The following is a 470,344-nucleotide window of genomic DNA, read 5'->3' on the forward strand; positions in this document are numbered from 1 at the left end:
GCCCTGCGTATAAAAATATTAATAACGATAAGAGTTTTTTCCGATATTATCCCAATATTGGATAAAATTTAATTAGTCAATTTAAAAATATAAAAATTTGTGGAATAACTATTTCTCTACGTAATTAGAATATTCGCTAATATATATATGATCTTTAAGTAAAAATATATCTTTACGCGTTTGCTCCGAGGGACAGAATAAAAAATAAAATACGAATAGAAATTCTCATTATACACTGTCAATCGTGGGGAACCATGGGACCTGCAATAAGAACCAAGATATCATATAGTCTTATGACGTCCGTAGGATCGTATTTTGATACGGAGCCTTTTGGGAATCTAGAATTTCTGCTATAATTAACCGTATATATTTGCCACTGCGAATATTGTAAGATCGATATTCCGAATGCGAAGTAAACAGGAAGCAAATAGTAGGCTCAATCACTTTTCTCGATACAATTCTAAAAATAGAGGAAATTGCACAATTTGAAAAATTATAATGTTCGCAGAATATAAACATATATATAAAATACAAACTGATAAACTTTGTTATAATAAAAAAAATCATGTTCTTTATATAAAAAATCGATACAAAATCATAATTATGTTATATAAATCTGTATACATTAACAAATAATTATTAATAAAATATTGTTTGAATTTATATTGAAAATATAGACTTATATTTATTTTCACAAAGCAACTTTGTGTCTTTTCCTTGTGCACTTTGTTTATTTTTCTTTTCTAACATTTATATTTTTAAAAAATGTGATGAATATGAAACGTAAAATATGATATAATCCACAAAATCGCATCGTCAAAATATGCTATTGATTATATATATAAATAAAATGGCAGAAAAGAAAATTTGTCTTATATTTCCATTCCAACATTCTCTAATTTTATAATAAAATTAGATTAAATAACCACGTATATTAAAATATGCTGAAAAAAAATATGTTAAACAGGTGCCACAAAGAAAAATTAAGCCAAGTTAACTTTTTCTGGTTTATCATTCGTATAAAATATCATTTTATTACTATATAAGAGACATTTACATTCTCTACGTATGCATAAAATTTTCAATGATCTATCGCATAAGGAAAATTGAAGAAGTTACAGGATAATCATTGTCGTTCTTTATATTAACTTATATACGATTATATAATCATTATCATGATTAATTAGATTTGCATGTATTAATCACAGGCATGACTAAAACTACAGGATTCCATCATTTCATATTTTCGCACAAAGATTAATCAATATATTTCACTTTATAGATACATATCCTTGCGCATATATAAATTACTAATAAATATATATATATATATATATATATATATATATATATATATGTATATATATATATATATATATATATATATATATATGTATATATATTTGCCAGTTTTCGTACTTTGATTTTTTAATTCTTTATATTCATTCCTAAAAGTAACTCTGTTCACATAGATGCATTAGGTATAATAAAAACGATACATAGAAAGCATATTAATCAGTGAATATATATTGATCGTCCATCGATGTGTCAGTGATATACATGTATATTTACAATAATACATACTTAGATTTAAAAAAAAAACTAATTAGCTGATCGTCACCTAGTCATTGAAGTATTTAAGTGTATGCTGCGTGTAATGTAAAAATAAATGTGAAAGATTTTGTTACTAAATTACGACAAGAAAAAATTAGAAAGTAAGTTTAATTAGAACAGCAATTGAAACAGCATGCTGAAAAGATATATATTATATATATATATACGAATAAAGTCACTGTTTGCAAAGGTAAACATAATTGCGTTAATTAATTGATGTAGTAATGTTGAAATATCTTAGTCGTCAAAAAACCTATGATTCTGAAAAAAATTCTTATTAACCAAGATTTACTCCTTTGTCTCATAATATTTTCTCTGAAATATCTATATCACAAAGACAAAGAAAATGTTTAATTGTTAAATAATCACGATATTACAAAGGTCTGTATAAATTTATGTGCAATATATATTTCATAAATAGAAAGAACTTGTTGTTGTTCAAAAAAATAAATAATTATTGATAATTTTTTGTGTTTAATTAATAAGATACTTATTTCTAAAAATGGCAATTGCTATACTTGCTCAGGAACAACGCAACATGATATAATCGATGTAATTGCAATACAATATCATACGAAATTTGGTTCGAATTTTAATAATTTTTAATAAAAATATTAAAAATTAAATTTGTCAACTCCCACAAACTAATAACAAATGTAACACTGCTGTCATTATTAATTGTACGAAATGACTGAAATAAAAACTTTAAAAGTTGAGTAATGTGAAATCACGCAAAAGCCGTGTTAAAAAATTTTAAACTATGACTATACAAAAATTCAATCAAACTCAAAAATACAAAAAACTTAAATTTCTACAATCAAATTTTTTATCAATTTTAGTATACTTTAAATAGATCTCTTAAAATATTAAAGTAGCGAGTAATTTTCTTCAATATGCAAATATATACAAGTTGTAATATGGCATAATTAATAAAAGAATAATTAATTTTTAATCTTCGCAATACCAACAAAGATGTATTTTGCGCTCATCATTTATTAATATAATTTCTACTTTTATATAATTCAAATTTTTGAAAGAGAAAAAATGATTATTGTTTAGAAAATATACTTGAAAGATATAATAATTAACTTTGATTTTTAGAAAGAGATAAAGAAAACGGATATCAATTATGTGAACAAAAAATGTAAAATTTACCAATATTGAAATATATATATATAATACAATATTATAAATACAATAAAGCCAAAAAAATAATTTAAAGTTAAAAAGAAGGATATACCTATGTGAAAACATATTAAGCAATAATTTGAATAAAATAAATCAATTAAATAATTAAGTAAAAAAAGAATTAAATAAAAAAAGAATGGAGTAAAAGAAAAAGAGAAAGGAAAGAGGGATTGAACAGCAAGTATAAAAAATAAGAAAATATTGATTATCATCTTTTGTTAATGTGTTTAAAAAAATAAAATTTTCTTTACTTTAAAAAAACATTTGGATCATTTCTCTTTTACAGAATTAATTCTATACAAACAAATTATTTTGCTTGAAAAGCATAGCAATATAAATTTCCGTTGCTCTATAATATATGCGACAAAATATGACCTGATATTGCGAGGATTAATGTAACTTTTAACACAGAAATGTTTTACAATCATGAGAAATATATCATTTAATAGACTTGCTGAATACTTACAGATAAAACGATTAAAACATCAATGGTAACAACTATAAAACAAAAATAATGAAGAAGCAATCATTAATTATGTGACGCAAATGAAAATGTTCATGACTATTATAATTAGAGTCAAATTATGAACTGTATAGAAATAAAAAAGTAAAGTGCAAAAATAATAATTTCAATATGAGACGTAACCATATTTTTATAATCAGTCATATTATTTGATAGTGAACCTAAAACTCGTAAGTCCGATCTATTCATTTTCTTTCTTTGTGACGAGTTTGTTTGTCATAGCTTCGTGATACGCGTTTAGCAGTTCTTGCGCGGTTAGTTTAGAACACACGCTTTTAAAAATATTAAGCAAACTGTCTTTGGATACTTCATCGTCCTCGATATGCTGGATAGTAAACTGAGACGTCCACAATTTGTCTAGGACGCGTCGAGCCAAAGTAGGAGATTGCTTTAACGCTTGTGCAATATTTTCCGAACTATTGTTTTGCAAAGCTATGTCCAGAACTACAGGGGCCGGAATAAGCTCCTCGTTCGCTACAGTATGGCTAATAATCACGTCCATCGGCAATCTTTGTAACATAGCATCCAAACTAGATAGTTCTGTCATGGGTTGCTTGATACCATCTTTGTCTTCCTGTTTCAATTTCTCCGAAAGCATCTCAACAAGTTCGGACGACGTGCATTTTTGACAGATCGCGCTTTTCACTTTGTTAAAATCGAAAACATTCAAAGACTCAGCTATACTAAGTTTCTTACTGTATACCTTAAGCACCTTATCAAAAAACTGTTTATCGTAACTGAAGATATCGGGCAACCTAAGGAGGACCTTGTTGACGCCACATGCCCGGCAGGCTGCTTTTAACGATGCATCACTAACTTGCTGTTTATTTTCCAAACCAAGCATTCTAATAGTTTCCTTCACCAGTTCTGTCTCTTTCAAATGTGCCATCTTTACCTAAAAAATAATTTCCTGCTAATTTATCCGATAACAACGATGTGTAATCGATATAATTGGTATAAGTTAAACAAAATTTACCTTGTATTGCAAAAGAATTGCCTCGGCACTGCATCTTCTAACTGCGCTTTCCAATACAAGATTTACGTCAATCTCATCCAGTAATTCCTCAAGCGCCATTTGAGACTCAACAGATCTTGTGACTTTTTGAACATTTGACGTCGCACAACTAATTTCGTCGGTACTAGTACCAACAGAGGAATGTGTAATGAGAAGTTCATCGTATGTATTTGAAGATTTAGCACGGCTTTTCGTTGTGTGCATGCTAACACTCGAAGATAATGATACTGCTTCATTCCTAGAGCTAAAAAATATAATAAAAACCATTATATGTAAATTATATGAGTATAGATTTTTTTATATTTTATAAAATAAAAAATTACGTACATTATGGTTTCAGAGAACGATGAGCCAATTGGCTCGGATTCAACATGATCTCTAGATATTTTAGATGAACCTTCAATAACGGTTGTCTCTTTCTGCTTGTTTCTTGTAGAAATATCAAATACTGATAAATCGGAATTTTTAGAACATGCAGGTTCCGATGAAATATCCATGTCGCTGGTAATAGATTCTGTTTTATCCAAGTATTCCGTAGGTGACCTCTCTCTCTGAAGGTTATTGGATTCATTTCTGGTAGATCGATGAAGTAACGCGTTACTTAAAGGTTCATCCTCGTCGTCTGTTGTGGATTCCATCTCGACATTAGGATCGTTAATTGATGCGTTTGACGTTTCGTCCATCGCTGACGAATGTATCCTTTTATAATTCAACTTCGTATCAGAGGATTCTGCTTGAAGAATAAACGTGTTTTCAAAATCTTTCAACACTCTCCTTACGAACGTAGGCTTTGGTACACCTTTCACGGGTATTCTGTTAATTTCGCGTTCCGATAATTGGGCAAGATCACCAATTGTGCGCAAGCTTCTATTCGAGAGATATGTACACAAGTTTCTCTTCCAAAGAGGATAAGTTAATCGTTCAACGATAATGTCGATAGGCATCATGCACGATGACAATGCTGGATAAATAGGCAGCTTAGATTCCAGAAACTCGGGATCAAGTTCCACGTTATTTTGTACCTCCTGGTTTTGAGTAGATTCTTGAGACATCGGTAAACTCGCGAATAAGGAATCCGTTACCGGTAAAGTGTCCTGTTCCATTATGTTCTCCGTCGCTTCTGTACTAGTACGTATCAGTTTTCCACAGAATACTTCGTCTGTATTCACAGTGGAATTTAACTCGGTAATATTTTGAAGATCTACAGTGTCTTCCATACTTGTCGTATTGTCATCTTTGGTAGATAAAGCCGCTATCACAGAATCATTGACCACGTTCAGTTTAATAGAGTCTACCGAATTATTTTGTACGGACGTATTAATATCATCGTTACTAATCTTGACTGATGCGATGTTATTCGTTGCATCCATTCCGTCAAAGATATCCTGTTGCGTTTCAGAATCTTCTGTTCCAACACAGTTCGCTGATGCAATGTCGACAAGATTTTTCGGATCTTCAGAAGGTAAAGCCTGATTTTCTGCGGCAAATGAATCTGCTGTTATTTCAATTTCCTGCGCTATTCCTAATTCCTCGGCGATCTTAATTCTCGTATGAGTATTTGCTTCAACGTTATCATTTTCTGGCAAATCGCTAGATGATCTCTTTATATCCATACCTTCAGAATATGCTTCAGATATTCTTGTTAGAGACTCATTTTTCTTATCGGTTTCCGAAACGGCTTCAGTATCATTTTCATTTTGAGACTCTTCAGTTACTAGTTTTTCTGTATCAAATGGTATAAGTTTAATCTTGGTCTGTTTGAATTTAACTGGAGAATCCTTTTTTGATATAGGACTGCGTGTTATAAAATATTTGTTAGTTTTTTGTTGAAATTCTATATTGGCTACTTCATAACCCATTTCCTTTGATACTGGTGGATCTGCAAAGCTCACTCGTTTTCGCTATAAATAAAAAATTTTTAATTAAATATATTTTATAAATACATAGAGATATAAGAGAGAAAGAAATATAAGAAACAATCGATATACAAATATGTAATACAAGATATATTATATAAAAGATAATCCTTAATTTAGAGATGTATTTTCGAGAGTATACATTCTGATACTGCATACTTATAATAATATAAATTGTATAAAATACCTTGTTAGGAGTTGAATCTAGATCTGCTTCTGGTACATTCGATCGTTGACGTTTAAGAATACTAGCACTTGGTGATGCGGTTAACGAAGGTGGATTAGCGCTTGACCATTCCAATATTGGTAGATCATCTTTTTCACACAAAGATGATATATTTCCTTCATTTTCTTTGTCACCTGAAAATTCCATCGATAAATAGTCCGATGTATTCTTGTCCAGTTTATTAAATGAAAGTTTCTCGCCATCGTTTCTCAAAGTAGTAAATGAATGTGATGAAGATGCACAATAATCGGCCGACTTCATATTACTGAAAATTTTCTCTTGTCGACTGCCAGAAGGTCCGCCTATTTTATCAATCTCTTTAGTTATCAGAGTCTTTTTACTCGTATCATTATCCGCATCCTTGGCTTTCAATTTTTTTACAGACGATTCATCTTCTACAGCCGGATTGTCACCTTCGAGTTGCGCTTGCTTTGTAACTAAACCTAGCATATGAGCAGCACGTCCTGTGAATGGTTTAAGTTTAGACAACACTTTAATACTGCTTTTCGGCGAAGAAAAATTTGTAGACTTGAGCGCTGACGAATTATCAACTGTTTTCTGACCTTCTGGAACTATAGTCTTTGTATTAGAACTATTAGTTTCCTGAATCGAGTCTTTATTTATACTATCTTTATTTCTTTCATTGTTTATTTCCATATTATCGTTAGGATCAGCTTCATCCGATTGTTCACATGGATCAGGTACAGTATTATCGTCAGAATCCATGGGAATAGATTCAGGTACATAATTTTTTTCCATAATTGCGTCAAAAGTTTTAACAGTAGCATTCTCCATTTTATTAATTTTAATAAAACATTGTTTCTCGCTGCACATTTTATCTAGTTTTATATCGGCATTAGAAATTTGTGAACTTTCTACAAAATCTTCAACTTCCTCTGAAGTTTGTTCACTTGGTTGTTCTGAAGATTCTACATCCAAGCTTTTAGAATTATTTGCATCAGACTTTTCATCTTCGGCTCTATTAATTGTAACATCTTGTATTGTTTGACTGGACGTTGGACTCATGTCTGTTAAATCTGTGTTCGAGTTTTTCAATTCAGGTACCTTGTCAATAGTATTACTGGATTTTTTCACATCTTTATTAACGTTTACATCACTCGTATTAACCTCTTCTGTCTGGAGCTGTCTGGTACTTCTTCTACCTCGTCTTTTAAATACTACTTGATCTGTATCATCTGTATCTTTTGTACTCTTCTCGTGCGTTTTTGAATATCTTTTTGATCCTTCTACAAATTTCGGATCTGAAGACTTCAGTTTGAAACTCTTATTGTCAGGTGTCCCGTACTTCCTTAATCCATGTTTCTTTCCTGCATCAATTTCTTGTGTCGACGTTTCTTTTTCTCCTTCATCCAAATGTTTGGCTCGACGACGATTAGCCGAATGGCAATCAAATACCATGTCGATTTTTAAACGAGTCATTTCATTTTTTACACGTTTCTGACTAATATTGTTTTTATCTATATCCGAAGAGTTACCACTACGTGAGTTTTCACCACTGTCGTCATTAAAATCTTGTCGCTTTCGACGTTGCATTTCGTCCGTGTCTAATTCAGTATCCGATAATTTACGCTTAAAACTTTTTCTAGCTTCATTAGAATTTTCTTTAATATCAGTATCATCGTCTGACTTCTGTTTATCATTTGTACCAGGTTTTTCCTGAATAGTCTTCATTCTCAATGATCTTGATGTATTTGCCACATTTGAATCTTTCTGACCTTCAACAGCTTCATCACTTTTTAATGATGAATTTAACTTCGTTATGCTATTACGACGTCGTCGTTTCATATTATCTAACATCGACGGAGATGATTGTCGTTCTTGTATTTTATCTTCAGGAAATTCCTCTCGTGATTCGAAATTCAATTTTTTTGAAATGGATGCTATTGTAGTTGTAGCATCCGTTTCTTCCTTCATTTCCGATGCAATATTTTCTTCATTGAAAGATTCTGTATGTGAAGCTGAATTTGCTTGTTTCGATATATCCATATTTTCTTCTTGTTTTTCATTTAAACTCCCTTTCTCAACTTCTTTCATCGAACCTTCATTTTGCTTAGCCTCAGCGATATTTTCCTCAATATTTCCATCCAATTCGCTGCTATGGGTATCAACTTTATCCATCATGTTAGAAGACTTTGATTGCATAATCTTATTTTCCTTGTTGGCGTCATTATCGATAAGTTTTTGAGTTACAGAATCGCTCTTTTTATCATTGATTTTATCTGTTTCATTAATATGTTTGATTTTAATATCAAACCATTGTTGCAAGTTTTGAGAGTTTTGCGAGGACGATTGAGAAAGATCATTATACAATGCTGGTATATCTTCCCTTTTCCTCTTTAAACTTTCTTTTTGGTGTTCAGTCAAACAATTAACATCAAATTTCAAATCTGTTTTTATAAACACATAATCCTACAAATAAATTAGAATATAGACAAACATATAAAAATGTATATAAAATGAAATAAGAAATATATTATTTACTTGCGAATCAGGTTCAGGTAGTATAAGCGTATTTTTATCATTCTTTTCTGGTGGCTTACTGGATACTGATTTTGTATTAGTAGATTTTCTATTCAAGAAACTCCCAGCTATACGTATCTCTTTTGTTTGTCCTGCTTCTGCTTTTTTCTTTGTTTCAGATTTTGTATGGGGTTTCTTTATTGTTTCTTCTATTTCATCTAAAATGCACTTAGCAGTACTGTCCAAGCAATCTTTAACTTCAAAAATAGATTGTGTAAAAGATCTTAAGTCTGGGTTCGGATGATTCAATGCAATTATAATTATTTCTTTAAACGACGATAAAAGTTCATGATTCAATTGTTTGCTAAGTCCTTTAAAAATACTAATTATATACTCCCACATGCTTGCAACCTATAAACAAAAGTTTATTAATATAAAGAGAATAGTTAGATAACAATGCAAAATCAAACTAAGCGCTTTATAAAAAACAATGGTGATATCATACTTCTTTAAAAAGTGCCTTTATTTGTGATGCAAGTATAAGTTTGATCACTGATTTACAACTATGCAGATACGATATTACTTTTCGTGGACTATGTCCATATACAGTGATAAGCATAGCTGATAACGTTTTCAAAGCAATTTCACAATTAAGATTTTGTGCATCATTAAGCGAAGTTATTATAACATCTTGTATGAGTTGTATAATGGATGGAATTTCATTTCGAGCTAAAACATGAATTATATACAGTAAATACTACAATAATCTATAAGCATTATTTCATGTAAAATATAATAATTGATTACACATACTTATTAAGGTTTCATAATCGAGAGTGCTCAATAAAACATCTAAACAATTTACAACAAAAGAACAACAATTTTTATTTGCATTTAAACACTCCCGCATCATATTTGCAGTATTCAGTAAGATTTCATTTGGCTTTACTTCACTCGAATCTGATTGCAATTCAAATTGTTTGTATAAAGCTTTCCATACCTTTGCCTCATTTTGTATCTGTAGCAAAATTATTAATGTATAAAATAAAGCTATTGCAAATATGTAGTAATAAAAATGTTAATATAAAATTATATCTATTATAAACCTGCTCAGGATTTTCCAAACATGTATACTGAAATGGAAGTGATAAAACTAATTTGATAGTTTTATAGTTATGTTCATTTCCATTAGCTTCACATTTTTTTAAATATTTTGTTAATATCTGTGCTACTACAGACCATAATTCGATGTAAGCTGTCCTGTAATACATTATTTATTTACATACATGCAAATATAAATTACAAATAAATTATATATTTTAACTTACGTATTTTCATGTGCGTCAATCGCTGATTTTAGATTTTCTATTATTGTTTCCAGAAATCCAAACACACCTGAGGAATATGTAAATTCTGGGCTTAAACATCGCTCCAGAAGGCACTTGATTGCATCGCTATTATAATCCCTGTAATATAGAAATAATAGATTATATAATATATATAAATAAAATACTATAAAGTATGAATATTGATTTTAATAAGTTTAATTTATACATACAAGATATACTTTGGCACTTCATCAAGTATTGGTGGTGATAAAAATTTTAATACCAATTCTGGTAAAGTATTATCGTGAAATTCAGTTTTTTCAATGATGTGCTTAACATCTGACAAAATTACATTGAAAATCATATCTTTTACCATAATTTTATCTATATGGTTTCCCAATTCAGTTATGACTAGTATCACATCTTTATACAGATGGTCCTGTAAAGGCATATAACACATTTGCTAAAATACACAAATATTTCATGTCATAAAAAATAGAAAAATTAAATATTTGTTAATAACCTTTATTTCAAGTTTTATATTTTTTATGTAATTCATCAAATTTGTCCATAATGTTTTACCGAGCTGAAAACGATTTTTCATTTCTTGATCTGTAAGTTGACCAAGAATAAGTAGGGCTTCTCCTACACTGTGTATAATGCTCTTAGAACATTCTTGAAACATCTCATCAGATATAGCATGAGGAAGTCTTTCTTCTAACATTGGAGCACAAACTGGAGATAGATCTTCCTTTGTAACAACTAATTGACACAAGGCATCTACAGCAACCACTTTTGTTCTAAAAAATCTTTTGCCTGGAGAGGCAACAACGTCAAATTTTGAAGAAAGCAGTGGTGTATCTCCAAGTGGTCCAAAACAATAGTTTAGAAATTGCGTGATAACAGGAGTAGCAAATTTTGCAATATCTTTATATAGTTTAACAATTAAGTGCCACCAAACTTCTAATTTTGTTAGTGCAATTAATTCGGTTTTACTGTTCTTAGTGTTTAACGGAATACAAAGTAACTTTATTCTTCTAGCAGTGGCGAGTTCTTGATGATCTAAAGCAAAATTGTCAATCAACAACTTCCATGAAAGGAATGCTTGTCTGCAATATAATAACAAATCTATTAGTTTTTTTTTTATATATAGTAAGAATATAATTAGAAAATTGTAGTAATCTTACCTGCGTATAATAGGATCAGTAGACTTGAAGGCCTTTTCCTCAACACTCAGTAAATTATTTATGAGACTAGCACCACGATGAAGATCAGTACCAAGGAACTGAATAGTAGTATTCCATTGAATAGTCCAATCTGGATCACATGCTGTTACTAACAGCAACATACGTTTACAATACGTGGATTGTAAATTGGTCTTATACTGTGTCCATAAGTCAGGATAATCTTTACGAATACGTAATGACGAGTTAGTTGCAACAGCTTGTTGCAAGACTTTCAAAGCAGGACCACGCTGACGCTTGTGTCCCATGTAGGCCAGTATTATAATCTTCTCCATTAATAATGTATCAAACTAAAACAAAACAAAAAAATATATATATAAGTATATAACATTTTTTCTAATCATAATTTAAAAAATTGTATATTTATACCCTCTGAACATTTTGATCAAACGTTATGGCAGCCAATCTGTACAATCTTCTCAAAAGAATAAGCGCATAAATGTTTGTATCTTCATCTAATTTTTGTTCATCCGATAAGGATTGGTGCTCAACCTTCGTCAACATTTGCAAATTATCTATGCATGCTGTTGGTGTTAACCATTCCATTAAATCAAGTTCTACATTCTGCATACAATCTTTAAAAAAACTTAAAGCTTGTGCATCATTGGCAGCTGCAGAAATAGCATTGTCATCCTCTACCACATCCAGTAACTTGAGTATTTTTAATCTACAATCAAAGAATATGGCATCTTGTTAAAATCTCCATAAATACGAATATTTATTATAACATAAATTTAACAAGACAAACCTTGTCCTTGTATCTGCTTGTAACATTGATTCAAAAATATGCAAAGGATGTGCTTTAAATTCTTTTACAATTGCATTAAGTGCACTCAATGCCTCGTTTTGCAAACTTCCTTCATGTTTTGTAAATGTTTCTATGACCACCCTGCACAAATCCTTGTAGCGTTCTTCTTTAATAGCACTACTTGATTCTAATTTTCTAGCTTGACTGCAATATAATAATATGTTAACGATCATTTTTCTACAAAGTGTCAGAACAAATTTTTATCATAGATGCAAATGCAATTTCTTTATCGAATACTATAGCTGTATATACATTGAACAATATATATTATAAATATAGATCTCTTAAATACAATATCGTTGCTCCATTTACTTAATTTTGCTAAACTTGCTCAATCTTTTTTGAATAAATGTAAATATAATATTTGAAATCATACATATTTGTCGTGCAATTATAAATTATAAATTTTTAATCTAATATATAATGTATACTATTTAAAATTTAATATATAATAAAATTTAATATATAATTTCACTATATGTGCAACACATCTTTTTTATAAATGTTTTTTGTTTTTAAATGTGGAATATTATTATAAATACAGAATGTACATCATAAAATTTAAGAGGGGAGCTTAATATCTAGTGATTCTCTTAACGACACATTAATTTACCCCACAAAGAGAGAAAAGAGGTTTTCGAATTCTCGAACACCTTGATCCGCTTTGTGAAATAAATAAATTGACATCAATTAAATGGTCACAATATCTCGCCTCTCTTCGTCTTGTCATGCCGAGCAAAGGATTTCACGAAGACGAGGTACTCGTGACAGTTTACCTGGAGATGTAGGTTAAAACTTCGCGCTTTTCCTTAGCATTGTTGTTCTCCTTCAACGTCTTCATAATCCTCGCGAAGGTCGTGCTCGTGATTGTGGCCATCTCTGGTCGCGTCTTCTGCCTTCCTATCTTTACCTCGCGACGATTACCGATCACTGTTCATCTCGAGCCCGGAGAACCGGCGCAGCTCGTTCCTCCACTTCCTCTTCTTCTTCCTGAATCGTTTTAAACGTGTGGCGAAATTCTTCCTCGTCCCGGAATGCGGGAAAAACTTTTGCGCCCGGGATGAATATGTCCGACAACACGATCGACGAAGCTTTACCACCGTTCTGTTCCGCGAGAAGGAGAGAGGTAGAAAGAGAAGAGAGAGAGAGAGAGAGAGAGAGAGAGAGAAAGAAGAGAGAGAGAGAAACCTCTGCGAACCCTCTTCCGCGTCGCGAATTGCGCAAATGGCACGTTTGCGCGATCCGTCCGGATGACGTTCCGCTTCTCTCGCAGACCCTTCTCGAGCGCGTCGTTCTCTTCCTCCCTCGGATATTATCTTCTTTTCGCAATTCTCTGTCGCTCAGATCGGCGATAAACAAAAATAAACCCTCGCATTTGTTTTGCCGCACGCTCAGTTCAGCTTCGCGCGCCAGCCGAAGTTTACAAAGGCGCTCGTGTTTGTAGGATTTTATTACATACATATGTCTCCGCCTTCGGTTAGCGTTCTCATTTTAGCGGGAAAAACAGAAGATAAGCCCGCAATAATATGTCCCACTGCGTAATCCGCCGTTCTATACGTGAAACAAAAAATTAGACATGATTATATATTATTGTAATAAAAAGAAGCTGTCAACTGTCTGATTTTTTTGGAGTTTTTTTGCCGAATATATATATATATATATATATTATATTTTATGATATATATATTTTATAATATATATACATATTTTTTTATAATATATATACATATTTTTTTAAAATACATATAAAATTCGCAAAAAGAAAAACAATTGAGACGAAGTTTGACGTTTGCGGATCGACCAATCAGAGCGAAGCAGCCGGCCAGCTGATTAGTCAATTCGTTAGTCGTGTAAGACGGCCTTTAGATTTCTTTATTTCCGATTTTTCGCGATCCAGCGGTTGGCAAGACTGATCTCACCATTTCGAATCGACCAATGGGAAGCAAGGCACGTCGCTACCTCTACGTTGAACGGCGCAATCATCAGTTTGAAGCGATTTTCAGTTGTATTGCCGTTGTTTGAGAGCACGTTCATTTCTGAGGATCCGTAAAATCGTATCGCAGAATGTCGGATTTTAAGCAGCAATATAAGAATCCCCGTGCAGGTTTTGGACACGTGGAGCAAAGTAGAATTCTACGTGCTTATAAACATGTAGAAAATCGTAAGGAAGTCAGAACGCGAGCCTTCCAGAATAATCGGCAATTAGAAGATGTATCCGAACCCGCCAGTCCGCAATCCAGTAAGTTGAAAGAGCTTCTAAATGTTGTAAAGCAACTGGTTTTTTTTTTATCTTGAAGCAGCTTTAGATATCGTTCATTCTTTTACTCTTATATGATATTTTTATCAGTGCTACATTTTTATTTTTTATTTGGGTCTGCTGCTCAAAAATCATTGGTACACAATTGATGCTTAAATATTACATATTAAATATTAAATAAAATGAACACAATTACATGCCGTATATTTGATAATTCTAAGTAAATTTTGATAGCTTTTATATATTTTAAGTTTGCTAATAGAATTTGATTTAATAGTGAGAAAATATAATGTTAATTATATAAAAATATATAAATGATTAAATATTATGTATATATGTGTATGCAATAGAAGTCGATTTCTTTATAAAGGATATCTAGAAATCAAACAATTAACCTTTGCCAATACATTTCTTTTAAATAGAAAAAATGTAATCAGTAAGACAAAATATAATCAGAAATGAAAAAATGTAAACATTGATTCAAAAATAATTTTATTTATTACATTATCACATATCACATATTAAAAAGAAGAAAATATGTTTAATTTTTTTAATATTTCGAAAAGAAGTCGATTTCTTTATAAAGGATATCTAGAAATCAAACAATTAACCTTTACCAATACATTTCTTTTAAATAGAAAAAATGTAATCAGTAAGACAAAATATAAACAGAAATGAAAAAATGTAAACATTGATTCAAAAATAATTTTATTTATTACATTATCACATATCACATATTAAAAAGAAGAAAATATGTTTAATTTTCTTAATATTTCGAAATGCTGTTTTCCATTTTTGATATAAGCATGATAAGAGAGATTGAATTTAATATATATAACTGTGTGATATTCATCTTGCTTTAATTTAGTATCAAACTGATCTTCATGATGAATTCTTTTCATAAATTAATTTCTGTTATGTATTTTCACTTTTACCTTGTATAATTTTGCACTCGTAAATAAATTGAGTAAGCTGAAATAAGAAATATAGCTACAATAAACAGATTGGATAAATATTGTCACTTTATTCTTATATATTTATTTTATTTATCAACAGTGAATTTGTGCTTTTGTCTTTATATTTATATTTTTATTATATCTTTTTAATTAAATTTTTGACTTAATGTTTATATAATTTTTCTTGTTTATATTCATAAAACATACTGATAAATGTTGATTATTTTATGTATGAAAACATCCTGTATATATGTGAAAGTAATAAATATCTTTTCTTTTCTTAACTTATCTATATTTATGGTAATTTATATAATGTTAAATTGACCAATCAAGAGTAAAAATGTATCTATTATTTTTAGCTAAAAATATCACGGATGTACGTATGAAAAAATTGATAAAGTGGAGGGAAGAACGCAGTAAGAAAAAGAAGCTGGAAAATGCCACAAAAAAACCTGCATTTAAAGTTGGTATTGTTCATCATTCTCTGTGTTCTCCTGTGATTCGAAGTAATACATCAACTGCAACTGCAACAACATCTAAGCAAGCAACACAGTCAAATGTTGCACAAAAACGGATTACAAAAGCTACAGAAAAACGATTATTAGCTAAAGCAGCTAAGCGATCAGCTACTACAAAGAATATACCTTCAACTTCAATAAAAAGTCCAATGAACATCAAGAAGCCGACATCTAATAAAAAGAAATCATTTGCTCCTCCTAATTATGAATTTAGACCACCATCTGGATTGCATAAAATGCCTCTATTTGGTACGATACTAATAGAACAAACTCCACAGGAGAAGGGAGATTTTTTCATACAAGACAAATTGACAGAATATAAACCAATTGATATAAAAGAACAGAAAGATGTATCACAAAAGTCGTATGCAAAAATCCCTGATACCAATAACACTACAACAAAATTTAAAACTACAAGTCCAAAGTTATTGTCAAATAAACGAAAATCGTCGGAGAGATTAAATAAGTCAATTTGTGAGCCACATAATGTTAAATTTGAATTAAACAAAACAGCTAAATCATCATTGAAAGAACAGACAATACAAGACTCCTCAATAAATGAATTTTTAGATAATACTAATATGAAAACACCCTCACAAAAGAGTATCTCAAGTGATACATCTTCTGGTAAAGAAAATTGTAATATGGAAGATCTTATTCTCTTTTCTCCATATCTCACACTAAGCCGCGGCAAGAAGAATGCTAGAAAAGAACGACAGCAGCGACTTGGCATTGGTTGCTTATCCTCCGATGAAATTCCAACCAAAGACACTGTAATGAAAAATTTAAATATATCTGTGGAAGAAGAGGAACGCACCGCACAGTACTTCAAGTTTCTATTGAACAAAGAAACGGAGAGACTTAAGGAACTTTGTAGAAAATGGTTGGACATTAAATTAGAAAAGGATATTCCAGATGATGCTATGTATGAAATACATCAAGCAGTAGGACAGACAAATTTGCTAATAAATAAAAAGTTTGAACGATTTCGTGGTTTAGTAGAAGACTGTGAAGTTGGAAGAGGAGAAAAACTGGTTACATGTAGAGATTTGCAAGGATTTTGGGATATGACATACATGGAAGTCAGGGATTGTGACTCACGTTTTGAAAAACTAGAGCAACGACGAAATAGAGGATGGCAAGAGGAAGAATGCACCATTGCTAAACGTGCTGCTAAAAAACAAGTGCCTATTAAAAAACAAATTGTATCTTCAAAGCCAAGTTCGCTACGATCATTAATCTTAGCTGCCAGAAAAAAGAAAATCGAAGCAAAAATATTAAATGAGGAAGATACAGAGTTGCAAGATACAAATATAAATGTGAAAGGTTCTACACCTTCCAAAAATAATAGAAGATCTGTAATTATTGATAATAATACTAATACTCAGCGTAGTACAAGAAAATCTAATTCTCATGATCTTACTTACAAACGCAAGTCAACTTCTGCTCGACGTGAAAGCTCTAGAACAAGCTTGGAACAGAAAGTGCAATCCAACAGTATGAGTCCATTTGTCACTATGAAGATAAGTCGAATGTGTAAAACACCAGAAGTTCAATTAGATGACACAATATCATATATTAATTCTGATCAAACACCTGGTAAAAGTATATTAAAGAAATCGGAAGAGTTAGCAGATAAAGAGATTCGTGTAAAATCTACACATAAAGTTAATTTTGATGATCAAATAGCTCTGAATGAAGTTCCTCTTGATGAAGAAATGCAGACTAAATTATTTTTATCTGCTGCTTTAAAGAAGATCGACAATTGCAATTTGGATGAATTAAGCCCACTAGACATTAACGCTGAAAGAAAATTAGACTTTGAAACCGAAGATTTTGATAGTTTTGATGATGTGGACGAAATTTCAGTCCAAATGCAAAGTTTAGTTGAAAAATCAAATAACTCTAAATTATCTATTCAAAATACCTTTAATTCTAGTGCACATTCATTTAATGACACAACATTCTCTCTGTCTGATAAAGAATCATCTTCAGATGTAAAAATATCTAAAAAAAAATCAAAACTAAATATAAATATTATACCTGCAACACCATTACCAACTCACAGCGAGACATTTATTACTGGCAATGAAACAATTTTAAATATGACAGACATGGAATATCATGATTCAGGAACAAGAATACTTAGAAATAGAACTATTGCGACAAATAATACTCCTAAAAATAATAGCAAAATGGTAAGTTATAGTGTTAATAATCATGTTAAATCTTTTTTAATATTTAGAATACCTAAATGTTATAATTATAGAATAACATCTTAATCAAATATAAAATATTTAATAACAATTTTTTGATGCATCTTGCACATAATACATCTATTATACATAAATATATTTATATAGTATTATAATATAATAAGTAGAAACTAATAAAAAAAGAAATTTTTAGATGACTCCAAAAAGAAGCATTGGTAAAAAGGAAAAGACCCCTGTAAAATCACGTAAAACAAGTTTATTAAAATCATCACAAAAGGATGAAAATAAATATCTGACAAATAAAGACAGTATAATAGAGATGGAAAAACCGATATTAATGGAAAATATCGATAAGAAAAGAAGATCTTCTCGAAAAAGCGTTGCATTTAGTGGTAATATTTTTTTCAATATATGTATATATATATTAGAAATCATATACATACGACTACGTAATATCATATTTTATTATAGCAGAAGCATGTGTAGCATGTGCTGAAAATAAACCAGTGCTACCTATGACTCCTCATTCGAAACGAAATCGTAGTAAGACACCTTCGAGACAAAGTCAAAGCAAACATGCGTTTGATAAAGATCTTATGTCATGGGATACACCGAAACATCGTAAGTTTTATCAATATATAATACAAAGTGTGTAATGATTATATAGCAAAATATTCTATTAATTAAAATTGATTGATTTTAGCTCCTAATAGAGTCACGAGATCAAGTTTGAAAAATTAATGATATAATATTAATATAAAAAATTTTAATTATAGTACATTACTTACATATTACAATTAATGCCTTTTCATTACTTAATAGTCACGAGATCAAATTTGAAAAATTAATGATATAAAATTTTTAATTTTAATATATAACTTACATATTACAATTAATGTCTTTTTATTACTTATATTAACATTTGTATATAATGTTGTATTTAATAGAGTAAATAACACTTATGTGTAATTAAATATTTACATAAAACTTAGTTTATTAAACACAGCATATAATAAATATATATTAATAAATATATATCAATATAAGTAATGAAAAAGCATTAATTGTAAACGTAAGCAATACGCTATAACTAAAAATTTTTATAGCATATAATATTTCAGTATCAGCAAGTACTTACACATTTACAATGAATATTCTTAAATTATAAACAGGCTAAGAAACTCGACTATTTTATAGTACATTAATTTATGTGCATACACATTGCTAATACAAATATTATATATTATAACAATTTTTATTTATAGTGTATTGCTTACACTTACAATTAATTATAACTTTTATTTAGTAATTTTTACATTTTTTATTACTCATAGTATTAGCTTGAAACAGTTCTTGTATTTTTTTTACTTTTATTTAATAATTTTAATTATATAATCCTACTTTTTATTATATATTTAAATGTCTATATCTAAAATTCTACAAGGGCACACGTGTATAAAATTCTATTACTTAAATAAAATCATAGTTTTAGTTTATTTACACTATTTGTGTGTTTAAAAAACTAAATATTTTTTACACTTACAATTAATTGTAAGTGTAAAAAATAATTTAAGAATATTTATTGTAAAATACATTTTTATAATTTTATATATCTGATATAATTTTTTTCTGAAATGGCATTTGTAGATCTGTGACTTTGTAGAATTTTAGATATAAACATTTAAATATATAATAAAAAAGTAGGATAAGATCATTAAAATTACTAAATAAAAGTAAAAAAAATACAAAAAAGAATACAAGAACTGTTTCAAGCTAATACTATGAGTAATAAAAAATATAATGTATAATTTTATAAATCGTACAAAATATTTAGTTTTTTAAACACACGAATATTGTAAATAAACTAAAACTATGATTTTATTAAGTAATAGAATTTTAGATATAGACATTTAAATATCTAATAAAAAAATAGGATTATATGATTACTAAAAAAAAAGTAAAAAAAATACAAAAAAAGAATACAAGGTATAAAAACTGTTTCAAATTAATATTATGAGTAATAAAAAATATGTATAATTCTATAAAGCGTACAAAATATTTAGTTTCTTTAACACACAAATACTGTAAATAAAACTATATTGTTTTATTTAAGAAGCCCACCACAGTCTTACACTATTGTCTCTATGATTTTTAGTACTACATTGTCTTTGTCCGGAAGTAGTTGCTATTATTGGTAAACTTCTATGTAAACTTGTTCCATTTATACAATCTTTAGACAACTTTATTTTATATTTTGGATTTAAATCTTCGTAATCTGTAATTTCTGGTAATTCCCACACAGTGATATTTCCATCAATACCACCTATAAAATAAATGATATTAATAAAATACACTATTCTTATTCTGTTATTATTTTATGTATACTAACTCACCAGAGATTATTTGTTTACTGTTAGGTGTGACAGCAAACTGTATTCTTTGATTAGTATCTGACTGTCTTCCTTGAAAAGAATAAAGAACAGTTCCAGGATTACGAAGATCCCAACATAAAAATTCATTATTTTTTCGAACAGCAGAGAATAATTTCATTCCACAAGAACTAAATTCAACTTGGGTTACACCACTTCCAGTTTGGAAAGTACAAAGTGGTCCATCTTTGTACAATCCTAAGATATACAAAGTATAAGTAAATACAATCAAAATACTTCAAGATTACCCTATAATAAGTAGCATTACAAATAGAAATACATACCAATATATTTAGAATATGTGCCAAGGGCAATTAGACCTGGCATAATTGGATTTTCACGAATACATGAGACTAACCCATTCATATTTGGAAAATCGTGTTTAAATTGAATGGTATTTGTTTGACGTCCAGGACGATCTGTATCAAAAGTTCTCACAGCATTTTTGAAGCCACACCATATTTCTTTTCCTGAATTTACAAATTGAACACTAAGAGAGGCTTCTATTTCATCCATTCTGAAAAAAAGATATTTTTACTTTTGAATCTCAAATAAATGTAAATATTGATACTAGATAAATTTAAATATTGATACTAACTGATTGTAAGGTTGATACGTTGCACGCAGTTCTCCTGTAAATGCATCCCACAAGTGAACAGGACTCTCTTTACTAGTACTAAGAAAGCAACATGTTATAGGTTCCCACGAACTCATAAAGGGATACCAGCAAACGTCATATATGAGACCTCCTTCTTTAACAGTCAGAGCAGACTTAAAATCAGTCTGCATAAAGTCAGATGAGAATTGACCAGAATATAACTCTCTGGGGAGTTCATATATACGTATCCTAAAGTCTTCTGATGGAACAAGTAAACATGTACCATCTGGGGACCATTGACAACCTTTTGTAAAATTTTCATATAAATCTGTAGGCTGATATTCTTTGGTAGCTATGCATAATGGTCTTGGTGCTCTAGACCAGTTGTATTGAATGCAGGTAGATTCTGCCAATTCATCATTTGAATTTGTATTTCTTGGCTCGGTGAAATTTACAAGTTCACTATTTTCTATTTCTTCTGACGTTGTAGGATTCGTTATTTCTTTTGAGAATGATGTATCATGTGTTTCCTATAATTTAATAATAGTATAAGTCTAAGATTGATATTAATTGCTATACAATTTGCTCGACTAATATTGCATGATATATTAAATGATTTGTCATGCAAATATCTATATACTTAAAAAAATATTATTAATTAATATAATTTGAAATATAATCTATTAAACTTACAGGTAAAGTATGAAGGCACATTTCATTTGAGGTTATATTTGTTTGCTTGCTAAATTGATCACAAATTTCACTATTCATTCTAGTGCATACAGTACACAAGCACGGGTTTTATATTTGATTACAACATAATTTTCACACGCTGTCTATATATTCTGGGGATCGAGTGTGTAACAGATCAATGACAAATGATTCTACTCTAACTCCATCACATTCCATTTCCATTTCCTCACTGTACGAAGAGATATCTTTTTCTTCTAAATTATTATTTTTTTTTATATTATATAAATAAAAATTACGAATAATATTATTTATTTTCATTGCCAAATTTTTTCTTACAGAAATTTTATATTATTTTGTGTACTCTAATTAGTATATTTTTTATTATTTTAATTCTAATTATTTTATTTTATGTATAGTATACAATATTGCCATAATTTTATTATTTTATTCTTTTCCATAGCTTTATTGTGTATGCAGAACTTTCTATTGATAATAAAAATAATGATTCCTATCTGTTATTTTTGTCATGTATCATAGCGTTTTCAAATAAAGCGGGTTTTATCAACTCGAGCTCGATCAATGCGATTGACCAATCACAACCATTTATTCGGAGAAATGGCTGTGATTGGTCGATGGCGCTAATAGTTCTTCATATTTTGATCGTGACGAAAATATACCTACAGTTAGCCATCTATATAACAGTATCTTGTCGATGGTGAAAATGGATGGTGGAAATCATAGACATACTTATTATGTCTATGGTGGAAATCGCGCGCGCGTTATATGCGTTAAAGTACGATTAGACAATTTTTTCAGTAAATATATGGTAAAAGCTCGTCCTGCCGCACGAATTAAAGGTATTAATTGCATATCTATTAGTAAATATAAGATTGGAAACAGTGTGAGATTATAATTTAAAAATATATTATGTTTCTAAACTTCATTCGAAATTATTAGCCTAGAGCTCCCTTGTAGAAAACTTGTCACTAATAACGCCAATTAATCACTTATATACAGTATATACTGATATACAGTAATTTAAGTACTCGAAATAATGATTATATAAGTACTCGAAATAAGTGATAAATTGGCGTTAGTAGTGATACATTTCTATAAGGGCTTTTCGTTAGAAAGAGAGAGAGAGTCTCATGTTAGATAGAAAAAAAATTTTCAATTCAATTCTACGTGAGAAAATACTAAGTTTTATCGAATACATAAGGTCGTTTATGCAATATATATATGCGTATATTAATAATTGATTGCTTAAATATATGTATATATATATATATCAACCATAGCAGTTGGAGCAGTTCATTAGTTAGCCACTATTTTTCTCTCTCTTCAAGCGTCTTCTTTTAATTTTCTTTCGTTTGATAAGCATAAGTTGCTTTCCATTTCCATATTAAAACTCAGATAAATCTCACTTTTGTATTTCCACAACATCTATGTTAAAGAAAGACAAAAGTGAGATTTATCTGAGTTTTGATATAAATATGGAAAGCATATATACAACTATTATCGTAATACATGTAATAAAATTGTAACAGATCGCGGGAATCCTGATTGACAGCAGCGCAGCGAGACATCTAATCGCAGAGCCGGCTCGAGGAACGGAGCTAAAATGCTCCGGCCGGCATCGCGCCGTGGGTGGGAGTCTCTCTGCGGCCGTCCTGAGCTGCAATAAGTGAGTGAGGAGACTACCCGAAAGAGCCGCGCGCTTCACTCAGTCTGTCCGCGGCCGTCCGTCAAGCAGACTTCTCCGGCTGCCTTCGTTTCCCTCCCGTCGTTTCGAAGACCTCGTGGAAGACACATGTCGTCGGCTGATGCAGCTGCTACCGGCTGTCGCGCGCGCGTCAACGCGTTAATATAGATATTCGCGATCGTCAAGTCCGATACGGTAGTATAGTATATAGTGTCGCGGGTGCATTTTTCGGCTTACGTTTTTAATTGTATATGTATATATATATATGAAAGTGACTCGATACGCGGTGACAGAGTGTTCGTAGTGCATCCGGTGACAGTTCAGCGGACAAGATGTGGCTGAGATTTTTCTGCAGCCTCCTTATCGGGCTCGTGGGCCTTGGATCGTCACCCCGATGCATCGTCAACGGCTTCAACGTGGAGACGAAACATTACGCGGTGTATCGCATGGAGGAGAGATCTATGTTTGGGTTCTCTGTGTCGACGTATCGTGATCAATTCGCCCGTGGATGGTAAGTTTTTAATATTTTATTATAATAATTTCTGAAAATGAGATGGAATAATAAAATAATAACTGTCCGTATTTTGCTCCGAATACTGGCTTGAAATAACACAATAAATAGCAGGTTTTGAATTTCTGTTGTTATATCTGAAATGTGTGACGATATAGGACATTTTATAATAAGATATAATATATTTAAAAGTATATAAATAGTAAGAAAAATTAAAACGAAAATCTCCTGATTATTGATTACAATGTGTCACCAAATGAATCTTGCTCACCAATCTTAAAAAAGCGTAGGATAATTCGATGACACATATGCGATACCTTAGAAAGAAAAGTATATATATGTATTGCATTATATCCCACATCCTCTCTTGCGTACATATATTACATTAATTCATATAGCGTCATAATCATGTCTTTCAATTTTTTTGGAATTATTAAATTATATTAAAATTATGTGAAGGGATGCAGAAAAATTGACTCTTTATAAAAATTGTTACGTAGACAATCGAACACTAATTTAAGTTATTTTCTACCTTAACTTTTTATGCATTTTTGAATTACTTTCTATATTTTAATCTTTGCATATTAAAAAATTTTTATAAATAAATGACTGCCACGTAAAAACGATACAATTCTAATATAACAGAATTAACAGAAAAAATGATTTTTTTTTATATGTAATTTTTAATATTTTAATATTTTTTATATTTTATCGTATTTCATGTATAATTTTTTCTTCTTATTAGGCAAATGTTGATTTACCAATCAATTTTCAAATGATTAATTTATCCAGCTGAAATAAAAAAAACATCGTATTGGACATTTTAAATTAGCACGTTACTTGTTTTTAATTTCTATGTAAATAATCATGAAACCAAAAAATTATTTTGGAGTTGCGTTTATTTTTTTATAAAAAAAGACAAATAATAATTTGCGCTTTATATGGAACGTATTAATTTATAAAAATATTTATTATCAAAAATATAGAATTTTTTTCTTATTTTATATTACGAAATAAATCGTCATACATTACGAGATAGAAAGATAACCCTGTCGTTTGGGAGTATCATCGAGCAGAATAAGAGTCTCGTGTTTCATCTCAGGCTTTAATAACGAGCGATAATCTTCCATCCATCACGGGTAAGTATAAGCTTGAGGGACACTTTAGTACGGTTGCAACCCTTAAAAAGCGTCACGGTTCTTTTGCTGCGTCGCGATCTGCTGCCTTTCGTTCTCGAATTTCGTGACTCACGCCCACGAATAAACGTTTCTGCTCCAGCTCTCGCGCGTCTCGACGACGATTATAAATAATATTGACGAAACGGGGAAACGCGGCTAATAGCTCAGCCCGCATCGTCAGAATCGGCGGGAAAATCATCGTCGACCCTAACAGTAGCACAATGGAATATTGTGTTTACGATCGCTTGTACACGTTCGCAGGCGATTAGCGATTAGCTGCGACCTATGAGCAGCGAAGCAGAGCAAATGAGTCTATTTTCGTAGCACAATAGCTTTCAGAATTGGAAAAAAAAATTTTTTGTCAAAGAAATCTACACGGAAAAAATTAGCTATTATAGCTAAATTTTAGCTGTTCATACACACAGCTATAGAATTCTCCGTTAAATTATAGTTAAAAAATATTAGTTACCATAGCTAAAATTTAGACATAATAACTAAAGTTTAAATTGTAGTAGAGACAGCAAAAATTTAGTTATGTGTGTGTGTGTGTGTGTGTGTGGTAATTAATTTTTTTCCGCGTATCATTGAATATAATTTTGAAAAAGAAATATTCAATAAATATTTTTTAAATTTAACTTAATACGTTGTTTATCAATGTTTATATAATTTTCTATTTAGACATGTATTTAAAGATCGTTATTATTCTAGAAAGATGAGAAAAAGGTATATTATCTTAATAAATAATATTACTGAAATGATGAAACATTAATAACGAAGAGGGAACAAGTCGGTGTTAAAAAGGCCGCAGGAAGTCCGGATTACACCGGGAGGTTTCGTAGGCGCTTATATTTAGGCCAGCTCGACGCGAGTTTTACGAGCTCTCGCGTTCGCGCGCTCGTTAATTCACCGTTCACGGGGATTAAAGCGCCCGCGATTGCCATTAAATCCCCGGAATAGAATGGGACCTCGTTATTTATACCTATCTGTTGATCGTTCGGCGTCCGATTCGATTTTTATCGCTCGTGTACAAACCAGCCGATATTCGCGAAATCTTAACTTATAGGATCGCGAATAAAAACGGGCCATAATTGGATCGAGACAAATTTAAATCTCGTACAAATTTATCGCGTAGCGAGAAAAAATAAATTTCTTCGTCGCGGATATCATCACCGGAAATAGCGGTCGGCGTGACCATTTAACCAGGTACGATGCTTTCAAATAGTAGGTACGAGACAATCCGTGATGCAGGATGTTAGGTCATCGCTACGACTGCACGGTGCATTATTTATGTGGGCGGTTCATCACTCTCGCGTCGCTCTGATTAATACTTTTGTAATCTGCGCGTTCGATCTACTACGATCTACTCTACATGATGTTATCTCCTTTTCACGGGTCTTTTCATTGATCGAATCCCTGTATTTAAACCTCACTCGACTGCATAAGCAGAGTGAAAAGAATCAATATGCTTTGTTTTAATAATATATTTATAGACAAATTTTAATATAAAATCTTGAAAATATTTTATTTTTTTAAATATTTTTTAAGAGAAAGAAATATGTTTTTATCTTAAATATTTATTTGAAATATATTTTCTTTTATATATGAAATTGCATAACTCAATCGTGTCATGTATATTAAAGTATATCGATTAAAAAACTGTTGAAGTTTGCTTAGTGATCTAATGACGAGTCACTGCAATATCTCTACGTATCTCTCGGTATTTTATATGTACATAAGTAGGTATATGCGCACATAATTTTTTTCTGAGCCACTGTAGTAGCAAGAGAGCTGAATATTTATATTTTACGACTAGAAACAGAAAGCTATTTCATAATATTAGATAGACAATCTTTATTTAAAACACATGAAACACGTATGAAATATTTTATGATAATATATATGAGCAAATATCAAACGTGAAAGAATCTTGTTTCGGAGAAGAATGAATTAAGATTTGGTCTCCCGTTGCGGCCTCATACATATGATTGGGAGCAGCGTGCATCTTGCATCCGATGCCACCTAATATCTACGAGCTAATATTAAGGTCCGCACAATGTGCCATTACCACCAGCGGTGGTAATCTCTTTCATATATCTGCTCGGTCGTACATATATTCATGTAATCTTCGTTTACCATTCATAAAAAAATGTAATACGATTACAATCACGCTCGCATACAACGCGAATGAGAGTTGCCGCGTAAATCTTATAGGAAATTTAAATTCGAAAAGAAAGAGATAATCTTTCTTCTCTCCCATGCGATTTATATATAATACATAAAATGCACTTTTATTAAATTATTAATATATTAATTATTAATATACTAATAACTATATATATATTAATATATTAAATTATTAACGTTTTATTAATATTTATTTTTATATTACACAATCAGAATTGCAAGCAGTTTAAATCTTACACAATCTCCCATTAATTCTTCGTTATTTTCAACGAATTATCTCTCGTGGATCAAAATAATTCGTTTGTTAATTTATCGTCACTTAATTTAATATATCTAATAATTGTTCGAAGCACGATGCATCGCGAGAACTATACACCAGGAAGTCTGAAGTAAGATGTATAAATGTCACAGCACATATAGCAGAACACGTATTGCGTGTGATTCATTTGTACGATCGTGTCTTTAAGAGGCGAACGCAGTCACGATCTCGCGAACATATACACAGTAAGGTGAGTAAATAGCGGAGATCGAATCATGCACGTCGTTTCACGCGAGCTGTTTCGATGACTCGTCCGTTTTCGCGAATTCGCCGATTATATACGTAGAAACCTGCTTGCGAACGAGTCGCGTACTAAATATAGAAATTATTTCACGACACCAAGTCTCGAACAAACGCTCAGAGCGTCGATAAGCCGTCGTAGTCGTGAGCGTTCAAGGCAAAATACGAGGCAAAATATCAGGAATGGCGCGATATCGGTCGTTTCCCACACACATTACTTATTACCGATCAAATTAATGCTGCGGGTAGAAGATTACTCCAATTACTAGATGGAAACCGCATGATTATATGATAAGTTAATTATATGTGATGTGTATTTTAATTACGTCACTGCGTCCTTCCTCTAGACACTTATATAGAATTCATATTATAATATTGCTTACGTCTCGCAAGGTAAAACGCTATAATACAAATCCAAACAACATTTTAATTAATTAATTGAGGCTGCAACTGTGGAGGCCGAATCTTAATTCAGTCTTCTCCGAAACAAGATTCCTTTAGTTCACGTTTGATATTTACTCATGTTATCATAAGCGTAATTTTGAGAAAAAAGTATATATATCATTATTTCTGAATATAATAAAAATAAAAAAAAATATATATATATAATATTTTACATACGCACACAAGAAAAATGTTTCAAATAATTTATTTATAAAATTAAAAAATAGGTTTGAGAAAATATTTAATTCGATATGCATCATCTCTTAAAGCATCATCTCGATATACGACAAATGGTTGACCTTAGTGTTAAATGCATCGTAAATTTAATATCAGCAATGATGTTGAAATTGCCTGGCGAAATGCATACGAATGATTTCATGACGCGGTGTCTATAGAACAAAGTAAACATGCCGATAAACGTAATGCGCTATTCAATACAAAACAATGGAATCAATATTGCTCGTTTCTCATTGTTATTTGCCTCGATGATTGAAATTGCTAATTGACGCGTATCACAACAACGCGGGAATATCGCTCGACTATTTCTTTAGAAAGAGAAATTAGCTCTCCTTTGTAAGTGTCCTTATCGGACAAAATGCTTCTCTTTGATATTCCGGAAAACGTAGTCTTCTTATCATCGACCGCTTCCATATGATAAATACACGATACGGTTTAACGACGATTCGCAACGAGCTTCATTTCATAAATTGTTCTATGCAAGACGATGCTCTGTATGAGAACAACATAATAAGTATTATGCAATTTTTCAGGACAATTTAGAAGAATTTAATACGAAAAAATACGGATATTCTTCTCTCTCTCTCTCTCTCTTTCTAATCTCTATTGAATTATTATGCCCACGCTTGCATAGGAAAATTATAGCAATCAACGTTTTTTCTTTCAAAGATGATTCTCATATGCGTTACAGGCCGGTTCATTCAACGAACGTTGCTAGTGCATAGCGTTACGTTCGCATAAAAAGTGCGGTGCTTACAACGCGTGTCGAGACAGAGAAGGAAATGAGGATTCAATTTCCTCGCCACTTCCGGCTGGTGAAATGAAAGTCGAGACAGATCGAACGTATTATTCGTTCTGGTTTTTTTTTCTTCTGGTTATTCCTTTTTCGATTAATTTATTCGCCGTTGCATCATGTCGCATCTCAACGTATCTGATACCGTACAACTTAACCGCGTCGTCGCGAAAGTCTGCCGTTTGTGGTACTAAAACCATGATATACGATGATTATGTGAGTCTTGTCTTGTGACTCTCTCGTAAGCGGAGATTTAAAGCAGCAGCTCTCTCAAAGTGTCACAACCTTTCGGATGAATTATGGAATGTACAAAATTATTATTATCGTGAAAACGCGGAATGGAAACGTGTATAAAAAAGTATAAGTGATATTTTATAAGGCGTTATAAAAGCATATTATTGACCCCCTTTATATTATTGTATGATATCGATTTAATTTATATTGGGAACTATATAGTTGTCTGAAGATACTGAAATATCGAATATAATCACGCATGATTTTTAAAATGGAAAATTTTTTAAAAAGAGACATCATCTATTACTTTTATTTAAAAACTTCAAGATATATAATATAATATACAATACATATTATTATATGTATATATATGTATATAGTATATGTACATATATTATATATCTTGAAATTATATATATACATATGTATATATGTATAGAGCATACATTCATAATTTCAATTACTATTTACCGTTTTCTTTTATTTGCCTTTTATGGCTCTCTTAGTTTTATTCAACACCTATCTTAACACATACTTACCACACCTTAAAACTGATTATTAATTCGCGGTCAGCATCAGATATTGATATAAATATAATGCGACGATGAGTGTTGTTCTTCATTAATGCATCATGAAATAGTCAAAGCTTAAAAGAATTAAAAAATATAAATAGTAATTTCTATATAGCACATTTAACATTTGTTTTAACTATAGTCATGAACATATAATTTTTCAAAAGCTATAAAATTATTTATTCTTTCGATAATTATTTCCTGCAATTTTTCATTTTTGTTTGGGATAACATGACAATTAAAAAATAGGAATTCTCGATATGATCGCGAAGTTGTTTAATTTTATTCGCTATTGAAAATTGACAATAAATGGAACGAGCGTGTGGATTTAACGAGAAAAAAAAAACAAGAAGGATATAGAGAAAGGAGCAGAAGGTAATAAGGATCGCGTGAGGCACGTGCCCGAAGCTCAGACCATGTCATTATGCAGACGAGAGCCGGCAGAGCCTCGGGGCCTCTGTTACCTTTACCTGCCTGCACGCGTGTTGCACGCGTGCAAGAAGGCGCCATATACACGCGTGCGGAATACGGACGGTTATATCGCGATGGCACGCGAGAATCATCTCGTAACGCATAAAATTCGTAGCCCCCGACTTTAATAGTTCTAAGGATAACGCAGGGTGTCCCAGGGAGCAACATTTGATCGCTGGCAGTAACTCGAATTGGTGGTCAGTATCGTGTGTCGCTGTCACGTTGCACTACCGTGAGTGATTCATGATTTAGTCAGAGAATCGCAAATGTGATTACATCTATATGTATATCTTATCCATATTATAATCTCCCTCGAACCCATTAATTATAGAATAGAAAGGTATTGACATGTAATTACGAAAAAGTTGATCAATTTCTTCAATAATTTCTAGATACAATGATTGAGAAAAAAATGTCACTCTGATACAGTCATTTTGCATAATCCATTTCGGGAGGATGCAATAATCATTGTTAACAACTAATACCATTTTACCGTTTATTTTTCATTTCTCGATGTTCTTTGACTGACTTTTCAAACTTTAAAATGTACCAGTATGCAAAATCTTCCGATTCTTTCGTTAAGATATCTTCTTATTGTTGTAATTTACAAGCGATGAACAATCTGCTTTTACAATCTTCTGACTCTCTTTGATTTTAATATTTACCAACAAAATGGTCTAGTATGTATATAGTATGTCAAGTATATATAACAAACTGATCTAGTATGTGACTGCCAATAATATTAATGCAAAATGTAGTAGGTAGATTTTTCTTTTTTCAAATTATTAATGTCAAATTATTGCATTGCGATTTCTCTTTCATCTGCGTGTTCTAACAAGACTAGAAAAGGAGTTTCCCATATAAAATCTGCTTTGATCATAATATAGATATTTTCATTAATATTTTCCATTTCTAATGACTGATTGAAATACATTTATAAATATTTTTAAATACATTTTTAAAATTTTTTGATTATATACTTAATATTAAAGTAATTACAAAATGATAATCTACTATTATTTATAAAATGAAATTTTTAAAATCATAGTAATAGTAAATGATTTTATTGTAATTAATTTAATATTAAGTATAATATAGTCTGACGGTAGAATTATATGAAAATAATATCAAAAGTAAGTTAATTTTAACACTTTGAAAGATAAGTTTATTTATTTGAACTTTAAACTTTATAAAATAATAACTATTAAAATAAATTAATAAATAATTAAATTAAATAATTAATTACAAAATTTGAAATACTTGGTTATTCGGTATTTACATACTGTATTTAAATAAGATGCATATTTAAATACGTATCTCAAATACTTTAAGATACATATCTGCCCAACTCTCTGTATTATATGTTATTGTAAATCGTAAATAATGTTCTAGTAGATATTACTGTACATAAACAATAAACAAAATATAAAAATATTAGTGACTTTGGACCAATATTTTCATTTTTCTCAACCAATTACAACGGTTGGTTTAGTTTCGAACAATCAGTTTATTTTCGACATTCTATCATCCTATCATCAGCGAAAATTTTCAGAGAAAAGAGGGATTATCAATTCAAGCGTCTAATAAGATAAAACACAGATTCGAACCCATCCAGACGAATTAGGGTATAAGGTTTATAGGTAATCTTGGTGGACTCGAAAACCCTGCGTTACGCCTACTCTTTGCCTCGGGCAAATTTCGGCGACGCAGCGTGCACGACCACTCGACATCCCGACACCATTTATATAACTGTCCAGTTTCTCATATTTTATGGATAGTTTCCCAGGTATGGAGATTTTTTCTTCTACTATTAATTTAATAGTTTTCTTCCAAGTAGCATACTCCTTAGCAAGTTTCTTTACCGAAATACCATTTCTCAATTTCTCCTTAATTTCAGATTTCTTTTTTTTTTTTTTAGTTAATTTCCCCATTTTTAGATGGTTAGTTATTGTAATCTTGGTATGCTCGGTAGAGAGAATCGTTTGTACTTTTATACAAAACTTTGGTTTACTGTGATTGATTCAGAGAGATCCCGAAAAACTTTATGCTACACGATACGAGATTTTGAAACGTTGAAATTATATTTGAAACTAAAATTTGTTGCGGTTAGTTGCTACTGAGAAGAACTTTCCGAACACAAATGAAAATATTGGTCCAAAGTCATTTGACTCATTAACAATCATATTTTGATATTACGATGTTTATTGTTTATGTACAGTGATATCTACTGGAATATTATTTACGATTTACAATACATAAGGTGGCAAAGTTAAGAGAATAATAAATACGGTTAATGTAATGAACGTATGTGGTTATGCATAAAATGGTTTTACACCACTGAAAATGCAATGTAATTTTCAAAAGATCATAAATGTAAAATCTTTTCTTTTAACTGTGAGAGAAAGCAATAAAATTATCACAAAGAACCGTGGCACTTGAATCTTAAGTAAATCATTTTGATTGTCATGTCTGGAATTGAAGCGTCCATCTGATTAATATATGACAATATACAAAAAACTTAATTGCTAAAAAAAAATTAATAAAATACCGCATAATTAAAAAAAGAAACAGTGATGATGAATTACTTTACGCATAATTTTATCATCTGCTTCGATAGCACAAAAATAAAAATAGATTAATAGAATTTGTCAATCAAAAATGTTAATTAAGTGCTTTGATTATGTGCCATTCTATTTTTTGCAAAGATAAAAATAAATATAATTAACAATACGAAATTTATAAAATTTGCTTAATATGTGAAATAGAAATTTAAATTATTGGACTGAACGCGGATGCAATTTTTATTTGACACGATAGTTTATTTTATTGTTTATAAGAAAGAAGAAAATATAGTGTTTTGAAAAATTTTTGTCCAGTAAGCTTTCTTTTTCAACGGAATAGTAACTGTCGGATACGCAGCACATGCGGTCAGTTCAGTTCGCCATATGGTCATGGCCTGTCAACGTGTCACACCCTCGAAATTGCATTGTTCTTTAAAACTGACTGCTCTTGGCACATGTTTTCTCCTTCGTTGAAGAAGATGTGTCGCGGTCCGTTTGGTTCACAAAAAAACATTTCGCAGGTCCCCTTCGGAAAATTTATATTTCCTGCAGCAAGTCCATTTTCCGTTTCCTTCGGAACATAATTTTCACTCAACCATGTAATCTGAAGTAAACGTTTTTCTATAATATTTTAATGTTGATCTCTTCAAATGAGATTTTCTATTATTTTGGTAAGAGTTTATTGTTTCATTATTTTTGTAACTACGTACTAAAAAAAATTTAACTTGACTAAACCTTTTTAACTAAATTACTATTGTGTTAATTGAACTTATATTAGTATTTAAGTCAAATATATATACATTTTGTTAGATTTAATATTATATTTAATTTAAATATGTTTAATTAACAAAATAATATTTAGTTGAAAAATTTAGTTGAGTTAACAAATTTTTTTAGTGCGTAATTGTAAAAATAAATAATTGACATAATAATTTTTTAACTAATGTAAATATAAATTCAGGTATATAAAAAATATTAATGAAAGCCGAGCAACACACATACATATTAGGTGCAACAAAATTATTTTTAAATTTCTCTTTAATTATTTCGAATGTTTCAGTGTTCCCTTTGGATCATTTTCAGCAGATCAAAATAAAGAACGAAAAATAATTTAAAGAGGAACTTAAAAATAATTTTGTTGCGTCAAATATATATCTGACTCTCATTAGTCCTTTTCATATTTGAATTTATATATTTATTTATCAGAGCTTTTTCAATTTATTGTTATAATAATTTATTTATATCGATGACATATACTATATACTTATTTGATACTGAGTATGTATGTGTATTATGCTACATACAATATTTGACGAATCATTCTCGATGAAAGATTAATTTGCATGCGACTTGTATGTTCCATCGAGTAAGCACTCGATAAACCAGATAAATGACCGGGCAATCTCGACAATACTGTAGTTACGTAATCGCAATCACGTTAACAATAGTGTCACGTCGATAGAATTGGGTCAATGTATCGCGACCCAAGATGAAACGATGATTTACTGTGCATTAATTAATAAGATTAAAGTCATTTGATTTTAATCTTCTTTCGTTTGATATTATTTTTATACAAAATTATTCATTTTTTTAAATTATGAAATTTTTTCATTTAATCAATTTTTGAAGAAAATAAAAAAAATTCTTACATGTACAATTCATAAATATTTTACGATGGAATTTTCGAATTTATACTTGATAATATTGAAATAAGTAAACACAGCTGTTCTTAATTAAGAGAGTTGCGAAACATAAATTAATATTTTACGTATATTCGAATGTAACCATATGCAAGGAGAACCTTTTTTATATTTTAATGCAAGGAGAACCTTTCTTATTTCTCTTACTTATACGTTTATTTACAGACGTCATGCCTTTATTATTCCCGAAAAAATTCTGCGACCAAATATTGCTTTTACTAAGTACATCAATCAAGTAATAAATGGCCTTCAACTCATTGAGAACTTAATAAATCTAAAAGTTGCTCCAAGCGGCAATAAATGCAAATTTAATTCGCGCGATATAATTTTGTGACCAAGATTAATCCAACAAATTCACTATCGTGAGAGAGAACGTTTTGCACCTGCGGTGAAGGTGTGGCAAAATTATTTTTATTTAATATACAATTTTCTTAATTTAAAAAAACTACTAAATATTATTATCAGCATCACCAAGTTGGAATTAATATATAGATATTATAATTATATTCTCCAGAGATAAAAAAATTTTTTTAATATTTTAATATCATTATATTTTATCTTTATAATTTTATGTTATAAAATATAACACACATACACGATATGTCATAAAAATATATAAATGATACGCATTCTCCAAAATACGCGAATCTTTTCTTTTAGAATGTGACCCATAAAAACGAAAATTAATTACTATATAGTTAAATTTTAGCTGTCCTTATATTATATGAAATTTAGTTACCTAAATTTTAGCTATGATAACTAATATTTTTTAGACTAATATTATAGAGTTCACCGTTAAATTATAGTTAAAAATATTAGCTGTCATAAAAGCTAAAATTTAAGCATAACTAGATTTCCGATTGTAATAGAGAGACAGGTAAAATTTGGCTGTGGTAACTATTTTCTTGTGGCACACAAGATAAAATATGTGTTTGTCAGAAGTGACAAATTCGCGGCGCTGAAAGTGAAATTATCAATCAAGCGATCGTAGATCACATTACTGCGGAATTGCGGTACCATTACTCGCTTCACGCACACGCGTGATTTCGATGCGAGTGGTTGATTACAGGTTTACCCACAGTGAGAAAGCTGAATGGTATTAGTGTGAGGAGGTGCTCCTTATAAAGTAGCGGCGACTCAACGTCGATATACGCCTCCGTTCTTCGCGTTACGTCATCGACTGATCGTGCGTATCCTCGACGCATACATTGCGTACGACACTTTTAAAAATCTTCTTGCGCAATTGGACTTTGAAAAATTTTATTACATGTAGAAAAAAATTATAATTAAAATCTTGTTTTTTTTAACATTGATTTTTCTTATTAGATAAAATATTTTTAAATATTTAAAAAAAATTTTAAATCAAATATCTATGATCAATTAAATATTGTGTGAAATATCTTTATCCTATCTTAAAATTATGTTACATTATATTTTTTATTATAACACAACAAAATTGATCAATATATTATTTTAATAATTTAATGATTTACTAACAACGTTAATTTGATAAACGATATTAATAAAATGGAAAATTATGATAAGTAAAAGCTGAAAATGTGAAACGTATATTAAATAAAATACGAAATTTAATTGGCATATACAAGCGAATACTCGCGACGAAGGGATGCGTAACGAAGCGAAATTTCGCACGGATCAGATATACCGCGCGAACTCCACATTGATTTTTAGTATCCTCAGCAATAACATAGCACGTTGCATGTGAATATCGTACGGTAAGAAAATTCCACTTGGTTTAAATTTCTTAGCACGTGCTGGTTCATTAACATATATATATACGCGTTCCTGGAGAAGCTGAACCATGTACGACCTCGCTGAACGTTTAATCAACGGCATTTTAATCCAAAATATCTCAAATATTCAATATTTAAGTAGGCATAAAATAAGACTCGATTATAAAATGGTTAAAAAAATTATAAAAATTTTATTTTTATAAAACTGTAATAATCGCTGAAGAGACATTATGCATCTAATATTAGTGACATTTGATTTCTTTTATTTAAACAGCTTTTCTCATCGAATCTCTAATCGCAGTTTAAAAAAATATATAATAATTAATATGAGAAACCGGGCAAATTTTGCGAATATATATAAATGTTATAATAAAGTTTGACAAATATTTATATTTGAGAAATTAATATTTAAGAAGCACTTCGAGAAGCACATTAACTATTCTAATAATCATAATAACTTATAATCGTTATTTTGTGTGAAGAGAAAGACGAATCTTATGTATAATATTTTCTGGAGGCGTTTAAGAAACACTTCCCTTTACGGAAGAGGAAAGGGATTTTAAGTGTTACGTGATTTCCGGCTTGAGGACCGAGGTTGCATTACAATCGTCATTCTTTATGCTCGTACACGAATCTTCATTTGGCTGTAATAGTTGTAACGGAAGTTATCCATGCAGTCAAACACACGTTCGATGCGACATGATATATCGCGTATTAGCACGTGGTTACATGAAAATGATTTGTTTTATTAAAATAAATTGGAACCATCTTTTTTTGTATTGTATAATTGTCATTTAAATTGAAACCAACAAAAGTATCTTTACATTTTAAATAGATATTAAATATTTCTGATTATTCAAAGATAATATAATTATGAAGTTAATGAATTATAATTAATATTTATTATTTAATTATATCTTTGGCGTTTTATCTGAAAATAATAAATAATTCATATGTGATTTGCACATAAGAAATAGGTTCTTTCGTACAAAAAGAAGTTCACGGGGATAAAAAAAAAGGTTAAAAAGATTCGCATGTAAAATACACGTGTTCTCAATCTTTTTTGAAAAAATAGCGTTCTGTTTTTTACAGACAATAACGTCGCTTTGCTCGCGACATGACAATACCGATCGCGAGCCTTTTCATATACTTCCAGCGCGATTCCACTCACGATGCCCTCATAGAAGGCGTATATACCTACGTAGGTACATTTGTCACCTTGCACGCACGACGTATACTTATACCTGCACGATTCGCTTTCAAAAGAGAAGGACATTTTTCAGAGATCAAAGAGCATGAGATTCACGTAGAAGCGGGACGACGGCATTGAGCAATTCACCAAGTACGGCGCGACTCGGAGCTGTCCCGATTTTGCCAAATACGGGATTACGAATGCACGCGCGTATGATCAGTGTTGTAATAAGTCGATACAACGCGAGGAAAAAAATATGTACACCGAGAGATATTTCCCCGATCGCGAGATTCGAATTGTACATGACGACAAATCATTCTCTAGTTCATACGCGATGGATAAATACGCGCATGTGTTTTAAAAGAGCCGCTTTGCGCGGCCTTTTAATGCAGATTTCGTCAGGAAAGTTATGCAAAATAGCTGGTGTAACGTTGCACATGCTGCATCTCGCAAAGCATTTTGTATATATATGTATACATACGATACGGGAACTATCGAGTTACTCCAGTTTTTCGTTTGACTTGTTTGTATATCATGTGCTCGGTACAATAATCAGCAACAACCAGCTGCGAAAGAATGACAAATATTTTGATGCAGAAAGATAAAAGATTTAATGGTGCTTTTTAAATTAAAAAAGTCTAAATACATACGTATGTTTCGTAAAAAGACTATTTATTCATTAGTAATAGCTAATCAATATTCCTATACCGTAAAATAACGGTAATTATAATAGACCGTAAATAGAGCATATGAAGTGGGCAGAAATATATTTCTAGAACTGTTGTCGTCATATTCTTCAATATACGAGAAACTGAAATTTTCTTAAGACAATGTTTCGTGACCCGTTTTAACGAATAACTCGGTTACACATACATTGTTGAATAAATGTCCTCCGTTTTATGGCCGAGGCCTTGAAAATCGCTAACTCATCGAATTTCTGTGTCGTTAAAAAATATTTGCGTGACGATAAACACCGAGAGACCGCAGGTGCATAGCGAGATCGCAGCTGCAGACCTATTTTCGACGCTAGTGATCTCAACGTGGTCGATCATGCTCAGTTTTACCATATTAAGTAATTTGTTGTGACTAATGGTGAATTAAGCGGTAACATTCAAGTGTCGGATATATGTATATATCATATTACCAATATTTTAAACGAAGGATATCAAATTCATAAATTAAATCCAATTAAACTAAATGATCATAGATTTGTTTTTTTCTTCAAATTAATATTTTTTCCTAGTAAAAAATTTCTCATAAAAAAGTGAAACTGTTACTGAGAAATTTGAAATAAAATAACTCGTATAAATCCGCGGAGAAAACTATTAGCATATGTATACATGTGTAGAGTATTTGCATATAAAAAGAGACTGATACGATAAGAGACTATGATACCTTAGAGCGACACTAAAACCAATGAATCTTGACTTTCTCTTCGACAAGGCAGGTTGCTTATATTCATGTAATCTGCCTCAGACTATCACGATCGCCCACTGATCGCACCTATTCACATGGTTGGCTCACCTACATCGATATTTCTGAATCGCGAGAATTCCCGACGACACAAGCCGACGATTCTGTATATCCTGCGGGACCGGTTCGCCCCTGCATTCTCGTTAACGTGCATGTGTCACATATCGGTGACTGTAGTTCCCCACGAATGCAAAAAAGTAGAGTGGGCGAGAGCTTATAAGATCTCCTCAGGTTCGACCCACGTTCTTTAAAGTAGCACAAAACGTCTATCCATCGCAATTATACATGTGTACCGATATTTTCTAGATTTTACGATTATTGTAATAATAATATGACACATATTGTTATAATTTACAATACATTGTTGAAAACATAGATAAAGATAGATTATTTGCAAAATAATGATTACTAAAGTGAGTTTTAAAAATTTTTAATGATAAAATTAAACGGTTTTTTTTAAAATAACGTTTTCAGTTCCTATCGTGCTTGTGATCAATTCGCGGTATTTGAGAAAATTATCCGCGCTAGAGATATTATAATATCTCTCTTATTAATACATATTTCTTCTATTGCTATTATGGTACCTTTTTGCTCTTGCAGAATATATACTAGGGAAACGAGTTTCATAGTCGTTTCTTTTTTACGCGTACTATCATTATTTATCGCCTCTAGTTATTACTCTAGTTTACGTGAACGCAAATTCATCCAATTAATCCATTTGTACATTATCTTGGCTTCTCGAAGGAGAACCTGTTTGTGGTATTTCTATATTATTAGTTACAATAACGCGCATGTGCGATAATTATGGCAGACAGAAAAAGCGACAAACTTTTCTTTATCTTTATTTCTCGTAGTAAATTTCAATTTAAATGTATAGCGCTGTTAATAAATTATATCAGTTTATTGGCCTGTTCGTTTGCTGTTATTGATATGGTGGTATGCAACTTGGACGACATGTCAAGCGCACGGTTATATGAATCACTTACATAAGCGATATAATCGGTTCGTCTCTTTCCTTGTGTATATTTATATATATTTATATATATATATGTATGTGTGTGGCGCTTACCTACGCGCGTTGCACCAACCTAGAAGTTGATGTGTGCCAAGGTTACTCCATATAAGTAACAGAATTTCCATATGTTTCGAGGTGAAAACCTACGACGCGGAATTTTTCCTGCGTTATGATTTCCGAGTTGATTGAAAATAATTATTCCAATAATTGCAAAATCCAAGTAATTTAATAAATTTTATTATGAAAACGCTAAATTGTGGCATAGTTTTATGCTGCTTAAATGATAATTTATTATCAAAGCTTATTTAAAAATACAGTCATAGGTCAAGCCTTAATGATATTAATTGCGAATATAATATGATGTAATCGCCGATTAAATTCAGTGCAGATTAGAATAATCAGACGAGTAATAATAGCCGAAGTTGTTGATTATCATTCATTGAGCGTGTTTAGTTGTTAATAGACTTTAAATTAGCAGCGTTAGAATAAGCTAGGTCACTGGATCAGAGTTAAATTATATACACACGGATTATCATCTATTTGATTGCTTTAAAGATAATCATATATTATCGTTGTTCTACAGTTTAAAAAATATATCGCGTCTTAAGTTCAACAAAGTTTGATCATTTATTGATATTTAATAATTATTTCTTCCAATACGTTATACTGCGACCATTTCAAGATTAACAACGATATATCGATGTCATATCGTATAAATATATCGATGAGATAGTAATTTCCGTCGAGTGAGAAGAAAGCTTTTACCCTTTTCCATGTCATAATATTCCGGAATCGTCTGACACAATGTTAGATGATAAAAGCATGTCATTAGTCATACCATTTATCACAAAGTGGCAATATCCGTGGAAAATTTTTCCCATCAATATCTTTCGAAGTATTTGCTTGTCATTGGAAAATTTAAGATGTAATCGAACATTAATGCAACTTAATTAAGCTACACATTTTCTGTGTTTATTCGAAATAAGATATCTATTTCCAGCAATTTCGTGCATATTTTTTTGCTCAATTTTTAAAATCTTTTCTTTAAAATATACATATTATATTTGATGTAAAATTTTATCTAAATAACGGTTTATATCGAGAGATGAAGAAAAAAAATTCGAAATAAAAAATACGTAATACGAATACATGCTATACTGTAAACAAATTTATTTAATTCAAATAAGTATTTATTTCAATACTGCCAAATGAATTATTTATTTGAAACTATAATAATATTTATTTGATATGAAAAATATTTATTTGATATAAGAAAATCCTTTTCAAAATAAATAAATATTTATTTGTTTTAAATAAATGATTTATTTGGCAGTATTGAACTAAATATATTTATTAATTTAGACATTTCTTCAGTGTTAATATTTTTCAAGGCGAGCGAAATGATTTACCTCATAGGTCAGGATGCCGATGCTCTCTTTCGTGGTTGACACACCTTTCTGAGATAATTACACGATCGATTGTCTCATACCATCCTATTTTCATATTGACGGAGCGCGTTGTTTAATTTCCGCGATCACATCGCGCCTTTTATTTTCGTCTCTCTGAGCCGCATCAACGAATCGATTCTCGCACGGACAATAAAATTGCCATGGCGGATAATAAATTAGGCTTCGGATATCTACTCCCAATTATTCTAATATTGGTGATTCCACCGAATTCGTGGGAGAGTCGCTTGCGTAAAAAAAGCGGCCTTCCGTTTAATAACGATAATAGCCAATTTAGCACACGCAAAGCGGTCGTCATTAAGGTAATTGAAGACGTCGGACCGTCGTTACTTCGCATCTTTTTCGTATTTAATCGCGTTATTTAACGCCCAACGCACCGCCATTAGTATTAATTATACTTAGTAAAAGTTGTATTAATAAAGTCTTATTCACAATAAAGATCTCGAAAAATGTCTCTTCAAGTAATCACGACACGTTGCGATGCATTTTCTCCGGAAATGAGTTTCGAGTTAATGTCTGCGATTCTATATATAGCCGTCATTCACATCATTAATTCCTCGCTATTATTTCTTATTGAATATTTTATCGCTTGTGTTTGCTTGAAAATACATTACAAACATGTGCTTAAAATGAGGCCGTTTATTTCAATTGATTAGAGATGTTTTTTGTGAAAATAATATTATATAAACTTGTATAAAGAGCATAAATCAATTTCGATCTTTTTCTCTCTTACGACGAAATAACAGTTGATATAGGTAGAAGAGATAATGAAAAAGCAAGAAGAAGGTTTGAGGAGGATTGATATAGCAAATAAAAAGCATTGAAAGAAAGTTTATTAGTGATACGAAGTTGCGAGGCTAGGAATAATCTAGATTATAGTGCTTTCTTTACGTTAGAGAAAATGATACGAGAGGTAAATGTAGTACAATGACTCCTCTAATATAGTATTGCCTAGTTCAGAACATAATTGGCAGTTCTTGATGTCTCAATGGTTACTGACGGCTATACCTGAGATTTTGACAGCGAAAGCTGTTCGCGTCGAACATAATTCATCGTCCATTAGTTAGATCTTGCTATCAAATCTTATGTCATTGATCGAAATAGTCCATGATCATTGACCTCAATCTCGAGAACACGGACGCATTACATATGCATGCTTATCGAGTAACATTAAATTGACACAAACGATACAACCTCGATGCTTAGACGATCATCTATCAAAGACGATCGCCTTTATGAGACAATCGCGCAATTGGTCCCGAATATATCGAGGCTAACTGTAGCACGATCTTGTTTTAGTGTTCAATTTTGCTGAACAGTGTCCTACTTTTTTTTCAGGGCAGTCGTGGGCGCACCCGAAGCCGAAACTGCACAAGCCGGCGTCTATCGAGGAGGCGCAGTCTATAAATGTGATATCGCAGCGGACGATAGGTGCAACGTAATCCACTTCGACGATAAAGGTAAGAAAGATTATCATTTATTAGGATTATTTTCATTTTTACACACAGATGACACACTAATGCGACATTAATCAGCTGATTAAGATTTTTAAAGATCCCAGATGCTAATTATAATTTCGTATAATCTCTTTAAGGTTCAAAAATTTAATTACACAGTGCATAGCGATGCATATATTATATCAATCTTCGCATAATGTAAACATAACGTTTAGTGAAGTTTTAAAGTATGAGTATATATGAATTAATATATTTATTTTAAATAATTTTTAATAATTGTTTAATTTGTAATACTTTTAGTAATTAATTAGTAAAAATTTTAATAAAAATGACAAATTTTTCGAATGTTTAAAACAAAATAAAGAAACTTTTTATTCTAAAATTTTAAATATATTTTATCGTATTTTATGCATTAATTTACCATTAAACTTGCTCAAGCATTGAAGGCAATGATAATTCGTGGATGACACATATAATATACGCACATGCTTTTATCACTGACAGATCCATCTTTTTAATTTAAAACAATACAAAAGTTCGTAAAAACACTCGCACAAATAAATATTGGCCGTATTTTAGGAATGTGTGAACTTTCATTCTGTGAAAATTCGCATCTATTAATTTAGAGCTAATTTAAATCTTTACGGCTTCGTTAGTTTTGTTGAAACGTTAATGCGTTTGTAGAGTAACATAATTGACAGAATTTCATATGAATATAATATAATTAACAATATGTTGAATAATTAATTGAGCGTCGTGAATTCAAAATCATAATCAATCAAGTCTTTAGCATTGTTAATTAAAGCTTGTTGACATTCTTTGGAGAATAATCGATCAATAGAAAATTGCCAACATGAAACATTCCTTCGTGATTTACAATCTAAAATTAACGCAATGTTGTATCATTTAATTTAGAATTTCTAATTTAATATAATAAAAATATTTTTATAAAATGTAGTATTTTTTCTATTATATATTATATACTTAAAAATTTATAATACTAAAACTAAACATCGTGTATTGTCTTTGGATTTATTACAATTTCAAGACACTTCTTGATACAAAGAATGCAACATGCATTTACATAACTTAAAAGCCTTGAGAATGCAAATAATGGCGTTTCATTCTTTTAGACACACTACTTTCCTGTAATTAAAGTCCTATAATTAAAGTCGCGCGCTTCTTCACACGGATACAAGTGTTTCGACAATCCCATCACTATTACGTGTTTTAGAGCGCGCGAACTGACATTTCCGGTCGTTTCAGAAGATCCGAATATCCGTTTCTACTATGCAGTTAATCACACATTTAATTAGATAATTAACTCTTTATCGCTCTAGATTTCTTTAGATCGTTTTAGATTTTATCAGAGTTTTTTTTATAAATATATCTATATATGTCAGAATGAATCAATTATCTTCTTAGAATGAATAAATTATTTCTAATTGAATATAAGATGATATCGATGAGAAAAATTAAAATTGAATTTAAAATTGAAATATAAAACTGAAATAATTATTAACATGGAAATGAATTTAATTCTATGTATTGCAAATTTAAAAAATTAAATCATCAATCTTAATTTAAATAACTTTATTAATATCACTAATATTTTTTTACTCTTTATTAACGATATACAAAACAAATAAATCGATTGATTTTTGAGGTAGAGAGATTATTGGTATCTTGCATTTTTTAAGGATTAATGTAACATTTTTATCTAAATAATGATATTTTTAGCCGCCCTCTAGACTTATTAAAGGCGTTGAAAGATATAAATACAAGATGTTTTCACCTCACGTTCTCCACACTGTCCTGTGAAACAGTTGACCCACATTCTATCTCCCTTTAGCTGTCGGAGCGCCATACGCTGCAGCTTCATAATCTCAAGAAGTAACCGACAAACTGGTTACAGAGAACGCGCTATTCTTAGTTAGTGCCAATACACCCACCCTGTCGTTGACCCTACCATATTTCGATGCTTGGCAATTGCTGCACGTGACGTAGCACACTGACCAAGCATGATTTATTATCCCTAGTTTATGCCATTAATTTTACATTAGGAATAAGAAGAGCTCTAAATCGCGTTCGCGTAAATTGCATATGCTTCAGTTTATTAAGAAATTATCTGATGTTAGCGTTGATAATATTGAATCAAACTATAATTATAACGAACTAAACTTTTTCTATAAAATATAATCTTATTTGCTAGAATAAATTAAAATTTTATTGAAATTTTTATAACTCAGCGCATAGTCTAAAATTTGAAAATGACTATAAAGTAGGTTTATTCTTTTGTCGTATAATATTTCAATTTTTAAATATTAGATGATCTTTTTAATTTAACGAAATTATATACGCACGCGAATCGATTACTTGAGCCCTTCTATCTTAATGTAAAACTATTCAAACGTCATCCGGAAAATATCTCTAACGAATCTGATTACTGTAAACTCGCGCTTTCTATCTAAGAGACCTCCGGCTGCTTTCTGGTGTTCAGTGCTCAGTTTATAAATCCGGGAAGGAAACGTTGCATAAATTCTGGCGGGCAAGTATCGTGCTCGCGCACCAATTATAATGACCGCGTTTAAAGTATACATCGCCGGAACTCATAAAGTTCTCTAATAAAAGCGAGAGGGTTGAAAATATTATCCGCTCGATGTAATCTTTCGCGCCGCTCGTAAATATACGCGCGTGAATCGAACGCGCTAATGTAAATTAGCGGAATAAACTCGCGAGGTGAATTAGACGCGGTTACACACCTCGTAACACCGCCGTATCTCAATGGTGATTCGCGATTTGATTTCGACCGACCCTTTTTCGCGCAGGCAATATAATATACCGATTATGGATTCGTTCACGCGAGAAAGCAAAATTGACCGCACTGATCGAGCGCGATCAGAGCAGGAAATCACGCGACCGAATCGATATCGTTGAGATTTCACGTTATATATTATCCAACAATGAAGGGTGCGTGAGCGAGATCAATTCGCAGTACGAGATCGGATCCAAAACGAGCAAAGGATCAAAACGTATGGAGATATATATCTTCCTTTTCAATGCGTTCGCGCATAATCGAGAGGATAGAATGCGTGGATAGTTTAGTCGTGATGGCTTGTGGCTATATTTTGCGAGAAAGATATGATGTTCCCAACATCTATATAATCATTTCATTTATATCTTAGATCATTTTTTCAGATGATTATTTCTTCTGCAATTTTTTTAAATTTTTTCAAGATGGTTTTATCAAAATTACATCTTAAAGGTTTTGCAAAGTACATTATGTACGAATATATTTGACTCACTCAATAGTTAAATATTATATTATTCACTGTACTTATTTTACAAAATTTGCAAGATAAGTGACAAATTAACAAAATGAATTTTTGATTAATAGATCTCAAGACTTAAAGATATCGATCGACTGCTTATACACATATGATATAGCTTAACAAAAACCAATATAATTAAATTATTCATGTGTAAAATTGAGTGATTGCTTCCTAAATCTATTTCTGTTTTATTTCCAATTTCATCGATTTGCATTCACGCGGAGATCTTATTTCATCAGTCTTTCAATTAATGTTTCTCTCTTTCTTCGTTTCCCTTTAACACGCGTTGTTTTACTTGAGAAAACGTTTTCGTTCGACTTGTGCGCACAAGATTTCGAGTTGTACTTCCAATTAGTCCAATTCGCCTCTCTTGTTTCATGGCCGGCTACACCAGCGGATAAATATTTCGCTTTGATCGATAATTAGACCGAACGTATGCTCTATCGTCCTTCGATCGTTGTCCAATTAGGTTCGTACTCGGTAGACGGCTGTTTCTACTCTGTCGTCATCAATTCTTGGCGCGCGAACGAAAACATCTCGATTATTTCTCGCCTTTTGCACGTGATGCATAAGCATCGTCGCGCGAAACTGGACTTTCTCGCGATAGTCACTCACGATATCGTCAAAAGGTTGCTTTACCGCCTTCGCTAATCGCGACAATTGATCTCCAATCACTTCAACATATCTCCCGTTATTCACGTAATTGTTGAAACTGAAAGAGCTTCTTTAACTGTAAATCTTTTTTATATTTATATTTAATTATTTAACAGTAATCAACAATTATTTAATCGATGAATTAATATTTATGTATATGTTTGTTGAACATGAATTGCTTATTCAAACTTTTTTACTTAATTTAGATTAAATTATAAGAGCATAAATAAGAGCTGTCAAGAGTATTTCTAGATTGCCGTTATCAAAATATAATGATGTTTAATATTGAGAAAAGATTACGTAAAATCATATTCGTCCTTCGTCGCTTTTCTTTTGAAAGTTTGTGTTACTGTCACGGTTTAAAATAGTGATATAGCTTAAGCAGCGTCCAGATTTACAGTATGTCGTTGAAACCTTGCGAATGGAGTCGCTCTCGAAATAGCACCGCCTAGTTTCGCGATGGAGCCTCAACGAGAACAATATTATTATTACTTTGACGAATGATTTGTTACAATTTGTACAGGATGTCTAACTTTAGCCACGATTTCGAGAAAACTGTAGTTGTTTTTTTTTTACATTTCGCCGCAAGCAATTTTTAGGATATACATAAAAGATTGCGAAATGTATTTATTCTTGGAGGTTTTTTATTTTCAAATGAAATATGAACTATTTGTAAAACTATAAAATTTTATATTCTCAAACAATTCATATATGACATTTTATTAATAATTGAAGTATCTGATGTTAAATAAATTTTTAATCTCGTCGATATATATTTGTTCTTAACGTATCAGAAATTATGGAATTATTGATAGATGCAATTAAAAATTGTTGCTAAAACTTTGAGTTTTGAAATATAAGATGCCAACAAATGTTTTAAGACGCACGGAAAAAAAATTAGCTGCCATAGCTAAATTTTAGCTGTCCATATATTACACATGAAATTTAGTTATGCTTAAATTTTAGCATAATGACAACTAATATTTTTTAGCTATAACAATCTCCGTTAAGCTACGGCTAAAAAATATTAGTTACCATAGCTAAAATTTATGCACGATAACTAAATTTCAGGTTGTAATATATGGACAGCTAAAATTTAGCTATGGTAGCTAATTCTTTTTTTCCGTGCGGGACATCCAACTTTCGATTCTTATCCGAGATGTATCTCGCTACTCCACCCGCGGTATGTCGCATTGTCAAACGATCTTTTCGATCGCATATCACTGATTCTACCTGCGTACAAGGAAGAGATCTCGTGCAGATCTTCGAGGTCACTCACTCTTCGGCCACTCGAGCGAAAATGTCGTCTCGAGGAACTTGACTTTCGTCGTACACTCTACCGAGTGTCGGACTGTCTGGAAATACTGAGAACCATCTCTCTGCAAGAAACGATACCTAATACAGAAAACCGTAAGACTGTTCTGCCTTAGCTCTTGGAAGGTTCGGCCACGTGTCATTCAGAATCAATTTCTAAAGATCCGAAATGCTTTTCTTATTGACACTCGCGAACTCTGATTATATCTTGTCCTTAGCTTTTTAATGAAAAGTCAAAAGGCACATAATTCTTTCGTGTGTAAAATATTATTAAATTATAATGAGATATTTTAATTTATTTTAATTGTATAAAGTTATAACATATTAAGAGAGTCTTGGGAGGAGTTTATATTTATAAAGTATAAATATAGTTTTATTAAAATAGAAAATATATGTCACATTGTGAAGATAACTGTCGATTAATCTCGAGAATTAATTCTGGTATTTGAGATACTGTAATCACTGTGTACTGGAATTACTCTGTCTTTGCGCTTCCCAGTCATGACAAACCGGTAAGGGTTGAGAAGCGAAGGACAACTTCCCTTTAAGGAGTAAAGTCGACCGATACGGACTAACGGGTTAACTCAGTTCGTCAAATCGAACGAAGAAAAATGCAGGGCGCACTTAAAGTTTCTTCGTTGTAACACCTGTCCGCGCCTCTTTTCTCGAGATCATCGAACGATAATTACAAGGTCGATCTTACGTGATGTTATTGAACTGTTTATATTGAATTAGAGTTAAAAAATGACCTGCGAAACAATATTATTTTTCAATAAGATTCCTCATTTGTTATTTTCACAATATAGACACACTTTGTTCGTATTATTATTTATAAAATGCGAAAACTGTTTTTTGTCTTCGGAAATTATAGAACAATAATCTTCCATTTTCGATATGTGATTGAAGTTTGCACTCTTATTATGCGAATAAATCAAATCAAATCTTCTTTCTTTCTATACTTTCTATATTTAGTCAATGCATTTCCATTGAAAATCCTTTTCAACGATGATGAAGGATAATAAGGATTCAGTAAAAAACGCAATTCACGAATCGATCATTTTATACTCATCTGATATCGCGTGGTTGGGCATATTCTTCTATAAATTACGTTCCACAAATGGTACCTTTGATATGATGAATCTTACGAAGGTTGCGAGTTCGAACGGAATTATCTCTACAGTAGGATTATTCTACAGCTGCAAAGTCAGTCATACCTTGCAGTTTCATACTATTCCGTTTCACCATGTTCGCTTCATCTCATCCAACGACATATTAGGTTACTTCCAGATAAGTGACTGTCTGACAGGATAATTAGGTGCTAATTTCTATAACCTATTGCCGATGCATTTTCTGATTAATTGCTCTGAGTAATCCGGATGGATTTGAGAGTAATTGCACGTTCCTCTTTATTTTTAACACATTATAAATAATATGAATGTGTATATAAATAAACACATTACATTAAACATTTTAATATTTAGAATGAAGATACAATTTATTTATCTCTCGCATTTTAATTTTTATACATAGAAAAATTATTTTATGTACAACTTTATTTCCAAGCAAATTATTTGAAGATCAAATTGTCGATTTAAAAAATGTTTCTGGTTTTGTTGCAGGACACAATTATGCCAGAAATCCAAATATGGCTAGTGGTTTGAGTCAAGTTGACAATAAGACATTGCAGTGGTTTGGCGCCACAGTCTCAGCCTCTAACAAGGATGGAGGTCCTATTCTGGTGAGTATAATTTGGATATCGAAATGCACGACTTGTATTTTAATCGAAACGTCAGCGCTATACTCCACTAACATATAATAATACTTGGATAATGTGCGATTGCTTGAGACGTAGCAACGTTAATTAATGAAAGTCCATAATGTAACACGTTGATTTTTGATTAATGAACTTATATTCAATTGACTCCGTTGGCACAAACTTGAATTATAGTAAATATGAACGTGCTATACCTGACATGGAGACTTAAAATGCTTTATTCTCTCTCTGAGAGAGAGAATATATATGATAAAATAATAATAAAAGATTGCATTAAGTTTTAATACGAGAGATTATTATTTCAACAGAAATATTAACTTTTTTTAGCTGTATATGTATATGTGTCGTGTTTATGATTCGTAGAAATCTCGAGGCGCGTTATGGAAGTTGTTTAATGAAATAAACGATATGCTAAGAAAAATAAACGATGGGGATCTAGTTGAAATCTAGGGGATCTCAATCTCTCTTTCTCAAGAGGGATTTTCACAGCAAAAAGATAAGAATATATTTCAGAAAAATATAAAAAAAAAAACGAGCAACGAAGAGATCGGTCATTGAGATGTTTTTTTTTTTAATTTTTAATATATTGGCTTGATTTGAATATTCGTAGGATTTATAACTAGAGTTTCGGATAGATCTTCTAAGAGATTACAGACGTGTGTTCCCAGAAGGCCGCAGCTTCTATTTCAGGGTTCGAAAACAAACGAATTCCCGTCGCGTTCCTCGTTTCATTCGTGACGTAGAGACGTCTCGCGAGCGAGTCAAATTAGCACAGAAGTCAAGTTATTTATTTTTACTGAAATAATTACATTACACGACAATTAGAGAGAGAATCAAGAAATAAAATTTATCGCGCTATTAAGAAACGGCTCATATCATAATTGTTTAAAAATCTTTCAATTTACAACTACTGTGCACTAATGTAGCGTGCTAAAAATAAATTCATAAAGTATAATAATTTCTATTATAAAAATAATAAGCTTATTTAAACTTGATTATAACGATAAGTCAGAATCGTTATATTTTTTCCCGGATACAAAATTACTTTTATTCAGTCGCGTCCCAAAGTCCTTTTCGGCGGCGTTTCCCTGTTATCTCATCAACACTCACCATCTGCGATACGTGTTAAAGTCATTATCCGGCCGATCCGTAACTTCCACGCAGATTTCTAATTCAGAATGCGTGCGGCGCTCCGTTACGGCGATCCGGCACGTTTGCAATGTAACGCGCTATGCGGCGTCGCCCTCGCTTAGATGCGTTTCTCGCAATGGATTTCCCGCGCGGCATCGGCGCACAAGTAAGGGAGCCTCGGAGAGATATACTCCAATCTAGCGCGAAGATCTCTGGCTCTTCTCGGAGTCCTGGGTCCTTTTTTTCTCTTTCCTCCTCCGTCCCCCAAATCGTGCGGCGGTCCCTATGATGTACGAGCCGTCCTTATCTATCTTTATGTGCGCTGCGCTTACGCGCGCAGAAGACTATACACGCATGTGCGTATGCTCATCACGCGCGGCTGCGGTGGCCGCTATGATGGCAGATGCGAAGATTGAACGAATAAGCCGGGAAAAAGGGTGAGCCAGGAAGCGGCGTTCGGCAAAATATGCAGACGGATGGAAGAAGTTGTTTGCACGGCGATTTAGCATAACACTTTTTGTTTTTTTAAGGCGAATAATTAATTTCGTATTGCATTAATTTATATTGTGTATTTATATTATTTTCCGTAAATTTTTTCTAATTGCTAAATTTGATCTGATAAAAATTAATCTGTCATACAAATAATTATTATATAATTCATTCGCATTAGATTTTTTTATTTATATTCTATCTGCATCTTTGATTATTATGTTCGAACAAATTAAAGAACTGCTTATTTCATCTATTTATTTTAATATTAATATTTAGTTTATCTCTTCCTATCGTTCTCTCTATTTTATATTTATTAATTTATATATTTATAAATTAAAGAATTTTTGAAAGGATGTAGAAGCACAATTCATTAAACTTATGAAATTTTTGTATCAGATCGCAGAATGTTAGGTTGACTATAGCGTTCGGCAAAATATGCAGACGGATGAAAGAAGTTGTTTGCACGGCGATTTAGCATAACACTTTTTGTTTTTTTAAGGCGAATAATTAATTTCGTATTGCATTAATTTATATTGTGTATTTATATTATTTTCCGTAAATTTTTTCTAATTGCTAAATTTGATCTGATAAAAATTAATCTGTCATACAAATAATTATTATATAATTCATTCGCATTAGATTTTTTTTATTTATATTCTATCTGCATCTTTAATTATTATGTTCGAACAAATTAAAGAACTGCTTATTTCATCTATTTATTTTAATATTAATATTTAGTTTATCTCTTCCTATCGTTCTCTCTATTTTATATTTATTAATTTATATATTTATAAATTAAAGAATTTTTGAAAGGATGTAGAAGCACAATTCATTAAACTTATGGGATTTTTGTATCAGATCGCAGAATGTTAGGTTGACTATGGCGTTCGGCAAAATATGCAGACTGATGGAAGAAGTTGTTTGCACGGCGATTTAGCATAACACTCTTTGTTTTTTTTAAGGCGAATAATTAATTTCGTATTGCATCAATTTATATTGTGTTTTTATATTATTTTCCGTAAATTTTTTCTAATTGCTAAATTTGATCTGGTAAAAATTAATCTGTCATACAAATAATTATTATATAATTCATTCGCGTTAGATTTTTTTATTTATATTCTATCTGCATCTTTGATTATTATGTTCGAACAAATTAAAGAACTGCTTATTTCATCTATTTATTTTAATATTAATATTTAGTTTATCTCTTCCTATCGTTCTCTCTATTTTATATTTATCAATTTATATATTTATAAATTAAAGAATTTTTGAAAGGATGTAGAAGCACAATTCATTAAACTTATGGGATTTTTGTATCAGATCGCAGAATGTTAGGTTGACTATGGCGTTCGGCAAAATATGCAGACTGATGGAAGAAGTTGTTTGCACGGCGATTTAGCATAACACTTTTTGTTTTTTTTAAGGCGAATAATTAATTTCGTATTGCATCAATTTATATTGTGTTTTTATATTATTTTCCGTAAATTTTTTCTAATTTATATATTTATATATTAATTTATATATTAATTGCTAAATTTGATCTGGTAAAAATTAATCTGTCATACAAATAATTATTATATAATTCATTCGCGTTAGATTTTTTTATTTATATTCTATCTGCATCTTTGATTATTATGTTCGAACAAATTAAAGAACTGCTTATTTCATCTATTTATTTTAATATTAATATTTAGTTTATCTCTTCCTATCGTTCTCTCTATTTTATATTTATTAATTTATATATTTATAAATTAAAGAATTTTTGAAAGGATGTAGAAGCACAATTCATTAAACTTATGAAATTTTTGTATCAGATCGCAGAATGTTAGGTTGACTATAGCGTTCGGCAAAATATGCAGACGGATGAAAGAAGTTGTTTGCACGGCGATTTAGCATAACACTTTTTGTTTTTTTTAAGGCGAATAATTAATTTCGTATTGCATCAATTTATATTGTGTTTTTATATTATTTTCCGTAAATTTTTTCTAGTTGCTAAATTTGATCTGGTAAAAATTAATCTGTCATACAAATAATTATTATATAATTCATTCGCATTAGATTTTTTTTATTTATATTCTATCTGCATCTTTAATTATTATGTTCGAACAAATTAAAGAACTGCTTATTTCATCTATTTATTTTAATATTAATATTTAGTTTGTCTCTTCCTATCGTTCTCTCTATTTTATATTTATTAATTTATATATTTATAAATTAAAGAATTTTTGAAAGGATGTAGAAGCACAATTCATTAAACTTGTGGGATTTTTGTATCAGATCGCAGAATGTTAGGTTGACTATTTACGCCCAGGTCATTTATAACGTTAAGTAATCCTAAGTGATTGCCCGATTAAAAATGATACGTGAATGACTAGCTGGTTTTCGAGGAAATTCGACACAGTCAGTCGGAATGAATCGGGGCCTCACGAACAACGAAGGAGGAGGCAAGTCATAAATAAAGCTGCATTCGTATGTGAGAGGCGTATTAGCGACGATTATCGTTCTCATGCTCGCGTAATTTTCACATAGCGAGACGTCGCCGCACGCTATCCCGTCAACGACATTCCCATCCTTCCCTGACGCGCCGACATTACTCTGAAATTATCTACTTACTCCACAATGCACGTTTTCTATAGTAATAAATGTACGGCTTTTTTCACGATTGCTTTTCCTCATTTTCTCTACGTCTTCTTTAAAATCTACAAATTAAAACTAATTGTAAGTAATTACTACTGACGCGGAAAATTTAAATTCTTCTCTCTCTTATTTTTTTTCGTATACAATATTTGCTTTTTCACGATATAAATCTGTTCAATAAAATTAGTAATACAAGTTTTTCGAGACGTATGTATAAAAAATAGATAAGGTGTTTAATTAATTGAGAAAAAAGTAAATTATTATATGTATAGGTAGATTCTATTCTTAGAAAAAAAATTTTAATTCAATTCCAGCCAAAAAGAAAAAAAAAGAATGAGATTCATAAAGGTCTGATAAAATCCCTGATTTATGAGAGTGATTAGCTTGTTCGTCCATTAGAAAAAATTACAGTCGACGAGTGTCTTCTTTTACGACCGGAGATGCGTGCGTGAGTCGCATATGCGATATCGTATACAGAGACTTCAATGCGCCTATCTACGGTGTTAAAACAATGTGTCGATACGTTGCATTATATTCCTGTCACGCTTGGTTGACGGTTGCGGGCTTTGAGTTCAGTGCCTTTCGAAAATCAGACACGAGTTTGAGCATATAAATTTGTGTCTAACTTAACACGACCTTGTAATGAAAGATTTGCTATGATTCGCGTCATAATACACTTAAATTATTTATATATCATTATATTATAAATTTGATCACAATAAATCTATCGATTGTTGAAAAACATATTATTAAATCAAACCATTTAGTATAACAAATCAAAACGTAATCTTTTTTGTTTTTAATATAAATAATATTATCATTAAAAAATCGCGGTATTTTATTGAAATGTTTGAGAACTTGTTTATATGGAAAATTAAAATAAGATCAAAAATTTACGAATTTATGAACAATTATAAAAATCAAGATTATGCGTACTTTTGTGCAAGATGATTTTCAACAATGACTGATGTAATTTTCCTAAAGAATGATTTACATTTAAATTGACTATCGTGATTACAGTGCTACCATATAAACGTCGCATTTCGAGATATACACATCTACATATGATTACATGCACATAAGTGTCTCTTCTCGCGCTTTTCATCACCTCTTTTATTGCTAAATGGACAAAGATTGAACTCTGAGGGCGATTGTCACTTTCGAATAGGAACTCGTTAATGCTCTTTGTCGGACGACGTTGGCGAATAATAGCTCATTTCGATGTTTAGCAGCGAATTTCACGCGTTCGGTCATCGATCGACTCACCACCGGCGAGTGCCTTTGCTTGCCATTAATCGCCTCCCCAGGACAAAAAGATCGCGCACGAAAGGTGAACGAAGGCGCCGTCGGTGCTGGAGGGTGTCTTAAATTGTATGCAACAACATTTTATCACCTTATACGAAGTCACGGACGGTCTAGACCCTGTCTAAATCTTAAAGCTTCAAATGACTTATTATAATACCATATCGAGTGAAGAGGAATATATACGTCAAATCTAATAAATCCAACTTTCATTTCATATATAATTAGGATTCATATTTTTTACTCTGGTAAACTAGGGCCCGTAAAATAAACCAACGCCTCTGGCATTATATACTTGCGACTCCTCGTGCGTCAGTATGCGATTTAACGATCTTGCGGTTACGAGGGCGGCATCGAAAGGTCGCTTCCTGGTTGCCCTTTCAAGTTCCTCTACGTACAACGTAGAGATAATTTGTAGGTCGGAATGTTGGATCTTATTCTTGGTCATCGTAGAAGTTGGCGAGAGCGCAATATTCGCGCGGATGTAGAGATCGGTCTGCTCTCTTCTTTTTCTCGAGGCGGACCTTTCACCAACTATGAGGCATTCCTCCTTTTCGCGCATCCTCGATGCAGATGTACATCGTCCTTTTTTTACCGCAATCCAATTCAACGGCACTTCTTAATCTGTTTTTTTTCATCGCATCCCTCATCTCTCTCTTTCTCTCGCGATCTGCCGACATTTCAAAGATGCGGCCCTCGATTGCTAACAGATGTTTCGGACCTTTCTCCGGCGTACTCTCTTTCTCTCTATCTAAATAAAGCGAAGGTGCAGTTTGCTATTATTCGATGCAAGATGTATAGACGATGCACTTTCCACCGAATAAACTACTCCGTCATCCTCGATTTAACTGATTCATATAAGTATCGTAGCAGCTGAAGTTAATCGAACCATTGTGAAATGATTTATTTGTTATTCTTTCAAAATTTCCTCGTGATATTAAAAATGATTATTTTCTCTTGAAAATATTATAAGTTTCAAAGCTAATAAAAACATTTCTTATATAAATGTGGAGAATATTAATAATCAATTTATTTATAATCAATTCTTCACGGTTCACGAATTTTAGATTCGTCTTGTTGTCATACCGTAAATTTTGCTATATTAACATGACGTTTGATTCCGATTAAATCTGCAAGGAGAGGATTCGGTGAACAATACAGAGAGAAAGAGAGAGAAGAGACCCGAGACGAAGAGCGGAACTCCCTTGGAAGTAAAAAAAAAAAAAAAAAAAATATTCGACCGGGTGAAGAGAGGCAGAAACGAAGGAACAATCGGCAACAATAAAATATAGTCGAGGTAGAACGATAAAGTCACGATGTTGTTGTCCCCTTTGGGGCAAGTCGCTTTCGCTTTCGTCCTCCTTGTCGTCGTCGACGTCGGCAAAAGCGCATCGATTAAAAGTTAAGCCAAGTCGCTATCAAAGCAGAGGACAATCGCGACCCCGGCGACCCAGCCTGAAAGCAGAGCCTTGTACGAAATCCTCGTCTCCTTTCGCCGTTCTTCTGTGAACCCCCTGTGTAGCTGTCCCTCCCTTTCCACCCCCTTTCCTCCTCCTCTTCGGGACCTCTTCGTTGCCCTTTTCTTTTTGCTCTTCGTCTTTTGCCGGTCCGAGTTCGCCGCGCGTCTCCCGTAACCATTTTCTGCCACTTCATCCTCGAACTTCTCCCGTTCTTTATTCTCGATGCTTCACCCCTTTTTGGGAATTGGCGCGGGATCTTTCTTAAACGCGCGCACGAGGCGCTGGATGAGATGCTTGTTTGTCGGCGTTTGTGAGAATGGACATACCATCGTGTCGGATGGGACCGACAGGATAATGTTCGAGAAATTCTCGCGAGAGATACCGCGAGACGTTGTTGATCATCCTGTCTTCGTACGTGCCGATCTCTTTCGGGGATTTTGTCGTTCGGCGCCTTCTATGTCCGGCGCATCGCGATAAAGGAAGCATGAATGATTGGGAAAAAGATATAGGGAAATTTTATAGATAGATTGAATCGATTATAGAGCTCTTGTAAATCGTAGATGTTACTCGATGGTTTCTTAATCATAAATCACAGGATCTCGGTCTATCTATTTTGTCAATCTATTTGCAATTTTAATTTATCGCGCGATATATTTTAATGCGAAGAAGTATTAAAAACAGATTGTTTGATTTAAATCAGGATATGTCACTGAGTTTAGATTTTTATGTGAAACGTATAAAGTGAAGTTTATTAATAATTCAAAGGCCGGGAAATATTTCTGTTCGTAATAATAAAAATGTGACAGATGTGCGAAATTGATTTCTTCACAAGATCGAGAATCAGGACCCACGGAAATTACATTAGTTTCAATCCCCGGTCTCTTCGGGAGGTTCGCTCGAGTCAGAAATAAATTTCGATGATTTCTTGTTCGCGAATCAACGCCTCTCATCCGCCTCCCGATGAGAACGAACGAGAGGGAGGAGTTGAAGCGGCATGAGGATAATCCAGCGAACGGACAATACGCATTCCGGTCCTGTGTTTTGTCGGCGGGACAAATTGCGATGCCCGTTAAACGCTTACTTTTTGCCTGCAGCGGCCTTTCATGCCCTCCGGAGACTCATATGGGTGATGCACTTTGTCGTCCGAGCGACGTCGCTTTACGTGAAAACGCTTCTGACAGTCGGAAAAATTCGAGATACTTTGTTCGAAAAATATTTTAAATTGAAAAAAAGGATTGTGTAATTATGTAATATTAAATTTTTAATGTCATATAAGTGTATTGAAATAAAAAGGAACGATATAAAATGTCAAAAATGATTACAAATATTAAGAAAAATTATTGTACAATCTGGAATACAGCTGACTTATTTTGATAATGTGTAATCTGATCGAATTGAATTTAATAAATCAATATTTTATAGGCGGAAAGTCATAAAATTTTCTTCGACTTGTATATTTTCGAATTTTTTGAAATAGACGAATCTTGGGTGAACAATCCCAGTCGCCTGGCTACGATTTCGCGACTGGATTACACTGCAACCGTATGATGTATAAATAATGTTGTGACTCACACTGACCACGCGAGGTGACTCAACTTCGAAATTAAGGCGACGTGCTCGCGCAAACCACCTCCGTCTTTCTAGACTCCACCTTCATCACGTAAATATCTCTCCGTACGTCGCTACTCTGTTATCCTGTCGCTCGCGAGAATCGTTCTCTCGACAAAAAGGAGTTGAAAGCAGGTGAAAGATGTTCTTACGGGAGCCGAGCAAATTCAAGGCGAACTCATTCGTTTCCGGATAATTTATATCGCCGCACTCCCACATAAAAGTGATACCCGCTTTTCCACATTTTTATCTTTTGTTAGTAATCATTTTTTCATGGAGCGTAAAATATACAATACTTATTGTTAGATAATTTATTTTAGCAACACCATCGCAAAAATTAGATTATAACTGGAATAACTTTGCGATACAATAGAATACATTTTTAAAATCAAGTTAGAATCAAATTTTAAAATCAAGAAGATTACGATATTAATTAATACGATAGTAATTAATTTTCTAATAATAATATTGTTGTTTTAAATGATAGCAATGTAATAATACGAAAACAAATTAAGGGTTAAATTATTGATCCGATGATTTTAATATTTTAACTTGAAATATATTTATTCGCAATAGAAATTTGCAATAATTAAGCCGTATTTTGCACGAATAAATTTTGCTTAATTGCATATATAGAAGGTTTAATTTCGACATCAATTCGTCAAAATGTCCATGAGTCAACGTTTTTTCCTCGCGACGCATTACCATAAAACGACAATTCCGCCGATAATCTTTAGTTCGTGTTTCTCATTAATCTGAAATAAATCAAATATCTCGGAGTTTTATTGGGGATTACAGAGGGTGAGTAATATGTGATGTTTTATGACCAGTCGTTCGGACCATTTCACCCGAATAAAATCGGTTTTTACCCGTTGTTATGTTTTTATGTGCCGCACTTTCGACGTATTTTATTGTTCACTGAGTTCCGGAAGTTATATTCCTAGTATGGTCATCTCAGATCTTACGTGACGAATATTCTACAACTCAAGCGAAAGAAATACATGACGTAAAATGTCGTATTTTTGCGACAAATTTTATTACAAATGGAAAATTATGAAATGAAAAATATCTATATTATTTATCTAAATATAAAATAATGCATTGCAATATTTTAGGCTAATTTTATAATATATTTCGCAAAATATGTATTTATCTGTTCTTTTAAATGTACGATACGTACGAATATAAGATATCTGAAAATTCTTTTTTCAACACATCATCATAGAGATTTTATCAGCTCGTTCTTATCGAGTCTGATCCTGAAAAAATACATTATTCGTAAGTCACAGAATATGCCCTTTCTATAGAATTTTAAATGAACTGTCAACAGCGGTTGAAAACACCGTCCGATCTATTCGAGCGAACGAGTTACGTACATTCGACCCAAGATGACCTCATTCAAATCCTCAAAATAACTTTTGCCTCCATCGGGACGTACTGCTGAAACGATATCCGCGTCAAACCCTCTTTTCTTCTTCAAATTTATCGATCGACCGCAGATAAAATTAGTGGCGCATATCGGCGCATCAGCATAAAAAAGTGTTATAATTTGTAAATACATCATGATTCCTTTTTTTCACATGCTTGCATTCTAATATATAAAACTTATTCAGTCTTATAAAATGATATAAGCGTTAAAAAGAAATCACATAATTTTTTATCAATTTTGGCATTTATTTATACAGTTGCCTTTAACTTTAAAAGATACCGAAATTGATTAAAAATGCTGATTTACAGAGATTCGAAAATTCCTAGAGAGTTGTTATCTGATTAATCGATGATTATCTGATGTAATCTTCTTGAAGATAGGGAAAGCTATTGCTTACGTTACGCGAGTCTGAAAATAAATCCGTGTCTTCTCATCGCAAAGTTGAATCTGGTAGTGCTATCTTTACGGTTCTGTCAAACTTTACGACCGAGCGATTCAAGGCAGTCCTGCGCATTTTATCCTTAGCTATGTTCGACCTTTATTGTTCGAAACGTGTAACGCACGTGTGCGCGCAGGAAACTGCTATGAGAAGTTGCTACGGTCTAAGTGCACTCTGATAAGTATTAGAGCTTGCTTGGCCAAGCGAAACGGTGTTACAAATTACAACCATATTCTGCTATTTTGCACGCGTTATCCGTAATGCATTTATCTTGTAAGGAGAATAAAATCTCCGGCAAATAATTGAAGAAACTGAAAAAAAAAAAAATTCTAATCAAGACGACACAAGCGTTTGAGAAAGAGGTCTAAAAGATATTTAAAAATTTGTCAGACTTTCTCTTCTTGATAAATTCCCTTAAATATTTCTCGCACTTTTGCGCTGCTTGACCGAAGAAAAGATCAAGTGGCCAGGGAGCTCGTTCGCTTTAACGGCCTGTTTAAGGGCGCTTCGTGCATGGATCGACGAAGAAAAAGCCGTGGCGCCGTTTCGGTTCTTGCGCGTTGCACTCGGTGAAAGACGATGAAGCAAGAGAGCCGGGACCGAATGAAGACATTAAAAGTACCGTGTCATTAGCCATCTTTAAAACTCCTCTCGAGTGGTCCCTCTTAATGAGAAGAGTAGAGATCGTGCGCGTGCAATCTACGAAAAGAAAAGCGAGCGAGCCGAGGCGGAACGCGCGGCACAGACTGACATTATTATTCCCATCCTCTTACAATTAGACGCACGTTACTTTGACTGCGCGCCGGTCGGAGCGTCGGGCAATTTCATCGCTCTGAGCTTCCTGCCCGAAAGCGCCTCGCACGCTCTCACACACACACATATATATATATATATATATATATATATATATATACCGTATCATTACTTCCTTTTAAATCCTTCCGCGCTCTTTAATGAAGCGCGAATCGCGAGCCGGCCACACCTTCGAAATTTACCCTACGTATATTCCTCCGATCATCATCGCGCATTTTCATTGTCTGATACACGAATATTATATCGCCTTTAATTATTCGCAGGATTTCTTTGTAACCTTCGCGTCACGCACCATTGCATCGTCTCTTGGGAACAACTTGATTAAATGCGCCTTCAATTTTTCTTGCGATATATTTTCTATCGTAAAATATTTGCAAGTTATATAAAATTTGATATTTATATAGAAAGTATTTTTCACGTATGTAAAAAGTGATTTAATTGCATTATAAAATATATTAAGAAAAAAATAGGCATTACGGAGAGAAAGAGAGAAAATATTTTAATGATTTTTTTATCATTTTTATATATTTTTACAACTTGATTAAATGCGCCTTTAATTTTTCTTGCGATATATTTTTTATCGTAAAATATTTGCAAGTTATATAAAATTTGATATTTATATAGAAAGTATTTTTCACGTATGTAAAAAGTGATTTAATTGCATTATAAAATATATTAAGAAAAAAATAGGCATTACGCAGAGAAAGAGTGAAAATATTTTAATGATTTTTTGATCATTTTTATACATTTCGAATGAAATGTACTGTGTGATTTGATAACGAAGATAATTTCTCCTATTTTCAGTTATGTATTTAATCATTACCCTAAATACACCGTCGCGTTTCACGGAACTAATTGTCGGCTATTAGTATAGTGTTTGTTCACGGAGATTTGGTTGCGCAAAAGTGACGAGGTCGAGCCCAGTAGTCAAAGGCGCGTCTTCAGAGTGGCATCCAGATTCTGTCCTCTCTAATGAACCGGGAATTACTTATGTTTATCGCGAAGCACGCAATTTCGCGTCTTCTCGAAACGCATTCTTCAGATCGAAGCTGCGAGATCTAAGCTGCATTCTGTGTCATCTACACGAATGATAAAGAATTTATTGCGTTTTCTAGCGATCTATTATTACGAGCTATTTTTAATCACACCTGCATAAAGGAAGACTTCAGGATCGCTAATGGCGCGTGTTTTAGTCAGTATACCGATGTATCGATTGAATGTCAAAGGCGGGATTTCTGGTGTTTCTCACATCGTTAGAATCATTTTTAAATCATGTTTGAGTATATTTTAATATATATAAAAAATTTGTTTAGTGAATCTAGCGTATATAAAAAAAATGGTCAAGATAAAAGAAATTTTACAAAATTCTGAAAAAGATAAAAATTAAATAAATGAAAATGAAGTAACATATAGAGAATATAAGTGGAAGAGAAATCTCATTTTATTTGTACGAAATAAAAATTCCTTAAAATATATGCTTTGTAGAAAAAAAGATATCAATTTTGTCGGCAGATCAAACCTATCAAAGACCCGTATCGACGAGCTGCCACAAACGATTTCGGCGTTCACAAACGGACAAATCGCGCGTACTGGAGCGAACTCGATTGAGCTAAACTGGCGCAATAGATAAATTGCGGCACTTTGGCGTATCTTCTTTTTTTTCGCGTCCTTCATCTTCGCTGATCGGCGTTCGTCGATATAAGCAACGAACCGACAGCGTGACGATCGTTACATTCAATCAGCCTGCGGTTTGTCGGCGTTTTATCTCAAAAAGTCCGCGCGCTGCTCCGAGGCGGGAACAAAAACTCTCGTAGGACAATCAGTTCGAGTACCTTTTTGCGGAGAGTTTGTCGACGAATTTGAAATACATGTCAATAATGACGCGGTCTTTAAATATACAGTTACGTCCCCGATTTCTTGTAATTACTTCGTCTGAAACAAGACGAGGAGCTCGTCATTAAGAGCGACTCTTTCGGAGGATAATCTCGCCTACCGCGGATCCATCATCGGCCTGATTACGTTTTTCAACAGGGGGACAACTTCAATCAAACCAGAAGAGTCCTTTTGTATTAAGGCTGGGGCACGGCATCCCCAAGAGGGATACATATAATGACGCGCCATATAGTAACACGCCTTAATTGACTCGCAATTAATAATGCATGCTTGCGTGTGTTGCATCGTGTTCGCACGAAAGTCGCGTCCATATAATCTCCATCTCCTAAAGAGACTCGGCATTCGTTCACGCGATCCTCTTGCATGCCAAATCAGCGTGCGTTTAGTTAAGCCTCATTTACACAGAACAGCCTTGAGAAGCGTTTAAAATGTTGGCCACTGAAATCAATTATGTAATCATACGAGAAGCTATTTCTGAAGCTGCATAATATCTTTACATCATTTTGAAATTGATTTAAATTAGTCTCGCTCCTGTATCTTATTAGAATCACGTGTGAGGTAAAAAAATAGTGATATTCTTTTTGACACGCTATAATGTATCGTGATAAAATGCAGTGTTATGCAACTTACATTACACTTTGCTGCACTTATTGCTAGCCTTGAAAATCGTTTAGTGAATCGTACGTGAGTACAACGCGGTTCTTTATCTTCCCGATGAATCTACACAGTGGCGAGAATATGATTGCTGGCCACGCCATGATTTCATCAACAAATTAACGATGATGTGCAATGTGTACCGCGATAAATTGTCGGGACAGGTCGCTCGAGAGATTTACGATGGAGAACCTGAGACATCGGACATAAATACCGTCCGTTATATGCTCGCGCATACGTTACATCGCGTTATTAAGGTCATCAGCTGCTTCTGGTTGCTTGGTCAAGTACAGATGATTGACATAATACGTGAGAGAAACTCACGATTGTATAGGTCCGTCTAACCAAATTATATTTCTACGTACTTCCTCTGATAAATTTGTCGACACGTCACGAACAATAAGATTTTATTTGAAATTTTATTGAGTATTCTTTCGGAATTATCATACATTTAGTTTCAATGATACCATAATCAATGATAACAGAAAATCAAAAGATAAAAGATAGATATTTTAATCTAAGTTGCGTCAATCATTTTTTTAATAAAATTTAAAGGGTTTTTTTTAAACAGACTTTATTTTAAGATTGAGTTTAATTTTATATTTAATATATATTTCATAGATTTAAATTTTTTAAACTTTAATTTTAAAAATGTTTAACATTGAAAATAAAGAGCTAATAAACAATCTGAATTTATAGCAACTGTTGGAATCTTTCATTAATTCTTAGCGTCAAATCAAATAAGATGTTTGTAACTAAAAAAAAGCATTCGATATAAAAGAGCCTGTAAGTACAAAAAATCGTAGACACGTTTGCAAGATCATTCGTGCATTACTGGAATAGAGTCAAATTACAGCTTGTCTGCGTAACGCGTACTTATGAGAAAATGCCCAAGGCATTTGATTTTAATATTAATAGTACCTGCCTGCGATAATCAAATGCCTATAGCAATGCATGATGTTTAGCAGTAGCAAAAATTATGTAGCAGAAAGGAGTTTTTCCTTCCAAGAAATCATCAAAGCTGTGCAAGCCGCACGTACGTAAATACGTCTGAGTATCTCGCAGAAAGCACGTGTACTTCTAAACGCGGCAGTGATTCGTAAGGATTGCGTAATGCGCTTTCCGGGGTTACTAAACATGTCCGAGGCCTGTATTTTTACCGTGTATTTTCTCGTTAATGAGTCATAAGACGGGACAGCAATGCAAGCAATATTTTCTTAATTATAAGAAATAAAAATCCAATTGACACAATATCCATTTATGATTTATCGTAATCTCTTTTATGATTCTTTAAAAGGGAGAATTATAAATCTCTCTTGTCGTAATAAAATAATAAAATGTATAAAATATATGAATAAGATTTCATTTTTAGACATTTATATCATTATTTCCTTTTGATGGAGTTTAACGTTAAATAAAAGGAAATATGAGAGATTAGATAAATAGTTTATTTAATTTATTAAATATTTAGTTTATTAAATATTTAATTTTGATAAAAAAAGAAAAAACCAACAAACTTCTCAAGGACGTTTAGGATCCCTTTAAATATGCTTTTCAGTTTATCATATACGTTGTTTTTTTCTTCCTGCGGAACAACTGACGACAATTAATTGGTACACATTTTAATTGCAATCAAAACGAATGTTAGACACTACAAACAAAATCGCAAAAAGTAACCACGAGATAATAGCCATGCAATCTCGTTTTATGTTTACAGGCATGCGCGCCTAGATACGTCTGGTTCTCTTTGTTGCTGCCAAAGTCTGATTCCAATGACAAGAGTAAAGAATCCACGGTGGGCAACAGAAGAGAACCGGTGGGCACGTGCTGGGTCGTCGCTAATAACTTCAATGAATCTGAGGAATACGCTCCATGTCGCACGAGTGAGTTTTTATTCAATCTTTTTTATCAAAAAGTCACGCATTTCTTCATAAACATTGATATTTTTGACGAATTAACAAAAATTGACATCAAATTTTATTTACTCAATCAAATTTTTTTAAATTCACCAAAAGTATCAATTCACTTTATACAGTATTCAATATTAAGTATTTTGGAGAATGCCAAATTTTTAAATTACATTAAAAGAGACAGTCTATTAAACGGAATATGAGGAAAATAAATTAGGAAATAGAAACTTGATAATTTACTCGTGTCGCAACGAAAATATTATACATACATGTTATTTTAGTATCTGTGGTCCAGAGAAAGTGACTTCTATCGCGTCTGTCCCCTTGAATCGTTAACAAAACGTTCCCTGAAGACTTCCGTTCTTAACGAAAGCGACTTCGCGGTAGAGTAAACAAAGCACGAGCGAATGTTTAATTTCCACTCTCGCAGTCCTCTCCGTCGTCGGTATCGAACTCTCGAGGGTGGTATACGATTTATAGCGCGCGCGCCGCGTCCTCCTCCGAGAATATATATAGCTCCGGTTTATAAAAAAAAAAAAGGAAACATCTTCAGAGATTTTTGTATGCTCCTGGTTCTCAGCGACAAGTGTTATAAACAGTTGTAAACAGGCGCTTTCAAAGATACAAAGCAGAACCAAATGCATCCTTTAGAAAGTAGCTTTTCCCATGTCTATGGAGGTAAATTCTTCTCATCCTCTTTTTGCCGAGGACCACACGAGGACGAATTTTCTCTATGGGAAAACAAGGATGCAACCAACATATGGCTGTCTCGAAGTACAGCAGCCATAAATACGCCAAGTAACAGGATATTTCCTGCCGACCACATAGATGTCTTCGTGTTAATGACAAAGGACATGTCGACTTTCAGTGTCACTTCACTCGTTTCATACTGATTTGTGAATATATTAATATATCGGGTCTACTTAGCTATGACTTTCGATATTTACATTGGAAAATAGCAAAATTTTTCGAAATTGCAATCATATTTGATAACTTTAGATTACGTTAGAAACAATTATTTGACCATAAAAGAAAACAGATTTCGATCAAGCATAATTTCTATTTATGTTTTGATATACTCGCAATAATTTTTTTTAAATATCATTCGCAGATTATTAAAACAAATTGAACAGTTTAGAAAAAAAACTTTCTTTCTGCGTAACACATTTACTCTTCTATATGTGTATAATTATTCCCTATGTTTATTTTATCTACTCTTCGCGATAATGATATTATGGTATTTTCTGATAATATTTAGAAAGAACATATTTAACTTTTTATCTCTCGCGGTTATTAATGTGCGTCAACGCTATAAATATTTTATGAAAAGGTTTTACTGATAATCAGTGCCCTATGAATCCTTCATCTTCTTTTGCAAAGATCATCGAGTAATTTTTTCTCTATATAAACGAAATTGTTTGATATTTTTTCCTAAATTTTTATCATCTAACATGTATATGAGAGAGAATTAATTTTGATAAGAAAATTATTTTTTGAAAATATTTTAAATGTTAATAACGAGAATATAAAAATGGAAAGTTACTGCAACTAGCTGTTTTCAAATTATTGAGAAAAATAAAATATAATAAGAAGCAAACACAATATATGAAAAACTAGGAAGAGTTGTTAAAAAAATAATATTATATAGGTATATGTATATATAATGATTTGTTAAAAGTTATTTATTTAAATTTATTCGATCAATGTATGATTTATTCTTTTAATTCTTAATTAAAAAGATAAAATGTATAATGATAGAACCCTAACAAAAATTTCGTTGCATTGAGGTATCAAAATGTCACATTCTAGCTGCTCTCCAAATAAATTTTATGAAAATTTATCATGAAACGCAAACGCAAAATCTTCACAAAGTGCGGAAGCGAACGCGCAGCCTCGATGTGAGCTCATCGCCCAGAAATTCCGCGACGATCGCGCAATTAAACAATTAGAAGTCAAGTCGGATGAACGAACTGCTTTTCCCAAGAATCGTAGAATCTTTTTAGCGAGGCGTTAATAGATCTTACTCAGAATTTATAACGTAATGTTGACATTAGGATTTTGCCTTATCATACATCGGTCGAATTAAATCGTTCATTGTTGCTCATTGCTAAAATTAAATTTTTTTCGCGTGCGTTTGGTCGTCTATATCAAATTATACATATATACATATTTCTTAAAAATTCTTTATATTTAACAATATAAGAAAAAATTATTAGATTTACTTTTATATATTATATTATATGACAATTAATCAATTAAATATAACATTATTTTTTGAAATATATAAACATTATATTCTAAAAAGAAAACTTATACATTTTTTGTTAATATTATGCATAATTTAAACGTCGAGATATACTTATTTTTCAGTTTTTTATTATTTCCTATGTTTTGTCCGATCTGTATATGTGCATATATGTAATTTTGATAAGTTAAAGAGAATATGTGCGCTTGTTAGCAGAATACACACATAACATAGTATATCTCAAATAATCTTCAAAAAATGCAATTACCCGGAAGTCGATTTGAATGTCACACCATATAGAGTTTGATTAGACTTTATGAGACTAAAACAATGATTTGATTGTTTTTGAACTCGTAGCATTCTAACTAATATAAATGCATCATAATTTTTTAGGGAATACAATATTTCTCTATTTATTATATAATAACACATCAAAAAAAGTATTATGTAAAATGGTGAATATATTAATGTTTGTTATGCTTTTTATCATAATTGTTATATTTATATAATTTTCTATTGAAAATATATTGTGTGATATACGTATTATTATTTAACGCTTTCGAAGCAAATAAAGACATATTATGACGCAAGTAAAGATGTTTAAATACAAGAAAAAAAACATTTTTCACGTATGTGCAACTAAAAGGAAGAAAACAACGGAGATTTACAGTAAGTGCATTTCTCGATGAAAGACGCCTACTAGCTCAAGTGGCTGGGAAGTATTAAAAGAAAGATAATAATTGGAAGGCGCCTCTCGGACTAACTTGGCATCGTTGTAACAAGGCCAATTAGTACTTGATCCTCCTTGAATTACGATCGAGCTACCGATCTCCAGAAGCAACATTCTCCTTTTTTCATTATTGTTTTATTAGAATAGTTTTTCAGACACGTAATTGTGTATCGTGCATATTTTATTTTGTACAAAACCGTGTCAATCAAGTGTTTGAAAAGATTTTTCGCTTGAAAATTTACAGGAATAAGAATAAATCTTTAATGTCATGCAGCAATGATTAATCTTATGGCTATTGATTATATTGCAAAATATAAAGAATTATAATTATATACAATGTGAGATTGAACGATCTAATTGATGTAGGAATGAATATGAGAGGATATATTTTTACTGTAAATGCGGCCACTTTATTTCGAAATAAAACAAGTGACCCGATAATGCATATTGAGGATACGTAATCGGCCACCGACGCACGCATACACGCACGTGGAATAAGAATTACAGTAGTTCCATTCATTCCCCGTAACTCGATTAAGGGTCGGTCATACAACTCGGGCTCGTCTCCTGCAATGTTCTGATTTCTTTATTAGACTCTTCAAAATCATTCGTGACCGAGATCACATTCCCAATTAAAAAAATCTTTTAGTGTTTTCTTCATTTACGCTGCCAGATACGACAAATCAGCTTCAAATCATCGTTTAAGTAAAAAAGGGCAAAAGAGTATAAGTTTTTATTTTAAATTTCTTCATGATAAATATATATCCGAAGCTCATCAAAATTAGAAAGGGACAATCGCGTGCGAGAGCGATTTTCCTTGTTAGATAATAGAAAAAGTTTTTCTCTTCCACTTATCGTTGGTGTCGACTCGAGTTTAAGAGCGCAGAATGGTCTCTTACCGACGAGAATAGCATCCTTGCAAAGCGCGAAGAGGAGACGGATTATAAATAGATCGACCATCGACGATATCGTGGCCGAACTCATTCGTTGTTACTCCACGGATGATACCATTATTATATATCAACTATATTTATTCGTTGATAAATAATTATTCTTCACGCTTAACATCTATCGTCATATTTAAAAATTAGCCAATTATTTGTAGTATTCTCTCTTATTGATTTTTAATAAGATTTATTTTACCGATATTTAAAGGCAATTTCTAAATTTTAGAAAAAATAGGGATTAAATAAAAAATTTGCCGAATTATATCTCGTCTTATATCTGATACCATTATTAATTATAATAATTATATTTATTCGTCGCTAAATAATTTTTCGCGCTAAACATCCATCATCATACTTATAAAAATTAGCCAATTATTTGTGGTATTCTCTCTTATTGATTTTTAATAGAATTTATTTTACTGGTATTTAAAGGCAGTTTCTAAATCTTAGAAAAAAATAGGGATTAAATAAAAAATTTGCCGAATTATCTTTCGTCTTATATCTGGTTTTTCGTTGCGCGAAGCAACCGGATCAACGAAGACGACCGGATTGATGTAATTGCGTGACTGACAGCTCGTCTAAAGTGAACGATCGGCTGTCAAGGGGCCCCTGGGCCCCGTTGCTGTCGCGCTCATAACGTACATATGTATGTATGTACGTGCTCGTATATAGAAGAAGGCCGGGTCCTACGACGAGCCACCGGATATTCTCACATACTCGCGCGCATTTTCTTGCGAGCGCAGTGCTGCAGTTCGTTGCAGCAGCCGCGTCGGAATGGCACTGACCCTGTCGGTCGACTTCTGTCGGCTGTGGCCCGATAATTTGCTACTTGCAGATAACATTGACGGCTAATTACAGGATTGACGTGTCAACGGCTGCCTTCCGTAATATCTTATGCGTTTCTTCGTTTTGCAATTTTTTTTATCATAAAGTTGATTTAATTATAAAACTTGTAAAAAAATTAATTAGAAAATATAAGCGTAATTTGTGGTTTTTTGGGGCTTTAAGTAATTCTCTCTTGTACTTAATTATTCGTTATCTCTGTAATGATATTTTTTATTAGATCGAAAGTTTTTGAAACTAGCATTAATTTATATGCATTATGCACAGTTATGCGAGATTAATGGCATCGATTATATCGTTATGACTGCATCTAACAATTAGCCGCAATTTCTGCGAATATAATTTCATTACTTCAACATAAAATATCGTATAGTAGAAGAAGTTTCACGGGATTTCCCTAAAGTCAGTAAACAGTAAAACAGTTTTATGTAACACTAATTTTATATATAAACTTATTATGTCAACCGAGCGCGTAACTAACAATAAGGCTTCTAGGAAACATCTCACAATGGAAGAGAAACTTCAAATTTTGGAGAAATTTAAAATACGTGAATTAGTGAATAAAGGAATGAGCGTGAAAAGAAATTATGTAATAATCTGAAGAATTCGAAGAAGAGGAACTTTAAGTATTGCAGAAACATTCGTACTTTTGTATATAAAGTTTGCATTATTATTATTATTATGTCCACTTATACAAGTCGTGCATACATTTTTATGTAGTTAAGAAAATAATAATGCGAATACTTATTTAGTCAGCTCTTTTAATTTTTAAAGCCACAATCTCCACTTGATTCCTCTCGACCAATAGAGCCAAACGCGATGTTATTGCGACAATTATGAAGAAAAGAACATTTGAAAAGGAATTTGAATCCTATGGTTGGGATCTCAAAAATTCCCCCTGTTCCTTCTCTTAACATCCCCTGTAAATTTTTGAGATCCCAACCATAGGATTCAAATTCCTTTTCAAATGTTCTTTCCTTCATAATTGTCGCAATAACATCGCGTTTGGCTCTATTGGTCGAGAGGAATCAAGTGGAGATTGTGGCTTTAAGAAAATAAGTTACATTTCTCATAATTTATATATTCGTTGATAAACTTAGATAGTGTTCAAAAAAGACTATGGTTTTTCAAAACATTTAAATCATAATCGCGACTGACAATGAACTGTATTTACTCGGTGATGTTTTTCGTCATAGTTTTGCACGTTAGGAGGAACGCGATGTGCCTGAGAGTTTTACAGTTTCCTAAAATATATTTACACGAGAAGAGCAACTAATAAAACCAAGATTCAAGGGATAACACAAAATCACGGAAATTCAAGGTGCTTATTTTTTTTATTATGTATTAATCTTTTTTTCGTTGAATTATTTATATTTTAAATGGGTATGTTTGTTACTGGAATTTTTCTGTCATCATTATGTATATCTGTGTACGTACATTTTGAACTAATTTGGATACAAGTAATATAAATTATAATTTATATTATAAAATTAATTTATATTATAATTTATATTATATAATGAATAAAACCAGTAGATTTATATATAAATAACAAAAAAGATCATTCGGAATTAAATTTATCTCGTAGTAATCAACAAATTTTTATTTTTTTCTATTAAAAGTATTATTTCACTAAATTAACACTAATTTTTATGTTCATAAAAATTTATTTAGCTCGTGTGTGTGTGGAGTTCGATAACTTTATTTGTCATTTTATATATCATGTTATTGTAAATAATGGACAATAATGTCTTAGTAGATGTCACTGTATGAAAACAAACGTCGGGGATGCGAAATATATTTCTTCGAGTCAGCGCATGACTTTGAACCAGTGTTACCATTTGCGTTCGTTCGGAAGGTTCTTCTGAAAAGCAACTTAGTCGTAATTTTTGCGAATATAATTTTAGTGTTTCAAAATCGCATATTGTATAGTAAGAGAAGTTTCACGGGATTTCTCTAAAGTCAGTAAACAGTAAAACAGTTTTGTGTAAAAATAATTTTATATATAAACTCATTATGTCAACCAAGCGCGTAACTAACAATAAAGCTTCTAAGAAACTTCTCACAATGGAAGAGAAACTTCAAATTTTGGAGAAATTTGATGGTGGCATTTCAGTGAAAAACATTGCCACTTGTTTTAATCTACCTTATATTACTGTATATCAGATAGTGAAGAAAAGTGATAAAATACGCGAATCAATGAATAAAGGAATGAGCATGAAAAGCAAGTTTATAATATCTAAATCAAAATTTAAAGAATTGGACAAACAATTACATGAATGGTGTAAAGAGAATGTACCGGGAAATGTAATTGACTACCAGCAATATAAAAAGCTTACTAAGGAAGCATATAAAATCGCAAAAGGAGTTGAGAAATCACCAAACGATATGCATAGTTTTATTCGAGATTTTAGAAAACGTTACGACATTAAAGTAAAGTCTAAAAGTTCTCTTTCAATTTTGAATGAAAAATTGCATAAATGGTATGAAGAGCGGAAAGCATCAGGAAACACAATTGACTCGAAGCAACTTCGTAAGGCAGCATGTGACTTCGCAAAAGATGTTGGTGAACCGTCAAATATGAAGGACTTTTTGTATAGATTTAAAAAACGTCACGGATTTGAACTATGTAGCTACAAAAGTAAGAAGATTTTGCAAAATTCTTTTCAAAGAGATGATGAGGCCGATCAGTCTATAATGCTGAACAATTTGTTCAAAAATTCAGACAGCGATTAGAGCAGGAAAATATTAGTAAAGATAACATTTATGTTATGGTCCAAGCAGACGTTATATTTCATACTCTTCTTCAAACCTTGCTAGCATATACAGACAAGAAAAAAATTGCAATACAAAGTAACGTTAAAGATTTGAAGAAGGTAATTTTAACTGTTATATTGTGTGCAAATGTTACTGATAGTAACTGTTTCCAATTATTTCCTTTTCCGACTGTAATTAATGAGTATGAAAAGCAAAGTGTATTAGAATATTGCAAGAGTAGATTGCTCGTCGCTCATGAACTACAAGAAAATGCAGAAAATCTCGATGAAATATCGGAAGATTTTGCACTTTGGTATAATAGTATATTTAAGATTGATGTGAAAGAATATCAGAAAAAAAATAATATAGCTGGCAAATAATTTTTACTTGTAGATAATTGCAAACAATACATCTCGGATAAGATTACTCAAAATGACGATTTTGAAATAGTGTTCTTTCCGATAAACTTATTACAATTGTGTTCAGAAATTATTGAGAAGATGAACCAAAATTGTTGTAATTACTTGATAGAACATATACAGAATGATTCTTCTGGATCTGAAGGTATCGACCAGTTTTATAATATAAAGTTGTGTAATAAGATAGTTCGTAAATCATGGGCAGTCGCTTCGAAAGAAATGGAAAAATTATGGAGATTTTTAGACAATATCGGCAATCACGAGAAGATATTTCAACACTCACATTAGCTTCTGTTACTTCACCAGTTAATTAAGTCTACAGGAAAAGTCATCGTTCCTGACAAAAAACCATTACTTATTCTTTGCACAGACGGCGACAGAAAAGAACATCACCAACAAAGAGAAACTATTAAAGAGACTTAAAACAATAATAAAAACAGAAAGGGAAGACACTCAGAAATATCTCTTGACAATTTAGAATAGATAGTTTATAATAGTTGAAAAAGATTTTATATAAAAGACTTTAAATGAAATATTAAACAAAATACTTAGTTCTAATGGAAAAAATAAAAAAGAGGAACTTCAAGTATTGCAAAAACATTCGTACTTTTGTATATAAAGTTCGCATTATTAATATTATTATTATTATTGTTACGATGTTTACTTATGCAAGACGTGCATACAATTTTATGTAGCTAGAAGAAATTGTTATATTACCCGTAATTTATATATTCGCTAGTAAACTTTTTGGTATGGAATGTTTAAAACAAAAAAAAATTCTCAAAACTTTTAAATCATTTTATCGAATCGGTATTTACACAGAACAGTGATTGTGTGAATTGAGAATTATGTTTTTTATTATAATTATACGTAATGAGGAATGCAGTACCTAAGAGTTTCAAAATTTCTGGAATGCTTAAAAATTATATTTGAAGAAATTTAAATTCTCTGCTCGGAGGTACAACTGATGAAATCAAATATAAATATAAATTGAGAGTGTCAAACAGGCAATAAGAGCCAAATCGCGGATGACAGTGCGTTATCCCAACAAAACTAAATTTTTTCGTTAGGATTAAAACCTGTGCACAAGGCACTAAATTTTACTTGGACACGGCCAAGTTTGATGAAATCAAACTTCAGAGGATGGCATGCAAAAAAATTCGAGGTGCTTACTTCTTTTTTTATTCTATATTAGATATGTGTTTTTTGTAGGATATCATTGTGTGTATATATTTAAAGTGAATATTTGTACTATATTTTCTTTTATTATGTGTATCTGTATGTGTACATGTATATATTTATGCATATAAATAGATCAGTTCAGTGATACTCGTTTTTTAATTGTCAGTAGATCTAAATAGTTGCTGATTAATTTAAGTATACTAATTTCATTTGACGTTATTTTACTTTTTTATTCTATCATTGAATTCGAGTTTTTTTTAAATGTTGAAGCAAAAATAATGTATATAATTACTTTATAAATAATACATAACCTTTGATTTAAAATTAAAATATATAACGAGTAATGTATTTATTGTTATTAAAATATATTCGAGCAAGCTATAAAAATTTTAGCTGATTTTCGTAGAAAAGTATAATAATAAGTAAATGCATTTATTATATAATTATATTCTATTAGTTTTCATAATATTGATATCACGAAACAGCAAAGTTAAAAATTGGAACTTTAGATTTCTTTATTAGTATCTGTATCTGTTTCTTCATCCTCTTTCTAATCATTTTTATTGATGAAATATATTACCAACCGATTAAAGGTTTCCCAAATAAATATGATACATTAATACATTTTACAAGGCCGTCTATGTGCCCGTGAAGTATTGACAATGCGGCATCTATCAGTTTTCTTATCTAGATTTTGCGGCTTGACATCTAAGGCAATATCGATCGACATTATCTCGCTATGTATATCTTCTCTTTTAACTTGTCTCGTTACTCCACTTTTTCACTCGTTTCTGCGGTTGTTTTGTTTGTTATTCTCCTGAAGAAAATATTTTCTCAAATTTTCTTAAAGAGCTAGCTAATCGAAGAGAGAAGTTTATGTTCATTTATCCGCTCGTAAAAGATATGATTTTAGAATGAGATGTTTCGTTCATAAACCGAAAGATCTCGCGATCTTTCTACGCGAGTCAGCGATTCTCAGCTTTTGGCGATAGGTGTTAGGTACATAAATCTGCAGACGTATACATATGTTAGATAAATCATTAATTTTTTAAGCCGCTTTGTCAACATCGATTAGGTTTACTTATATTTTTTATTCTTTTCTAATCAAATTAAAAAATTAACATTGTAAATGGATGCTACTAAAAGGCGTTAAAATAATAGAAGAGCGATTATTTTGTTGTTATCATGAATGTTTTTCGTACTATACCGCTTAAAAATTTTACATATTAGTATATTTATTCTGCGTCTTGGATAAATCATTTAATCAGACTACGATATTAATTTGTGATCAGAGCCTGCATTAATTTGCAAACTTTCTGTTTGTATCATAATAATACTTATTTAGGTACATTTAAGTATTTATATGTGTACGACTAACTATAGTGAAGAATTTTTCTTTTTACTGTAATATTAATGATTGGTGCAATTTTTATTGACGTGAAATACGCTATATTTCCACGTTTGTTTCTGTGCCCTTTTGAAAACAAAGTTGGATTAATTATAATGTAACTATAACAAAAGAAATAGAATTAGATCTAAACATTTAAAAATTTTATTTGGAATCAAAGTTATATTTTCTAGCAATCAATAAAGTTTTATTTTTTTGCATAATAAAAATTATTTTATTAAATTAATTTCAATTTATATGTTAATAAAAATTCATTTAGCTCGTGTATGTGTGAGGTTCGATAACTTTATTTGTCATTTAATATATCATGTTTTTGTAAATAATGGACAATAATGTCTTAATAAATGTCACTGTATGAAAACAAACATCGGAGAAGCGAAATATATTTCTGTAAGTCGACGTATGACTTTGAACCAGTGTTTCCATTTCCGTTCGTTCGGAACGTTCTTCTGAAAAGCAACTTAGTCGTAATTTTTGCGAATATAATTTCAGTGTTTCAAAATCGCATATCGTATAGTAAAAGAAGTTTCACGGGATTTCTCTAAAGTCAGTAAACAGTAAAACAGTTTTGTGTAAAAGTAATTTTATATATAAACTCATCATGTCAACTAAGCGCGTAATTAACAATAAGGCTTCTGGGAAACTTCTCACAATTGAAGAGAAACTTCAAATTTTGGAGAAATTTGATCGTGGCATTTTAAGGAAAAACATTGCCACTCGTCATAATATTCCTTACAGAACTGTATGTAGAATAGTGAACCAAAGTGATAAAATACGCGAATCAGCGAATAAAGGAATGAGCATGAAAAGAAACCACGTAATATCTCAAGCAAATTTTAAATATTATGAATTGGACAAACAATTACATGAATGGTGTAAAGAGAATGTACCGGGAAACGTAATTGACAAGGAGCAATGCAAAAAGCTTTTTCAGAAAGCACATAAAATCGCAAGAAGGGTTGGGGAATTACCAAGCAATATGGCAAATTTCATTCGAAATTTTAAAAAACGTTACGATATTAAAGTAAAGTATCAAAATTCTGTTCCAATCTTGGACGAAAAATTGTATGAATGGTATGAAGAGCGGAAAGCATCAGGAAACACAACTGACTCGAAGCAACTTCGTAAGGCAGCATGTGACTTCGCAAAAGATGTTGGTGAACCGTCAAATATGAAGGACTTTTTGTATAGATTTAAAAAACGTCACGGAATTGAACTACCTAGCTACAAAAGTAAGAAGATTTCGCAAAATTCTTTTCAAAGAGATGATGAGGCCGATCAGTCTAATGCTGAACAATTTGTTGAAAAATTCAGACAGCGATTAGAGCAGGAAAATATTAGTAAAGATAACATTTATGTTATGGTCCAAGCAGACGTTATATTTCATACTCTTCTTCAAACCTTGCTAGCATATACAGACAAGAAAAAAATCGCAATACAAAGTAACGTTAAAGATTTGAAGAACGTAATTTTAACTGTTATATTGTGTGCAAATGTTACTGATAGTAACTGTTTCCAATTATTTCCTTTTCCGACTGTAATTAATGAGCATGAAAAGCAAAGTGTATTAGAATATTGCAAGAGCAGATTGCTGGTCGCTCATGAACTACAAGAAAATGCAGAAAATCTCGATGAAATATCGGAAGATTTTGCACTTTGGTATAATAGTATATTTAAGATTGATGTGAAAGAATATCAGAAAAAAAATAATATAGTTGGCAAAGTATTTTTACTTGTAGATGATTGCAAACAATACATCTCGGATAAGATTACTCAAAATGACGATTTTGAAATAGTGTTCTTTCCGATAAACTTATTACAATTGTGTTCAGAAATTATTGAGAAGATGAACCAAAATTGTTGTAATTACTTGATAGAACATGTACAAAATATTTCTGGATCTGAAGGTATCGACAAGTATTATAATACGCGTTTGTGTAATTACATACTTTGTAAAGCATGGGCAGACATCGCGCCGGAAGAAATGAAAAAATTATGGAGATTTTTAAGACAAGATCGGGAAGATATTTCAACACTCACATTAGCTTCATGACTTCACAAAAGTTAATTAAGTCTACAGGAAAAGTCATCGTTTCTGACGAAAAATCGCTTACTTATTTCTTGCGCAGAAGACGATAGAGAAAATCATCACCAACAAGAAGAAACTATTGAAGACACTAAAAACACAAATAAAAACGGAAAGGGAAGACACTCAGAAATATCTCTTGGCAATTTAGAATAGATAGTTCAAAATAGCTGAAAAAGATTTTATATAAAAGATTTCAAATGAAATATTAAACAAAATACTTAGTTCTGGTGGAAGAATTCGAAGAAGAGGAACTTTAAGTATTGCAGAAACATTCGTACTTTTGTATATAAAGTTTGCATTATTATTATTATTATGTTCACTTATACAAGTCGTGCATACATTTTTATGTAGTCAAGAAAATAAGTTACATTTCTCATAATTTATATATTCGTTGATAAACTTAGATAGTGTTAAAAAATGACTATGGTTTCTCAAAACATTTAAGTCATAATCGCGACTGACAATGAACTGTATTTACTCGGTGATGTTTTTCGTCATAGTTATGCGCGTTAGGAGGAACGCGATGTGCCTGAGAGTTTTACAGTTTCCTGAAATATATTTACCGAGAAGTGCAACTAATAAAACCAAGATTCAAGGGATAACACAAAATCACGGAAATTCAAGGTGTTTATTTTTTTATTATGTATTAATCTATTTTTTGTTGTATCATTATTTATATTTTAAATGGGTATGTTTGTTATTGGAATTTTTCTGTCATCATTATGTATATCTGTGTACGTACATTTTGAACTAATTTGGAGATACAAGTAATATAAATTATAATTTATATTATAAAATTAATTTATATTATAATTTATATTATATAATGAATAAAACCAGTAGATTTATGTATAAATAACAAAAAAGATCATTCGGAATTAAATTTATCTTGTAGTAATCAACAAATTGTTATTTTTTCCTATTAAAAATATTATTTCACTAAATTAACACTAATTTTTATGTTTATAAAAATTTATTTAGCTTGTGTGTGTGTGCGTGTGTGGCTCGATAACTTTATTTGTCATTTTATTTATCATGTCATTGTAAATAATAGACAATAATGTCTTAGTAGATATCACTGTATGAAAACAAACATCGGGTACGCGAAATATATTTCTTGGAGTCAGCGCATGACTTTGAACCAGTGTTTCCATTTGCGATCGTTCGGAAAGTTCTTCTGAAAAGCAACTTACAATAAGTGAATAAAATTGCTATATTATTTTTCGTGTGTGTTAGATTCTTGTCATTTGTTGTATACTGATAATACTGATAATAATTACTAATAGCGATAAGTTACGAATACATATGAATATACTAGAAAGGAAAAGAGATTTTATCTTTTGAAAAGAATCGAAAAGGATTGAATATAATCAATATGCGCGAAGATAATCGCATTTCCACGATGACTCAATTATTGTACATTGTCAAATATAATCTTCTCTCATTTATACTATTGTCAGTACAATTGCTCTGAACAATAACCTAATATATCTTCTTAAAGTGTTTCATTAATCGAGATAAAACATAATTCTCCATTTAATTTTATAAGTTTGCATTCCACACATACAACTCTATTTTATTGTTACTATATTAAATCTTGCTTAGCACGGAATTCCTTTTAGCAAAGTTTGTTGTGTTATCGCGATAATAATCAATTCGCATTTTAACGTATATATGTATATAGATAAATGCTAAAGTAAGATGCATAGTTTCACATTGGAATCGAAAAAATTTCGGTAAAATTACCGTCCGTGTCACGGACCTCCCCACTTTTATTACTATTCGTATCTACAAGTGCTGTCGCGTTATCTAGTTAACGAGCATAGATACCCGATGACCATTTCCCGGATGGCTCTGTTTACGATCCGTGATATGTAAAACATGCAGCTTGCACTTTCGCCTCGTCGCGTCACGACGATTCGGACAGAAAAAACGAATCGCGAAGGCGTCACGGCGAAAGATCAATCTGGATTTAATGACCCGTATACATACGCACTACTTTTGCTCGTGCAACTGAGTCTTTAAGGCGATGCCACTCTACTTCCTAGTCGATAACACATGAAACTCCAAGAACATATGCATTTATACACGCGACGAAGACGAATATGTGAAACTTTCTCACGTAATACAGTGTTACAAAGTATTCTGAATTTAAAAGTAATAATAAGGAAATTATTATAATATGGAATTATTATGCTCTTTTTAAAAACAATTTTGAGGCAATTTTGTTTTTAAAAAAATTTATCGAAAAAAAAATCAGAAGTGTATTAACATTTTGATAATTTTGTTTAATTTTTATTGTGTTATTTTGAAATAAATATTTGTATTTTTAAAAGTAAAAATATATTCTTTGTACGTCTTATTATGCGTTTTCAATTTCTGATTTTTAATCAATGATTAGAAAGTGTTATGAATTATCATACGCAAATTGATGTATGTATGTGAAGTTGTCGTCTCATTTTGCAGAAACTTATAAATAATTAAGAGGTCTGACTTATTTACAATAGTTCTAAAATTCCTCTAGTTCTGCAACTTTTAATTATTTATGAGTTTCCACAAAATGATACGCTGACCTCATACACACTGCAAATGGTTCAAAAAGAAAGCTTTATTTAAACTGCGTACTACTAGTTGTAAGCTATAAAATGCCTATGTACGAAAGAATCAAGAACGATATAATATAATTGTTTGTTTCCGTTTTAGGATTCTGGGGCTATCACAGGCAGGGTTCTTGTCAAGCTGGTTTCGGAGCCGCAATATCTAAGGTAAGTCAAACAATATATCGTTAACTTTTTTGCTAGGATGCACAAAGGATAATATTATTCCTTTAATTTTTTACTTAATATTACGAAAAATATTAATTAAAAAAACGAATTTAAAATTAGGTGCTTTTTATATTCGGTTCTCAGATATACCTAGCGTCTTATTTTAAGCACACAATCTGACATATTAGGAATAATATTATTCTAAAACCTATATATATTCAACGGTCCCGATGATACAAAGATCTGCATACAGCTTAGCGATTTAAGTGACAATCGGAAGCGCATCGCGCGAATGTAAATACGGTAACACCGTAGCGTGTCTCGGTGGTTGCGACGTCTTCAAAGCGTTATAGGAACGAGGGGATGCTGGCGAGGGCCGAATATGGCCAGGAATGCGAATTTCTACCTCACGCACCTCCGGACATTCGTATTCGTGCCATGGCGCATCCGCGTACAATGCAGCGGAGCCAATCGTCGCGGCTTTCTCTCTCGTATACGATTGTCTTGTCCGAAGCTCCGATTCTCCGACAGAGATCGCGGGGCCCGAATGGGCCAGAACCGTAGGCGTCTTCGCGCGCCTTTTGCTCGCTTTTCATCCAAGATTCGATCTTCGGCTACGACGACGTGGGATGCTTGTTGCACCTGTATAATCTCCACGCGCTGATATACTCACTTCATCTCGCGGCCGATGTTGCAATAAATATCGGCAGCAGCCGCCGACAAATCGGTAGCTATTGCTTTCATCTATCGAATGCGATGATCGTTCTTATGTCATTTGAAAATTTTGGTGTAAAATTTCACGATTGCGCGGTTAGAATTTTTTTTTTTTTTTACAAAAAATATTTAAATATAATTTATTAAAAGTGACATTTAGTTCGATACTTTAATAGAGTTCATACTGAAAGAGTATATAACATATTTTCTATCAATGATAGATTTTTTTAAATTAACTTGTTGTCACAATGTAAACAGTTTTATAATTTAATATACTATTCTTTTCGGCAATATTTTTGTATAAATTTTCCACATTTGATAAAGAAATTTAAATAAAAGGATTAGAAAGTTACGTGAGTTTAAATTTTATGTGTTTAACATTTTAAAATATCTAAAAATATGTAATCATCTTTCCGTTCAAGGAGTAAAATTATTTTACAAAATTAAAGAATGGTCGCGATTTTTAAAAAATTAAAACATTGACAAACTTGCTTTGTGACACACTTCTACATTGAAATATTTTACGAATTACATATATAATCCGCGATCTAATTTCTCTCTTTCACGTAGGATAAGAAATCCCACGCGAATAGTGTTATCGGGCTTCGATTGCGCCGCCAAAGAAATAGTAGAACGATCCCGTAGACACTCAGCCGGTTATCTCGCCACGAATGTATAATTCAGAATTGCGCGACTATATGGTAGATGTTTAATGCATGTCGCGAATCGTATTCGACTCCGAACTTGGTTTTAGCATACAATGTTAATACTTTGCCCGCGCTCATTTCTAAAATTTGATCTCAAATTTGAGCGATTAAAAGAAAGTGAAAATTAAATTAAATAAATTAAAATTTTACAGAATACTGTTTTTCTTTAGAAACGTATCGTCTTTGCCATTATATACAAGTAAGATTATCATTGCTATTATATACAAGTAAGATGAGAAAAGGATGTAATGACATAAAACGCGTCAAGGTAAAGTTAGATTAAATTAAACATTTAATTTTTTGTGATTAATTTAATATAATAAAGATTCCATATCTTATTTTAATGTTTTGATACACAAATAAAGAAATATAAAACCCGTCACAAAGATGCGTCACAGAGATTATTTTTTATTGTTATTTTATATTATTACAAAGTACTAACATACCTTATGATAGTGCGTTCTTCATGTCCGATTTGAATTAATATGCCTTTGTAGAAGAAGAAAAGTATTCCTTTAAAAAGTACATCAACTGAAAAAAAATTTTAACCTAAGTAAAAGTATAATGACAGAGGTCTGATTAAAAAATATGACAGATTATGTAGTTCTTTTAGCCTATTCACGTATAAAACAAATAGACTAATATATTTGTCGAAGTTATATAAATATATTAGTTACTGTTAACAGAAATCATATATACAATGTGTAATAACCAACCCTCGTAGTTTCAAACATAGATTCAAACAACGTTTGCCGACCGTTCTGGACCGGAGTCCTGGTTTTACTGGGAAGAAATTTTGGGAATTGCTCAAAACTTATCTCATAGTATCTTAAGTTTCCTGTTCTCATAGCACTGTAAACAATATAAAATTATATACATATATAAGTGTGTATAAGTACTCATGATATAAGTAAAAATGTCGATATGTTTAGTTAATTTCAAACTTAATATTATATTTACGTTTTCGATATCCAAAACATAGAAAGCTCGTAACGTCTCTGTTTATGATAGTTAGGTTTTATGATAGTTTTTAAACCAAGTCTTCTGGCCACGCTGTGATATATTATTAATAAAATCACATGTTGACCATATTTATTTTTTAAGACCTGTGGCAGATATTACAATACAGAAACAAATTATAACGAAATTAATATTTAGTTATAACAAACATATGGCCATTTCACAACAATATGGCTATAATTATAATATATAATAACTTACATCATCTATACATAAGTTCTCCACATTTTTGTCTTCCGATTTACATAGTTGAAAGTTTAATTTATCGAAAATATCCTCGAGTGCATCCCAAATTTGCAATTCTTCTTCTTCGTTGTAGAAACTATCACGCATTTCTGTATTGTTTTTCCAATAGGAAAAAGTTTCATCGGTAATTGAGAATATTAAATGGTTGGGATGTTTTTCTCTAAGGCGATTTCGAACTTTTTGTGTGATATCATCTAATGATGCTTGTACACATGAGTAAAATACAATCTTTTCAGGATGTGCGATTTGAATCTCAATAGTAACAGCTTCTTCCAGTAGCTTATTCTCGTAAGGTTTTGCATCGAATCTTTTCGATGTTTCCTTCAGAAAACGTCTCCTCATATATTCAAATAATTCCATTCCAATAATTTTTTCATTTTGATCGCTATCAATTTTGAATAATTTATATATTAACTGTGTGAATATATACATTAGTCTATGAAGTTAATAGAACGATAATATATATTAAAAATCGTACCTTGAAGATTGTGTAATCATTCTTTTCAATTCGTCAATGAAGAAATAATATTTTATGATATTTTCAGGTTTATTAATAATTTTTTCAATCTCATCGTGAAAATGTTTTCGAAAACTAATTTGGGATATAAGATTGTGTAATTCTTTTATACAATTTACGCCTATTTCTATAAAGTTTAATTTTTTTTTATCCTTCCCTTCATTCTCTTCAGATTCTTTCTGCTCATTTTCATTAGATTGTGTGTCATAAAATTTCTTCACAGAAGACCATCTGAAAATAAATCAAAATATATCTTAATAAACCTTTGTAAATTTCTGACATAAAGATTTTTATAATGTTGTCTCCGTAATGTAAAGGGGATTTTCGCGGGGAATTTTAGTGGAGAATACGGGATAAATACTGAAAAATTCCACAACCAAAAGATATCATGTATAAGTAATATTAAATCATACATAATTACATGCTAATTATTTTACAGAAAGAGGACAACCACATATACCTCGTGATGTTGTCAACGTTATCTTCTTGAGTGACTCTTACATAAGTTACATAAAGTTACCTTCTTTCTGTAAATTGGGAAAAATTTTGTTGTATTAAAAAAAATTCTGTCCGAAAATGGACAAAACATAATTACTGATTGAATCTACCAGAATTCTTTTTAATACAAGCAGTTTGTTTGCACAATAAATCAGTTGTTTGTGCAATCAAGATTCTTTTTGCATTAAAAGGAATTCTAATAAACTCAACCAGTAATTCTGTTTCTTCCATTTTTGAACAGAATTTTTGTTAATACAACAAGATTTTTTTTAGTGTACTTATTTATTACTTATTTTGTACATTTTATATTTTATAAATAATTCATATTTTTGTTATATTTTGGAAAACACTTATTCCAGAATTATTTTATTGTTTTTCCTGTATTTGCTTATCAAAAATACCTTTAAAGTCAAAATGTAAAAAAAATATCAAAGATGTGGAAATATCCGAAAAACAATTTTTCTGCAAAGTTTCAACTAATTTCACCGAAACCCAATTTCCGAATTAAGGAAATGATGGGGTCCTATATAAAACAAAAGTATTACCTCTGTAAAAGCTTTAATTCCTTGAATTTGTTATTTTTGGCTGCACATTGGAAACGCTTGCATATGCATCTGAAGTTAATTACGTCCTCAATAGTAATATCGCTATGGCTTAGAATGATGATTATTGTCTCGTTAGGTAGATCCTCTATCGTCGCCATTACAAAGAAATTCAATATAACACAAGATTATAATACAAATCTAAGTGATGGCAACAGATTATTTGTGTAATTAATTTTTTCTTGCAAAAACACATAAAATATATTGCGATATTGCGAATGTATCTAGCGATTTAATAGAGCACAAGCACGTGTTTTATATCTGATCAATACAGACAGTTTCCACACGCTGTCCACTTCTATACTGAAACCTTTTGCTCTCTAAAGATCTGATTCGCTTTTCCCACTAGGGATATTTTTTTCACATAACTCTCAAGAGGGAAGCGGAACCTAAGAAACAGGCAACAAAATATTTCCTTTCTACATTTGCGCGTTCAAGGGCCGATTTTTGGTAAGTTTTACCCGACAGCATATTTTCCTCTCTTTTCAGATAAATTCTAAAAAAAGAGACGAAGATATATTACCTGTTGGGTAAAACTTACCAAGAGTTGGAACAACCGGCCCTAAAACAGAAAAAGATAGAGAACTACAGAATAGGTATACGACCCTAACTAGTCGTATTCGACTCCTAACTTGGTTTTAGCATACAATGTTAATACTTTGCCCGCGCTCATTTCTAAAATTTGATCTCAAATTTGAGCGATTGAAAGAAAGTGAAAATTAAATTAAATAAATTAAAATTTTACAGAATATTGTTTTTCTTTAGAAACGTATCGTCTTTGCCATTATATACAAGTAAGATTATCATAACCATTATATACAAGTAAGATGAGAAAAGGATGTAATTACATGAAACGCGTCAAGGTAAAGTTAGATAAAATTAAACATTTAATTTTTTGTGATTAATTTAATATAATAAAGATTCCATATCTTATTTTAATGTTTTGATACACAAATAAAGAAATATAAAACCCGTCACAAAGATGCGTCACAGAGATTATTTTTTATTGTTATTTTATATTATTACAAAGTACTAATATACCTTATGATAGTGCGTCCTTCATGTCCGATTTGAATTAATATGTTTTTGTAGAAGAAGAAAAGCATTCTCTTAAACAGTACATCAACTGAAAAAAATTTTAACCTAAGTAAAAGTATAATGACAAAGGTCTGATTAAAAAATATGACAGATTATGTAGTTCTTTTAGCCTATTCATGTATAAAACAAATAAACTAATATATTTGTCGAAGTTATAAATATATTAGTTACTATTAACAGAAATCATATATACAATGTGTAATAACCAACCTTTATAGTTTCCAACATAGATCCTAACGTTTGCCGACCGTAGTGCTGGACCGGAGTCCTGGTTTTACTGGGAAGAAATTTTGGGAATTGCTCAAAACTTATCTCATAGTATGTTAAGTTTCCTGTTCTCAAAGCACTGTAAACAATATAAAATTATATACATATATAAGTGTGTATAAGTACGCATGATATAAGTAAAAATGTCGATATGTTTAGTTAATTTCAAACTTAATATTATATTTACGTTTTTGGTATCCAAAACATAGAAAACTGGTAACGTCCCTGTGGTTTTATGATAGTTTTTAAACCAAGTCTTCTGGCCACGCTGTGATATATTATTAATAAAATCACATGTTGACCATATTTATTTTTTAAGACCTGTGGCAGATATTACAATACAGAAATAAATTATAACGAAATTAATGTTTAGTTATAACAAACATATGGCCATTTCACAACAATGTGGCTATAATTATAATATATAATAACTTACATCATCTATACATAAGTTCTCCACATTTTTGTCTTCCGATTTACATAGTTGAAAGTTTAATTTATCGAAAATATCCGCGAGTGCATCCCAAATTTGCAATTCTTCTTCTTTGTTGTAGAAACTATCACGCATTTCTGTATTGTTTTTCCAATAGGAAAAAGTTTCATCGGTAATTGAGAATATTAAATGGTTGGGATGTTTTTCTCTAAGGCGATTTCGAACTTTTTGTGTGATATCATCTAATGATGCTTGTACACATGAGTAAAATACAATCTTTTCAGGATGTGCGATTTGAATCTCAATAGTAACAGCTTCTTCTAGTAGCTGATTCTCGCAAAGTTTTGCATCGAATCTTTTCGATGTTTCCTTCAGAAAACTTCTCCTCATATATCGAAATAATTCCATTTTAATCATTTTTTCATTTTGATCGTTATTAATTCTGGAAGATTTATATATTAACTGTGTGATAAATATATACATTAGTCTATGAAGTTAATAGAACGCTAATATATATTAAAAATCGTACCCTGAAGATTGTGTAATCATTCTTTTCAATTCGTCAATGAAGAAATAATATTTTATGATATTTTCAGGTTTATTAATAATTTTTTCAAACTCATCTTGAAAATGTTTTCGAAAAATATATTCAAATCTCTCTGCATAATCGATTAAATCATATTGATCTGAGTCACAATAATATTTTACTATTATTTGGAATATAAAATTGTGTAATTCTTTCATACAATTTACGCCTATTTCTATAAAGTTTAATTTTTTTTTATCCTTCCCTTCATTCTCTTCAGATTCTTTCTGCTCATTTTCATTAGATTGTGTGTCATAAAATTTCTTCACAGAAGACCATCTGAAAATAAATCAAAATATATCTTAATAAACCTTTGTAAATTTCTGACATAAAGATTTTTATAATGTTGTCTCCGTAATGTAAAGGGGATTTTCGCGGGGAATTTTAGTGGAGAATACGGGATAAATACTGAAAAATTCCACAACCAAAAGATATCATGTATAAGTAATATTAAATCATACATAATTACATGCTAATTATTTTACAGAAAGAGGACAACCACATATACCTCGTGATGTTGTCAACGTTATCTTCTTGAGTGACTCTTACATAAGTTACATAAAGTTACCTTCTTTCTGTAAATTGGGAAAAATTTTGTTGTATTAAAAAAAATTCTGTCCGAAAATGGACAAAACATAATTACTGATTGAATCTACCAGAATTCTTTTTAATACAAGCAGTTTGTTTGCACAATAAATCAGTTGTTTGTGCAATCAAGATTCTTTTTGCATTAAAAGGAATTCTAATAAACTCAACCAGTAATTCTGTTTCTTCCATTTTTGAACAGAATTTTTGTTAATACAACAAGATTTTTTTTAGTGTACTTATTTATTACTTATTTTGTACATTTTATATTTTATAAATAATTCATATTTTTGTTATATTTTGGAAAACACTTATTCCAGAATTATTTTATTGTTTTTCCTGTATTTGCTTATCAAAAATACCTTTAAAGTCAAAATGTAAAAAAAATATCAAAGATGTGGAAATATTATCCGAAAAACAATTTTTCTGCAAAGTTTCAACTAATTTCACCGAAACCCAATTTCCGAATTAAGGAAATGATGGGGTCCTATATAAAACAAAAGTATTACCTCTGTAAAAGCTTTAATTCCTTGAATTTGTTATTTTTGGCTGCACATTGGAAACGCTTGCATATGCATCTGAAGTTAATTACGTCCTCAATAGTAATATCGCTATAGCTTAGAATGATGATTATTATCTCGTTAGGTAGATCCTCTATCGTCGCCATTACAAAGAAATTCAATATAACACAAGTTTATAATACAAATCTAAGTGATGGCAACAGATTATTTGTGTAATTAATTTTTTCTTGCAAAAACACATAAAATTATAAATTAAAATTAAATTATAATTAAAATATTACGATATTGCGTATGTATCTAGCGATTTAATAGAGCACAAGCACGTGTTTTATATCTGATCAATACAGACAGTTTCCACACGCTGTCCACTTCTATACTGAAACCTTTTGCTCTCTAAAGATCTGATTCGCTTTTCCCACTAGGGATATTTTTTTCACATAATTCACAAGAGGGAAGCGGAACCTAAGAAACAGGCAACAAAATATTTCCTTTTTACATTTGCGCGTCCAAGGGCCGATTTTTCTTGGTAAGTTTTACCCGACAGCATATTTTCCTCTCTTTTCAGATAAATTCTAAAAAAAGAGACGAAGATATGCCATCTGTTGAGTAAAACTTACCAAGAGTTGGAACAACCGGCCCTAAAACAGAAAAAGATAGAGAACTACAGAATAGGGGTGCGTTCCGTTATGCACTGCAAGTACTGGCACTATGACGTCATGCAAGTGTACTGTTGACAGCGTTCCTTTTTAATTTTGTGCACTTTGAAGCTACTGCAAAATAGTAAAACGGAACGCACTACAGTACGCTTTCAGCAGACTTTTAACTAACCTTTTTCGCTAATAATCATCGAGTGAAAAATTGGTGAAATGGATAATACCATTATATTGCATTAATTACATATAATTTAATCGAGAATATATATGATTCGAGTGAGTCATCAAGTGAAAGCGATTTGGAAATGGAATTAATAAATGAAATGAGACGACAAATTAAAATACCTAGAATAAAATGTAAAAATTACGTTAAAAATATTGTATCATTATATTCAGATATGGAATTTAAAAGTTAGTTCCATCGTACACATGGAGGTAGCCATCTTGATTACTGCGAGTGCTTTACCTCGCCGGTTGCAGTAATCGCAACAGGAAATAACGTCAAAATTAATGACGTCATATACTCATGATAGTACTTTCGCAGTGCACTGCTATCTATATCGGAACGCTATTGGTAGTACTGTCAGTACTTGCAGTGCATAACGGAACGCACCCTATATCGGAACGCTATTGATAGTACTGTCAGTACTTGCAGTGCATAACGGAACGCACCCTAGGTATACGACCGGTTTAGATTTCAAAATGTATTCTATTGTGTGATCGAGACAAAATTGCTAGACAAGATTTGTCCAGGCTATACCTGTATAATTAACGTCAGCATATTAAATGCTCTTATAATTTTGCATAACCAAATATATAGCAATTAGGAATATCGTTAAATACAAATCTCATATGAGAAAGATAGCATTTATTAAATAAGTAATTAATAACAACTTTTACATAGGTATATGCTCTTAATAAAGGAACACAAAATAATTATTTTAATTATTTTTTTCTTTCGTCTGCGATAGACCCTTCTCAACAATTACTCTAATAAAATAATCAATTTAAATTTTTGTACAAAGTTGAAAAATTATACTGACTACAAAGTTAGTATGATAAAGTTATATTGAGATAACATTTGTTCAACAAAAACTTTAAAGTAAAACTTTAAATTTTTCCGATAGATATTATTTATAAAGTCAAATAAAAAAATGTTTAGCGAATATTGATATTTTGTCGGAATATAAGCTATTGCGGTTTGAATTGACTAGAGTATATGGTTAAAATTAATATTTTAAATGATTAAACAAAAGTTGAACAAGATTTGAAGGAGTTGACAATTTTAAATGTAAGACGTATTGAATAAGTTTAATTTTTTAGCGAATAAAGCCATGCCTTTCACCCTTTGATTTTTTCATCGAATAAAGTCATGCCTCTTTTCTCTCTCTTTTCGGGAAACAAACGCTATTGTACAATACAACTCGCTACAGAATTCTCGTGTACACTTAATCCCGGAGAGCGTGATTTAAAGATCCTCTCGATGTCATCAAGAACAGAATCGACCATCGATCTTCACGTTAAACCGCCCTTGTTACTTAAACCATTATCAATCGTTGTTGTACCTGGTACCACGGTTTATCGGACGGACGATCTAGACGAGATCGATCGATAGCCGATCGCTATCAATCGATGTGACTCAACTTCCCGTCCAACTTGGTACGCAACCTGCGATTCGACGATTGAAATATATGTTCTCAAGCTTCCTTCGTCCGAGAACTTATTCTTGCATTGAGACCCTCACATCGTTTCGATTTAAATTCGATGTATATCGATTGATAAGATGCTGTCCTCCAATTATTTTATTAATTCTTTTTAAATAGTCAACTATATCCAAATTTTTATTAAGACTAACGATTAATTCTAGTCATGCATATTTACGCTTGCATAAATTATATATATTCTCTCTGGTTCCTTTTTTATCTTATCATCCATACATATTTGGCTACGCGGTTATATTTCAATCGCGGATGCGGGACTGTTTTCCCTTTCTTTGTCGCCATTTACCTCCAACTCTTTTCGAACGGCGCCAGGATACAACTCGTGCCAGTCGTGTTTCGGAGGCAGTCTGACCGCTATTGTTTCGATTGCAAATTTTTCGCGTGTACAAGTACCGGACTCGAAACGCCACTTCATGGGGGGTACATCGTGTAAATTCCCTTGCCCTGATCCTCCCGCCTCTATGTCTTGGCGTGTCGCACGAATCTCAACGACAAATGCACGTATTTGCTTACTACTGTTTGGCTAATCTGTTGAATGTATAATAGCCAAATAAATGGCGCAAAATATTAAATATTAACAATACTAACACAAAATTTCATGTAGACACATAACGGGATTTTAATATCGAATTTAATCTCCTTTTTTCTACTTGAGACATTTACAAAAAAATTAAAATAATTATAATTAATATAAATATTATTATAATTAATAATTAATAAATATAATTATAATTAATATAAAAATAATGGTAATTAAAAATATCTATACATATCCCAATATATCAAAAATAAAACTAACATAAATGAGTTATATATGCCTCATGAAATCTTTAGCCATTAATTAAATGTTTACGAGACACACAAACGTGTATTCACATATCTAGGAGATAAAAATGATCAAACAAACGCGTACACATTTTTATTTTTTATTCACTATATCCATTCTAATTACTTCTCACACGAGGGATGCATCGATCATTGTCTTTCCACTTGCATGGATCGCGGGGTCCGAAAGACGGACGGAGCCGACCAGAGGTCGACCTCTGATTCACCTCTCGGCACATCGAAAAACGCATTCTTCGAGTTCGACGAGCAGAACGGCTCGATGCGTCCCTCGTTCGACGAGAGGGGCTTAGAAATGGATGGCGCCGGAACATAAAAGTTACGGCTGTTGCACCCGCGTCGCCGAGCGCCTACATCAGGAACGCGAATCGCCGCTGGGCGTGCACACGTGACTCGGTTGCACGTTTGACATTGTTTGGTCGACGAGGAGGGTCCATTGTTTCCGGACCGTGCGAATCGCTTTCGGCCTCTGTGTTGTACCGCGACTCACAAATATTAATATTTGCGGGACAATAAATAGAGGAGAGACATTGTGCACTGAAATGCAGCGAGTTTGGCGCCATCCTATGAATCCGAGACACGAGCACTGCTGACAAAATCGTTTCGAGTTCTGATAGCTGATGTAAGGGTTTTAAAACACGAAATGTCTATCTTGTTTAAGAGGTTTCGAAAGCTTTTACACTATCACGATCATGCAGTTCAGAAATGCAATCTTTTTTTAATTCCTCGGCAGAGTGACAAGATAATGTTTAATGGCACTTTATCTTTTTATCAGAGAATTTTTTTGATATCTATTTAAACAACATGTCAACGAAAATATTAGAGTCTTGGGAAGTATAAGGCTGTATTAAGTAATCACTTTTTTTTTGTTTGGCAAAGCACTATGAACAGGATATGTTAATTTTACTAATCGAGGTACATCCTGCCTCTTAATGCCTTAACACAGTTCATTACTTAATATCTTATCAGGAGACATAACGTCAGTGAGGCAGCTAGAATGTTAATTCGCTGGATAAAAAAAATAATGTTCTCTTACGTCTTAACTTCTTTTTTCAAGTCAAGTGTCAGGCGAAGAAATTGTGGATGCTGGTTTGGTTACAGTGATTAAGAGGAACGCAGCGGATACGTTTTCGCTGGATTCTGATAAGCAATCGCGAGTCCATTAGGACCAACGACGGGTTGTGATTATGCCGACAGTTATGTGTTACGAACAACGACACTGAGCAATAATTCTATCGGAACCGAGAATTTACGATCGAGTCGATGCATTTGCATCGGATTGTTCTGTGATCGTAACACTAAGTGAATTTTCGCGACCGGAGATACTCGCAGTACTTATTCAATGGAGATACTATATGTATATTTTCTCGGAAGTTGCACACTTTACTAAATAAAATATTATAAGAATTCTCTTCAAGTAGCACAAATAATATAAAATTTAAATAAAAATATAGCGATAACTCTTATCTCTGCCGTTGAAGAATATTTATGATATGCATATAGAATAAAATGCTGGTTGAATCTCATCTTTTTTAATTTTTAAAACATTTTCAATATAGACGGATATGTTAGAAACAAGCTATAATATATGTTATAATTTAAAGATCACACGAAATAAATTTTCTACCGTGACAAAGATAGATTTGTAGCTACCTTTTAATGTGTAAAAGGTTTGCACGAAGATAGCCGTGAAAATAGATATCCACGAAGAAGTAATTAAACTTGGTGGATATCTATTTCCACAAGGCTATCTTGGTTGAATAAAACTGAAGACGCGCAACCGTTCGTTATCGCGTCACTTGAGAACGACACGTCCTGACGAGGCGAAAAATTGGCTCTACCGGGGAGAGAGACTTCTCGTTGTCACGGCGACATTGTCTACGTACGGGATTTAAAACGCATACACATATACGCGCGATGTCTCGCCGTCGCGTCGGTTGCGGAAGAAAAAATCGGAGCGAAAGAACGAGCGGTCGCGAGGAAGGCGAACAACAGGAGAGTTTCAGATGGCCATTTAAGGCTCGGACATTTCGTTCTGTCACCGTGTTCGGTGTTCAACGTCGTGCGAGGAGGCCACCTACGCGTTGGTAGGATCCTCTCGACTGCATTGTTTTATAAACGCCCGTCGTTTCTCTGTGATAAGCAGAGTAAAACGAAACTGGGCACGCTCTCTCTTCTTCGCCGTAAAGCATACGCCTTCGCCACCGGTGACAGAACGAAATGTCGACTACGACAACGTCATTCCGTTTTTATGGCTTTTTCTGCTAGTACTTTTTTCCTATCTTCGAATTTTTTTAATTATTCTGCTAAAGATCGCAAAAATTCCTTTGGCTGTTCAACAATGAATCCATTTCATTGACCATATTTATTTCTACATACGTTTAAAAATAATTTTCTATGACAAATTATTTTCTCTGTTTGAGTTATTATTACTACTTTTTTTATTATTATATGCTTTAATTGTTTTGCAATTTATTATTTTTATTATTATTGAAGTTATTATTATCCTAAAGTATTTACTTCTGTTTTATTATTTTAAATATATTATAAATTAGCTATGAACAGTCAAATATTATAATTTTATATTTATATTCATTTAAAATCTTATATTAACTTTCCCGTGCATTTCTTATGTTACGGAAGATAATAATGCAATTTTATATTCGGACTGGTAACATAAAACAACTTGACCATAATAATCCCCGGTACCATTATTCACTGCGATTGAGATATCGCGTGTCACGCAGAGGGAGAGATGCAACGAATGCAACGAATGCATCGCTGCGTAAAAATGGAATCTCAAGTTACACGCTTTCATCCGCATAGTATTTTTTCATTCTCTTTCTCTCCCAATGTACTTAACGCATCTTTCTGGTTTTCTATTTAATCCGTAGAAATTGCATCTTATTTCCTCGTAACGGCGTATCCTTCGCGTGGGCGATTGCATCCGCGCGTGGGTGCATCCCGAGAGAGTATAACGACATTGACACACAGTTAACACTTTGATCCCGGCGATATTTGCACGAAACCTTAGCAAATACCAAATGAATTTTTAAAGGGACTTTAATAGGTACAATTTTTTTTTCTTTCTGCAGTTCTTGTAAAATTTATTGAAATTTACTTATGCAGATCTCTTTATTAAATTTCGTTTATAAATTTTTTTATCAATGTAGACACTTTTTAAAATTTTGATTTCTTATTTTTTTGTAAAATTTTGATTTTTAACATTGAATATCTCTTAATAAATAAATCTTGATGAAATCTCATTAAAGCGAATGTTACTCGAATTTCGCAACACGAATAAACTAATCGCACATTAATATAATACATTATAATACATTATATATTGCAAAATACATGTGAGTGTTGAGCCAACCAATTGAACGATATAAAAGACAATATGTAAAAAAATTAATGAATAAAAAAATAAAAAATTATTTAATCCGAAAATTGCTTCTTGCTCTACTACTATATAGTGAACAACACGTTAAGAACCGATTATTTCCTTTTTACAGTACATTCGTTTAATTATTAGTTCTTCAATTATTGTTCTGAAAGTTAACTTAATAATTTGCACAAATAACAGAATAATTGTATCGATATCATTTTATTATGCAATAAAATGATTATGTAACATATCACAATAAATGAAACATATAATATAATAATTAAACGAGTGTATTGTAGAAAGCATATATATATGACATTAAGGAATGTGAAAAACAATACATATTATTGATTGTTTGTACAAATTTTGGATTTAAAATTTTGAATAAATTTATACTTATTATAATAAAATATTCTTATTATTATTATAATAAATTTAAAATTTTGAGTAAATTTATACTTATTATAATATATTGTTTTATATACATATATATGCAGCCATTTCTGCAGACTTATATATAGGATTAGGAGATTTATAATTTTTGCTTCAAACTTCAGCAAAATTATTCAATGAATAATACGGCATACATTTTGACAACATAAACACCATGATTTGATCTGAAAATACAATTGTGTGAAAACACCTCCTTCCGTTTTCTATCTATTATGAATCATATTGCACGATCTTATCACGAAATGTACTTGCGCATTGAGATTTTCTTGCGATCATTCATGTAGATCGCATTCATGTCGATTAATATGTATGCAAGCTGTAATCTTCACTACTTCAGCATTGCCGTTAGGTGGGTGCGTGGGAGTGCACCGTTACAATGCGTAAAACATAAATGCATCGACCAAGTACGATGGTTTATAAGGTCGCGACCTCGATTAAAAAAATTTGTTTTACCACAAGAAATTATAGCACGAAAAAAACGTCATAATAATTATAACAACAAAAATCTAATTAACAGATTAATTAATTATTTCTTTTCCATATTTAATATTCTCAAATTGCCTTGTAAATTTAAATTTTTCTGATATTTAATTAGCCTGAATATTTTTGCGTTTTAAGGTTTTAATTAATATTCTAGAATTTGAATTGAAAGAAATTTCTCTATTATTGAATGAACAAACTTCCTCGAATTTCACTTCAGTTTGATGGAAGATCGAATACAGTATCCGTTTCGTAAGAGTGGTAACTGTAGAAGTACTTTCGATACATTGCATGGGAATGACGGGCGCAAAGGGTCAACAGTGTTGAGTATGTCGACAATTTCGAGAGCCACTCGAGTTCTCACGTACCGATTCAACGAGATTCTTACACCGCGAGAGACGTTGTGTGAACCTCTCAAGATGGTTTCTCCATCTCTCGCCGAGAGTGTTACTTTAATAAGTTCCTTCCGAGAAATATCCCGTGTTCTGGAAAACATAAAAAAATAAATACGATGTTTATTCGCAGACAATGCAAATGAAATTCTCGCTTTATTGTGTACGATACATTGTATTTCCATTCTACAAAGTGGCTCATTCATTACGTCTCGCCTTTCGCGGATACAATTGAAATAGTACATCGATTTTTCCACTTCTCCACTCGGAGTCGAAAGTCGCCGACGTTGTACAAGTTATAGATTTTAGAAGAATGTTCTAAGTTACAGCGTCTAAGGTATTGTCGGTGCTGTTGTGTATCGGTTGCACGCCGTTTGCGATGATTAATTATTTTTGTACGGATATAAAGAGTCCTACCGAGAGACTCTTTGTTTAGCGCGGAACACCGCGATTCGCGCACATTTAACGCGCAAGACAAATGTTGCATGACAAAAGCGGTTACTTCTATTACGTATTGCAGTCATAAATAATGCATATTGTACGCGATACCGTGTAAATATTCTTTGGTGCGTGTACTTGCTACATTTACTGTCGATTTATTTTTATAACTCCGCATTCCTTCAATTTCAATCTGTTCGTTTTATTTTTTTTTTTTTTATGATTCTGATCGATTTATGTAGCTCAATTATAATTATTTTTATGATTTTTCAACATATTTGAAAGTGAGATATTTCACAAAATGAGATATATTTTATCCATTCGATTGAATTGATTTTTTTATTCAAGACATTGCTGCACTTCTTATCGAGAAGTCTCTATCGCGAAGGTCGTTGCAGATTCTCACACGTTTAATATGCGTGACGTGGCTGTGCAACGCGTGCAGTAAATGTACGGTTTGCATACATATATACGAGCGGTTGATTTATCGCTTAGGGCTCGTGCACTAATCTTATCTGCGATGTTATCTTGTAAATTTAAAAAAAGAGGAAAATTAAATTTTCGGGATCCATCCGTTTCCGGATCCCTGAAGATTATATGCGTGATCATTTACTACTTTTTTATTTTGTAAAATATTTCATTAAAAAAAAATATACATATATGTATATATAATATAATAAAAAAATAAATAATAATAAAAATACATATACTTAATAATAACGACAATCGAGAGAGAGAAGGCTAGCAAAAATGTTATAAGAGATAAATGAAAATTCTGCTTTATAAATTATTATCATAAAATTATGAGAAAAATGTAAATTTTATAATTTCACAATTTCTTATAATTCAGAATAAAAAAAAGAATTCGCACTAACAATTACTTTTTTATTTATTTCAGAATAGCGAAAGAGTTTTTATAGGAGCACCGGGCAGTTGGTATTGGCAAGGTAAGGTTTTTTTAATCAAATTTTCATTTATGTAATAATGTCTGTACATATCTTAGGACGTATGTGAATACTGGCCAAGAATCTTTCTTTTAAGTTAACATCGATGTATATTTGTATATTATTTTTCTTTTTTCAATAAATTTTTCTAATCGACGACGTGGTGCGACTGAACAACAACGGCGAAGCGGATGTTGATTAGCGTTTAGAGAGCGATTAATAGATCTGATTAATAATTCAGAGGGGAATTTCGTTTAATAAATTACAGGTCAGATATATTCGATCGCCACCGCCATGAGATTGAAGTTTGTAGCAACGATGTATATCACCGAAGCCGAAGCATCAGGTATCGCGTACATTTGCAGGCCCCTTGTAACTAAAATACTTTTTACCTTTTTGCCCCCACCTCTCATTTCTAATAAGTAATAAGCCTATTATTCTCTCGTATTGACGATTTTTTATATGCCAAATTAACAATGTGTTTTGCTTGTCGGCTTTTTCCGCGAATGCGGAAAATCAAATTATTCAACCGAAAGCCGACAATAAATGAAATTTGCGTTAATCACAGGAAAACGTCTTCGGAGGCAAAAGAGTAACTCGAGAGAATATTTTCCACCCTCTTCACACTTGCTTGGCAGTAACTCTAATCATTTGTCACTTAACATGACGCTTGTTATTAATCATATAATTAAAATCGATGAATAATCACATTGAAATAATCAACCCGTTCGCAAACTTGAAAAAATGTATTAAAATAAATTAGCTACCCAGTCATTCCCTATATGTGATTGGGATAATTCAGGCTCTCTCTCTTACTTTAGACATAATAGATTAAATACAAATGAGAAATTTAACAAATATTAAAAAACTGTTTCTGTGCTTTGTTTTTCTGACGAATAAAACTCGACCGTAATTTTGACTATTAATGCGCTCTTTTTTTAATTACTGCCAGATAAGTGGTGGGTGATTTCTAACAGGTGCGGGCCCGCTTCTTACAGCTTCAGCAAGTTACAGATGCAGCAAGAGCCGCGGTAAAATACGGATATCCAACTAGAAAGCTATAATACCTTTAATCGGTTGGAGAGTTTGCGCCATAGTTGCTACATAGTAGCGACTGCTTGACATTAATAGCGAAAACAAATGCTAGATTAATGATAGAAAAGCTTGTCATTCCCGTGTTTAGCACATGTTATTTTCACAAAGCCTTGTATATAAAATTAAATATATACGTATATGTATATATGTATATGGTCTCTTTTGTAAATTAATATGTTGCAGAGAAAATAAAAATAATTTTGTTTAATCAACTTGTATATAACGCGATTTTAATATGATACAAGATTTTGTGAAAGGATTTGTGCGAGTTATTTCCTGACTGCAACAAAGACCGAGAGCCTTTAAAGGATTTTCGATTATGGCAGCGGTCATGAATACGCCTGCATTTTCTATCAAAAGATATCTCTTATTAATATCATGTAATCGTTTTATAGGACAAGCGTTTTCACAGCCTTTGAACAATCAATCGAAAGTAATGTTCACCAAAGAGGGTCCTGCGAAAGAGGATGATAGTTACATGGGTTATTCCGTGACGACAGGAGATTTCGTTGGGAATGGCGATAGTGGTACAGCAATCGGAGTTCCACGTGGTTCCGATCTTCTGGGCAAGGTGTGTAACAAAATACAAAAATATAATAACAAAAAACTAATAATCTTGTAAGAATCGTAATTTCAAAGGAAAATTTTAATATCAACTCAGATGTGCAAGAATGTAAATATTTTCACAGTGTATACAATTTAATAATCTCCTTTAAAGTTGAGAAATGTAAAGTATACACATCGATTCGCACAATTCTAAAATGCGAATGTACACAGAGAGAATTTTCTCTTCGAATTTATTTTGAACATCATGATAATCATAGGACATTATGGTATTGGAAGAATTTTGTAAGAGTTTCTCTTATAAAATTTGCCACAATAAAAAATATTAATATTTACCACATCAAGATATAAAATACGTTTGATTAATTTTACTATTAATATAGTAACATTTATTATGTACATATTAACATTTTTTATTGCGGTAAATATTATTCAGAGAGACTCTTATAAAATTCTTTCAATGTATTGTCTCACGATTATCATGATTTTTCAAGATAAATTCTACAAAAAAATTCTCTCCGCGTATGCAAAATAAATATTTTAAGATGTGCAAGAATACAAATATGTGCACAGTACAATTTAACAATTTCCTTTAAGAAATGCGAAGTATACATATAAGTATAAAATTTTTTATTGGATTTCAAACACATTAACGAACATTTAATTTTGCAGTAAAGGTAAAATTTAAATGCTCGTAGGTAATACTTTTCACATCAAACATGACGAATCCTCGAAATCTCACTGGCGAACAAATGGGCGCTTATTTCGGTTACGCCGTGGCTTCCGGCGATATAGACGGAGATGGGTTGGACGACCTGATAGTCGGTGCACCCATGTACACAATCCCGGATAATCCGGAAATGACCATCGAGACCGGAAGAATCTACGTTATCTATCAAGGCGATAGCGCGGAAAAATTCCGCAAATTCGATATAAGGTAGCGAAACTTCACAAGTACTTTAAGAAGGAGAAAAAAATCGTGTATTATACATTTAATATAGAATACATAACATAAAATGGGGAAGATTTCCACAATAAAGTGGCAGAAGCGCTCGTACATTTCTGCGTTATTCCTCAAGTTCATTAACGATTCTGACTCGAAAGATTAAATGAGCCCTGCATCGCCCTGCGTCAGTTCGTTGAACCGCGGCGATAAAGTTTATCGTTATCCAGAGACGGCGAGAGCAATCGCGGACGTTTCGGCTTGTCACTGGCTTCTCTGGGGGACATCGACCGTGACGGTTACGGTGACTTCGTCGTCGGCGCGCCCTACGCTGGTCCGAATGGCCGCGGTGCCGTCTACATTTATTACGGCTCACGAACCGGTGTATTGGAGAAGTATTCCCAGGTGATCCACGCGGAGGAACTGGACAATCCGGTGCAGACCTTTGGATTTTCGGTGGCCGGCGGCCTCGACCTCGATGGTAACGTCTATCCGGATCTGGTGGTCGGTGCGTACGAGTCGGCAACAGCGATGTTCTTCAGGTTCTTATCCATTTTTTCCTTCATTTAAAGCTTGTCAAGAATGTCTTTGATGATGAGTTTTCAATAAACTTTATGTTCTTCAGGTCACGACCAGTGATCAAGATGGATTCTTACGTGACCTTCGACTCTGAATCCAAGTTAATCTCCTTGGATAACAGAAACTGTACGCTTTCGGTTGATACCAGGGTCACATGTCTTCCACTTAGAGCTTGCTTTAGATATTCAGGCGAGGGTGTTCTTACGAGGCACAATTTTAATATACAGTATGTACTCGATGTGAAGAAAACGAAGAATCCGAGGCTGTTCTTCCTTGAGTTGGAGGGCAAGAACACGATGAATCATACGATCACGGTCGAACGCGATCGGCAGTTCTGTCGCACGGTTCAGGTAAAGTGTTTGTTTGATTTTAATATTGTATAACATCATTTCTCTTTGCAAGAGAATACAAGAGACTTGCAACTTGTGTATTATTTTGAAGGTCTACGTGACACCGAATATTCGTGACAAATTAACATCGTTGGATGCCGAGATGCGTATGAGTTTGGAAGAAGAACGAATTCCGGACAATCGCCGTCGTGATCCCAGAATGCCGTTGCGACCAGTCCTTGGAGTGACGACCTCCCGGAAAGATACTCTCTCTATCAGAAAGAATTGTGGTCCTGACAACGTCTGTATACCTGACTTACAACTCAGTGTGAGATCTAACGTTGGCAGATACTTACTGGGCTCTGGCAAGAGACTGGAGCTTGAAGTTCTGGTGCAGAACGCGGGCGAGGACGCCTTCGAGGCAACGTATAATTTGCAGCTACCGGCTGGCATCGATTATATCAAGATCGAGCGTATCGAAACCCTGGAGATTCCCGTTCACTGTTCCGCGCCCAAGCAATCGAATAACAATACTCTTCGCTGTGATATCGGAAATCCACTGCCGCAGAATAAACTGGTGAAATTCAAGGTGCTACTTCAACCTGTGACGTCACACGGGATGAAACCCATCTATGAATTCGACATGCAAGTCAACACTACGAATCCCGAAGACTACATCAAAACCTATGACAACAGCCAGCATCTATCTCTGCCGATCTGGATAGAGACGGATTTGCGTGTCGACGGCGAAAGTAAACCCAAGGATCTGTATTATAATCCAGACAATTACACTGCCGTGAATATTACGACGGAACTCGAATTTGGCCCAGCGGTGACGCATAATTATACGATTCGCAATCAAGGCCCATCAGATATCATTGAAGCCGAAGCATTCCTCGTGTGGCCCGCGCAGACTTTATCCGGGAAAGAACTGATGTACTTGTTGGAACAGCCAGAGACCGCGGGACCAATCGCTTGCGAACCTGCTAATGCAAACTATCTTAGTTTGAAGGTATGTATATAAATAATTAAAAATTATTTTTTTTAATTATATAAATTATGATATAAATTATAATTATAAATTAATTATAATTTGGATAAAATATAGTTTTATAATTTAATCAATTCTTGAATGTAAATCTTAATAATGTATTGCAGTTGGATCAACGCAGAAGAGTGCATTTAAATTACCCCGACTATTCCGGCGTGATCCTGGACGAATCGCAATCAGGCAAGACGATCAACGTTCAAAGAGGCTTCGAGGTGGACCGTAACAAAGCGAGCAAGAATGAGGAAACCGAGATCAATAGCGGCGATAGTTCGAATATTCAAAAATCACGACATTCTTCCTCTTCGTCTTCCTCCTCTTCCTCGTCGAGCGTCACCGAAACTAGAAGGATCCAACTGAATCCATCGGGAGAGAAACCTGACGTTCTCACTACGACATACACGCACAACGCTTCCGGAACTAGTTCGGTCGGTACCGGTAATTTGTCCAGCAATCGTGGAGTCGTTTTCCACACAGAATCCAGTAGTGGTTCCACAACTTTGGGAGGGGGATTCCGCGAATCCGAAAAGGAATCCTTCGGCTCTCGGAGATTACCCGATCTTGAAGAGCCTTACGAGACTCGCATGAATCATTCCATTAGAGTAGAAAATCGTTGGGAAGAAAGCGATACACAAAGTGGACGTACGACCTCATCTTCGGGAAGGTTTGATTCGGGTTTGACTGAGAGCGAGAGACGATATCAAGATCTATTGAGACAGCGGGAAGAAATTCGCTTACGCCAAGAAGAGGAGGCTCGTCAGAGGAAGCTACACGAGGAAACACGACTACGTCAGAGAGAAGAGCAGGAACGTATCATCGCTTTGCAACGTCGTCGAGAGGAAGAGGAGCGTCGGCAGGAAGAAGAACGACTTCGAGAAGAAAAGGAACGACGTCGATATGAACACGAACGACGAGAAGAAGAACGGCGAAGACAGCAAGAAGAACGACGCCTTCAGGAAGAGCGGGAGCACAAGTACAACTATAACGAGGAAAGGCGCCATGGCGGATTTGGAGATGATCGCCATCAAACGGAAGATTTCATCACTGGCGATCGCGAAGAGACGGTTGGAGGACGAGAATTTGGTTTTCGTTTGCAAAATGTGAGTTCCACGCAAGAACTAGACCGATTCTTTGGTGCATTGACGAAAGACGCGGCTGGTTATAAGATATATAACAAGCAAGGACAGCAGTATGTACAGTTCAAAGCGAGATTCAGGACATCTGCCGACTGGAAGGAATACATAGAATTTGAGGACGGCTCTATGTTCCCTCTTCAAGATCATTACGGTGAACAGAGTTATGTTACAGAATCCACGGAACCTCGCGACAATCGGTTCCTCAGAATAGAAGGTCAGCTGCTTATCACTCCGGATGGTAAAAATTATATCTCTCTAAAAGATGGCCGAAGGTTTCCTCTTCAGGGCTCTTACACGTACACCGAAGAAAGAAGATATACATTAAATGGTCCGCATGACGGCTACGCTGACAATCAGGATGAGAGGACTTACAGTCAATCCTGGCAAGAAGAATCTTCTGATCGTGGTGTAACTTCGGACGGAAATTACGAAACCAGGTACAATACACGTACACACGAAGAGAGACGAACGAAAGAGCAAACAAGCAATACGAGAGTCTACGGAAGAAATGATCGATTTAATCGGGATCGAGCTAACGTTGATTCCTTCACCGAGAGACCGGACTCCGATCTTGTGGGCTCGAGACACAGGCGCGAGAGCGACATGATTGACGTTCAGGAGTTCAGGAAATTCGAGCGACTACACAGGCATCGGCGAGATGTCGAGACGGATGACCCATTAAATGAACCTGCATTTCAGAATGAAGATTATTATGAGGACGATCCCGAATACCAGGAACCAGTACAGCCCTGTGACGCAGCAAAATGCGTGATGTTACGATGTGTGCTGGGTCCATTGAAAAAGGATCAAGAGGTCTGGATCGGCGCGAGGTATCGCGTGGACGCTAGGACCTTGAAAGAGGTGGCCTTTAAGGAAAAGGTGAAAGTGTCGACGAAGTTGGTGGCACGTGTCACGAAGCAACCATTTATCGGTACGCCAGCCGAACAAGTCATCAAGAGTGATGAAGTTATCACGAACATCGAACCCAGCGCACCACCTTCCGCTCCGGACATTATTCCAGTATGGGTGGTAGTTTTATCGGCCTGCGCAGGAATGATAATTCTCTTGCTACTCATCTACTTGCTTCACAAGGTTAGTAATATAGAACAAAAATCAAATAATTTAACAAATTTTTTAAAATTGTTTTGTGGAGAAATTTTTATTTAGTGATACTTAAATTTTGCTAATCTTATTCAGTCTTTCAATATTGATATTAATGCTTGATTATTTGGAGATAAAATTGATTCATCAATCTTGTTTATTATTTACAGTGCGGTTTCTTTAAGAGGAATAGGCCCTCTGACGCTCCAGAAAGACAACCGTTGAATCGAAACGGTCATTTTCAACAAGGCGAGGATCACTGAAGTTTTTGACTTTCTGGCTATATTGGATTTAGTCGCAGACGAGAAAGCTCGCTGTGCGATCGAAAAGTGCCTTAGTTCTTTGATAATCGAGAGAATGCATAATGTGCATGAATTCTTTCGACGTAGTCTGCAGAGACGCGGTCCTGAATATCTTAATAGCGTTCAACAGTGCCTTAATCCACTGTTCAAGATGAACATCTGCTGAGGCGCATGGATTCTGAGTGACGGTTTGTCACTCTTATACTGCCATTGAATACTCCTTCCAGCTCCTGCAGCTCGACCACGCAAGTTTCTAGTCAGGAGACGTTTTTCTTTTTTTTTTTAATTATCTGTAATTACTTAAGCCGCGCGTATAGTCGGCAGATACGAAAATATTTCGACATTCTTCGGTGAATCGTATCTTCATGTATATAAGTATATATATATTATTTTTTTTATCGTTTTATCCGGTGGTAAAGCGCCTTGATGCGTGCCTCGTTGCTTCCGCTGCCTTTTTACGATAAAATAGAATTAATTATTTTTTTATCCGCGTCCAATCGGCACGATCTCTAAAACGTATCGCCGATGACATCTCGAAACTCATTCAGTGTCGAATATCACGAATAGATTCTTCCGTAAAGCTTCTTTCATACAAGATGATGATCGAACGTTGTATGTCGAGACAAATTAAATTTACACATCGTAAAAGAGGTTTTAATTTTGCGGACGTCTCCTTTTAGATGTTTCTTCCAAGTTATTATATTATTTGAATGATCTGTTGTTAGCAGCATTTGAAACATTACTCACAGACTGTTTAAAAGGAGTCTATAAATCTTTCTTGGAAGCAGCCTCGAAGGCATACGGGGCTCTTTTGAATTATTTATTAAATTTCTATGTTATATATATATATATATATATATATATATATATAGATTATATATATATATATGTTTAAAATATATATATATATATAATACTAAATAAACACGTATGTTGAGCGCCGTAACAATAGCGTGATTTATTACAGTCGCGCGCACAAGGCAAATGTGTGTATAATTTGTAAATTATTAATTTACATTACTAAAACTATACCCACTAAAAGTGATTTAATACAATAATATTCGATTAGAAAGGAGACTTTCTAGTATAAATAGGAGATTAGTGCTGACTTATTGTACATACTACGTTAAGACATAATAATATGAAAAATATATATATAATGAAATTAACATCATTATTATGCTAATTGTTTTCTAATAAAACTGTTAGGCACAGTTAAAAAATTCGTGTTAATTTAACAAATATCACATATCCCAAACGGTCCACAGAAATTTTTGTATTAATTTAACATAATATAGATATGTTAAATGATGACACGAATACTATGTTAATATTTTAACAGTAAATGCAAAATTTCAAGTAATTTAAAATAAATTTTTTGTAAAGTTAACATAGTTTTAATGTAATAATTAATTTAAAAAATGTTAATTTTACACTTTTATCATCCCCACATAAAATAATAAATCAACATTTTTTCTATAAATTTTAACAGATAAATCTTGTAATTAATAATACGGAACATATTTATTGTGCACAATTAAAAATAGATGCACATTTTTACACTTTTGTCCAGTTGTTTTAACATTTAAGTTCAATTAACACAAAAATTTTAACGGGGATCGTTAATTTTAACAAAAATTTTCAACTGTGAGGGAATAGCTTCGATTAATACTAGCAAAAAAAAAAGAAAATTATATAGAATGTGAATTTGTATAACTATTTATTGAAAAATTACAATGATGTAACAGCGATCATAAAAGAACCGTTTGATTATCATCAACATCAACTATCTGTACTGTATATTGATTGATCGCTTTGACTGGTTTCTGTCTAGAAACCAATTTATAACTTATCGTACGTAAATTATAAGAAAATTCAAGATATAAAAAAATATATATATATATGTTTCATTAATCTCGTCTTTTTTTGTAATAGATTTGGATAATATTCTCCGCATTTTTTCATTGATAAAATTTATATAAAAATAATCTATAATGAGAGTACAATTGTCAATTTGTAAAATATTCTACCATTTTCATTAGTAGGTTTTTTCGCGTTTCGAGAACTTCGCATGGACTTCAATGAACAATTGTTATAAATGTAATTGCAAAAATGACTGTTTTTTGACGATTTTTGTGATTGCGTGGTATGTATGTATACATATGTATGTGATCGAAAAAATTGAAGTTTCTCTGTTAAGATAAAACAAATACCTTATAAAAAAACCTGCACGAAATCCCGCTCCATAAAATCGTACAAAAGTTTATGCGCTAGAGATATAGTACGTATAAAAGGAAACTGTGAAATATTATGCATTTACGAATAACACGTAATTCAATTATTGCTACTGTACTATTTACGTCTATACCCGGCAATTGTTTGAAGATGAATCGGAATGTGGAATACATTATCATATTTTTCACATGGGATACAGTATGAACAATAAGAAATTAGAGTGAACATTCTCTCGGGCAGTGCAACATCGTTACTGCTCCTCAAAACGCCAATATGTTATATTAGACAATATATACAAATTCGCGTTTCCTGCTTAAAATGGTAAAATTCTATTTAAAATCACGATCAACAATTTGTTTCGTTTTATTCAATTTTCCTAATGGACTATCGACAAGACGGATAATGATCCGCGATTTGACGCATTTTAATAAAAAGTATACACCATACATTCAGTAAATGGTTGCAACAATGATCTAACACGCGAGTAAAAACGAGAGGGATACTAAACGAATACCAATATTTTGGTATTTGCGATTCTTTCAGTTTTACGATTATCACGGTACACCTGGTCTTAAAATTTCATTTAATAATATTACATGTGCGTTGAATGAACCTCCTTATGGATCATGAGTATGTAACCTTGTCCTCAGTATTGGACTAAATATCGACATTTTTTATCAAACAACGTGAACAGCACCCGTAGTGTTACCTTTCAATGATATTAGACAATGGACACATGAACATTTTTGTTATCATCTAATCATCATTATCGCTATTGATTCGGTCATTTATATCCTTATAAGTATTATCCTCATATCAGCTATCGGGGACCTAAATCAAACAATATGTAAGAGAATAGATTTAATGAAATGAATTGACTTACTAATAAGATTTCCTTTATCCTTACTTTCCACTGTAATTGGGTGCCCACTTCGTAAAGTTCCTTGAGCGTTTCCCTCAGGGTGCCACAGCTTTCCAGTTCTTTGTACTTGCGATACAATTCTAAGGCGGCTCGCGCGTCCTCGGCCGGATCGTGAGTTTCAGATTGAATTTTTTTACCCAAAAAGTGCCAAGTCAGGAAACGTAATGACACCATACGATGATGAGGTAAGTGGAATAATAAAACTGTATCTACTATTTGCTCCGGCGGCACTACCAGATTTATTACCCTAAAAAATTCACATGTAAATAAATGCTAATGAATCACTATCGTAAATAGCAGTGTGTAAGTAGTGCTTTACCTAAAATCATTTTTTAGACCATGCCCGACGAAGATTATGCCATTGTCCACTAAAAACCTCAACTTTTGATACGTCGATTTTAGAGTGGTGAGATGTTTGCTACTAAAGTTTGCATCTAAATCACCCGGTTGTATCCCACTGAATTTTGTTAGATAATCGACCACCTGTTCTTGAGTGCTTATATAATCGTCTATAAACGGTGTGCCTTCCAATGGACCTTGTCTATCATAAAAAAGTTGAAAAAAAGATGGCAATTTAAAATTTTGCAAATATCATCATTAAATGCACTTCTTAAAAGTGCTTTCTGTTTACAAAACATTACTACTTAATAATAATTTATACAGCGCATACCCGCGTATACAAGTAATTCGCGCTTCAGACATATGGCTTGGTTTTATAGTCGACATTTTTCCATCACTCCGCAACTCGGATTCTTCCTGATTTAAAGTAACGAACTCTGCATCGATCCCTACCAATTCTCCTATAATAATAATAATAATTCCAACATTTTCAAGATTCATTGTAAAGAATTAAGCAAGACTCACTTGGTCGTGTTAAAGTTGCAAAAAGAAACATATTTACCTTTCTGAGGCATTTCATCCGATCCTAGAGGAGTAAATGTTATGCCTCTGGTTCCGCCACTGCGTGCAATACACTTATCTTCGCCAAACACATCATATGTAAGGGGACTGACGTATGGTGCTGGCTCGGGTGCAGGTATCGCCGTGTAATAGAGTACACACGGCACTTTCCAATCGAGATTGAACCATACTGCTTCTTGCGGTGTTACCGGTGATATACTATAACAAATTCGATATTGTAATAAATTAGTGTTAAAGCACAGATGCGCATTTGTTCCCTAAACGACTCACCAGAAATCATTGAAAATGTACCACTGCCACACGGGGTTGCCTGACGATCGTACATGATAATTTGGTCCAACTCGCAACAACGCTACAATGTTTCTCCGGTCTTCGTTACTCTTGTCGTCGATATAACAGACGACAGCACTGAGACTGTATTGTATTTTTTGAATATTATTAGAGATCTCTGAATTTGTACTTTTCGTCTCGCCTACCTTCGCGTTCAATACTATATTACAATTTTCGACGTTGTTACAATCTTCGTCATTATTGTCTTCGACATTGTTGTCGGAAACTGTTCGTATTTTGTCATTTTGGCCGTTCTCCATTACATTTGTTTGTGCGGACGTGTCATTCAATTCGTTTCTTAATTCACTAACTTTTTTAACAGACATCTCACCTTTTTCCTCAAGGGAGATTTCTATGTTGTGAGGTATCCAGGAATGCGAATAATATAAATGACTAGGGGGCGATGTAACAGACGCTGAGGTAGATGCCGAGGTAGACGGAGTAGAAGGCGACGCTAATTTCTCTGTTTCTGTATGATTAATAATACAAAGTTTATACGGAGCAATATATCCTCAAACCTATGTATATATAAAATTCAACATTTGCGTACCTGATTCGCGACCAACATGCCTGAATCGACATCCAACTCGTGTACAATTATTGCCATATCGACAGGGTTTCGCAGTAACAGGTACAGGACTGGAGCTGGGACTACTCTCCTTCCCTGCCAACACATTTTGCACTACGAAGTCCATCTGAGTTTGCCAAAATGCCTTATCCTATAACAATTCAGTCTTAGTTAACTTATTTGGATTAAAGAGACGCAATGCGACTTCATATGTTTATTTGATTCTGTATGCGCTATAATCTAATCTTGTGTTGTAAGTACCTCTGGAGTATCTAAACCGCAATTTAGGGCCAGTATTTGAGGTAGTTTAGTCAATTGTCGAGACTGGAGAGTAGGTGTATATTTCTGGCAACTGTCACACCATGCGGGTGTAATTTTCTCAGGTCTTAAACTGCGGGCAAGAACACTTGTGAACGGTACCTCTTCAGCTACAAAAGGTAAATCTTGTATTCAGGCCTGATTAAGCATTAAGCTATGACTGTACGAAAAGTTAGTGTTGAGCGTGTACAAGATTCGAAACTTCGAAATTGTATTTCTATAAGTGCATTTCAAGCATTGTATTACTATTTATTGAATTTTATTATTTATAAAATGTAAAGATTGTATCGTCATTCAATCTTTTTATTTTCTTATCTTCAAATATTTGAATTCATAAATAAGCAATCAAAGTTTCTAATCTTTTTCACGCTAGACTCGCTTTCCATTCAGCCTTAGATATTTATTACTTTAGAGTAGCTTACAAGGATTGACTATATCCGGATAAACTAAATGACAAAGTAACATGATGGAATGTTTTGTAGCTTCTTGCCCACATTTGAGACAGCGATGTATGTGCATTTGTTCAGATCCAAATAGATGACTGATCTCTGTTTCATCATCTCGCACTTCATTCTCTTCAGCAGACTTTTTGGTGTTCTTATCTACCCGTAATAAATGCGTATTTAATAATAAAATAAGCGAGCATTATTATTAAAACATTAATCGCAATTAAGCAAAATTTCGTTCAGCGAATACGATAAACGTTGAATATTTTCACAATAATATTTAGTTATTGATATTCTTTATGTATATAATTTTTGATGTTTTGTAACAATTGTATTAATTTAAATATATTTCTATTTATTTAAAATTGTCTCGCGTTTTTCTTAAAAAGTTCGTATATAGAGTTCGATTTTTCTAAAAATGAAATAATACAAAATAGATATCATATAAAATATTTATAAAATCTAATTATTTTCTTAAATATTAAATATTTTAACACAATTTAATATCATATTGATACTTTTAACATACATTAATGCCAATAATATATTTTAAAATACCAGAATTCTTGTAAAAGCAAGATCATGCAACATGTGGAATGTAAGGTACAAGGGGCTGGCTATTCTTCTTACTATAAAAAAATATATAATATAAAATAAAGTGTTATAAGGAGTAATAAAAAGCATTTTATCGTAACTTACTTGATTTAAGATCAATATATATATATATATATATATATATATATATATATAAAATTATGTCTAAAAAAATATGCGTATATAGAAAGCTTCAGTGATATCCCAAGAATACGAGATAATAAAATAGTAAAATATCTTATTAAAATAAAAATAAATATTTTTGTAATCATCATAGAGATTGTGCTTACAATACTAATTGCATAATCTTCATGCTTCTTGTTATTCTTCGGATATATTACTGCAGCCTTGGATCAAATAAATAGGTAAAAAAATCACATAAAAATTGAAAAATAAACACAAAAGTGCCCAGTGCAAAGGTTACACATAAATTGTGTTTACCTTTCGATGTGATCCACATATATTTACCATCCTCCTCCTGTTTCCTCTTTTTTTTCCTTTCGTCATCGTGGCTTCTATATCGAGAACCGAGATCCTCAAGAATACTAGGGAAATCCTGTTCGTTATAAACAAATGGGGGATATTTAGAGCTCGATTTAAGTCGCGCTGCCTCCTCTTCTTCCTGTTGCCGCTTCCTAGTTGCCAGTATTTCGTAGTGCATTTGATGTAGGATGAATCTATTCCAGCTCTAACACAAAAAATTTGCATATTATTAATAATCTTTGTAAGAGTTTAGTTTGTAATCTATTTTTTCACATTAAAATATAAAAAATATAATATAAAAATTTATACATATATTTATAATATATCTGAAATATTTAATTAGACAAAAGTTATTAAAATATATAACTATGTAATTTACGCTCTTTTATACATCAAATCTTTTAATCATCATACTTGTATAAGTCTAATCAGACTGATCTTTTTTTTAGCTTCTGGATGCATGTCGCTCAATATGAGTCCTAGAGCTGCCGCTTCCGGTACTGTCCTAAAAGCCCTTAAAAAATTCGCAGCTTGACAGGGTAATCCTCGTGATATATCCATCATGTGAAATAAGAACCCCAATTCGCAGGAAAGACAAAATTCTCGTTGGCACGAATGTGAGAGCAATGCTATTCTTATAGGCTCGCAGTAGTAGAGCAACTGTAAAGTACGAATATATGCGTCTAACACTTGATCTATTTATTCCCTGATTTATTTGGATCTCTATCGTTTTGTCAAATTGCACTTACCTGAAGCATAGCATTGCAATAACTATTAGGAAGAGTAGCCTCCAGGCCGCAAAAGCTGGTTCGATTATATTGATCGAAATCAAAATCGTCGTAACCGAGCCGTGAATATTTCAACTCAATTTTACGATAACGTTTAGGTATAGCCACAAAGGTGCCATCGTCTGTTTTACACCGTGAGTCTCCCGCGAAAGGTTTCGTGGCTAAGCCACGTCGTTTTTCCAAATCGTACGGTATCTGTAAAAGAGGTATTATTTATTTTTATTTCATTAAAAATGATAATCTTCGGATAATCTCTACAATTTTTATCGTGAAATCATACAGTTTCATGGGGTAGAAAAAATATAATTTTCAATTGTGAAAAAATAAATAATACCTATTGAAAAAAAGAACGCCTTTTCGAAGGGAACTAAACTGATAAATGCGGCGCATCATATTAAAGTTACGCATATAGTTGTACGTGTTTGTCATTATACAACCTTTATTATTTCACTCAAGTACAACTTCGAGATTATACATTTCATGCGGAACATATATTCTATGTATATAAATATACTCTAATAGCTTATGAAATGATTATTGAGCGGAAATCATGAAACAAAAACAAAAATATATCGATCACAAATACATTGTGCGATATTGCAAAATTGAAGGCAGTAGAGTATCACGCTGGTCGATAATGTATAGGAATTGTGGAAGTTTTCGGGAGAAGATATATTGAAATATTTATTCACGTTTCTCTTCTTCTTTACGTGGGGCATTCTGTAAATGTCAACACAAATAACTATAAAAGAAATCTTATACTATCAATATAATATTCAATGTATGTTTTTTTCTTATTAAACGCTGCTGCGCGTAAATTTTTTTCTGAAAAATATATTTTTTAAATATTCCAAATAACTATAACATATAAATTTATATGAAAACAAGTATACCTTTGTAAAGTGTTTCTCTGTAAAGCAAGGATAGTTATATAATTTGGTAATCAGTTAAAAACTAAAAATTTTCAGCTTTATGTTTATAATATGCTTTTCAATAGTAGATTAACAAACAAAAAAAAACAATTATTTTAATATGTATAAATCCATAATAATAGAAGACATATATCATGATAAAAATTTCACATATCAACCCTCTATTGTGCCACACATATTTTTCTATATATTTGGACCAATAAAAAAAATATATGTATATATATTTAGAATTTTCTTATAATTGTAATGCAATGTATTCATATGTCATATATGAATATTTATGTAATATTTGATGTATCTATAACAAATACATTCCTATTATATATATTATTTCATTTGTAAATTGGCACATTGTCAAGAATATTGGATCCCTAAAATTGGATAATCAAAGAACAAAAATTTGCTTTTCAAATTTAATCTTAAACACATATAGAAATATACCTTTGCATGTAATCATTATTTTTCAATTTTCACATCTATATGTATAAACGTAATATATAAATGTTTAATTAAATAAAATATAAACTTCTGCGATGTGTTATTAAAAGAATAATTATATAATAAAGAGAGATATTAATTTTGAAAAAGAAGTTGATATTTTTTAAATTAATAGTGAATGATGTGATAGTGATAATCTGACAATAATGATGTGACAATATTAATGTAACACACAATATTAGTATTTCAATATTAGTATTCCATTATTTTTAAATACTTTTCCTCTTATATAGAATATATCATAAATTGATAACATGTAAAATAAAATAATGAGAAAAGCCAAAGATGTTAACTCTTGAACTCACAATGCATATTTATATACTTGACAATAGTTCGTTTTTTCCTATATTGTAAAATTAGAATACATTGGACTAGCTTATGAAAATATATCGCATTTTTTACAGATTAATAATTATCATGAAATGTTATCAGTCTTAATCACATTATAGCAAAAAGATTCTCCTTTATCTAAAAAATTAATTTTTTCAATTATAGTGAGCCTTAATCTCTTCATGTTATAACAATGAATTGTTTCAATTCATCATGCCAAACTCAAAAATTATCAAAAATAAAGAAGCCTATTTGTGTTAGTATATCTTTCAGAAATATACATATATGTATAAATTTAGATAGCAATTTTTAATAATATATAGAAGCAATAATTAAATTCAATCAAATCAAATCATAAGCAGATTTCATTTTTTTCTAAATTTGATAAACAAAAATAGAAAAAATAATTAGGAAAATATGTAAGCAAAGTTTAAGATTTGAGAAAAAACTGAGGAGAATATTGTATGTATGGTGTGTGTAATAGAGTGGGAGAATATTGTTTCCTCACTTGATTTCTGCGAAAAGTCTGAGGATTTGGCGCATATCCTATTGTTCCCTGCATTTTCATTGTGCGCAAAATTTCGGGATCTATTGCTGGAGTTTTCCTGTGAAAAAAAAAAATCCATCTTTACCTTTTTCTTGACTATACAAAATGAGACCATATAACACGTGTACACGTACCTATAAACCTTTTTTAAAAATTCTTCCGGCCAATCACTTAAAAGCGATTCTCCAGAATATACCATTGGTATTATACTAAGTGGTGTAACATCGTCATCAAAAGGAATTGATGGTAATGTCTCGATTGGATCGGCAAATTCCGTAGGTCTAAAGTGAAAAAAAAAAATTATATCACAAATACTTTCAACACATACATACACACACACACACAAATTCTTATAATCAATTTTATATATTTTTTAAATTATGTATTATAATTTCAGATATACGATATAAATTGTTAAATAATTTTAGAGTATAAAAAAAATGTTGTTTTTTGATTTTAGAATTTACTTCGAAAATTTATTTAAAGAATAATTGCTAACCTGGAAAATGTATTAAATTGAGGTTCCGGAATGTTGGTGGACATTAGATGTATAGAACCTGCTGAATCTCCAAAGCAGAGACATTGAGATGTAGAAGCTACATCAAATGATAATATTGCTGCTCCACCAGTAGCAACCTAATATATGATATTTTTGTATATGTTAATATTTTTTAAATTTATTCTTTATATTTTTTTCTCGGATCTCTCTCTCTCTCTCTCTTTTGAATATATGTAACAAAAATTTACCTGATACAAACATGTCATTGAAGGTTGTACATTGGCATATATTGTATCAAGTAGCTGCATTTGTCCTAATGGCGACACCACTGCAAGACGACTGGAGTAACTTGGTAGGAACTTTAATAAAAGAGGATATACCATAGTAGTAACTGGACTCAATGCTCTCATTTGTCTCAGGTCATAAGCCATCAAAAATCGATCAACAGTAAGGCCTTGACGACTAAACATAAAATATGATACATAAACATATAAATATATATCTTTTAAAGATTTTCTAACAATCTTATGGCCCACCTGTTGCTGAACCCACAAGTAACAAGATAATTTCCCTGAACATCAAAATCACTTAAAGAACCACTATGCGTATCCAGAGTATGTTCTATCGATAATGTATTTGGGTCCCTGAGATCTATTCGTCCTGCAGGATTACCAGCGCAGATAAGTCTACTGTGTTGTCTCAATATCGCACAACCATTTTCTCCTACATCCACCTATAAGCACAAGATACAACCATCACAGTAACTTGAGATAATCTAATATCTAACTCTCTAACATATTCTTACTAATTCAGTCTCCTTTCCTCTAGTAAGATTAAAATCGATTATTTTATCCTGATGTCCACCCATGAGTAATCTGGTCGGAGAGATTTGCAACATGCACTGCATGTCATTCATATTCGTTGACCTATAATAATCTAAATTTGCTCAAATCTGTGGATTATATCGCTGACTACAATATTAACATACGTGTGTGTAAATATAGGTATGCCTCGCCGCAATTGACATCTCAATTGACTCTGACTCAACACTAAGATGCCCTCATCCACAGGATGAATATGTCGTATCTCTTGTGTTGCATGGACTTGAAAAGAGGTATATTTTTGTAAACTAGGTCCATAATAAGATGTTACATGGCCCTATAATAAATTAATGTCACTAAACAATCATTTATATCATAAATAAAGATAGTCCCAAAATTAATAATGTACCCCTTGATTGCCCATCCACATAAGCTCCTCAATTGTATCGAAAGTGGCAGTGGAAACTCCAAACCTATCTCCGCCATCAGCGAGTAATGCTCTAGTTTCATGAAACTCAGCCCCGGCAAAATCTTCTCCAAACTGCTCCGCTGCAGGTACAAATTCATCCCCAGGTACGATATAATTACATTCCTCCCCTGGAATAAGAACCATTGAAATGCCTAAAGTATATCCTTGATATACCTTATTCCAAAAGAAACAAGCAGAAGAATATTTCTACGAATAATTTATCTCTGTGCAAGATTTTTTTCTTAATACTTCTAATTTATTTGATGTAAAAAAATGCATATAACAATAAAATGACAACAGAACAATTTGTTATATAACTTCTTATTTTTGCAATCATTATATATACAATATCAATAGATATATAATTGCATTATATATACGTTATTTGTAAATATTTTATATATTTATCATGTAGTAAATAAAATTAAAATATAAAAAAGCGTACAATAATCAACATATGTGCTTTGAAAATTAACTATTTGAAAAAACATATTTATATTAAAATTATCCATTTTAAATATCTAGTTTAGTCATCTAGTCGTTTTGTATCCATAACATATTTATACACCGAGCCTCGAGAAAAACATCAATTCGCCGCATAACGAACAGCTGATGTCAGCTGATATACTTCACACATGAACGTTCGAAAGCAAACGAATGTTAGCGAAGGGCAAAACAAAGGACGCGAAGGAGGAACAAAAGTCGCGATTGGAAAGAAATTTGCGAGATCAAAAATTGCAGTTCTCTCTCCCTTCTAGACAAAATCCGCGAGGCATACGACGTCTCCCGGCGCCTTTTGTTCGGTACGTAGATGAAAAGAGCGAGCAACGCGCGGGAACACATATCGATACAAAAGGATATTTACACAGTAGTTCCTGCTCCTCCTCGCCGCTAGCGTGCTCCGTGGTCTCTACGGTGGGATCGTAGTGGCCCAACACCCGGTAGTCCATAATAAATGGTTGCTCTCTTCAGGCTATGTCGTTGCGAAACATCGAGGGGTCAGGGCGACACGAGAATCGGCGTCCCGACACACGGTTATCGGTCCTTTATCACAGCATACCACATGCGCACATATATATATATGTATACACACACACACACACATACACACACACTCTCTCACGCAACAGAGGAATACGCACCCGCACGCACGTTAGTCGCCTTGGTAACTGTGCAACAAGCGAAACACTTTGCGCGCTTCGTTAAAGTCGTTTGTCGAATCGGGAATCTGACGAACGACCGCGTCATAACACGCGCTTTCTTTACCGCGCTTTCCTCGCGCGCCGGAAAAAAACTGCGTCGTACGCCGCGATCGCGATTTAATTTACGATCGCGCTTTCGTGCGCGTTCCTTGACAAGGACGTATGTACGGCGGCCTTGAGCCTCGCGACATCTGGAAGTTGCGCGTGCATGATCACGTGACTTCGCCTCGTGGCCAAGCCAGACAGCTCAGCGCGCGCGATTTAAACTACATATATACGCGAATAATTAATTCGATAATAATTTGACAATTATGTGCTATATTATTTTTACATATATTCCGATAACTTGATTTGAAGAGAATTGCAGCATGAGAAATGTTATAATAAATTTTCTAAAAATATATTTTATATCATTTGTAGATTACAATTACATACATATTTCTCAATTATAAAAATCTTATATTAAAAATTGTTTATAAGCTATGTAGAATTGTTAGCATAATTTAAATTATTGTTATGCTACATGTAATCAAAAATATTAGAATCTATATGTATGTATTATTTCTTTACAAGGCTTTTTATTTTTTTACACTGTTTTGTACTGCTTCACATAGAAACATGTTTGATATATACACAAAATTGTAAAGTGTACAAAACAAATTTGTACACAAAAATATTGAAAATAATATTATTTCACACATACATATTTCTAAAACGAATTATTTAAATACTATTATTCATGTATCTTCACATCCGTAATCCAAGATACTAAATTAATGCATGTCTCTTGTTCTAAATAAATATAACCTATAATTAGGCCTTCAAAGATACCTAAAAGTACTCCAACAAGCACATCAAGTATGTGATGTCTTCTTAACAATATTCTAGACATACATACGGAGAAAGACCATGCTAATAAAGGTGGTGCGTATATCAAAGATGTAGACCATAAATGAAAGAAGAAATACACAATAAATGCTGCTCGAGAAGCATGTCCAGATGGAAAGGAATATTTATCAGGACCTAGAGAAAATGGAACCTGTGTGCAGGTTGGCCGTCTTCTTCTTGTGATTGCTTTTATCAAAGCTACCGAGATAATATCAAGCAACAAACCTGAAATAATATTTTTGTCTATATATGCTCTCTATAAATTTAATAAGCAAATAAAAATTTTATTTACCTATTAGAAGATTTACTTGCATTTGATACAAGCTTTTGCTGTTAAAAATCCAAATTAATACGAGAGAAATTGCTAGCCAAACAATACCATGACACGATACCTATGAAAAAGAGCAATTAAAATACAGTTAGACATATTTGTTTGACAATAATTAAATAATAAAAATGTAAATAAGATTATTCATACCTCTAATAATTTATAATGTACTTTTAACTGTTTTAAGGGTAAAAATTTTTCTGCCAACTTAACCAACTCATCTGTCAAATAAGCATCCACTGCCAAAACTTTCCTCAGTAGTGTCGGAATTTCTCTTTTCTCAGACTAAAAAATATAAAATAATTATATTTCTTTATAAATAATTGTATATATTTAAAATAATAGTAAATATATATTCACAAATTATTAATGTTATCTCAACAATATAATCTATAATAAAATGTGCATATATTATTGAAATAAAATGATATTATCAGTAGAAAATATAGAAAATATCAATACGAAAATAGACAATAGAAATAATAAATCACAAACGATTAATTACCGTCTCCATATTGTTTCACAATTAGCTGATAGACGACAAAAAATATTCAAAAATCACTATCACAAATAAATCATATGATTATTAATAATGTTCAAGTTCAATAACCACAGAACGAAGATTGTACTAAATATATTAGCTAACAGCACAGCTGTTTGGCAACTATATATATATATATATATATATAAGATAGTATTCGAGAACGACGATTTTATTGTTAACGTTGTTGTTTTATCTTTGTAATTCACGAAAAGATGAATAAGGACAGAGCACACGTCGTTCTCGAATGCAGCCATTTACATAATGCTTGTTGCATGAATGAATATCTCATCTGTTCAATAGATGGCGCATATTGTTTCGTTTTTCCATTCTGTCATGTCTTGCTGATAGAAACAGCTGATTATTAAATAAATAAAAATTGTATCATTAAATTTAATTGAAATTAATTTTGTTGAAAATGATTAAAATCCAGTATTAAGAGCATTATAAAAGATTATTAATTTTTTCACACATTTATTTTTTATATTTCTTTAAATAATATTGTACAAAAAGAGAAATAAAGATAAAAGAAAAAAAGAGAGAGAGACAACTTTTATATTTATTTGAATTATATTTTTATTTTATATTATATATCTTCTTTTTAATATCTATTTTTTAGTTTATATGTCTATTTTCTTGAATTAATTAAAATACATAGTAACTTATTATTCATCTTAAACCATTCTCTATAATATAGATATAATAAAATAATAAAATTACTCTGGAAATATTTTATTCTTTCTTAAATACATATTTCTTCATTTTTATACGTCTTATGAAATAACATAAATGTGAAAGAATATATCACAGTTTTCAAAATATAATTATAGTCGCTGGTAGCATCATGTTTGTGTATTAGTAACATAGTATAATACGAATAAATAGTGTATAATTTATAATTATATTTTGCACATGAAAGAGAAAGACATAGGAGGCAAGATGATCGCAAAAGTACGCTTATGGAAGGCTCATTGATACAGATGAGACACAATTATTATATCTTTCTGATTACGAAAATTACATCGAAATAATTTTTTTGAAATTATTTATATTTTTGAAAAGTTATCATCTAATCGTATAGTCATCTGCTTTTATATATGCATAATAGTTCATTGTGACTTTCATAGAAATAGAGCAATCTTTTGTAATTCTCTTGAATTTTCTTAATGCACTAATATATTAATAAATATATTAATAGATTTATATAATAAAGAGAATGTATAAACCTGTTCAAGAAATATAATAAATGTTATATAAGGATATTTGATCGTTGTACTGTCACTTTAAAAATTTACATTCTATTTATATTCTACCTAATGCATATAGAGTTTTGAGAACGATATGCATCGGAAGAATATTTTTAAAAAACTTTTTTCTTTTTAATTTCTTCTTTCTTACATTAATTACAAACGCTTCCGTTTGTGATTATCGTTGATTTAGTTGCGAAGAAATTTAGAAATATTATCTTCCTTCTGATATATAAATTTTTAATGACAACTATTAAAAATATTATTATCATTAAAAGACTGATAATAATTTATTATATTAATTATTATTAGTTAAAATGTAATAATTTGTAATTAGCTTTTGTTTAGATTATGTGATTTTGAAGTATTGTGTAATTAATTTGGAAAGTAAAGATTATTTTATCAAGTACTAATTTTAACACATGCTATAGTAATATGGTAAACTTTTTACTTTTATATGTAGTATCTTTTGATTCTGCACATTAATTTTCTTCAAGTTAATATCAAAATATCATTTGGCTAGAAAATAGAATGATAGTATGATATATCTATATAAAAAGTGTCGCAGAGATGGAGCACTACTTGTAAAGTCATCGTAAAGGGTTGTATTATAGGATACATGTGGATCCGTTACTCAGCGAAGGATTTTTCACGAAAGACATTGCACGAGAATAAAAAACGTCTTTAGATGTGACGTTGTGTGTTCCACACGACCTGTTGACAAGCAAAAATACATTCGTTAATCTTTTCAAAATATATCGATGCGCTACTTCTTATTTAACTGCAACAATTCTTGTGTAGGAGAACATATGTCTGATCGCATACTTCTCCTGTCAGTATTGTCACCGATGCATACATGCAAAGGATTCGATGAACTGATACACTGGAAAAAAGTAAAATTTAATCTATTATTATGTATATAAAGTTGACATACTTTGAAAGAAATAAAAATAGAAACGATTACATCGAAAGAATATAACTCGATATAAATTATATAAATGTAACGCATCTCTCTACCTATTCTCGTGCCGCCTCAATGACGTCGGATTAAACGGGTACGATGGTGAAGAGCATTGGTGACAATACCGATTTCGTCCTCTTCTTCAGCCGATGGACGCCGTGTCCGACTGTTTGGTGTACCGCAAACAGATGAGGTAGCAGCTTGCTTTGCTTGTGGCGTTGGAAACGATGAACGACGAATGAGCGGGGGTGGTCGTGCTCCTGGGGATAATTAAATGGATAATTAAATTTGTTCGTCTTACATCTGCCGCTAATCGAATAAGAATGGCTTTGTACTATTGCGCATGATACCTGTAAAGTATATTTGCCAATAATATGTTAATCATTAAAAATATCATTTTGAAACAAAATTAGACAATTAACAAGAGTGTATGTGAACGAGTTGATTATATATTTTTTTTAATTATTAAATATCTCGATTAATATTAATTTGTAATTGTTAGACTATTTATTTTGATTCTTTCTTTTAAAAATATAAATATAAAATTATCTTTAATACAGATAATATTATTATAGAGAACTAATCTATGTAGAGTGAAATTTACATTGCAGGTATCTTTGTTAACGCTTTTTTGTATAATTGTGGAATATTAAAAAATTATAAAATCAAATTGAATACTTAAAACGTCGCTAGTGGTATTTAAAATAAGAACGATATATTTAATTCGACCCAAACTAGCCAAGAAATTTTTATTTTATTTCTACAACGTTTCGACCATCTGTTTTTAGTCCTTTTCAAGTGAAAAATTCCTTGATAAAAGCGCAGTTAGTTGACACTGTTGTCATGATTATTAAACAATATAATTATCGGAACTTTTTCAAATGTTTTTAAAAAAATCCAATAATCATATTGTTTAATAATCATGACAACGGTGTCAACTGCGCTTTTATCAAGGAATTTTTCACTTGAAAAGGACCAAAAACAGATGGTCGAAACGTTGTGGAAATAAAATAAAAATTTCTTGGCTAGTTTGGGTCGAATTAAATATATCGTTCCTATTAAAAAATTATAATTGATTATTCAGCACATACCGAACAAACGCAATGCGGAACGAGGCGTTCCAGGTATCTCAAAAGACCTTTGACTCCTAATTAATTCTTTTAAAATGGGACGTCTTGTGGCGGGTAGGTCCACGCTGGAGGAGCACCTCCGTGAAGTAATCGTGCTTGCCCTAGACGAATCCTTATGCATTTTTGAAAAGAGAAGGTGCAATAGTTATGCGTGTCTATTCGAGCATCGAAAGACGGTCTTTACTACAGCTTCGCGAGGAAAATAGCGAAGCGCTTATCCGTCAGTCTCTGCCGAATATCACAATTAATTTTGTGTGGTGCAAATTATTAAAAAGTTTAATCTGAATGCAAATTTAAATTTGGTAACATACAAGTGCAAATTGAGGATAGTGAGTAACGTGCGCAAAGAATTAAAAATAGTGTAAGCTTGCGTTGAAATAAAGTATCAGCTGCGAGTTAAAAAATTAAAATATATGATTTTATTTGTCATTAAATAATTAGAGAATAACTGCTTTTAAAATCCTATTGTATTATTTGCAAGAAACGCGGAACAGAATAATTAAAAAAAAATGTTGCAGAGAGAAATTTTCGCTGACTCAAGTTCCTTATATTATAAAGATATTTTAACGATACTGAGTTTCAACGCAAGAGCTTAAAAATTTCGATAATATATGGCGCAGTACTTTATCCCTGGCGAAGCGTATTCGCAGTACTTCAATGAGAGCAGCTAAGACTGATACGAGCAACATCGCCACGAGTATGTGACCTGCCACCGTGACGGACTTCATCTGACGACTCTTCAAGATCTCTTCAGCGTTTTCTTTCATTTCTTCGTTGATGCCCCTCCTCTTAGATACGCAGGTTTTCTCCTCATCTTCTTCATCCTCCCTGCTATCGTCTTCTTCTTCAGAGTCGCTGTCATCATCGTCGTCATCGTCGTCGTCATCATCGTCATCATCGCACTTGTCCTCCACGTATGTGCAATTTTTATCGTAATCGCTCAGGAAGACCGACATCAAGCGATCTTCGTATTGCAAATTCGGACAGCGTTTTAATTTTCGATAATCGATCGGTATCACGGGTTCTTTTTCTTTCGCCGAGTCAGCCGGGTCACTGACACTGTTCTCATCCCCGTTTTGATCGGAATAATTCGTGTCGAATAACAATCGCAAAGGCAAGGATAGAAGCACGCCGAATATCATTAGTATCAGTAGAATACTAACGTTGATGCCCAACGACAATCGTTTCTCTTCCGTCATTCTGGTAAAGTGTGTCGATTATACACCACGTTGTTTACCTAAATATTTTCAATACGAAGCCGGTACAATATATAAAGTCTCTCGTGAATTTCCATGGCAACGCGGATCAAGCGGCATTCGAACTTACGTGATTTTTTCCAATCGAAAGCTAATCGATATACAGCTATAAATTGATTGACTTTCGCAAACTCAATTGTTATTGTCTAAACAATGTTACGTGCACGTGACGATGTATCTCTTTCCTCGTCTCGATGCAACTGTTGCGCGTTGCATCGTGCAAGCAATTCGAAGTGAACCTGGACGTTGTCTGTGATATTGATTTCTCTAGGTGGACCAAGCACGTACGCGCAAGTCTGCCTCGCAAGATCGTTCGGTGAACACCTCGCACATGTTGGTAATTAGATTATGCCTATGATGAACGGAACGTTGATGATTTGCCACGGGGTTTTGAACACGTTGAAGGACGGCCAAGAATACTCGCGAATAGGTCAGATATTATTGGGGGGCAAGATTTTTCTTCTTAGAACATATAAGTTGCGTAGAGAAAAGCTATGAACTGTGATGCATATCGATATGATAAATAATATGTTATATGTGTCAAATGGTATAAAAGTATATGAACAATAAAAGATGTAAAAAACTGTGAAGTCACTAGATGATAATCAAAAAATGGTATAGTAATTCACAACGTTTCGGCCATGGGTTTCGGCCCTTATCAAGTGCTAAAACACAACTTTTTTTAAAAAACCTTAATTTTTGATCTTAGAATGTGACAAGATATAATACAATGATAATGTGAAACAATTAACTATCCTATATATGAATATTGAATAAAGATCACTTATTTTGCCAGAGTTGGTCGATGGAGAAATTACTACCATAAACAATAAATGTGCGAAAACATTGTTAAAACTTTATTTAATTTATTTGTTTCCAAATCTATATTATTGGGAGAAAGTTATATAATAAAGGATAAGCAAAATGTGCACATGATCGTGAAATAGAATTCAGACGAACGCAAAGTTCTCGACGGAGTTAAGTCGTCGAAATGGATGTGACTATATAGTATTTCCGATTGAATGGAAGAAAGCGACGATCACGATGCATCCGCGGTTCTCGAAAAGTATCCTCGGTTTCTCTAGCCGCGCGTGCATACATAAATAATATTAGACAATATCAAATTAAAATTCGCATCTTTCTGCGAGTAACAATGGAGCATGGTGAACCAACAAAGGAAACGCCCGCCGCGACAGAACGAGTGGTAGTATAGTAGCATCGTGTGGTGGCGGCATTTATAAAAGTAATAAAACAGTCGAACAACAACTCTTGCAAGGGAGAAAGAGAGAGAATGAGCGGGTGAGGAAAGAGGGAGATGGGAGAAAGGGCGAGGGTGAGTGGGATAAGCCGGGAGGTGAAAAGAGGAAGGCAGTAGGGAGAGCAACAGGCAAAACAGAGCAAAAGAGAGAGATGAAACACAGGAGAACAGCGACCCGACCCGACCGACCGGTAGCAGAGCCAGCACACGTATATCTTGCTCTGCTACTCCGATTCTTCGAGGTTCTCATTGATGAAGTCTCTCGTGCCTTTACAGAAGAAGATGATTGCACGCGAGAGATTTTTTTAAAAATAGCTACGATTATCTATTGGATGCGTGAACAAAGAATCGATGAAGTGAAATAATGACATAAGACATGGATATAAAAACGTACAAAAAGATTAGCCTCTTCCATATATATATATAATAACTTTTTCCACATCTATTATAGCCTTGAAATTACTTGAGCAGCTTATAACGTTTTGGATTTTGTTTTATGTGGAACAATAAAAAATGTATTGCGGTCAAATATAAATAGATTTTCAATGTTTATTTGTTTGTGATTGTGTATTAATTAAACAATTTATTGCGATTGTTGAAACGCTGTGTAGTTATTTGATTCAAGTTTGCGCCTTTCTTTGTATCCAGTTTTCCTTACTTTAAACTAAAATCCTCTTTATTTTTGGCCAATTCGCGGAGAGTAAATTTATCATCAAAATACCAGGCATGCCGGCATATACTGCAAGGAGAACGGTGAGTTCATAATCTGTGAAAGCCATAATTATCTCGTGCGGCACAATTATTTCGAGGAGCTTGCGAGGTGAACCCGGGAAATCGATTATCGCATGCACCATGGGTGCGAAGGTACGCTTCGAGGTCATCGATTGAGCGATTTTTACAGGTCGGCCGAACGTAACAAGTAGGTAGGTTGAGAGCCAGGGTATGTAGAGCAGATGCTGCGTTCTCTGGCCATGGCAGTGGTGGCGAGATGCGTGATTTTTCATCGCAGACAACTCCTCCTCCTTCGAGAGAGAGAGAGAGAGAAAGAGAGAACCGCACATTCCACCCCTCTCCATCTTCTTCTTCTTCTTCTTCTTCTTCTTCTTCGGGGCCTCTCCATCGTCTTCCCATCCCCAGGCACCTTCATCCTTCACTCTTCGTTCTTCGCGTCCGGCTAGCTCCCGCTCGCGCCGGCCAACGTACTTGGACACGCCACTGGACACCAGTTGCACGATCTTAGATTTGTTGATCTCGCGTCCGGAGTGCACCGACACGCGGAGGGAGATGCATGCGCCTGGCGGGATGCACAGGGCGCGCCCTCGAGTCATTCCGGCAGTCGCGTGTGGCTCGCGATGAGCGAAGCGCGTATGTATGTACGTACGCGAGTCACGCACAATCGAGAGCGTATATCTATTGACATATCAGAAAATTTAGGAAACCGCGAAATAGCGATATACGTGCAGGAAATACGTAATGAGAGTATCTACCAGCGTATGAGGAAATTGAAAACTCCAGGAAATGAGAAACTGTGTATTTGCATGAAATACATGCGATAAAAGTCTGTTTAAAAGTATCATATATTTTTATATTGGAGATTTTTATTTTAAAATCTGCGAGAAAAATAAATTATATGAGCACATAATATAATATTGTTAGCAATGAAACAAATTATTAATTTTTAATTATTACATTTGTAAAAAGTTTCTACGTAATTAAAAAATATTTCTTACGTCTTCTTAAAAGATTTCTACTCATTGAATATTTAAGCATTTGTTCTACAAATTTATCAATTAACGACATTCTAGATTTGTCAATCGTATTACGTAATATATCAAATTATAATAAAGATCAACCTCTAGAAGATAGAATATAGAAAAAACACATGATATAACGAAAGATATAGGACTCAATCCTAAAATAAGAAAAATGATTACAATATAAAAATAATAAAAAAGCGTGTTTAAAAATATCGAAATATATTAATAAAATGGAAATCCTTCGAAAGGATAATAAAAAATATTGAAAAAACACATGACATAATAACGTAAGATATACATAGGACTCGACCTTAAGAATGGGAAAGAATTAATTATCGCCGCTGATTTAAACATAAAAAAATGATGTGCTTATATTTAAACATATGGGAAAACATTAATAAAATAATGTTCCGTTTGATAATAGAAAATATTAATAAAAAACGTGTTATAAACTTAATGTTACGTTATCAAGATAATGAATAAATGTAATAATTCAAGTTATAAATATAAATTGCTTTACTTATTTGCTCTGCTAGAATTTTAGTAGGATATGCAATTTTTACTACTATATTATTTATCATTATATTATTTGCATAATCAAATCAGGTAAAAAATGAGAGTTTTAAGAAATATTTACCAATTAAAAGAAATTTACAGAGGAATCAGGATACGAATATACAAATCGACTATCTAAGTACCTATATTATGAAATTGTTCGGAAAGATTTCCGATCGGAAACCTTTTCAAACAGTTTCATAATAGGTATCCAGAAGTTATATCTTATACTCGCATAAATCCATGTCAATTTAACTCTTTAAAAAATTAAATTATACGCAAAAGATATTTGTTTGAAACTACTATATTTTTAATTTAGGTTTTGATTAAATGTGCAATACTTAGGACCGGTCGTTCTAACTTTTTGGTAAATTCTACTCGACAGATAGATAGCATATCTTCGTCTCTTTTTTAGAAGCTATTTGAAAAGAGACGAAAAAATGGTAGGTGTCGGGTAAAACTTACCAAAAAGATGGAAAATTCATCCCTTATTATTGCAGTCGGTACCGCTTATTTCTAACTGATTTGAAATACTCCACGTAGATTATCGAAAGCGGCACATAAGACACGGACGTCGTCGAACAGACGCGTCTCTTAAATACGACTTCGCGTGTCACGTCACGGCCGGAATGTAACGAGCACCTTTTCCGCCGTACTTTTTTTTTTTGTACGCCGTCGATCTTGACGAAGAATAAAAAGGAGAGGGGATACGTTACCTGTCGCAATTTCGTGCCTAACTACCGGTATATTAAATCACTCGCGCTCGTCGTAAAATATGTGCATCCAATTTGCGATATAACGCGCGTCCTACGAGTTCGCGATCGGAATATTTACGCGAACGTTTGATTAGATTGATAGTCTAATTACTGGTCGTCCGAAAATCGATTTGCGCTCTAAAGAGTGCAATGTGTCTATGGAGTTTCCAACGTTATTACTCGACACTGTATATAAATGTATATAAATGTATGCAAATAATTTTCTGAATGAGGTGCGGAATGGTTGGTAAAAATGGACTATCTCGCAATGATGCATCGTGCGCACGCAGGACACTATTTAAATCATAACGTATCTGGTATGACCACTTTATAAAATACAGTGTATATCGTTTCATCGGAGTCGTTAAAACTCGGATAAAATCAGACGGATACCGTCTCTTTCCTCGATAGCGCGTAAATAGACGAGACTCTTGGCGTTGTTAGAATTCCAGTTCGCCGCGAGCGATTACGAAGCGAATAGCGCTTCTCCTCGCGCGTCCATCTTATCGGAATTATTACTTTTGTGTGTTGCAACGCCAGCCTCCATAAATAAAATTAATACCACGCCACGGACATCCTATCGCTCTTGAGACGCCTGTTTCCGTTGAACACGCATCCCGCGATTTACGCACCGCCGGCATATTCCCGTATTATATTGGATCGAGAGAGGATCGTCCTATGAATTATAATATTATTACGCAGATTTTTCGTGGCGCGCATAACACCGGCAAATAGGTGCGGACGACGCCCAGTCTTCCTCTCCTTTTTTTTTTTTTTTTATTCTCGCTGATCGACATTATGCCGCGGAATCGAGATTATACCGGCATCGGAAATCACACCCCTGGCACCTGTGCCTAGCGCAAGAAAGTGAGGCGTGAATGTAACTAATTGGCATTGCGCGCGCGAGTCGCATCTTTATCTGCATGCTGCGATGGCTCGAGGAGGTTGCCTCTCTCGTATGGCCGCGAAATTTCCATCTATCGCTCTTACACGGCCGAGATCAAAAGAGGGAGAGACAACGAGAGATGACGGAGAACGACGGAGTGACCGCGGGAGGGTCGTATCGTAACCGCTGTCTTCGCGATGGATACAGGGGAAGGATGTGCATCGCAATTACGCAAATTGCGGTTCTGTTCTCGCCTGCTCCGGGCGACCGCTTGCCAAAGAGAGAGAAAGAAAGGGAGCGAGTGGCGGGCTCCGGTCGTCCTCGTGGTGGCGAAGGATTGGCATCGCGGAGACTCTTGGGACGTTTACATGCATATGCAGATTTTGTATGTTTCGCGGATCCGCTCGTTTCAATTCGCGGCGATTTGAAGAGATAGGTAGCGTTTTTTGTCTTTGGATGCTGCGAGGGAAAGGTCGAAACGCGGTTGTCGCTGATAATGATGATGAATTGATGGAACGATTGCCAGAGTAGTTGAGCGGACTGGAATCTTGTTTTTTTATCAGTATACTCGTGTGTCTTTATCGGACACGAGATAAAATTGCGCGAAAATATATCAAAAACTGGGAGGAACAGGAGAGAATTTTCTCTTAGAATTTATACCCTGAAAATCAAGGGATAATCGTGGAACAATAAAAAATATTAATATTTAGATAGTAAAATTAATCGAACGCGTTTTATATCTTGTTGTGGTAGATTATTAATATTTTTGTATTTTGATAAATATTAATCAGAGAAATTAATATAATTTGTAAAAGCTCTTTAATAAATTAATCAACAATTAAAAGGCAATAAGAGCTAATTAAATTCTATAAATTAGTAATTTATTTGTGACAGGATGTAAAATATATTAAATAACAGACAAAAATAAATTCGTTCGAACGTTTCGGTTGTCTTTTTCAACCTTCTTCAGCGTATACAATTAAAATTAGAGGTTAATAAAATTTTTTACAAAAAATTACTTATAAATGTCATTATACTAAAAATATACAGAGTCAAGATAATTTATTTTTAATTAAGCGAAAGCAATGCATTCGTAAAGCATAAGCATTATTTATATATAAACTATTCTTTAAAACGTCATTATATGTGATGGTCGCGAAACAGATCTCTCACTAATTGTTCTGTTAGGAAGTCGGTTGCGAATCTCGATAACTGCCATTGTTAATATGTCTATAAAATCATTATGTACGAAAATTAACAATGCAGATAAATAAAAATAAAAAATCGACTTACAGTTAAATCAAATGAGATGAAATCTTTGACGTGAAGGCTTTCAGATGTTGATTACTCAAGTTTGCTATAACAAATGGTTCTAAACTCTCAAAATTATTATTAAATATTAATTAACTCTTATTGCCTTTTAATTGTTGATTAATCAGAGAAACTTTTATAAAATTCTATCAATACCATATTGTCTTATGATTACATGATATTTTCAGGGTAAATTCTAAGAATAAATTCTCTCTGTAATAATTGATAAAGAAGCAGTGTGTAAATGTCAGGCGTGGACTACTAATTGAAAGAAAGAATTTCGCAAATTAAAAAAACTTCAAAGCGTCTTTAGGATTTTTTTATCTTTCTTTTTACTTATTTTCTGCATGTATGATAGGAAAATAACTTTATTAAATTTAAATTTATTTTCTTGTATGCAGAATCAGCGTCATTCTAAATCGGTCTTGGTACAAGATATGTATGAGCAGTGTGTGATTATATTCGTTACAAGACTGTATCAACCGTGAGTAATTGATGTGACGCTCATCAAGATTGCGAGTGGCAAGCAATTTGAATGGCGGATACGAAAAACGAGTTTGTTGTCCTGAACGAGCTACCGTTCCGAGAGTGAGAGAAAGATATCGGACGAGTTGCACAGAGGCGGTGGCATGGAACCTCGCTGGTGGAACGAGAGGAATCGGTTCGGTCCGATGAAAAACGCCGGTTATATTGGGAAACTGGTCGAGACGCCTTCGTTCGAAAGACAGCGCGTGGCTGCTGATCTTATTAGCGTTGATCAGCCTCGGTGAGAAATTTATGTGTCGGCCGAGATATATGCGCCACGTGCACAGAGCAGCAGCAGGACTGCATCTCAAAAAAAGCACGCCGTTATTCAGGATACGACGGTGTCTTGTCCTGTTGCGATTCCACCTATGCGACGTTTTTGCCACACACACGCGACAGTGCACGTCGACAGTATCCTTAATGGAAAGCGACAGAGGATCCATTAAGCTTTCATTGATACCATTATTGCGAGTAATCGTAACGAAGATGTAAGTTTCTCTTATTCCTATGGAAGCGACAGAACGTGACGAAACAATAAGTTTATACTAAGCTTCACGAACAAGTGATATAAGAATTTATACGCTTTACGCGCGTGATATAATTCTTAAAAATGATACACGAAAAAAATAAGCCACCGTAGCTATATTTTAGCTGTCCCTATATTACAACCTGAAATTTAGTTATCATGTCTAAATTTTAGCTATGGTAGCTAAAAAATATTAGTCATCATAGCTAAAATTTTTAAGCATGACTAAATTTCGTGTGTAATATAGGGACAGTTAAAATTTAGCTGTTGTAACTATATTTTTTTTATGTACAAAAATAATAGTAACTCTGCAATCAAAATAATTGTGATGGTTGTACGATCAATTCTTTTATTTATAAATATTTGCCGAGAGAAGAAGTATCATTTTCTTATTCTTCAGCTGTAATTGCATATCTCGATTACATCTATGTACAAAAGATGTTACATTATTTCTCGAGTAATACGAAAATTCCTGATTCGTCAGGCAGATCTTTCTAATGATGAACTGATTGCACGATTGCGTTTAATGCGAAATAAATATCGTACTTGATTCACGCATCAGAGCGCGACTTTATTCATTCTTTAACGAATACCTCTTTGTCGCGATAAATCTATTATAGTTCTATATCGGATACGATGTTTCATGCTTTTCTCGCAGAGATAGGTCGTTTTTGCGACTGACTCGGATTCTAAACTCGATCGAATACACGTTAGTCAGCAGCTTCTCGGCGCGATTTTGTTCAATTCGCGCGATAAAACCTCATAAATCCTCAACATCGTTGCACGTGTGTGTGAGGCTCGCATATCATTTCGTAAATCATAAATTAGTTGAGAGTCCTGACTCTATTTTCAATAATTCTAGAGTTCTTGATTAGAAAAGTTCTGTCGTCTAAAAATAAAATATTCATTAGCATATCAGTCCTTAGGCATTTTCTTTGGTTATTACTAAAATTATTTGTTTAAACCATCAAAAGAATTCTAGAACTTGAAAATAAAGCCAAAACTCTTAATTATTTATTTATTAATTATTAATTATTTATGAGTTTCCAAATAAGACGAAATAAGACGCTTTACACATCCCTATATTACCGCTATAGAAATATTTATAAAATATCTATAATAGAAATCTATAATAGAAATATTTATTAAATAAACAATTTCTCACTCACCGATACGTGCAATAGTGAAGTTTCTATTTTGCATAGATATCTCCCGGTCTCCTCCTCTCTTGGTCCATCGTAGCACTCACGACAGTCGCGAAAACACGAATTACAATCGTCCGACACTTTGCATGGCACTCCCATCATGTAAAACTGTACACGACACTCCTGACACGACGCGTAAATCGCACTGTGTATCGCAATGCTATCTGTAACAAATAAAATACATTAGAATAATCTTATTATTTTACATAATAACACACATAATATAAATATGTAAGCTAGACTTAACGATAGATATAGTGATATGTTGCGTGAAGCTGGCATATCAATTTATTCTTATAGACATTAGTCTTTGGTTTATGGACATATTATATGAATATAATTTAAATTACAAAATATAATTTTATATAATTTTTTCAAGACATTATTTAAATAACAAATTACAATATTAATTAAAGATTACATCATTTATAATATCTTTTAAATTGTTCTACTATATTTATAAAAGATCTTCCATCTCTCATTCAGTTTAAAAAATTTAATTTGTTTCAGAAAAATTGAAAAATAGAGTACGGTATATGATTGCCGAAATCATCTGTCTGCATAATTTTTCAATTAAGCCAAGAAACCTATGTACAATCATTGTTTGTCGCAATTATCAGTTTCCACGCAATCTTCGTACGTTTGTTGCTTATAACGATTACATCTTAATTAATTGCAGAGAATACCTAGAGTCGCCAACGTGTATTTTTATTAAATGAGAAAAAATTACATAAGTATTATCTTTAATTCTGAAAATTGAAGTTTTCTATGATAAATGTGAGATTAATAAAAGATGAATAAAAAAGAGAATAATTATATTTTTATAGCCTCATTTAAACTAATAATACAAAATATATAATATAAAATTAAAAATTTAATTTTTAATAATGATATTTCGTGATATTTTCAATGACAGAGTATTACGTTAATATTGTATTTTAGAATTTACTTTCAAATAATTTTTTAATTTTATTTTTATATAGAAAAGATTATGACCAATAAAAAGGTAATTAAAATAAATTTTTAAATTGCATTTTTTTATTATAAATTCTCTAATTGAATTTCACTATTTAATGTATATTATTCAATTATATATATTTTTTAAAAGTGATATTATTTTTAAATTATATAATTTAAAGAATTTTCAATTACCCATTTAGAAAGATAAAAATTGGAGAATGTTGGAGAACTGTTGTGTGAAATTGAGCCCAGCGGACGTGCATCATTCGAGCTGTCAAAACCAACAATGTTGAACGATGTCTAATGCAAGCGAACCATACGTTGATTATTTGGTACATGACGTAACCTAGTTTACATGCCGATTTCAATCATGTTTATTGCAGTTATCAATACCGCCAATCATCATCAATACTCATCAATCATTGATCCCATATTGATCCTGCAAAAATTAACTGTCCTAAATACAAATAAATTTGAATTAATAATCATGTTTTAAGTAATCGCATAATGTCGTTGACAATAAATAAACGCATGATAAAAAATCAATCAACGGCAATTTATATTACATAAAACTAAAAAAATGAATAAAAATAAAACTCACCATTGTAGAACAGCATTGTAGAATAAATATTCCAAATATTCCATAATATTCCAAACATTATTGCAGAATATAGAAGCAGGATCCGGAAGAACTGAAAAATATATAAAAAATTAAAATATTATATATAAAAATAGTTCATATTTTATATAACAATTTTGATATATATGTATTTTATTTATATTTTTTATTTTATATATACATATTTTTATATTTACATATATCATACTTTATATATTTTTATGTAATAAAATAATAAATTTTATGCAAATATAATAACTATAAATTTTTGTTAGATTTTTCTAATCACAAATTAATATAAATTATATTTATATCGTGCGATGGTGACTTTTATGGTCGGCAGATGAGAAGATCGTATAGAGAATTCGTATCGAATTAACGATCGCCCGATTTTTATTCGACACTCCAGACATTCGCGATATTTCTGTAACGTTGTGAAAAAAATTCGGACTCATTCCACGAGTTATTTACACGAAATGTCGGAGCGAAATTTTGGCGCAATTTCGGCACTGCCGGAACATCTCGATTCGACATTTTCAAAAACATCGATACTCCTGGGGCTATACACGAATCACTTCACGCAATGACTTGACTCCGCGATGAAACTGTTATGATTCAGCGATTATCATATTGATCGTATGCTAATTACCGCATAATGACGATCGCTCGTTATTTTGTTCATAATTTCAAGGTATCATATTCGACATTACGAATACTTGTTCGCGTGTGAGAACCACTCGGACGCGTAAAATCGACAAAAAATATGGAACGACTCTGTTGTTCCTAATTAATAAATCGACACGAGTATTAAATTAAGATGGCACTGCAAAAGGAGTAATTGTCATATATGGAAAAAGTTAGCGGCAAAATATTCTCGAATACATAATGAGCTATTACTTTATTACATCTTGATTAATTTTTCGATATAATCGCCCGATATCTTATTTGATATTATCATGACATTATTTTACATTGTCGATGCTACATGATTGTATACATGTATATAATTGTTTAGATGCATAAAATCAACGGGGAATGCACCAAGTGATTTCGTCCAGCCAAAATAATCACCGTGATACGAATGCAAATGACAGGGAAGAAGCACAGTAATCAACCGTCTATGCAAGCAGATAAAAGAGCACAAGTCTCTAATTGCTATTTTTATCCCTATAATAACGATCGGCGTATATCTGATATTCATATTTACCGAAAAATTATTCTTTGCGCTCGAAATTGCTCTAACAGAACGGTCAGTCGACAAAAGAAGCAGCATGATCAATATATCGATCGTATATCGTCACATCAGAATATCATCTCCATCATCTTCATCAATGTCATTAATTCCTTACCTACCACGGCATTATTTGATACCAGAGATGCTGATTAATTAATTACTTTTTAAATTAATTATGACATTTAATTACAAACAGATGTAATCAAATGTAATTAAAATATTTTGAATTGACGATTAATTTTAGAAAGATTAATTAGAGATCGTTACAATGACGATTGATATAAGCTAGATTAATCGAAGATCGCTTAATTAACGATTAATATCCATAACATAGCGCTATTTTTGTAATTTTTAAAATGAGACGTCAAAACGATCACAATAATAGAGAAATTATATCAATTTTCTTAAGTCAATCATTAATGGAAGAGATTCGCATTAAATTTGCTATATTTAATCGTCAATTATATACTTTTTAATTGTCTACTCAAATCAATTGTCAATTGAATTGTCTTCGATTGAATCTGTTTTTTTCAATCGTCCAGTACTTCTAATTAAAATTAACTCATATTAATCGTTTAATTGAAAAACTTTCAATTAAATTAGTTTGTATTAATCGTTTAATCGATCGCTCTCCGATTAATTTCGTTTATATCAATTGTCAATTAAATAACCTTCAATTGTGACTTCGATCATATTAATTGTTAATTAAGCAATCTTCGATTAATCTAGCTTATATCAATCGTCATTGTAACAATCTCTAATTAATCTTTCTAAAATTAATCGTCAATTCAAAATATTTTAATTAAATCTGTTCATATTATTTGTTCAATTTTAAAAAATTTAATTGATATTTTGCCAACTCTGTTTGATACTCACTTGTACGTATGACTTGCTTGGATGTTTCCGCATTGTTATTAATAAGTCATTAAGCTATTATTTTGACATTAGATAAATAATTGCGCGCAAATATTCGGTCGTATATGAATTATATTGCTTCAAAATGATATCATGTCGCGGAACAGTGTTCAAATGTGAAAAAAACAAGGATGGGCAAAAACTAGAACATTTGTTATTTATTTTCTAGTCTTTTATTGGACGTCCCGAAATGAAAACACCTGTGGACATCAAATACGATCGACGAGAGTGGGGTTCGTACACCATTTCGGTTTTGGGGTCACAATTGTGACGACGACAGTAAGTGTTGATTTAAAATAAAATGATCAAATTTAAAAGAATATATCGATGCTCCGTTTTATTCATTGTCAAACATTACGAGCGTTAGTATTATTTTATTGACAAGTTCAATTATTAAGGTATAAAAGATTTTTCCGCAACGTATCAATCAATCATTGGTGAGTGAAATAATATAATATTAGTTACTCAGGGGCAAAAGGAGACCCGTGGAATTCGAGCAAAAACTTATTTTTCTCAAATCGTCGAGAACGTCGAAAATAAGTTTTTGCACGAATTCTACGGGTCTTCTCTTGCCCTTGCGAGTAACTAAAGGTTTAGCGCGAGAGGCAAGGCTCGTGGAATTCGAGCGCGCGGCTTCGGCCAGTTTGTTTCCGAATGTGATCATAAGCGATTGGCACGTATCACGCGAATCATTAACGTGAGAATTAAAGAGTATTTACGGAATAGTGTAAGGTGACAAAACACCGCGAAATTGTCTTTTGTGCTCGTCTCCACTCGATGACAGGCTCGCCGGAGAGGTGCGAACATAAGTTTTAATTTGACACTTCTTCCTTTTTTTGTAAACACTACAAATTACATATTATAAAATTCTAATGGAAAAAACAAGTAATTAAAAAAAATGTTTAATCGATTAACGATTAATCAGTTTCGGCAATTAATCGATTAATCCTTTAGTTGAGTATTAATCGTTTTTTTTCGGTTACAATCGGTTAATCGATTTTAAAATAATCGATTAATCGGTTAAAATCACGAGCCCTATTAAAAACACATTTAAAATAGAGCAATGACATAATTATTATTTTCAATATTTGATAACATTATTAATTAATATTTTGCTTCAATATACTTTTTGCACAGAAAATCATATACATATATTACTAACTTAACATAAATTATATAATTTATCATAACTTTCAGGAAAGAAGAGAAACAATGCATACTATATAATGAATACAATCATAACCGGAAAAAAAACCCATTGTATCTGGCCAGATACTTTAAGCTCATATATCGATCCTTCGACGAGTGGTGCTTCATCCATATTCAGCAATCGTCAAGGAAACGGACAGAGAGAACGGATGCTACGGTGAGTTCCGGAAGTGCACGGAGCAGACGAACGTTACACGCTTGCGATATGAAACACGGCTTCTCAAAGCGCATACGATCTATATATCATTTGGCGACTCTTTCGGAATGCCATCTTTCTATGTCGAACTTTTTTTCTACTTCTATATTTAAAGTCGAGCAGCTTTCCAATTCTTTTTATACATGTTTCTACACGTACTTGCATACACAGTTGAAAAATTTGTGAAATAATGAGATTATTTTAATATTTGTATGTATTTTATTTGTTACAGGTAGCATTGTGATTCGCGCGTCGTGTCCGGGAGTGCCGTGTAAAGTGTCGGGCGATCGTATTTTCGCGAGTGCGGTGCTACCAAGAGAGAAGGAGACCCGGGGAGACATCGGGCTACAGCAGGGTAACTGTGAGGTATGCAAAATAAATATATAATGTTTCTTTTAAAAAACACATCTTTGTTATATTTGTTTAAATATCTCTACATATATGTATTTTATTTGTTATTACAGATAAGCGTTACCGAAAAGTTGCGCGCGAGTTTGACCGCGGGATTCTCGAGTGCCGAATGTATTGTTGCTTCGTGTAATTATCGTTTCCGTATCGTTTTCTCTTATTGTGCAATGTACGCGAAATACGCGTGCTATTCACGCGTCGCGTCGGGAGTGTCGTATAAAGTATCGCGCGTCGGGAGTGCGCCGTCTAAATTTTCGCGTTTCGGGAGTGCCGTGTAAAGTGTCGTAATTATTTGTGTTTTCGCGAGTGTCGTGAGTGCTACCAAGAGAGGAGAAGGAGGCCCAGGGTGGCATCGGGCAACAGCGGGGCAACTGTGAGGTAAAATAAAAATATTTTCTTTCTAATATATATATATATAGATGTATTTATACACACATGCAATATGTATATACATAATTTGAATATTTTGTTTTCAGATGATGTACTACAACTTCGCCATTGCACGCATCGGTGAGTGCTAGCTTTACATACAACGTTACACGATGACCTGTGCGGAGATATAAACTTTTAGGATTATGAACTTCTTATTCTGCCTCGTTATTTGTTGATATTCGTTTGGATGCTGCGTTTATTGCAGCCGCTCCACATCTTCAATTTTTATGCTAATCTTAACATAGCTAACTATCTCGTGTTAAGCGCACCTGTTGGATATACGTCCTACACCGCTTTTGACCGTCGGTAGTCAACATTAAGGCGCGATTCTAGAACGGAGAGAAATAAAAAAAATTCCGCAATCTGGCCGACAATCTTCGATGTTACCAGTAGCAGGAGCATGTTTTTTTTCTTTTTTTAAGTACCACATCAAGTCGCGCGCGACGACTAGCAACACGCCAGGAACATATTAAGCGGCTGGAACCATAAAGCGAGCGTTTATTTCTCTATCGGCGACGTCGGTTCTCGAAAGAGACTTGAGCTTCGATAGAAACGGCGGAAACTTGCACGGGAAGCCGATAATTAACGCGAGCCGAATTGATTCCCAAGAAGGCGAGAGAGAAAGAGAGAGAGAGAGAGGAGTTCGCGTACTCCAGTGGCCGGTAATAATCGCCGTAATTTATGCCTCGACGGATACTCGGGGGAAGAATATAGGCTCGTTGAGATAGGCCAGGAGTATAAAAAAGGTGTATGGCGAAAATGTCGCCCAATTAACGGGCGAATTGGAGCGACCGAGGTCGAGCGCCGCGCTGATGCGTGTATGCGTGTTTTATGTGCACGCTCTCGTGTATCAACATCCGCGTGGAGGAAGCTGGTCAGAGAGAAAAGAAGGAAGCGCCTAATGAGTCTCTCTCTCTTTCTTTCTCGGATGCAAAAGACGCCGCTGCACCATTAGCGAAAGAGCGAGCGAGCGAGCGAGCCGACTTTAAATATCGCGTTCGACCGAACGAGGAGGCAACGGAGGAGTACCCGAGAAAGGGAGACGCGCCTTCTCTTTTGAACTCCGCGAGCCACTTTTACGATTTTATTATTGGCCTCTTACGCTCGCGATATTTATGCGACGCCGCGCGATATTTTCCACGACGGAACGCGTCGACTTTAATAGAGGCCGCCTTATCCCTGGAGACGATCCTCTTCTCTCTCACGCCCTACGCGCGATACACTAATAACGTTTCAGCCGCGCACGACTTAATTAGAAGGGTATTGAGAGTCCCGACGAGACGCGTCTCTATTCGAGGAGCGAATCATTTACATCGTAAAAAATTTATGTCCTGTCGACATAAATGTGCAACTGAAAAATAGGTGTTTACTCTAAACAATAATATAATAAAAAATTAGCTACCATAGCTAAATTTAGCTGTCCATATATTACAACCTAAAATTTAGTTATCATGTTTAAATTTGTAGTATGGTAATTAATATTTGTTAGTTATAGTTTAACGGAGAATGCTATAGCTAAAAAATATTAACTATCATAGCTCAAATTTAAGCATAATAATTAAATTTTATGTGTAATGTAGAAGCAGCTAAAATTTAGTAATAGTAGCTAATTTTTTTGTGAAACAAAGTATTGGTGCGTTTTACTTAATGAATTAATGTTTGCAAGTTACAATGATATATTTCACATTAAATAATAAAATTAAAACAATTTTGATCGAGATAAATTATAGATTTTTAACAGTCTTCTTATTAGTACAATCGATGGCTTTTAATTATGGATGAATAATTAGAAGTCATTCGGTAAAACGGTGGCGCCTATTAATGCATACTTTGCACAATTTCTCAACAAAGTATTTACTTACTTAATTGCGTATTTATTTAGATCAAGCATATAGTATGATGGATGAAAATCCATAATTATAATCTCTCATGTCTATCGGATGTTAATGACCCTAAATGAATGTAAGCGGTGCGACCTCAGGAACATTGACACTGAGATAAGTCGATCTACGTGTTTTGTTCTATTTTGCCGCGTTGATGAATATTTATTTATACTTTCAGGCAAGAAACCCTTAAAACCTGTTTGACAACGCAGAGTCTTTATCGCGTCCTCATTTAGGAAAAATTTAAAGAATGTCACACACTTAGTCGCAGTAAACACATCGTCAACGTTGTAACCGAGCTTTAAATCTATATTACACGAATTCGACAAGAGGAAACGTCCATCATTATGATCCATATTCAAAGCCAACATTTATCTTGCTATTCATAATCGGATTCTGCGAAGATAATTTGCATTGAGTGCGCTAATATTATACACATTATTGACAGTTTTATGAATGAGAAGATCCATCTTTTTTTTTCAAATTTCGTAATAGGACAGAAATCATATGTATTCTTTGATGAATTACATCGCGAAAGGTTTCTGCCGAGCGGCAATCTCTCTCTTTCGGAACGCGAAAACCTGGAAGTCGTTTCTGCCACAATTCCGCATGGCTGCCCATAGCTATGCCACACCATCAGTACTACTACTACTACTACTTCTTCTTCTTCTTCTATTATTACTATTACTACTCCACCAGCACCGCGTGATCACGACCATTACCTCTTTCGTCGTCTCACTCCTTCCGAGGCTCGATACGCCTTAACTACCGCGATACACCAGCGGCGAGTTCGCTTTTTATTCGCCTGTACGCTGCGTTCCTGACACGACAATCGGTGTTAACCAGTAATTCAGATCTCGGCTAACGGCCAGTAATTTAGACGCGCGCGCGCTCGCGCACGCGATACGGAGATCGGATCACGGATATTTGATGATTTCTTTGCGATCTCTCGCGGCCGTTCAGCGAGCTGTCGTGAAGTCGCTCCCAAGATGATGCGATCCTCTTCCCGAGAGGATCATATTCCATAGGAATCAGCAGTTGCACCGCGACTCTGTGCCAGCTGACGTCTCAGGCACAAGCATCTTATATCATCGCTATGTATTGTCCTGTGTGTTGGAAATATTTTCTAGCCCACGTACGAAACGCTTTGAATTAGGTATATATTTTAAACGCACGAAAAATAAAAGCCATTATAGCTGTCTCTAAATTATGTTTCATCGCATCATCTGTATAATAAATTTCTTCATTTCTAAATTCAAATAAAATTGTATCTAATTCACGGGAAAAAATTAGCTATTATAATTAAATTTTAGTTGTTTCTATGTTACAAACTGAAATTTAGTTATCATGCCTAAATTTTAGCTATGGTAATTAATGTTTTTAGCTATAGTTAAAGCGGAGAATTCTATAGCTAAAATATTAGCTATTGTAGTTAAAATTTAGGCATGATATAACTAAATTTCATGTATAATATAGGGACAGCTAAAATTTAGCTATAATAACTAATTTTCTTTTCCGTGAATTAAATAAAATTTTATTTAAATTTAGAAATTAAGAAAATTTTACAGATGATGCGATGAAACATAATAATTTACTCTTTCTCTTAGGTATAATTGAATTCTTATACATATAAAAAAATGCTTTTTATCGATGTATCTCCTCTCATTTTTCTAATATAAAAAATATAATTTCCGTTACTTGTAAGTGCGTTGTAAGCTTATATCAAGAGAAAGAAAGAGAAATAGATAGATAAAAAAGGAGAGAGGAGAAAGAAACGAGAGAGTTCTTTGCTATCAGACAATATCCATATTGCGTTCCTCGATTATCGGATCGTCATTTCGTACTTAGATTGTACATACATATAATAGTAATCGACGAAGGAGAGTCGTGAATTATAAGAGTCACGACTCTTTTACATACCTTTCACTGTAAGAAACTTTAATGCCGACTATCATTCGAAGGCAACGATAGTTGACGTGTCAGATTTAATAACAGCCTCGTTAGAATAGCTTTAATGTGCTAATTATTTATGTCTAGAATGATTAACAAAAATATATTTCTATGTCTTTAAAATGATTGAAAAGTATTGAACGATAACATTTTTAAATAATTTTATAAATGTATTATAGAGTCGTGACGAAAAAAAATATTTATTTGTTATTTTTATTGTTTGCTATCATATTATTTAATTTTTATTCTGTAATAATAATATCGAGAAAATATTCGAAACTACGTAATATTGACAGAATTTAACAAACATTAAATATTTACTGTATATATTATCTTTTACACAACAATATATATTAATTAAATTATTAATTATATTAGTAAATCTTTGATAATTCTTTAATTGGCTCATTAATTAATTCAATTTCTAAATAGCAAATAGATATTTTGATAACATCATGAACAATCACACGAAATAAAGCAATGAGTTCACGTTCTAATAAACGAGAAAACCATAATGTGTGTAAAAGATAATAATTACAAAACAATTATCTTTTATCTCAATTTAATATCGCATTACCTCGTAATAATACGAGAAATCTTGAGTATTCCTCAAAATAAGAAAGAAAAAGAAGAAATCGCCATTTAAACAATTAAGATTTGAGGTAATTGAGCAAGATAAATTAGATTTTAGACAAAAAATGTATTTAAAAACACCTGAAAACATATTGAAAAAAGCAGTAAAACTATTTTAATAAACCGCGCAGAAAAAGAAGAAATCGCCATTTAAACAATTAAGATTTGAGGTAATTGAGCAAGATAAATTAGATTTTCGACAAAAAATGTATTTAAAAACACCTGAAAACATATTGGAAAAAGCATTAAAACTATTTTAATAAACCGCGCAACTACTACACGCAGAAAATTCTCTCTATGTAGCATTCCCGCCAAAACGAGATCGCGACAAAATGGCGCGTGGTGTACTGGGGAGACGGTCGCGGTGTCGAGTCGATCGAAAGTGATCGATAAAGGCAATCGAAGTGAAAGTTTGTTAGTTAGAGTGATAACGCAAGGTTTAAGTAAACCGACACGATATGTGGGTAACGATGAATCGACGCGGAAACGTCACGACGAACATTTATTCGTAACAACGAGACTATTTAATCTTCGCGAGGAGATGTCCATACGAGTCCCGCGCGATCGATCCTTACGACATCTCGATAATTATCGATTCGATATTTCGAGTTCGATATCGCAAAAATTTCAGCGGGTCACTCATCTTGGAAAAAACAGTCGCGGGACGACGCGCGAAGTATTTTCGGATCGTTCTCGAGTGCAAGTGAACAAAATATGTCGGACAAAAGTGCCGGGACTCCAAGTGTTTCGTCGCGATAATAGTGCCGAAATAGCGTCACGAGAGAGAGAAAGAGAGAGAGAAAGAGAGACAACCGTGTTTACCGGCGCATCCGTTTTCGGTATCGCGATCATGTATGAAGTTCGGGTCGGCTCGGATAACGACGGCGGGCGGGAAAAGAGAGGAGACGACGGGAGGAGCACGCCAAATTCCAACGCGTAGAGGGGCTCCGTGTACTATCGCTTACGTAGTACGCCTTTGTTTACGTTGCGCGACCGGGTCGCGTCACCGCGAGTGCGGGCTCCGTTAATCGGTCGCGGAGCATAGTCACGTACGCACGTACGTCGTCGTCGTCTAAGCTCCTTATCCGCGAAGCGCACCTTCGAAATCGCGATTCGCCACCGCTGGCGCGGTTCTCGCACACACGCGGCCGCCAGTGCGATTTCGCGCGTGCAACCGGGACAATCGTGCCGTCTCTCTCCGTCGACGACGACGACGACGACGACGCGAGTATAGCGAGCGGTCTCGCTGTGCTCCGAAAAGAAAAGCGCGCGAATCCTTCTACGTCACGTGCGCCGAGTGCATCTCGTGTATACCGTAGATCGGCACCCGCGTTGTTGATCACGTGATCACCGCGGTGACTGGACGCGAGTGTGTTTCTGTGTTTGTGTGTTTATGTGTGAACGGATCGGAGGGTGGCGAAATGGCACGCAGCGACACGTCGTTCGGCGAGATCTGACGCTAATCAGCTGCTCCGATACGTCTACATCGGCGCCGAATCTGTGAGTGAGAATTATTGCTATTATAATTTAGTTATTAGTCTCGCTGCTTTGCGCAATATTTACATTATTTGCATATCTGACATTTATTCGAAAATTTTTATCGCATATATTTGACGCTCCATTTTATTTATATGCGAATATACACGAAGAATTTTAATTAACCACGTCCATTATTATACGAAATATATGACTCAAGATATATACTATATATATAAAAATATTGTGTGTAATATACATATATATATTTAACCATACATGTAGAGCTCTCCTTAAACTGGTTATTTATAGACTTTGGAATTCCGTAAAGGTCATGTCGAGGTGTTGTTTCAACTTTACTACTTAATAAAAATTTTTATTTATTTTTGTCTGAAGAATACTCATATTTTCTCGCGGAACATAATCATTTTTCTTTTCGCGGAATACTCTCTTCTGATTATCTAGTTCTGTAGTCTCGAGTTTCAAGATTAGTCGAGCATTGACTTTTCTGTGGAAACCACGTGTTAAATTCGCACTTATCGTGTCACGTTTCTTTTGCGTTTTGCTTCAGCAAATTTCCTAAATATCGCGATGCGTGTCAATGCTATTTTTAGCAATTTCGTCATGCATACTCGTAGATTGTGCATTATAATGCGAAATAGAACGCATCTTGATTGTGACATAAAGATCGCCAGAAAGGAGATGCATGCTGAATATTTCAGTATTACGTATCTCGTAGATTTCAGTATTACGTATCTCGTAGATTCTCCTTGAGTTTCTATGTAGAAATGCAGAGACGCGGCCACACCGGAAGTACAGTCTGTTGATAGCGGAACTCGCGTTGAAATAGAGCCTACGAGCTCGAAGTACACTCTTGCAAAGAAGTTTAACTCTTTCGGAAATAAAATACATTTTTCAGCAAATATTAAAATTATATTCATTTTTGTAATTGCATAATTCCATTTTTATTGTGAAATATTTAATAAATATTTAGAAGAGACAAAAGTAATCTTCGCGCGCTATTTACGATTATTTATTTCGAGTAATTCGAGCGAAATTATTTTGAACGGAATATAATTGTGATAAATCATTATACAAATAACAATTTCCACTTCAACAAACGAGTGCAGAAAATATTTGCTTTTTTTCATAATATATTGAAGAAAAATGTTTCTATTTTATAATATACATAACTGTGCATATACGCTGCGTTAAAATTATATTCCCTGCTAACATCTCGACAGACGAGAGATATTTTAATTATACGTTACGTTCAAGATGTGAAAATAAATTTTTTGTGTTTCGCCCTACATCAAACGAGTTTACACTATAGCCGAGATAGAAACACTTGCGCGATGTAACTCGAACGTCAAACGTAACCGCAAATGACGGAAATCTCGCAGAGTCTGTCTTCCTCTTCCTTCTCTCTCCATTAGAAATATCACAGTATGATTACGCGTATGTGTACGCGCGTGTGTGTTGCGTACGCAAATGAAAAGAAAACGTAGTCAGCGCGGATGCAACCTTATCCCGCGGGTTTGAGGTAACTATATTGCGCCTGACAGAGACGAATCGAGCCATTAGGCTTTAGCAAAATGACAATTTATATTGTGGTGCTCCGCGAAATTGTCCCTCCGTCAAAACGAACATGCGGGATCAATCAAAATTCTCCATTAGCTCGAAACAATTTAATGAATATCTCATTAGCCGACCTTGTGCATTCGTGATCATTAATATTTAGGAATGGAAATATGTAAGATGTTAGATTTATGTATTCTTTTAATTTCTCTTCTTTACACGAAGAGAATTTCTCTCTTAGAATTTGTCCTGAAAATTATAGTAATCGTGGGACAATATGGTATTGGAAGAATTTTACGAGAGTTTCTCCGATTAATATTCACCACAATAAAAAATATTAATATGTACATAATAAAATTTATCGAACATATTTTATATTTTATTGTGATCATCCCTCGATTACGATGATTTTCAGGATAAATTCTAAGATAAAATTCTCTTTCTGATATTTTCTATCAAATCAATTATATTGTGCTATATCTACACAAAAAAAGATTAGCCACTATTATCATATCTAAATTTTAGTTATGACAACTAATATTTTTTGCTACATTTTAACAGATAATTCTATAGCTAAAAAATATTAGCTATGATAGCTAAAATTTAGTCACGATAATGAAATGTCATATGTAATATAGGGTCAACCAAAATTTAACTATACAGCAGTTAATTTTTTTTGTCGTATAAATTATCAGAAAAATATTCTCATCTTCTCTCGAATATAATTGTTTGCCAATGTAATCTCATCGAGAGAACGCTCGCGCCGTATCTGATTTCCAGCCAGTCGTACAAAGTATCTCGTCGATCTGTACAACGTCTGCTTCCGATCGGGCGAAAACAATCGTCGCACACAAAAGCCTGCCGATCGCTCGGCATTCTATCGATCGTTACGAGATCGCGACTCAACGTGCGCATTCATAATCGTCCATCGATCGGAGCGACGAACGCCTCCCGGGGGCGTCTCTATAGCTTAACGAGATGATGCACCGCGGTGCATCGTGTCGCTGCATCGTGTCCGCTGCTCTCTCTTCTTATCGCCTCGTCACGAAACAATACGACAATCGTTAGCTTTTCTACGAGCGGCTTTACGGGCGCGCACACCCAGCCCGTAGAAATCCCGACTTGATTCACAGAGTCTATCGCGGCCTCGCTGGTATCGAGGCGAAGCGAGCAGATAAGATAGCGGCCGGTTATCGACTCGCTTACACTTGGTTCACCTGCGCGTCCGAGAGGTATACTCTTATCTCGGCCTTTTATCTTTGACCTCTGCTCCGTGAGCCGCCGTTGATATCGCGCCACGTTACGGGGCGGCCACGAATAACGTCCATATGAACGACGACGGTATCTATATAATGTCTACATCGCGATGTGGCGTATCTCCACCACACATGCGTTCCCTCGGGTTTCCTCCCTCTTTTTCCATTCTCGTCTATCTTTCTCTCTCTCTCTCTTTCTCGTCATTATTTTTCCTCTCAGATTTCTCGATCGTCTTTCGCCTCGTCGTCCTCTCACGAGCGTACCTTCTGACAAAAGGTTAATGGACTAATGTGACTTTTGGTGTCAAATATATGGCGTTGAGATAAGATTATTGTTGTATATGAAATCGTGTCTTTTATTTAGAATGCGTGTCTGGCTCTGTATTTTTATACGTCGCTCGGAATACATCGCACGAAATAGCTAGTCGAGTCGCGAAATGTTCGGCTATTTTTATTTCTTCTCTTTCCTCGCGAAGAACACGCACGTATACAATTATATCATATGTGTATCTTATTTTATTATAAATATAAATATATATTTTCTATTTTTTTTTAGGATATATATTTCGAATTCGCTTATAAAATATATAAATGAATTTGCAAGCTGAAAAAGGGGTTTGTACATATAGCTTTAAAACAGAATCAGCTCTTGCAAGTTCGTCTGCATTTTAAGGGGATTCAAAATATATCCTCAAAAGAAAAAAAAAAGATCTGCACCTGTATATATGGGGGAACTATATAATCCTTGACACGCAATGTTACACTTCTCTTGACAAGTCAGCGTGACTTTTGATACTTTTTTAGAACTTCTGATCACACCGAGCCTACCAGGTAGCCATACCTTTCGCCCCAATTTTCAGAATCGCTTTCGTGCCATCATCCCCCTATATCCCGGGCCCGATGTTTCGATCTTTTCTCGTCTTCCTCTTTCATCCTCCTCTCTTTCCATCTCTTTTTTAGCCTGTCTTCGTTCCACGAAGATGCGATCTTGTCCACCGACCACGCCTTCGCGAGGTACAGCGTGCGTCGATCTTGTTGCGAGTCCCCTTCGTCTGCCACTTCTTTCTTTCTCTCTCTTCCTGCCGTAGGTGAGAAAGAAAGGAAAAACGAAGGTCGAGAGATGCAAGGTTCCATGGCCTCCCCAGGGAGGTTGCACTCCTGACGCTCGGTGGCGGCTGCGAGCTCTTAGCTGGCTCCTTGATCGTTACTCTTGTAAAATAAATCTCTCGTTTCGTCGCCGATCATCGTCGTCTCTATCCTCCCTTCGCTTTTCCCTCCCTGTTATCCTCCTCTCGGACTCGACACTTCCGTCACCATCTCCGGCGTTCTTCGTCGTGCATCGGCGCCTCGCAAAAAATCGACCGCGCTCAGCCGGAACGTCATATCCGCATGTTATTCCGCGTGCTTTTCTCAGCAGCTATGAAATGATGATTTCTCGCAGAGTCCTCTGCTTCGCGCGACACGTCGCGCATTACATCGCACGCACCTTCGTTTCTTTGATCCTAAGTGCATCGAACCGGCTGCATGTATCTCGCGTGTTTTCCGCTCGAATGTTATTAGACGCTCGTTTTTTTTGTCCGCTCCTGATAACGTTGTCTGTCGATTTTAAATGTCGCTTTTATTGTGACTTTGTTGAATTTTATACCGATAAGCCGATAATGACACGCGATCGCGTTCGAAAGGTCGCAAAAGCGCGACGCGCTCCTGCTACCGCAAGTCGATGAAATTTTATCGCGAGATTGCTTATTCCTGTGTGTCATTACCGCGATAGCGGAGCATTGTAGCATAGCTTATCAAGGTTCCAGGAAATGCAACCGACAAACACGCTACGAGCAATTATTTCGCGTGATTATGAGTCGTTTTAAAAATAGTTGGTTCTTAAAAATGAAAATTATTTCTAAAATTTAATTTCAATTCGTATCGTATAGGTATATATTATGTAGCAAATTATATGTCGCACGAAAATTGAGAGCCTTGATATCTAATATTATTTATGTATATAAGAGAGAAACGTGACATTAAAAATTTTATCTAAATTTACACACAGAGGGAATTTTCTCTTCAAATTTATCCTGAAAATCATGGTAAGAAATATTAGTATCTACCACATTAAGATATAAAATATACTCGATTAATTTTATTATGTACATATTATTTTTCATTGGTAAATATTAATATTAAGAGAAACTTATAAAATTCTTTTAATAACGTATTGATGATTACCAGGGTAAATTCTAAGAGAAAATTCTCTTTGTGCACACTTGCAGACATAATTGTTTAGTAGACATTTTAGGAAGATAGATATATAAAAAATACAGCGTATAAAAATATGTGCAATATATAAAACATTTTAGAAAACTACGCGATTCTTGAAATAAATTCGCGCTATCCGTTTCTAAGAGAACGCCGACAATTCTTCCTTAAATCGCAGCAAGTCGTGCGGCTTCTTTCTTCTCCCGCGGTTCTTGTCGAACACTTTTCGTACACCGTGCTACTCATGTGGTTAGGTTCACTTTCTCTTTCTCTCTCCCTCTCCCTTTTTTTTAGTTAGGTATATGTACAGAGAGTATAGGACACAGGGTATATATATATATATATATATATATATATATATGTTGTATATATATCTATATGGCGGGCGGCAAACAAGAAGGCAGGTGGAAGGTTGTGCAACCTGTTGCTCCGTTGCTGGGACGAGAGCGAACAGTAGGATGAGTCTGTTGCGGGTTTGGTTGCGGGTCGGCATGAGACGGCACACCGAAGGAACATTCCGCCCGTGGGTATAGCAATCACAATGGGGCGAGTCTCTCCCTCTGCGCACATACATACATACACTTACGCATACTATACGCGCTGTCTTTCTTTCTTCGTCGTATATATAAGAATACAGCCTCCCATCATTTTCTGTCTTCTTCTCTTCCCTTTTCTCTCTCGCTATTTCATCTTGTCTTCTCTTCCATCTTCTTCTATACTATTCCACTCCGACGTTGTACTCTCCTCCCGAGCCATCTTCTCCACCCTTCTTCTTGGACGTCGCGCCCTCGGGACACGATCCCGATCTCTGACGTGATTTGCATAATTCCAGTATCCCCGCCCAGGCGTTCAGCTGCTCAATTATTAGCTGGAATTTAAGACGTGTTTAAGAAAATAGCTCGACCCCGGCTTTTTGCTTCTGCCGATTTGCAAAGTGCCTCGCATCGTCTCGCCTTGTCTTACCTTCTCGCGCGATGTCGTGTTGCGCGTGGTGGACCGAAGTTTATCGACGCCCGAAAAGTGAATCTTTTTTCATACCTGCGCCGTGCATCTTTATTCGGCTGCTGCAGGGGGCGTTTATCAAGGGAGGCCTATCAAGCGGCCCGAGGAATTCGTTTCTCTCGAACCTTATGGGGAATTAGATCGGTCTTATTAACGCGCTATAACATTTTTGCTTCATCTAAATGCAAAAAAGAGACTAATGATTTCGAAATGACTCCTAATAACGAGCTTAGAAAAGCTCTTAATCTTATACCTAGATTGCTGTTAAATACATTTAACATTTTTTATATAGATATCAGACCTAATGTTTTAATTCTAGACGACAAATTTATTCCAAGTTACATATATGTATATAAAAACAAGCATGAATATAAACTTGAAAAAAATTTTAAACAAAACTAAAAGAGTGAATAATTAATTGGCAAAGTAGAGTGAACCGTTGATTGGTCTAATTATTCATTCATTGTCAACGGACAAAGTTGCTAGTCACAGTGTTATCAGAGAACATGTTTTTATCGGTTAGGCGATATGGTAACGAAGGTTTGCTGCCACTTACAGATCTGCTTCGCGTTCTTCGCTTCGTGTTCACGGTTTATTTTTGCACGAATAACAATCTACCAATCTCTCTAATAGATTGTTCTTGATTTTAATTGCTTTTGCACGGTTCATTGCTCACGGACAACTGTATCTATCACTAGGGAAAAAATCGCGAATAATTGGACATTGCATAATTTATAGCCGCGACGTTTCGCGATCTAAAAGAAAGAGAAGGAGAGATTCAATTTGAAATCGGAGTTTTATTAAAGGGAACGTAGCTTCCGCTTAGCCAGCTTAACTGTTTCATATGTGCCTCGCGCTATCACCTCTTATTATCTTTCTTCCCGCATCTGAATCTAACTATCGTCATTTCATCTCTTTTCCTTCTTCCGTCCGCGGTATATACGTGGTTACCGATATCATCAACGTCTCATGCTGTATTCTGTTATATCGCGCCGGTTTCTCCGCTTTCTTATCTGCCTCTGCGATCGTGCTTTCCACGTTCGTTCCTTCCTTACTTTGTAAAATACACATTCGCATAAAAACACTACGGTGGCGCAATAACTTTCGGCCGATATGGAGAATATATCGGCGTGTTTTCGTAACTTGTCTCTCTTGTCTCATATTATACTCTCTCTTTACGTACCTTCCTTCGTCATCGTTTGTCCCTCACGAATGTGCTACATCGCGAGCCTTATGTACTTACCAATTTCGTTGATTAAAGTATGCACTCGTCGTTGATATCTTTCATTAATTTTGCCATCGCATCGATTCGGACGCGCGTATGTGTATGTGTGTGTATCATATATTGCTCTCGATGCGTGTCTCTGGCCGGAGATGAATCGGATGCAACGCGTTAGGGCGCATTCCCACTGATTGGCCAACCGCGAAGTGTGGTCACATGTAATATCCCGATCCATCGACACGTCCTTATAATCCGCTTTATCGCTATCCACTTGACAGTTCATTTATCCTTCGTATGAGTAAAAATAACAATTTTGTGTTAGCGGACGGATGTAATATTATAGGTATCATATTATTACGGTTGTAAAAAAAATCTTAACTCTACATATAATAAATAAAAAATTATATATGCGACAGTTTATACAGGTCTACTAACAAATTAATGAGATTTTCGTTGAAAAAAGGGGTATTTATATTTACTACGTCACATTATTTATAGAATAATCGGTGCATTTACATACACACATACATTCTTGTATGAGAAATATATGAGTGCAATAACTCGTAATAAAGTTAAACTCGACTATCGGAACTTTGTTTATATTTTTTAATTTGTTCGTTGATTTTGTATATGAAGAGAGAAAGAGATAACTGTCCTTTATATTTATTTTCAAAAGCAGAGTTAACTTCTGTTATCACGACAGTTATAAATACTATATACTATATCGATATTGATCGCCCTCGTTTTTAAATGATGCAGCGTTGACTTGGCAAGGTTATTTACTGATGAAACTACTTTATAAATTAGAACAGTAAATCTTGTTCGACAGATTAAAATTGTGATAAAATCAAACATTGACTTATACATTTATATAAACTAATTTTTTCCATATTCGATATGTCTCTAAATTTAACAAGATTTTCAAAATTAAATCTATGACCGCTTTCTGTTTTTTTGGCATGATATTATTTTAATACAAATTCAACTGCCGTCAATCGAACTTGATGTTCACTCCACAAAATCGGTGGAAACGCGCCCTTACGCCGAAGGCATACAAGAAGCAGAGCCGACAGGACGAGGCACATCGGTGTGCTCTCTTTAAAGGCGTTGGGCGTTCACCCCGACCTCGGCCAGCTCGGTACAACTGGTTCGAATGCATATTGCCTAGTGCAGAGGTGCACTACTGGTAGTGGGTCGCCTTCGTTTCGCCTTCCTCTCTTTCTCGCGCGCGCTTACCTAATGGAGCTCATAGCGACATGTACAACGTTTAGATCTTGCAAACTGTTCGAGCATTTTGACATTTAGTACTCGGCTGCTACCGCGTGCCGTTTTCGTAGAAACGTTAGAGTCAGTTAGAGTAGAGTGAATAAAATATTGCAGACAGCCAGCAGCGAGAGAAACGTCGAATTATTGGGAACCGGAAGTTTACGAGGTTCCCGCACGGAATTTACGCCTTACGAAATGAAGAGAAATGTGGCATTTTCCGTCATTGCGTTTTTTCGAGGCACTTAATATCCCGCAGCTATATCGAATGCGGTTAAATAATGAAAATTTTTTTTAAATATATGTGAACTGCTATACTTGACACATTCTTCGTACGTGAAATTATTGACGCGCGAATTGTCAAATGGATAATTTATTGACGCGTGCAGATTCCGTGTTTTCAATTTCTTTTTTCTTCGGAGTATTGTGATGTGTATTAGTTTGCGAACTCTCCGCGATAAATGCATGTACCTGTTATTTATGCCGGCTGCTTCATGCAAGCGTAATTATGTTATCCACATCCGATGAGTAACGGCTCTTGCTTTACCTCACTTTTATGTTACACGTCGCTTATCGTGTAAAGCGTATACGAAAATATATTAGCAAATGAGTAAATTTCATATCCGCAGACGTGCGGTAGACGTACTCGTATTTTTGAATAAAAACGTCGTCTCGTTACTTTATCTTATCGGATACGTTATCATTACTATGATGAAATCGAAAATGTTTTATTACGATAATTATTTTTTTATTTTCTCAACTTAATCTTATTCAGAATTTTATACGAAAATATTTATCCATTATCTATATTTAATTTATTATCTGTCTTAATCAGACTTCCGTCAAACTTACAAATTTTCGTGGTTTTTTAAAACATTTTTTAATATTTTTTATAACGAGAAAATTTTTATCGATGAAAATCAAATAGCGCGAATCGGTCAAGCTGAAGGCCTTACGAGATCTTTCTGAACGAGCAACTTTGTTTTCTCTTAGCATAAATTTTCTTCTTACCGATGTATACCACAGGGCGCCTCGTGCAAGGAACATATGGTACTTTTTTGATTACACAATCGCTACAATTTCTTAGTTTGCCTTCTCCCGCTAATGGATACAAAAGGATAATAGCGAGCTAGCGCCGCCACTGTGGATTATCGCATAACAGAAGCAAGAAAGAGAGATGGGCGACCATTAATGGCATAGTACCACTGATAGGGACCGCTTTTGTTTTATCGGTACAATTGCATACCTGGCAACGCAAAACAACCGCGTAATGGATACTCTCGAACGTATATACGCGGTGGCCATTGATGTGGGTGATAAAACCGGTATTGATTTTCCAACTACGGCTAACATTCCGATTCGACATGGAATCAATGAAATAGTCTATTTAATGACTCCGATTACGCGATTATAGAGCCAAAAGCGAAAGTAAATTGTGTGATAATTTTGCATGCACTAAAATAGACAAGGTTTTTTTTAAATTCTATGCCGTCATTTTTATCCTAGCTTAATATAACATATAGAGCTTGTGGATCGTTCGATTTATTGCATTTATTATTAAAATATTTTATAAATTTCCAAATGTAATTTATTTTTTGAAATGTATTTTTCGGATCGCTAATCTCAGATGAGCTCTGAAATTCAAATTCTGTAGAAGATAAATGAAAAATCAGCTGTTATGCTGGTACCGCGAGTCACTCTTTCACCACACGCTCACAGCTGATTGTCATTAATGTGACCGTTCGAATGCACACGTACGCGCTGCTCGTGCGCACGATCGGTATACGGAGGCATAAATGGCTGGCTGTGCATGCCTCGAGCGATGGCGGTGGTTTTTCTGGTCGGGAAGGTCCAAAAGAAGTTCGCCGCAATTAACGACTCCGTAAATTTACATACGTCGGCGATCGGCGGGGATAAATGGCCAGTAGTCGCGCTGCACGGTGAACGGGCAGTAAGAACGCGGATAAATAATCACGTGTATTCTCGTCGTTGGTAAAAAAAAAAAAAAAAAAAGGGTAGACGTTCCATTTATCGTATCGATTTTCGTGTCTTCATTCAGAAATTGGTTCTGGCCTCTCTCGCGTGTAGAGTTGTACAGTGTCACGATGATTTACGTTTCCGATATTAATTCAATAAACATAATATCTATTTTCAAAGGAAGACTCAAAAATTAAAAGCCACTTTTACGGTCGACAATGCGTCCAGTAATTGCTCAATTATTGTAAAAAGAAAAGAAATCAGATGAATATACACGAGATTGTCGTTGTACGAAAACAGAATTTTACGATTTCGACGGACGATTCCTTCGCCACCGTCCGGTTTCGTTCGTCAACGTCGATCAATACGAGTAAAACGAAATCGACAATGAGAAGAGAATCCGTGTAACCGATCGGTGAGGCATGCCGATGCCAAAGGACCACCTTGCCGCAGGGGTGGAGAAAGAGACTCGAGTTACCTTACGGAATGGTGTACGTCTACCTACCGCGGTCGAGCTGATTGCGAAAATAAACATTCATTATTGTAATTACTTTCTGCGACGTGGCCGAGAGAGCCACCACGATCATGGAGTCTGCGAGGAAGATAGAAAGAGAGGCGGTAGATAATGAGAAAGGGAGAGAGATAGAGTGCGAGACGAAGATGGGAGGCCGTGTATATCTGTAACGAGAGTTTCATTGACGTCGTCGCCGTGGCGGGTTAATTACAAAGTCGAACCGACGATTCCTTCATTAGCGAAAAGGAATCGCTCGAATCCGTTCCCGCGACCGGGCGAGGCGAATATCCTCCTCGTTTGCATCCGCGTTTGCTGTCGCTCACGGGGCCGCCCGGAACGTGTATCTTTTTCTCGTGAGGGGAAAGAATAAATAAAAAATTAAAATAAAAAAAAAAAAAAAGACCGAACGTTGGAGCCCAGTCCGGTGTGATCGATCTGTGAGCTCTTCGGTTGTCCTCGCACGGGAAGAAAGTCCGTAATTTAGTCGACGCGCGCGCATCCATATGAATACGCGTGTGCGTATGATGCGCGATAAAAGTGCCTCTCACGAAAGATAAGTGTAGGGACGAGATGAGTGCGTCGACCTTCGGGCGACATTCTTTTCGCCGGTTATAATCAAGATCGAAGTTCCGCGCAATTAAAAAGGACCATCACGCGTGTTTTTTTCAATTTTGTCTGAGATACTCGGCTTTTTAATAAATCTATTCTTTTACATGAAATGTAAGTGTACTTAACAAATTTTAATGAATGAATACCTCGTTAGAACATGAATATAAATGTAGCACGCGGTCTTCGGAAGAGGGAAGAAGTTTGAATGAAAAAAATTGCGGGTAATGTTATCGGGAGAAGATATATAAAATCGCCAGAAAATTACATTTTTTCTTATTATGGTAACGTTATTCGCTGCGAGGCGTAATTTACTACCGTTTTTCGGTTCGGGAGAAAACCGTGGTATTTGAAAAGAAATATACGGAGCGAAAAGAAGCTAATGTTGTGCAGATCGCACGGATAAAGCGTCCTGCTGTGCGCACTGCCGTGAATTAATTATCACTCGTGGGCCCCATGTTCGTACTTTTAATCGGTTTACCAAAGGCTCGCACTATCGTGCTCCCGCACGCGTGCGCGTCGCTTTCATCCATAAAATTTTAGTCGTGCGGCAGTATTTCACGCCTACCTACGCGCGTGCCCTTACGTCGAAGAGAGCGAGATAGGGGACGAAGGTGGTCGTAAGGTCGACAGAGAAAGAGAGAGAGAGAGGGTCTCGTTCTGCTTACCGCAGGTGTATATCCGAACGGAGCTGCAGTTCCCGTTTTGCGCTCGCGGAATGTTCGTAATATCGTACGGTTATGCTTGCATTTAATGCGCCGGCGGACAGGCTACATAGAGTATGTTTGTGGCCGGTGTCGCATGTACATCCGGCTGTTAGGGCCATTGCTGTCCGTGTAAACGGCGTATCTTTGAGATCGCGCGAGAACGTGCGCTACGAATTTTTGCGATTAAGAATGTACACTGTCGCTTTAAATTATTTTCATACGGAAATATTTAAAATATTTAAAATATTTTCGTATGGAAATGTGTTTTGAATTTTTCTCTCTTTGATGAAATATTAATAATTTATAATATTTGTAAGTTATTTGATTTATTCTAACGAAATATTTTAATATATATAATGTACAGAATAAATAAAAGTTATTTTTTTAAATTTGCGGTCATCGCTAACTTTCGAGAACGGAATTAACAATGCAAGTTAATTCCTATTAAAAATGATGAAGATAACTAGTACAGGTTGTTGCACAAGAGTATCTAATAAACGTCGATGACTATTATCTAAGGAATTATATATAAATATTACGTTACTGAAGGAGATAAATGTGGCGGAAGTGATTTCAGTTTCAACGCAATTTTACTTTTAATGGAATCCGACGATCGCGTCCTTTACAGTGTTTGATGTGGCAATTACTCACAGTATTCCCGTAACTAATCGTATTGGCACGCATATATCATGAATTTAGACACAGCGATTACCGGTAGCGGTAGACCGGTGCAACTGCATTCTCTGGAGACTGCAAGGAAAGAATGTATTCGTGTCAGACGAGAACCTCGCGGATTGATTTTTCTCGCGTGGTATTTTCTATGTTACGGTGGTACTTTCGACTGGATATCATATTCGCGAACAGAATAATGCAGAAATAATTCTTGTGGATGGTGTGATAGGCCCATATATACGCGATACACTGGTGATAGTATCTGTTTAAAAGGAAATTTATATCAGTTCGATGCAAACAACCAAGTAATTGATTGTGTTGCAACAAACTCTACACAAAGGGAATTTTCTCTTAAAATTTTTACTCTAAACATCGTGGGACAATATTGGGGTATTAAAAGAATTTTATAAAAATTTCTCCGATTCAAATATTTATACCGCAATAAAAAATATTAATATGTATATAGTAAAATTAATCGAATATATTCTATACAATATTTTACTGTGGTAGATATTAAGATTTTTATTGTGTTAAAAATATTAATTAGAGGAACTCTTATAAAATTTTTCCAATACCATTGTCCTACGATTACCATGATTTTCAGAATAAATTCTAAGAGAAAATTCTCTCTGTGTATTATCATATAATCTATTATTGAACTTGCATTCTGTAACTATTGATGCAGTAAAACGTTACTTATTATTTTGCACATATATTGTACGTATATATCTTGTTAAATAAGCAGCTTGTACTGATTACAACAGAGAAAGAATATTTTTTATCAAAAGTGTTCTTGCACATAAAAATCTCAAATATTTGATAAAATTTTTTGATAAATTATTTTTTTACATGATTTAACGGATTAAGATCGCATGTAGGGAGAAATATCTAATTATCCGAACATACTGCGTCCGGGACTTTGTTGTCGATTATGCAATATGCTACCGGCCGATTCATCGAGATTGCGCGCTGCGCCAGACGCTAAACAACGTCGAGCGTATATTATATGGAGTGGTGATTTATCGCATGCTCGATAAATCAACGCGTGTCGAAGATAAACGAATGTCTGCATTGTCTTCCCGCGTGCACGTAAATGTTTCTCGCACCGTAGTAGGAACACGAGTTAAACTCGCGTGCACACCCACGCACACGCGCAGTCGCCGCGAGCGCGTTACATATATACATATATAGAGAAAGAAATACACGCGGAGAAAGAGAGAAAAAGAGAGGGAATCTGGGGGATTCACGCGATACCGATTTCATGTACGTCGGCAATCGTATAGATTGCGGCAATTAATCTCGCTGTGAACGGTCCGCGCTCGAGTTTCACGAGAAGAAATTTACATCGACGCTCGCATTAAACCGCTCCTATGCTCGCGATTTGTACGCGACTTATGCGCGTCCGGAGATAAAAAAAAAAATCGATAAGAAAATTGCTATTGTAATTAATGTTGTCAACGCAGCATACACGTATTCCGGCCATCTATACGTGTTTTCGAGTGTGTACAGCAATTAGTTGTGCAATTGCAATTACAGAACACAATGAAGCGAAATTGTAGCATCATACGCGAATCTTCCCGGCTGCGATTTGCACGCAATGTTAATAATCTTAAAAACATAAATTCAGTTTCGATCACCTGTCATCTCGTTTAGTCCACAACACACCGATAATATTTAGTTTCTGATAGTCACATCTAATTAATTGGAGTGGAGTAAATAGCAGTACGGTGTTACGAACGATATTAGCGTGAATTCTCCGACGAATTCTAGCGTATTAATAATAGATGCAGTGCATAAATCAAGCGCGCCAATTTGTCTCACACCGGGTTTGTCAAACGTTTTTAATTATCTCGTTTTCACTACCGCTATAATTCTTCTACTATCTGCTCATTAATCATTATGCACAAGTCGGTTCGCGAAACTATGAACGTGTACCTTGTCGAGCTTTTAACTAATGAGATTAATTAAACACATATAGGTATACGAACTGTCTTTCATACAACACATGGTACTTTATCATATTTAGCAAATATTTTTATAAATGTGTTGAGAGTGTTCGTTTGATGTTAAATATGTTTTTCTATCATATATATATATATATATATATTAAGTATTTGTTAAGAAGATTGAAATATATATAATATATCGGCGCTCGAAACATATAGATTTGTTTTGTAATATGTATATATATATTTAATTAAAGATTTTAATTTATTAGAGTAATGACATTAAATCTTTGACAAAGTATACATTTGATTATGAAACATTGTAGCTAGTTAACTGAATAATTTATTATACATTGTGATAGCAGATAAATCAAACAACTAATAAAACTTTGTGTCAAAGATATGACGCAGTAATTTTTAACGTTGATTTTTTTATACTTGTGATTTGACAATTAATTAAAATCTCATGTATAATTAAAGTAAAAGTTATATTTTTCTCACGAAATAATATATATACTATATATATACCATATATAATAATTAAAACTAATTTTTGCATAACAATTATATACATATATTTATTATTTCAGATATTAATAAGTAATTCAGTTAAATATTTAGAAAAGTATATATATTTATGTACATATCTAACAGTAAAATATTTTATACATAATTAATACCCGGAAACACATCCGACTATTTATTAGACGTATTATCACTTTACAGATAGTCTCCTAGCATATCTTGCAATTAACTACCAAATGACATTTTAAATCTAAATAGTTTTGTATGCTCATTCTGTGTGTGTTCCTAAGATATCAAACTACTAACTGTAAGATACGTTAATGAAGGCACAACGTTGTACTTCGCTAACTACCTCCGTTAATTAACCGTTTGAAAGTTTAGCGACGTGAGAGCAATTATTTATCAGTTCATTCGAACGGAACCTTTGTTGTCTTACGTTGTCACTATGTATCCTCGATACATACATAGATAGTGAAAAAATTCCTTCTGCGTTCGAGCTCCCTTTTACTATTCGCGGATTATGCGTCTAGAGACTATTCGATATCATCTGAGATCTCTCTGCTTTAGGGCGTATGTATACCTGTAGTACATTCATAGCGACTCTCTCTCTCTCTGTGTCTCCATCGTTCGAACATGGCTTCACTTTTTGCGAGCTGCGCCAGTAACGAGCGCTATTTATTTCTCTCGAGCCATTAGCGCCCGGCAAGTTACTTCTGCTCGGTGAGCGATGCATCCGGTCTTGGCAGATCGGAAACGATCATCTGAGATTCGATCCTCGCACATTCTCGAGCTCCTCCTCTCATTCTTCATCAAGTCGGCGTTTCTCCCTTCATCTCTCTTTCTCTTCGTTTCGCGCACGCCCGAGATCACAGTCACGTATCTCATGCCATCTTTTCTTCGGCAAATCGCTATCGATCGCGATCGCGGTCGTGTAGGAACATTACGTTGAAATTGCGCTATCCATTTGACCCTGCTACGGGATCTCTCGGTCCGTTCCTCTCTTGTTGGCGCGGAACGACTTCGTCCCAATCCATCCATCCTCGTGGCCTGATTTTCATAGGAAAATTGCGCTAACCTTTCGCGGAGGTTAAATTCAACGACCGCCTCGAGTCATTCGATCCTCCACTTTTCGCGCTCGTACCATCACCGCGGGCGCGAGCGTGCAATCTTTTCGCAACTTGTTACGACGACAACGCGAATGTACGCTTCCCGTTACTTCCACGGCTCATCGTGTATACTCTCGTGCTTGAATGATTACTTAACTCTGACTGAGTGTCTGCGGACAGTTTGTTAAATTTGCAAGCGGAGAGAGAGACATTTGCGAACATTGCACTATGCTTTCGCGTAAGTCGAAACAATATTAACCACGCGCGCGTGCATGGTTGACATTTTAGAACTATAAAAGCTTTTAAAAAATTTGATGTTAGTGTATGTATATAGAGAACACATATATAGATGACATAGATCAAAAATATTAGTATACAAATATAGCTTGATTTATTTATAAATTAATTTGTGTTAGATCAGTATATATTTTAAAATGTGCTTAATAAAATTGCGAGACCGCAAAAAGGAGGGGTGGTCGATTTGAATTGGTCGGTGACGTCAAACGAGGCAGCATAGTTATTTTCAGATAATCCGGCGAGAGAAGAGAGGAGCGAGGTCGAGTCGCATGCGACGAGTTCGGGTCAGCTCGCTTTGCTCGCGCGACTCACCCACGCCATTCTCTTTTTCTTGGCCGCGACCCAACGAATGCGGCCGTTACTTCGAAACTTGGCGGAATCGCTCTCGATGAAGGTCCTCCTCAAGAAACTTCACATTTTCGATCAGCGCATCGAAAATATCTCTTAGGATACAGATTTGTAGAAAACCGTGAAAAGAAATATTTTCCTAATTGTTATATCGTTTCTTCATCTCGATATGATTAATCTTCTTTCTTTTTTCATCATAGAAACTTTACATATATAATACAAGTTTTACGGATTATTATTTCAATTCGAGATTTTTTTCTTATAATATATTTTTTCGTATAATTATAATGTGCAACATAATTTCCCCTAAAAATATTAAAATTACAAAAGTCTCTTTTTTTAACATAAGGTCGTAAACGTCGGTTTTTATCGATATCTTGAAAAGGGCAATTCAATTTCGCAATGCAGCTTGAATCATTCGACAATTTTCACCATTGACTGGCGATGTTTTCGAACGACTCGTACAACTTTCTGCGGCTATTATTGTTGAATTATTTCACCGTATCGAGCGTTTCGCGTTTCGTAATGGCGAAATATCGTCATTATTCACGTCTTGTTAAGGCGTCCCGAAGAAGGTGATTTCTATGCACACACAAATGCGGTGGCGCAAGTGGTAATCGTTGCTAATATCTGCCATGTTACAGCTATTACCATGCTTCACCGCGACATAGCCGTAAATTCCTTTAAGCAGAAGCATCTTAAATCCGTCTCGTTTTCGCCTCTCGTTGTCATCGTGAATCGACCTGCCTTTTTCTCTTTCTCTCGGAGGCACGTGATTACATCGACGCTTCGGATTCTCTGGCATCCGTTGATCGCGATCTATCGAATGCTTCAGATTGAACAGTTATTTGTAAATAGATGATGAGACAGATATGTTTCGATCCATCGTTTATTTATACAAAAATAAATTTTATTAATTATTAAAGATTTTTTAATAGCATTTGTGGATTATTTATAATAAAATAATAACGAATATATTTTATTTTTAGATGATAGAAACTTTTAAATTTCGAAATATTTTTATCATTTTATAGATAAAGTATGAGGAAAACTAATTATTTCCTAAGCTATGTTCATAATTAGTATATTTATTTCATCGAGTCAGTCTGAAATCTATATCTGAGCGGATTCCGAATACTTTTTAACGGGAAGAAAACAATATATAGTTTTTATTGGAAATTAATTTAATTTAATTTTATATATAGTTTTTGTAGTTATAAAAAATTATTGCAAGAAGCGAATACATATTGTTTGTCTCCCTGACAACTGGTGATAATTTGCTCATAATTTTGACATTTATTAGCAGATAAATAAGAGCAGGATATTACTCAAGAATTTTATTAATGCGTTGACAAATTACGTGTACGGGCGTGTTCTCCTAGATGATTTCTCTCGGTACGTGTACCTCATAGATTACGATCTATACGGCGCACCGTTGCTCGAGTTTCTGCAGGTTTCTGTTCGGTTCGTTGCGTAGGCGTCGGGCTTGGCAAAGTTCCAGGACTCGTGGGAGGCTGACCAGGCCTCGCGGACTGACCTCAGCCTCTGACCTCACCCGAAATAGTCTCCCGTTGCCTGGCTCGTTTCTCTTGCATTTCTATTTCAGAATTTTCCTCTCTCACGTCGCGACAGACGATGCTGGAATGAGTTTCTCTATATTGTGTGTGCGTCTCCATTTTAGTATTTCTTTACAAGTGATATTGGATAAATTAAATATTTTGAATATAAAAATTTGTATTTAAATGGTTCTCTTAAAGTTTTATTTGATCCATAAATATCAATATTTTTAACTGTATTTCTTGGCTTATTACACTTTATATTAATGAAACCATATATATGCAAATATTTGTAAATATACAATATAATATTTATTTGTTATTATTATTTATTAAATTTATACATAAATATAATTTATATCAGACAAGAAAAGGAGAGAAATAAATCAATATACTTTGATACGTAGACATTTGCGAAACGCAACATTGCTCTCTTTCTCAAAATTCACAACTCGTGATTTTCGCTTTTTACGAGACATTTTATAAGATCTTTGCAATAAATAGAGAGATATGAAATACAATTATCCGATCTTTTTTCTCTCTCTTTCTTTCTCACGGAACTTTCGATTTCACGTAAACGAGTGATGCAGACGCATCGCGCATTTTGCCACAACGCTATTTTTAGCGGTATCATTTTTCTTTTTGTTGTCGATGATAGCGAATAGCGCGAGAAATTGATGCGGGCTGCAGATCCTCTTTCTCTCTATCTTTCTCGCGCGGCTAAGATAGGTAGTTCCATTAAGATGCAAATTCGCCAATAATTCCGTGCGGCATGGCGGCTGGTCGCCCTGATCGCGTACTCGCTTGAAATCGGTCATATTGCAGACACCCGTTTTTTAATTTCCTGTGCGACACCGATCGCCTTACGTTGCTTGTAAAGTTAATTATTATCTCGGGGCTTTAATTGCTTCGGGTATCGCGATATCCTTTTTCTCGCGAGGAGATGACAGGCAAAAAGGAAGCGAGATCATAAACACCAGCTGCGTATGGCGTTGAAAGCTAGATCGGATAGACGTGGTATTCTTCGTGTTTATAGCATTAGTACCAGTTACCAGGCCGATGTAGTGGATACTTATTTAGTTAATGCCTCAGCCTGCATGCGTGTCCATTGAATACACCTGCTTTCCTGACGTTAGACTTTATAATAAAAATCAACGAATTTTTTGGAAAGAAATTTAAATATGGCAGTCCTTCATCCCTCTTATTCGCCATTTGGCTTTTTGTGATTACTTTCTCTTAACAAAAATAAAAATCAAGATGAAAGATTGAAGATTTGGTCGAAAATTTGATAACGTAATTAATATTCAAATCAAATCATGGACGGTGATAAAGATTTCAGGACGCATTCAAATTATACGAGTAGCAAATGCATGCGCTTGCATGATGCTGCCTTATTTTTATGATCGTATGATAGAGCTGGGCAAATTTTATTTTAAATAATAAAAGGAAAATAAGAAATAGAAGATAGGTTTATAAATAACAAATTTTGATTTAGAATTAAAGTAACGAACAAAGTTTTTAAATTACTATCGGAATTTGTTTCCACGAGATAAAAAAATTTTAGTTTGTCTTTTCAAAGAAATTTAACAATAAGTGTGTATATATATATATATATATATAGCTTAAATTATTATCTTGATTTATTATAAGCAATTTTATTTTTTAATAGTTGGAGATAATTGTGAATTTAAAATGAATGTAACTATATTACGTCTTTGACATTAAAAAGTTTATTTCTTGCAGATATATTAGTTAGGAATCAAATTGCTAAAATATTTATTGTGTTTAAAAATAAATAGTGATATTTTTATATAGGATGTATCTCGGATTACGAAATTTGCTATATATATAGATACGTTAAACACACAATTTTATATTTTAAATTAACTAAAATTACGGAATCATTATTACATATTTATATTTATATGTAATAGGTATTTATATATTTGTAATTATTATTTTTTATATAAAAAGAATTTTGTCTATATTAGAATTAATTAGTATATAAATATTATATACAAGTGCAAAAGAGTTTTTAACTATGATGCTGTTATTAAAATATATACTAATTCAGAATTATAATATCTCTCACTACCGTTTTCTTCATTCAATAGGCATCGTAACGCTCTCATATTTTCTCTGTACCGTTTTTTTCTTTTTGCTTTTCTGAAATTTTTGATTGCAATTACAATGGGTAACGCAAATATTTTCGTAACATTAAAATAAATGTTTTAAAATTCTCGTAAAGGATATCATATGCCTGGTTTTATTTTCGCTAATGGTGTTGCAAATATACTCAATTTATAAAATACAGATTTCTTTTTTTATTTCTTTTTTTTATTCGCACACGTGTATGTGTGTGTGTGTGTGTGAGCCCAACTGTATTCGATAATTTTATTTATCATTTTATGTATTATATTATTGTAACAGACAATGTCATAGACAATAATATTCTGGTAAGTGTCAACATACATAAACAATAAACATCGAGAATGTAAAAGTATTGTTGTTAGTGAGTTTACGGATGACTTTCAATCAATGTTTTAATATGTGTTAGTTCGGAAAATTCTTCTCAAAAGCATCTAATTGCCACAACAATTTTTAGTTGCGAATATAATTTCAGCTTTCCTAAATCGTGTATCGTGTATCAAAAAGATTTGTGGGATTGCTCTGAAGTCAGTAACAAATATATAAAAGTAATTTTATATACCAAATTTGTTATGTCAGCCGAGCGCGTAACTAACAAACGGCAAAAGACGGCAATAACGATTGAAACCAAACTTGCAATTCTGGAGGCACATGACGAGAAAATGTCGGTTGACTCCATTTCCAGAAAGTTTGGTATTAACAATACAACCATTTATAACATAATAAAGCACAAAGAACATATTCATCAATTAGTCAGTCAAGGAATAAATGTGAAAAAATCGAGAAGCAGTCATAGTATGTATTTTGATTTGGACATTAAATTATACGATTGGTATAATAAGCAGAAAGTATCGAACAAAACAATTACTCGTGCGCTACTTCGTCAAAAAGCAAACGAAATTATAGAATTTCTTGATTATAATTTGAATAGGAAAACTTTGACAGATTTATTGTGGAGATTTGTAAGACGTTACAACATTATATTTGAGTCTCCAGATACGAATGAGAGTTTGCAAAATCCTGTTCAAGATGATAAGGTTAATCCTGTTCAAGAGGATGAGGTTAATCAATCTGGTGCTGAACAAATTCAGGAAAAACATATTCCAAGCAAGCGTTCCAGTGAGTTGGACAAACAATTGTATGAATGGTGTAAAGTGCAGAAAACAATAACTAAGGATCTACTTAGTCAGAAAGCATCCGAAATCGCAAGAGATGTTGGAGGGCCAGGAGACATGCGCAAGTTTGTGCAGAGATTTATAGATGATTATAATATTAAATTAGAATCTGGAAATGCTTGTGATATTTTGCAGAATCCTGTTAAAAGAGATGATGATCCCAATCCATCCAACGCTGAAATAAATTTCCAAAAATTCTTGCAGCGATCAGAGGAAAAAAATATTAGTATGGATAACATTTATGTTACATTTCAAATAGACGTTATATGGAATACTCTTATTAAAACTTTGCTAGCACACGCAAAAAAACAAAAAATTGCACCACAATTAATTGACATTAACAATTTAAGAAAGAAAATTGTAACTTTTATGTTTTGTATAAATATTACTAATAGTAATTCTTTACAACCTTTTTTGTTCCACGACCATGAAATTAACGAAAATGAAATACAAAATGTATCAGAATTTTTCGAGAATAAATTCCTCGTCGCTCATAAACTACAAGAAAAAGGATCATCAGAAGAATTAGATATCAAGGATCGTTTTGCATATTGGTTTAATAATGAGTTTAAGGCAAGAGTTAAAGTTCATAATGAGAACGAGAATATACCTGGCAAAGTGTTTTTACTCGGTGACGATTGCACACGACGCTTCTTGTCGGAAAATATTGTTCAGGATGATGATTTCGAAATAGAATTATTTACGATAAACTCATTGACAGAACTACTGTATCCAGAAATTATTGAGAGAATGAACCAACTTTGTCTTAGTTATTTGTCAAAATGTGTACAGAAATGTTCTTCTCAAACTATGTTCAACACAGAATTCTACAAGGAGTACAATATAAGTTGGTGCACGAATGTAATCAGAAAAGCATGGGGAGACATCGTGCTAAATAAAGAAGTAAAATTATGGAGATTTGTAAGATCGTCAACCGCGAGAAGGTATTCCATTTTTAACTTAAGTTACTTCACAAAATTTAATTAAGTCGAGAGAAAAGAGATTTGTTCCAAATTAAATATATACTGATGGTAGATATTTTTAATTTCTAGAGAAGAAGGCGAAAGAGAAGGAAGAAGACATTAAGAAGAAGCGGAAAATATTGAAGACACTAAAAACAAACAATAAAAACAAAAAGAGAAGACACTAAATAACATCTTTTGGTAATTTAGAATAAATAATAGCAGAAGAAAAAGAATTCAAATAAAAAATATCAAATGAATATTAAACGAAGTATTTAGCTCTCTGGTGATTAAATCGTATATAATTTAAAAATTATAAAAACATTGCATTTTGTATGTAAAATTTTTATTGCGTTATTTCGATGTGTATTTATTAAAACATGCATATAATTTCATATTTATAGTACGTTCCAACATTTACTGTTAGTACTGAAAATCTGTGGTGTACGTAAACTATAGATCTTTGGTACTGACAGTGAAAAGATTATAATTTCCGTCATTTACAGATCCGTTAAAATTTTCTATAACAGGGGTTAAAAGAAAACCACAATTTTTCAAAACATATAAATCATGGTCTCGTCTGACAATGAGCTATATTTGCTTGGAAGTGACTAACAGCGATTAGAAATTATGTTTTTCGTCCGTATTGAGGAATGTTGTATGCTCGAGAGAATTCCGAAATTAGCGAAAATATACGTAGAAATTTTAAAGAAAACTTGAATTCTATTTTCGGAGATGCAACTGATAAAGCCGTAGTTTAAAGAATGGTACGAGATCATATATGCGGTATTTATTTATTATTCTATTTCTGCATTAGATTTTTGTTGTCTTAGTTAAAGAAGTACTGTATTATAGTTTACACATATACACATATATATATATATATATATATAATGAATGAATAATTCTGTTAGAGACTATTTCTACATATTTTTATGTGGATGCCCAAATTTTTTCGTCTGTTTTTTAATTGTTAAGATATTTGAATGTTCGCTTACAGAGAATTCCGTTGGATGCATTAGTGTGCACATAGAAAGATTATTGCACACTTTACACAATGGCATAAATAAATAAATAAAAAAAAAAATAAAATATCAATATTAATAGCTAATAGTATATATTATTGTTCATTAATTGTACAAATAATAATACTATTACTTGTATAATATTACACTTATCTTTTTATTATTTAATTTACGTATACATAGAATAAAAATATATTATATATTATATATATATTCTAAAATATATATATTATCAATAATTTATATTATCAATAATATATATTAAAATATTTATTGTATATAATATATATTAAAATTTATATTGAATATAATATATGTTATCATGTACAACTTATTAGTTGTGTATGATAATTTTTAATGTGTTCCAGTGCACATGCAATTGAATTCGCCATTATTGATGTACTTGCAAATTGCTCTTGACGTTGCTTTGCTTCATTGATCATATGATTGAAGTGGTCTAATTTAATTAAATAATGTAAATTAAGAAATATAATGTAAGTGTTTATATATAAATAACATACAAATTTTTTAGAATTAAAATTAGTAACGAATATTGTTTTTATTTCTTAACTGTCAGAATATATTCGTACAAGATGAAAATGTAAATTTTAATTTATTTTTCGAGCTGAATATTCGAGATGTTCAGTCAACTACCATTTATTACATGTATAAATTATAAAACTACAGTCATTATATTATATTAAAACTAACGCAAATTAACGCAAATTACAATCATTCTATAAACGTTTCGACCGCACGCGGTCTTCTTCAGTATAATTATTGAAAAATAAATTCTTACAATTCACATGATATCGAAGTTATTCAGAATCGAGAGTTTTTGAGCAATAACGCGTGTTTCAATCCGTCCTGTCCAACAATGTTCGCCTCGATATGATCTCTGATTTTGTTCAGATCTCGGATGATTTCATCGTTAATATGCGAGAAATTAACCCGTACCGTAGGCGCTATCATCGTTCTTCTTGACAATTTTGCTACTTATTAACAGTTATTAAGGATGACACTTAACAAACAACAATACAGAAAGACAGAGTTTAAAATGAGCTGTCTTTCTGTATTGTTGTTTGTTAAGTGTCATCCTTAATAACCTGTTAATAAGTAGCAAAATTGTCAAGAAGAACGATGATAGCGCCTACGGTACGGGTTAATTTCTCGCATATTAACGATGAAATCATCCGAGATCTGAACAAAAATCAGAGATCATATCGAGGCGAACATTGTTGGACAGGACGGATTGAAACACGCGTTAATTGCTCAAAAACTCTCGATTCTGAATAACTATAATTAAATTTCGATATCATGTGAATTGTAAGAATTTATTTTTCAATAATTATACTGAAGAAGACCGCGTGCGGTCGAAACGTTTATAGAATGATTGTAATTTGCGTTAATTTGCGTTAGTTTTAATATAATATAATGACTGTAGTTTTATAATTTATACATGTAATAAATGGTAGTTGACTGAACATCTCGAATATTCAGCTCGATAAGTTGGCCTTATATTTATCACTTTGTTTTCAATACACGAGCGACAATTTATATTAATTTATTTTTAATTTATTTTTTGATAAAAATTTAACAGTTAATAAAAGTGTTTATATGCTTAATTATTATCTGAATAAAATTTTATCTTGATTTATCATAATTAGTTTTACTCTATTATATCTTATTTATCGTCACAGTTGTTCTCTCGAAAGCTCATGCATTGACTGTTTCTGCCATAATTTGAATGCGCCCTTTAAATTCTTTGTAGTGTTGATCACCAATCGAGATTCAATTTGGAGTGATAGTCTTTATATGCTGTCAAATAAAATTTGATTGCAATATGCGGTATATGCGTACTTGCAAAAATCAGTATTAATATTATTTCGTTTACAATCGGGATTGTATCAGATTTCGCTAAGATCTTTTGTAAGACGATGAGAATTATAGGTACAAACGTGCGAGCTCATAAAATCGAAGAAGGATGCGATTTTTATTGTGGACGTACTTTACATGTAAATACAAAGAAAGAAGATATACGTGGTAAGAACAAGGCTATCGCTTTCTCAATCCGGTAAGCCAATCGCTTATTCTGTATAGGAGTGCAAAACCGCTCTCGTATGAACTCTCGCAGCGATTGGGTGAACCAGTTAGATGACGTTCTTTCCACAGGTATCTAATTACTGGCACAATCTAAGAACTGAAACGCGTTTACAATCACGATTATTTTCTCACAAGCAGGTCGCGAAAAGACATTAAGATATCTCGTTGAAATATATCTGTTTTTCGAATTAATATTTACAACTACTTTATATATAGACTATTATTATTTTTTCGATTTGTGCTATTTTAGATGTGTTAACAGCAATTAACGTAATTTAAATTGCTTTCGTGATTTTTTCAAATAACTATGTAAACGTGAAATTGTCGAATGAGTAGAATTTTACTTATTAATTTGACGTGAAAAGTCGATGAGAAACTAGCTGCCAATGTCTCACGGACGAAGGTGTTGTTGATTGCTAAAGAGGGCACGTAGCCCGTGGTATGAAAACTCGGCAGACATTCCGTGGAACGAATGTTAAGTCGCAGATGTTATCGTTCCAGATATTTACTGGCCTGCGAGCCATCAGCCCGCTTCGAATTAATGGTGCGATCGGTAATGAACGTGGCAGCGCGAGAGCCGCGCAATCACGGCTTCTTGGTATCACAAATCCCAACTTCCTCCTGTCCCGCGGCCATACACGCGGCGCGTTATCTTACGCAGACACACCATACACACATGTGCGTGCGTTATTATCAATGCAATGATGCGGGCTGCGCGCGACGTCGTAGGGCGTCGCCGCTCGCGAAGATTACTGGTTTGCCAAGAATAAAACCGCAGAAATATTTTAACGCAACTTTAGAGCTGCTGGAGTCTCGCGCGTTTTTAGCAAAATTTTAATAATAACGTACTTGCTTATATACATATAGAAATTTGTTATTACGTAATATGAAAAAATAAACATTACGTAGCGAGTGTAAGACTGCTGTGAAATAAAATTGTTTGATATTTTTTTATTAATTTAGATTATATGTTATATATACATATACAACATGTATATACAAACATATACTAATATGAAACTGCTACAAAGTCCAAAAATTTGTCGTTAATTAATTATTATAATTAATCAGTATTAAATGTAGAGAGGAAGTAATTTTCCGCGTCGCAAAAAGAGTAATCTATGGCGAGGCCCGTGTCACTATAGCGATTCGAAAGACGAGCAGCGCAAAATAGAAGCATATTAAGCTGTTACAATGTTATTTGGCGTCTCTTCTGTAATATGATGTCTCCGTACAGTCTTGAGGAAGCGGGTCGGGTTCAGATAAGAATAAGCACTTGGCGCCTTGTCGTAAACGTCGTCCGTATTGCATACGTTTACAAGAACACTTGCTTGGCGTCCGCATCATCTTGACGTCGTCGAGAGGCCTATACTTCACCCGTAAATGAGAATAAAAAGGTAACATTAACACGTTTAGCATGACAAAGATGTCTGCAACAAGTTCTTAACTTAACGGGACATTAAAATCTCATATCTAAAACGTTATCCAAAGTTTCTATATTAATTTTATAATAATCTAATACTTGCACTAGGAATGTTATGTAATAATTTTTAATAATAATATAGTACAGAACAATTATAATATATTTTTAAAAATAAAGTGTAACTTTCTGTAGATTTGTTAAAATAACTTGCTTTTGAAAAATTGAGGGTTTAAAGAAATAGATAAAAATCATTGGCAAATAATTTAATAAACAATACTTAAAAGTATGTTAATAATTATATGATTAAATATTTTATACTGAAGTACTATCTATCGACTTCTATTTAAAAATATAAGATTAAAAATATAATCTCTTTAACGTTGTATAATTTTTGAAACTCATTTATATTGAAAGTTCAACGAACTATTTATTCGCGATATTGGTACGAACAATTATGTCGACATCGGAAAATGATTTCGCATCGTGAATCGTAATAATGCATTTTCGGGCGCATGCGTGGACAGCGTAAAAAGAGAAATAAAAAGAAAAAAAGCAAAGAATCGAGGAAAGAATAAAACTGATATATCTTTATGGATATCCTCCGATCGCCGAAGAAATAGTGTAAGATAATATATTTGGATAAAGGGTTGTGTTTAAAATATTTAAATATAATGCTGAAACAGTAAATGTATTAAAAAATATATTAATGTTTTTATAATATATCTGAAACGGCGAAATTTTATAGATATGTCAATGTGTTAGACAAGTCATTGAAGAGTACGAAAAATCTGCAGAAGAGAGGAAGAAGTATCTTTTATTTTTTATATTTTAAATTAAATAAAATTACGGAATCATTATTACAATATTATATTTATATGTAATATGTATTTATATATTTGTAATTATTATTATTATATAGAAAGCATTTTGTCTATATTAGAATTAATTAGTATATAAATATTATATACAAGTGCAAAAGAATTTTTAACTATGATGCTGTTATTAAAATATATACTAATTTAGGATTATAATATTTCTCTCTACCGTTTTCTCTATTCAATAGGCAACGTAACGCTGCCATATTTTCTCTGTACCGTTTTTTTTTGCTATTCTGTAATTTTTGATTGCAATTACAATGAATAACGCGAATATTTTCGTGACATTAAAATAAATATTTGAAAATTCTTGTAAAGGATATCATGTGCCTGGTTTTATTTTTGCTAATGGTGTTGTAAATATACTCAATTTATAAAATATAGATTTCTTTCTTTATTGTCACTAGTAAAGTTTTATAATTATTTTGCAAAATATCAAAAATTAAGGAATTTATAAGTTTTCCACAGATCTAATCACGCGTGCGCACACGTGTATGTGTGTGTGTGTGAGCCCAACTGTATTCGATAATTTTATTTATCATTTTATGTATTATATTATTGTAACAGACAATGTCATAGACAATAATATTCTGGTAGGTGTCACCATACATAAACAATAAACATCGAGAATGTGAAAGTATTGCTATTAGTGAGTTCACGGATGACTTTCAACCAATGTTTTAATATGTGTTAGTTCGGAATATTCTTCTCAAAAGCATCTAATTGCCACAACAATTTTTAGTTGCGAATATAATTTCAGCGTTTCTAAATCGTGTATCGTGTATCAAAAAGATTTGTGGGATTGCTCTGAAGTCAGTAACAAATATATAAAAATAATTTTATATACAAAACTCGTCATGTCAGCCGAGCGCGTAACTAACAAACGGCAACCGATGACAATAACGATTGAAACCAAACTTAAAATTCTGGCGGAACATGACAAGAAAATGCCGATTGCCTGGATTTCCAGAAAGTTTGGTATTAATAAAAGAAGCATTTATCGCATAATAAGTGATAAAAAACATATTTATCAATTAGTCAATCAAGGAATAAATGTGAAAGCATCGAAAAGCGGATTTATTTTATATTATGATTTGGACAATAAATTACACAAATGGTGTAATGAGCAGAAAGCATCGAACAAAACAATTCCTTATGTGCTATTCCGTCAAGAAGCAAACAGAATTAGAGAATCTCTTGATTATTATTTGAATAGGAAAGGTTTGAATAATTTTTTGACGAAATTTATAAAACGTTACAACATTATATTTGAGTCTTTAGATACGAGTAAGAGTATGCAAAATCCTGTTCAAGATGATATGGTTAATCAATCTGGTGCTGAACAAATTCAGGAAAAACATATTCCAGGCAAGCGTTGCAGTGAGTTGTACAAACAATTGTCTGAATGGTATAAAGTGCAGAAAACAATTACTAAGGATCTACTTAGTCAGAAAGCATCCGAAATCGCAAGAGATGTTGGAGGGCCAGGAGACATGCGCAAGTTTGTGCAGGGATTTATAGATAATAATAAAATTGAATTCGAATCTGGAAATGCGGGTGATATTTTGCAGAATCCTGTTGAAAGAGATGATGATCCCAATCCATCCGACACTGAAATAAATTTCCAAAAATTCTTGCAGCGATCAGAGGAAAAAAATATTAGTATGGATAACATTTATGTTACATTTCAAATAGACGTTATATGGAATACTCTTATTAAAACTTTGCTAGCACACGCAAAAAAACAAAAAATTGCGCCACAATTAATTGACATTAACAATTTAAGAAAGAAAATTGTAACTTTTATGTTTTGTATAAATATTACTAATAGTAATTCTTTAGAACCTTTTTTGTTCTACGAACATGAAATTAACGAAAATGAAATACAAAATGTATCAGAATTTTTCAAGGATAAATTCTTTGTCGCTCATAAACTACAAGAAAAAGGATCATCAGAAGAATTAGATATCAAGGATCGTTTTGCATATTGGTTTAATAATGCGTTTAAGGCAAGAGTTAAAGTTCATAATGAGAACGAGAATATACCTGGCAAAGTGTTTTTACTCGGTGACAATTGCACACGACGCTTCTTGTCGGAAAATATTGTTCAGGATGATGATTTCGAAATAGAATTATTTACGATAAACTCATTGACAGAACTACTGTATCCAGAAATTATTGAGAGAATGAACCAACTTTGTCTTAGTTATTTGTTAAAACGTGTACAGAAATTTTCTTCCTAAAACTATGTTCAACACAGAATTCTACAAGGAGTACAATATAAGTTGGTGCACGATTGTAATCAGAAAAGCATGGGAAGACATCGCGCCAAATGAAAAAGTAAAATTATGGAGATTTGTAAAACAAGACCGTCAACCACGAGAAGGTATTCCATTTTTACCTTAAATTACTTCACAAAATTTTATTAAGTCGAGAGAAAAGAGATTCGTTCCAGATTAAATATACTGATAGTAGATATTTTTAGTTTCTAGAGAAGAAGGCGCAAGAGAAGAACATTAAGAAGAAGGGGAAGATATTGAAGACACTAAAAACAAACAAGAAAAACAAAAAAAAGAAGACGTTAAATAACATTTTTTGGTAATTTAAAATAAATAATTAATAGTAACAGAAGAAGAATTCAAATAAAAAATATCAAATAACTATCAAACGAAGTATTTAGCTCTCTGGTGATAAAATCGTATAAATTTTAAAAATTATGAAAACATCGCACTTTTGTATGTAAAATTTTTTTATAACGTTAATCCGATATTCACTTATTAAAACATGCATATAATTTTATGTTATAGGTGCGTTTCAATATTCACAGTTAGTACTGAAAATCTGTGGTGTACGTAAACTATAGATTTAGGGTACTGGCAGTGAAAAGATTACAGTCGTCGTTGTTTACAGATTTAAAAAAATTTTTTATATCCAGGGTTAAAAGAAAACAATAATTTTTCAAAACATATAAATCATGGTCTTGATTGAGCCGTATTTACTCGGAAGCGACATACAGCGATTAGATATTGTGTTTTTCGCGCGTATTGAGGAACGTTGTATGCTTGAGAGAATTCGAAATTTGCAAAAATATACGTAGAAATTTTAAAGAAAACTTGAATTCCTTATTCGAAGATGCAATTGATAAAGCCGTAGTTCAGAGAATGGTACAAAATCAAATTTGAGATATTTATTTCCTATCGTTTTTCTGCATTAGATTGTTCTCTTACAATTAGTGAGAAGTACTGTATTATAGTTTACACATACACATATATATATATATTTTGAATGAATTTTTCTATTAAAGACTTTTTCTATAAATTTTTATTTGCGTGCACACATTTTTTTGTCTGTTTTTTAATTAATAAAATATTTGAAAGGTTGCTTATAGCTAATTCGGTTGGATACACTAGTGCGCACATTAAAGATTATTGCAAACTTTACAATGGCATAAATAGGTAAAAAAATTAATCAAAAATAATTAATATTAAAAGCTAATAGTATTATTGTTCATTAATTGTACAAATAATGATACTAATACTTGTATTATATTAGACTTATCTTTGTGTTTTTACTATTTAGTCCATTGTAACTGACATTGTAACTGACAGTGAAAAGATTACAATTTCCGTCATTTACAGATCCGTTAAAATTTTCTACAACAAGGGTTAAAAGAAAACCACAATTTTTCAAAACGTATGAATCATTGTCTCGTCTGACAATGAGCTATATTTGCTCGGAAGTGACTAACAGCGATTAGAAATTATGTTTTTCGCGCGTATTGAGGAATGTTGTATGCTCGAGAGAATTCCGAAATTAGCGAAAATATACGTAGAAATTTTAAGGAAAAGTTGAATTCTATTTTCGGAGATGCAACTGATAAAGCCGTAGTTTAAAGAATGGTACGAGATCATATATGCGGTATTTATTTATTATTCTATTTCTGCATTAGATTTTTGTTGTCTTAGTTAAAGAAATACTGTATTATGGTTTACACATATACACGTATATATATATAATGAATGAATAATTCTGTTAGAGACTATTTCTACATATTTTTATGTGGATGCCCAAACTTTTTCGTGAGTTTTTAATTGTTAAGATATTTGAATGTTTGCTTACAGAAAATTCCGTTGGATGCATTAGTGTGCACATAGAAAGATTATTGCACACTTTACACAATGGCATAAATAAATAAATAAAAATAAATAAATCTTAAATATCAATATTAATAGCTAATAGTATATATTATTGTTCATTAATTGTACAAATAATAATACTATTACTTGTATAATATTACACTTATCTTTTCATTATTTAATTTACGTATACATAGAATAAAAATATATTATATATAATATATATTCTAAAATATATATATTATCAATAATTTATATTATCAATAATATATATTAAAATATTTATTGTATATAATATATATTAAAATTTATATTGAATATAATAGATGTTATCATGCACAACTTATTAGTTGTGTATGATAATTTTTAATGTATTCCAGTGCACATCCAATTGAATTCGCCATTATTTATGTACTTGCAAATTGCTCTTGACGTTGCCTTACTTCATTGATCATATGATTTAAGTAGTCTAATTTAATTAAATAATGTAAATTAAGAAATATAATGTAAGTGTTTATATATAAATAACATACAAATTTTTTAGAATTAAAATTAGTAACGAATATTGTTTTTATTTCTTAATTGTCAGAAAATATTCGTACAAGATGAAAATGTAAACTTTAACTTAATTTTTGATAAAAATTTAACAGTTAATAAAAGTGTTTATATGCTTAATTATTATCTGAATAAAATTTTATCTTGATTTATCATAATTAGTTCTACTCTAATAGTTTAAATGTATTTTAAATTTATAACGTAATTAATTTTTATCATGTTACATTTTCGATTTTAAGAAGTTTTTTCTAACAAATATCTTATAGTTAGGAAAATGAATATAAATGCAATGTTCTAATTAAAAGTTGCCGACATATACATGTATTAATGAAATAAATTGCTTTTTTTATATGCATTTTATTTACCATCGTCACCTTTTCATAGTTGTCTTCTTGAAAGCATATGCGTTTTTGTTATGACTTAAATGCGCCTTAAAATTTTTTGTAATAGTTTACATTACCAACCGCGATTTAATTGGAGAGATATCCTCTACGCTGTCAAATAAAATTGGAATAAATATGCTACATATATATTTGCAAAAATCAGCATTAATATTATTCTGTTTGCAATCGGGAATTTATCAAATTTCGCTAAGCTCTCTCTTATAATGATGGGAATTATAGTTACAAACGAGCGAGTCCATAAAATTGAAAAAAGATGCGATCTTATTGTGGACGTGTGTACTTTACATGTATGTAAAGTATAAGGAAAGGAGATACGTGTGGTGCATACAATTTTTCAAAATAATTTTTTTCAAGAGATGAGATTACAAAATCGGACAAATGTTATTGACAAATAATTTGGAGTACAATATTTAAATGTTAATAATTATTACTAAATATTTTATACTGAAATAATATCTATCGATTTTTGTTTAAGAATATATGAATCTCTTTAACGTTGTATAATATTCGAAATTCATTTATATTGAAAATTCAACGAACTATTTATTCGCGATATTGGTACGAACGATTATGTCGACACCGGAAAATGATTTCGCATCGTGAATCGTAATAATGCATTTTCGGGCGCATGCGTGGACAGCGTAAAAAGAGAAATAAAAAGAAAAAAAGCAAAGAATCGAGGAAAGAATAAAACTGATATATCTTTATGGATATCCTCCGATCGCCGAAGAAATAGTGTAAGATAATATATTTGGACAAAGGGTTGTGTTTAAAATATTTAAAAATAGTGCTGAAACAGTAAATGTATTAAAAAATATATTAATGTTTTTATAATATATTTGAAATGGCGAAATTTTATAGATATGATAGATGTGTTCGACAAGTCATTGAAGAGTACGAAAAATCTGCAGGAGAGAGGAAAAAGAATATTTTATTTTTTATATTTTAAATTAAATAAAGTTACGGAATTATTATTACATGTTTATATTTATATGTAATATGTATTTATATATTTGTAATTATTATTTTTTATATAAAAAGAATTTTGTCTATATTAGAATTAATTAGTATATAATTATTATATACAAGTGCAAAACAGTTTATAACTATGATGCTGTTATTAAAATATGTACTACCTTATTAATGTTAATTCTGGTAATTCAGGATCATAATAAATCTCACTACCGTTTTCTCCATTCAATAGGCATCGTAACGCTCTCAGATTTTCTCTGTACCGTTTTTTTCTTTTTGCTCTTCTGTAATTTTTGATTGCAATTACAATGGGTTACGCAAATATTTTCGTAACATTAAAGTACATTTTTGAAAATTCTCGTAAAGGATATCATATGCCTGGTTGTATTTTTGTTAATGGTGTTGCAAATATACTCAATTTATAAAATACAGATTTCTTTCTTTATTGTTACTAGTAAAGTTTTATAATTATTTTGCAAAGTATCAAAAATTATGGAATTTATAAGTTTTCTACAGATATAACAACGCACACGTGTATGTGTGTGTGTGTGTGTGTGTGTGTGTGTGTGTGTGTGAGCCCAACTGTATTCGATAATTTTATTTATCATTTTATGTATTATATTATTGTAACAGACAATGTCATAGACAATAATATTCTGGTAGGTGTCACCATACATAAACAATAAACATCAAGAATGTGAAAGTATTGCTGTTAGTGAGTTCACAGATGACTTTCAACCAATGTTTTAATATGTGTTAGTTCGGAAAATTCTTCTCAAAAGCATCTAATTACCACAACAATTTTTAATTGCGAATATAATCTCAGCGTTCCTAAATCGTGTATCGTGTCTCAAAAAGATTTGTGGGATTTCTCTGAAGTCAGTAACAAATATATAAAAGTAATTTTATATACCAAATTCGTCATGTCAGCCGAGCGCGTAACTAACAAACGGCAAATGACGGCAATAACGATTGAAACCAAACTTGCAATTCTGAAGGCACATGACGAGAAAATGTCGATTGACTCCATTTCCAGAAAGTTTGGTATTAACAAGAAAACCATTTATTACATAATAAAGAACAAAGAACATATTCATCAATTAGTCAGTCAAGGAATAAATGTGAAAAAATCGAGAAGCCGATCTATTTTATATTATGATTTGGACATTAAATTATACGATTGGTATAATAAGCAGAAAGCATCGAACAAAACAATTCCTTATGTGCTATTCCGTCAAGAAGCAAACAGAATTAGAGAATCTCTTGATTATTATTTGAATAGGAAAGGTTTGAGTAATTTTTTGACGAAATTTATAAAACGTTACAACATTATATTTGAGTCTTCAGATACGAGTAAGAGTATGCAAAATCCTGTTCAAGATGATATGGTTAATCAATCTGGTGCTGAACAAATTCAGGAAAAACATATTCCAGGCAAGCGTTGCAGTGAGTTGTACAAACAATTGTATGAATGGTGTAAAGTGCAGAAAACAATAACTAAGGATCTACTTAGTCAGAAAGCATCCGAAATCGCAAGAGATGTTGGAGGGCCAGGAGACATGCGCAAGTTTGTGCAGGGATTTATAGATGATAATAAAATTGAATTCGAATCTGGAAATGCGGGTGATATTTTGCAGAATCCTGTTGAAAGAGATGATGATCCCAATCCATCCGACACTGAAATAAATTTCCAAAAATTCTTGCAGCGATCAGAGGAAAAAAATATTAGTATGGATAACATTTATGTTACATTTCAAATAGACGTTATATGGAATACTCTTATTAAAACTTTGCTAGCATACGCAAACAAACAAAAAATTGCACCACAATTAATTGACATTAACAATTTAAAAAAGAAAATTGTAACTTTTATGTTTTGTATAAATATTACTAATAGTAATTCTTTACAACCTTTTTTGTTCTACGAACATGAAATTAACGAAAATGAAATACAAAATGTATCAGAATTTTTCGAGAATAAATTCTTTGTCGCTCATAAACTACAAGAAAAAGGATCATCAGAAGAATTAGATATCAAGGATCGTTTTGCATATTGGTTTAATAATGCGTTTAAGGCAAGAGTTAAAGTTCATAATGAGAACGAGAATATACCTGGCAAAGTGTTTTTACTCGGTGACGATTGCACACGACGCTTCTTGTCGGAAAATATTGTTCAGGATGATGATTTCGAAATAGAATTATTTACGATAAACTCATTGACAGAACTACTGTATCCAGAAATTATTGAGAGAATGAACCAACTTTGTCTTAGTTATTTGTTAAAACGTGTACAGAAATTTTCTTCTAAAACTATGTTCAACACAGAATTCTACAAGGAGTACAATATAAGTTGGTGCACGATTGTAATCAGAAAAGCATGGGAAGACATCGCGCCAAATGAAAAAATAGAATTATGGAGATTTGTAAAACAAGACCGTCAACCACGAGAAGGTATTCCATTTTTACCTTAAATTACTTCACAAAATTTTATTAAGTCGAGAGAAAAGAGATTCGTTCCAGATTAAATATACTGATAGTAGATATTTTTAGTTTCTAGAGAAGAAGGCGCAAGAGAAGAACATTAAGAAGAAAGGGAAGATATTGAAGACACTAAAAACAAACAATAAAAACAAAAAAAAGAAGACGTTAAATAACATTTTTTGGTAATTTAGAATAAATAATTAATAGTAGCAGAAGAAGAATTCAAATAAAAAATATCAAATAACTATCAAACGAAGTATTTAGCTCTCTGGTGATAAAATCGTATAAACTTTAAAAATTATGAAAACATCGCACTTTTGTATGTAAAATTTTTTTATAACGTTAATCCGTTATTCACTTATTAAAACATGCATATAATTTTATGTTATAGGTGCGTTTCAATATTCACAGTTAGTACTGAAAATCTGTGGTGTACGTAAACTATAGATTTAGGGTACTGGCAGTGAAAAGATTACAGTCGTCGTTGTTTACAGATTTAAATAAATTTTTTATATCCAGGGTTAAAAGAAAACAATAATTTTTCAAAACATATAAATCATGGTCTTGATTGAGCCGTATTTACTCGGAAGCGACATACAGCGATTAGATATTGTGTTTTTCGCGCGTATTGAGAGACGTTGTATGCTTGAGAGAATTCGAAATTTGCAAAAATATACGTAGAAATTTTAAAGATGACTTGAATTTTTTTTTCGAAGATGCAATTGATAAAGCCGTAGTTCAGAGAATGGTACAAAATCAAATTTGAGATATTTATTTCCTATCGTTTTTCTGCATTAGATTGTTCTCTTAGTGAGCAGTACTGTATTATAGTTTACCATACACATACACATATATATATATTTTGAATGAATTTTTCTATTAAAGACTTTTTCTATAAATTTTTATTTGCGTGCACACATTTTTTTGTCTGTTTTTTAATTGATAAAATATTTGAAAGGTTGCTTATAGCTAATTCGGTTGGATACACTAGTGCGCACATTAAAGATTATTGCAAACTTTACAATGGCATAAATAGGTAAAAAAATTAATCAAAAATAATTAATATTAAAAGTTAATAGTATTATTGTTCATTAATTGTACAAATAATGATACTAATACTTGTATTATATTAGACTTATCTTTGTGTTTTTACTATTTAGTCCATTGTAATTGACATTGTAACTGACAGTGAAAAGATTACAATTTCCGTCATTTACAGATCCGTTAAAATTTTCTATAATAAAAGTTAAAAGAAAACCACAATTTTTCAAAACATATGAATCATGGTCTCGTCTGACAATGAGCTATATTTGCTCGGAAGTGACTAACAGCGATCAGAAATTATGTTTTTCGCGCGTATTGAGGAATGTTGTATGCTCGAAAGAATTCCGAAATTAGCGAAAATATACGTAGAAATTTTAAAGAAAACTTGAATTCTATTTTCGGTGATGCAACTGATAAAGCCGTTGTTTAAAGAATGGTACGAGATCATATATGCGGTATTTATTTATTATTCTATTTCTGCATTAGATTTTTGTTGTCTTAGTTAAAGAAGTACTGTATTATAGTTTACACATATACACGTATATATATATATAATGAATGAATAATTCTGTTAGAGACTATTTCTACATATTTTTATGTGGATGCTCAAATTTTTTCGTCTATTTTTTAATTATTAAGATATTTGAATGTTCGCTTACAGAGAATTCCGTTGGATGCATTAGTGTGCACATAGAAAGATTATTGCACACTTTACACAATGGCATAAATAAATAAATAAAAATAAATCTAAAATATCAATATTAATAGCTAATAGTATATATTATTGTTCATTAATTGTACAAATAATAATACTATTACTTGTATAATATTACACTTATCTTTTCATTATTTAATTTACGTATACATAGAATAAAAATATATTATATATAATATATATTCTAAAATATATATATTATCAATAATATATATTAAAATATTTATTGTATATAATATATATTAAAATTTATATTGAATATAATATATGTTATCATGTACAACTTATTAGTTGTGTATGATAATTTTTAATGTATTCCAGTGCACATCCAATTGAATTCGCCATTATTGATGTACTTGCAAATTGCTCTTGACGTTGCTTTATTTCATTGATCATATGATTGAAGTGGTTTAATTTAATTAAATAATGTAAATTAAGAAATATAATGTAAGTGTTTATATATAAATAACATACAAATTTTTTAAAATTAAAATTAGTAACGAATATTGTTTTTATTTCTTAACTGTCAGAATATATTCGAATATATTACAAGATGAAAATGTAAATTTTAACTTATTTTTTGATAAAAATTTAACAGTTAATAAAAGTGTTTATATGCTTAATTATTATCTGAATAAAATTTTATCTTGATTTATCAGAATTAGTTTTACTTTAATAGTTTAAATGTGTTTTAAATTTATTAACGTAATTAATTTTTATCATGTTACATTCTCGATCTTTAGAAGTTTTTTCTAGCAAATATCTTATAGTTAGGAAGATGTATATAAATGCAATGTTCTAATTAAAAGTTGTCGACATATACATGTATTAATGAAATAAATTGCCTTTATTATATGTATTTTATTTACCATCGTTTCTTTTTCATAGTTGTTCTCTTGAAAGCACATGCGTTTTTGCTATGATTTAAATGCGCCCTTAAAATTTTTTGTGGTAGTTTTCATTACCAACCGCAATTTAATTGGAGAAATATCCTCTACGTTGTCAAATAAAATTGGAATAAAATATGCTACATATATATTTGCAAAAATCAGCATTAATATTATTCTGTTTGCAATCGGGAATTTATCAAATTTCGCTAAGCTGTCTCTTATAATGATAGGAATTATAGTTACAAACGAGCGAGTCCATAAAATTGAAAAAAGATGCGATCTTATTGTGGACGTGTGTACTTTACATGTATGTAAAGTATAAGGAAAGGAGATACGTGTGGTGCATACAATTTTTCAAAATAACTTTTTTCAAAAGATGAGATTACAAAATCGGACAAATGTTATTGACAAATAATTTGGAGTACAATATTTAAATGTTAATAATTATTACTAAATATTTTATACTGAAATAATATCTATCGATTTTTGTTTAAGAATATATGAATCTCTTTAACGTTGTATAATATTCGAAATTCATTTATATATTGAAAATTCAACGAACTATTTATTCGCGATATTGGTACGAACGATTATGTCGACATCGGAAAATGATTTCGCATCGTGAATCGTAATAATGCATTTTCGGGCGCATGCGTGGACAGCGTAAAAAGAGAAATAAAAAGAAAAAAAGCAAAGAATCGAGAAAAGAATAAAGCTGATATATCTTTATGGATATCCTCCGATCACCGAGGAAATAGTGTAAGATAATATATTTGGACAAAGGGTTGTGTTTAAAATATTTAAAAATAGTGCTGAAACAGTAAATGTATTAAAAAATATATTAATGTTTTTATAATATATTTGAAATGGCGAAATTTTATAGATATGATAGATGTGTTCGACAAGTCATTGAAGAGTACGAAAAATCTGCAGGAGAGAGGAAAAAGAATATTTCATTTTTTATATTTTAAATTAAATAAAGTTACGGAATTATTATTACATGTTTATATTTATACGTAATATGTATTTATATATTTGTAATTATTATTTTTTTTATAAAAAGAATTTTGTCTATATTAGAATTAATTAGTATATAATTATTATATACAAGTGCAAAACAGTTTATAACTATGATGCTGTTATTAAAATATGTACTACCTTATTAATGTTAATTCTGGTAATTCAGGATCATAATAAATCTCACTACCGTTTTCTCCATTCAATAGGCGTCGTAACGCTCTCAGATTTTCTCTGTACCGTTTTTTTCTTTTTGCTCTTCTGTAATTTTTGATTGCAATTACAATGGGTTACGCAAATATTTTCGTAACATTAAAGTACATTTTTGAAAATTCTCGTAAAGGATATCATATGCCTGGTTGTAATTTTGTTAATGGTGTTGCAAATATACTCAATTTATAAAATACAGATTTCTTTCTTTATTGTTACTAGTAAAGTTTTATAATTATTTTGCAAAGTATCAAAAATTATGGAATTTATAAGTTTTCTACAGATATAACAACGCACACGTGTATGTGTGTGTGTGTGTGTGTGTGTGTGTGTGAGCCCAACTGTATTCGATAATTTTATTTATCATTTTATGTATTATATTATTGTAACAGACAATGTCATAGACAATAATATTCTGGTAGGTGTCACCATACATAAACAATAAACATCAAGAATGTGAAAGTATTGCTGTTAGTGAGTTCACAGATGACTTTCAACCAATGTTTTAATATGTGTTAGTTCGGAAAATTCTTCTCAAAAGCATCTAATTACCACAACAATTTTTAATTGCGAATATAATCTCAGCGTTCCTAAATCGTGTATCGTGTATCAAAAAGATTTGTGGGATTTCTCTGAAGTCAGTAACAAATATATAAAAGTAATTTTATATACCAAATTCGTCATGTCAGCCGAGCGCGTAACTAACAAACGGCAAAGGACGGAAATAACGATTGAAACCAAACTTGCAATTCTGAAGGCACATGACGAGAAAATGTCGGTTGACTCCATTTCCAGAAAGTTTGGTATTAACAACAAAACCATTTATAACATAATAAAGGACAAAGAACATATTTATCAATTAGTCAGTCAAGGAATAAATGTGAAAAAATCGAGAAGCACCCATTATATGTATTTTGATTTGGACATTAAATTATACGATTGGTATAATAAGCAGAAAGCATCGAACAAAACAATTACTCGTGCGCTACTTCGTCAAGAAGCAAACGAAATTATAGATATTCTTGATTATAATTTGAATAGGCAAACTTTGACAAATTTATTGAGGAGATTTGTAAGACGTTACAACATTATATTTGAGTCTCCAGATACGAATGAGAGTTTGCAAAATCCTGTTCAAGATGATAAGGTTAATCCTGTTCAAGATTATGAGGTTAATCAATCTGGTGCTGAACAAATTCAGGAAAAACATATTCCAAGCAAGCGTTCCAGTGAGTTGGACAAACAATTGTATGAATGGTGTAAAGTGCAGAAAACAATAACTAAGGATCTACTTAGTCAGAAAGCATCCGAAATCGCAAGAGATGTTGGAGGGCCAGGAGACATGCGCAAGTTTGTGCAGGGATTTATAGATGATTATAATATTAAATTAGAATCTGGAAATGCTTGTGATATTTTGCAGAATCCTGTTAAAAGAGATGATAATCCCAATCCATCCAACGCTGAAATAAATTTCCAAAAATTCTTGCAGCGATCAGAGGAAAAAAATATTAGTATGGATAACATTTATGTTACATTTCAAATAGACGTTATATGGAATACTCTTATTAACACTATGCTAGCGCACGCAGTCAAACGAAAAATTGCAACACAATTAATTGACATTAACAATTTAAAAAAGAAAATTGTAACTTTTATGTTTTGTATAAATATTACTAATAGTAATTCTTTACAACCTTTTTGGTTTCACGAACATGAAATTAACGAAAATGAAATACAAAATGTATCAGAATTTTTCGAGAATAAATTCCTCGTCGCTCATAAACTACAAGAAAAAGGATCATCAGAAGAATTAGATATCAAGGATCGTTTTGCATATTGGTTTAATAATATGTTTAAGGCAAGAGTTAAAGTTTATAATGAGGGCGAGAATATACCTGGCAAAGTGTTTTTACTCGGTGACGATTGCACACGACGCTTCTTGTCGGAAAATATTGTTCAGGATGATGATTTCGAAATAGAATTATTTACGATAAACTCATTGATAGAACTACTGTATCCAGAAATTATTGAGAGAATGAACCAACTTTGTCTTAGTTATTTGTCAAAACGTGTACAGAAATTTTCTCCTCAAACTATGTTCAACACAGAATTCTACAAGGAGTACAATATAAGTTGGTGCACGAATGTACTCAGAAAAGCATGGGCAGACATCGTGCTAAATAAAGAAGTAAAATTATGGAGATTTGTAAGACCATCAATCGCGAGAAGGTATTCCATTTTTAACTTAAGTTACTTCACAAAATTTAATTAAGTCGAGAGAAAAGAGATTTGTTCCAAATTAAATATATACTGATGGTAGATATTTTTAATTTCTAGAGAAGAAGGTGAAAGAGAAGAAAGAAGACATTAAGAAGAAGCGGAAAATATTGAAGACACTAAAAACAAACATTAAAAACAAAAAGAGAAGACACTAAATAACATTTTTTGATAATTTAGAATAAATAATAGCAGAAGAAAAAGAATTCAAATAAAAAATATCAAATGAATATTAAACGAAGTATTTAGCTCTCTGGTGATTAAATCGTATATAAGTTAAAAATTATAAAAACATTGCATTTTGTATGTAAAATTTTTATTACGTTATTCCGATGTGTACTTATTAAAACATGCATATAATTTCATATTTATAGTACGTTCCAACATTTACTTTTAGTACTGAAAATCTGTGGTGTACGTAAACTATAGATCTTTGGTATTGACAGTGAAAAGATTACAATTTCCGTCATTTACAGATCCGTTAGAATTTTCTATAACAAGAGTTAAAAGAAAACCACAATTTTTCAAAACATATGAATCATGGTCTCGTCTGACAATGAGCTATATTTGCTCGGAAGTGACTAACAGCGATTAGAAATTATGTTTTTCGCCCGTATTGAGGAATGTTGTATGCTCGAAAGAATTTCGAAATTAGCGAAAATATACGTAGAAATTTTAAAGAAAACTTGAATTCTATTTTCGGAGATGCAACTGATAAAGCCGTTGTTTAAAGAATGGTACGAGATCATATATGCGGTATTTATTTCCTTTTTTTCTGCATTAGATTTTTGTTGTCTTAGTTAGAGAAGTTCTGTATTATAGTTTACACATATATATTTATATATATATATAATGAATAAATAATTCTGTTAGAGACTATTTCTACATATTTTCATGTGCACGCACAAATTTTTTCGTCTGTTTTATAATTGTTAAGATATTTGAATGTTCGCTTACAGAGAATTCCGTTGGATGCACTAATGTGCACATAGAAAGATTATTGCACACTTTACAATGGCATAAATAAATTAAAAAAATAAATCTAAAATATCAATATTAATAGCTAATATTATATATTATTGTTTATTAATTGTATAAATAATAGTACTATTACTTGTGTAATATTAGACTTATCTTTTCACTATTTAATTTACGTATACATAGAATAAAAATATATTATATATAATATATATTCTAAAGTATATATATTATCAATAATATATATTAAAATATATGTTGTATATAATATATATTAAAATTTATATTGTTTATAATATATGTTTTCATGCACAACTTATTAGAAGTGTATGATAATTTTTAAACTATTTTAGTGCACATCCAATTGAATTCGCTATTATTGATGTACTATCAAATTGCTCTTGACGTTGCTTTACTTCATTGATCATATGATTGAAGGTCTAATTTAATTAAATAATGTAAATTAAGAAATATATTGTTAGTGTTTATATATAAATAACATACAAATTTTTTAGAGTTAAAATTAATAACGAATATTGTTTTTATTTCTAAACTGTCAGAGTATATTCGTACAAGATGAAAATGTAAATTTTAATTTATTTTCTGATAAAAATTTAACAGTTAATAAAAGTTGTTATATGCTTATATTATAAAAGTGTTTATATGCTTAATTATTATCTGAATAAAATATTATCTTGATTTATCAGAATTAGTTTTACTGTAATAGTTTAAATGTATTTTAAATTTTTAACGTAATTAATTTTTATCATGTTTCATTTTCGATATTAAGAAGTTTTTTCTAGTAAATATCTTATAATTAGGAAGATGTATATAAATGCAATGTTCTAATTAAAAGTTGCCGACATATACATGTATTAATGAAATAAATTGCCTTTATTATATGCATTTTATTTACCATCGTCACCTTTTTATAGTTGTCCTCTTGAAAGCATATGCGTTTTCACTATTTATTTTATTTAATTTGTGTATGATAATTTTTAATATATTCCAGTGCACGTTCAATTAAATTCGCTTTATTGATTTACTTGCAAATTGCGCTTGACGTTGCTTTACTTTATTAATTATATAATCGAAGTAGCTTAATTTAATTAAATAATGTAAATTAAGAAATATAATGTTGATGTTTATAAATAACACAAATTTTCTAGAATTAAAATTAATAACAAATATTTATTTATTTTTTCACTGCCAATATATTCGAACAAGGTTAAAATGTAAATTTCAACTTATTTTCTGTGAAAAATTCAAGAATTAATAAAAGTGTTTATAAGTTAATTATTATTTTAATGAAATTGTATCTTGATTTTTTATTATAAGTTTTATTTTAATAATTGAAATATATTTTAAATTTAAAACAATTAATTTTTATCATGTTATATTTTCGATTTTAAAAAGTTTCTTCTAGCAAATATCTTATAGTTAGGAAGAATGCAGATAAATACAATATTCTAATTAAAAGTTGCCGTCATACATGTATTATTGAAATAAATTGCTTTTATTATATGCATCTTATTTACCATCGTCATCTTTTCACAGTTGTCTTCTTGAAAGCATATGCGTTTCTGTTGTGATTAGATAAATACAATGTTCTAATTAAAAGTTGCTGAAATACATGTATTATTGAAATAAATTGCCTTTATTATATGCATCTTATTTACCATCGTCACCTTTTCACATTTGTTCTCTTGAAAGCATATGCGTTCCTGCTATGATTTAAATGCATCCTTTAAATTTTGTGTGGTAGTTTTAATCACCAACCGCGATTTAGTTGGAGAGATATCCTCTACGTTGTCAAATATAATTTGAATGAATTATGGGTAATATACTTGCAAGAATCAGCATTAATATTATTTTCTATGCAATCGGGATTTTATCAGATTTCGCTAATCTTTTAAGATGATGGGAATTATAGTTACAAACATACGATCCCATAAAATTGAAAAGTGATGTGATCTTTTTGCAGACGTATGTACCGTACATATACCATATGTAAAGTATAAGGAAAGGAGATATATGTGGTACATGCACACAATTTTTCAAAATAACCATTTTTTAAAAATTTGAGGTTCAAAAATCTGATAAATGTTATTGACAAATAATTTAATTAACAATATTTAAATATATGTTAATAATTATGACTAAATATTTAATACTGAAGTAATATCTACCGATTTCTATTTAAAGATATAAGAATCTCTTTAACTTTATATAATTCTTGAGACTCATTAATATTGTAAGTTCACTGAACTACTTATTCGCGATATTGGCACGAGCGATTTCGTCGACACCAGTGTGAGATTTCTCGTTGTGAATTTTAATAATAATGCACTTTCGGCCGTATGTGTGGACGGTAGGGCAACTCTGTGCAATATTTGTTCGAATCTGGACGATCCGTGGTAATAAATATGCCCCTGACCGCATGGGCGCACGGCTGATATAATGCGAGCGTGGGCTGCTACCATTGGAATCGGTCCTCTGCGCGTCCGGTTGCTTGATTTACGCCGTATGCCGCGATGCATCGTGGGTCTATCGTTCTGCTTGCATTTGGCGATCCGAAAATAGTTTCGGTACTCGTAATTCGATGCTCCGTTTCCCTTTCTCCGTTTCTGCTTTCGTCTTTCTTTCTCTCGTTCTTTCCGTTTGTATTTCTCTTTATTTCGCGTATTTTGGCGGTAACGAACGCTTCTTAGAGTGATCCGTTCGACCCCAAAATCCAGCACCACCTCCGCTTTCTTATCCCTCCTATCTTTTACGAGAAGCGCTCTGTCAATGGTCGTTTGTTTTCAGACACAGTCCGCTGCACCTTCGATTCGCTCTATTTCTGAAAGATCGTTACTCTCAGTGATTCCTCGCGCAGCTTATGACGACTTATGCTCCAAATTGACGCGGCACGAAACGTACGAGAATTCTCGATAACACACTCGACTTGATCGTAATTCGTGTGGCGAATTATATTATCGATGAGGCAATAAAATCTAAATCCATCCAGCTATTCGCTGGAATGTTTTTCAGATCGCGAAATAATCTATCCGTCCGTGCGAGGATTTTGATTTTCGCAAGCCAGTTCTTCGTCGTGTAACTAATCGCTCGAATTATGCGACGGTTATATACAAGCAAGTCTTATCAGCGATGCTGCATTAATTTTGATAATTTGTCGAATTAATTATACTAAAATGAGTAGTTCTGTTTTTCCATCGTTTTTACTACGTTGTTTTTTTATATTTAATTTATAGTTGCTGCGTCGAATCGTGTCAGATACGCCTTGAATCGATAGATTGTATGAAAAACTTGTAAAATACCTTGCTATTAGAAATCAATCTAATATCTACATAAAATACGCTTCGATGCATATCGTGAAAGTATAAAACTTGCAACGATGCAAAACATACATGAGGCTGGTCATTAATTTTATCATATACCATTTATAAGGAATCATCGGTATAAGAACCCGATGAAATCGGGTACTCGTCTTTTTACCGACTTTCTCGCGCTTACAAACTAGGCAGTTTGCAGGTATAATTAGGCGCAACACTGATACGATAACATTAATATTCTACGCGATTTAATGCGATCGGTATCGACCGTATCGATGGAGTGCGAGAGGGGTTAATGCGTTTCCCGCGCGATGCTGACGGCAGCTTTATCTGAATCCTCGCGGGAAAAAAATGACGCTCTTCCGTTTATGCGGGACGTGATCATCAATTTTATCTCGCTACGGGGCTACGACCTTATACCTTTACCGCCTGCGCGTTCGGACGCCGTATATACTTTCTGCAGTCCGTGACTGTTCGTGGGTCGATCTGGACCGGTTTCGACTCCGGGGCTACTGTGGTCAATGAAAAACTCGACTTATGATAATGTCGCCTGAGCAGGGCCACATCTCATTGGCCTCGCTCGCCGGCGTTGATCGAGGCTACCGTAATTACTAATTGCCGCCCTTGGCTTAATTAGCGATTCACGTCGCCGTTTCATCATACCCCACGGCTGTATTTCGTTCGTCACTTTTTTCTCGTGCCCCGAAAAGATGCTTTTTTTTTTCGGATGCCAAGTGAGAAAGCGAGCGTTTTTATTCCTCGCATGAGTCGCGCACCGGAATTATACACGAAAAGAATGGAGAAGCAGAGGAAGAAGAAATGCATTCTTTCTAAGCGGTTCTTCCTGCTTCTCAGGATTGCTTCATTAGACGGCTACACTTGTCCAAGCGAGGCCGCATCTCTGGCGGCCTTGCTCCTTTCACGATACGTCACCGTTGAGAATCCGGTTCACGTGTACTATCAGAGTATCTAATCGATGCAACGAGACGATGGCTGTAACTTATGTTAATTGTGTATCTTTTTTCTGCATCGCGTAAATTATTGGCGTGCAAACGACAATATTCTCTTCTAAGTCATTTATTTCCAAATAATTTCATTGTTCTCTAGAAACTTGGTCTTTCTTTCTCTTCGTCTTATATCAATCTAGAATACAATATCAACTGCATTTGTCATTTACGTATGTAATTTGAAGAAGCGCGCACACGTCATTTTAAATTGAACTCAAAGAGCGATCATGAGGTTAATAAATATTCCTCGTTTCGAGGATCCGGCGGGATTAACGACAATATTCTTCTAAGTCATTTATTTCCAAATAATTTCATTGTTCTCTAGAAACTTGGTCTTTCTTTCTCTTCGTCTTATATCAATCTAGAATACAACATCAACTGCATTTGTCATTTACGTATGTAATTTGAAGAAGCGCGCACACGTCATTTTAAATTGAACTCAAAGAGCGATCATGAGGTTAATAAATATTCCTTCGTTTCGAGGATCCGGCGGGATTAACGACAATATTCTTCTAAGTCATTTATTTCCAAATAATTTCATTGTTCTCTAGAAACTTGGTCTTTCTTTCTCTTCGTCTTATATCAATCTAGAATACAACATCAACTGCATTTGTCATTTATGTATGTAATTTGAAGAAGCGCGCATACGTCATTTTTAAATTGAACTCAAAGAGCGATCATGAGGTTAATAAATATTCCTCGTTTCGAGGATCCGGCGGGATTAACGACAATATTCTCTTCTAAGTCATTTATTTCCAAATAATTTCATTGTTCTCTAGAAACTTGGTCTTTCTTTCTCTTCGTCTTATATCAATCTAGAATACAACATCAACTGCATTTGTCATTTACGTATGTAATTTGAAGAAGCGCGCACACGTCATTTTAAATTGAACTCAAAGAGCGATCATGAGGTTAATAAATATTCCTCGTTTCGAGGATCCGGCGGGATTAACGACAATATTCTCTTCTAAGTCATTTATTTCCAAATAATTTCATTGTTCTCTAGAAACTTGGTCTTTCTTTCTCTTCGTCTTATATCAATCTAGAATACAACATCAACTGCATTTGTCATTTACGTATGTAATTTGAAGAAGCGCGCACACGTCATTTTAAATTGAACTCAAAGAGCGATCATGAGGTTAATAAATATTCCTCGTTTCGAGGATCCGGCGGGATTAACGACAATATTCTTCTAAGTCATTTATTTCCAAATAATTTCATTGTTCTCTAGAAACTTGGTCTTTCTTTCTCTTCGTCTTATATCAATCTAGAATACAACATCAACTGCATTTGTCATTTACGTATGTAATTTGAAGAAGCGCGCACACGTCATTTTTAAATTGAACTCAAAGAGCGATCATGAGGTTAATAAATATTCCTCGTTTCGAGGATCCGGCGGGATTAACGACAATATTCTTCTAAGTCATTTATTTCCAAATAATTTCATTGTTCTCTAGAAACTTGGTCTTTCTTTCTCTTCGTCTTATATCAATCTAGAATACAACATCAACTGCTTTTGTCATTTACGTATGTAATTTGAAGAAGCGCGCACACGTCATTTTTAAATTGAACTCAAAGAGCGATCATGAGGTTAATAAATATTCCTCGTTTCGAGGGTCCGGGATTAGAGTCGCATCCGGTCTATATGTAGATTGCGAGAAAGACCCTTTGGAATCGATATACATACATATGTATATCGGCGCAGCGCAGCCCGAGATCGGATAATAGCCTTACGCGGTGCGGGAGCCCGCGCAAGCCAGTCATCGACAAATGGCCGTGGCCGTGCAATAAACAAGCCGCGCAATTAAGAGAGCAGGTTAATTAATGTGGACCAACTAGGAGGAAGGCTCCTTCCCTTCCATTCTCGATCCTTCTCTTTCCCTTTCTCTCTGTCTTTCTTTTTGTCTCTCTCTCCGTCTATTTCCTGCTGTCTCCCTTTTTTCTCTCTTTCCGTGCACGCTAGTTATCAAGGACCGAACCGCCCTTTTTTGCGGCGCACGCGAAGGGCAGCGCGGGATTTCCTTCTGTCTCTCGTCTCGACGCGCGTCTCCGACAGGAGGTAGGGAAGAGGAGGATGTGGGGGAGAAGAAAAAGGAAGAAAGGGACGAAAGGGTCGGTCGGTTACTGGGCGCGCTCGTGAAATCTGGTGAAATCAATTCGCTGCGCGAGCGGCGACAGTCGTAAATCGTCGTCTTTGTATTCCTTCTCTCCGATGTGCGTGCGGCCGGAAAGAAGCAGCGGCGAACGGCGGCTGAACTCGGGTTGCGAAACCCGAGACCGATGATGAATTCAATGTTTGCGCCGATGAATTATCGTTTCCGCGCTCTAATAAGTGGAGAACGCGCACTTTCGCACTCTTGCTTGATCGATTTCTTCAATACACAATCAAATCTATAATTGACAAAATTAATATTCGATTTACATTATTTTTTTTATTTCTTGTTACGAGTGATTTAAATTAATTAAATTTAATTACGAGAAAATTAAATTAATTTTATTCGTAGAAACGTTACGGAAAAGAATAAATTAAAATGAAAGTAGAATTTATACATACGCTATCATGTTTTTGCACAATTATTTTGATACAAGATACAAAGTCTGAAGTTTGATTTCCGATGGAATAAAAAATGCTGGTAAGAAAACAAGTAAATTTTAAAATTAATCTTTACAAATTTTTTCTTCTTTAAAATCAGGGGAAATATGTATCATATATATATCTGCATATTAAATATTAAAGCGCAAATGAAGGAATTCAAGTCAGTCGTACTTTCTGTCGGCAGCATTTATTATCTCGGACACAATTCGCGATTGCACATGCGTGCGCTGTAGCCTGGCGATGCAATTCGGAAGTGTTCGAAAATTACATACGGCTCGGACACTTAGCGCGGCGTATTTCGCAACGGACGCATTTGCAAATGTAAGGCGGGAAATTGCGCGTGAAGCTCGCCGTCCGTACCACCTGCGCGTTAGACATCATTTGTGCGAGAATGCCAGGTACGCACACCGTGTCGATCGTGATAATTATCAGACATTTTCTACGAGCAGTCAGCCGTGCGCTCTGACATTTTGACATTAGCAACGGGAGTCGTTGGAAAACTGGGGATTAACTTGTTTGTCTCGATGGTGCAGTTACACCTGCTGGACCAGTTCGGACGATGATGATGAAAGTTGAGATAATTGCTGGCGTTTGAACCGTGAAAGTCCATGAAACGAAATTTTTTTTCATCAAATATACCTTGTTCTGATTCATAAGATATTAGAAGTTCTAATGCAATGAATATTATCACGATACGGTCTAATTATTTTAATTACTTTTACAATGTTAATGTTAAATGTTCACAATATTGAGCGCAAAAATAAGTAGTGACAGTAAGCTAAAATTATGCAAGTTTCAGTGAATTAAAGTGGGACTGGCTAGATCAGATGTATTCGCGCGATTACTGTTTTGCATTCGAGATCGAGTATCTTTCGTCGCTAGTAAAACCAAGTTCGCGTTTACGGTTGCGCTTCGGTTGCGCGTGCAAGCCGATTTGGCGTTCGCGGAAGAAGTCACGAGATTCAATGAGGAAATAGCGGCGAGCGTGTTGCGGAACGTACGGTGCTCCTCAAGGTCGTGTTAGACCTTCACCTCTTGCCACGTCGGCGTGTCCGAAGGCACGATGCCGCAGAATACCGCGTAACTTATGGTCCATACATATACACTATCCTTTCTGCATTTTTTGCATGCGCAAGGGAAGAGAACTGATCACGAATAATTTAACATTAATCTTGTTGCAACAATGATTCACTGTTTATATTTATAGAGAGATCATTGTATAATATATGCGATACCTTATATATTGTATATACTATATATATTTTTTTTTATATGGTCTTTTATTTTTATGTCAGTATATGCGTGTAAAGATATGTACATATGTGTAAGGTTGAGAAAAGTACGAAAAAATCACGCAAAAGATTGAGAGGATGGAGCTAGAGGATGGAGAGCTCGTATAATTAAGTTGCAGAACCAAAGTGACGCCCGAGCCGGCAACAGGCATTAATTAAGACATTAAAAAATTAGCTTCGCAATTAATTACACCGGCCGCAAAAATTCTTAGTGCGTTGCGATGCGAGCCTGTCTCTCGCACGACTACAAAGTACAAAGCAGCACGGGTTGGCTTTTGAAACGACTAATTACCGTAATTAGTAGCACAGTAGTCGGCGGCTACGAGAGGCCCGGTCTATGAAGAATTATTGTAATTTGCATCCTTGATCCGCGTCAAGACGCGATCATCGTGCTAATCAATCTGCTGAAATTTTCGGATCCGTTTTCTTGCTCAAATAAATTTCAACAATATTATATGTTTCACACGTATGACGAATGAAAGTCTCACGTTTAATCGAGAGCTTTAAAATTCTCGAGCACGCATGGCGCTTAAATATATCGATTTCTCCAAGCAATCATATACCTACAAACGTGCTTGGATAACAGAGCGGGAAAGTCGATGCATGCACACGCGTTGCCAAGAGCACTAATCGGGACCACCTACCACTTCGTGATTTCATAATCAACGCCCGTGGCACGAGAACTGTCGGCGCACGGTGTGTACGTGCCATTATCCCCGACGTTCGAGTTTCAATTAACGTAAAAGTGCCTTCGAGCGGATCTGGCGACTCGGAGAATCTACGACGAATTACTGATTAACGTTCGGACGTAACTGTTTTCGTTCGCCACGCGGTAGAATATGCTCGCTATTCAATCTTTTTGCCATTTTATTTTCACTTATTAATCACATGGTTTTTGTCGAGGAAACAAATCGAGTTACTAAGAAATTAGCAATTTCTCTTTTTTCCCTAAATTTATTCAGTGTTACATTGCAATATCGCTCTCAATGAAAGTACTTCACACTTTCTGTTCTTGTACAATACAAAAGCAAATCGTGCGAATCAGGCATTTTTATCGTGACACGGAGATGATTCCTTTGATGTATTGCGCGACATTCCTGACAAGTGAATCATTGATGTGCGACGCGATCGTGCTATTATCATTGTTAGCATTTCTTTCTTCTTATTATCGGTTCTTGTGAATAGGAGAGTCGCGGTTTTACGGTTCGTCAATCTCGCGATGTCGAATGCAAAAAGCCACGTCGTTACGCAAATAACCGAGCGAAGATTTACGGTCCCGAAAAGAGATTTTTTTCTCGCTGCAGGATAATTCGTTAGATGTCGTTAACTTAACAGAGAAGGCTCTGCATTTTCACACTTGATTTTTAAGAATAAACGCGATTGTTTCGAACTTTATGCTCTCTAAATTCGACATAAATAAATAATTCGTATTCTTGCATCATTGCTTCGCCATTATACACGAATTATACCGTGCATCTTAAATTAATAGATAACAATCGGAAAGAGTAGAAGAATATTAGGCATTAATTAATAATATTTTAACAATTATTTAGAAAAAAAAATGATATAAAAATATAATTTTAATATGCGATTAAATATTTATTGTACAATTATAATATATCATAGTAAAAATTGTTATTATAATACGTCAAATATGTAGCATATACAAAAACTTTGATAAATTTTAATTTATGTTTGTTACAGAATGAAAATTTGATAGTAAAAAATCAGCATAATGATTAACATATAACGCGAAAACACAATTTTAATTTTAATTATAATTTTATTTGTTTATTATAACAATGCAAATTTATATTACATTTAATTTGTCGCGTTGCAAGAGATGGACTTGACAATAATACCGAGAAGCAATTATGATTAAGGATCGATTTTCTCGAATCGGCTCAATGCTTTCGCATTAAAAATGCACACGCGTGACTAAACTGGAATCTAAAGAATCGGTTCTTGACATTCACGAGTGACGCATTGCGTTTCTCGCAATACTAATTAATTATGTGACAAAGCAATTGAATTGAACAAAGCAAAGCGGAATGCATTTTATAAGAAAACTTAATGAAACATATCTTCATCTTTTTATTTTCATATAATTTGCGCGCTATCTTTTCGTTCTCAGTATTGTTGTTTTTAATAATCGTTTGATCATGCAATTTACTACTTTAAAGAAATAATAAGAATAACCTGTTTTAATGCACAAGATAATGCGCATTAAGTATTTACGCTTCGCCAGTTTCGCAAAACACGGTTATTAGAAACTATCCTGGAAATTGGAGAAACTCGCGTTAATTGCTCAAATGTCAATGAGTAGAAATCACGGCGTGTATGAAAGACTCTGATGTTCGTTCGTGTCTAATATAAACTGAGCGCCGAGCTTGAGTAAAGAGAGTAAGGAGAGCCTCTTTTCCGGGCTGCATCTTCTTGCTCTCGCGCGAGGAGAAAGAGTCGGCATTCAATTCGCAATGTGCAAACCTCGCGATGTGCGGCCATGACCCCGATTCGGCAGGTGCACTTCCTTCTGAGATCGTTCCGGCGATAACTGTCAATCGTCGATCATTTTGCGGTCGTGTCGGCCGTTATACGTGCGCCACGTTATCCGCGTCAAGATATTGTAGAAAGTTGCCGCGGAAGCGATATATACGGTAAAAATTTGATACGGCAATCGCAGCTTTGGAGCGTATACTTTTTCGCCGCGGATGAATTCCGCGGACGTGACCGATCGCGAAAGAAATCGCGTGTGCATCACGTCAATTTTCGCGGCGGCAGCAGCAGCAGCAATTTCGAGCTCGCGTTTATAAGATCAGTTTTCGAACCCGAAACGCTACATCTCGCATTGCGCTTATATTTCTTGCCGACCTCTCCGAGACCTCGGGGGCTCGCTGCTCTTAAATCAAAGAATTCATCACAGTCCGCCAATTAAACGGTCTTTCCCGTGGAATTTCTGCGAGCGCTTCCGAGCCGCGTGTACGCGCATCAGTCACCGCTGCCTGAAAGTTTCTCGAGGTTAGCTCTCAAACGATCCGAAGACGATTTGATCGATGTTGTCCTTCCTTCTTGGTAGCCGCGCGTTCTCACCCCTTCCCTACGGGACGTCCGGCGAAGTCCTTCCTTAATGCGTCCTTGATGAGAGGCAACCTCGTGAGAGCCTGCCAGGCCACCCTTGCCTCGATTACCTGGCTTATCGATGCCAGCGATTATTTCGCTCGTCACGTTCGTCATCGTCTCTGCGGGTCACCCGGCTGGAAGCTTTTTGCCTGCCAGCACCGCAAAGGCGTGCACTCCGACGAACCCGAGGACGATTATTTTTTGGAGAAGAGCCGTGCGCTTATCGTCTAAGGATATTATCGTTTCTTCCAGATATTGCTTGCTTTCATATTCTTATTTTCCGATAAAAGATGATATTTTGTAAAATTCTATTACTATTTTCGTTATTATAAGGTCGCGATAAAAATAAATAAAACATATATTTATAATAGAATTTTTCATATCATAAATATATATATTTTTTTTTATTTATTTCGACTTTATAGAGAAGCTAAAGGGGTGCATGGTAGCATAATTAAATTTTTTAAACAATAATTATATATTACAAATAATCTTACAAATCTACAGTCCTCTGCAAGTACTACAAAAAATTATTTTAAAAAATATGACACTCATAGCCTTTTTTATGTCGACTCTTTCATGTAGCGTTGAAGTGAGCTGGCCAGTTTAGCATGACGGTCCGCAAAAATCGCAAAACGATCGGCTCGTAACTCTGTACTCGCGGTCGACGCGTCCGTATACTAACGGATGCTGAACGAGAGAACGTGCAAAGCGAGTAGCGAAGTGCGCGGTACGATGGAAGGAGAGCATAGATCGTATGCACGTCGAAAAGGCTCGTGTGTGTTGCTGCTGCTGCTGTTTCTAAAAGGCTAGCCGACGAGGTAGTACGCGAAAGGGGCCCCACGACATTAGAGCCACATTAACGCGCGCACTCGTCGACCAGCTGGTACCCTATCGGGTCAGCTAATTACATGCCGATTCTGAGATCACTCGTACAATGCCGTGTCGACATACCGTTCTTCTGCTCATCGGTAGTAACCGTAGCTCCGACAATTGATACTCGACATCGTGACTAGCGATGAAAATGAATTCTCCCTGACAGAACATAATCTTATCTTTTTTTTTTTCACATGATTTATTATATTATTGCGATATTTAATTTTTTTTTAATTTATTTTATTTAATATTTTTATTTAATTCATCATTTGAATGTCATAGGTTGATATGTCTTTACATTCAATTGTTACTGTACAATTTGTTATTTATAATAATATTAATCTGCAGATTTCTTTATTTATATCGCATAATTTAAAGATATTGAACTGTATCATGTTGGTACATTATTAACATAAACATATTACGTAAAAAATATACATATATTTCGACACTTGAGAATTTAAAATACTAACTAAATGGTTTATTAAGAGCCTGACACGGGAGACGGTGCGTAAATAAATTTGTATAAGCTAAATTAGCTACAAACTATTATTTATTTTAATTATATTAGTACGTTTCGGTTCCTCGCATTGGGTCATCTTCAGCAAAAATTTAAATCAGTCATGGTCAATAATCTTCGCTATCGTATCCCACGTTTTATGTTGTATATGTAAGTACTTTTTTTTTAAAACGATTTCGACCGTAAGAAGTGTACTTTTGTGATTCGGGTTGTTAGAAACCATGGTGAGACACCTGTATTGTCAGAAAAGATACCGATCTCGAACTGTCAAACATGACTCAAGGAGTCATGTTTTCAAAAAAAGGACTTACATATACAACATAAAACGATATCGAAGATCATTGACCATGACTGATTTAAATTTTTGCTGAAGATGGCCCAATGCAAGGGACCGAAACGTACTAATATAATTAAAATAAATAATAGTTTGTAACTAATTTATACAAATTTATTTACGCACCGTCTCCCGCGTCAGGTTCTTAATAAGCCATTTAGTTAGTATTTTAAATTCTCAAGTGTCGAAATATAGGTATGTATATTTTTTACGTAATATGTTTATGTTAATAATGTACCAACATGATACAGTTCAATATCTTTAAATTATGCGATATAAATAAAGAAATCTGCAGATTAATATTATTATAATTAAAATAAATAATAGTTTGTAGCTAATTTAGCTTACACAAATTTATTTACGCACCGTCTCCCGCGTCAGGCTCTTAATATTTTTAATTTTCGAGCCTAATTCTTAAGAATTTACTTGAGAATTTATTTCCTTAGAATAAATAGATTATCATGAAAATAAATTTGCGCGATTGAATGCATAAAAGTCAATGAAATATGTAAATTGAATTAATTCCAGTATCTCTTCGTCGAGTTTCCGCGAGAAGATTTCATCAGTTGCACGCTGCCAATAATCGCGCGAGTCGCTAATCGTTGCTCGCTAGTCGCGAACAGCGCTCGACTATTCGATTTACGATTCGAGGCCGGTTCTCTCTCGCGATCGGTCGGCAGATTCGAAACGAACGTTTTTGTCTTCGCGATGAGATCGATCGAGATTACGGGGGAACGCGGGTGATACAGTTTATGCGACGGCGGAGGCAGTTCGTTGCATCCGATGCGTGTAGGATTAATTAGACGTTACGAAATTGCAGTGTGTAGCCTCGGGTAATCGTGATGGATACAATCCGCCGGCTCGTATTTATTTCTCACGTGCAGTCGTCGTGAAATATCTTGTTGCACGGCCTGTGATCTCGATCGTCTCGATGCGGTTTGCTGCAAGAAGCTGATCTTTGAAATTATCTTTGATCTGAAGTTTTTCTGACAAACTTCGCTCCTTGTCGCTTTTTCCACCGCAATTATTGCCACACATTTTATTCAAAGTTATCGGAAATATTTCGTGGGAAAATGTACATAATAAGTTTTCATTGGACGAAATATTTCGCAAGGACAAATTTTAGAAAGTTATAGATTTTAATTTTATAGAGAATAATTTTTTTACGCGATTTATTTTTCATATGTACGATTTTATTTAAATGAATTCGGAGAAAATTAACCGTGGTTTTACGATGAACATCATTATGATCATGCGTTATAACTGATTGTAGGTGCGATTGTGATTCTGTATCTCATATATGGGAATCTACTCTGAGATTTGTTTATGCCGCTGAAACACGGTGATCTTCGCGTAGCTCGCAGTTGTTACCAGCGGGAGTTCAGTCGGGTATTTATTTGAAGTTTGACTCCTACTGCGTTCGAGGAATCTGAATGTTAAGATACAATTATATCCGGACCAAAGAACTGTCGCTTGTTACAGCGAATTTGATGAATGAAAATCCGACTTTTCTCAAAATTATTTTACGTGGCTATTAAATGTCAGTGAGAATAATTCCTTTAGCAACTATAGAAATGTAATGAAACGTAGTGGTTGTAGTTAAATAAAAAATGAAGTAATTAAATTATGGTAATGAAAGTTGTATGTTTAAATTATTCCTCGTTTCTTTTTCGATTTCGAAACAGAAGCAGGCATTTACGATAACTAATATTTCTGAGAGTGAAGCAGAGGAACTTTCTACATACTTTGTTGTTTGTTATACCTAATGTCTCTAGGAAATATTCTTAAAATTTCCATGACACAGCAGATCTATATTAAAAAAAATATACGTATATTATATATTTCATTCGGAGATTGTGGATGATTTGTATTTTGCGAGGTCGTTTAAACGTCATGGTGCCTTTGCGTTATTGTCGAGCGATGTCACCGGAGGACGAGTGGCAACCTCGACAAATCTTTTCTGCCCGTCGAGTGCGGCAGTTCGTAATGGCAAACACAGGCTGCAGGTCTGCCTTCGGCTTCTCGCGAAAACTGTCGGTCGTTGTCGTCGGCGACGTTGCAAGCCGCTGATGACACTCTGCGGCACTTGAGAGCGGACCGCTGTGTTGCGGTGCTTAGTTTTCTCGAAGAGGGTCGACCCTTGTCGCGGTCGTCGCCGATCGTCGGTTGCCGTCGTCGACGACAACGACGATGATTACGACGTTCTCTCTTCGGCAATTACAGCTCAAGTGGCACTGTAAGAGACAGGTGGTAAGCTGCATCGCGTCCGCGCCATCTTTAACTTCCACATCTTCTCTTTTTCTTTCGTTGTTGTATCTCCCGTAAATTTATGACAGGATATATATTTCAGTATTTATCCCCTTCGGGAGATAACCACTCGGCTCTTGATGGCCCGTTTTGAGTCATCTTTCTTCTTAATTAATTATTTTTTAGCTACCAGTATTATATCGGGAAAATTTACCGCTCCGTGATCAATCCGGCATCTGTTCGATCGTTCAAATATTATATTAAATTGTATTGTATATATATATATATTACTTTCCGATTTTTTAAATACACATGCAGGTAATATTATCTGAGAATACTTTTTCAACATATTTTAACTTCAAATAATTTTTATTGTTATTTTTTTATGCAGTATTGCTTTATTCGTATTTTAAATTCGTTTTTCGATCGTATGTTAATTAGTTGATCTTTGAGTTTTATATATAACAGACAGAGATTACTGTATTAAATCGTAATAATGTTGGCACGGTCTACCTTTGCAATACGATCAGCAAAACGAAATCTCAGTGTTTGTTAAGAGACATTTTCGCGACGACACTTTATCGAACGATGAACGTACATGATTTGCCTGGATCCGGGCGAATCGTGGACGGTAAGGAAACTCGATGCGAGATCTTCGGCGTCAAGGGTTGTGGATAATCGACTTAACGACAAGGCTTAACGACTTCGCGGTAACGGTTTCGCCGGATCTCCCTTCGTCGTCGTCGAGCATTACGATCCGCGAGAATTCTAAACTCGAGCCCGTCCACGCTGAGCGATCGCGAGACTCGGGTTTTATAATGCACGGTACGACACCACCATACGTGTCATGGGGGAATCGATCCGATCCGGTTGTAAGCCGACCTAACCATAAGTTCGCCGCGAATCGAGCGTCGTGCTCGTACCGAACAAGAGGGTACCTCGGCTCTTTCTGCATGCAGGAAACCCAAATAAAATACCGGGGTCTTGATCCGCGGTGCTTAAAGGCTCGATTCTGTTGGCACCTCGCTTCGCAAAGACATCTCGCAGAGGCATCTCGATTCCTCGAAGTCTCGGGGTCGTCGGTCTCGTTATTGAGGATAGCGACAATGTAAATTGCTCATTTGACAATTTACTGACAGATTAGTCCTATGGTTTATTGAAATTGTTTTTCTTTTTTTCAGTGAAACTTTTTATTGTGCGTGTACTCGAAATTATTTATTATTTTGTAAGATCAATAATTTAACATTTTATTTCTTGAGATACTTGTTATGAAATATTTTTATAAAATTTAATATATATATATATATATATATATATAAAAGATATAAAATGTCTTCGCTCTCGTTCTCTTCCTTCTATCTCTTCTCTATTCATCGCTTGCGTTTTAGAAGACTCGCAGGTGTTGTCCGCTCGTTTAACGTCTTCGATACGGCGCTTACCAGACCGGCTGGCATGATATGCGAGAATTGTTCAGGAAGCGAGAAAAGATGGCGATCGTTGCTCTGACAGAGCTGCTGACTCGTCCTGGCTGAAATAGGACTCGCCGCACATCCTTAAATGTTCGCGTGCGCATCGAATCGCCGCGGAAGCGGCCGTGATTTGCGGATTCTCTTGTTTCGTTGCTTTTACGAAATCGGTCCATTTAATTACAACGCTTATCAGGTTGTTCGGCTTGTCCGACGCGCGATTTTAATGGGCGCTTGCAAGATATCCGGGTTCAACGCCGCGGTGAGCGGCGTTTATCGGCTGTCACGCAAAACGCCAAAAAGAATCGTTCGCGGAATTTCTCAGGAAGAAAGCGGTCGTTGCACCTCGCGGTTGTATCCCGGTGTCATTATGTCCGATCTTTAGTCGTTCAATTTTTCGCGACACTTCACTTGCGGGACGAGTCATATTGTAACGTGTATCATCATCGTCGTGTTATCTAATTATACGTGTCCCGATGATAAGCTGTCTTTCTTGTACGCACGCCAGGCATTTCTCAAGCGACGGGACATTAGTTCGATGTACGTGTCGTCATTGGTGAATACTGTCTTCAAACGGGATCGAACCGGTTCGTAACGGTTTGCTTAATTTCGCGTGGCACGTCTATGTGACAATGAACTCTATATATTCAATTCTGAGTTGCTATCGGATATCTCGATTTATAATCGAAGAGAAATTTGTTGCCGATTGTATTGTTGCATAGAGTTGAAATAAATCACTTTTCTTAATATTACTTCATATTTTTAATACCTACATAGTACATATGTATAATTACATAAATGAGTGTCATAATTACTTTATTAGATTGTTATTTAGATTAATTAATTAGATTATAATTAGAATCACATATGATTTATTTTTATTATATAATAATAATTTTTTTAATTATTCTAATTATGAGAAGAAAGATCACGCACGTTGTAATTAGTGACTCATGTAGCTCCATAATAATATAATTATATATAATTTTATGATTGCGTGTACATTATCGTTGTTACATTTATTAATACGTTTATTTGTTTAATTCCTCATTTACTCATTAACAATTTTAATATATTTAATCAGTTATCGATATATTACAATAATCTATGGTTCTACGTCCGAGCAAAGTTATTTATCATGCTGCTTTCGCGATGCTATCTGTAGGATTATGTTTTTGATGTATTTTATTTCAATTTTTCAAATGCATTTTTTATTTGTTCTCGTTTCAGTGCAACGAAGCTCTGGAAAATTAATCTTCTAATAATATTTATTTTAAATTAGGAACGATATATTTAATTCGACCCAAACTAGCCAAGAAATTTTTATTTTATTATTAAAAAAAGTTCTTTCAAAAGTTATTTCAAATGTTTATAAAAAAATTCCGATAATCATATTGTTTAATAATCGTGTCAACTAACTGCGCTTTTATCAAGGAATTTTTCACTTGAAAAGGACCAAAAACAGATGGTCGAAACGTTGTGGAAATAAAATAAAAATTTCTTGGCTAGTTTGGGTCGAATTAAATATATCGTTCCTATTTTAAATACCACTAGCGACGTTTTAAGTATTCCATTCGATTTAATATTTATTTTCTTCTGTTATTTAGGAATCGTGACAACCTGGCGGACTCGGAACGGGACTCCTTCTGGAGTTGTGGGGGTGGCAGCGGTGGTGGCCGCAGACCCCTTACCTCCATTATCGAACACCTACGTACCTCCAAAAGAAGACTTCACAATGGTGAGTCGCATGTTCAGTTTTATGTATCATTTTCTCCCATATCATTTCGTTCCTGCGTGCGTCGCATTGCACAATAATTTAATGAAAAGTTTTTTTTCCGTCCGGGAAGGTGTGCGTAAAAGCGTTTTGTCGCGCAGCGAAATGCGACAAAACTGGTTTCATTTATTGAAAGCACGAAATTATTTTCTCGAGAGAATGCTGCGATCGCGTGTCGACGCGCGGTCACGCGCATATACGGACGTGCACGAGTTGACTAATTGATCAGTAGCTTTTATACTCGACCGAAAACACCATAAAGTTAATTATTTCACATTATTGCTCTGAGTTTCGATATTTTATATCCTCTATAACGAGCTTAACCGAGCGGAGAAATTTATCGACGCGTCCGTCCGTTATTCCCGACGATGACTTTATATATATCAAGCTGTCTATAAAATACCTTCTCAAGTTGTATTAAAAAAATACAAGTAATTTATACAAGTTAAAAATTGATCGGTATTAATGGAATGTTATAAATTTGCTATACTTTTACAATATCTGATACAAAACTTATTGGAGATGTGCGAGATTTTATATAAAAGTAGAAATATCGAAAGCAAAAGCCACGCAATATTTAAATGCATCTCCAATTTATACACACATTTGTGTGGCATGTAAAAATATTGAAAACAAATTTGCAACGCAAGTTGCACTCGTAATCATCGTGATATTCACTAACGATCGCGCTAAAGAATCTAGATATATTTAATCCACGCACTGACAGAACGAACGAATGCGCATACAGTTTCGAGCGTTATTAGTATGTTTATCCTATAAACTGTAAACATGACGATAATGATTTGGGGAAGGAGGAGAAAGTCGCGCGCTCTCGTAACCACACAAATAATAAAGAATCAGTTGACCAACACACACGCACGTGTGTATATGTATATATTAGCCAACAAACGCACACGACTCGTTCCTTTGATGACAGCGCGTCGCTCGAGAGTGAGCAGACGAGCGGACGACTTGGAGAGAACCGACTCTGGCAACTCTCCGTGATGTCTTCATCCCGGGTAATTAGAGGCACGGATGTGCATAAGCGGGATGTATATGTGTGCGCGCCGATTCTCTCGAGTGAAACGAGTGTCTCCTTCGTGGCGGCGAGGCAGCCTTTTTCACATCGCAACACTCGTCGGTATATCTTGGGTAGAAACGAAGGGAGTCTGTCAAAGAAGGAGATTAGACTAGATTTCTTATAAAAATATATTTTTTTAAAGTGATATCTTTTTTATATCATGGATATGTCGCTACATTCTTTTACTAGGCATACAGGAATCTCGGATATCGCGAACGATGACAAATCAAATTTTATTATCCTGCAAGGAGGAAGCATAGGGAAGATAATACAATTTTAAACAAATGTTTCGATGCACCGGTGATAATGACGATAATTGAAAATAATATCATTGGTATTAATAATTGAGGTAGAACAGCACTCATGAAAATGCTATTAAAAATGAGACGGTAAAGTATTTTTATTTTTAAGAACATTATATTGTCTTTTATTCAATATTAAAAATAAATATTTTTTTCTTGATTTAAATATTTATGAGCCAACGTAACGAAGAGATAAACCATAATGAAGGAAATGAAACGGGTATTAAAAGTATTAAAAGAGAGCTTGACGCGGCGGACGGTAAAATCTCAATCGCGATTACCGGATGAATTTTCAGCGCGCGCCTCATTAGCCCATGCCCTCATTATTACGTTATCAACGTCCCCGGGTCCGCATAATGGATCTTGAATATATTTATGAGGGTAATCCTCGCGCGGTAAAGCCGTGTATACGTACGAAAGCCGCGATCGAGTGGCTCTCTCTCTCTCTCCGGCCTCTGTAACAATAATCCCTGCATCCTCTATATAATTGTGCCCGCGGAGGATTTATAGGGCCGGTCCGGGACTCTGATTCTATCTAACGATCTGCCCATTGAGTAGCCAGCCTAGAAGCGCACGGAGATACGCCACGCCGCCTTGGCAATAGGATTCATTCAAGAGTACTGTTCTCTCTCTCTCTCTCTCTCTCTCTCGATGCTGCGCGATAATTCTAACTTTTCGAATCTTGCATCCCTGCGATGCAAAGAGCAAAGATATCACAATTTGAGATCACCAGTTCCGCGAGGAGAAAATATTAGATTTATTAAAATCCAAATCGAGAGTTCTACCATTTAACAATAAAAAAATACCGATTAAGATACAATATTTATGAGCAAAGGCGCCTCTGTATCAAGATAAAATTGATTTGCTGATTAATTTTGAAAAAATGTTCTGTTTATTTTGAAGCAGTTTTTATTTCGTTATTGTCTTATATAGTATAATATTGGCGAACATTGTGGTCTTTCCTTCGCTTGTCGACCTATCTCAGCTACTGTGCGTGTGTTGTCTTCCGAGCGACAGTAAATCATTCGTCTCCGGTCGGTCTACTAATTTACATATTAATCTTTATGCCGGTAAAATTAATATGTAAATGACTACAGTCGCTACCGGCTCAATGAATCGACAGTCAGTGTGCGTGGGCGAAAATGAGCCGGTCTATTATATCTGAGCCGTGTCATAAATTATCTTTATCGTATTGTACTTGTCTATGATACTATCCAGCAACATATTTGCTTGTATTCTTGATAAACTCACGCATATTTGTCGATTTTTTGACAACAACTCTTTCGCTGATACCGGTACCTTGTAACTGTCAGTCGCAATAAAAGCGTAACGTCACAGGATAATCTGCGCACCCGAGAACAGTGATTATCTGAAATTGTATTAGTCGATAATGGAGATGTTTTTCGTTAGAAATCGATATATTTTTCGATCGAAGAACTTTTTTCGCACCCAACCGCGATTTTGTTGATTTCCGATAGATGCGTTCTGCATCTTGGAAGCGCTTCGATTCGACACGATGCGATGGCAAGCGGTTGCAGCGCGTTGAGCTATGCGGTCTACAGGATGTGCAGGGGCATACACAATTTATAATGCAATTAGAGCCTCGGATGGTAGCGTTCGGATTTATGGCAGGTAGAGAATCCGTCGTGAAGAGGCGGAGGGCGACTGGACCAAAGGAAGAAGCAGAGGAGGCAGAGGTGAAAGAGAAGGTAAAAGAAAGAATGAGAGAGAGAGAGAAAGACGGCGCGGTGAACTGTCGGACCTCGATACGGGGGCTATATTCCCGTGGAATGAGTTATATGCCTCCCGCGGTAGCCAATGCATTATTTATCGCTCGGCTTTTCATTATTTCTTCGTCGTATACTTACGTAGCGGATCCAGACTCGAAACACGCTTTCCGGCGCGGCACTGGCGTCCGCTCGTTTGCGCTCATTTATCCTCGTAGTAGCGAGAGTCTCTCTTTTAATTTCTCTATTCCTTATTATGTACTTCATTTTTCAAAGTATCAGAGAAATCTAGAATCTAGAAGATACCTGAAAAATATCTAAAACATTTTGGATTTTAGATCTTTACGTTTTTTTCTTTTAGTTTAAATTTTCGCGAAAAAATGATATATATATATACAGCCTTTTTGAATACATAAAAAATTTGACAATTTCAAAAATATAGAATATATGAATTATAAATTTTAATAGAATATATGTTGGCAAATTTAACATTTGTCAAACGTACGCTGTTCTCTTCTCTTCAAAGTTTCTACGAGCCTTCTTCCGCCTCTGCTCATACGTGCGATTTTTTTTCTATTTCTCGCCATAGTCTAGGGATGCCTCTATTATTAAGCGCTATAACTTATGTCGGCATTGATGCTAATGAGGATTCTTCGCGCGACTAGCCGCAGTTATTTACAACCGTGTATTTTTCCTATTACCGTTGAACGCGGTAGCACTTAATGCGCGAAGTTACGCGCTTTTTAGACGGTTCCTCCTTTCCACCTGTCGTTGCTTTTATCTGTGTTCGTCTTCATTGATTTCTTGCTGCGAGCACACTTCGATAAATGTCTCGTAAATTTTGTATACGCGATCATTTTCCGGCGGATGTGTCTTTATATATCGATATATTAAATTGGCGCATATAATATGTGTTCTCTTGCCTCTCTCTTCATGCGTTTATAGGGTAGCACAAGTCAATTTACGAGCTATCAAGATTTACTGGACAATTAAATTTGAAATTAAAATTTAGTTGGAAATTATTTTATATTAGTTATCTAAATTATTCCTTTTTACATATACGTTTACAATATATTTTCGAGAGAAAGTGCTTTATAATCTTCGAACACGTGTCAAGAACGACAATAACTGATCATGAAAGTTAGATAATAGAAATCTGTACGACATCAATCTTTTCAAGCACGACATATGTTTACGGCATTGTTAATCGACATATATCCTAATCGTTACTAACTACGTGGGCGCGAAAAAATAACAGCGGCGCGGTTGTTCGAGCAGAAACAAACACGCGAAATCGTCGACGGAGCGTAACCTGGCGAGCATTATCGTGATATTAAAATCAATCGCGGAGCGGAGATTAATCGCAAAGCGTGCAGGTATAAATCACTTTCGATGAGGCTCACCTTCCGTGTTCGAGGAGAGGCAGGGAATTTCAATATTCCTCTGGCGTGCAAGGGCGCAGCTCGCTGGTTCACGAAATTGAGTGCGAGGCTCATTTAACGGCTGCTTTTACGCGTGATCGAAAAATTGATAGCTCCTTTCCGATAGTGAAGGTGCACTGCGATGTGCTCTAGATAGACGAGCGCGTTAGAAAAAGAAACGAAGATGGAGATAAGTAGCTCTGACCTCGCCTATGCGTTACTAGGATATCCATAGAAAGTTTGCGAGGAAGATCATTATTTCTCGGAAGAAAGCTGCTCCATTCTTTGATGAGTATCGAATATATGTATATTTAGACGGAAGGATGATTAATTTGATCCTTTTCGGAGATTATTTACGATGTGAACAAATAAATGTAAATCGCATCCATTCCTTTGATATTACGAGCATTTTTTTTAGATATTTAATTTTGGTATAACACATTTTTTTCAAGTTTCATATAGTTGTACAAATTATAGTTGTACATATCGCACTTTGTAAAGATGTGAAATAATACCTACCTACATACGATACTTGTCTGACATGTATTTTTTAAAACATAATCTTAAATCAGAGTCTAAAATAAGGTGTCTTTTTATATTGTTGGTTTGTCTTGTGTCATCTTCAATAACTTTTTAAAAAAAAAGACGTGGTTAAAATTGTCAAGAAGGACGATGTCAACGCCTACGGAACGTTTTAATTTCTCGCATATTAACGATGAAACTATTCGAGATCTGAGTAAAATCAAAGATCATATCGAGGCGAACATTGTTGGACATGGCGGATTAAAACACGCGTAACTGCTCATAAACTCTCGACTCTGAATAACTAAAATTAAATTCGATATTATGTGAATTTTTTTATGATTTTATAATTATACTGAAGAAGACCGCGTGCGGTCGAAACGTTTATTTTATTATTTTAGAATGACTGTATTTTTTGCGTAAGTTGTCATATTGAATGATTGTAGCTTAATAATTTATACATGAAATAAATGTTATTGGACTGAACAACTCTAATAATTGCTCGATAAGTTGGCCTTTCATTTATCACTTTTGTATAATCTTAAATATTTTTGCGTGTATGATGATAATTTTCGTGTATAAATGACCTGTGGGATAACGTTTCGAAACACTTGTTCGGTGAATCAGTGTCGGCGATAAATTCAACATCGGCGAGATATTAGAAAGTCTCCCTTCCGCAGCGTTATAAGGCAGACGAGCGCGTTTGCGGGCGTCAAGGAGGCGAAGCCGAGCACGAACCGTTAATCGCCAGCGTAATTACGATAATCGCTCATTGATTGCCCCGAGAACGTGCCTTCTGCACTTTCCTACCGCGTGCAGTGGTAGCGCGATGCATCTGTTGCATCATGATCAACTTCTGCGCACAATGAAATCAGACAGATCCAGGACGACACGATGAGAATTATTACACGCTACGTTGAATAAATAACAAATCTTATGCCTCTTCCGCTTTCTACAAGTTGTTTGTAGAAAGTGTTAACATCTTTGATTTATTTTATTGCATCTATTTTTATTAATTGTCTCTTCAAAATTTATATTTCTTTAATCGCTCTGTGATGCATCTCTTCCGTAAAAGGTGGCACTTTTCCCTCTTTTTCTTTCCAATAATGAGCTTCACAGGCAGTAGCGAAATTCCAGCAGAGTTACTTTTTTTTTTAATGATTGTGACATAATCGCGTTATATGTTGAACTGACAAATTACTCGCGCGAAATATTTCTGCTCAACGCATTTATATGCTAATTGCGATATTTGCAATGAATAATCCACTCTAAACGGATCATCTGTGCATACCTTCGACCGCATTTTAAATTACTCAATTCCCGCTTTCGTAATATATGCGGCATACAGAGAACGACAAATACAATTAATGGAGCGAAAGTTGGAGCGCACGCGCGCGATTATATGATTGACACGCGATTTAACGGCGCCGTTTGACGTTTGAGAAAAGAGATGCGGATTCTCGATGACCCGACGGCGAATAAAGACATTAATAAAAAGCGCTGGTCTCGCGAAGAAACGCAGACGAGAGTGCTCGCGGGATCTCCCGGTGCAACACAATACGCGGTCAGGTCTCGGATTAAGGATGCACCCCGATCGCTGGATGATGTTACGGACGATGGTGGTCCTGCTGGATGGTGCCCCAGATGGTGGTGCTATCTTGGGACTTTGATGCTCACTCGGATATGCGCGTTATCGGTCAGGCAATCATGAGCATCGAATAAAAACGACCTGTTGGTTGATGCGGTCTTAATATAAAATGGAGCAGAAGAATCTTCTTTCGCCGCTTATAATATCAGTTTTCGAGAAACGTGAATCTCGATAATATTTTCATTATTTATTAATAGATTTTTATTTGCCGCGAGAGAAAGTCTTAAATGGAAGAGAATATATATTTTAGCGAATTTCCCTTATAATTAATGCCATCTAAACGTTATCTCATTTTTCTGAATTATTTTGATATTAATTTTAGTGAGTTAAAAACAGACTGCTTTATTAATAATGAATATTAAGCTAAAAGACAAGTTTTAATAAACTTGATTATCAGGATACCCGATCTAATGCGCAGGTCGTCGCTCGTGTACGAAAAGGTCAAGCTCCGGCCGATGTGCTCGAATCGCTGTTCATTGAAGCCATCGGGCAGAGTCCGGTTTCTCTTAACGACCGACCCGCCTCGCCCCCGCATCGTTCCGGATTTGTGTACCGATCAATTCGCGGGACAAAACGCCCTGCCAGCCACGTGTAAACGAGAAAACGGAACGAGCCAGTTTACTCGTGTCCGGTCAACTTTATCGCGTACCCTTCGCGGAGTCTCGGTCTACCATTAGTCGGTGTCAGCTGCGCGCAGCCTCCTCTCCTTCTGGAGCAAGAACTGTGAAATCATGACGGCATGCAAGCCGGATCTGTAACATGACCTCTTCAACACTTTCGAAGAATTAAGATATCGAGATGAGGAAGAATGAGTTTGTCGTTCTCTCTTTTTCGGTTCTACATCAGTTTCTCTTCGTTTTTTTTTTTTTTTAATTTTTAAATATATCACAAACAATGATTTATGTATATATGTATATTACAAATAAGCAAAAATTAGATATTAAAATATATTTTAAGCCAGATGTTGCATCATTGCGATTAAGCAAAAATATCTATTTTATGATCAAATTTTTATTTATGTAAATTTAACTAAAATCAATAACTCCTGTTAAAAATATTTTTCTGCAATATGCATGGTTTCTGCAAGGTGCAAAATATATGTAAATGTCGCGGTGGTATTCTATAGGGACGGTTAAAATAAGAAACGCGCTCACGAAAGCGCGAAAGAGATCGTACAGGCAGACTATCGACAGGCGAGTGCAATTTGTGCATTGTTCCAGCCATGCGCCGATATGCAAATCGCGCCGAACGACGTCATTGTATTTCACCCGTATCACCGGCTTATTAACTTTGGCGTTTATGACCCCGCGAATCGCGTCGATCCGAGGCCGAGAGCGCGCTTTATCGTCTGTTTTATAGCGGCGCGCGCTACCAAGAGAGCGGAATTAAGACGGCGCAAATAGTGTCGTTCGCGGAAAAACATCCGTTATATTTGTATCCGCCGTCGGCCAACGTTGCTTACGGGTGTCCACGGGTGCCCGGTCTCGGTAATTTATTCGAAATCGTGAAAATTTTATTACTCCATCGCATCCGATCGCGGTCGTTGATCGCGCGCGCGCGCGAGTTGTTAGTCGGCGCTACGCGCGAGCGAACGGGGCTGTATAAATGATCGCGGATATCAGGTGAATGGAATGATTAATATTCCGCATCCTGTTATCCGCTTTAAGAGTCCCGCTTCGTATATACCCGAGAAAATTGCGACGCACAAAGGCGCGCCCGCAACGAACTGTTCGCGGATAACAATCGCGTCGTATATACACGAGGACACTCTGGAAAATGTAAGCATAATATGTAAATGAGGGAGTCGACGTCAATCGAGCCTCTTTTCGTGTACCATCGTTTCTTTGAGCGCGTGTATGTATATATATCGATAGACAATCGCGATCGAACGACATGATGGATATTTTCGTATGTAGGAGTGGCGAGATAATGAATAAAGACACTATCCGGAAGTTGGGGAGGAAATATTTCTCGCAACTCTTTACAGACATTATACGACGCGTCATACGCATTTTTGTCCATTGAAACACGTTTATAATGCAATTAAATTTTTCTGGTCTTTTAATTTATGCTTTGTCGAAGGTATTGGCGGCTATAAAAGATGACAGTTAATAATATTAAATTTTGTTTATAATGTTATCGCAAAATTAGGGTCGACATGGGCTCCGGAAACCCGGTACCAACCGATATAGTCTTCCCTCGAGCTATCAAATTCCGCGAGAATAAAGATGTGGGATACATCGGACGCCTCGTGAATGGAATTATTAATATTTCCCGTCCTGCGCTTCTCTCTCTTTCTCCTGTGGCCTTTCTCCATACCGTCCGCGAGATACCCTTGCCGATAATTTATGCGAAATCATGAAATCAAGTTTTACTACTTCCTGCCCTTTAGCTATCTTTGAACTTTCCGGCGGAGAGATTTTCTTATAAATAAAAATTTTTGTCTAAACAATTAACTCTTTTTAAAGATAGTATTTTATTAATTAAATCATGAATGAAAAGAATACATTTTTATGGACATATTGCATTTATAATATATTGTAACATATTGAAATACATAGATATATTTTCAAGAAATTTTAATCTCTTTGTTACATTTGAAAAACGCATAAATTCATTTTTTTAGGAATAATCCGAATTGCATAAGTATTGCTGTTTCTATAAAAAAATTAAGATAGGTACGCTCAATTAAGTGTTTTATTCTTATTTATGATGCAATGTTCCGTATCGCAGTTGATGAAACATTGATTCTCCGTATATAGTAGAAATCTACGACAACATATTGAATTTTGTTGCAATCTTACGTGTGAAAAGTAGAAAGTACTGTGTATACACAGAAAAATGAATATACGCATCTCTTCTAGCTATTTCATTTTGCAGTAGCGCTTCTTACAGATGTTTATATGATAAACATATTAATTGATCGCTAATAGTTATCTTCAAATGTTCACGATGCAATGCGGAGTAAGCTTACGTAAATATGAAATTATAGAGAAAAGCGGTAGCGTTATCACAGTAAATCGTGTCGAAATCGACCGGCTGGATACTGCTTCTCTGGTATATAGCTACTTTATACGCAGATAATTAAGATATTCCGCATGTCGGATAGATTTATGAATATTTTCCGTGCTCGTTTCACCTTCATCCTCGAATCGCGACGTTACGAGAACCGCGGCTGCGAAATGCGCTTGAAGGTAACGTCGTATATTAATATCCTGCAGTTAATTCTGATTGGCTGAAAAATATAATAAAAATGCGAATTTCAACGTCATAATATCGACTCGTCCGTGGATCGTAAACTCTAATAACGCGAACCAAATGTTTCACAAAAGTATGGCATTGGTCATTTCAACCCGTAACATTCTTGAGCGCCAATCTAAATTTACTTAAAACAGATTACGCTGAAGATTGCATCAAGACGGAGACATACGAGACCATGATTGATCAAACTACGAATCTAATATGATTATATTATGAACGATCGTTTCATATAAAATTTATTAGGATCGATTTCGACGTGTTAAAAATGTTGAGACGCTGCACGCACTATTATGTCACGCGCAAGCTGATAAGATACTCGACGATGTGCGTTTTAAAAAAAACAGGTAGTCACGACGCCCGGTGTTTTGTACGCGGGAATAACGTGAAATAAGTATTTTTACGTGGTCTTCTTTTACGACGCGACGTATTATTACTTTAATGCATCGTTGCCGCTCGCGAGGAAGGACGGACGAGCGGCGAATCGAAATCGTCTTGATCGTCGGCGGTAACGGAGTAGGTTACTAATGGTGGGCTTGGTGGGTCGGTGGGTTGGTAGACTGGGTTGGGCTTCTTAGAGGTCCACCGAGGTCAGCTGTGTGCGCGAAGGATATGGTTGCCCAAGGCACCGATGACATCGAGGAACGAATAACCGGGTTCGAGAGTCGGGAAGAACGAGCACGTCGGCCTGACAGAGACCTGCCTCTCAATGAAACGTTCCCGAATAATGATGCCAGCCCTTCTTGATTACGAGGTCATTCGCGTTCAGTGGCGTATTCTTCTCGCAATTTTTTATATTTACGCAACTTGTTGAAGAATCTCTTTATTTGTTGGAAAAATATGAAATTCTTTTTTTTTTTTTTTAATGTGTGATTTAAAGTTTTTGTAATTTCAAATTTTTATTTGCAAAAAATTTTTTTAAAATTATTTCGGCTAAATCTATTGTATCATCACACATTTAATAAAGAAAATTTGGAAAAAAATGAATCAAAAAATTTATCAGTAAAGAAAGCATTGTTGTTATGTGCAGGAATATATATATAGATATATAATTAAAATAATAATAAATAGGATGAAATATGATTTGAGACCTGAAATAATTAACATTCGTGCCTCGTTTTCTAAAGAAATCCACTTGCAATGGGTTTTGCTATATATGTACGCGAATAATGTCGGTATTTCGTGCACAAGTGTGGTCAGACTCAACATGTGTCTTCGGCAAGTAAGAAAGAGGGAGCGAGAGAGAGAAAGAGATGGTATAAAAAGAGACGGTCGAGAGAAGGCGAACGGAGGAGATGCTGAAGAAGGCACGCGCGGGTCATGCAACAACAGGAAGGTTAGTTGCTCGGGGCGGCGACAAGCGAGCGAACACCATCTCGCCACGGCTCTTACATACGTAACCGGCTCTCATAACAATTTTACTCGGCCACGAGGGACCACGACGTGCAACGCGTGTTTCCTGGAAGTTTGTCCTTTCCGTTCGCGAGAGGAAAATAAAAGCTTATATGCCGGTCATTATATGCTAGTCGGGAAAGGGACAGAAAAGGAGAGCAGGTGGATTACGATAAAATTGATTGTTTTTGCAATTTTTTATCGTTGTATATAATGCATGGATAGGATACATATTTCGAAAAATTATCATCTGCTTAATTATAATTTTCAGACTTTGTATGAATTAAAATTTTTTTTATTTACACATATTTATTACAGGATTGTATATCTTGAAGTTTAATGTTAAGCAGATTTTCATCAACTGCATCAAATTTATATTCAAGTAATAATTTGCAAATTAATCTTTCTCAGTTGTACTATGTCGATATTAGAACAGCAAGGTGAGATTTCTTGCTACTACTGCGCGTGGATCGTTTACACAATAGTGCATAATCATGAGCGCGATGACTGTCATCAACCGCTTGTTGTTGGTTCCGGCGCGTTATTTCAGGGTGGTCTTCAATTGCCACGGCACGAAGATGAAATTCGCTCTTTATCGCTCGCACCTGTCTAACGTCGGCATAGATGTTACGAGACTACTCGTTACATAGCGAAATATCACATTAAACAATATGAAATATAGTAATTTATCGCGGCATTTTCGCGACTTTCTCCTTTACAAAGTTTCTGCATGATTTCTATGAGATTAGTTGCAATGTACAAGTTAATCTGAAAAATAGGATCAATCAAATTATAATCATGATACTGTAATAATTTTCAATTTATGAATTCTCAATAATGATTGTAAAATTCTCTTGTTCAAAGATAATAGCCATCTATTCCATAGATATAACATATGATTATCTAATAAATATTATAATATAACGTTTGGTAACTATCAATCATACTCTTGGAAATGATTATATTTTCTCGAATGTCACAGTTATCTCGATCGAATCTACTAGTCACTCGTGGAAATACCGTTTTCTGGAATTAATCAAATTGCTTAAAAAATTAAGTCTCAATATACATAAATATAATTGCGTAGGCTATATTTTTTTTGTTATATATAGGCACAGTAATTTTGCAAAATTGCGGTTTCCCTCGATCGACGTCAAAGCTCCTCTTCTCGACGGCTTTCGAAAATTCAATCGCGATGATCGTAATCGGTTGGAGAGAGTGCTAATGTAGGCATCGTCGTCGTTAAACCTTTAATTAGGTGCTCTCGAGTGTATACACCTGCGCGACTTCACGCGGCGTTCTTCGAGCGTAATTGTGCCTCGCTCGGTTAACCCCTTATCCGGGGTCTCGAATTGCCGTGTCGACCATCGGACGATCTTTCGACTAATTTTTTACCGCTCCTTTTTTCCACTTCGACAGGCTCACGTGATCCTATCGAACCTGGATATTTTACGTAATACTGAGCAATTAATTTTAATACGTTTTTTATTCAGATATTTGTATCAAATTAAAAAAAAGAAAATAAAAAATAAGTTGCACACGCTATAATTTATTATTCTAATCTAAACTCTTGAATTATTCTGGACACGTTAGCGCTATTCGTAAATTTGCCACTCGTCAGTAATGAAGATGTCGCTTAGATTTATGTTAACCGTAAATAGCCTCCTTGATGGACTTTACGGAAACTTCGATCATAATTATATTATCGCGCCTTGGCGGCTTATTTCCTTCGAACGTGACGACTGCCGGCGTTCACCGCCGATCTCTCCTGGTCAATCTTGTCGATCTTCTGTTTTATGATGATTGGTGATTATATATCGTCGGCAGCGATCGCAATCATCGGGATCTCTTTCCTTTATAGGCTCTAGAGGTTCTCGCTGATGCGGCGCGTGTTTTAGGATTGATGGACAGCGCGCGGATCGTTTGTTCGCCTTCTTGCCTCTATTACGGGAATCGCTACAGAATCATTGACCGTGACAGACGATATTCAGGGCGATCCTGTTTCTCACCGGGCTCGTTTAAATCAGCCACAAGTAGCTGTATGCTTCGCGACGAAAATCGATTGACTCTCGATGTCCGGTTGGAACATTCATCGATTTATTGGAAACGCTCAGCACCTCGTTCTCGCGGCAAAAGAAAGAGTGGATGTTCGAGAATTATCTAAGATTCGTTCATTATCTAAGCATTTACTTTGGATTGAGAATATGAGATCAATACTTTTTCAATTAAAAAATATACATTTCTTGACGTCCAAATGACGTATAAAAACACTGTTGTATTAAAAATTAGTTACAATATCCAGTTGAATATATAGCTGTATATAGAGTACATAATTATATGATTATTAAATTTTTAGGAAAATTTACAAATTTTTTTGTCTCTTTCTTATTTTAAATTTGTAAAAAATTAAGTTAGCGCGAAGTATAAAACGTTGTAAGTTTATTTTATTTTTCACTATTATAGCTCGATGCTTCTACATAAATTGCGATGTGATAATCTCTTTTTATATGTAACGCGATACACGATAGGAACATAGTTACTTCATTTGGAGCAAAAACTAAATTCATGTTGTGAAATTACCGAAGGTAATTTTGCTGATTATCCGGATCCCGCGAAAACATTGGCGGGTTTAACTGGTTTGCCTTATTTTTCATTGAAACGTAAATTCCACGCGAGACAATGATATCTTAACTGGGATCTCAATAGAGTTAATTAATACAAGAGCGAACCCTCCGACAATTGCTGAGGCGAGAGGACTATATGGGTTACAGACTGCTGTAACTTAATGCTCGGACGGATCGCACGTTTGCCACGTATTAACCAAATTGATTAATCTCCATCTTGGCAGCGATTAATTATTGACACGCTTTTGTTAGTCTTATCGACAATTACGTTATCAAGTAATAGGTGCAATAATGACATGCCTGTAATACGCGTATCCCGATATAAAATTACAAATAGGTATAAATTTCTTACAAAAAACTTATACATTTTTTTATAAAATTGTTTTTAATGTTTTTTATAAAATGTTTTATAAAATTAATTTAACTTGTGTATGTAATAGAAAAGTTGTTGATAAAAAATTAACGGGCAGATTTGATTTAAATGAGACATTACTCTTTGATAAATATTAAATTTAAATATGGAAAGACTATTTGACATTTAACGTAATTTAGAAAAGTATTATGACAAATGTAATGTCAGCGAATTCGATTAATTTGCAATATCGCGCGATTTGTCGTTTCGTGCGTGAAACTGTCGTGGAGTTATTCAGCCGGAGCAATGTAAAGCGCGCGAGTCGTGTAGGAGCAGGAGTATCGAAGGGTCAGACCGAGGCATTGGCAGCCAATAAGACAGCGGCGACTTCCTTGTTTGGCAACGACAGCGATCGAGAGATCGCAATTAGGCGAACCGCGTCAAACGCTCTAGCCGGTGAGCTCTTATCTTTCTCGTGTGGCCGTTCCGTTTGCTTTCTCTTTTCGATCGAGCTATCGATTTCAGGGGAAGTCGAGAGATGGTAAACATCTTCCTACGCGAGAACACGATATCCTTTTCAAAGAATGTGTTTTTGTTTCCTCATTTTTCCCCTTTCTTTTTATATTTTCTTTTAAATTTTATATTTCACGCGGTAGAAGATATAGAATGCATTTTCGTTTAAAAATTTTTCTTCCGTTGTCTTTCTTGTGTAACTGTAATAACAGATGTATGTATGTTTGTTTCTCAGCAATTTCTTCTTGTGTGAAGTATAAGGAAGAGTTCTTCTGTTTTCAAATAAGTTACGATTTCCTGAAATGTCATCGCCACTTTAACGCGTCTTGTGTTTTTCTTTCTATTACTTACGTGTGAATTCCGAGTGAGAAATTGGTTACACTTTGATGATTCCTTTTAAGCAAAAACTTGATATGAGAAAGATCTGTATGTGAATATTTTTATGTAATATTATAAGAAGAAAATTTTTTTATATATATACAGCACATATGTATTATTGTAGATTTGAAAATACATTATATTTTAATCGAAATTTATATATAAAATAAAGATCTAGAAAATTTACATTTATTTTATATGAAATCACGTATGTTTTTAAGCTAATCAGAATTAAATATATTTTATTCATTTTTTAAAATTTTATTTTGCGGTACGTTAGATAATTACATAGAACATGACGCTATGATAAATAAATAGCAAACTTTGTAGATATATACATATATGTATATTTATTTTATTATTTTTATAAATTATAATATTTTATATTCCAGTGCATATTCAATATGTAAATGTATTAAAATTAAAAATAGAACTTTATCTTTATGATTTTTGCCAATTATAAAATTTCTTGAATCCAGTCGAGTATGATATCATTATCCAAGTTTTTGCGAAATCGAATACTTTGCAAATGATCCACGGATGACTTATTTCCGGAAAGTCGTAACTGAGGCTAGTATTTGCAATACTTTGCTGAATGTCAGACATCCTGTCTATCTTTCTCTCAATCCCTGCTATTAAAATTCCAGAAATAATCAAAATCTATACGCAATAAAAGATGATAAAATACGATCATCGAAGTTTTGAGCAAATCGTATCGCTAAATGAAAAAAAATCCATGTTAAAAATGTCTTATTCGTACCTAATCTTGAACTTGAAAATTATCTTGATAGGCTATCAGGACGAGTAAATGGAATGCTCGGATAAATTCCCATAAATTGTACGTATTTACAAACGAGCGGTTCTTACGTTACGAGTAAGTGAAAATTAAATGTCTTGAATAAAAACCCGAGTCTTCATTTAACTTTAAGAGTATAAGCTACATTTCACTATTTCTCAACAATTACCCAGCAAGAGACGCTCGTGTATCTCTCTCGTTGCAGTAAAATTTCTCGAGAGACGGCTCGCCGTGACATCGCATCTACGCGTTACATTGTCACTCGCCATGTCGGTCGTTAAATACCTGCGGTGCGTGCGACGCACCTTTGCATTACGGTACCACTCACGCCGAATACGCACATTCATTTTGGTTCTTGTCACTACGCGCGTGTCGCGAGCTCTCCTTCATGGTCGAACCCGGTGGCATGTCCGTCATTATAACCACCATTGCTGAGGAAGCCTGGTACAAGCAGGTGACATCGAAAAAGATCCACTCGTCTTCGGGACATTACCGGCGACGCTTTAGTAGAGATCCTTACGGTGTTCCTGGTACAAGCGTGAGCGCGCATACACGTCAAAACGGTACACAAGCGCCTTCCCGTCGTAGCTCCTGTGTGTAACTTCCGGTATAATAGTTTCTAGGAAAGTCCGTGTAGTTAAAGAGAAAGAATAATCGGTCGAAAAAAACTATCAACAACGTGAATATTTTTACGTTTATTCTCTGCGCGTCCACCAATAGGAGCAAATGCGGTTTCATGTAAATTATGATTTTATTTAATCCTCGTCGTCGAGGCACCGTTCAACTAATACGAATTCCAGGGGAACGTCGTTTTATCCGGATGATCGCGTCAACAGAGCTTAACCGTAAGGCGCACAAGTTAACGAAAAAGTTGTATTTCGAAAGAAAGAATATTTGTAAAAAATGGGCATGTTTTCTCTTAGATATATTTAATTAAAAATTGGAATAATAAAAAAATAATTAAGAATTTTTAACAAATTTAAAAAATTTGATTTAATATTTTTTAACATTGACACGAAGTAAAAGTTACACTTGATGAAAGTAGAAACGGAAATGCAATCCTTGATTAGTACCTTAACAGAATTTAAGTATTTGATGCATCTACTTTTTTTTTACGATCGTAATGCTTATCGGGGGCAGATAAAATATAGTTTATCGCAATCTCTCGTACATCGATCGGCAAAAGGTAATTGCGATCTTCCTCATTGAGCGCGTTTTCATCCGATTCCTTCGATTACTCGAACGGATGCTAAAACTCACTGATTATAGGTCAGTACTTGTATCATGTTCGTCGCTACCTACGGCCGCTGCACGTGCTTATGCACTTAACTTTTTGTTTCGGGCCGATTGAGCGACACGCTCCACGTGGCGCGTGTTCAGGATAATGCTTGGAATGCTTTTCACCGATTTCGAGTCTCGCTCGCTCGCGTAGTGCAAGAAAACGTTACTGAAATTCAACCTGCTATGTAATGTCCGTCACAGTGCGCCAGAAGGCGCCGGTTAAATTGCGACGATATTTTGTTTTATAAAATAACATGTAAATGATTGATTCAATACATGGAACCATATTCGATTCTTGTCAAAGCTATGATAATAAATTATACTCCGCATAATACATTTGAATAATTATATTTCTAGTATATATATATATATAATTGACAATAAATAATTCAAATATTATATAAAAATGTTTGATTGATTCAGGTGAAAAATAATATTCGTAAATGATAAGGTGCGAGTAATTATATCGAATAAATTAGACAGATGAAATTAACTAATTACGTATGCTTATAGATATTACAAAAACCTCATTACAATTTCTAATCGAGAAAACGCACGCGAAAAATTCCGCTGTCACTTGATCTATCGGGTTACAGCATTCATGTACCATACTTTCTACGTATACAAGTTAGTCGAGCGCATGACTTCGCGCGCACTTGAAATCTCTTACAAAAAATATATCCGATTGCTATTCCCGGTATTATTAATAAATACACGAGAACCGAAACGCCCGCGGGCTCGACTTTTATTCCTAACAAGAAGATCGAGGAATAATTACAGTGAGCACGTATCGCGACTAAATCACCGGTTGACAGTAATCCCCCGTTGTAAATGCGAAGAACTCGAAGAGCGAGATCAGCTCGTCTTCGTCGTCGTCGTCGACGACCTCGACTGATGATCGATCGGCCTCGACAAACTTGTGTCCGCTTTATAACGGCGCTAATCTCTTTCTATCGGAGGAAGAGCAGGAGCGTGAGGGCATCTGAAGGGAAAGGTTATATTCCCTCCTCGCTTTCCCCTCAATCCCTCTGTTCCCGGAGTTGCCATAAGTAATCACGTCGATCCGTGATAGTCGTTGGTCTCTCTCAACGATGAAGAAGAGAGTGACGAAGCGAGAGGAGGACCGACCGAGCGAAGCAAAAAGAGGAAGCCACCAAGAAATGCGGTCGTGAGAAGGAGGGAGAGTAAAAAAGCGAACTGAAAGAGTGACCGCAGTAGAACTCCGGGCGGGGCCCTTCACCGCGAGGACGAAGAAGACAAATAGAAGAGACCAGAGGAGTCGGGCAAGGTGCTTCGAGAACGGTCACCGCGTCGCGGTAAAATCTCGTTGATCGAGCAGGACTTTTTTGCGATTATTATATATAGCTGGTGTATATTTTCGCAGATCGCGGTTTTTTTTTTCCTTTTTTCCTTTTTTTTATTCTTTGTATATATTCGATTTTTATTGCGTAACGCGCGAAACAAGATATATACTTGTAAAAATAAATTCAGACGTCGTTATTCATTAGACATCGGCTCGTAAAGTGATTTCTTTTTTTTCCGAACACTTTACAAGACGGAGCAAAATAAACATACGAAGATGAATTTAAAAAGCTTCAGTTTGTAGTGACGTGCCACGTCTTTTGGGGCTCGTTAAGATACGTCGAGTCAGATCGACGAGCTCGACAGACCGAAATCGAATTGCGAGGAATATCGGGTCCCCGCCGGACAGTGGAGAGCCGAGAGATAACAGGCTCAGCAAGTCGTTAATCAGCAATAATTACCGATTGGAGATACGTCATAACGCAGCCTCGCCTTCAGTGGTATCTCACCGCGAGAAAGAAAAATCGAACGACGCCCACTTCAAGGTCTCGCTGCGAGTCGATCGGAAACGAAAGGGATATTCTGTCCCGACTCTCATCTATCTTTCTGCTCGAAATAATTGAGATTGCTTCCGCGTCGGGCTTGTGTTTTCTAATTTACCGAGTCTTATGGAATATAAATCATGTCGCGTATCTCTCTTCACCATATTTGCATTCATTCTCCTTTGGATTTATCTTCATGCCAATTTTATCTGTATCACGGGCGATGATAATCAATACTTGCACACGATTAGGAAATTAAAATTAAAAGTATTTATTTTTTACTTATTTTTATTTATTTTTTTCCTCGCCATTTTTCTTTGACCGTTTAGTATTATCTGATATTCTGATATAGTCACGAAACAAATCATGTCGCGTATCTCTCTTCACCATATTTGCATTCATTTTCTGGATTTACCTTCATGCCAATTTTATCTGTATCACGGGCGATGATAATCAATATTTGCTCTCTTCGGAAATTAAAATTAAAATTATTTATTTTTTACTGATTTTTTTCCTCGCCATTTTTCTTTGACCGTTTAGTATTATCTAATATTCTGATATAGTCACGAAACGAATAGAAGTAGCAGTACTCGGCGCGATCGTGAGGGATTCGAAAGCATGCTCGTGTCTCGACCCGAGCGATCCCTCGCGACCCCTGACTCCTCGAGGGAATATTATTTTAAAAAGTCGTGCAGCGACCGTCGCCGGCGGCGATTATTTGGACCACTCTCACGCCACTAGTAGTTAGGCAAATATGTGCGAGGTATCGCGCTCTCGACAATTCCGCAGCTACTTTCAACAAAACATGAAGCCGCATATTGTTCCGCGCAAATATTTGGCGTTATTGTTTAAGTGGTTTGTCGCGTATGATGATTTCGATTCAATTTGTGAATGCGTTCTCTATTATTTTTATCTCAGATAAATTGACGGACCTAGTAACAAGAACGTGTAACAATGCAGTCGCGTTAAAAAGGAATCACGAAGAAACAGAAACTATTTTCTGACTTCTCTTTCCTCGGTTCTCTGGGAATCTTATTAAGTGAAACTTCATGGTTGATTTTTGTCCGCGTTGCAGCCAATTTCTTAAACTTCACCCTAATTAGGTTTCCAATAAGCGCTTCCAGAAATATGTGTCGTGCCATTGTGCATCGGTTGTTCTTCGAAGTCTCTCGAAGATTGGCTGGTCTAACTATTGACAAAGTTCGCGTGTCAACCATTAAAACAAATATAATGTTGCCAATTTTGCATCATCAACTATAAGTATAGATGTCGGATGGGCTTGAAAATTGCAACCGGTCGTCGCCATGGCCTCCTCATTTTCCGTGCAAGATAATGGCTGCGTTTCGCATGTGAACGTCGCGCCCACGCTTGAAATTCACAAATCATATATTCGCTTTCTTTCTGATTTTCTCAGTATTTTTTAAATAATGTACATATATTGTAAAGTAAATGGAAAGTAATTATAAATGTTATTTAATCATCATGAAGCTGCTCGTGAAGCTGTGAAGCGTACCGAAATTTTAAATGGTTTTTTTAATGAATAAAACAAAAATCAATTGATTTAATAAAGCAAAGAAGAGCAGGACGAAATTGTTGAAGGATGCAACAGAGAAATGGCGAGAGCAATAATAAAGTTGCTTTATGTTTCTTCGGCAAATTTTTTATAGACTTTTTTTTTATTTAATGTTTTTAAAGTGACGTTTGGACAGCAAGATTGAGTGCATCAGAGTGCATTAATTTAACTCTCATCAGCAGAGGAAAAAATTTGCTTGATTAAATTTGAATGAAATCGATAAAATGGAGAATTCTTTTTGTTTCAAATTTTCATTTTCGCTCTCTAATTTTTTAATTAATACTTTTTTGGTTATTCGAATTTTTACAGATATTCTTTTAGTTACAATATTCAAAGACTTATAAGAAAAGTTCATATGTTGCTGAGAGTTAATTTGCGAACATGTAACTGTCGATAGTCTTTATATTTCAATGTGCACATGCCGCGCATTCCGTTTTCCTTCAACTTCTTCATTGTATTTGCTCTTCTTTGTATTTTAAATTACGTTTCGTTATTCACTCTTAGAATCAAAAACACGACTGCGCGACCTAATGTGATAAAGGGTCAGCAAACATGCAGCGGTAACTCGAGAACGAGCCTCGACAAGTACGCGGCTACCTTTCAGCTTCCTGAAGTAGCTACGAGCAACACGCGAAGTTGCCGTTCTCTATCTTCGTCTCTCGAAATCTTCTCGTTTGTGCTTCTTACTTAAACGTGTTTAACTTTCCTCGCTATTTAATTATAGTTGCAAAAGAGAGTGTGTGTGTGTGTGTGTGTGTATGTGTGTAGAGAATTGATGACTCCAATTTTCTCCATTTGTTATATATTAAATGATATATTTAAATAAATCTCGACTGTTATAACGGACGTCAAATTTTCACCAAAATTATATTTGCACAATTTTTGTTGAATAATTTTCAAATATATTTTATAAAATATAAATTTCTATAAAATAGTGTGCTTTGTAAATATTTCAATTTTTTGTCTATTCAGCATTTTCTATTATGTCAACAAATTTTGATTTTAAATTTAAATCATAGTATTGGAATTAGAGAACGATTATAGTTGTGAATTTTGAAGTTGTTGGAGCAAAATTAAGTTGAAGTTTTCTCGCAGTCCAGCGAGATACGATGGTCAGTAGTTTCCAGTGGTTAGGTATAGGACTCTGACAGATAGGTAGGCTTGCCCTAAGGACAACTCTGGTAGCTGCTAGCAACACGCTATGTCGAGTGGATGTCTTCGTCCGTGGCTTCCTCTTTGTTCTCTCTCGACTCTCCGTGACGTTCGCTTTTCGACGGATTGTCGGATTGACATTTCGCTGCGAGTCCACCGCTGTAAATATCATTAGGCGACGATTATCGTTCCGGAGCACGCGATGCTCGTGGATCCACATTGTATAGCGCCTTTATTATGTGTCCGGGACGCGAAAGAGAATTGTGTGGCGAAGCCGTGCACTTGTGTCGTGCAATAAAAGCATACTGCGCGAAAATTAGAAATCCCGACAACCACACAAGATCGTCGTTATTACATACAGAGTGACGTATCCCTACACTGTGATTTTCGCGTGCGTTTCGTGCGAGTCGCACGACACATTTCTTCCAAAAAGCAATCAACACTCTTCAAATGATGTGATTTATTTCGCCTGAACGCAGCTCCCTCGCGAGAACTATATACGCTTCTGCTCGTTCGCATTAACGATCGGCAGGTATATAATAATGCGGTCTCGCGTCGTCAGAGTCCTCGAAACGCGCGTATATAGGAACTTCAGCAGCAAAAAGCTGAGAGAGTTGCTCTTGTTACGTGGTGAAAACGAGCTTCTGGGAAGCTTCGTGTCTGGATAAGTTTTCGTCAACCGCAGACAGGATGCGTGTAAGAATTCCTCGCCGATGGATGGACCGACCATCCCTTTTCGCTCTTTCTTCTTTCGTCTTGATCTTTTTCTTTTTCCGTTTCTCTTTCTCCGCATTCTCCTGCTTCCTCTTTTGTCCGTCTTCTCTTTTCCTCCTCGACTTTCGCGGTCGTGCGCTTCGGTCAAGTTACCGGTGTGCCGGCAGCTAATCTCTCTGCGGATTAATTCGAGATCAGAGCTCTGCAAGGATGTGTGCAACCGTTGGTCGGTTGCAGTTGCAGTTGCAATTGCACGCGTGAGCGAGCGAGCGAGCGAGCGTGCACTGTCTGCACGCAACCTCGAGGTCGCGCTATCAGACCTCTATCGTCCAAATATTTATGAGTCTCGCTCGCTAGCCAGCTTTATGACGCTGAATTTCATTCGTGTCACGCTGTAAAGAAGCATGCGCTCGCGGAGAACCGAATGCCCGCGTTGCATTTTGCGCGATTTAAAGGATCGCTATATTATAGACGATCGTCGAAGTGGTTTCATGGCTCTCTTACGATTCTTTGATAATTATATATTTATACGCCTTCAGCATTTCTCTATTTTTTCCACAAATTTGATGAAATGAAAAAAAGGTTCTATATTAAGAAACGCTCTTATAATATTTTACTGTCTTATATATAACTGCATTTTTTTGCGATTATCGTGGTTCTCTCAACAAACTGTAAATCGCGATTTAATCTGACGGGACGAAAAATCTCGCGCTATCAACAGAGTCGGCTTTCGTTGAAATGCTGACCTGCCACGCGCGATGTATTCCAGATAAGCGTATCCGCTTTTCTACGTATCATGCAATTGACTCGTATGCGCGAGTGCGCTCAACGTGGGCCAGCAAAGCGTGTAAAGCGGTCGAATCGACCGCTTTTATTCAAGGTCGGATATCACTGGAAAGTCGGCTGGAGCCGCGCGAGTCAGCTGGTCTATGCTCTGAAAATGACACCGTGTATGTACAGTCTCTTTTCTCGCTCTCCTGTCTGTTCCGTGTCAAAGAGCACGCGTCGGCTTACTTCGATTATAAAGTGTCTTCTCCCACCTTCCCCGTTGTTGCTGCCGCCGCCACGCTTCGAGATACAAGTCAAGAATTTGACCCTCTTAAGGCGGGAGTGGCACGTCTCTCGTTAGAAATGATACGAGTGGTTTTCTGTCCCACATCGGATCGAGATTGACTCTCTCGATACCGTCGAGGATTATAGCGCCACATCGAAACGTGCATACGAGCGCATATTTAGACGTTGTATAGGAAATATTTTGTATGCTACTAAATAAAAATTGAGAAATTTATTGACTCTGAATCAAACAATAGATAAATACAATATTAAATAGAATAATTATGAATGTTTCATTGAAATTAATTTTAGTCTTAACGCTCTATAATATTTTTCTTAGACACATTTTAATAAGAAATTCGATGATTTTTTTCAAATTGTTTTAAACATGATACGTAAATGAGTCTTGTTTCGCGAGGACAATTGATTGAATTCTTTAAACGCTACGACAATTGTCCGCAAGTCCGAATAACTGTAACTCGGCGAACCGTGTCTTTAAACAGTAACTATCAAAGAATTCGGTTCCTTTCAATACATATATTTCCGCAGGACAAGGAGAGAGAAAGAGAGAGACAGGGAAAGTGCCGCGTTGTCGCGGATAATCGCGATATATCGCAGCTAGTTATACATAAAGGAGCGCGCGTGATCGCGAACAATTCAAATCTCTATCTTTCGTGTAAGAGCACGCGGAATTGTGTACCACGGCTTATTGCTACACGGCTTTAATTAATTCGTGATCGGTAGCCACTGTGCGGAGTCTTTTCTTCCATACTCGCCTATCCTTCTAGTCACGCTTCTTCTAATATCTTTTTTGAAGATTCCTCAGCAAAGGTGTTGATCGTTTGGTTCTGTACTTTGTAATAATTTATTATTTCTCTCATCGCTATTTTGTATTTTGTAATAATTATAATAGTAATATATCTAAAGATGTATCAGTCGTATATCTATAGATGCTTCAAATGTCATATACTTATTTTATAAAATTGTCATCATCGATCATAGACATCGATTTTTAATAATTGTATATCTTGAGATAATACTTGAGAGAAATTAATTTATCGACTTTCCTCCTGATATAGAATACAGGTTCTTGAAATATGAAGTAGATATCATGTGCAATTAATGCTATCAGATGTGGAAAGATAAGATGGATGCACACAGAAAATAAGTAATGTAAGTCTGTGCAGTTATTTCATCAAGTGATTTTAATTGAAATGAATTTAATCATCCTCTGTCAAATGAATATGAAACGCGCGCGATGTTTATTCAATTATTCTGTACTATCGTGTATAATCGAGTCTTGTAATACAATAGACAATAATAGACAGCAAATGCATTTCAAAAGAAATACTGCATATCAGAAGATAATACTTTATCACTTTTCTTTTATTCAATTATACTCTATTTTATCGTTACTTGTTTATAAGATTTATTTTTCTTAGATTAAAACAATCAACTTATATAAGTACACTCTTCACAGCGTTAACTTAAAAATAAAATTAATAATATTGTTTATATAATTTAGAATTGAGAATTTATTGAAATATTATGTATAATATATTAAGATATTTAAATGTCAAATTTTTTTTACATATAGTCACATACATTTACGCAATATAAATTTTACTAATTAATTTTATTTGCATCTTGGCATTTTAATGAATTTCTACGGTATGTATAGCATTTGAAAATTTATTATACATATAACAATAAATAGCGTTAAAAGGGCTAGGTTCCAGCGACAAATGCTCGTCGCCTGGCCGTTTTATGATTTCCCGAGTCACGGATTGCGCCGTCTGGCCGGTAAATCGCACCCGGGTATATGCTCTCCGGGATAGAGACCCCCGCAATCCTGCTGCCGGTAATAAGTGATAACGATACAGTGCATTAGCGGCCGCGTGAATTTCTCATTAGTCATCGACGGTGGCCGCCGCGCGCGGTAATTTCCAGCACGCGCGCTATGCCGAACTTTTTTTCCTTTCCCTCTTTCCTTTTCTTCTTTTTGCATTTATCCATTTATTCCGGATTTATCTCGCATGTCGGTAGTTACGGCGGAATGCTTAAATCGCTTCTCCTTCGACGTCGCGACTGCCTATGCCGAACGCGTCCTATTAATATCGCGTCGCACCCACACGGCGCGCCTATATATATATAATGCACGCGCTTTTAATACGCGCGAATCGCTGAAATATGAGGACAGCGGCCTGATACATGCGTGCGTGCATACAATGCCGCTCATTAATGGCTTCTGACGCCGCAGCGGTGCGTCGTTGGTTGCCGCATCTTGTAGATCAGCGATTCGCGTTCGCGCGCCGCCAAAGCGCGGAATAGGAGCGATTTGCCTCTTTGCATTAATGACCCGCTAGTTACGGACGATACTTAATCCCATCTGTCAATGTCAGAGCGAAAGTTGGTCGACAGGTTGCACGAAAGTGGTGAGCGTGAAAAACACGGTAAAGCACAGAGAGCACCGACCGGATTATATCATAGAATGTGTGGGGAAAGTTCGCGTTAAACTCGGGGATATCTGTGCTGCGTGCGTTGTAAAGCAAAATGCAAGTTCTTAAAAAAATAGACGGAACGTTTATCACGCTCCAATTAATTCTTTCCGAGCGACGCGTTAATCGAGCAGCGATGGTAGCTTTTGGTATTTTATGGCATAGTTCACGGAATAATTCGACAACTGTCGGCTAAAATTAATTAAATGGTTTCCTGATTTATGGGTAATTTTATGATATGTCGCGTTGTACCATTATAAATCAGGTAATTTATAATAATTTATGATATCGTATTTTTTACGTCATTAATTGGGTTCGGTTCGAAGAGATGTAACGAGGAGAAGAAAGAATGCGGATTATAAAAGAAATTGGCATTAATGATGAGGCACTGTACTCTTCGTGGGTGCTCGTACATGTATATAAATACGAGTATCTGGCAGTTATATGGCCCGTATATGAGAAATAATAAATTAGTCGGGCCTCCGACGCTCTCGACAACCATACAGACAATCGGTCTCGTGCTCAGTGTTATTAATGCTGCCGCCCGATTCGACGGCGATTATGTTATACAGAGAAGGATATGACGTATGATGCGACGTGGGCTCTGACGCGATTCATTACGGAAACAATGATTTCTCGGGCGCCTTCGTTAGATCGATGAGCTACGCGGCGTTAGCGAAATATTCCGGCTCGCGCGTCTGTATAATCGTGAGTAATGAAGCCGGTGCATCGCGTTGTGTTTTATGCAAGTCCGAGCATTCGTATCGGCTCGTGTGATCGCGTCATTGGCAGCGAGATGATACAAGTAATTACGCTTTAGAAAATTGAATAACCAAATCACGCCGGAGAAAAATTAACGAGCGCCTCGAGCGCTACAATATAGTTCTAATTGTTTTCGTCTATATGAATAAAAAGTTAAATTTAATAATAGTATTATATTGTATTTTTGCGATATAGTTACATGAATTCTTTCGATAGACACATAATTCCTAGTTTGTATGTAGAAATTTTATTTTTGTAAACCGTTATTATCATTATTTATCATTTTATTATAAGTAATAAGTAGGAATGTCGCTGTCTATAAAGAATAAATATCGAAAATAAGAAAATATTGCTGTTAGTAAGTTGACATACAGCTGTTAAATATTATTTTGTTCCGTGGTTGTTTGCAAAGTTCTTTTCAAGAGTAACTATATATAACATTTTTTTTAGTTATTATTATTGTCAGTAATATTGTCGATAATTTCACATTGCGTGGCAAAAGTTTCCGAAATCTCTGCAAAGTCAGTAATAGCGAAGTAATAACAAGTTTTGTGTGAAAATTTTAAATACATTTTATAATGTTCAATTACGTAAGGCATAAGAATATAGATAACTCGCGCGAACAACGCATTCAAATTTTACAAAAATTAATGGAAGGTATTCCAACGTCCAAAATTGCGAGTGATTGTAAAATTAATATATATGCTTTATTAGGAATTAAACATACAATTGATCAAATAAATTTATTGAAAAAGACATATCGTAAAACCGCGTATACAATTATTAGTGATTACATGCATAATTGGTTATTAGAACGAATAGTATTGAGAGACACAATTTCCGACGCGTTATTTAGTGATCAAGTATATGAATTTGCAAGAAAGTTTGTTGGATCATCAACAGAACGTGAAAAAGAAAACATGTTGCATGAATTTAAAAAATGTTATAAGAATCTGATACAGTCAGACAGTCAAAGCGTGCCTGAGAGTTCGCAAAATTTCGAAAGGAATGAGAAGAATGTTGACAAATTTATTCGAGAATTCATTCAGCGATTGAAACAGGAAAATATTAGTGAAGATAATATTTATACTATGATCGAAAAGAACTTTAAATTGAAACATCATTTTCGGAACCATCGTATTCGGTCTAAGTCAAAACTTTCAGACAAAGACAAGGAAAAAGCTGCTGTAATAGAAAAACTGAAAAATGATAGTCTAACTTTTATATTTTGTACAAATGCTACAGGTAGTCATAAATTATTACCCTTTCATGCTTATAACTATAAACACGAAATAGCTCTAAAATATTTAAAAAACACGTCATTTCTGATTATGTCACAAAGAGATACATTAAACAACATTTTCACGAATTGGTACAATAATCACTTTATAAAATCTGTAAGAGAACATCGACAGAAAACAAATGTAAGTGGCAAAACATTTTTACTCATTAAAAAATGCGAGTTTTCCTTAGAAGAAAACACGAAAGATGACAGTTTCAAGATTCTGTTTTTTCCAAAAAATACATTCCGAATTCTCCAACCACTAGATGAGAGATTTACTAACAAACTTAATAATAATTTTCGACACGCATTTAAAGATTTTTACAAATCTTATAACATAGAAAATTTAATTAAAGCAACTTGCAAACCGTGGACCGACCTCACGTCTGCATGTATAAAAGATTTATGGAGAAAATTTTTCAAATCAGATTTTCAAATAAAAGAAAATAATATAACAAAGGAAGATATCGCTGATACAAAGAACATATTAGAAACACTTAGTTTTATAGAAGAAGTTAAAACAGAAAAACGTCAAAAGCAACAGAAAATATTGTAAATGCTGAAAATATTGAACACATAGAAAATACTGAAAGCATTGAAGAAAACATTAAAGAAGAAAATAATTCAGCAGAGAATTTGCCTATGAATAACTTAACTGTAAATAATGTATTGCAAGGTCCAGACGAAAAATCAGAAGCTTCTATCTTTTACGTAAAAACTGAAGTAGAAAGACGTCAACAAGAGGAACAACAAGAAGACACTAAAAGTATTGCAGAAGAAACACAAAGAGAAAATATTCCGATGGAAATTTTAGAGATGTACGTTATAATAAAGAAATGAGTTTCTCTAGATAATCTATAGATATCTATAGATTTATAACAAAATATCTGATTTTTTTTTTTTACAGAAAAACCGAAGGAGAAGAACATGAAGAACAATTGGAAAATACTAAGAGCATTGAAAATATGCAAAGCAGAAATATTCCGGAGATTTTAAAAATGATGTACGATCTGGAGGAAAAAAACATCTCTCCACAAAATTTGACAATGTATTTCAATTCTTACGGAAAAGCCGAAGGAGAAAAATATCAAGAACAATTGGAAAATATTAATAGCATTGAAGATACGCAAAACAGAAATATTCCGGAAATTTTAAAAATGATGCACGATATAGAGGACAAAAATATCTCTCCACAAAATTTGGCAAAATATTTAAATTCTTTCTGAGAAGTCGAAGCAAGACCTGCAAAATAATTGGAAAATATTGGCTGCATAGAGAAGAAAGACTAAAAACGATGAAAAAAATAGATATATAAACTTATGTGTAGAGGATAAAGATTAAAAACTTTTAGAATTATAATATATAATATATTTGAAAATTAATATATATTACATTTGAATATATTATATATATATGTATTAAATTTAAAAAATATATTGTATAATAATATTATATATATATATATGACTCTATTATATATATTTTATAATTTAGAATATATTATATATTATATATATTATAATTTATTATATATATATATATATATATATTATATTTGAAAAAAAAGCATGAGATAAATTTTTCAAAAAGAACGGACGTAATTAGGATAATGTGTATGCAGGATAAATAATGAACACTTTATACATATGCATTAAATAAGTTTCATGTTTTTTTTCATTATTTCTATTAGCTATCAAATAAGCTGATTGATATATCGTATGTACATTCTTTTCGAAAACGATTTTTAATTTCAAAATTTATTTTATACGTAATGACAAATAACGAATTTATAATTAAAAAGTTGGATCAACGAGCCTTAATATCGAACAATTTGTCAGCAAAAACATCGATATGAACAATGTTAATGATGATATATTAATCTAGTTTATATATAATTTTTATAAACACAAAAAATCTGATAATCTCATGACATACGAATTAAATTAACAATAATTTTAAATCATAATAATGATTTATTGTTTGCTTCTCGAAAAATAATTTAAAATCAACTGGTTCTAACAACTTTTCTTTTTACTCTTTCATCGTTATTATAGAGTATTTAATGTTATCTTTAAAAAGACATTCAACAGGATCTTTACGGTTTGGTAAAACGACTGATGATTTTAGGTGAGCGATGAAATCTCGCATCTCTCGCGTGCTTCTTTTTTTATGTGTTTATAACTCTGCTGTGTTGTAAAGATATACGGCACAATACAGTGCACGAGATGCGTTTATTAGCCTCTTGTGCAATTCGGTTCATGGATTATAAAAACCCGCTGAATTTTTATGAATACGTTGGTGGCGTGGAATGTTGATCTGACTTTACGAGAGCAAAGACCTCGCTCTTGCGGATTGAGGAACTGCTTCGGTAAATTATCAATTTGTGTATGTATGTATTATCTATAAAAAAATTTGAATATTGTACATATTTGTAAAAAAATATTTATACATTATACATTGACTATAAATATTATTTAAGACTTAATTATGCAAACTTTGCATTTTTTTAAGTTTGGCTTAATTGATTATTGTAATAATTAAACAATTTCACAAATGGGAAAGATATTATCGGAATCACACACACACACACACACACACATATACATACACAAAATAAATGAGTACGAGGACAGCGAAAAAGAGAGTACCGGGTTATTTTTCTCGAGGCGATTCAGAGGCTGATAACTGTCGTCGCTCGAAAAAGAGAGAGCTGGTAGGCGTTTCCGTTAGACCGTAACGATATCGTCAGGTTGCATAAGAGAGGCCCACGGTTATGACAGATTACGAGCGCATAAATAATGGTAGCATGAATTTCGACGTGTCCACTTTTTCGTTCGCCTCTACTTGTCTGTACAAGAAATGTACAAAAATTTATGTCTATCCTTAATGTTTTTTTATTGGAAGAAATTAAAATGCAAAATATATCTAAAAAACATGTAAAATAATTTGCTTTGAAATAAAATTACATAAAATATGAATATTATCTGTTCCATCATAAGATGTTTAGATTTGTTTTTCTTTATATTTGCGCGAACGTTCAATTTATAGATAATTCATTAGATCTTCAATGTATTGTAATATGCAAGAATATTATGTAAAAATAATGAGAACATACGTGGAGATGATGCCTTAATTTGCAGGCATCTTGTATATATACACATATATCTAGTCTCATGTGCGTATTTCTACACATGCGAGCATCTGTATATGTGCGTGTGTCTGTAGTAAGGTAAGACTAAGGTGGGGGTAGATATATCAAAGTGGTGATCTACGGCGGGATGCGTAGATCGATGACTGACTGCGCCGTCCGAACAGCTGCTGCCGGGTCGCGGGATGACCTCGGTCTGAGGTTGATCGATGACTTTGACGATGACCTCGCCAACGGAACGATCCCTCGTTCCCCGGTCGGCATTCTTTTGCTGCGCTTCTCGTGCTGCTTGTATAAACGAAGCGGGAACTCTTCTTCGATGAAACACGACGAAGCTCGGTGACGTTTGATCATTGCAAAGTTTGAAAACCGGTATAGCTCGGCTAACTACATTACTAATGCTAATTCGAAAAAATAAAGCTTGATCTGCTCAAGATATGTAGCTTATACACGCGCTATTTGCGATCATGAATTTGAATATTTCTTGCGATATATAAAATATGAGATATGAAATCTGTCATATTTTGAATTTCAAGAGCATAAAAAAATAAACAAGATGTTTAACTGATGTAATTAATAATTAATTAATCAATTGATTTTAAATCGTTAAGAAAAGAGAGAAGGAGAGATAAAAAGATGCATATACAATTCAGAATATTTAATATAGAGAAAGTAAAGAATTTATGGTTAATAGGGGGATATAAATTAGATTGAATTTTTTATAAACAGAATAATTATATTTTTTTATAGTACTGCTTATTTGTTTTATGATTTGATAAGTGAGATAAAAATATCTCACGTGCGATATATGATTTTGATACAATTTTTTTTATTTAATCACAAACTTCAAAATATTATGCATTAAATTTCTTGATTAATCCCAATTAATTGTTCTGAAAAACAGTATGATTTTATAATAATCGAGTAAGTTACTTTCAACAAAGTCAAATAATTCTACTTTCGCTCCTCGTAACTTTTTACGAGCAAATTCGATCACGCGATACTTATACGCGCGTGGCAGATTTGAGAAGAAAATCGTCCCGATATATCGGGTCCTGCCGGGTGTAACGCCGCCGATTCTAGCCGTTTATAACGAGTTCCCGCTCGATTGTATCGCAATTACCGGTAAACAAATTGCCCCGTCAATTTCGCAAATTGCAGGTTCAGAGAATGAAATCTCACAATCTGGACTCCTCGTGCGCGCTACCTTCGTTCCAATCGCGCACGCACACGACGCAACGCACGTGCGCGCGTTTCAGGTATACTATATACGTATGCACGCCCGTCGATGAATGCACGTCGAATGCTGTTGAATTAGCAGCACGCGGCTCATTCCGAATGAATCAACCGGGATGCGCTGGCGATTTTTACAATTGCGTAATAAAGCTTAATAATCGGTATAAACATATACGCACGGAACGACGAGACGTCGTCTTTCTCTCTCTCTCCGGCTATTATCCTCCGTATAATCGTTTTTCATAGTTTTTACTCTTTAATGACATCCTCTTCTCTCGGAAACGTTTACTGAACATTATCTATCTCTTGCATAAGCGCTTCTGCGAGTCCTCCAACGGGAATCTTCATTCATAGTCGCGATACTTTGGTATCTCGCCTGCATATAAGCTACTTGGATACGCACGATCTCTCATTCATTCCTTCGCCCTTGAAACGATCCTCGCAAATGGGGATCCCGCGAGAAACTGGTGGCTGATAGAGCCAAACCCTCTTTACCTTCCTCCCGCGTTCTTTTTCTTAACTTCGCCACCGTTTACCCTTGAGCGTAGGAGCGGTGCGTTGCATCGGGGACAGGTAAGCGGCGCATATAGGTGCATCCGTAGGATACTTACCTGTAAATGGCTGCTTTGCATACAGTAACAGAGTACGTTGGATGCGTTCGCAAGAAACGGAGCCGCCTCCTTTTGCCGTCGGCTTACTTTCGATTTTCTTTGCCCAGCTTGCGCGAAGCCGAGACTCTCTACACCGATATGTGCATACCGATGCGCCTGCATCGTGTCGCGCGGCTACGTGTAGGCAATGCACGATGATGCCGGCTGAATGACCGCGTAGGTGACGTTCGAAGCCGCGCTGGTTTGCAAGATGCGCCGCACAATTCTCTCGTGCGATATTATCTCTATATACGTGACATTCGATAGTCCAGTATTCAATTGAGATCTATCTATTTGTAATAATTTTATAAATAAAAGTGTTTTTAAATTTCTCTCAATTAAAGCAGTTGACATATCACATAAATGTAGGAAGATTAAATATCGAAGAAAACTTCTTTTTATTATTATATAATGCAAAATAAAATTCGGCTCGTATGCAATTAAAATATGTGATAAATTAAGAGGCCAACTTGACGAGCTATAAGGTATTAATTACAATTTTTTATTATTTACGTCATATTATAATCAGTTGTAACATTATAATATGACGTATAATAATAAAAAATTGTAATTAATACCTTATAGCTCGTCAAGTTGGCCTTTTAATTTATCACATATTTCTTATTATTCTTTAATGTCTACAGATATTATTATCTTATATATTTATTATTTCATTATTATAAAATCAGGATATCATGAATGAGAAGAGAACAGAACGAAGCAACAGTTCATTATTTACGCGTTTCCATTCACATAAATAAACTGCAAGAGAAGTTTGCAACTAATGCGAAATTTGTATTTATACATATATGTGATCATATTAATTTCATACGGGTTGGCGCGCGTTCGGGATAAATATCCGAGTTCGATGTTCGGTGTTCACTGCGGCTATTGAACCGGCTAATTAATTATATACGAAGCAGCGGCCGAGCGTATCTTCCGACATTTCGACCCGTTTCACATTGTGACCGGTGGCGTGGGCGTATCGCCAGTGGCTTGTGCCTACAGGGTGGACCATTAATTCATCTTCTTGTGAATCTCGCGAGTGTTTTATTACCCGGGACTCGTTCCGCCGCGGGAGAGATACGCTTTTTTTTTTATTTCTTTTCCTTTCCTCGCAAACCTTCCGTCAGAGGATTATCGTAATCACTCCCCCGCGAGACCGTTCGCTTTCTCAACGATAACGCCTCGATAGGATACTTTGCCTCCGGATGCGGAGTATATTGAAAGCATGCGCGTGCACACGTGCGCGCAAGTGTAATTTATAGTTTTGCCAGTTACGTGTGTATGTGTTTCCAGGTGTTCGGCAATAAATATCGCGCGCGGTAACAAATGTCGGTATACAAAAATGTGATTTCAATCGCGCGCATATATTATTACATTGCATATCGGGCATACAAAGTGTTAATGTGTCAAATCTGGAATTTCATATTTGCCGAAAAATTCAACATGTTTATCACGCACATTTTGATCTTTCAACTTTCGAAAATCCATCGTGATTGTCTTGTAAAATTTGTATCGTAATAAAACCGGGAAGGCTTCTTCAGAATAAGAGTATCATTATATAGTCGACCTCAACTTCGGGTTCAACGATCGAAGGTCGATTCCCCACGTTCGATCTCTGATCTTCCGGGTGTCATTCTGACATTCTGACTCGACTGAGGAATAGCTTCACGGTACCATTTCTTCAGCTTCCATTTCGAAGTTGCGCGTAATTTTAGTCCGAGACAGATCAGGTGTTACGAGGGCCCGGGAGCGTATTAATCATTCTGAATGTACGAACGAGGAGAGGAAGGAACGAGGCTAGCGCTTGGAGGCTGTACGCGAAACTGGTATCTATAATACCCCTATCTCGCTATCGCGATCAGCCGCGACTTTAAGCGGCGTGCATATCGCCGCCGATGCACCCAGGCCCGGTTGCATATTGGGCCGTAATTACGGAGTCTCGCTCGCTCCCGGAGGGCCTCCCTCTCGCAGTCTTCTCCCTACCTTACATTCCGATCCTCTCTGCGCTTAGGTCTGGTTAGAACGTGCCACGCCGCCACCTGTACCCGCCAGACGCAACGGGGGTCTTATATGGCGAAGGCTCTCCTCTGATCTTCGTTGCCACGCGAGGTCGTGCGGATGCATTTTGCACGAGAGCCGCGCGAAAACGAGCAGCTACGTATATGTATATGTGAATGTGAGTTTCCTTTCCTTTTTCCCTTCGCATTATTGAGTCTCCCCGACTAGCCATTCGCTCGCGCTCTCTCGCAGCTGCATGACGGGCGGTCACGAATGCGCCACTGAACCCGCGTTAATTCGTATCGTACATTTTATAACATAGTTCTTGTAGAGAGTTAACTGTGGATGTTATTAACTTTAGTGTAATCGCGTAAGTTTCTTTCTCCTTATATACAGATACGCGCGAGAACTATATATGTCAGCCATCATTTCGATTACTTTTCGCACATATGGAAATAAATCTTATCCTTCAGCTAATTTTCAATCAATATTTTAGTTTAAAGTACATTTTAGAGCCAAAATTCCAGTTGGTATAATATTATATAATTTTACAAACGTTTTAATTTTAATAAAATTATATTATCTGTATATATTTGCTAGAATAAAAATTTTATGAAAAAACGGAAAGTGACTCAGTCGCTATATATAACTCTCGATGCTCGATATCACGAGACGGCAGAGTCAGACGGGTTCATCGTACCTGGCGCAACCCTGAACTTCACGGCAGTGCGTTAAAGTGATATAGGACTATGGCAGCGACTGTACAGGCTGATATTAAATTCGCTAACGAACGTTACGTGGTTTATAATCGTTTAACGGGTTGAACCATAACAATTACTCGAAGAATTATAGGTGTACATTGTCATTGATGACTTGAGACGCGTCTCCGGCCGTCACGGATCGCTTCTTCGTGGTCTCGGAAATCTTTTACCTTATGCCAATCAGAATCTCTGAAAATCTATATTTCCAAGGAATAAGAGTTATCGCAAATTATACAATCAATTAAAATTGATATTAGAATACAAGACATTTTTTCATAAGCCAAATTTTAAACGCGCGATTAGTCAACTTTATCAAATATTAAATCGATATAATAAACTATACATGCAAAAATTGTATGTGATTATATATAATTAATATATGAAATAACAGAAAGAAAAACAAACATTCCTAATTTTGATCTTCTTTCTTCAAGTTGAAAATATTTATAATTTTCTTTCGTCGTATTCTAATTTTTTAAATATTTTGTTTTATTTGCTTTGAATTGTGAAACTCGCGATTTAGAAATTCGCATTCAAGAGTGTAGGGTGATATACAAAATTTGAACAATAGCGGGGCGTTCAGGCCGGCATAAAATTAACGAACTAGAGTCCAATGAGTACATGGTTTACAATTAGCTTAATAAAAGAATATTTCGCCACGGCACATCGCGCGCGCGCACCGCCACTATAAGACGATGTTTAAGAGCGGGTCTTCGGGTCGGCGATGATGCCCTCTACGCCTCGGTCCCGTGGCGGTGCACAATCAGCGAAGCGTGCTCGTAATGACCATTACCGTCTGTACTAGCTACCATCTTCGCCTACCATGGTAATGGTTCGTGTCTACTAACAATAAGTTTTCTCTCACCCGTAAGTTACTCGATACACCTATCTCAGGAACGAATAATCGCTTGAATACCGCGCGTAATGTACTGCTCGTTTGCACTGTCAAAAAAAAAAAAAAAAAAAAAAAAACAATTTCGAAATTTTCATCTCTAAGAAGCAATAGAATAAAGACGCTTTATCTTAGAATTTATAGATGCATAGCAATATATATATATATAGAAACTTAGAAATAAAGAAGAATTTATATAAGAAACTAATTTCTAATAATTTCTGAAATGTAGAAATATACAAGAACTTATATAACAAACTGATTTCTAATAATTTCTGACATTAAAATTAAAATAAAAATACATTAGCCAGATTAATAAATCTAGATTAAATAATTTAATTAACATTAATGAATTAAAAATAAAAGAAAAATCCAAAGTTTTATGTAAAAACGATTTTAAAAAATTATCTGGAACTAAATTTATGTCTTATCTTTTTTTAATAATCAATAAATTTTTATTTTAATAAAATTTTATTAAAATGAAAATTTATCTAGTTTGTATGTGCCTGTGTACGCACCTAACTATGTTATATTGATAAGTTTATTAGCTTATGTGTATCACCTTATTAAATCGTAAGCAATAATGTACTAGTAAATAGTAAATATTCTGCATCAAAAATTATTTGATTAAAATAACTTAAATTTTTATGTTCATAAAAATTTATTTAGCTTGTGTACGTGTGCGTGCGCGTGTGTGCGTGTGTCTGTGTGTGTGTGTGGCTCGATAACTTTATTTGTCATTTTATATATCATATTATTGTAAATAATGGACAATAATGTCTTAGTAGATATCACTGTTTGTAAACAATATTGTCAGGAATGCGAAATATATTTCGGTAAGTCGACGTATGACTTTGAACCAATGTTTCCATTTCCGTTCGTTCGGAAAGTTCTTCTGAAAAGCAACTTAGTCGTAATTTTTGCGAATATAATTTCAGAGTTTCAAATTCGCATATCGTATAGTAAAAGAAGATTCACGGGATTTCTTTAAAATCAGTAAACAGTAAAATAATTTTGTGTAAAAGTAATTTTATATATAAACTCATCATGTCAACCGAGCGCGTAACTAACAATGAGGCTTCTAATAAATATCTCACAATAGAAGAGAAACTTCAAATTTTGGAGAAATTTGATCGTGGCATTTTAAGGAAAAACATTGCCACTTGTCATAATATTTCTTACAGATCTGTATGTAACATAGTGAACCAAAGTGATAAAATACGTGAATTAGTGAATAAAGGAATGAGCGTGAAAAGAAAGTATGTAATATCTAAAACAAATTTTAGATATTATGAATTGGACAAAAAATTACATAAATGGTGTAAAGAGAACGTACCGGGAAATGTAATTGACTACCAGCAATGCAGAAAGCTTACTCAAAAAGCATATAAAATCGCAAAAAAGGTTGGGAAATTACCAAGAAAAATGAGTCGTTTCATGGAAGATTTTAAAAAACGTTACGACATTAAAGTAAAGTCTCAAAATTCTGTTCCAATCTTTGACGAAAAATTGTATGAATGGTATCAAGAGCAGAAAGCATCAGAAAATACAATTGACTCGAAGCAACTTCGTAAGGCAGCAGGTGACATCGCAAAAGATGTTGGTGAACCGTCAAACATGAGTCAGTTTCTGTGGACATTTAAAAAACGTCACGGAATTGTACTACCTAGGTACAAAAGTAAGAAGATTTTGCAAAATTCTTTTCAAAGAGATGATGAGTCCAATCAATCTAATGCTGAACAATTTGTTCAAAAATTCAGACAGCGATTAGAGCAGGAAAATATTAGTAAAAATAACATTTATGTTATAGTCCAAGCAGATGTTATATTTCATACTCTTCTTCAAACTTTGCTAGCATATACAGACAAAAAAAAATCGCAAAGTAACGTTAAATATTTGAAGAATGTAGTTTTAACTTTTATATTGTGTGCAAATGTTACTAATAGTAACTGTTTCCAATTATTTCCTTCTCCGACTGTAATTAATGAATATGAAAAGCAAAGTGTATCAGAATATCGCGACAGCAGATTGCTCGTCGCTCATGAACTACAAGAAAATGCAGAAAATCTCGATGAAATATCGGAAGATTTTGCACTTTGGTATAATAGTATATTTAAGATTGATGTGAAAGAATATCAGAACAAAAATAATATAGCTGGCAAAGTACTTTTATTTGTAGATGATTCCAAACAATACATTTACTCGGATAAGATTACTCAAAATGACGATTTTGAAATAGTTTTCTTTCCGATAAACTCATTACAATTGTGTTCGAAAATGATTGAGAAGATGAACCAAAATTGTTGTAATTACTTAATAGAACAGGTACGGAATATTTCTTCCGGATATGAAGGTGTCGACAAGTATTATAATATACGTTTGTGTAATTATATACTTTGTAAAGCATGGGCAGACATCGCGCCGGAAGAAATGGAAAAACTATGGAGATTTTTAAAACAAGATCGGAAAGATATTTCAACACTCACATTAGCTTTATGACTTCACGAAAGTTAATTAAGTTTCCAGGAAAAGTCATCGTTTCTGACAAAAAATCGATTACTTATTCCTTGCGCAGAAGGCGATAGAGAAAATCATCACCAACAAGAAGAAATTATTGAAGACACTAAAAACACAAATAAAAACGGAAGACACTCAGAAATATCTCTTGGCAATTTGGAATAGATAGTTAACAATAGCTGAAGAAGATTTCATATAGAAGACTTTAAATGAAATATTAAACAAAATACTTAGTTCTAATGGAAAAAAATCAAAGAAGAGGAACTTCAAGTATTGCAAAAACATTCGTACTTTTGTATATAAAGTTCGCATTATTATTATTATTATGTTCACTTATACAAGTCGTGCATACAGTTTTATGTAGTTAAGAAAATAAGTTACCTTTCTCATAATTTATATATTCGTTGATAAACTTAGATAGTGTTAAAAAATGACTATGGTTTCTCAAAACACTTAAGTCATAATCGCGACTGACAATGAACTGTATTTACTCGGTTATGTTTTTCGTCATAGTTTTGCGCGTTAGGAGGAACGCGATGTGCCTGAGAGTTTTACAGTTTTCTAGAATATATTTACCGAGAAGAGCAACTAATAAAACCAAAATTTAAGGGATAACACAAAATCACGAAAATTCAAGGTGCTAATTTTTTTTATTATGTATTAATCTTTTTTTCGTTGTATCATTATTTATGTTTTAAATGGATATGTTTGTTACTGGAATTTTTCTGTCATCATTATGTATATTTGTGTACGTACATTTTGAACTAATTTGGATACAAGTAATATAGATTATAATTTATATTATAAAATTAATTTATATTATAATTTATATTATATAATGAAAATATTGGGTTGTTCAAAAAGTCATTGCGTTTTTTTCCAATAGATAGCGCTGTCCACATTTATTTGTATCTGAGCGTGCCATGAATGTCAAATGTTTATGCACATTTTGTTGTTGACACTTAACCTAACAACCAAAAAAAAAGTTGACGCAATTTAGTCGAGTTTTGTGCTTGCAATTGTAGTTTAAACATGGAGAATTTTGAAGAGCATATTCGCCATATTTTGCTTTATTACTTTAAAAAAGGGAAGAAAGCAACTGAAGCAAGGGAAGAGTTGCGTCAAGTTTACGGCAGAAATGTCATTGAAAAACGTCAGTGCCAGAACTGGTTCGCCCGATTCCGTGGTGGTGATTTTTCGGTTAAAGACGCTCATCGCTCCGGTAGGCCTTCCGAGATTGACGACGATAAAATCAAGGCATTGGTGCAAGCAAATAAGCATTCAACGGTTCGGGAGCTTGCTACCGCTCTAAAAGTGTCCATTGGAAGTGTTCATGGACATTTGAAATCGCTTGGTTTCGTGAAGAAGCTCGATATTTGGGTACCGCATGAGTTGAAAGAAATTCATCTGACAAAGCGTATGAACGTCTGCGATCAACTCACCAAACGCGAAGAAAACGATCCGTTCTTGAAGCGTATGATCACGGGCGACGAAAAATGGATTGTCTACAACAATGTGAGCCGAAAAAGGAGTTGGAGTAAGCGAGATGAAGCACCGGAAAGGCAAGCAAAGGCGGACATCCACCAAAAGAAGGTGATGCTGTTAATCTGGTGGGATTGGAAGGGACCAGTCTCAGATGAGCTGCTTCCACAGAATAAAACGATCAATTCCGATGTCTACTGTGAGCAGCTACAGAAATTAAGTGATGCCATCGCACAGAAACGTCCCGAGCTGATCAATCGTAAGGGTGTGGTGTTTCACCACGACAATGCGAGACCACACACAAGTTTGGTCACACGGCAAAAATTATTGCAGCTTGGTTGGGATCTGTTGCCACATCCACCATATAGCCCAGACCTTGCGCCATCAGACTTCCATCTATTTCGCTTCTTGCAAAACTCCTTGAACGGTAAAACGTTTGCTTCTGAAGACCTCATCAAACAGCACCTTGACAAGTTTCTCGCAGAGAAAGATAGGAAGTATTATGAACGCGGTATTATGAAATTGCCCGAGAGATGGCAAAAGGTCATTGAACAAAACGGCCAATATATTATTGATTAATGTTCATTACGTATATTAAATAAACGCACCTGAAAATCAAATGAAAAAAACGCAATAACTTTTTGAACATAAAACTAGTAGATATATATATAAATAACAAAAAAGATTATTTAGATTTAAATTTTTTTTTTAGTAATCAACAAATTTTTATTTTTTCCCATTAAAAATATTATTTCACTAAATTAACACTAATTTTTATTTCATAAAAATTTATTTAGCTTGTGTGTGTGTGTGTGTGTGTGGCTCGATGAATTTATTTGTTATTTTATATATCATGTTATTGTAAATAATGGACAATAATGTCTTAGTAGATATCACTGTATGAAAACAAACTTCGGGTACGCGAAATATATTTCTTCGAGTCAGCGCATGACTTTGAACCAGTGTTTCCATTTGCGTTCGTCCGGAAAGTTCTTCTGAAAAGCAACTTAGCCGTAATTTCTGCGAATATAATTTCATTGTTTCAACATCAAATATCGTATAGTAGAAGAAATTTCACAGGATTTTCTTAAATTCAGTAAACAGTAAAACAGTTTTGTGTATAAGTAATTTTATATATAAACTCATCATGTCAACCGAGCGCGTAACTGAAAATAAGGCTTGTAGGAAAATGACAATGGAAGAGAGACTTCAAATTTTGGAGAAATTTGATCGTGGCATTTCAATGAAAAACATTGCCACTTGTTTTAATCTACATCGTTCTGCTGTATATAGGATAGTGAACCAAAGTGATAAAATACGCGAATCAGTGAATAAAGGAATGAGCGTGAAAAGAAAGTATGTAATATCTAAAACAAATTTTAGATATTATGAATTGGACAAACAATTACATGAATGGTGTAAAGAGAATGTATCGGGAAACGTAATTGACGAGAAGCAATGCGAAATGCTTTTTCAGAAAGCATGTATAATCGCAAAAGAGGTTGAGGAATTTCCAAGTGATATGACAAATTTCATGCGAAATTTTAGAAAACGTTACGACATTAAAGTAAAGATTAAAAATTCTGTTTTGGACAAAAAATTGTATAAATGGTATCAAGAGCAAGAAGCATCAGGAGACACAATTGATTGCAAGCAACTTCGTAAGGCAGCATGTGAAATCGCAAAAGATGTTGGTGAACCGACAAATATGAAGAACTTTTTGTATAAATTTAAAAAACGTCACGGAATTGTACTACCTAGGTACAAAAATGAGAAGATTTTGCAAAATTCTTTTCAAACAGATGATGAGTCCAATCAATCTAATGCTGAACAATTTGTTCAAAAATTCAGACAGCGATTAGAGCAAGAAAATATTAGTAAAGATAACATTTATGTTATGCTCCAAACAGACGTTATATTTCATACTCTTCTTCAAACCTTGCTAGCATATACAGACAAGAAAAAAGTCGCAATACAAAGTAACGTTAAAGATTTAAAGAAGGTAATTTTAACTGTTATATTGTGTGCAAATGTTACTGATAGTAACTGTTTCCAACTATTTCCTTCTCCGTTTGTAATTAATGAATATAAAAAGCAAAGTGTATCAGAATATTGCAAGAGCAGATTGCTCGTCGCTCATGAACTACAAGAAAATGCAAAAAATCTCAATAAAATATCGGAAGATTTTGCACTTTGGTATAATAGTATATTTAAGATTGATGTGAAAGAATATCAGAACAAAAATAATATAGCTGGCAAAGTACTTTTACTTGTTGATGATTGCAAACAGTACATTTACTCGGATAAGATTATTCAAAATGACGATTTTGAAATAGTGTTCTTTCCCATAAACTCATTACAATTGTGTTCGAAAATGATTGAGAAGATGAACCAAAATTGTTGTAATTACTTGATAGAACAGGTACGGAATATTTTTTCTGGATATGAAAGTGTCGACAAGTATTATAATATACGTTTGTGTAATTATATACTTTGTAAAGCATGGGCAGACATCGCGCCAGAAGAAATGGAAAAATTATGGAGATTTTTAAGACAAGATCGAGAAGATATTTCAACATTCACATTAACTTCATGACTTTACGAAAATTAATTAAGTCTACAAAAAAAGTCATCGTTTCTGACGAAAAATCGATTACTTATTCTTTGCGCAGAAGGCGATAAAGAAAATCATTACCAACAAGAAGAAATTATTGAAGACACTAAAAACACAAATAAAAACGGAAAGGGAAGACACTCAGAAATATCTCTTGGCAATTTGGAATAGATAGTTAACAATAGCTGAAGAAGATTTCATATAGAAGACTTCAAATGAAATATTAAACAAAATATTTAGTTCTGGGTGAAAAATTCGAAAAAGAGGAACATTAAGTATTGCAGAAACATTTGTACTTTTGTATATAAAGTTTGCATTATTATTATTATTATGTTCACTTATACAAGTCGTGCATACATTTTTTGTAGTTAAGAAAATAAGTTACATTTCTCATAAATTATATATTCCTTGATAAACTTAGATATTCAAAACTTAGATGTTCAAAAAAGACTATGGTTTCTCAAAACATTTAATTCATAATCGCGACTGACAATGAACTGTATTTACTCGGTGATGTTTTTCGTCATAGTTTTGCGCGTTAGGAGGAGCGCGATGTGCCTGAGAGTTTTACAGTTTTCTGCAATATATTTACCGAGAAGAGCAACTAATAAAACCAAGATTCAAGGGATGACACAAAATCACGGAAATTCAAGGTGCTTATTTTTTTATTATGTATTAATTTTTTGTTTTTGTATCATTATTTATCATTTAAATGGGTATGTTTGTTACTGGAATTTTTCTGTTATCATTATGTATATCTGTGTTCGTACATTTTGAACTAATTTGGATACAAGTAATATAAATTATAATTTATATTATAAAATTAATTTATATTATAATTTATATTATAATTTATATTATATAATGAATAAAACCAGTAGATATATATATAAATAACAAAAAAGATCATTCGAAATTAAATTTATCTCGTAGTAATCAACAAATTTTTATTTTTTTTTTATTAATAATATTATTTCACTAAATTAACACTAATTTTGATGTTCATAAAAATTTATTTAGCTTGCGTGTGTGGCTCGATAACTTTATTTGTCATTTTATATATCATGTTATTGTAAATAATGGACAATAATGTCTTAGTAGATATCACTGTATGAAAACAAACATCGGGTACGCGAAAAATATTTCTTCGAGTCAGCGCTTGACTTTGAACCAGTGTTTCACTTTGCGTTCGTTCGGAAAGTTCTTCTGAAAAGCAACTTAGCCGCAATTTCTGCGAATATAATTGCATTATTTTAACATCGCATATTGTATAGTAGAAGAAGTTTCACGGGATTTCGCTAAAGTCAGTAAACAGTAAAACAGTTTTGTGTAAAAGTAATTTTATATATAAACTCATTATGTCAACCAAGCGCGTAACTAACAATAAGGTTCGTAGGAAAATCACAATGGAAGAGAAATTTCAAATTTTGGAGAAATTTGATCGTGGCATTTCAGTGAAAAACATTGCCACTCGTCATAATATTTCTTACAGATCTGTAAATAACATAGTGAACCAAAGTGATAAAATACTCGAATCAGTGAATAAAGGACTGAGCGTGAAAAGAAAGTATGTGATATTTAAACCAAAGTTTAATAAATTGGACAAACAATTACATAAATGGTGTAAAGAAAATGTACTGAAAAACGTAATTGACAAGAAGCAATGGAATAAGCTTGTTCAGGAAGCATATAAAATCGCAAAAAGAGTTGGAGAATTACCAAGACATATGAACAGTCTTATGCGATATTTTAAAAAACGTTACGACATTAAAGTAAAGTATCAAAATTTTGTTCCAATTTTGGACGAAAAATTGTATGAATGGTATCAAGAGCGGAAAGCATCAGGAAACACAATTGACTGGAAGCAACTTCGTAAGGCAGCAGGTGACATCGCAAAAGATGTTGATGAACCGTCAAACATGAGTCAGTTTCTATGAACATTTAAAAAACGTCATGGAATTGTACTACCTGGATACAAAAGTAGGAAGATTTTGCAAAATTCTATTCAAAGCGATGATGAGTCCAATCAATCTAATGCTGAACAATTTGTTCAAAAATTCAGACAGCGATTAGAGCAGGAAAATATTAGTAAATATAACATTTATGTTATGATCCAAGCAGACGTTATATTTCATACTCTTCTTCAAACCTTGCTAGCATATACAGACAAGAAAAAAATCGCAATACAAAGTAACGTTAAAGATTTAAAGAAGGTAATTTTAACTGTTATATTGTGTGCAAATGTTACTGATAGTAACTGTTTCCAACTATTTCCTTTTTCGTCTGTAATTAATGAATATGAAAAGCAAAGTGTATCAGAATATCGCGAGAGCAAATTGCTCGTCGCTCATGAACTACAAGAAAATGCAGAAAATCTCGATGAAATATCGGAAGATTTTGCACTTTGGTATAATAGTATATTTAAGATTGATGTGAAAGAATATCAGAAAAATAATAATATAACTGGCAAAGTATTTTTATTTGTAGATGATTGCAAACAATACATCTCGGATAAGATTACTCAAAATGACGATTTTTAAATAGTTTTCTTTCCGATAAACTCATTACAATTGTGTTCAGAAATGATTGAGAAGATGAACCAAAATTGTTGTAATTACTCGATAGAACATATACAGAATATTCCTTCTAGATCTGAAGGTATCGACAAGTATTATAATACGCGTTTGTGTAATTATATACTTTGTAAAGCATGGGCAGACATCGCGCCGGAAGAAATGGAAAAATTATGGAGATTTTTAAGACAAGATCGGAAAGATATTTCAACACTCACATTAGCTTCATGACTTCACAAAAGTTAATTAAGTTTCCAGGAAAAGTCATTGTTTTTGACGAAAAATCGATTACTTATTCCTTGCGCAGAAGACGATAGAGAAAATCATCACCAACAAGAATAAACTATTGAAGACACTAAAAACACAAATAAAAACGAAAAGGCAAGACACTCAGAAATATCTCTTGGCAATATGGAATAGATAGTTAACAATAACTGAAGAAGATTTCATATAGAAGACTTCAAATGAAATATTAAACAAAATACTTAGTTCTGGTTGAAGAATTCGAAGAAGAGGAATCTTAAGTATTGCAGAAACATTCGTACTTTTGTTTATTCGCATTATTATTATTATTATATTCACTTATTAAGACGTGCATACAATTTTATGAGCTAAGGAAATAAGTTACTCTTCTCATAATTTATATATTCGTTGATAAACTTGGCTAGTGTTCAAAAAAGACTATGGTTTCTCAAAACATTTAAATCATAATCGCGACTGACAATGAACTTTATCTACTCGGTGATGTTTTTCGTCATAGCTATGCGCGTTAGGAGGAACGCGATGTGCCTGAGAGTTTTACAGTTTTTTGAAATATATTTACCGAAAAGAGCAACTAATAAAACCAAGATTCAAGGGATAACATAAAATCACGAAAATTCAAGGTGCTTATTTTTTTTATTATGTATTAATTTTTGTTTGTTGTATTATTATTTATATTTTAAATGAGTATGTTTGTTACTGGACTTTTTCTGTCATCATTATGTATATCTGTGTACGTACATTTTGAACTAATTTGGAAACAAGTAATATAAATTATAATTTATATTATAAAATTAATTTATATTATAATTTATATTATATAATGAATAAAACCAGTAGATTTATATATAAATAACAAAAAAGATCATTCGAAATTAAATTTATCTCGTAGTAATCAACAAATTTTTATTTTTTCCCATTAAAAATATTATTTCACTAAATTAACACTAATTTTGATGTTCATAAAAATTTATTTAGCTTGCGTGTGTGGCTCGATAACTTTATTTGTCATTTTATATATCATGTTATTGTAAATAATGGACAATAATGTCTTAGTAGATATCACTGTATGAAAACAAACATCGGGTACGCGAAAAATATTTCTTCGAGTCAGCGCTTGACTTTGAACCAGTGTTTCACTTTGCGTTCGTTCGGAAAGTTCTTCTGAAAAGCAACTTAGCCGCAATTTCTGCGAATATAATTGCATTATTTTAACATCGCATATTGTATAGTAGAAGAAGTTTCACGGGATTTCGCTAAAGTCAGTAAACAGTAAAACAGTTTTGTGTAAAAGTAATTTTATATATAAATTCATCATGTCAACTAAGCGCGTAATTAACAATAAGGCTTCTGTGAAACATCTCACAATGGAAGAGAAACTTCAAATTTTGGAAAAATTTAATTGTGGCATTTCAGTGAAAAACATTGCCACTTGTTTTAATCTACCTTATATTACTGTATATAAGATAGTGAATCGAAGTGATAAAATACGCGAATTAGTGAATAAAGGAATGAGCGTGAAAAGAAAGTATGTAATATCTAAAACAAATTTTAAATATTATGAATTGGACAAACAATTATATGAATGGTGTAAAGAAAACGTATCGGGAAATGTAATTGACTACGAGCAATGCAAAAAGCTTTTTCAGGAAGCATATAAAATCGCAAAAAGGGTTGGGGAATTACCAAGACATATGAACAGTTTCATGCGATATTTTAAAAAACGTTACGATATTAAAGTAAAGTTTAAAAATTCTGTTTTGGACGAAAAATTGTATAAATGGTATCAAGAGCAAGAAGCATCAGGAGACACAATTGACTGCAAGCAACTTCGTAAGGCAGCATGTGAAATCGCAAAAGATGTTGGTGAACCGACAAATATGAAGGACTTTTTGTTTAAATTTAAAAAACGTCACGGAATTGTACTACCTAGGTACAAAATTGAGAAGATTTTGCAAAATTCTTTTCAAACAGATGATGAGTCCAATCAATCTAATGCTGAACAATTTGTTCAAAAATTCAGACAGCGATTAGAGCAAGAAAATATTAGTAAAGATAACATTTATGTTATGCTCCAAGCAGACGTTATATTTTATACTTTTCTTCAAACCTTGCTAGCATACACAGACAAGAAAAAAATCGCAATACAAAGTGACGTTAAAGATTTGAAAAAGTTAAATTTAACTTTTATATTGTGTGCAAATGTTATTGATAGTAACTGTTTCCAACTATTTCCTTTTCCGTCTGCAATTAATGAATATGAAAAGCAAAGTGTATCAGAATATTGCGAGAGCAGATTGCTCGTCGCTTATGAACTACAAGAGAATGCAGAAAATCTCGATGAATTATCGGAAGATTTTGCACTTTGGTACAATAGTATATTTAAAATTGATGTGAAAGAATATCAGAAAAAAAATAATATTGCTGGCAAAGTACTTTTACTTGTTGATGATTGTAAACAATACATTTACTCGGATAAGATTATTCAAAATGACGATTTTGAAATAGTGTTCTTTCCGATAAACTCATTACAATTGTGTTCGAAAATGATTGAGAAGATGAACCAAAATTGTTGTAATTACTTGATAGAACAGGTACGGAATATTTCTTCTGGATATGAAGGTGTCGACAAGTATTATAATATACGTTTGTGTAATTATATACTTTGTAAAGCATGGGCAGACATCGCGCCGGAAGAAATGGAAAAATTATGGAGATTTTTAAGACAAGATCGGAAAGATATTTCAACACTCACATTAGCTTTATGACTTCACAAAAGTTAATTAAGTTTCCAGGAAAAGTCATCGTTTCTGACGAAAAATCGCTTACTTATTCCTCGCGCAGTAGACCATAGAGAATATCATCACCAACAAGAAGAAACTATTGAAGACACTAAAAACACAAATAAAAACGGAAAGGAAAGACACTCAGAAATATCTTTTGGCAATTTAGAATAGATAGTTAAAAATAGCTGAAAAAGATTATATATAAAAGATTTCAAATGAAATATTGAACAAAATACTTAGTTCTGGTGGAAGAATTCGAAGAAGAGGAACTTTAAGTATTGCAGAAACATTCATATTTTTGTATATAAAGTTTGCATTATTATTATTATTATTATTATTATTATTATTATTATATTCACTTATTAAGACGTGCATACAATTTTATGAGCTAAGGAAATAAGTTACATTTCTCATAATTTATATATTCGATGATAAACTTAGATAGTGTTAAAAAAAGACTACGGTTTTTAAAACATTTGAATCATATCGGGAGTGACAATGAGTTATATTTACTCGGTGATGTTTTTCATCATAGTTTAGTTTTAGAAGGAATCTTCTCGAAATTGTTATTGATGGAAACTTAATTCTTTCGGAGATGCAGTTGATCGAAGTCGGAAGGATCGAATAGCATCACTGGAAATTCAAGATCAGATGTTTCTTTCTTTTTATATTTTATTAGAGTTTCTTTTGTGGGATGATACAGTTTATATATATTTTATGTGAGTATTTTCCGCTAAAATGGACTTTTTTCTAATTATTTGTTTCGTACGTACGTATATACGTATATATGTATGTATATATACATACGTATATATATGTACACGTTTATTTGAAATGCACTGTTCTTTGAAAGGAGATTATAAGACCGTGGTTAATAAATTAATAAGAAATACGTTTTTATTTTGTTTATGTCAAAACTGAAGTATATTTTATTACAATAGAATTTTAATTTTTAATCATATCAATGAATTAAAATTATAATATTAGATGTTATTTTAAAAGAATGGAAAAATTGCCAAAAAGATCTATTTTTAATTTGTTGTGGTTAAAGTTTACTTATTACAAAAATAATTTTATTAAAATTATAAAATTTTGTTAAATATGACTCTTCTATTCTTGCTGCAATCGGAAATTATTTATGCTTATCATGAGGAGTCCTCTTTTATTTTAGTTTATATGTTTAAATTTGATTATAGGATATTTTTTATTTATATAAGATAAAATATATTTATTTGAGTTTATTTTTTATGTAAAGTAAAATTTTATTTAAGTTAATACTTTATTTGTTATTTATAAATGTGATTAATATTTATTTTATTTTAAAGTATTGAAAAGATGCACACACACACACACACACACACACACATACAATTGAATTTTTATTCTTAATATAAAATAGAATATCCAACTATGGTAGCCGATAATTAATTTTATTTATTCTATATAGTTCTCGAATTTTATAAAAAGAGAGAGAACAAAATTTATGTATGTGAGCCCAACAACTTATCTAGTAAAATCTTCGCCGGAATCGAATGATTATGTGTTACGCTTATTGCGCGCAGTGATTACAATCTAAACCGCACATCCGCGCCCTTTTTCTCTCGTACTTCCTTTCGGAAGCACGTGCGATCCCCGGTGCATCCTCGATGTCTCGCGGAATATTCGACTCGAGAAGATGTTTCTACTCTGGTGAGGTTTCGCAACGGTGGTCGTCGGTTGCCCATTACGAGGCACGCCGGTCGCGGCGCACGTACCTACGTATAATGGCAATCATGTTAATTATCGTAAGTAGAGCCGCGCGCGCGCGCAAGCGGTAGCGTGGCGTGGCCGTCTCTTCGCGTAGTGGTAACGGCGTGTGCCACTATTACGGGGATCGTCTTACCGTGAACGCACGCTATTCATTCCCTCCGTACGCGAGTGGGTGTCCCCTTTCCTCTTGTGAGAGACTCGAGAGAGGAAGGAAGGTCGAACGAACGAACCCAGAAATACACGTTCGGGTCTTACACAGCGCTATATACCACTCCGCTTTTCTTCGCCGAGCTTCCGGCTCGCGGTAATTAGGGGCTCCGCGAAACGCATGCACCAAATCGGTCTTCCCGTTCTGCCGGTTTTCGCGAGACGTCACTGCCACGCCGGTCGCGAGATTTAATTATAATCTAATCCGATTAACATTTTCCCGGGAGTACTGGTCTTTCCGCAAGTATCTATTGTGTACGGTCATTTAGATGCGTTATCTGCGTAAATATCTCGGGCATTTTTGTCATACATCGAAAGAGTTAACACGTTTTATACAGAGTATATCTGAATAAGTGCGAAAAATTTTAGGAGATGATTCTTTGTCGAAAATTAAGGGAGGTTTCTAATATAAACATATACTCTTATATCGCTTCCTCTTTAGAAAGGTGTAATTCCTCACGGAGGGATATAAGAGTATATATTTATATAAGAAACCTTATTTAATTGTGGCGATAAATGCCACAAAAAAACCGAAAAATTTTATTAAAATAAAATTAAATAAAATAATAAAAAGAAACGTTAATATATTATAAGTATAGATATATATATATAAACAGACTTCACGATCGATGATACAAAACAAAAATAAAAAGTAAAAAAGCGTGCGATCGACATGACTAATGAGAAATAATAAATAATAAGGCTCGAAGATAGAACGAATAATAAAAAAGGTTAAACAATAACGTTAGAAAGATCTCGACTTTCAGGCTGTACGGATAAAATTTATATCAACTCGCGTCCGCGTGAAAATTATTGTTCTCGGTTAAATTACTAAAAATGTATTTTTGTACTTTGACAATTAAATAAAGTGAGGTGTCTACTGTAATAAATATTAGATAAATAATTATCCTGACTCCTCTACATTGACATTCTCGTACGTATTAACTAAATAATCCACATAATTTTCGAGAAAGAATCATCTCCCAAAATTTTTCGCACTTGTTCAGATACATCCTGTACATTCACACATTTGGATATACTGAAATGGAATATATTATTTAATAACTTTGAGTTATTATTAAGTGTTTTTTGGGTGGGTACAGAATCTGATTTAATAGATAAATTAATTATACTATATTTACTAATAAATAAATGAAAAAGAAAAGAAATTCACATTAAAAAGTTATATTGCGATTTGAAAAAATGTTTCATTATTCCTGCATCCATTAAACAGCGTAATGGAATTTGTGCGCAATGCTATTAAATATGAATTTTCGTCGATATCATCTCCGTTGTTGCCAACCGGAGATTAGATCCAATTTCATAGAAGCGGAGATCGGAACTCCCAGATGTGACGGTATCGCGTGAAAAATGTGTTCGTAGTAGTCGATGTATCTCGCGAAAGCGTGCATTAAGGTCGATCCTAATTGGCGCCGATTTAATTAGGATCGCCAGCGTGACGGTTAGCAATAGGCCAGGTCTAAGTCGGAGGTAAGAGAATGTCGGCGTGCGTTATTAAGACACGTAGCCTTCCTCGTCGTCACGGAAGCTGACCGCGCCGCATTCTCTTTCGACCCCTTGCAATTGCAGCTAGGGAAGTGCCGAAGTCACGAGCCGCGTTAAAATTGAAGCTAATTACGCCGCAATGTGGAAATGTACAAATACTGCTATAAATATTAAAGCATGAACGGAACAATTAGTACCCGCAAGTCTTATTTTCGAAATGATATATTATCTGTACATTTTATTTTTTGTGGAAATTTTTCAGCAAAATTAGGTACGTAAAATACTAGAAACTATAAAATTATATATTTAAAAGAAAGATTTATGAAAAATATTTTGTTAGAAAAATTATATATATTTATAAGACAAAATATGGATTGATTAACCCATACAAATTTTACTCGTTAAAAAATACTGCTCATCATTCTATTAGAATACTAATAATGTTCTTGTACGTTTATTGATGAAAGTATTCGGTGCTTTTAATATTTGAATTAAAATTTAACGAGAATCATAAGATGTGTGAGATCTGATACGTTAATTTGATGATTATAATGAATTTTTTAATTGTATGCAAAAAACGCTCATTAAATTAAAAATTTTATTTTAATATAATCAACCGAAGAAAACATTAAACAGTTTTAACGATGCCGTGAATTTAAGCGTTACTTTTTTACGAATTATTCACGTTTAAAAGCGTGATAAATATAGCAGAAGTGCAAAGTAGAACCGCGTGGAACACAATTGTTATTAATTTTATAAATTTTATTAATAATATTAATATTATTAATTTTATTAATTTTATTAATACTAATGTAAGCTTCAGTAATTAGATTGTTACACCTAACAGATCAGAGATAGCCAATAGAATTGCATAGATTCTTGTGTTAATTGTCGCGCTTGTTTATCAAATTAAAAAAAAAAAAAATCGCCGAAATTATACATCAGTAGTTTTAGTCACCGGAACGAATACAGCTTCCTCTCTTGCGCGCAAAAAGCAGATGCGGTTGATATCTAGTCGGAGGTGGAACGGCTTATGGTTGAGTTGAAATTCGGTTGAGTGCAACGGCATCAACGAGACTAGAGAGCCTAGCCAATTAATTTACCGCGCGAAAGGAAGGAAGGAGAGTCGAGATCACGGACGCAGGAGGCGCGCTTGAACTTCCATGCGAATCTCGCGATGTGCTTGAGCCGCCGAGCGTGGCGTTCGCATATAATTAGTAGTGGTCTAAGATTCGATTATGTCTCGTTTCTGTTTCCCTCTTGCTTTGCGTCTGGCAATTTTTTCTCTCTCTTTCTCTTTTTCATTCTTTTCTCGTTCATCGCCGGGCAAAAAAGTTGGTTTACCTGCCTACTTCTCGCGCACGTAACGCCTTCTTTTATTTATTTAGCAGGCCAGGAAGCCATTAATTCTGCCGGCAGTTTCGCGGTAACTAATTGAAGGTCAGGACGCAGCCGGGTCTTATCCGGAGAACGCTGCGCTGTAAGCGCTCGTTTCCGGCTCCGCGAGTCGACTTTCGTAACTCCGCGATAAAGGCGATATCTCCGACCGAAACCCGTTTAACGATTATCATACAGCATACTCCTGCGAATTTAGGCCGAAACGCGCTCTCTCTTAATTCGCTCCTTTAATTCAATTATTAATTTTCGCAGATAAGGAAAAACGCGCGAACACGTAAGACCGATTTTTTGCCTGAATTCTAACCGATTCTCATGTAATAGGTTCACGATGAATCTTGTAATATTCATGTATTAATAGACGTCTAACATCTAATATAAATGGAAATATATTACTAAGTTGTAAAATATTTAATATTTAGTCTTTTCGTAATTAGAATATATTCTAACTTATTTATCTTGTATATTTTACGTTTATCCATGAAGCTTATGATTTATATATCATCGTGTCAAAAGAAAGGCTAATTACTAGCATACGAATAACTGTCACAAGTATGGAACGAACGCTTTACAAGTAGGAATTTAATTTCGCGTTTTATAATTATGAATCAGAATGCAACTTATCCGGCAAGGATTTCATAATACAAGGTAAACGCAAACTGCGTTTATGGTCTAATTAAACCTTTATTTTTAGTTTATCGATGTCGCACACGTATAGAATCGTGATCGCGCGTGATCGAAATGAATGAAATGTCTGATGGGATTGATTCTCAAGACCCGAGACGTCGAAATGAAATCATTAGCGAGGGAGTGAGGCAGACTTGCCGCTAATAGCGCAACATATATGGCAGCTAAGTAATGGCATTGTGTCGCTCTCTCGATTTCTATCGTTAACAAGCCGCGTAAAAAAAAAAAATAAAATAAAAATAAAAAAGAACAGAGAGAGATATCGTTGTTAACCGTAACTGAACCGTCGTCGCTTTTACAATGAACAGCTTTCTCGCGGCATTAAACGCACTTCGTTATTCGACCGTCGATAGGAACCGACCGCCTTCTACGGCGCGTTGAAGGCACGCAATAACGCACCACGCAATGCGTGTCGCATACGAAACTCAGAACACGTCGATTCTTCTTACCGCGTCTCGCTTCTGTGCTCCATATTCCGCACGAGTTCTATGAAATATTCTCTCCACGGCGGAGTTACTCGCATTTAGGGTCGGTTGTTCCAACTCTCGATAAGTTTCATACCCGACTTTTTTTTAGAATTTATTTGAAAAGAGACGAAAAATATGCTACCTGTCGGGTAAAATTGACCAAAAAGTTGGAAAAATCAGTCCTTGATCAAGCTAGAAATAATATACTGGTGCAGAGTGTGAATTAGAATATTACTTCCTACATGTCTATTTGTACGCTTCTCTCGTGACTCTTAAATTTGATGTATGCAGTAAATTATCAAAAAACAATCATCTTTTTATGGATTTAAAGACATTTTTTTCTTTGCTAAATTTGCATAAATAATCATTATTTGAAATTGTATTTTTTAAATGTAAAATGTTACTACAATTTGGACTTATTATGGAATTAAAAAATTTCTCCGCGTATTTTTTGCGATTTAGAATTGTTTTAAATTAATCAAAGTATAACGTGTGAGAAAAATATTATTGTAACTCGGTTAATATGTTGTTCTAATTATCCTTTTACTTCATTCTGTATGTTTAATGAGTTGCATACTTTTATGGAACTCGATAGAAAAAATTAATATGAAATGCAAAAGATTATTAAACATATACTTGTCTATAGTGATTAACGGGATATCATTTATGCGACTATCGCTCCAATTAACGATGTAACGAGCTTCGTTAGTAAATGTCCAGTGATGATTCGACCATCACCGTTTACATCAATAAATAAACTGACATTAAATATCTAGATTAAATTGACGCGAGTGCTCGAAATCTCGGCGGAAATTGTTACGCAAAAACGAGAACACTTGATTGAAAATAACGACTGATCTAGTCGACGTGTTATAATGCATTTATCGACGTGCTTTATTCGTGTGAGTCTCCTTTTTGCATCTAGTTGCAAAAAAGGTGTAGAGTCAACGAGTTGCATTGTCTTATTAATGACATTACTGGTGATGTAACGGAGCTACATTAGAAAGAGTTGACGACTCTCCCTCGTGGCAGAAAGAGAAAGAAACTATAATCTCGAAGATCCATGCTCTTCGGCTTGAATTAAAAGAATGAAATATCTGAGAATGCATATAAATCATTCGTTCATTTTAAATAAATTTTCGCAAATATAATTTTCACCATCTCTGTCATCCGTTCTGAAATGTCAGACGTTCTTTGGGCTCTGCTTTTCGCGAGATCTTATTGCGTGTGGTGAACATTAGTGAATTTAATGGCAATATTGCACTGTGCGCATTACGATAGTAAAGTCATTTTCTTAGTTTATTGCCCCAGGACAAAAGAAAAGAACGCATTCTCGCGAGAAATATTTATGTCCGTTTATATCAGCGCGATTTATCGTTAAAAGCGCGTTTCACTTGGCTCGTATAGAGACGTACACGACGCTTAAAGTCGGCATGGAAAAACGTTGGAGAGAACGCATGGCGTAATAAATCTAACTCGAATCGCTCGTAAGCGCGTAGGATACGCACCGGCATTGTGGTTGCACTCGCGACGCAGTCAGCGTGTCGTAAAATAAAATTTGTAGCGCCGCGTGTCACATCGACGTGGATGTAATTGTGACGAGTCGGTATCGTAAACGTTACACACGTGTAACTAACGCTCGTCAACCGTGGCGAGAAATGAAATATGATTTAAGATCGAATCGTCCCCATCCGTAACAAACCTTCTCCCTCTCTCATTCTCTTGATATCTCTATTACATTTCAATCTCTCCGTTTATTATATTATTTTAATCAACAACTAAAAGGCTTTGTTATAGCAAGCTTGAGCAATCAACATCCGAAAGCCTTCATGTCAAAGATTTCATCTCACTTGATTTAACTACATATTAACAATGGCAGTTATCGAGATTCGCAACCAACTTCTTAACAGAACAATTAGTGAGAGATCCGTTTCGCGACAATCACATATAATGACGATTTGAAGAATAGTTTATATATAAATAATGCTCATGCTTTACAAATGCGTTGTGTTTTCGCTTAATTAAAATAAAATATCTTGACTCTGTATAGTTTTAGTATAATGACATTTATAAGTAATTTATTGTTAAATTTTATTAACGAAGAAGGTTGGAAAAGACAACCGAAACGTTCGAACGAATTTATTTCTGTCTGATATTTAATATTTATGTTACACATCCTTTCACAAATAAATTACTAATTGATAGAATTATTAATTAGCTCTTATTGCCTTTTAGTTGTTGATTAATTTATTAAAGAGCTGTTACAAATTATATTATATTATTTTAACTCGCAATGTGAGTTACGAGACTCAAGGGTGATCGCGTAAAGAGACCGAATTGAATGAAATAATAAGCGAAAGGGGAAAGGTCTGTCTCTGGGAACGTAAATGACATACTAGAATTCGACGACGAATGATAAAAAGTTGCTTCGCTATTTGATACTTCCTACGCATATACCTTATACTTTGCTCGTTACGGACACGACGTCGTGTGTCTCGATTCACACGAGTCGTCTCTCCCGATGCATCCGAAAGCCAAGGGGGATGGAAAAGGTAGGAAGAACTGCGTGATGGCCAGTCAGCGATCGTTCCCGGACAAATCTGCCCTCGCAATTTATTTCCCGCGCGCAATTCTCGAAAAGGATGAACGTCGTGTCTCGTCTCCGCGTCCGTCTGGCAAGAAAATCGCGGTCAACGTACACGAGAATGCCGCCTCGTCTCGTGAATGGCGGAACGTAAAGCTGAATGAAGGTGGTGAAGAAGGGGAAAGAAGAAGAAGAAGAAGAAGAAGAAGAAGAAGAGAAAGAGAGAAGTCTCCACCTTCATTCGAGCGGTCACATAACGTGACGTGTGAGCGATGCTTACTCTCCCACAACGACGAGCGGTAGTAGATGATGCTATAATGGTTGGGAGTCGGACATGTGAGCGCGGCGGACAGGAAGTCCAGGTTCCCTGCGTACGAAGACGCGAGGAGTCACGCGGATCTTCGCATGGGGGATCCTTGCAAACCTCTGCTACGTGTCACGCAACTCATTCACGAGCTTTTCCACGTTGCATTAAGCCCCATTATCCAGCCGCGCGACTGATCGGTATATATATATATATATATAGAGAGAGAGAGAGAGAGAAGAGTGCGTGTATACCTGCGCTTTTCTGTTTTGAAAAATTAATTGCCCGCGAGATGTTTGCGAGGAAAGCGTGAGGCGCGCCTATTCGCGTTATTCCATTTTAAACGCGGGGTTGAGTTCATATTCGTATAATCGTCGGTTCTCCAACGCACACTTGCACCCGTATCGCTGCGTGTATCGCTTCGCAAAAGTCATTAACGTAATGGTACTCCTGCCGCCACTTAACAGGCACGCGCTATCTGGAAATTCATTGCATTTATTGCGGAATGTAAATTTAATCGAAAATCGGTACCGCACGCTATTTAGCATAAATCGTTTTAACGAGGTATTCGACAAATGATACTTGTCGCAATAATATTAATTAGAATTTATCGAACAAGATGCTAATATTAATATTTATTTACATTTCTTTCGCAACGATTTTGAAACGAATCAAGGATTTAATAAGAAAGAGAGAGAGAGAGAGAGAGAGTTCACGTCTCTACCAGTGACTCATATTTTTTTATGGAGCCATCTAAGTCCGAGAGGCGCGCCTCTGCGTTGAGTAATACCTTACGTCATTAGATCGCACAGGAAATGAGGTTTATGAAATGGCAAATATTAGTTTCGCGGAGAGCCGTGATCGATCACCCGTCTTGCGTACGTGTCGTTCACCCGCCGACAGGAAATCGCGACGCGTTGCGTAAGCGCGCGCATTATCGTAGTTACGCGGCGGGTTACAATTTCATTCACGAAGCGCGCGCTTCCCTCTCGCTCGCTCGCGTTTACTTTCTCCCGACGGGTTCCGTCCGACCCTCTCGGCTTCCTTTATTTCCCTCTTTCTCCTCTTCCCTCTCCGCGTCTTCATTTTGGTCCCTGTCGCGAGGAGGACGACTCGCGGTGCCCTTGCCTCGGCGATTGTTACGTCAGAAAAAAGCCGTCGCGGGCAAAAAGCGTGGATAATTTAAATTACATTTCTCATCATAACCCGCGAGCCGGTTAAACCAACACCGGCTTTTTGCCCCGGTGCATCGCGAGTAGTCGAGCTCGAGAGCGAATGGGCGCCCGCCTGCCACGCCGAGGTGATTCCGCCGATCTTCTGTCCTTCTCTGATGTCTCGTTGTCCTTCGCTGCTACGTCTCCTCTCTTCCTACCCTCTGTCCTTCGGTACCATCTGTCCTCGCTCTCTCACCTGCGCTGCGTCTTGCGCGCTAACCACAACCGACTATAGGCGTTCACCATCGTTTGTGGAAATTGAAATTTTCCTTTGTTTCGTTCGATCGGGGAATATTCGAGAGTAGGGATGAAAAATGTTGCTCCAAATCGCTCTTGCCAGAAAAAGCGTACTTACCGCACTCAAATATACTTGGAGAACGATTAAATGTTCGTTCTTCAGCAACTTCAGTGAGAAACTAGACTAGGGCTGAGAGATGACGGAGAGCGCAACGTTTAATGAATCTCTTCGGTAAATCGTAAATTATTGCGCGATATGTCTAGCATTTCGTGGGGACACGCATCTCGTAGCTTGCGCGCTAACCACAACCGACTAGGCGTTCACCATCGTTTGTGGAAATTGAAATTTTCCTTTGTTTCGTTCGATCGAGGAATATTCGAGAGTAGGGATGAAAAATGTTGCTCCAAATCGCTCTTGCCAGAAAAAGCGTACTTACCGCACTCAAATATACTTGGAGAACGATTAAATGTTCGTTCTTCAGCAACTTCAGTGAGAAACTAGACTAGGACTGAGAGATGACGGAGAGCGCAACGTTTAATGAATCCCTTTGGTATATCGTCGTAAATTATTGCGCGATATGTTTAGCATTTTGTGGGGACACGCATCCCGTAGCTTGCGCGCTAACCACAACCGACTAGGCGTTCACCATCGTTTGTGGAAATTGAAATTTTCCTTTGTTTCGTTTGATCTCGAGGAATATTCGAGAGTAGGGATGAAAAATGTTGCTCCAAATCGCTCTTGCCAGAAAAAGCATACTTACCATTAAATGTTCGTTCTTCAGTAACTTCAGTGAGAAACTAGACTAGAGCTGAGAGATGACGGAGTGCGCAACGTTTAATGAATCCCTTTGGTAAATCGTCGTAAATTATTGCGCGATATGTCTAGCATTTCGTGGGGACACGCATCCCGTAGCTTTTTCATCGCGCGAGTCCTCAGCGGGGGATCCCTGAAACCTGGTTCTTCGATAACTCGAAGAGTTCGTGCGGGGCTACTCAAGTTAGCGGCCCGGTCGTCGTCGTCCACCACGACCGGTAGCCTCCTGGGGACCTCGTTATCGGTACGATGTTGATATATGGCGTGCATTGCTCCTCCATCCGTGCGCCGAGAAAGAGAGAGAGAGAGAGAGAGAGAGAGAAAGCGGTTCTTGTTACAACGTAACGCCGAGGCCTCTTCGGGATATTCAGACCCCATTGTTCGGACCGCCCTCTGTGGTGGAGGCCGACGCCGCTCCTTCATGAGATACTGTCTTATTATAAGGCGGCGATATCAAGACTCCCTCGTCTCGCACTTGTAGACACGCCGCAATATATAGTTTTTTATTTCTAACAGCCGAAGAACAAAATTAGATTGCTCTATTCAAGTCTTGAATCTCGAACTTTTTTCGAGACATTCTACTTCTTGGCAAACGAGACCTGAATTGCTGTAATATTTTCGGTAATTTTTTAAATAACGGGGATATAAGTGAATCAATAATTGTTTCTGGCGTAGCAACGATTGAAGAAAAGACGCTTACAAAGGTGCTTGTGATCATTTTTATTATTTAATTAATTTATTTATATAAAATTATTTTCCTTATATAAAATTGCTAATTCAAATAGGAATCAGAACTACTTATCTTCATATCTAGTTTTAGATACGATTTATGGGCGATGAATTTTAAACCTGTTTCGTACTGAATCGTCATTCATTATATAGATGTTTCATACTTGAATGTTATAGCGTATTGAACGTAAGGAAAAAAAGGCTATACTGGAGGTAATAATAGCGAGTGTGAATCGCGTCTCATGAATAAATGCAGCAGCCGGACAGATTTATTAATTGCAAACGTACGATACAAACGTTCTGATATTCCCGCGAACATGCAAATTTGCTCGCAAACGCATTGTTCCCTATGCCATTCCTCGACTGTATTGGACGTTAAGTACAACGCAGATTTGTCTTGGAAAGTAAAGAAAATCGTGTTTCTCTAAGTCAGATAAGAGCTTTAACGCCATTGCACCGCATTACCGTAAAATGCTACATAATTTTTATTCCAGCTACGGTCTGTTTCTCTATTTTATATATGCAACTATAGATAAAAACATTGTGTGCCTGGCAGTCGTGAAACTTATCAAGATCGCGATAATCGGCATTTCCATAAAGAGTTTGCTTATATAAAGTCTTGCGTACAAAGCGTAATATGCTTCTGTTATTGTAAAACTAAAGGGAAAATGAATAATCGTATGTTTAACTATTAATAGCTTATGGCAAGCATAAGTATAAAAGAAACATAACAAGTTCTTTGCGCAATGTTCAGTATAACGTATAAAACATAATTTAAAGGGATCTGTGTAAAAAGCTTTTTCCTCTAATTTAATAATTTCCATAAAAATCATTCAATTATACATCAATCTACAATATATGTATCAGTGTGATTGATTAAAAGGATTTAAAATTTATGTGTCGAAGAAGAAAGAAATGAATCCGTAGCATCGGAGATAATTTCCCGAATGTTAGAAAATGTCGGTATTTTTGCGATTGTTTTTCTTCAAAAACCTTTCTTCGAGATTCACATATACCTTTGAGGGACAATTGTAGGGCTTATATGGCGTGCGCGCGAGAGATCCGACATAAATCAAAGAGCTAATATACTGCGAGGCCCCGATAATGTGCAGCCGGTGAGGCGGAGGTCTTTTTATCGGCGACGTAAGACAATACGCATTTACATACGCAGGAGAGAAAAGGGCATTGCATACGCTCGCGTTAGCGCGGTCTGTATGTGAGAGAAGAGGGATCTCTTTCGTTCGCTGCATCGCACCGATCCTCCGCGTTCCGCCGAGTTGCATCGCGGCTCTCGAAATGGCATATGGTATAGCTTATTGGAGCGAAGGCCGCGCCAGCGCAGCAATTACCGTGCTTTTGCCCGCCGGCTTCTGCGGATGCAACTCGGTTTATAAGACTCCGGCCTCGCGCGCGTCTCTTTTCTCTCCCCGGATGCAACTCCTCGTTCTCCTCCGCTGGATGCTGGCTGCGATCGGCGAAAGTGTGTCATAAACGCATTCTTTTTTCGCGATCGAAACGATAAATAATGATTATAAGCATAAAATCGGTGGATTAATATACATTTTTTTTCTTCATATTTTTAGGATTATTTGATTGTAAATCAAATGTTATTTTTGAAAATATACCTTAAATATATATATATATATATTTAAAATATACCTTAAATATACCTTAAATATATATTTGTTGAATAACGATATATATATATATATATATATATATATATATATATATATCGTTATTCAACAAATATATATTTAAGGTATATTTAAGGTATATTTTAAATATATATATATATATTTTTGAAATAAATATATATATATATATATGTATATCGTTATTCAACAAATATATATTTAAGGTATATCTTCAAAAATAACATTTTATTTACAATTGAATAATCTTAAAAATATGAAGTAGAAGAAAAAGGATATGAATTATATAATATATATATATAATACAAGCGAGGATCGCGTCGGCGTTCTTCCTAGACGATTGATTAAATACGGTCCCGATTAACATCCTGCCGAAGGAATCGCGGAAAGGAAGAATTGCAAGAAGGTACGGGCGGAACTCGTGTGTCTCAGAAGGGTTAACGAACGTCCCTTCGTTCGAATCGCGCTCGTACATAATGCAGAGAGAAAGAGAGAGCGTGTGGCGGTCGGATCGAAAGTAAGAAGAGAAGAAGAGGGAGACTCGCGGTTTACGGGGACCGCGGGTTGACGTAGAAGAATTTAGGGGCGACGGCAAGAGCAAAGGCCCAGTTCGCGAGCGGCCAAGTCCCTTTGAAGTCTAAAAACAATGGCATTGTCTCTTCAGTCTAGCGAAAGGCCGCGTCTTCCTCTTTTTCTCATTCTTCCCGTCTTCTTTGCGGTCGGTCCTGCTTTTTAGATCCTTTCCCTCAGCTCTTGGTCCTCAGGACCGAAGGGCTGTGATCAGTAAGAGGGTAATCGAATCAATTTATACTTTTCATTTACATCGTACACTCTGAATTATCGATTCGGGTCCCACACATTTTGAAGTCCGAGATTTATACAAATCTCTGCGTTATCTACCTTTGAAAGCGTTCGTCGAAATACAATCGATAAGTACCATTTCTCCATCATTTAATTAATTTAATAGCCTGCAATATTTTTACTAGTTACAGAATCGTATAAAATTTGCGAAATAATAATATATTATGTTTCTAAATGTCATAATGCATGTCTTCATTTTGTAACAGCGACGAATTTAAGTGTGCCATTATAACTACCGAATTCCAGAGCGCATCTGCGCAGGTGCACGCGGAGTTGCATATCTCTTTTTTCGCGTTCGGGGATGCAGAAGGGTACGGACTTTTCGTAGCCACGCGATCCATAAGGGCAATTGGTGGCCAATTTACATTTTTTCATTTACATGGCCGGTACAGCGAGCCGATTTTCGAGACAAGATCGTCCTGGTTTCTGCCTCTGGCGAAGGACGAGAAGCTGAACGAGCGTGGATGCTGACAAACGACGCGTTCTACCGATTGGCCCCATCGGAGGCAGAAACTCGGTCGTTATTTCGGCGCGGCTTCCAGGAGCAGGGAATATGTGAATTCGTCCTGTCCGTCCTGCTAGCCAGACCGAGGCTATTAGGCTCGCATAAGAGCGTTCTCCTTTTGTCACGGTCGGAATTTATTCGTCTCGATTCGGCGGAATCTTTCTCTCCTCGTCAAAAAAGAAGCCGACCTGTCACGGAGTCCCAGACGATATACTCCCTTTCGCTACCTTTTCGATTTGCCCGAGAATTTCGAATTCCCAATACGCTTGGATTGGCCTCTGCACACTCAATGTCACTTGTCGAAAGATGTTCCGAAGATGTGTCCTGTCGATATTTCGGACATAAATAGAGTCGCGGTCGATTTAATGTAATTATAAAGTGCAATTTTATACAGTTTATGGTGAAGGAAGAAATGATAAAATTATATTCTAAATCAGTTTCTTTAATTTCAACAGATAATTTTTATCGCGTTATTTTGAAGAATATTTTCGCCGACATCGATCAAAAATATGATATGATAGATACAGGAAGAAATTATGGGATATTGTTTTAAATTATCAATGAAAAATATATATAGGAATTGCAAAACTATAATTTTGTAAGATGCTCATTTATACATTTTATTCCTTCGGAAAAGAATTAAATTGATGAGTACAAAGATTTATGTTTTTTAAACAATACAATTTGGTAAAATTAATGTAAGAACAGGCCAACTCAAGAGCATAAATTATTAGGATGTTAGTGAATATTATAAATTTTTATTACTTCCCAATTATACCATATTAAAACAATTAAAACATATTAGTACAATTAAATCAAACGTTTCGACTGTACGCAGTCTTTGTCAGTGGTGTCATACAGCATTAGTCAATCATAAAATTTTGAAAAACATTTCGTCGATGCGAACGATTGCAATTCATACTATTAATTATAAACATATATAAAATAACTTGGATGATGCGAACGATTACAACTTTTGATGATGAAGAACGGTTATGCCGATAACCGTTCATGATGGCGTGTAAAGTGATATGTAACTGAGCAGCGGCGTGAATATTTATAAAGTCATCGATTTAGCAGATTCATTAAAACGTACAATAATTAAGGGAAACTAAGACAATTCCACGCTTTCAAACGATGGAATGCCAAGAGTTTTTCCATCTTTAAAATCATCATTGGAAATAATCCGCATTAACATCTTGAAATGATCCAAGAACAATATAGTGATGTATTCAGCCTCAAAATCATACATGCTACACATCATCAAAAGTTGTAATCGTTCGCATCATCCAAGTTATTTTATATATGTTTATAATTAATAGTATGAATTGCAATCGTTCGCATCTCGTCGAAATGTTTTTTAAAATTTTATAATTGACTAATACTATATATGACACCACTGATGAAGACTGCGTACAGTCGAAACGTTTGATTTAATTGTATTAATATGTTTTAATTGTTTTAATATGGTATAATTGGAAAGTAATAAAAATTTATATTCACTAATTAATATTCACTAACATCCTAATGATTTATGCTCTTGAGTTGGCCTGTTCTTACATTAATTTTACAATTTTATTTTAAGAGCGTTATAATTTTTTACCAATTTATTATCTTAATACAATTTGGTTTAGAAAAATTTTTACAAAACATTTGGTTACTCATTTACAATTACAATACTTATCATTGCCGTTGCAGATTTGTAGACTTAGTTTTTGGGCAGATACAATTCTCATATTTGAAGCGCTAATACAGTGCAAATTATAACACGAGTTCATAATTCGCTGTGAGATCATTACATTTTATGAGAGAACGAGAGAGGAGGAGAAAAAAGAGAATATTTGCACAAAACATACCGAGGATAAAAAACCATACATCTCTTCGTCGTCAGTACACGAATATGCGCCGCGCTCGCGATCCAATTAAGAAAGCGCGACTCGAGTGCATCGCGGCGGTGCCTTCGTTTCGCCTCTTAAGGTACTGGCCGCAATTAATGAGCGCTCCGGATGGAAATCGAATTGAGAAATTCCGGCGGCGCGCACCTTGGGCCTTTTCGGAGCAGGAGGGAGGCCCGAGGGCACTCGGCCCTGGATTGGACCTACGGAGAGTACGTATATACATACATACGTACGTACGGTAGCCCAAAACATTTATCGAACGACACCGCTCCCTCTTTATTGATCATCGCAATTAACGGAGCGCGTCTCATTAATTGCGCCACCGTACCTTAATTAGGAATCATCAATTCGCGAAGTCCGGTGCTTTAACGTAGTAACTCAATGTATATGATTAATACTGGATGACGGATGAAGAAACTTGAAACCGAGTGTTTGCATGTTGTAAATATACATAAGATTCTAGAAGTAGTTATATTTGCGCGGATGATTGTATTTATAAATATTGTACGAATATCCATATATAAATGGTTAAATTCAATTTCAACAATCATTTAAAAGATTATTTTTCTGCGGTTAATGAAACGCTACTTTATAAGTAAAATTATAAGCTTATATATGAATTTATAGATTAATAATAAATATAACTAGAAATTTTAGAGGAAAATATTTTGAGGTAAAGTATGGGACACTTGTCAGAAAAAAGTCTCGTTAACTTATGCGTTTAAATAATTAATTTCACACATGGGAAAAGGAGAGAGAAAGAAATTTTGCGTTATGATAGTAATATATTAAATGGTTGCAACTCTCGAAGGCTGTTTCTTTTCATCCCTGGCGGATTTACATCTTCTGGCTTTCGTGACTCGAGAATCAGCAAGATTGTCGAGCACACGCGTGTACGGTCAGTGCTCGCCGCGTGAGTCCGTGCGTGTGATTTCTCGAGAATATATCCCTCTCTCGGCATGTCTGCGCTTTTTCCTGTTCTTTACGATTTATATTAACGGGGAGTATTTATAGGGACGTATTAATCGCTATTGCCTGTTTAATAAAGTTACGGCATATTCACTCGCGAGCTCGATTCATTTCGTTCTCGAAATTAACACCGTCGGCACACACGACGCAATGCACCGTGCGGATATTGGAAACGGTATAATAATATTAATAAATAGTACATTTCAAGCGTAGTTTGCAGGGGAAACTGAAGACGCTAAGAACAAAGTTTCATGGAGGAGGGAAGATAAGAAATATATTTTTCTATAATATGCGTCTGGCTATATACTGACTCGCTCTACTTTCTCATTTTATGTTTTATTTAAGAACTTATAATTAGTTTGGTTTTTTCTAGTTTTTCTTTCTTTTTCAACAATAAAAAAATAAAAAATTGCTTATCTTATGAAAATGTAGCAAGTGTTTCTTGTTTAATATTTGCAACAAACATTATACATATAAATGTATATATAAAATATGTAGAAATTTCTCGTTCTAATCATTTTTATTGGTGAAGTATATTACCAACCGGTTAAAGGTTTCCCAAATAAAGCTATTATGATACATTAATACATTTTACAAGGCCGTCTACGTGACCGTGAAGTATTGACAAAGCGGCATCTATCAGTGTTCTTATATAGATTTTTCGGCTTGACATCTGAGGCAACATCGATCGACATTATCTCGCTACATATATCTTCTTTTTTAACTTCTCTCGTTAATCTACTTTTCACTCGTTTCTGCGGTTATTTTGTTTGTTATCCTCCTAAAGGAAATATTTTTTCAAATTTTTTTAAAGAGCTAACTAATTAAAGAGAGAAGTTACGTTCATTTATCCGCTCGTAGAAGATATAATTTTAGAGTGAGAGGTCTCCTTCCTAAACCGGAAGATCTCGCGATCTTTCTACGTGAGTCAGCGGTTCTCAGCTTTTGGCGATAGGTGTTAGGTACATAAATCTGCAGACGTATACATATGTTAGATAAATCATTAATTTTTTAAGCCGCTTTGTCAACATCGATTAGGTTTACTTATATTTTTCTTTTTTTTTCTAATCAAATTAAAAGGTTCACATCGTAAATGGATGCTACTAAAAGGCAGTAAAATTATAGAAAAGCGATTATTTTGTTATTATTATGAATGTTTTTTGTACTATACCACTTAAAAATTTTACATATTAATATATTTATTCTGCGTCTTGGGTAAATCATTCAATCAGACTACGATATTAATTTGTGATCAAAGCCTGCATTAATTTGCAAACTTTCTGTTTGTATCATAATAATACTTATCTAGGTACATGTAGGTATTTATATGTAAACGACTAACTATAGTGAAGAATTTTTTTGTTTTACTGCAACATTAATGATTGGTGGAATTTTTATTGACGTGAAATACACTATATTTCCACGTTTGTTTCTGCGCCCCTTTGTAAACAAAGTTGGATTAATTTTAATGTAACTATAACAAAAGGAATAGAATTAGTAAATAGTAGTAATTCAATCGAATAAAATTAGATTCATGTAAACATTAAAAAATTTTATTTGGTATTAAATTTATATCTTTTAGCAATCAGTAAATTTCTTTTTTTTTGCATAATAGAAATTATTTTATTAAATTAACTTCAATTTTTATGTTAATTAAAATTCATTTAGCTGGTGTGTGTGTGGGGTTCGATAACTTTATTTGTCATTTTATATATCATGTTATTGTAAATAATAAACAATAATGTCTTAGTAGATGTCACTGTTTGTAAACAATATTGTTGGGAACGCGAAATATATTTCTGTAAGTCGACGTATGACTTTGAACCAGTGTTTCCATTTCCGTTCGTTCGGAACGTTCTTCTGAAAAACCAACTTAATCGTAATTTTTGCGAATATAATTTCAGTGTTTCAAAATCGCATATCGTATAGTAAAAAAAGTTTCAAGGAATTTCCCTAAAGTCAGTAAACAGTAAAACAGTTTTGTGTAAAAGTAATTTTATATATAAACTCATCATGTCAACTGAGCGCGTAACTAAAAATAAGGCTCATAAGAAAATCACAATGGAAGAGAAACTACAAATTTTGAAGAAATTTGATCGTGGCATTTCAGTGAAAAACATTGCCACTTGTTTTAATATAACTCTCGCTGCTGTATATTACATAGTGAAGAAAAGTGATAAAATACGCGAATCAGTGAATAAAGGATTGAGCGTGAAAAGAAAATATGTAATATCTAAAAAAAATATTAAATATTATGAATTGGACAAACAATTACATAAATGGTATAAAGAGAACGTACCGGGAAATGTAATTGACTACCAGCAAAGCAGAAAGCTTACTCGGGAAGCATATAAAATCGCAAAAAGGATTAAGGAATCACCAAAAGAAATAAATTGTTTCTTGCAAAAATTTAAAAAACGTTACGACATTAAAATAAAGTGTGCAGATTCTCCAGATTCTGTTCCAATCTTGGACGAACAATTGTATGAATGGTATCAACAGCAAGAAGCATTAGGAAACACAATTGACTGGAAGCAACTTCGTAAGGCAGCATGTAACATCGCAAAAGATGTTGGTAAACCGTCAAATATGAGTGATTTTCTGCAAAGATTTAAAAAACGTCACGGAATTGTACTACCTAGGTACAAAAGTAGGAAAATTTTGCAAGATTCTTTTCAAAGAGATGATGAGGCCGATCAGTCTAATGCTGAACAATTTGTTCAAAAATTCAGACAGCGATTAGAGCAGGAAAATATTAGTAAAGATAACATTTATATTATGATCCAAGCAGACTTTGTATGTAGTACTTTTGTTGACACCTTGCCAGCACACGCAGCCGAAGACAAAATCCCAATGCAAAATATTGACGATTTGAAAAAGAAGATTTTAACTTTTATATTTTGCACAAATATTACTAATAGTAAGAAACTAGCTCCTTATCCGTCTGACGAACATGAAATTAATGAATATGAGAATCAAAGTGTATTAGAATCTTACGAGAACAGATTGCTCGTCGCTCATAAACTACAAGAAAATGTCTCAGCAGTAAATCTGGAGAAAAAATCGAAGAGTTTCGCATTTTGTTGGGATAATATATGGTACAATGGTATATTTAAGCCAGATGTGACGCTATATAAGAAGGAGAAGAATATAGCTGGCAAAGTGCTTTTACTTGTTGACGATTGCACACGACGCCTATTCTCGGAAAAAATTACTCACGATGATGGTTTCGAAGTAGTATTCTTTCCGATAAACTTGTTTTGGAAACAATTCTGCTCAGATATTATGAAGAAAATGGACCAAATATGTCATGAATGCTTATTGGAATGTGTACAGAAGAAAAAATTTTTTTTTAAAACTAATTTCAATACAGAAAATTATATAGATTGGTGTACTGTTATACTCTGTAAAGCATGGGCAAACGTTGCGCCGGAAATAGAAGAATTGTGGAGACGATTTTTAAGACAAGATTGCTAAACACAAGAACGTGTTCCAACATTAACTTCTGTCACTTCACAAAAGTTAATTAAGTCTACAGGAAAAGTCATCGTTCCTGACGAAAAACCGATTGCTTATTCCTTGCGCAGAAGGCGATAGACAAGAACATCACCAACAAGGAGAGACTATTAAAGAAACTAAAAACAATAATAAAAACAGAAAGGGAAGAAATATCTCTTGGCAATTTAGAATAGATAGTTTATAAAAGCTGATGAAGATTTCATATAGAAAACATCAAATAAATTATTAAACAAAATACTTAGTTCTAATGGAAAAAATCAAAGAAGAGGAACTTCAAGTATTGCAAAAACATTCGTACTTTCGTATATAATGTTTGCATTATTATTATTATTATTATTATTATTACGATGTTTACTTATGCAAGACGTGCATACAATTTTATGTAGCTAGAAGAAACTGATATTTCTCGTAATTTATATATTCGCTAGTAAGTTTTTTAATATGGAATGTTTAAAACAAAAATGTTCTCAAAACTTTTAAATCATTTTATCGAGTCTATATTTGCACAGAACAGTGATTGTGTGAATTGAGAATTATGTTTGTTATTATAATTATACGTAATGAGGATTGCAGTACCTAGGAGTTTCAAAATTTCTGGAATGCTTAAAAATTATATTTGAAGAAATTTAAATTCTCTGCTCGGAGATACAACTGATGATATCAAACTTCAGAGGATGGCATGCAAAAAAATTCGAGGTGCTTACTTCTTTTTTTATTCTATATTAGATATATGTTCTTTGACAGATATCATTGTGTGTATATATTTAAAGTGAATTCCTATTACTATATTTTCTTCTATTATGTGTATCCGTAAGTGTACATGTATATATAAATATATTAGTTCAGTAGTACTCGTTTTTTAATTGCCAGTAGATCTAATTGCTGATTAATTTAAGTATACTAATTTCATTTGACATTATTTTACTTTATTAATCTATTATGGAATTCGACAGTTTTTTAAAAATGTTGAAGTAAAAATAATAATGTATATATTTACTTTATAAATAATACATAACTTTTGATTTAGAATTAAAATACATAACAAATAATGTATTTATTGTTATTAAAATTTATTCGAGCAAGCTATAAAAATTTTAGCTGATGTTCGTAGAAAAGTATAATAATAAGTAAATACATTTATTATATAATTATATCCTATTAGTTTTTATAATATTGATATCATGAAACATAGCAGACCTAAAAATTGAAACTTTATATTTTTTTATTAGTATCTGTACCTGTTTCTTCATCCTCTTTTTAATCATCTTTTATATTGATGAAGTATGTTATCAACCGTTTAAAGGTTTTCTAAATAAATCGATTGTGATACATTAATACATTTTACAAGGCCGTCTACGTGGCCGTGAAGTATTGACAAAGCAACATCTATCAGTGTTCTTATATAGATTTTGCGGCTTGACATTTCAGGCAATATCAATCAACATTATCTCGCTATGAATATCTTCTCTTTTAACTTGTCTCGTTAATCCACTTTTTACTTGTTTCTGCGGTTATTTTGTTTGTTATTCTCCTGAAGAAAATATTTTCTCAAATTGTTTTAAAAAGCTAGCTAATTGAAGGGAGGAGTTTACGTTCATTTATCCGCTTGTAGATGATATGATTTTAGAGTGAAATGTTTCCTCCATAAACCGGAAGATCTCGCGATCTTTCTACGCGAGTTAGCGGTTCTCAGTTTTTGGCGATAGGTGTTAAATAAAGAAATCTGCAGACGTATACATATGTTAGGTAAATGCATTAATTTTTTAAGCCGCTTTTTCAACGTCGATTAGGTTTATTTATATATATATTTTTTGTAATTAAATTAAAAGATTAACATCGTAAATGGATGCTGCTAAAAAACAGCAAAATAATAGAAAAGCGATTATTTTGTTATTATTATGAATGTTTTTCGTACTATACCGCTTAAAAATTTTACATATTGATATATTTATTCTGCGTCTTGGGTAAATCATTCAATCAGACTACGATATTAATTTGTGATCAGAGTCTGCATTAATTTGCACATTTTTGTTTGTATCATAATAATATTTATCTAGGTACATGTAAGTATTTATATGTGTACGACTAACTATAGTAAAGAATTTTTTTGTTTCACTGTAATATTAATGGTTGGTGCAATTTTTATTGACGTGAAATACGCTATATTTCCACGTTTGTTTCTGCGCCCCTTTGTAAACAAAGTTGGATTAATTTTAATGTAACCATAACAAAAGGAATAGAATTAGATTCATGTAAACATTAAAATATTTTATTTGGAATTAATTTTATATTAAAGGTAAAAATCTTCTCTCGACCGTACTGGCAAATATTATTTATTCAATCACAACGTTTCGACCTTTTTTTGAGTCTTTATCAAGTGATTTAGATATACATATAGACAGAGATTAATACAATAAAACAAAAAATTACTTCATTAACAATATTACAAAATGATAAAAAGAAAAAGAAGCGAAACATACTTGTAAAATTAAAAATAAAATTATAATTTTAAAATGTCAAGAACGAACATAGTGTCGGTTTGACAACACGTCAAGACTCTTAGACGAGTTATTGGAGACTAAACGATCTTTATTATTTTGTCGTAGATATTACTTAGATCGTTGGTATCCTTTTGTAAATTAATAGCGTTATTATTTCTTTTAATAAAAAACATTTCAGCAATTTTTCTTTTTCTTACGTGCTTTTTACTATGCAAAATAACAGACTAAGTCCAGTCAGAATCGTGATTCAATTTTAGTTTGCTGATAACTGATAAATTACTCAAATGCATTTTGATGTTGCTAAAATGTTTCTTTACACGTGTACAAAGATGTCTCTGTTTGTCCGATGTATTACACGTTGCAATTCTTACAATTAATTTTGTAATTTACTTCAGTTTTTTTATCTGTAGGCAGTCTATCCTTGCCGATGTGATTGAATAAATAATATTTGCCAGTACGGTCGAGAGAAGAATTTTACTTTTTTTAAATTCTGTCTGGCGATTCTCAAATATCTACGTTCTTAAATTTAAATTTCATAACAATCAATAAAGTTTTATTATTCTGCATAATAATAATTACTCTATTTAACTAACTCCAATTTTTATGTTAATAAAAATTTATTTAGCTTGTGTGTGTGCGGATTTCGATAACTTTATTTGTCATTGTATATATCATGTTATTGTAAATATTGGACAATAATGTCTTAGTAGATATCACTGTATGAAAACAAACGTCGGGGATGCGAAGTATATTTCTGTAAGTCGACGTATGACTTTGAACCAGTGTTTCTATTTCCGTTCGTTCGGAACGTTCTTCTGAAAAGCAACTTAGTCGTAATTTTTGCGAATATAATTTCAGTGTTTCAAAATCGCATATCGTATAATAGAAAAAGTTTCACGGGATTTCCCTAAAGTCAGTAAACAGTAAAACAGTTTTGTGTAAAAGTAATTTTATATATAAATTTATCATGTCAACCAAGCGCGTAATTAACAATAAAGCTTCTGGGAAACGTGTCACAATAGAAGAGAAACTTCAAATTTTTGATAAATTTGATCGTGGCATTTCAATGAAAAACATCGCCACTTGTTTTAATCTACATCTTTCTGCTGTATATAATATAGTGAACCAAAAAGATATAATACGCGAATCAGTGAATCAAGGAATGAGCATAAAAAGAAAGTGTGTAATATCTCAAAATTCTAAATATTATGAATTAGACAAACAATTACATGAATGGTGTAAAGAGAACGTACCGGGAAATGTAATTGACTACCAGCAATACAGACAGCTTACTCAGGAAGCACTTAACATTGCAGAAAAGGTTGGGAAATCACCAAACAATTTTAACAATTTCATGCATAAGTTTAAAAAACGTTACGACATTAAAGTAGAGTTTAAAAATTCTGCTTTGGACAAAAAATTGTATGAATGGTATCAAGAGCGGAAAGCATCAGGAAACACAATTGACTGGAAGCAACTTCGTAAGGCAGCAAGTGACATCGTAAAAGATGTTGGTGAACCGTCAGACATGAGTACGTTTCTGTGTACCTTTAAAAAACGTCACGGAATTGAACTACCTAGGTACAAAAGTAAGAAAATTTTGCAAAATTCTTTTCAAGGAGATGATGAGGCCGATCAGTCTAATGCTGAACAATTTGTTCAAAAATTCAGACAGCGATTAGAGCAGGAAAATATTAGTAAAGATAACATTTATATTATGATCCAAGCAGACTTTGTATGTAGTACTTTTGTTGACACCTTGCTAGCACACGCAGCCGAAGACAAAATCCCAATGCAAAATATTGACGATTTGAAAAAGAAGATTTTAACTTTTATATTTTGCACAAATATTACTAATAGTAAGAAACTAGCTCCTTATCCGTCTGACGAACATGAAATTAATGAATATGAGAATCAAAGTGTATTAGAATCTTACGAGAACAGATTGCTCGTCGCTCATAAACTACAAGAAAATGTCTCAGCAGAAAATTTGGAGAAAAAATCGAAGAGTTTCGCATTTTGTTGGGATAATATATGGTACAATGGTATATTTAAGCTAGATGTGACGCTATATAAGAAGGAGAAGAATATAGCTGGAAAAGTGCTTTTACTTGTTGACGATTGCACACGGCGTTTATTCTCAGAAAAAATTACTCACGATGATGGTTTCGAAGTAGTATTCTTTCCGATAAACTTGTTTTGGGAACAATTCTGCTCAGATATTATGAAGAAAATGGACCAAATATGTCATGAATGCTTATTGGAATGTGTACAGAAGAAAAAATTTATTTCTAAAACTAATTTCAAGACAGAAAATTATATAAATTGGTGTATTGGTATACTCTGTACAGCATGGGCAAACGTCGCGCCGGAAATAGAAGAATTGTGGAGACGATTTTTAAAACAAGATTGCTAAACACAAGAACGTATTCCAACATTAACTTCTGTCACTTCACAAAAGTTAATTAAGTCTACAGGAAAAGTCATCGTTCCTGACGAAAAACCGATTGCTTATTCCTTGCGCAGAAGACGATAGACAAGAACATCATCAACAAGGAGAAACTATTAAATAGACTAAAAACAATAATAAAAACAGAAAGAAAAGACACTCAGAAATATTTCTTGGCAATTTAGAATAGATAGTTTATAAAAGCTGATGAAGATTTCATATAGAAAATTTCAAATAAATTATTAAACAAAATACTTAGTTCTAATGGAAAAAATCAAAGAAGAGGAACTTCAAGTATTGCAAAAACATTCGTATTTTTGTATATACTGTTCGCATTATTATTATTATTGTTATTATTATTACGATGTTTACTTATGCAAGACGTGCATACAATTTTATGTAGCTAGAAGAAACTGATATTTCTCGTAATTTATATATTCGCTAGTAAGTTTTTTGGTATGGAATGTTTAAAACAAAAATGTTCTCAAAACTTTTAAATCATTTTATCGAGTCTGTATTTGCACAGAACAGTGATTGTGTGAATTGAGAATTATGTTTGTTATTATAATTATACGTAATGAGGATTGCAGTACCTAGGAGTTTCAAAATTTCTGGAATGTTTAAAAATTATATTTGAAGAAATTTAAATTCTTTGCTCGGAGGTACAACTGATGATATCAAACTTCAGAGGATGGCATGCAAAAAAATTCGAGGTGCTTACAATTTTTTTATTCTATATTAGATATGTGTTCTTTGACAGATATCATTGTGTGTATATATTTAAAGTGAATTTCTATCACTATATTTTCTTCTATTATGTGTATCTGTAGGTGTACATGTATATATAAATATATCAGTTCAGTAGTACTCGTTTTTTAATTGCCAGTAGATCTAATTGCTAATTAATTTAAGTATACTAATTTCATTTGACATTATTTTACTTTATTAATCTATTATTGAATTCGACAGTTTTTTAAAAATGTTTAAGTAAAAATAATAATGTATATATTTACTTTATAAATAATACATAACTTTTGATTTAGAATTAAAATACATAACGAATAATGTATTTATTGTTATTAAAATATATTCGAGCAAGCTATAAAAATTTTAGCTGATGTTCGTAGAAAAGTATAATAATAAGTAAATACATTTATTATATAATTATATCCTATTAGTTTTCATAATATTGATATCATGAAACATAGCAGACCTAAAAATTGAAACTTTATATTTCTTTATTAGTATCTGTACCTGTTTCTTTATCCTCTTTTTAATCATCTCTTATATTGATAAAGTATATTATCAACCGTTTAAAAATTTTCTGAATAAATCTATTGTGATACATTAATTCATTTTACAAGGCCGTATACGTGGCCGTGAAGTATTGGGAAAGCGGCATCTATCAATGTTCTCATCTAGATTTTTCGGTTTGACATCTAAGGCAATATCGATCGACATTAACTCGCTATGTATATCTTCTCTTTTAACTTCTTTCGTTAATTCACTTTTGCACTCGTTTCTGCGGTTGTTTTGTTTGTTATTTTCCTGAAGGAAATATTTTCTCAAATTTTTTTGAAGAGCTAGCTAATTGAAGGGAGGAGTTTACGTTCATTTATCCGCTCGTAGAAGATATGATTTTAGAGTGAGATGTTTTCTCCATAATCCGGAAGATCTCGCGATCTTTATACGCGGGTTAGCGATTTTCAGCTTTTGGCGATAGATGTTAAATAAAATAATCTGCAGACGTATACATATGTTAGGTAAATGCATTAATTTTTAAAGCCGTTTATTTAACGTTGATTAGGTTTATTTATATTATTTTTTTCTAATCAAATTAAAAGGTTAACATCGTAAATGGATGCTGCTAAAAGACAGTAAAATAATAGAAAAGCGATTATTTTGTTATTATTATGAATGTTTTTCGTACTATACCGCTTAAAAATTTTACATATTGATATATTTATTCTGCGTCTTGGGTAAATCATTTAATCAGACTGCGATATTAATTTGTGATCAGAGCCTGCATTAATTTGCAAACTTTCTGTTTGTATCATAATAATACTTATTTAGGTACATTTAAGTATTTATATGTGTACGACTAACTATAGTCAAGAATTTTTTTGTTTCACTGTAATATTAATGATTGGTGCAATTTTTATTGACGTGAAATACGCTATATTTCCACGTTTGTTTCTGCGCCCCTTTGTAAACAAAGTTGGATTAATTTTAATGTAACTATAACAAAAGGAATAGAATTAGATTCATGTAAACATTAAAAAATTTTATTTGGAATTAAATTTATATCAAAGGTAAAAATATTCTCTCGACCGTACTGGCAAATATTATTTATTCAATCACAACGTTTCGACCTTTTTTTGAGTCTTTATCAAGTGATTTAGATATACATATAGACAGAGATTAATACAATAAAAAAAAAAATTACTTTACTAACAATATTACAAAATGATAAAAAGAAAAAGAAGCGAAACATACTTGTAAAATTAAAAATAAAATTATAATTTTAAAATGTCAAGAACGAACATAGTGTCGGTTTGACAACACGTCAAGACTCTTAGACGAGTTATTGGAGACTAAACGATTTTATTATTTTGTCGTAGATATTACTTAGATCGTTGGTATCCTTTTGTAAATTAATAGCGTTATTATTTCTTTTAATAAAAAACATTTCAGCAATTTTTCTTTTTCTTACGTGCTTTTTACTATGCAAAATAACAGACTAAGTCCAGACAAAATCGTGATCGAATTCAATTTTAGTTTGCTGATAACTGATAAATTACTCAAATGCATTTTGATGTTGCTAAAATGTTTCTTTACACGTGTACAAAGATGTCTCTGTTTGTCCGATGTATTACACGTTGCAAACCTTACAATTAATTTTGTAATTTACTTCAGTTTTTTTATCTGTAGGCAGTCTATCCTTGCCGATGTGATTGAATAAATAATATTTGCCAGTACGGTCGAGAGAAGAATTTTACTTTTTTTAAATTCTGTCTGGCAATTCTCAAATATCTACGTTCTTAAATTTAAATTTCATAACAATCAATAAAGTTTTATTATTCTGCATAATAATAATTACTCTATTTAACTAACTCCAATTTTTATGTTAATAAAAATTTATTTAGCTTGTGTGTGTGCGGATTTCGATAACTTTAAATGTCATTGTATATATCATGTTATTGTAAATAATGGACAATAATGTCTTAATAAATGTCACTGTATGAAAACAAACATCGGAGAAGCGAAATATATTTCTGTAAGTCGACGTATGACTTTGAACCAGTGTTTCTATTTCCGTTCGTTCGGAACGTTCTTCTGAAAAGCAACTTAGTCGTAATTTTTGCGAATATAATTTCAGTGTTTCAAAATCGCATATCGTATAATAAAAGGAGTTTCACGGGATTTCTCTGAAGTCAGTAAACAGTAAAATAGTTTCGTGTAAATGTAATATTATATATAAACTTATCATGTCAACCAAGCGCGTAACTAACAATAAGGCTTCTAAAAAACATCTCACAATGGAAGAGAAACTTTAAATTTTGGAGAAATTTGATCGTGGCATTTCAGTGAAAAACATTGCCACTTGTTTAAATATATATTGCAACTCTGTAAAGTATATAGTGAACCAACGTGATAAAATACACGAATCAGTGAATAAAGGAATGAGCATGAAAAGAAAGTATGGAATATTTAAAACAAAATTTAATGAATTGGACAAACAATTACACGAATGGTGCAAAGAGAATGTACCGGGAAATGTAATTGACTACCAGCAATGCAGAAAGCTTAATCAAGAAGCATATAACATTGCAAGAAGAGTTGGGAAATTACCAACCAATTACAAGTTTTATGCAAATTTTAAAAAACGTTACGACATTAAAGTAAAGTCTCCAAAGTCTGTTCAATCTTGGACGAAAAATTGTATAAATGGTATCAAGAGCAAGAAGCATCAGGAAACACAATTGACGGGAAGCAACTTCGTAAGGCAGCAGGTGACATCGCAAAAGATGTTGGTGAACCGTCAGACATGAGTACGTTTCTGTGGATATTTAAAAACGTCACGGAATTGAACTACCTAGGTACAAAAGTAAGGAAAATTTTGCAAAATTCTTTTCAAAGAGATGATGAGGCCGATCAGTCTAATGCTGAACAATTTGTTCAAAAATTCAGACAGCGATTAGAGCAGGAAAATATTAGTAAAGATAACATTTATATTATGATCCAAGCAGACTTTGTATGTAGTATTTTTGTTGACACCTTGCTAGCACACGCAGCCGAAGACAAAATCTCAGTGCAACATATTGACGATTTGAAAAAGAAGATTTTAACTTTTATATTTTGCACAAATATTACTAATAGTAAGAAACTAGCTCCTTATCAGTTCGACGAACATGAAATTAATGAAAATGAGAATCAAAGTGTATTAGAATCTTACGAGAACAGATTGCTCGTCGCTCATAAACTACAAGAAAATGTCTCAGCAGAAAATCTGGAGAAAAAATCGAACAGTTTCGCATTTTGTTGCCATAATATATGGTACAATAATATATTTAAGCCAACTGTGACGATACATAAGAAGGAGAAGAATATAGCTGGCAAAGTGCTTTTACTAGTTGACGATAGCACACGACGCATATTTTCGGAAAAAATTACTCACGATGATGGTTTCGAAGTAGTATTCTTTCCGATAAACTTGTTTTGGGAACAATTCTGTTCAGATATTTTGAAGAAAATGGACCAAATATGTCATAAATGGTTATTGGAATGTGTACAGAAGAACAATTTTTATTTTAAAACTAATTTCAAGACAGAAAATTATATAAATTGGTGTATTGTTATACTCTGTACAGCATGGGCAAACGTCGCGCCGGAAATAGAAGAATTGTGGAGACGATTTTTAAGACAAGATTGCTAAACACAAGAACGTATTCCAACATTAACTTCTGTCACTTCACAAAAGTTAATTAAGTCTACAGGAAAAGTCATTGTTTCTGACGAAAAACCGATTGCTTATTCCTTGCGTAGAAGGCGATAGACAAGAACATCACCAACAAGGAGACACTATTAAAGAGACTTAAAACAATAATAAAAACAGAAAGAAAAGACACTCAGAAATATCTCTTGGCTATTTAGAATAGATAGTTTATAATAGCTGATGAAGATTTCATATAGAAAATTTCAAATAAATTATTAAACAAAATACTTAGTTCTAATGGAAAAAATCAAAGAAGAGAAACTTCAAGTATTGCAAAAACATTCGTATTTTCGTATATAATGTTTGCATTATTATATTATTATTATTATTATTATTACGATGTTTACTTATGCAAGACGTGCATACAATTTTATGTAGCTAGAAGAAACTGTTATATTTCTCGTAATTTATATATTCGCTAGTAAACTTTTTGGTATGGAATGTTTAAAACAAAAGAGTTTCTCGAAATTTTAAATTATTTTATGGAATTTGTATTTGCACAGAACAGTGATTGTGTGAATGGAGAATTATGTTTATATACAAAATATTTATTTGTTCGTTAAAACTGAACGCAGAACATGAAGGGAATAATACACATTTATACTTGCATAAAAATGTCCAGCCCACTCTCGCGATTGAACGCGGCTAAAAGGCAATCGAGAAAAATCACGATGATGTAATGGGCAGTTTCCATAGTAATTGGCTACAATTACGCACGTAAAGCGCGAAAGTTTCCTTCCGATCAAAGTAGCCGGTCGGCTCGCGGCTATTGCTTCGGATGCGGGGTCGTGGGGTCAACGGCCAAGGCGAGTGATTCGACTTTTTTATTAATTATTTCAGGCCATTAGAAAAATGCTAACGTGCGCTAACGTATCGCTCCCGCGCCGAGTTAATTCCGAGTTAATTCAGCAATGTGTACGCTCAATTTTCCATTTCTCATTTCCTTTTTTTCTGTTCATGCGGGCGTCACAACTTCCCCTAAGCCTAAGCGGCAGCGCATCCTAATTACGATCGACGCCGCATTCCGTCGCGAACGGCCGAGACGGGAAAAGCAGCGCGCCCAAGAAGTGTCTTAACGAGTGTATCTTTCTCCGCGTAGCAGGCCGGAACGGAGAGCATAATGAATCAATCTTAACGCTTGTAACGGCGCGCACATCGCACGCCGACGAAGCCGAAACAGCCTTGATGAGATAATGGGCACTTCGATTGTAATTGGCCACATTCACGCGCGTAGCATGAAATTTTTCAGCCTGCGCGAGCCGGTCGCGGCCCCGCTACTGCTGATGGTTTCGATGCGGGAGGGTCATAGTTCAGAGGTTTCAAGCGGAGGTCTTCCCACACACATTCGTATTAAGCGGCTCACTTTCACGCACTTGGATGCTCGAGTAAGCAAGTGCAATTATCTTGGTAAAAACACCGCTTTAGCGAAACAGACGCGAAGATCGCATTTTCACAAAGATTGCTCTCGGGTGTTACTCTCGTCAGAAATTATGTAGCTATATAGAATTTATAAGTAGCAAGTTGGAAAAATTTATCAAACATTTTGAATTGAAATATTTTTTGGCATTATTTATATAGATAAAATTATACGTTTGGTCATCCGTTATTTTGACACAATATTTAACGTGCTTGAAGAAATAAATAAACGTATATTAGTAATTTTCTTTTGTATCCACTATTAGAATATGTTAAATCTGAATTACAACGCGCGCGCGCACGCATCACAAAGATATTGAAAAATATGTGAATAAATTAATTTATTTTTACTACGTACAAAGAGAATAAAAGTAAAGGATTTTTCAACAATTTTTTGCCATCGATACTAAACATTTCGCCGTTTCTCCAAAAGTTGAGGTTGTTACATAATCATCTTGTGAGAACGTATTTATTTATTCGTTAAAACTGATTGTGAGTACAGAGTATAAGAATAATAATACATTTATTTGCATAAAATGATAAAACTATCCAGTCTACTCTCATGATTGAACGCGGCTAAAAAATAACTGAGAAAATCATAATGTTATACGCACAGCAAAGAAAGAAATTTAAGATATGTATATATGTATATATATATATATTCTTTCTCTACAATTTTTACGCGTCTTCTACATATGCCCTGCACACGCGTGTATAACTCGCATTGTGCGGCTGCCGCTGGCTGACATTTGAGAGAGGAAAAAGAAGGCGAAAGAGAGAAAGAGGGATAGGGAAAGAGAGAGAAACATAGGTCTATGTGAATACGAAGAGAGAAGGAAGTGGCTTGTGTGGTAGTAGAGGGAGAACGTAGAAGAGGCAGAGGGGTGAGAGCGGATCAGCCGGGTCGAGAGGGTCAGAGGTCACGGGTCATACGGCATAGCCCTGACCTTCGACCTTATCCCCCTTCCAGTTTCTCTCGAGATCCCGTGCAAGCCCCTACCAAGCGTACCTAGTGCTCCGACTCTACTTCGTAACCGACTTGAGTGCGAGGCTCTCGCGACGGATCGAGAGTCGTCGGCCCGGAAAAATAATACGAGGGAAGAGAGAGACGGAAAAGCGCGAAACACGTGGTCATTATCACAGACGTTATCGCGTTGCTTTTCGCTAAATTTTCGGCGTGCTTTATTGGAGTACTTTCGCCTGTGTGTGCCTCTGTTGCTTGTGCATCAATGCTCGAGTGTCTTGGTGCGTCCGGTGCAGACGCGTGCGTTGCATCATGAATGTGGTATTGAATAATGACGCGACGAACTGAGTCGGCTTTCTGCGGTATAATCAATGCGCTGGGAAAAAATACTGGGTAAATGCATGATGATTTTGTGTTCTTTCAATTGTTCCTGCAATTATTTTGTAAACAATGCAAATTTTTTACACGAATGTTACTATATATAGAATTTAATTAGAACGGCGGATATATATATATAAACAATAATTTTCGAACAATTAATTAATGACGTTTTTGACAGCGATGCACATTCCCTTTAAGCAGCGTAAATTCGAACGATAGTTTTGCTCCCTGAAAACATTTCCTGCATCAGCGTGTCGACGGTACCGTAAATTTTCTAAATTGTCTATATATAATTAATGTCACGGGTCGCCCCGTCCAATGATGATGCGCATTGTCGCTTAAGCGCGCTTTATCCGCGTATTGTCGGCCGAGTTGTCCTATTCACTATTAACAAGAATACACTCCTTTTGACGCCATGGCAGTCGCTCGTAAATCGCCATTACTACACAATAACGGCGCGACGTAATGTCTCCCCTTTCTCTCGGTTCCCCTTTGAAAATCATTATTGCACACATTACGGTCGTAGCCCGACGAGGACAATGACGATAAATTATTCGGAGTACTAGCAATAAAGCCATTTTAACGCGTGCACCAAGTTGGGAATTAAATCAACGCGCGCGCGGAATGCGAAGACGAAGACGAGTTCTCGATCGATTCGCCAAACCCGTTCTTTTATTCTATGCAAAACGCGCGGCTCGAACGCTCCGATCGATTCCGTCGTCAACCTTTTCGACACAATTCAAGACGCGCATTAAAGGCCAGGTCAAAGCTTTCACTCGACCTCACTTGGAACTTGCGGCATTCATATAATCGGCCGTCGCCGATTATAAATGACGGCCGCGCTCGTTATCGTTCCTTGGCTCACAAGGTCAGTGTCACGCATACGTAGTATCGATTTGCGTGATCGCGTGATTAGTTTACTCCCTTAATGGGTATATGTGTGTGCGTACAATCCCGTTCGACGATTACAAACGTTCCTCCTTATGAAAGTTGCACATATGAGTTTAATTACTCATATACCGGGTGAACATTCCCGAGTAATTCTAAATAAAGCGAGCGAAATGATCGAGCGCGCCTTTCTTGGACAAAATCGCGGACACGCGGATCGCTTAATGATCCGTAAATAGAATCTCAAGCAACCGGCAAAAATTAATGCATAATGATATAATTCCGCGCATACGTGCCGTAAATATATAGATTTCGCAGAAACGGGCGATTGACCTCGAGAATTAATAATCAATTAAATCGCGCATTGTGTCTCGAGAGATGTAATTTTTTACCGGTGCTTTGATGAATAATTTCTTTAAAGTCATTAATTAATGAAACACACGTTACTTCTTTTTTTTTTTTTCTCGTAACTCCGACTTTATGGGCCGAATAAACTCAGTTAACGCGAACAATGGCATTTAGCTGTGGGTGTTCGACTCTCTTCTCTACCGGATTTGTAAATGCCGTTGTTAATGAAGAGGATCGCTATCGTGTGCCGGTAGCCACGGTTTGCATTACAATTACGGAGTGAATCGTTCCCTTGATTACACAGTGAGGAAGGTTGCGTATACATCTCATTCGCGCGTGGGTGCACATACGTGCGTAGGTATCGTGGGTCACGCGCCGGCTCGCGTATGACCTTACACCACCTTCGTTAACGGGGATCGTCCTGTTCATCTTGTACGCCGGCGACCTGACGTGGGCGCAGGCTACGCGTCGCTAATTACGAGCAATCAGACGCAATAGGTGTCAATGTAAATCTGCTTTCGAAAAAACAGCCGGGAAGCGATTAATGGATCGAGCTCTGATTGTGAGATTATGTATTTAGAAAAGCTTGATTTAAAATAACTGGAAACGCGCTAAGATTCTACGCGTAATGCTTCATGAAGTTGTTGTTGATACAAAATTGCTTCCAAGTTGCAAGAAACTATTGTGTAAAACGCGATAGAACGGCTATATTATTTCATCATCGCGTTATAAAGGGGGTTAACTTAATAAAACCTGATTATTTGATTCCGCCAGATACGACGTGACGCGGAATGATTTATGGTCTGCCTCGTTAGTTTTTGTCGTTGAATTCGCCGGAAACATCATAGTATAGATATATAATAACTGGAAAATTGTCGCGACACGTCATTATCCGCAGGTGCATCAGAGGTGTATCTATCCAAGCACTTCATTTCCTGCATCGCGGAGCGTTTCTTAACCCTGTGTTTATCCACGGAGCCCGAAAGGTCTCGTTAGGTGAAACTCGCATAGAAATTACATGTTACTCCGCGAACCAATTACAGACCTCTTCAATCTCTTAATACGATGGAAAATGTAAATTAGGTTTCAATATGCAATTCCATCATCTCCTAAATCATCACACATGCAGAATGTAATTTTATTAATTCTAAGATGCTTTCGTAGATCATCGGGATTTTGTTTGGTAACCCGTAATTTCTCACACCACGTCAGATTGACTTTTCGAGAGATACGTGAAGCTGATAATTTCTGATCTCACACATAGATCGAGGTATTAAAGAGAAAGTATTATCACACCTATTTAACTATTCAGTTTAATTCAGGTTAAAATAATTGACAGATATTTAAAATAAAAAAATATATATTCCGAGGCCTTCTTGATAAGAAGTTCTGATGAAGTTGATCTAAATTTAATCAAATTACTTGTCATTCTATATTTTTTTCGGTGATTGTAATTTTGTCGCTTTAAGAATAATAATACTAATGTGTTACAGACAAAATTTGCATATGCAAAAGAGGAGAGTATGAATGAGGTATACCTTCGTAGTTCTGGTTTTATCAAGGTAGCTTCTACCAACACCGCCTCTTTAACCTCCACCATCTCCTCGAGATCCGCCCACAACGCGTGCTCATTCATTCCCTTCGCTCCATCCCTGTGAACTCCCACGCCACGTGCTTGTTTCTCTCTCTTTGCTCTTTTATTTGTTACGATACGTTTCTTTCACAATGATTTCAGACCTCGACTTGATCTTTTCCGTCAAGCGCGTTTAATACTGAGAATTGGTTTCGATAGAAATAAATCGATGGATATAAATCTTAATTATCCAAGCATTTTTAAGACTTCAAAATTGGTAAAAAAATGATCTGCGATTTCTAAAACAATCATACTAAAATGTATTATCATAACAATTTTTAAAATTTTTAATACATCATATAAAAAAATTACTACTAGTATCAATAAAAAAAGATTTTTAAAAATTACATAAGTTTAAAATAATAATGTTAATAGAAGCTTATATTATAACAACAGATTATCCAAGGATCTCAGATTGTAATTTGACAGTTAGCGTGTTAATTAACTTGCACACGAATTAATAAGTTCGCGTGTGTAAAAATTGCTGCAAAACTCGCGAGACTCGTATACGGAATTGCAGGATGTAAACGTGCGAGGGTTAACGCGCGGAAAATTACCGGGTTATTTTGCGCGAGTCACGAAAATCTTTGACTTTACGATCAGCTTCATGTACAAATTACGGCGTGGGCGCCGCTCTTCTTTCAGACTTTTTGCCCGAAGTTAATAAACCGCCGGGATTCTCCGGATGGGTGTATCGTATCGCGTGCGTGAGACACGCGCGAGCAGCTCGAAAAATCCTTATTAACGAAAACATGCGAGAGAGAACGCGGCGAATGAGAAGCGAAGGGCGAGCTTCGCGGGAATGTTGAATCGCTCTAATTCCTTTCATATCTCTTTGCTAAACTAATGCGCGAATGATCGCGTATGAGTCATGTAAGAGAAAATCTATTATATCGCGAATGATACGATCTTTCCCGCAGTTATTTCACGGTCGTACGAAGCTATGCAGGAGAGATTGACGCGTTTCGTTCTCTCGACATGTTTTTCCATGGCTCAGGAATTTATTACTGATCGATTGGGTTTAATTGTGTATGTACTTCTTTTCGTAAAATAAATCTGTCACTTGAAGTACGCATGGCATTGCGCATCGGTATTTCGTCATGACTAACAATAAACGATGAGCTGTCGATGAAAGTTTATGCGCTTAAATCGATCTTAAACGTTAAATCGAATCTCCTGTGACGGACTTGTACAAAATTAAATTATATGAATAAAATCAATGATGCTATTACAAAAATATCAAATGATAAAATAAATCTCTAATACGCGAATAAAATATTTTAATCACTGTCAATTATTCACCAATTTATTTGATCGAGATTATAATCTAAAAATTTGAATTTGACGTAATGTGAGCAATCAATTATATTTTTTTAATCAGACATTCTTACTGAATTAAATATTTGTCACATGATTGATATACATAATCTTTAATGATTTCGCACATGTATACCACGGAACGATTTTATCATATCTGAAATATCATATGCTTTGGGTTCTAATCTCTTCCGATCTTCTACCACGATTGTCGGCAAGACCTATGGCACGAATAGTACGGATACAACATGTTTTATGATCCGCGAGTAAGTGCACGAGGCCGCGTTCCTTTCTAGCGGCGAAGTGGCAAAACCATCGTGATAAAGAAACGCAACCACGGCCTTAAGGCTCGAAACCGCCGCGCCGCGCCGTCAATGGAACCTGCGGAGCGTAGCTCGCCGCCGCGGCTGAACGGTTCCGCTAAGAGGCGCGAGGGAAATCTTGCGGTGACTTTTTCCTTTTCGTCGGCCTAGGCAGGCGAACGAACGTGCCAGGCCGCACCTAGCCTAGAGATAGTTTCATCGCGGCATAAAACAGTAATCTATAGCCTCTCTAAGAACGAGCGGAATCTCGCCCGCTGACGCTCGCTCGCTCGTCGACGGCCTTTCCAGGCTGTGCGGATGATTATGCGCACGTCCACCGAGTATAACGGTGGAAAAAAGCGAGAAAATGACCTATGTCAGTAACGATCGTGGTGAAATCGTTGTTGCCGTTATTGCTAAATAAATCTAATTCTTTTGATTATATAAAACGCATATGCAAATTATATATATAGATAATTTTATTTCATTTTTATATAATCATTCCGATACAATTATGCAAATAATTTTTAGTTAGAATCAAAGTTGTTTTGTAAAAGATTGATATAAAAGTTTTTTTTGAATCTCGGGAATTTTTATTTTGTTTTCTTACATCGATTTTAATTATACTTATTCGTTGTAGGCAATATTTTGCAATACTTTTGTGAATAATTTTATTTTGAGTAAAAGTGAAGAGACTAGTAGAATGACGATGTACCTTTAATAAACATGTTTGGTCTCGATTTTCGTATCGATACAGAGATAAGGAAACTCTGCTAATGTAATTTGAATTTTTGCTTGAAATTGTATGGTAGATGAGATTAGAGATTTTTAGATCTTTTTCTCTTCCCGCAAACCTTGACGTAGCGGCGCGCAGCATCCGCGTTGCAGCGGAAGCAACATGCTTTGATAGGCGTAACGTCCAATTAAACGACGACTCGCAGGTGCAGTGCGCATTTATCGCTGATTATATTCATTTAATTATCTCGTTACAGCCGCGCGAAACTGCGCTTGCATGAAGCGCGGGTGCATATAACAGAACCAGCAGCATATATCTGTCGTGACCGCTAGGAGAAATATCATGTAGTAAGATAGTCTGAAGGAACGCTTAAGTGTTTATTTCATAATGAAGGCTCATATATAATAAATTATCTCTCATGTCGCTGTAATGCACTTGGAAGCGCACAAAATTATTATTGATATTGAACTACGCGAAATTATGAAAATGTAATTTCCAATAGCGAGAGAAAATAAGTTTACTTCTAAACATTGATAAAAGTTAGCGACTAATTAATTAGCGAATTCATTTAAATAACTTCAATTTATACGAATATCAATTTCATTTATCCGTTAAAGTTTTGCAATTTCTCAAGTTTAACAACCACTTAACCATCATTGTCGTACGTTTATGGTCGGTTTACCTCGTAAGCATATAAGCGGGACAATTACATGGAATGCTGTGTTCCGCATCTTCGTCCTTTTTGCTTTTCCTCTCTTCGTCTTCCTTCTACATGAAGCTATCTCTGGCGCGCGCATCGCTCCTTTCTCTGATTTATCGACGTATTTCTAATCAAGAGACCTGCGCGCGATCGGTGGAAGCTGTATTAGTTAACCCTGTCAGATAAGTAGGTACGTACCTCCTGGCTGGTCGTGCATGCTAAGTAGCCACTTCGTGGGTGGTGCCTTGAACTACCATCTAGCACTCGCGGTGCACGTGGTACTCCTCGATCGATCGATCGATTGATCGATCGATGCGCGTTCCATCGCCCTTTAAAAGAAACTCTTGATTAGTTATCTTATTAGGAGATGAGAAAATTTGGATTAATGAGAGAAATAAAAAAAAAAGAAATATAAATAGTCTTCTATTCTAAAAAGATTACAGAATCGTAGGGAAAAATTGAATTACAAATTAAAGAACCTTGAATATACAATTACATTTTCTAATTTACCGTTTTCTGTGTGTTTTCAGGCTCGGAGAAGAACGGCTACTCTGACGGCGAAGGCTCGTTTTCGTATCATTTCGGTGAGTACAACTATACTTATCTTTGTGCATGACTCTTACCTGCTGTGCAGTTTCCTGTACGCAGTATTAAATATCGTTATGCAATCTGCATAATTTTCAACCTATTTGTCGACGACGTTGTGCTATTTCCTCCGTCGTGATAATCCATTGCGATAACTATAGCCGTGGATTCTGACGTTGAAGTGAAGTAACGTGATAACCGTCGTTTCTCGAATGTCGGAAGTGAAAAGGCATCAGTCCACTGATTTCGCGCGATTACGCGGGGGCCGACGAAGTCTAACTTTACGCACTAAGCGTATCTATCGGGCGAGGTCGGTGCTAGGCGAGTGTGTAGCGAAGCGATTAGGTCTTAACGATTATTCGCGATCCTGCGGTGAAGTTAACCGGTCGTGGAAGTAATAACGCAGGACAATCTGGTCCGGCAATCAATGAGTACGTGTTTATGTAAATTGAACCAGTCGAGACACGAACTACGCGAGCCACTTTTTCTTAGACGCTTGCACCCTGGGCGTTGCATGGGATTAGACGAGTTTTATTAGCTCATAAGAAGGAAAAAGACAAAGAAAGAGAGATACTGTGAAAGAGAGAGAAAGTACCAGAGTCGTAATCATCTTCAGTCACGAGAAGATACGACAGATTTTCTGGTTCGCGTTACTTTAAATATATCTATGTATTTTCTACTTGGATTAGCGCGTTCAATTACATTTTAGCGAGGCATCATGTAAATGCCGATTAATTTTTTTCTCATTAACTCCATTACCATAATAAAATACATACATACATATATATATATATATATATATATATATATGATATATATGGTAGTGCTTTTTAGTCTCTCCGTCAAGTACTTTGAATTCAAAGTATTTGAGAAATTCTACATTTACAATACGGGCTATGATACATGGGCGATTAGATCCCGTAAACGTTGACTATTTGTAACGTACCGGTCGCTGCCAGTCGCGACTGAAAAACGCGCTTTTAATGCCAGCGAGTAGCTGACAATCCGGTAGTTATAACTCTTCTTGATCGACGATTACTTCTAGTAAATTGCCGCGGGACAACACGGCTCCCACTCGCGAGAAGGAAGTGTGCGTTGCTAAAAACAACGGGCGAATGTAAAGTAGCATAATCATAGTCATTATTTTGTTAAACAAGATTTCGCCGATGCTATAGCCTCGTGTCGATAAACGTAACGCTATAAAATTTTTAGTACTCACGAACAATCGTTATTGGTACATTTGCTCACGTGGGTTTTAAGACACCGGTGGTAGTTAACGATAGAAAATTGCAGCACTCTTGTGGTATTTGTTTGTCGTGTTTGCTGCCGAGCTTATATATTCGTCGTGCTGCACGTTCATTTAGTTAGAACGCATTGTGTAGGTGTACTTGCAATAATAATAGGTATATTGCCAGCTTTACATAAAAATTGAAGATATTTTTTTCGTTACCTTTTAAATTCGTTGAAAAACGACGAAGAAAAAATTATATTACAGATATATTGTAGATAAAAAATATTGCATGTAACATTTTTAAATAATCCACGTGAATTTTGCATTATAAATGATACCTCTTGTCATTTGACATTAACTTATTATATGTACATTTTATTGACGAAATTATATATATTAATTTATGAAAAATAACACATACACACCCGAGATATTTGTCAATATTATATTTATTTCTCAAGCTACTTATATACACTCCACAAAATAACTAAGAGATAAAAAAATTGTTCAAAAATGGGCAAATTTTAAATAGCTGTAACTTTGTTTTGAAAAATGAGAATTTACATTTTATAAAAGGGTTTTAAGGCTTGAAGTCTCATCTACTTTCGAAAAGTCGTAGCTTATTTTATTTTCTTTAATTCGGATATTTTTTACGTTTTACGTACAAGCTTTAAAACCCTTTTTTAAAATTTAAATTCTCATTTTTTAAACAAAGTTACAACTATTTAAAATTTGCCTATTTTTTGGACCATTTTTTTATCCCTTAATTATTTCGAGGAGTGTATATTAAATTTATATATTTTTAATGTGCTCCATTACATGTATATCAGATAATGGAGCATTGAGTTAAGATGTCATTGATAATTCCGCGTTATTTCTACGAATTTACTTCTACGATTCGTTCTAATTTGCACGTTCTGCTGTCTCAACGCTGTCATTCGGCATCGCGTAATTTGAAGTCTCTCAAAGGTCTCCAATTTAATCGGGCCCTACTTCTTTCTCGTTCTAAGAAAGAAGTCAGAAAGAATCCGTATGAACGCGGCCGCGTTTCGTCGCGAGGTCGAACGGCGCGATTGATCGTCGTAAACCATACTGGACAGAATGGATAGCACTATCGTTCGTCGAATGGGAGCCGCGGAGGCCGATCAATTATGCCGGTCGATTCCAGGCCACGAAATGTCAAGGCTCCACCTCGATGGAATTCTAACGCGGCCTCATCTTTGACGATGGAGCGTCATGTGCACGCGCGTCATTGCCGATGATAAGACTAGAGATCGTTACCATCCTCGTGCATCGTGCGATGATTGATTTATCCTTTCGAAACGGGGATGTGCCGGATGATTAGCCGATATTACATCTAGTAACACTCACTAATATACGTTCTAATTATCATTGATGTGCGAGTTCTCTCTCGCTTCCTGAAAAAAATCAGAAGTTTTGCATAACCCATTGTTCTTCATAAAATCACATGAAATGCGAATAATAAAAATAATCAATTAGCTATAACTCACTCGCCCTTTTTCGTCTTATAAACCTCTTTAGTACCTCCGAGTACGAAGAATGAATCCTACGCGATCGATCCTCTAAAATACCGCGCGCAATCAGGCGTGATCTCTCTCTCTCTCTCTCTTTCTCTCGACGATCAGGCGAAACAAAGTCGCGTCGCGGTAGCCAACAAAGTCGTCATTCACTGTTACCACGGAATGGAGCAGCACGGTACGCTACGATTCGAGAGGATGCTGGACCGCGCGCGAACAGCAGGAGACGCGTGTAAGTACTCGCACGTACGTTCGCGCACACGCGTGTGCCCAAGTATAATAAACATAATCGCGGTAGCGCGCGATGAGGAGGCCTTGGCCGTCTCCCTTCGGTCGTGCCCGGCACGCCCACCGCTACCATCGCCGTACAAAGAGAAAATACCGCGCCGTGGCAATCAACGGTTTTACACCTGAGCATCTTCACGTAGGTCGAGACGAAGGCGATGATGTTGAGAGAAAGAGAGTCGGAGGTGTGTGGAACGAAGGAGGGAAAAAGATATGCTGCTCCTCACAGCGATAGGCAAGACTCGGCAAGCCACGATGTATACCGACCTCTACCTACCTACCCTGAAGGATTATCGAAGCCTGCATCTTTCGATACGCTCCCGTTCCTTCCTTCGCGCGGGCTCCCGTTGCGCGTCCTGGATCGATCCCGACCCCTTCTGCAGGATCTGAAGATCCTCGATTCGGATTCCGGTCTAACGGTCGTGGCCGGGTCGCGCGAGGTTGGCAAATCCCACGGAATGCAGGAATGCTTGCTATGTGCTTGTTGTTTTTCGAGATACCGAATGAACGAACGAGACTGTCGAGATATTTTTTACACGCATTCAACTCGAAGTGATTAATCGATCGGAAAAAAGACACGCGAATCCGGATAGCCTTGTTTTCTGCCAGCAATTTTATTCTCTTTTCGAATTTATTTATAATTATATGATAAGCTCCGATTCAATAGGAATTATATCTGGATGTCAAATTCTCAAGTTCCACGCTTCGTTAGACTCGTCAATATTATTTTCTACGAAACTTTAGCTTGATGCAAATTCGATGTTAATTTCAAGATATATATATCTTTTCTGCTACCGTAATTTTTTCCACGTATGCGTTTGCTGAGATTTTGGTTTATATCTGAGAAGCAAAGATCCGCATAATATAAAGAAGTCAAGCAAATTATACGAAGTGTTAGAAAAAAGACACCAAAGCTCTCTCTTTGGAATACGTATCGATTATGTATCGGCGATTATCGCTCGAGCAGAAGACGACTCTTTTCTTTTTTTCGTGGTGGCTTCGTATGATTCGAGAGACGATTAAATTTCAACAGGGCCACTTTCAAAGGGCCAAAGATTCTATGACGCGGAATGATTTTTGAGCAAGGTGAATCATTCATTTTTTAGGTTGATCAACTTTAAATTCTCATATAAAAAAGTTAATAGAGCCGTCTGCAATTAAACTGTGTGTGCATATTAAATAATTTTTTTTGCCTTTTTTAAAATTAATGTTTAATTAAATATTACATTTGCGTACACGATTTGTAGTTGATAAATTATACTGTAATAATTGCGCCGGAATATTCATTAATAAATCAAATGCTTGTATATATAATCGAGCATTTCCGATACTTAATACACACCCTATTCTGCAATTATATTTCTCACGATTAATATTTCCTTCTACGATAAGCCACTTGCGAAAACGGATTTCCTCTTACAAGTGTATAAATGATCAATGCACGTAGATATCGTATATACTCTATGAATTCATAGTCATTTGTTTAATTAAAAATTCTCAATAAATTCAAAGATAAATTAATTGTTGATATTTTATGCATCAATAATTATATGATAAATATAAAATTTGAATAAAAACAATTCTATTTATTAAAATTAGAATCTTGAGCTATGTAGATCCTAGCAGGATATTAAAGGTATATAAGAATCTTTTTCTCAATAAAAGTATGCAATTATAATCCTGTTTTATAGCTCATAGATCACCGCGTAATGATAATTACCGCACTATATCCTTTAATCGATCAGCTACGGTACAGCCAGTCGCTTCCGGTGGCGGCATGTACTTATTGCATATACTTATTGCAATACTTGCGTATAGGTACTTGATTGCGATGCGCACTTTTTCCGTTGCAATTAACAATTTTATTCTTAATAATATTTTATACAGCTTTTATCGTTTCCTAAAATAATCCTAATTATAGAGACATCGGCTTTATAGATATTCTAAAATTAAATGTGCGAAGTATACCTATATGTTTTAAACATAACGCACAAAAAATATTATATAGAATAGAAAAAATCAAACAAATATACAATATTATGAATATTGTTATACATAATTTTGTACGCAAATTTGCAAATATTTCTGTATACATATATAGTTTGATTATCATAATTTTCGCAATCCTTCTCTTCTTCGGTGGGTGAAATATTACCAAATTTATCAACATCGTTCATCCGCTTAAGCCACTGTCATCGCCCACCGCGAAAACGAATGCTCGCGAGAAGCCAGGAGCCTCCTCCGACACTCGCGAGGATCCTTTAGAAAGCTGCCCCGATTGTTTGATCAGAGAGCCGTACGAACGAGTCGTTAGCCGGTACGTGCCTCGATCGCGTTTCCTGCCCTTTCGATGCGTGTCGTCGCACACGCACTTACGCGTCGGTGCTCGTGCGTATGATCGAAAAAAAAAGAGAGAAAGGAGATTACCGTTCGGACACACCGGGAGCATAAGTCTATACTTATGGGCTAGGTGGTAGATATGGAGCGGTCGATAATGATCCAATATACTGGTACATCCTCGCGAAGTAATTACAATGATGAGCGAGCCGCTACCATCGGGCGCCGAGCGAGCTCCTTCGGAGGCTAGGCGTTGGATCAAGACCCGTCTTCCACCTTCTCTTCTCCCTACCTCCTCGACTTCTTGCTCCTTTCGCTGCTCTTCCTTGATCCTCTTTCGCCTTACTCTCCTCCTTCCCTCGCCTTGCTCTTTTCCTGCCTCTCTTCTTCAGCTCCTTCTTCTTCTTCTTCTTCTTGTACCTTCATACAGCCGCCGGTCGCTGCGGCGCATAGCACCGCAACAAGAGCAAACATCTCTTCGGGGTCGTCACGGGGCCACGGAGTCACGGTGGATGAATCTCTCTTTCTCTCTCTCTCTCTCGATCCTCCGGAATTATCACAGAGGCCACCGCGAGGGTTCACTTGGCCGGAAGTGCGTCATCAGCGGAATATGTGCTCGATGAAACCATCGTACGAACCTCTAGGAGAGAGTAAACGTAAGCTCGCTTCGAACTTGCCGGGATGTATCCTTATCTCGATGTTGGTCGTCGCGCACACCGTGTTGGTGAATGATTAGCTTCGATTCGTTTGCGTCTGTATGCGACGGTGTTGTCATTGATCGATAGATCGTTCGATCGCTGCGTTCGTCCGCGCGGATTCGAATCGCCAACGATGATGAATAATTGTATTATTGTATTAGTACCGAGGAGTCGCAACGAGAAAGACAAAAAGATTAACTCGTGATAGTTGAAGTTAATTGCGGACCGTCTGTATACCTATGCATGGGGAATCAGGGAACTACTGTTCTCCAAGAAGTATCATTTATTTGATAGAGTTTAGTTTCGACGCGAAAGGAGAAAATAAAAGGAGTAATAATTAACAATACTTGAAATATCTCTCGATTATTAAAGAATACATTCATATATATATATATACAATTGAACTTTTGTCTATACGGATTTAATTTTCTTTCGTAAATCATTTTAATTTATATAACGCTTTATACACAAAGTTTCGCTCGTATAATGTAAATATAACTAGTGATAGATAAAAAGGCCAACTTATCGAGCAATTATTAGAGTTGTCAGTTCTGTCAAATAAAATGTATTACTAAAATTTTACGTTTAGTTTATACATGGAATAAATTTTATTTGACAGAACAACTCTAATAAAGCGTTTTAATTCAGACGAGGCGCACAGAGGGTACAAAAAAGACCGCGCGAATTTTAACAAATAATGATGAAGATATGCGTGATGGACACTCGTAAAACCGCCGTCGTCGGTCAACTCGAGCGCGAAGCATCCGCTCTGGCGTAAGTTCATTCATCGATTTTTTGCCGCGAAGAACCTGCTGTGAGCTAGATCGCGCTCGGCTCACCGGGAGCTGAGTACGAGGCGATACGAAGTGTCTGATTAACGTTGATTTTTTGCAAGCGCCGACTGTCCGACGCCTCGTCACAAGCCGAAGACCTCAGCCTCCGCCTCGGTCTTCTTCCCGGTTGTTTCGATTACGATCGATACGGTTGTCGAACCGAACCATTCTACCTCATTCACCGCGATATCACGCCCAACTTTTTCAAACTGCTGACCTTCCTTGAGAATTTTTAAGACCTGAAAATCATGAAAATACATGTGTTATTATCTCAGTTCTTATCGTGTATTAATTAGCGCCCGTTTAATGTATGGCGACAAATTTTCTTGTCTTCTTTTACATAAGTTACTGCATCTGTATATCTACGTTTTCATGAAAATATATGCATGGGTGTTAATAAGAAATATATAGGAGAGTGTTATAAATATAATATAGCGTATAATATGCTAATATATATGCAAATGACGTGAAGCTAATACATTAAATTTTACTCCTCTGCATGAAAGCTCTCCAGTTTATTATTCTCCCGATTTTTAAAAATCTATAACGCGTTGCGAAATATCAGGGGCCTTTGTTTGTGCGATCGTGCCTGTCATATTTCCGTCTGTCGAGAGAGAAACGGAGACGATTGCGACGCCACTGTGAGTGCATCCGAGCAACAAGAGCACGCATAACGTAGATGCAACGCTCCGCAACACTGGATTGCCGAGGGCGCGCTCCTTCTCCGCAAGAACCGGAGGTGAAGGGGGCATATCGGGGAGCACGAAGAGAGGCACTGGGGGGCCAAGGGGGAAGAGAGGTCGACCGGGATAAACATCTGAGCCCCGCCCGGCACCCGAGGCTGTACCGCTTGTTGCTCTTCTCTACCTTTTACCTCTTCTTGCCCGCTTCTTCTTCTCCTTCTTCATCGTCTTCTTCAGCTTCTTCTTCTTCTTCTTCATCTTTCGTTTCTCTTTCTCTCTCTCTCCTTCGCTCTCGACAACCGGCACGCCGACATTATTAATCCTGGGTGCAGTTCGCGAGTGTCGATATGTAGCATTTCGCGCGTCTCGCATTTTACGGCGTTACGCCTCTTTCTGATTTTCTTAATTGTATTTGACTATTAAAACTTAGTTGGCACGAATTGAACTTCTGTCTTGCTTCTCTCTTGACGATAGCTTGACTTGTGATATATGATCAGTCAGTTGATGAAAATTATTCATTTATTGGTTAATCTAAAATTATAGAATTGTTAAATGACATCTGCAATAGACATTTTTTTTAACAATCGTCCTTGCAGCGTTCAGGATATTCTCGTTCGACTTGATTCGGTTGTTAGTTTAATTAAAATTTGAGAAGAGTGAGCGCTGCAATGTCCAAAAACTTTGTGCACCTAATAACATCTTTAAAATGAAATATCGCTCGCGAGAGACGTCTACTCGATGTTTAATATATGAATATATTTTTAAGCTTCTATAAGAATTTGTTGCCGATCGTCTTTGAGATTTATCCCTCGCCGAGGATGAAATTATCGCAGAATTTTTTTCTCCCGCAAAGTATTCTCACACTTTTGCTCTCGAACGATTCAAGTTCGTCCGCATATTGAATAGTTTACGGCTTTTAAATAAGCGTCCCTCACTCACTCCCAAACAATTTGCCCATACCGCAGATTGCTCGTAAATAAAGATAATCTATTCCATCCGGAAGATAAAAATTGCTCCGACTTTGCTAACAGGGTCACGGAACGGAGCACCTACCATTGACCACCTCCCAGTGTGAGGTGGCCGAAGGAAGAGAATGGGGATCCGTGAACGCTCCTCCAGTTATTCATTTTTACGTCGCTCATTGCTCGGATTTTACGAGGCAAAAATTATAAAATTGCACTATGTGCACTTGCGTGCCTTTTGCCCTCTCACTCTCTCGCTACCCTTCCTTCATTTTCCAATTTTTTTCTTCTCGAAGATTATACGTACCGTATGGTTCCATCATGACGATAAGCATCAGCGATTTTCTCAAGAATTTTCTCAAAAATTCGATAATATATTTGATTAAAAGAATCTCGGAGTGACGATTTTTTTATCTGCTATATTTTTGTGTTATTATATTATTGTAAAATGTGCAGCTTCATTCTATCATTTTCATTTATAAGAATAGGTGCCGAATTATTATTTTTTCCTGAATTCCTTGGAATAAATTTGCTCGTTAGGTTTGCTGTTCAATTTCCGTATTTATCGATCTAGGAAAGAGAATTTGACGCTTCTGCCGGACACGGTGTCGGATCTCGGCATCGCCAAATAAATTACCGACCTAAATTGGAGGATTTTATATTTCTACCCACGCTCTCTCCGTGCGTTCTCTCTCTCACTCTCTCTCTCTCTCGCTTCGCCGAATAAATTATTGGATTACATTAAGTCCTAAATTTCCGTGTATCAACGTGCGCGGACGATAAACGAAAATGAAGAGCGTGCTATGTCATACGAATCCACGAAACATCCGGAATATTAATGCCAAATCGCGTCATAAACTATGGATTTGAGCGCCGAAAGGACGAGAGCCGCCGATATTTGTATTTCATCAGTCCGATATAACTCGTCTCGTCGTGACAACCGTTTCGATGGAAAGGCATTATCGCACAATATATTTCGTGTAAAATAACGCTATAATGTTTTTAGCGTTTAATTAAGCAATATGCTTATATGTACATTGCTCGAATCGAATTATCTCTCTGTTAAAAATATTAATTCTCCATATTTCTTCGGATTTAGGAGAATTGTTCACGCGTAAAAATTGTCAACTAAATTATCTGTGATAATATTGATTTGCGTGCATGTTAATTATAAACAGCAAAACATGTAGGAGACAAAAATATTTAATACGATAATAATCACTTAAAACTAACGCGATAAAAATTTAACGTCGTATCGATTGTTGAAGTTATCGTGATGTCATCTCTCAAGTTGATTTTACAATGTAATTATTAGATATTTACATGAACTCTTCTTATACACGATTATTAAAACGACTAGATTACAGTTGGCATGATTGACCGTTCTGCTTATATAAATTTTTTTTGTCGATGCTGCCATTCGACACCTGCATCTTTCCTTGATCTTTCAAGTGCACGTTCACGTTCCATCTGACCTTTACCATCGCTGATTCATCGGTACCTCGCGCGTATAATCGTGCGTGTTCGTATCTATCATCTCGTTTATCGTTTCGCGGCGTGCTGCGATATTAATCGGCGCGAATACTATTTTTCGCCGAAAATTTCGAGTGTCTCTTAATTTATCGATCGTAATTGAGAACCATTACTGCGCATTTTATGATTTAAATGCACGATACTACGTTTATTGATATAATGTGTTAATGCGTTATATTTTATATTGCTATAATAATGATATATTATTGAATTTTATTACAATTTAATGTTGTAATTTAAAACTTGGCTCGTATATGCAGGATAATAGAAAATAATATCCGTTTCTCATTTTATGATAAAACAAAAGAATATAAAATCGTTTATATATAATCTTTAATATTTTAAAATATATATTCTATTCTTTTGTTAAGATATTATTGATGAAGAATATTAATCATTGTTAGAAATTCTTTTACTATTTCAATCATAATTCTTTACAAAAGTTTTGAATTAGAAATCTCAAACATCCTGAAAATCAATGTCATCTCTATTGCTAGCTCGATGTTGACGATTATACACTGTACGTTATATCGAATAGTTGTAGCATAATAACGCGAAATGAGTTAGAATTACCGATAATTATATGGACGATAGACATATCGCGGACGATGAGTCGTTGAAAATAGTAAAATCCATGCCATTCCTTTCAATTAATGATCGATAAAAAAAATAAAAAAAAAAACCGGAACGAGTAAATGAGAACGATAAAAAGAAGAACACGTAGCTCAAGGAGATATCGATCGATTCTCTCCGACAGTTCGTTGGCTCCAAGATTTTCTGCGCCGGGAGAAGATTCGCGGACAGTCGTTTGACGAGTAAATCGGTCGCAGCAGTAAATGAATTCTAGATGAGCAATTCTCGATATACGATTCATTCGCACGGCTCATTAGGAAACGTCCGTCTGCGTGTTTGTGTTTGCATACATCATAATAAAAATTTCGTAAAGCAGTCGTCCCTTATCATTTTTACGCCTCTCTTACGGAGATGCGCATTACTGAATCGATCTCTTCGAATCTATCAATACTGGGAATCCGAAGGCGACGAATTTGCTTCTTTTTATGGTAACATTTATCAAAGTTAATTTTATAGTAGATTATCGAACCGATTGATCGCGACATATATTTCCCATAGGCCAATCCCTTTAAATATTTACGAGCAATTTCGCGGAATTTAAAAGAACACGCTTTCTAATTTACATATTTTGCATATTCCAAAAAATTATGAGTAACTTCGATTTTATGATTTTTCGGAAATGTCTTCTCTCAGATATAACGCACATGTCTAAAATCTCGTCTGATCGATGAGTCATCGATTTCACCAACATCGACAGTCGATGCCGTTTAAAAAATATCAATGTAAGATGTTTCTGAAAGGGGAGAGAGGGTTCGTTCGCAGGAATAATCGTCGAGAGAGTGTGGAAAGTAGCGACACAACTGATAAAAAGAGACACATATATAGTTGGTAGAAGGAGATTTTAGTGCCGGCCGGACATTTCAATTAAATCGTCGAAATCATCATCGAGCACCGTATCGTCCACCTTGTTCACCATCGTCATCGTCATTGGGGGGCCTTCCTCGTTTTGCTGACGAACGTAAATTTCTCCATTCAACGGGACCGTAACTTCTCCGTGCACGCGCGCGAGCGGAGGCCATCGGAGAGGTTCTCGTGCGGCACGCCAGAACAAGTCTATGAAATATGAGCACTTTTGATCCAGCATACCGTAATGAGAAAGGGGAATGCCGCGAGTTGCTTTTTTTTCCTCCTCGTCAAGATCCCTCCTCGGAGGCTGCTGAGAGATATGCCCGATGATGCCGCGGATGTTTGGCTCGACGACTTGTCGATCGCTTAGGCATAACTGTTCCGTCAACAGATGTTAAGAACCATCTCGAACCGTATATACGTAAAAATAACGTTTATCTAGCGTGATAAAATATAATGCATATTTGCGTATACAACACCATTTATATCTGATATATTATATCCATTTTCACGCAATATTTTTAACATATAACATTGCAGATCTTTCGATGATAAATTATATATATATATATGATGCTATATTTTTTATTCATTTTTGCGCATATGTCGTTATATTTAATCTGATGCATGCAATTCGTTGCACCGTTGATATAAAAATTCCTCTATGACACGCACAGCACGCGAGACGAGTATGATAAACTTGATCGAGCAGTAGCCAGAAGATATAGGAATATTATAAGGGGGAGATATAGTCTACTAGAACTCGATCCGGCTTAGGATAGACCGAAAGAAGCCTCATTATCAATCTGTCCCATCTTATCAGGTCGACGCAGCATCGCCGCTAAATCATCGGGGCAAATCCTTGCCGGGGCACCTTTAATTAGCGGGCGTGCACGAGGGGAAAAAAATATGAAGACGTAATACGTTATCCGGTTACCTTCCTCTCCCGGGTGCCTACTGGTAGATAGAGAGGCCGGTCCAGTTGATGCCGAGAGGCGTTGCTCATAAATAATGAACACGTATTCATGAACGCCACCGATTACTTCGTCTCTAAAGATGAACCACGGCTAGATGGAACTCTGCATTTAGCTAGTGTGTCGCGATTGAGAAAACTGGGTGTTTCGAAAACGCGAGGTGCCGTCGTGAATATAATATTTCAGGATTTACATGACGGCGAAACGAGGTGCGTTTCCTGTCGTTTATCGGGAAAGATGATTTGTACGACAGATGTAGATCGTTTCCTCTTTTCTTATAGTATTACATTATTCGAACGAGTTATTCATAATTGATTTTCAAGAGAAAAAGGATCTCTTGTATATCAGTATTAAAAGAAAAAAAGAAAAACATGTGATATTATTGTATTTTTAATCTATATATAGTATATGTTCAATCATTTTTACAACTCGTGAAAAAACCAAACCGATAGTTTGTGAAAAAATCACGTGTAACTCTACGTTTATATTGATTGCAAGTTTTGTGTTACTTGTTCCACATCGTTACGGCCGGCCGGTCGCGAGATTTTTATCCGGCATCGCGCACTAATTAATTCCCGCGAGTGGGCTGATAGACGTCGCGCAAGGACGGGTCGTATCGATCCAGCTGAACGATTAATACATCCCGTTGCGCGTGGCGCGATGCGGAGGAGGTCGACGGACCGTTTAATCGCCGATAGTTCTTCGGGAAAGAAAATGACCGAGGTGGTAATCGTTACCTACGGAAGCTTGGCGATCGACGCCAGATAGGAGATACCAATATAATGCGCGCCGGCCGTCGGAACTGTTTCGACCGAGCGTAAAAGCGCGTCGTTCGCTCGAATAATCTCTCGCGGAGCGGATACCTAAACGAGGAGCCCGGAGCGCAGCCTCCGGGCGACGCGCATGTACGGAGATATATACATATACGTACGTATAATAAGCCGACGTGCAGAGAGAAGCGGAGTACTCTCTCGCGCTCTCTCTCTCGAATGATATATATCCAACGCGATATATCGTCCTTGATGGTACATCTCGAAGCCAGGTCGAGCTACTACTACTTCGTCGTTTAAAGCCAACGCCTCACCCTCGCGAAACAATATGATGGTTAAACCTAACAAGCTCTCATCTCGGCGCGTTGCTCGCTTTACGTCATATAATACATTAGACACCTCACTGCAGCATAGGAACATATTCGGATATCTGAAACGACGTTTCTCGGAAATAATATGCTCCGCGTTTCGATGGTGTTGTAGAATTATCACGAGGGATGCCGTGTAATTGGTGTTAATTTAGGTGGATGGATAAGATTTTATTTCTGATTATAGTCAGAATAACAAGATTTTCGTTTGAAACAATTTAGAGATCTTTAAAATCGCAAAAAATTAAGAACAAGTTGTTATATCAATTGTTATGAAATAAAACGAGCGATATATTGATATCTCACGCGCTTAAAAGAATATAAAATAAAATATAATTAAAGTTATCACAGTTAACCCAGACACTGACAACAAATTCTGATAAGATTACTTATGACGCAAGCTTAATGGAATTACTCGAGAAATTAACCGAGAGAACACACACTCACACACACGTTATATGTATATGTACTATTTATTTTAACATAAAGTTATTTGTGTTATTTAGATATATCAATTTTATTTTTGTTAAAATGATACATGAATCATCATGTATGATTCATGATCATGATTTTGTCAAAGGACAAAAATCATTACCGTTATTTACAAATAAATAATGAAAATTTTAATAATCGCGACAAAATATGGAACAAAGTAAAGTCGAACGATAAGGAAAACGAGCGCGCTATCCAGGAGACGATACGGACCGATAATATTGTTTTACGAGCGATCCTCGAAGAACTATGGCATACAAGCAAACAGAGTGTTCGCGTCTCGTTCTACCTTGACATAGTGTCCACCTAGACTACTATACGAGCCAATCGCAGAAGCAAAGAAAGACGTAGCATTGATAGCTGGACATTGAGCGACGTGCTTGGAAGAGACGCTTCACGATGCAATCTACTGTCAAGTACTACCGACGATCTCGGAAAACGCCTGGAATGCAACAGGCTCTTCCGTTCTATCTCGTAAAAGAATCCAAATATGGCATTCGTGCACAGAATATCCCGATAAACCATAATCGGTAATCGAGGCACGCAAGAATGATGGTGCGGCTCTACGTTGTTTCGATAATGTTTGCTAAATGTTTCCTCATAAATAATAGAAAGCAATAGTTTGCTTCATTTTCTCATCTTGGATTTAATTGCTATTTTGAATAGGATCGTTAATTCGCTTAATTCAAGTCATGATATCTTTCTTCGCAAATTTCAATTTATAATCTCTTTCGTATCTTTCATTTCATTCCGAGAACACACGATATATCATGTTCTTCAGCTTATTTATTTATTACTATTTATTTAAATATTTTATATCTGATTCTCTCTCGAATATGCAAAGATTATTTATTGCGTGCATAAATCTTTATTATATAGGTATCTTTATACATTATTTTTTTCTCTGCATCTGACAGTTCTCTGCATCTGACTGTCGCAGGGGCTGTATATCTCGTATAAGAATCGCCGAAGCTTCTTCCAGCTTCTCTCCCTCATACTCAACTTGTCGCCAGCGTTCTGCGCGACGCGAAAAAATCATCTCGAATTTTATCCGAACAAACTTTTTCTGCCCATCGTCACACTGATCCTCGCGCGACAGGTTACCCCGACAGTCGGCTCTCTCCTCTCTCGAGGATTTCGGTGTGTTCTTTCGCGACCCACACTACCACCGCCACCACCACCACCACTATTACCATCACTACCTCCACCACCAGCACCACCACCGGCGCCGTCGTCCCCAGCATCACCACCTTCGTTCATCCACCACCATCTACTCCGACTACCACCTCTTTCGCAGGCAGCACGGGGCACTCGCCATGTGACTGATTCCCCTTCTCCGCAGGTTGACGAGCTGTGGGCCTGCCTACCTGCCGCCCGTTGCCCCGCTCCCATTACGGCGCGGACTCTCGCGGCAGGTGCACCAACCTAAGTGCCACTCCGCTTACTTGTGTTGTCGTGCCTACTAAGGCAGAGCAGTGTGGTCAGGTGGTCAGATTCTTCCCTCTCTCTTTCCCTCTTTCTCCTTTTCTCTCTCCCTCTTTTTCTCTTCTTTCTCTCTTCCTTTCAGCGCGGACTATCTCTTCCAGCGTCTTTTTTCCCTCTATCCATCCCCCTACCTGTTTCCGTCTCTCTTTCTCTCTCCTATCTCTTTCCATCTGTTTCTCTTTTTCTTTCTCTCTATCCGTCTATCCTCTTCGACATCACCTCACGCAGCAGTGCTGTGTAGTGTCGTGTCATCCCGCGGTACGTCAACGATCCTCTCGGACCGAAGGCAAGGATCGACGGGTCGAGGTACACTCTGCGATTACCGGGGCCGATCGGTGTACTGTAGAGTGAAGAAAGTGATCTCGCGGTGACCGCAGAGGTGAAGGAAGTGATAGCTCGTTGGAACGCGCGATCTCTTGACACGAGTCGATGAAAGTGATTTGTTGAAATATTTAGATTCGAGAGAGAATTTTTGTCAATCTCGTTTTAGAGAAGTGAATTTATTTTACACGTGCGAACAAGATCTTATATTGGTCAAACTTATCGCGATGATAAAAGACAAGCGCGTTCGTTAAGAATGAATTAGTAGATTGAAAATTTAGTGTGATCGACCAGCAGAATTTTGAACATCTGCTAAATGAATAGCCCGATAACTGTGTTCTCAGTGAAAAGAAAAAGGAGCGCGATCTCGAAAATAGCTATTATTCGACGAGGAGCAAAGTGACGCTGAGGAAGGGGACATTCGGTGAAGGTGACAAACGTCGATGGCACCTTATTGACATTTCCGTGACATTTAATGCGCGATTCGAGTCGAATGCCAGACACCTTTTCGTGTAACACGCGTGTCCCTCGCTGTTACGGCGAAGTAGTTCGCGGGAAAAAGTGTGTTATCGTTGTACAACGACGTGACGAGCAAGAAGGCGATAGAGAAGTGAGACGAAACGAATCGATGACGCGTCCTCCGTGCCTTATCAGCGGCGAAACCGGAGCGTGGTGACGACGAAAAGTCATCTAGAGACTTATCTGTCTCTCGGAATCCTTCACTTGCACGTGCACAGTTTTGATAATAGGAATCCGACAACCGCGCGTTTTCGAATAGACAACGACCTGTTGCGAGTCGAGCGAGATCAAAAATAAAATTCACGACGAACTCGTCTATAAAATAAAGAAAGAGAGAAGAACTCTTTGCAACAGCTGATTCCTTCTGTAAATCGCCAAGCGCGGTTCTCCTGCGATTTACGACAGGCGGAACCGAAGATTCTTCGCTCGGTTGGAGGTTGACATTGATAGCCAAACTGGACATTCTTACCGCCACGTCGGGAAGAACGGAGTGGAGATGTCCGAGGGTTGCTGAGAGAATGAGGGAGCTGGACACCGAGAGCCCTGTCGTCTGGCCGGCCTGGTGTTACACTGGTGAGTTGAACGCTCAATGTGCGAATAAGAAGATAAATAATTCAGGAAATTAACGTTGCCAACTGCCGCATTGTATGATCATTTTACAATGAGAAGAGATACGATGTATTAAGAAATATTTGTGTAAATTGTTATCTACATCTGATTTACTCGCACTGCACTGTTGATTAAGCGGTGTTTTAAATTTATTTGATATTTATCAGTTGGTCTCCGTTAGGTTGTGGCTGTTCCATCGTGTACTTATTAGTCAAAATAATTTTTACATATTTGTGGAAATAATTTTTATAATATATATAATCGGCACTATTATGTCACCTTTCATATTGTTGAGGATTAAAAAAAAATATTTTGATAAAATGTTTTCAATAATTGAGAGCACTCATATAAAACGCGCTCTGACGCAATCGAGATTGATTCGCGAGCGCGATGTTTTATACAAACATATCCGTTGTTGATCAGTCTATCAATTGCGCGAATAGGTAGTCGGCGAAATCATAACGAGTTATAATGTAACAGGACACAAATCGCCGTTGTGGCGTGCGGAAAGTTATGAAACACCCGGCCGAGGTAGGCGTCATGCTGCGACTTTGGAATTCGTACTCTATTACTCTATCGACAGGTCGAATGACGGACGAAAAGCAAACACGAGCCTAGATAAGAAAGCGCGAATATCGCGAGAGTGAATTATATAATACGAAGCCAATTATTGTTCTTCGTAATCTAATCACAAATTTATACTTGTGGAACGTTTAGTTTAATCCCCGCAGCTATAAATGGATTTTTAACTCCCGCTTTTCCGCCTTTTATATATAAACATTTATGTTTGTTGCGATAAAACTAGATTTATCTTTTATAATCTTAATTATACTTTTGCGATCAAAATATATTTTTCAACTTTAAAAAAAGTAATACAAGGAAAACATAAACGTATTATCAATGCGATGAATGTGTGAATTCTTGGAAATTTGATTAAAAATGGGGCAATAAAAAATTCCGTAACGTGTTTGAGTGCATTGTTTTATCGTTTTATCGAGCTTTTAATTTCTCGGAAATTGCTCACCGTATGATATCTGTCTAATGTGTCAATAAACTCGCGCTGAATAATATAACTCTGCTACTGTTCGAGCTGCACGAAGTTTCAATGTTATATGAATGAATACTTTGGTTTTGGCGTTAATAGAATTTCAAAAAATATTGGTTGCATGTAAAAATAAAATTACGCATTATTTTTTATTATTAATATTTACCTATTTTTAAAATTATAAATATACATAGTAATTTAAGTGTGACGTATGTAAGTACGACGTGTACGTATATTTATCGCTGATTTTTTTGAGAGAAAACGTACAATTCTTCGTACTTATTGTTAGTAGATATCATTTTTAATATACACATTACATTATTAGATTTAACTTTAACTGTCCTCTCTGTTGGTATAAAGTTCGGAATTTTATCTTAGACCACAAATAATCTATTTCATTAGTTTAAATCTTAATAGTTTTCCTCAGGGATTATATTACAACAACAAAAAAAAACATGTGAAGAGGGTCATAGGTTCTCTATAAAGTAATCTTTTATCTCTTCTTATCAGGCCCGAGTTCTTAATTTCCAAGCTACGGTTACCTGCCGAATCGCACTACGTTTTTTGATGTTGTTTTGCCACGTGGAGAATTGGTCCGGTTCCGTTAACAGGGAGACGAGAGACGAGAACGAATCGCGGAGGGTGTAATTATGGTGCTCGATCTTGACAATTAGGAACCCTTAGGAATCGTCGGTAGCGGAATAGAGGTCCACTTAACTCTCGCAACTTCCAGCAGCTTTATCTCGTCCAATCGCCTCGCGTTATAGGTCGGCATCTTCTAATTAAGAGAGGACTCTGGCGAATTTTTTTCCTAGTCGGATTGAAAATATCGCTGCTAATTGTGAAGCGATGAATTTTTCAAGCGCAGTCCGCATGTATCGACCTACATAATATCTTAATTCACTACTTAATAATATGACTAATGTTGAGAAATCGATACACGAGAATTCGATATACTTATACCATTCAGAAAGTCTGACAAAAAATATCGAGCGTAATTAACTTCCGTAGTGCTGACTCCGTTCTTGAAAAAGCCCGCGGATCCGTCTCGAATCGTTCAGTTAAAACGCTATTTTGCCAGTCAGGATATTAATAAACTTTTTTTTTGCGCGCTGTGCGCATTATATCGCGGCGCGATTGCGCTTGGCTGTGCGCGTTCGTTAGCCGGTTGTTCGGCTCTCTTCGGTTCGGAGTAGCGTAGCAAAACCGCCGTGATTTGGTGACAGAACCGATCCCGCGGAACGGATTCGTTACGGTATAAGTCGAGGTAATGGCGAAAGACGTTCCGCGGACGCGCAACGAACGCGCCGCGACCGCTAATGCGATTACCTAGGCTCTTTCCTAGTCACCAGGAAACAGACATTGTTTCGCGTCGCCGAAACGAATCATCTAGGGTCGCCGCAGGAATTCATTTTTGGAATCTACGGTTAGACGCGAGAGATCCGTAATTATTCTTTCGGAAAAATATGTTCCTTAGCGTCTCACAATTGTTCTCTTCCTTATTTGATTAAATTAACATCTCCGCGAGAAATTTTTAACACTTTTTTGGGAACTTTTAAGATAAAGATATATTAATCAACAATCTATTTGCATAAATTAATTTTTCTTTTTCGTAATTATATACTAATTCCAAACTTTTTTTATACATGACTCACACGATCTTTCTAATCCAATAATTTTAAAAAGAAATAAAATATATGTCACGTAATTTATGTGGCACGTCTACGTTTCGGTGTCTTATCTGGAATGAAAGAAATCAGTTATATCAATAATCTGACTGATAAGACGATAATCGTTTAATCGAGCGAATGAACGACGCGAACAATTGCATAAATATTCTTCCTCGGTTTTCTCAAACTCATTACATTTGAATTTTCTCAGCGGCTGTTTCAGACTTGCGGCTCGCGCGGAAACGTTCGCTTGGCTTGTCGAAACCGCGACGTATAGAAGCCGCAAGGGGAAAGTTATAAATTATGACAATTATTGATGCCAACCGCTCTTGCGCGACTGTCCAGTTATAATGATATTATCATCATTAAGTTAAGTAATTGTAGTCTTGTTATCGCCGCTTATATTTCGATTATCTTAAACTAACAATCACCGTCACATTATCTTCTCTAACCAGTATATAATTATAACATTTCCTGGACGCGATGTATATCTTTCGCCCGACGATTTCGCGAGATAAGCTCTCCTTTTTTACCCGGGAGAAAAGATAACTCTTTGAAAAGCCTGATCGACCGGATGAAGCGTAATGTTTCTGGAATCTGGAACGTTCGGTGACCGCTGTCGCGGTGGCCTTGTCACTTTTCGTGACTTATCGTCGGCCAGGTCTTCCTGGCCAGGTTTCCAGGAATCACGGCTCTCCGATTACCTTGTCGAAAGTGCTATGTAGGGTCTCCCTGTCGAACGGCCGAAGAGGGATCACGGCTTTAGAACCTCGACCTTCGTCTTCCGTCGTAGCCGTACGGATCGTCATTGCCGGAGTTAAATATTGGCTATCGCTCAAAATATAAACGCCCGATTACGCTCTTCTCGCCGGTGACTGCATGCCGCTGCCATGCTGCTTGGGTGACTTATTTATGGACCACAAAGTATCGGCTTCTGCCTCCGACTGTCACGTCGTCTCTCTTTCCCTTTGCTGACTCGCCATCGGAAGACACGCTTCTGGAAGTCTGGTCTTACGCGTAGTCATCGGCTCGTTTCGTTTTCATTGTTTCCGACAGTTTAATAAAACCTGCCGTCTTAATGGAAATAAACAGCTCTGGCCTCGGTTATTTAATTTCAAGTGTGATGTAAATAAAAATGTTAACGTAAATGGAAAACGTTAACAATTATACGGATCATGTACGTGCTGTAGTAATAAAAAAATCATATTTTTTCGAAAATTCCGTAGACTCTATGAATATACGTGTTACATTAAAGAAATATCTAAATTGAAATAACTGGGTATACTTTCTCCGGCATTATTGAAAGAACCGTCTGTCAATAGCGCTAAGCCACGGCACTGAAACGAGATCAAATAACAGATGTTTTCCACCTCCGTTAAAATCAAGCCAAGATTGTGACTCGAGAAAGCCGGCCGGAGAGGCCGCAGCAGCCAAGTTCGTCCCCTGCTGTTCGAGAGACTAATAGACGCGCCATTATGACGGAAGCGTCTTAAAATTGCACCGCCAGGGTTTCTAATCGCGTTTCCTCGAGACAAAGGGCAGTCAGTTGTGGAAGAGGATATCCCAGGGTGGGACGAGGAAGTGGCAAAAGGGAGAGATGGGGAAGGAAGGAAGGTGCAACAAAGAGAAAGGCAGAGAAAGAGAAAGAGAGAGAAAGAGGCCAGGAGAAACGTGAAAAAGTGGCAGGTCGCGTCGAGGCTCGCTCAAGGTGGGAACAAAAGCCACCTTTTCTTCTTGCTCGTCTTCTTCTTGCTTTTCTTCCATCGTCTCGTCCGTGAAGAGAGAAGCATTCGGTCCCGCGCTAGAAGGATCGTTCTGGGATCCACCATTGTGACTTCTTGCACGTATGAAAAACCACAAACCGCTGACGTTATTTCGCGGCCGCGAACACGAAGGGCCTTTCTCTCTTTTCTCCTCTCGGTCTCGAAGCCGCGTAGGTAATACGCGGGAACCTCCTGCTCCCTTGTTACCCTCGTTTCCCCCTGGACCCACTCCGTGCTTTGATTCGATTTCTTTTTTTCGACGTCATCGCAGAATCGCGCCTCGGAATGATGCTCTCGTTTGATCGACCATCTCGAACCTGTGAAATTATTACGGCGTCGTTTATCGACGAATGCGTATATATGAGGTATCGATTTGATAAATAGCAAACAGCAATCGTCTCGTTGAAAAAGTGGAATAATATTTTAAGTTGGACGTGCAGCTATCAGTAATTGTATTAATGTGTATATACACTCTTATCAATTTTCTCGATACGATACTGAGATAATCAATTGCCTCGATCAATGTGTTTTATCGAATCAAATTTATGATTATTTATCGATTTTGATTAACGAAGACCGATAACCGAGCTACATTGATATTCGGTACGTAATCGAGAAATAAATATTTGAAGACGGAATTTCGATCCATCTGTTGCGATCTACTTCATCTCGATCGATTGATTCCCGAATCACGCTCTCGAAAGTAAATGGATGTGCTCCTTTTTCCCTCTTTCGTAGTGACACGCGCGCGCCAACGAGTCCCCTGTCGTTCCAACAGGTGACAGGGGAAGTCCTTAATCGCGTCATGACGTTTTCATATCGGGAATCGCGCGAGTCACGTCGCTTAATTGCCCGTGCGAATTATTGAATGCCGGAGCGCCGGCCGATTGCGCGCATGGCACGCGTTTATCTTTCGGGAAACACTTCTCTCGGCGTACTCGTGAATCGGAAGAGAGAGAGAGAGAGAGAGAGAGAGCGGAGTGTCTATCTGACATTATTATTAACGCGCCGGAGGACGAGTGACGACGAGTGGCGGGTTTACTGTCGATAACGAGCCATCGAGGAGAAGACGAGTTCTTCCATTTAAAACGGTCGGACGCCTCGAAAAATCTCAACCGACAAATGACAGATGGTCACGACTCTTCACGATAGAGAGAGAGAGAGAGGATAGGAATCTATCGCGAGAGGAAAGAGAACCGCGCAAGATGTGAGAGGTGCCTGGAGCACAATAAACAATCCGCGAGCATTATTCGTCGGGCTGTAAAAATATATGTAGGTCGATACTACCTACATATGTGTATAACGTCGGGACGATGACGATTCAGGAAGTCTATAACCCTTTTTATATTAAATGTAACGTTTATTTATTTTATTAACACGTTGTTTATTTGCGCGTGCTTTCATAATGCTCGCTTATGCCAGTTATAATGCTGCATTAGAAGTGAAAATAGCATTTTCACTTCTGCAGGGTATTTATTTTATTATATTTTTGACAGCAGCTTTTAGCATCCGTTTGATAGATGTTTACAATATATAAGATACAAAGGAAAAATTTACAAGCCATTTTTTTCTTATTATTTGCGTAACGAATTTGCGATAAGTGAGTTAGAATAAATCGAACATTGTTTTTGGCAAGATTTCGCGAGCTTAATGCGGAATAATTATCGAAATAATGGTGATTAGCACAACAAGAATGCGTGCTCAAAAGTCAAGATTCAATATAACGTTGTTCGAAGCGATTCAGAAATATCAGTTTCGATAATTCTAGCAGGATAGCTTCGATAATTCTACCTTCTGTCTGTCTGATATCGTTTGCTCAAGTGATCTGTGAAAACAGTTTACAGGTGCCGCGGTGGTATTCGAAAAGGAGGCATGTGCGAAGTAATAGTCCGATCGTCTTGGTTGCCCTTGTAAGAATCCAATTGCTATTAATATATGGTAGAGAGGTATCTCGTGATCTTCTATCTACCGAGAAAACATTTATGCGAGAATTTCTTTAAATTATATATTATCTAATTTAAGACGAGATGAGAATGAATGTATTTTTTATGGAATGGACATCGAATGCTATCGTTAAATAATTTTGAACCGATTCAAATGTTTCGATCAGTTTGATTAAAGAAGATTTTAGTAAGTTATTAAATACGAATAATTTTTACAATTATTAATATATTTTAATTTACTATGTCAAACAAAATGTATTTAATTATTATTTATATAATTTTTTGTGAAAATAATTATTGATAAAAATTTGCGTATAAAATTTAAAAAAAAATCATATGATTTGCGTAATACATACAATAAAAACTCTTTTTCCTTAGATAGCTTCTGTTGCATGATATAATAAATCATGAATTTCGTACATATATGAAAATGCAAATGACAAGGAGGAGAGATCTATCGTGCGAATAACTTTTTTTTTTTTTTTTACGACGACACTCACCGTTGATCTCGACAGGCGTGAATAATGTCGTTCCAATCGCGGCAGCAAATCTCGTTCGTGCAAAGTAGTCCGACGAGATCATTGTCGATCAAAAGGTGATTTGAATAAGAACGAGTTTGGCGATTATATATTTCTCTAAACTTCGTAAAGCTCCATTCTCACAGCGATATCGATTGTAGATTTTTGTTTCAATTTATTTTGTCTCTATTTATGTAAATGCAATGTGACATTGATCGCATTAGTAGTACAGCAATTACTTTTTGGATTTTTAGGAATTATAAAAAAATGCGATTGAAGAATTTTGTGCGTCGAACTTAAGATTCGATGATATTATTTTCTTAAAGATTGAAAAAAGAAAAAACTTTTTTTAATATTATTGTAAAATTAATTCCAATCTTCTTTTTACTAAATTCTATTATAATTTTATTCTAACTTTTATTTTATATTTTTTGATCAACCTTTTTGGATACAGATTTTTATATGATGACGATGAATTTGGTGTTTTACTTACAACGAATCATGTAGGAAATACGGTTTAAAGATCTTATTCGTGTATGTTGTCTTAAATCGTGCGATCGATGGCTCCACGGTTTTGAGCATATTTGTTAGACGTTGCGTTAGCACGTCTGCCTACTAACTACAAAAGCCTCTGACATGGTATCGTTGGCAGCGTGTCGGTATGACGACCCAGACGAAACGTCGATGGAATATAAAGTGTCGTCCTTCTTTGCGAGTGCAACCAGATAATTTACCGCAGATTATAATTCGCTACGCGTCGAGCGCGTTTTCAAGTTCATTCACGTCAAGTTTAATCAGATTGTGTGTGTGTGTGTGTGTGTCTGTTCGACTGTAGGCTTCAATTTCGCGAATAATTTTGGATTTTATTATTTATATTTTGATACTTTTGATTATGATTATTTTTCCAACGTTAATTTAGTAATTATGGAGAGAACAGAGCTATGTTTTGATATAAAATTAATCTTAAGATATAAGACTTAAAAAAGCAAATATACATGTACGTGTGTATAATTTATATATATACATATAATTTAAATGCTTCTTCCCAGCTGTTAGTTCTTTAATGTGAAAATTTTTTACCTGATATCTAGTAGCTAAAAACTCAGTTGCGAAATCGAAAAAAAACTCAACCGATCGCCGATCGCTAACACGCGAATGATTTTTCTCTTATCATTATCTCGTCGCAACGAAATAACCCGCATAATTAGCTATATACTATTAACTTATATCTGATTGAAAGCCATGTTGGATCGAAGAAGTCGTTCAGCCGGCCGACTTGGTCAAGATGCGATCAGACGGATGCAGAAGAGCCATAAGCGGCGAATGCAATGCGAGAGAAGCGAAGAGAAGGAGAGAAGCAAACAGAAATATCAAAAGAAGTGGGAGCGGGCAACTGCATGGAAAAAAAAAAAGGGAAAAAGGATATGAGGGCACTTAAGACTCGTTACATCTTAAAGACATCGCAGAGGAATCGTATTGGTGCCTCCGTGCGATCTCCAACGAGAGAAACCGGAAAATGGTAGAAAAAGCCTTGCGCTCTCTCGTCGGCGCCACCTTACGCTCGGCTGCTTCTTAATTTAGAAATGCCGCTTCGTGAAAATATTCTATCCCACACCCGTGAAACACCCTCCCCTACCCTCTCTCACCACTTCCCTTTTGCCGCTCTGTTCTCCTGATACCCCCTCGTTATTGCTCTGTCGACTATAGAAACGCCGTAAACACGTCGCGGCCGCCGGAGACGGGATAAAACGTCGGTTTTATGCGAAGGCGTTACCGGACGAGGTAGATTCTCCTCCGTGATAGAGACATGTTTTCAGGTATTACCCGGCCGTGGACAGGTACGGGTTCTTAGAGCGGCGTTACGAGCACCATGGAACGCAAGCTCGCTCTTAATCGGGTCCTCCAAGCTCTCCCAAAACTTCTTTCCAGAGGACGGTGTGTCTCTCACTTCAACAAACTATTTTTATGTTCGCATGGTAAAAGTGGTTCCCGCACGCTACGAAAATGGAGTATAACGAAACTAAGAAAAATGAACTCGCTACTCTTATAATGACAATTGCACTGATGGATAATAATATGTAGCTGCAAGTATAGATACGTGTAATTATACATGGTTAAAATTAAAATTAGAAGGAAAGATCCTAAAAAGATAGATCTTGCAGAGAATATTTATGTACATATAGAAAAAATATTGTTTAAAACTTTAAAAGATTTATAAATTTTTATCAGTATATTTAAATAAAAAGAATTAACGAATTAAAATTGTCGTATTTTCTTCGATTTGTTTGTCAAAGCTAAGTGAGATAGGGTATTTCGTTTGAAGCCTTTCCTATATGATATTTTGTTCGAAATCTTTTGCTTGAGGTCTTTTCTACAATTATATCATTAATTATATTTTTTTCAATTGCCAAGATATATTTTTAGTGTCTTTTTCTTCTGTTTTCTTTCGTATTTTCAGTACTTTCAGTTTTTTCTTCTTTTTAACAAAATAATCGAAAGATTTCGCATATTGGTACACTTCAAAGTTTAAAAAAACATCGAAAAATGAAAAATTTGACTGGTGAATTAATATTAGTCCTTAACATTGATTGCATTCTCCCGCAATAGATTATGCAACATGATTGTGTCAGAGTGACATTTTTTCCTCAATTGTTGTATGAAGAAATTATTCATAGAATTGGTCAAATTGGTTTAGTTTTTACATGCCAAAGCGCTTCTGAAATTAAAGAGGTCAAGAAAATTATAACATTGAATATAATACGATCTGCAAGTTATGGGAAGTTACCTCTGAAGACATCTTAAATTTTTTGGAAATATTTTTGTAAGAAGATTGCAAAAATACGTGAAGATACTTCGGTATTAAACATTAAGACTAACTCAAGGCTCTTTAATATTAAATATACGAGTACATACAATTGAGAAAGGACTTAAAAGCCGTATGCGGATGTTCGTGCGTGTATTTCAACGAAAATTAATTTTTTCGTTGAAATAAAATAACTGTGCACAGGCACGTATTTTTCTTGGTTTACTACCAATACTTTAAACATATGGATTAATCCCTACTTGAGACTTTTAAATCCATAGTTCTCTACTGACCCCCCTTAAAGAATTAAATGATTAAATGTGAGAGAAGAATATAGATCCGAAAGTGGCTGAATCGGGAATCGAACCCGAGACCTTTCGCTTGCCGGGCGACTGCTCCGGTATTAATTTTTGTTAGTTTACAGGAGTTAACAGGAGTCAAGACGATAACATTTTTTATACGAAATATCGACAAGCCTCTGTTGCGTAGAAAGGAAAGAATGTCACTCTGATACAGTCATTTTGCATAATCAATTCCGGGAGAATGCAATCATTGTTAACAAATAAACCTAATACCACTTCACCGATCAAATTTTGTCATTTTTCGATATATTTTTACTAACTTTTTAAACTTTGAAGTGTACCAATATGCGAAATTTTTCGATTCTTTCGTTAAGAAGAAGAAAATACTAAAGGTACTGAAAATACGAAAGAAAACAGAAAAAAGACACTAAAAATACATCTTAGCAATTTCGAACAAAATATCATACGAAGATCTCAAACAAAAAATATCTCACTTAACTTTGATGAACAAATCGAAGAAGACCAAAAAATTCAAAAAATTGCAGAAACACTTTCGTCATAAAAGTCATATTGGATTACTTCGATGTTTACTTATTAAGGCGTGCAAACAATTTTGTCAGTAAATATTATATAATATATAATATTTTTCATAATTTATATATTCGTTGGTAAACTTTGCTATGGAATGTTAAAAAAAGACTACGGTTTCTCAAAACATTTAAATTGTTATCGCGAATGACAATGAGCTATATTTACTGATGTTTTTCGTCATAGTTTTGCGCGTTAAGAGGGACGCGATGTGCTTGAGAGTTTTAGAGTTTCCTGAAATATATTTACCGAGAAGTGCAACTAATAAAACCAAGATTCAAGGGATGACACAAAATCATGGAAATTTAAGGTGTTTATTTTTTTATAATGTATTAATTTCTTTTCGTTGTATTATAATTTATTTATATTTTAAATGGGTATGTTTGTTACTAGAATTTTTCTGTCATTATTATGTATATCTGTGTACGTACATTTTGAACTAATTTTGATACGAATAATACAAATTATAATTTATATTAGTACAAGTACTACATTTAAAATAATGAATAAAACCAGTAGATTTATATATAAAAAGACCAAAAGTTTATTCGGAATTAAATTTATCTCTTATTAATCAATAAATATTTATTTTTTTCCATTAAAAAAATTATTTGACAAAATTAACTCAAATTTTCATGTTAATAAAAATTTATTTAGCTTGCGCGCGCGCGTGTGTGCGTGTATGTGTGTGTGTGGTTCGATAACTTTATTTGTCATTTTATATATTATATTATTGTAAATAATGGACAATAATGTCTTAGTAGATGTCACTGTATGAAAACAAACATCGGGGATGCGAAATATATTTCTGTAAGTCGACGTATGACTTTGAACCAGTGTTTCCATTTGCATTTGTTCGGAAAGTTCTTCTGAAAAGCAACATAGTCGTAATTTTTGCGAATATAATTTCAGTGTGTCAAAATCGCATATCATATAATAGAAGAAGTTTCACGGGATTTCTCTAAAGTCAGTAAACAGTACAAAACAGTTTTGTGTAAAAGTAATTTTATATATAAACTCATTATGTCAACCGAGCGCGTAACTAACAATGAGGCTTGTAAAAAAATCACAATTGAAGAGAAACTTCAAATTTTGGAGAAATTTGATCGTGGCATTTTAAGGAAAAACATTGCCACTTGTCATAATATTCCTTACAGAACTGTATGTACAATAGTGAACAAAAGTGATAAAATACGCGAATCAGTGAATAAAGGAATGAGCGTGAAAAGAAGGAATGTAATATCTCAAGCAAATTTTAAATATTATGAATTGGACAAACAATTACATAAATGGTGTAAAGAGAATGTACCGAAAAACGTAACTGACAAGGAGCTAAGCAGAGAGCTTTGGAAGAAAGCATATGAAATCGCAAAAGAGGTTGGAGAATTACCAGGAATAATAAAAAATTTCTTGCGAGATTTTAAAAAACGTTACGACATTAAAGTAAAGTCTAACAATTCTCATTCAATCTTGAACAAAAAATTGTATGAATGGTATCAAGAGCAAGAAGCATCAGGAAACACAATTGACCAGAAGCAACTTCGTAAGGCAGCAGGTAATATTGCAAAAGATGTTGGTGAACCGTCAAATATGAATAACTTTTTGGCAATATTTAAAAAACGTTACGGAATTGTACTACCTAGGTACAAAAGTAAGAAGATTTTGCAAAATTCTTTTCAAAGAGATGATGAGGCCAATCAATCTAATGCTGAGCAATTTGTTCGAAAATTCAGACAGCAGTTAGAGCAGGAAAATATTAGTGAAAATAACATTTATATTATGATCCAAGCAGACTTCATATGGAGTACTTTTGTTGACACTTTACTAGCACACGCAGCCGAAAACAAAATCGCAGTGCAACAAATTGACGATTTGAAAAAGAAGATTGTAACTTTTATATTTTGCACAAATATTACTAATAGTAAGAAAGTAGCTCCTATTCTGTCTGACGAATATGAAATTAATGAATATGAGAATCAAAGTGTATCAGAATATTACGAGAACAAATTGCTCGTCGCTCATAAACAAGAAAAAGCAAAAAATCTCAAGAAAAAATCGAATAGTTTCGCAATTTACTGGTACAATGATATATTTAAACCATGTGTGACACTATATAAGGAGGACAAGAATATAGCTGGCAAAGTGATTTTACTTGTTGACGATTGCACACGACGCATCTTCTCGGAAAAGATTACTCACGATGATGGTTTCGAAGTAGTATTCCTTCCGATATTTTCGGAACTACCCTGCTCAGAAATTATTGAGAAAATGGACCAAATTTGTCATGAGTGCTTATTAGAATGTGTACAGAACAATTTCTTTTCTAAAACTAAATTCAACACAGAATATTATATAAATTGGTGTATTGATATACTCTGTAAAGCATGGAAAGACGTCGCGCCGAAGGAAATAGAAAAATTGTGGAGACGATTTTTAGGACAAAATCGTCAATCACGGGAAGATATTCCAACACTCACAATAGCTTCTGCTACTTCACAAAAGTTAATTAAGTCTACAGGAAAAATCATCGTTCCTGACAAAAATCCGATTACTTATTCCTTGCGCAGAAGGCGATAAAGAAGAACATCACCAACATGGAGAAATTTTTGAAGACACTAAAAACACAAATAAAAACAGAAAAGAAAGACACTCAGAAATATCTCTTGGCAAATTAGAATAGATAGTTAATAGCTGAAGAAGATTTCATATAGAAGATTTCAAATAAAATATTAAACAAAATACTTAGTTCTAATAGAAAAAATCGCAGAAGAGGAACTTCAAGTATTGCAGAAACATTCGTTTTTTTTTGTATATAAAGTTTACATTATTATTATTATTATTATTACGATGTTCACTTATTAAGACGTGTACACAATTTTATGCAGTTAAGGAAATAAGTTACATTTCTCATAATGTATGTATTCGTTGACAAACTTATTAGATAGTGTTAAAAAAAGACTACGGTTTCTCAAAACATTTAAATCGTTATCGCGAGTGACAATGAGCTGTATTACTGATGTTTTTCGTCATAGTTTTGCACGTTAGGAGGGACGCGATGTGCCTGAGAGTTTTAGAGTTTCCTGAAATATATTTACCGAGTAGTGCAACTAATAAAACCAAGATTCAAGAGATGACACAAAATCATGGAAAGTCAAGGTGTTTATTTTTTTTTATTCTGTATTAGATGTTTGTTTGTTGTATTTAATTTATTTATATTTTAGTATTTGAATTTTTTTTACTAGAATTTTTCTGTCATTACGTTTATGCATATGTGTATATCTATATACACGAAAATATATATTTTGACTTAGTATATTATTAGTATATTGTTTAGAAATACGAATAATTAATTGTGTATCGTAGATTCGACTTTTGTTATTTACAAATGTACATTTATTGGACGAATCTTCAAATATGATTTTCTCGAAGATGAAACCTTGTGTACGAAAAAACTTATCTTATATTTTATTCTACATATTTGACTTGCATATTTTTATGAAGAATCACATTTTATTTTTACAGTTTAAGATGAGGTCAAAGAAATTTTGGTTGTTCTTGTCTATAGCATGTGTGTGTGTGTGTGTTTAGTTATTTTATGATTCAGGCCTTTAATTTTCTTTAGCTTTTACTGTTATTTTTTTATTCAAATGGGCACGGGCCGGAGATCAGTTGTTTATAAAGTTGATGCATAACCCGACTTAACTACAGACACCCTCAGGTTGTAGCCTGCTGTTTTTATTTGGTCATATTTTAGAATGATTCCACGCTTAATGTCCCCGCGCCAACTCTCCTCGCATCTACGAGGCGATACTGTGGTCACGGTGACAACTTAACCCGGAGGTTATCCATGTATAGTGGCATGGTTGTAGTTTTATGATCATGTCGAACCGTCAACCTCGCAGGGATGCCTCTTCGTGGCACATCACGTGCACATGTAACTCTAGAAAATTATTTCGACAATGTTATAACAACTCACCATTATAGTAAAATAATTGATATAAAAATTAATTATTTCAGCGAATTAAAACATTTAAATAACGGGTCTATGTTGTTATGACACAATCGTCATAAATAATAAATTTAATTATAATACGTAAAATTAAATATAACGTGTATTTCAATATTTAAACGCTATTATATTTTTAAACCTATTAAAACATAAATTAAAGCAAGCATTTTATAGAAGATAAAAGTTCCTCTTTTCTTATTTAGTCTGCACAATGACTCTAGAAAATTCCGCGTCTCTCAAATTATAATTTAGTGTGAAGCAATAGCAATAGTTTTACGCAGGAACGCACGTGAATGAAGGACAGATTCTTTGAACATACACAGAGATCCTAAACGCACGATCGTGCTTATCGCTCGCGTTTATGATTCTGAAATATTGTTAAGTGAGGGTACCACGATCATTTGTAATTTAATTTGCGAGAATTAGCAGACCATGTCTGTACACGAGGTCAGAATATTTCTTTACAAAGAATTATGAGTTATGCAACAGTCGAATATGTATATGCTTAACAAATGTTTCGACAATTTGAGAACACGGATATCCAATTATTATTATAGCAAAGTTATAAAATACAAATTTTCCTAAATAATATTTAAATATATGTGTGTATACAATTTATTTAGACATTTCGGGCACATTTAAAGAGAGGTCGATGTAAAATAATATTTATTGTTATCGAAACGATTATACAAAATAAAACTATCTATATATTCGAATAATTTAAATAAAACCAATTTTGACAGCGATAAATATTTTGAATTTTTCGTTTCTGTTTTTTAATATTTCTCTCATAACACAGAGAAAAACAATTCGTGAGAAATATTCTAATCTGGTGAATTTATATGCACGATGGATTCTTCTCTTTCTCATTGTCAATCAAACTGCGAAATTTTATTCGAGACAAATCATGGTGCAACGATTAGATTTAATAATGATCCCGGTAATGTAATACCGGCTTTTGTAATGATCCGAACTAAATCATTGGCTGGGCGGTAATGGATTTCCGAGGAAGTGGCAGCCGATTATTACCGATTAGATTGATGTGCCACGGGTGTATCACGTCATTATCTAAATTATATTACATCGAGCTCGGTTGATATTTCATCGATCTAGCCATGAGTTATGAGACGAATCGGTTGATCTCGCTATAAGATATCGCGTTTTTGCTGTTTGTCGCAAATATCGTCGAACTATCATATCACATAACATAAATCTACCCTTTTCCGCAGCGATTCACACAGTCGGTCGAGACTTTATTACGTACGCGGATATATTGAGAATAATTTTCTTCCAGAACACGGCGTGGCGCGAGTACACGTCAATGCATTTTCCGACGATAAGTGGATTCCTCGATCTGTCCACTGACCTTTTTGATCTCATGCTCGGCGACGCGTGAACGAAAAAAGGCTGTACACGGTGTTACTTTAGCGGGCAACCTCTGGCACATTGCCATCTCGTCCGTACCGATCTCGCGATAAAAACACTTTACTATTTCGACGAGTAGATTAATACGAGCCGTCAAACGAACCGATCTCTTAAGAGAGCATCGGAAGCACAACGGTCGGATTAAACTAATTAAATGGAACCGCGTATATAAAGCAAAAGAAAGAAATCTCTCTCGGGTATGATATACATTATCGATCAATTTAATGCTGCAGTATCTCGGGGAACGCTAAGCTCGAGGGCGCGAGAAAGATAGATTGATTGCCATCAAAGCGCGGAGTTAATATCGACGTGGTAATATGTTAATAGGTCACGATATCACGACATTTTATTGTTAACGTTTAATGAGATCACTGATATTGATCACAAAAGGTTACCGCGGCAGATAGCGAACGCTAAAATAACGTGGTGACCTTTACGATCGTGTATACGATATTGACATAACGACCGAAGGTACACCACCACTGATTACGTTATTTTTTTTTCACGATCTAAACTCGTTCCGTGTAAACTGAATTATCTATGCACCGCGATCAGCATGCTCATCTTACGCAATGCCGTTCCACCATGCGGATTTCATTGTTTCCTGAGTTTCCGAGCAAAAATTACTTCCATTACCTCGATCATTTTTTACAATCGTCGTGTAAACGGATTTGTGTTTTTTTTTAAATTAGCATATATACGTAGCATTATGGAAAAAGATGTTCTAGAAATACACAATTTTTTAATTTATTTTACTGTTATAAAACGTACTTAAATATCTTTTATATATATATATTTTTTGGAATTTTAAATATAGCTGTCAAAAATTAATCAGTTATATGCAATGTCGATTGAGCTTTTCACGAATTTGAGTTGCAATTCAGGTGACTATATCGCGAGCTTAAATCATACACTGGCATATGCAGGTAGAACGTGCACTTCCATAACAGTCTACACAAATGGATTTGGTCTGAATTGCGCTTTAACGCGTTGTACGTGTGTTCGCGAGTTCGCGCGACTATACATATGGTTAGATACAGGGCGTAGGTAGGATCTACTCTCTATATTGCCTACGGTGACTGGCCGTCGAGCTGGTGAACCCGTGAGCTCCGAACGAAGCCCCGGAGGTTGAGGCAAGGTGGCGGCCCCAGGGCGTCGGGTCACCCAGATTTCAATCTAGATACAGCATTCCACGGTTAATTAGTACTGGCTGACTGGCCATGAGCTCCGTCATTGGGACGAACTCCTGCTACGCGCGTAGACTATCCGCAGCGCCCATCGTGAATCACACGCGAATATACGTGTGTACGTACACGTGGTGGATAACGGCGAGGCGCGTGTGTATATGTATACACGTCCGTCTGCTCGCGTTATACGTGATGCTTCTCGTATCTGTAGGTATTTGCACGAGCCGGTAGCCGAGCACTGCTCGACTTGTTGTCGAGCATGCAAAATGGCCGATTTATATCTGATCGATTGGCACGTTCGCGGCACGTCGATAATTCAACGGCAAATATAAGTCGTCTTTATTTCGGTGAATTTTTAGATGATTCAGAATGTCCTAGAGCGATCAGGGAAATCTGGAAAATCGGGCTTCATCGGGGAATTTTATAAATCTGAAATTGTCAGGGAAAAGTCAGGAAATTTTACTATATGCCTGGATTTTTTCACATTATTATCTACAATTGTCTCAATAATTTGAAATTTTTGATTAAAAAAATATATACTTTTCCTTGACTCTCAGCACGCTAATTTTCTGTGTTAAAAATCGATTCATCTACAGCGTGTTTGTTAATTTATATTTTCATTGTCGTTTTATTTTATTTCAATGTTTAATAGAAAACTAAAAAACTTGATATAAATAAAAAAGGTGATTATTTAAATAGTTCATAGTGATATGTTCATGTTTGTTTCGATCATCGTACATAATGCAGATTGTATAATTGATTTAATCATCAGGGTGCCTAGCTAGAATTGGGCTGAGAAAAAACTAATCGTAGAGCTCGCAGTAATTCGTACGTTGTCGAATATATTGACAATGTCTTGGAGCGATTCAATTAACTCTCGGAGCATTTCGATCGTTTCGTGTCGACGTCGTTGAATCTCGTCGTTAGGTTACGGTCCGGTTATCTTAAATTCCAAAAAATGGATGCATAGATGTATTCGACAAATCACAAAAAGATGTAAAAAGTCTATAGGAAAAGGACAAAAATATCTCGAGAATTAAATAAAAATTGTTGCAGCAATTTATATTTTTTAAAATTTACATTTTTATATGTAATCTTTTACCTTTTATATTTATGAACCTTTATCTATAATATATTAAAATTAATTATTACGCACAAATAGTTCTGGTGGAAGAATTCGAAGAAGAGGAACTTTAAGTATTGCAGAAACATTCGTACTTTTGTATATTCGCAATATTATTATTATTATTATGTGCAATTATACAAGTCGTGCATACAATTTTATGTAGTTAAGAAAATAAGTTACATTTCTTATTATTTATATATTCGTTGATAAACTTAGATAGTGTTGAAAAAAGACTATGGTTTCTCAAAACATTTAAATCATAATCGCGACTGACAATGAACTGTATTTACTTGGTGATGTTTTTCGTCATAGTTATGCGCGTTAGCAGAAACGCGATGTGCCTGAGAGTTTTACAGTTTTCTGAAATATATTTATCGAGAAGTGCAACTAATAAAATCAAGATTTAAGGGATGACACAAAATCACGGAAATTTAAGGTGTTTATTTTTTTATTATGTATTAATCTTTTTTTCGTTGTATCAATTATTTATATTTTAAATGGGTATGTTTGTTACTGGAATTTTTCTGTCATCATTATGTATATCTGTGTACGTACATTTTGAAATAATTTGGATACAAGTAATATAAATTATAATTTATATTATAAAATTAATTTATATTATAATTTATATTATATAATGAATAAAACCAGTAGATTTATATATAAATAACAAAAAAGATCATTTGGAATTAAATTTATCTCGTAGTAATCAACAAATTTTTATTTTTTTCCAATAAAATATTATTTCACAAAATTAACACTAATTTTTATGTTAATAAAAATTTATTTAGCTTGTTTGTGTGTGCGTGTGTGGCTCGATAACTTTATTTGTCATTTTATATATCATGTTATTGTAAATAATAGACAATATCTTAGTAGATGTCACTGTATGAAAACAAACGTCGGGGATGCGAAATATATTTCTTCGAGTCAGCGCATGACTTTGAACCAGTGTTTCCATTTGCGTTCGTTCGGAAGGTTCTTCTGAAAAGCAACTTAGTCGTAATTTTTGCGAATATAATTTTAGTGTTTCAAAATCGGATATTGTATAGTAAGAGAAGTTTCACAGGATTTCTCTAAAGTCAGTAAACAGTAAAACAGTTTTGTGTAAAAATAATTTTATATATAAACTCATCATGTCAACCAAGCGCGTAACTAACAATAAGGCTTCTAGGAAACATCTTACAATGGAAGAGAAACTTCAAATTTTGGAGAAATTTAATGGTGGCATTTCAGTGAAAAACATTGCCACTTGTTTTAATCTACCTTATATTACTGTATATCAAATAGTGAACCAAAGTGGTAAAATACGCGAATCATTGAATAAAGGAATGAGCATGAAAAGAAAGTCTGTAATATCTCAAGCAAATTTTAAATATTATGAATTGGACAAACAATTACATGAATGGTGTAAAGAGAACGTACCGGGAAATGTAATTGACTACCAGCAATGCAGAAAGCTTACTGAGGAAGCATATAAAATCGCAGAAACGGTTGGGGAATTACCAAGAAAAATGAGTCGTCTCATGGAAAGTTTTAGAAAACGTTACGAAATTAAAGTAAAGTCTCAAAATTCTGTTCCAATTTTGGACGAAAAATTGTATAAATGGTATGAAGAGCGGAAAGCATCAGGAGACACAATTGACTCGGAGCAACTTCGTAAGGCAGCATGTAACATGGCAAAAAATGTTGGTGAACCGTCAAATATGAGTCGGTTTCTGTATACATTTAAAAGACGTCACGGAATTTTAAAATCTAAATACAAAAGTAGGAAAATTTTGCAAAATTCTTTTCACACACAAAGGGATGATGAGACCAATCAGTCTAATTCTGAACAATTTGTTCGAAAATTCAGACAGCGATTAGAGCAGGAAAATATTAGTAAAGATAACATTTATATTATGATCGAAGCAGACTTCATATGGAGTACTTTTGTTGAGACCTTGATAGCACACGCAGCCGCAGACAAAATCCCAGTGCAACAAATTGACGATTTGAAAAAGAGGATTTTAACTTTTATATTTTGCACAAATATGACTAATAGTAAGAAACTAGCTTCTATTCTGTCTGACGAAGTTGAAATTAATGAATATGAGACTCAAAGTGTATCAGATTATTACGAGAACAGATTGCTCGTCGCTCATAAACTACAAGAAAATGTCTCAGCAGAAAATCTGGAGAAAAAATTGAACAGTTTCGCATTTTGTTGCCATAATATATGGTACAATAATATATTTAAGCCAACTGTGACGATACATAAGAAGGAGAAGAATATAGCTGGCAAAGTGCTTTTACTAGTTGACGATAGCACACGACGCATATTTTCGAAAAAAATTACTCACGATGATGGTTTCGAAGTAGTATTCTTTCCGATAAACTTGTTTTATACACAATTCTGCTCAGATATTATGAAGAAAATGGACCAAATATGTCATGAATGCTTATTGGAAGATGTACAGAAGAAAAATTCTGTTTCTAAAATTAATTTTAATACAGAAAATTATTTAAATTGGTGTATTAATATACTCTGTGAAACATGGGTAAACGTCGCGCCGGGTGAAATAGAAGAATTGTGGAGACGATTTTTAAGACAAGATTGCTAAACACAAGAAGGTATTTTAACATTAACTTCTGTCACTTCACAAAAGTTAATTAAGTCTGCAGGAAAAGTCATCGTTTCTGACGAAAGATCGATTACTTATTCCTTGCGCAGAAGGCGATAAAGGAGAATATCACCAACAAGAAGAAACTATTGAAGACACTAAAAACAAATAAAAACAGAAAAGGAAGACACTCAGAAATATCTCTTGGCAATTTAGAATAAATAGTTAATAATAGCTGAAGAAGTTCTTATATAGATGACTTCAAATGAAATATTAAACAAAATACTTAGTTCTGATAGAGAAAATTGTAGAAGAGGAACTTTAAGTATTGCAGAAATCTTGTATTTTTGTATGTAAAATTTGCATTATTAGTATTATTATTACGATGTTCACTTATCAAGACGTGCATACAATTTTATGTAGCTAAGGAAATAAGTTACATTTCTCATAATTTATATATTCGTTGACAAACTTTTCGGTACGGAATGTTTAAAACAAAAAAGTTTCTCAAAATTTTTAAATTTTTTTGTCGAATCTGTATTTGCACAGAACAGTGATTGTGTGAATTGAGAATTATGTTTTTATTATAATTATACGTAATGAGGAATGCAGTACCTAGGAGTTTCAAAATTTCTGGAATGCTTAAAAATTATATTTGAAGAAATTTAAATTCTCTGCTCGGAGGTACAACTGATGATATCAAACTTCAGAGGATGGCATGCAAAAAAATTCGAGGTGCTTACTTCTTTTTTTATTTTATATTAGATATGTGTTCTTTGTAGAATATCATTGTGTGTATATATTTAAAGTGAATATTTACTATATTTTCTTTCATTATGTGTATCTGTATGTGTACATGTATATATAAATATATCAGTTCAGTGCTCGTTTTTTAATTGCCAGTAAATCTAAATGGTTGTTGATTAATTTAAGTATACTAATTACGTTTGATGTTGTCGTACTTTATTCTATTATTGAATTCGATAGTTTTTTTAAATGTTTAAGTAAAAGTAATAATGTATATGAGTACTTTATAAATAATACATAACTGTTGATTTGGAGTTAAAATACATAACGAGTAATATATTTATTGTTATTAAAATATATTCGAGCAAGGTATAAAAAATTTTAGCTGATTTTCATAGAAAAGTATAATAATAAGTATATATATTTATTATATAATTATATTTTATTAATTTTCATAATATCGATATTATGAAACATAGCAGGCTTAAAAATTGGAACTTTAGATTTCTTTAATAGTATCTGTACCTGTTTTTTCATCCTTTTTTTAATCATCTCTTATATTGATGAAGTATATCATCAACCGTTTAAAGGTTTCCTAAATAAATTTATTGTGATTCATTAATACATTTTACAGGGCCGTCTACGTGCCCGTGAAGTATTGGGAAAGCGGCATCTATCAATGTTGTTATCTAGATTTTTCGGCTCGACATCTAAGGCATTATCGATCGACATTATCTCGCTATGTATATCTTTTCTTTTAACTTGTCTCGTTAATCCACTTTTTCACTCGTTTCTGCGGTTGTTTTGTTTGTTATCCTCTTGAATGAAATATTTTCTCAAATTTTTTTAAGGAGCTAGCTATTCGAAGAAAAAGGTTTACGTTCATATATTCGCTCGTAGAAGATATGATTTCAGAGTGAGAAGTTATCTCCATAAACCGGTCCATCTCGCGATCTTTCTACGCGAGTCAGTGGTTCTCAGCTTTCGATGATACGAGTTAGGTAAAAAAATTTACAGATACATATTACGTATACATATGTTAGATAAATGCATTAATTTTTTTAAGCCGCTTTTTTTTAACAAATTAAAAGGTTAACATCGTAAATGGATGTTATTATCATCACATTTTTTATTAAATAAATGTCTATTTTTCTTTGACTCTCAGCATACTAATTTTCTGTGTTAAAAATCGATTCATCTACAATATGTTCGTTAATTTATATTTTTACTGTTTTTTTATTTTATTTTAATGTTTAGAAAACTAAAAAATTTTATATAAATAAAAAAGGTGATTATATAAATAGTTTATAGTGACATGTTTGTTTTGATTATCGTACATAATGCAAATTGTATAATTGATTTAAATTTTTTTTTAACTTCCAAACGTTTTCTTTGTTGACAAAAATATCTGAAGAATTTCATGATTTAACATTTAATTGATTTATCATATAGATATATGCAAATTATATATTTGGAAATAAGAATACTAAAAGGTCGAGGAAAACATTAATTTCTGGTCTTGAAAAATCTGAAGAAGTCAGGGAATTTTTTTATTGAGTCTGCTGGATACCTTGTGATTAGATGTAAGTTTTGTAATCTGACATGTTCGGGCATATAGGAATAATTTTCTTGCGGATTTACTTTGCATTGCTTAGATTTTGGAATTTTAGCTTAAGTGTTTCGAGAATCTCTCGCAACCCGATCTATTATATTAAAATTGTCGTGTACTAGGAAATGTTTCTGAAAAAAGAGCGAAATCGAGAGACGTCGTTCGATCGCACGATGTCCCGTGCAGGATACAGAGTTTCTTGCCGCCGTGTTTCTTCTTGTTTCGCCCATCGACACGAGAGCAAGGGAATAAACGAAGATATACGCACAACACGCGAACACTCATTCTTCCCCGGAAACAGAAAGTCGCGCGAATTGCAAGAACTGCGATACTTTAATTTGTCCCATTTTTTCACTTACATCACTCGATATAACTGTTCAATTTTAATTGATACTGTAATTTTTCATTTTCCAGATTTATATGCAATAGTTTATTATTATAAAAAATATATTTATTATTAAAAAAATATTTATTAAGCAGAGAGAAAGAGAGAGAGAGAGAGATTGTATCTCTCGAGATTACGATTTGAATATTAAATACAGATTTGCCGACGCTCCATCAAACGTGCAAATTTTTCAGTTACTTCTCTCATAGTCATGTGCGACCTTTCGCCTAATCAAAATCGCGAATCCGGACGAGAGTTAATTACGTTTCCCCCATCATCAATTACAATTACGGACAGCTCAGAAATCGCCGACGTAAATCCATCCCTGCAAAACAATAATCCTATCCGCGGAGCGATGTAGCCGGAGACTCGGTCGATCTTCAGCGGGATCAAGATCTTAAAGACGCCCGGAGGTTGCCTTAAGGTCGAGGAAACAACGTGCAGGACAGACGGCAGCAACAGCAGCGCACAGCAGGCTGCAGGAGCAATCTCCCGGACAATTAGCCCGCAGTTCGTGACGGGTACCTCCTCCTGGGTCCTCTCCCGATATGCCTTTCTGCTTCTTCTTCTTCTTCTTCTCTTCTTCGGCCTCCCTCTTATCCTCCTTCACAACTGACCAGATTCTTCTCTTCTTTCCCGCTCGATTCTCCCTCTCCTCGTCGCAGCCTTGCCTTCTCTTCTCGCGGCCTCGCCCTACCACCTTTTCTCTCATCCGAAGAGACCGAGATAGAGATGCGAGAGAGATCTATCTCGGTCTCCACGGATGAGAAAAGAGGAGAGAGATACAGAGAAAGCGAAAATAGAAATAAGAGAGAGAGAGAGACAAAGATCTTGTGTCTCTTCTTCCCAGAGAACCTCGGACTCTATCCTACACTCTATCTACCGTTTATATACCCTAATGACCTGGCAGGTGCGGCGCCGGCGTGCCCTCTTCGTACGGGGCCACCCGGTACGTGATGCCTCCGAAAGGAGATTCGTGAGATCAACGCGCGTCTCGCATTAGCACATTATTTTTAGGAAAGTTCATTTTGAGCGATCTCCCGATAAGCGAAAATATCTTCCGTGGAATAAGCGTTCGAGAGACTCGCGGTCATTTTGAATTATTGAAAAAAAAAATCCGAACTTTTGAATAAATATTATAATCCACCGTGATTTGCATTTATAGAATTCATATCGCTCGTAAGAGGATTTCAGAGAAATTAAATGGAGATGTGACGAATGAGCGCGAAGTGAATAGCAAATCTGATTAAAGCGAGAAGCTTGAATCTCGAAGAATGTGAAACCATCCTCGTCACTGCGTATGCATATAATAATATATAGGCATCGCGCAGTGGACATCTCTCAATCCGCGAGCTTCTCGCGGAATATAATAAAGGAAAGGACAGCCCTTTCATTATATCGTCGGTGGAGAACGCGATGGCTTTGGCGAAAAGCGTGTGACTATATACCCTGACAAATTGGCACGGTACTTCCAACGGAAGACGCGGCAGACTCGGTAGATTCGACGGCCCTCGATCACTCAAGGGTAATTAATTATCGGCCGGCCACATCCACTACCATCTAGGAGATCGTGTGCCGATCGTGGCAAACGGCTGAAAGACAGACGCGTGGGCGAGGTGCGAACGATCCATTCATTATACACCATCGGTGGTCTCTTGTCCACCTTGTCTTCCGCCTGTCGTCGTTGTGGTCTGCGTCACTCTTTCCTTATTGTCGCGCACACGAATATGGGACACGGTCTTTTATTACCGCGCGCGTAACAAATCGTTTCTTCTCCGCGATTGACAACTGGGCGAGATCTCGAAATTGCTTCGGACAGAAACAAGTACCGAATTAAATAGGTGTATGAAATTTAAACGAGTTAGAAATGGAAGACAAACTGCGCTTTATTTTTCGAATAATTGGATCGAAATGAGGTGTCTGCTATGCGTAGACGTGTGGACGAAATCCGGAGACGATTGCTTCGTTAATATGGTCGGACAGTTAGTGATCGCCACGAGGTGATTAATTGCGAAAGGCTCGCGACGTTAGAACGTCGAGAAGGAAGAGATTTAAGCGAGATAGAAAAGGAGAGGCGAATTAAGAAAACGTGGGAGGTGTGAACAATCTATTAATTATAGTGTATAATGTTCGTGTTATGATCTATACCGTTGTGCAATTTGAATGATATAATTACTCGTTATCTTTTAGTATCTTTAAATTTTATTGTATTATTTTGTACAGAGAGAAAGTGTAATAGCGCAATGTTTATTTCAATTTTTAACAAGTTTTTATTTCAAATTATTTTCAAGTAAAATTTGGAATATTTAAAAGAATTTTGATATTTAGGATACTTACAATTTATTATTTATTAATATTAATTAATAATACGACAAACCGGTAAATTTAAATGTAATTTCAGCAATATAAATTCGAATATTTGGAAATCATGTTGTGAATATACTTAAAGATGATCATCGATCATTAAGACACAGCACGTCGAGCGGCAGTCACTATTCATTTTTCATAGTGATCAAGTCGGTATTCTTAATTGATTTCATAATTTAACTTCCATTGGTTACCTCATCAAGTTGATGAGACAGAAGGATGCGACGTGAAGGAAGCGATAACGACTCAGTCGTTTTACGTGATATTTCATGGTCGTTTGAGAACAGTTTATCGGTTTCGCGAATAGATCTACGTGCTTTAGTGCTTTGCGAAAAGATATTCTATAGCTCATTTATGTCGATAGCGGGAGACAATGCGATAAAAGCGTATTCGTGGCGATTAGCTCGCCATGCATTTGCATTTCTATTGTTTTGAACTTCGTTGTTTAATCAGTTAATTTTTTCAAAAGCTTTGCACGACAAATTTACACGCTTAATATTTAAATAGTAATTAGTAAGACGAATATTTTATATTTATATTTTAATCGTAAGATTTGAGATATTTTTCTTGTAATTAAAAATTATATTAGTTGCAATAACTGTTTCAAAATTTTAATTGACGAAAGGATACAAATGTAAATTTAATTAATTACTTATTTTGGTGAAAATATCTTTCAATTCTATAATTATCCTTTTCCCCGAAGCAGCGCTAATGGCAGACGACACTCGTTTCCTTTATCTCGATCTCTCGAACAGTCACGGCCGAAAGAATTCGATTAGGGCAGATTAGTCCGGATGCAGGATCGTCGTCCTGACGTCTCAGGATATAGAACCGATATCGCACCAGCGCGATGCGGCTCTCGGAACGAGACGTCAGATCGCGAAGACAAAGCCGTCCGTCCGAGTGGTTGAGTAGAGCGGGCGCATTCCATTGCCTTACGAGGCGTCACACGCACACCAACATCGGAACCTTACATATACAGGGTGTTTCAGAACTGGCGGAAAAGTTTTTAAAGGCAGATTTCTAGTATCATTCGGAGACAATTTGTCCTCAGCGAAAATGTCGAGACACCAATAATTTTAAAATTATAAGCAGTTGAAAATAAAGACTTTTTTTGACAATTAAATCTTGTGGAAATAAAATATTAACAGAACTACATTCTTCAGTTAATTTTAGGTAGAGTTTACTTTAATAGAATTTTAATATAAGGCTTAACTATAAAGATATATAATAGCAAAAATTGGGTACATGCTAAAAATGATGGCCTGCTTCATTATTTTCACTAAGGAAAAATCGTCTTTAAATGATACCAGGAATCTGACATTAAAAACTTTTCCGCCAGTTCTGACACACCCTGTATATACATACAAAACTCACACACTACATGACCGGATTTGAACTAGAAGTCTATACGGTTGCATCTGTATCGCAGAGTCATATGACCTTTCTCTCTCTTTCTTTCTCTTTCTCTCAGAGAAAGAAAAACGTACGAGTCGGAATGCTCGAAAATTGTAGCTTGAACCTGTTCATCGGACCCAAACGATTTTAGACCCGAAAATGGAATTAACGATCGTCTCAAAGTACCAAAAATGCTCCTCGAGATACATTGATTAATCGCGCGTGCATGCATGTCTCGGTTAGCCGAATTTCGAGCATCGGGGTACCTGGCTATAATTGGGCTAATTGTAAGAAAAACTAATCGTAGAACTCGCAGTAATTCGTACGTTTTCGAATATTTCGACAATGTCTTGAAACGATTCAATTATCTCTCGGAGCATTTTGATCGTTTCGTGTCGTCGTCGAAGAATCTCGACGTTAGATTACGGTACGGTTATCTTAAATTATAAAAAATGAATGGATAAATGTGTTCGACAAATCACAAAAGATGTAAAAAATCTACAGGAAAAGGACAAAGATATCTTATTTTCTACATTTAAATAAAACTGCTGTAGCAATTCATAATTTTTAAAATTTATATTTTTATATGTAATCTTTCACTTTTTATATATATAAACCTTTATCTATAATATATAAAGATTAATTATTATGCACAAATATTCTGCATAAGTACAAAAAAGTTTATGGCAAACACTATTGTAAAAGCATATGCTAATTCAGGATTGTAATATATCTCTCTGCCTTTTACTCAATACGATGAGCAACAATGTTTTTTTATTTTTTCTTGTTTATCGCTCTTTCTTCTTTTTGCTTTTGTGTGTCGTTTACTTAAAATCGGAAATGCATATTGTCGCGTAATAAATATTTAGAAATTCTTCTAAAGAATATGAAATTATTTTTCCTTGTTTTATTTTTGCTAATATCGTTAACTAGCAATTAATCAAAATTTATTATTATAAATATCGTAAAATTTTCTAATTACTTCATAAAATATTAAAAATCATTATTATATAAGTAAAGAATTTATTATAGGTTTTATATAGACATAATGGTATTTTAACTGTGACTTTAATAGATTTTATTGTAGATTAAAAATGCTTAAAAGACTTTTTATATTCTCTTGGGTAAATTATACAATCAAACTACAATGTTAATATATGATCAGGGCCTGTATTAATTTGCAAACTTTCTGTTTGCATCATAATAATACTTATCTAGGTACATGTAGGTATTTATATGTGTACGACTAACTATAGTGAAGAATTTTTTTGTTTCACTGCAATATTAATGATTGGTGCAATTTTTATTGATATGAAATACGCTATATTTCCACGTTTGTTTCTGTGCCCCTTTGTAAACAAAGTTGGATTAATTTTAATGTAACTATTAAAAAAGGAGTAGAATTAGATTCATTTAAACATTAAAAAATTTTATTTGGAATTAAATTTATCTCTTAGCAATCAATAAATTTTAATTCGTTTGCATAATAGAAATTATTTTATTAAATTAACTCCAATTTTTAAGTTAATAAAAATTCATTTAGCTCGTGTGTGTGTGTGTGTGGTTCGATAACTTTATTTGTCATTTTATATATCATGTTATTGTAAATAATGGACAATAATGTCTTAGTAGATATCACTGTATGAAAACAAACGTCGGGGATGCGAAGTATATTTCTGTAAGTCGACGTATGACTTTGAACCAGTGTTTCTATTTCCGTTCGTTCGGAACGTTCTTCTGAAAAGCAACTTAGTCGTAATTTTTGCGAATATAATTTCAGTGTTTCAAAATCGCATATCGTATAATAGAAAAAGTTTCACGGGATTTCCCTAAAGTCAGTAAACAGTAAAACAGTTTTGTGTAAAAGTAATTTTATATATAAATTTATCATGTCAACCAAGCGCGTAATTAACAATAAGGCTTCTGGAAAAGGTCTCACAATAGAAAAGAAACTTCAAATTTTAGATAAATTTGATCGTGGCATTTCAGTGAAAAACATTGCCACTTGTTTTAATCTACCTTATCATACTGTATATACGATAGTGAAGAAAAGTGATAAAATACGCGAATCAATTAATAAAGGAATGAACATAAAAAGAAAGATTATAACATCTAGAACAATGTTTAATGAATTGGACAAACAATTATATAAATGGTGTAAAGAGAATGTACCAGGAAACGTAATTGACAAGAAGTTAAACAGAAAGCTTTTGAAGAAAGCAAATGAAATTGCAAAAAAGATTGGACAATTACCAAAATATATGCATACTTTCATGCAAGGTTTTAGACAACGTTACGACATTAAAATAAAGTGTCCAGATTCTGTTTCAATCTTGAACGAAAAATTGTATAAATGGTATCAAGAGCAAGAAGCATTAGGAAACACAATTGACTGGAAGCAACTTCGTAAGGCAGCATGTGACATCGCAAAAGATGTTGGTGAACCGTCAAATATGAAGTACTTTTTGGTTAGATTTAAAAAACGTTACGGAATTGTACTACCTAGGTTCAAAAGTGAGAAAATTTTGCAAAATTCTTTTCAAAGGGATGATGAGGCCAATCAATCTAATGCTGAGCAATTTGTTCGAAAATTCAGACAGCGATTAGAGCAGGAAAATATTAGTAAAGATAACATTTATATTATGATCGAAGCAGACTTCATATGGAGTACTTTTGTTGAGACCTTGATAGCACACGCAGCCGCAGACAAAATCCCAGTGCAACAAATTGACGATTTGAAAAAGAGGATTTTAACTTTTATATTTTGCACAAATATGACTAATAGTAAGAAACTAGCTTCTATTCTGTCTGACGAAGTTGAAATTAATGAATATGAGAGTCAAAGTGTATCAGATTATTACGAGAACAGATTGCTCGTCGCTCATAAACTACAAGAAAATGTCTCAGCAGAAAATCTGGAGAAAAAATCGAACAGTTTTGTATTTTGTTGCCATAATATATGGTACAATAATATATTTAAGCCAACTGTGACGATACATAAGAAGGAGAAGAATATAGCTGGCAAAGTGCTTTTACTAGTTGACGATAGCACACGACGCATATTTTCGAAAAAAATTACTCACGATGATGGTTTCGAAGTAGTATTCTTTCCGATAAACTTGTTTAATAAACAATTCTGCTCAGATATTATGAAGAAAATGGACCAAATATGTCATGAATGCTTATTGGAAGATGTACAGAAGAAAAATTCTGTTTCTAAAATTAATTTTAATACAGAAAATTATTTAAATTGGTGTATTAATATACTCTGTGAAACATGGGTAAACGTCGCGCCGGGTGAAATAGAAGAATTGTGGAGACGATTTTTAAGACAAGATTGCTAAACACAAGAAGGTATTTTAACATTAACTTCTGTCACTTCACAAAAGTTAATTAAGTCTGCAGGAAAAGTCATCGTTTCTGACGAAAGATCGATTACTTATTCCTTGCGCAGAAGGCGATAAAAGAGAATATCACCAACAAGAAGAAACTATTGAAGACACTAAAAACAAATAAAAACAGAAAAGGAAGACACTCAGAAATATCTCTTGGCAATTTAGAATAAATAGTTAATAATAGCTGAAGAAGTTCTTATATAGATGACTACAAATAAAATATTAAACAAAATACTTAGTTCTGATAGAGAAAATTGTAGAAGAGGAACTTTAAGTATTGCAGAAATCTTGTATTTTTGTATGTAAAATTTGCATTATTAGTATTATTATTACGATGTTCACTTATCAAGACGTGCATACAATTTTATGTAGCTAAGGAAATAAGTTACATTTCTCATAATTTATATATTCGTTGACAAACTTTTCGGTAAGGAATGTTTAAAACAAAAATAGTTTCTCAAAACATTTAAATCATTTTCTCGGCTCTGTAATTACTCAGAACAGCGATTGTGTGAATTGAAAATTATGTTTTTATTATAATTATACGTATTGAGAAATGCAGTACCTAGAAGTTTCAAAATTTATGGAATGCTTAAAAATTATATTTGAAAAAATTTAAATTCTATGCTCGAAGATTCAATTGGTGAAATCAAACATCAGAGGATGGCATGCAAAAAAATTCGAGGTGCTTATTTTTTTTTTCTTACAATTAGATATATGTTCATTGTGAGATATCATTGTGTGTATATGTTTAAAGTGAGTATTTGTTACTATTATTTTTTTATTATGTGTATTTGTATGTGTACATGTATATATTTGTGCATATAAATATATCAGTTGAATTGTATTTGTTTTTAAATTGTCAGTAGATTTAAATGGTTGCTGATTAATTTAAGTATACTAATTGCGTTTGACGTTGTTTTACTTTTTTATTCTATGATTGAATTTGACAGTTTTTTAAATGTTGAAGTAAAAGTAAAAATGTATATAATTACTCTATAAATAATACATAACTTTTGATTTAGAATTAAAATACATAACGAGTAATGTATTTATTGTTATTAAAATATATTCGAACAAGGTATAAAAAATTCTAGCTGATTTTCTTAGAAAAGTATAATAATAAGTAAATACATTTATTATATAATTATATTTTATTAGTTTTTATAATATTGATATCACGAAATATAGCTAACTTAAAAATTGAAACGAAAGATATGGCTAAATCGCTCCTATTATAAATAACAAAGATAGAGAATCTATTGCTGTAAGAGCCAATATATAATGGCTCTTACAGCAATAGATTCTCTATCTTTGTTAAAAATTGAAACTTTAGATTTTTCTATTAGTATCTGTATCTGTTTCTTCATCCTCTTTCTAATCATTTCTATTGATGAAGTATATTATCAACCAATTAAAAGTTTCCCAAATAAAGATATTATGATACATTAATACATTTTACAAGGCCGTCTACGTGCCCGTGAAGTATTGAGAAAGCGGCATCTATCAGTTTTCTTATCTAGATTTTGCGGCTTGACATCTAAGGCAATATCGATCGACATTATCTCGCTATGTATATCTTCTCTTTTAACTTGTCTGGTTAATCCACTGTTTTACTCGTTTCTGCGGTTGTTTTGTTTGTTATCCTCCTGAAGGAAATATTTTCTCAAATTTTTTAAAGAGCTAGCTATTTGAAGAAAGGGGTTTATGTTCATTTATTCTCTTGTAGAAGATATGATTTTAGACTAAAAAGTCTTCTTCATAATCCGGTCCATCTCGTGATCTTTCTACGCGAGTCAGTGCGGTTCTCAGCTTTCGGCGATACGAGTTGGGTAAAAAAATCTGCAAACGTATACACATGTTAAATAAATGCATTAATTTTTTTATACTGTTTTCTCAACGTCGATTAATTTTACTTAAATTTTTTTTCTTTTTTAATCAAATTGAAAAGCTAATATCGTTAATGAATGTTACTAAAAGGCGTTAAAATAATAGAGAAGCGATTATGTTGTTGTTATCATGAATGTTCTTCGTAATATACCGCTTGAAAATTTTACACATTAATATATTTATTCTGCGTCTTGAGTAAATCATTCAATTAGACTACGATATTAATTTGTGATCAGAGCCTGCATTAATTTGCAAACTTTCTGTTTGCATCATAATAATACTTATTTAGGTACATGTAGGTATTTATATGTGTACGACTAACTATAGTGAAGAATTTTTTTGTTTCACTGCAATATTAATGATTGGTGCAATTTTTATTGATATGAAATACGCTATATTTCCACGTTTGTTTCTGTGCCCCTTTGTAAACAAAGTTGGATTAATTTTAATGTAACTATTAAAAAAGGAGTAGAATTAGATTCATTTAAACATTAAAAAATTTTATTTGGAATTAAATTTATATCTCTTAGCAATCAATAAATTTTAATTCGTTTGCATAATAGAAATTATTTTATTAAATTAACTCCAATTTTTATGTTAATAAAAATTCATTTAGCTCGTGTGTGTGTGTGTGTGGTTCGATAACTTTATTTGTCATTTTATATATCATGTTATTGTAAATAATGGACAATAATGTCTTAGTAGATGTCACTGTATGAAAACAAACGTCGGGGATGCGAAATATATTTCTTCGAGTCAGCGCATGACTTTGAACCAGTGTTTCCATTTGCGTTCGTTCGGAAGGTTCTTCTGAAAAGCAACTTAGTCGTAATTTTTGCGAATATAATTTCAGTGTTTCAAAATCGCATATCGTATAATAGAAAAAGTTTCACGGGATTTCCCTAAAGTCAGTAAACAGTAAAACAGTTTTGTGTAAAAGTAATTTTATATATAAATTTATCATGTCAACCAAGCGCGTAATTAACAATAAGGCTTCTGAAAAAGGTCTCACAATAGAAAAGAAACTTCAAATTTTAGATAAATTTGATCGTGGCATTTCAGTGAAAAACATTGCCACTTGTTTTAATCTACCTTATAATACTGTAAATATGATAGTGAAGAAAAGTGATAAAATACGCGAATCAATTAATAAAGGAATGAGCATAAAAAGAAAGATTATAACATCTAAAACAATGTTTAATGAATTGGACAAACAATTATATAAATGGTGTAAAGAGAATGTACCAGGAAACGTAATTGACAAGAAGTTAAGCAGAAAGCTTTCGAAGAAAGCAAATGAAATTGCAAAAAAGATTGGACAATTACCAAAATATATGCAAACTTTCATGCGAAATTTTAGACAACGTTACGACATTAAAATAAAGTGTCCAGATTCTGTTTCAATCTTGGACGAAAAATTGTATAAATGGTATCAAGAGCAAGAAGCATTAGGAAACACAATTGACTGGAAGCAACTTCGTAAGGCAGCATGTGACATCGCAAAAGATGTCGGTGAACCGTCAAATATGAAGAACTTTTTGGCAATATTTAAAAAACGTTACGGAATTGTACTACCTAGGTACAAAAGTGAGAAAATTTTGCAAAATTCTTTTCAAAGGGATGATGAGGCCAATCAATCTAATGCTGAGCAATTTGTTCGAAAATTCAGACAGCGATTAGAGCAGGAAAATATTAATAAAGATAACATTTATATTATGATCGAAGCAGACTTCATATGGAGTACTTTTGTTGAGACCTTGATAGCACACGCAGCCGCAGACAAAATCCCAGTGCAACAAATTGACGATTTGAAAAAGAGGATTTTAACTTTTATATTTTGCACAAATATGACTAATAGTAACAAACTAGTTCCTATTCTGTCTGACGAAGTTGAAATTAATGAATATGAGAGTCAAAGTGTATCAGATTATTACGAGAACAGATTGCTCGTCGCTCATAAACTACAAGAAAATGTCTCAGCAGAAAATCTGGAGAAAAAATCGAAGAGTTTCGCATTTTGTTGGGATAATATATGGTACGATAATATATTTAAGCCAAATGTGACGATACATAAGAAGGAGAAGAATATAGCTGGCAAAGTGCTTTTACTAGTTGACGATAGCACACGACGCATATTTTCGAAAAAAATTACGCATGATGATTGTTTCGAAATAGTATTCTTTCCGATAAACTTGTTTTATAAACAATTCTGCTCAGATATTATGAAGAAAATGGACCAAATATGTCATGAATGCTTATTGGAAGATGTACAGAAGAAAAATTCTGTTTCTAAAATTAATTTTAATACAGAAAATTATTTAAATTGGTGTATTAATATACTCTGTGAAACATGGGTAAACGTCGCGCCGGGTGAAATAGAAGAATTGTGGAGACGATTTTTAAGACAAGATTGCTAAACACAAGAAGGTATTTCAACATTAACTTCTGTCACTTCACAAAAGTTAATTAAGTCTGCAGGAAAAGTCATCGTTTCTGACGAAAGATCGATTACTTATTCCTTGCGCAGAAGGCGATAGAGGAGAATATCACCAACAAGAAGAAACTATTGAAGACACTAAAAACAAATAAAAACAGAAAAGGAAGACACTCAGAAATATCTCTTGGCAATTTAGAATAGATAGTTAATAATAGCTGAAGAAGTTTTTGACTATAGATGACTTCAAATGAAATATTAAACAAAATACTTAGTTCTGATAGAGAAAATTGTAGAAGAGGAACTTTAAGTATTGCAGAAATCTTGTATTTTTGTATGTAAAATTTGCATTATTAGTATTATTATTACGATGTTCACTTATCAAGACGTGCATACAATTTTATGTAGCTAAGGAAATAAGTTACATTTCTCATAATTTATATATTCGTTGACAAACTTTTCGGTAAGGAATGTTTAAAACCAAAATAGTTTCTCAAATCATTTAAATTATTTTCTCGGCTCTGTAATTACTCAGAACAGCGATTGTGTGAATTGATAATTATGTTTTTTATTATAATTATACGTATTGAGGAATGCAGTACCTAGAAGTTTCAAAATTTATGGAATGCTTAAAAATTATATTTGAAAAAATTTAAATTCTATGCTCGAAGATTCAATTGGTGAAATCAAACATCAGAGGATGGCGTGCAAAAAAATTCGAGGTGCTTATTTTTTTTTTCTTAGATATATGTTCTTTGTGGGATATCATTGTGTGTATATGTTTAAAGTGAGTATTTGTTACTATTATTTTTTTATTATGTGTATTTGTATGTGTACATGTATATATTTGTGCATATAAATATATCAGTTGAATTGTATTTGTTTTTAAATTGTCAGTAGATCTAAATGGTTGCTGATTAATTTAAGTATACTAATTGCGTTTGACGTTGTTTTACTTTTTTATTCTATGATTGAATTTGACAGTTTTTTAAATGTTGAAGTAAAAGTAAAAATGTATATAATTACTTTATAAACAATACATAACTTTTGATTTAGAATTAAAATACATAACGAGTAATGTATTTATTGTTATTAAAATATATTTGAGCTATGTATAAAAAATTCTAGCTGATTTTCTTAGAAAAGTATAATAATAAGTAAATATATTTATTATATAATTATGTTCTATTAGTTTTCTTAATATTGATCATGAAACATAGCAAACTAAAGAATTCAAACTTTAGATTCTTTATTAGTATCTGTATCTGTTTCTTCATCCTCTTTCTAATCATCTCTTATATTGATGAAGTATATTAGCAACCGGTTAAAGGTTTCCCAAAAAAGCTATTATGATACTTTAATATTATTTAACAAGGCCGTTTATGTGCCCGTGAAATATTGAAAAAGACAACATATATCAATGTTGTTATCTTTATTTTTGCGGCTTGACATCTAAGGCAATATCGATCGATATTATCTCGCTATGTATATCTTCTCTTTTAACTTGTCTGGTTAATCGACTGTTTCACTCGTTTTTGCGGTTGTTTTGTTTGTTATCCTCCTGAAGGAAATATTTTCTCAAATTTTTTAAAGAGCTAGCCATTTGAAGAAAGGGGTTTATGTTCATTTATTCTCTTGTAGAAGATATGATTTTAGACTAAAAAGTCTTTTTCATAATCCGGTCCATCTCGTGATCTTTCTACGCGAGTCAGCGCGGTTCTCACATTTCGGCGATACGAGTTGGGTAAAAAAATCTGCAGACGTATACACATGTTAAATAAATGCATTAATTTTTTTAAGCCGTTTTCTCAACGTCGATTAATTTTACTTAAATTTTTCTTTCTTATTTAATCAAATTGAAAAGCTAATATTGTTAATGAAAGTTTCTAAAAGGCGTTAAAATAATAGAGGAGCGATTATGTTGTTGTTATCATGAATGTTCTTCGTAATATACCGCTTGAAAATTTTATATATTAATATATTTATTCTGCGTCTTGAGTAAATCATTTAATCAGACTACGATATTAATTTGTGATCAGAGCCAGCATTAATTTGCAAACTTTCTGTTTGTATCATAATAATACTTATCTAGGTACATGTAGATATTTATTTGTGTACGACTAACTATAGTAAAGAATTTTTTTGTTTTACTGCAATATTAATGATTGGTGCAATTTTTATTGATATGAAATACGCTATATTTCCACGTTTGTTTCTGTGCCCCTTTGTAAACAAAGTTGGATTAATTTTAATGTAACTATTAAAAAAGGAGTAGAATTAGATTCATTTAAACATTAAAAAATTTTATTTGGAATTAAATTTATATCTCTTAGCAATCAATAAATTTTAATTTGTTTGCATAATAGAAATTATTTTATTAAATTAACTCCAATTTTTTATGTTAATAAAAATTCATTTAGCCCGTGTGTGTGTGTGGTTCGATAACTTTATTTGTCATTTTATATATCATATTATTGTAAATAATGAACAATAATGTCTTAGTAGATATCACTGTTTGTAAACAATAATGTCGGGAATGCGAAATATATTTCGGTAAGTCGACGTACAGGGTTTGTCCGGAAAGTAATGCGTCGCATTTTTTTGTGACGCGACTATACATCGCAGAGCGATGGGACCGGTTGGGGAGGAAGGGGGGTACCCTTAGCTTTCCAACGGTAGGTCGCTCAATTGTTTCCATGCGCTTGGAGGGTTAGGACGGCTTATTCTGTGAACCTCTGCTTAGTGGTCGCGTCGAACTTGTGATGGAGAGAACGATAGAGCAACGCTATGCGATAAAGTTTTGCGTGAAGAACTCAAGCAACTCTGTGCAGATAATCCCAATTTCCTGAACAACGTTATCACTGGGGATGAATCATGGGTCTTTCAGTACGATCCGGAGTCAAAGAGGCAGAGTGCGGAATGGCACACGACGTCGTCGCCGCGCCAGAAGAAGGCTCGCATGAGCAAGTCCCGGGTGAAGTCAATGCTCATTGTTTTTTTTGATGCAAAGGGGATAGTGCACCATGAATTCGTACCCCCCGGCCAGACTGTCAACGCTCAATTTTACAAGGAAGTGCTTCAGAGACTGAATCACAGGATCGCCCGCGTCCGAAAGGAGATCCGCGCTTCATGGAAACTCCATCACGACAACGCGCCGGCTCACACCGCCTTTGTTATTACGGCCTACCTGACCCGGATCGGTGTGGCAACGGTGCCGCAGCCGCCCTACAGTCCCGACTTGGCCCCGGCGGACTTTTTTTTATTTCCTCGGCTGAAAAGGGAGCTCAAAGGACAACAGCTCGAGTCGGAAAAAAAGTCCGCCGGGGCCAAGTCGGGACTGTAGGGCGGCTGCGGCACCGTTGCCACACCGACTTTGAACCAGTGTTTCCATTTCCGTTCGTTCGGAACGTTCTTCTGAAAAGCAACTTAGTCGTAATTTCTGCGAATATAATTTCAGTGTTTCAAAATCGCATATCGTATAGTAAAAGAAGTTCGACGGAATTTCCCTAAAGTCAGTAAACAGTAAAACAGTTTTGTGTAAAAGTAATTTTATATATAAACTCATTATGTCAACCGAGCGCGTAACTAACAATAAGGCTTGTAAAAAAATTACAATGGAAGAGAAACTTCAAATTTTGGAGAAATTTGATCGTGGCATTTTAAGGAAAAACATTGCCACTCGTCATAATATTCCTTACAAAACTGTATGTAGAATAGTGAACCAAAGTGATAAAATACGCGAATCAGTGAATAAAGGACTGAGCGTGAAAAGAAAGTCTGTAATATCTCAAGCAAATTGTAAATATTATGAATTGGACAAACAATTACATGAATGGTGTAAAGAAAATGTACCAGGAAACGTAATTGACAAGAAGCAATGGAATAAGCTTGTTGATGAAGCATATAAAATCGCAAAAAGAGTTGGAGAATTACCAAGATGTATGAAAAGTTTTATGCGATATTTTAAAGAACGTTACGACATTAAAGTAAAGTATCACAATTCTGTTCTAACCTTGGACGAACAATTGTATGAATGGTATCAAGAGCAAGAAGAATCAGGAAACACAATTGACTGGAAGCAACTTCGTAAGGCAGCATGTGACATCGCAAAAGGTGTTGGTGAACCGTCAAATATGAAGTACTTTTTGGTTAGATTTAAAAAACGTTACGGAATTGTACTACCTAGGTTCAAAAGTGAGAAAATTTTGCAAAATTCTTTTCAAAGGGATGATGAGGCCAATCAATCTAATGCTGAGCAATTTGTTCGAAAATTCAGACAGCGATTAGAGCAGGAAAATATTAGTAAAGATAACATTTATATTATGATCGAAGCAGACTTCATATGGAGTACTTTTGTTGAGACCTTGATAGCACACGCAGCCGCAGACAAAATCCCAATGCAACAAATTGACGATTTGAAAAAGAGGATTTTAACTTTTATATTTTGCACAAATATTACTAATAGTAAGAAACTAGCTTCTATTCTGTCTGACGAAGTTGAAATTAATGAATATGAGAGTCAAAGTGTATCAGATTATTACGAGAACAGATTGCTCGTCGCTCATAAACTACAAGAAAATGTCTCAGCAGAAAATCTGGAGAAAAAATCGAACAATTTCGCATTTTGTTGCCATAATATATGGTACAATAATATATTTAAGCCAACTGTGACGATACATAAAAAGGAGAAGAATATAGCTGGCAAAGTGCTTTTACTAGTTGACGATAGCACACGACGCATATTTTCGAAAAAAATTACTCACGATGATGGTTTCGAAGTAGTATTCTTTCCGATAAACTTGTTTAATAAACAATTCTGCTCAGATATTATGAAGAAAATGGACCAAATATGTCATGAATGCTTATTGGAAGATGTACAGAAGAAAAATTCTGTTTCTAAAATTAATTTTAATACAGAAAATTATTTAAATTGGTGTATTAATATACTCTGTGAAACATGGGTAAACGTCGCGCCGGGTGAAATAGAAGAATTGTGGAGACGATTTTTAAGACAAGATTGCTAAACACAAGAAGGTATTTTAACATTAACTTCTGTCACTTCACAAAAGTTAATTAAGTCTGCAGGAAAAGTCATCGTTTCTGACGAAAGATCGATTACTTATTCCTTGCGCAGAAGGCGATAAAGGAGAATATCACCAACAAGAAGAAACTATTGAAGACACTAAAAACAAATAAAAACAGAAAAGGAAGACACTCAGAAATATCTCTTGGCAATTTAGAATAAATAGTTAATAATAGCTGAAGAAGTTCTTATATAGATGACTTCAAATGAAATATTAAACAAAATACTTAGTTCTGATAGAGAAAATTGTAGAAGAGGAACTTTAAGTATTGCAGAAATCTTGTATTTTTGTATGTAAAATTTGCATTATTAGTATTATTATTACGATGTTCACTTATCAAGACGTGCATACAATTTTATGTAGCTAAGGAAATAAGTTACATTTCTCATAATTTATATATTCGTTGACAAACTTTTCGGTAAGGAATGTTTAAAACAAAAATAGTTTCTCAAAACATTTAAATCATTTTCTCGGCTCTGTAATTACTCAGAACAGCGATTGTGTGAATTGAAAATTATGTTTTTATTATAATTATACGTATTGAGAAATGCAGTACCTAGAAGTTTCAAAATTTATGGAATGCTTAAAAATTATATTTGAAAAAATTTATATTCTATGCTCGAAGATTCAATTGGTGAAATCAAACATCAGAGGATGGCATGCAAAAAAATTCGAGGTGCTTATTTTTTTTTTCTTACAATTAGATATATGTTCATTGTGAGATATCATTGTGTGTATATGTTTAAAGTGAGTATTTGTTACTATTATTTTTTTATTATGTGTATTTGTATGTGTACATGTATATATTTGTGCATATAAATATATCAGTTGAATTGTATTTGTGTTTTAATTGTCAGTAGATCTAAATGGTTGCTGATTAATTTAAGTATATTAATTGCGTTTGACGTTGTTTTACTTTTTTATTCTATGATTGAATTTAACAGTTTCTTAAATATTGAAGTAAAAGTAAAAATGTATATAATTACTTTATAAACAATACATAACTTTTGATTTAGAATTAAAATACATAACGAGTAATGTATTTATTGTTATTAAAATATATTCGAACAAGGTATAAAAAATTCTAGCTGATTTTCTTAGAAAAGTATAATAATTAGTAAATATATTTATTATACAATTATATTCTATTAGTTTTCATAATATTGATCATGAAACAAAGCAAACTAAAGAATTTAAACTTTAGATTTCTTTATTAGTATCTGTATCTGTTTCTTCATCCTCTTTTTAATCATCTCCTATTGATGAAGTATATTAGCAACCGGTTAAAGGTTTCCCAAAAAAGCTATTATGATACATTAATATCATTTCACAAGACCGTCTACGTGCTCGTGAAATATTGAGAAAGATGACATCTGTCAATGTTGTTATTTTTATTTTTGCGGCTTGACATCTAAGGCAATATCGATCGACATTATCTGGCTATGTATATCTTTTCTTTTAACTTATCTCGTTAATCCACTTTTTCACTCGTTTCTGCGGTTGTTTTGTTTGTTTTCCTCCTAAAGGAAATATATTCTCAAATTTTTTGAAGAGCTAGCTATTTGAAGAAAGGGGTTTATGTTCATTTATTCGCTTGAAGAGGATATGATATATTATAAGAGTAAAAAGTCTTTTTCATAATCCGGTCCATCTCGTGATTTTTTTACGCGAGTCAGCGCTGTTCTCAGCTTTCGGCGATACGAGTTGGGTAAAAAAATCTGCAGACGTATACACATGTTAGATAAATGCATTAATTTTTTTAAGCCGCTTTCTCAACGTCGATTAATTTTGCTTAAATTTTTCTTTTTTTTCTAATCAAATTGAAAAGCCAACATCGTTAATGGATGTTACTAAAAGGCGTTAAAATAATAGAAGAGCGATTAGTTTATTGTTATCATGAATGTTTTTCGTACTATACCGCTTAAAAATTTTACATGTTAATATATTTAATTTATTATAAAATATTTCGTTACTTTTACACACTATCGCAACTTGCGTAGGCGGATGGGCGGCGCTATTCTCTCTTTTGAACGGCGCGGGATTAGTTGCGGCTATGTATCGCGCTGCGAGGTCAATAAGATTCACCCTGGATTTTGCCAATAAACCGTGATGCGCTTGAAAAGAAATCTCATATCGCGTAGACCGGAAGTCGTCGCAGATGAGCGGGATTGGTGGCAAACGATCGGCAAGGAAAAAAGATCCAACTCGCAGCTCGGTGAATTGAATTACCTTCTATCGAGAGATCGTTAACGTTTAATTCATTGCGGCATCGAGAATCGATTGAAAATGGCAAAAATAGCACAGCACGAACATCATCGATCTTTGTGTTTGCTCTTGTTATACAGTTCATTGACACAGTTGCGAACTATAATATTCAACACAATGTAGACTAGGTATGTCTAAAGACTTTTACATAATATACATTATGCAATACGATTACTTTATAGAACATAGGTTAGGTTAAAGGAGAGCGCTTGTGTGCTGGTGATTGGCACGGTAGCCACTTTCGACAATATTATTGCTCTCATTCGCGAAATAAACATAAAAAAAATAAATAATATAATTATAATTATTCATCATGCTCTTAGATTTCTAGTTATTCATGCACGATTAATATGTTAATAATTAAATGGAATATTTAATTAATTAACAAATATATGCACATCAGAGTAAATTATTGAAAAGTTTGGTTAACTGAGCATTCATGTAGGATAAAAATAATGAGCCTCATAAAAATAACGAATTTTATGTTCCGCTACAGGGTTAATGCGCTGAGAGTGCGAGGTCGTTCCGCAACAGTTGGTAATGTTTCGTACATTGGTTATCGGTTTTACGATCGTTTGAGAAGTACCCCGTGATCTCATTTTTTCTCCTCCGGGGAAGAATTATTTGCCATTCCGGATGTTCCGCTTATCACTGGCAGAGATAAAAATTTCAACGCATATATATAACCTCGGGTAATTCATAAAGATTACCACCAGCTCGGCCCTTATACGCGTAACGCATTCGAAAGCATTTTATGATTTTCGTGTCTTGAGATATATACATACGCAGAGGGAACATGGTTCTTTATAACAGGGATTACTGTAAGTCATTCTTCCTTATGTCGACAAATAAACAAGCTGAGACAGTTGAGTGTTTACTTAAGGTGGTTTAAATATACTGTTCGACCTACTTCATGCCCATGCCAGATGTAACGCTATACCTACAAAAACAGGTAGATAATTTTAAAAATAAAGGAATTTTTTAAACATGATTTTATATAGACAAATAATATCAGATATTTAATTTTAAATTATTTAATATTTTTACTAAATTTGTAATTTTGTAAAAAAACAATTGCGCGTGTAATTTTTCTATTTTAATATTTTAAACGCGAAGAAAATGCAATTTATTGAAATTAAGAGATGTTTGCAACAGAGAGAAGAGTATTATAAAGTTCAAAAGAATAATGACGTCTTACGCTAAATATTTATTACACGCATAATGCTCAAGCGACGCATTAATTTCAATCGATTAAGCTTGGTAGTTCAAGGAGAAAAAATGTATACCATTAATAAATTGCAAATAAGTCTATCTCGCAAAAACACGAGGCGCTCATAGGCTTACGTAAGCTATTATATAATAGTGTATCATGGTACACATAGTATATATACATCGGTAACTGATCCCTGCGGGCAAATAAAGCAGACGGGCGGTCGCGAATAACAAGCGAAAAGAGGAGACACACCAACACGACCTGGTCATTTGACAGATCCCCTCGTCATACATCAGAATGTCGGTTTGTGCGCAGTCGTTTTACCGCTCGGTTGTTAGGTATTACACAACGACTCCGGCCGTGGAGTCCGTCGTAACCTTTTTCTTCGGTGACACGTCACCTCTGACTTTTGCATCGCGACGTGACTCCTCGAGCAAGGAGCAGCGTATGTAGATACGTGCTCGCGCGTAATCGCGACGCGAAACGACCTAATCTGCACGCGGTTGCATATCTGCTAACGCGCTCGCATGCAGCGGGACACGTATCTCTCTTCCACTGGAAATTTTTTATCCGGCACCGAGACCCCGTTACGTTTCCTCTTTCTACTCGTGGAAACGTCGGGTCGAAAAGGGAAATACGAGAAATATATGTACGCACACACGATCGTGATTACTGCGCGTGTTTCTGCAGATAACAGAAATGTCAGCGACTGTCAGTATAGTAACAGTAGCGATGGCAGCTGTACTCTTTGCGAACTACTTCTATTTTATTATCAGCTATCGCTTCTTTGTACAAGTACGGTGTTGAAACTTTTCGTTTGTAACTTTCTCGCGAATTCTCCTGTCAAGGCTGAGAGGTCTAAACATCAGACACCCGGTGTATCGGTTAATCTTACGGTATTCATTTTAAAAACTCGACACAGACTGACGTAGAAACTTTTTGTATCCATTCGGCAGCGAGAAAAAAAAGAAATCTATTTAATCTATACTATATTAACTTTGGCTCCTCTTTAGCCTGAAGTATTAAATTATATCGCTCAAAATGTAATCTTGTTTTTGAATAACATTAATTTTTATACACGCGCGGACACATCTGATAACAGAGACAACGAATATACATTCGCACGCATTGTGATGTAAACTGACGAGTTCGCAAGCTTTCACGCGGATTTATTCTCTTCGCGCGATTTTCTTATAAACGGATCACGCTAGTTGACCTCCGGCCATAATTACGTGGAGGTCAAAGCTTTAATGGCTTGGCCTACGCAATTGTTCTCGAGGATACAGCGTGCGTAAATAAGCAACGACTCGACCCTGACGCAGACAGCCTCTTGTTCGGTGACCATGCGGTTGGTCCAGCATGGTTCATAGACCAACGACCGTGACGCTCACTTAAAGCTTACCCGCACGTATCCCTCGATAGAATGCCGTGTATGCTCTTTTTGTAAAATGCAAATCCCCTTGCATACGAGGGAGAGACCGTGACGTGTGAACAGGATCGCGGAGAACTTTGCAGAGTGCATTTTGGTGAGAATATGCTTACAGTCGATTCACTTATTAGAAAATTGTTTTTTTTAGACAACTGTTGTGTAAAGGATAATATAGATGATTGTTCATAATTTTATGATATTCGAAGATAAAGATATTTAAATTGTGGGAATTATAATATACATTGCATATATAATGGCATTACACAATATTTAAGTTTTTTTATTAGTATATTAAAAAGCCTAAACTGAATATCTAATTAAAGATAAATATTAATATTTTTTTCTTTTATTTGTGTAATTTTCGTAAATGTAAATTATGTAAAAAAAATATTATTGTATAAGTATTAAAAAAATTGTAATATAGTGATTTTTTAAATATTCTTCCTACATTATAATTTTTTATATTTATTCCATAATATCTCGAAATATAGCATTATTATATCGTACGTACAGATTACCAACAATTATGTGTAAATGGCGCAATCATTACTTGTCGAGCGAATAATTTGTTGACTATGTGGTGATCTTTATCTCATTTATGAACACGCGTCAGAATTCTGTTTTTTCATCGCCTTAGGCACGGGCGTCTCCCGCGTTCCTTTTCGTTCTGATTCCCAGACTTTCATTTCAAAGGAAGATCGATATCGACTTCCTCAAGGGAATGCAAAAGCATATCGGATTCATCGTTCATCTTCGCCAAAAGAAAATAGAACTGTTTAATTTTAATTTTAACTGCCCTTTAAATATCATTCAGAAGCGGAAAAGTACGCGTGAAATATCAATCATATTTTATATTTTAGAAATATATATAAATATGAAAGTAATCCAAATCTACATATCTATAATGCGATACTACTTTTTTTTTTATTTAAGAACATTATCTAGATATAAATATTAAAAAAAAGAGTATAATTTTTATTTTTATTTTTGCGCAATTTATTTTCAAATCTCTATTGCCTTTTTTACATAAAAATTTATGTATACATACATTTTAAATATATTTGATTTATTATTAATCGTAGTTTATTATGAAATTTAGTTTTTTCAGTTATTACTTTAATCGCAAAAATATTTTTAATATCGATATGCTCCAAGTTACTTTGAAAAAAAAACGCATTCTTATTAAATAAATATCAGAAAAATGCAAGACTGATATTGGACGAGTGCATTGTGCAAGACTTGGACGACAAGTATAGGTGTACATGTGTATGTATAAGATGTCTCGTGCGAGAATTGTCGTAAATGTCTTCATCCGTAAGATATGAGATGCCGTAGGCGTTCGCGAGCGCGCAGACCTTCGTGTGGACACTACTTTCGGATGTGTTAACTCTATAGAAAGAGTCCACTGAGTGAGTAAAGGTGGGATAGAAGCGATATGGCATTCCGTATCGAGATACTTGAAAGCGAAATTCGCGAAACGATATAGTTTTCTTGAAGATTTTTTCGGGGATAAGTGTGCACGAAACAAGTCACTCCTTTTTTCGAATATCGAATTTATATGTGTTAATGTTAATATTCATAAGCAGAATTCATAAAATGAATAAGGCGACTTGCGATTCTTTTAAAATTGAGCTGGCGGGTCGAATATTAAAAATATATTTAAATGGCACAGCCTTGTCTTGTGAACATACGATTCCTATTTTAAAGCGAAATTTATAGCTCATTATGCTAAAATATGATTGATTTTTAACTTTATTTGGTTTTTATTTGAGTTTTATTAATCAGTGTTTTTTTTATACACTGAAAGCCTTGCGATGTTATTAAAATTAATTCTTCGAAATATTTGACATTTTAGTATTATGTCATCCAATTTTCTTTTGCAATTACCATCCATATAATTTGCGTACACTTTGCCGCGTCAGACGCAATCGACTTTTCTCGTACGAGATGTACGAGATGCATACGCTTAGCTAGCTATCTCGTCTCCTAGATATATTCCCGAAGCGGTGAAATTCCAACGAGACTCAGAGTTTAGAGTCCTCGTTGCGTGTTGGCGTTGCACGTGGGTTGGGCACCACGTTTAGCTCCCCAACACAATGATATATCCTGAGCCGCGTATACGAGAATAGGTCGAGACCCCGGTGTGTCAGAGGTGAAGCCGCACCCTGCATTGTGTCCTGCCCACGTGACCGTCATGCAAGTCGTCATTCGTGTCAGCGTGAATCTGCGACCGTAAAGATTTCGACGCCCAAACCTTCCAAGTCGGAATAGAAAATGTATATATTACGTTTTAATTAAAGTTTTAATTAAGATCATATATGTATACGAATTGTCAGGAGAATGTTTTTTATTTATACTGCTTATATAGGTACTATTATTATACATTTAATACAACTTTGTTGTGCTTTGCAATAATATATTGTTAGAAAGGAAAAAAGAGTTTGAAAAGTGGCGTATATTTATCAGTCAGTGACACGAGACGCTAGATCATAGACAAAATCCTAGATAAATATATCATTCGATGTAATAGTTGTATTAACTTAATTATCTTGGTTATTGATTATAATTCGACCGCGTCAGAAGCGAGCTACACCCTGCATTGTATCGCCTACGCAATTTCTCGTATCAAGCATGTCTGAATAGATATATTGTTTTAAGCATCGCAAAGGTTGCGGCTTATGTTATATATTACTACTTTTCGTTCTATTTATTGGATTGCGCGTCTATAAAGACTTATTTATCAGTCAATCGCTTTAGCCTTGCTTTTTTATACGAGAATCACCTTTGAAATTATGTAAAAGGCCAAGAACGTTACTCTATTATAGTGTTGATCTTATTAAATAAGGAGATAATACGTATGCAGTCATCATCTTTATTAATTTCATAAGAGATGTCTATTATTTGTCTTCTTATTTTTTTTCTTTTATTAACGCCAGATTCAATCTGTGTGCGACATTTATAAAATACATTGCCTTTTGAAAATGGTTTTTTTCAATCCTTTTTTTTCACGCACATCTTTTATGCAAGAATTCTATTTTTTTCACAAATTTCATCGACAATTTGACTTGAAATAAAATAAGGAATAAGAGAATGATAAAATTTTCTAATAATTTTTTGTTTCGTAGAAGAATCACAAAATATACACTTTTAATATTTGATATGAGAAGACACGAACCCTACTTTAATCGACATATGTTTGTTTTTGTTTCAGGTAAGCAGAATGTTTTGTGTTTGCGAGACCCGAGAGACATGTGCTCGCTGCCTCTCGTGGAAATCGTGGCTAAAGTATATATACATTCACTATGATCCGATTGCATCGACAAAGTTCGGTAATGTATACATTGATGGCCATATTTCTGTCTCTCGAATCGTTACATTGTCGGCCGCGTACCCCGAGGAATTCTCACACTTTGGTATCGTCTCGCGATTACGAAGAAATCTAAACTGAAACTCCGTCCGCTGAAAGTGCAGCGCCTAAAGACACGTAGGTTAAAGATTTACGAGAGCGTTGACCTTTCGCGTTTTAACACGGTTGTTCCGCGGTTCGTCTCTTTTTTTTTCAACGCATTTTCACACATGTTTGCTCGTGAAATATGACGGTGAAAGATTCTACAGATATAATTAATTCAGTAATCCATGATATTAATATCGCGACTTCTGAATATATACATATAATTGCAGATGCATTATATTATATATAAAATTGAAAAAGGGAAGACGCAAAATTAATATATTCTCGAGGCGCATTAAATGTTAGATCGGTAGCACACGATAATTACCTAATTAGAAAGGATTCATAGCTAAAGGGTCAAGATTAAATACGTGAGACGCTTTCAATCGCATCCCTATTATACAGTTGTTCCAAAACATTTGATATGTTTGGTCGCAACGCTAATTACCACAAAGGCGATGTGAGCCAATTATCTGCGAAAGTTATAAGCCACGACAACGTATCATTAATATCGCGTTTCAATGCATTCCATCGTTACGAGCCGCGAATCGAGGGACCGACAACCAGATCGATCGGTGAGCCCCGGCACGTCTCGGTCGTCTCGATCGTCAGAATTTATTGAAGCGCTAACCTTTCGTGTTTTCACTTTGCTCTCTCTTTCTTTCTCTCTTACCGTCTCCTTCTCGACGAGTACGATTCTCGTCAAAAGAGGCATTTTTTTAAATTTATTTTCTCTGTCATCCACCTTCCTCGCGTATAAAGACTTTTTCAGGACGACAATTATATCCAATAATCCGCAGAGAATATAGTGTCTCTATCAACAAATTGGATTCGCGAGAAAGCTGCGCAATAAATTCTCGGAATACAACGAAAGAAAGAGATATTTTGTAAATACTAAGCTAGTAATTAGAAAAAAACTAACTATTTTAAATATTTTTATTTTTATATTTATATATAGAGATAAAGGAGACATTTGACAAATTCTTTAAAATTTTGCATTTGGTTTTCAATATTTTTCGGGCGTTTGAAAAAAAGCAACAGTCTGATTTCTGTTTCTCGGTTTCCTCATTTTAATCACTTATGATAACAAAGTCGAGACACCAACGTCACCCAGTGCAAACGACACCTCTCAAGTCGCGATAAAGATGTAAATCTCTATGTAAGCGAGGAGAAGTACGAGCGCAGCAGCGGCTGCTATTAATTCATGCATGCATTGTTATGTGTCAAGGCGCGCGTTGTATCTGTCGGCAGATCATCGTGACGAGATAAGCGAGCGAAAACGTTTCTCCTCTCGATCGGTAGCCTCCGCTCGCAAAGTCGCAGAGGACGAAGGTGGTAGGAAACGCAAATAAGGTATGGTTGCGCAATGAAAAAGTCTTCCCACCGGAAAGATTAATCGTCCGCGTCAAAGAGACATAATATATTAATTTCTTTAATTTTTAGAATAGAGAGACTTAGCAGAGATTAGTCAAAAAATTCACAAATTTGTATATATTTCTGAAAAATTATCTTTTTTCTTATTTTAATCAACTATTAGAAAATTATTCAAAATAATTTAATACACTAACCAGTTATTTTTCACAATTTAAAATAAATGTTGATTCACACGTTCAACTCGATTTATCTGTTTAACAATCGGCTTTGGCATCAAACGCTACTCTTTTCCTCGCATCCGCGTTCTGGCAATAAATTCCACACTGTTGGGCCTTGGAACGCGGTTAATGCGGCCCGATGCACCGATACAATGGACGAATCGGCAAATCTCTCGTTACGGCGGAGAACCGTGCATACGAAGGCCGGCAATTTGTCGCGTAATGCGCGATATCAACGATCTCGAGGTCGCGATCACCGTGGCCGTCGCGTCAGACACGCGGTAACACGTGTTTGGCTTCTAGTTAGAATTTAATTGCTCAGTCTCTCGTTTGAGACCGTCTGGAGAATCTCCGCAATTTTTCTTGTTCGCGTCGAGAGAGAACGATCGCTAATCATCCTTCGTCTCTTTTGCATTGATTAATACCAATTACTTTTATCTCATCGGAAATATGAATGACAGAATCATGAAGTGATTTACAGTCTATAAATAATTGTAAAATCTCTCTTTAATGTCTTTTTATTATTAGAGTTGATTTCATATCGATTTTGCGCGAGATCATTTTATGTAAGTGATCGATGTATTCTGGTAGAAATATCGATTCTTGATATCAGAACGTGACTGTATTCCTGTATCTTGATAAAACGTCTGCTATATCATCTATAATGAGCCCACTTACGTCATCGCAATAATTAAAAATAATATTGGGGATTGTATCGCATCGAAATTGATCGGTTAACTGGTTTCTTATCATTCGATTCATCATATACTTTTGACCGTATAATTTCATTGGATAAGAAATTTCCAGAAATAAGAGTTCACTTTACTTAGGATAAAATTCTCTTACTTAAAAAAATATATCATAAGTCACGTTTTAATTTTCATGAAAATTTTTGTTATAGAGATAGAAAATATTTTAAAGGATAATTCTCTTTTGTACAAATGAATTAAACGGAGAAGTTTAATTTTACAACTCATCTTTAAATAATATATTATTAGAGTTGACATTTCTTTCGACTCATCTCATAATAATTACGAGTTCACCGAGGGACCTACTAATCCTTCTCTCACACCTTATACCGTGAAAAAGATGGAGAGCTCTTCACGTATACGTGACGGACGGATAAAAGTCGCTGGAATTTTTCTAAAACTTATTGGCTTGTCTTTTCTACTTAAGCTTTTATTTGCCCGACCCTTGTAATAGAAAATAAACGTCGAGATGATGGTTTTGATTTTCCTCGTCGTCGAGCGTTGTGTAGCACAGCCGAAGGCATAGAAGTTCATTAGCGAAGTATAATCTGATCTCGGACATTCCTCGTCTGCCGACCTTTGGACCTCTTCTCGGGTCAGGGAGAGAATTTCGAGACCCGGTTCCAGGTAATTTTTGTACCGGGTGTATCCGAAATCTTGCGTAAAAGAAACCAGTCTTTCCACTTTACCACGCGTGATTTATTTTAACGGAACGGACACCCATGATTTCGACACAGTAAATCGATTTAGCGGCTTCTGCAGTTATCTACACACCCACATCTTACAGGAGCTTATACTCAGTTCGCGAACCTCTCTTCCACGCCATACCGATAGGCTTCGATTAATCAAAGATGATTCTTCGATATAGACGCAAGAATATTGCGATAATAATTCTTATGAAATAAAAATATTTTATCTCAACTCGGGTATCAATAAAAATCTCTATATTTCTATTTAAATCTAAATTATGTAGAAATTAAAAAATGTGGAATATTATCTTCTCATTTCAAAAAATTAATTTCTCATATCAAAACAATACCTATCGGAAAAAAATCTATACTTCCGGTTACAGTTGAAGTTCGTAATGCAGATCTGTTTTTTTGGTTGTCAGCTTTTGGAAGGTAATCGCGAGATCTCGTCTTCGAATTTAGCGCAGTTTCAACTAGCTATCGAGAAGCGTAATGACCTCGGTGATACGATAAGTTGCTAATTTAACGTTTGCCGACGATACTGTGGGTGGTCTGTCGTTTTACGCCGGGGTATATCCTGTCTCCGCTCGAGACACGCTCGCGATTAATTAGCTGGGCTACGATATCGCCGAACTGTAATCGATGGGATCAGTCACGCTTTTCGGGATACGACCCGAAAGCGAGATTCTCTCTCCGTCGAGAGCAAGTGACGTTCGGCGAGACACGGCGACTTGACTCTTGACTCTTCGTTTGCATTGAATATTCTCAGACGCGGACATCTGCATAAGAGACTTGTTTTAGAAGTTATTACGAGATTACCATGATTTTCCCTTTTTAATTGAATTCATCATATAAGGTATTAACGATCATAGCGAATGAATGGCTAATTATTTGTTAAAAGCGCATATCGCCTATTGTTCCAGCCCGATATAATCAATGAAACATTAATTACCGAGTCTGTCTAAATGTCGCGAACGGGTATCATAAAATCACAAAGGGGAACCGGTATTCATACTGCCGTTACGTATTTTGTCTATGGCTACGACGGCTATTATACGGCTTCGTTAAGAGGCTGCTTTAAGGCGACATCCCGACACTTTCATGCCGCGTAAAAATCGCGGGACGTGAAAGACACACGCTGTACCGTTTGGCTTTATTTATTCTCGCGTACGAAGATAAAGCTCGCTCGTATAGGGTTGGCTTGCAAAAGCCGCGTCAATTGTGATGATCGCGGAGCCCCCGAGAACGCTGACGAAGCGAATATGCTCGATAGCTCCGAGTGAAATATACCTGCGACCCGCGCGAATAAATAAGTGACCGCGAGTGTATTCGCGAATCACATCCAGGGTCACATAACCGTTTTCTGATGACACTCGGTGAGTAATACATCACTCGAAATGATGCGTGCTGACGAGCACACGCGGGCAGTTTTGCCGCCGCTCTCTATATAAGGATCATCCACTCGCAACGTATCATTAACTTCGCCCAGGTCGCAAGTACCTTGATGACATCTGACGTAGCATTTTTCCGTATCGACTAGATCCAACTTATAATTAGCGATCACGTAGATGCAAATTTGTATGACAAGAATGCGGAAAAATTCATGTTTTCACGTATATATACACGCGTGTAAAAAGCTTTATTAATAAGAATTCTAAAATAAACTTTTTACGCGAGTAGGATTTTCTCGTATATTACAATTAAATATTTATACGCATGACGTAATATATTTTGACTGAAATCGCAAAAATTTCAACAAAAAATATGGATAACAAGGAGCAAATAATTCTTACATCTTTTGCGAAGAATTCAAGTTTACACATTTATTTAGTGGAATTTGCGTGGATACGCTCTTCTCTCCGCATCTTGCCCAAGGGAGAGAACAGGAGTTAGAGATGGCGAAGCAGGACACCGGATAGAATCAGGTACGTCAGGGTCGGGCAGAGGCCAGACTTAGACCGCGACGAGTCACCTGTGGTGTGACCGATGCGAGCCGTCAGCGAGCGCGCTCGCTATCATCTCACCGAGTCCCTGGCCTTCTTCGTCATCGTGCCTAATGCTAACTACTTGCCGGGACTCGGTAGCGTACAGTCCTTCGCAAAAGTATCGAATTTTCCGTTTCATAAAATTATGCGTGTCCTACAATCGCGACGTGAAAGACGACGTACGTGAATGTATGAAAAAATACGTATTTAAAATTAAACATTTATTTTAAATTTATTCTTTAATAGGCATCTTGTTTGGCGAAATAATAGCGCTTGTTTTCTCTTTTGTAAAGTTTAACTCATAAAATGGTTTAGTAGAATCTTGGAACGGATGTGTTCGCGCGCGTTTCCTCAAGTTTTTCTTCGTGATATTACGCGAAAGAATCGTTCGCACTAATTGCCGCTCGTACGGAAGAAGACCATCCGCCAGCAACCTGTTGAGCTTTATTGTCGAGATATTCCGTTCTTCGAGTCACCTGTGCCACGTGGCAATTAGCGGCATATATGTACGGATACGAAGAAAAATTAAGCTGATGATGTTGCGAGAGCGCGTTAATTAATATTTATAATCGCTAATTATTGTTAGATTTTGTGTTTTCAATCGTATAATTGAGATTGATTTTATAGCCTCCCCAACAGTTTATAATTTTACTCATTTATTTTTTAATATTTATTTTATTTGACTAAGTAATATTTTTTCTGCGCTTGTCAAATTTCTAGCATAAAATTGTGAGGAGGTAATAGCTTATCTATTATTCGTCAATAATTTCTTACGTGAATTCTTATTGTTGTATGTACTTGGTTTATCCGCCATATGGCGAAATGCCATCTCCGCGAGCAAAAATGGAAAACGCGATAGGGAACTCGTTTATCGATGCCACGGCGAGTTATGCGCGCAGCTCGACCTTTGATCGAGTAAAGTACCCGCTTCCAGTCCGTCGCTTCTTTTCTCATTCTTCTATCGTCACGCTCTGACCTTCTCGGTAACTTTGCAGGTGAGATAATCTAACACTAATCGCTCATCGCTTATGTTGCATCCGTGCGACGTCGTATTCCGTCCATCTTTCAAAAACATTCCTTCCCCATTGTTTACTCCTTCATTATTATTTATCCTTAATTTTATTCTTATAGAAATAAATCTGCATTAATTAATATATCATACATAAAATATTAAAAAAATTTTTATTTGCATTTTCTCGTACTTTGCAAACGTTTCTATGGCAAATTTCACCCTTAATAAATATAAACAAATTGTGCGTAAGATAATAAAACGTATGATAATCTGCGCTTTATAAAAATTCTTCGCGTCTCGAAATTTTGATATAGAAGATATATTATTTTATGTAACATGGTTGTGTGCGCGAGATTGGAAGCGAGACACGCAAAAGTAAGCGGCAGCAGCGAGTTGTCGCAACCGAGATGACTCGCGGTCAGCACTCGACCTTTGGTCGGCTTACGTATCCGACTTCTTCCTTCCTTCTCCTTTGCCGTCCACCTACACCTCTTTCCGCGCGAGAGGGAATCGTTCGCGCTAATCACACCTCGCGCACAAGGCGACGAGGTCACGGCGCTCTTTGTTTGTCATCCGCCCGCAACCTGCTTCGTTCTCTCGTTAAGCGTACGCGTTCGGGAGAGAAAGAGACGGAGAGCTATGAAGAAAAACGGTGTCAAGACGCGATGCTGACAATTGCGTATGGAAGGTATGCAGCGCGACATATAGATTCGATCTATTGCATATATTATTCTCTTCGTTAAGAGGGACAAAAAATTTACAACGTTTTTCGCGAGAGACGCGTGGCATAAAAATATTTTGCTTCTTTACATGCAATGAAAGAATGAATTTCATTGCGTATAAAAATTTGATCAAATTTTCTTATTAAAAATCAAAGAAGAAGAAACGAAGAAAACGCGCGAAAATGACAGAAAGAGGGGAAATATTTTTCAAGATTTCGAAATAAGAAAGAGCTTTATATATTCCCCAATCAATCGAACGTATACATTTGAGGAAAAAATGTATGCTGTGCAGAATGTAGGGATCGCTGATCGAAAGACAGCGGACGAAGAGGAACAAAGTTCACGACAACGGGGATGATGGCGACGGTGAAGTTGAAGTTGAAGAGGTGTCCGAGAGAGAGGACTCGGTGGAATGACCCCGCGGATCGTATTGTAAGCGCGTACGTGTCCCTCGCGGAGGGTAACATATGCGTGATGGCCTGCGAAAGCTACGTCACGCAGGAACGCACCTCGAACTCCCTCCTTTTCTCTTCTCTCTTCTTGTCCCTCATGCCCCTTTCTCGGCGTGTGCTCTCTTCTCGAGTTTCCTTGTCTTTCTTCCTCCTATAGGGTACGAGGGTCACCGCTCGCCGATTGCCACCGGCGGAACAAGCGGCGAACCGCAGGAAGAATATCTTCTTCTTAAACCCCCAGAGTCTCTGGACCCTCATCCGGCCTCCGAGAGAACGCTAAAAAATAGATAGAAATTCAACGAATTTTTTTCGTCCATTTTGTACATTTTTAATGAATATATTCGCTGATCTTGAAGTAGACTGGATATTTTAAATCATAGATATCATGTATGTATAAAATAATTTTAAAAAATATAGAACCTCTCTTATATATTTAAATTAAAAGTTATCAAATATTCGAGTGACAGTTTCCAAGAAATATCACGCTACACATATGCTAATAGATGCTAAGCATGCACTGACATCTCTCCTTGATACTCTCCTTCGACATCGAGCGTAGCGCAACCTGACCTGCTTGCAGGTGCGTGACCCTGACGACCGTACAGTGTCACCATCGCCGGCGTCTTGGCGAGCGACCATAAAAGACCAGGTATCACGCGTCAAAGGAGGAGACAAAGGGGGAGGAAAGGGGAAGGACGTACAAGCGAATCGTAAAAAGAAAAGACAAAAGGTGCAATATAAGTCGTTTGAAACGTGTATGTGTCTGTACATGGAAATCGCGTTGAAAATTTTCCAGTTGTGAAGCAAGCATTTGTACGCGCCGGTAAATAGAAGTGTCATGCATGTATAAATACGTCGATCTTCTTAAGGAGCTGTCTTAAAAGAAACACATATCTCTTTTCCCATTATTTCGCGCAAAATAACAAATTAAAGATCTTATATAAATACAATATATATTTTTTCAACACAGGATTATATATCTCGCGGAGTCTCTTCACAGAATTCAAGAATCGAGATCCATTATCCTTCATATAGAATTCATTTTTGGGAGAATAAAAAAATTGCAAGAACTATGAAACTGACAGATCTATAAATTAGATTAATAAAATACGTCGATTATACGTAGATTATAAATACGTCGATTTTCTTAAGGAGCTGTCTTAAAAGAAACACATGTCTCTTTTCCCATTATTTCGCGCAAAATAACAAATTAAAAATCTTATATAAATACAATATATTTTTTTTCAACACAGGATTATATATCTCGCGGAGTCTCTTCACAGAATTCAAGAATCGAGATCCATTATCCTTCATATAGAATTCATTTTTAGGAGAATAAAAAAATTGCAGGGACTATGAAACTGACAGATCTATAAATTAGATTATTAAAAACGTAAAGACGCGCGAGAGCAGGGAGCATAGAGAGGCTATAAGCTCAGAGTCTGAAAAGTGATGTATGGACCATGCACGTTAGCGAACGGCCCGACAAATACAACGGGAGCTAATTAGTTGCAGGAATGCATCGGCACACAGGCATCGCGTTCCTACGTAAAGTCGAACACGCGGTGACTCCTAATAAGACGCAATCGTATCGACGTCACGCGACCTTCGGGCCACACCATGGCGAGCTATTGCCGCCTCGCAGCCGCTGCTGCTTACATTGCTAGCTATAAATCGCTATACGTACTCTCCTGCGTGTCTCTTCCCCTTCGAGCCAGATCGGCTAATAAACGCTTGCGTCTCACGTGAACACCATTGTGTGTCTCATGAGAGAGGCCTCCCACTTGAAACAGCTGTTTCGACCGTTCTCCACATGCGGGACCAAGGTTACGCGTTGAAGGGACAAGACAGACAAAGCGATCTTCTAAGAAACTGCGATCGATCGAAAGGATCGTGTCTCTTTTAGAATCCTTCCATGCGTCTAACTTCTTAATTCTTCGAGTGCATAATATAGAAATGAAATTCGTCGGATGACGCGTCTGAAGTTTCATAAACGTCACGTAGCGACTTATCTCCGCCTCGGTTATGTTATATATCCGTCTACCGCAAGATCCAATTTCGCGTGATAGCGTCGCGGCGAAACATGCTTTTCCCATACGAACACCTTCCTCAAGGTTACTCCCTCGCTTTCGGAGGCACCCTCGTAATCGCCAACGAGACTCGCGCCAAGCGTGTGTGATGCGTAGGTGTATCCGTACGCACGCGTGCATACACACGTGTGTACCTATATACAGCCGCGTAGATAGAGCGAGGAGCGTGTGCGGGCGCAGTCGCTACTGCATTATGCATTAGTCATGATTACAAAGTAAGTGGCGAGCTCGTAGCGCGTCTGTAGTAATGACGGCGTATTTGCGGTGCTTATGATTTTCCACTTGAAATGGGCATAACCCGCTTTAATGGCCAAGCGCGAGGCAGCCCTCCCGGTCGCGCATAACTCACGGCGGGTTTACAGCAGCCGGGAAGAGAGATCCGGCAACGGCCGCGTGGTTGCTGACGGCGTTGATCGTGTTAACGCCACGACAGTAATCTCTTCCTCCCTCTTCTCGGTTTCTCGCGCTCCTTCGTCCGGCCTTTAAAGGTCGTCATGGACGATAGGTATTATCCTTGCGAACGCTCGTTCATGTTGCCGGTGTACCTTACTTGATGATTAATTATTTCGACTTTATACGAGAATAGCGTTCATTTTACGCGATGTTTTTTTTTGACAGAAATTTTATAAAGACTGTTTCGATTTTTCGATTAGATTTAACGATTTTATAATTAATTATAATAAATTTTATTATTGGAAAATTAATTTCTTCGATTTTTTCCAAAGTAATTTATTAATATTTGCGTTTGAAGCGACAACAGTTTATATTATCTCGTACAACCGGTCCTGCTAGTTACGCATGCATAATTTTCAGCGGATTTAGAAAAGTGATTAAGCAAGAACCGTATAAAAGTAGGTGATCACATTAGCTTTAAATCGTGATGATAGTTCTGATCTTCGAGTCATTCGCGAGTTTTAAAGGCCATTCAAGTCAATTACAATTATCTGCTACTAGACAGAGCAATAAAGTAGACGACAATAAATCGTTGCGGAAAACCTGTGGTAATTAATGACACAGTAGAGAAAAAATTTTATATTTGTTATTCAATTTTGATATTTGTCATATAGTTTTCTGTATTGATAATTAGTACAATTATTTCTTATTAGAAATAATTTTATATTATAATACTTTATTATTATAACATTGTTTTATGAAATTACATAAATTATTAATTATTTATTTTGGAAAAATATTTGCAGTGATGTTTAATTTCTTCATCAAAGCTTAATAATTGAATACATTTATAATAAGTTTCATTAAAAAAAACTGATAATTATTTGATGGAATATTTTTCTATTGTAAGAAAATTGCACGTATCGTAAATCTCATTATGCTCAGGAGCAAAAAAATTAAGATATTCTTGATTGCAACATGCAAGATGGAATAGCTCGCGATACTATTGAAATCGTTTGACTCAGCAAGATTAACCGATCTCTCGGAGATAATCCACGTGTAGGGAAAAAAATAGAATCCTCCATTGAGCATCCTGTCGGGGCTAGAGAAAAGTCGAGCGTATGAAAGAAGAGGAAGACAAAAAGAAATGATGAGACTTTTCGCTGCGGTAGCTCGTAATGACGGGCTGCGCGCCGCGTGAGCCAGCTTGATCGTTCATTAAGCGTCGAGCCGACCCCGGATGCGGACGTACGCGACTGCACGACGTGCGTACACGCGCACCTCGCGTATACGCACGCACATGGACCCGACCGCTTGGCTTCGGCAACGCGAACGTGACCCTAGCTAGGCCATCCTTGCCACAGCCGAACAGAAGAAACGTCACGTATGCGTCCGTATCCGGTTTTCAGCTAGACTATCAAAAATCATGAGATTTTATCGTTATTAAGTAAATATCCTTTATATTTGATTAATATTATAATATATTCTTATAAATTAATGTAGTTTATTAAATTTTCTATTATTGATAGCTATTGGGTGGTAGCGATAAAAAATTGCAACAACGCATTCTGACTTTCGAAAGGGTTCACGCGCGTTTATATGTACGAGAACTCACGTTGACATATCTTTTAGTCATCGAACAATGAATGCGTCTCGCGGAAACGTCTGACGTTTCTATCTCCGGATGCCGGATGTTGGATCGATGCCCAGATCTCGCGACGCGTTATATTATGCGACTTTCCCGGTCCGCCTCTATCTCGTCCGCGGGATCGTGGCAAAATTCTCAGCTCGGTGAAATTTCTGAAACTTCTTAACGCTAGGAATAATTAACGCCGACCCCGGAGGGAAGAGAGGTCCACCGGCTCTATTTCCGTCGCGGCGGCACTCGACTACACCGTGACCTCGAAGGTCAATTCGTTTTAGCCGCTGGTCGCGCCGGATAATTTATGACTACGGTGTGTGTGCGCTATTACTATGAGTTCCTGGTGTCCCATCTCGCTGTCTCTTCTCGGTGGCTTTCTTTCTCGCGGAAACCTGTCTCGCCCGGGAACGAAATTGTTAACTGACTTAGCCTCGCTAAAACCGGTAAATTACACGCGTGTCTTGATAAATGCGGTATATTAAGATAAAATCAGAAGCGCAAAACTACTGTTTGCGGTAAGATTATCGTTTCTTTCCCGCCTTGTGTGCGCGCCTTTGCACGTCGTACTTTCTACTTTCTACACTAATTACAGGCGCGTTGGATTAGAGATTCCGGGCACAAATTGGGGAACACATTGTATACTTTATTTCGCGTATAAAACGACGTATTATCTCTGCCCGAGACGCCAAAGTGTCGGCGTAACCCTGACTCATGCTTTCGTCGACCGACTGACGAGCGCAATCTTGACGTACGGGCTTCATGGATTGGCGGGTATTGTCGCGAGAGATACGTGCGTTGCATGTTAGTTCGTTTTAACACGTCGTTACGATATTTCACACTCAGACCTTGCGTGGTTCTCAGTATTATCGCCGTAGATATCCGCTGCTGCTGTAACCTCTTTCGTTTACGTGCAACGAAGTCCTCTGGCAAACTCTTTGGGGCGAATAGTATTTATTGAAAATCTGACTATGAAACTTTTAAAGATGGTGCAATATGTTGCTTTAGAAATATATTGCTGCTTGTTTAAAAAAAAATTAAGTCTTATATTTTGAAATAATTTTTCAAATGTTATCTAAGAATTTAAATATCTCATGATTCGTATTTATACATAAATTGTTGCTTCACCTGATAATTTTATTATATTTTATCTATAACATATTTATATCTCTTATGAGTCATGCGGCAATGATAAGAGTCTCCTACGTGTCTCAGTAAATTCGAACTTCAACTATTTTCGCGAGTGTAACTACACAAATCATTTTTATATAACTATGCAAATATCGTCAAATTCAACTTGGACAAGAAAACACTCTCGGACGATCTTTAAACAATGGCTTCTACCCTTGAAAGTCGTTAAGATATTGTTATACGTGCCGTCAGCGCGCTACCACCAATGTAAAACTTGCAAAGAAAAAACGTGAGAAAATGTGAGAAAAAAAATTCTGTTGCGCAAAACACGACGTCTTCGAATGTACGACTAAGAATCTTTTATCAAAAGATAAATCATTGTAACACTGTCAACATGTACGACTCTTTACTCTTCATAATTAGAAATTTATATTCTAGGAATTTGAAATCCCTGTTTCTCAACAACTAGTCACGATTTCAACAACTTAATTAAATAATAACTGCGTTTTTCATCAACATATATTTTATATTTTCTGTTTTACTGCATATTTAACAGGATGCTATAAAATCTAGCAGTCCACAAATCATTGATCCGACGTGACCTCACTCTGAAATTCATTAAAGCTAATTAAGTTACATTCCAAAACTTTTCTGTCGAACGTTTGTCATTAATAACGTGTCGTTCTATCTGTCGTTCTCGTTAGCAACCAATTCGTCGATTAAACGATGCGTCGACAATGTTTGTTGTCCGCGTAGTCTCTGATTTTACAACTATTCTTTTATGGCGAGGATACGTAGAGAGAGAACGCGTCTTCGAACATCTCGTCGAGAGACCGGGAACTCGCTAGCAAATAGTGCTTAATGGAATTTTTATGGGCAGTTGTAAATATTTTAACTCGAAATAATGAAGACATTTGGTAGTATCATAGAAATGGTTTTTACGATCGCTACCCTTGCTGTATATTCCGCTATGAAGCCGCTTCCACAACCGGATTGTAGAATATAACGCGATAACAGTTGAGCAGAGCCTGTCTAAAAGTGTTAACTGTAGGCATTATAAAAATAATCACAATATGCCCGTTCCGATACTGTTTTACTGCGAGAAAATTTGTGCGAGGGAATTTTATTGGAGGTGTTTATGTATTTTTTTAAAAGCTACTGCCAGATACTTCAATTACAGGATCCAATAAAAAATTGGCGATTTAACTAATTCAAAATCAGTTATACTCTTCGATATACGTTTCGGTTGATAAATAAAAATATCTTATTAGGCATCGAAAAAATATTTGTTAATACGGAATAATTATCTGACCGATGAGACGCGTTTCATCGCGAAGAAGATGAGAAAAAAAATAACGGTGCACACCCGGTGCGAAAAGAGCTACAAAATACGAAGCTCTCGTATCTCTCTCACGTTGCTGCATTAAACCGCAGTCGATCGTATCGGCCGGCAAATTCGGCGACGCGAACGAGTTATTGCCGCCATAAAATTCCGGACGTTTAACGATGACAAGAATTTATCTGATATTTTAGGTGGTGGACAGTGACCCCCGCGATTCTTCCCGTTCCCCGGCGCCTTTTCTCTCGATCGATCCTCGCCGGGTCTCTGATCAACGCAGAAGATAATGGCGTCAGGACGGGATCATTTATTGGGCGTAAATCTCCCGTGCCGGTGGCTAGCGCCGTCACTGTGTGTAATCGCGTCCTACGGTTATCTCTTTCAACGTATTTCATCCGAATTCTCGGCGTCGAAAGACCGTTTACACGGCGGGACATTCCAAAAGCTTTACGACGCGAGGAGTTTCAGTTTTAAGCCGCCTCGTTTCGAAATCGAAGCCATCTCGCGCGCGAATGAATTAATACGGCGAATTATCTCTTCGTCCGAATTTAGGATTGACACGTACGATCGAAATTTTTTAATTCTTTCCAAAACCTCTCACATTAGAGGCATGGTATATCTTAATCTTTCACGTAATCTATTTGACAAAATAAAATTCAATAGATTTTGAATTTTTTCTATGGACCGAGAATGAATGTACATTTTTTCGTTTGATTGTTTCAGGTGAGGTGTCGGGCGAAAACGTGTCCGCGGGCACGGGACCAGCACGCGGCGGCGACCGTGGGGAAGCGGCGGATTTAGGTACACATACGGAAAACAACGACGGGGCCACCCTGGCAGCGAACACAGCGGTCGACGCCAGGGGTGGGAGCCCTCAGGGCGCCCACCTGTCCGGTGCGGCGACCCCCAGACCTCCAAGGGGTAGAAGGCGGCAGAATCAGAATGGTCTCGACACTACACAAGTAAGTGAAAGTTTTCTGTTTTCACGGACGCTCTGTGCGTTTTTATCGTTATTTTAGCAATTATTATTATTATTAATGTAGGTATTTAATATTCTCAAACTCGCGATATATCTCGAATAATATTTGCTCTTTTTTAACTTCTGATTATTCGCTTCCGAAAAGATTCACGAAGAATGTTTGGAGTTAAATTTTGACACGGCACACAAAACTTCTACGCACACATAGGCAAACACAATCTTAGTATATTGACGTAGAGTGACTGAAGACGCGTCGTTCGGAATTTTTATTTATTTTATTTTTTTTTTTTTTCATCCGTGCGCGTTGGGAGAGAAGGACGCGAGTTGCCGCGAGGACGCGAGATTTGTTGTACAAATTTTTCGAGAGACCCGCTGCTTCTTCCGTGAAGTGGAGTGTTTGAGCACTTCGGGACACGTGCGCTAGTCCGGGGAGATATCCTCGACGAGAGAGTCCATCGTTCCTGCTGCCTGAGCGGTAGCTCGTACACGTGTACACGAAGAGTCCCGTTCAGAACCAACCATGCAGCAACTATGTCAACTGCGTCGAAAGCCGCAGTGTCATTCCGCCGTTGACATCCGTCGACCCGTTCGACGCTTCTGTAAACGACTTGACCAAAAGGAAAGAAAGGAAAAAAATTAAAGAGGAGTCTTTGGTGGCTGTGCTTAGCCAGTGCTTAGAGCCGTGATGGTAAAAAATTGATGATCATCGGTAGAAAGAATAGCCTGTTCGTGACACGCGAGAATTTCTCCTAGCTCGGATCCATATGAATAGAAAGGTTTTCGAAGAATAGTAGCAACTCGAGATATTAATCCCGTGCGTGTGGCGAGCATCATTCTGACTTATTAACTTTTCGTATCGACAATCCGTTCGAGTGAATCGTGCGAGTTAATAAATACGAACGGAAGAATTCAACTCTTTCTCGCTTGGAATATATTACCTTGACAAAAAATTAAATAGACTCGGAAAATATTATACATACATTTAATATTTTGAACTCAATGCTTTGAGATCGAAGATATTATTTTCGCACATAACATATTAATTTAACTCTATAATTATATATATGAAAAGAAAAATTTTAACATCATTTTACTCAAAAACTATTCTGTCTATCTGTTATGCTGCAATCGAGTGAAAACTATTAGTGTGTTAAAAAGAATTACTTTTGTTCGCTACTTCGCGATCGCTACCTCTCGCTTTCGCGTATTTTCTCTATCGAGACCCGAAGGTATCGTCGAGCAAACCTCTATTCGAAACGTAGGTATATACGAGATCGTGCCTGCGTCGTGAGCCTGAAGCGGTCCCTTGTCAGGAAGAAGTCTGGAGGCGAGAAAGAGATTTACCGTGGCCTCTCTATGCGAGAGCGGCTACGAAGCGCTCTCGGGGACCCTATTCTACGCCAATCGACTCTCGTTCTTCTTAGTGTCACGGCGCGCTCTCTCGCTCTCCGCGCCGCCGAAGAGGAGTCAACTCTTACGCCACGCGTTACCTTCATTACCATATCTCAGATGCAATCTGTTCCCGGGAATTAATGCACCCGAGATATTTCCTGCCGCCTCGGATCTCACCCGGAGCGAAACGTATCGTGCGCCGCAGCTGCCGACGAGTATCCCTCACGATCGAAGGCGTGGCCCGTTGTTGATCCGTTCCGAGAGAAACGGAACAATATTTTTTTTTTTTTTATATATACATGAATATAGAGCTCGTTTATACATTAATGTTTATAGCCGCGCGCGTGATCGCGAGATATCGATATGATAATCGGTGGCGCAATAGAGAAACAGATGTTTGCTTATCGTAGAAAAAAATGGAGATTTATAATTATTATTGCCTTATTGCTTCTGGTATTTTTTAATTAGTTGTAAACGTTTGTGTTGCATGTATACAACTGTATAGAAAATAATTAATTACCTATTTTTCGATCAATCATTTATTTTGTATAGATGAATATTTTTAAATATAATAAAGTAATTTTCCTAATTTTAAGCGAATATATTATCGATGCCGATGCGTAGCTAAAGTTGTTTTTCTTGTCAAGGTATATTGTTGAAGGTTACGGCCTTCAACATTCAAACATGAAACACGACGGTAATAAAGATACTAAGATTATTGTTACTGTAGATAAGATGAAATGAATAATTCGCAGACGTGCCGATGGCAGCTTTACGTGAGGACACATTTAAGAGTTCAAATTTTAATAATCATATGTGTCATCGCGTGGCGAAATATATGTATATACACGAATCGAAGTTGAAAAATTTAAATTAAAAATTAATATAAATTAAAATAGCATATTTTTTATAATAAAAAATATAGAACAAATTACACATAACTGTTTGTGTGAATATCTTGAAATTAAAATTGTAACTTTCATCTCCATTGTATGTCTAATTTTTTATATTTTGTGGCTACTTTCTTAGATTACGGAGGACCTTTTTTTCCTATTAATTTTTTCTTTATCTTATAAATATTTGTCTCAGAAGTATTATATTTGTTAGCAAGTTCTATTACCGAAATATTACTTCTCAACTTTTCTTTAATTTTAGATATTTCTTCTTTAGTCAATTTCTTCATTTTCTCTGATTGATTTAGAAAGATTCCAAAAAACTTTATGTAATTTTGAAACTTTGAAACGCTGATTTATATTTGAAACTAAACTTTCCGGACGCGAATAAAAATATTGGTCCAAAGTCATTCGACTCACTAACAGTAATATTTTCATTTTTTGATGTTTATCATTTTTGTACAGTGATATCTAACTACTAGAACATTATTTACAATTTACAATAACATAATACATAAGATGACAAATAAAGTTACCGAACACAGTTGGGCGCGCACACACACATACACAAACTGAATAAATTATTAAAATTAAAATTTTTTATATCTTTTATATAAAAATTGTAAATAAAATTGTTTATTATAATTAATACAGATGAGAGGAAGAAGTAAACGATATATTTATAATATTAGCAAAGTATCACTCGTAGATGTTATAATTAGTAATATAAAGTGTTTACTTCCGTTACACACCTCTCTCTCTCTCTCTCTCTCTCTCGTTTGCTAATTAATACTTATGTGTTATATATATATATATATATATATATATATACATGTTTCTTTTACTGCCGGTTAATAGTTCCGTATTCTTCTCATTATCGCATCCGGTTGCGCACGGTGAGGTCTCCGTTTAAAGAAGGGCAATCATCTCGCGTTGCAGGTTAAAACGGAACGACTCACGCCTGACAATAACTCGACGTCGTCGAGAAGCGTGACGCCTTCTTCGTCGAGTCATCCGGGGACGCCGCCAAATGCTACACCCTTGGGAGGACCCGAGGGTCCACCGCCACCCCATCATCTCAAGCACATGGAACAGATGATGGGGCGAAATTATAGCGATTTCATGAGAAGTCTCGCCGCCAAATACAACAATGCCAACCCCAACGAGTATGTCTATCTTGCTTTATTGATTGCATATTTGATTTTTTGTGACAAAATTATATTTATCATATTGATCACACAGAATTATATAATATAATAATGATCAAAAAAATACATTACAATATTAATGTTATTCCGATTTTATTTTTAATGGACCGTACAATTGAAAATTGACATATTACTTGCTCAATATTGTCTTATTGATTTTTTGCAAAATCAATCTTAATGTCTTGTGTGTGATTAAAGAAAAATAATTTCTCAGAGACGTTTTTAAATATTTTCGAAACGTGACATGCGAGTATATTGACTTTCGTTCGCGAGACGTTGTCGTAAAAATTGAAATTTGAAGGCTGCAAATAGACGATTCGAATGATTAAGATTCGTAAGAAGTACTCGAGAGACCCGATGTACTCTAGCATAAAACCGGTTGTCCGTTCGCATCCTACGTTGACTTTCAGCTTTGTATCTTCTAGCACTTGTTGGAAGCAGATCAGATGAATACTTAATTGATCAGTTAAACACCAAACAGATTCTAGCAGAGCGATACTCACTCTCCTTGACATTTGAAGGAGAAAGTTTGATACTTTAATTCACTGCATGTCTATTTGCACATCATATCATATTTAATCGGCACGTTATTCTAATGAATTTGGAGATTAGAAAGAAACATATCTCGCACATCTCTTCGTCTCGATATTAAGATGTTTTAAAATACATATTAGAAATTTCAATAATATTTTAGTATTTTAATATTCTTTAAATCTTGATAAAAAAGAAAAGGTTAAAAAGTTTTAAAACGCTTGTAAAAAATTCAAAATTTTTCTAAAACTGGAAAAGTTTAAAATCTGCAAATATATAATAGTTATAATAATTTTTTAAATCCTTTCCTTTTTATGCAGGAAATAGAAAGTTGACAATCAAAGTCGACTGATTGTTTCAGTTACTTCAGCACATCAAGGAACGGATATCCTCCGGGTTTAGATCCGAGGTTTCCGGCTTTTAAGACAGCGGCGACGCCGTTTGTTGGTCTGATGGCGCCTTTAGGGGCACCGCAGCCACCGACTGTCTCGACGACTTCGCCTCTTTCCAATAAAGATCCGAAAGAGCAGAAACAGGATAGTCTCTTCAATAGTCCTGTATTCCCACCTATGATCGATATGTCTTCTACTCAGGCCCTTCTTCACATGGTGCGCACTGCCAACGCAGCTCAAAACGCTGCTGAATTGGAAACATATCTCAAAGGTAAGTAAATAAAACTTTACTCTCATATATAAGAAACATTCTGTTTATCTGTCATTCGCAAATAATTATTCTTAATTTTTTTTAACTACTTATTTTTCGCTACACGTTCTTAATTACTTATTATATTTAAAAGTAATTGATACGTCGGTGTTCTTCTTAAAGAAATTAAAGAAAAATTTATTTCTGAAATTGATTAAAATAAAATTGTTTACATCTGACATGTCAATAACCAGCTACAAAGAAATATTAGTTAACAGCATTTCGTTCGGTTCGAAATGTTACAGGTGCGAACAAAAGAGACGCGGGAGTAAAGAATTTTTTTGTTTCACTGCAATATTAATAATTGGTGCAATTTTTATTGATGTGAAATACGCTATATTTCCACGTTTGTTTCTACGTCCTCCTGTAAACAAAGTTGAATTAATTTAATTACATGTAACTGTAAAAAAAGGAATAGAATTAGATTCAAGTAAACATTAAAAAATTTTATTTGAAATTAAATTTATATCTTTTAGCAATCAATAAATTTTTATTTTTTTGCGTAATAAAAATTATTTTATTAAATTAACTCTAATTTTTATGTTAATAAAGATTCATTTAGCTCGTGTGTGTGGGGGGGGGGTTCGATAACTTTATTTGTCATTTTATATATCATGTTATAGTAAATAATGGACAATAATGTCTTAGTAGATGTCATTGTATGAAAACAAACGTCGGGGATGTGAAATATATTTCTTCGAGTCAGCGCATGACTTTGAACCAGTGTTTCCATTTGCGTTCGTTCGGAAGGTTCTTCTGAAAAGCAACTTAGTCGTAATTTTTGCGAATATAATTTTAGTGTTTCAAAATCGCATATTGTATAGTAAGAGAAGTTTCACGGGATTTCTCTAAAGTCAGTAAACAGTAAAACAGTTTTGTGTAAAAGTAATTATATATATAAACTTATCATGTCAACCAAGCGCGTAATTAACAATAAAGCTTCTAAGAAATTACTCACAATGGAAGAAAAACTTCAAATTTTGGAGAAATTTGATGGTGGCATTTCAGTGAAAAACATTGCCACTTGTTTTAATCTACCTTATATTACTGTATATAAGATAGTGAAGAAAAGTGATAAAATACGCGAATCAATGAATAAAGGAATGAGCGTGAAAAGAAAGCAGGTAATATCTAAAATAAAGTTTAATGAATTGGACAAACAATTACATGAATGGTGTAAAGAGAATGTACCGGGAAATGTAATTGACTACCAGCAATATAAAAAGCTTACTCAGGAAGCATATAACATCGCAAAAGGAGTTGGGAAATCACCAAACGATATGAATAGTTTTATTCGAGATTTTAAAAATCGTTACGACATTAAAGTAAAGTCTAAAAATTCTGTTTCAATTTTGGACGAAAAATTGCATAAATGGTATGAAGAGCGGAAAGCATCAGAAGACACAATTGACTCGGAGCAACTTCGTATGGAAGCATGTAACATTGCAAAAGATGTTGATGGACCGTCAAACATGAGTAAGTTTCTGTGCAATTTTAAAAAACGTACCGTAATTGAACTACCTGTATACAAAAGTAGGAAGATTTTGCAAAATTCTTTTCAAAGGGATGATGAGGCCAATCAATCTAATGCTGAGCAATTTGTTCGAAAATTCAGACAGCGATTAGAGCAGGAAAATATTAGTAAAGATAACATTTATATTATGATCAAAACAGACTTCGTATGTAGTACTTTTGTTGACACCTTGCTAGCACACGCAACCGAAGACAAAATCCCAGTGCAACAAATTGATGATATGAAAAAAAAGATTGTATCTTTTGTATTTTGCACAAATATTACTACTAATACGAAACGAGCTCATATTCTGTTTGGCAAACATGAAATTAATGAATATGAGAATCAAAGTGTATCAGAATCTTACGAGAACAAATTGTTCGTCGCTCATAAACTACAAGAAAATGTCTCAGCAGAAAATCTGGAGAAAGAATCGAATAGTTTCGCACTTTTTTGGGATAATATATGGCACAATAATGTATTTGAGTCAAATGTAACGTTATATAAGGAGAAGAATATAGCTGGAAAAGTGCTTTTACTTGTTGACGATTGCACACGGCGTTTATTTTCGGAAAAAATTACTCACGATGATGGTTTCGAAGTAGTATTCTTTCCGATAAACTTGTTTTATGAACAATTCTGCTCAGATGTTATAAAGAAAATGGACCAAATATGTCATGAATGCTTATTGAAATGTGTACAGGAGAAAAATTTTATTTTTAAAACTATTTTCAATACAGAAAATTATATAGATTGGTGTACTGATATACTCCTTATAGCATTGGCACACGTCGCGCCGGGGGAAATAGAAGAATTGTGGAGACGATTTTTAAGACAAAATTGTTAAACACAAGAAGGTATTCCAACATTAACTTCTGTCACTTCACAATAGTTAATTAAGTCTACAAAAAAAGTTATCGTTCCTGACGAAAGACCGATTGCTTATTCCTTGCGCAGAAGGCGATAGATATCACCAACAAGAAAGAACTATTGAAGACAGTAAAAACAAATAAAAACAGAAAGGGAAGACACTCAGAAATATCTCATGGCAATTTAGAATAGATAGTTAATAATAGCTGAAGAAGATTTCATATAGACGACTTCAAATGAAATATTAAACAAAATACTTAGTTCTGGTGGAAGAATTCGAAGAAGAGGAACTTTAAGTATTGCAGAAACATTCGTATTTTTGTATATAAAGTTCGCATTATTATTATTATTACGATGTTCACTTATCAAGACGTGCATACAATTTTATGTAGTTAAGGAAATAAGTTACATTTCTCATAATTTATATATTCGTTGACAAACTTTTTGAAATTGATTAAAATAAAATTGTCTACATCCGACATGTCAATAACCAGCTGCAAAGAAATACTAGTTAACAGCATTTCGTTCGGTTCGAAATGTTACAGGTGCGAACAAAAGAGACGCGGGAGTAAAGAATTTTTTTGTTTCACTGCAATATTAATAATTGGTGCAATTTTTATTGATGTGAAATACGCTATATTTCCACGTTTGTTTCTACGTCCCTCTGTAAACAAAGTTGGATTAATTTTAATACATGTAACTATAAAAAAAAAAATAGAATTAGATTCAAGTAAACATTAAAAAATTTTATTTGAAATTAAATTTATATCTTTTAGCAATCAATAAATTTTTATTTTTTTGCGTAATAAAAATTATTTTATTAAATTAACTCTAATTTTTATGTTAATAAAGATTCATTTAGCTCGTGTGTGTGGGGGGGGGGGGGTTCGATAACTTTATTTGTCATTTTATATATCATGTTATTGTAAATAATGGACAATAATGTCTTAGTAGATGTCACTATATGAAAACAAACGTCGGGGATGCGAAATATATTTCTTCGAGTCAGCGCATGACTTTGAACCAGTGTTTCCATTTGCGTTCGTTCGGAAGGTTCTTCTGAAAAGCAACTTAGTCGTAATTTTTGCGAATATAATTTTAGTGTTTCAAAATCGGATATTGTATAGTAAGAGAAGTTTCACAGGATTTCTCTAAAGTCAGTAAACAGTAAAACAGTTTTGTGTAAAAGTAATTTTATATATAAACTCATCATGTCAACCAAACGCGTAACTAACAATAAGGCTCGTAGGAAAATCACAATAGAAAAGAAACTTCAAATTGTGAAAAAATACGATCGTGGCATTTCAGTGAAAAACATTGCCACTTGTTTTAATCTACCTTATATTACTGTATATTACATAGTGAAGAAAAGTGATAAAATACGCGAATCAATTAATAAAGGAATGAGCATGAAAAGAAAGCAGGTAATATCTAAAACAAAATTTAAAGAATTGGACAAACAATTACATGAATGGTGTAAAGAGAACGTACCGGGAAATGTAATTGACTACCAGCAATATAAAAAGCTTACTAAGGAAGCATATAATATCGCAGAAAGGGTTAAGGAATTACCAAGAAAAATGAGTCGCTTTATGGAAGATTTTAGAAAACGTTACGACATTAAAGTAAAGTCTAAAAATTCTGTTCAAATTTTGAACGAAAAATTGTATAAATGGTATGAAGAGCGGAAAGCATCAGGAGACACAATTGACTCGGAGCAACTTCGTATGGAAGCATGTAACATTGCAAAAGATGTTGCTGGACCGTCAAACATGAGTAAGTTTCTGTGCAATTTTAAAAAACGTAACGTAATTGAACTACCTGTATACAAAAGTAGGAAGATTTTGCAAAATTCTTTTCAAAGAGATGATGAGGCCGATCAGTCTAACGCTGAACAATTTGTTCGAAAATTCAGACAGCGGTTAGAGCAGGAAAATATTAGTAAAGATAACATCTATATTATGATCCAAGTAGATTTCATATGGAGTACTTTTGTTGAGACCTTGCTAGCACACGCAGCCAAAGACAAAATTTCAGTGCAACAAATTGACGATTTGAAAAAGAAGATTGTAACTTATACATTTTGCACAAATATTACTAATAGTTACAAACTAGCTCCTATTCTGTCTGACGAACATGAATTTAATGAATATGAGAATCAAAGTGTATCAGAATATTACGAGAACAAATTGCTCGTCGCTCATAAACTACAAGAAAAAGCAAAAATTCTTAAGACAAAATGGAATAGTTCCACAATTTGCTGTTACAATCACATATTTAAGCCATTTGTGAATCTACATCAGAAGATCAACAATATAGCTGGCAAAGTGCTTTTACTTGTTGACAATTGCACACGACACTTCTTCTCGAAAAAAATTACTCACGATGATAGTTTTGAAGTAGTATTCTTACCGAAAAACTTGTTTTCGGAACTACTACTCTGTTCAGAAATTACTGAGAAAATGGACCAAACTTGTCATAATCACTTATTAAAATGTGTACAAAATATGTCTTCTGGAATTACATTCGACTCAGAATCCGACTCAGAATCCGACACAAAATTCGACAAAAAATTAGATATAGAAAGATTCTATTTAAATTTGCGTATTGATATACTCGGTGAAGCATGGGCAAACGTCGCGCCGGAAATAGAAGAATTGTGGAGACGATTTTTAAGACAAGATTGCTAAACACAAGAAGGTATTTCAACATTAACTTCTGTCACTTCACAAAAGTTAATTAAGTCTACAGGAAAAATCATGGTTCCTGACAAAAAAACCGATTACTTATTCCTTGCGCAGAAGGCGATAGAGAAGAATATCACCAACAAGAAAGAACTATTGAAGACAGTAAAAACAAATAAAAACAGAAAAGGAAGACACTCAGAAATATCTCTTGGCAATTTAGAATAGATAGTTAATAATAGCTGAAGAAGATTTCATATAGACGACTTCAAATGAAATATTAAACAAAATACTTAGTTCTGGTGGAAGAATTCGAAGAAGAGGAACTTTAAGTATTGCAGAAACATTCGTATTTTTGTATATAAAGTTCGCATTATTATTATTATTATGATGTTCACTTATCAAGACGTGCATACAATTTTATGTAGCTAAGGTAATAAGTTACATTTCTCATAATTTATATATTCGTTGACAAACTTTTTGAAATTGATTAAAATAAAATTGTCTACATCCGACATGTCAATAACCAGCTGCAAAGAATACTAGTTAACAGCATTTCGTTCGGTTCGAAATGTTACAGGTGCGAACAAAAGAGACGCGGGAGTAAAGAATTTTTTTGTTTCACTGCAATATTAATAATTGGTGCAATTTTTATTGATGTGAAATACGCTATATTTCCACGTTTGTTTCTACGTCCCACTGTAAACAAAGTTGGATTAATTTTAATACATGTAACTGTAAAAAAAAGAATAGAATTAGATTCAAGTAAACATTAAAAAATTTTATTTGAAATTAAATTTATATCTTTTAGCAATCAATAAATTTTTATTTTTTTGCGTAATAAAAATTATTTTATTAAATTAACTCTAATTTTTATGTTAATAAAGATTCATTTAGCTCGTGTGTGTGGGGGGGGGGGGGGTTCGATAACTTTATTTGTCATTTTATATATCATGTTATTGTAAATAATGGACAATAATGTCTTAGTAGATGTCACTGTATGAAAACAAACGTCGGGGATGCGAAATATATTTCTTCGAGTCAGCGCATGACTTTGAACCAGTGTTTCCATTTGCGTTCGTTCGGAAGGTTCTTCTGAAAAGCAACTTAGTCGTAATTTTTGCGAATATAATTTCAGTGTTTCAAAATCGCATATCGTATAGTAAAAGAAGTTTCACGGGATTTCTCTAAAGTCAGTAAACAGTAAAACAGTTTTGTGTAAAAGTAATTTTATATATAAACTCATCATGTCAACCAAGCGCGTAACTAACAATAAAGCTTCTAGGAAATTTCTCACAATAGAAAAGAAACTTCAAATTTTGGAGAAATTTGATGGTGGCATTTCAGTGAAAAACATTGCCACTTGTTTTAATCTACCTTATATTACTGTATATAAGATAGTGAAGAAAAGTGATAAAATACGCGAATCATTGAATAAAGGAATGAGCATGAAAAGAAAGTCTGTAATATCTCAAGCAAATTTTAAATATTATAAATTGGACAAACAATTACATGAATGGTGTAAAGAGAACATACCGGGAAATGTAATTGACTACCAGCAATGCAGACAGCTTACTGAGGAAGCATATAACATCGCAAAAATAGTTAAGAAATTACCAAACAATATGCATGGTTTTATTCGAGATTTTAAAAAACGTTACGACATTAAAATAAAGTTTAAAAATTCTGTTCCAATTTTTGACAAAAAATTGTATAAATGGTATGAAGAGCGGAAAGCATCAGGAGACACAATTGACTCGAAGCAACTTCGTATGGAAGCATGTAACATTGCAAAAGATGTTGATGGACCGTCAAACATGAGTAAGTTTCTGTGGAATTTTAAAAAACGTCACGGAATTGAACGACGTAGATACAAAGGTAGGAAAATTTTGCAAAATTCTTTTCAAAGAGATGATGAGGCCGATCAGTCTAACGCTGAACAATTTGTTGAAAAATTCAGACAGCGATTAGAGCAGGAAAATATTAGTAAAGATAACATTTATATTATGATCAAAACAGACTTCGTATGTAGTACTTTTGTTGACACCTTGCTAGCACACGCAGCCGAAGACAAAATCCCAGTGCAACAAATTGATGATATGAAAAAGAAGATTGTATCTTTTGTATTTTGCACAAATATTACTACTAATACGAAACGAGCTCATATTCTGTTTGACAAACCTGAAATTAATGAATATGAGAATCAAAGTGTATCAGAATCTTACGAGAACAAATTGTTCGTCGCTCATAAACTACAAGAAAATGTCTCAGCAGAAAATCTGGAGAAAGAATCGAATAGTTTCGCACTTTTTTGGGATAATATATGGTACAATAATGTATTTAAGCCAAATGTGACGTTATATAAGGAGAAAAATATAGCTGGAAAAGTGCTTTTACTTGTTGACGATTACACACGGCGTTTATTTTCGGAAAAAATTACTCACGATGATGGTTTCGAAGTAGTATTCTTTCCGATAAACTTGTTTTGGGAACAATTCTGCTCAGATGTTATAAAGAAAATGGACCAAATATGTCATGAATGCTTATTGAAATGTGTACAGGAGAAAAATTTTATTTTTAAAACTATTTTCAATACAGAAAATTATCTAGATTGGTGTTCTGAAATACTTTATATAGCATTGGCACACGTCGCGCCGGGGGAAATAGAAGAATTGTGGAGACGATTTTTAAGACAAGATTGTTAAACACAAGGAGGTATTCCAAAATTAACTTCTGTCACTTCACAATAGTTAATTAAGTCTACAAAAAAAGTTATCGTTCCTGACGAAAGACCGATTGCTTATTCCTTGCGCAGAAGGCGATAGAGAAGAATATCACCAACAAGAAAGAACTATTGAAGACAGTAAAAACAAATAAAAACAGAAAAGGAAGACACTCAGAAATATCTCTTGGCAATTTAGAATAGATAGTTAATAATAGCTGAAGAAGATTTCATATAGACGACTTCAAATGAAATATTAAACAAAATACTTAGTTCTGGTGGAAGAATTCGAAGAAGAGGAACTTTAAGTATTGCAGAAACATTCGTATTTTTGTATATAAAGTTCGCATTATTATTATTATTACGATGTTCACTTATCAAGACGTGCATACAATTTTATGTAGCTAAGGAAATAAGTTACATTTCTCATAATTTATATATTCGTTGACAAACTTTTTGAAATTGATTAAAATAAAATTGTCTACATCCGACATGTCAATAACCAGCTGCAAAGAAATACTAGTTAACAGCATTTCGTTCGGTTCGAAATGTTACAGGTGCGAACAAAAGAGACGCGGGAGTGACGAGCCCCTTGGACCTCTCGAGTCCCGGGGGTTTTGCGCCTCGCAAACGGCAAAGGCCGGAAACCAGGAGATCCGAAAGCGTGTCTCCCAAGCCGAAACCTACCGCGAGACCAATCACACCTCCGCCAGTCAGGTGTCCGACGCTCTATGCCCACATGCCATGCGGCGACGGACAAGCCGTGAATCGCTGGACCATTGAGGATGTCGTCAATTACGTCTCGTCGATCGACATCTGCGCCGAGTACGCACAGGTAAGTCGAGACAAATTTTTTTTACCGCGACGCGATTTTTCCGCGAGAAAGGTGATGCATGTACGTCATTGTTCGTGTACGCAATCAGGCGTATCGAAGAAATTCTAATGGCGCAAGAGATTGTGCAGTTGACTCTCGATTTTTGTTGAAAGCAACTATTTTTCTGTAGATTTCTTCGCGATAATTTTTCGTTCGACAAATATTTCTATAAATTTTGAAGAAGGGAGATTAAAACATTAATATCACGATCAACCTTAAAAATAATTTATAGCGATTACACAATACTTTCTTATTCATTAAAGTAAAAAAAAAAATATATATATATATTTCAATCGCCACATATGAAGTTGCGCATTGGATAATAAGTGCCTACTATTTTTAATTGCTTTTGAAAGTCAACCCCGTAATGACGCGCGCGTTGCGGTCCGTCGCGCAATATCTTCTCGACTTTAGTGAGGCAGCAAAGCGATCTAGAAGGCTTTGAATGACCTGACATCAGTCAATCCAGACAGTCTGACATTAGCGAGTAGGGAGAGACTACGAGCGAACTATGAGAGTTCTATAATGACCCCTCGAAGCTAACATCGACCCTCCACCCCCTCTCTAGTTTATAGCATCTATACTTTCTCCTCTCGTTCTGTCTCTGTTTCTTTTCTCTTTTTATTTCTTCACCATTTCAAGGCAAAGTGCGCTCGCAGACATGCTATTGTCATTTCCAAGCACTCGCAATTTTTACGAGCCATTTAACCTTCTCCATCTTCGCGAAAATTGTGAACGGGGCGGTTGATTTTCGGGTGTCCATTGAAATTATATTCGCGGTCATATTCATCCGTACCGTTCGATTTAAACGTTTCCGTTCGTTTTTCTCTACCTAGAAGCGTGTAATTTCGCTAGACAGGAACGACCTTTCGTCGTAAAACTGGGGCGCGGTCCACTTTCTCGACCCCGTCCTTACTCGCGATCGTCGAGAACCTACAACTGCACGATGAATGGTTTCATAATTCGCGATAAAACGGAAAGATGTAATTACCGAGCTGCTGCCTGGTAGACGCAAATTGATTAATTATAGATAACCTGACACGCTTATCTCGCACGTACACGATACGATCTTCTACTTTGCGAATCGGCGGTGTAACGGAGCGGGTCTCTCGAATCGCGCCACTCCTCGCCGACTTCGTGACAGAAGTTATTCCTCCGGCTGTCACATCGTTCACTCACACCTGACAGAGAGCAAGAACCATGACTTCACCGCGGTAGAAAAATTCCTCATCCGTGTCACGAGAGTCGCAATTTCCTCTCACTTCACTTTGGGAAATTATTTCGCAATGAAAAATGGAGACTCGATATACATAACAGCGACTCCTTTATACAAACCTAATAAATGTTCCATCATAATTAAGAAGAATTCAATAACGTACCTTCGAACTTTTTATAAATTGGATGATCGAACGTGTGTCCGTATATATATTTGCCAATAAACTTATTTTAACGAGGGAGACTCATTGGCCCGTATATCGAAATTAAATTCGATCGTGACGCAATATCGTCATTTCAGAGAAACGTCATCGTCGCGTCGCAATTTTTTTGCAATCTCCTTATTCGCGAGATAAGAATCGGTATCGTGCGTGTCGTCTCGGGGCTCGCATAAAGTGCACGGCTGTCCCGGTTATTCTGCGACGAAGGAGCGGGGTCCTTGAAGGTCTCTCTTATCTATATACGCTCTCACGGTTGGCCCTCGTCACACTTGAATCGAGTCGACGGCTGATCGAAGCACTCGAGGACCCCGCTGTCTCCTTCCACCGGCGCGGCGCGGCGTTCGATTACATTCGAGTGTTCATGAATATGCATGATGAGAGGTGGGCGCCCGCGCAAAAATTTACGGCCCCGACAGTCTGACGTTTCGAGGACCGCGACTGCGTTCGCGCGCGCACGCGAGCATCCGAACGGGGCCTGACGATAAACCGAGGATAATCGAAGCTGACGTGCCCCCGGGGACCTCGCTACACTTCTGAGAGAATCAGCGTTCGAAAGGAATCCGAGAACCGTCGTTCCTTGTTCGTTGTAACGAATATGAACGGAATGATCTCTGATAATGATTTCGCAAATGAGAATTTGGGAATTTGTATATATAACGAGCGCTTTGACATATATTAAAAATAATAAAAACATGTTTTATTGCAGATTCGATCGTATTATAATTAATCACATCGCGAGATAATGTCATGAAAACGGTGATAATTAATGCGGCAATTTGTGCGTTTGTCTGTTATTAATGCCCGGTTTAATGCGAATGCAAGTATAACGATCACGCGAATACGCAATATTGGATCGTTAAAATACGTAAAAGTGAAATCTAAATAAATCGTTTAAGGTTTATAAAGTAGAACTGTAATATTCTAAGAATTGAAAATTATGTTTTTTATTATAATTATACGTAATGAGGAATGCAGTACCTAGGAGTTTCAAAATTTATGGAATGCTTAAAAATTATATTTGAAGAATTTAAATTCTCTGCTCGGAGGTACAACAGATGATATCAAACTTCAGAGGATGGCATGCAAAAAATTCGAGGTGCTTACTTCTTTTTTTATTTTATATTAGATATGTGTTCTTTGTAGGATATCATTGTGTGCATATATTTATAGTGAATATTTATTATTATATTTTCTTTTATTCTGTGTATCTGTATGTGTACATGTATATATAAATATATCAGTTCAGTGGTACTCGTTTTTTGATAGCCAGTAGATCTAAATAGTTGCTGATTAATTTAAGTATACTAATTTCATTTGACGTTATTTTACTTTTTTATTCTATCATTGAATTCGACAGTTTTTTTAAATGTTGAAGCAAAAATAATATTGTATACAATTACTTTATAAATAATAGGTAACTTTTGATTTAAAATTAAAATACATAACGAGTAATGTATTTATTGTTATTAAAATATATTCGAGCAGCTTATAAAATTTTAGCTGATTTTCGTAGAAAAGTATAATAATAAGTAAATACATTTATTATATAATTATATTATATTAGTTTTTATAATATTGATATCACGAAATATAGCAAACTTAAAAATTGAAACTTAAGATTTCTTTATTAGTATCTGTATCTGTTTCTTCATTCTCTTTCTAATTATTTCTATTGATGAAGTATATTACCATCCGGTTAAAGGTTTTCCAAATGAAGATATGATACACTAATAAATCTTACAAGGCCGTCTACGTGCCCGTGAAGTATTGAGAAAACGGCATCGATCAGTTTTCTTATCTAGATTTTGCGGTTTGACATCTAAGGCAATATTGATCGATATTATCTCGTTATGTATATCTTCTCTTTTAATTTGTCTCGTTACTCCACTTTTTACTCGTTTTTGCGGTGGTTCAGTTTGTTATTCTCCTAAAGGAAATATTTTCTCAAATTTTTTTAAAGAACTAGCTAATTGAAGAGAGGGGTTTACGTTCATTTATCCACTCGTAGAAGATATGATTTTAGAGTGAGGAGTCTTCTCCATAAACCGGCAGATCTCGCGATTTTTCTACGCGAGTCAGCGGTTTTCAGCTTTTGGCGATAGGTGTTAGGTAAAAAAATCTGCAGACATATAGACATGTTAGATAAATGTGTAGGCGTATCTTTTATACTGAACTGTAGCCGTATCTTTTATCGAATATCGAATCGATCAATTAATTATTGATTATTGAAATGTAGGAATGCAGGAGAAGGCCGGATGAATTTAGTTGAATCAGGAAAAGAAGTCAGGTTCGGAAGATATATATATATGTATTTATTGCGAGTCGAAAACGTCTTCGCTGTCCAAGTCCCGTTTCTATTCTATCTTCCTTCCTGCCGCCTCGATATTAAAGATCTTCTGCCGGTTCGTGAGAGAATGCGTGCTTGTATCTCGATGAAACGCTCCGAAGATGATGTTCTCAACGATGTCCTCGTTACTCAAAATCGCCGGTACTTATACCGCTCCTAATTTTATCCCTTCCCGTCAGGCTCGGGCCAATCGCTAAGCGACAGCTAAACTTTACTCGGATTTTGTTATTCGAACGGTCGCGTCTGTTATTTTCTAAGCCGATCGCTTTCTCTCACTGTCGCACACGGTATAATAAATACAAATAATCAAACCCGAGGACAAAACGACAAGACGCACTCGACAATAACGTGACAACGCGACACGTACAATACATTCTGAAAAATAATAATGATCGCACGCTTACAAATGCATTAATTTTTTTAAGTCGCTTTTTCAACGTCGATTGATTTTGCTTTAATTTTTCTTTCTTTTCTAATCAAATTGAAAAGTCAACATCCTTAATAAATGTTACTAAAAGGCGTTAAAATAATAGAAGAGCGATTATTTTGTTGTTATCATGAATGTTTTTCGTACTATACCGCTTAAAAATTTTACCTATTAATATATTTATTCTGCGTTTTGGGTAAATCATTTAATCAGACTACGATATTAATTTGTGATCAGAGGCTGCATTAATTTGCACATTTTCCGTTTGTATCATAATAATACTTATCTAGGTACATGTAAGTATTTATATGTGTACGACTAACTATAGTGAAGAATTTTTTTGTTTCACTGCAATATTAATAATTGGTGCAATTTTTATTGATGTTAAATACGCTATATTTCCACGTTTCTTTCTACGTCCCTCTGTAAACAAAGTTGGATTAATTATAATACATGTAACTATAAAAAAAGGAATAGAATTAGATTTATGTAAACATTAAAAGATTTTATTTGGAATTAAATTTATATTTCTTAACAATCAATAAATTTTAATTTGTTTGCATAATAGAAATTATTTTATTAAATTAACTCCAATTTTTATGTTAATATAAATTCATTTAGCTCGTGTGTGTGTGTGTGGTTCGATAACTTTATTTGTCATTTTATATATCATGTTATTGTAAATAATGGACAATAATGTCTTAGTAGATGTCACTGTATGAAAACAAACGTCGGGGATGCGAAATATATTAATTTGAGTCAGCGCATGACTTTGAACCAGTGTTTCCATTTGCGTTCGTTCGGAAGGTTCGTCTGAAAAGCAACTTAGTCGTAATTTTTGCGAATATAATTTCAGTGTTTCAAAATCGCATATCGTATAGTAAAAGAAGTTTCACGGGATTTCTCTAAAGTCAGTAAACAGTAAAACAATTTTGTGTAAAAGTAATTATATATATAAACTCATCATGTCAACCAAGCGCGTAATTAACAATAAAGCTTCTGGGAAACGTCTCACAATAGAAGAGAAACTTCAAATTTTAGATAAATTTGATCGTGGCATTTCAGGGAACAACATTGCCACTTGTTTTTATCTACCTCGTTCTACTGTATATAAGATACTGAACAAAAAGGATGTAATACGCGAATCAGTTAATAAAGGAATGAGCATGAAAAGAAAGTCTGTAATATCTAAATCAAAATTTAAAGAATTGGACAAACAATTACATGAATGGTGTAAAGAGAACGTACCGGGAAATGTAATTGACTACCAGCAATGTAAAAAGCTCAATCAGGAAGCATATAACATCGCAAAAAGGGTTAAGGAATTACCAAACCAAATGAATTCTTTCATGTACGATTTTAGAAAACGTTACGACATTAAAGTAAAGCCCAAAAATTCTTATTTAATTTTGGAGGAAAAATTGTATAAATGGTATGAAGAGCGGAAAGCATCAGGAGACACAATTGACTCGGAGCAACTTCGTATGGAAGCATGTAACATTCCAAAAGATGTTGATGGACCGTCAAACATGAGTAAATTTCTGTGCAATTTTAAAAAACGTCACGGAATTGAACAACGTAGATACAAAAGTAGGAAAATTTTGCAAAATTCTTTTCAAAGAGATGATGAGGCCGATCAGTCTAATGCTAAACAATTTGTTGAAAAATTCAGACAGCGATTAGAGCAGGAAAATATTAGTAAAGATAACATTTATGTTATGGTCCAAGCAGACGTTATATTTCATACTCTTCTTCAAACCTTGCTATCATACACAGACAAGAAAATCGCAATACAAAGTGATCTTAAAATTTTGGAAAAGGTAATTCCAACTTATATATTGTGCGCAAATGTTACTGATAGTAACTGTTTCCGACTAAATCCTTATCCGTATACAGTTAATAAATATGAAAAGCAAAGTGTATCAGAGTATTGCAGATTGCTTGTCGCTCATAAACTACAAGAAAATGCTGAAAATCTCGATGAAATAAAGAAAGATTTTGCACTTTGGTATAATAAAAGATTTAAGATTTATGTGAAAAATTATCAGAAAATAAATAATATAGCTGGCAAAGTACTTTTACTTGTTGATGATTGTGAACAATACATCTTCTCGGATAAGATTACTCAAAATGACGATTTTGAAATAGTGTTCTTTCCAATAAACTCATTACAACTGTCTGTAAAAATAATTGAGAAGATGAACCAAAATTGTTTTAATTACTTGATAGAAGATATGCAGAATATTTCTTTTGGATCTAAGGATATCAACCAGTATTATAGCTTGTGTAATAGTATAGTTCGTAAATCATGGGCAGTCATCGTTTCGAAAGAAATGGAAAAATTATGGAGATTTTTAATACAAGATCGACAATCATGAGAAGATATTCCAACACTCACATTAGCTTCTGCTACTTCATAAAATTTAATTAAGTTTACAGGAAAAATCATCGTTCCTGACGAAAAACCGATTACTTATTTCTTGCGCAGACGGCGATAGAAAAGAATATCACTAACAAGGAGAAACTATTGAAGACACTAAAAACATAAATGAAAACAGAAAGGGAAGACGCTCAGAAATATGTATCTCTTGGCAATTTAGAATAGATAGTTAATAATAGTTGAAAAAGATTTTATATAAAAGACTTTAAATGAAATATTAAACAAAATACTTAGTTCTAATGGAAAAAATCAAAGAAGAGGAACTTCAAGTATTGCAAAAACATTCGTACTTTCGTATATAAAGTTCGCACTATTATTATTATTACGATGTTTACTTATGCAAGACGTGCATACAATTTTATGTAGCTAGAAGAAATTGTTATATTTTCCGTAATTTATATATTTGCTAGTAAACTTTTTGGTGTGGAATGTTTAAAACAAAAAAAAATTCTCATAACTTTTAAATCATTTTATCGAATCTGTATTTACACAGAACAGTGATTGTGTGAATTGAGAATTATGTTTTTTATTATAATTATACGTAATGAGGAATGCAGTACCTAGGAGTTTCAAAATTTCTGGAATGCTTAAAATTATATTTGAAGAAATTTAAATTCTCTGTTCGGAGGTACGACTGATGAAATCAAACTTCAGAAGATGGCATGCAAAAAAATTCGAGGTGCTTACTTCTTTTTTTATTCTATATTAGATATGTGTTCTTTGTAGGATATCATTGTGTGTATACTCGTATATTTAAAGTGAATATTTATTATTATATTTTCTCTTATTATGTGTATCTGTATGTGTATGGTACATGTATATATAAATATATCAGTTTAGTGGTACTCGTTTTTTAATTGCCAGTAGATCTAAATGGTTGCTGATTAATTTAAGTATACTAATTGCGTTTGACGTTGTTTTACTTTTTTATTCTCTGATTGAATTTAACAGTTTTTTAAATGTTGAAGTAAAAATAATATTGTATATAATTACTTTATATATAATAGGTAACTTTTGATTTAGAATTAAAATACATAACGAGTAATGTATTTATTGTTATTAAAATATATTCGAGCAGCTTATAAAATTTTAGCTGATTTTCGTAGAAAAGTATAATAATAAGTAAATACATTTATTATATAATTATATTATATTAGTTTTTATAATATTGATATCACGAAATATAGCAAACTTAAAAATTGAAACTTAAGATTTCTTTATTAGTATTTGTATCTGTTTCTTTATTCTCTTTCTAATTATTTCTATTGATGAAGTATATTACCAACCGGTTAAAGGTTTTCCAAATAAAAATATGATACACTAATAAATCTTACAAGGCCGTCTACGTGCCCGTGAAGTATTGAGAAAACGGCATCGATCAGTTTTCTTATCTAGATTTTGCGGTTTGACATCTAAGGCAATATCGATCGATATTATCTCGTTATGTATATCTTCTCTTTTAACTTGTCTCGTTACTCCACTTTATACTCGTTTTTGCGGTGGTTCTGTTTGTTATTCTCCTAAAGGAAATATTTTTTCAAATTTTTTTAAAGAACTAGCTAATTGAAGAGAGGGGTTTACGTTCATTTATCCACTCGTAGAAGATATAATTTTAGAGTGAGGAGTCTTCTCCATAAACCGGAAGATCTCGCGATTTTTCTACGCGAGTCAGCAGTTTTCAGCTTTTGGCGATAGGTGTTAGGTAAAAAAATCTGCAGACATATAGACATGTTAGATAAATGCATTAATATTTTTAAGTCGCTTTTTCAACGTCGATTAATTTTGCTTTAATTTTTCTTTCTTTTCTAATCAAATTGAAAAGTCAACATAGTTAATAAATGTTACTAAAAGACGTTATAATAATAGAAGAGCTATTACTTTGTTGTTATCATGAATGTTTTTCGTACTATACCGCTTAAAAATTTTACATATTAATATATTTATTCTGCGTTTTGGGTAAATCATTTAATCAGACTACGATATTAATTTGTGATCAGAGGTTGCATTAATTTGCACATTTTCTGTTTGTATCATAATAATACTTATCTAGGTACATGTAAGTATTTATATGTGTACGACTAACTATAGTGAAGGATTTTTTTGTTTCACTGCAATATTAATAATTGGTGCAATTTTTATTGATGTTAAATACGCTATATTTCCACGTTTATTTCTACGTCCCTCTGTAAACAAAGTTAGATTAATTATAATACATGTAACTATAAAAAAAGGAATAGAATTAGATTCAAGTAAACATTAAAAAATTTTATTTGGAATTAAATTTATATCTCTTAACAATCAATAAATTTTTATTTTTTTGCGTAATAAGAATAATTTTATTAAATTAACTTTAATTTTTATGTTAATAAAGATTCATTTAGCTCGTGTGTGTGTAGGGGGGGGGGTTTGATAACTTTATTTGTCATTTTATATATCATGTTATTGTAAATAATGGACAATAATGTCTTAGTAGATATCACTGTATGGAAACAAACATCGGGTACGCGAAAAATATTTCTTCGAGTCAGCGCGTGACTTTGAACCAGTGTTTCCATTTGCGTTCGTTCGGAAAGTTCTTCTGAAAAGCAACTTAGTCGTAATTTTTGCGAATATAATTTCAGTGTTTCAATATCGAATATCGTATAGTAGAAGAAGTTTCACGGGATTTCTCTAAAGTCAGTAAACAGTAAAACAGTTTTGTGTAAAAGTAATTTTATATATAAACTCATCATGTCAACCAAGCGCGTAACTAACAATAAGGTTTCTAGGAAACATTTTACAATGGAAGAGAAACTTCAAATTTTGGAGAAATTTGATGGTGGCATTTCAGTGAAAAACATTGCCACTTGTTTTAATCTACCTTATATTACTGTATATCACATAGTGAAGAAAAGTGATAAAATACGCGAATCAATGAATAAAGGAATGAGCATGAAAAGAAAGTCTGTAATATATAAATCAAAATTTAAAGAATTGGACGAACAATTACATGAATGGTGTAAAGAGAACGTACCGGGAAATGTAATTGACTACCAGCAATGTAAAAAGCTTACTCAGGAAGCATATAACATCGCAAAAAGAGTTGGGAAATTACCAAACAATATGAATGTTTTTATTCGAGATTTTAAAAAACGTTACGACATTAAAGTAAAGTCTAAAAATTCTGTTCCAATTTTGGACGAAAAATTGTATAAATGGTATGAAGAGCGGAAAGCATCAGGAAACACAATTGACTTGAAGCAACTTCGTAAGGCAGCATGTGACATCGCAAAAGATGTTGGTGAACCGTCAAATATGCAGAACTTTTTGCATAGATTTAAAAAACGTCACGGAATTGAACTACCTAGGTACAAAAGTAAGAAGATTTTGCAAAATTCTTTTCAAAGAGATGATGAGGCCGATCAGTCTAATGCTGAACAATTTGTTCATGTATTCAGACAGCGATTAGAGCAGGAAAATATTAGTAAATATAACATTTATGTTATGGTCCAAGCAGACGTTATATTTCATACTCTTCTTCAAACCTTGCTATCATACACAGACAAGAAAATCGCAATACAAAGTGATCTTAAAATTTTGGAAAAGGTAATTCCAACTTATATATTGTGCGCAAATGTTACTGATAGTAACTGTTTTCCACTAAATCCTTATCCGTATACAGTTAATAAATATGAAAAGCAAAGTGTATCAGAATATTGCAGATTGCTTGTCGCTCATAAACTACAAGAAAATGCTGAAAATCTCGATGAAATAAAGAAAGATTTTGCACTTTGGTATAATAAAAGATTTAAGAAGAATGTGAAAAAATATCAGAAAATAAATAATATAGCTGGCAAAGTACTTTTACTTGTTGATGATTGTGAACAATACATCTTCTCGGATAAGATTACTCAAAATGACGATTTTGAAATAGTGTTCTTTCCAATAAACTCATTACAACTGTCTGTAAAAATAATTGAGAAGATGAACCAAAATTGTTTTAATTACTTGATAGAAGATATACAGAATATTTCTTTTGAATCTGAGAATATCAACCAGTATTATAGCTTGTGTAATAATATAGTTCGTAAATCATGGGCAGTCATCGTTTCGAAAGAAATGGAAAAATTATGGAGATTTTTAATACAAGATCGGCAATCATGAGAAGATATTCCAACACTCACATTAGCTTCTGCTACTTCATAAAATTTAATTAAGTTTACAGGAAAAATCATCGTTCCTGACGAAAAACCGATTACTTATTTCTTGCGCAGACGGCGATAGAAAAGAATATCACTAATAAGGAGAAACTATTGAAGACACTAAAAACATAAATGAAAACAGAAAGGGAAGACGCTAAGAAATATGTATCTCTTGGCAATTTAGAATAGATAGTTAATAATAGTTGAAAAAGATTTTATATAAAAGACTTTAAATGAAATATTAAACAAAATACTTAGTTCTAATGGAAAAAATCAAAGAAGAGAAACTTCAAGTATTGCAAAAACATTCGTACTTTCGTATATAAAGTTCGCACTATTATTATTATTACGATGTTTACTTATGCAAGACGTGCATACAATTTTATGTAGCTAGAAGAAATTGTTATATTTCCCGTAATTTATATATTTGCTAGTAAACTTTTTGGTGTGGAATGTTTAAAACAAAAAAAAAATTCTTAAAACTTTTAAATCATTTTATCGAATCTGTATTTACACAGAACAGTGATTGTGTGAATTGAGAATTATGTTTTTTATTATAATTATACGTAATGAGGAATGCAGTAGCTAGGAGTTTCAAAATTTCTGGAATGCTTAAAAATTATATTTGAAGAAATTTAAATTCTCTGTTCGGAGGTACGACTGATGAAAACAAACTTCAGACGATAGCATGCAAAAAAAATCGAGGTGCTTACTTCTTTTTTTATTCTATATTAGATATGTGTTCTTTGTAGGATATCATTGTGTGTATACTCGTATATTTAAAGTGAATATTTATTATTATATTTTCTTTTATTATGTGTATCTGTATGTGTATGGTACATGTATATATAAATATATCAGTTCAGTGGTACTCGTTTTTTGATAGCCAGTAGATCTAAATAGTTGCTGATTAATTTAAGTATACTAATTTCATTTGAAGTTATTTTACTTTTTTATTCTATCATTGAATTCGACAGTTTTTTTAAATGTTGAAGCAAAAATAATATTGTATACAATTTCTTTATAAATAATAGGTAACTTTTGATTTAGAATTAAAATACATAACGAGTAATGTATTTATTGTTATTAAAATATATTCGAGCAGCTTATAAAATTTTAGCTGATTTTCGTAGAAAAGTATAATAATAAGTAAATACATTTATTATATAATTATATTCTATAAGTTTTTATAATATTGATATCATGAAACATAGCAGATTTAAAAATTGGAATATTAGATTTCTTTATTAGTATCTGTATCTGTTTCTTCATTCTCTTTCTAATCATTTCTATATTGATGAAGTATATTACCAACCGGTTAAAGGTTTCCTAAATAAAGCTATTATGATACATTAATACATTTTTACTAGGCCGTCTACGTGCCCGTGAAGTATTGAGAAAGCGGTATCTATCAGTTTTCTTATCTAGATTTTGCGGCTTGACATCTAAGGCAATATCGATCGACATTATCTCGCTATGTATATCCTCTTTTAATTTGTCTTGTTACTTCACTTTTTACTCGTTTCTGCGGTTGTTCTGTTTGTTATCCTCCTAAAGGAAATATTTTCTCAAATTTTTTTAAAGAGCTAGCTAATTGAAGAGAGGGGTTTACGTTCATTTATCCACTCGTAGAAGATATGATTTTAAAATGAGGAGTCTTCTACATAAACCGGAAGATCTCGCGATCTTTCTACGCGAGTCAGCGGTTCTCAGCTTTTGGCGATAGGTGTTAGGTAAAAAAAATTGCAGACATATACACATGTTAGATACATGCAATAATTTTTTTAAGCCGTTTTCTCAACGTCGATTATTTTTGCTTAAATTCTTCTTTCTTTTCTAATCAAATTGAAAAGCCAACATCGTTAATAGATGTTACTAAAAGGCGTTAAAATAATAGAAGAGCGATTATTTTGTTGTTATCATGAATGTGTTTCGTACTATACCGCTTAAAAATTTTACATATTAAAATACATATTTATTCTGCGTCTTGGGTAAATCATTTAATCAGACTACGATATTAATTTGTGATCAGAGCCTGCATTAATTTGCAAACTTTCTGTTTGTATCATAATAATACTTATCTAGGTACATGTAAGTATTTATATGTGTACGACTAACTATAGTGAAGGATTTTTTTGTTTCACTGCAATATTAATAATTGGTGCAATTTTTATTGATGTTAAATACGCTATATTTCCGCGTTTATTTCTACGTCCCTCTGTAAACAAAGTTGGATTAATTATAATACATGTAACTATAAAAAAAGAAATAGAATTAGATTTATGTAAACATTAAAAGATTTTATTTGGAATTAAATTTATATCTCTTAGCAATTAATAAATTTTAATTTGTTTGCATAATAGAAATTATTTTATTAAATTAACTCCAATTTTTATGTTAATATAAATTCATTTAGCTCGTGTGTGTGTGTGGTTCGATAACTTTATTTGTCATTTTATATATCATGTTATTGTAAATAATGGACAATAATGTCTTAGTAGATGTCACTGTATGAAAACAAACGTCGGGGATGCGAAATATATTTCTTCGAGTCAGCGCATGACTTTGAACCAGTGTTTCCATTTGCGTTCGTTCGGAAGGTTCTTCTGAAAAGCAACTTAGTCGTAATTTTTGCGAATATAATTTCAGTGTTTCAAAATCGCATATCGTATAGTAAAAGAAGTTTCACGGAATTTCTCTAAAGTCAGTAAACAGTAAAACAGTTTTGTGTAAAAGTAATTTTATATATAAACTCATCATGTCAACCAAGCGCGTAACTAACAATAAAGCTTGTAAAAAAATTACAATGGAAGAGAAACTTCAAATTTTGGAGAAATTTGATGGTGGCATTTCAGTGAAAAACATTGCCACTTGTTTTAATCTACTTTATATTACTGTATATAAGATAGTGAACAATAGGGATATAATACGCGACACAATGAATAAAGGAATGAGCATGAAAAGAAAGTATGTAATATCTCAATCAAAATTTAAAGAATTGGACAAACAATTACATAAATGGTGTAAAGAGAATGTACCGGGAAATGTAATTGAGTACCAGCAATATAAAAAGCTTATTGATGAAGCACATAATATCGCAAAAAGAGTTGGGAAATCACCAAACTATATGAATGGTTATATTCGAGATTTTATAAAACGTTACGACATTAAAGTAAAGCCTAAAAATTCTGTTCAAATTTTGGACGAAAAATTGTATAAATGGTATGAAGAGCGGAAAGCATCAGGAGACACAATTGACTCGGAGCAACTTCGTATGGAAGCATGTAACATTGCAAAAGATGTTGCTGGACCGTCAAACATGAGTTCGTTTCTGCAAAACTTTAAAAAACGTCACGGAATTGAACAACGTAGATACAAAAGTAAAAAAATTTTGCAAAATTCTTCTCAAAGAGATGATGAGGCCGATCAGTCTAACGCTGAACAATTTGTTGAAAAATTCAGACAGCGATTAGAGCAGGAAAATATTAGTAAAGATAACATTTATGTTATGGTCCAAGCAGACGTTATATTTCATACTCTTCTTCAAACCTTGCTATCATACACAGACAAGAAAATCGCAATACAAAGTGATCTTAAAATTTTGGAAAAGGTAATTCCAACTTATATATTGTGCGCAAATGTTACTGATAGTAACTGTTTCCGACTAAATCCTTATCCGTATACAGTTAATAAATATGAAAAGCAAAGTGTATCAGAATATTGCAGATTGCTTGTCGCTCATAAACTACAAGAAAATGCTGAAAATCTCGATGAAATAAAGAAAGATTTTGCACTTTGGTATAATAAAAGATTTAAGAAGAATGTGAAAAAATATCAGAAAATAAATAATATAGCTGGCAAAGTACTTTTACTTGTTGATGATTGTGAACAATACATCTTCTCGGATAAGATTACTCAAAATGACGATTTTGAAATAGTGTTCTTTCCAATAAACTCATTACAACTGTCTGTAAAAATAATTGAGAAGATGAACCAAAATTGTTTTAATTACTTGATAGAAGATATGCAGAATATTTCTTTTGGATCTAAGGATATCAACCAGTATTATAGCTTGTGTAATAGTATAGTTCGTAAATCATGGGCAGTCATCGTTTCGAAAGAAATGGAAAAATTATGGAGATTTTTAATACAAGATCGACAATCATGAGAAGATATTCCAACACTCACATTAGCTTCTGCTACTTCATAAAATTTAATTAAGTTTACAGGAAAAATCATCGTTCCTGACGAAAAACCGATTACTTATTTCTTGCGCAGACGGCGATAGAAAAGAATATCACTAACAAGGAGAAACTATTGAAGACACTAAAAACATAAATGAAAACAGAAAGGGAAGACGCTCAGAAATATGTATCTCTTGGCAATTTAGAATAGATAGTTAATAATAGTTGAAAAAGATTTTATATAAAAGACTTTAAATGAAATATTAAACAAAATACTTAGTTCTAATGGAAAAAATCAAAGAAGAGGAACTTCAAGTATTGCAAAAACATTCGTACTTTCGTATATAAAGTTCGCACTATTATTATTATTACGATGTTTACTTATGCAAGACGTGCATACAATTTTATGTAGCTAGAAGAAATTGTTATATTTCCCGTAATTTATATATTTGCTAGTAAACTTTTTGGTGTGGAATGTTTAAAACAAAAAAAAAATTCTCAAAACTTTTAAATCATTTTATCGAATCTGTATTTACACAGAACAGTGATTGTGTGAATTGAGAATTATGTTTTTTATTATAATTATACGTAATGAGGAATGCAGTACCTAGGAGTTTCAAAATTTCTGGAATGCTTAAAATTATATTTGAAGAAATTTAAATTCTCTGCTCGGAGGTACGACTGATGAAATCAAACTTCAGAAGATGGCATGCAAAAAAATTCGAGGTGCTTACTTCTTTTTTTATTCTATATTAGATATGTGTTCTTTGTAGGATATCATTGTGTGTATACTCGTATATTTAAAGTGAATATTTATTATTATATTTTCTTTTATTATGTGTATCTGTATGTGTATGGTACATGTATATATAAATATATCAGTTCAGTGGTACTCGTTTTTTAATTGCCAGTAGATCTAAATGGTTGCTGATTAATTTAAGTATATTAATTGCGTTTGACGTTGTTTTACTTTTTTATTCTCTGATTGAATTTAACAGTTTTTTAAATGTTGATGTAAAAATAAAAATGTATATAATTACTTTATATATAATAGGTAACTTTTGATTTAGAATTAAAATACATAACGAGTAATGTATTTATTGTTATTAAAATATATTCGAGCAAGCTATAAAAATTTTAGCTGATTTTCGTAGAAAAGTATAATAATAAGTAAATACATTTATTATATAATTATATTCTATTAGTTTTTATAATATTGATATCATGAAACATAGCAGATTTAAAAATTGGAATTTTAGATTTCTTTATTAGTATCTGTATCTGTTTCTTCATTCTCTTTCTAATCATTTCTATATTGATGAAGTATATTACCAACCGGTTAAAGGTTTCCTAAATAAAGCTATTATGATACATTAATACATTTTACAAGGCCGTCTACGTGCCCGTGAAGTATTGAGAAAGCGGTATCTATCAGTTTTCTTATCTAGATTTTGCGGCTTGACATCTAAGGCAATATCGATCGATATTATCTCGTTATGTATATCTTCTCTTTTAACTTGTCTCGTTACTCCACTTTTTACTCGTTTCTGCGGTGGTTCTGTTTGTTATCCTCCTAAAGGAAATATTTTCTCAAATTTTTTTAAAGAGCTAGCTAATTGAAGAGAGGGGTTTACGTTCATTTATCCACTCGTAGAAGATATAATTTTAGAGTGAGGAGTCTTCTCCATAAACCGGAAGATCTCGCGATTTTTCTACGCGAGTCAGCAGTTTTCAGCTTTTGGCGATAGGTGTTAGGTAAAGAAATCTGCAGACATATAGACATGTTAGATAAATGCATTAATTTTTTTAAGTCGCTTTTTCAACGTCGATTAATTTTGCTTTAATTTTTCTTTCTTTTCTAATCAAATTGAAAAGTCAACATCCTTAATAAATGTTACTAAAAGGCGTTAAAATAATAGAAGAGCGATTATTTTGTTGTTATCATGAATGTTTATCGTACTATACCGCTTAAAAATTTTACATATTAATATATTTATTCTGCGTTTTGGGTAAATCATTTAATCAGACTACGATATTAATTTGTGATCAGAGGCTGCATTAATTTGCACATTTTCTGTTTGTATCATAATAATACTTTTCTAGGTACATGTAAGTATTTATATGTGTACGACTAACTATAGTGAAGAATTTTTTTGTTTCACTGCATTATTAATAATTGGTGCAATTTTTATTGATGTTAAATACGCTATATTTCCACGTTTATTTCTACGTCCCTCTGTAAACAAAGTTGGATTAATTATAATACATGTAACTATAAAAAAAGGAATAGAATTAGATTCAAGTAAACATTAAAAAATTTTATTTGGAATTAAATTTATATCTCTTAGCAATCAATAAATTATTATTTTTTTGCGTAATAAGAATAATTTTATTAAATTAACTTTAATTTTTATGATAATAAAGATTCATTTAGCTCGTGTGTGTGTAGGGAGGGGGTTCGATAACTTTATTTGTTATTTTATATATCATGTTATTGTAAATAATGGACAATAATGTCTTAGTAGATGCCACTGTATGAAAACAAACGTCGGGGATGCGAAATATATTTCTTTGAGTCAGCGCATGACTTTGAACCAGTGTTTCCATTTGCGTTCGTTCGGAAGGTTCGTCTGAAAAGCAACTTAGTCGTAATTTTTGCGAATATAATTTCAGTGTTTCAAAATCGCATATCGTATAGTAAAAGAAGTTTCACGGGATTTCTCTAAAGTCAGTAAACAGTAAAACAATTTTGTGTAAAAGTAATTATATATATAAACTTATCATGTCAACCAAGCGCGTAATTAACAATAAAGCTTCTGGGAAACGTCTCACAATAGAAGAGAAACTTCAAATTTTGGAGAAATTTGATGGTGGCATTTCAGTGAACAACATTGCCACTTGTTTTTATCTATCTCGTGCTACTATATATAAGATACTGAACGAAAGGGATGTAATACGCGAATCAGTTAATAAAGGAATGAGCATGAAAAGAAGGTATGTAATATCTAGATCAAAATTTAAAAAATTGGACAAACAATTACATGAATGGTATAAAGAGAACGTACCGGGAAATGTAATTGACTATCAGCAATGTAAAAAGCTTACTCAGGAAGCATATAACATCGCAAAAAGGGTTAAGGAATTACCAAGCCAAATGAAATGTTTCATGCACGATTTTAGAAAACGTTACGACATTAAAGTAGAGCCCAAAAATTCTTATACAATTTTGCACCAAAAATTGTATAAATGGTATCAAGTGCGGAAAGCATCAGGAAACACAATTGACCGGGAGCAACTTCGTAAGGCAGCAGGTAACATTGCAAAAGATGTTGGTGAACCGTTAAATATGAGTTCGTTTCTGCAAAAATTTGAAAAACGTCACGGAATTGTACTACCTAGGCACAAAAATGAGACCATTTTGCAAAATTCTTTTCAAAGAGATGATGAGGCTAATCATTCTAATGCTGAGCAATTTGTTCGAAAATTCAGACAGCGGTTAGAGCAGGAAAATATTAGTAAAGATAACATTTATATTATGATCAAAACAGACTTCGTATGTAGTACTTTTGTTGACACCTTGCTAGCACACGCAGCCGAAGACAAAATCCCAGTGCAACAAATTGATGATATGAAAAAGAAGATTGTATCTTTTGTATTTTGCACAAATATTACTACTAATACAAAACGAGCTCATATTCTGTTTGACAAACCTGAAATTAATGAATATGAGACTCAAAGTGTATCAGAATCTTACGAGAACAAATTGTTCGTCGCTCATAAACTACAAGAAAATGTCTCAGCAGAAAATCTGGAGAAAGAATCGAATAGTTTCGCACTTTTTTGGGATAATATATGGTACAATAATGTATTTAAGCCAAATGTGACGTTTTATAAGGAGAAAAATATAGCTGGAAAAGTGCTTTTACTTGTTGACAATTGCACACGGCGTTTATTTTCGGAAAAAATTACTCACGATGATGGTTTCGAAGTAGTATTCTTTCCGATAAACTTGTTTTGGGAACAATTCTGCTCAGATGTTATAAAGAAAATGGACCAAATATGTCATGAATGCTTATTGAAATGTGTACAGGAGAAAAATTTTATTTTTAAAACTATTTTCAATACAGAAAATTATCTAGATTGGTGTTCTGAAATACTTTATATAGCATTGGCACACGTCGCGCCGGGGGAAATAGAAGAATTGTGGAGACGATTTTTAAGACAAGATTGTTAAACACAAGGAGGTATTCCAAAATTAACTTCTGTCACTTCACAATAGTTAATTAAGTCTACAAAAAAAGTTATCGTTCCTGACGAAAGACCGATTGCTTATTCCTTGCGCAGAAGGCGATAGAGAAGAATATCACCAACAAGAAAGAACTATTGAAGACAGTAAAAACAAATAAAAACAGAAAAGGATGACACTCAGAAATATCTCTTGGCAATTTAGAATAGATAGTTAATAATAGCTGAAGAAGATTTCATATAGACGATTTCAAATGAAATATTAAACAAAATACTTAGTTCTGGTGGAAGAATTCGAAGAAGAGGAACTTTAAGTATTGCAGAAACATTCGTATTTTTGTATATAAAGTTCGCATTATTATTATTATTACGATGTTCACTTATCAAGACGTGCATACAATTTTATGTAGCTAAGGAAATAAGTTACATTTCTCATAATTTATATATTCGTTGACAAACTTTTTGAAATTGATTAAAATAAAATTGTCTACATCCGACATGTCAATAACCAGCTGCAAAGAAATACTAGTTAACAGCATTTCGTTCGGTTCGAAATGTTACAGGTGCGAACAGAAGAGACGCGGGAGTAAAGAATTTTTTTGTTTCACTGCAATATTAATAATTGGTGCAATTTTTATTGATGTGAAATACGCTATATTTCCACGTTTGTTTCTACGTCCCTCTGTAAACAAAGTTGGATTAATTTTAATATATGTAACTATAAAAAAAGGAATAGAATTAGATTCAAGTAAACATTAAAAAATTTTATTTGAAATTAAATTTATATCTTTTAGCAATCAATAAATTTTTATTTTTTTGCGTAATAAAAATTATTTTATTAAATTAACTCTAATTTTTATGTTAATAAAGATTCATTTAGCTCGTGTGTGTGGGGGGGGGGTTCGATAACTTTATTTGTCATTTTATATATCATGTTATTGTAAATAATGGACAATAATGTCTTAGTAGATGTCACTGTATGAAAACAAACGTCGGGGATGCGAAATATATTTCTTCGAGTCAGCGCATGACTTTGAACCAGTGTTTCCATTTGCGTTCGTTCGGAAGGTTCTTCTGAAAAGCAACTTAGTCGTAATTTTTGCGAATATAATTTTAGTGTTTCAAAATCGCATATTGTATAGTAAGAGAAGTTTCACGGGATTTCTCTAAAGTCAGTAAACAGTAAAACAGTTTTGTGTAAAAGTAATTTTATATATAAACTCATCATGTCAACCAAGCGCGTAACTAACAATAAAGCTTCTAGGAAATTTCTTACAATAGAAGAGAAACATCAAATTTTGAAGAAATTTGATGGTGGCATTTCAGTGAAAAACATTGCCACTTGTTTTAATCTACCTTATATTACTGTATATCAGATAGTGAAGAAAAGTGATAAAATACGCGAATCAATGAATAAAGGAATGAGCATGAAAAGAAAGTATGTAATATCTAGATCAAAATTTAAAGAATTGGACAAACTATTACATAAATGGTGTAAAGAGAACGTACCGGGAAATGTAATTGACTACCAGCAATACAGACAGCTTACTCAGGAAGCATATAAAATCGCAGAAACAGTTAGGAAATCACCAAACGATATGATATGTTTTATTCGAGATTTTATAAAACGTTACGATTACATTAAAGTAAAGTCTAAAAATTCTGGTCCAATTTTTGACAAAAAATTGTATAAATGGTATGAAGAGCGGAAAGCATCAGGAGACACAATTGACTCGAAGCATCTTCGTATGGAAGCATGTAACATTGCAAAAGATGTTGATGGACCGTCAAACATGAGTAAGTTTCTGTGGAATTTTAAAAAACGTCACGGAATTGAACAACGTAGATACAAAGGTAGGAAAATTTTGCAAAATTCTTCTCAAAGAGATGATGAGGCCGATCAGTCTAACGCTGAACAATTTGTTGAAAAATTCAGACAGCGATTAGAGCAGGAAAATATTAGTAAAGATAACATTTATATTATGATCCAAGTAGATTTCATATGGAGTACTTTTGTTGACACCTTGCTAGCACACGCAGCCAAAGACAAAATTTCAGTGCAACAAATTGACGATTTGAAAAAGAAGATTGTAACTTATACATTTTGCACAAATATTACTAATAGTTACAAACTAGCTCCTATTCTGTCTGACGAACATGAATTTAATGAATATGAGAATCAAAGTGTATCAGAATATTACGAGAACAAATTGCTCGTCGCTCATAAACTACAAGAAAAAGCAAAAATTCTTAAGACAAAATGGAATAGTTCCACAATTTGCTGTTACAATCACATATTTAAGCCATTTGTGAATCTACATAAGAAGATCAACAATATAGCTGGCAAAGTGCTTTTACTTGTTGACGATTGCACACGACACTTCTTCTCGAAAAAAATTACTCACGATGATAGTTTTGAAGTAGTATTCTTACCGAAAAACTTGTTTTCGGAACTACTACTCTGTTCAGAAATTACTGAGAAAATGGACCAAACTTGTCATAATCACTTATTAAAATGTGTACAAAATATGTCTTCTGGAATTATATTCGACTCAGAATCCGACTCAGAATCCGACACAAAATTCGACAAAAAATTAGATATAGAAAGATTCTATTTAAATTTGCGTATTGATATACTCGGTGAAGCATGGGCAAACGTCGCGCCGGAAATAGAAGAATTGTGGAGACGATTTTTAAGACAAGATTGCTAAACACAAGAAGGTATTTCAACATTAACTTCTGTCACTTCACAATAGTTAATTAAGTCTACAAAAAAAGTTATCGTTCCTGACGAAGGCCGATTGCTTATTCCTTGCGCAGAAGGCGATAGATATCACCAACAAGAAAGAACTATTGAAGACAGTAAAAACAAATAAAAACAGAAAGGGAAGACACTCAGAAATATCTCTTGACAATTTAGAATAGATATTTAATAATAGCTGAAGAAGATTTCATATAGACGACTTCAAATAAAATATTAAACAAAATACTTAGTTCTGGTGGAAGAATTCGAAGAAGAGGAACTTTAAGTATTGCAGAAACATTCGTATTTTTGTATATAAAGTTCGCATTATTATTATTATTACGATGTTCACTTATCAAGACGTGCATACAATTTTATGTAGCTAAGGAAATAAGTTACATTTCTCATAATTTATATATTCGTTGACAAACTTTTCGGTAAGGAATGTTTAAAACCAAAATAGTTTCTCAAATCATTTAAATTATTTTCTCGGCTCTGTAATTACTCAAAACAGCGATTGTGTGAATTGAAAATTATGTTTTTTATTATAATTATACGTATTGAGGAATGCAGTACACCTGGAAGTTACAAAATTTATGGAATGCTTAAAAATTATATTTGAAAGATTTAAATTCTATGCTCGAAGATTTAATTGGTGAAATCAAACATCAGAGGATAGCATGCAAAAAAATTTGAGGTGCTTATTTCTTTTTTTTTAGATATATGTTTGTTGTGAGATATCATTGTGTGTATATGTTTAAAGTGAGTATTTGTTATTATTATTTTTTTATTACGTGTATTTGTATGTATACATGTATATATTTGTGCATATAAATATATCAGTTGAATTGTATTTGTTTTTAAATTGTCAGTATATCTAAATGGTTGCTGATTAATTTAAGTATATTAATTGCGTTTGACGTTGTTTTACTTTTTTATTCTATGATTGAATTTGACAGTTTTTTGAATGTTGAAGTAAAAGTAAAAATGTATATAATTACTCTATAAATAATACATAACTTTTGATTTAGAATTAAAATACATAACGAGTAATGTATTTATTGTTATTAAAATATATTTGAGCAATGTATAAAAAATTTTAGCTGATTTTCTTAGAAAAGTATAATAATAAGTAAATATATTTATTATATAATTATATTCTATTAGTTTTCATAATATCGGTCATGAAACATAGCAAACTAAAAAATTTAAATTTTAGATTATATTATTAGTAACTGTATCTGTCTCTTTATATTTGTTTCTTTCTAATCATCTCTTATATTGATGAAGTATATTAGCAACCGGTTAAAGGTTTTCCAAAAAAGCTATTATGATACATTAATATCATTTAACAAGACCGTCTACGTGCCCGTGAAATATTGAGAAAGACGATATCTGTTAATGTTGTTATCTTTATTTTTGCGGCTTGACATCTAAGGCAATATCGATCGACATTATATCGCTATTTATATTTTCTTTTTTAACTTGTCTCGTTAATATACTTTTTCACTCGTTTCTGCGGTTGTTTTGTTTGTTATCCTCCTGAAGGAAATATTTTCTCAAATTTTTTTAAAGAGTTAGCTAATTGAAGAATTTGCTCTATACATGGCGCGATCGTCAATTATATATGAACATCTTGTACAATATAGTTTTCGATTCATTGTCGATTACGGCGATGAATTTTGAGTGTAAAGAGCACGATCTTGAATGTAGCCTCTCTGAATTATCGATACTAATCTCGCAAAGGAGCCGTCAATTGAATGGCAAGATCCTTCTGTAGATCAGCTCAAATTATAGCGGTGAACCTTATATCTGCTATATTATTGCGAATTGTGTGTTTGCTTTTGTTTTAAACCAACGATGCGAGACTATCTCGAATAAACGCAAAAAATTGTCGTTGCAAAATTTTATACGAATTTGCTTAATTAATACTTCGTACGTGGAGCACTCATTTTTGACGAAGAAAATTCAAAGCGACTAATTCTTTTGTTTAGGACAATTATATGACGCGCTATTGGCAATGCAAAATACTTTACTTTATTAATCAGCTGTGTATATCAATTTTATGCATAGCTATAATTTCTTTTGAATTGATAAATATTTGATTTGATAAATATTGAATGATATTTAAATCATTTAAATTTGAAGCTTCACATTTCTCAAAATTTCGACGAAGCTTTTCATGAAGAACGAGATCTATCAAGCGTCATCCAAACGCGAAGAGTAAAAGTAATTGTAATATATTCGTTTAACGATACGCGTCGTTGATTGTTAGGGAATGATGGGTAGGTAGGTGTAACTTATCGCAACGGGAGAACGTCGAGTGGTATAAGAGATATTCCGTGGGCTCGAAAGACTCGAACTCGAGGGGGTTAAAGCAACCGTTGCATACATAAGCGCGACCGCGCGTTCAGGCTGACATAAGATCGTTCCGTCCCGGATCGTTAGAAAGTCATGAATGTGGATCGACCCGGTCCATATGTCTTCCGTGATGCGGCGCACACGAAGGATATACAGTGTCCTCACATCCCACGCACGCTCCTCCATCCTATTCGTTTGTCGCTAGCATTTTATTGGACCATATCGCTTTTAATCAAGCGTTCCTCGATTTAGGATTGCGATTAATCGAACGAAGGAAATTGATCGAGTACACTTTTATTTTATCTTTCTTATTTATCTTCTTCAGTCGAGAGCTCGCGCTCCGATCTAATCGTAAAAGGTTCATTAATCGTCTGCTGTCGTCGCGTCGTGTCTTTTTTTCACTTTGCGGTCATTTAAAAATTATCGTGTTTCCAAGAGATGATAAGTCGCGAACTATCCTTTATTATTACACGCCACTTATACGTATTACTGATAAGAGGAAAATCTGATAATGATTCTCGCGCGATGTTTAAACAACATCGGTCCTTCTATGATGAGATTCTTCAATTGCGCAAGAATTTTCTCGACCCTAACTCCGGCAAATCCTATTTATCGCATTAACAACGCTCACGAAGGCTCCGCGATCGGGACGTAGGCATCGCGAGCCGATGGATGGATCTCTTTTCCCGACTCGCAGAACGTACTACGCAGCGTGTGCGGCACGAAGAGAGACCACGAAGAGCGCGTACTTTCTAACGATTCGGCGCGAAGCATGATCTGACCCGGGTCGACCTCTCGTTCTCGCTCTCCGGCTGGAACTTAACGTGTAGCACCTTCACACACGTAAGCGCCTCCTGGCACTGGTCAATTAATCATTAATAGGCGCTAATACCCGCCGCGTATCGCGTCGATTACGAACGTGCGCGCGTCGAATGATGATGCAGAACGTTCTCGTTCCAGATTCCTGCGGCTTCGAGTCGAAACGCTTCCTTCTATGTCGATCAATCTATAATTCCGCGCGTCGGCCACGCTCGATTCGCGCCGAGGGTTGCCCCGACATGGAACGTCGGATATGTTTGGGAAAGGATTGTATGATGTTTCTATGATGGATGATCGATGAAGTTAGAGATCATTAAAAATTACTGTATTGTTGTGCGGATCGATTGGATGCTTCCCGTACGATGTATAGATTGCTCCGAGCTTATTACGTTATCTCATCGGTTATACATTTTTTTTCGAATTGCTCGTCGATCGCAATCTCTCAATTTTCATATCAAAAATTTGCATAACTAGATTCTGAAAATAAACAATTATTATTTTGATGTCAAAAAATTGAGTCAACTGAAGAGATGGTATAATTTTCGATTAATATATATATATATAATCATAATAGTTAATTATTTTTATACAAAGAACAATATTATTATATATTATTTAACGATAAAGGCAGTTTAATGAATCAATTTTTGTTCTAATTACATTTACACCAAGCGCGCGGCCACTATCGATTTTAAACAATGATATCGCGGCAGTAAAGTGCCTTTACGCGCTGATTGTACGGTATCTAAGTATCTATAATGATAGTTCCGCGTAGTTGTACACGGGCATTTACAGGTATTTACGAAATTAATGATGAAAAGCGTGTCGTCTGACGCTAATGCGGCCCATTTACTCACGTATAGTTCGTTCCAGATTCTTTGATGTGATTGTAGTTATTTCGTCATGTGATATCGATGAATCGCGTCCATAATGGCCCGCATTCGACTTATGGACTTATGCGAGCTGCGTCGGCATGAATATTAGAAGGTAATACGTCGTACAAAAAGTCAACCAATTTATGGTTTGCCTCTAAATCGATACGATTCGCATATCTTTTAGTTATCATTATATGTACGCGCTTTCTCTCTGTAAGTGAAATATGTTTCTATATATTAGCGATGAATATAATTATATGATATATACATATATAATTATGTGAAGAATTATTTCTATACAAATTTTTGTTTTATATAGGTACTGAAATAAAATTCATCGCATAATTAAAAATTGTTATATATATAATATTATATTTTTATCCCATAAATGTTGAAATTAAGGTAACATCTCATCCTGTTCAGAACAAAGTAGATAGTTTCATAGATTACGCGTACGTCGTCCAGTAATTAATAATCGCAATTATTCGGCAATTAACGACATGCATTTCCATTCCGGCGAATAAATCCGAATTTGTTACGGCAAACGCAAATCATACTTAGAAAGTAGGCTTTTATCGCGGGCAATAGTAGACAAAAGCGCCCGAGGGTTTTCACGGAATCATTGCGATTCGTCGATCGATTTAATGATCGGCCACGTGGTCAGCGCCTACTAATCGCCAGAACGTTAATTAACCTGGAGGCCACGTGCGCACTTTCTCCTGCATCCTATATACAGGCATGCAGGAGCGCGCAGACGTGTCCACATGAACGTGAACTCGGAGAGACACGTATGTTCTTACTTACTTAAGCTTAACACCGTTTTTCTCCGCCTGACAGATCGCTACCGTACATTTAGAAGCGTATATGTATACTCGATAATCGCGAACGGGCCTCAGCTTCTATCTTGTCACTTACGGATAGAAATGTTCCGAGGCGTGTTCATCAAATGCATTTAATTAGAAACGACTGAAAGCGGGACGCTTTCAGTTATATTTCAATTTTTCTCGGGTCGGTCCGATTGATTCGAGAGAAATATAAAAATCGTAATCGCATGACAAGCATCTGTCAAACTGTCAATTTATGAAGAAAATGAAAAGCCATTATATTCCTCGCTTTTAGTGACGTCACAAGCTATTACACAATCTGAGCGATATCCGAACGATTAGGGTAATATATTACATTCCCTTAATTGTCTGCGATTTTTTTCGCGCTTTTCTTTCTTCTGTTTTTCGTGCAGTTGTGTACGCGATCGCAAATTACCAATTTGAGTTTGCGAGCTATCGCTCACGTTTTCCACGTTGCGGTCGTCGAACCCCTCCGGCTTCGACATGACGTTACCACATATTCCCGACTAGTTAAGGCTGCCCGCATCCTACACGCTGTTACGTATTTACGGACATTGTAATCGCCAGGCGGTCGCTAACAACGAGGGAAAGAGACGGCGATGTGCACGCAGAAGTGCATCGACAGTCGGTTGCTGCTCGCCAAAGTCGAGCCGTAATCAATGTCTTATTGGGGCTCTCGCGGTAGCCAGTGCTATGTTAGTCTCGTTGCCCTTCTTCGGCGATTGTCCCGGTATATCTCTTTCGGCTACCGTTTCTCGTTAGCGCAGGCTCGCATGAACAATGTCGAGAGCGATTGAATTAAGGATAATGTATGTCAGCGGTTAAGTTGTTCTCCAGGAAAGTGCTCGTCGATGATAATGTTAGAGCTTGGATATATTGATGATAATTCTAGTGGACTTATATAATCTCTCATCGAACTTTTTTTATTCAATCTTATTCCGCGAAGCGATGAACACAATCGTTGTGCAATCAATTAATATAGAATTAATTAATTGAACGTCAAGAATATATAAATGTTTATTGTTCTCCTGTCTTTGTGACATGTAGAGAGATCTTGGTCGAGCAATATAACATCAATATTTATTCAAGTCTCGGGTTGTCATAATATTGCTTTAGATTTACGGAGCGCGTTACAGATCCTACGATAACGTCCACGATTATATCTTCATGCGCCGGGGTTTCTCTTCTCTCAAGATCAAAGATCGGCGACGCCGGATGTCTCGGCGTGATATCGCCGACTCTATCGATTGATTCCCGCGCAGCTCGTTAGGGCTATGACTAATTATACCTCGTTATAGGTCAATGCTTAATTACACCGCGGGCGAGATTCCACCTCCGCTTTCGGTCTTATCGCCTTCGTGATCTTAGAAGCGGCAACAGGTTCTCCGCGGAGCTGCCTCGATTTTATGCACGAACACCATAATTCTTGCTCCGAATATCGTTGAACTCCCGCGACCCCCCGCATTCATGTGCCACGAGCGATGTAACGAGAATTACCAATTTATATTTATACATGCATGCGCCGGCGTATGAGCATAATTAATCGGGCGATAAACGAAATTAATGCTCCCGCTAAATTTCAAGCTGCACGAGCCTGTCTTTTACGTTGACATTACGACCGACGAAAGGGAAAAAGGCAGGCAAAAGTGAAATACCGCATGAAGAATATTAATGAACGAGAAAGGAAATAATAGTTCTCGCGAGCTTTAAATGTGAAAAGAAAACTAATGGCGGGTTATTCTCTTCTTTAATTTACAAAAGGATAGCCTCGAGCACACACACACACAGGTTTCTGTTTGATCAGGAAATAAGTTGCGCACATTTTTTTTTCCCATATCGTATATGCACTATTGATACTCGCATATAAAGTCACGCCGATCTTTAAATGCCACGTCCTTGCATAGACGGATGCGCACTCTTAGTTTCATTAAATTCCTATCCGCCATTCTTTATCTCACAATCAGACATTTTTAATCGTTTGCACGCACGCACATACTCATGCGTATTTTTACAAAGCGGAGATCCGTTTCGCGAATCTCCGCGATTGTTTCTTCTAGAGCATTTTCAAGTATAATTATTTTTTTCTCTTCTTTTCTTTTATATTTTATTTTAGCATTTAGAATTTTTTTTCGAGGACAAAAATATAATTCTAAAAAATATCAGCTCTACTTTTTTCAATTTATATTCTTTTTTTACATGTTATATTTTTTGTATTTGTAACATCCTGTCGAAATGCCGTTAGGGACATATTAATGCGTATTTTTAGATGAAGGCAGCGCAGATGGAGAACCTATGCGTTCGCGCGTTATACGGTAGCACGATTTCTCGACTTTATGAAATTCCACCCTGCCTGTCTACCTAAGCGGACGAAGCGTGTGCGGTGAGCACGTGTTACGTGCGTACCGCATTTCCCCGAAGCGGATTCGCTACGCTTCGTTCACCACGTATCTTGTTATCGTTTAAGGCTGATTACGAAACGCGGTAGATGCGCGGGCTGCTTTGAGGAGATGATTGCGCGATGATGAGGTCTGGAATCATGAAACATCGGCGACATGGTCGTCACGGCCGACTCTATAATATTTCCTCTTTCTCTCTCTCTCTTCCTTCTTGTTTAATCGAATCATTTCTATCGACGCGTCTGTTTCCTTTTTTCTCGATACGCTCCTCTTCGAGTTACAGCTTGATGAATGAGCGGCCCTCTATTCTCTTCCTCCGCTTTCTCTGATGCGCCCTCGTAATCGCTCGGGTGACAGATCTAGGTTGCTGGCTCTTACGTCATTCAGCCGCGCAATTCTCCTTCAAGAGAGGTCGTAAGGTTCCTTCTTCTCCTGCAGGAACACGAGACTCTCGGGTCGCCTGCGAGACTTTTCATCTCGCTCGATTCACGTCGATCATCGTCAAGAAAGTGCCACGCGAGCGAAACTTTGCAAACTAATCTTACCTATTCTCCATAAACGAGCACTTACGACATACTCATTATGATATCGAATCGGAGATCTCGCTGTTAAGATAATCAGATAATTCGGAACGAAGTATGTCGATCTCGCGCGTCAATTATTTAATCTATCTATATTTTAATCTCATAAAGATCTTTTTGTTCATCGCGCGAGATGCAATGAATATCGTATCAGCGAACAAAAAAGAGACCGTAAATTTTCTCGCTCTCCATCGTTTCGATCTCAGTCAGCTGATTCGCTTTAACGCACTGAAAATGCGGCAAACGAAGCTTCTCCTTTAAAGGATCCATGTGCTTCTCTTATTCGCTTCCTGTAAGCATCAACGTTCGTTCTATCTGTCAAAACGCATCTCGTGATGCATTTCACGTCTTGGACATTATTGACGGTTGACATTTTTATCACATTCTCGATTCGACTGACAAACTTGAGGAAAACCGCAAAACGAATAGTCGATTTGCATGAAACACGGAGATGCGATTAGTCGAGAAGACTCGGTGGTTTCGCGCTGTAATGGGCATCGTTAGCCGTTCAGGATAAAAAAAGAGGAGCGTGATGGAGAGACGCGCCTCTAGCTTAACTTGGGTTGATGTCTAACACGAGTCCGATGAACGAGAGAACTGACGAGGAAACGTCACGTTTGTGAATCGCCCACATCTTTCCTGGTAAACATCCAGCACATGGATAATGAGTGTCCCGCGGCTAATCGTCATCCTACGATCGTCATTCGCTTTTACCCCCTTTACGGCGTAGAATATATGGCGAACGAGGAAGCCGTCGATAGGTTTCGATGAAAACGATACAACGTAAGACGTCTAATGAGCGCCGTTTAGCTACCGTTTCTTGTTCTCTGGAATCCTTGCTATTTCCGATACTTTTTCTCTCCTTCATTAGTTTGACGATTGATTTCTCCGACTTTTACGAACGAAAAATGTTGTTTACATAACATTCGATTCCTCCAGAAAATTTCGAAGGAATTAATTGATTAAAAAAGAATATTCCCGTCGAAAAATATTGGCATTTTAATTTTATAGTCAATCAATGTCGCGTAAATTTCACGCGTGCACGGATACTCTGTTATAAAATTTCAATAATAATACCGGATAACGAAGGCGTAAAAGGTTTTTATTCATCTTGCGATTTTTCACAGTTATGACAGCATATTGATATAAATTGGACGTCGTTAAGATATTTCGAGGAAATTGCCGCCGCCGAAAATATATTATATCGTTTATCGTTTATGCGCCCGACGTTCTCCTTCTCTCAATCGACCCGACCTGTCGTTATATCCAGGAGATCAGAAGTGGGTCGTGATACGGGCGCGGTAGCCAGTCACGGCGAAGGTAAGGTTAGGTGGGGTACGCACGATCTCATTCCCTGCACGAGGGTAATGATAATTAATCCACCAGGGACCGCTCCTTTCGACCACGCCAACGGTCAACATCGGCCAACACGCCGATGTTGTTCCTCCATCTCGTTCAGCCGCGTACCGATCTCTCTCCTTCTCCTTCGCTTTGCCGACCTAGCCGCTCTTTTCTTCCCATTAACCAATTAATAACGTCACCTAGTCCGGCGTTACCGTTCCTCGCCGCATTGACCCTGACGAACGGTACCTGCGAGCTAGGCCGGGTTCGAAGAACCCTCGGGTTAGGCGATTATAACCCTCGAGGACGCGATCGTTGGGAAATCGTTAGATCGTACTAGGGTTTAAGAGGCAGACCTTATCGATGAATCGCGTTATCATTACGCAAGAAATTGGCAATTACGTGAAATCCGATTAAAACTACATATAATATATCTCCTCTTTATATTTGTATTTATACTATTTATTATGTTTTCTATAGTTATGGATAGATTTTTAATAGTCGGAAACCTTCACTTCGATTGTGATTTTACGAGAGAGAATAATATTATTAGATTTATATATGTTATATTAATTTTTTTCATAAAAGGTGATTCTTATTAAAATAATCGAAATGAAATTTTTTCGGATAAAATAGGATCTCTTTGAGATGATTTTTTTTCTCCGATCTTGAAAAAGCTTACCATTATTACATGCAAGAATTATTGATCGTCTATATACCGGTTCCTAATCACTTGCAATTCTCCAACACGACTATATACATAATTAAATTTCTTCGTGCATGGAAATCACCTCGAAGGCAGGCGCCTGTAGAAACAATTTCTTCGCCATAGCCTCGAGCAATTATCGCGAGCGTGTTGCGAGATAGTGAATAATTATTTGTAGATTACAACTGTATCTTTCTAACCGCAGATCGAAGGTGATAGGTACTTTGACGAAGCAGAGAGAGAAAGAGAACGAGCGCTTTACCTCTCGTAACACGCCTCGTGGGAGATCGCGAACGTAATGTCACGCCTGGCAATGACTGCACAATTAACTTCGTGTTACTCGCGATCCAATGCCTTTTTTCCATATGCAATTTTCTTCCGAGAATTTTCCCAAGATCGTGGGACGAGTGTACATATATTTCTAAGACGCGTGTTAACATATAATTGCATTACTTACGTTCTCTTTATTGTCTCTCACCCGCCTTTGTCTTTCGTCGCCTGACGTATCACAACGTTTCATTAACATAAACGAGTGTCCTTTTGATTTCTCGATTTAAATAATTGTTCGATCTATTTAGTTCTCCCAAGTTGTAAATATTTATATATCCGCGATCTGCCGATTGTTTCGTAAAGCGTGTTTTTAATAGAACGCATCATCTCGTGTTTAACTATTCCTCTATCGCAATCTTAACCGGATTATTAATCTCCGTCCGACGTGCACAGTCTCGAATCTCACGATTGTACCAGATTGAAGTAGATGCGGTTGTTCGAGACTGCGTTGCTTCACGACGAGAATCAATCATATCGTTTGTGTATAGGATTTTACTAATTACATAACCGTTCAAGAACAAGGAAGAAGATTGACACGTAGGGAGACCTAAGATATATACATATAGTTTTTCACAAATCCTATTTACCTTTATCGCACCCTGTGCAATAATCACGCTCGACGAAATGTCTGGCTTTATTCCTCTCTCTCTCTGTGTAAGATCACGCTTTTGCACCGCGTACAACCGGTATTCTCTGGTAGTACATATTGTCATAAGCGGTCGAGACGAGCCGAGCCTTGGACCGAATGGATGGTCTCTCCGCCTCCGAGTGTGCCGAAGATTTATTGCTCGCGCGAGATATGTCGGGGCCTCGCGCGCGAGCGGTTACAGACTTTCCCAGAAAGACGTAACCAGACCGACGCGACGGCGGAACCGCAAACCAGTCGATGGCGGCAGCTCTCTCGCTTTGTTTCTCCCACATCTGTAAGAGATCCTCATCGGCGCTGTCGTTGCATCGCGGATTCTGTGTTGTACGAGATCTCGCTTTACGGCGAGATTTATTGCCAGCCGAAAACGCGAATGCGAGATATATGGTATATATATATGTATATACATATGTATACGTCGGCGAACGCGATAATGATGAACAGCATCATGAATATTCGAATCTAAAAACGTGTCGACTATTCTCACGAGTCATGCTTTAGATCACACTCGTGTCATGTTTTTTTTCACGGCTCGAACAAAGTGATACCATTTCGCGCCCGGTTTATTACGAAAATTATCAGATAATCGCACGATAGTTAGACTGAATTTACGCGAGTACAAAGATCGAATCGACAATGACATGATTTAGAATCGCGCAGGAATCCCAGCATCCTCGTTATGTTGAAATCATCAGATGTATTGATGATATCCGCGATATTCTCCAAGCCAAGATTGCAGTTTATCTCCCCATATGCGCTTTCGGAATTTCATATATTATGCATTCGCCAGATCATGTTTCGGAGAATGCTAAAATAATTTTGTGACGTTAAATAATTTTTCTATATTTATTATTGATGAGTTTAGCTGTAATATAATAAATGCGAGAATTGACGAAATAATATATTTAAAAAAATGCTAAACCAAGTTACATCGTCAAAAAATATATAGCAATCACATACTTATCTCATCATCTCAATTGTTTAGATGTGAGAATTATTGAGATTTTTTAATCGATTTTTCATCCTCGGTTGGCAAAACAAAATTTGAATAATCCCTCGGAGCCTTTTCTCTCAGAATTGCTCGGGAGGTAGACTAGCGATCGGTTGTGTGATTTACTTTTGGAAATAGCTACTTTCGCGTAGATAAGAGAGGTGAGAGCGAAGGAAATCCGACACGAATTCTGGTCAAGTTTTGTGCCCGGAAGGAACGTCTACGATGGTTGCACGTATTTTAGGAAGGCCTGAGAACCGGTCGCCCCCCTTGTTTCGCTCTTTTCTTAGCAGGAAGGAGCCTAGCATCATCTTTCGCGAAGATAATGAAATGATTTAGCAGGGGAGAGATACGCGCGTGGCCAAGGGCAATCTTCGGACGGGAGATTTACCGTTCGTTTTAACCCTTTCGCATTCACGGACGAGTTATCTCGCTGATAAAAACTTTATTTATATCACGATGCACCTCACGTGTTTGTTTATGTCTTTAGATGAAAAAATATCTCTGTGAAAAACTGAAGCGCACAATTACGTTCAATTGTCAAACGTACCGAGTCTCTCGCGGCTTTCGTTAAAGTACTCGGGCCAGCACTTTTGAGCCACGCTGTAGAATAAGACCGCGGTCGGATGCTGCCGGCGGGGACAATTACGCAGATGTGTGCCTTGTGTGGAGCATCAGAAGAGAAGAGGAGGACGCGCAAAAGCGTGTGGCGTGCAAGGGTCGATTCCCTCTCTTCGGCTCACTCGCGCGTGCGTGTTCGTAGACACATCTCCCCTGCATCCGGAATTAGTATGCACTTCGACGAGCGATCATGTGCGCGCACACGTGTGCGTCTTTCGTATATACGGACGCGAAGAAGGATCCAGGGGGTAGTGATAGGATGAGAGAGGCAGAAGTGATTACAGAGCGCGAGCCTCTGGTTGCCCCCGGCGCGTGCGTCCAGATCCGAGCAGATCCTCTCCCTCATTCTCTCGTACAATCCACCCGATTTCACCTTTCCTGGAACACGGCCCCCGGGGGATACCGTTGGATTTCAGCGCGCCGCGTCGGTATACTCACGTATACTCCAGGAACGTTAAGCCGTCGCGTCGACATGCTGAAAGTAGGATGCTGGGTTCTCTGGGTTCGGCCGCGTCAGATGGCTTCAAGGACCTTTGCGATTTTCACGCGACTTATTCTTACGATAATGTCGAACGACATTCGTGGAATGTTGTTCAATTGAAATATATAATATATATATATGTTTTGTGTCACGAAGAATTAAGTTAGTTGTACACCAACGAAGCGAACGGTAGTCGTAAAAACAATGATTGATCTTAATGGGCAATAAGAAACGCGGTGCCGCATGAGATAAGAGAAAATGAGTGGCGATTAACGTCGGGATCGGTTACGCAGCACGAACACGCGACAACCGCTCGTTTGTGGTTTGCGTTATTCCCGATGTGACGGACGAGTACGTTAAAGACGAAATTGTAATGCTAGGTCCGATTAGAGACAAAGCGCGGGAAAATCGTGAGCGCTCTATTATGCGATTTTCATGGGTAGGATCTTCTCTCTGTGTTTACGAGCGAGAATAAAAAGCGAGTTTACTGGTCTAGGAAATTTAGATATCGCCGGGAACGTGAGAATAATAATTACACGTGGCTAAAGTTTAAGTGATGGAGAATGTGTCACGCGCGTAAATCTTAAACTTGTGAAGTTTATTTCTCTTGCTTAGCGCAATATCTTGGTTTTAATTCTTCTATTTCGTGACACTTTGTCTCGAACATATTCTACATAAAAACATTGTTAATCTTTTGTATTTTTCTACAAGTAATTTTTGCAACAGTATCGTATTATAGTGATGCGATTATTACGAGAATATATGATTTTCGCTCGCGAATTGCGAACCGAGCGTGTGTCAGCTTTGCTCCGCGCAATTGTCCATGTACTCAGAGTGAAAACGCGAAATCATAGCGATAGCAATTAAGCAGCCGACGAGTCGCGAACTCGCGTCTCCTGGCTTCATCTCGAATGCGCTAGTATTCACGGCTGAACTTTCACCGCAATTAAACTAAAAGCGCAATTTCTGCCGCGACTGCGTTCACTCCTTATACTAGGGTTAATAGTCGCGCGCGAATGTAATGCGGAATCGGACCGAAACCTGTAATATTGCAGAAGAACGTAATACATGTCTGTATATTCTGTGAGAAATTGTTCAGAACAATATTTAGCCAGCGAATAATCGCGAGAAATTGTTTCGAGATTATTTGGTAATTATTGTAGAAAAAAAATTAACAATATATAATTTTTCTTAATAATATATTAGAGAAATTCTTTCCGCTTTTTTCGAAGAATTTTTTCTCTTGGAAACGAGAGAGAATTTCGCGACGCGAGTAACAGGCGAATCGTAGCCGAAGAGTCGTGGCGTGACGGAGGAAGGGTTTTGTCGTCGAGATTTACGCACGGATGCACTCACAACCGTGAATTGCGCACCGCGGCCGACAGGCCGGCCATTATCATTACCCTGATCCACATCTACATTGTCATTAGGCCGGCGACGGCTACAGCTCTTCGAACCTGGTCGATACCGCCCCCTCGGACGAGAAGCCGGTGGTTCGTGCGTTCACTATTTGCCGCTTCGTAGTCGGAGGAAGCGAAGAAAACATTGTTGTTAGCCGTGAGCTTCGGGGAAAAAATAACGAAACAAATCGATGTTAAATTCTATCAATCGCAAGTCGGAAAATAGCTGTAGAATCGGAACTACGATTTGATCGAGTGATAGTTTTAATGTATTATAAAAAAATTAAAATATATATATATATATTTTAATTTTTTTATATTTTAATATATATATATATATATATATATTTTAATATATATATATATAAGTCGCAATTCGCGAAGCAGGCAGAAGAGTGAGCGCGTTTATCCCTCGTTCTTGGAGCTCATTATCTGATGGAGACGTGCAATTTATCCCCGACGCATCTTAATTTTTAACGACGATTTATCTCTCTTCAATTATTGCGTCTGGCGAAATTAAAACTCGAGAGCTGAATTTTTCTGCCAATCCGCGTCCGTGTGTGCGTCTTCGGCGGATTTCTCCTCTCGCAGGTGCCTTCTTCTTATTGACGCCGCGTCTGATCCGAATTGAGCAATTACGCGGCGATAATTAGGCCCCGGTTTTATATCTCTGTAAATTACGGCACGGCGGAGCGATCGCGAGGCGTAAGAGAGAGGTATAGGAGACAATGGGCTCCCTCGGCGGAACAATGGCGCGGCCCCGTGCTGTTGGGTTCAGCGCTATAAACAATACCGTGGAGGAGCCCGGCTGATAGGGTCGCGAGGGTCAGCCCCTGTGGGAGCTCATGACTCTCTTTACTCCTCTTCATCCGCCGTCCCCCGAGCTCCGCAGCTTCCTTCTCCGAACGAGGTCACGAAATTAATTTTTCACCGTACACGAGCTCGTACGAGAGAGAAAGAGAGATGAGGTCCCGGCTTGCCCTCACGGACCCCGACGGATGGTTTACCGGTGTTTGCTACTATACATCCTCGCGGATTCTACCCTTTCGATATACTATACTTTCGATGAGTACTTTTGTTACAGGACACTCTCATTAAATTGTGCTCATTAAATTTCACAGCCTCGGATCTACATTTTATCTCTACAAATTTTGATAATAAAGAAATACGAGTTGAGAGTAGATTTGCATTTTTACTTTCCGTCTTTACAAGTATAAATTCTGAATAATTGTAAAAATCGCTTTAAACGTCTCTCCCGAAATTCGTAAATGATAAACTCTGGGTACAACTGTTCGGATCTACATTTGATCTCTACAAATTTTGATAATAAAGAAATACGAGTTGAGAGTAGATTTACATTTTTACTTTCCGTCTTTACAAGTATAAGTTCTGAATAATTTTAAAAATTGCTTTAAACGTCCCTCCCGAAATTCGTAAATGATAAATTTGGGTACAACCGTTCGAATGTATGATTATTTATTTGACGGTCTAATCTCTCCGGCCGATCTGAACTTCTCGCAACCTAGAACGCGCGTTCTGCCATCTTCGTCGCACGTTACATGGTCTCGCAGAATACGTGTGTACCTGGCGTGGACCCTGCAGGGCCCTCGCGGAAAGGTCACGGTAAGGTCAGATAATGACGGCCCGAACTCTGCAATCACAGAAGCGCGCACGCCACGTGGCTTTGCTATACGCCTTTAACCGACCTCTCCTCGTGTGCATGCCGGATCAAACGCCGAGACCAGGATCGATAAAAGCGCACAACGACGACCTTTCTGTTGTCTATTGCGCGATTGATATTTCTTTATCCGCAATGAACCCAACAATTCACTTTAACAATATGTAATAAAGAGTGATTGCGTATTATTCGTAGAGTCGAAAGTTCAAATTTGTATTTTCTCGTACTTTTATAAAAGCATCGCCCACTTAAATGAAAAATCGTGTTTTTCTTAACGAGATTTTGTCAGCTGATAAAACAGAGGTATCGATTTATTCTTATATTTCTATGCTAATGTTTCGAAGAAGACTGTGAGAATGCAATATGTACCTTCTAAATGATTCGGATAACTTATCGAGATACAGGTCACGAAACTTCTTCCAACGTCGTCACGAGATTAAATGACTACGGCGGTCGAGCCAATTCGAGAACGATAAGAAACAGAAGAGTTCCTCGAAGTCGCGCCGAGTCATTCCCTTGTAATTATATGTACCGCATGGCCAATAGGGGGTCCCTGTATCGACAATTAGGGCATTTCGGCTTGCCATTTAACGGGCCCACGATTGATTCGGATAAGCTCCTCAGCCTTCTCCTTCCTTCATTATCTTTTTTATGATTGGTCGCGTTGGATCGCCACGAGTTTGATTGCGAGTACGCATAATTACTTCGGAGAGAGTATCGTTTACGACATCGAAGGAAAAAATAATGACTCGCTTACATGATTTAGAAAACAAATACTTGTTCTCTCTCTTCTTTCCTTTAATTGGTTGTTAAATTCAGACTAATGAATCTGCACGCATATCTCTAAATATAGTTTGCAGTATATATTGCAATTAATTGGTCCTCTTGATAAATAAATAAATGTGATGTGTTTTTTTTCCTCATTCATGATTCACATTCTTCATAACAAGATTGAAATCATATGTTTGATGACGATTATTTTCTCTTGATATATTATTAAATTTTATATTTTCGTTTTTATTTTAGATCGACTGAGATTGACTAAAAACATCAGAATATTGCTCAACCCCGAATCGTAGAATCTCTCTCGGCGCGTTCCTCGCAATTATCGCGGCACCCGCACCGATCGTAATTATATACATGAGTTCGGTATCAGCGGTATCAATCGCGGATGCATTATTCATAAACAGAAACAACGCTCATTGCTTGTGCCACCGATTGCAAGTGCCGAGACGTGACGCGTTCTTCGTAGAAATAACAATTGGATAACATGTTTCTATTCAACTCGAATCAAACGTAAGTCTGGAAAAAATATAAATTTATTATTTCTACGATATTCCAGAGAATAGTCAAAGTTAAATTCCGTTTGTAATTTTGTAATAAATTGCACTGCAGCAAAAGCGGATCCGAAAATAATGACAGCATTTTAATGTTATTTACTCTACGTTCATGGTATTCCGTTTTACAAGGATTCCTTTTATGGACATCCAGAATGTAAATAGGTAAGACGATCTCTCGACATTTAACGGAGGCTCTTTGAGGAAAGCGGATTAGGCTTCATAAATTGTGACAGTCGCGACAGTCGACGCGAGCATTGCAGGAAAAAGCTTATTAATTAATTAATTGCCAGATAAAGTTGCTGCCTGAGATATCATCTCACAATTCTCACTTCAACTGTGCATTCTTATATTGCAGCGTGTTATTAAATCACGAACCCCTCTTGCGCTTGTCGTCTCCTAACTCTTCTAATTGAGTGATTAACGAGTACCTTCTTGTTTCTCGTGTTACAAAATCGTGTATAAAAGTCGCGGTACGATGATTTTTATGTCGCGAAGACAGCGTCAGAAATACATACATATATATATATATATATATATATATATATATATATGTATATGTTTGGTCTCTCCTAAATTCATTGTCATTATATTGCGACATGATGCTGATCGCACGCTGAATTTGTGTTCTCAGGAAAGCAATTATTAGATTTTTACATAGTGATAATATTATTCTGAATACATAAAAATATTTCTGAAGAAGCGCGATAAAAGAGATTTTATTGTACGTCAAACTTATTTCACTGGCTTAACATTCCTTAATGATTAGACTTAGAACTTAGCTTGAAATAATTAAAATAATTGATAAATCTTTAGGCTTTGTCTATTCTTATTCATAAACAAGATAACAATTAATTGCACTCTGCTTATATAAAAATCTTCCACAATCATTAAACGATATCGCGCTTGTTACGAAGAATCTAAAGAACCGAGAGGATCGAGAATACGTATAGAACGGCCTTCGAGGAGAGGACGCGGATATCGGGAAAGAAATTCGCTTGACGATGATCGGTCGCTTCGGGCTACTGCGTGGACCGAGAGAGACACACACATACACACACCTGGTGTGCGAGGACGCGGAACGACTCACTCGGCTTCGTCCCGCACGATGCACCGACTCGATTCTGTTGCGGGACACTTACGCTGGCATCACCCGCCGCGATCTTAATCCACGCAGATGCCCATTACGTAATTCCGCGCGCGGTCGGCCAGGGTGATTTTTCCTCGGCTGATCGTGCCGCGCCTCTTCGGCATCGTCCTCCTCGTCGTCGTCTGTTCTTAACTGCTGATACAGTTATTTCTCTCGGAGATAATCTATTCACCCGGACGCGATCCGCTTCCTGCACGGGGGACTGCATGCGATCTAAATGGAATCAGTTCCGATTGCTTGGACGTTAGATTTATGAGAGATAAATTCTACATCTTCTCTCTTGATAATTTTTAAAAGAAAAAATTGTATCGATTAGTATAAATGCGCACTATGCACTATAGAGATATAAATATAAAATAATAAGCCTCGTTATTTTTTTTTTTCAAATTTTGTTTTTTCTTCAGATTTTTAATATCTTTATATTTTTATTATTACAAATTAATTTTTCATTATTTCTAACTTACTAGATAATAATTCGAATAATTTTCAATTAAGACGCATAATAAAAATTTTTGATATGCAGCTAATTGAAAGCTATCCGAAAATATATAAGAACTTTAATGTTCTTCTTATTAGAAAAAAACAATTTTTTTACATCTCTATATCTATATGCATAATTTATATTTTGCAGAAATGTTTGCTAATGTCTACGGAAATAAATAGAAACAGTATTTCAAAAAACATTTGATCGTAGAACTTGATGCACATAATAATTAAAATTTTCGCAATTCTTTAACGCATTTGTTCTCGATTGCTTAATACGAACATTTTATTCTTTTTCCTTGTAACAGCTGATTGGTAGATGTGAAAGGTAGTTGCATAAGTACACAGTTATTAATCTTCCTGGTACAGCTGCATATGCGATCATGTGTTAATGCGGAAATTACAAAAATCTTACGACATATTGGTCCGCACAGATATACAGTTAGATACGCGAGCACCTTTCGGGTTTATACGCGTGATAGATATTCAAAGCAACATCCACGTGCTTATCAATATTTATAACGAATGAGCAACTATACTACGCTATACATACTAAGCAGCGATTTCTTTAAAAAAAAAACAAGACTGCATCGATTATTGATCGTATATTTCCAGGTCCATGACTAAAATATGCTCTGTAATCGCTCAGTAATCAATTTTAGAGCAGGCAAATGCAAATTTTTAAATATCCCATGCTTGTGAAGAAAATTGCTAATGACACTATTTCATTCCTATAATGTATAAATTCTGGTCTCCTTTTCTTTTTTTATTCTGATGATACGTTAATCTCAATTAGACAATGTAACACATAAAATTTGATGAATATCTAATGGAAATTCTTTCATTTAACTAGAGTGCTTTCATAAGAGCGTATCGCGAGTTCGTTTAAAATTCTTGATACAGATCAGAATAGCAGATTAATCGAGGCGAACAAAGCGAACAAGTCAGCTAAAACCAATCAAGGCGAAACTATTACATTTTTAAATCAAGTTCGAATATTGATCGAAGACCGCAGAAGAATAAGTCATGGCCAAACAGGCACTTCGTTGTATCCTTAATTTAAGCTTTCGTTATTTAGCATTGCGATCTAAAATACATCTCATCCTTTTATTATCAAAAGCGTGCTTTTTAATAACGGCGATCAAATCAAAAGTTGAAAACCATAGTTTCACCTGTGAGTTTGTCGCGCGTAATCGATCCAGGCCCCTCTTAATATATTCCATCGTGGACATACCATACACAAGTCTCTCTTTCTCTCTCGGGATCCCAGAATCGCGTCCGTAGACGTAGGGAGGAGACGCGGGAAGCTCGGAAAACAAGTCCTATATACGATCGAAAAGAGGCAGTAAGCATTCCTGCACGTCATCATGTCCGCCCAGTGGCTCCGCCGAATCGAGGGAGAGGACCCCTTATCCTTATATAATTAACCATTAAATTATAAGTTTGGCTATCGAACCGCCGGCGAAGCTCAGCGCCGGACTAGAAGTAATTACTTGGCCCCGGAGGGCCCGTGCGACGGCAGTCCCCCGGGATATCGGGTTCACGGCGGGAGAAGACTCTTGCGAGAAAGAGAGAGAGAGGGTGTAAGCGGGACGAGAGCAGTCAGGTCGGGCAAAGGAGAAACGAAAAGGGATGAGAGAGCGCGAGAGGTGGACGAGGAGTGGCCTGGGCTTCTCTTCGTCAGCTACCTTACTTCGGGTACCCGCGGAATTATCAGCGCCGTCGGGCTCTTCGGCGAAGCGTAATGATCGGAGGCGGTGCATTTTGCCTTTTTAATCGGCATTAATCGCGCCGGGGGCTCTCTTTTTTTTTCTCTTTCTCTCTCTCTCTTTTCTTGCGCTCCCGGGGGACGTGCCATCGTTATTCGGTATCGCAACCCGCGGGTGATCTGCATGCAGAGTGCGTATGCATTTTTAATCGCCGCGCATATGAGCAACGTGACACCGGCGGACCGGCTGGCGAACGTATCGGTATTTATGTTAAGCCGGACGGTTATTATTACATACGAACAGAGTGCACGCATACTATCCCACATTCGTCGGTTATGTATATCGCGATCTTATTTTGTGTTCATTATCTGCCGCGCACGATAAAAACGAAGCAACGTGTGATCATTGAGATTTCGTTCTTTTTAAGCTCTCTTGAATGTTTGATTTTTGCACCAGTTGTACGTATTTTAATATAATGTTCTATATTACAATATACATATATATATATATATATTTCTCGAGCAAGATCCACTCGTGAATTAAAAGAAAGAAATAATATCTGATTATTCATAACCGGTTGCTTCTTGTCAAAAAGATTTTAAGAGGATCGATATATCGTCGGTCAATAATTTTCTTCGCGTAATTAATGGGATAAGAATTAAATTGATTTGCCATAGGAGGAAGTGGAATATAATATAAAAAATGATAAAGCAGTAGAGTCCCAGGAGAACGTGTGACTCGGAAACCATCGAATTAACGAGTATGTTAAATAATGCAACGATACAATCGCGACTCGTAAAACTGACTGACAAATTCGGGTCGACGAGAAGGCTAAGAAGGAACTAGACTGATTTTACTCACACACGACGGTCGGGTTAATTCCTGCTTTAATGGAGCCATTATTGTCTCTGATCAATCGATAAACACGATTTTAGCGGATGACTATATCGCGAATTGGATAAACGTTACGCTTCTCTTAAATGTCAGAAACGTGTTTATTGCATTATTGATGTCGACATGTTTTGACGTTGACGAAAGCATTTCTTATACATCCTTTACATAACATTATCGAATAATAAAAGGAGTGTATGGAGAGACACTACATTCTTTAATCCAATAGCGCGAATGATGCATCGAGGAATGTTTCAACGTTCCGAGAGAAACATTCTTTCATTGGAATTCTTTGCTTTGTGCAACATTTCGATTCGATCTGTTACATGATCGAGGATGCGATGCCGGAACATTCCTATTCCGAGTGCAACGCATTACACGGTTCGAGGGTCTAATCTTTTTTTTAATTACGTAAAAAAAATATTATTTGTCTTATAATTTACAATTAATTTGCTTCTTCTGCAATTTGATATAATGTGTTGTTTAGAATTATAGAAATATCAATCGTAATTATTTAACTCTGTGGTTCTTAATGATCGATATAAAAACAATTGTACTTTATTCCGAATTAATTTTTTGTAGAATATAATATAAAGAAGTGCCATTATAAATGACGTATAAAGCTACTATGTCAATTTAATGTTATTTAATCTAATGAATGTGTCTTTTTGTCTGTTTCAGGTAAGTGTTCTTTCCTGTTTACCACTAGGAATATCGATTTTTAATTGAAAAACGTAATATTTATCTTCAAAAGGTAAGTGTCAGATTATTAGAAAAAAATGCTCCGATGAAAGAAACATACGTAAGATTGTATAATAATTCGTTAAAGCAGATAGCTGCAAATAGCTTTTCTTTATAAGAAAAATTATAGATCTCTTATTATAAAGTGTATAAAATCAAAACATGAAATGCATTTGCATTAATCAGAATGACGATAAACGACGTTTTAATTAAAAGCTTTTAAAAGCTTAATTAACGTTGCTAATATTAAACAACAATTATCCCGTTATCTTCTAATTGCAACAAATTCGATCTTCATAACTCTATTCAATCGCGTCTGATAGAGATCATTAGTGCTGCTATTGATATACTCAATTAACGCAAAGTGACGGCGAGCACATGGAGCGAACCTAAGATAGAATCTTATATTAATCGTCAACAGATCACAGGAGAGTTTCTACGCAATAAAACGCTTTTCAACTCCGCGATTTGATCAATAACGTTATAATTATCCATCCGCGCTCGAGGCTCTCCGATCTAATGAAAGTGCGATAGACTTCTTGTCCCTTTTTTCAGCAGCGTCGTAAAACTAATAATCGGTGTCATTAGTTTTGAATAGCGCGAATATTCGATCTCTCGGTGCCTGGCGAGTGAGATTTATTGTCACGATTACGCGAAATCCGTTCAACGGAAATTCAAAGCTGATGTAATTATGAGAAATTAGCGACGACAAGGAACGCGAATCGTTTGTAAATAACGAAAAAAAATAAATAAATAAAAATGAAACTTGGCGCTTTTAACTAATAGAATAACCTTTGGCACACACCGCCTTTTATATCGCGAACGTAAAAGTGAACGATGAAAGGGGCATCTGAATACAAAGGTCCGCGCCGCGGTAATGAAACGATTCCGTTCCGTAGGGACAGCGATAAAAATGCGTAATCGAAGAAGCGTTTCGCTCTTCGAGAGGATCAACAGCCTCTCGCGGCGCGGGAGATAATCGAGGGAGATAAGAGAACATCAGCATCCTACATCCGCTTGTGTTCTATAGAATTCACCTATCACCTACTTTCGGCCTCAGCAAGACACGCGTCGAATATAATACGCTCGTGACGAAAAGAATTAATAATCATAGTAATTCCCGAGGCGGAGATGGAGTCGGTAGAAAATGTGCGCTCTCGCCTCGAGGTGCCTCTACCGAGATAAGACCGGGCAGACTGAGAAAAAACTCGAATAGGGGATAAGAGAGGGTAAACTGTGAGATTAGGTGAGGCGAAAAAAAAAAAAAAAAAAAAGAATGTCATATCGTCGAGTAAGTAACGGCACGCGTTTTCGTTATCGCGCGATGTTCATCAGCCTGAACGATGATCGTTTAGGAGAAAATTTAAATGCACGAAGGAGGACGTTTTATCGCTAACAACGCATTTAACTATGCATTAGCGCGATTGTTAACTTTCTCGTCTCGTGAGAGCAAAGATTCGTATCTGTCAAATTCATGTATACATGTATCGTTAACGAGATTGCGTAATCGCATTACATATGCCTGATTTGGTGTAAACGTGATGCAATAGAAAAACTTAGTACATCATAACAATGAATGTTAATTCTTCCGAGTAAAAAATGTCCACTTTGTGCTGCTGTTAGATCAACACGTTCAGCGATATATGCAACACACGAGTGTAACACGTTGCAAAATAATTTATATATCAATTATAAATGTGTTATAATGATGTATACGGCATACAAATGGAATTATTCATGAAATAACCGAGAGATATCACATTATAATTCTGTCGAGATGCGTTTATGATATATCGCAATGTATACCGAGAATCTAAAGTGGGTTAGACGGCGCTTTTCCGCGGGTTGACGTAAGATAAATGTCACGCCGCCGCGGAGTTTACTTTCGTTGATTCTCACGCTGAATAGAGGCGAGCGAGCATCGTTGAAATGATTCGCGGGTCTTAACCTCAATCTCGAGTCATCGTTAAAATTGTACCATAAAAGCGAAGAGAGCCGGAGGGGCCGTAGGAGAGGTCACTAGAGGTTTATCGTGGATGTGCACCGTGTCCGAGAAATCTCGCAGGAGACCCAACCGTGTTCGCCACCGTGTTCGCGCGTTTGTGTCTATTGCACAATACGGGTTTCTCGTTTAATCGCGTAATCGAAAGCGTTGCTATACATACCCTCCCGTGATCGCGTTCGATCGCGACCGATAATTAACCATAAATCGTCCGAACCCAGGCCTGATTCGATCGAGAGCTATTTCTATCGGTCGACGTTTCGCTCTCATTTCTAATCGCTTGATTCATTTGTTACGCAACGTCAATTGTCACGCAAATGTCATTAATTATTCCTGTAATTACTCTAGTTAACTATATAATTACTCATTATTATTACTCTTATTATCAATGCGTTTTGTAATAGCGATGTCATATGATAACACAATGAGTCATATTTTGGATAAACCAACAATTGAAATAAAAAATATATATCAGGCTTTTAAACGTGATAATTTCGTAAAAACTAATGATAAATAGTTTAGTCACCGTGATTAAGAGTTTCATGTTGTCGAGAACGAAAATAACGTTCATGGAAAAACGCGTACATATATACCTACGTATCTTTAAATCGCTTCATTTGTTTGTTGCCGCGAAAAAGCTCGAGCCTTACTGTAAATTTAGAAAGGATCCTTACGGGCAGTACTCGAAATAATTACGGTCGACATATTTCACCGGGGCAAAGCCCTCTTATCTTAATTACCGTCGCGGCCCGTTCGTCGTAAACGGTCCCGCTAACCCTCGCCGAGGTTTAAGCCCGTTGTCGGTGGTTGTTGTGTTGTAAATTCGTGGGTGCCCTTTATGGGCGCGCGATGAGGCTCTTATAGGGATCCGAAGTTTTTAAGGTTCGCGGCACCGCTGTGGTTCGCGAACATGATTGCATTTGCATTATACATGCCGCGGCTCGTACGCAGATTTATCTGACCCTGGGGTTTATTTATCTGGAGTTATGGCAAACACACCACAGCTGACCGGCCCGTAGCCAATAATGTATGGTAATGGACGGGGCCACGATTGACTTTTTTTCCTCTCCCTCGCGATCATCTAATGCTCTTATTGCAAGCGGGGAATCGCGGCCTATCACAACACGAACGATCCATGAACCCTCGACCTCTTATGTTCTCCACCTTCTATCTTCCTCTAATCCGTGGTCTCCTGTCTTCTTCCCTCACTCGCTGTTTTCTTCGGTATTTCTGCGCGCACGTGTGTTTACTAGTACCCCTTCGATCTCTTTCGAAATTCCTCTCGATCAGAATCGATTTACGACATCATCGATAACTCTCTGACTCGCGGATCCCAAGCTGATGTTTGCATTTCTCTCTGGGATAATAAATTGATATTATTTTCCTTTTAATCGAATCGTGTTAATTCCTATTTTTTTTTTTTGCTATTTCGAATTTTTCTTCCATTTCGCTCGCATGCGAAAAGATCATTGGCAAGAAGAGGTTACAGGAGGAGAGCAGAAAACACGGCGCGAAACCGCGGACTCTCTTTCTGCATTCCGCGGTTTAGGAATGTACGGACGATCGCGCCGTAAACCGAGATAGCTCTGGAGATGTGTCTGAGTTTAATCCGCCGTCGGTGTCGACTACTGGACGATTTATAAGAAGACGCCTTGTAAAATATTGAACATAATATTGAACGTAATAATAGACTCGTGCGTATGCATTTGTAACTAGAAGATCAACGAGAATCGGGAATATCGCTAGATCGGAACAATTAAAATACATCGACATAATTATTTTTTTATCACCGTTGCTCCTTGACCAATGTAAGACTCGATGAAATTGTTAATTCGTAAAAATTATTCGGACAATTACGAGACAGCTGAGCGATTTACAGCTTTATCATTTCTCCCTTTCTGTTCTACGCGGCGGCATTAAAGAGTGCTTTCCTACTTTCGATGTTGTCGTCATTTAACGGCGCGATGTCGCATAAACTTTATTATCTGCAAAATGATGATTCGCTTAGAAAACAGACAGCTGTCTCATCGATGTAATGTTCGCCGCGTTTTGTAGAAAAATCGATATATGTGAAACGTGCATCGATATATATGAATCTACATATGAAACCGTAAAAAACAAAAATAATTTTATTTTATCAAAATATGTTGCATATAATTGTATTCATTATATTTGTGTGCTTGAATAGAGATTAAACGTAAACCAAATTTTCCACGACTATATATACAATGATTGATATCGACGCGAGAGATAAATCAGCTTCGCACCGTCTCAGAGCTTTCATTGCCAAACGCATTTGTTTCATTTCCATCTATGAAGCGAAGACACGAGTAAAAACATAGTACAATGCGCTATCACTTTCGAAACACGATACAACACGGAATAATGAACTAAACGCTAACACATAACACGCTCCTCGGTGACGGCGATGATGAATGCGCCGTGATTTCTCGTCGACGTGTATACGGTCCTTGAGAGAGTCCCCCGGTCGTTTACAGAAGAGGAGAAGGTGCCCGTGACGATGTAACCGGCGTTACACGAATTCGCGTGTAAAACCGGGATCAAGGAACAGCTGCACACCGAGCTTTAGATGCTGACGTAACGATCTGCTCCCACATACGTTCATACATCACGCGCGGGAGAGAGAGACTCGAAGGGAGAAATAAATACATAAACTTAGCTTTCTAATCCCACTAGCGTGAACTGAAACTGTCGAGAGAACTTCGGGTGCCACCAAAGTGAGATATTGTCTGTCCAATCGGTATCTAGCGCCTCACGTTAGATCGAACGAAGAATACGTATCTTTGCGGAGAGAACGAAACTTGCTGTTTCAGAGCGCGATTCAATGAGTTCGATTTTTCCAACTGTCTGGATCGATCGAATTTCAGGTATTTCTTGTCGGAAATCTTACGCGATAATTTTACAAAAAATTTTAATTACTGTAGCTAAAAATTAGACATGGAAATTAAATTTTAGATATAAGGATACTTAAAATTTAATTATGATAGCACTAATATTTTTTTCCACGCTTGATAAAATATATATTGTTTTATTGAGCTGACATTTCTCGAGGTTGATATATTTTTCTAAGCTATCAATATTTTCTCGATGCAACTTGCGTCGCGTTTACAGCAGCCAATAATACTTGCTACATAGAAATGTACATATAGTGACGCGAATTTAAGCCGGTTTGTCTTTCCCACACGCGTGTGTCCACTTATGCGATAACCATCGTACCCCGTGACATTTCCCGCGCGTTCGCCGTCACCCACGCCACTAAATATCACTTCTCTAAAAAAGACGTGATCGATGCGGCACGTTCCTCTTTCAATCCTTATAAAGTTCCTGACTACGAAAGCGCGCGCTTGACGTTGGTGAATGCCTGTCAAAGGATGAAAGGAGTGCCGGTACACCTATGTTACCGCGTACACGCGACATTAATAAAAGAATGACATTTCTAGCCGTCTTGTCTCTTGGTGAGGCAATTAGAAGCATTACGCACACTTTCGCGATTTATTCATAGCGCAATTGGAATCGTTTCGAAGCTCTTGCGATAATATACCTTGCCTTCGCACGTATAAATCTTAGGGAGTGCAAGAGCAGTTTTGGCGGATTTTAATGCACGCAAATCGAACTAATCGCTTACGGCATACGTACGCATCTATACCTATTATAATTCACAACGGGAGAGCCGCTCCCTGCAGGAAGTACACGCGACTCAAAGAAAGCGCGCGCCTGACATCAATGAATGCCTGTCACGGGATGAAAGGGATGAATACTGGTATCCCTATAAATTGCTATAGCCACAACAGGTTAAACGACAGAAAGGAATTTTACTTGGTAATTTTGTTATTCAACGGAAATCGTATCAAAATACCTCGCCTTTCAATATGCGACGCGATAAAAACTAAAGTAACGAAGTAAGCACATACATGATAATCCACAGTTTTATATTAAATATCTCGTCTTTATATTCGAAGCTGTCAAATAAATTCGATCCGATATGAAAACACATCTCTCGAAGAGATTTCATCTAAATTCAGACTTTATCATTTTAATTCTCGGAATGCAGTGCACGACAGTCGCGCATTCAGAGCAATCCGGAATTGGCATATCGATATTTCGCGATATCAAGTCAGGCGTTATAGCTCGGAGGAAGCTGCGCGAGCAGTATATAATAAAAAGAGACGAGAAACAGCGACTCCTTCGACGAATATCTTAATTCCGGAATACTCGTCGCGGCAGTTTCTTGAAAATGCTGCCGGTGCTCCGAGCTTCGAACATTTGCATAATCTTAACAGGCATTTGCGAGAGGTATGCGCCGGGCGTTTTATACACCGATGGCATCGCGATAGCAACAGTCCGATCGAATATCGGGAGAGCGACCGTTCACTTAGAAGCTGACCACTGAGGAGAGAACTTTGAGAAATTTAATCGGGGCGACGAAATAATGACAACTCTCCGGCGCGTAAGAGGAGAAAGCCGTACGTATTGCAACGCGAACGTGGCTCTTTTTTTCCCTCCACCGAGAAAAAGAGAGACGTGCTGACCCTTCGCGTGTCGCAAATTATTACATATACCATATGCCTAATGAGTGCGTACGTAGCAATACTGACGTTTTTACTTTTTATCTTATTCCACGATTGTTTTCGTTCGTTATTTCTGTCAATTGGCGATCTAATATAAGCTGTACACAGAGAGAATTTTCTCTTGGAATTTACCTCGAAAATCATGATAATTGTGGGACAATATGGTATATTGAAAGAATTTTATGAGTTTCTCCGGTTATACCACAATAAAAATATTAATATCTACCACAATGAGATACAACATATTTTTTCGATTAATCTTGCTATGTATGTACATGTTAATATTTTTTATTGCGTTTTATAAAATTCTTGCAAGCACCATATTGTCTCAAGATCATCATGAATTTTCAGAGTAAATTCTACGAGAAAATCGAAAAGTCTAAAAAATCCATATATGTGCATTACTTGCGTACTTATGGTATAGTGAAAGAATTTTATGAGTTTCTCCGGTTATACCACAATAAAAATAATAATATTTACCACAATGAGATACAACATATTTTTTCGACTAATCTTACTATGTATGTACATGATAATATTTTTTATTGCGTTTTATAAAATTCTTGCAAGCACCATATTGTCTCAAGATTATCATGGATTTTCAGAGTAAATTCTACGAGAAAATCGAAAAGTCTAAAAAATCCATATATGTGCATTACTTGCGTACTTATGGTATATTGAAAGAATTTTATGAGTTTCTCCGGTTATACCACAATAAAAATATTAATATCTACCACAATGAGATACAACATATTTTTTCGATTAATCTTACTATGTATGTACATGATAATATTTTTTATTGCGTTTTATAAAATTCTTGCAAGCACCATATTGTCTCAAGATTATCATGAATTTTCAGAGTAAATTCTACGAGAAAATCGAAAAGTCTAAAAAATCCATATATGTGCGTTACTTGCGACGCCGGCGGTCATACCGCAAAATTTCTTATCCTCGCCGCAAGGCTTATATACGTCCTTATATTAGCTTGAAAAAATGCTAGACCGCCGCAACGCATACCACTTGTTCGCTGAAGGGGAGGGTTCGCATGATGAAAGAGAGGTGATTTCTTTCGGTCGCGTTCCTCGAGGTTTCACGCACCCCTGCCTCCGGCAAAAGTTCGCCATTATTATCTTCGCTATCGCTATCCCGCGGAGACGGCTTGAACGCGCTTGCGCGCGCGCGCGCGCGCGTTTCTTCTGGTGGCGAACAGCGTGTAACACGTGGCAGTATCTTGTATCGGGGCCGCGGTCCCCTGCTGGTAGCTCGGTGTTTTCCTCTATGCACGATCGCTGGGCTATTCGCTGGCGAATGCCGGGCCCCGAACCGAAGTCGAGCGGGGACACACCGAGGATATGTTGCGGGTTGCTTCACCCTGCATTCCCTCTTCGATCGCCTTGTGACCTTCTCTCTCTGCTCTCCTCCTGTAGAGGCATACCTACAAGAGTAGATTTCCTGCGGATAACCGCGCGAAGGGCCACCGTAGGCGCGCCCACCTTCGCGTGTGTAATAATGCGGAAAATGTTGCGATATTTTTCAGAATGCGTAATCGGTATAAGCTCGCAAAAACAAAAACACGCTGCGAAAATTCCCCACAGGTGGGTTCTTTAGAAATATATTTATTTCAGATTTTTTATTTGATATATTTCTAATTTATTTTGAAAATTTGATATTCTTTTTGTGATAATATGTAATACGAGGGATGTTTGAAATGTCTCATCGTCATATATTGCATCCGCGGAGATATAGTAATTGCACGTGCGAGCCTTATATCTTGCGCGCCTGATACTCGGGTTCACGCGAGGTCATTGCAAGGTTGCCTCGCGAGGATGTTTCCTCCCCACTTTCTTCATTTTGAACGCTCTGGTGCTCTCTTGAAACCGCTTACGCGATGCTGCAAGAACGCCAGGTTGAGCGAGAGAGCTATACGAAAACTGATATTACAAACTTTTATTATTTACGTAACAGTCTTCATCTAAACAGCTGATGTCTTGAACACTAACTAGCTTTGTGACATAAATATATGACAAAGACGAGTCAGATAAATATGATTAATCGATTATACCGTTTTAACGGTGCGATATGTCCGAATTATCACTCATAATTCTCGAGACCGTGTTTTTCTTAAAATTAAAATGCCGATTTCTGATAAAAGCGAAAATACAAGGCAAATCTGTCAAGAAAAGAGAAATGGCTAGCAGATGCGAGATGCGGAATACGTAAATAAGATATCAGGACGCCCATTTGTCTACCGCGTAAATCTGAGTTTTTGTCCCATTCTCTGTGTGTGTGAAAAATACGTATACGAAATTAAGAGATTCTGCTAACGGGGCGGCATATACTTATCATCTGTCGACGAATTAATCACTTTCAAAAGCGAGCATTTATCTTGTAACTCCGATAAAATTTAATTTCAAATTAAATTTTGCAGCTACTTACATATGTTACGCATTCACTGTGATTAATTCAGTTGTAATTTGTAAATTTTAGATAGAGTAGCAAATTAAATTTTATTAAAATTTTTCGAATAATATCTTCCTACAAAACGAGTAATTAATATTATCTTCCCGAATGATAAATGTTTATCTATTTTGTATTCTTCGCGTTCGTTTTTATTTTCGTACTTGACAAATTACAAATTAATACATTCCGAGATTAAAGCGAGATTTCAAATAGATCCGTCAATTTGCTGACGAATCCAGCGACGTTAGATAACGTTTGATGTATTTCCTCGCAACAAAGCCTACGTACATACATATATGCTTCGTATATCTTTAATATTAATTGCGAGCGTGCCGAATCGGATGGATTTATCGGCGCCGCTTTATCGCGGGCGGTAACCACTAATAGCAAGTTTACTCGCGAAGGGACTAGCACGCCGTGGACAAGAATTTATCAGAAGTGTAGCCAATAACAGAAAGCGGTCGGTTGCGGGCAACGTACGGAGGCGGCAATTTGTATGCAGCCGATAATAATGTATAACCACCTACGCGATCCTCTCCTCGAATGCGATCCCGCAGCGATGAGATCAGCGCATCATAGTGCAAGAAAGAAACGGATTAAAACAAATTATATTTATCAGGAAGAATATTTTTATCGGCTCTCAATATTAAGAATATAAATGTTTTTTTTTATAAATCGGCCAACAGAGCCAAAGCACGAAAAATTAATTATTCGGAACTGTATCTCTTGGTTTGAGATCACTAAGTTCCATATATGTTATAAATTAATCTCGAAACTTACATATGGAGAAATTATATTTATATTTCGTTTCTTTCTGAGCTTTCGCAATATTTGTCTTTTCATTCAACTTTTGCGGAAAACGATAAACATTTAATTTCATTCATGCCTCCAGGTGGATTCCTTTACTTTTTAATGACGCTGCGTTATGGGTCTACTTGCATAATGAGCTCCGCAACTGTAATCCTCCTTGAAGAGAGCCGCACGGCAACTCCGCAGATTTTCATTTTCATCCTCCTCTGCCTATACATATGTATAATGGTTCGTTGAGTAAAACGTAAAGGTTTTAACGAGCGGCATCGTAAAACTAATTGAAGATGTTGCGAATCGCGAGTGTCGTACGGCTGGACCGTTTTGCGGGAGATGAGCCAGAACCCGAAAAATTTGCTAGCATATATATATATATATGTATATATATTGCTTTTCCTTCCGTTTCTGTTCTGTTGAACATCTCGACGAATCTCGATCGCACATCAGAGTGTTTTACGTATATGGAAATACGTTTCTATCATAATTTTTATAATAAGCCACATTATATAGGGTAAAATAAATTGCAAACCGAGCAAGAGTTTGAAAATTGTAGTTCACGTATGCCGAGAAAAACCGTTTTTCCCGTTGGCTAATCGGCCATGTGTGGCTTTTTATTATTGCGTTGCGTGAACGCGCACGCACGCGCTCGTATCCGCTTGACCCTGAACTTTCTAAGCTAATTTGAATTCCCGGCTGATGTCTGTAGGTATGCTCGGTCGGATCTCTCGTAACGACCTCGCCTTGTTACTTCCGGTGAAAATTCGCTCTCGATTCATCCGCAAGTCGTGAAAGTTTAATTCCATCCATTACGACACGAAAAAAAATCGCGTAATAAACTAAATATTATTTATTTTTTAATATAAAGAGCCGTGAGATTTTTTTCTGCGAATTTTTCTATCTGTAATGTCAAGTAGCTTTATTCAGCCACTCACATTATTCGTAATATTACTTTAGGCATTCTCGGTGAAAATTTCGGAATAGCTCGAGGCTTCGCATGCTCCGAGAAATCTATAAAACGGCCCACATGAGCGGAATAAATTGTTGTCGAAGCTCGAGCGGAACAATCGGAGAAAGTATCGCGCACGGTTGCAAAAAGAAGAAAAAAAAGAACACGCGAAAGGTCGATTCGATAACGAGATCTCGATACCCCGCATTATGCAGTACGGTCGCGTGGAGCGTTGATACCGCTACTTTCTCTACGAATGATCATAGTCTTCAAGTCGCACGGAAAAAAAGAATTAGCTACCATAGCTAAATTTTAGCTGTCCATATATTACAACCTGAAATTTAGTTTTTATGCCTAAATTTTAGCTATGATAACTAATATAAGTTTAACGGAGCATGTTATAGCTAAAAAATATTAGCTGTCATAGCTCAAATTTAAGCACGATAACTAAATGTCATGTGTAATATATGGACAGCTAAAATTTAGCTACGGTAGCTAATTCTTTTTTTTCGTGCGCGTCTCGCTGCTAACATATTTATGCAATGTCACAATTGATCGGTGCTTATTGTGTAAAACTATTTTTCATATAACAAATTTTTTTATCGAATATTATTTACACTATACAGGTGTCACACCAAAAATATACAAGTAGATCTTGATATTTGGAGACAATTTTTCTTCGGCAAAAATATTAAGGCATCAATAATTTTCGAGTTGTAAGCGAAATTGAAAATAAAGGGTTCTTCGCAAACTAAGCCTTGTGGAAATAAAATATTAACCAAACCACATTCTCCAATTAATTTCAAGTAGAATGTACTTCAATAAAATGTTAATTTAGGTATAAAGATACTTGATGGCAAAAATTGGGAACATGCAAAAAATGATGACCTCGACATTTTTGCCGAAGAAAAGTTGTCTCCAAATAACAAGATCTACTTGTACATTTTCGGTATTACGCTTGATGTCAGACACCCGAAATTGAATTTTAATAAAAAATCAGGGAGAATGAATTTATCACGGGATCTTCGAGGGTCCTACCGTTTTCATGATGCCCTGGACAACGTCGCGTTCCAAGGACAGTGTCAAGAGCGCATTGCTTATGCTCGCATCGACTTTCCTTAATCGCCTTTTCCAAGTAGGATGGCGCCGCTCCGCATCGTCCTCGTTATCCCTCCCTCTTCGATTTTCATTGCGGAAACATCGACGCTCGTATCGGGGCGAGCTGGCTCCAGGTCGTTTTCTGTTCCAGCTCGTTCCAGCTAGCTCGTTCCGTGGGATTCGCGGGCGAGATCGGGAGGAGAGACGGTCCCATAAAGACCAGCACCGTGGCCGAGCAATGTGGCTTCATTACCGGGAAACCTGTTAGTTATGCTAATATCGACTTACAAACCCTTCATTATCGCTGATGAGCAATTAATACGCCTGCCTGCCCCTTGCCCGGCAATGCTAATGCACTCTGAATGTCTCTCAATTACACGGCGACTATGTTTCACGTATATAGTCGCCGATCGAGATTGATCGAAGATCAATTTTCTCTTTCTTCTCTTTTCTGATATACATATGCGCGCAACCTAGAACTATAATAATCTATTCCGAGAAATAAACGCGGCCTTGCGGGTTTCCGGACGTCGCGCGTTAAAACCCTGACGACAGTAACGAGGAGAAAATTCAACGTAGGAAACACGAGGCACCTATATGTATACGAGGTCGTGCAATAAAGTGGGTGCGGTCGATGTTGTAGCGCGAGTTCCTCGATACGGTAAAACGTAAGAAAAGGCACGAACTTTGATAACGAACTCGAGAGAGCAATGATCAATCGTCATACTTCTCAACGGGTTGACTAGATAATGGACCATTGAAACCTGTTAATGCGGAATTTTATAATTTTAATGCACGTTTATCTATAATTCACGCTCGACTCATCAGCTGTGAAGCGGATGATGCGCGTGTCGGACGAGAGATGCGAAAGAAAAATAAAAAAAAAAAAGAAACGCGATCAATGGAATCGGAGCAAATGGACGACGCGATAGATAGATCGATAGATACGAAGAGGGAACGGAGAAAATTCCGCCGCAGGAGGAACGAGGACGCGTCGCTCGGAGAAGGGAGTCGCTCGCAATATGGGGGGATGTTGATCTGGTTAGGCCGGTGCCAGCGAACGCGCCGCGCCGACGAGAGAGGCGCGCGACGACCTCGACAAGGCGTGGCGGGTCACCGGTCCTCGTTCGCTCTCGCACAGTGGCGCAGTGTCTGATGGATTTCCCTCGGCTCTCTCTCCGAGCCTTTATCATCGCGTGCGATTAATAATATAATCGTGCGGCTCGTCACGCGCAAATTTTCTTTGCACACATTATTAATTCTGAGAAAAAGCGAAGATATATGTCTTATTTTTCGAATATTTTCTTCATTTCTGGACATTTTTTTATTATCGTATAATTTAAGCAATGTATAAGCGTAATTAAATGTTATATTTGACAGTGTTCGTGAAAAAATGTTCATAAAGTTTGTATATAATCTATTTTCGTTCTAGTTTGAGTGTAAAACTTTGAGAAGCCTGTAAATATTATTTTTACTTATTTAAAATTTGCGTAATTTATATATGGAATCACATTCATTACATTATCATATAATTAACATCATGTCATCTAATATAATTTTATATAGATTATACGGGATGTATCTAAATAAATACGAAAAATTTTGGGAGATGATTCTTTGTCAAAAATTAAGGGAAATTTCTTATACAGTGTCCCATAGAAAATTGCTGAAACTAATCAGCTGTCATTTTTTAATGCATGCAGTTATTGAGAAAACAAAAATTGTGTTGGAAAGAGGAAAGTCTACAGTTTTTAATGGATCTAAATAAAATGTTTGTATACCAGTTTATTTTATTGATAAAAAGTAATAAAAAAAATGCTAATAATCGCACTTATGCAAATACATCCTGCATACAAAAAAAAAATGTCTATTTTTTATATTATTACATTTTCATAATTTATGATTATAATAGCTCTATTACACTATGATCGTGTAATTTCCACGTACGCGCGCGGGCGTAAACAAATTACATAATTTAGCATCGGCCGATCTACGAGTGTACTCATAGCGGGAGATAATATTCACTCTTGTTGATCGATTACAGCGTGTCGGTGTAATGCGTATCGACCCCCGTATATCCTTACCGTACGATCGGCCCGGGCACTTTGTTGGTACCGGCGGCGTCGCCCTTTCTCACGAAACAATTCCGCGCGAGGTCGCACGAAAACACGCGCGTGGAATTTCTAGCCTGCGCGAGTTCAACGCCAACGCAAATTCTCAACTTCAGGTTCGTCCTCGTGTAGAATTCCGCTCGCTCGCGCCGTGTCCTTCGCGCGCGAACGTTGTTCTCCCATATAAGGGGTGCCTCGCGCGAAAGCAAGCAGAAGCTGGGGGGTCTCGAGCCGGGTAGTTTGAGGCCGACAAAAGTTACGCGGCAGCGCTCTCGCACTTACTGATTAAACGCTTCATTCCCGGTGTCGAACGAGTCTCGTTCGGCGGCAACGCAACCCCGTAATATTGCCCCGACGATGCGTAGATGAGATATACGTGTGATTCGACGTTAAAAGAATAGCGGGTTAGAGTTGAAACACAATGCGGTAGGGTATTATAATTTCCACAGATTGTATACAAGACGGAGGCGATGAATAGGTCGGAACAATAGCAAGTACTAATCTGGCCCTAATTGCTAACTGGACTCTTCATAGAATGAGTAATATCTCTTGATAAGATCCTAGATTTACAGTAAACAGTAATTGGAATATTAAATAGCTTACTGCGATTCTTATAGCGAAGCAATTTTAATATTCTTGAAAGATGCACTTTCATTAGTAGAGCGTTGTTGCAATAATTAAGAAAGATATGACGTAAAAGTCATTTTAAAATATATTAGTTGTCCCTGATAAGATAAGTTATTCTGAAACATCGCGAATATTTATCCTGTTATTTTGTAACATGACAAATGCAATAACGATTTGAAGAATTAGAAGCAACAATGAAATAGCCGGAACTTTGATGGCAAAACTGTTAAAAAAATTGTTAGAGTATGAAATAATAAAATATTATTCTTCAATTAATCATGATTCCATTATTTGCTTTTTCCGAATAATATGTAAACGATCTGTTTTTTAACATTTAATTGAAAAATAATTATAGTTATAATATAAGAGTTCTACTATAATCATTACAACTTACTATAATTACTGATTGAGACCAGACATCTCTCTCTAATTATAGAGGCTTGATATCAAGGCATTAATTTTTGTATCGACTTGCACACCTGTGTTTCAAAGTCCGTCGACCATGCGATCAATCAGAAACAACAAATTCTTTGGGCTCGCTGCGTGTAGTTTAACGTGATATGGTTCCGACTGAACGATCCTCTAAAGTTGTAACCGCGAGATTCCTCGAGTCGGACAAGAAAGGAGAGCCGTTATTTTTCGAGGATTCTTTTCCCAGGTCACAGTCGAATGCAAACACTCTCGACGAACTTTTTTATTTTCAAACCAACATTTGCTTACGTCAAATTTATATTATTCTATCGATGACATGACTTTACAAAGCTTTCTCTGCAGCACATTCCACTAATATGAGCATAGAAAATTAAAGCTCGAAATTATGAAAAAAAATCAATAAATTGTATTCAGTCGTAATGAACTTAAGTAATTCAGTACATCTCTCAAAATAAATCGGTTTCATTATATTTTAACAAAAAGGTCGCGAATAGATGACGCACAATAAATATCACGACGTGCATTTACACACGAACATTTCTATGTCCACCAATTTAAATTCCGCTTAACGCCTCTTTTGGCCCGGAGGGAGTACATCTGATAAGCCTACGCGCATAATTTTCAGAGGAATCCCTCACACCCTCCCCTCACTTCTCCCCCTTCCTATTCGTGGGACGCAGTGACGCGCGAATAATTTAATAACACATGCTCCCGAGTCGACATATCTTCGCGAGCTTTCTCGTACTCGCAGTACACGAGGAGGAGCCCCCTAACATCGTGTTTGTGGAAGGTATAATTGATGCAGGACCCAGCCGGAGATCGCGTTTGCCCTTAAGAGTTTGGAACTGGGTGGAGAAAATATAGGTTGTCTTCGTTATACCCGGCCTTTTGGTGCGCGCTCGGTCGCCCGCGGTGCAACACGAGGATGATATATTCGCTGCAACTGCAGCTGCGCCACGCAGGCTCGAACGACGCGATGGCCGTTTCGTGAGATTTCGAAATTGCTTGCCTCATGCCTTTTTCGCCTCGCGAAAACAATAAGGCGTATTCCTCGTCAAGCCTCGTGGGTGGACGCGTTTTTCTTATTAATGTATGCAACGAACGCGTCGAGAGTTCATAAGTCATCTTCGGGACTTCTCTCGCGCTTATCTTCGTTCCTTCACAATAATAATAAAATATATAAAATAATAAAATATAAATCTCCATATGTGTAAGTTTGGAGATTAATTTATATATGGAACTTTGTGATCTCAAACCAAGAGATACAGTTCCGATTAATTAATTTTTCGTGCTCTGGCTCTGTTGGCCGATTTAGAAAACATCATATTTATATTCTTTATATTGAGAGCCAATAAAAATATTTATTTCTGAAATAAAATATAAAGTTAGCGACGTGTTAAATATATAAACACAATAGAGATCTTTAATAAATAATGCGAATACTTGAGCATGAAATGAAATCCAATCTTTACGTAATTTTATAGTAATTTACGTTGAGATTGTGCATCGATTAAAAAAGTGAAGGGTAAAACAAAGAAGTGGAATTACTTTTCACGAATAAGGCATCTATAAAAATCTGAGTTTTTTGCATTCTGGACGAAGCGGTCACATGAAGCTCGGCCGGAGTTTCTTCGTGTTGCGCGAACGACTTAACTAATTAACGTTTTATGCGAGGCGACCGTGAAGAGGCGGCTTTTCTCGCGTGTGGCTGACTGGTACCGTTAGAACCGCGAACGCATCGGGAATCCAAAACGAGTATATATGGAGCCTGTTTACCATAATCAATGACTATATACGTTTTAGCATACGAGTCTTCATTGTTATCGCGAGATTCTTGAACTTGCTTAACAATATAGGTTCCTGTTGCGCGATAAATTCTCTCTTGATACTTCTTTACGCGATGCATACGCGGATAAATAATAGATTAGAAGCTACTCGGCGAAACGGTCAGTAAGCGCACCCGTTAGATTCCAAGTGTTCATAACGCGTATCATTGCCAATTGAATGGGATGTAGAGGGAAAATAAATTCAACGAAATTAAAGGATATGAATTATTCATATTGTTAGCGTAATTACACATATGTATGAAAAATTCTCTGCAAACATCGAAACTCAATTTACTCGAGATTACTACTACTACATCCACGATGGAATTAATTAATTTTCGTATTACTTGCGCGTTCGGATGCTTAAGATATAATTAAGAAATAAATCTCCCTCATTTATAAGACACTCCATATTGTCGGAACCGATCGTCGGAGCGCTCTGAACCGAACAACACGAGAGATCGACAAACCCTTCAATGACAAATAACCCTTGCACTTACCCTCGGCGAGTCCGGCCAATTGAACACTATCTCCACGAGAAAAGAGAGAGGGAGAGACCTGAATGCCCAGCGGCATGAATGCACGGCCTCGATCCTCCTCACGTCGATCCTGGTCCCCACCTTCGGCATGCGCGAGGAAGGAGACCGGTCTGCCGTTGCGTGCGCGATTCGCATTACGGCGCTGAATATTTCATTCATAAGCGGGCCGGAGCAATTACCGTATTCCACGAACGTGCGCAGAGACGTTCGCGATCGCGCTTACGTATGTACGTACGTGTTGCACCCCGCGGTAGTTGCAGCCGCTATTACGAGAGGGAGAGATGTGGTGAATGAAACGCGCTCACCTCTTTCCTTCCTCTTCTCTTTGTTTTCTTTACCTCCTTCCGTTTTGCCTTCCCCGCTTCGCATTCTTTTCCCTCTCTTCTCTTCTTATTTTAGCTTCTTCGCTTCGGCGTTTCTCGCAACCCAGATCGATTGACTTCTTGCATGCCAACGGAAATGACGGACTTGTGTCCTCTTGTCGATTCTCGCGCGAGACGAATTTGCGAGGTTTCGCAGCTGCCGGAGAACTGTTTCTAGTTTCAGTCGAAGATCGCGATCGAGCTAAGAAAAATACAGTAGTAAGGTCAACGAACAAGCGATTCGCAATCGATCAGAGTTTAGATGCCGCGAATTTCTATTAATAATCCTGCATTCATTTTTCTTTTACAAATTAATTACCGTGACCAAGAGTATGTATCGACAGTGTTATGCTTAGATGATTTTTAAATTAGCTATAGATAAAGATGAATCTTAGATAAGATGAAGATAATTTTGTTTGAAATATAATTGGATCACAGATATTATGTAATACATATTTTTATTATCCACATAAAAATAAGATAACGTCAAAACTTTATCTGGATCGTTTCTTTAATTTTATTTAGATAACAGCAAACACCGATCGATGACGTAAAATTGAGCTCTATTTCTATTAGAGAGCATATGTATCGGATGAATTTTCTAGCCCACGCGATTAGTTGCATAACATAACACGCTCTCGCAATTTTTGATTGCAGAACTTTCGGGAGCACCGCATTGACGGCGCCGCACTGCCGCTGCTCTCGGAGAATCACCTGACGGGCACGATGGGTATGAAGCTCGGTCCAGCGTTGAAGTTGCGCATAATGCTGGCCCGGAAGATCGGTGCCTGCACGGTCTGCCTGCATTGCGCCCACTGCCATCAGACGCCGCTACCCGCGCTTGGCGCGGCTGGCACGGCTGCCGCGGTGACACAACAGCAACAGCAGCCGCAGCAACAGCAACAGCAGCAACAGACGCCGGGCCGGCGACCCAGCAGCACCGGGAACTGACAAACAATGGCGGAGACTCCCCCACTGGGCTCCGAGACGGTGTCGATCGTCGTGACACCATCGTCGCCGTCTCCGGATTTAAATCGGGCCCTCAGGATAGAACGGCGCGTACCTCGACCGGTACGCAAGCCGGAAGTCGTCTTCAAGAAGCCTATCAAGCAGTGACGATTTCATGTACCAGGGAGAGCGGAGACTCCGCCTGTTGTGTCAGTGTGATCAAGAACTGGGAAGGAACTTTCTTATCTAGGTAGGAGAATTCAGACTGTATGGAGTTATATAGCCGAGACTAGACCGTAGGAAATGAGAAAGAGAGACTTTAATTGACATTGACGCGCATAAAGCGTGTATTGAAGTTAAGTACTCAAGAATAGAGATTTTTCAACGTTTTGTCGAGAATGCCGGAGAATAATGTAAAATCTAAACTATAGAGACCTGAACGATTGTAGACTAGTAAAAAAAAACTACGACTGCGACGACAGATTATGATGTAGGATTTGAATAACGCAAAATGATGGAGGCATGTTCTTTAATTGCATGCAGTAAAATTGATGATAAAAGAGTGAGACGAATTCAACTCTTATCATTTTTTTAACATTAACTGACTAACATTTAGATAGCTCTGAACAGAAAGATATTTTTTATAAATGTGACATAAGAGCGTAACTATTGAATAATAATAATAATAATAGGTAAAAAAGAGAAGTTTTTAACTGAATCACACTATCGTATACATATCGTTATGAGAATAAATTTATATATGAGAACATTAATGAAATTATAACGATTTTTCGAATTGAATTGTTAATAAAAGCAAAATATATTTCGGGGCATTTACGCGGAATAATTCGAAATTGAACATTAATTTTTATTTATCATGGGGAACGAAAGATGGTATTAAATTCAAAAGAAATCAGTGGATAAAATGTATAATAAAATTACACCGGCAACAAGTCTTTGATAGAACGATATGTGTTGTGTGTGAAAAAATTTATAAAAAAATAATTATAAATTTTATAAAACTTGTGATCTGCATATCATGGATTCAGTACTTAAATAGTACATTTTGTAATGTAAAATATAGAGAATTAGAATCATGTATCGAACAAATAATTCATTTTTTATTAGCTTTGCTAATAGATTGTCTTCCACTATGACGTATTCATTGCAAAAATATATCGCGACAGTATATTTATTTAAAATTTCTATTTAAACATTTCTATATATTTTCTATAAAATCAAGTTTTTTTCTATATCTTAAGAAGGAAAGAGTGCAATTTATATCATATGGCAGAACTAATTATTTCTTTTTATTTATACTGACAATTCTTACAAAGTTTTTAAAATTAAATTAACTTTTTAGCTATATTTTTTTTATATATAAAATCACAATTTTTTAAAACTGAACATAGTTTATTTATCTATGAATAGAATAAAAAAATGATTACAATTGGACTAATAGTTTTCGAGAAAAAAGCGTATAAATACTGAAAAATATAAATTTTATAGAAAAGCAATAAGATTAAAGATTTTATACTGTTTCCATATGTTCAAAAAGTTTTTAAAATAGTTCTATATATAATTTATATATATCTATATATATTTTATATATATATATATATATATATATATATGTATATATTATATATTATATATATATATATTTTATATATAATATTTTATTTTTAATACATATTTAATTACAAAATATACATTAAATACGTATTAAATATATATATATAGATTTATAAAAATTATAGATTTATATTTCATTTTATTTAGTTTAAAATGAATAAGAAATTATTTTTTGTTAAATAAAACTAATTTCAATATTTTTAATTTGTTTAAAGTGCACTCTTCTTTTCTTAAGTTCTTTTCTTAAGTTCAGAATGTAATATATAAATAAATACATAACATAAATAAACACATCACACAAATAAATTTCTAAAATTTTATATAATAAATATTTTTTGTATTTAAAACTGTATTTGGAATATTTGATATCGAATGCTAAAAAGCCAAACATTGTATTATTTTTTACGACAAATGCATTAAGATTAGCTTATGTTTATTGAATTATAATTGATAAAATTTTTTTCGAACTATCGGAAGACAGATAAGATAATTGAAAATTAAACAAACGAGTGCCTATCTTTGTAAAGTCTTCCAAGACGACGTCGTTGAGTGATTATATAGCGTGCGGATTAATCTTCGAGACGCATTGTATACCCATTGACCCATATAATATTACTCTCGATTACCTGAAAATCATATTTTTTGATCGATAATTTTCTCGATCGTTACGGCCGAAATCGTGTCTCCGAACGGCAAATGAAAAGTCGACGAAACGACAAATGATTTGATTTCGAAAAGAGAAGAAGAATGCATGGTAGAGAGTGTGGCGATTACATCGTTACATACATCCCGAAAAAATTTGCGATCGAAAACACTCATACGAATACAGACACACACATGCGAAAAAGTACCGAGACACAGGTAAATATATATAAAAACATAACAGACGAGTTATGTTCTTATCTTTCATAAAATTACTTCACGGAGCTGATCCGCAGGGGTAGAGCAAATCTGAGACAGAAGCGAGGAATGAAGATGAACGTCTCGATATTTGTCTCTGTGCTTCTCGTCTTTCGTCTCTCTGTGTCTCGTCTGTTATGTTTTTATTTATATTTACCTGTGTCTCGGTACTTTTTCGCATGTGTGTGTCTGTATTTGTATGAGTGTTTTCGATCGCAAATTTTCGGGATGTATGTGACGATGTAATCGCCACAAGAGGTACATATAGATATGCGTACACATATCGGAACGAATGCGATTACATGCGAGTGCGAATGGATGTAAATATAAAAAAAAAATATATATATATATATATATATACATATATATATATTATATATAAATATAAAAAGAAGACGATATAAAATTATAGGGAGAATTACGTGCAATAACAATAATATGTTTTGATGCGATAACTTTTTAACTACCGTAGGAGATACGTATTTGCTCAAATCGTTATTTCTTTTATATATTTTAACGAAGTTTTTTTATATATATATGGATGAATTATTATCGATAAATATACTAAATTATATATTTTTGCTAACGCTCTACGTGCAAAAACAAAATCCACGTGCGAACACATATATTATACATAGTACACACACACACAAACACATATCAACACGTACGAACAAACAACGACAGTTTCACGTGCGATGGACTTGTATAGCTCTTAGAGAATTGTACATTAGCTCCCCTTTTACTTTGCTCCCCTTTAATCTTCAAATTTACATTGTAAACGTTTATTTATTTAGTTGTGTAGTACTCGTTGCCTTATTGTATTCACATAATAATTAAGAAATAAATGATGTTAGAGAGCAACGTCAAACTTTGCGCTTTACACACGTACCATTCATGAAAGAAAGCGAAGCATGAATGATGAATCAGTTCGTATAAGACGAGCAGTATTTTTTAGATTTAGCCACACATTTATTGCAGACTATATAAACATATATATATACATACACACACATACACAAACATGTATACACATCTAAAACAGCGTTTATATACATACGTCCGCGCTCCCGAGTTTGCGTTTAGCTTAAGAGAAAAATATGAAAAAAAAAGAACACAGCATTTCGAAAAATTCGATCAATCTACGTTTTATTTATAGGCAGCGGAAACGAATCAGAAATGACATTCGCGACATTTGAGAGAAGGAAATGTCATCGTATTTCCTGCGGCCGATTACACATGTCTGTTACTACTCGTAATACAAAATTACCAATGGTAATCAGACGTTGTAATCGCATACAACATTTACATTTGCTCCTGCCGTATGTAGAAAGATAATTGTAGGTTGAAGTATGTTAACGTGCCTATTATTTATAATTAGTGGTACGATATCTTTCAGAATACATATGTACATATGATAATGTGATTAAGAGAATTCTTCTTCGTTTGTGTCGTGCTTAACGAATGCAACATTCATTGATTAACGATAAAGTCCGATAAAGCGAAATATTTCTTTCTGTCACGTAATTATGACGAACTCGGGCGCGCTAACCGAGTTTAGCGGCTTTTACTTAAAACAAAAAATCACTGTACATAACGCTTAAGCATTTATTTATGTCGTGCTTTTACAAATGCCCCGTAGTATTTTATTTAGTGTATTAGTCGCGAGGTTCACACGCTATTAATGCGTATTACGAGCATTATACGCATTAATTATTTCGTTCAGTATATTTGTTCGTCGAGAGAAAAAAAAGAGGTAAACGGACGAGCAGAAAGAATTAGACGGTAAAAGATGACAGATTCTTTCTCAGCGAAGGATAATTTAATTGCGTACGGATTAAAAGCTAGAGTGAGATGGTAAAAACCGGCGACAAAGCAATTTTTTTTTGTGATATTTCAAGATTTTCTCTGTCCATTCTTCGGCGTACTTTCTTATTAAAATCAATCAATTTTACGTTATGTATCCAGTCCATCTCACCTGATCTCCCCTTCGACTCTTTTTATTTTTCCATCGCGAGTCTGTCGTGTATTATCTTATGATTAACTGTCGTATCATGTATAGTAGAAATTAATGGTGAACAGAGGAAAAACACACAGTACATTGTTTCTGTTAAAATAAACTTTGTTGAAAAATAGCACATGTGTATTACACTGTTTTATTTTTTACCACAATCACAAAAAAAAATAAAATTTTTTTAGTCTGCAAAATCAAGCGGTATTACAAAGTAAGGTAAGTAAAATTAAAGCAATCAGAGGATTAATGTCATTTTATTGATATTACACTATATATATATTTTACTGATAATATATAATCCTTCCATTTTCATATAGTTGCCATAATAAGTAAGATAATTAATTTATTGTAATTTAATACAATATTTTTCATATATATCTTATTTGATGTTATACTTTGTATATTGTTTAATACACATAAGTAGTTATTATATAAATATATGAATATATGTATATAATATAATATTTTTAGAAGAAAATATTTTGATTTTTATCTTTCTCGTGTGATCAAATCTTCATTATTGTAACTTGGACTGTAAAGAAAAATCAATTATTAAAAATGTTATTTATTATTATAAACAGTTACAAAGTTGGTTATTAAAAGCAAGTAATTAAATTGCATGATTAAGCTCTATTTTCTATAAATGTCCTATTATAATAACTCTCATTTTGCAAAAATTCTTATTGCAAATATTAGTATCGAGAATATATTATTCAGACAAATTCTAAAATTAAGTTAGTGCGATAAGATGGATATAAGCAATGTTTCGATAAAAATGCATACTGTAAATATGAAATTAAACCAAGTTAATAAGTATTATATGAGTACTCGCATCGTGTTTAAAAAAATTAAATGACATAAAAAGGCATATTTACCCATTTATGAATAGCGAGTACACCGTCTTCTTCCCATGTCAAAATTTGTATGTAAGCCTTTCTATCTTCCTCTACCTTCACGATCTTACCGGTACACTTGTTGTCTATCAAATCTCCAGAAATGACGTCGCAATAATAACCGGGTTCCAGACAAGTAAAGATAGTCTGCTTCATGTCATAGTTGTCACCATTGATCGCGATAAATCCGTTATTTCCGCGACAGAAGGCGATTTGGTTCTGGCCATTGTCCCACCAATTGTCGATGCTGGTTTTATTCGCGGCATTTCGGAAACGCACCATGTTGTAAATCTGACGCCACCGATGCTCGCAGATCCAGCCGTTGCCGCAGGTATTATCGGAGTAGATGATCGGAGACAGGGTGTTTTCGTTGAGATCCTGAGGCGGACCTTGATTGAAATTGTCGAAGCCAAAGGAACTCATAACACGTGGGTTTCCATAAGGATGCGCCAGCATGAAAGCGACAGCCATCTATAATTATGTTTAATATTATATTTGCAACATAGTTAAGCTTTTTCAATTTCTACGAAAATTACTTGCCTTGTACAACCTCGATGACTTGTAGGTGAGTACTCCGGAATTTTCCCGTTGAGTGTCATGGTTGTCGATAAATACCAGGGCATCCTGCGATGGTAATAGACCCCAAGCTTCTCCCCAGTTCCTGAACCATTTCAATAAATTGTTTCCTTTAAAGGAATTGCTGATTTCCTTGCCATGTCGAAATTCTGTCACCGCAGCAAAACTGTTGTATTCGTATTTGCTGATTGCTTCACCACCGTAATCGATCACCTCTTGAAATATGTAAGGTCGCGCATTTGCGTCAAAATATTCGGAATTGAGATTCTTCAGCCGAGAGTAAATCTCTTTTAAATCATTCGGCCACATATGCTTAGCTGCGTCTACTCTGAAATTCAAAAATTCATGATTTTTATATTTGGCAGATTCGTACACATATCTCGTTTCACTATTTTTTTAACTTAAGAGAATATTATTGTATCTTTCTTGATACGTTAAATTAAAATAATAGTAAAATTATTGAAAAATATAAATATATATTGAATTAAATTAATAAAAATATATAAAAAATATAAATATAAATATATTTGGACAAAAATTTCGCAGAATATCGCGAAGAACATTTGAAAAATATTATAATGGGATAACGGAGATTGCAATTGGATTCTACATACCGAAAACCGGCCACTCCTACGTCGATGGCCTTGTTCAAGAAGGTGACGATTTTCTGCCTGACATATTCTTTCGACTGATCTAGATCGTGCAGACCAACCAATTCGCAGTTCCGCACGTTCGTCGCGTCCTGGTAATTGTCAATGGCGCAGGGTGTGTGAAAATCATATCGAGAGTACGGTACTGCCTGATAGCTGAAGTCGTATGTATTTGCTGTCGAATTGCCGGTACCCTTTGCGTCTTTGTGATCGCCGGTCATGTGGTTGAATACCACGTCGACGTAAATTCTTACACCGGCTTTGTTACATCTGCGAACCATATCTTTGAATTGGTCCGGTGTACCCGATCTCGTACTCCACTTGTAAGATATAGGCTGATAGCGCTCCCACCATGGTCTGTTGTCTATAATCACGTTTTCTTGTATCGGAGAAACCTGCAGCAATGCACAAAAATTTTAATTATTTAATTTTATTATTATTTTAATTATTTCTCTTATGCAAAAGATTGTGATTTCCTATAATAATACATTTTAGAAGAATAAATGTATAAAATAAAATTAATTATAATAATTTCTCATACAAAATCTTTTTTTTTAATTTCCAGATTTTACAAAAAAAAATTATAAAATTTTTCCTGAACGTTTTATGTCATTATCTCTTTGGAATTTTCTTGTAATTACTACTTATTTTAATCTAATTCTTTTAATATCGCTTACCTGCACACCGCCGAACCCTCTACGACTCAGAAAATTTTCGCACTCCGTTGCAATATCTGGCCATTTCCATTCGAAGAGATGCACCATTCCATCGCGGCCGCTCACATAATGCAATTCTTTCTGAGCGACCACCACCGCTGATAGTATTAAGACGCACACCAGCACATGCATTATGCACAATGATGTTGCCAACTATCAGTCACCAAGATATATAACGGTGCCGATCAGCTCGTCCGAAGGTCAATATTTGTTTTATTATGCATTCCACATGTGATGTTTTTACCCGGGAACTTCTATGACTTACATTGTATTGCGTCATTGACCAGGCTAATAAAGTACGCTTATGTTACGAATCAATTAATATCACATAAAACCAGCTGGCAAATTATTGTAGTTACAATGATGTTATCAAAATATTGATCGATAAAGTACATACAATGAAGGTTACAGCTGTTGTAATATATGCATTAGCGTTCGTTATCAAATTTTTGTCGCGAGAAAATTCAACAGAAAAGATCGTACTTCAATAAAAAAAATTTTATCGAAAACTTTACGAGAATCGGTATTTTTTGGACAAACATTTACTTAAGATTACATAAAACTCGATTTATTATGTAAATTACTAATTTTTCTATTGAGTTAAAAATAATAATTATATTATATAATCACACATAAAACATTATCATTTACTGAGAAAATATACTGCCGATAATAAACCGTACTGCCCTAAGTATTATATAACATATAAATGTAGTTTTATTTTTTTCATTAAAATAATTCCTTTAGATTGAGGTGAATAAGAAGTTTCCCTAGTTTTTTTATAATTTTTCTATAAATTCATAAAAAGAGAATGCCATCAAAGGGGTCAGTGGAAAAAAGTGAAATAAGAGGGCCTATAGTTAGTTTTAGAAATAAGGTAGATAGAAAAGCATTTGGTTGCTTATGTAAGTAATTAGTCATTTTCTTGTAGTTCACATTATTGACCTTTATGATTCGATAACGATAAGAGTCGTTACGTACATGTAATTCTACTTTAACGCATTCAAGAACGCTGACAATACTATCCTCTCTTCCTAATTTTAGAAAATAATATCTATTCAAAGATGTGTATGATCGAATGTGCAATGTGTAAATCATTACTAAATAATAATTATAATTTTATTGTAAAATATATAATATTTGTTCCTTGGGATTCACAGACCGCTTTAATTGGTGTGATACACTTTGACCCGATAATATGACAAATATCATCGTAAATTTTGTTCGTTTCTGATAAATTTATATTTGCGTTATCTTTAACATATAACTACAGTATTATACGATTGATAAACATTTGAAATGAAAATAGCGGCTGATGTATTGCAATTCTGAAAGCTGCACAATGCTTACATTCAGAGCTATTTTATCTTTACAATATATGTCAATGCCATCTTTTCTTAAAATCGCATTCTATTAAATATCGCCCTTATTGAGTATTTTTCACTGACAAGTTAATCATGTACTAAATTAGAAAGTATGTCACTCAATTGCAATAAACATTGAGATAAATATAGAGAAATGCGTAACGCTTATTTCGAGTAACATTTGAAGCATTTGACAATACGATGCCAAAGTGTTTTTCCACAGACATGATAAAATCATTATAATTTGCAAAATAACAAATTTCACTTTCATTAGCTTTAATTTACCTTTACAATAGTAGAGTAAAAGTTCATTTAAAATCATAATTGATTCGTTCAAGTTTTGAAAAATTATAAGAAACTCTTTCTGAATATTTCTCTGACTCAAAGTTAATTCCAATTATGACGTGTATTATCAAATATTTTGTGAGATATCTTTATAAATATAAGCATAGGTATTTTGATTTAGATAAAGCTAATAATATCTAAAAAAGAATTTAATTTATCTTTTGTCTCTAGAAAGACTGCCTATCTGAATTATCGTATTTTTATACAAATAATACATGTTTGTATTATTTTCAATTTTTAATAGACAGGAATTGCAAAGTGTATTTGTGTACACAATGTGATATTATCTTTATGAAAAATGCAATATTATTTATATATATATATATTTTTATTTAATCACACATTTACACTAGTGCAATCTACATAATTCTGTACTAATCACGTGCAGAAAATCATAAAATGTTGCTTTTTGAAGTTTATTAACCGCGCGAACATCACAGTTTCCTATAATTATACAAAATAAATTTAGATAATGTACTGTATATTCGTTATCTTTCCGTTTATCACCATTTATCGTACTAACCTGTGTATATGAAGAGCGAGCACACCTTCCGGGTCGGATGATAAAATTTCAATGAGCGCATGACCATCATCGTCAACATCCACCGACTTTCCGGAGCACTTGCCGTCAACTATGTCTCCCGTTATGACATCGCAATAGGTTCCGCGGGGCAATCCAGTTTGCAATTTTTCGCGAAGATCACCCTCGACAGCAAAGGCGACGAAGCCTTTAGAGCCGCGGGAGAAAGCAATCTGATTATTTCCATCACTCCACCAGTTCTGCAATGGTTCATTGTTGACCAGATTGCGGAATTCAACCATGTGATAGATTTGCGGCCATCTGTGTTCGCAGACCCAACCGTTGCTGCACTGACCATTGACGATTTCAGGCGAAATGATGCTGTCATCCGAATTCGCTGGTGGTCCTTGACTGGGATCAGTAAAGTTGTAAGAACTCATAACTCGAGGATGACCGTAAGGATGGGCGAGCATAAAGGCTATCGCCATCTGTGAATAATAAGAAATTTGTATTATTAAGGGTAGTTATCTAAAATAAAAGGTCTCTTCGTATTTATAGATAATATTATCTCGAAATATCGAACTCTACCTTGTATGGTTTCGGGTCCTTATATGTTAGAATGGTGGCTCCTCCGGCACCGTGGCCTCTCTGGTTATCATGATTGTCAATCATGACTAACGCGTCCTTAGATTCTAGCAATCCCCACGCGCTCGAATTGCTAAACGTTTGCAGTCTCGCCAATTTGTCTTGACCACGGAACATGCCACCCAAAATTATTCCAAATAAGAACTCAATGACATTTCCTAAATTGTTGTACTCAAATTTGCTAACAGACTCGCCACCGAGATCGATGACTTCTTGATAGATATAAGCTTGCTTATTCGATGAACGTTCAGATTTGGTATGCAAACAGTTTAGCTGGTTGTAGATAAACTCAAGATCGCTTGGCCACATGTGTTTAGCTGCGTCAATGCTACAAAAATATTTAAAATAAAAATATTGTTTTTTAGCACCTCTACATTAATAATAGTTATAAACTATTATGCTACTGAAGTCTGTTTATTAGCAGAATTCGCACAATTTTGTGAAGAGTTCTATTTATGACAGAAAAAAGGTTCAAAAATAATATAGAGAAAAGTAACGATATATTATTTTATAAGCAAAAAATTGCAATATATTAATTTTTGTAAATTATTATTAATATCCAATAACACTGTGAATTGTAATTAATTTGTGAGTTTTCTCAACAGGATCATAAAATCGTAAAGTTACGCCGAGTAAGAGATTTTCTATGCATTTTGCCGTTTTTACTGCATAAACTGCAAATTCCGAATACTTTTTATTTCACAGGCGGGATCGGTAGCTAACACGACTTTAGTTCAGAGGTTCAGCATCTCAGATAGCTATTTCCACACCGAATCATGAAAAATCGTTAATTAATTAATGCTTTTCAATTAAAATGTTGATCGTTCGCGCCTGAACATCGTAGAATTTAATCGCATCCGCGATCATCTCTGTATTTGCTAAAGGAGCTCTTCTTGCTACCGTATCGATGCAACACGGTAGCTTATGCACCTAAGGTCAAAGTTTATTGCAACCCGTGGAAAATGATGCGAACTGAGTAATGTTATTTCTTTGCGTTGTAATTTACTTGCGGATAACACGCGAGAAAAAGAGAAAGAAATAGTTAGAATAGAGTGAGTTAATTTATTTACGAGTTATCGAGACTCTACTATTAATTCACCAAGTTATTTAAAATGCTCGAACCCGGATTGCTGCATATTTATATTTGCTGAAAAGTATTTATTGCGAATCACACATGAGTATTAAAAAAAAATAAATAAAATTACTGCTGCAATTATAAAACAAATCCGCATAATTTGATAAATGTAATAATTAACGCAAAATTTGCTACGAGACAGAATAAAATACGTCGTGCCAGAAACGAATTTGTTTATTTTTCGCGTACCTATCGTGACTTTAACGCATTTTTGTACCCGTCAAGATTTCTTAATACACGCGATCAACGCCACATTCTTTTTCGAGATATGCGTGCAGGACACTTGCACGGATGCAGATGCAGGATGCGTAGCGCAGTGTCCGTAAAAACACGCATAACGCTCCGTTATCATTCCCGACGCATATATCGCTCTTCCGCTTGTAAAGCCACCGGTTCGGGAGATGGTACGCGAGATGGTACGATTTCGCTGCGGGTTACAATTACGAGCGAGATGCATAATTAAAAGCTGATGTCCCTCATTTATTAATGCTACCAGACGAGAGTCGGGCCTCTGCCGCGCGGCACCGCTCTCGTCCGGTTTAATGTTAAACATCATCAGTCTTCAGCGCATCCTTGATGCAAGAGGAACAGAGAGAAAAAGAGAAAGAGAAACAGAGATGATACTGCAGAATGCATCTCGCGAGTTTGTATGAAGGAGAGAGAGGTAGAAAATTTTATGTCTCATTCGTATATATATTCTATATATATATGTATATATCTGCAAAAAAATGTGCATCAATCGCATGTTGATATTGCGTGCAGATAGTGATTATCAATAAGCGCGATCGTTGTTACAAATGGCTTAATCAATATTATGGCTTTCCGTCTAATTAAGCTCCCCTAATTAGGCTAATTGCGAAAAATTGCGGATGATACATTACCGTAAACTTTGTTATCATTTAAAAACACGTTATTGAAAAGCAGCCGATATCTTTTAAAATTTTTTTAATATCCTTCAAGAATCGAATAATTTTTATATTAAAAAAATCTTTCCGTCAATGATTCGACATAAATAAAAAAATAATATTGAAAATCTATATAATTAAATATAGTTACCGTAAGCCAGCGACTCCAAAACCGATGACTTTATTGAAAAATTTAATGATTTCATTTCGACAATGTGTCTTGGTTTGATTGAGATCGTGAAGGCCGTTCAGTTCACAGTTTCGGACATTAGCAGCATTGTTCGTGTAATCAGCACTGTCGATTTGGCATATAGGTGTATGGAAGTCTACTGAGTTATATGGAACTCCCGGATAACTAAGCTTTTCTGGATTTGCTGTAGTGCCACCGGTACCATACGCGGGTTGAGCGTCCGCTGCCATGTGATTAACGACTGTGTCGACGTATATATTCACACCGACCTTTTTACATCTGTTTACCATGTTTTTAAATTCGATTTCGTTTCCGGATCGAGTAATAATTTTATAAGACATTGGCTGATATCTCTCGAACCAGGGTCTGTCCTTTATGATGAGATTTTCGTTTATAGGAGAAACCTACATTTATAAAAGAAATGCAAATTTATCTTATACTTTTTTTTAAATACATTAGAGTACGTATTTAGTAGTAGAAACAGCATTAAACTGTAATTTCTTATTTATCTCTCAAAAATATTTTACTGCAATATTTTACGTCAATGTGCACGGTATTAACAAAAATAATTTTAATACGTAAGGTAAGTTAGATGGATAATTTTCTGCTTATTTAATGAGGCTTATTCTCTGTTTACGTTTGATGTAATTTGCTTTCAAATAAATTGAGACAAAATACACGTGTGCCTGTGTATTTCCTAGTTCAAAACTGATTTAAAAAAATAAATTTTTTTAAATTTAAACAGAGAATACATACCTTGATACTGTTAAAAAAATAATATAAAAATGTTGTCATATCTTACAAAATTATTTTTTTTCGAACATTTTATCTCGATATTTTTATACTTAGATTATTTTAAAAAATTCTTTTGATTTGTGTAACATTATTTTATATAATATATATTACATAGAATAATATTTATTAATATATAATCTTTCATATAATAAAAACAATTTATGTTTATACATATTCATTATACATACTTGTACACCACCAAAACCTTTTGGACCAAGGAAATCCTCACATTCTTTGGCAATGTCATCGAATTTCCATTCGAACAAATGAACCATAGTTGTTCTACCATCCATATAATGCGGATCTTTCTGGGCGAGTCCGATCGCCAGGACAGATACAAAAGTTAAAATGAAGAACGACATTGTGACACCAAACTTGAGAGTCTACTGCGTTGCTTTCCGTGTGACTGATAATTTATAGTAAACTACATTGCTGATAAAATTTTTCCGTTATTACTTTATAGGATGATAGATGACAGTGATGCGATACTACAATGCGTCACCAGTTTACGTTAATAGAGTAAATCGATAATCGATAACCATTTGTCATTTTTTTCAAGGAAGTGGCACTAATTATACTAATGATCAAGATGATTACATTATAGGTAACAATGGTTATTATGGTTAAATATTGAAAAACTAACGATGCTATACAACCGCACCACATCGTGCAAACTATTTGGAAAATAGTGCGCAAAAAAAATATATTTGAAATACATACATTACATAAGATAAACTCTTCATAAACATTAGTCAAATTTCTGGAAAATTAGGCTGATTCTCTGCCTTTAAATTCTGTTCGTATAATATTGTTGCGAGAATCTTTGATTCAATTGTATCTTTTTTTTTTGATAGCGTCTGGTATCAGCTGTCTCTTTAAAAGGCCATTAACACTGGCGCGACAGCTTCAATAGCATATGGCACGATTGATAAATCGGGACAGACTAAATCTCGCGATATTTCATATCATAAACGTAATCGGGATGCTGGAAAGATAATTATTTGTGATGCGCCTGCCATCTGACGCTCCTAACGAGTAGAATCGATCAGGAAATAACAAGGTCGGCAGAGGCACGGGTGCGAAATGTCACGATAATGTTCATCGATCTTTTTGACGTAACAACCTTTCGCTTTTTATTTGAAATTATTTGTCTGCGATTTATCATCTCGTTGACCGCTCAGCATTTGCCACGCGAGTCTTGTGAAAATACGGTGGAGCAAGCATAAGATTACAATAGCGTAATCTATTGTATTATCAAAGTGTATTATTATGCAATGCAAGATTTACATAAAAAAAAAATCGTGAATATCATTATCATCGAGCGTAGTGGAACTTGCAAGCCTTTTGTAAATCTGAGTATTATATTATTTTTTTCTACTATCTGAATATATCTATAATTATAGACACCTACAGACATTTAAAAATCATGAGGTAAAATAAAGAACCTTTTTGACATCACGTCTTTTTTTTATTTATACTTGGACTGATTTGGCTACGATATATCACAGTAGATAGATCGAACTTTTAAATAGAATTATATCGATCGCCAGCGAAAACTAACATTTCGGATTTTACACAATTTCATAAAACTCTGTTTTTCTTTCTTCCTGTTATAGCTTTAATTTTTGAGACGAAAGAATAATGTATTTAAAATATATCTTTTATATAAGATATATATTTTGCTAAAAAAAGGGAAAGGTATATGTACAAAATT

General features: G+C 34.7%; 18 protein-coding genes and 1 long non-coding RNA gene across 28 annotated transcripts; 11 read left to right on the plus strand and 8 right to left on the minus strand.

Moving 5' to 3' along the window:
- Positions 1–3,015: 3,015 nt before the first annotated feature.
- On the minus strand, positions 3,016–13,748 carry LOC114942015 (uncharacterized). Of its 2 annotated transcripts, none has more exons than XM_085486973.1 (15): positions 13,120–13,748; positions 12,284–12,487; positions 11,905–12,202; positions 11,479–11,825; positions 10,815–11,400; positions 10,522–10,730; positions 10,292–10,429; positions 10,070–10,223; positions 9,777–9,981; positions 9,469–9,692; positions 8,985–9,374; positions 6,444–8,912; positions 4,668–6,241; positions 4,302–4,584; positions 3,016–4,214 (listed from the first exon to the last, which is right to left on the minus strand). In XM_085486973.1, the coding sequence occupies exons 1-15, from the start codon at positions 13,218–13,220 to the stop codon at positions 3,507–3,509; spliced, it is 7,890 nt and encodes a 2,629-aa protein (XP_085343099.1). In that variant the 5' UTR covers positions 13,221–13,748; the 3' UTR covers positions 3,016–3,506. The 2 variants fall into 2 exon arrangements, with proteins under 2 accessions (XP_085343099.1, XP_029173097.2); XM_029317264.2 differs by having other exon boundaries at positions 3,016–4,220.
- A 581-nt stretch (positions 13,749–14,329) lies between these two features.
- Positions 14,330–19,293, plus strand: LOC114942044 (uncharacterized). Of its 2 annotated transcripts, none has more exons than XM_029317318.2 (5): positions 14,330–14,582; positions 15,916–18,272; positions 18,484–18,682; positions 18,762–18,911; positions 18,994–19,293. In XM_029317318.2, exons 1-5 carry the CDS (start codon positions 14,408–14,410, stop codon positions 19,029–19,031), a joined length of 2,919 nt encoding a protein of 972 aa, XP_029173151.2. In that variant the 5' UTR covers positions 14,330–14,407; the 3' UTR covers positions 19,032–19,293. The 2 variants fall into 2 exon arrangements, with proteins under 2 accessions (XP_029173151.2, XP_085343123.1); XM_085486997.1 differs by having other exon boundaries at positions 18,765–18,911.
- Positions 19,294–20,301: 1,008 nt separating this feature from the next.
- WDR79 (Telomerase Cajal body protein 1 homolog) lies at positions 20,302–22,259 on the minus strand. Its single transcript, XM_029317319.2, has 5 exons — positions 22,011–22,259; positions 21,318–21,847; positions 21,004–21,236; positions 20,684–20,917; positions 20,302–20,613 (listed from the first exon to the last, which is right to left on the minus strand). Exons 1-5 carry the CDS (start codon positions 22,086–22,088, stop codon positions 20,399–20,401), a joined length of 1,290 nt encoding a protein of 429 aa, XP_029173152.1. The 5' UTR covers positions 22,089–22,259; the 3' UTR covers positions 20,302–20,398.
- Positions 22,260–22,790: 531 nt separating this feature from the next.
- Positions 22,791–109,229, plus strand: if (integrin subunit alpha inflated). 3 transcript variants are annotated; one of them, XM_029317315.2, is made up of 15 exons: positions 22,791–22,867; positions 23,558–24,223; positions 43,395–43,516; positions 50,433–50,551; positions 66,163–66,328; positions 81,679–81,740; positions 98,801–98,849; positions 99,115–99,192; positions 100,337–100,512; positions 101,204–101,442; positions 101,679–101,990; positions 102,074–102,377; positions 102,469–103,368; positions 103,515–105,632; positions 105,812–109,229. In XM_029317315.2, exons 2-15 carry the CDS (start codon positions 24,045–24,047, stop codon positions 105,902–105,904), a joined length of 4,917 nt encoding a protein of 1,638 aa, XP_029173148.2. In that variant the 5' UTR covers positions 22,791–22,867; positions 23,558–24,044; the 3' UTR covers positions 105,905–109,229. The 3 variants fall into 3 exon arrangements, with proteins under 3 accessions (XP_029173148.2, XP_029173149.2, XP_085343149.1); XM_029317316.2 differs by lacking the exon at positions 99,115–99,192 and having other exon boundaries at positions 22,792–22,867; XM_085487023.1 differs by lacking the exons at positions 22,791–22,867; positions 23,558–24,223; positions 43,395–43,516; positions 50,433–50,551; positions 66,163–66,328 and adding an exon at positions 74,272–75,461.
- Positions 83,489–87,412, minus strand: LOC114942046 (uncharacterized). The gene is made up of 7 exons (XM_085487024.1): positions 87,353–87,412; positions 87,086–87,170; positions 84,906–85,175; positions 84,383–84,812; positions 84,122–84,267; positions 83,878–84,013; positions 83,489–83,692 (listed from the first exon to the last, which is right to left on the minus strand). Exons 2-7 carry the CDS (start codon positions 87,148–87,150, stop codon positions 83,642–83,644), a joined length of 1,098 nt encoding a protein of 365 aa, XP_085343150.1. The 5' UTR covers positions 87,151–87,170; positions 87,353–87,412; the 3' UTR covers positions 83,489–83,641.
- Positions 107,647–119,027, minus strand: PAN2 (PAN2-PAN3 deadenylation complex catalytic subunit PAN2). Of its 2 annotated transcripts, none has more exons than XM_029317263.2 (21): positions 118,510–119,027; positions 117,585–117,772; positions 117,343–117,512; positions 117,160–117,280; positions 116,891–117,087; positions 116,603–116,816; positions 116,355–116,491; positions 115,990–116,136; positions 115,817–115,913; positions 113,510–113,743; positions 113,175–113,420; positions 112,746–112,965; positions 111,660–111,839; positions 111,181–111,347; positions 110,902–111,070; positions 110,292–110,820; positions 110,002–110,219; positions 109,771–109,900; positions 109,420–109,641; positions 109,086–109,347; positions 107,647–109,009 (listed from the first exon to the last, which is right to left on the minus strand). In XM_029317263.2, the coding sequence occupies exons 1-21, from the start codon at positions 118,592–118,594 to the stop codon at positions 108,995–108,997; spliced, it is 3,948 nt and encodes a 1,315-aa protein (XP_029173096.2). In that variant the 5' UTR covers positions 118,595–119,027; the 3' UTR covers positions 107,647–108,994. The 2 variants fall into 2 exon arrangements, with proteins under 2 accessions (XP_029173096.2, XP_029173094.2); XM_029317261.2 differs by having other exon boundaries at positions 112,719–112,965.
- A 195-nt stretch (positions 119,028–119,222) lies between these two features.
- LOC114942048 (polyisoprenoid diphosphate/phosphate phosphohydrolase PLPP6-like) lies at positions 119,223–120,866 on the minus strand. The gene is made up of 4 exons (XM_029317328.2): positions 120,568–120,866; positions 120,213–120,347; positions 120,027–120,126; positions 119,223–119,959 (listed from the first exon to the last, which is right to left on the minus strand). The coding sequence occupies exons 1-4, from the start codon at positions 120,574–120,576 to the stop codon at positions 119,580–119,582; spliced, it is 624 nt and encodes a 207-aa protein (XP_029173161.1). The 5' UTR covers positions 120,577–120,866; the 3' UTR covers positions 119,223–119,579.
- A 453-nt stretch (positions 120,867–121,319) lies between these two features.
- On the minus strand, positions 121,320–125,449 carry LOC114942047 (uncharacterized). 2 transcript variants are annotated; one of them, XR_003821740.2, is made up of 6 exons: positions 125,268–125,449; positions 124,565–125,178; positions 123,903–124,053; positions 122,868–123,071; positions 122,676–122,733; positions 121,320–122,564 (listed from the first exon to the last, which is right to left on the minus strand). XR_003821740.2 is itself a non-coding variant. In XM_085487036.1 (5 exons), the coding sequence occupies exons 2-4, from the start codon at positions 125,138–125,140 to the stop codon at positions 122,884–122,886; spliced, it is 915 nt and encodes a 304-aa protein (XP_085343162.1). In that variant the 5' UTR covers positions 125,141–125,178; positions 125,268–125,449; the 3' UTR covers positions 121,320–122,733; positions 122,868–122,883. The 2 variants fall into 2 exon arrangements, 1 of the variants encoding a protein (XP_085343162.1); XM_085487036.1 differs by having other exon boundaries at positions 121,320–122,733.
- Positions 125,450–138,307: 12,858 nt separating this feature from the next.
- Positions 138,308–139,888, plus strand: LOC146721331 (uncharacterized). The gene is made up of 4 exons (XR_014925709.1): positions 138,308–138,500; positions 138,901–139,069; positions 139,341–139,474; positions 139,573–139,888. It is a non-coding gene; the product is annotated as an uncharacterized LOC146721331 (long non-coding RNA).
- Positions 139,889–145,437: 5,549 nt separating this feature from the next.
- LOC114942058 (uncharacterized) lies at positions 145,438–456,628 on the plus strand. Its single transcript, XM_085487052.1, is given in 10 exon segments — positions 145,438–145,914; positions 208,509–208,639; positions 298,234–298,287; positions 363,815–363,863; positions 363,865–363,932; positions 378,571–378,809; positions 382,051–382,277; positions 383,212–383,513; positions 391,899–392,176; positions 455,057–456,628. Coding segments are annotated over 10 exon segments (1,749 nt in total). The 5' UTR covers positions 145,438–145,807; the 3' UTR covers positions 455,351–456,628.
- Positions 167,159–170,609, plus strand: LOC114942062 (uncharacterized). 4 transcript variants are annotated; one of them, XR_014925708.1, is made up of 3 exons: positions 167,159–168,985; positions 169,094–169,770; positions 170,367–170,609. XR_014925708.1 is itself a non-coding variant. In XM_085487053.1 (2 exons), exons 1-2 carry the CDS (start codon positions 167,439–167,441, stop codon positions 169,125–169,127), a joined length of 1,581 nt encoding a protein of 526 aa, XP_085343179.1. In that variant the 5' UTR covers positions 167,159–167,438; the 3' UTR covers positions 169,128–170,106. The 4 variants fall into 4 exon arrangements, 1 of the variants encoding a protein (XP_085343179.1); XR_003821742.2 differs by lacking the exon at positions 170,367–170,609 and having other exon boundaries at positions 169,094–169,204; positions 169,510–170,106; XR_003821743.2 differs by lacking the exon at positions 170,367–170,609 and having other exon boundaries at positions 169,094–169,204; positions 169,534–170,106.
- On the plus strand, positions 174,850–178,648 carry LOC114930665 (uncharacterized). Its single transcript, XM_085487007.1, has 2 exons — positions 174,850–176,815; positions 176,915–178,648. The coding sequence occupies exon 1, from the start codon at positions 175,287–175,289 to the stop codon at positions 176,670–176,672; it is 1,386 nt and encodes a 461-aa protein (XP_085343133.1). The 5' UTR covers positions 174,850–175,286; the 3' UTR covers positions 176,673–176,815; positions 176,915–178,648.
- LOC114941043 (uncharacterized) lies at positions 180,941–184,032 on the plus strand. The gene is made up of 2 exons (XM_029315885.2): positions 180,941–182,947; positions 183,047–184,032. Exons 1-2 carry the CDS (start codon positions 181,420–181,422, stop codon positions 183,079–183,081), a joined length of 1,563 nt encoding a protein of 520 aa, XP_029171718.2. The 5' UTR covers positions 180,941–181,419; the 3' UTR covers positions 183,082–184,032.
- LOC114941042 (uncharacterized) lies at positions 187,201–190,177 on the plus strand. The gene is made up of 2 exons (XM_029315884.2): positions 187,201–189,082; positions 189,191–190,177. The coding sequence occupies exons 1-2, from the start codon at positions 187,536–187,538 to the stop codon at positions 189,222–189,224; spliced, it is 1,581 nt and encodes a 526-aa protein (XP_029171717.2). The 5' UTR covers positions 187,201–187,535; the 3' UTR covers positions 189,225–190,177.
- LOC114942057 (uncharacterized) lies at positions 237,419–238,181 on the plus strand. Its single transcript, XM_029317344.2, has 2 exons — positions 237,419–237,666; positions 237,756–238,181. Exons 1-2 carry the CDS (start codon positions 237,491–237,493, stop codon positions 238,072–238,074), a joined length of 495 nt encoding a protein of 164 aa, XP_029173177.2. The 5' UTR covers positions 237,419–237,490; the 3' UTR covers positions 238,075–238,181.
- LOC146721332 (uncharacterized) lies at positions 334,684–336,859 on the plus strand. The gene has a single exon (XM_085487008.1). The coding sequence runs from the start codon at positions 334,921–334,923 to the stop codon at positions 336,385–336,387; it is 1,467 nt and encodes a 488-aa protein (XP_085343134.1). The 5' UTR covers positions 334,684–334,920; the 3' UTR covers positions 336,388–336,859.
- Positions 386,734–389,340, plus strand: LOC146721333 (uncharacterized). The gene has a single exon (XM_085487019.1). It carries the CDS (start codon positions 387,147–387,149, stop codon positions 388,623–388,625), a length of 1,479 nt encoding a protein of 492 aa, XP_085343145.1. The 5' UTR covers positions 386,734–387,146; the 3' UTR covers positions 388,626–389,340.
- Positions 456,629–460,131: 3,503 nt separating the features above from the next.
- Positions 460,132–462,891, minus strand: LOC114942060 (alpha-amylase 4N). The gene is made up of 5 exons (XM_029317351.2): positions 462,693–462,891; positions 461,980–462,410; positions 461,330–461,693; positions 460,772–461,260; positions 460,132–460,428 (listed from the first exon to the last, which is right to left on the minus strand). The coding sequence occupies exons 1-5, from the start codon at positions 462,861–462,863 to the stop codon at positions 460,414–460,416; spliced, it is 1,470 nt and encodes a 489-aa protein (XP_029173184.1). The 5' UTR covers positions 462,864–462,891; the 3' UTR covers positions 460,132–460,413.
- Positions 462,892–464,746: 1,855 nt separating this feature from the next.
- LOC114942059 (alpha-amylase A-like) lies at positions 464,747–469,027 on the minus strand. Its single transcript, XM_029317350.2, has 5 exons — positions 468,819–469,027; positions 467,797–468,239; positions 465,549–465,933; positions 464,964–465,448; positions 464,747–464,884 (listed from the first exon to the last, which is right to left on the minus strand). Exons 1-5 carry the CDS (start codon positions 468,990–468,992, stop codon positions 464,875–464,877), a joined length of 1,497 nt encoding a protein of 498 aa, XP_029173183.2. The 5' UTR covers positions 468,993–469,027; the 3' UTR covers positions 464,747–464,874.
- Positions 469,028–470,344: the final 1,317 nt, after the last annotated feature.

This window comes from Nylanderia fulva, unplaced genomic scaffold (assembly GCF_048542155.1).
Source record: "Nylanderia fulva isolate GAGA-0341 unplaced genomic scaffold, ASM4854215v1 Scaffold5, whole genome shotgun sequence".
In the NCBI taxonomy this organism is placed as follows: domain Eukaryota; kingdom Metazoa; phylum Arthropoda; class Insecta; order Hymenoptera; family Formicidae; genus Nylanderia; species Nylanderia fulva.

What these genes read in the sequence shown, in the direction of transcription:
- WDR79 (XM_029317319.2), bottom strand. Translation starts at nt 22,088, where the DNA reads ATGAATAGTGAAATTTGTGATCAATTTAGCAAGCAAACAAATATAACC. An exon ending in ACGTATCAACCTTACAATCA is followed by an intron (nt 21,237 to 21,317) that starts GTTAGTATCAAT and finishes TCTTTTTTTCAG; the next exon opens with AATGGATGAAATAGAAGCCT. An exon ending in CAGTAAACAAATAATCTCTG is followed by an intron (nt 20,614 to 20,683) that starts GTGAGTTAGTAT and finishes TTTATTTTATAG; the next exon opens with GTGGTATTGATGGAAATATC.
- LOC114942060 (XM_029317351.2), bottom strand. Translation starts at nt 462,863, where the DNA reads ATGCATGTGCTGGTGTGCGTCTTAATACTATCAGCGGTGGTGGTCGCT. An exon ending in GAGGGTTCGGCGGTGTGCAG is followed by an intron (nt 462,411 to 462,692) that starts GTAAGCGATATT and finishes GCATTGCTGCAG; the next exon opens with GTTTCTCCGATACAAGAAAA. An exon ending in AGTCATCGAGGTTGTACAAG is followed by an intron (nt 461,261 to 461,329) that starts GCAAGTAATTTT and finishes ACATAATTATAG; the next exon opens with ATGGCTGTCGCTTTCATGCT.
- LOC114942044 (XM_029317318.2), top strand. Translation starts at nt 14,408, where the DNA reads ATGTCGGATTTTAAGCAGCAATATAAGAATCCCCGTGCAGGTTTTGGA. An exon ending in CTAAAAATAATAGCAAAATG is followed by an intron (nt 18,273 to 18,483) that starts GTAAGTTATAGT and finishes AGAAATTTTTAG; the next exon opens with ATGACTCCAAAAAGAAGCAT. An exon ending in ATGGGATACACCGAAACATC is followed by an intron (nt 18,912 to 18,993) that starts GTAAGTTTTATC and finishes GATTGATTTTAG; the next exon opens with CTCCTAATAGAGTCACGAGA.
- LOC146721332 (XM_085487008.1), top strand. Translation starts at nt 334,921, where the DNA reads ATGTCAACCAAGCGCGTAACTAACAATAAGGCTTCTAGGAAACATCTT.
- if (XM_029317315.2), top strand. Translation starts at nt 24,045, where the DNA reads ATGTGGCTGAGATTTTTCTGCAGCCTCCTTATCGGGCTCGTGGGCCTT. An exon ending in GATCAATTCGCCCGTGGATG is followed by an intron (nt 24,224 to 43,394) that starts GTAAGTTTTTAA and finishes CTTTTTTTTCAG; the next exon opens with GGCAGTCGTGGGCGCACCCG. An exon ending in AGTTCTGTCGCACGGTTCAG is followed by an intron (nt 102,378 to 102,468) that starts GTAAAGTGTTTG and finishes ATTATTTTGAAG; the next exon opens with GTCTACGTGACACCGAATAT.
- LOC114942015 (XM_029317264.2), bottom strand. Translation starts at nt 13,220, where the DNA reads ATGGCCACAATCACGAGCACGACCTTCGCGAGGATTATGAAGACGTTG. An exon ending in ACTGATCCTATTATACGCAG is followed by an intron (nt 11,401 to 11,478) that starts GTAAGATTACTA and finishes ATTATATTGCAG; the next exon opens with ACAAGCATTCCTTTCATGGA. An exon ending in CAATTCTTTTGCAATACAAG is followed by an intron (nt 4,221 to 4,301) that starts GTAAATTTTGTT and finishes ATTATTTTTTAG; the next exon opens with GTAAAGATGGCACATTTGAA.
- LOC114941042 (XM_029315884.2), top strand. Translation starts at nt 187,536, where the DNA reads ATGTCAGCCGAGCGCGTAACTAACAAACGGCAAAGGACGGAAATAACG. An exon ending in AGACCATCAATCGCGAGAAG is followed by an intron (nt 189,083 to 189,190) that starts GTATTCCATTTT and finishes TTTAATTTCTAG; the next exon opens with AGAAGAAGGTGAAAGAGAAG.
- LOC114941043 (XM_029315885.2), top strand. Translation starts at nt 181,420, where the DNA reads ATGTCAGCCGAGCGCGTAACTAACAAACGGCAAATGACGGCAATAACG. An exon ending in AGACCGTCAACCACGAGAAG is followed by an intron (nt 182,948 to 183,046) that starts GTATTCCATTTT and finishes AGATATTTTTAG; the next exon opens with TTTCTAGAGAAGAAGGCGCA.
- LOC114942046 (XM_085487024.1), bottom strand. Translation starts at nt 87,150, where the DNA reads ATGCTTTTCTTCTTCTACAAAAACATATTAATTCAAATCGGACATGAA. An exon ending in ATGTTTTGGATATCGAAAAC is followed by an intron (nt 84,014 to 84,121) that starts GTAAATATAATA and finishes TATTGTTTACAG; the next exon opens with TGCTATGAGAACAGGAAACT. An exon ending in CTATGTTTGAAACTACGAGG is followed by an intron (nt 83,693 to 83,877) that starts GTTGGTTATTAC and finishes ATTTTTTTTCAG; the next exon opens with TTGATGTACTTTTTAAAGGA.
- LOC114942047 (XM_085487036.1), bottom strand. Translation starts at nt 125,140, where the DNA reads ATGACGGAAGAGAAACGATTGTCGTTGGGCATCAACGTTAGTATTCTA. An exon ending in TACGCTTCGCCAGGGATAAA is followed by an intron (nt 124,054 to 124,564) that starts GTACTGCGCCAT and finishes AAAATGCATAAG; the next exon opens with GATTCGTCTAGGGCAAGCAC. An exon ending in TTCCGCATTGCGTTTGTTCG is followed by an intron (nt 123,072 to 123,902) that starts GTATGTGCTGAA and finishes AATTATCCCCAG; the next exon opens with GAGCACGACCACCCCCGCTC.
- LOC114942048 (XM_029317328.2), bottom strand. An exon ending in TACATTATAAATTATTAGAG is followed by an intron (nt 120,127 to 120,212) that starts GTATGAATAATC and finishes TCTTTTTCATAG; the next exon opens with GTATCGTGTCATGGTATTGT. An exon ending in GCAAGTAAATCTTCTAATAG is followed by an intron (nt 119,960 to 120,026) that starts GTAAATAAAATT and finishes ATATTATTTCAG; the next exon opens with GTTTGTTGCTTGATATTATC.
- LOC114942059 (XM_029317350.2), bottom strand. Translation starts at nt 468,992, where the DNA reads ATGTCGTTCTTCATTTTAACTTTTGTATCTGTCCTGGCGATCGGACTC. An exon ending in AAGGTTTTGGTGGTGTACAA is followed by an intron (nt 468,240 to 468,818) that starts GTATGTATAATG and finishes TTATAAATGTAG; the next exon opens with GTTTCTCCTATAAACGAAAA. An exon ending in TTTGGAGTCGCTGGCTTACG is followed by an intron (nt 465,934 to 467,796) that starts GTAACTATATTT and finishes ATATTTTTGTAG; the next exon opens with CATTGACGCAGCTAAACACA.
- LOC114942062 (XM_085487053.1), top strand. Translation starts at nt 167,439, where the DNA reads ATGTCAGCCGAGCGCGTAACTAACAAACGGCAAAAGACGGCAATAACG. An exon ending in AGATCGTCAACCGCGAGAAG is followed by an intron (nt 168,986 to 169,093) that starts GTATTCCATTTT and finishes TTTAATTTCTAG; the next exon opens with AGAAGAAGGCGAAAGAGAAG.
- LOC114942057 (XM_029317344.2), top strand. Translation starts at nt 237,491, where the DNA reads ATGAATAACTTAACTGTAAATAATGTATTGCAAGGTCCAGACGAAAAA. An exon ending in CCGATGGAAATTTTAGAGAT is followed by an intron (nt 237,667 to 237,755) that starts GTACGTTATAAT and finishes TTTTTTTTACAG; the next exon opens with AAAAACCGAAGGAGAAGAAC.
- LOC114930665 (XM_085487007.1), top strand. Translation starts at nt 175,287, where the DNA reads ATGTCAGCCGAGCGCGTAACTAACAAACGGCAACCGATGACAATAACG.
- PAN2 (XM_029317261.2), bottom strand. Translation starts at nt 118,594, where the DNA reads ATGGACTACCGGGTGTTGGGCCACTACGATCCCACCGTAGAGACCACG. An exon ending in ATACCTATATTTACACACAC is followed by an intron (nt 117,281 to 117,342) that starts GTATGTTAATAT and finishes AGATTATTATAG; the next exon opens with GTCAACGAATATGAATGACA. An exon ending in TTTTTAAAAAAGGTTTATAG is followed by an intron (nt 115,914 to 115,989) that starts GTACGTGTACAC and finishes TTTTTTTCACAG; the next exon opens with GAAAACTCCAGCAATAGATC.
- LOC146721333 (XM_085487019.1), top strand. Translation starts at nt 387,147, where the DNA reads ATGTCAACCAAACGCGTAACTAACAATAAGGCTCGTAGGAAAATCACA.